Source organism: Anoplolepis gracilipes, chromosome 14 (assembly GCF_047496725.1).
Source record: "Anoplolepis gracilipes chromosome 14, ASM4749672v1, whole genome shotgun sequence".
NCBI lineage: Eukaryota > Metazoa > Arthropoda > Insecta > Hymenoptera > Formicidae > Anoplolepis > Anoplolepis gracilipes.
The window spans coordinates 9,633,403-10,210,118 of record NC_132983.1 but is presented as its reverse complement, the minus strand read 5'-3'; the positions used below and the strand labels follow the sequence as shown (position 1 = coordinate 10,210,118).

Sequence of the window (576,716 nt, the reverse complement as noted above, 5' to 3'; positions counted from 1 at the left end):
CCATCTCAGAAATCCCTTCTTCAGACCCTATCAAAAAATACAACCTTTTTACTTCTCACCTCAAATCCTCTATTCCTTCCAAACCCTACGGAATCCTAAAACCTTCCTCTGCCAACGTTGCCCTTAATCCTTCTCATTCTCCCTCCCCTTTTCTCTCCCCTTTACTCTCTTTCCTCTCCCCCTCCATCCCAATACCATAAACATTCAAAAAAATTTCTTCCTTTTAACCCGGCTCCTTGGTGGAAGGACACTTGTCAAGAGGCGGTTGATCTTCGCCGCAACCTTCTTGCCTCCTACAAGAAAACTCCCTCCTATGTCAATTTCCTTAATTTCAAAAAGCAAGAGGCACTAATAAGGCGTATTTTGAAGTTTGAGAAAAAAAAAGGGTTGGAGAGATTTCTGCCAGGAAATCTCCTCCCGCACACCCGTTTTTCGCATTTGGAATACCATCAAACGTTTCAAAAATAGGCATTTGGGAGTGTCTTCTCTTCCTTCTCCTTCCAATTTCTCCCCTTCACCTGATGTCGTTTCTGCCATTAACTCCTTAAGCCCCTCCTCAGTTTATTGTAACTACTTTACCTCATTATCTGATTTTCCCCCCTCATCTAAATGCAACCTTTTCTCATCACCATTCTCTCTGGACGAGCTCAAGGTGGCTATCGCTACAAGTAAACTCCGTTCCTCTCCTGGATTAGACCAAATAGATTACAGAATCATAGCTTTCTTATCTGATGAATACCTTATTATCTTCCTTGAAACCTACAATCTTATTTTTAAATCCGGTATCTTTCCCGACTTTTGGTCCCTTTCTCTCGTTTTCCTCATTCCTAAGGGCCCCCCAGACAGGTTCCGCCCCATTTCCTTTACCTCTTGCCTCCTCAAAACATTCGAAAAATTATCCTTTCTCGCCTGGAATGGTGGGTGGAATCCTCTAACTTTCTGCCTAACTCCCAATTTGGTTTCAGGAAGGGAAGCTCGTGTCAGGACAACTTGGGAATTCTCACTGCGGAGATCTATGCCGGCTTTGTTTCGACTCAGGACACAGCGTGCCTTTTTCTGGATGTCCAGGGTACATTCGACAATGTAGTTCTTGACATCCTTGTTTTAGACCTTGTCCGCCTTGGACTTCCGCCGGAAGTCTGTTGGTTCGTCTATTGTCTGACCAGCCGCAGGATTTTGAGATTCGTGATCAATGGGGACATCTCTCAACCTTACATCTCGCTCAGAGGCGTCCCTCAGGGATCTATTCTTAGCCCTCTTTTATTTAACATTTATGTTTCGGAGTGCAACCGTAGTTTGACGGACCCCTGTCGAATTTTACAATTTGCGGACGATATTGTCCTTTATGCCCGCACTTCGAGACTGCGGAGTTCTATCCAAACTCTCGAGAGGTCAGCTGACGGACTCTCACATTTCCTTCTCTCAAAAGGCCTAGAGGTTTCTCCCTTCAAATCGCCTTCATGTTATTCTCACAGAAGAGACTGGATTTCCTCTCCCTCACTATCACTCTCCAGGAAATCACCCTTAGGCCGGTATCTTCACACAGATTTCTGGGGGTCCAACTAGATCGGAAAATGAATGGTCACGCGCATGTGGCTCTTCTGATACGTAAATGTAATAAATTTACTAATTTACTTAGGTCCCTTTGCGGTGTTTGGTGGGGGGCGGATCCCGAGTCTCTCCTCATGCTGTATAAGTCTTTTGTGCGAGGTTCCATCGAGTATGGGTGTTTCTTTCTTCCGTTCCATAATAAGGGGTTGATGGGGAGTCTGGAGGTGGCTCAGCGTAGAGCTGTTAGATGTTGTATCGGGGTGAGACGCAGCACTCCCATCAACATTCTATACGCTGAAACAGGTATTTGTCCTCTGAAACTTAGATTGATCTACTTATCTTCTAGACTGATTCTCAGATCTTTGATTTTTGTTTCCAGTCCGTTGATCGAGGGGCTTCGGGACTTGAGGGTCGAATCTTTGGCTAATAATAATCGTTTTTGTCTCTATGAGAGATTCTTTCTATATAGAGCTTTCATTTCTGTTAACCATTACGAAAACTCAATTGCCAGATTCACTAATAATCCTATTTTTTTATTTACTCACGACACATTGTCTTTATTTCCATAGACACAAATTACTCCCGCATGGGAGGATTGCCGGCTCCTCCTCGCCGTCGGTGGAGTTCCGTATTATTTTTTCCCGATTTGACTCTGACATAACATTTTATACTGACGCCTCGAAGGGGGAGAACTCTAATTTTGTAGGTCTAGCCTTTTATTCTCCATCTTTGAATGTTAGCCAGATGTTTAAGGCTAGTGGGAGGTTTTCCATCTTCTCAGCCGAATGCATGGCAATAACGGAAGCGGTGGACTTTATTCTCTCGAACGATATCAAAAGGGCGGTAATATTTTCGGACGGGTGGGAGTCTATTGACCACGTCGCCAATTGGCCAGTTTAAAATGAGGCTCTCTGATTGGTTAATCGTTGCTGATAACCCTAGGCATCGGTCGATATAAGTGGCTGTGGTCAATCGTGACGTGGTCAAACGGGACGCTCCCTTTTCGGACTCATTGAGCGTCATCAACAAGATCTGCTCTAGAAAGACTTACCGTGACATTAGTTTTCTTGTTCTGATCCTGAAGAACAAATTGAGATCTTTCTTCAGGACATTGAAATCAATCTGGTCTGGATTCCTGCTCATGTTGGAATCCCGGGAAACGAGACGGCAGATCGCTTGGCCAAGAGAGCGATAATTGAGGATCGCCTACTAGACATTAAACCTCCTTACTCGGATTTATATCTGTCTCTCAGAGAAAACCTTAAAACGTCTACAAACAACTTTTTGATCGAGCGGTCTCGTTCCACGGGATCCGATTATTTCCGGAATTTCCCGCTCACACCACTTAAACCGTGGTTCTCGGGCGGGGGGCCTTGGGAGATCGGCGGTGGTCTTGACCAGCCGATTGCGTTCTGGCCATTACAATCTTAACTCTAGTCTCCATCGCTGCGGGATGATCCCGTCTCCGTCGTGTGGATGCGGATATCCGGATCAGAATATCGATTATGTACTATGGTACTGCCCATTATACCGGATGCAACGCGCTTCTCTAATATCTTCCTTCTGCGATTCTATCTCCCTGTCTCCCCCTTATAGTGTTGTCTCTATCCTAAAAAACCCCTCTTTTAAAACCCTGAATTCCATCTTATTCTTCCTCAAAGTTTGTGATATTGTATTGTGATTTTTGACTGTCCCTCGCAGCCTTATATTGACCCATCATTGGCCGACCACTTCAAGAAAACAGAAGCTCTCTAGCCGAATGATTCAATCTGAATCATTGCCAATCAAATAAGAAAAAGAAGAAGATAATTGGTTATGCTGAACACTACTGGTGCGGTGGGGGGAACTCGCTATCGCACTACCAACGCAAACGCTATCGACACACTACCTCGGAAGGAACAGCGTTAGTTGCGCAAAATGATGACGTAAAACACTATCATCAGTGACGTCACGGTAGTATTGGTAGTACTACTAGCTAACTCCCCGAACAGTGATAGCATTAAATAGCGCTAGGCAGTGTTTCCTCGAACGCACCCTGTGAGTGACATTGCTTTAAATTCAACCAATCAGCGTAACTGTCATCCTATTAATGATGATACACATAAGTTTTGTTCATACTTTTCGGGGTTATGTATTTTGCCGGAGTTAGCAGTCTAGTTGTATATAAAAGTCTGTGATATTTTGCCGGAGTTAGCAGTCTAGCTACATATTGAAGACCTCCATACAGTTAGCCGAACCACTTTGATTTTTTTATAATTAAAATTAACTAATCGCTTGGTAATCGTTTGGTGATGATTAGTCGTCCAATTAAAACGTTTGGCCGTTTATCGTTTTTTTTTTAATTAAATAATTGAAATTTCGAAGTAAAGTTAGCCGAACATTTTTATTTTTCATCCAATCGAGTTAAACAAGAGCTTATTCGATACAGAATCGTTAGGTCATCGCGAATAAATTCTTTACAACGTTTGGTGATCCATAGTTTATCCGAAAAATAAAAAAAATCATGCGCGGTAAAATGACGACGATGACTGTAAAATTAACCGAACTAATATATTATTTATTAAGCAATTTTGTTCAAACTGATCTTACATGATAGAAAATCGTTTGGTGGTGATTGGTAGTTCAATTAAAACATTTGGTGCTTAATTATTAGATTATTACGATTCTAAATTCTTTTAAAGCTAATTTACATTTTGGCAGAAAAGCAGGAAGCAGACAAGCAAAAGCCAATTAAAACTCGCGTTGGTAGTAAGTTTATTAACACCAAGTTTATTATCTAGTAAACTTACTAACAACGCGAGTTTTGATTGGCTTCGGCTTTTCTGCCAAAATGTGAATCCAGCCTAAAGCTATTGGCGTAGCAATTGGCTGTTGAGTAAGGAATTTCTAATGTTTTTATATGATAATATGATTGCGATCCAGGAGACACGTCAGATGTTTCAAAACATTTGATTGATCAATCAAATAAAATTGAGTAAAGATAATGTAAAATCTTAATTCAACCTATGTCCGAACTCTTACACTACATTTATAATTTTTTATTCATAATCTTACAAAGTAAATATCTGAATGCATCGATGCACGATTCATTGAACCATTTGACTAGCAGCGCTTCAGTCAAATAGCATTTGCTTAGGAAAATAGTATTGAAACTTCCACACAGTACTGTCAGCCTTGGTAGTTTCTACGCTCTCAAGTTTTGTTATATCTTTTTATGGAGACGAGGCGAAGCCCCGTCCCCCTATGCATTCCCATCTAAGCATGTACTTTGCAATGCATATACGATTCCACATGGGTTTGCAACTTGCATAGCAACATAAAAAGTATTTATTAAAATTATAAAGGATTTATTTAAAATTTTGTGTAAGTTACTAAAATGCATGCGCGCGTGACTGCAGCGCACCTCCATGTCACTATACGTCGCCCGTCGTGATTTTACCGCACATGATTTTTTTCATTTATCGGATAAACTATGCATCACCAAACGTTTTAATTAGATTATCAATCACCACCAAACAACCACCAAACGATTAGTTAATTTTAATTATAAAAAAATCAAAAAGTTTCCGCTAACTTTACGGAGCTACTGATCATAATGGCGTTGGCACATGTCAGCGCATGCGTAGAAAGAATAACCTTAGCGCTAATAGTATTACTATGAAGCTAGCTGGAAGAAATGATAAAATGATTAAACTTAATTATTTTTAATTTTCTCTAGCGTATTTCGTTTGTAAATTGTTTGTGATTAATTGTGAGTCTATTTTTAACGTTTGTGACAAATTAGTTTTTTTTGTAATTAACAATTTTATTTTTGTCATGATGTCAGCCGACACTTTTTGTAATAAACAAATTTTGTGATAACTAACAATTGTATTTGATAGGAAATCGTTTGTGATATTTACGAATATACCAATGTTACGTTTGTGAATCAAAGAATTTCTTCGTTTTTTGCAAAATAAGTTTTTTTCTATAATTGTACTGCGCATGCGCGAAATGTATTTAACGCTTTTGCCCACAGAGAGCGCGTCGGCGCATTACGCGTTAAAGTCACTAGATTATAAAGTACCGCCTGGTACCGCAAACTATTTTCCCCATTCTCCGTTGGAGGGAAAATGGTGGTTTTCTAACCTAATCTGATTCTAACTATGTCAGTGAACCTTATTAGCAGTGTGTGTGAATTTCAACAAGGTTTACTGACGTAGTTAGAATCAGATTAGGTTAGAAAACCGCCACCATTTTCCCTCCAATGGAGAATGGGGAAACTAGTTTGCGGTACTTTATAATCTAGTGACTTTATTACGCGTGACGGAAGTCAGTGGCCAATCATTTACATACCGCTTTTTTAGAACTAGCAGGATATTATTGGCCACGCGATCAATATCTATAGTATACGTGACATAAACTATAGATTTGCAATATTGTCAGTGAATATCGGAGTACAGAGTTAGGATTTAGGATTAGTAATTTTGGAGCAACTGCCACGTATCATGCTTGTTTACAATCTTTTAACGTAATATATTAGATAATTTGTTATGTGAGAAAGAATATTTATTCTGTAAATTGTTTGTAAGTATATTTCCATCGTGTGATTAGTTCATTTGAAATTTCAATTTTCTTGTTAACATGTCTTATTAAGACATATCTAATTAACAAGTTTCATCTTGACTTACTTACATCCTTAATTACGTTGTAATTGGATATTAAGAAGTAATATTAAATGAGTGCAAATAAACAAGTTTATTTCTTAACAAGTACTTAACAAGTAAAATCTATATGTGAGGAAATGTAATAACACAAAAGGATATATTAGATAAGTATTTATTTATAAAATGATATAAAAATGTGTTACATTTTTAAGTATGATACTTTGCGTAAAATTGTTTGTTACACAAGAAAACAGCCAAATTTTAAACGAAATTATTGAAATTTGTTTTTTAATATATGAATCGCAGCGAAGGCTCTATTTCCTGTGATGAGCATGATTGAACGCTTTTTTTTAGAAAGGTCATTGTATATTTCCCAACGATTTGTTGTTCTCCAACAATACGCTAAGTAGTGATTTGACAAATATGCTGCAATTCCTGTCAATCTATATTCATTATCTCCTAAAATTAACGATGTAGGTATTTCAGACAGTTTACATCTTTTTGTTTTTGACAAATTATTTGAATATCTGACATCTAACTCTATAAAAATATGATCATTTAAATTTGTTATCTCTGTTGCAAACCATTTCAAGAACATTTTTTGTTATAAATTTTAGGAACAAACTGTAACGCATGCTGCAATGATTTGAAACCATTTTTTGTTATGATTGAGTGATTCCATGACAGAGTTGGTATGTTAAATGTTGCTATAGAACAATTATTAAAATTCTTTGTTTGACTTGCACTAGAATAGCCTTGACATAATTCAGTCCACAAGTTTATAATATTATCAGTAGCATCTATTGTTAACAATTTCTCTCTATTCATTTTGTCAGAGTATATATTATTTAAGATTACAGCATATTCTTTTAGTGCATTTGCTAGAGATATGTTCGTCATCAATTTTTTAATGAAAGAATTTTTAAAAATTTCTGAAGATTTTAAAAAAATTTTTTTAAATTCTATTTTTATTTTTTAATATTATATATTTAATTGTTAATTAATTTTTTTATAAACTATAAATTAATAGTAGAATAATTTATTTAACCTTAGTGTTGACAGTTAAAAGGTTAGGGTTAGGTAAAAAATATTTAAGATTAATATATTTTATTTACAAGTAAGTATATATGTTTTAAAAATATTGATTATAATTACAATATCTTTATTTTATTATTGTTTATGTTTAATAATTTTTAATTAGTTAAGGCTCCTGAGTACTCGCCGCGGAACTTCGATGTCAACGGTGGCGACATATAGTTCTGTCTCTTTCTCTCTTTTGGGAAATATGTCAGAAGCGAGAAATGACAGCCCAATTTATGTTGCGACCTACGTCGTAATTATTTGCTTTTTGCTAGTGTTGTGATGTGCAACGTATTTATGAAACTTGTGAAAATGGACGGCTGCCAAGCTGTATAAGGAATAAACTGTGTAAAGTAACATTTTCCTCTCCTTTCGACAGCTGTCAAATCGCGTGTTTTTCCGCATTTCAAGGGTTCATTTCGGACTCAATTTACAGTTATTTATCAATTGTCAGGAGAAAGGATTACCAACCGTCCATTTTTACAAGTGTTCTGAAGAGATTGGTAGTATTATTTTGTTGAAATATGTTTTTATTTACATGTCAGTCGCAACATAAATTAGGGTGTCATTTCTCGCTATTTCTCGCTTATGACGTCACGATTTCAATATGGCCGCGGTGACTCAGGAGCTTTAAAAAAGTAATTTTGCCTATTATAAACTGTTAATATAATTTGTGATATTTCTAATTAAATTGATTTGGCTCGAAAACGAGAATAGTAAATTACGATTTAAAATGTTCGGATCGATATATTAAATCGAGAACACTATACATTATATTGTTAAGAACGCCATCTCATTTATTTTAATAGACTTGCACCAACGTTGATTAACTTTAATCACCGATTAACTTATATGTTCCTCTCTTTCTCTTGAACTTAACTGAAAGAGACAAAGATATAGTTTACTCGACGATTAAGCTAATCGAAGTTTGGTGCAAGTGGCCCTAAAGAAATACAGAAGTGATAATATTATATCATTAGTTTAAGGCTGCAAACCCATGCAGCGGAATAGCGTAACGCGGAACGAGAGTGGAACCAATCACGAGTGTTCCGCATTTTTCGTTGCGTTGAAACCTGACCCTTAACTACCCATGGAGCGGAATAGCGTAACGCGGAACGAACAGTACATTTCTAAAATGACCTTTAAATATTGTTTATGTCGTTCATTTTTATTATCTTGTACATAAATACTAAATAAAATACGTTTTTTATTGGAAATATTGACTAAAGATGTTAAAATATATGAAAAAAGTTTTAATGTGTTTTTAATCCTTATAAAATAAAGACTTGTGATTGGTTGCGCAAAATCCGCGGTGCACTCGTTGCGCTCCATGGGTAGTAGGGGATATCAAATTTGAACGTAAATGATGGAATATGCATATACTTATTTATACACATATTTTGTAAATTATTCGTGATAGTGTAAAACAAAGTAGTGAATGCAAAAATAAATTTTTAATTATTACAAGTTATTCATTGAGGGAATAAAACGGATTAGTTAATAATAATTAATGGATAGAAGCAATATTTATGATATACAATAAAATATATTAAAAATTGTGATTGTGATTTTATATAATAATTTATGTATTGACAATTACAAGGAAATCATTGTAATGAATTCTAAAATTGCGTTATTATGCATCTGCAAATATTAGAACAAATGGAGACAATCCAGTACATCAGAAAGCGGTCCAAAAGAAGTTGCTTAGATTATATATAATATATAAAAAAAATAGTGCAATGTGAGAATGCAATGTAGGAGAAGCAAAAAAGAAAATTTTGGGTTTGTCCTATTTTTACACCTGAAAGAAGATTTTTGCAAGGTGCCAGTGATAACTTAATCTCTGAAATGTTGAGCTCTAATGACCCAAAGTATTGCAATTTCTTACGGTTGACACCAGTTCTATTCGAGAAATTGTTGGAGATTGTTGGACCAAAAATTCATAAGCAGTATGCAGTTCGAGAGCCAATTCCATACGATTGGAACTTACCTTAAGATATTTAGCTAGTGGTGATAGTATGGCTTCTATATCATATGGGTTTTGTATAGGATATATTACTGTATCAAGAATAATTTCTGAAACATGTCAATGTACTTGGGATGCATTAAAGGAAGAAGTTTTTCAATCCGATGGCAGAAAACTGGCGTAAGGTAAAGACTTTGAGAATGTATAGAATTATCCTAACTGTGTTGGAGCAATAGATGGTAAACACGTTAACGTTAATGTAAATATTATATTATTTCTATATTATAAAATCTAAAAAGTATTTGAAATGTTTATTATGCAATAACTTTATATGTATATATTGTGCACTGGATACAAGTTTTTACTAATTATTGCAGGCTCCACCAAATAGTGGATCCACTTATTACAATTATAAAGGAAGACATAGCATAAATTTAATGGCAATTTGTGATGCAAAATATCGCTTTCTGATGCTGGATATTGGTGTTGAAGGTCGACAAAGCGATGGTGGTATATTTCGCAGGAGCAAAATTGGTATTGCTTTCGAAAATGGAAATATGGATCTACTTAAACCCACCCCAGTAGAAATGAATGGACCGGAACTTCCGTATGTATTGGTAGCAGATGAGGCATTTGCTTTAATATCATACTTAATACGACCTTTTCCTTGAAGCAAGCATCTTAACATGAGGAAGAAGGTGTTCAATTACCGTCTAAGCAGAGCGAGGCGAGTAGTCGAAAGCGCCTTTGGATTGCTTGCAGCTCGGTGGCGAATTTATCAGAAACCTATTAATACCTCTTTAACTACAGTGGTAAAAATTGTGCAAGCTACAACAGTTTTGCATAATTATATTATCCAATATGAAGAGACTACCTCCATCAGGAAGAACCTATACTAAGAACAATGTAGAAAATAACACAGACTTAATTTATGCAAGTCCATTTACAAATATGGATGCGCACAATGCAAATTCATATAGTCGACATGCTGCACAAGTGCGAAACCATTATGCTGATTTTTTTATGAACAGCGGTGCAGTCGAATGGCAGTGGAATAAGGTTTTAAGCAATGATTTTTAAATATATATTATATTCTCTCGATAATCGCTTTAGTACGCATTAGAGGATGGTTTAAGTTTACTAGTGATGACACAGACAGGTTTGTTGATGAAGGATACACGTTCTTGTTCTTTTTTTTTTATTTTTGTACTTTTCATTTATTTTTGTACTTTTCATTTATTTTTGTACTTTTCATTTATTTTTGTACTTTTCATTTATTTTTGTACTTTGCATTTAATAACTAAACATGAATCTGTTTCGTAAAATATTCAATTTTAAGCACGCAAATAAAAACATTTATTTTGTTTATCAATTATGCAAATTTTTTGCTTTCAAACATATGAAGATAAAAATATAAATATAAGTAACTTTATTTAACAAAAATATATATTAATATTTCATTTTTATATGTGTAGTAAAACTGAATATGAATGAATAAAACTGACTATGACATCAATTTGTCATTAATATTGTGTGATAAACAGTTATAAATTTGAAATAAAAATATTTATATCATGTACAATGCATGTAAATAAAAGCAAGTCTATACATACAAATATAATTATATTATATCCCAGACAGCACATGTCCTTCAAAGATGACTAAAAGACGACTTAAAGACGATTCATTATCTTTTAGATATCTTGTCTTTTGGCCTTTCTGTGTTGTATGGGATTGTATGTTTATTATAGGTACAAATTATTATATATGCAATCATTACCTAATTCGTTTTGAACTTCCATTACCCTGCTAAGAAACTCTATCTGCAATTTTGCTCTCTCTTTGTAAGTAAGCCGACGGAGGCCATCAGCCACTTAACGCATAGCAATGTATCGGATCATTTTGTGCTGGCTCCGACATTAATGTCGCAATAAAGGCCTCATCTAAATTATCTGCATCTTTTATTGATGATTTTCTTTCTAAAAGGACATACATTTAATGAAGAAAATTATGATATATAATTTTAAAAAATGAGTTTCAATTTATTTAAAAAGCGGAAACTTATTGAAACATTTAGTTTTCAATTCGGATTCTTGTGAGTTTTAAATTAAAAAATTAATATTTCTATTTTTTATAATCCTTGCTTATTAGAGAGAAAATATATATATATGTAGTAGTAATTGTACGTACTTTTCGATAATTGGGAATTATAGCTGTTATTTGAGCTTGACGTAGAACATTCTGTATTTATAGGCGATGTTGGTGATGACTGTGATATCTGCGATGGTACCAATAAATTTTTGGACAGAGTACTTACTGTCCTTATGAGATAAAGAAAGAAAATAAAAGTTTAAAACTTATTGTAAATAACAATTACGCTTATTACCATTTCAATACTGTAAAATCTCATAATAAACATAAAACACAAAATTATTAAAAGTACAATTTGATATCTCAACAAAACTACATTTTCAGTTCTTATTCAATAAGAGGATGATACATACTGTCTTGTTTCCATACAGTCGCTCAAGAAACTCATGGTTTCATAAAAACGGAAAGAACTTTTTTGTGTTGCAGAAGCTGCCGATCCACTTGGGATGTATTCGTTGTTTTTTTTCTTATCCTTCATGTAACAGTCTTTCAAGTACTTCCATCTTTTTTTTACGGTGACGACGTTCATGTTTCCTTTATAAAATTAAAAATATTATTACAAAAAGATACATTTTAAAAACATACATATAACATATGTGGAAATAAATCAATAAAATCAGTATATGTTAAAATAGTTAAAAAAATTTAGATTTAGAATACTGATTCTTGTATTGTATTAAAACATCCAATTGATCTTTATATAATGTGAAAAATAATTATAAATAATTGTATATATAATTATTTGTATGTATATATATATATATACATATATATAAATATATATAAAAATGTAACTGTTAGTTGCAAATTCAGATTTTTACTTTAACATAATTATGTGTTTTAATTATGCCAATTGATTCATCTCGTTATTCTGTGCATAAAAGTATTAGAGTAAGATAATCAAAAAATGAATATTTTATGAGATATCTTGTATTTTATGAGATATCTTGTATTTTATGTCAAAATACTGCAACTTTGAAGCCTTATAACTCAAAAAATACTTAATGAAAAATACTTTGTCATAAGTGTTTTGGAAAGCTCTTGAGATGAGCTATAAGAATATGTAAAAATATATAGGGTGTTCTATTAAAAAACTTGAAGTGACCTTCACGTGACCTTCAAATGACTTTTCAAGGTCAAACCAATAGTACCATCTTATGGCCCCCTCGAAACCATACAACTTTTGTTTGAAACATTTTTCTCTCCCGGGTTTGGTTTTCGAGATATTCGACTGGATGGATTAAAATGGTCCACCCTGTATATATATATATATATATATATATATATATATATATATAGTAGTAGTAGTAGTAGACGTTTATTTGGGTCCCCTTGGGGTTTTCAACTCATACAACTTTACATGTGTTTTCTGGGGAACACCAACTCCTTACAACCTCCTTCTTATTCTCTCTTCTATACATTTCTTCGTCCTATTTACATCTTTCGCAACTTAACCTATGTATTTTCCCTTTCTCATAAATCCTCGCACCTCATCCCCTTTCACTATATACCCTCCCTCTCCTTACCTTCTCTCTCATACTTTCTTATATCTAGTCGCCACTCTCTCTCATAACCCTCTCCGTTCCTCTCTCTCTCCCTCTCTCTCACTCCTATACTCTTCCTTCTCTCATTCCACACTCGTTCTCCTCCATCCCCCTGCCCTCGATACCACGTTCCTCTCTGATCCCTTGCTCTCCCCTCAGTTCACCTTTCCTCTCACCAACCCCTTACAAAAAAACTCCTTACAAAAAAACTCCTTACAAATTCCCTCTTTCTTTCTCATTTCCATACCCATTTACCAATATCTACAATTGCACATCCAAAAATAACTCTTGTCCCTCTCTCCGTAACCCCTTTACTTTCTCATTTCCTCTTATTACCTATCCTCATCCCCTTCTCCGCGAACCTGGCCATATACGACCTTACAAAATTTTTCCCCTTTCCTCCCTCACGATCCATCCTTCTCGAACTGTCACTCCTGCATGCATACATGCATCTCCCGCCTGCGCCTGTGAGCTCCCATTGATACGGTATTTCGACGATCTCTCTTATCAATAACCATCTGTCCCCTTCTCTGCTCGCTTTGAAACACTCTTCTTTCTCCTTTATCCTGTTCTTCCGCTTATTCCTCTCTTCACTCTGTCTTATCGCCTTTTCTTCTCTTAACCTTTCACTACATGCATCTTCAATTGCACCTGTCAGTTCTTTGCAACATTCTTCTTCCCCTTCCTTCCATTCCGTCCACTCCTTACTCTCCTCACTCTTCTTGTTATTCCTCTCCATCCTTCATCTCTCCCCGTTTTTCTGTTCCTTTTCATGAATCCCTCTTCTATCCTTGCCTCTCTCTCTCTTTCTCTCTCTCTCTCTCCTCTCCTCTCTTTTTCTCTCCCCTCTCTCTTCTTCTCCTGCTTCTCTTCTTCATTCTCCATTTCTCCATCTCTTCCTCTCCTTCTTTCCTCTTCTTCCTTTGTCACTCTCTTCTCTTCTCTCCTCTCTCCACGTTCCTCCACCTGTCATCGCCCACTCTTCTCTCCGTCTTAACCTCTCTCACCTCCTACTTTTCTATCTTCCGCCTTTCTCCCTCTGCTCTCCTTCCTACTCTCCCGCTCACCGGCGTGGATCTTCCTCATTATCCTCAGCTATTCCGTCATGCAATCTCTCACTGCGGGTCTTCTTCACTGCCCTCTGCACCTCCATCCTGCAATCCCTCTCTCTCCCATCTTCTTCCCAGATAGCCAAATGTTTCGATTTTACAATCATGTTGCCGATAACCATTGCAGCAACTAATTTTGTAAAACTAGGGACAAGGTGCGACAGCATTATGCTTATTGGGTTGAGCTCACGTGATTTCTAATTCTTAGGACAGCAAACTGATAGCAATATGGTAACATCGATTGCTGTCAGCAAACAAGAGACTTGACAGCAACTTGATGACAACCTATATTTATCAATTTGTCATTCGTGATTAACCATATTAATAATGTGGCGATAATTTTTCAGGGAATCAATCATGTAATTTTTGTTTTAGTAAGACAGAAACAAAAAAGTTAAAAATTCTTATTAATTAAGCATTCAAGGATAAAAAATTTTAACTTTTCGTTTTTACCCAGACAACATTATGTCGTTTTAAAGACGTCTAAAAGACATCCTAAAATTGCTAAGACATCTTAAAAGATTATCAGAAAGACGTATTTATGACGTCTTTAAGACGAATAATCTTTACTTATTCAGATAATCTACCCAAAATGTTACATTTTATTTATTTAGATAGAAACTATCCGAAATGAAATTGATCGAAATTGTTGTTACAATAATCTTATTAATCGCGCTTTTATATATTTTAACTCAATTTTAAATACGAGATAGATACCTCATGCAGCGCTGCATAGCGGTAAGAAAATGAACTTTTTTGTCCAAAAAGACATCTTTTAGTCATCTTTTTGCTTTATCGGGAAAACAATTATAAAAAGATGATGAAAAGACATCTTTTTTAAGTTGTCTTTTCGATAAAGCAAAAAAATGTATTATAGACATCTTTCAGATGTATTATAGACATCTTTCAGATGGCGTCTTAAATTAAATATTTTTTAGACGTCTAAGACATCTTAAAAATGACGTCTTAAATTACAATGACTTTAAGACGTGAGAAAGACGTCTTTTGGTCAAGTCTTAAAGGCGTCATAAAAAAGACGTCTTTAATATGTCTTTAAGACATGCATGTTGCTGGGAATATTATACATGTATTATTGCTATCATAATGCTGTAGTCAGCTGTAGACGAAATGGCAAATTATCAGATGTTACTATATTGCTGACAATATAACGTTTCAGTATCTCAGATCGTTTGCTTTAAAAATTTTGTAAATTAATTGTTTGTAATATGCTCTCATGTTGCTGAATTCAGTGGCGCGTTTTAATTCGATGTCAGCAAACGTACAACAAACATATAACAACTCATGCATTGCATTAGTTTGTTTTTAATGATCAATCAAGCTTGGCTATCTGGGTTCCTTCTCCCCCCTTGCCTTCTTGCCCCTTCACCATCCTTCTTTCTTCTTCTTCCTCCATTACCCTTCTTCCCTTCCATCTTTCCTCTGTGCTCCTCCTCATTTGATTTTCTTTCTCTCCTCTTATCCACTATCCGCCTCTAACCTCCAACTGTCACCGCGTACCTCCCTCTCCACCTGCACTCCGACATCCCCTTCACTTCGCTCCTCATCTGCCCTGATTCCTCCACACCACTGTCCACACGTTTACCATGCCCTTTTTTCGCTCCTTAATTTCGTTGCCTCTATGCCTCAGCTCTTCCAACTCTCCCTGCCTTTTCCTCTTCAACCCCATTTCCCTTCACCCTCCTTCACCCAGCTCACTCTCTTCCTCTCCTTCCAGCCAGTCCTCCACCTTCACTCTTCTCGCTTACTTTCTCTTCTGCTTCCTTTGCTCTGTCCACTCGCACTGTCTCCTTTACTTTTTCCCCAACTCTTCTCTAACCTCTCAACACTCAACACCTATATATATATATATATATATATATATATATATATATATATATATATATATATATAATACTTTGTGGCAAGAGGTCTGTAATATAATGGGAGGTATATAATTGTATATTTTATATATATATAAAATATACAATTATATACCTCCCATTATATTACAGACCTCTTGCCACAAAGTATTTTTTTTTAATAATGTCCGCTCGGCAACCGGTAATTAGTGATTGTACAAACCAGGTTTCTGAGCAACGCATGCTATTAAGAGTCCATCCGTTGACATTTCAACTTTATTCTGTGACTCAGGAAGATCGCCATCACAAGATCTATATCCTGAAAAATATATATGCATTATGATAATATAAATACTATTAACTTAATAATTGTAAACTCGACGGTAATGTAAGGGAGACAGAGAAGTTTCTTCAATAAAATAGAATACTAGTTAATATGCTAAATTAATAACAAAGCAGTAGAATTCCCTAAATTTCCAATAATTATAGTTGTAATAATAATATTTAAAATTTGTGGATAATAACGATAATCTTACCTATAGTTACGACATTTATTCTCATCTATGACGATTGTATTTTTAGTTTCATCATATTCAAAAAAACATGAATGTTTCAATAACTCCATATGTGTTAAAATCCAACCGTAGTATCCACATTTTTTGCTCTATATAGATCAATTGTTTATACATTTAACACATATGAATAATTGTTCCAGAATAGAAAAAAAAATTGTAAATATAGTATGAAAAATTTCATATGTAAAAGCAGATCAGACTTTCAATGTATCTTAATAAATATACAAAGTAATTAAATATATGAGTAAATAAGATCAAATACAATACATACAAAAATAATTTAATTGTGATTAATAAGATATTCAAATAATCCCTAAATTTAATATTCTTTTATACAAAAAACAAACATTTCAATTCAAAATATTATTCATTTAAAATAAACTGGCATAATTAGCTATTAACTGATTATGATATAATTATAACTAATTCATTAATTTTGATATTATGTATACCTACTAATTGTGATAATGGACTCATGTTGGATTTTTCTTTTCCTGTTTGTTTTATTGCACAGGTTAGTAACGTAGCACCCCAGATAGCCAAGCGTGATTAATCATATTAAGCAAACTAATGCATTGCATATGTTGTTATATGTTTGCTAACATCGGAAGAGATCCGCAATATTAAATACAGCAACATGAGTGCTTATATATTACGCTTACGCAATTAGTTGATGAAACTTTGAGTGCAAATGATCAGCAAACTGAAATATTATATTATCAGCAACATGACAACAACTAATGATGTTATTTTTTTCATAACGTCATGATAGCAACAATACAAATATAATGATTCTCATTCATTGTCATACACAATTCCTATATAAGCGATGAAGTTTTTTAATCAACTTGTTGTCAATGAAGCATACACATTATAAAATTGTACTTTAGATACGTTAAGACAATTTCTCAATAAGAAAGACTATAGATTTAAAATACAAATAAAATATTTATTTTTCATTACGGTAATTACGCAGCATGATATATATATATAAAATTTATGTATAATTTATTTACAATGTATTAACATATTTAATAATTATATATAAAGGGTGCGTTCCTTTTGGACGCTTACACGCTTAAAGCGCTTATAAGCATTGCTTACACTGTTCCATTTGGAGTTATAAGCGCTTATAAACGCATTAATGACGTCACTGTGACGTCATAACTCGTGCTCACAAATACTTATTTCATCGAGGTAGGGCAGCAAAAGCGTGAGCACTTATAGCGCGTGAGCGTTCATATGGAACGCACCTGTAGTATCGCATGATGAATAGAAAAATGGATTTAAATTGTAATGTGATTAATATATGATTAATATATGATTAATAATTGAAATGTGATTTAAATTGTACATCGGTATATGATGGTAAAATCTTTTCTACGTAATTCTTTAGGGGTAATATTGCAGTTTTCTCGCGATATTTATTAAAAATTAAAAGAATGTTTTCTGCTTCTGTATTAAGTTTTAAAGAATCTCCATCGTCATCAAATAATATTTCGAACATTATTACAATTAGCGAACACAAAAGAACAGTCTGTTTTTCCGCCATTTTGACATGCTCACGATGCTCATGCACCCAAAAGGAACAATTTTCCGTTTGCAGTTTTAAGCGTTTAAGCAGCAAACGGAACGATTGAAAATAGCGCTTATAAGCGTGAGCGCTTACAGCGCGTGAGCGTTCATATGGAACGCACCCAAACACATATTAAACCTAACTTAGGCTGAAATCACACGGTGCGGAATAATATTGCGGAATATTGAGTGCGTCACAGAGACAGCCAATCAGAGCTTTGCCGCAGTGTCAACGATTTTTCTGATTGGCTGTCTCTGTGACGCACGCAATATTCCGCACTACTACTCCGTACCGTGTGATTTCAGCCTTAGCTTTATAGTTCGTTCGTACCGTCAAGAATTTCGCGCCCCATCATGTACCAATGATAATCGTTGTTTCAATCGTGCATGCGCGAGAAATCGGCCCATATATATCGCCCAAAGAGTAACGGCCCGGTGTTCACGTGTGTTTTTGATAGTGATCTCTTAGCTACTTTTTTAAACAAATGTTTTTTTTCTACCGGTGTGTGAAATATCAAAGCAAATCTTGAAGTATACATCCTTTTTTTACGTATATGTATATTGTGGACCATCGACGACCGATCGATTATTCTCGGTTTTGACTTTGGCCATTGTAGGCCGTTGTATTGCTGTACATAAATTATATAAATGCAGTTTTATTGAGAAGAGGCAACAACATTGTAATATAAGTCAATTTTCTTATTATATTACAATTTGTTTAATTATTATTTATTTGTTTTTTTGACATATATATATATATATTGAAAGTTTTATAACCTCTCAAGTGTCGTTTAACTTCTCATGATTTAGTTGAATATTTTCATATACATTTTATGCATTACATATGTTAACCATAAATATGTATGCTTATATTAATTTATGTGACTTTGATATATCACAAGTCATGTATTTATCACTCTTACATTATCTTATATTTATTATGATTATATATGATTTTATATTAGATTTTAATTATTTCAATTCTTTATGTATTATGCATTATATAATTAATTGCTATTGCATCCTTTGCTAATTTCTTATTGTATTTGTATTCTTTGTGTGTTACAGATAATAACAGAACTTCGAGCATGAGATTTTAGAAAAGCAAAAGCATTTATATTTTTTGGAAAAGAAAATAAAACTGTAACGTGTAAGTTTTGCTAATTATAATTTTTTCTTACAATTTCTTATATTACTCTTCACTTTATTTTTTCTATATACAATTATATATATATATACATTTATTTAAATTACCCAGGTGTTTGAGTTTTAATCACTGATAGTTGACGAAGCATTTCTATAAAACATTTTATATGTGTAAACGTGTATTCTTATAAATATTTATGTCGGTATTACATATGATATTCTCTAATGTTATCACTCTTATATATTTTTATTTTTACTTGCCTTTATTTAATTATAGGATGAGAAAAAAGTATGGAAAAATATGGGTTTTGCAGAAAAATGATAAAAGTTAGTTTCGAAAGGGATATAAGATGATGTTATTGTTTTGTATACTTTAGTCATTTGAAGTTTATGTAAAGGTCACTTTCAATTTCTTAAATAGAACATTCTATTTTTCATTACATGTTCTTTTAGCTTATCTTGAGAGTTTTCAAAACACTATAATAAAATATTTTTTTATTGCAAGAACTCTTTGAGTTATAAGGTCAATATTTTGACATAAAATAATATGTAGTAGTCGGAAATCAATGTATAAGTTATTACCACGTCAACGTAGACGCATATTGAATTTGTTACAACAGGATAATTATCAAGGCGATAATAATATGAGAGTAGGTAATCCACAGAATACTCTGATTGATAATCATAGTCCCAGTGTAGCTCCAGTATTGCACAATTCTTGTATCGATCAAATGTCTAATGTTCATGAACAGCGTAGTGAACTTTCTTCTGTTATTACAGATGAATGTAGTCTTTTTTCTATTGTCAATGAACAATGCAGTGAATTTTTTTCTGATGTTCCAATGAATGACGATAATTCTAAAAGGAATATTTCACCTGAAAATGATTGCAATTCAAATGCAGAAATGAATACTTTTCATATGTTTCAAGAATCTCTTGCAGAAGCTTTTATACAAGTAATATAATATAAAATTTTTATTCAAATTGAAAATTTTAATTTTATTTCAGGTCGAGTATTTACATTTTGTAGGCGGTTTTACTTTACATGATGCAATAAAATCTTGTATGAAAGAGGCAACAACAGATGATACAATTCTACATTACTCGGCTTTGGGGGGAGCACGGAAATCGTCCATTGTTTGAAATTAAATTTATTAAAGCAATATATGGTAAGTTTTTTCGACTTAATGTTACGTATTGCTTGTAGAGTATTAAATTGTTACACAAATAAATTGCGATTTAATTGCTTGCACTGATTAATCTTTTAAAACATATATTTTATTATACGCGCACATCTATAATATACGCACCTGGACTTAATATTAAAAAATGATTATCTTGTCTAAAATATATATATATAACACTTTATTTTATATAATAAATTGCGAATTAATGTTATCTTTAATTTACAGATGCTGTATGCAGAAATTCACATTTTAATAACCCATTGCGAGGTGAATTTTTCCGAGAGGTGGGGGGGGCAGTACGTTTTGGAAAACAAAGGAATCGCAATGTGACAAAAAGAATGACTGAAAGAGGAATAGGACGTCAGAGGTTACGACATGAAGCAGACAACTTATTGTTTGGCGAAAAAGACAATGCACATAATGACGATGCAATCGATACAGACGATGCGAATGACGGCGATCTAGAAAGCAATTAATTAAGTAATTTAATTATGGCAGACGTGCGTAGTTCATTATTATTTTAATTTTTTGCGCAGTTGCATTTGTGTATATATTAGATTTTTAACAAAATGATACAAACATTATTTCTAGTCATTCATGTATTAAATATATTTAACTTTTTTATCTTTTATTAAATTACATACTAGTATTTTTTCTTATATATTGTTTAAATTAAAAGTTCGTATTCAAAACGCGCTAACATCTTACAAAAGATGTTAGCGCGTTGTTATCCAATAGAAAAATCTTTTTTATAATACAGATTTTTCTATTGAATATTAACGCGCTAATATCTTTGTTCTGAATACGGACCAAAGTTTATTTTATTTAAGAATATATTTTATATAAGAATACATTTTTGCATATAATAGTACTGCTGTGATTGAATTGTTTTATTGGTATGATTAAGTTGAAGTCCTTTTTCGAAAAGTATTTTTAATAATTATCAATTCAAAGATACATAAATATAAAAAAAGTTAATAATTTTAAACAAGTTATAATTTTACTAAGTTTATGCAGGTATATATATAAGTTTTTCATAAATTTATAATTTCAATGTTACTGTGTAAAGCTTTGACTATAGAAATATGGACTGCCAACTTCAGATTGATAGCTAAGATGTTTTGAGCCGCCATCGATTAATTGAGTAATGCAAGAACTAAAATATATATAACATTTGACTTACATATTTTAATTAATAAAAAATATATATTTATATTAAATATATACATTCAAATTTTATTTGTTATTGGTTGATGGAGCGGAGCTTATTTCGAAGATGTTATACAATCTCGTAGCATTGTAATACAATAGGAAAAGTGGGAGGCTGGCAGCCTATATTTCTGTAATCAAAGGTATAAAGCATTATATATTATATTATAATTGTAATACAATTGTACTTTTAAAACTAAAAAAGGCTGTTATACCACTTACTTATAAGGCTATTATACCACTTACTTATAAATATTTTGTACAATTATTATATATTATTATTTGTTAAAAAAAGAATAAATAAAAATAAAATACATTAAAAAAATATATTTTTGCATCAAGAAAAAAATTTTTTAAATTGCTACTAATGTTGTGATCAATGTGCTGTCAATCGCGAATGAAAAAGAGTTGCTATAATGTTACTGTCAAGTCTCTTGTTTGCTGACAGCAATCGATGTTACCATGTTGCTATCAATTTGCTGTGTTGAGAATTAGAAATCACGTGAGCTCAACCCGACAAGCATAATGCTGTCGCACCTTGTCCCTAGTTTTTCAAAATTAGTTGCTGCAACGGTTGTCGGCAATATGACAACAAAATCAGAACATTTGGCTATCTGGGACGTGTATCATGTGTATATTTCGTAGTCTGCGAAAAAGCATTCTGCTTAAAACTATTGAAAAGCAGTCCTGTTGCGCGGAACGCTCGTGATTGATTCCGCTCTCGTTCCGCTGCATGGGTTTGCAGCTTAAGGCTTGGTATACGTAAAAATTTCTTTTTAATTGAGTTTACATTAAAAAATTTATATTAATATAATGCCTCGTCAATGTGCAATATCAAAAGAAAATTAATGGCATTGTAAGACATATGGACGATTTTAAAACAAGTATTCCTTTTTTTACATCACAAGTTTGGAAGGATTTAAGTAAAGAATTTAATAATCCTTGGGATGCTCGTTCTTGGTACACAAATGTTAAATATAATCGACAAAATATCTTAATAAAAGCACGAGAAAAAATGGGAATTAGTGTTGAATCGCCTCAAACATATAGCATTACGTGTAACACTTCATGCTCTTCGCTAGTTTTAATGATTCTGTTTTGTTAACTAGTAGAGAATTAACTCATTTTAAAAATGAATCAAGTAATTGTTCTCTACTGGAAGGAGAAGAGTGGTTTGATTTGTTTTTAACGGCAGAGGAATGGTCTCAAATTAAACCCGTCGATTCTGATAAACGATCAAATCATATATTAAAACTATATGTATGAACAGATGTAATTTCTACAGCTTTTTGGAAACAACATAGGCTTCCTTGTGCTTATTTTTTTAAAAGAGTCAATACTTCTCTAAAGAAAAAGTATTTTCTAAAAATTAGGGGACAATGTGGCAGTGATAAATGCAAAAATTTATTTTATGGTGTTGCTGACAAAAAACCGAAGAAAAACTTTGATTTTTTAATTCATGTAAAAACTCGAAATACAACGTTTGTTAAACATAAAGATATTCGACGACCTTTGAGAGCATCTCGAAGAAAAGAAATCGGCAAGGAGTGTGTAAATGAAGGCTGTGCTAACGTTTTAAAAAAATTAGCCAGACAAAACTTAAATAAAGGAGATACTGAAGGACCATTCATACCAACACTTGATGTTCTGCGACATGCAAAGAATGAATGTATAGATGAAGAACTTAATGTCAAGAAAGAAGATAGATTAAATCCAATTGAAGCTTTATATAAAATGCAATTTGAGCCACCATTTATTGGCTCTATTCAGGATGTTGTATATAATCCATTTTTTTTTATTTTATAGGTCACCAGAAAGACTTCAATTTTTCAACAATATTGCAGTATTACAAAAAAATCAAAAATAAGTATTGATGCTATTGGCAGCATTGTGCAAAAGTGAAAACGGCCAAAAGAGTTGAAATCAGCTCATATTTTTTTATATTGCATAGTTATTAATCAAAATTAAGTTAGTTATTATCAAAATAATACTATTTTGTCTGTATATCAAATGTTGACAGAGTTGCAGATATAATACATTTTTGGCTCCGTAAATGGTTGCGACGAGTTATACGGAAACCAACAGAAGTTGCATTAGATTATTCAAGGGCACTTTTTTTAGCTTGCACAAAAGCATTTAATGAATTATCTCTAAAAAATTATATTGATAAGTGCTTCAAATGTATCATGGAAAATGGCTGTATGACAATTATATTGTTCAAACTTATATTAGAATTGATGTATCTCATTTGATACACTTAATTTCTAGATGGAATTGTTTTAAACATCTTCGCGATTTCGCTATTAAAGATTTTTATATGCGTTGCGTTGCTCTGATGGTTGACTGCCAAAACTTGAAAGATTTTTTAGAAATTTTTAATTTGACCTGTATGATAGCCTTGCAATCTTATAAGGATGCTTTAATTCAGTCCACATGTGCAATATCCGTTAAAGATGCACGAAAAAAATTAGAAGCTTATATAGCTGTTAGACCAATAAATATAGATAATTATTTTCAAGTTGATTTAGATAATACAAGTATTGACATTAATAATGAAGATTTAAATGATGCTAATTCTCCAATTGAAAAATTTATTAAAGATATAATTGAAGAAGCACGAGGAACAAAAAGTATTGGTGTTAATTTAAACGCGTTCTATTTACCAAATTTTATAGATGAGCTTCAGCGAATAGGAAAAGAATTTCCTTTATGGACAGCTTTAGGCACACCATATTTTTTTGACGCGACTTCTAGTTCTTGTGAATTAAATTTTAGAGATATAAAAGAGCGAATATTATCAAAATATCAAAAAAGTTTACGTGTCGATAAATTTGTCAAAATTCATTTATTAGATTTAATTAGAGGAAGGTATTTTTTCATCAAAATTACTAAATTTTAAAATGAAGGGATGTCCTGAGTCTGATCTTATTAATAAATATCCGCTTCAATCTATAAAAGAAAAATGCGAAAATAATTATACTTTGAACAACTTTTGTAACAAATTCTCTCCAGTAAGTCAAGAAAATTGGCATGGAAAGGCTGATATTCCTATATTTCAATCAAATGTTGACGCAGACCTTTCCTTTATTAGCAACAAGTCTGATATAAATATTGAACAATTTAATGAACAATTTGATGACATTATTATTGAAAGTACTAAAATAAATTCTGTAGAAAATTCTATTAATCATGATATAATCAATAAAAATACTGCAGATATTATATCCAAGAAAAATACAACAGATTTAACTATTCAAGAAATATGTAATAATAGCATTCACAATGAATTAATTCTTTAAAAAAAAATTAAATTTGATATATGTAAATCATTAACGAAAGACTACTCTTATGCTATGACTAATACTAATATCAATAATAATGAAAATTCATCACAGAATATCTCTATTAAAACAAAATCCGAATTTTTTAGATCATTTCCTGAAATATCCCAAAATAATTTTCCAAATTTAAGAAAAATCAAATTTGTTTTCCTTCCAAATGGAAATTTATGTAAACCTGTTATAATTAATGGTAATACCACATACATCAAAAACATGTGGATTTGATACAATCATTCAAATTATATTAACTGGTGTGGTAGATAACCCACATTATTTTGCCAAAATAGGACAAGCAAATAATAAGTTCTTTAATTTCATTAAAAAATTGATGACGAACACATCTCTAGCAAATGCACTAAAAGAACGTGCTGTAATCTTAAATAATATGTATTCTGACAAAATGTTAATGAATAGAGAGAAATTGTTAACAATAGATGCTACTGATAATGTTATAAACTTGTGGACTGAATTATGTCAAGGCTATTCTAGTGCAAATCAAACAAAGGATTTTAATAATTGTTCTATAGCAACATTTAACATACCAACTCTGTCATGGAATCACTCAATCATAACAAAAAATGGTTTCAAATCATTGCAGCATGCATTACAGTTTGTTCCTAAAATTTATAACAAAAAATGTTCTTGCGGTGGGTCTGCAACAGAGATAACAAATTTAAATGATCATATTTTTATAGAGTTAGATGTCAGATATTCAAATAATTTGTCAAAAACAAAAAGATGTAAACTGTCTGAAATACCTACATCTCTTTCATCTTTGCACTCATTTAATATTACTTCTTAATATCCAACAACGTAATTAAGGATGTAAGTAAGTCAAGATGAAACTTGTTAATTAGATGTCTTAATAAGACATGTTAACGAGAAAATTGAAATTTCAAATGAACTAATCACGGTCATAAACGACGGAAATACACTTACAAACAATTTACAGAATAAATATTCTTTCTCACATAACAAATTATCTAATATATTACGTTAAAAGATTATAAACAAGCATGATACGTGGCAGTTGCTCCAAAATTACTAATCCTAAATCTTAACTCTGTACTCCGATATTCACTGACAATATTGCAAATCTATAGTTTATGTCACGTATACTATAGATATTGATCGCGTGGCCAATAATATCCTGCTAGTTCTAAAAAAGCGGTATGTAAATGATTGGCCGCCGAGCCGACTTCCGTCACGCATAATAAAGTCACTAGATTATAAAGTACCGCAAACTATATTCCCCATTCTCCGTTGGAGGGAAAATGGTGGCGGTTTTCTAACATAATCTGATTCTAACTACGTCAGTAAACCTTGTTGAAATTAGCTCCGTAAAGTTAGCCGAATCACTTTGATTTTTTTATAATTAAAATTAACTAATCGTTTGGTCATCGTTTGTTCATGATTGGTCATCCAATTAAAACGTTTAGTCATTTATTGTTTGTTTTTAATTAAATAATTAAAATTTCGAAGTAAAGTTAGCCGAACATTTTTATTTTTCGTCCAATCGAGTTAAACAAGAGCTTATTCGATGCAGAATTGTTAGGTCATCACGAATAAATTCTTTACAACGTTTGGTCATCCATAGTTTATCCGAAAAATGAAAAAAATCATGTGCGGTAAAATCACAGACATCTATAGATGTCTGTGGGTAAAATGACGACGGGCGACATATAGTGACATGGACGTGCGCTGCAGTCACGCGCGCATGCGTTTTAGTAACTTACACAAAATTTTAAATAAATCCTTTATAATTTTAATAAATACTTTTTATGTTGCTATGCAAGTTGCAAACCTATGTGGAATCGTATATGCATTGCAAAGTACATGCTTAGATGGGAATGCATAGAGGGACGGGGCGAAGCCCCGTCCCCATAAAAAGATGTAACGAAACTTGAGAGCGTAGAAACTACCAAGGCTGACAGTACTGTGTGGAAGTTTCAATACTATTTTCCTAAGCAAATGCTATTTGACTGAAGCGCTGCTAGTCAAATGGTTCAATGAATCGTGCATCGATGCATTCAGATATTTACTTTGTAAGATTATGAATAAAAAATTATAAATGTAGTGTAAGAGTTCGGACATAGGTTGAATTAAGATTTTACATTATCTTTACTCAATTTATTTTGATTGATCAATCAAATGTTTTGAAACATCTGACGTGTCTCCTGGATCGCAATCATATTATCATATAAAAACATTAGAAATTCCTTACTCAACAGCCAATTGCTACGCCAATAGCTTTAGGCTGGATTCACATTTTGGCAGAAAAGCCGAAGCCAATCAAAACTCGCGTTGTTAGTAAGTTTACTAGATAATAAACTTGGTGTTAATAAACTTACCACCAACGCGAGTTTTAATTGGCTTTTGCTTGTCTGCTTCCTGCTTTTCTGCCAAAGTGTAAATCAGCTTTAAAAGAATTTAGAATCGTAATAATCTAATAATTAAGCACCAAATGTTTTAATTGGACTACCAATCACCACCAAACGATTTTCTATTATGTAAGACCAATTTGAACAAAATTGCTTAATAAATAATATATTAGTCCGGTTAATTTTACAGTCATTGTCGTCATTTTACCGCGCATGATTTTTTTTATTTTTCGGATAAACTATGGATCACCAAACGTTATAAAGAATTTATTCGCGATGACCTAACGATTCTGCATCGAATAAGCTCTTGTTTAACTCGATTGGACAAAAAATAAAAATGTTTGGCTAACTTTACTTCGAAATTTTAATTATTTAATTAGAAAAAACGATGAACGGCCAAACGTTTTAATTGGATGACCAATCATCATCAAACGATGACTAAACGATTAGTTAATGTTAATTATAAAAAAATCAAAGTGGTTCAGCTAACTTTACGGAACTCTGTCATCGTGAGGTCTCTAGGTACAATTTCACGCAGCGAATAAAAGCTGGCGTTTTACCCCCACTCCACGCAAAGCAGCGAAAAAGCTGTTTGCTATCGCCTCTGTCCTTTTCATGGAGCGCATAAAAGCTTGCGTTTTACCCCCATTTCATCACAACGCAAAGCAGCGTTTAAAAAGCGATAATTGCTGACATAACTGCAAAAATGGAGTTAGAATATAATCAATACATCGAGTACGTAAAATATAGACATACAGTAGCGGTTATAACTGAAATTAGAAGACGGCGTATAGCTGCTGCAGTTGCTGCGATGTGTTTATGAAAAAAAAGAAATAAATATAAGAAGAAAAGGTTTTGGGTAGCTCCGATTTTTAAAATTTACTGTATGTATATAAATTAAAAAATACTGTATATATATATATATATATATATATATATATATATAATATATACTAACTTCGTATTTTCGGGTGCTGTCAATTGATTAAACCCTTCAGCCATAATTTCTTCTTTTATTCACTTTTAATTATGTAAAAAATTTAAACTTCAGCGTTGCTTCAATTCGCTAAAAGTTGGACTGTATCGAACTTTGAGCGTTTATTCGCTAGATTCGCCATTCTGGTGAAAATTGATGGAGTGGGGGTAAAACGCCAGCTTTTACTCGCTGCGTGAAATTGTGCCTTAAGATCTATTCGCAGTTTGCTCGTCGGTCTTATCGAGCCTTGAGTCTTGAGCTTTTATTTCATATAACCTATACAGTTTTTGTTTTTTAACTCTTCAAGTTAAAACTATTCTTCATAAAAAAGTCATAGTTACAAAATCCAAATAAGGATTAATCCTCTTATAAATTGCACAATTAACGTTACAGCCAAATGGGTATCGGAAGTAAGACGGAACAAAGATTATTACTATCTTATTGTTCCTTTACTTGCATCTACCTTTCTGGAATTTTGGCATTAGTAAAATTCAATGATAACTTATGCAATGTTGGTAAATACAAATTTTTACCTGTACTACTAATACTAATGTTTGCTGAAATGATAAAATTACTGTTTCCTATACTTCAAATGGAGAAATCTATTATTATTAAAATTGAACAACGAAATACACCAAAAACCAAGAAATCCTGGACGAAGAATCTGAGAGAAATCCTTAAGTTCTCGTTTACTGCATTTGTATTGTCAATAGTTTATTATATAATGATTGTCTTGTTTGGTGCACCTGTACTTACTGATCATGAAGGAACAACAATGCTTGTAATCACATTGATTATTTTAACTTTTGTCGCTACCAGTTTGCATTTGGGAGTGGATAATGCATTGGATGTTTTAATGGGGGCTTATTTTCAAAAGAACAGTATCCTTGCAGATGCTTTAAGGACCAATATACAAGCGACAATATTGGGTACATGGCTAGGTGCTATTGTGAATCCTTTGGATTGGGATCGTCCTTGGCAAGCTTGGCCAATTCCTTGTATAATTGGTGCACTGCTTGGTTACTTAATCGCCCATTTTGTTACTCTTGTCAAGATGCTTCCTACACCCAACTTACATAGAAAAGTTCATCGCTGATAATATAAAACTTGTGCAAACTTGTTAAACAGTATTAAAATTTTGTAAATTAAAACTTATGTTTTAACAAATAATTAAGTAAACTGATTATTATATTTTAAAGTACATCAGATCATATTAAAGATATTTATGAATGTATTAATATATTACCTTTGATGGATGTATATTATAATTTATTGATGATTGTAATATATATATGTATAAGTAAAAATTGTAATTATAATACAAATAATAAATTTTTTTTATAAAATACATAGATAATGTTTATAATCAAATTACTCAATTTAGACATTTCTTTATATATTCATGTAAACTTAAATAAAGATGTTTCTAATTTGTAAAAGCAGATGATAAAATATTAGATAAAATATTTATACTGAAAAAGACATTTGTACAAAAAAAAGAATTAAAGTCAAAAGTATAAATTAAAGTTTTTTAATGCAAGGTTTTGTTTCTAAGAAAATTCACTTTAAGAATTGAAAAATTTATAACATGTTGATGCTTTTTTAAACTTGAATGGTCTTTTACAATCTTACATTATATATTATCGAATTGCTTTTATTAATAACTAAAAATATACATAAAATATACAACTTTTCTTTGAATTAAAAATTATAATGTAATTTTTTTCAGTAACTTGTAAATTATTTTAAACTATGGCTGTATTCCAAAATTCACTGCCAGTACTGTCAGCATATTCTCATCCTTGTTGTTCACTGAATACTAGACAAAGATGACAACATGCTGACACTATTGGCAGTGAATTTTGAAACACAATCTATATTTTACTAAATAAAATTTGTTACTTCTCTACATACGTTAACCTTCAGGAGGCGGATAAGTTTTCTCAAGACTTTTTCAGTTTCGATTTAGAACTTTTCATTTATTTACCAGAATGTAGATACTATAAAAAGTGTTAAATATTATGAAAAATCTGAGGTTAAAGCCAAAAAAGTAACTTTCCATCCAGAACATATTGAATATAGAAAATTTTCATAAAACATTCAATATTTTTGTAAATATTAATGAAATTATTATTAATATTAAATAATAAATATATAAGTATTGTACGTGAAATATAAAAATGTTTCAAAATTGAAAGATATATAGATTACAAAAAATTAATAAGAAATTTTTATACAAAAATATTTTTCATTCATTAATATATTTATGAATACATTTAATAATATTGTAATTATGCAAATCGAATAAACTTTATCAACATATGCATTTGAAGAGATATTACTAACGTACTTGTGTCCTTGTTTAACTTTTAGTAAGTAACACAAATGGAACATTAGGTGCATCCAGTACAACAACCGCTCAGTGAGCGCTAAATAGCTGCTAACTATGCTCACTAGATTTGTATACTGTATGCAAGCGCTCTCTCTGTCGCTCATAGTGAGCGGTTGCCATATTTGAGAGCGTAATTTTTTGTCGCTCACTATCGCTCATCAATGTTCAATTTTCACGTACTCCCGTGTAAACACGCGTAAGTAAACCTCTTAAGGGTCGACAGGACCGACGAGAAAATTCCAGCGTCATTGTCACCAACATTGAGAAATGAATTCTTATTCAATGTATTGGTGTATGTCTGTATACGTACAACATCATTGCATTTTAAGAAAGACGAAGACATTATTGTCTTTCATTGTCTCTCCTTAGCAAGCGGTGCTGCCAACTCAATTTCTTACAATTAGCTGTACTTGCACTTTAGGTACAGATACAATATTCTATTCGGTAATATTTTGCCTCGAAGAAGTTGTATTTCTTTATAAAACTTTTTTTGCTACATTCCTTATAAAGTTTATTACTCCGCTAAAGAGCCGGATTTTGCATTTTGGCTTTTAAAAAATTTATATTAATTACAATCGGTGTACCTGATCTATATACTTCATTCACGATCAGTATACCTTATTCATGTCAATTTTATGAAATTTTATTTTAAGCCTTTTTTCTCTCCAAAAAAATCGCTCTTTAGCGGGCTGCAAGAAATCCTCCTGAATATCATTGTTAAATATGATTCTTTCTTAATTTATAGTCGAAATATCGTCGAAAAGAATTTGTAGTTCCGAAGTCTCCATGAGATCTCCACCGTGGGTCCTCTCGACCCTTAAAACTTCTATAACCTGTACATAAAAAGTAAATATATACAAAAAATTAATATTTTTGAAAAAAAATTTCAGTAAATAAATGTTGCATCTTAAAGAATTAGTTATGTTTTATCATAAAAATAGGATTTATTATATGACTACATATTTATATCATTTCTATTTACAAATTTTCATAGTTATGCGACACTTAATATAAAAATTAAAATTTGTATAATTTCTCTCGCGAGCGTTGAGACTAAGAAGAGAGCATTATTTCGATATCGGAGCAAGTTGGTTTTTCATAACCCCTCTTCAGTGAGCCTAACTATCACTGAGCATATATCCAGTGCATGAAAAACATTATTGAGCGCTCACGAATAGCCGCTCACTAAGCGCTCAGTGAGCGGTTGTTGTATTGAATGCACTCATTTATAGCATGAATAGCGCTTTCCGACGCACTCGTGTAAGATCATTGACGTATCATGTATGCGTATTTATATGTGTATGTACATATATATATATGTATATATATATATGTATATATATATGTATATATATATATATGGGCGAGTTTTTTAATTCATCAATTGATCAATTGCTTGATGCGCAAATGCAGCACGTGTTGTATTTACGCATCATGCGATTCATCAGTCGATGAATTAAAAAATTCGTCCATATATATGCTTTGAACCTTGGAAAGAGAAGGCGTTTTCAATAAGCACCACAAGCAAAGAGTAAAAAGAAACAGGAGGGAGCATATGGCTCGAGCTAAACAGACGGAAATGCCTATATATACCAGCATAAAAGTGGATACTCAAAATGGCTGCTTATGGGCGCCAAAATTGAATGGCTTTTCGGAGATGCTGGAAAAATAAAGTTTTAAATATAAATATGGAATATACTTAATATTTTTAATAAAATCAACTCAATAAGATTAAATTGAAATATATAATTTTAATATGCAACAAATAAAATAATATATATTAATAATATTGAAATTTTAACACATTGTTTACTGTCCTTTAAATAGTATATCTAAATAAAATATTAAATTCTTGTTATTATATTGATAACAATTATTAACCAATGAATTGTTATCCCATAATTTCGCGCTGTTGTTATGCCACAGGCCTGACAATGCACCATAATTTTATTTTCCTATTTTTTTTTAGAATTAATAATTGTGCAAAATAATACGCGCATGCGTGTTTCTCTGACAACAGCAGCAGACGATGCTAATAAGCGTCAAAAAAGTGGACACTCAAGATGGCGGCTTCCGTCAGTGATTTGGCTAGTCCCCACCACCGATACATTCCTTCCTGTTTCTTTTTACTCTTTGACCACAAGCGACACAATGCCCATTAGTGTGAGGAAGAACATATCAGTGTGTTTCACTCACACTAGTGGACACTGTGTTACACCATGTCTTACTGGAAAGTTCCCAGAATCTCCAACTGATTATCTGATCAGTTCCGTGATTGGCTGACTATGTACCGATAGAGACTAGGGATTGTGTCTTGTGTCTTAAGTTCCTTTTTCGTTTTCGTTATCGTAGGCCGGTATTTATAGTCCGTTCTTATATTCAAGCTCGTCTTAAGTAAGGTCTTAAAATTCTATTCGGCCATCTGATTGGCTGAACGTAATCTTAAGTCGACTAAAAACATGTCTTAAGATGATCTTATATATAAGAATGGACTATGAATACCGGCCGTAGTGACTACTATCACAGTATATACAGTAGCGCAACTCTCTGTCGGCACCTTTGACTATATATAGTCAAAGGTCGGCACCTTTGATGTCAGCGTACCTCAAAATGAACTGCACATGTGCGGATTGCGAGCGTCCCGTTTGACCACGTCACGATTAACCACAGCCACTTATATCGACCGATGCCTAGGGTTATCAGCAACGATTAACCAATCAGAGAGCCTCATTTTAAACTGGCCAATTGTCGGTGACGTGGTCAATAGACTCCCATCCGCGCAGACTTGGTAGGTAACCAATCATGGCTAGTGTCTCTATCTCACTTACTCTACCTTCCTCATTTCTTTTCTCTTTCTAATTTACTAATACACATTATACAAGGTGAGTCGAATAATATCAGGACATACACTATACAGGGTGACAAATCTATGAATCTGACTTTATTTTTGAGAATGAGAATAAAAAATTGTAAAAGGAAAAATATTTGCTTTAAACAAATAAATAATACAATAACAATTGTTTTTTTTTTTTAAGATAAAAATGTTTATTACTGTATTATTAATTTGTTTAAAGCAAATATTTTTCTTTTTTTTTACAATATATATATATATAAATAAAGAATAACTCTTGATAACATTATTTAAAGATAAACACATATGATAAATAACTAATTCTTTTTTATAGTTATAATTTTAATAACAAAATTTCATAATATATTATATTTTAAATATATATATATATATATATATATATATATATATATATATATATATATATATGTATATATATTCTATTTTAAAAAATTTTGATTCTCTTTCTTTCTCTCTCTCTCTCTCTCTTTCTTTTATACAGAAAATATATACAATTTAAAAAAAAATTATTATACGTTATTTATATGTTTACAGCAGATATTTTTTTTGTAGAGAAATGTGTTATATTTTCAAAAATAACAAATATTTTAGATTTTAACACGAAGTGCTTTATCTTAATCAGCAGACAATATTTTTTATATATATGCACATATCCATAAGATTGAGAGAGAGCATAAATAAAGAGGAACTAAGACAGAAGATTATTCTGCCACGATTGGTTACCTACCAAGTCCGCGCATGTGCAGTTCAATTTTAGGTATGCTGTAATTGCAAGAGTTGCGCTACTGTATACTGTATATAGTGTGCTACGACATAGTCGAATACGGACGTGTGAAATTTGTTTTTGCGTGTGTTCTTTGTGCTAATTTAATTGTGTTTAATTCTCTTTTTCTCAAGAAGATCCAGATAAGAATATTATTTTTATCACTATTATTATTTATTATTATTATTATCACACTATATCTTATACAAGCGTTAATCGGTTAAAAGTGTTTAATTTAAGAAAAGACAATGTTGGACACGGCGAAAAAGGTAATTTAATTTTTATGTTTTTATATATATAAATTCGCTGTTTTTTTTTCATTTTTATTTTGTTAACATTCTGGTAAAAATATTAGGAAATATACAATTATAAATTATTTTTTTTCTCATACATATATACATCCTAACAGAACACATGTTCAAAAGATGTTTATAACAGATCGACAGGACATTAAAACATGTTTTAACATTTTATGGGTCTTTTTTAAACATTTCTTAAAACATGTGCTGTTAGGGTATAAATATATATCAGTAATAATTGCTATCTGAAATAACTTATTATTCATTAATATTTTAGAAAAAAACTTTTATATGAAATGTGTTATATTTGATGAGGTTTATCAAACAAAAGAGTTTCGTTATTTGTATATTTTATATTTTTTAAGATGAGATTACTTCAAATTTTTTAATTGGTGTGTATTCTTTTTAGTACTGTGTCACAACCAATAAAAAGTCAAATTTAATGACTTGTAATAAAGCGATCTTGAAATGACCTTTACCTTCAAATTATACAGATACTAAAACAACTACAACTTCTACTGTTTCACTTGTCATATATTTTTTATACAAAGACATTTTATACTTTTGAAACTGTCAGTTTTTCTTACAACATTTTAAATATGTTTTTATAAGTATTATGCAACAGATATGTTACCAATCAGTAAATTTCCTTAGTTGTTGTATGCAGTTTTTTTTTCACTTATCAGCATATCATATCAAATTTTTTTATGGTCAATGGTCATGTACCACATTATCTTATCACATATATTATTCACAGAGTTACTGAAATAATGGTTTTTACAATTTCAAGTAATATTGAATTGAAATAAAGATTTTTATAATTTCAAATAAAATTGAATTGGCAAACGTGAATTATTATTAACTATATATATATATATATATATATATATATATATATATATATATATATATATATATATATAATATAAAATAATTTAATTTATAATACCCATGTTTGAAGAAAGAACATGAAAGACAGACATGATTAGTAAATAAAGAAAATGATTAGTAAAATTAAGTATTATTGCAATTCTATATGTAATAATATTCATTATAATAAACTTCATTTTTTTCAAAATTACACAAGAAATATATATTTAGAAATTAATGTTTTTCTTAAAATATATGTATCTATTTATAAAATATTTATTAGAATAAGTGTCGCTACTTATTTCATAAAAAGAAACCTGATAAGTATTTCTATAAAATAGATATTACATAATTATGTATTATCTAGTTTCTTAATTTAATCAAATAAAACTATTTTAGTATTTATTGTATTTAAATGATAATATTTAATAATTTTTATGTAAAAGTTATTAGAAAAATAATTTTAATCTATTTTTTCAGGTTATCAAATGTAAAGCTGCAGTAGCATGGAAAGAAAAAAAACCTTTATCTTTAGAAGAAATTGAGGTAGCACCACCAAAGGCACATGAAGTGCGAATTAAACTAGTAGCTATAGCACTTTGTCATACAGATGCTTACACTTTAGATGGATTAGATCCAGAAGGGATATTTCCTTGTATACTTGGTCATGAAGGCAGTGGCGTTGTAGAAAGTGTTGGAGAAGGAGTTACTGAGTTTCAGCCTGGTAAACTTGATTAAAATATTATAATGAATTTTTTCATAAATTGTCAATTATATCATAGTCAATTTTCAATTCCATATTTTGATTGTATTAAAATTTCTTAAATTCTGCTAATTATACAAATTTGTAGGTGATCATGTTATACCACTTTATATTCCCCAATGTTACAATTGCAAATTTTGTAAATCACTAAAAACAAATTTATGCAGCAAAATCCGTGAAACTCAAGGTAAAGGTTTAATGCCTGATGGTACATCTCGTTTCACATGTAAGGGACAAACAATTGCACATTTTATGGGTTGTTCTACTTTTTCTGAATATACAGTAGTAGCTGACATTTCTCTTGCAAAGGTATTTATAAATATATATATATTTAATAGAGAAAAACTTAAAAAAAAAATATCCACAGACGCAGTAGCGTCTCGCGTTAAGTGTGTATATTTTTGTAATCCTCATTTTTTTATACTAAAGAAAATACTAGAGGAGATGCTACTATATTTAATAGATATAATTTATTGTTATAAATATTGTAGGTTAATCCTACAGCACCATTGGACAAAATTTGTTTATTAGGCTGCGGAATATCTACAGGCTATGGTGCAGCTTTAAATACTGCAAAGGTAGAGCCTGGAAGTATGTGTGCTATATGGGGTTTAGGAGCTGTTGGTCTTGCTGTAGCATTTGGTTGCAAGAAATCTGGTGCATCTCGTATCATTGGAATAGATATTAATCCAGCCAAGTTTGAGCAAGGTAAATAATTTAAGATTGCGTAATGTAATAACTAAAATAAACTTTTTATAGAAATTATATTCAGATTCAAATGTATCTACATTTTTCTTGATTCTTCTTTAAGACTATATTCTTCTCTAGATTCAATATTTAAATATAATAAAATGTAATAAAATTTTATAAATATTGCATTCATTTACAGCTAAAATTTTTGGATGTACAGAATTTATTAATCCTAAAAATTATAATAAACCTATTCAACAAGTGTTAATCGAGATGACTGATGGTGGATTAGATTATACCTTTGAATGCATTGGAAATATAAATACTATGGTATGTATTTGAAAAATTTTATTCTAATAGTCCCATTCTAAAAAATTGACTTTTTAGAGGGCTGCATTGGAATCTTGTCACAAAGGATGGGGTGTGTCTGTAATAGTAGGAGTAGCTGCAGCTGGGCAGGAGATTAGTACTAGACCATTCCAATTGGTTACAGGACGAGTGTGGAAAGGTACTGCATTTGGTGGATGGAAATCAAAACAAAGCGTACCGAAATTAGTAGAGGAATATTTATCAAAAAAATTGATTCTTGATGAATTTATTACACATAATTTTCCTTTTGATAAAATCAATGAAGGTTTTGATATATTGCATTCTGGGAATTGGTAAGTTTACTATGTAGATATAAGATAAATATTGACAAAATAATGTTGAAATGCATAAAATTATGACTTCTTATTATGCTCACAAGATTTATGAAAATATATTTTTGTTGCAGTTTGAGAGTCGTACTTAAATATTAATAACACATGTTTTAGTTTGTGCCAGAAAATACAACTTATTAAGTGATTTAGCATGTCTTTTCTACACAATTTATATACTATATATATATAAAAAGATACAGAATATTATAAATAAACGTATATATATATATATATATATATATATATATATATATATATATATATATATATATATATATAATGTATTAATTTCTACTTTTTGAATACTACATACTCTATTAAATCTCTAAAAACAAAAAACCAATATATTTTATATATTTCAATATTTTATATTATATATTTACTATATACTATCAAATAAATATTTCCTCAATTTCTACAACAATCTTTATTCATAAAGAATTCTTACAGTCACATATACAATACCAATTAAGTGAGATATTTATAGTAGCACTTGAATGACGTAACCATTTCTTATGTTTTGATCAAGTGCATACCTTACAAAAATCATGATACAAATATCACTAACAATTTTTTAATTGTATATAATTATATATACAATATGCACAAAAAAGATTTGATAAAACTACGTTCGCTTTTAGTTATATTAATTAATCTAAGTTGATAATAAGTCAGAGAGATGGAATGTGCGAATTCCTTTTGATGCAGAAAGGAGTATGCATTAGCTCATTACAAACAATGTTTACTGCTTAAAAATGTAGGTATACTTTAAAGCGTTATCTACATATTTTAGTGCATAAATTTAACACTTTATATCTATTAAGGCAAGAATTATGATCATTTTTATGAATAAACTGACACAATGACTACAATAGAATAAAGAATAAGAATATAATAGAATAAAAAATATAAAAATAGATTACTAATATAAATAAAAAAAATTACCATGTAAATAAGTAGGACAGAACAATAAAGTATTGGGGAAAAAAAAATAATAAAATGTATATTTTATCATATTACTTAAATCTTCAGCATATACTATTTTGTTTCTTATTAATATAATTTGTGTATTATTTTCCCTGAATATTTTATAGAAGGAATGTATGTCAAAGTGAAATACATTAGACTTGGAAAATGAAATTTTATTTTCCTTCTAAATAAAACGTGTAATTTGCATTAGCTATCTCTACGCAAATTGCCTTCTAATGGCAAGAGCATATTCACATAATCACATTGATTTTTTTTCTACAGATTATATTGTTCTAATATCTATGATGTGTACTATATACTATTTAAGTAAAAGTTGTAAGTAAAAATGCTTATAGTTACAGTAAATACAGATGAATCACGTCAAATATTTTTTAAATTTTGTAAAAAAACAACTCTCAGCATCACATGATGATTAATGTTGTTTTGATTGTAATTTAAAGAATTGTAATATTTCTGTAAGTTGCACAATATGTAATAAGATAATATTATTCCACATTATACCTCTATAAGCAATCTATAGGTATTTATAGGCAATCTCTCTTAATAATTAATTTGACATTTTACTTTTACGATCATGATTGACTGTATTATAATATATTTATGAGTCATCTACAATGGCTGTAGAACGTAAGGTCGCAAGAAAATTGACCAATGACAGTCAAGCATTTTCGAAAATGCTTGACTGTCATTGGTCAATTTGCTTGCGACCTTACGTTTTACGGCTATTGTAGACGAGGCTTATAAGGCCTGAGTACATGAAACTTAAGCAATTAGATTTAAGACGTAAGCGAATCGACTAATCACGGTCAAGATCTTAACCAGCCATTTTGAAACGTAAGCAAAGCTGAAAATTCCGTATGGTTGAAATTGTTACATCTTAAGTCTTACGACTTAAGTTTTTTATGTGCCCAGGCCTTTATCAAGAAGAGGTCACATGGTTGCCTTCCGATTTTAACCTATCTTTTACTGCTAGTTTGTAGAAAAGGACCTCCTCAATGGCCGGTATTCATAGCTCGATCTTATATTTAAGGTCGTCTTAAAATCCCATTCAACCAATGAAGTAACCGCATAGCATCGTTTTATTGATTGAACGATATCTTAAGATGATCTTAAATATAAGAACGGATTATGAATACCGGCCAATATATTTTTACAATACAGTCGGACCTCTTATCCTACGACATTTTCGGTCCGGAATCTTCTCCTTAAATTTCTAAGCTCCCTAAAATTAGCCGAACCACTTTGATTTTTTTTATAATTAAAATTAACTAATCGTTTGGTCGTCCTTTGGTGATGATTGATCATCCAATTAAAACGTTTGGTCATTTATCGTTTTTTTTTTTAATTAAATAATTAAAATTTCGAACTAAAGTTAGCCGAACATTTTTATTTTTCGTCCAATCGAGTTAAACAAGAGCTTATTCGATGCAGAATCGTTAGGTCATCACAAATAAATTGTTTACAACGTTTGGTAATTCATAGTTTATCCGAAAAATGAAAAAAATCATGTGCGGTAAAATGACGACGGGCGACGTATAGTGACATGGACGTGCGCTGCGGTCACGCGCGCATGCGTTTTAGTAACTTACACAAAATTTTAAATAAATCCTTTTTAATTTTAATAAATACTTTTTATGTTGCTATGCAAGTTGCAAACCTATGTGGAACCGTATATGCATTGCAAAGTACATGCTTAGATGGGAGTGTATAGGGGGACGGGGCGAAGCCCCGTCCCCATAAAAAAATATAACAAAACTTGAGAGCGTAGAAACTACCAAGGCTGACAGTACTGTGTGGAAGTTTCAATGCTATTTGACTGAAGCGCTGTTAGGCAAATGGCTCAATGAATCGTGCATCGATGCATTCAGTATTTATTTTGTAAGATTATGAATAAAAAATTATAAATATAGTGTAAGAATTCGGACATAGGTTTAATTAAGATTTTACATTGAAACTTCCGAACAGTACTGTCAGTCTTGGTAGTTTCTACGCTCTCAAGTTTTGTTATATTTTTTTATAGGGACAGGGCAAAGCCCCGTCCCCCTATGCACTCCTATTTAAGCGTTCTTTTCCAAGATGTACTTTATGTACATGCTAAAAAAGAAGGCTTAGATGGAAGCGCATAGGGCGAAGCCCCGTTCCCATGAAAAAATATTACAAAACTTGAGAGCGTAGAAACTACCAAGGCTGATAGTACTGTGTGGAAGTTTCAATGTAAAATTTTAATTCAACCTATGTCCGAACTCTTACACTATATTTATAATTTTTTATTCATAATCTTACAAAATAAATACTGAATGCATCGATGCACGATTCATTGAGCCATTTGCCTAACAGCGCTTCAGTCAAATAGCATTTGCTTAGGAAAATAGCATTGAAACTTCCACACAGTACTGTCAGCCTTGGTAGTTTCTACGCTCTCAAGTTTTGTCATATCTTTTTATGGGGACGGGGCGAAGCCCCGTCCCTCTATACACTCCCATCTAAGCATGTACTTTGCAATGCATATACGGTTCCACATAGGTTTGCAACTTGCATAGCAACATAAAAAGTATTTATTAAAATTAAAAAGGATTTATTTAAAATTTTGTGTAAGTTACTAAAACGCATGCGCGCATGACCGCAGCGTCCATGTCACTATACGTCGCCCGTCGTCATTTTACCGTACATGATTTTTTTCATTTTTCGGATAAACTATGGATCACCAAACGTTGTAAAGAATTTATTCGTGATGACCTAACGATTCTGCATCGAATAAGTTCTTGTTTAACTCGATTGGACGAAAAATAAAATGTTCGGCTAACTTTACTTCGAAATTTTTATTATTTAATTTAAAAAAACCGATGAACGACCAAACGTTTTAATTAGACGACCAATCATCACCAAACGATTACGAAGCGATTAGTTTTAATTATAAAAAAGTAGATAATTTTAATTATAAAAAAATCAAAGTGGTTCGGCTAACTGTACGGAGCTAAACCTCTGATCCTACGACAAAAATTTGAGAGTGGGGGTATAATTCCCACAGATTTCTATATATAACTAGATTGCTAACTCCGGCAAAATACATAACTCCGAAAAGTATGTATAAAACTTATGTATATGCGTCATCATTAGTAGGAAGACAGTCCGCTGATTGGTTGAATTTAAAGTAATGTCACTCACACACGAGTTTTCTATAGTAGCCATATTATATATCTATCCCCTCCTTTTCTCTATCTTACTAATGTTGTACATATTTTTCGGAGTCACTTTTTAGGTCTAATAATAATAAGGAAGTTAGCGGTCTAGTTATAGTATAGAAGTCTATGATAATTCCTTTTCGCAGTCGTAGCATAAGAGGATTTTTTGTCGTAGGATAAGAAGTTTCGTAGCATAAGAGGGTCGTAGGATAAGAGGTCCGACTGTATTAGAAATAAATAGTCAGCTATTTAATATAAATTAAGAATCAAAGATTCTAATATTGTTAATAATCAGTGCGATAAGTTAAAAAATTCGAAAACGGCGTATGGCGCCGTGATAAAACATTTTACCAAAGTGCCGGTCCCGAGTTCGATTCCTGTTATTTTTTTTTATAAATATAATATAATATAATATAGTAGAAAACAATATTATTTGAGAGCGAAAAAAGGATTAAAATAATAAATTTTTAAATAAAAAATAGATATTTATTTTTCATATTACATATCTTGTTTCAACTTTTACACATTTAGGATGAAAATTATATAAAAACAAGGGAAACAAGAGCTAATATTTTTAACAAAATAAACATTGAATAAAAGACAGATGAAATCTCACAATTACATTGAACAGATGTTTCGTTGGTTCTTTATCCTTTTCTTTATCCTTTGTTCCTTGTCCCTCTTTCTTTCTTTGTTCTTTCCGTTATAAAGAATAAAATTCCATTTTTCTATTTGATTGTAAGCTATCAAAGAGAACAGGTCAGAATTTTTGTGGCTGTCAGTAAAAAAGGACGTGGCATCAACATCTGTAGTTTCGTTCGCGGAATTTTCTAAATACGGCAGTTGAAAAATCAACAGTTACAAAACAAAAAATAATCTTGTTTACTCGGGAGAAATTACTGCGAATCGATAATAAAGTGATGGATATTCAATCGGCAAGCTTATCAGAAGAAGTAAAATTTGTAGACAGCGGCAAGTTAATTTTAAAGTGAAATATACTACGCAAAGAAATTAACTTTTTTCCATATAAAAAAGGCCAATTTTCAAGTAGTTGTAATTTCCTTAAAAATAATCGAAATAAGATCATTAAAAAAGCGTTTCAAAGCTTGAAGTTTCGAATTTTAGAATTTTTAAATGAATTTCAATTTTTACTTTCTACTTGTTGCAAATATGAATCTAAATTTGATTAGACTTTAAAAACAATTGAAGAGAAGATATCTAGTCGTCGTTGAGCTAAAATATCTCATTTGTATATGGTCCGTAATACGAACTATCAATGATTGGAATATTTTTGTCATGTTTTCCTGTGCTTTGAGGAACCAGGAAAGTTCAGTCCTGTTGTACAAATGAGAGTAAACGAATTAACATAGAATTATGGTAATATTGTCGTGATATGAAAGTAGGGTAAATTGACAACTGATCTATTTACTTCATTTTTTAAATTAATAATGCTGTCGTACATTCAGAGAAATAAATTTCTCCTCATTGTGGATTCATAATGTAACCAAATAAATGTAGAAATATATGATGATATATTCACCATAATAAAGAGGAAAATTCAATATGCACGTTGAAGATTATTTCTGCAAAATGTACTTCACTGGTCCAATCGTGTAATATATATTTTTATCGGCAAGTAAAAAATTAAAAAAAAAAACTTTTGACAGATTTGTATCTATTTAATCGAAAATAAGCGAGAAATTTCATTAAGAGAAGATGGCTGAATACATTCTTTACTTTAATTGATATGACTGATTTTTTTAACCAATGCTTCAATACGCAAAGTTGGCATCAAGTTACATTAATAAATGGACAATTTTCCCAAATGTAAGTTAAGTTTGTTTTCTACAGAAATATTGTCAAAATCAAAGTGTGAATACGATAATGTGTCTTTTATTCAATATTCATTTTGTTGAAAATGTCTTTGTTTCTCTTGTTTTTATCATAATTTTCCTACTAAATGTGTAAAAGTTGAAATAAGATATATAATATAAAAAAATAAATATATATTTTCTATTTAAAAATTTATTAATTATTTTATTCCTTTTTTTACTCTTAAATAAATAATATTTTCTATTTTATTATAATATATTCTATTTATAAAAGGAATAGTAGGAATCGAACTCAGAACCAGCACCTTGGTAAGAAGATGTCTTACCACGGTGCCACACACTTATTTGAATTTTCTACCTTATCGCACTAGTTATTAACGACATTAAAATATTTAATTATTAATTTTTATTAAATGGTTGGCTATCATCTACACTTAATATTGTAAAAATATATTGAGGCGGTCCCTCTCTACAAACTGTAAAAGATAGATATTAAAATCGGAGAGCAACACCACGCGATTTCTCCTTGCAAGTAGGTCGTTAACAAGAGTACGTGAGATATAAGTCATTTTTTTTAAGCCTATTCTATAATGATAGTAAGCAATATAAAATAAAGAAAAATAGCGTTTTCGATTGAACGGATTTTAAACCAATCCGATTATTTTACTATGAATTTAACTTTTTTATTGGCAGATACGATGCAATGACGTCATTATTCACTCCTGGAGCGATTAAATCTGTTTCAATCGAAAATGTTATATGATTTTTAGAATTACTTGACTTGTCTACAATAGCGAGGCAATGTAAGTACTGATTAACCAATCAGCGAACAGACCACCTGGAATTATAGATAGTGACGAGATAGTGAAACATTGCCTCAATATACCTCATTGGTTTACAGTAAGATAGTAGAAATACTAAATAGAAATTGCTTTATTCCTTATATCTTAAGCCCATTTTATAATGGCAGTAACAAGGCTATAAGAGTAAAGAGTAAACTATTTTAGTGAAGTAAAAACTGGGAATATGAAATAGATAATTCGCATTTTGTACTTCTTCTATCTTATTGTAAACCAACGAAGTAATGAGTTATGGGCCGGTATTCATAGTCCGTTCTTATATTCAAGCTTGTCTTAAGTAAAGTCTTAAAATTCTATTCGGCCATCTGATTGGCTGAACGTAGTCTTAAGTCAACTAAAAACATGTTTTAAAATGATCTTATATATAAGAACGGACTATGAATACCGGCCATGAAGTCACTCTCTGCGTTCGAATTTCACTGCCAGTAACTGCTAGTACTAAGAAATGTATAGTGTATGTAACGTAAACTATAAATTTTTAATACTGGCAGTTTACTGGCAGTGAAATTCGAACGCAGAGATAGTCTCCTCCTTTGACTATATAAGTATGGACTGCTAACACAAACCTCAGGGCTCTTATTCTCGAAACCGTGAAAATAGTATAGAGATATTATATATAGAAGAGGCAAGTCCTATGCTTGCCCGTAAGTGGATGCGATAAAGAAATGGAACGAGAAATAGAAAGAGAACGCTGCAAGTGGACTCCCTCCTATCCTTGTCTAATCGCGCGATTTTTATTTTTTCTATTTTTCTATCACGCCATCGGCTGCCTTGCCTCCTCTATATATAATATCTTTATGGAAAATAGTATCGTATACGAAAATGACTACGCAATTTCTGATTGGTGCAACTAAAAGTATACACCAATCAAGGATCGCATAGAGTAACTTTCGCATGCGATACTTTTTTCACAGTTTCGAGAATAAGTGCCCAGACACAGACTTCTATATTATAACTAGACCGCTAACTTCCTTATATATTAGATCTAAAAAATGACTCCGAAAAATATGTACAACATTAGTAGGATAGAGAAAAGGAGGGGATAGATATATAATATAGCTACTATAGAAAGCTCGTGTGTGAGTGACATTGCTTTAAATTCAACCAATCAGCGTGACTGTCATTCTACTAATGATGACGCATACACATAAGTTTTGTACATACTTTTCGGGGTTATGTATTTTGCCGGAGTTAGCAGTCTAGTTAGATATAGAAGTTTGTGGGCCCAGATCTGTTATCAGTGCTGGCAGCGTTATAAAATACCAACGAGAAAACGGCGAATTAAAATAAAGTATGTAGAAATGTTATAAAATATAAAAAATATAATAAATATCATACATATTTAATAAATTTTTCAGAATTTAAAATATTATTACTATTTCTACAAATAATATGACTTCATGATTTAAATCTCCTGGACTTTTGATATTTGATAGTGGTGCTGAAAATCAATCAATGTTAGATACAAAACCTCTTGCTTGTTCTAATGGGAAAAATGAGAGTGCCTAACAGTCCATACTTGTATAGTCACTGTCTCTAGTTCGTCACTGTCTATAGTCCCAGATGATCTTTTGTTGATTGATTAATCAATACTTGCATTGCCTTGTCATTGTAGACAAGAGTAATTTTATTTTAAATCTTACTCTTCACTCCATACTGCTTATTACCATTATAGAATGGACTTTAAGACCGAATCTACAATAGGCCTTTGCATATAAAAAAGTTTTAATCATAATCGTGGAAGAAAGAAGTAAACCGGAAAAAGTGTCACAAGCGAGAGAAGTTATACAGATAGAAAGGGACGAGGTATTGAAACTGATTGGTTACGCATGGGTCCACCTTATGTAATTCGCGAATGATATAATCATGATGTAATATTTCCATGAATACTTTAGTACAGTCACTACAATAAATTCGGTATTCGTTTGGTGTTACTCGTGTGTGACAGTGTGTGTTATTCTGAGTACAAATACTCAAGACCAACGAGATTTATAGCATATAATAATATCTCATCTGTGGTGTAAGCAATTTGTTATGAGACTTATACACACACAAAATCACATAGATTGTACTGTTGAATGCAGTATGGCGCATTAACTACACCTTCCCTAAAGCGCCGGGCACATAAAAAACTGAAGCCTTAAGGGTCGGCAGAACCGACGAGAAAATTCCAGTGTCACTGTCATCAACATTGAGAAATTAATTCTTATTCAATGTATTGGTGTATGTCTGTATACGTACAAACATCATTGCATTTCAAGAGAGACAAAGAGAGAAGACGACATTATTGTCTTTCATTGTCTCTTCTTAGCAAGCGGTGCTGCCAACTCAATTTCTTACAATTAGCTGCACTTGCACTTTAGGTACAGATACAATATTCTATTCGGTAATATTTTGCCTCAAAGAAGTTATATTTCTTTATAAAACTTTTTTTGTTACATTCCTTGTAAAGTTTATTACCCCGCTAAAGAGCCGGATTTTGTATTTTGGCTTTTAAAAAATTTATAATAATTACAATCGGTGCACATGGTCTATATACTTCATTCACGATCAGTATATTTCATTCATGTCAACTTTATGAAATTTTATTTTAAGCATTTTTTCCAAAAAATCGCTCTTTAGCGGGCTGCGAGCAATCCTCCTGAATAAGAATATCATTGTTAAATATGATTTTTTCTTAATTTATAGCCGCAATATCGTCGAAATTTGTAGTTCCGAAGTCTCCGCATGAGGTCTCCACTGTGTCGCCTGCCGACCCTTAAGACGTAAGAATTTCAACTATATAGAATTTTCAGCTCTGTTTACGTTTCAACATTGCTGCTTAAAGCGTAGTCTACAATGAGACTTTAAGACGTAAGACTTAAGAAATTAACCAATCATATTTATGATTTTTTTCTAATCTCAATTGTGATTAATTAATTTCTTAAGTCTTACGTCTTAAAGTCTCATTGTAGACTACGTTTAAGTTTTTTATGTGCCCGAGCTTTTACGGTTGATGTTGAGACCTCTCGCTTATGACATTCCTTTCTGTTATTTCTTTCCTCCATAGTCGTAACCATAAGACCAGGTCTACAATAGCTGTAGTAACCCTTAAATCGTAAAAAATGAACCACTTATATTCATTATTCTTCTCTAAAGTCAATTGGTTAATTTCTTAAGACGGGTCTACAATAGCTGTAGTAAGCCTTAAGTCGTAAGAAATGAACCAATCATATTCATTATTCTTCTCTAAAGTTAATTATAATTAGTTAATTTCTTACGGCTTAAGGCTTACTACTTCTATTGTAGATCCGGCCTTACAACTTAAAGCTTATTACATTTATTGTAGACCCGGCCTAAGGGCGTAAGGCGGGTCTTTAATAGATGTAGTAAGCCTTAAGCTGTAAGAAATTAACCAATTACAATTGACTTTAGAGAAGAATAATGAATATGATTGGTTCATATCTTACGACTTAAAGCTTACTACAGCTATTGTAGACCCGGCTTAAGCAAATCAACCAAGGGCTCACATTACTGCGCACTGCGATTGGCTTATGCTTTACGACTAAAACTTTCTTGCAAAAGGCTATAGCACACGAACTTCGTAATCATATCATAGCCGTAAGAATTGATCAATAACGAGCGTTCATTTAAATGCTCTGGATTCAACGGACGTTCATTATTGATTGATTCTTACTGCTGATGACTATAGTTACAGTTACAAAGTTGTATGCTATAGTCTAAACTTTAACTTATGCCATAAACCCTAAAAAATTTACCAATCCTATTTAATTATTCTTCTTACTATGATTGATCAATTTCTTACAGTTTATGCCGGTATAAATTACTGATTACAACCAGCATAACTGAGGCTTTACATTTAATAATGACCGTAAATTTAAATCCATACATAACCTTAAACTTTAGTCAACACGCAAACAAAAATTTATTATAGAATGTAGCAAAAGTGTCACGCGTTATGTTTTGTTTGAGTTGACTAATTGTAAGTTTATATGGGTTATGATGGGTTTAAGTTTACGATGAGGTCGATTCTGTAACTCAAGTGAGATCGCTTATTTCTTGCATTTTCATCTCATGTGAATTTGTTTGCACAATTCTGTAACGTCATGGTGAAAATACGAAATCACTAGATCAATCACAATGGTGAAAAGTATTTTGTGAAGAACTGTACGTGAAATAATGTGAAATAATAATTAACTATTATTACTATAGTATTAATATAATATATGTAATTACATATATGACTAAAGCTGTAAGTTTTTTAATAAAAATTAATGAACGTAACTGAGAAACAAAAACAAGTCCTAATAAATTTTATGCGTTTTCATCAGGATTTCGGAAGAGGGAGATTAAGGGCCACTTCAACCAAACTCCGGTTAACATAATCGTCAGTTAAAGGGTTGCTAACATGACAAAATAACTCTGTGTTACCAACTGTATATCTGTCAATATTACGAAAGGACCTCCGTACAGTTAGCCGAACCACTTTGATTTTTTTATAATTAAGGGTCGACAGGACCGACGAGCAAACTCCGAATTGATATTGGGGACCACGCGCGGTGGCAATGCGAAACTCTGGTTTTAAGATTGCTAACGCTTAAAAATGAAATCTGAGTTTCATGTATAGGTGTGTGTACGTATACGTACAAAACCACTGTATTGCTCGCGCGGACACATATAAGATAGAAAAGGATCGTGCAATCGCGCTGTTCTTGTTCCTCCTAAAGCATATCGGATACCGAGATACGGCTTGAAAATCCTGGCCTTTCGTAGCAGAAAGCAGTAATGCAACAAGACTAACGGGCGCCCAGTTTTGTAAATTTTATATTTACATATGTAAATACCTGTATATATCTGTCCAAATTGTAGTTAAAATTACATGTACGATAAAATATTATATGATGATAAATAGTAAGAGTAGGATAATAAGTAACAAAATGAATTAATATACAATACGTAAAACACGGGCCCCTATTAGACTTGGCAATTTACTGTTTTTTTGCTATCCGTACTATATTTTTCAGACCGTATTTTGACCGATATGTTAGAAGAACAAGGATAGCGCGATCCTTTTCTATCTTGTCTCACGCGATGCTGCCAACATGATTTCTGTTAGCTGTACCTTAGGTGCAGATAGCGATATCCGCTTCTACAATATTTAGCTCATAAAGAAGTTATATTTCTTCGTGAAACTTTTTTTATATATTCTTTATATAATAACGCAGGTCGCAACAGAGCCAGATTTTACATTTTTGATTCTAAAAAATTTATAATAAATTGATTTCAAATCAAGGCGCAGCTACACCTGACCGCGGTAACTTGCGATCAGCAGCACATTTTTGGAAATTTTATTTCAATCTTTTTCTCAAAAAATCGCTCTGTAGCGACTTGCGAAATATCCTACTTTACGAATATCACAATTTTATTAAGATTCTCTTTGTATTTTGGCTATAATATACTGTTTTTGCGAAACAGTAGTTTGCAGCCGGCCGATAGGAGTCTCCACAGTGTCTCTTGTCGACCCTTAAAATTAACTAATTGCTTCGTAATCGTTTGGTGATGATTGGTCGTCTAATTAAAACGTTTGGTCGTTCATCGGTTTTTTTAAATTAAATAATAAAAATTTCGAAGTAAAGTTAGCCGAACATTTTATTTTTCGTCCAATCAAGTTAAACAAGAGCTTATTCGATGTAGAATCGTTAGGTGGTCACGAATAAATTCTTTACAACATTTGCAGGTCCATAGTTTATCCGAAAAATGAAAAAATTATGTGCGGTAAAATGACGACGATGACTGTAAAATGAGCCGGACTAATATATTATTTATTAAGCAATTTTGTTCTAATTAGTCTTACATGATAGAAAATCGTTTGGTGGTAATTGGTAGTCCAATTAAAACGTTTGGTGCTTAATTATTAGATTATCACGATTCTAAATTCTTTTAAGGCTGACTTACACTTTGGCAGAAAAGCAGAAAGCAGACAAGCAAAAGCCAATCAAAACTTGCGTTGGTAGTAAGTTTATTAACACCAAGTTTATTATCTAGTAAACTTACTAACAACGCGAGTTTTGATTGGCTTCTAAAGCTATTGGCGTAGCAATTGGCTGTTGAGTAAGGAATTTCTAATGTTTTTATATGATACTATGATTGCGATCCAGGAGGCACGTCAGATGTTTCAAAACATTTGATTGATCAATCAAAATAAATTGAGTAAAGATAACGTAAAATCTTAATTCAACCTATGTCGGAACTCTTACACTACATTTATAATTTTTTATTCATAATCTTACAAAATAAATATCTGAATGCATCGATGCACGATTCATTGAGCCATTTGCCTAGCAGCGTCTCAGTCAAATAGCATTTGCTTAGGAAAATAGTATTGAAACTTCCACACAGTACTGTCAGCCTTGGTAGTTTCTACGCTCTCAAGTTTTGTCATATTTTTTTATGGGGACGGGGCTTCGCCCCGTCCCTCTATACACTCCCATCTAAGCATGTACTTTGCAATGCATATACGATTCCACATGGGTTTGCAACTTGCATAGCTACATTATTAAAAAGGATTTATTTAAAATTAAAAAGGATTTATTTAAAATTTTGTGTAAGTTACTAAAACGCATGCGCGCGTGACTGCAGCGCACGTCCATGTCACTATACGTCGCCCGAATGACAGGTTTCATAGCCTAAAAAGTGATCATCGTAAAAAATTTATATCTCGCTTCGCGTGGCAGAGCGATGATTTTTTCTGCTAGATTCGTTCGTTTTGAGCCAAAATCTATTACTAAAAAAATTTTCAATAAAATCAGTGAGGAGTAGAGACCCTTTAATAAGAGTCTCGCCATATGATATACAGTTTTGATTGGTTCTCTATATCTGGGCATTTCCCGCTCATATTTGAATCATATTAACCTTATTATTAGCATAAACATTATATTTCAGTAACATAAATAAAAAATAAACATTTTAAAACTATATATTATAATCTTTTTATGTTAAATATCAAAATAATATACATATATAATAAAAAACTGTTTATATTTAATTTTTAGTAATTAAATAAAATTCTTAATTAAATTTAATCCTTATTAATTGCATAAAATTAACAAAATAAAATAAAAATAAAAAAATAAACACATAAAACATGAAATAATAAATTGCTTTTTCATGAAAAAACAAACTATTATCACAAGCATTATAAAAACCTAACATATATAATATTTATGTATCTCATGAGAAAACAAACTACTATCACAAATATTATAACATCAGCGGTCAGCGCGTTAAAAGAGGTTAGAGTTAGGTTAGGGTAAGAGAGAGAAGGATAGTGAATATATATCTTTCTCTCTCGCAGAATTTTGTCCAGATTGCCTTATGGCGAAACTCTTATTAGAGGGTCTCTAGTGAGGAGGACCGCTCATCTTCATATTTACCTGCTTTTCTGCCAAAGTGTGAATCAGCCTTAAAAGAATTTGGAATCCTGATAATCTAATAATAAAGCACCAAACGTTATAATTGGACTACCAATCATCACCAAACTATTTTCTATCATGTAAGACTAATTAGAACAAAATTGCTTAATAAATAATATATTAGTCCGATTAATTTTACAGTTATCGTCGTCATTTTACCGCACATGATTTTTTCATTTTTCGGATAAACTATGGACCACCAAACGTTGTAAAGAATTTATTCGCGATGACCTAACGATTCTGCATCGAATAAGCTCTTGTTTAATTCGATTGGACGAAAAATAAAAATGTTTGGCTAACTTTACTTCGAATTTTTAATTTAATTAAAAAAAAAACGATGAACGGCCAAACGTTTTAATTGGACAACCAATCGTCATCAAACGATTACCAAGCGATTAGGTAATTTTAATTATAAAAAAATCAAAGTTGTTCGGAACTGTACGAAGGTAACGAAAGGTATGAATCATATTGACAGAAATGCAGTTGGTAATACAGAGTTATTTTGTCATGTTGGCAACCCTTTAACTGACGATTAAGTTAACCGGAGTTTGGTTGAAGTGGTCCTAAGATTTGCTCTGAGTTGGAATTTCACTGCCAGTAACTGCCAGTACTAAGAAATATATAGTGTATGTAACGTAAACTATAGATTTTTAGTACTGGCAATTTACTGGCAGTGAAATTCGAACGCAGAGTTAATTGCAAAAATACAAAAAAAAACTGATAAGTAATTTTTATAAACGCTAAATAATAGAAATAATAAATTCAAGATAAATATAAATGAAAATATTTTAGGACGAGTTATGGGAAAAAATAACAGAAAAATTAAATTTAACAGGCTGTGGATCACAAAAGTTGTCGAAAGAATGGACAAAAGCATAGACATAATAAGAATAGATCGAGCATGTCCTCTTGTAAAGGCCGCCGCACACACTTTTACATAATACATAATGCACATACGTAAGGAAACTGATTGGTCTATAAACACATGCATAAGGAATTCAACCAATCGAATTCCTTATGTATATGCATTATGCGTATTATGTAAAAGTGTGTGCGGCGGCCTTAAGCATTGAAGCTCAGGTAGAAAAGGACAGAAAGTAGGTGCCATATACTTTTCTCTCTCTAACGAGGAAAGAGTGGGGATAAGAAAGAGTGAGGAAAAAGCTGATCACTATAGCATAGTGGCTGATTAGCTTTCTCCTCACTCCTTCTTACTCTCACTCTTTTCTCACTAGAAAGAGAAAGGTATGCTGCACTTACTTCCTGTCCTTTTCTATCTGAGCTTCAAATTTAGCGTTTCACGCTCGGTTTATTCTTACTATGTCTATGGGCAAAAGTAAAAAAATATAAATTCTCATTTAGTGTTGTAAATGACTATACACAAACTTATCACCACATCACAATCACTCTTTACGGTTAGAGTCCTAAATAATAGAGAAATGCCAACTTTACCACTTGCCATTGTCGCCATTTTAGGTACCCGTTGCGTGCGCATGGACTCTACTTTAAATTAGAGTTAATATCAAATAGAGTATTATTTAGCAGACGAAATATAAATACAATCGGACCTCTTATTCTACGACATTTTCGGTCCGGAATCTTCCCCTTAAACCTCTGATCCTACGACAAAAATTTAAGAGTGGGGGTATAATTTCCCTTTCGCGGTCATAGCATGAGAGGATTTTTTGTCATAGGATAAGAGGTTTCGTAGCATAAGAGGGGCGTAGGATAAGAGGTCCGACTGTATGCCGCTGAAATCGCCATATTAGGTACTGCACCAATTAAAAAGACGGACGCAGTTGGCGTTTCTCTATTATTTAGGACTCTATCTACGGTTTCTCTCCTCTCTCTTTTTATCTCTTAGTCTTTCTCTCTCGGATCTCACCGTGCATCATGAATATTCTTGTCGAACTAACTCCCGTGAGATGGCTCACTTTTTCACTAGGCTGAAAGTTACAGAATCGCGCGCGCTGCTCACTTTTAACATTTTCACCATGCTTCAATTACAGAATCGACTCCCAGTCAGTGTTGTTCTCAGGGCCGCTTTTTCTCGCGCATGCGCATTAAATGTGGCTTCAATAATGTATATAACTTATAAGAAAAGCGATAGCTTTTAGATCATTTAGTTAAAGATCATATACAAATTTTACGCTTCATGCCGAAAAACTTTCACTTAATACATTAACATTTAGCATTAATTTTATTTTCACTTTACGTGTCCACGTCTTGTTTCTAGCATTACCGATCTAGTCTAATTACTCCGGGGCAGCAATCATGTAATTTCACGTGAAATTTTTCACTTTCCACGTTTCCGCTCTAGGGGAAAAGTTACGTGATCGCTGCCCGGATTCCACCAAGACTTTTGCGCCATTCGTAACCGTAACATATATATTACTGGATATCTCTATATTGCGCCGCGCATGCGCGAAAAAAAGCGGCTCTGAGAACAACACTACCCCCAGTTACTTAATGTAACGTAACGCGTTACTTAGGAAAGTTTGTGCGATGGCTTCTAATTTTTATAATACAAAATGTGAGGAAAAGAAAAATAAAACAAAGATTGCCAAATAAACTTAATAAATAGAGTTTGTTACCGGCCTTAGACGGGAACGGATGTGTTTTTACGTTATTCGCGTGTCCTTTATTTCGACCAAACTTTTGTCTTTGTCTTCCTCTCACGGAGATAATAGTTGTTCTCATAAATATATTACCAGTTGATGGCCGGCGTGTGAATATCTTCCACATCACAGGGAGGCTCAAGGCCAAAAAACCAAAGAAGAAGAAACTTAATAAATAAGTGGGGAAATAATGGCAAGATTTTCTATATTGCGTTCGATAAAACATAATCAAAAGTGAAATGGCAAGAAGTACAAATATCTATTTGTTTCGCGTAGATTAAATTCAGCAAGTGCAAGTATGATAATAGAATAATTTTACTTTTGTTCACTTCTTTCTGTTTTTTTTGTCACTCGGCTTGATTTCGTGCTGCTATATTATTACATAAATCGTAGTATTATATATATTTCATTATAGTTCAACGCGTAACAACGTTACATATTATTAATCTAGACATTAAAAATCAAACGCAAAGTGTTTACTTATATTCTTCTGTTAAATGTAATTTGTATGTGAATTCGGAAATTATTCCGTTTTATTCCGTATCCAGAGTTCTTCTCCTTTCTCTCATTTCTCTTTGCTGTGTGTGTAAATGATAATTAATTATATTATTTATAGATTTAGTTGTGCGTGAAGGTACCTCGATAGGCACAAAGGTAATCCAATGGTCTGTATCAAGACTACTCTGATCTGTATAAAGTGCGATTTGCAGCCGAATCTTCTACCTTTTTCGCTCATCCAGCAACCCTCACACACTCTCATACTTTCGGGTATATTTGCATATTTCTTACATGAATTTGATTGGATATTGCATGGAATTACGATTGCATGAGATCTACTTGCATCATAGAACTTATATATCTGTACTGTGATTTTGTAATTTTTAAGGGTCGGTAGAAAACATGAGGAACTTTTCAGCAAGATACAGTGTAACACAGTGTCTACTAGTATGAGTGAGACACACTGATATGTTCTCCCTCACACTAATGAACACTGTCGCCTATGTGGTTGTTGAGAAAGAAGAAGCAAACAACAAACCGTAGCAAAAGAGCTGACGCATACAACGCGATCGCGTACATAATACGTACATATTGTTGCGTAAAACGTTCCATATGCATATTTACGATCGCATTGTGTGCATTAGCCTCTCTTCTACAGTTGCGTGTTGTTTGCCTCTTCCAAAGAGAATCAAAAGAGAGTGAAGCAGAATAATCGGAAGTCACTATTTTTAGGTTATATACACGGACTAAGGAATAGGGAGACAAAGCATAAGCTTTAGTGAGATAGCACATTTGCGACGGAGGAGGTCGTCATATTGGTTTCTCAGTTATACATGTGAACGTATGTACATACGCGATGTACATTATTCTCTACACTACGGTTGCATATTGTTCATGTAGTGGACATATCACAGACATGTTTATAGTGAGATAAGAGAAATCAAATATGATAAAAAAGCATTTCTCCCTGCATGATGCCTCTTTTCGCTCAAACTAGGACTTTAACTCCGTCTCCCTCTTCTTTAGTTTTGTGGTATATTATAAATGACACAAAAGGTTTGTTTTTTATTCCTGCACTGAATTGAACTAGTTCTGCACCAAAACTGAGCCAGTGCAAGCGAGAACTGAGAGTGTAGACGAGAATAGAAAACGGTACAGTGCAAAGCAGTGCAAAAATAATATGGCGCACCACATTTTAGCTGTTGAATTGATAGATTCATCAGATAAAGATGAAAATATAATAAATTATATAATATTTTAATTATAATAATATACTATATATATAATATAATATAATAATATAATATTATATATTATATATTACATATTACATATTATATATTATATATTATATATTAATATAATATATTATATAAATTATTATATATTAATATAATATTATAATTATATTATAAATATATTATATTTTTTTATCTAAAAAACATTTCTATTTTTATACTTACAATTTAATAGTGAATTCGGTCATCCGCACTACACCACCCTAGTGCATATTAAGGGTGCGTTCCATATGAACGCTCACGCGCTGTAAGCGCTCACGCTTATAAGCGCTATTTTCAATTGTTCCGTTTGCTGCTTAAACGCTTAAAATTGCAAACGGAAAGTTGTTCCTTTTGGGTGCATGAGCATCGTGAGTATGTCAAAATGACGGAAAAACAGATTATTCTTTTGTGTTCGCTAATTGTAATAATGTTCGAAATATTGTTTGATGACGATGGAAAGTCTTTAAAACTTAATACAGAAGTAGAAAACATTCTTTTAATTGTTAATAAGTATCGCGAGAAAACTGCAATATTACGCCTAAAGAATTACGTAGAAAAGATTTTACCATCATATATCGATGTACAATTTAAATCACATTTCAGTTATTAATCATATATTAATCACATTACAATTTAAATCCATTTTTCTATTTACGCTCACGCTTTTGTTGCTCTACCTCGATGAAATAAGCATTTGTGAACACGAGTTATGACGTCACAATGACGTCATTAATGCGTTTATAAGCGCTTATAACTCCAAATGGAACAGCGTAAGCAATGCTTATAAGCGCTTTAAGTGTGTAAGCATCCAAAAGGCTGCTGTATATGAAGTATGTAATTATAATGACGTAATATATAAACACTTTAATGATGAATAATGTATGTTCTACTTAAAAAAAATGACGGACAAATATATCATGATTGAATTTTAATTACTTAAAATGTTTATATGATTTCTTTTTATTTAGATATCTTTAGCAGCCTTTAGTATGCACTAGTGCGGATGATCGAATTTGCTATAACTTTTAACTTTGTTTTAAAATTTCCGGCTATTTGGTTGCTCTACACTGCTTGCACTACCTCCAGACCTAGGCTGGTATTCATAATCCGTTCTTATATTTAAGCTCGTCTTAAGTAAGATCTTAAAATTCTATTCGGCCATTTGATTGGCTGAACGTAATCTTAAGTCGACTAACAACATGTCTTAAGATGATCTTATATATAAGAACGGACTATAAATACCGGCCCTAGTGCAGCCAGTTCAGTGAACTCGTGCACTAAGTTTTCCTGTACTGGAATAACGAACGATACTGGTTACACCAGTTCTGGAATAACGAACGCTTTAGTGTACACTTTTTGAACTAGTGCAGCCAGTGCAAGAATAAAAAACAAATTTAAAGTATAAATTAGACATAAAGTACAGTTATGAAAATAGGCTGCAGTTCCAGTAAAATCTATAGTGTACGTGACGTAAACTATAGTACATTATGGAAGTTGAAAATGTGGAACCAATCAGAGTAGAGAACATTTTCATTTCTCATTCTTCTTTGGTTCTCTCTGGCTTCTTTTTTCTGGCACGTATGAGGTCTATTCTTTATCACTGAACTGGCTACACTAGGCTGCACTAGTTCAGAAGGTATCTTTTTCCCTCCATATTGAAAGAAAAAAGATACTCTCCGAACTAGTGTAATCCAGTGCAGTCAGTTCACTAAAAAAGAACAGATCATAGACTTAAAAAATATATAGACCGAGTCCAAAGTGCCACTTTAGGCGCGGGGAATGAAGCCTGAAGGGTGAGAGGAAATCTCTGTTACGGCCATTTTGGTTGATCAATAGTAACATATATATAACATACGATATATGTAGACTGAGATCTATTTTCACGTTATATGACGTGATTTTAAATTTTAAATTGTTATAATATATAATATATAATATATAATATATAATATATAATATATAATATATAATATATAATATATAATATATAATACATAATATTATATTATTATATTATATTATATATATATATAGTATATTATTATAATTAATTAGTAATATGCCTGATTGTTGTGCAAAAAATTGCAAAAGTAGAAAAACCGAAAAACGGAAAAATATAATACAATTAGAATGGGACCATTCCCACGGCAAAAAAATTTCATTTCACAGGTATACAGGGTGTCCGGTAATAATCGCCCCACCTCTCTAGGGCAGATAGAGCAGGTCAAACTGAACATACAAGTCCTTTACCATTTTGCGATTTGCGCAATAATTATTAAAATATTAATGAAAAACGCTCAGCGTATGAGCGCATGCCGTATATAGCATTCAGCATATGCTGAGCGTTTTTAATTAATATTTTAATAACGATTGCGCAAATCACAAAATGGTAGAGGACTTTTATGTTTAGTTTGACCTGCTCTATCTGCCTTAGAGAGGTGGGGCGGTAATTACCGAACACCCTGTATATGTTTAAATATTATTGATTAATATTAAATATTATTATTAATTTATATTGTTTTGATTCATATTGATTTCATTGTAATTTTTATCCTTTATAATTTTTTTTAATAGTAATAATATATTAATTTAATACTAATAATAATAATGATAATATTAATAAGGGACTTAAAAGGTTATTGTAACGGATGATCAACCAAAATAGTGGAGTAACGACTAATTTCACGGAATAATCTATTTTAACATCTTGGAAAGAATACTGAATTATAAACTGAGTTGGATATATTGTTACTATTAATATTATAATAATATTATATTATTATATTAATAGTAATATTAATATAATAATATAACATTATTATAATATTAATAGTATATAATATTAATAGTAACAATATATCCAACTCAGTTTATAATTCAGTATTCTTTCCAAGACGTTAAAATAGATTATTCCGTGAAATTAGTCGTTACTCCACTATTTTGGTTGATCATCTGTTACAATAACCTTTTAAGCCTCTTTTCCCTTTGGCTTCAACCCCGCTCAAAAGTTTACCCCCTTGGGACAGATCTACTAATGGAGAGGCCTTGCCTATATTATGCCGAACATAAGAGGGTTTACTGAAGAAAGATCGACAAAAAGGATATATTCTTTTTTTCTAATTCTTCACTCCAGGTCTTCATGAGATATTCTATATAGGAGGACGACTACAGTATAGATCTGTCATTGTTTATCATCCAATGTTCTGTTCTCTATGTCGATCCTATTTCAGTGCGCTAGGGCCCCTTCGTTAGTCAATAGGCTCTATGACTGTTAAAAACGGCGAATAGGACTGCGATACATATTAAAAGACACGGTAGCGTCTCACGTTAAAAGGGGTTCTACAATGCGTTACCAATGTCCAGCTGCCAGTTGTTAAGAATGGCAACTCTAGTTACAAAATGCTATCTCCTGTTGAAATAAGCAGTTGCAGTAGCTAAAGAAAAGTTAAAAATTGGACAACTTTTCTTTAACAATCGTAACTACTTATTTTAACTGGAAATAGCAATTTGTAACTAGAGTTGCCATTCTTAGCAACTGACAACTGACATTGGCAACGCATTGTAAAACCCCTTTAAGTATATTTTTTCAAATCCTTGTAAGAAACAGGCTCTCTCTCTCTCTCTCTCTCTCTCTCTCTCTCTCTCTCTCTCTCTCTCTCTCTCTCTCTCTCTCTCTCTCTCTCTCTCTCTCTCTTCACGCATGCATATATTGTTAGTTCCCATAGTTAAATGCAACAAATACATCTTATTCATTATAATATTAAATTGTTAAATTTTTTTGTGCAGTATTATAGATTAAAGAAATATATATATTTAAGAAATGGGAAACTGAAAAATTTTTATCAATTCATGAATGTATAAGGATATATATATACATGTGTGTATACATATATATATATATATATATATATATATATAGATTCATATATCATTATCTTATTTTTTATTATTATATATCTCATATATATATATATATAAATATATTATTGATATTAAATAAATATATTATTGATTTCTCGTCATTAATTGTATATTGCATTCTTTCGAGGCATTTTGGTGTATATATATATACAATTGTAAGCAACAATTATTTACAATTTATTAAATTCAAATATAAAACACACGGTGAGAATTAATGACGAGAAATCAATAATATATTTATTTAATATCAATAATATATTTAATAATATCCTTATTTGTTAATTATATTTTGATGCTTCATCACATAAAACTTCAGTAATATTAAATCTAGATATTAAATCAAAATATATTTCAAAACAGATGCTGTACCATCGATATTAGTTATAGATATAGATACAAATTTTAATATTGTTTATGAGTTAAAGAAATTAATATAGAGACACGTATTACCAAAAACCAACAAATGAAAGTTTATATTAACACATCTTGCGCGGGAAGCGACTAAAGTCGTTTTGTACGGGAAAACACCCGTGCAAGATGTGTTAATTAACGAGTGAAAGTTTCTTTATATTAATTAAAATTTATCAAAATTTGTATCTAATTTATAGCTAATATCAATAATTCTTGTTTAGATTTTATATTACTGAAGTTTTGTATAATAAACCATCAAAATATAGTTGATAAATAAATATATTCTTGATTTTTCGCTACAATATTGTAATGGTTAAATGTAATAAATTCTATCAATTTTTAAAATTTTTTCTTTAGAAACTAATTTATAACAGAAAAGAAAAGATAATTATAAAAATTTTATCTTATGTCTGCGATATTAATAAATTTATAATATTACATTAAAGTAACAAATTCAAAATAGTTATCTTTGTTACATTTAAATTAAATAATTAATTATCTTTTCCAGTAATTCTTAGATTTTATATAGCAGTATTTTAAATAAAATATATTTGAAAATATATTTAAAAACATTTCTTTAAAAAATTTTAAATAGAGCTTATGATGTTAAAACTGAGAGCAACAATTATATTGTTATACATATATAATGGTAAAATAAATATTTATGAAAAAATATCACATTATTTTGCTTATAATTGTATATTACATACTTTCGAAGCATTTTTATATGTAATATATATATTGATCGAGAAATTAATAATACTGTATCTACTGTATTATATATTGTGGAAACTAATAATGTACGCATGCGCGAAGAAAGAGTGCCTGTATACTCCTTATATCTGTTATTGCAGTCCCATTACTCACCGACACGTTTTTCCGTAAAATTTTAGATTAGGGGACCTCGCCCGCCCACGCATTCAATGTGTCACATTTAAATAAATAGATCCGTTAAAAGTACGCTTCATTAAATATACATGATATAAAAAAATTATGTCCTATTTATAAAACTTTTTTTGTTTATAACTTTTTAACAAATAACGAGTGACGGTAAAACCTTTTGAACGTTACTCGTTTCAGGGCAGTGACAACATATGTCAAGGTCATCGTAATTGGAACTGAATCCCTTAATCTAATGTTTTATCCGTTTTCCTTAGGAAGGAGCATAGGCTACAGATCTTTATATAGTACACTAAATCGCTAGCTTATTTCTTTAATATGGACACTAATGTATATATACTAAAATATCGCATATTGCATCGGTATTTTCAAGCGGGATCGTCCCGATTGCGCACATGTTCGATCGGACACACCACACAAATCGACCGATGCCTAGGATAACCAGCACAGTTGATCAATCAAAAGATCTCATTTTTATCTGGCCCATAAGCATTGTGTCCGATTGATACTTATCCTTTTCAAGCTATAATCTAGTCTTTAGAAAAGGCGAGAGAAAAAATTTGTATTTATTGTTCTTTTCTACTCTCTCCAAAAATTAGACTATATCTTGAAAATATATCGATAGTATCTTGCAATGTGCGCAGACTTTTATATAATATATTAGATCGCTAACATCTTTTGTTTTTTTTATATATAAACGTATTTCTTATGTGCAACTTCGCACATGCGCATTGCAAAGTACAATCAGTATTTTCAAGATATAATATAATTTTTTGAAGAGAGCAGGAAAGAGCAATAAAACACAGATTTCCTTAGGTTTTCTCTCACTTTCTTTACTAGACTATGGGAACTCTCACTGATGGGAGACACACTGATATGTACTCTCTCACGCTAGTGTTGCACTGTGTCTTGCTGGAAAGCTCTCTATAGCTTGAAAATACCGATAGCACCTTGCAATATGCATGTGTGAGATTGTAGTACATGCATTTTGTATCCATGTTAAAAAAATAAACTAGCAGTCTAATATATATTATGTAGAAGTCTGTAGAGTAGATAATGCCGTCTATTCATATGTTTTTATGTTCTAGCATCACTGGTAAAGACTTCTGTCGACCGGTGAATTCGTAGTTTTCGTATTACGGCCAAAATATAGATAAAATCGCGATAAAATTATGATATTTAATTAGTGGAACCATCAGCAAGTCACTAAAGAATAATTTTCTGAAAAAAGGTCAAAAGAATACTTTTAATAAATGCGCAGCTAGCAACGGATCAGGTGGTAATTGGCCGCGAGTTCGTATTTTATTATAAATTTTAATCTAAAATCTGACTTTTTAACAACTTGCGTAATTAAATAAAAAATATATTAAAAAAAGATTCATAATGAAATATAATTTATTCAAACCTACATATAAAATGAGCGAATATCTATTTGTACCTAACCTAAAGCGCAGCTTACATATCATGTGGTAGCACTGCTGATCAAAGAGAGACAATGAGAGATAATAATGCTGTCTTTGTCTCTCTTGTAATAATGTTTATATACGGACATACACTTATACCACAGTATAAGAATATACAGTAGGGACAGGCCTTTGTTCTCGAATCAGTCGCGCAGATTTGCTTGCGTATCTTAAGCGGCTATTTTTTTGAGCAATCTCGTTCACCGCAGAGAACCCGGTATACTTCCATTATTGTGATACTGTAATTATCATAGGCCTTGTTTACACCGACATACTTTGATACACGTACTAAATATTACTGGCCAAACAGTCATTTCATTCTTTAGAAGACTGGCCATGATTGGCTAGTATAGTACTTAGTACGCGTATCAAGTGTTCGGTGTAAACTAAGCTATAGACATAAAAGTATAGACCGAGCATTTATTTGAGGAGTGGAGATAGGACTCATGTAGAAAAAGACAGATTAAAAAGTGTGACCAAAGAGCATTGAATAAAGAATAAAAGGAAGGATCATGATGCGATATCTGGTGAATATCGATACTCAAACTAGGTCTAGTATATGACGTAATAATACGTCACATATTACGTCACATATTGGGTGCGTTCAGGGAGACACTATTAGCGCTAACAGTGTCATTCTGTCTTTGTTACTCATTAAAAGTTGAACAAAGATAGAACAACGCTGTTAGTGTTAATAGTGTTTCCCCGAACGCGCCTATCACGTCATTAGAACGTCACCGAGCACAATGGCGGCAATCTTGAAGGCTTGAAAATATATATAATTAAAAGAATCAAGAATTTTAAGAAATGTGCGTGTTCTGTGGTTATGAACATTGTTAAATTTATATATAAAGCAATATTTATAAACTTATTAATGAATAATTATATAAATTTTATGTGTGAATAATTATATAAATTATATGTATTAATGACATATAATTGAGAGTATTGAAATTGATTATTCATGATCGATGTTATTTATTTATTTATGATAAGATATGCATTATAAACATTATAACGACGTAGTAGATTACAAAATATTATAAAAGAAAAACATATATTAATAATGTATATGTATAGGTAAAATATAATGTTTATGTAATTATAATATAAATTTTTTTGTAAAAAGCTTTTTCCAGAAATTAATAGAAAAAAATTCTTAATGTAAAAATATATACAATATAAAATCGATAATTGACGTTAATGTTTATGTTAAATGTTTATTTTAAATGTTTATTTTAAATGTTTCCGAATATCCTTTTTTTCTTGTTCCACAGAAACAGCAACTAACCATTTTTTTTCAACATTGTTTACTTTAATAAAATTTAGTATATATATAATAATAAAAAAATGAACGCAAATAACATGTATGTACAACATACAGCACAGCCATAATCTTTTTGAGTGAGATATACAGGATATACGTCATCATTACGATATAAAGCGACTATCGATAGATAGTCGATTTCAGTCGTTTATGACGTCACATCCTTTGCACCCCCCACCACCTACATGATCCTTCCTTATATTCTTTATTCAATGCCAAAGAGTAAAAAGAAACAAGAAGGAATGTATTGGTGGTGGGGGCTATCCAAATTGCTGACGGAAGCCGCCATCTTGAATGTCCACTTTTTTGACGCTTATTAGCATTGTCTGCAGCTGTTGTCAGAGAGACACATGTGCGTATTATTTTGCACAATTATTAATTCTAAAAAAAAATAGTGAAATAAAATTATGGTGCATTGTCAGGCCTGTGACATAACAACAATAGCACGAAATTATGGAATAACATTTCATCGGTTAGTAATTGTTATCAATATAATAACAAGAATTTAATGTTTTGAAGGTTATGTTTTATTTAGATATACTATTTAAAGGACAGTAAACAATGTGTTAAAATTTCAATATTATTAATATATATTATTTTATTTGTTGCATATTAAAATTATATGTTTCAATTTAATCTTATTAAGTTGATTTTATTGAAAATATAAAGTATATTCCATATTTATATTTAAAACTTTGTTTTTCCAGCATCTCCGAAAAGCCATTCAATTTTGGCGCCTATAAACAGCCATTTTGAATGTCCATTTTTATGCTGGTATATATAGACATTTCCGTCCGTTTAACTCGAGCCATATGCTCCCTTCTATTTCTTTTTACTTTTTGTGAAAAATCGGCTGAAAAAGATCAAAAGTGCCGACGCTGTGTGTCCCTACTGTATATTCTTATACTGTGCCTATACATTGAAAGCTCATTTCTCAATGACTATGTTTTCACCGAGGGTTCGAATCGGGTCAAAGTCGAGTCAGAGTCGGATTGGGATGAGCACTCTTACGGTGGAAACACTATGAACCCTACCCAATAAAATTTTAAGATAGCTATATGAAATTATAAAATTACAGAAAAAGTTATAAATCATTTAATTTAAATACAAAAGAGAAATTTTGAATTCGTTACTTATATTTAATGTGATATCATAAATTTATTAATATAATAAACATTAATATAATTTTTATAATTATTTCTTTTCTTCTGTTACAGACTATTTACCTACTAAAGAAGAAATTTAAAAAAATGGATAGATTTTATAAAATTTAAGAACGGATATATATATAAAAGCAATTTATATTTTACTTATATTTAGTGCGTTTGTTTCTCAGTACTTAGTGCAATATTTAGTGCAAAAGTTTTGTTCTTTTATTAAGTATAGATTATATTCTATAAATGAATGCGTGCAATGTTTAATTTTTGTGCAAGAATAGCTTTGTTTTTTTATTAAGTAGATTATATTTTATAAATAAATGCGTGCATTTTATTTAATTTTGGTGCAATATTTTTTGTTACATGTATGTAAACAAACTTTATTTTATTTGAATAAATGCTATTCTTTAACTTTGGTGCCAAAAAGTTTTGCTCTTTTTATTATTATGTATATATTAAGCAGACTATATATATTATTAAAATAATAAATATAAATGGATTCGTATATTTTTTAATTTTTTGGTACAATAATATTTTTTTATTACATGTAAGTTCTTTTTCATATGAGAAAATTATATTTTAAATAAATGTATTTTTGTTAAAACAATGTGTTAAAAAAACACATTTTGATTTTGTTGGAAAACAGTTAAATTTTATTATATACCATTTTTATTTTATGTTTAAAAATTTTAATTGTAAATAATTATTTAACTTGCAATTAGTATATTAATTATATAATTGACTTTTATTTCTAAATTTATTATTTATTTAATTTATGAGTTTATTTAACTTATAACTAATATTTTATATAACTAATTCAATTTTATTAAAAATAAAATTTTAAATTACTAATTATACACATTAAATAAAAATATAAAATAATATAAAAATAATAAGGAATATTTTTTTATAATAATTTTTTATGAAAATGTAATTTATTGTTAAATAAAATGTAAATATATATATGTATATATATAGGGTGTCTTAAAATGACCGTATCATCTCTCGAGTGCAGGTAGAACGGGTTAAATGGAATAGAATAGTCCTATACCATTTTGCGATTTTCGGAATATTTATTGAAAAATTAATTTACAAAGATCGGCAAATCCGCGCGAGTATCAGCCCGCTGCAAAAAAGATGGCGAGAAGGACGGCCCACCGTTAGGCCGGTCACTAAATAATAATCGCTAATCTATTGTTCTTATCAACGCTTCTTGTCTATGCCCTTGGTAACCGCACAGAACATATACTAATAGAAATGAAAGCTCTGTATGTAAAATGAGCAACAGAAGATGAAATATTGCCATCTCGTGGTGAGATGGGAACTAAAATGCATGTAAGATTAGGGAATAGCATGAAATAAGAATAAGGAAACTTAACTTTATGGAAAATAGATATTATAAGATTATGCGAACTTTTCAGCAAGCAACATAAGTCGACACAAGCATCATTCTGTCTTCGTTGTGCACTGATTTTTTTTTCAAATCTTTTTTCAACTCCAGTGCACAACGAAGACAGAATGATGCTTGTGTCAACTTATGTTGCTTGCTGAAAAGTTCCAGATATATATTTATGTAAAATTAATGAAGACAAAAATGAATACTATATTTATAAAACAGACATATTTATTATAATGTTGAGGTTATGTTGTCACACAGAGCACTTAAGCCCAGTTCCACAATTTACTTTAATCAGAGTTTAACTAATTAAATCTGATTTAACCCTGTTTTTTGGGGATTTAAATCGTATTAACCTGGTTTAACGAGTTAAACTTTGGTTAAAGTAAGTTGTAAAACTAGAGAAGTAGATCTTAAAAATTGAAACGATCAGGCCTATACATACAGGAAATAACGCTAATACCGCGTGATGCGACGACACTCTCTGATTGGTTATTTTATCTCTCACTTTCAAGTGCCTCCATTTTTCTAACGTTGCCGGAAATCACAATACTAGCTTCACCCCGTGGGTAACCGCGAGGCAATGGCGCCTATTTACGCCACGCGCGCTTAGTGACCGTCCTTAGAGCCGTCCTTCTCGCCATCTTTTTTACGGCGGGCTGATACTCGCGCCGGATTTGTCGATCTTTGTAAATTAATTTCTCAATAATTATTCTGAAAATCGCAAAATGGTACAGGACTTTTCTATTCCATTTAACCCGCTCTACCTGTATCCGAGAGGTGATATGGTCATATTGAGACACCCTGTATATATATATATATATATATTGTATGTGTATGTGTATTTGCACATCTGCATTTTGTTTAACAATAAATTATATTTATTTAAGTTCCTTTTATTCCGCTATATTTTATGGAACAGCGCATGCGCGAAGAGAGAGAGAGAGAGAGAACGCTGGTACACTCCCTATTTCTATCGCAGTCCGATTACTTGCTCGGGGATACGTTTTCTTAGGAGGGGGTAAGCAATGCCGTCTATTCATATAAGTAAGCCTATGGGTGGAAACGACAAGAATAGACTTCTATATATAACTAGACTACTAACTCCGGCAAAATACATAACCCCGAAAAGTATGTACAAAACTTATGTGTATGCGTCATCATTAGTAGGATGACAGTCACGCTGATTGGTGGAATTTAAAGCAATGTCATTCACAAACGAATTTTCTATAGCAGCCATATTACATATTTATCCCCTCCTTTTCTCTATCCTACTAATGTTGTACATATTTTTCGGGGTCACTTTTTAATATAAAAGGAAGTTAGCGGTCTAGTTATAGTATAGAAGTCTGTAGAATCGAGTTAGGGTTACTATAGTGTTGCCAACAGAATAAATTCAAATTGTGCTGCATATTAAACGCTCTGTGATAAAACCACAGTTTAAAGTAGAAGTTTTATGAATATTTTTACTTTTATATAATAATGAACAAAGATAATATTAAAAAAAGAAAAAACCCATAAGGCCGGGTCTACAATAGCTGTAGTAAACCTTAAGGCGTAAGAAATGGACCAATCATATTCATTATTTTTCTCTAAAGTCAATTATAATTGGTTCATTTCTTACAGCTTAAGGCTTACTACATCTATTGTAGACCCGGCCTAACCCTTAATATGTCAGGATACTGTAAAGGGCTTTATTGTGTAGCTGACTTTCTACAGTTGGTAACGTTCAACCCTTGTCTAACCCTAGTGTAACTTTTGTGTCAGTCTAGGGTAAGGGCCGCAGCACAGACTCTTGCATAATGCATAATGCATATACATAAGAAAACTGATTGGTCTATAAACACATGCATAAGGAATTCAACCAATCGAATTCCTTATGTATATGCATTATGCGTTATGTAAAAGTGTGTGCGGCGGCCCTAACTCTGATCCGATGGAAACAGGTAAGCCAACCCAACTCTAACTCAACTCTGACCCGATTCAAACCAGTTCCGTACAGTTAGCCGAACCACTTTGATTTTTTTATAATTAAAATTAACTAATCGTTTGGTGATGATTGGTCATCCAATTAAAACGTTTGGTCAATTATCATTTTTTTTAATTAAATAATTAAAATTTCGAAGTAAAGTTAGCCGAACATTTTTATTTTTTGTTTAATCGAATTAAACAAGAGGTTATTCGATGCAGAATCGTTAGGTCGTCACGAATAAATCCTTTACAACGTTTGGTGATCCATAGTTTATCCGAAAAATGAAAAAAATCATGTGCGGTAAAATGACGACGGGCGACGTATAGTGACATGGACGTACGCTGCGGTCACGCGCGCATGCGTTTTAGTAACTTATACAAAATTTTAAATAAATCCTTTTTAATTTTAATAAATCCTTTTTATGTTGCTATGCAAGTTGCAAACCCATGTGGAATCGTATATGCATTACAAAGTACATGCTTAGGTGGGAGTGCATAGGGGGACGGGGCTTCGCCCCGTCCCCATAAAAAAATATGACAAAACTTGAGAGCATAGAAACTACCAAGGCTGACTTTTTTTCATTTTTCGGATAAACTATGGATCACCAAACATTGTAAAGGATTTATTCGTGACGACCTAACGATTCTGTATCGAATAAGCTCTTGTTTAACTCGATTGGATAAAAAATAAAAATGTTCGGCTAACTTTACTTCGAAATTTTAATTATTTAATTAAAAAAAAACGATGAATGATCAAACGTTTTAATTGGATGACCAATCATCACCAAACAATGACCAAACGATTAGTTAATTTTAAGTATAAAAAAATCAATGTGGTTCGGCTAACTGTACGGAGCTATTCAAACCCTAGGTGAAAACATAGTCAATGTTAGTGACTCTTATGTTGGAATTTACCTGTCACTACTGTCGATTCTAACGATGATGTCGTTATTGTTACGTATTATTGTGCATATACATATTTTGACTTATCAAAAAAACTATACATTGAAGATTGAGGATTAAAACATTGAAATTTAATTAAAGAGAACAAAAAAGGACTTAAAAGAATTCTGTATATATTTCTTACGAAAAATTATCCCGGTAAATTTTGTTCAAACTACAGTATGCTTACATACTGTAGAAATAGTCCTTTGTTCTCGAGTGCAGATTTTTTACGCGTTCACTGTTTCGACTCACTAATTTTTTTTCAACATAAAAAACTCACTATTATAATATTACTGTGATTGCATCTAGTGTATTTATATGTATATAATGTGTATATGTATATTTTTATATTTTTATCTACATTAGTTACATTTTATAATAATTATAACAGTTTTTATTTTATAATATATTTAGTTATTATTTAATAATGTTTATTTAAATTTCTTAACAAAGTAAAAAAAATTTCTTAACAAGTAAAAACTAAACGCAGATAATAGTACGTAAAGTTTCGTAGAGAATTACTTTGTGCACACAATCAATTATTTCGTCGAAAGCTTAATTTTCTACAAAACTTTACGCATTATCATCTGACGAAGGTGACAAAAGTTTTCAATATTATTAATGCACTGAGCTCTATACATATTGAAACGAACTTTCTCAGATATACGTAGTATAAATCGATTAGACAAAAAGTAATCAGTTTTTTCTTTTTTTTTTCGAAGGCTTTTAAAAGTGTCCATATTGAATATTTACCTCTAAAAGTTTGGTTGACGTTATTGAAGTCTATATAGAGTTCAGTGATCTAATTTCCATCGAAACATTTGATTTGGTTTCAATTCAGAGCAAAATGAGATTGAAATCGATAGAAACTCGTCTAAAACGAGTTCAAACTTGCCTAATTCGAATTTCCATCAATTTTAATCTTGTTTCACTCCGAATTGAAATCTAATTAAAGGTTATGGTGGAAACTAGACCAGTGATATTGTTACAAGGATAGACTTTTGACCACTATAGCCTACAGAAAAAGACAAAAATCTGATGACTCTTCTTTGTCTAATCAAATTATGAGCTGCAAGGCCCATTCCAATATATATAGAGAAAATAATTCTATACAATATGTATGGAGTTCAGTGTATTGATGCGATATTTGCATCTCAAAGACAGGACGGCGCGGCTGAAAAATATTAAAGTACTAACACTGTGTGCCTTTACTGTATGTAAGACCGGATCTACAATAGATATAGTAGGTTAAGAGTTAACGGTTTACGAGCCATAACACATTGACCAATCACAATTGAATGTGAGAAGAATAATCAGATGTGATTGGTTAATTTCTTACGGCTTATTACACCTATTGTAGATCCGGCCCAAGAATCACTTTGACTGAGCGTCGATTAATTCGTTTTTCCTTTTCTCTTTAAGGATAGAAATTCACAAGAACGAAAAAGAAGTTTTTCTTCGACTTAGTCAAAATGATTCTAAATATATTGTAAATTGAACTGTAAGATTCTATAGTTTACGCTGTGCTTGAAAGTGGCAATGAGTACAATTTTCTAGGAATTATAACTTAATGTATATAGAGCGTTGAATGTTGATGATTTTTAGAACTTTTTTACAAAAATTATCGTATTTACAATTCTTTGCAGGATTCAACAAGTAAAACATTACAAGAGTCACTATATAAAGTCTTGTAATTCGAATTTCTCCCAGGCTTTCTCAATCACTCGTCCATAGAATCCAAATAATCATTAATCATTAATGATTATATTCATCTTGAATCCATTGTACAGAATAAACACGTAAAAATCCCAGCATAAAAAACTTAAACAGAAAATTTAAGACGTAAAGAAAGCGACCAATCATAGTCATAAGCATTTTGAATTGCTCGTTTCCCTTAGGGCTTCTGCCCACAAAACGCAGAAACGCTTGCCGCGCGGCAAAAGGCGACGCGGTAGCCAATCGTTTTATATCTTTTCCATAAGAGCAAAAGATTAATTGGTTACCGCATCGCTTTTTGCCTCACGACAAGCGTTTCCGTGGGGCCGTTTACAACAAATGTTGTAAGTTGTAAACCGTAAGAAATTAACCAATTACAGTTGATCTTAAAGAAAAATATCGAATATCATTGGTTATTTTCTTACGGTTTATGACTTACAACACTTATTGTAGACGGCCCTTTATACAACGTCTACAATGAAATTTTAACACGTAAGACTTTAGCTTTAAGCCGTAAACTGTAAAGCCTCGTCTACAATGGCCGTAGAACGTAAGGTCGCAAGCAAATTGATCAATGAAAATGCTTGACTGTCATTGATCAATTTGCTTGCGACCTTACGTTCTACGGCCATTGTAGATGATCTATAACAAATTAGACCGAAAACACACAAAAACTTAAACCATAAGACTTAAAACATAAGTGAATGGACCAATCACGGTCGAGACCTTAAGCAACCATTTTAAAACGTCAGCAGCGCTGAAAATTCCGTATGGTTGAAATTGTTACGTCTTAGTTGTTAAGTCTTACGGCTTAAGTTTTTTTGTGTGTTTCCGGCCTTAATCAATCATATTTATTCTTCTCATATTCAACTGTGATCAGTTTAATTATTATGGCTTAAAGTCTTAGGGTGATTCCACAATAGCTGTCGTAAGTCGGATGTTGGAAGAGTTAACCAATCACAGTTGACTTTAGAGAAGAATAATCGAATATGATTGGTCAACTCTTCCGACATCCGACTTACGACAGCTATTGTGGAATCACCCTTAGGGCTTCTGCCCACAGGACGCGTAAGGCCGGGTCTACAATAGCTGTAGTAAGCCTTAAGCTGTAAGAAATGAACCAATTACAATTGACTTTAGAGAAGAATAATGAATATGATTGGTACTACATCTATTGTAGTCTAACCCGGCCTAAGGCCGGTTTTACAATAGCTGTCGTAAGTCGGATGTCGTAAGAGTGTCCCAATCATATTCGATTATTCTTCTCTAAAGTCAACTGTGATTGCTCAACTCTTCCGACATCGACTTACGACAGCTATTGTAGAACCGGCCTAAACGTTTGCCGCAGCAATAGGCGACGCAGTAGCCAATCATTTTATATCTTTTCCATAAGAGCAAAAGATTGATTGGCTACCGCATCGCTTTTTGCCGCGCGGTAACTGTTTCCGCGTCCTGTGGGTAGAAGGCCATATGCTTTAAAATCTCATTGTAAACATTACGTTTTAGATCTTACTGTTTAAATTTTTATGTGCTGGAACCTTAAGGCCTGGGCACATAAAAAACTTAAGCCATAAGATTTAAAACATAAGCGAATCGACTAATTACGGTCGAGACCTTAAGGAGCCATTTTGAAATGTAAAGGCCCCGGCACATAAAAAAACTTAAGCCGTAAGACTTAATGGGTCATCTACAATGGCCGTAGAACGTAAGGTCGCAAGCAAATTGATCAATGACAGTCAAGCATTTTCATTGGTCAATTTGCTTGCGACCTTACGTTCTACGGCTATTGTAGAGGCTTAAGACATAACAATTTCAACCATACGGAATTTTCAGTTCTGCTTACTTTTCAAAATGGCTGCTTAAGGTTTCAACTGTGATTGATCGATTCGCTTATACTTTAAGGCCCGATCTACAATAAGAAGTAAGAGTAAGAATAGGAGTAGGAGTAAGGAAATAAAAATATTTTATTCGCTCATACGCTCACTCCAGCTCCTTACGCCGCTCTAACTACTTACTCCAAGCTTACTCCCACGTATTATAGACTATTGTAGATCGGCTCTTTTGGCTTAAGTTTTTTATGTGCTCGGACCTTAAGCAGCGCTGAAAATTCCGTATGGTTGAAATTATTACGTCTTAAATCTTATTTCTTTTTTTATACACTTTTAATTAAAATAATTTAAACTTCAGCCTTGCTTCAATTCGTTAAAAGTTGGACTGTGTCGAACTTTGAGCGTTTATTCGCTAGATTCGCCATTCTGGCGAAAATTGATGGAGTGGGGATAAAACGCCAGCTTTTACTCGCTGTGTGAAATTGTGCCTTTATGGCTCAAGTTTTTATATGTGCTGCTTTACGGTCATAGAGTTTCTGCGTATAGGACGCGGAAACGCTTGTCGTGCGGCAAACAGCGATGCGGTAACCAATCAATCCTTTGCTTTCATGGAAAAGAATTGGCTACCGCGTCGCCTTTTGCTGCGCGGCAAGCGTTTCCGCGTCCCGTGGGCAGAAACCCATAACACACAGAAAAACTTAAACTGTAAGGCTATTACATGAAGCTATTACATGAAGCACGAAAACACAAAAACGCGGAAAACAAAATTACTAAATTTCCGCGATCCGTTGCATTCGTTTTGATTGCCTTATATTACACGAAGCATAATTTACACGGAAAAGCGGAATAAGAAATTATAAAATAAGAATGTTTAGCGGTATTTCTTGATTAAAATGCTTGTATTTAATAGATGAATTGAAAAAATAAATATACTAATACAAATTACAATGAATTAAATCAACACAATTTTAATAAAAGAATATAAATGTCTTATCACATGTTGTCCGCTTTTTCGTGCAAATTGCGCTTCATGTAATATAAGGAAAGATTAATTTGCGAAACAAACGCGTCAAATGTTTTGTTCAGTGTAGAAAATACAAAAACTTTTTTGCAAAAATAATAAAGCTATTTTACGTTTATTGACTAACAAATATTCAAATACTGGACCGTTCATTATAACCTCGTTTTTATTTTCTATACACTTCTTTATAGCACACACACAAAATTCCGCTTTTCCGCTCAAATGGATCAGCTCAAATAAGAAGAAACGACGGAAACACGGATTCTAGTTATTAGGGTGCCGTCACATGCGACGTAACCTGCATATTCTAATAATTTAACAGAAGTTACACCATTCTGAAAGTCCTCATTCATATGGCGCATATTTTGTTAAATTCGCGTAAAACGTAACTAGTAACTCTATAAAACTACCCAATAACAGATCAGGCCTTCTGTCTATACAATAGAACAGAAATATTAAGTAAATTCTTGATTGGTTATGGATATTTAGACTATGGGGATTATGGAGATTAGATACTTTGTATATAAAAATGTGTGTAGTCATATGCATGATGTAAATAAATCAGACTTTTGCTAAAATTTTTTCGCTTCTTCTCTTCTAATACATTTATTTACTCAGATTTGCTTCTAAATAAGGTAATGACATTTATTCATTAACATTATGTACATATATATCAATTAATATTTAATAAGATATAAAAAATATATTAATATTTATATTATTTATCTTATTAATATTATTATAATATTAATAAAATTTAAAAAGATTACATTTCTAATCTTTATTAGGCTGTAAATAAATTTGGAGAACTTAAATTATTTTGTCATACTGCAAGCGACGTACCGAATTACCCAAGAAGATTCTTTTCGGAAACTTTATACGTATAAAATTTTGTTAAAAGAATTTGTACCTTACTCGAATTTGAGACATTTTTTAAATATCGATTAAAATTGATTAATATTTATTGTTGGACAATATTAGGTATATTTTATTTAGATATACACTTAACATTCGCATCATCAATTTACATGAAAAATTGGATTTGGCATATTATTAATAGCGTAATAACTAGGCGAATTTGCGTATGATAGCTGAGACGATTTGATTGGCTGACACGGTTTAGCGCAAGTTATGCTAACGTAAGTTACATCGCATGTGACAGCACCCTTATTCCTTTTTGCGTTTCCGTGTTTCCGCATTTCTGTGCTTCATGTAATGGCATCCTAAAGGTGCCTTTTCATGCTGACGCTCGACGCTTATTTTTGGCGTCAAAACAGATCACATGATCAAAATTGACGAATTGGTATTTTTATTTTTGGTCACGTGATGTTTTTTGATGCTGAAAATGAGCATCGAGCGTCAGGATGAAAAGGCACCTGAAGACTGAAAGACGTAAGAATTTCAACCGTTGAATAGTGATACTGAAATAGCTTTCAACAGCAGTAATGTCAGATTCCGAATTTTTGGTAGTCTGGTCCCTCTGCTCCTATGCCTATGCGTGTACGTGCCAGTGATGCCAGAAGTCCGACGAGAACAACGCACAACCACAAGCGAAAACAGCGTACGTGTGAGCTCGGTGCTTGGGCTAGCTTCGGATCGTAGAAGAAGATAGATATATCGTTTTCTATCTCCTTCTTACCAAGCCTTCGCGCGTCGCCCGTCGCTTTCGTGTCGGCTTGGTAAGGAGATAGAAAACGATATATCTGTCTTCTTCTACGATCCGAAGCTAGCTGAAGCGCCGAGCTCATACGTACGTTGTTTTCGCTTGTGGTTGTGCGTTATTCTCGTCGGACTTCTGGCATCACTGGTACGTGCGCGTCAGATGTACATGGTTTGCGCTTGCGCTGTATTCGTCCTCCATATCGCATAGACATAGAAGCAGAGGGACCGAACTACCAAAAATCCGAAATCTGGCATCACTGCCCAGCAGCACTATCGCGCGCCGAGAGATAGCTGCTGCGCAGTCTCATCAAAAAATTTGTAATACAACTTATGGCTTAAAAACTTTCAAAGAAAGTCAATGTAAATTTTTGACTAGATGATATCAAGAGGAATCAAAGAGAACTGAGCAAACGCACAAAGTACAAGAAAAAAAGACAGTAATAAATATTATACCTCCTCTCTCGGCTCGTTCTCAAACAAAGGCTTATTGTTAGATAGTTGATGCCTATTTCAGTATTATTAAAGTTCAATTATTTTAATCATACGGAATTCTCGGCGTTGGTTAAGGCCCGAGCACATAAAAAAACTTAAGCCATAAGACTTAAGACGTAACAATTTCAACCATACAGAATTTTCAGTTCTGCTTACGTTTCAAAATAGCTGCTTAAAGTCTCGACCGTGATTGATCGATTCGCTTATGCTTTAAATCTTCTGACTTAAGTTTTTTATGTGCACGGGTTTTTACGTTATAAAGTGGCTGGTTAAATTGGCGATCATGATTGGTCGATTTGTTTACGTCTTAAATATTATTACTTATAAGTTTTTTCGTGTGCTATGGCTCTTAAGAACAATGATCGATAACTGGTTGTTTATATGTGCGCGACATTGCGCATATTCGACGGTAGGAATACGAGAGAGGGCGTAGATTGAAGAAAAGGAAACAAATAGCATTTGGGAATGTAGGGAGCATAAGCTTTAACTAATGGCGAATTCGATTGATATGCACTCGCTTCGTTTCAGTGGCTAGTAACTTATTGTTACTAGACGCACATGTTTGGAGCGCGTAGTTTTAATACTGACCCGAGTGCGATTACTTGCACTGATCTGGGAGCGGTCAAGTCTTGTGTCTGCGATCCGAGAACTCGGACCGAGAAAAAGTTACTAAAACTTGGATCGTGGACACACTGAACTTGGATGCAAAACTCGAATCAAAATCTCGGACAAAAAAATGCATCACGTCCCATTTTTCCGTACTAGTTACTAAACTTTTTGTAGTAGTTACTAGACTTTACTGGTTTAATTCTTTATTGCCAACATGAACCTCTGCTGTGAATAATACATGAAAATTTTGGTAAGCAATTATATTAAATTTCTCTGTCTATACGAATACGAAATAAATTATTAAATAGAATTTCTCTCTTGTACTTTCTTCTTCAACTATCTCCTCTTTTTCCGCCACAACTTCAGCTATTAAAGCAATTCCAATTAATTTTTTCAGAGACATTGGATAAAAAATTTTAATAATTTTTTTAAATTATGTTATAATAGCTTGAAGATTAGAATGTAATATTTTCATTCACTTTGACTTTTATGTTGGCAAAATAACATAGATCAGAGACTCATCGTAACTAGAATCGTAATTCGACGACAACACTATCTTCATTTGCCATAGCGTAAATACTATTATCCGAGAACTCGGAACAAGAACTCAGTCCAAGTTCTCGGATCGTGGACACAAGGCGTACAAGCACTGATCCAACATAGTGAATTTAGGGAGGATCCCGTTAGCACACATCCCGATAGCACACAACCGTACATATTGACCGGTGCCTAGGGTAATCAGCACGGTTAGCCAATCAGAAGGTTCTAATGTTCATTGACTAATTAGCATTGTGCGCTATCGGATCCCGTCCGGAGTGCATAGGGGGACGGGGCGAAGCCCCATAAAAAGATATAACAAAACTTGAGAGCGTAGAAATTACCAAGGCTGACAGTACTGTGTGGAAGTTTCAATGTAAAATTTTAATTCAACCTATGTCCGAACTCACACTATATTTATAATTTTTTATTCATAATCTTACAAAATAAATACTGAATGCATCGATGCACGATTCATTGAGCCATTTGCCTAACAGCGCTTCAGTCAAATAGCATTTGCTTAGGAAAATAGCATTGTGCACAAAGTAATGCAATGTCCACTAGTGTAAGAGAGAATACATCAGTGTATCTCACTCACACTAGTGGACACTGTGTTACACTGTGTCTTGCTGGAAAGCTCCCTATATCATGATAAAAAACGCTATAAAAAAATATAGTCTAAAGTCTAGTTTGAACAAGAAGGATCACTTTAAATGTGGGAGAAATTGTTTTTTCGCCACATTGGTTTCTATCATCTTACACAGGAACATGTTTAATACGTAACCATAATTGTAAGAGATAACGCGTATAAGCAAAAATCGCGTATAGCGCCCCATAAAAAGCTTCCATAGATTAATCCGTTCTGGATTAATCTATAACCAATCACAGCCATTTTTTTAAGAATGGACCAATCATAGTCATTTCATTCTTTAGAGGAATGGCTAATTGGTCAGAAAGAGGTTCACTTGTTACCACAAACTTCTATATATTACTAGACTGCTAACTCCCCAAATTTTGCTTATATCACCGATGAGATAATATTAAAGGACAGGATCCGACAGCGCACAATGCTAATTGGCTAATGAACAATTGAACCTTCTGATTGGCTAACCGTGTTGGTTACCTTAGGCATCGGTCAATATGTGTGGTTGTGTGCTATCGGGATGTGTGCTAACGGGACCCTCCCGTATTAAAGACCGTCAGCCCTGGGTAAATTTTTGTGACGGCTAAGTGGGCGCGATGGGCACGGAGGTAATTGAAGAATAATGACATTATCGACCATTTTGACTTAATTATATGAGTTATTTAAATCATACGAATATTTTAACTCATCTAATTGTTGTTTTATTATCAAAACTGTATAGATTTTCTGCGTAGCTGTGTCTAAAATAAAATAAGCATTTTATTGTATCTAATCATTATTTTATTACCAACAGTACAAAGATTTTTTTACCTACAGCAAGAAAATCTTTGCATTGTCGATAATTTTTTTCCTGTCATACTCACAGACTTCTATATATAACTAGACCGCTAACTTCCTTATATACTAGACCTAAAAAGTGACCCCGAAAAATATGTACAACATTGGTGGGATAGAAAAGGAGGGGATAGATATGTAATATGGCTGCTATAGAAAACTCGTTTCTGAGTGACATGGTTGAATGGTTACAATAATTATAATTTAAAATTCTTTCCAAAGTGTGTCATTATTTTATAGCTTCATAAATATTGCTAAATAAATAATAATTTTATATATTTCAGTTTTTATTTGTAAATTTATATTTCTCTTCTGCTACATGTATATGTACATATATATACAGGGTGTCCCCGAATTGCCAGATCAACTCTCGCGGGTAAAGATCGGCCAATCTGTGCCAGTATAAGCGCGCGGCGCGAAAAAATCTCCTAGTTGTTACTTGATACTAGGCGCGCGGCAAGACATAAACGCAACGCACACTGTACGTCTCTTTCAGTACGCCCTTTATACGTTCTTTGTAGAGCGCACCGCCTATTGTCTCGTCGCGCGCCTAGTATCAAGTAACAAGTAGAAGGCTTCTTCGCGCCGCGCGCTTATACTGGCACGGATTGGCCGATTTTTATTAATTTATATCTCATTAATTATTGCGAATTTAGCAAAATGATATAAGACTTTTGTTTTCAGTTTGACACGCTCTATCTACCCACGAGAGTTGATCTAGCAATTCGAGGACACGCTGTATATATATATATATATATATATATATATATATATATATATATATGTATATATTGTATATACATACTTATATATATTATACTTATTACTATATGCATATGCATTAGTAGATATGAGTATCTGCATTATATTGTAATAAATTCAATATACAGTCGGACCTCTGATCCTACGACAAAAATTTGAGAGTGGGGGTATAATTCCCCTTTCGCGGTCGTAGCATGAGAGGATTTATTGTCGTAGGATAAGAGGTTTCGTAGCATAAGAGGGTCGTAGGGTAAGAGGTCCGACTGTATTGTATATACTAAATCATATTTTATTGTACATTACAAAAGGCACAGTCTCTAATATTTTATTTTTAAAAACAATTTTTTTAAGTTAAAGTACGTTAATCATAAATATTTTTATTGGAAAATATCATTATGCGCATAAAACATTACGTGTAGCATGTAATATATATATTGCTTTAACTTCAACCAATCAGCGTGACTGTCATACCACCAATGATGACGCATGCACATAAGTTTGTACATACTTTTCGATGTTATGTATTTTGCCGGAGTTAGCGGTCTAGTTATATATAAAAGTCTGTGGTCATACTAAAACTGACGATCTTTAATAGTATCTCGTCGGTGCTCATATAAAGTCTTTGAATTTTATGTACTAAAGTAACTCTTTTTGCGCATGCACTGACATGTGCCATTATGATCAGTACCCGTACTTCTAACTTTCTTTCGATCTTTAATTCTGACATGTGTTAGTGAAAAAAGTGAAAAATATATTATATGATGGAATATAAATGTCCAATTATTGAATGCCAAAGCACAGTTAATAGAAAAGAAAAAAATAAAATTTCGTTTTTTAAATAAGGATATAGTTTAAGTAAAGATAAACAGTATAATTATTCTTGTAATATTACCGTGTCTCTCTTGATTGTTTAAAATAATAATAATGATAATTGTGAATATATTTAATTAATCATTATGTCTGTGAATATTTTTTTAATAATATATAGTGTGAATAATATATAGAAGTCTGTGATGTACATGCGTGCAACACGCGTCATCACAGCGCATGCGCAGAAAAAAATACCATGTACACTTGTTTGTACATAAAATTAGGGCCGCCTTATACATAAAGAGTTAGCAGTTTAGTAATGGATAGAAGTCTGTACTTGTTACACTGTACAATTAGATATATAAATATCCTATGTCCTAAATTACTATGCCTGGTATTTATAGTTCGTTTTTATATTCAAGCTCATCTTAAGTAAGGCCTTAAAATTCTATTCGGCCATTTGATTGGCTAAACGTAGTTTTAAGTCGACTAAAAACATGTCTTAAGATGATCTTATATATAAGAACGGACTATGAATACCGACCTATGTCTAATTGCACTGTGTTAAAATAAACGGTGCGCAAGAAATTGTGTCCAATTGCATCGTGCCCAATTGCAACATGTCTAATTGTACGGTGTTCAAATAAAGGCCACTTAATTGATTATAGATTAATCCGGAACAGGTTAATCTGTACCATTTGAAAATACTATTAGTTTGTAGTTTGGGATTATCTGTCTTGTTTTAACTAGAAAGTCTTTAATCAAACGCCATGAAATTTTGATTAGTCCGCTATGTTTCATCCGTCTAGCCAGGTTTTAAATGAAAATAAATAAATGGTATATAAAAAATTATATATTGCACATAATTAGCATTACATTTAAAAATAGACTATCTCATTCTAAATTTTTTTTTCGAAATGCACCTATATTAGCAGTTAACTTATATTAACACTTATATTAGCAGTTAATTAAACAATATTGTAAATATGCATAAAACAAATAATTTTATCTTACATAAACATGAATTATTTGATGGTCTAGTTGTTATATTTGATATTTATATTATTTATTCATTGTATTCTAAATTGGCTTCATTCAGATTGAACAATTGGACAACATTACTAGATTTTCCGCTAATACTCGACGTTGATTTGTTGGTTCTAAAAGTAAGAGTTAATTACATTCAACTGCTACCAAGCGGTTTGAGTCTGCACCCATTTCTTGTATTTCTTGACAGTATTTTCATTATATATTTCTTTTCTGAAGAATTATTACAAAATAGTATTATACAGCCATTTTTTAATAATAATTTATCAACACTAAAATATTAATAAAATTGCTGATTTCGTCGGCCTAAAGCTAATATTTCATGCGCAGTGAAATGCAGCAGCTGCGAGCAGCAGTTTAGTAATTTCCTAGAAATTTTACTAACCTAGTTTGACTTACTTGCGGCGTAAATTTTTGCTGCTCGAAGTTCATTCGGTTAAACACACTGATCTGAATATATAGATAGCTGATGCCCTTTGTTCTCGAGCCAAAAAACATGTACCCAATTGAACGCTGTCATGTTATAGGAAATGTTGGACACTGACGCGCCATTTTTTTATTAGAATTTCAACTTGGTGTTTTTTTTATCCAATTATATATTACTAATTAGAAATAATTCTAAAAATTCTAAAATAAATAAACTTTTGATATATGAAATAATTTTATTATTATAAACGATATAATTAAAACAATTTTGATTTTATATGAACTTTAAAATATTTTAAAAAAAGATATAGCCTCTTAAAAATATTTTTGTTTATTCGAGAAATAGGATTTTTAGAATTGACAAGGTTAATTGATAATTGGAAAAATTACAGAAACAACAACGTCCCATTGTATATATATTTATTATTAAATTAATTCGAATATTTATTGGAACACCAAGTAGCACTTCACTCATTGTACAGTTGTATGTACATACACAAGACTCACGCACACAAGCCTAAGGTTACGCACACAAGTTTAACATTTCCTCTAAGTTGGCGGACCTTCAATTGGGTATACCGATAGTAGCGCCATCAGCTATCCATATATTCAGATTAATGGTTAAACAACAAAAACGATTTCCAACAGCAGAAGAAAATGTTTAAATATGGAGTCTTTCGATGTAAGTATTCACAAAAATGAAAATATATAATTTAGTTATACTTGACATTACTAAGCATAATAAAATTATATAAAGAGTTCCGATTAATAAATAAGTAAATAATAAAGAGGCAATAGGAGCGAGGAGATGTGAATATAAAATTGTAAGTTTTTTATATATAGATGATATGTCGCAATTGTATTGACATTAAGTACATTAGTAACATTCTATAGAATGACGGAAATTACAATAAAGATTTGAACGTTTCGATTCATGTTTTGAATCCTTTTCAGCATAATATATAAATTAAATAAATGAATTATAAATAAAAACGAAATTAATGATAAAACATCGTATAATAAAGGCGTAAGACATGTGTGAACATAAAATCCGTGATCGTATTCGCATGATTAAAAGGGTTACTGCCTCAGAACCGCTGTACATATTTATCGCATGTTAGTTGTATAAATTACATATATATAAAACGATCCAACTTATTCGGTTCTTTTTTTTGTACGGCTTACATAATAATCCCGCGAGGCAATTCTCCGAGGTTTCCAGACTGAGGGAGGTATGCAGTTAGATTGAGGGGTTAAGTCTGTATTAATAAAATGAGTATAATAAATACCTGTTTGTAATAAAGTAATTTACAGTTAGTTTGTGTATAATGGTGGTGACTCAGAAAAAGCTTACAGGATATGCACTCCGTTTGTGTGTTGTTGAATCTATGGTATATATATCGCGACAACTGATGTTTAACGTGTGGTTATGCCGATGGTACAGATGGTACAGATGGTAATGAGCTCAAGGGCGAAAAATACATTTAAAATAAAAAGAGTTAGATAGGTGACATTAGATCTTAGGCAGTTTGTTTATTATATCATCGTAAATAGCTGGCAAACATTCTATATCTGTTTGTAGATTTATGCTATTTATTTGTCGTTTAATGTATAATATTTCAGATATCAGTCTTTTTGTGTAATAGGGCTCGTTGTCTAGTATTTGTGTATTGTCCCAATCAAAGTCATGATTGTATGTTAGGCGGTGGTCAGTGATCACTGATTTGTTGTTATTGGGCTTCATTATGTTGGTCTTATGTTCTTTTATCCTAGTATTCAGCTTTCTTCCCGTTTGATCAACATAAGAAGCGTCGCAATTTAGACAATTAATTTTATATACCACGTTGGTTTTCATGGGACTAGGGATAGGATCTGTGTGTCTTAATAAATTTGTTGTTTTTGTTTATACTATAGTAGGCTAATCTAATGTCGACATCTTTTAGAGCATTCTTTATTTTATCAGTTACTGTATGCAAATATGGAATTGTGAAATATGAGTTATTATTGGGTGTTTGTAATTTTCTGTCGGATGATCTATTGTTAATTAAAAACTTTATGCGGTTGTTAATTGTTCTGAATATAAAATCGGTTGAATAGGAGTTGTCCAGTAAAATCTTTATTATAAATTGGATATTCTTTTCATGGAACGTGGGATGTGATAATAAGAATACTCTATCAACTAAGCCTATTACAGTGCCTCTTTTTTGGTTGTTAGGATGTTGGGAATAGAAATTGAGATATCTACCTGAGAATGTGTTCTTATGGTACCAGTCAAATATTAGATGGTTATTAATTAAAATGAGTGTTAGGTCTAAAAAGTTAATCTTGTTGTGGTCATTTTTTTCTACAGTGAACTGTACTCTGTTATGGAAAGAATTAAAAATTGTCAATGTCTCGTCAATAAATTTTGGAGGTACCGATATTAATATGTCGTCCACGTATCTGAAGTAAATGGGAGGGGTAAAATTCAATAACGTCAATGCTTTCTCCTCTATGTCTTGTAGGACTATGTCGGCGATGATCGGAGAGAGTGGGGAGCCCATTGGTGTGCCAAAAGTTTGTTGATAAAATTTGTTATTGAAGACAATTTTGTCAACAAAATGTTAACAACAAAATCTTTATTGTAATTTCCGTCATTCTATAGAATGTTACTAATGTACTTAATGTCAATGTAATACAATTGCGACATATCATCTATATATAAAAAACTTACAATTTTATATTCACATCTCCTCGCTCCTATTGCCTCTTTATTATTTACTTAATTACTAAGCATATATTGAAATTTAACGCTAAAAATAAAATTAATCACAATATTCTTTGGCTGGTATTTATAGTCCGATCTTATATTTAAGACTGTCTTAAGATCTCGTTCAACCAATAAAATGATGCTATGCGGCCACTTCATTGGTTGAACGGGATTTTAAGACGATCTGAAATGTAAGATAGGACTATGAATACCGGCCTTTGAATTATAGTATAAAACGACGTCAAAAGACTTATTTCATGAGCAGCACTAAGCAGCGCAGCGAATCAAAGAAACCACCAAATTGTATCTAGGAAATTACTAAACTGCTGCTCGCAGCTGCTGCATTTCACTGCCCATGAAATATTAGCTTAATAGCTGATAGCTACAGACGAAGACTGCACATATCTCTTTCTTTTTCGCACAATTTCAATAAAATATGGCGGAATTGTTTTTATAGCGTTACTTTGATTAAAGACTCTCTAGTTTTAATACATACTATTCTTTACTAATAATATATATACCTCAATCAACTCCTATATTATTGAGGCGTGACACAATCAGTATTATTAACAATGATTATTAGTTATTATTTACAAAAATTCAAATATAGTAAACTATTGTAGTGTCATTTAAAGACTTTTTCTTGAAAACTATCTCGAAAAGTTTTTCGAACAATGTTTTTAGAAAGAGTTTTGCATAGTCAGTTTTATACGTAACTAGTCAGACCATCACAAGAAAAAATATCTCCAAACAATATGACTGTCTCTTTTTCAAATTTCGCCATCTCTATTCTTTCATTGCAATATGTATAGAATTACAATATATACAAAAAAGCAGTTTTGTCCACATCTAAAGTGACGTCTCTTGTCCAAACTAGACTTTAGATTCCAAACAATATGACTGTCTCTTTTATGCCACCTCTATATATTTTTATACCTCTATCTATATATACTTTATATAGAATAGACTACTCATAAGCAACTTTTGAACTCTGACTCTAAAGTATTGAAATAAGGCCATTGTTCGAGTTTCAGTAGTTACATAAAACATATATATATATATATATATATATACATATATTGCATAACTAGTTCACTGTAGAATATGCTACTGTAGGATACATGCTGAGTGCAGAGAGTAGTAACTAGTATTGTTTTATTACTGTAAAAAAAGATCGGGCGCTAAGTAACACATTGTCATATAGGGAATCTAATTTTAAAATTTCGTCTTTATCTTTTCTAATCTTAGGGAAAACTTACACCTTGGCAGAAAAGTAGAAGTCAATCAGAACTCGAAAAGTTTTCCGTTGTACTGCTTACTTCCAGCACGAGTTCTGATTGGCTTCTGCTTTTCCGCCAAAGTGTGAATTTTCCCTTCTGTATGTAAAATGCAACTAATAGAGCTATAATCATTAATGATTAGATGATTGAACTCTATAAACGAATAATTTGGAGGGTCTGGAGAGTGTCGAACTGTAGATACAATTCCACATATATCCGAACAATACTTCCACATGAATCTTAGGGTTTTATTTGTTGAAATTTGCAGGAAATTAAAAATACAATATGATAATTTTTCGCAAAAAGAGGTTTTAAAAATTCATCAATTTTCTACACTTTCTGCAGACTAAGCTACAGTTTCCAGAAACTTGTGCCCATTGAGATTTTTGCTCAGCGTCACATAAATTAAAAAATCCTAAAGTTTAAATTTACCGAAACACAATTATAAGATAAATATAAAGTTCTTTTTTTCTTCTGATAAAATTTTAATCTTCGATAATTTTTAATCTCAATGCAGTCTGATACAGATGACCTGACGATAGCGACATCGTCGTTAAAAGTTACAGAAATAGCAGTTTTGGAGACATCTTGTAACTAAAATTGAATAACCAGCACAGTATGTAATGTATAACACAGACTTTTATATTTTATATTCATCAATCTTTAGCATGGACTGCACTATACCTGCTTTACCCGTATATGAAATAGGGTCTAGAGAATGAGCAAGATAGCAAGTGTCCATGGACTTCCTCTGTCTCTATCTATCATATGTTATGTTCTTGACTAGAAAAAGATATTGACCGCAAATGGACGGGATCCGATAGCGCACAATGTTAATTGGCTAGTGAACATTAAGACCTTCTGATTGGCTATCCGTGCTGGTTACTCTACGCATCGATCAATATGTATGGTTGTGTGCTATCGACATGTGTGCTAACGGGACTCTTCCACCGCGGGTTCTTGTGTTGTCCTTTTTTTTACACTGAGACTTACTTTCAATTTACGTCGCGCAGTCCATACTATAGATATTGAAATATTGTGAATTAATGAAATATTCAAAAACAGCCATTTCTAAGTAATAAATCAAGACTGTATGTAATGGAGAGTGGCCCAGATACACGTAACAATTATCTATCCGTAGCAGAGACACTGACTAGAGATATTAAAACAAGAGACTGGATACAAGCCCATGTCCGCCATGTTTTGTCTAAATCTTATGAGAGAAAAAGAAATGTACACAAAAGAGAAAAAAATATTTCATTCAACTATTTCATTCTAATCTATAAGAATAGATAAAAAATGACGGATTAATCAAAAAGTGACTCTTTTATAGTCAGTCTCTTATTAGAGGATTTCTAATAAAGGGACTTTACGACGTGATACCAATCGATTTCAATGAAACTCATTGTAACGATAAGGTCATCATGTAAAGTGGTATTGGGTAAAGGGATAAGATGCACTTCTCAAGCGTTGGCGAGAAAATCGAAATTAAAAAATTCCGATCGCTTTATGAACCTATGGAATAGAACATATTTTCGAAGAGCACGTGGCGTAGCAACAGCACGTCAGACTCGTAACGTCGACGTTTCTGGTTCGAGTCACGCTGAGTAAGCTTCTTTTTTTTTTCAAAGTATATTTTTTTGTAATAAAATGCAATCGTTACATAAAATAAATACATATATATGAATTTATACATTTTTTATTATTACAAAAATGCAATCTGTCAATTATTATTACAAGTATATGTATTATTATTACAAAAATGCATCTTCCTGTTTGCATTCTTTACCTAGAAAATTCGTTTATAGAATAGTTATACGGAAAAAAAATAAATGTAAATATTGATTGTGTAATATAAATGCTGATTTCTAATAAGCAATAACAGCGAATAAGTTGTTATCATGACCATTATTATGGACAACATAAATAAATATAAAACATGTTTTATTTTTTAGTGGAAGTACATGGAATATACATTGCAGGATGATAATTGTTATAAAAGCAAACAAAGCAATAATTCACACATCTTGTGTGTGTAACAAACATATTTAAAATAATGTATAACATTTAAAATAATATATATCTGCTTATAACGTCAAACATTTTACTCTTGAAGTAGATAGAAAGAACTGTAGCGGTAATATAAAAATTTATATATAATTTATTGTCAAATAAAATTGTATAAAACCGTTTGCATCAGTTTTAATTTATTTTTTTTTTCTGTCGTATAGCTATTCTATAAACGAATTTTCTAGGTAAAGAATACAAACAGAAAGATGCATTTTTGTAATAAAAATACATATATTTGTAATAATAATTGATTAATAATAATTGCATTTTGTAATAATAAAAAATGTTTAAATTCATATATATATATATATATATATATATATGTATTTATTTTGTGTAACGATTGCATTTTATTACAAAAAAATATACTTAAAAAAAAAGTTTACTCATCGTGACTCGAACCAGGAACGTTGACGATACGAGTCTGATGCGCTGCCGCTACGCCACGCGCTCTTCGAAAATACGCTCTATTCCATAGGTTCAAGGGCTCGGAACTTTTTAATTTCGATTTTCTCGTGAACGCTTGAGAAGTGCATCTTATCCCTTTACCCAATACCACTTTACATAATGACCTATCATTACAATAAGTTTCATTGAAATCGATTGGTATCATGTCGTAAGGTCCCCTTATGAGATATTTTAAAGGGATTTACATATCTTTTCAGCCAAACAAATGATTGTTAATAAATAATATTTGTGGAGTGGAAAAAATATGTGAAGTACAAGTAGCTGAATCAGGAATCGAAGCTAAGATCTTTCGCCTTTAGGCAATTTTTCTTATCACCTGAGTTATTCAGATTTTATACCTTATACCAATTTAGACACGGATAAAGGCTGGGTTCAGTAAAGCGCATATTTCACTATAGTACACGTAATGTATACTATAGTTAAATGCACGCATATACGTTTTATCATCCAATGAACTCTATCCTATATTTGAATGGCTAGTCAAATGGGAAAAATAAGTGAGAGAGCAGCAGAGATCTATCTGTATCTTTTTCTAATCCAATAATAATTGGATAGAAAAGGAATGGAAGATAGGAAAGATTAAGAAAGATAGAAAATTGTTGATTAAAAATACATAACTAGACAAAAAAAGAAATAGTACTGTCCTCTCATTCTGCAGATTTTCTTAACACGATACTACCTATTCCAGTATAGAATAAAGTTCACGGAAATCAAGAAAAGTAATATGACTCTACAGTGATGTGTAGTATTTTACTTAATGGATACAATCTGCCACAGAGAAATCCGTACTACAGATGTTAGCTAACACTGTGCCTCTAGAGAAATGGTATCTCTCCTTGAGCAGAATAGTCATATCGATGTCACAGAATTCGATATGCCTTCTAAAAATACGTGATAGTGAATGTACATTTTAAAGTAAAAATCAATAAAAAATATCAAATGTATATACATATAGCGCACATATAAAAATAAAATATATGCCAATAATTTGCAGATATACTACTTAACTAGATATTTTAAAAGAAATATCAAATTTTTTCAGCAAGTAAACCCAGTGTAAAATATTATGCTGTTATATTAATGTTATATAAGAGCAATAAACGGAATGTTGCAATCGGGCATATAATTAAATATAAATAAATAAAATAAATTATATGTATTTATATATATATAATTTATATATAGAAATGTCGATTTTTCCTTCACATAGGCAATAAACAGACTATTTCCAGTAATCTATTTAATATTCTGAATCCCTTATTGGGATTACATCAGAAATTAAATTGACAATAAAGATATACTTTAAACTATGTTAGTACCAGTCTTTTAGTAATTATTGTATGCATTTTATGGCAAAAATGTGAGTAGAAATTAGTTAAGTCTGGTTTTAGCACATAGTGACATGAGAAGAAACACATATAATAATATTACATTGCAATAATATTCTATATTATTGTTGTAATATCACAAAATAATACATATATACTAAGTTCAGCGAGACAGTAAAGTTATTCCACGCATATGTGAGTAAAGTGGGGAGAACATTACGTTCTTACTCAGTAACGTATACATAAGTAACATGTATGAATTGACATGATTGTAGAACCATCCTATCCTAAACCTGATATGCAACCATAGACATAGTATGAATAGACGGAGCGTGATGTCATTAAAGCTGACGCCTGTGAATAATAAGGAGTGAGACACAACAGGATGTGTACAGCATTTTCTTTGTCTCTTCGCGCATGCGCAAGGCACATTTTCATATCTTTGTTATTAATAAAAAAACTTTTTTATAATTTTCACTTTTACTTTTATGCGACAAAAAAAAAACTAAGCAAGAATATAACCTTAAAACACATTGTACGTACCATAGACGCGTGCTGTATTGCACATGTATGAAAAGACGAAGAGAATGCCGTACCCTTCCTGTTCTGTCTCGCTCTCGCTTTCATTATTCGCAGATGTCACGTTCATCTCTGTTCTTCTAAGGCTTTAGTGACGTCATGTTCCGTTTATTCATACTATGTCTATGTATGCAACAAACAAATTAATGTTTATTTATCATTACTTATCAGGCCTGATTTGTTTCTTCTCGGAGGAGATATTTTGTCGTTTCACGATTATTTTGAGAATAAATAATAATAAATAATTAACGATCGCGTGATATGCTCGGGGCTCAATGCAACTGGTTACTAACATTGCAAAGCTGAGCAGGAGGGGTTAACTGCACAGAACGACACTTAATAGACGAGTTTTCGCTCACGTTTAACTCTTCTCTCTCACTGAACTCAATGTAGTATATGTATTACAGTTTTATATCATATTTGTAAATAACATTGTAGGTAACTTGCGTTACATTATTTATTATTTTCACGTTATACTGCTGCAACAAGTAGTGTTTACTGGGCATAAGTTTTTTCTATTATATTTTTGGAATTAAAGATTTTTCTCTGTCAAGTGGAATATTTTTGGTTTAAACTATATTTTTGTTAAATATGCATAAAATATTTTAAATTAACTTTATAAGAAATATTGTAGCTTTTCCTTCAAAGATAAGTCAATTGAGAGTTGGTATATGGTTTTATAAATAATGCAATAATATAATGCAATAATATAATGCAATAATATAATGCAATAATATAATGCAATAATATAATAATGTCATAATTATCAATAATAATTAAACGGTTTTATAAATACATATGTACAACTATATAATCTATACATTTGATATATCTAATTTATATATTCTGCTCACTTTGAAATGGTTGCCGTTGTATCACCTTTAGCTGTTAGTGGTTTAATATACATAATTGTATAAAAGTCTGTGCACAGCAGTGATACTTCAGAGTTCTCGATAGATCAAGTTTCTAATGCACATACGTCAATAGTTTGACTAAAGATATGGCTGTGCCTATTGCATTATAATAACCATTTTTATACTAATGGAGAGACCGTAGCGTACTGAAATATAATCGACAGAAGAAGTAGAAAATATTGGATGATAAACAATGATCTATATTGTAGATGTCCTCCTGTAATGACCTTTTTTTCACGAGGACAATCCGGAGTGGAGATTACAGAAAGAGAGATAGAATATGTCTTCTTTATCGATCCTTCTTCAGTAGATCTTTCTACGTTCGGTATATAGGCAAGGCTCCTCCATTAGCTGTATGATAATAATTAACTTTACAATTTATCGAGACCAATTAAATTTAAACTCTGTATTATTTTCAAATAGCGACAGGTCATGGGACAACTATATTAAAAGTGTGAATTTAGTGTCATTATTGTATACGTGTAATTATTACAGTTCTGTATAACCGATTTGAATAAAAGTTTAATATCTTCTGTTTGTTAGTTAGAATAAGATTACTGCTCAAGCGTAATGTCTGATTGTACAGAAAGCATTATTAATGCCTTTTCACCTAAAGATAGCTGGTTCTGAGTCGAATAATAGCTAAATCTAATTACTTGTGCATCATGATTGATTCAAGAAATAGATACATAATTAATATGCAAGGTGTCATAAATAACGAACTAACGTTCATGAATGGATAAAGCAGTAACCTGAATACAAAAGTATTAAGTCATATATATATATATATATATATATATAAAGTATATATGACTTAATACTTTTGTATTCAGGTTACTGCATAATTATTGCAAAAATTATGTATATAAAATAATGATTGCAATATATATATATATATATATATATATATATATATATATATATATATTGCAATCATTATTTTACATACATAATTTTTGCAATAATTATTAAAATAATAATTAAAAAAGATCGGCGATGACAGCTGGGGGTCAATTGTGTATTGTATATATTTTGAAGGACTGAAAATGCGAAAAGTGAGCACCATTGATTGGTATATATTGTTAAATCTAATAGTATACATCAATCAGTAATTACGCAAGCTGCTCACTTTTAGCATTTTTACTCCTTCAGAAATATACAATCGACCACCAGCTTTCGTCGCGTGTATAGCTGGGGTACACGCCAATACAGAGTGGACAGAAGTGGCTAAATTTTTTGTTGTCGTGCAACACTTAGAACGTACGTCATAGTCTAGTCATAAAACGTTTGCTCAATTAGCTAATTTTGTAAAATTAATATTTTAATTATTTAAGTTATGCGTCTAGCTATTATTTGACTCAAAAGCAGTTATTTTCAGGCAAGAAGGTAATAATGATGCTTTCTACATAGCAATAAATATACATATTGCACAACATATATGGAACCGTCGACCATTTTACATCATTTCAAGCAAACGCTTTTTTGGTAGAAAAGAAATAAAAGATAGAAAAAAATTTAAAAATACTTTCCCTTTCTCTTTCACTCCGCTCATCTCACTCTTGTTCTCTTTTTCCTTTTCTCTTTTTCTTCTTCTTTCTTTCTCTCTCTTTTTATGTATATAAGGTTTATGACTTGCGTAGATTCGTATCTTGCAAATATCGCTGACAGAATGCGTGCGCGATTATTGTGACAAGTAAAGATACTTGCTATATAATGTCGATGATGTTGAAATTTTCTAACTACAATGAAGAAAGATTGAAGTTATTACAATTCAACAACGATCGCTATCTGTTCTGCGCGACTTCTTTCAGAACCGACTTTCTCATAATTAATGAACGTCGTATTTTTCGTTGTTCTCGGAACTCATTTAGGCTTACATTTTATCACGCCTGAATCTCAATAGGATCAACAGAAGGTCTGATGATGATATGGAGGATTATTCCGATTACAATGACTATTCACGAAGATAGTGGACAACATGTATTGGATGCGCGATCTTTTCAAGCTTTTCTTTAATTGTATTTTAGCTTTTATCGATTAAGATGCTGTATTTTTATTACTTGTCACTATCCTCTGGAAAATGTATAAAGGAATACGTTTAAAAATCTAGAGGTTGATCAGCCGAGCCTTCAAGATCCTGAGTAGAATCGGTATCACCATCTTCATCGTCATCGAGATCTACACTGTTGGTCTTGAGTCCACCGCTGCTAATCTTGTTTACAATCGTGTCTGTAAGGCAATTTTACATGTTATAAAACATAAGTGTATTCTTCACAAAACGAATATATATATATATATATATATATATGTTTTATAATGTATATAATATTGTATATATAATAAATCCAGCCATTGTTAGTACATATATTGTTTGAAGATATTTGTAGTCACATTACGATTATTAGTTCTAAATATTGACAATTTCTTATAACAATGTTAGGTATACAATTATATACATAAGGTACGTTCGGGGAGACGCTATTAGCGCTAACAGCGTCGTTCTATCTTTGTTCAACTTTTAATGAGTAACAAAGATTGAATGATACTGTTAGCGCTAATAGTATCTCCCCGAACGCGCCCATAATATGCTGTCTGAGTCTAGTATATAATTATATATATTGTGGCGAGACATTTTTCTCGTCTGTCACAAGGACCCGGCCGCGGACGGTATTTTATGGCCTGCGTCCTCTCCGTCTGAGAAAGAGAGCGTCCCCTTCAATACATCGAACGCATTTTTGTGTAATCTTGCAAATGTTTTGGCGGTTTCGTATCGCGCCCATTGGCGGAATCTCATCCGGAGGAGGAAACTGATTAAGAGCGAAGGCCGATTAAGGACCGATGGAGTGCGCCAGATAATTAACTTTTATTATTATCGTTATTTTGCTTTTTTCATTTTGCAACAATTGCTGCCGCCTTATTAACGTTGTGACTTCACAGGTCAACGACAGATGCGAAGGGCCGGAAATGATCAGCCAAGGGGATGGCCACTCCGCATGCGCGATACATGGGAGCCCCGATATGAAGCGGTAGAAGGATGTCCGAATCTAGGGACCCAGAAAGGGTAAGATACCGCGCTGTAGCACCTCACGCGCTACCGAAGAGGATCCCGCACTACCATCGTCGAGATATTAAAAGGAATATTCGAGGAACGCGGGGCGCGGAAATATGTCCATGAAGATCGTTAAGGACCCCGTAAGACGTGAAGCGGTCCTGAGGGCCGCGGGAGCGTCAGAGGTGATCTAATTCAACGTTAATTTGCCGGCGTATCTCCGGAGGGCCTTCCTCTCGTTACTGCTCGGTGAGCCGTCGAGGACGCAGGACTGAGCCCTGCATGATCTACGCGAACTGTCGACAGAGTTTGCCGACTGATGAGACGACATCGGGATCTGTGAGATCGCCAATCCTGGTAAAGTATCGATTCGAATAGAGAAAGTCGGTTAATTAATTAGTTGCCGATTGTTCAAATCGGAGAATTGCGTGTAGATTGCTGTTCTTTGTGCGTCTTGTCGCGAATTCTTTGGAAAAAGGACCACGAGCTCCATCCGGATCGATCTCGGGCGATTACTCTCTCTTTCGGATTGCCGCCGACGACAGTTATGCTCTGGTAAACGCATGCGGCAACCAATCAGGAGCCAGGCGCTTGCCGAATTCGATTTACGCCTGGCTCCTGATTGGTCACCGCATGCGTTTACCGAGCTCACCGCATATATAGAGTCAGCATTACTTTGGTGTAATTAGTGTCGTGATTTGTAATAATCGCGTTTAGTGTTTCGCCTAGGCTTGGTTTAGTGTAAGCAAACCGTATATCGCGTGCCGTCTGCGTGATTCGCATAATTTTTGTATGCCGTGTGTCTACTTGTAATTATTTTTAGTAATTATTTCGGATACCTAAATTTGTAAACTATTGTAGTTTTGCACTTTCATCGTTGTATTCGTTAAATGTAAGTTGCCGTCTCGCGTATATTTGAAAAAAAAAAGAATTGTTATTTTGCTGACTATTGAAGATATCGAACGACTCGACGTGCATTCGTGTGTTCTTTCACTGCGTACCAAATTACATCGTCTTACTTCGATTCGATTATTAACAACTATGTCCATCGGCTGTAAGAATCGTCGTTGTATTTGTAATAGTTACCGTGGCCTTATAAAGCTATGAGTTTTGTAAAGAGAAGTCAGACGTTTCATCTTCCGACGGGGAAAGATCTGAAGCCACGCGATATCCTTTCGCCTGGTAGCGATCACGTGCGCTCACGCACTTAGCGCGTATAAGCTGTCGCAAATATTTCTCTCGTAATTATTACCATCCTGAGAATTTCTTACATCTCTGTATTTCTCATCATTTAATTATTGTGATCAATTGTTCTTTTTTAAATATATTTTAATAATTATTATAATAATTTGTAATTAATTCTTATTATTATTTTAGCGTGATTTTATTAAGATACCCAAAGTCATCACTCGTTCCCGGTCCACGTTCTACGAACCATCCCCTCTACCAATTGAATAGCTTTCACTTGAACACAATTCAATTAGACACGTTGCAATTGAATACGGTTTAAATAGACACGATATTTTGTGCACGGTTCAATTGGACATGGTACAGTTGTGCACCGTTCGCTTGGACACAGAAAGCTGCACACCGTTTACTTGCGCACCGTTCACTTGGACACCCTTTATTTGCGCACTGTTCATTTGAATACCGAAAACGGAAAGTCGTAAATCCATGTGGAACCGTGTAATTACAGACCTCGTTACGCCTCCGAAGCAGAGCGGTATGTATTGTCCCTCGTTTCGCGCAAAAAGTTGTAAACGCATGTGGAACCGTATAATTACAGACCTCGTTACGCATCTGAAGTACAAGGTGATATGCGTTGTTCTTCGCTTTCACATAATTGTAGACCTTATTTCAGTATCCAAATAAACGGTGTCTAAGTAAACGGTGAGCAAGTGAACGGTGAGCAAGTGAACGGTGCGCAAATGAATAGTGCGCAAATAAACGGTATGCAACTTTCTGTGTCCAATTGCACAAAAAAATACCGTATTGTAAGGCATAAGCACAGACTTCTATATACAACTAGACTGCTAACTCTGGCAAAGTACATAACACTGAAAAGTATGTACAAAACTTATGCGCATACGTCATCATTAGTAGGATGACAATCACGCTGATTGGTTGAATTTAAAGCAATGTCACTCACACACGAGTCTTCTGTAGTAGCCATATTATATATCTATCTCCTCCTTTTCTCTATCCTATTAATTTTGTGTACAAAACTTATGCGCATGCGTCATCATTAGTAGGATGACAGTCACGCTAATTGGTTGAATTTAAAGCAATGTCACTCACACACGAGTTTTCTGTAGTAGCCATATTATATATCTATTCTCTCCTTTTCTTTATCCTACTAATGTTGTACATATTTTTCTGGGTCACCTTTTAGGTCTAATATATAAGGAAGTTAGCGGTCTAGTTATAGTATAGAAGTCTGTGGGCATAAGCCTCACCTTCCACCGCCATTGGCATTCCTCTAACTTCCTGCTTAGCATTGCGGTTATATCGAGGTGGCGTTTGAGTCGACAGTGTGGGAGCATCCCGTTTGACTACGTCGCGATTGACCACAGCCACTTATATCGACTGATGCCTAAGGTCACCAGTAACGATTAACCAATCAGGGAGCCTCATTTTAAACTGGTCAATCGGCGACATGGTTAATAGACTCCCACCCGACAGTGTAGATGACGTGGTAACCTGTGATTGGCTGAGTGAGCGCAAGTGATTGAGGCGCGAGTGTTGTGGTTTGTCTTGCGAACGTGACGGGTTTGAACCAGTTAGTCTTTGTTCTGACTCGACAAGTATCAGCTCGTTATTCTGTGCGGTTTAACAATTACCAAGTAAGCATCCGTAGGGTTCTGTCGCAGTTGTTCGTGATTGTAATACGAAAATACAGTGTTGAACGAGTATAAATAATCTCTTTATTACACTAGTGTGACCAAAATTTTCCTTAAGCCTTCTCTTCCTAAATTTCCCGCGATTTCTTCCTAGTCCGCTCGACTACTCTTACAATATCTATTTGAAAGGTGTCCAATTGAACGTGTTTAAGTGAAGGCCACTCGCCGGGTCAACTCCTTGTCTTTCTAGGGCTATCGCAACTCCGCTGAAGGAGGGGAAGAAGGGGCACAGTAAAAGTAATTAGTGTAATGTGTACGCATGCAATACCGTCATGTGTGCAAAGTGTTAATATAATTTTTTATTTTATATATGCAATGTATGTGCACAATAATGTCATGTGTGCAGTGTGTATGTGTGCAATCTGTACGTGTGCAATCGTAATTTCGTATTTTAAATTTTTTTCATGTGCACAATAATACGTGCAGACAATCGGAAATGTCGGCAAAATGTTGTGTGCAAACGAAGCAGTTAGCAATCAGGAATGTAGGCAAACGGAGCCCTTTCTTTACTACATATTGCAATTGTTAACAATCTCAATCAGCGAACAATATTGTAAATGTATTTTTAACATTGATTGTTCATTAAGTATACATATTATATATTTTTGAAAAATATTGAAAAAAGTTTTTTTAAAATATTAAAATCATAGATAAGTCTCTTTTTCTTCATTAAAAAAAATGTTAATTTTAATAAATTCTCTAAATTGTTATTTTAAACGAATTATTTTATGTAAAATATGTAATTAATAAACATTAAATAAATATTATTTTTAGAATTAAAAATACTATTTATTAATTATTTAAAAATAATAATAATAATGTTAATGTTATATCTAATTTTATCTAATTTAATAATTTAATTTATTAATTTTTCAAAAAGTTTTTAAAAAGAAAAGCATTTATCAAGAATCAAAAAGCGAGCATGAGGCATGAGGCATGAGGCATGAGTAGAGCTACGTCATAACATTGATGCTATTTGCCATTGCTACTCTTGCCAGCTTGATAAAAAGAAAACAGAAAGTAGTATATCTGTCCTCTTCTATTTCTCGAAGTTAGCCGAAATGCCGCGCTTACACGAACGCGCCTTATGCTTGTGTGGGTTTCCCTCTCCACATTCCATATCGTGAGGATAGGAGTAGAGTGGACTACCAAAAATCCGGAATCTGACATCATTGGGTTGACCAGGGATTGGAAAGTTACTTTTAATAAGTAACTAGTTACCGTTACTCGTTACCGAGTCGAAATAGTAACTAGTTACCATTACTCGTTACTTATTATCAAAAGTAACTAGTTACCGTTATCGTTATTTAAAAAATAATTACTCGTTACTTTTTTCGTTACTTTTGTTAAAGTTAAATCAAGATTAAAAAACGAATAAAAATTAGACTTTTGAAATATATTGTGTAAAAAAATTAATAATTAAAATATTAATAAAATATCAAAAAATTTTTTGAAATTTGTTATTTAAAATTTGTAATACAATAAATCAGAGATGCGTAATTGGCAGTTGGCGGGTCAGGTCGGACCCGTGAAGCTTTTCAATTCGGTCCGCAACGTTTCAGCCCAAAGAATGAAAAATAACTGAATTATATATAGTGCATAAGCGCAGAGGTGACGAGAGAAAAAAAAACTGTTACATGTAGCTGGTACAGCTCATGAAATAATTTCAAATTCAGCCCGCCATGAAATTTTGTTGCGCACCTCTGTCATAAATAACAAGAAAAAATATTTTAAACTCAAAATATCAATAAAATAAATTTTACTTTGTATAAAATTTATAACTATACTCAAATACACGATATATTTCTTGTACTCTTATTATTATGGTTCGTATTCAGAACACGCTTACAAAGATGTTAGCACGCTCTAAATACGAACCTATTTGAATATCTATTGATAATTGAAGATTGAATATATAAATATCGAAAATATAATATGTCATAATTAGGTTTCATATAAAGTAACGATAAAAATAACTGTTAAATTCGTTACCGTTATTACAAAAATGTAACTACGTTACCGTTACAATTACAGAAAAAAAATAGTAACGCCATTATTACTTCGTTAGCAAAAAAAAGTAACTGTAACGGTAACGGCGTTACAAGTAACTGTAACGGTAACGGCGTTATTTCCCTGGGGTTGACTAGGGTGGTATTTATACCTAAATTGGATAGAACAGGCCAAAGATTACAGCTTAAGGGGATCCAACAGGGCTCATTTTACCGACAAAATCAGTTCGACTAAAAATCTTTTTTTTGACTGCACAGATCAATAAATCCTTTTACACAGTTAAAGTATTTTTAATAACGAGTTCTAAATGCTATAATTTATGTATAAAATTTCACTTTTGTTATCAACTTATTGCATTAATATTTATTTTTAATATAAAAGTTCTTTAATTTATTCAAACGAAAGATGTGCCTCATGCTTGGAATAATGTGATAGAATATAACTAAATTTTTGAAAATGATTTTAAAAGCCTAGTGAAAAAGTTTTTTAGTCTAACTTTTTAAAAACTGTTTTCATACATATATGATGTGTGAAATTGAGCCGCGAGATAATACAGAGCAATATTTTAGTTGACCGATCTCGAGATAGATGGAGCTGCAATCTGTTTGTGTAACAAGGATAGTCGCTGAACGAACAGAGAGCGAGAACGTATAAGGAGCAAGCGAGATAGCTAACATGAAAGAGTCTCGCTCGTGAGGATTTCTTTATCTATTGTTTTTCATATTATATATCATCTCACTATAGAAAATAAAACTTTTATAGAGCAGTCTAGATGCGAAATAAAAGGAATGAAGATAGCAATATACCAAATCGCTCGTAAAGTACAAGTCGGCCGCAGGTCTGCTTTAGAGTGATGAAAAAAAAACAAAACAAAAATTTAGCTTATAATTTAACAAAAATAAAATGTCATATAATCTTTGGTAAAATAGTAGTTGTTTAGTTACAATTTTTTCAGTTCAATATAAACTCACATAACAAGATTAATTAACATGTGCTTGGTTTTCTTATGAAATACTGGATTATTGATAATCTGCTATGCACCCTAATTGTCATTGTAAATTAATATTGATCTTTTACTTCTGAGAACAATTCTTAAAGGAAAATAGTTTCTTTGGTTGAATCATTTATCCATTTCGTTTCAGTTCAGGATATAGCTACAGTATTTTACTTGCAGCATTTCTATGATACGGCTGCATCACCATACTTGAATGCAAAACCGGTAAATGATTTACAGTTGAAAGCGCTTGTCCAATCTGCACGTATCCTATAAGATTCATCTGAGATTTTCTGTACACTCCCTGACCTGCAGATCCTTTAAAGTACCTAAGCCATGTTTCACCGCTGCAACAACAAAGAAGTATGTCAAGGACATTAAACACACCAGTGCAGAGAAAGCTCCAAATAATAACCTTGATATACCTGAAAATGAGTCTTTTAAACCCTCGTTTGTTACATACTGACCATTGTTTATTACTAACAGACCCGAAAGACCCAAAAAGTTCTATAAACAATATTTCAATGACAGACTAAATTGAAGTTGATGATATTTTCATTAACACAGACCTTAATCCAGAGACTAATTTTGAGGACGTTACTGTGTTTATTAATGATGCTTTATCCAGTGATTATAGAGATGAGGACTAACAAATTGTCGTTGAAGTAAAGAATTTGATTAAAAATAATATCTTCAAGATCATCAAGAAATCAGAAGACTATTGGTTGTCGTAATGTATTGACAAATAAGCATAACCCTGATGAATCTATCGCGTGTAGGAAAGTTTATATTATTGTAAAGGAATACAATTAAAAATACGGTATTGATTATTATCAAACCTTTGCTGCTCGAATGGAATTCATCAGATTATTGCTAGCCTTATCAACAGAATTTAATTAATTTAAAGATTTGGCAATTCGATATTGTCACTGTTTTTCAAATGTGTACTTAGATGAAGAAGTAATAATGAACATACCAGAGATGTTGAAGATTTCACTTGAAAGATTAGACCTCGTATTTAGAAGATTATTAACCCAGAAGAAGAAACGAGCTTAGAAGTTATTAAATATCTTAAAACTAGGTGCTTGTATATTCAATACAGCTCTACATGGATTACGCCAGACAGGCAAAATGGAATAGTTTGAATGAAAAATTAAAGAGTATTAATTTATTTCCCACAGAAGGAGAGTCATATCTATATTAAGCATACTGAAAAAGAAAAATATTGCTACGTACACGATATTTTAATTGTCTCCAATGATAAAAGTTGGATAAGTGAAAAAAAGCAACATTTAATGGAAGAGTTCGAGAGAAAGGATCCCGGTTTAGCTAAAAATTGTTTTGGATTAGAAATTTATTAAGGAGAAAATGACATAAAAATCTCTCAAAAAGGATATACCATTAATTTACGCTTCAAATATGGTATAGAGAATTCTAATCTAGTTAATATTCTTTCTGAAATGCACACGCGCTAAAAGGAGAATTATCCGCTTGTAATGAAGGATTGTATTCTTATCGTGAATTAATAGGAGATCTTGTGTACCTGTCCACTTGTACAAGGCCGGACATAGTTAATACTGTCTTAAGATTGACACAATTTAATAATAATTCCGGCAAGGAAAATTGGATATCTGCAAAAAAGGTATTAAGATACCTTGCGGGTACGTCTGATCTTGGATTGTCATATAAGAAGACTAATAGTAACCTAATTGGATATTGAGATGCTAATGTAAGCGGCTGCACAATAGATAAACGCTCTTATACAAGATGTATTTACCTAATTGGAGATGGTACTATTTCTTCAAAGTCCTGAAAACAACGTATTGTTACGTTGTTTGCAATAAAAGCTGAATACATGATGACGGAAACTGTGAAAGAAGGGATATATTTCCAAAGTCTGCTTAGAAAGTTAAGTCTTTTTGAAATAGTAAAATCACGCTTATGTTGATAATATTGATAATCATGGAGCTTAATATTTGGAAAATAATCATCCGTATCATTCATAAACCAGCATCTCAGTATAAGATATCATTTCATACGAAAAGTGATCTTCGATGATTTCTTGAAACATGAACATATAAACTACTAGTCAGATGGTAGCCGATTACCTCACCAAGACTCTATGAAAGGATATAAGGAGCTGTGCAAGGAAATGTAGACTTACGTAGATTTAATAATTTTTTTTGTTCATCTAATATTTTTTGTTGACTAATTTTTTTTGCTGTTGATGGCTATTAGTAGCATTTAAATTGAGAAGATATTAAGGTATTTAATTTTTCCTCGCTCATCATATCATTTTGATATTATGTCATCGATCACATGATGTTCTCTACTATTTTTTTACTTGATACAGAGTTACATTATTGTGTATTGTATACTTTTTCCTGCTGTAATTATTACAATAATAAAGCTGACATAATTTATTTAAATATACTAACTCAAGTCGTAAGTCATTTTGATAACTCTTCCAAATACTATTGGGAATATATTAACACATATTATCAATATTTAATTAAAAAATTTTAAAAATTATAACAAGACTTGACATAATTTTTTGATACAAGATAAATTATTTTAGTTTAATAAAAAATATCGCTGTATTAAATATTTACACTATTGAACAACACATATAGTATATTAATACTTAAATGTGCAATAATATTATATTCTGCATCTACAACTTTTAGAATTAAAAGAACTTTAGAATTAAATTACTTGTTTTTTATTTTCTCGATATGCTGATAAATATTTATATTGCAATAATTTTATCATCTAGTAAATGTTGATATCAATCATACCGCAATCAGGCTTTGCACCGCGTGTTCTGGTACCAGCAAACTCAACCCCGTGCGGGTCGACGCACCAACACAGACCAAGGCCACGATGGCATTGAGTACTACGATAATATCCTCGTGAATCGCAGACAGGTGCAGAATCCGGTGATGATCGTCTGCGCACAGCAGCACATGGACGTTCAGCTTTGGAGAAACATCCACACCATTCAGGCCCGCTTACGAAAATATCGCTGAAAATATGTCAATACGCCTTAATACATATATCTTAATTTATTTTAAATGTTTAGAAATATTTTAATATTTTATTTGGTAAAATAACGATATCATAATATTTAAATTATTGTCGTTTTAAATATAAAGGTATAGTAATAAGATTGACAATAGCAGTTATAATGAAGACAATATAACATATGTTAGAAATCGTTTTCTTTCGATTCAAGTATCATGATTCTTAAGACGGCGCATGCGCTGCAACGCGTGGCGCTAGAGTCTCTAGAAAAAAAGTTCTCGGCTAGTAATGGCGTATGTATGTGACGATGACTACTATTATAAAAAATAAATGCTTTAAAATACATTGGGCTGTTACATTCGTTTCATTTACCATCCGATACATTACAATATATGTGTAAAGAAGAGCGATGTGCACAATTTTTATATATAAAATAATATACAAAATATTATCAATTTTATTGTGTGTATACAATAGTACAATATATTTATATTAGAACAAAATAAATATAATAAATATAAAATAATTATTATTAGTTAAAAAAATATTAAAAAATTGGATGATTATAGACTAAAAAGAACAGAATTTATTGATCAATAGTCAATACGTACATATGTTTAAATGTAGTGCAATGCATTGAGTTAATCAAATTATATTATATCATATATATTATATCAAATTGTATTTGATGTAATATATGTAGAATAAACTAATAAGAATTAGCACTTTTAATATTGTCAAAACTATAAAAATTGGAGAAAATTTCTTTAACAAAGATTGCACAGTAGGAAAAAAGATCATCATGATAATAATTATTTTTTGAAGGTAAAGCTACTTTGGAAATGAAGGTTTCTTCTAGTTTTTTCAAACAAATAATTATATTTGCTTTTGTAATTGAAATTTTTGAACTATAAGTGATATTTAAAAGTGACATTTTTTAAATTTAGCAATTGATAATTAAATAGATAATCTCATAATGAATATTAGACACATATATAAATATGATAATATATATAATGAATATTAAACATATACATACATACCCAGATAGCAAAGCGTTCCTTCGCATAAAAGGAAATTATTGCTAGACATAAGTTTTAGCCATACACACATCGCGTGTAGCAATCAGCTGATCGCAGCGTCCGACGTTATTTTAAAGAACACTTATTCCTGACGTAATTATAAGACATTTTCTTCTTTACCAAAATTTTATTTAAAGCATAATTTTGTGTTTATAAGATAAAATAGTTAGCGATTTTGACTCATGCGGCGGTAATCACTCGTCGGACGGTCAGCTGCGCCCGCGCTCGCGGTGCGCCGCGCCGCTCCTGGCTGCCTTCTATACTCGACGCGTGATTTGCTAACTATTTTCGCTTATAACTCAAAAACTACGCTTTAAATCAAATTTTGGTAAAGGAAAAATTGTCTTAGAATTGTGTCAGGAGTACGTCATTTTACGGACGGAAGGTTGTTCTGGGACACCCTGTATATATTAATTTGATTCCTTCATTGAGCGAGAGGGAGTTACGAAAGAGCGAAAAAGTGCGTAAGATTAAGTATTGAAAAATGTAATTAGGTAAAGATATATGTATGAAGAGGAGAGTATGAAGGAGCTTATAAGGGGTTGGTGTTCCCCAGAAAACACGTGTAAGAGTTTTTTGTGAAATAAGATTGTAAATCTATGGGAATGCAATAAATTATTATCTAATCTAATCTAATCTAATATATACAACATATATATATATATATATAGAGAGAGAGAGAGAGTAATATAACATTAAGTAATAATATTATGTTTAATAATTTAAAATAATTCTAAAATATCAATATCTAAATTAAACGTTTATTTATTTATTTTATTTATAACTATTATTATTACTGTTATAATAATTATTATATTATTATTATTATTACATATACATATATATATATATATATATATATATGTATATATTTATATTTATATTTTATGTACATATATATGTTGTAACGTGACGTTTTTCTTTCGTCCGTCACAAGGGCCGAAAGGCCCGATCGGGAAGGGTTTTGCGGGGCCTGCGTCCTCCAATTATAGAGAGAGCGCCCTGCGAAATTAGATTTTTATCGCGCGCGTTTTTTGCGAGTTTGGCGGCAGCTCTTCTGGTTCGACAGCTACAGGGATCCAGGTAGCCTGATCGCAACAGCGAGCGGAGGCAGGAAGGATGCGGAGAGATCACGCCCGGTAAGACTTGTACATTTTATTCGATAATTAATAAATCGGCGGAAACATCGGCTGCTGTTAAAAGGTTCACATCCGCAGGATCGGACCGGGGGCGAAGGACCGGAAAGAAACGGTTAAGGGGATGGCCACTCTCGATGTATTGAGCATCGGAGCCCCGACCATGGAGCTACAAAGTCTGACTCAATTATGGGGTGTGGGGAAGCTAAGGACACCGAACCGAGCCGACCGGAAGCTGCCAACAAGCCGCTCCGCAACGTTGCCTTGCGGGAATCGACGGATCGGAGATCAATGAGAAGAATCGAACCGGCCGCGATAAGAGACAGCCGTGATTGGCTCTAAGGGCCACGATAGCGCCACAGGTGGCCTAATTACGCACGACGTCGTCGGCGTGTCTCCCGCAAGCCTCACGCTCGTCACTGTTCGGCGAGCGATCGAGGACGACAGGCCTATCGACCCGACTATTAAGGATCCCGAGCGAGACCGGACGACGGAAGAGGAAGAAGATTGTAAGGCCGTCAAACCGGTAACTTTTTACGATTCGGATGAATGTGTCCTGTCGCAATTGTCGTATATTTAGCTATCACGAGTAACGAGGAGATAATATTCCGCCGTCGCGTAATTGTTGCCGTATCGTCGTTGGAATTCGCGAGGGGCCTCATTTCGTTTGAGTCGTAAAAAGGGTATAACGTCTCTCTCTATATAAGCCGCCGAAAGTCATAATTATATTGTCGTGTTAATTGTTGTTTAGTTGTCGAAATTTGAGGTAATAATTGTCGAATTGTATCCGTCGGGAAGCGAGCTCGTGTACTGCCTGCCGTATGTGACTTTAATATCCCGTGCCGCCTATCGACTCGCGATCCGGGAACAATGTATGTAACCGTAATCCATTCGAATGTGTAATTTTATGTAAAAATAACGTCGAATTCTTGTGTCCTGCGTATTTAGGGAGTTTTACACGTCGTATATTGCGTAGAATAAGTACCGCGGTGATCGATATTGAAGGTCGATGCATGCTGACCGCGTACGTTTACGCGCATTCCTGAGAGTTCTATTGTAGATCGATAGCGCGATTAACGGACGATTTGCGACTAAAACTTGCGGTATTTCATTTAAAAGTTTAACTGTATGAGCGCCGTGACCTTAATAAGCCGCGAGCGATTTGCGGCAGTATCAAAATTACCTAAAATCAAGCGTAATCCGATACCTCTCGGTCGCGACGTCGTCACGCGTCCTTTACGCGCCCAGAGCGTGCGATTTTTACGCCTAGTTGTCGCATTCGAATTAACTCTCTCTAATACCTGCCGTTCAACTTTGAATTTCCTGTATATGCAACCTCCGTTTACTCATTTATTATCAAATATATCTAATCTTTATATTTAATAACTGTGTTCTTTTTTTTTCATCGAAAACTTTCACACTCACGATTATCGATTCTCGATCCCGTACGGCTCTTTACGCACCCCCCCTCCCTCTACCGTTAATGTACTGACTAGTTGTTTTAGCTACCGTCGCGGTTGTAACTATCTTGGAACGTTTTGCGGAATATAAGAAAGTCTTATTGATTTAGAATGGCGCGGATCTTCGCGCCTGGCGCCCAATATTACCGTCATTGTGGAGACAAAATTTCGATTACGGAAACGTCCGCGCCGAAGGTGTGCCGTAGGCCAGTCCACCGGCCGAGAATTAGATAAAGGAGCGTTCCCAGTAATTAACAAAATTATATATACGGTCACAATGCATATGTATGCGTATATACATATAACGTACAAAATAAATAGCGCTTGTTTTGTTCTAGTATAGTAAAAAATAATATGAAAAATATTTATTAAAAAAACATTTATTATAAAATTTATTTATTAAAAAATATATTATAATATATAAAAAGAAAAAAAAATTATTATTAGAAACATTCAATTTGCTGTCCAATCTCTATCTAGGCTTTAATATTTATATATATATAAATATAGTATAATAATCAACAATATTATATATAAAAATAATTAAGATATATAAAAGATAGAACGATACTGTTAGCGCTACTAGCATTCTCACCTCTTCAAATATGGCGCTCATGCTTAATGACGTCGCGAACGCCTATTGGCTGTTTTCCCGTGTTATGACTAGTGGCAGCCGGCAGCAAAGTAACAGCACACTGAGTAACAATGACTGTGGCAAGTGTGTTAATTATAAAAAGTCCTTGTTCTTTCTGCATTCTCGTATGAAGAGGACTAATTTACAATTTCGAAGAAATTTCTAGTGCGATACAGTGTGTAAGTATATATTATAATTTGCATTAAAAAATTGGCAACATTTCTCTCTTTATTACGACAGTATTTTCGCGGCTGCTTGATAGGTTATGTTCCAAAACATTTTCTGCGAGGAAAATTTTACTCGATATAATTTACGTGTACTATATATTTCGATTACGTGTACTATAGATTTCGAATAAAATTTTCCACAGAAAAAACGTTTTGGAACCTAAATATTGTACTCGTTTTGCTTTATATTATATTTTTCATGCATTTTGCAGAAGTGGCTCGCGCCGGCAGCAACAACTGTGCCGAGGATTTTTTCTGGTTTGACTTTCATGAAAATTCTGAATATAAATTATATCCTGGATATTAATAATACATCTATAATTTCGCGTTGACACGAAATTGTATATCTATTATACAGGGTGTCCCAGAACAACCTTCTGTCCGTAAAATGACATATTCCTGACACAATTTTAAGACAATTTTTCCTTTACCAAAATTTGATTTGAAGCTTAGTTTTTGAGTTATAAGCAAAAATAGTTAGCAAATCACACGTCGAGTACAGAAGGCAGATAGGAACGGCGCGGCACACCGCGAGCGCGGGCGCAGCTGACCGTTCGACGAGTGATTACCGCCGCATGAGTCGCTAACTATTTTATCTTGTAACATAAAATTATGCTTTAAATAAAATTTTGGTAAAGAAGAAAATGTCTTATAATTACGTCAGGAATAAGTGTTCCTTAAAATAACGTTGGACGCTGCGATCAGCTGATTGCTACACGCGATGTGTCTCTCAGCTGAGCCGGAAAATCAATATATCGATCAGTCTGAAGTCGTTGACGACAATGTCGATGACAATCGAAGGAGCGTCGCCGTCGCGGAGGCGGTTATTTCTCTCTCTCTCTCTTTCTTTCACTCACTCTGTTCCTTCCTTTTACGCACCACTCAGCATACATACATCGCGTGTAGCAATCAGCTGATCGCAGCGTCCGACGGCCGGCGATTCGGAACAACTTTTGGTCATTAAAGTAATGTTATTTTAAGAAACACGTATTCCTGACGTAATTATAAGACATTTTCTTCTTTACCAAAATTTTATTTAAAGCATAATTTTATGCTATAAGATAAAATAGTTAGTGACTCATGCGGCGGTAATCACCCGTCGGACGGTCAGCTGCGCCCGCGCTCGCGGTGTGCCGCGCCGCTCCTGCCTGCCTTCTATACTCGACGCGTGATTTGCTAACTATTTTTGCTTATAACACAAAAACTACGCTTCAAATCAAATTTTGGTACAGAAAAAATTATCTTAGAATTGTGTCAGAAATACGTCATTTTACGGACGGAAAGTTGTTCTGGGACACCCTGTATATATAAATTATATATCTATAATTACTTAATTTAATTATATATAAGCTACAGTGACAGTAGACGATTTTGTTGTATTTTTCAAAATTATCGGCTCTCTTGAAAGTAACTTTCGAAAAACAAAAGTAAAAATTTATTTTATTATTATTAATCAAAGGGTAAAAAATATTTCTCTTATATATAGATTTTTTTTTATACAAATGTATTAAAATATATAATTTTTTTTATATAAATATATTAATATATATTATAAAAAAATGTACGTGTAGATATATGTATGCGTTAAGTACTTGCAAAAGTGCCTGTAAAGTGCCTATAAAATATCATACATAAATACATTTGTATGAAACTATTTCAAGATTTAGTATTACAATGAGATAAAACAGATATTTAGAAGTTAAGTTAACACAAATATTTAAATACTTTTTGTTTTATTTAAAAACTTTAAAATATTAATTGTTTTATTTAAATAGTTTAAAATACTGTTTGTTTTTTTAATAGTTTTATATATTGATTGTAAGAAATTTTCTATAACAAAAAGGTACATAGAATAAAAAAATTTTATTTTTGTTCTTTGAAAAAAATTGATAGTATTAAATTTATTAATGCCTTCAAATTAACCGTATTCTTGCAACGTTCAGCGATGACTGTTTTTATCGTTAACTGATACTCATTGATCTCTGATTGATGTATACTTTTAGGTCTATTAGGTGTGCAACTTAATTCTTGGCTCCAAAATTTAATCAATGACAGCACCTATTCAAATTAAACTTTTTTCTCGCCCTGTGGTGGTTTAAAAGTACCAAGCCTAAGCTTCAAAATGCACTACAATAAATGGGAGTTCTGCTGACATAACCTCAGAAAGCAGGAGTGAAAACGATGTCGTTCGACAAGCAGCATCTGAGGCACTGCCTTCTGTTTACCTTTCAATTGGAAAAAAATGCCGCAGAAGCTAAGAAAATGATTTGTTCGGCTTTGGGCGAAAATGCTGTTTCGTACAGTACGTGCAAAAAATGGTTCCAAAGATTTAAAAGTGGAAATTTGGATCTTGAAGATGAAGAACGCCCGGGTCAACCAAAAAAAGTTAAAGATGAAGAACTTGAAGAACTTTTACATGAAAATCCTTGTCGTATGCAGTCAGAGCTTGCAGAGGCACTTGGAGTAACACAAGCCATTTCCAAACGCCTACATAAGCTGGGCAGGATCCAGAAGAAGGGTCGTTGGGTTCCGCATGTGCTCAGTCTCGAAAACAAGGCTAGACGCCGCGATACTGCCATGTCCTTGCTATCCAGGTTTAAAAAGAAAGACTTTTTGCACAAATAATTTGTGATGAAAAGTGGATACTGTATGACAATCCGAAGAGACGAAAATCTTGGGTTTATCCTGGTGAGCTAACGACCAGCACTGCAAAACCAAACATTCATGCAAAAAAAGTTTTGTTGTGTGTTTGGTGGGATCAGAAAGGCGTTATTTATTATGAGTTGTTCCAACCTGGTCAAACTATCACTGCTGATCGTTATCAAGAGCAACTGATTCGAGTGAGTGACGCACTTCGGGAGAAAAGACCTTTTACCGGCAGTGGGAGAAAGAAAGTGATATTGCAGCAGGACAACGCGCGGCCACACACCGCAAAAGCAACACTGAAAACAATCTCGGACTTGGGCTGGGAAATTCTCCCTCACGCGGCGTATTCTCCAGATCTTGCCCCTTCGGATTATTATCTCTTCAGATCCCTGCAGCATCACGTGGTTGATTCCCACTTTACATTTGTTGAGGAAATAGAAAGAAGCATCGTGGAGTTCATCGACTCAAAACAACCATCTTTTTTCCGAAGTGGAATTCGGCAGTTGCCTGAAAGATGGCAAAAATGTGTAAAAAGTGAAGGAGATTACTTCGAAGATTAAATAACTATTCGTTTTTTTATAAATAACTAAACATTATTTATAAATAAATAAACATCAAAATTTTGTAAAAAAGGCCGAGAATTAAGTTGCACACCTAATAAATGTATATCAATCGGAGATCGATAAGTATATAGTTAACGATAACGACATTCGTCGCTCAGACATTAAAAAATTCCCTGATCCCTTTTCTTAACAGCAATTATTTTCATTAAAATGCCGTTACATTATTAGCAATAATTTATCAGGTTAAGATTTTAAGAAACTGTTTGCGTTATGTTGCCTTATTGTTTCTAACAACTTAATATACGATCGGTTCATAAAAAGACAACTGTTTCCATCAAGTTGTTCACAAGTGTTGGTGGCAATAAAAGTCGACAATCCAATAGGCAAAATCGGAAGCCGCTTTCCTCAATATGGAAAGCAACTTTAAGCAAAGCAGTTCAAGCAAATTAATAGCAACCTGTGGCCAACTTGCTATCTGGGTATATATAAATATACATACAAGATAAAGAAAAAGTATGAGAGCGACGAAATATTCAAAAACAAGACATTTGAGAAAAAAAATATATATACAAAAATTGAGTAATTATTCAGAATAAGGGACCACCTTCCGATGTCAATAACCTTGACATATATTATCAAGCTCATGGCCCTGAGTAAGGTTCTGAAGGTTTTAGCCGGCGCTCGTTGTTTATTAAAAAGTTATTAACAAAAAATGTATAATACATAATATATAATTTTCGGACCGTGTGTCCATGCTTTCGTATTATATTGTTATATCGTCGTATCGCTGAGAATAGTGAGTTGTCTTTGTTTATCTTTTTTACTGAAATTTTACTTCTATGTTTGTGCACATACACAACACACACGCGCGCGCACTCGCACGAGTTTCTTACTTTCTTTATATATATTTTAAATATTTTCATAATACACACAAACACACACACACACACACACACACGGGGAGGTGCAAGGGAGGCCTTCGGCCCCCTTCCCGCACCCACCCCGTCCACCTCGCTTCGCATGTACGTTGCAAGATAAAACAAAGTTCACATGGATTTGCAACTTTCCACGCGAAGCGAGGTGGATGGGGTGGGTGCGGGAGGGGGATCAAAGGCCCCCCTTGTACCCCCCGTGTGTGTGTGTGTGTGTGTATATTATAAAAATATTGAAAATATATATCATTAATAAAAATTAATATTAAGTGGTTCATTCAACAAAAAATCGGATGTTAAATAAATAAATTTGCAGTAATACGTTGAACTTTGACAACATATGTTCGAAAATAATACTGTCTTCAACTTAATTTTTATATGGATACCCTGCTTTAAATCGTCATAACTTTTTATTTTAAGTCGAAAGAAAACCCTATGCAAATGTAGAGCGAAATCGCAAGTGACAACCTTAATCTAGAAATTTACCAATTTTGCTTTGTAACACAGGTTGGGATGGGTTAGTTTTACGGCGGGGTGGGGGTGTCATCGCGCCCAGCCGTATATGCGCTTTATCGGCTTGTGTTCGAGAAGGACGGAGATCAGGCCAGCCGCAAACAGTTACGTGATTTTCGTGGTTTCGATTTTAATGACGAATCAGAAGAATTTCAAGCAAAACTACAGTATTCTGTTGCTTTTTCAATTGGCGACTTGACGTCACTGTGTAATATCCTTGGTCTCGATTACGCCGGTACTAAAGAGGAACTGAGACAAAGAATTATACGGGCACTAATGGACATTAAAACATTAGCACCACGCGAGGATGATAATGATGATAAAGATGAAGCCGAAGAAGAGCCGACAGGACAACAACATAAAAAGGGCAAACAAACGAGTGACGTAGATGATCGACAAACAATTGATGACACAGATGCTTTCTCGGTAGGGGCTAATAACACAGATTCAGATAGCGATGATCAAGCTACAAGAACACGGAGAAAGCGAAATAGTACAAGGATTACATTCAATTTTAAAGACGTAGAAGACACCATTCGTCCGTTTGATGGAAGTGACCATTATCCGATTGAGAGATGAATTGCAGATTTCGAAGACGTAGCAACTCTGTTTAAGTAGAATAATATGCAGAAACTAGTATTCGGACATAAGTCTCTCAAAGGTGTCGCCAAGATCTTTGTACGTGGATTAAGCGTCACGCAGTCATGGGAGAAGCTGAAAGTTGCACTGAAGGAGGAATTTAGTCTCAAAGTAAACAGCGCTGATGTTCATCGGAAGCTGGCTAAGAGAAAATTAAAAAAAGGATAAAAGTCTTCAAGAATACTATCTGGCCATGAGGGAATTAGCTGCTCAAGGAGGTGTAGATGTCGAGTCAGTCATCCAATATGTTATTGATGGTATTCCTGACGATAACAAGGTGTACACTGTATGGAGCTCAAAATTATAACGAATTTAGATCTCGCCTGCGTACTTATGAAAAGATGAAGGAGCGAAGTTTTATCAGCAACAAAAACATCCCAAAGAAGGAAACAGCAAGTAAGTCAATCCAGAACAACACTAAATCATCCAAAAATGACGAGAAGAAGACGTCGATTGTGAAGAGTCGCTGTTACAATTGTGTGGTGGGAGCGGACATAAATCGAACACGTGTAAATTTAAGGATTAAGCCAAAAAATGCTTCATATATAATAATTTTGGTCACGAGTCTAAGAATTGTCCAGGAAAAAATGATCCTAATAATGCATAGGTAATGGCCAACGTTCTAGTAAGGTCAGTAAATGCGAGTCGAATATTTAAAGAAATTCTAATTGAGGATAAGAATGTTTACGCTTTATTGGACACCGGTAGCCATCTTTCTTTAATACGTAAGGACATTTTTACATCAATTAATGTATCAAAGCTGTGTGAATCAGAAGTACTTTTCACAGGTATTGTCCACGGTCAAGTTAAAACTAGCGGACATTTTCAAACGACAATAACGGTCGACGGTTTTAATTTTCCTTTAACATTTCATGTAGTTCCTACACAAGCTTTGGAAGTCGTCGTAATTTTAGGTGCTGATTTTATTAACCAAGCTGAAATAACAATTAATCAGAATAGTATTACCATTAATAAACCTAGTGCTTTAGTTTTTCTCTCACAAATTAAATTACAGCCCGAAGAAGACGAAATAATTCACACAGGTTTGATGATTGATAAAAAATCTAAAAGTATTGTAGAGAATATGATGTTAACTTATAAACCTAACAAAACTAAGACAACAGATATTAAGTTAAATATAGCATTGAAGGATGTAACGCCAATTTTTCAGACACCACGAAGATTGCCTCCAAAAGAAAATGATATCGTTGAAAGACAAGTGAATGATTGGATAAACGATGGAATTATTGAACCATGTTCGTCTGAATATGCGAGTCCTATGGTGGTTGTTAAGAAGAAAGATGGATCCCCTCGACTCTGCGTTGATTATAGAAAATTAAACAAAGTAATGGTCAAGGACAAATATCCGCTTCCATTAACTGAAGCTCAAATTGACCGATTAGCAGAGGCCCGTGTATTCAGTACGATCGACTTAAAAAATGGATTTTTCCATGTTGAAGTAGAAACATAAAGCCGTAAGTATACCGCTTTTGTCACCCACCAGGGCCAATATATATTTTTAGAAGTGCCCTTCGGTTTGTGCAATTCACCACCTGTTTTTCAAAGATTCATTAATCATGTTTTTCGACCTTTAGTCAATGATGGAATCCTATTAATTTACTTAGACGATTTAATTATAGTTGCGCCAGATATAGAAGAAGGTATTAGACGTCTAGAGAAAGTCCTTCGAGTTGCAAGCGAATACGGGTTAGACATTAATAAAAGTAAATGTCAACTGTTACGATTAAGAATTGAATATTTTGGATATGTAAAAGAAAATGGAGAAATCTATCCGTCTCCAATGAAAGTACAAGCTGTCTTAGATTTCCCAGAACCGCGCTCTTTGAAAGATGTTCAGAGTTTTCTTGGATTTTCAGGATACTTTCGGAAGTTCATCAAGTCCTATCCTCTTAAAGCGAAACCTGAGTGATATGTTAAGGAAAGAACATTCATTCCAATTCAGCGCTAAAGAAAAAGAATCTTTTAAACAGTTAAAATTAAATTTAAGTCATGATCCAGTTTTAAAAATTTTTAATCAGAAATTTGAAATAGAATTGCATACGGATGCGTGTAAAGACGACTTTGGAGCAATTTTATTGCAAAAGAATGCAAACGAAAATAAATTTCATCCTGTATATTACTTGAGTCATAAGATTACTGAAAAAGAATCCAATTATACAAGCTATGAGCTTGAAGTTCTAGCCGTAGTAAGAGCTTTGGAAAAGTTCCGCCATTATCTTTTAGGAATAAATTTTAAAATTGTAACAGATTGCGCTGCGTTTAAACAAACAATGAATAAGGTCAAGCTATCTGCTAAAATTGCGAGATGGGCCTTACTGATTGAAGAATTTAATGCAACTGTGGAACATAGATCTGGTATTAGAATGAAACACGTTGACACGCTTAGTCGTTATCCAGTTATGACAATTAGTAATGAAGACAATATTATAATTAGAGTTAAGAATGCACAAAGAAATGATTTGTCAGAACTACAAGCCATCATGGAGATTCTGAAGAAAAAACCTTATAATGATTAATTTTTAAGCAATGATCTATTATTCAAATATAAAAATGGTTGTGAATTATTTGTTATACCACAAGATATGCAAAATGAAATTATCCAGATGGCTCTTAGCAAAGGTCATTTTTCAGTAAAGTGCACAGAAGAGGTAATTAAACAAGAATTTTACATTCCAATGTTGACAAAAAAGATTGAAAATGTAATCACCAATTGCGTACCATGTATCTTAGGTAATAAGAAAACTGGTAAACAAGAAAGTTTTCTCAATCCATTAATTAAGAGTGATTCTCCAATACACGTTTGTCATTTAGATCATATAGGACCATTAGACTTAACTAGTAAAAGTTACAATCACATCTTGGCCGTAGTTGATAGTTTTACTAAATTCATTTGGTTGTATCCTACGAAGTCCACAACATCTAAAGAGGTGATTGCAAAATTATAATTACAAAGCCAAGTTTTTGGAAATCCTTCTTGTATTATCACCGATAAAGGCACTGCATTCTTTTCCTCAGAATTTCGAGGTTATTGTGTAAATGAAGGAATTAAACATTCGATGATTACCACCGGTCTACCACGATCAAATGGCCAAATAGAGAGGATTAATAGAACGATTATTCCAATATTAACAAAACTTGCGATGAACGATCCAACGAAGTGGTATAAACATGTACCTAAAGTTCAACAAACACTGAATAATACTTTTCAGAGAAGTATTGGTATGACCCCGTTTGAATTACTGATTGGAAGCAAAATGAAGCAAAAAGACGATATAACAATTAAGGACTTGAAGAAGAATTCCGATTACATTTTGAACGGGATCGCAACCAACTTCGAGTTCAAGCTAAGAACCAAATTTTAAAAGTTCAAAATAAAAATCGCAAAACTTATAATTTAAGAAAACGTGAGGCAACTAAATACAAAGTTAATGATCTAGTTGCGATTAAAAGAGGACCTGGCAAAAAGTTTTGTGCCAAATATCTTGGTTTTTATAAGATTGAAAAGGTTAAACCTAATAACTCTTATAATGTTAAACGTGAAATTCCCGGTAAAGGTCCAAAGAAAACAAGCACTTGCGCCGAATATATGAAACCTTGGTCTACACTATTGTAATCATTTGGGTCAGACGAAGCGTCAGGACGGCCGAGTTGTAGGGAATAAGCAAATCCTAGTTTCTTCTTTTGGTTATTTTTTCTTTGAAAATGCGCCTTATAAGTTTTTTTTAGTTTATTGAGAAACGCGCTAGAGAGTTTTTTGAGTTAGTCAGTTGAGTCAGTTCGGTTCGTCTTTATCATTAACACACAACGATACTATGTAAATTATTATCGAGACAATAAATGTATTATAAAACGGATTATCCTACAGTATTATAAACGATAATCCTACATATATATATATGGTTGTTACGTCCCTGGTTCGGCATCCGCTGAATGTCTTCGTTGGAGGATTGTTTATTGACAACCGCTTGGTTTTTGTTTCCGGTGATATATTTAAAAAAAAAAGATTGATTTGGGTTGAGCCGTTGACGTGCGCGGATGTGCCGAATCTTTTGGCTTTGCATGCATACGTTTTTGTATTTAATTTGTGCATTGTATTGGATCGTGGTATTAAAGATTATTTCTTATTTACGCGAGCCGATTTATTCTCGGTGCGAGTGAGAGTAAGTGTGTGTAAGAAGTGTCTTCGCGTGACTACGCAAAGATTGAAGAAGGACGTAACAATATATATATTGTATATATATATATATATATATATATATATATATATATGTATATATATATATATATATATATATATATACACTCCTCAAAAGAATTAAGGGGACAACAGTTTTTTCACAAAAAATTGTCAACATTTGAAGTACTGTAACTTTGCGAGGAACTGTTCTACAGAAACGAAGAAAAAAGTAGATTAAAGTTTGAAATGTCTACTTTAAGATGCTTTTTGGCTTATGACGATATCTTTATTAATTTTGAAGTTATGTGACTTTGAAGCGGAATCAAACAAATATGGAAATAAAAATTTCAACTTTAACGCATCGCGCCAAGTGGGATAATTTTTTCTGGCTTATCAAACCAAGTGCAAGTGAAAGGTTGTTCTTTTAAGTTTTAATTTTATTTTTTACTTTTTGTTGTACAATTTTTCTTTGCCGAGTTATTGTACTTTGAACACAAAAGCGTTTCTCAAACTTTAACAGGCCATATTAGGCGAACGAATCATCATACAGAAATGAAAAAAAGCATTTTGAAGCTTAAAGTATCAGCTTTCAAGTCGTGAAATTAAATTTTAGATTTGATTTCAATTTGTATGCCGTTTTGCTCTTTGAATTCAGGTCTGAAATTTCAGTACGTCGACAATACACATAAAGATGGCTGCATATACTCTAAAAATCATTCTTTCGTTTGCCCCAGCTTAAGAATAAAAGTTGAAAATGTACTCTTTTAAGTCCACTTTGGTTTTTTTAAGATTCGACCATTTTTGACAGAGATATTCAGCTTTAAAGTTTAGAAGACAATTTTAAACAGAATATGCATATGGTAAACGTATTCTTAATCGCACCTACAGCTTATAATGTAATGTATATAACTTTCTGCACTTTTTGCCAGATGCTTCTGTGGATTCGCGAGTACAAATATCAGTACATGTGTGAGTCGTGTGCATCATATGGCTGTAGGTAATTGTACAATGTAAGTGTAAATGAGTGTATACATGCATGGCACTTACTTTTGAATCCCCATTCTCGGCGCTACCTGGGATCAACGACGTGGACGTGATGGGGATCAGATCTCAGGTGCGGCAAAATAACAAGTAATAAAAGTGCTCCTATCAATAGCGCTCTTTTCACGATATTATGAATATTATATTATCACTTGTTATTTTTCCGTACCTGAGAGCGCGAAATTTCAGCTCTATCATTCGTGAAATATAATTGCTTCCAGTTTGAAAACTATTGTAGCCTCGACATTGTATTAAATTTTTTGTCTTAAAATGTTCTAAAGAACTTGCCATTAAAATATTTACCGGCATTTTCGGGACACCCTGTATAATAGTTTTTTTTTTTATTAAAAATTCAAAATATTTTCTACTTTAACCACAAACAGTTAAATACAATTTATTTTCTGCTTTAACCAAACCATTTTACATATTATGGGTGTATTTCTGAAAAGATGAAACAATATTTTCATAATATACGCACGCACGCACGCACACACACGCGCACACGGGGGGGATGCAAGGGGTGCCTTCAGACCCCCCGTCCCGCACCCACGCTGTTCACCTCGCTTTCCATGTATGTACATTGCATTGGAAAGTTGCAAACTCATGTGAACTTTGCTTTGTTTGCAATGTACATGTGAAGCGAGGTAGATGGGATGGGTGCGGGTGGGAGAGGCCGAAGGCCCCCCTTACACCCCCCCGTGTGTGTGTGTGTGTGTGATGGCAGAAGAAATCAAAACAGAAAGCAAAGGACAACACATATTGCTCTGTGCTTCAGATGCGTATACATGCAAACACATATATACCTATACATATTTGAAATATATGAAATATTGAAACCTCTGTGATATCGTGCAATGATAATTAACAAATGCGTTTACTGTAAAGTTATTATTATACATTGTAAAATGTTACTTTACTTTCAAGAAGAACGAAAAATTACATCACATTTTTCAAACGTTTTTTGTCGATAACTTTTTAATAAACAACGAGTGACGGCTAAAACCTTTTGGATGTTATACAGGATCATGACCTTGATAACATATGTCGAGGTCAACGCAATCGGAGCTGGCTCTGTTATTCTAAATATTTACCATATAATATTTAGTTGAAAAAACAGAAGTGACCTTTACATCTCTATATATAAATAATTGTTATCATCATATATTCAGAGTTTCTTTCTACCGTGCAACCTACAAAGTAACTATAAATATCTATCAGTAACGAGATTGATTTTTTCTTAATTTTCTTGTGAGGTCTAGCTATTAATGAATAGCTGTTTTAAAGTTTAAGCTCTCTATCAACTATAAAAATTTCATTATCGTCAGACATACATTATAAAATATCGATCAAAACAAGTCAGTAAAAATTTGATGTTACACAAAAACACAATGAAGTAAAGAATGAATATCAAGTTCTATATACAATTTGGGGTAAATGTGATGTGAACATATAAAATGTTGAAGCAAGATGATACATGCCTATTATGTTACATAAGTTTCTAAGTGTTTTGGATTTAAGGATGATTGCGAAAATGACAATAAGGATTTCATAGAAAAAGTATGTAAATTATTGAAAATGATGTAAATACCACTATGAGAATGTTAACGAAAGAATTTGACATTTCTAAAAGCACTATTCGCAACATTTTACACGATGATTTGAACAAACGGGAGATTTATTCTTGATACGCACTAATAGACAACCAAGAAATCGTTTGCTTGAAACACTTATAGCGGTTGACTTTGCCATATTCACCTGATTTAACATCCTGTGACTATTATCTGTGTTCAAAATCGAAGATTCTAATGAAAAAAAACTCACTACGATATATTCTGGCGATTCAAGCAGCTGCTGTACATTGAAATAATTTTAAAAAAAGAGCCTCGAGAAGTTAATTTATTCACTGTTTGACCGTGTTGAAACACTCTATCACTGTGTCTAACAAATATATTTTGAATAAAATAAATTAATTTTATTAATACGATTATTGTTTAACTAGTTCACTGGTAGACCCGAAATCAACATTTTGTGTTAAAACTGATTGGTGAGAACCAATAATTTCGTGTTTTACATGAAAGGTTATCTATAAGGCCTTTTTTATATCATTAATAACAAATCCATGATCAAAATTCAAAATAACAGACCAACAAGAATATGTAACTGGTCGTTGCAAATTTATATATATTTTTTTAAGACAACTATGTGTTTTCTTTACACCAATTGATCCGTCTCATTATTCTGTGCATAAGTATTAAGATAAGATTATCAAAAACTAAATGTTTTATAAGATATTTTGTATTTTATGTAAAAATATTGTAACTTTTGAGCTTCATAACTTGCAAGGTATTTAATGAAAAAATACTTTATTATAGTGTTTTGAAAAGGTAAGCTACAAGAATGTGCAATGAAAAATTGGGGGTCCACTTAAGAAATTAAAGGTACCCTTAATGTGACCTTCAAACAATTATTCAAGGTCAAATTAGTGGCATCGTTTTATACCCCCCTCGAAATCAACTTTTATTTGAACCATTTTTTATAACTCTTATAGTTTTCGAGATATTTGGCTGTTTCAAGTTAAATGGCTCATCCTGTATAGAAAGAGCAAAAAATAAAAAAATTGAGAGAATTTAGGAAGTTAAAACCAAAGTCAAGAATACTACATTACGATGACATTAGTGACGATAAAATGTATACATTCCATGCATTATTGATTCTATTGGGAATAATAAAAAAAATAATAAAAAACTAACCATTTCTATGAATTGGTCTCGTGAAAGTATCATTGAAACTCCAATTTTTTCCAAGAGTCTTGTGAGGTTCAAAAATATTCTATCGATATTGCATTTAATAAATGACGAAATCGACTCAGATAAAAAATGCAAAACTTCGTCCTATAATTTTTTATTATTTAGAATGTTTCCAATCTATTATATTTACAGACCAAGCTTGAATATTTCTATAGATGAGTTTTTTATGCAGTGGCACAGTCACCTGAATTTCAAACAATTCAATCATAATAAGAAAGCACAATTCGGCATCAAATTTTATGAAGTTTGTGACTCAAAAAACGGATATGTATACATTTTCAAAATTTATACTGGACAGGATACAAATACTCAAGATAAACAATCTCCTTTAGGGGAAACGTTGTTCTTGATTTGCTTGGAATTTTAGGTAAGCAGAGTCGTTCTTTATACATATATCGATAATTGATACAATTCACCTTGGCTTCAAGCGACTACATGATGAATAGATGAATTATGTGGAACAGTTAGAATGAATCGCAAGTATATGCCGAAAATAAGTACCGAATTGAAAATAGGTGAAATGAAATTCTTGAGTACACCTCAAATGTGTTTTATCGCGTGGAAAGATAAGAAATTGGTTACAATATTGCCGACAATAAGTTCACTTCAGATTACATCCAATAAAATAGATTACCGTACTGCTGAAGCAAGAATTAAACCCAATTGATAAAATTATATGTCACCAGTGACGAAAATGATTAGGTGTTATTATTGATCGACCAAACTGGTTTAATGAAGCTTTATACTTTTATTATTAGATGTTTGATAGGCTTAACAATTGACGACGTTTCGACCTTTGGTTTAGGTCCTTTTCAAGTCTAAAATTAGAAACATATCTGAGTGACGATTTCATTGCGTACAAATTAACAGAAATGATATTACAATATTTTAGTTAATTAACTATGATGACAACCATGGAAGTTCTTTTATGTTAACATTAAAAATAGTAAATCAGCGTACCTTTCACGACATAATAAATCTTAAAATCATTAAAAAATTTTTTTAACTTCTTGATTTATTATGTCGTGAAAGGTATGCTGATTTACTATTTTTAATGTTAACATAAAAGAGCATCCATGGTTGTCATCATAGTTAATTAACTAAAATATTGAAAAACTCAGATATGTTTTTAATTTTAGACTTGAAAAGGACCTAAACCAAAGGTCAAAACATCGTCGATTGTTAAGCCTACCAAACATCTAATAAAAGTATAAAGCTTAATTAAACCAGTTTGGTCGATCAATAATAACACCCAATTAAACCTAATATTGCATTGTCGTATAACAATAACATGGGAGGAGTCGATTTATTAGACCAATCTATTTGTTCTTAGCGCACAGTAAGTCAAATAATATATCAAGATTTATTTTCATCTACTCACTATCGTAATTTTCAATACTTTTTTAATATATAATATAACGCTATTCATCCTGGGAAAACAATGGTGTTATTGCAGTTTCGGCTTGAAATTAATCAAATTATTTGAAAAACATTGCAAAGATAAGACGTATTCATCACAAAAAATATGAATTAGAAAATCCGATCCGATTTTTCGGAAGATATTTTAAGTCAACTTGAGGAAAATTAGAGTGTTAGAAAGAGATATATGCTATGATAAAAACAAGATAAAAGAAAATAGGGAAATACTATCTGTGAGAATTGTGGAGTCCCATTATGCATGATACCTGGTTTCAAGAATTATTACACAAAATCATAAAATTCTTATAATAAATTTTATTTCTCAAAAAAAGTTTCAAAATAACAATCACAAAACAATGTTTCAGAAAACAAGCATAAAAAATTTTTAAATCAGAGAGAAAACAAAAAAATTAAAAAATAAAAAACAAAAAATTAAAAATATAAAAAACATTAAATACAAAAAAAAAATTTTTAAATAAAAAATGAAGTGTAAAATCCTACTGTAGCTTATGACGCACTCTGGGGTCGTGATAATATTTCACAAACTAATAACAGAGTATCTATAATGAAATACCATTAATTTAAAAGCCATCTTGGATTCACCATTATGAATTTTTCAAATTTGATTCTGGATTCATAGTCAGGGACCCAAAAAACATAGGTACATCAAGATTAACCCTCTGTTAGGCTCAATGTTTTATAGGTATTATTTTTAAGTTACTAATACATTCGATTTCTTTATCCATTGTAATATTAATCAATTTGTTTTTTACATATTTATTGTTTTTTACATATTTAATATCTGGTTTGTTAGCCAAGTGCTAAAGAAATTGTTTTAAAAGCAGAGGAAAATAATGGGAAAATATTGCACTTTACGAAACGTTAATAAAAATCCGTTAAAAATTGGCAGAGCTATTCAGAGTACTCATATATGAGTCATTATTAGTGAACTGGTTAATTTTATATAATTTTAGTCTAATTATTTTATAGCAGCATCTTGTATATTCGAAAAATTTTTCTCTAATTTTTGCGATTTTAAAAATATTAAAGATGCTATAATTAATATTGGAGAGATATTCTGTAGGGGAGGAGTGTATGTATGTATATTATCCTGTATGTATATTAATACAATCCTTACAGTATTATTTCTAAATTGATATTTATATATTTAATTTTTCCATATATTTTTTACGTCTATAATTAGCATCTTATCATTTTTCCAATAATATGATAATTGTTGTATTTCTTATAATTTTTATTTTTTAAACTCTTCTTTCTTATTTATAATATACGTACTAAAATATGTATATACAAAATAATTCTTAATTTCTCTCAAAAAATCTCAAAAATTTATCTCAAAATATTTTGAAAAATATATCTATGTATCATTATATTATAAACTCATCCATCGATCTCATTTCATTCATTGTTTGTTTATTGTTGAAATATGCCACAATAAAAATATCAAAAGTAAATTAGATGCAATTATATACTCATAACTAACGAGCCAACGCTCGTGAGCTGGTTAAATGGAATAGAAAAGTCCTGTACCATTTTATGATTTTCAAAATAATTATTGAGAAATTAATTTACAAAGGTCGGTAAATCTGGCGCGTATCAGCCCGCCGCAAAAAAGATGGCGAGAAGGACGGCCCACGCTAGGCCGGTCGCTAAATAATAATCGCTAATCTATTGTTCTTATCAACGCTTCTCGTCTATGCCCCTGGTAACCGTGAGGTAATGACGCCTATTTACGCCGCGCGCGCTTAGCGACCGTCCTTCTCCCCATCTTTTTTGCGGCAGGCTGATACTCGCGCCGGATTTGTCGATCTTTGTAAATTAATTTCTCAATAATTATTCTGAAAATCGCAAAATGATACAGGACTTTTCTATTCCATTTAACCCGCTCTACCCGCTCACGAGCGTTGACTTGTTAGTTATGAGACACCCTGTATATGCATATATTGCATATGATCGCAAAACATCTCTCCTTGCGCAAATAAAAAATCATACATAATCTTTACCTGTTCGTATCGCAACCATCCAGAAATGGTTTCAGACACGGTTCATTCTGGTCATGTTCCAGACCATACAACTCGGAGAGTGAAAGTCGGCTATCGCTGTCACTGTCCAAATGTCCAAACATCCATCTAACCTCGCTCTGACAACCGATAGGAAAGTGACCTAAAATCGTTTGATATGTTTTGTTATTAAAATATTATTAGCTATAATTATAAATAATACAAAACATAATTAATATATATGCACATACATACAATCAAAAGAGAATTAGTAAATTTGTAAATTGTCATTATTATATTCGGGAAAAAGTTTATATAATCAAATATAAATAATAAAAATGCTAGCAGTATGCCAACAAATTCATTTGATTTTGTAGTAGATTTCGAAGTGTTATTTTCTCATTAAATTTAATATCTGACAACACGACTTGTCGATATAATATACCAGATAAAATCGAGCATTATTTGTTATTACGTCGTGACAACAAATAAATATACATATACTAAATATCGAGCAAAGTTGGTTATCAAACTGACACACATACGGCAGAAATCAAATATGATCTGCTGTTATAATGTGACGACAAAAACGCAATAAAAATCGAACATGTTGTCATGATGTGGCGAAAAAAATACGGTAAAAAAGAAATACGCCTGGTGAACATGATATATATTAACCTGGATCCAATAAAACTAACAATAAGTATTAGAAAGATTATTGCCTATCTATTATTGATAATTTATCTAAAATTTAAAAATTTTAAATTTTAACGCGTCACTATTTTGATATTTGTCCTTGTGTTATTTATTTATTTATTGTTTATCGGCGTAAGGACATTTCCATGCTTTATACCGTTTGAATTTTTCGTTACGGTCTGTCATTCGTATGCGTGCATTCGTGCGATCTAGACCCTTCGTCGATCCAAGTTGCCTCTTTCAAAATTAATTCGAATCTCGCACTTGAATTTTTTAATCAATATAAGTTGTGATCCCATTATGCATTTATCCTTGTGTTTGGCACCGTGTAGAAGACGGTTTACATTGGATAGACGTTGGAGTATGACGTGACGTATCGCGGTACATTAATGGCGGTATGATGTAAGTTAAATCTTTTTCATTTTTTTTCACTTTTGCTCTGTTATATTATTGCTATCTCATTTTTAATTATTATTCTTTTATTTGTTAAAGACACTGTACACTGAAGAAGGCTCAAGAAAAGAGTCCGAAACATTTGAGAAAATATAGTTGATTTACACCCAACACAATCGAGAGAGAAGTTTTTTCACGCCCTCCACCTGCGTTGGCTCTTGATTGCCTTTGTTTTGTTTAATTTAAAGAAATATTATTGCATAAATATTAGTACTGTGAATCGTCAATTATAATTTTCCAGTCATAAATATTGTATAATATGTAATATAGTATGATATAGCCCTAAAGGCTATATACTATAGAAATATGTAATAATTATTAAAGTATGCTATATATAACATATATATAATAATTATTAAAGTAGTATCACGATCAGAACAATGAGTCGCTGACATAGCGAACCGCATGCGAGATCAGGGCCTTTATTCTCAAAACCGTGAAAAAAGTGTCGTATACGAAAATGACTCTACGCGATTTCTGATTGGTGCATCTAAAAGTATACACCAATCAAGGATCGCACAGAGTAATTTTCGCATGCGATACTTTTTTCACAGTTTCGAGAATAAGGGTCCAAAGCCGTGCAGGAGCGCGAAAACCAGGAAGCGGTCCTGGTATTGCTAAATTACACAAAAGTGTAAGCAAGAAGAATTTCGACTTTGAACTTTCTTGCACCAGGACGCACCAGAAATGTGACGACCTGACCATATTTGGTCATATTGCCAGGTGATCCTCTCCGAACAATTGCCCAATTCACAGGCTATAAAACCACTCATTGCAATTAAGCGGTGGGCAGTCAATTAATATTCGGACAGTCAATTCGTATTCGGGCAGACGATAAGTTTTCGAGCAATTGATAAATATTCGGGCAATAAATCAGTATCCGACCAGTCGTATAATAATCGGACAGTCGATCAGTCGTCAATTGTTAAACAGAAATAAACTGCATCGGGCAGTCACTCGTTGAAGAGAAGTATTTCAAATCGTCATTGTAAAGTCAACCGAAAGAGTGGATACAATTTGCCCACGTTCGGAATGGTCACCGTTAAATTTGACCACGTTAGAATTGGCTACGTTTGGAATGGCCATTGGACGTTTGGAATAATTATGTTCGACATAGCCACGTAGCGATAACGTGGCGATTTCAAACGTGAGCAAAACGAACGTGATCATTCCAAACGTGACCATTTTGAACTTTGTGCAATATTTTCCGTGGTCATTCCGAACGTGTGTAAAACGAAGAACGTGGCCATTCTGAACATGACTATTTCGAACGTCGCCATTTCGAACTCCGTGCAATATTTTCCGTGATCATTCCGAACGCGTGTAAAACGAATGTGGCCATTTCGAACGTGGCTATTTCAAACGTGACCATTCCGAACGTGGCCAATTCTAACGTGGTCAAATTTAAAGTGGCCAAAGTGGTTTTTCTGAACGTGGATAATTTGGACGCTCCCGTATCGAATAAAAGACAGAATTAAAATACGCATTATGGTAAAAAATGTTTTAGACAAAAGTTGTTTGATTCAAAGAATATATATATATATATATATATATATATATATGTATGTGCGCGCGTGCGTGTTACGTTCAGACTTGAAGAAGAATGAGTCATAGAAAGAACATAACAGATAGCTCCTTACCGTATGGGTTGACCGATGTAGGTCTCAAGTCGAACGAATTATCATGCCCGAAAAACAGGTCAATTGTAAGAAATATCGTTCTGAACTGTTATATTTCGGACATTCATTCGTCGGTCCTTTTTGGTAAAGGAATCTAATTCTTATTACTTGGGATAAGACCAAGTATGGTCTTCCGACTGGGAGGAAAGAGAAATTATTTATAATGAATATATAATGAAAGTATAATTTTTCCCTTTTTTTAAAATTACCAATTTATTCATAATAATAAAAATTTAAATGTATTATTGAAATTATATTTAGTTTTTCATTTTGTTTGTTTTACAAATTATTATATTATAACATATCATTATTTATTGTAGCGTGCATGCGTGCGTGTGTGCGTGCGTGCGTGTGTGTGTGTGTGTATGTGTGTAACAGAAAAGAGGCAAAAACTAAGGATTATTAATAAATTCAAAGATTTCGAATTTTCAAAGATCTCAGTTATGAGGTCCCAAAAATCTTTGGAGGAGATGGACGCTCCTGAAGGACAATGAGCAGGAGATGGGGATCAGGGAGAGGAGAGTGTCGGATTTAAGGAGGACTTCCGTGTTGAAGGAGTGGTATGGTCTATTCTTCCTTTTATGCAACTTAATTAAATGCAGGGACCGGTGCCTTGGCATTTTTTATCATAATGTGTATTTTAATTCTGTCTTTTACTCAATACGGAAGCGTTTAAATTATCCACATTCGAATTTGCCACTGTTAAATTTAATCACGTTAAAATTAGCCACGTTCAGAATGGCCACTTTCAGAATGGCCATGTTCATTTTGCACGCGTTCGGAATCGTTCTAACGATTAAAGTTTTTACGCCTTTTGAGCTTTAATGAGCGGTAAATCGAGGGAATCGACACTGGGTATATTTGTGGGAAGCTAACAAAAAGAAAAAAGCTTGTACAAACTTACTGTTGTATATGTTCGATATAAGAAATACAGGAGATGTCCGTGAGAGTTTTCTAGTGGCGGAAGCGGCCGTTAGATTTGTTCCTAGGGCGCAGGTGTCACCAGGTTTGGAAATAGACATATTTCTGTGCTGGGCAACTGCTTCGAACTATTGCCTGACAATTGATTGCTTATAGACCATGTACTGACAAGGAAAGGGTTGGAAATGTCCCTTTCCGATTTTAATAAGCTTTGACTATATTGTAGTCTAGGTCAAAATAGGAGACACGTATTTTTTTATAAGTGCCCATACGCCCGTTAAGGGGGTGAAACACCCTCTTGAGAAAAATCAATTTTTACATTTCTGAGCGAATACCGCCAAAACAATAAGACATAAAAAAAATTTTTTAAATAAAAGTTTTATGGTTTTTCATGTACTTTAAAACCGTGCAATCCGATTTTTCAAAAATGATCAATAAATTATCAATAAATAATTTATGAGAATATACATTTATAAATTATAGCAATTATATTTGTATAATTTACAATTATATAATATATATATATATATATATATATATATATATATATATATAAATAATTAATATATATGTTATGTGACAATAAATATATAATTTGCATAAGAAAAATAATGTTTTTATACATTAAAAATAGAACTAGTCGAACAAGGAAAATCTTTGACGGGATGCGGAGATTAATAGATTAAATGATTCAGTTCTATGAATAAACAGATGCGTTTACGCAACTGCGAGATAAGTTGGTGCAATATAGTTTTATTTACAACCGCATGCAGCAAAACATGTATGCATTATTGTGTCGAAAATGTAAATAGCAAGATAACATTCTTACTCATATATATTACATACATGAAAAAGAAATAGAGTATTTTACTAATCAGATATTCTATTTTATAATATTTAATTTCTTAAAGTCTAAAGAAAAATGTAATATGCATTGTCTTATAATAAATGATATAGAAATATTACATAAGTATGCATAAAATAGCGTACATAATTATTGCATACAAGAATAACAAATATTCATGGTTCATATCGGTTACAAAGATGATGATCGTGAAAGAAATGATTTATACAAAGGGATTTTTTACACCATGCGCAGGCAATTACAGCAACTTCACCGCAAATATTGCATGTTGATTTTAAATTATTTTTGAAACAAAAATCTACTGGTGTATCAAATTCTCCTGGTCTCTTTTCTAAATAACCACTTTTATACTATGCATATTTGAATAAATTTTTAAACCTCGGTGATGAAAATTGATTATTTGTTAATGATTGTAATTTTAAAATATTGTTTCTTGAATGAAGCTTGACCTCAAGATCTAAAAGCATAACGTATCCGAAAAATGTTTAACAAAATTTTTCCATAAACGAAAACCGAATACATCTAAAGGTTGTATTGTTCCCGTTGTTCTAGCTGGTATAGTTAACAAATTAATATTTTCTACAAAATCTGGTTTGTTTTTTTAAATTATATCCGGACAATGACCAGTCCAAGAATCTAATAATAAAGCTGATTTTGGCCCAACATTTGGAAAAAACACTTCTTTTATCCAGATCTCAAAATGATGCGATGTTAATTTTCCAGACTTTGATGCCATGACAAAGATATTATCTTCTTTAAACATTGTTTCTTTTACCGTTGGACTAAATGTTCCAGTAGATTCTTTTAAAACAATAAAAAGAGGCGATAATAATTTACCATCAACTGAAACAATAGGTTGTATAGTATAACTATGTGTAGTTGCTGATATGAATTGTAATATGCGTTCTATTTTTTTAGTGCCAATAGGTGACAGTGAACGATCGGAATGAAATTCTAATTGAAATCCACTTTGGTCCGAATTATATACATTTTCAATTCTATATTGTATAATAAAATATTGATAAATATTCACATAAGGTCACCCCTTTCAGAAGTCAATGACCTTGACATATGTTGTCATCACCCTCAGTAACGGCTTAAAAGGTTTTAGCCGTTGCTTGTTGTTTACTAAAAAGTTACATACAAAAATTGTTAAAAATTGACGTTTTTTCCAATTATTTTATCAAATATTGAAAATTTAAAAAAATGTTTTAAATAAAAGTTGTAAGTCTCTTCAAAATACACGTTTTATATCCTATCCATTTTTATTATACGAGTGATAGTTTTCGAGAAAAACAACGATAAAGACTATAAACCTCATACAATATTAATTATAATATCATATATAATATAGTCTCACTGTATTCGCGCATACACTTTCATCCCCACACAACAAATAGGTTGGGTTAGGTTATTTTTTTTGAAAGTGGAACCCCCCGCAGGAGGGTGGAATCCACTGTATCCACGCATACACTTTTCACGCATAGAAAGTCTATGCGCTGGCATAGTGGGTTCCGCCCCCTGCAGGGGGCTCCACTTCAAAAAAAATAACCTAACCCAACCCATTTGTTGTGTGGGTAGGAAAGTATATGTGTAGAAAGTGTATGCGCGGATGCAGTGGGACTATATTATATATTTTGTTATAATTAATATTGTATAAGGTTTAAAGTCTTTTTCTCGAAAACTATCACTCGTATAATAAAAATGGATAGGATATAAAATGTGTATTTTAAAGAGACCTATAACTTTTATTTGAAACATTTTTTTAAATTTTCAGTATTTGATAAAATAATTGGAAAAAACGTCAATTTTTAACAATTTTTGTATGTAACTTTTTAGTAAACAACGAGCGATGGCTAAAACCTTTTAAGCGTTACTAAGGGTGATGACCTTGACAACATATGTCAAGGTCATTGACTTCTGAAAGGGGTGACCTTATGTGAATATTTACCAAAATATTTCACATTTTCGATAAATGACTTGCTTTGTGCTTTTAAATTTTTTGTAAATTTTGTTTTCTTGTTATAAATTTTGTAATTTTTCTAGATACGATATTATGTGCAAGCTTAAAATTTTTTACCCATGATAATGATGCTGTAAACCCAAGTACATTTACTTTCTTCTGCGCTCGAAGAGCCCATTGAGCGATATCAATGTCATGAATAATTATTCCATTTTCAACAGCTTCATTGAATTTATTTAACGTATATATTGAAATTTCTTTCAATTTATCAAATCTGCTGCCACCTTGATTTACCTGTTTTTCCTATCTTCTTAATTGTCGAAGTGACATGACTTTCCGAAATCTATGTTTTACAGTTTCAAGATTTCTTGACTTTGTTGTTCCACTTTTCCAAAATTCTACAGCATTTCTTTTATATTGTTTGGTATACATCCGTAACACATGTAATTTCCTTTACAACATATGTATCATCTTCTCTTTCTTCATCACTTACTCGTTCTATTTCGGGTATATCAAATGCGTTTTCAAAATCTAATGATACTTCTTCATCAATTTCATACGCTTATTCATGCATTAATTTAAGCATATTTTTAATTTTGTTTTTTGTTTCTATTCCTTCTTTAGTAACAGGACTTTCTGGGAAATCCGTAGTAATAAAAACTGCGTACAGCAGCATTATTATGTTTCTTGGATTAAATATTATTCTCTAAAATACTTAAAATTATATATATTATAACGGTTCCCCCCTGCGTGTGTTATCGTCTTGGCGGATAGCTCACCGGGATCGGAGTTCATGTGCTGGGGGGAAAGAGACAACAAGCGAGTATGATACTGAAATGTAGAGTGTTTATTGTTCGTTTCAGATTGCATACAATGCAGGTGGATGTGTGTGTGTGTGTGTGTGTGTGTGTGTGCGTGTGTGTGTGCGTGTGCGTGTGCGTGTGCGTGTGCGTGTGCGTGTGCGTGTGCGTGTGCGTGTGCGTGTGTGTGTGTGTGTGGTGTAAATTCGGCGGTCCAATTATCGCTTGCTTCGCCGCGTTACTCTCGGCGCGCGCGTTGGCCCGACGGGGTAGATTATTTATAGCCGCGTGGCGCGTGGCGGTTTTTGTCCTCGCTCGGTTTTTGTTGTTCGGGCGCCGCTGGGTTTTTTATATCGCGCGTGTCGGCGCGTTGGTAATACTTGACGGCAATTGATTTCGTCGTGATTTGGGGGCCGGGATGGAGGAGGGTGGTTCGGTCATCGGACGAGAACTCTCGTCAGGGGCAACTCACTCTCTACCTCTGGACAGTGGTTCCGATGTTCAGGACGGTAGGATGCTGTTCGGCGGGTTACCGAGAACTCTCGGTGAGAGCGGAGTATTCTCTTCTCCGGTTGCCCGGTGTGTCAGGACGATCAGGATAATCCTGGCTGATCGAGAACTCTCGATGGTGGCTGAGTACGCTCCACCGCGGTCGCTCAGGATTGTCTAGGATTTGGAAGTCTTTATTAGCGGTTCGTAATCTGTGAGAGCGGGTCGGGAATGCTTTCTTTCGGTCGGATTGTTGGCCTTTTATCTGGGTGAAGTTGCCCCTTCTTCCACGACGGTTTGTTTATCGCATCGGCTGATTTTGACGTTTGTTGGTTTCGGACGTGTTTGGGCCCGGTCGACGGCGTCCGTTGTCTCGACGAGCTTCGAGATTATGTCGCGTGCTCGGGTGAGTTCGGGGCCGGTCGGTTCGGTCCCCGAGCGGGACTTAGTCTCTCGCTCGCCGAGACCTGCCGGTCGGAATGACATGTACTTCGTGGGCGAATTAAAAAAGGGCGCAGGGCGCCTCCGCTTTTGCCCGGCCGGTGTTCGCCGGGCAGCGGACTTCCGACGGTTATCGGGTCGAGCATTGGTAACAGGAGCGCATCGTTACAATATTTATTTTATAAATATTAGCAGCAAAAATATTTTATAATTTAATACGTATTAACACTTTGTTATAAGTGCTTTTCGAGTTTCATGAAAAATAGCACACTGTTTTATCACATAATTTATAATAATTTAAATAATTTAGTAAAATATTAATTATAACTTAAATAAAACAAAACAGATAAACTTAAATTTTGAATAAAGTTTAAATATGTAAGAGCAAAAAACAATTAAAATTTTTAAAAATCAAAAGAATACATACATAATGTGCATACACGCAAGACAGAACTACTGCTGAATTCAACTAAACTGCTGCTTGATTTGATGGATGCTTTTGTAGTAATACGTGTTGTGCTACACGCGGTTGTAAATAAAACTATATTGCACTAACTTATCTCGCAGTTGCGTAAACGCATCTGTTTATTCATAGAACTGAATCATTTAATCTATTAACCTCCGCATCCCGTCAAAGATTTTCCTTGTTCGACTAGTTCTATTTTTAATGTATAAAAACATTATTTTTCTTATGCAAATTATATATTTATTGTCACATAACATATATATTAATTATATATATATATATATATATATATATATATATATATATATATATATTATATAATTGTAAATTATACAAATATAATTGCTATAATTTATAAATGTATATTCTCATAAATTATTTATTGATAATTTATGGTTGCCTCTGTGAGTTTGCGAAGAAAAAACCGTCGCTGTGAGTAGTGAGTGTCATGAGGCGAATAAAGCGCGCGTATAGTGATATATAGAGATATTTTTAACTTATTTCTGAAAAATGCGACTTCGGAATACAACTTTATCATATATGGGTGAATTTGTTTTTAAATGAGCTATAAGTTTTGCTATAAGATAAATTTTAAAATTTTCAAAAATTGAAAAGGAGGGGGAGAGATTTCGAAAAATATAACATTTTTGAAAAATTGGATTGCACGGTTTTAAAGTACATGAAAAACCATAAAACTTTTATTTGAAAAATTTTTTTTTATGTCTTATTGTTTCGACAGAATTCGCTCAGAAATGTAAAAATCGATTTTTCTCAAGAGGGTGTTTCACCCTCTTAACGGGTATGGGCACTTATAAAAAAACGTGTCTCCTATTTTGACCTAGACTACAACATAGTCAAAGCTCATTAAAATCGGAGGGGGACACTTCCAATCCTTTCCTTTTAAGTGAATTGTCTCGTTCCCGAAAGTCTCCAAAAAATTTTTATAAAGGGAAACTTTCGGGAACGAGACAATTCACTCAGTACACGGTCTATAAACAATCAATTGTCAAGCAATAATTCGAAACAGTTGCCCATATATACCTTTTCGGAGCAAGATTATTCTTCATGAGATTCATGTTATTTTCCATAATCTGTTGATAGTTTTATCGTTTTAATTAAACATGCTTCTAATATTGTCAGAAACTCGTTTCCTGTTTTTCAGTGTATTGGAAGTTATATGTACAAAAATTCATTATATATTTTCTATTATTCAGGCGATGACTCATGATTCCGAAGGACTCGGGATTAGATATGTTATTTTTTTCTAATAGCTTAGAATCATACTGCCAGGAGGCCCTTTTCTGTTTTTCAATTTGTGACATATTTTTTGTCGTTTGTTCGGTATTCATTATTGCGACCCCGCGGAAGTCGTCGAGACGGGGAGTTGGGATAACCTAACAGTTGTCGTTTTAGACAGTTCCTTTCGTGACTCCGCAGAAGAAAGGAATCATACAGTCAGGACGACGTAACATATATGTACTATTTATATTATATTACTTATACATATATTTTTTATAACGTATTTAAATATCTTACGTATATATTTATTAAAATAAGCTGGAATTTCTTGTAATTTTATTAATTTTGATTTTATCACATAATTTTTTCAATATTAATATCAAATATACCTTAGATTATTAATAATTGTGTTTGGTCTGATAATTAATTCATATGGAAGGATTTTGTGATTAAATTCAGAAAATTTAATTTTTTTCGCTTTTGCTGGATCAATATGAATACTTTATAAAAATTTTACTAAAATAAATTAAATAAAAAATAATTTAACAATTTTATTTAATAGAAATTATTGTACAGATATTTTTTAATATATAATATAATTATTACATAAAGTATTTCCGATTTTCTTGTGGATTTATTTGGATACAAAGCTTTAGTAATCTTGCACATATTTTACAACATGTGTTAATTTGACAATTTTTGATTGTCATGCTTTGTACAATGTCATTTTGGTAGTATTTCATGAGATCTCGATAATTCAGATGTCCCATTTCTGCTGCTTAAGAGTTCTGTGTTTATTCTACCGTTCTATTCGGCGTTAGCGCTGTTTTCGAAAATTGTTGTGCGCAAATAATATAATCCACCGATTTGATCTGCTTTTAGTATAGCCCTCCAATCTTGATCAACCATTATTGCGCCATTTAATTCGAAAATAACACTGAATTCTTTATCACACATTTTGATAATAAACATTGATAAAATCTTCTACAGATCGAAGATTTGTGTACAGAACTCTTAAGCAGTAGAAATAGGATAAAAGGAAGATTTATTTGTAAATGAGGAACATAAAATGTGTCATTAATATTGACATATTTTTACTTTACCGTTAAAATTAATAGTTTAAGATACAAATTTTCTTCTTTTGATATCAATAGACACCTTGCGAGATTTACCTTTACAAGATTACCATAACACGGATTCATTTAATTTCATAAAGCCTCCATCACTCATGTGCGCAGTATAATCACTGTCCATATATTAAGTTCTGCGTGTTACGTTTATACGGATTTTTGGGGCATCTACTTTATTTGCAGATGAGAAGTTTATTGTCGCACAAAAGCTCAAACTTTCTGCTGCGTTTGCGTCGCCAGTATTTTTAATCTGCTCGATATACTCGGACACTTCTTTCGACACTTTATGTCCTGTCTTATGACATCGATAATACTTATATCTAAATGGCTTTTTCTTCGTGACATTTTGCGTTTTATTATATTTTACTATTCTTGATTATTTTCGGGGGTTTGACTTTGTTTCTTGCCCGACTGTTTTTTAGTAAACACACCGTATTATTTTCACGTGTTTCATGTGTTCGTGCATCACTCTCTTCGATGATTTTGATGTGAAGACTTTTTGGTGATAGCAATATATCACACAATTTGATCGCGCATCAAAAATTACCAAAAGAAGAAGACAAGCTATGTAACAGCATTACAGAGAAAATCATTATTAATATCGATATTCATTTCATTTAGTTTATCAACTGTATTTAAAAATTCCTGCATACTCATGCACGTCATCACTTTTCACTTTTTCTTGCATATGATGATACGTTAATTGCTTTATAAGCGTAGCCTTTCTTACTGGTCCTGACGATTGGTAGATCGACTGTAGCTTCAATCATAATTGACGTAATGTACTGAACTTTTTTATTTGTTTTAGTTGTGACGGTTTAATCGAAAGTATGTCCGCTTTTGCCTTTTCATCTTTGATTACTCACTTTCTTATTTCTTTTATGTTTTGTTGCGTTGCTTCGGGCTTTGATATTTTTCCGTACAGGTATGCCCATATTTAGTAGTTCAAGTCTGATCGTGCTTGATGAAGCCATGTTGCCTGCAATTCACGTTCAAAATATTAACAAAATTATTTTGATTCTAACCTCGAGAATATTTTCCGTGTGTTTGCCGTTTTCCTGTTTTACACTGCGCTCCTGGATCCATAATTTGTTAGATTTGGACGGAAAGCGAATGGCGATGTAACACAAACGTTTATTAACAGAACATTATATAGTTTATTATTAAAATATACAAGGTAAAGCGTTTATATTGAGACGCCTAAATATATAAAAATTAAAGTAAAATGAAAAAAAAATGTTTCACACAATAGTTGTTCATCTTGAAGGGAATCATAAGATAGTACCACTAGTTTGACCTTGGATGAAGATATTTCGGAGATTTCAAGATCAACTTTGTTTTTAAATGGAACCATCCTAATTTTTTTATATAAATCGATTCCTTGCAATATTCTGCGTAAAAAGTTATAAGGATATGATGGTCAAAATTTTAAAAGTTTACGAGATATTATGTTTTATTTTATCGTTTTCTTCGACAAAATTTTACATGAACTATGAAATATCTCATAAAATACTATATTATGTGGTATGTATTTATTTTCCAATTAGTTACTTTAATACTTTTATAGATAGAAAATGACAAGCATCAATTAGTATAAAGGAAACACATAGTTCGGAAGACCCACATACCAGTTAGCTCGCCATCTCGTCAAATCTCTTTAAGATCTTATTGGACTCAACAATTCCCATATCAAGAACTCAATGGACTTCGTGAACAAAATTACCAAAATCCAACAACAATCGATAACATTCTTGTCAGCTTTGATGTAATCTCATTTTTCACAAACGTTCCAGTTCTAAATAGTTTAAACATTATCAAAAAATCCGATAAAATCTCTACAAATCTTGTCCCACTAATAGAACATTGCTTAACTTCAACCTATTTCGAGTTCCAAAGAGAATTCTTTGAATAAACTTCTGGAGCAGTAATGATCTCTCATTTCACCCATCATCGCAAACATCTTTATGGAACATTTTGAGAATGAAGTCCTGAAAAACACACCTCTTAAACCCATGGTTCCGGTATGTTGATGACACCTTTGTCATCTGGAATCATGGCTGAAACGCTCTCCTAATTTCTCGTTTTTCTTAATTCCCAGCATCCCAACATTCAGTTCACAATAGAGACAGAACAAAATAATCAAATTCCCTTTCTAGACGATTGGTTAGACGGAACGAAGATGGCACTTTGGGCCATCAGGTATACTGGAAACCAACACATACGGACCGATACTTTCATGCCACTTCTCATCATTATCCTTCGCAAAAGAATTCGGTTATCAGTTTACTGATATACAGAGCTCTAACAATTTCTGAACCAACTTCTCTGGATGGAGAATTAGAACACTTCAATCAAGTCTTGACTAAGAACGGATACAATAGTAAAGACGTCGATCGAACAACCCAAAGGCTGAAGAATAAAATTTCTAGTCCCAGTAACACCGAGACAGTAAATGAAGAAGAGAAAGGGAAAGAAGATAGAAAGTGAACAGTTCTTCCCTATATTCAAGGTACGATGGAACACATTAGCAAAATTCTGGGTAAACACAATATCAAAGTAATCTTTGAACCCCAAAGGATTGCCCAGTTACTTCCTAATTCTAAGGATCAAAGAGCACGGCTAGAAACACCGGGTGTGTATAAAAACCCTTGCTCTTACGGGAAAGTGTACATAGGACAAACCGGGAAAAAAATCAGCAGACGCATTAAGGAACACCAGCGGTATGCCAAATATGGCTATTTTTCTCAATCAGCCTTGGCCGAACACTGGATAGAAATTGGACACTCGGTGTAATACTATAAAGCCACTATGCTGGCCCTTTCACAAGGTTATTTCGCCAGAAAACATCGTGAAGGTCTAGAGATTTTAAAACGCCCTGGCAACCTTAACTGTGATAAAAGATACCAAATAAATTCTATTTACAAAAAAGATTATATATATATTATTGCATTTTATACGATATTATACAATATTATTCACTGTAGGGAGGCCATTAGTCTGATGACGCGTTGTGCCGTCCCTGCATGCTCGTTGTATCTGGTTCGTAAATAGGTAACTATTTTCAATTGTAACTTAGAAACTAAGCTTCAGATAAAATTTTGTAAAAGGAAAAGTTATCTTAGAATTTACTCAAGAATATATCATTTTAAGGACATCAGGTTGTTTTGAATCACCCTGTATATATAACACGATCTATATGTACAATACGGTCGTGACGATAGAAATTTCGGCTGCTCAGCTCCACACTAAATAGTAGAGAGGGAAGTTCATTAAAAACGAAGACAAGGAAATCGAGAATAGTATCGAAAGATCTGAAAACCAATAGAAAACCAATTTAAAACAACGATGTACAATGGGGCATATATACAGGATTTCTATAAAGTCCCCATCCTTATATTTTGGAAACGGTTCAAAATTCCAAAAAATTGCGAAACAGGTTTGATCTATTCGAAACTCTACTGTTTTAAAGGAGGTTTTAAAGGAAGGAGGTTGCCCCACCCCTCTCCCAAGCAGCTCCAAGGGAGACGAGTTCCCTTAAAAATTTTAAATGGAACTCCCTATTTTTATTGCATATTTTTATAGCTTATATTCTCGAGACCTTTTCAAAACACTATAATAAAATATTTGTTCATGAAAAACTTTTCGAGTTATGAAACTTGAAACTCACAGCACCGCTGGTATGTATGTACACGAATGACGCATGTGGCATCCCTTCCAATGCGAGTGTATCCCTTCCTACATGCTGTAAACGTGCTGTTATGGTTACTATCTGACAGCTATGCATACTGACTACTTTGAGTATTCTGATCACTAGACTAACAGAATTGATATTTATCTTTCAATTTGTAGTTTTTGCACTATCTGTTGACTACGTTGACTACTATCAATGTATCTAAAATTCTTACTTCTTGTTCATTTTATGATTATACTATTTTTATTGTCTCTAATATAATCAGAAATCTTCATTTTTTCTATCAGGCTTTGTCTCAAAGATACATACGTATACGCATCTGCAACCAGTTTGAAATTTGCAGTCGCGATTACTATTTATTAATTTCTTTCAGCTTGAACGCTCGTTTAATGTGTAAAATACCTACTGCGTGCATTACTTTTTGTTTTAGAAAGAAATTTTTGTAGAAGGTTTGTTTGTTTTTTTTTGTAATGGATTTAGTTAAATAGTTTTTTACAAATATCTACTGAAGTACCATCTTACTAAATAAATTGATTTGCGTTTTATTTCGTCTTTTTATTATTCACTATGGATCGTAATCGACCCGCACGTTCTGCTGAAGATAAGGTAAAGATTATTTTTCTTTTCGGGAAATGTGGCCGCAATTACCGTGCAACAGCGAAGCGTTTTAATGAAATCCATCCGTCGTTTTTAATGAAAACGTCCAATATGTTGTAATATGTTTGTCAATTTGTAACAAAATTTCGAGAAACACAAACTGTTAAAGACCGGCCACGATCTGGTAGATCAAAGGTGAATGTCACAGAAATGGAAATAATAGGTCGTGTAAGTATGGATGGGCAAACATCGTTAAAATAATATGAACAAGTTTAGAAAAGGCATAAAGAGCTATAAAAAATAAAAATATTATATAAAAAATATATGAATTTAATAATAAAAAATAACGTGATAGGTTACATGTGGATGTTAACAGTTTAAGTGTGTGTGTGGGCGGACGTTTCGACTTATTTTTAAGTCGTCCTCAGCGCCTAATTATTACATATTATAATTAAAAGTCCCGAAAAAGAATACGCAAAACTTAGGTAAAAAATCGTACATCTACATGCTAGAGTCAAGAGGGAAATGAGATCAGCGCAATACAGTAGTTAAAGTCTATATATGATGGCCTTACGATTTTTATCCAGAATTATTTGAACCATCCTTGAATTGTGGATGAAAGGGTTCACAAAACGTAGACAAGCTTGATTGTTTGTCTGTAATCGTATAAGAATTGTACGCAAAAATAAGGGTGGTTAAAATAACAAGTTAACACAATTATGTCACAATGAAATAAATTTAACAAGAATTTTAAAGTTAAATAAATTAACATGTAATGAAAAGTCAAGTAAGGCATTTGTTACGTCCAGACTCAGAAAAAGGATGAGGTAATGGAAGGACGGAACTTACCCTTGCCGAAACACGTTAAAATCTTAAACGCTTTCGACTCGAACGAACTGTACAAGGCCTGACCTGGTCAAAGACCTCGAAGGTCTCTTTTACTAGCTCAGTAGGCCGTTCGTTCGGTGGTCCCTTTTCAGTAAAGGAATTTAATCTCTGTTATGTGGGACCTTGTGCGATCTGGAAGTCAGGGAAATATATTTGAAAGGGTTAATAAATTTAATTAATAGATAAAATATTACGTTTTGTGAACCCTTTCATCCACAATTCAAGGATGGTTCAAATAATTCTGGATAAAAACCGTGAGGCCATCATATATAGGCTTTAACTACTGTATTGCGCTGATTTCATTTTCCTCTTGACTCTAGCATGTAGATGTATGATTTTTTACCTAAGTTTTGCGTATTCTTTTTCGGGACTTTTAATTATAATATGTAATAATTAGGCGCTGAGGACGACTTAAAAATGAGTCGAAACGTCCGCCCACACACATTTAAACTGTTAACATCCACATGTAACCTATCACGTTATTTTTTATTATTAAATTCATATATTTTTTATATAATTTTTTTATTTTTTATAGCTCTTTATGCCTTTTCTAAACCTGTTGATTTTTATTGAATTAGAGAAAGCTTTTTTACTTAATTAATTGTTAAAACAATTTAATGATGAAAGTTAATGTTCCTATAAGTACAATTGCAAAAATTTTAAAACATCATAGATTCCATCCGTACAAAGTTCATATCAAACAAGAGTTAGCAGAGGACGATTTCGGTAGACAAATCAAATTTTGTGAACTTATGATAGAAAGAATCGCTGAAAATGATTAATTTCTGAAAAACATTTATTTTAGTGATAAGAGTTGCTTCTGTCTAAATGGAGTTGTTAATAAACATAATGTAAGATATTGGAACAATTTAAATCCTTACATTTTGAGAGAAGGCTACACGCAAAAGCCAGAGAAAGTAAACGTGTGGGTAGAGATTTGAAATACCTCTTGAAAAAATTGGATTTTATATTTCTAAGCAAATACCGTCGAAACGGTAGATAAAAAATATAAAAAAAATTTCAAATAAAAGTCTTTCGGTTTTTAATATATTCTAAAACTGTGCAATCAAATTTTTCAAAAATGTCATATTTATTGAAATCCTTCTATTCCCCCATAATTTTTCAAAATTTTGAAATTTATCTTATAGCAAAACTTATAGCATATTTACGACAAACTCAACCATATATAATGAAGTTGTATTTTGAAGTCATATTTTTCAGAAATAAACTAGAAATACCTCTATGTACTGCTATTAGTTAAGGAATCTTTGACGAGATGCTATGATTAAGGGGATCCTAAAGTCGTCTGTATTACCGACGAAAAGTTTTAATTATAAATTATTGTGTTTTTTTGCACAGAATGAAAAATGCTTCTCTACGATTAAAAATTATATCTCGTAAAATATAGTAACAAAGGAGAGACTATTCAATTTTCAGTTAAAATGGAAAAAAAACAAAAAATGTTACGGACTTCTAGCATCTATATTTGTTAAATATAGAAGTTTAGCAGTTTGTATGTACAAATATGATGTGATCTCTCCTCAGAATTACATGAAGGAATATACCAAGTAAGTCAACTTTTAAAAATGAGTTTTGAAGTCTAACAAAAAACATTTCAGACTAAAACTCTTTTGTGCCTATGCAAGTGTTCAAGATCGAGGCATAAGGGTAAAACAGTACCGAAAATTGATTACCTAATGTCGTGATAGATGGTGTAACTACAATCTGTTTATTTGACAAGAACAGACTATTATCTATTGACTATCCTTGTCTGTTTCATGCGTGGAGAGTAAATACACGTTCTAATACATATTATAACATTTTTTCGTATATTTTTTCTTTTACATTATGCTCATCCTGTCTCTTTTTAATCGCTATATCGCCTAGTGTTTTCTCACAAACTTACTATTAGTTTTTCAATCATTTTTTCGCAAGGAAATGACTGAAAATATTGCAAATATGAACTTGTGAAACAACAAGTGACATATAAGCAAAGCATTAGACAAAGACAGAATTTATTAATTGTAATAGAAAGACGATACAATATCATATATATGTATGTATATACATATATACAGGGTGACCCATTTTAAACAATACGGTCAATTTTCTCGTAAACTAAGCGAAATATCGAAAAATGGTTCAGACATGTGTTGCATGGTTTCGAAGGGGCTATAAGATGGTGTCATTGGTTTGACTTTGGATAATCATTTGAAAGTCACGTGAAGATCACTTCAATTTTTTTTAATAGCACCCCCTATTTTTTATTACATGTTCTTGTAGCTTACCTCAAGAGCTTTCCAAAACACTTATGATAAAGTATTTTTCATTAAGTATTTTTTGAGTTATGTGACTTGAAAGTTGCAATATTTTAACATAAAATATGTTACAAGATATCTCGTAAAATATTCATTTCTCGATTATCTTACCCTAATACTTGTATGCACAGAATAATGAGACGAATCAATTGGTGTAAAGAAAACACATAGTTATCTTTAAGAAAAAATCTGAATTTGCAGTTACACATTTTTACTTTAACATAATTATGTGTTTTCTTTACACCAATTGATTTGTCTCATTATTCTGTGCATAAAAGTATTAGAGTAAGATAATCAAAAAATGAATATTTTACGAGATATCTTGTATGCAAAAATATATAGGGTGTTCCATTTAAGAAATTTAAAATGACCTTCACGTGACCTTCATGTGACTGTTCAAGGTCAAACCAATGGCACCATCTTATAGCCCCTTCGAAACCAAGCAACACATGTCTGAACCATTTTTCGATATTTCGCTTAGTTTACGATAAAATTGACCGTATTGTTTAAAATGGGCCACCCTGTATATATATATATATATTCGATAAATAATATTTATAATAGAAAATAATATACCATTATATATAGAAATACTATTTCTTTAATATAACTGTTTTGATATGTGCATGTATGTCATTTATTATATATATTGTGACGTGGCCGTCCCGCGCGTCCATCCGGCTTCCGCGATCGCGGATCGATATTAGATTGGCCGTGTTAAGTCCGCTCAGGACGAGGAATGCCTCCACAGGGGCAATTATCGCGAGCGATATAATTATTTTGCTAGTTTTGTATTTTTCTTTTCTTTTGAGCTATAATAAAGCGTTAAATAAAGGGCCTTACCGAAGAGCGATGGCGGCAAGGAGGAAAACATCGCCGAACACCCGGCTCTCGAAGAACATCTCACGACCTCGAAGGATGAATTTGGTACTTTGGGCTATCGATGATCAGCCCATCACGGGGTGATCACGGCATACCGGATGCGCGGTAACAACCGCCCGCTGGAAAAATTGCGCACGCGAGAGCAGGGCCGCCCGAAAACGCACCCCGGTAAAGAGCCCTGACGGCCCTGGCGAAAAGCGGATCCGCGGATCGCCGATTGAAAAGGATACTTTTGAGGCACCCTAGGAGGCCTTCCACCTTGAATGAGGGGGGGAGACGACGACGAAGAGGGACCATCACGAAATCCCGGGTCCGAGAGCGATATCGCAACGAGGGGCGCGAAAACCCTCGATACATTCGCGCGTGTGCGACCGGCGCGGCGGCGCGATAGCGTGCCGCGACGTGACTGGCCACGCGAAGGGCCACCCCTCGCGAATGACATCGAGCGGCTTATCGATCGGTGCCGGAAAAATCTCGAGACAGTGAGACTTGCACGGCCCTAACGGGCTCGCAGAGAACGGTTAGCGAGAAAGAAAGATTGAAAACGAGAGGACGAGAGAGCGAGAGGCCGAACGGACGACGAGGGTTCACGGGCCCCAAAGCTGCTGTTCCCCGGAAAATCCTGCTATCAGTGAGGTCACCCTCGTCCGCGAACGACTCGAGCTGCCCGTCTCTGGCGACGTCGCCATTTCTTGGTGTTAGCGTCCCGGTTTCGCTGCGTACCACGTCGCACCGGCTTGCCCGGAAATTAGTGAATTGTACTGGCAACGTTCGTCAAGTGGATCGAGCCATCGACGCCTTCACAGCGACGACCCTGCATCTGTGATTCTCGCGATTTATTGCGTTCCGTCTTGATATTGCGTCTTGTTTTTCTGGAGGACTCGCGCTCCGTGTATCGCGTTCGCTCGTCGTGTATGTGTGCGTCATTGGTGTAAGTGTGTGTCGCTACATCGGTGAGAGGAGTTAGCGTCCCGAGAGTGAATACGTGTTCGCGTGTGCGTGTGCCTCGGGTCGCGCCTTCGTAAGTCTGTATATTTCGCGTGTATTGTTTGTCCGCTGTTCTATCACGCCCGTGAGGGCTGAGTGAGAAAGAGTGTGAGTGTCTCGCGGAACGCGTCTCCGCGCCCACTATTGTAAACTCCGTTTCTTTTGATGTGTCGCGCGTCCGAACCATCTTAGAGTGTGCAGTACGTATGTCGAAAATTCGAAGCGGCGGTAGCGTTAACGAAAGGGGTGAGTGAAAGGACGTACAACCGTCCGCGTGCTAATCACGGTAGCTCGCGCTTACCTAAAGCCTTCGAGCGAATCGTGACAACTTCGCGCCCTTTTTGCGGCTATCGTTTCGCGTTCCTTTGCATCGATTATCCTTCCTTAAGGTACGTTTCTGTTTGCTTATATAATTCGACGTTTATTCTGTACTCTGTCAATTTCGCATAACAAGATTTATGCCTGCGATCTATCTTTCTTTATATTTTAATAAACCTTGTCATTATACTTTTCTTTTATATCGTGCGTTCTTATTTCGTGTCCGTCGTTACGTGTCGAATTGTGTGTTGGATTCCTCTCGTATTTCGCGCTTCCAACACCGCCCTGCCCCCTCTACCGTTAGACGAGCTAGCCCGCCCGTGAAGAACTGAGAATTTTTGACGATTTGCGACATTTTCTTTGCGTTTCGTGAACTGGCACGTGAAAGACCGTACTTGGCGCCCAATTTCTCGGTTTCGCGATTCTTCTCGCGTCCGTCACGGCGCGCACGGAACTTCCTTCACCCCCGTTCCCTGATCTGCGCGTACCATCCCTTTTCGATCTTCTTTTTTGACGATTCCGCAAGAATCTTTACGCTCCGGTTTCCCATCCCACAGTCACCCTCGAGAAAATTGTTGCAATATATATATTATTTCTCTAAAATTTTATAAAGATTATTTTTAAATAAGGTATAAGCTTGGAAGAAAGCAACAGGACAATCGGATAATATTAGACAGATAATCGTAATTATGACTATTGATTAATTATAAATCATTCGATTTATGTCGTGTTTGGTGTCATTTTAATCATAAAAATCTCATAATCCATTACAATTATTTTCAAACCGATAAAATGCGAAATAAAAAAAATTGATTTTCTATAGTGAGATGATATATGATATGAAAAACAATGGATAAAGGTATCTTCGCGAACGAGACTTCGGAACGCTTTGATGCCGTTTATCTTGCTTATTTCTTACTCGTTCTTTCTCTCTCTTGCTTTCGACGACTCACCAGTCTCGCGGAGATCTTATTTGATCTATAATATAAACATCTTATAAAACAAAAATTGAAACTTTTATTTCGCATTTTATCAATTTGAAAATAATTTTAATAGATTTATAAGATTTTTGCAATTAAAATGACACCAAACACGATATAAATCGGATAATTTTTAATTAATCAATAGTCATAATTACGATTATCCTTCTAATAAATATTATCCGATTTATGTCGTGTTTGGTATCATTTTAATCACAAAAATCTCTACAAATTACTTTCAATCCGATAAAATACGCAATAAAAAATTTTATTTTCAATAGTAAGGTGACAATACGAAAATTGTAGTATTATCGACAATTTTAGTTCCGCTTAGATGAGGGCGCTAACCCGTCGGAGTTCGACCGTTCTTTTGGGATCCCCTTAAGATACAATGCTTATGTGCTATGAATAAACAGATGTTCTTATGCAACCGCGAAATAAGTTAAGTACTACTTCTGGTGCTCCACTGCACGTGGTTATAAATTACACATTATAATGCACCACTCAACTTATTTAGCAGTTAAGCATTTATTTATTCATGTTAAGCATTTATTTATTCAGTACATAAGCATTGTATCTATTAATCATGGTCTCGTCAAAGATTTTTGAAAATTAAACAATTAAACTACAATTAAACAATAGTTTTTTGAAAGTTCTGAGACAGCCTATACATACAAAGTGACTCATTTTAATCAATTAGAATATCTAAAACTTCGTTTAAGAAAAAATATTTTTTAAAGTTGTTAAGGAGAAAAAAAAGGTGACATAACCTAATCTTAAGAAGATAACCTCAAGATCACCTTAAAATTTTTTAATTAAGACTCCATTTTTTATTTTATGTTCATACCACTCACTTCGAAAAATATTGGCCGTTGTTCAAGAAATAATGGGGAATGATTGTGTTCTTTAGATTGCTATGTGTAAAGTGACATTTAATCTAACAATAAGTAACGAGTTGAAGGTTTATGTAGTACGGAATTGCAGTTGGTTCAGACACGCTGTAACAATCATGCATCTGTGACAGCGGCTGTCGTACTCTGTGCAAGGCATTCACATCTTTCAACCCGACAAATAATTGTTTGCAAATAATATTTTTGCGGACTCGAAAAATTTGTGAGTGGCTGAATTGGGAATCGAACCAGAGACCTGTTGTTTTCTGGACAATTGCTCTTACTATCTGAACTACTTAGATTTCTTACCTAATTACCATTTTATACACAGTAATAAAGTAATATGACTCCAAAAAGAACAAATGGTCCGGCGTAAGTTCAGTGGATTTCTCACAACTAGTAGTTCATCATGACTGGCTGCTGCTACGGATGTAACATTCATACTGCCAAGACGAGAAATTCATATTACGGATAGCTACAGCGTGACTCCAGAACGATGCGTTTGGTGTCTCACTCATCAGTTGGTACTAGACTATGCCAGGCCCGAATAGCACTCCACAAGACCCTTCTATAGAATACAAACATTCCCACTATTTCCTGAACAATGATCAGTATTTTTCGAAATAGGCGACATGAATATGAAATAAAAAATGCGGTTTTAAACATTTCCGGTAATTTCCTGAACAATGATCAGTAGTATAGGAAATATATTTTTGTTTCGCAATCTTTAAATCTTAAAATTGCGTTCAAATTTTGTTAAGAATTTTTTATCCGTTTATTCGCTGTATTTTAACAATATATGTTCTTACCTTTAGGCTTAAGATGTTGACGTCGATGCTTGGAATCCATCATTACAACAGAGAACCAATCCAAGAGACGATTAGCCATCGCAGGCTTGGATGACGATGGACAATCAATATTCCTGGACGATAACTGAACGTTGTATACTGTTTTAAATGATGATTCGGGTTTGTCCGTGACTTTGTTGCTTAGATGCTTGTCGTCATATCTGTTTGCGATAGCGAGATCCTGGACATAAAACATATCATAAGTATATGTATAAAAAATATACAGTACAAGATTGGCAGTTTTGTGTTTATTATTGTATCAGAAATACGATAGTATCTTAACCAAGTACAGCATAAAAAATAGTTGTGCATAGTATAACAAGACGCACCATGTCTTTATGCAAACCGACTAGTTGAGGGTACTCGAGATTATCGGATTGAAATAACCGTTCAACGGATTGAGTTCTTACTAATTGTAAATTTAATCGAATGTTTGAGTTTGAATTATATAAAGAAAATGTCTTTATTTTTGCTGTAGCTGTATTGTAAACGGCGGCATTATGACGCTAAGTCAAAATGTAAAAAATATATATTTTAATTTGTTGTAAAAAATATATATTTTAATTTAAAAAATTGTTATATTAAAAAAAGTTGTATATTTGTTGTACAAATGTTCTACAAAACTAATGATATCAAATTGTGCGCCAAATGCCAACTAAAAATAACAACTTATGAAGTTTTAAATAAAAACATTTTAATTGAAAAAACCTGTTGTATAATTAATTTTCTATAAAAATATTACTATTAAAAATATTACTATTAAAAAATAAAAAAAACAGAAAATTAATACAAAAGAAAAATTTTTAATTTTAATTAAAAATAGTTTCTTCTGTTCTTATTTTATTATGCAAGCTTTAAATTTTATAATTTCTATCAGTTCATAATTTCAATAGTGATTAAGTTAATAGTAAAAACGTCGTAGTAGAATTTAATGTTGTAAAATTTATAAAAGGAAAGCGCACCAAATAACAACGTCTCAACAAGGAAATGTAAAAAATGACGGATGTTGTTCCGAAAGGGAAACCCCTCCGATTTTGATGAACTTTTACAAGTAGTTTCAAGAAATCATATTAAGATAATCTGTCAAGATCTCACATGTGGGTTTTCATATATCATCAATAGTTAAAAAAATACAAACAAAAAAACCTAAACTAAATTAAATATATATTTTCAATATTTTCATAACACACGCACACGCGCACATACACGGGTGCGGATAGAGGGGGCCGCAGGCCCCCCTTGCACTCCCCCATGTGTGTGTGTGTGTGTGTGTGTGTGTGTGTGTGTGTGTGTGTGTGTGTGTGTGTGTGTGTGTGTGTGTGTGTGTGTGTGTGTGTGTGTGTGTACGTGTGTGTGTGTGAGTGTGCGTGCATGATTATGAAAATATTTAAAATATATATCAGATAACGCAACAAATACAATAATTATGGCATTTCGAAATAAAACATTTTTTGTTTATAACTTTGTAACGAACAACAAGCGACAGCTAAGACCTTTTGAACGTTACTCAGGACAGTGAGCTTGACAATATATGTCAAAGTCATTAATTTCTGAAAGGACTGACCTTATGTGAATATTTCGAACTTTTTTGTTAATAACTTTTTAATGAACAACGAGCGTCAACTAGAACTTTTTAAATGTTACTCAAGGTCATAACGTTGACAACATATGTCAAGCTCAAGGTCATTGGTGTTAGATCCTCTATTCGGCATTTTTACCACAAAATTAAATAACCCGAAGATAGGACCTTGATAAATAATCTCTAGATATTATAATAATATCACCAGTGTGCGATTCTAGCATAGTGAGTTGAGCGTCTGCAGGCTATGCCTAAGATCTCGGGTTCAAATCCGAACAAAACCATCAAATTTTTATTTGATGTTATTTGATCGCCGCTTCTCGGAAGGCAATGGCAAAACCACTGAAAGTATCTTGCCGCAAAAACTCTATCTAGGCCGTTCAGAACCGGCATTAAACAGTAGGTCCCTATGACTGCAGATAAGACGCTCTCTGCAGTCATATGCTAAAGGGAACGCCAACTTCCGGCAGGAGAAGGCGTTGGAATAGGTTTGGAAGGAGGTGTAGAGAGGATGGAAGAAGTTGGTGTACCTGAAAAACACTGCGGCAATCTCGAGGGGAGTCCGGTATAAGTCCTTTATTCTTTTTATAACAATATCACTTACAAAAACTAATCCCAATCGGAGAGGTTCCTCTTTTGGAACTACAGCCAAAACGACCAAGTTAAATGTATAATAAATACACATGAAACTTATGAAATATCACTTATCAATTCATAAAATTATGATAAGATACAACAATATAATAAAAAAAGATTGAACAAATTCACAGCAGCGTTGAATTTTATTTTATGTTTGATTACCTAGACAGCAAAATACCAGCAGCATGTCGACAGTACGACAGAAAATCCAATCATGATTTTATAGCAAATTTTTATTCACTGTATTCGTAGTTGTTTATTTTCTACCAGCTGGTACCACAGTGTAAAAAGAAAATGCAACAAAATTTGAGTCACGATGTAACGATACATATGCAAATATAGAGCAAGATCTACCCTATCCAAAATCAGAGAGACGGCAAAACTCAAGCATGACATACTATCATGTTGTAACAGTAAAAATGCAGCAAAAATAAAGTAAATATTACAGATATTATTACATAAATGTTACCGATAAGTTGTTTGTTACTTGTAATTTTCCATTGTCATAAATGTAGTGAAATATATATGTTGTATCGTAATTATATTCTAACATAACATAAATGACATAAAGAAGGTTAAGTAATTAGTAAATTTTTTAACAATCCATTTAATAGTTTGCAGCCACTATCAGAATTTTATCAGAAATTAAGCTGGAATAAATACATTTTTAATTTTGTTATCCGTAATTTGCAGTCTTTATTTTTTAGCATCTTGACCGACAATGATTTTCCATTACTATTTATTTTTAACGTTTCATGAACGACTTATGACTTTGTTTGCAAAAGGACATAAAAATGATTTGAGTAATGCTAATGATGCTCCAGATATTAATTCTGCTCTTTGTTACATTTCTTTCATTTTCATATTTCTTGAAAATAAGGTTTTATTGATAGACAATTGATAGACGGTTTTCGACTTTGTTGTCTTCACTTGTGCGTTCGATGACGATTGTGTACGCGTTGTCGCGATCGTTTTTAGTAATCGATATTTGTGATGGGTCTTCTCATGATTCTTCTCGCTTTTTTAATTGCCATGTTGTATTTACGTGTGTAATATTGTGAATATGCATTTTATAATTTGGTCTCTATAGTTACGACCTATTGCAGTCCTATCACATCTTGCGTACTTGTTCATCGTTAAGATATTTATAAGCATTTCGTTTTGATATGGTATTTTTAAGCATTTCTTTCTGTTATGATAATCTAAAAATGGGACGAAAAGGTTGTATTAAATAAATTTGTTTTCTTTGTGTAAAAAGCTTGTGTTTTTATTTGTGCTCTTATATCCTATGCTTGGTTCTTCAAGTTTTTCTTTTTCATTTTCATTAATTTAAAGTTGAGAGCCTTATTAGTTTTGGTAAATATTTACCTTTACACAGTTAGCGCCAAATGAGTTCTACTTTATCTGAATGTTATTCTTGACCTCTAAGAAGGTCAAGAATATAAACATTTTCTGTCGCTCCTTATTTATTAAAAAGTTATAAACAAAAGAAGGATAAATATCCTGTTTAGGGAAGGATGCTCCGATGTCCTTGACTTTGACATATGTTGTCAAGGTCATCAGTAACGCTTAAAAGGTTTTAGCCGTCGCTCGTTGTTTACTAAAAGGTTACATACAAAAATTGTTAAAAATTGACGTTTTTTCCAATTATTTTATCAAATACTGAAAATTTAAAAAAATGTTTCAAATAAAAGTTGTAGGTCTCTTCAAAATACACATTTTATATTCTATCCATTTTTATTATACGAGTGATAGTTTTCGAGAAAAACAACGATAAAGACTATAAACCTCATACAATATTAATTATAATATCATATATAATATAGTCCCACTGTATCCGCGCATACACTTTCCTACCCATACAATAAATGGGTTGGGTTAGGTTATTTTTTTTGGAAGTGGAGCCCCCCGCAAGGGGGCAGAACCCACTGTATCCACGCATACACTTTTCACGCATAGAAAGTCTATGCGCAGGCATAGTAGGTTTCGCCCCCCTGCGGGGGGCTCCACTTCCAAAAAAAATAACCTAACTTAACCCATTTGTTATGTGGGTAAGAAAGTATTTGTGTAGAAAGTATGCGCGGATACAGTGGGACTATAGTATATATTATGTTATAATTAATATTGTATAAGCTTTAGAGTCTTTATCGTTGTTTTTCTCGAAAACTATCACTCGTATAATAAAAATGGATAGGATATAAAATGTGTATTTTGACGAGATAACTTTTATTTGAAACATTTTTAAAAATTTTCAGTATTTGATAAAATAATTGCAAAAAACGTCAATTTAAAAAAATTTTTATAACTTTTTAGTAAACAACGAGCGACGGAAAATGTCTATATTTTTGACCTTCTTAGAGGTCAAGAATAACATTCAGATAAAGCAGAACTCATTTGGCGCCGACTGTGTAAAGGTAAACATTTACCCTTAATCATTCGAAAACTATTTCTCTAATTCTATATTAATATAATTTCTTTATTAATTATAAATTAAAAATAGAAAAAAGCTCGTTAGTATAAACTTACAAATTAAAAGAATATTTAACAGCCAATTACGAGCTAAACTGTAGATGAATGGTCAATTTTTTAACAATTCACATAATGACATTAATATGTAGGTCGTATTTATTAAATTAATGGTTACAATATGAGACGTTTCGACGCTTACTTGCGTCTCTTCAGACACTAATGTATAATAAAAAATGAAAATTAAAGCGCTGTGATTAGAAGTCTGTAATTATATAGTTTAGGGGAGGCACCTTTAATGACCTTGACCTTGACATACATTGTCAAGGTCATGACACTGAGTAACATTCAACAGGTTTTAGCCATCGCTTATTTATTAAAAAATTATAAACAAAAAAAGTTTCATAAATAAGACATAATTGTTTAACATTATGTATATTTAATAAAGCGTACTTTTAATGAATATATTTATTTAAATGTGAGATATTGAATGCGTGGGCGGGAGAGGGGCGCAGCCCACGCATTTAATGTATCACATTTAAATAAATAGATCCATTAAATGTACGCTTTATTATTATGTGTGAGATACAAAAATTCATGTAGTAGCATCTTCCGTTTACTTTCTAACACTGAAATTTAATTATTGAAATTTCAACTAGTCATGTTGACGAGTGAAAATCAACTGAGAAAGATTCGTTGGCCTTAAAAAAGGGGACCCACTTCCTATGACCTTGACCTTGACATATGTTGTCAAGATCACTGTCCTGAGTAACCTCCAAAAAGTTTTAACCGTCGGTCCATGTTTATTAAAAAGTTATTGACAAAAAAAGTTTGAAAAATGTGATCTAAGTTTTCATTCTTCTTGAAAGTGAAATTAATTACTTTGACATATATTGTCAAGGTCATTGTCCTGAGTAACGTTTAAAAGGTTTTAGCCGTCGCTCGTTTGTTAGAAAGTTATAAACAAAAATGTTTTATTTCGAAATGCCATAATTATTGTATTTGTTGTTTTATCTTGATATATAATTTCAATATTTTCATAACACACACACACACACGGGGGGGGGGGGTGCAAGGGGGACCTTCGGCCTCTCCTCCTGCACCCACCCCGTCCACCTCGCTTCACATGTACGTTACAAGATAAAGCAAAGTTCACATGGGTTTGCAACTTTCCACGCGAAGCGATGGACGGGGCGGGTGCGGGAGGAGAGTCTTCGGCTCCCTTGCACCCCCCATGTGTGTGTGTGTGTGTGTGTGTGTGTGTGTGAGTCTATGTGTGTGCATGCGCACGCGCGCGTATGTGTGTATGTGATTTTGTGTTTATAACTTTACTTACTCGTAGCAAATTGGTACAAAAAAAGATTACTACAAACATTATATTTCTGAATTTTTATTTAAAAGACTATATTCTTTTGATAGGCGAATTGATGTTTTTTTTGATATTATGAAACAATTATATCCAATAAATAATAATTAAGTTTTGTTATATTGTTTATATTATGTTTAAATAAATAAATTTCTACGTATAATTCATAAAACTTTTTTTGGAGGTTACTCAGGACAGTGATCATGACAACATATGTCAAGGTCAAGGTCATAGGAGGTGGGTCCCCTTTTCTCAAGGTTTACCGATTCGTTATAATGTGTTTATACTCTAGCATGAATTATCACTTTACACAGATTGAATTGGGTTAGTTTTTTATTGGAGTGGAGATGCAGGGGATGAGGTGGTCCTCTCATGGGTGTGCCATCTTGTCGTGGTGGGGGAGCTCAGCCTTGAAGCGATGACAAATGGAATGGTCCGAAAAAAAGAATAAATATCTGCTTAAATATGTCTTTGCGGTATCAATCCATTATTAGACTATTTTTAGAAACACAAATTTTCAAGTCTAAAAAATTTATGCTTCTATTTTTTTTCAATTTGTATGTAAATTTCAGTCTCTCATAAAATGAGTTAAAGATTTCTATGATATTTTGCAATTCGTCTTTTTCGACCGCAATTAGAATCGTCCACATAACGATAATAGAATTTTATTTTATTATTGCTTATTCTAACACACACACACGCGCGCGCACACACACACACACGCGCGCGCGCACACACACACGCACGCGCAATGCTTTGTTTTTTAAATCCAGTAAAACTAAGGGCGCGTTCGGGGAGACACTATATAGCGCTACCAGTGTCGTTCTATCTTTGTTACTTATTAAAAGTTGAACAAAGATAGAACAACGTTGGTACCGCTATATAGTGTCTCCCCGAACGCGCTCTAAATCAATCATGGCCATTTCGAACGTGAGTAAAACAAACTTTATACAGTATTTTTCGTGTTTATTCCGAACGTAACCAAATTGAACGTGTCCAATCTGAACATGGCCAAATCGAACTTTGTGCAATATTTTTCGTGGTCGTTCCGAACATATGCAAAACGAAAGTGGCCATTTCGAACATGGGCAATACGAATGTGGGCAAAACGAACTTCTTGCGATATTTCTCGTGTCCATTCTAAACTTGGCCATTCCGAACGTGGTTAATTCCAACGTGATCAATTTTAACAGTGACCATTTTGAACGTGGACAAATTATATTTACTCATCAATTTCCATTTGTCGGTTTAAATAGTCGTTTTACACGAATACTGTCTTCTAAAGACCGATTGATGTTTTGTTGTAATATTATCAAATTCAAGATACATTTCAATTTGTTTTTTATTACAATTTGTTTTTTACAATTAATATTTTCTAATTAATACTTTCTCAAAAATTAGTGGTATATTAATTATTGGTAGCATTAATAGAGCTATATTTGCTTCCTTTGTTTAGCTTTTTCTATTTTTGAGATCGATATTATGTGGATGTTTTTTATACTTTCTGGACCAACAACCTTCCCTCAAGGAACTATTTATTACATCAACAAATTTTCTCCTTTATTATGCAAAATGCTACTTTAAGTGTATCACTAGTTATTTCCTTTTCTATATCTCTTTTTTGACAGTCCCATAAAAATTTTCTCTAATTCCTTTATTTTAATAATTTCAAAATTTTCTATAATTTTGTGATTTAATTTCAATAATATAAATAGTTCTTTTATTCCCCGGATTTCCACTCGAACCCACACTTTTCATCATTTATAAATATTGCTATATTAAGAGATACGTAGTATTTTGGCTAATTGTAAATAAAGCATAACAAGACGCATCATGAATCTTTATGCGAACCGGCTAGTTGAGAATGTCAGATTGAAATAATATTATCAGATTGAAATAACCGCTGAACGGATCGAGCTCTTACTAGGTTTAATCGATAGCTTGAGTTTAAATTATATTAAAAAATTGTCCTTATTTTTGCTCTAAGTGTATCATTGCGACTTTATAACACAAAGTCGAAACGTGGAAATTTTTCATTAAGATACGTCGTCGTCATCAACGTCATTCATGTCCCTAATGCGGAAATACAAAAAGTTGTATGGTTAAAAAAATTATACACTTGACTCATTTGGCATAACATTGCGCTAGCGATTATCAACGCTTCGTGATGTTACTGCTCGCAGTTCGCATCCATAATCCATAACCAAGGATTTGAGTGATTAGTTTCTGACAAGTAGGAACGCGTTTAAAACTATCAGTGAGTTTTTCATCTCATGGTTTATCAACAGTCTTTTTTAGAGCTAAATTTCTATTATCACATCTATGTATATTTAACGAATCGAATTTTAATATGATAGTATAGTACTTGAAAGTCTAAAATATCTGTCTCGGTTTTGTGTGAATGGCGTTTCTTCTCGTTATCTTGGCTTGTTGGCCACATTAATAATATTTTTCTTGCTACATTTGACATGTAATACTTTTTAACATACTTCTTTATGTGTAATGTCATGTGTGCAATATGTGCAAATATACATATGTTCGTATTTTAAATTATTAAATATGTATAATATTGTTTCTTCTTTTCAATCTTTTTTTTTCTTAACGAAGAGTGGTGATTCTTCTATACATATCTGTGGTGTGCGTCTTCCGTTATAGAACTTACAGTTTTTAACGCTGGTTCCGCACGACCTAGAGAGGTTCGCATGATGGTAAGATACTCTTGGTGGTGTGCGAAAAGTAGCGATCAAATAAATTCGAATAAATTCGATATTTCTTATTGGATTGAGTCCGGGTTCTCTCTCTTTGACACAGAGAGCAAACACACAACTCACTGTGCCACGATTACACACTTAAATAGTATTATTTCTAGGCAATTGTCAGCAATGAAAGTTGTCGATAAAATGATGTAGATGAAATTGTTAACAATTGAGATTGTAAGCAAATAGAATTCTCCCTGGTACTTCATTATTATATATGTTAATATATATATTGTTCATTTATATGCGTGTGTTTGTGCGATCTTGGTTGCCCTTTGTCAGTCCAATGCATTTATCCTTGCATTTGGCATCGTGTAGGAGGCGTCTTACATTGAATAGGCGTTGGAATATGGCGGGATGTATCGCGGTACGTTAATATTGTAGTGATTCACTGTGAAGGCTTAAAAAAAGAGTTCGAAACTATAGTTTGAAAATATAGAAGATTTACATCCAATACGGTTAAATAAGAAGTGTTTTCAGGCCCTCCACTCGCGTTGGTTCTTCATTGCCTTTATGCGTTTAATTTATATTATGTATTAATATTTAGAGCTTTAAATTGTTAATTTTTGTAGTTTAATATACATATAATAAAAAAACAGCTAAATAATATGTTTTCAAAATGGATTAAACATAAAAAATTCTGTACAAGTTGCAAGCTATAAAGCAGAAAAGATGTAATAATGAATCATGAACAATGTATACATCGTTTGTTCGAGTATAGGAAACAATAAGAAAAATATCTGTCAATGAAAGAATAGTCTGAAAATTGTCGACTGTGGCATCAAAGAACATTACAAAACGTGTTAAAAATTAAAATTAACACAATTAGTGTTTCTAAAGCATTTAGAAAGAAAATCGATGACTGTACTCGATCTCCTTCACATAGATATTTGCCGATCAATCTGCAAAGTCAACAGACAAGCAATACGTAATAACTTTTATTGACGATTTTTTCAAATAGATAATCATGTGTTCAATCAAAAGTCTGAGGTTAAGAAGAAATCTCGTAAAACTAAAATAAAAAAATGAAATATAACTTAAATATTTATTTCTTGTTACATAACAATTTTAATTTCCTTCTGGTGCATATTAGGTGATATTCGACGGTCCAAGTAATGAAACGAATGTATGTAGGGGTGTACGTAGTGGAGAGTGACTGGTCCAGGTACACTATAACAATCATTTATCGTGGCAGCGGCTGTCGTAAGGCATTCAATATATTTCAGCTCGAAAAATGATTGTAAACAATATTTATATGAACTCTAAAAATGTGAAGCACGAATTGCTGAATCGAACTCGAGACCTTTTGCCTTTTAGGCAACTGCTCTTATCATCTGAACTACTCAGACCTCTTGTCTAATGCAATTATTACACAGTGATAAAGTTATATGACTCCAGAGCTATATGTTTAGTATCTTGTTATAATAGATGCAGCACTTATACTCCCAGGACAAAAAAATCTGTACTGCGAATAACGCGATAATCACAGCGTGACTCCAGTGCGATGCGAGAAACGTTCACGCACGCATGCACGCACACACAGCGTGTAGCAAGAAGCTGATCGTAGGATCCCAAATAATCATCCATCAGCTAGTAAGTTGCGCCGCTCCTGCCTACCTCCTATTCTTGTCCCATAATTCTTTTTTATCTTATAATTTAAAAACTAAGCTTTGGACAAAATTTTAGTAAAAGAAAAATCGTTTTGAATTGAGTCAGGAATACGACATTTTAAGGATAAAAGGTTGTTTCGAATCACCCTGTATATATGCATGTATTTATAAATGCACTTTTAATTTTTCAAATGTTTTTGTATATACTTAAGTCTCATGTAAAGTGACCTTAAAATTAGAACTCTCAATGTATTATGTCTTTTTATATGTCTTTTATATTCTTTTATATTTTATTTTATATAAGAATAATATCGTCAATAGCTGTAGAGAGCGAAACAAAAATAAAAACGTATCATATGGTAACGAATTAAGAAATATAATTTCGATAATCAGTGTATTTTAAACAATAATTGTACAATGGTAGGTAACTTAAAAGTTAAAGCTGATTAATAAACAAAAATTAATCACGGAGAAAACGAACGTTTTGGCTCTTGTTTTAAGCCTTCTTCAGTGCAATGTTAGTATAATGTTAAGATAATAAAACTAAATGATCTTATATGATATTTTACAAAATTCTTGTTTTTTAAAGGACAAAAAAATCGTTTAAACTTGCAAACGGACACAGAAAACCAGCGACATTATACTATGACGCGATAAATAAGCTCCCAAAAATCTCAAAGTCATTATCTTGTATATAAACGGGCCTACCTTACCATACGTTTGACAGTAATCGATCGAAATTAGAACTAAACGGCGTGCTTAAGAGAAATATTTTTGTGGAATATCCGAATATTGTAAGTACAGAAAGTTACTGCCTGTACAGTTTGGTGACTTGCTTTTATTTTATTTTATTTATTCTTTAAAAAAACCCGCTTTTTCTATCCTTTTAGGATTCAACGGATATTGAAATCAAGTCGCTAAGCTTCCACTTTTTTAAACTAAAATTCAAGTGTGATTCTCCAGGCTTTCCAACCTTGGAGTTTAATTGAAGAAAAACCACGAATTCATGTAGCATGTGAAGTTACAATTTACGTTCAGCCTGAGTTTCGATTTTATAACATTATAAAGAATTTTGTAAAACATCATATAAGATCATTTAATTTTATCATCTTAATATTATACTAACATTGCGCTGAAAAAGGCTCAAAACAAGAGTTGAAACGTTCGTTTTCTCTGTAATTAATTTTAGTTTATTAATCAGCTTTAACTTTTAAGTTACCTATCATTGTACAATTATTGTTTAAAATACACTGATTATCGAAATTATATTTTTTAATTCGTTACCATATGGTACGTCTTTATTTTTGTATCGCTCTCTACAGCCATTGATGATATTATTTTTATTTAAGTGAGAGCTATTTATATTCTTATTTATTTTATATATCCATCCTTATATACAGGGTGGGCCATTTTAATCGATCCAGTCGAATATGTCGAGAACCAAGCTCGGGAGAGAAAAATGTTTCAGGCAAAAGTTGTTTGGTTTCGAGAAGGCCATAAGAGAGTACTATTGGTTTAACCTTAATGAGTTATTTGAAGGTCACATGAACGGCATGTTTAATTTTGTTAATAGGACACCCTATATATTATTGCACATTCTTGTAGCTTATCTCGACAGCTTTCCAAAACACTATAATCAAATGTTTTTTCGTGAAGTACTTTTCGAGTTATAAGGTTTCAAAGTTGCAATATTTTGACATAAAATACAAGATATTTCGTAAAATATTCATTTTTCGATTATCTTACTCTAATACTTTTATGCACAAAATGGGTAATCAAAAGCATATTCTTTGTTATAAGTTAAGCTTTATGAGAGTTTGTATTTTTTATTACAGCAGAAAATATGTGGCTTACGCATTTATACCCATGCGTACCTGAAATATATGAAAAATTGAAACCTCCCAAACCTAATTGTTTCTGATTAAATAGAATTCATAATTTTTGAAGTTGAAAACTCATATAATACAATGATAATTGTGCAATGATAATTAACAAATGCGTGGACGGGAGGAGGGACTACGGTGTTGCTCCTGCACCCCTACCTCAATAAAAAACCCATCCCAACCTGTGTAAAGTGATACTTCATGCTGAGGTATAAACACATTATAACAAATCTTCCTCAGTTGACTTTCATTCGTCAACATGACAAGTTATTCAAGTGACCTGTTTTATGCGCTCCATATAAGGTGTCAAGTAATAACCATATCATCTCTCTTATGCAGGTAAAACATGTTAAATTGAAGAAAGTCTTTTCCATTTTACGATTTTTGTAATAATTAATGACAAATTAATAAAAAATTAGTTAAAAAGAATCGACTAATACTCACGCGAATTGATCGATCCATTTTTAAATTTAATTATTATAAAAATCGCAAAACAATAGAAGACTTTTTTACTCACTTTCTTTAGCTCATCCTATCTGCGAGAGGTGAAACGGTTAGGTTATTACCAGAAACATCCTGTATATGTCGTTATATAATCCATTATAATTTTAAGATAATATACGTATAATATATATTTTTAAATCTGATTTAATTTTTATGTCACTGTGTGACTTAAAAGTAATATATATTTTTTACAATAAAATGTTTACAAAAATAAAATTTCTCTTTAACTTTTATCACATTTTTATATACAAATATTTATCAATATTTTGTTATATATTTCAGCTCTAATTACGTGCATGCGTGCACGTAAATACATTAGAAAGTATAAGGCATTAGAAATTTTCGTATTAAGTATTAGTACTAAATTGATTTAAAATAATCATTTTTTAGATAAAACAAATATAATATACGACACACATATCATGTTCATAACTATACAAATATTATCATATGGTTATATGTATAGTAGTATATACATGTCCGGTAATAATTGTCCAACCTTTCATGGGCAGATAGAGCAGGTCAAACTGATTACCTCCTCGTTGTGCGCCACCTTGCCGTGGTGAGAAGGCTTAACCCTGAAACCCCATGGAACACCCACACGGCTTCGGCCAAGTTGGGTGAACCTCCGGGGTGGAAGGGGAACTAAGAGCGCACAGTACCCTTTATAAGAATATAAGGGGAGACCCAGCGACTCCCTTAGGGATGACGCCCACCCTTCGGGGTGGTTTAAAGTGTCATCCCAATCGCTGGTAGGGGTTGGCAGCCCCGACTTCAATTGCCCGGTGGCGCGGCACCGTTGGGGGAGGATTACTCCCCGCCCGCGATACGGCTGGGTGCTCCCGGCCATGAGAGTGCTGCGTGTGTGGGTGCTCCCGCCGCGCAGCGTCCCTCCGGGGGGACGTGGGTGCCGGCTTCGGCCGGTGTCCCACAGTGGGGGAGGCTTTTCCCTCGTGGACAAGCGGCTCAGGGGTCGTTTACTCTTGAGTGCGCGGCCGCGAGGGGGAGCCGTGCGGGTCGATGGTGTCCCGGAACTCCCGGGCCCATCGGGCCGGACGTGCTGGACGGGCCGGTATGGTTCCGGAACTCCCGGACCTGCCGGGCTGGGCCGTTCCGGGCCGCTCGGACTTATTCCGAGGTCGGGGCTGGGACGGCGAAGAGGCCGAAAAAAGGTCAAACTGATTAGAAAAGTCCTCTACCATTTTGCAATCTTCGTAATAATTACCGAGAAATTAATTAACAAAGATTGACAATCTAGTAACCGCGTAGCAGTAGGATGGGCCTTCTCGCCTGAATTTGTCAATCTTTGTTAATTAATTTCTTAGTAATTATTACGAAGATTGCAAAATGATAGACTTTTCTATTCGGTTTGACCTGCTCTATCTGTCCATGAAAGGTTAGACGATTATTACCGGACACCCTGTATAGTAGTATTATATGATAGTATATTTCTCTTTACTGCAATTGTTATATAATAGTATATTACTTTTACTGTAATTGTTTTTAATAGTCTAGTTTTCTTGATCAATATGTCAATTTTAGTCTCTCAATTAACTAAAAAAAAAACATAATGCAGTATATACAATACATTCTTATAATTAAAGTGGTAGAATATTAGGTAAGGTCCATTAATGTCAATATTTACCGAATATTAACCTAACCTAACCTAACCGAATATTATTAAGATAATGATATTCTACCAGATCAATTATTTAAAAAGATAAAATTACTATCTAGAAAAAACTGACTAAAAATTATTTCATTTTTCAAATGTATAAATTTTATATAGTATTAATAATTTTATATGATAACTAGTATTAAATGACTAAATAATAAATTTATATTACATAGTTTATTGTTAGTGAAAAATAAAATATTGAAAAGAAAATATATGTATATAAAAATAATTATAATAACAATTATGTGCTCATCATATCCCAATCGGTTTTGTATCAGAAAATATGACTAGGTATATAGCACTTACATCTATATCATACGCCATACACGTTGCAACTAATACTAGTTATCATATACGTTAATATTATTATTATACATAATAAAATATAAAATATATAAATAATATAAATATTGTATAATAATGTAAATAAAAACACATTTTATTTAAAAAAATAAATGGAAATAAGGATTCTATGTAATATTTTCACTCTTGATTGCAACAAAAATGCGGCATAAAAGATTAATGACTTACTTTGCCGCGTTTAGTGTACTTGAGATACTGATAATGATGATTATCGTAATTGAAGTCGCGAGGCGTGAAGGTAATGTCACGGTTGTGTCCCATCTTACCCATGAGTGTCTTCTTCTTCTGCATCTTTTTCGAATATAAACGCAGATCGGCGACTGCAAAATTTATATATAATTAATACACTTTTTTCACGATACATATATTCTAATTATAAACCGCGTGGCGAAATTACATTTTGCTTTAGCGGCGCAACGTTGAAAATATTTGATTTGTTTCTTATTAAATTTTAAATCAACTCAAATGTGACCGTCGACAAATTGCAATTGTTAGAAATCGAAAAACTGATTACACTCTCCAACAGCTAGGGCACATTTGTTTCATTTTTACAGTTAGAAAAATTTTTCAGCGAAATATGTAGAATTCTGTGGTTCATTGATATAACATAAATGACACAAGAGAAAGTCTAGTCCAAGATGAATAAAGAATTTTCCTGCCGAAAAAAACAAGATAATTTTTACAAAATCAAATTTAATAGTTTGAATTAAAAATGAATCATAAACGCCAAAGAAAAAAATAACAATATGATGTTTTAGTAACTGAAAAAATACATCTCACGTATAAAACTGTGATATCGAGTTTTCAAAATATTCTTGTCTATTCGTTTTTATGTACACACATATATTTTAAGTTTTTATATAGTTTATATAAAATAAGAAATAAAATTTGTAGAGAATATTTTTTATTTGATCGACAATCTTACGTAATTAATCACTGTTTCTTATCTTACGTAATAATGTTTTATATTCCATAATTATAGCAATATTGTATAATTACTCCATTATTCAATATACTGTTGAATCATTCAAGCACGAGAGCAATAATATTTTTTATTAAAACTTTATATTAAAATTTAAAATGCATTTGTACATGATGTTATGAAATAATTGATTTTTAACATCTTTAAAATCAATCATAATAAATCAATTGTATTATTCATTAACTATTTTGAAACAAGTTGCTCAAATTTAGAATTCGTAATTAATCACAATTGACAAGCGTTATGATATTTTGCTAAAATACGAACAATTGCATTTATACAATTTAATTGTCGTATCGATAAACTGACGATTCTAAATATTAAAACTTTGCTGGTTAATACAATATTTATTAATGTAAATAAAGATTAAACAAAAGTTATTTTAAATTTTTTCTCCTTAGTTGTTACTGTCATAAGCTAAAAATTATTGCTTGTATATCTATGCATTAATTAAGTAAAAGATGTCTCTAAAATTTGTTTGGGTAATCTATTTTCGAAACAACTGAAAACATGAAATAATCCTGAAACACATTTTCCTTTATTTTGAAAAAATAATTTTTTATCAAAAAAATTTTTTTTTAACTTTCCAGAGAAGGCAAAAACTCAAAAATTTTAAATAGCAAAAGAGGACAAACATAACATTTTATTTAAAAGATTTTATTAAAAGAAAAATTTTAATGCAAGTAAATAATAAATTAAAAGATAAATTTTGAAAAGGAATCACTACGTGGTGTCTATTCAAAATTGCGGGAAATCGAATTTCAAAAATAATCCTTGAATCTTTATTTTTTAATCAAGTTAAAACAATCTTAGAAAACAGTCCGAGGTAATAAAAGGTTCATCTAAGAGTATGTTCTACTAATCTCTGTTTTCAGGTTTCTTCTAAGAAGCTTCCAAGTCCTCTAAAAAAATTTAATATCAAAATCTATTATTTTCGGGAATTAAAATTAAATATCTTATTTAGACAATAAATTTTAGCTATTTATTGCGTTCTATGCAAAACCTAAGAGAGAGTTAGAGTTTTGTTCTTCTCCTCTCCAACATATCTATTATTCCTTTTGAAATTTTTTTGACTATTAGCCAGAGTAAAAATAGAAATACAATCATTTTCGACATTTGACTTTCTGTCATTTTGGAGTCAACTTAGCAATTTTGAATTTACGTCAAAACACCCTGCATGATTCTTATTGAAAAGTGACGCCAATCAAATTAGTTGAAATTTTAGTATGATGTAGTTCATGACGTCCTGATCAAAAGTCCCAATAGGCCCGAGGTCGATAAATAGACAATTTCCGAGATACGGGGGGGGAGTCAAAGGTCAATATAATAGTGCCTTATTCGAGAATATTATCATTTGAATATATCCGTGTATAAAGAATGTACTTTTCATTTTTACTTTACCCCCTAAATTTAATGGTAGTACTTCAGACCCTTAAATGCACACACACACGCAACTAATAACATTTTTTTTAAATTTGATAATGCACAAATATATTTTAAGATTACTTTTTTGTTATATTTACCACAAAAATAATAATTTTATCAAAAATCTATAAAAAATCTGATCTCTATAAAAAATCGTGCACAATAAATATTACATTGAAAAATGTTTTTTTTCCAGCAATTAAAATTTCTCGTTTTATTTTAAAAAATTGTTATGGTATAAAGATATTTAGTAGAATAATTACAGTAATCGTCTACACTTTATCGAAATATTAGAGTTCTATCATATTCAAAATTAAACCAATGTATTGTTCAATTTAAATTTGATTTGTACAAAACAAATATATTTCTTACCTTTGCACGGACAAAAACCTTTGCAAGCAATGTGGACGGAGGTATGGTGAATGCAGTTATGATATTCAAGACGACATGGCGAACTATAAGTACGATTGTCGTTTCCGCAGAGGAACGTAGGTTTCACCACAGGACATTCTTGGCATCTGTAATACAAAAAAACACCAACGACCGTTGTAAATGCCTGACTGTCGATACGCGTATACATACGTATTTAGAGATGAATTAAAAAGAAAAGCCCATTTAACTTATCCGTAACGTAGTGTACTACATATCGTTCCAGCAAAACGGACGTGATTATTTACATGTGTTACGTCCTGTCGGCTCCACGTTTTTCCTCCCACGAAATGAACAATAATCGTCCGATCGGTCACAAAAAACGGGTCGCGCAATAGAAAAAAACCGTTATTATCAAATAATATTTAGACCTAAAAACGATATCTAAATAAATACCGGAAGGGATCAATAACGAAATCCTCTAAACAACGAAACAAACAAACACAGCTGCATAATCTTAAGAAAGAAACAAATAATGCCGCTAAGCACTGTCGGCTCCACGTTTTTCCTCCCACGAAAATGAAGCAATAATCGTCCGATTAATCATAAAAAGGATCGCACGACGAAAAATATTTTAAAACATTGAAAACGATGTCAAAAGAAACGACCGGAAAGGACCGATAGTGAGATCTTCTAAATGAATAAATCGACAAATACAGCTGCATAATCTTAAGAAAGAAACAAATAACGCCGCTACGCACTGTCAGCTCCACGTCTTTACCTCCTATAAAGATAAAGCAATAATTGCCGACCAATCATAAGAGGGCCGCGGAACGAAAAAATGTTTGAACATTGAAATTGATGTTCAAAGAAACAACCGAAAAGGATCGATAGCGAGATCCCCTAAATAAATAAATGGATAAAAACAGCTACATAATCCCAGGAGATAACCAAATGAAGAATCTCCAAATTTCTTAAGAGGCCGTACAGAACCCACCAATCAGCAAAAATAAAAAATAAGGAGGAGAAGGATCTCACCGAACGACAGCTTTTTACACGTCAAGATCTCAAAAATACTCCCGCCCAAATTGTTAACACGCCCTCAAGATTTAATATAAAAAGGGAAGACTCGCGCATTACAGACCACCAAAAAATTCAAATCAGTCGATAGTACAACGTTAGATTCATTCGGCACAGTTACTCCCGCTCATTCCTATTTTCGGTTGTTTGCTGACAAGGCATTCGTTTCACATATCGGGAGTTCTGATTAAGTTTTGAAACTATTAGAGTCAGTGCCCAACAACGACCACCTGCTGAGCAAGAGCCACAACTGGGCCACAACCTGACCAGTAGCTAAAAACGCAACAAATCTGCCTAAGTAGTAAGTCCATTTTCCTTCTCTTTCACCGCCGTTCTTTCCCCTTTATTCAACCTTGTTCTTTTATTAAGTGCCTAAAATCGCGCCAACCCGCCGATTCTCGCGAGCCAACCGAGACCATAGATCGGACGACACGACCGTGTGCGAAATCGCGCCGTAACACATATTACACTTTCGTAAATCTTTATTATTTTTTTTTCTTATTATAAACTATTGTAACAAATACCAACCAGAATAAAATCTTTAGAATCGCACTCGTTCCCCTTCTTTTCTAGTTGATGACCTCCGTACTTATGTAACACCCGCGACCCACACACACAAACAAATAATAAACACACTCATACAAATAATTTTAAGGCCGATATCAATAAGATTATATGTATAATAGTAAGAATTAATTGAATAAATGTTAAATTAAATATTAAATGATCGGTAATAAATTTATTTAACTCCCTCACTCTCTCCACGCGAAAGATCACACTTGGTCCCGTCCCGCGTAAAAGAGATTCGATTCTCTTACCAAAAAGGGAATACCGAGAGAGCGTTCGCATAACAGAGTAATAACGACACCCGTCGTTTACCTGTTTGCTAACCTGCAGCTCGCTCGACCGAGTCACTCGTCGATAAGACTTTTGACATCGGAACAGTTCCTGTTACGCCCTTCCTCTGACCCATCCTTTCTACGGCCTGGACGTAACACACGCTATAGGTATCGCATTCGTACATTTTTTACAACAGTCACGTCAGTCTTGAAACTGATATAATTTCATGATCATCATATCTATTAGAAATTTCGGAATTACGGACCGATAAAAATGAGATTCAAAAACCTAAACATTACACAATCATATTTATACTTATTCATACTTGTCAATACTATAAGATGAGATAAATATTGATATCAACTTACATCTATACAGATCACTATTCTTTTGACATACATATATTAAACAGAGTGCAATCTCAAGTGTATTCCTATACATACTTTGAATTATGTGACGCTCTCAAGAAGATCCATAAGGTAAGTTAATGTCAACATTTATTTACAATAATTCATAACTTACTGGATTAATTTTATTAGTTGATCACTAATTATTATTTTATTTAAAAAAAATTTGTATTAAAATTTTTTTTAAATAAATATGTGTAATGTAAATTGCTCCTTAAGTTTTTTAAATCGATCTGCCTTAGAGAAAAAGAAAGGAAAATATTCAAAAAATGATTCTGTCGCACAGATACTAATCGTTTGATATGCACGCATGCTGATATTCGTATAAATGTTGCGTAATATGTTTTAATAATACAAATAAGGATTTAAATGTTACAAAGTAATAACAAAATAAGCTAATGAGAGCCAACGCAGACAGAAAGCTTAAAAGGAAGATTTCCAATTAAATTAAAAAGATTTCTTTACATTTAAAAAGATTTATATACGTTTCAGTTCTTTTTCAGACATTCTACAGAAAAATAACATCGATAATATGCTCTGTTCTTCTCAATCTGTTTTCTTAATTTTATTAGCGTTTTTTTTTTATTGAAGAAGATCCAAAGAGAGAAATGTATAATAAATACATTTTGTAGGTGTTACGTCCAGGCCCGTAGAGAGGATGGGTCAGAGGAAGGGCGTAACAGGAACTGTTCCGATGTCAAAAGTCTTATCGACAAGTGACTCGGTCGAGCGAGCTGCAGGTTAGCAAACAGGTAAACGACGGGTGTCGTTATTACTCTGTTATGCGAACGCTCTCTCTCGGTGGTCCCTTTTTGGTAAGAGAATCGAATCTCTTTTACGCGGGACGGGACCAAGTGTGATCTTTCGCGTGGAGAGAGTGAGGGAGTTAAATAAATTTATTACCGATCATTTAATATTTAATTTAACATTTATTCAATTAATTCTTACCATTATACATATAACTTTATTGATATTATCAAATCCGCCTTAAAATTATTTGTATGAGTGTGTGTGTGTGTTTGTCTGTGTGGATCGCGGGTGTTACATAAGTACGGAGGTCATCAACCAGAAGAGAGGGGGAAGGAGTGCGATTCTAAAGATTTTACTCTGGTTGGTATTTGTTACAATGGTTTATAATAAGAAAAAAAAAAATAATAAAGATTTACGAAAATGTAATATGTGTTACGGCGCGATTTCGCACACGGTCGTGTCGTCCGATCTATGGTCTCGGTTGGCTCGCGAGAATCGGGTCGGCGTGATTTTAGGCATTTTAAATAAAGAATAAGGTTGAATAAAGGGGAAAGCAGACGATGAGAGGAAAAAAAAAACAAAAGAGAAGGAAATTAAGCTTACTACTTAGGCAGTTGGTTGCGTTTTAGGTGCTGGTGTAGTTGTGGTCTTACTCGGCGGGTGGTCTTGTTGAGCACTGATTCTAATAGTTTTTGAGACTTAAACGGAACTCCCGTAGTGTAGACGAATTGCTTGAGTCAGCGAACGACCGAAATGAATCTGATGTACTGTCAACTGATTTTAAATTTTGGAATGATCGTAATGCGCGAATCTTCCCTTTTTATATTAAATCTTGAGGGCGTGTTAACAATTTGGGCGGGAGTATTTTTGAGATTTTGACGTGTAAAAGCTGTCGTTCGGTGAGATCCTTTTCCTCCTTATTTTTGATTGTTGCTGATTGGTGGGCTCTGTACGGCCTCTTAGGAAATTTGGTTGCGTTTTAGGTGCTGATGTAGATTCTTCATTTGGTTATCTCCTGGGATTATGCGGCTGTTTTTATCCATTATTTATTTAGGGGATCTCGCTTTCGGTCCTTTTCGGTCATTTCTTTGAACATCGATTTGTTTCGATCAATGTTTAAAACATTTTTTTCATTCCGCGGCCCTCTTATGACTGGTCGGGCAATTATTGCTTTATCTTTATAGAAGGTAAAGTCGTGGAGCCGACAGTGCGTAGCGGCATTATTTGTTTCTTTCTTAAGATTATGCAGCTGTGTTTGTCTGTTTCGTTGTTTAGAGGATTTCGTTATTGATCCCTTCCGGTATTTGTTTAGATATCGTTTTTAGTAGGTCTAAACATTATTTGATAATAACGGTTCTTTTTTATTGCGCGACCCGTTTTTTGTGACCGATTGGACGATTATTGTTCATTTTGTGGGAGGAAAAACGTGGAGCCGACAGGACGTAACATAGGCACTAGCTTATTTTAATATTAGTTATTATTTTACTGAAGACTATCGAGAAGTCAAGTTTTAACAGTCACATAAAAAACTGTAATCCGGTTTCTAATCATGTCGAATGTAACCGATATCATAGCTCATCTAGTTATAGATTTTTTATAGTCGTCATCAACGTCCTCGGATTACAGGGATTTGTTCCTACTTGCGAATCGTCTTGTTATTCGGATTGGTAAAATACTGCGTACGGTACAAACTCGCACTGTCTGCCATTTCAAGATATCGCTCGTACACCATTTCACTTGTCTTATCATGTGAAATCAAATTCGTGTTACGATTCTAGTCGTATGTTATATAACCCGAACAAAACATTCGATTTCTTATAGTAAAACTAATTAATTGAGAAAAATTATATAACAGAGTCAAGTTTGAATATTCTCTTCTCTTTTTCTCTAAGGCAGATTGTAAATTTAAAAATAATTATCAAAAATTTTTTTTCTCTTAATTAGGTTACGTCATCTCGACTCCACGATTTTGTCCGCGGAGTTATGACAATAATCGTCTGACCAATGATAAAAGATATAAAAATCAACAAATTGTCTGTGACACGAGTTTTATAACACACTCAACGCTCATAATGAAATCATACGATAATCAAACATATGAGGAAAATTAAGAGGGAGTCTTTTTGATGATATATCTCTAAACTAAAAATAGAAACCATAATATGAAAAATCAACAACAATAAATATCTGATCTAAGTTAACTTGTCAATCTAAGTAAACTTGTCGATGATGAAACTATTGAGGAAGAGCATGGAAAAATAAGAATTTTACGTAAACCAATTTTGTAAGAATCCATTAAAAAATAGCTTTGCAATCACATAAAACATAAACTAATATCTGAATCATATAGACGATTACTGGAGGAAAATTTTCCTCGAAAAGAAGAATATAAAAAAAAGGGAAAATCACAAGAACGTACATCAGTACAGTTGCAGACAGTTGTATTTCAGTTAATTTCTTAATTATTTTTATGATCCAGCCTTGTCTAGTGCAACCGCGCTTAGTGTTAGCTGTATATTCCTGATAGTTAACCCGCGATCAACAATCAACTTCATTCATTATCTGCACCGATATTTCTAAACAAATTGGCAAATAGGAAGTCAATTAAAATCTTTCATTTTTCTTTTGTTTTGAATCCATTTTCTTAACCGTGAATTAACTCTTATTGTTAGTGTTGAAACACCCGATTCGCCATACTGTAAATCATAGAAATAGATGGATCATCAAAATAGTCAGCCATTAGAGTCACACATCCTCGTAAGCTGAATCAGTTAGCTCACTTAATAATTTAAGTTATAATTTTAACTACTCAGGACGACATTGAAATGACCATTTTCTCCTCTTTCTCGTTTCTCTAAAGACATATTATTTCCTAATCTTTTTGACAGGTTCTTTTCATTTCCTTTGTATTTTCTGGTCAGTCTATCTCCGAAATCTTTTTCACTTTCCACTACTATCAATGTTACCAACATTTTTGTTTCAACGAGTCCTCCCCAAATTTTACACAACTTCCTTTCTCTTTCTTCTTCAGAATTCTCAGAATCATCCATCGATTTTCTAAATCTAATATCAGACATTTTAGACACATTCACATTGTCAGAGTTTCCTTCAGATTATGAGTAATTTCTTACGTTCATCTCTATTAGTTTTTATTTCAATTCTGACTCATTTCTCGTAGTAAATATAGAGATTGCTAATTTTCACTCACCTTCCTCACAATTAAAACTACCCTTTTATCTTATTCTCTTTTGCCAACTATAATAAAATTTAATTGTATAATTTCCAGTCAGAATTCTAAAATTTTAACGAGTCATCCCAATATAATAATTCTAATAACCTCCGAACTAACATTCGCGAAATAAATCACAAACATACACACACATACATACATACACATATACATGCTAACCTAATAATCAGCTTTTATAAAATATATATAATTATACAAATCTAATCAAGATTTAATATAAATATTATAAATATACAAATCTAATTAATATTTTATTCTTTCATTATGAATAAACTTAGATTTTATAATCAAATTAACTTTACTTATTAATCCTCTCTCATCCCAGTTACAAAAGTCGCACTTGATCCCATCCCGTGTAAAAGAGAATAGTTTCTCTTATCGAAAAGGGACCGCCAAGCGAATGTTAAAATAAACAGCATTAGATCAATTTGAATGGTCGTTTACCTGTTTTCGACAGTCATACGCCACAAGGCATTCAACTTCGGGAATATAATATAAATTCGGAAATATAATTTTTACTTCCTTTTTTTATCCATTCTTCGTATGGAATCAAATATAACATCCAGATATCCGATAAATAATGAAATGGATAAGTAGATCCTAAAGATAAAATACAAAAGGTGATCTATGTCCAATTCGTTTAAAGAAATATCGAAATTTGATGCTCTCTTATTATATACTGTAAATATGATTAAACAATGTTTACTTAATATCAATAAAAATACGTAGTATGTGTACAATATAAAGCTCATAAATTTCTCATAAAAATTTATGAATCCTTATAGGAGATAGCACTATATAAATAATTTAAGATGTAACTGATTAATTCTATTTTGCAGAGATGCTCATCACGAAATTACGTGACATTGTTAAAAGTTGATTATTTATTACGAGCTAAAAATTGTTTAAAAATATTGGTTATAGTTAATAGATGAGAAGAACTTTAAAGTTTATTATCGTATACTACAATCCATTATCAATCCTGTGTAAAGATAAACATTAAAACATCACAGAAATCTTTGGCTTGTTCGCTTTGACGCGAAATTGAATAATAAAAAGTTAAAGATATGCTAAGGAGTTAATTGCAAATATGACTGAAATTAATCTCCAAATTGCTCGCATTATAGACGTATAATGAATAGACTGCGTGTTTGGCTGTAAAAATGTACAAACTTTAGAAAGAGAAAGATGCTTTGAACACCAATGCTCTCTTTGTCTAACAATGCTAGAGTGGGGATAGAAGTAGGAGTAGAAATTTAATATGGCCGCGGTTTTTATAGTTTGTGAGACAGTCATAGACAGTGATATTGTGACATATGTATATAATTAAAAATTTTTAACATTAACCTATTAACCTATGAACCTATTAACTAATGATTTCTTTACAGTAGCAGAGCATGCTTTCGACTAAGCACCGTTGATGAACCATAGAACTCAATTGCTTCAAATTTTATTAAAAAAATTTTTTTTTTTTTACTTGAAACATTATGCTGCTTCGAGAAATACTAAAATTGAATGAATTCGCTCGAAATACACAAAACTTGTTTTATTTAAGAATCAATAACATACAAATGAAATTTATATTATACATTGAAGAATCTTTATTTTTCTGATTTAGACTACGTTTCAAAACCTCCTCTTCAAAGACAATTTTATTTAATATAATATAGTATAGTATACGTTATTATATATTTCGAGTAAAATTTTCCTTGGAGAGGACGTTTTTGAATGTAACCTCAATTGTCAAATCGTTTGACATTTACCACTCCTTATAATTTATTGTCTCCTTTTCATCCCTTCTATTACCTATGATCACCAATCAACGCGTTGTTAGACGAGGATGAAAAGGAGCTCACAGCATCTTTCTCTTTCTAAAGTTTGTACATCCTTAAAACTGAAAGCAAATTGCTTGCGACCTTACGTTCTACGGCTATTGTAGACGAGGCTTAATAAATAGAACGCGTTGATTGGTGATCATAGGTAATAGAAGGGATGAAAAGGAGACAATAAATTATAAGGAGTGGTAAATCATAGTGGTAAAAATCTATGGCCATTGTAGATGACCCATTATACGTCTATGGTATATATATATATATATATATATATATATATATATATATATAAAATTTCTATATATATATATATATATATATATATATATATATATATATATATATAAATTGTAAGTGCAAATGTGAGCCGGGTAGTTGTGTCGCACGCATTCAAAATTTTAAAATAATCGACATCGACTCGCGGACGCAGCAATATATACATATACATATACATGTACTTGCACTTACAAATAAAAATATTCTTTTAATTAATATTATAACAAGAACTTTAATTATAAACAAACACATAGACTATAAAGAAATATTAATAATCTCATTGTTGCGAATAAGCTTTTAGTTTACACTCTCACTTTGAATATTTAAAGATGGCGCTACTGTCGATTCTCTTGGTTCCAACGTGTCCCGATGCGTATCGATATGTTTTATCCGATATTATATATTGAGAGCGCTGTAGGCACTCTCGACCTTTTTTTGTACCCGCTTTGTTCGCAGTTTTTATAACGGTTTTTTCCTATGTGTATTCTAAGAGTTTTTCTGTATCTGATTTACGTTATTAAACATATCATTACTACTGTAAAAGCCTTTTGTGTCTCGAATTACCTCTCTAGATTTTATCCGGTAGCAACATTTTGGCGACCGTGACAGGACCATTTTAGTTGGGCTGTTGCTGACCGGTTTCAGAACAGACAGTAGTAAAAGGTTATTTCAGAACACAATGGATAAATTGAAACGAGTACAGAGAGTTACACGAAACTCGTTCACGAGAGCACTCAATTCTTTCCAAAAGGAGATGGAAAAAGAGTCGCCTGACATAACCTTGCTGCAGACAGATTTTGCGTTAATTAGAGAAAAGGCGAGTCAACTTGGCGAACTGAGTCACAGAATATAGGATGCAATGCTCGAAGCTGAAGAAACGGAGGAAGCTCTTTCTAAGGAAATGGAGAATGCTGACGAGTATATGGAAAAATATCATCAAACAAAGATACTGTTGCCACTTTTATAACGGAACAAGAAAATATAACGGCACCGATGCCGTCGTTACAACCGACAGTCGCTTCAGCTCAGGAAAGTATACGTGCATTAAAATTACCTAAGATTGAATTAAGAAAATTTGGAGGTGAAATTAAAGATTAGTTATCATTTTGGAGTACTTTTAAAAAAATTCATGATGACACAACACTGTCAAGAGAAGATAAATTTCACTATTTATTACAGTCAACAGTAAAAGATTCGCGTGCGTTTGAGATTGTTAATAGTTTCCCTCCAACGGCAAATAATTACGAAAAAGCTATACAGAGTCTTGAATCCCGATTCGGTAAAAAAGATTTGTTGATAGAATTTTATGTACGTGAACTCTTAAAGTTAGTCTTAAATAAGAATAAGAATATTTCGCTCGTGACCATTTATGATAAATTAGAAACGCATATTCGAGCACTTGATTCTCTAGGACTACGGATGACTACGGATATGTGTGCGGCTATGTTATTCCCTTTAGTTGAATCCTCACTGTCAGAAGAAATATTGCGAACGTGGCAGCGTCAATGACTACATCAGCGCATGTTTCTAATACAAATGTTACTGTAAAAGATCGTTTTACGCATTTAATGATCTTTCTAGGGAAAGAAGTGGAGAGCGAGGAACGCATTCACATGGCAAAGACGTGCTTTGATGCAAATGATGATCCGGTGAAATACAAAAATAAAAAGAAGACAAAAAACGATCAAGATCAAGATGTAGCTACAGCCGCTGGGTTGCTCACGAAAGAAGTAAACTTATTGAAATGTTTATTCTGTGGAGAAAGTCATGACAGCGTACATTGCGAGTAAGCCAGGAACATGCCTATGGATCAGCGAATTAATATTGTAAAGGACAAGCAGGGTTGCTTTAAATGTTTAAAAATAGGTCATAATTATAAAAGATGTCATAGCAAAGAAAAATGTCCGTGGTGTCGAAAGAATCACTGTTTACTGTTGTGCAATAGTTTTGCAAATAAAGGAGGACCAAATAAAGTCGCGGAAAGAAAACAAGAGAAAAACGCCAGTCAACAAGATTTTAATGAGGAAAGCAGTTGTCTTGCAAATTTATCTTTAGATATTAAAGTATTTCTGCCTGTTAAAAGTTAGATTGCGAGGTCCTAAAGAAACCAAAAATGTTCGTGCTGTTATCGATACAGGCTCACACAAATCTTATATTTTAGGTCAAATAGCTGAGGAATTAGGTTATGAGGTCGTAGGTGAACAAAAGATGGTACATCTATTGTTCGGAGGAGTTCAGACTAAACTGCAAACTCATAAGGCTTTTCGAATCTATGTAGAAAATATGAATAGTTCGTATAAGTGTAATTTTATAGCTTTTCAACAAAATGTCATATGTCATAACACTTCCCGAACCGAAAAAATCGACAGGTCATGGATAGATGTACTTGTTAGAAAAAATAATCTCGAGCTGAGTAATACCGGAGAAGGAAACGAACGTATTACTCTATTACTAGGAGCTGACGTTGCTAGCAAATTGCTCGGGGAACATTCTTCAATTAGATAATAACGTAACCGCGATAGAAACTAAGCTAGGGTGGACTTTACTGGGTAAGAATCTACTTGACGAAAATGAAGAAGATGCGACCTTGATGGTTGTATCTATAATGACGCAAGAAGCTGACATATCGGATTTATGGAGACTAGATACTTTAGGTATTAATGATCCTATAGAGACGATGTCTAAGGAAGCACGGCAAGCAAAAGTAAAAGCATTATTTCAAGATACAACTAAGATTAACGAGGAAAAGCGTTATGAAGTTTTATTGCCCTGGAAGGAAAATCATCCTGCTTTACAAGACAACAGAGACACGGCCGAAAAGAGATTAAAATCAATAACGAAAAGGCTACAGCAAGAAAATTTATTCAAAGATTATAATGCTGTTTTCGACAATTGGCTAGATGAAGGTATCATCGAGAAAGTACTGATCGATGAAATTGCTGATAGGAGTTACTATCTCCCGCACAGACATGTCGTTAAACAAGGAAGTATGACGAAGATTCGACCTGTATTCGACGCTTCAACTAAAACAAAAAATTGGCCCTCACTAAACCAATGTTTAGAGACGGGTCCTAATTTAATTGAGTTGATTCCAGCCATGTTGCATCGATTCCGGGAAAAGAAGATAGGTGTGTCCGTAGACATTGCTAAAGCCTTCCTACAAGTAAGTATCGCTCCATCAGACAGAGATGTCCTAAGATTCTTGTGGTGGGATGTTCAAGAAAGAATTGAAACTTACAGACATCGTCGTGTAGTCTTTGGAGTGTCAAGTAGTCCGTTCCTATTGGGAGCTACTATTGAGTTACATATTGAGCAAAGCTTAAATTCCACGGATTCTCCACACAGAAAGAAGATTTGTGAGAAACTTGCGAAATTATTTGATGTAGATGACTGCATTACTAGTGTTGATTCTTATGCACATTTTCATATCTTTAAAAATGAAGCCGTCTCCTTAATGAATGAAGCTAAGTTTGACTTAAGAGAATGGAGATATACAGGCATGAAAGAGCAAAATAGTCAAATTATGGTGCTCGGAATTCTATGGGATACAGACACAGATATGTTGGTTTTATCAGGACCCTCCTTGAATGCAATTCCAGAAAAGATAACCAAAAGAGTGGTCCTCTCTTGGGCACAGAAGATGTTTGACCCACTCGGTTTCACTTGCCCTGTGTTACTAAAACTAAAATTAATGTTACGACGGTTTTGGACTCAACGGTTGCACTGGGACGAAGAAATTGATGCAGACAGTAAAAACGAATTTCTGGAATGGTTACAGCAGTTAAATCTACTTCAAATTATAAGAATTCCTAGGTGGATATTTGGTGAACAATGGAATGAAAACTCGATATCTTTTCACATTTTCATCGATGCGAGTAAAAATGCCTATGCAGCTCTGTTCGTTCGAGTAAGCTTGAACTCTGAAGTCAGGATGCAGCTTGTGGAAGCAAAATCGAGAGTAGCACCTTAAGGAAAAAGAACGATACCTCGACTTGAGTTGCTTGCCGCTTCGATTGGAGCAAGAATGATGCATATTTTTGACAGAGCAATGAACTATAAACACATTAAAAGATATTTCTGGAACGATTCGACTACAGTTCTATACTGGATACGTAAAAAAAAACAATGGGCAACATTTGTATGGACTCGAGTTCAAGAAATAAGGAAACTCACTCACCTAGAGTCTTGGAGATACATACCAAGAGAATTGAATCCAGCTGATTTACCATCACGGGGTTGCGATGCAAAGAAACTTGTTGAGTCAAGATGGTGGGAAGGTCCGTCCTGGTTAAAATTGCCACACGAAAAATGGCCAATTGAAAATATAGAAGTGGATGAAAAATTGGTCAATGAGGAACTTCGCAAGACTTCAGCACAGAAGAAAAGCCCCTCTAGTACTAAAGAAGATATCGTCATGAGCAATCTTTCTGCAGAATCGGTAGAAAATAATGTTCCGTGGTATTTGAGAAGATTTTCATCATACCCTCAAATCTTACGCTTGACTGCATGGACGTTGAGATTCTTGACTAATTGCAGGAAAACTGATGTGATCAAAGACGAAGAAATAACGGCCAAAGAAATAATCGCTTCTGAATTGCTTCTCTGTCGATTGGCACAACAAGAATCGTTCAAAGGAGCGAAAGATCCACGTTTACAAGGATTAGATATATTTAAGGATAAGAGGCTACTCAGTACGCGAACAATCATTTCCAATCACCAAGATAATCTCAATTTCAGATATCCAATAATTCTTGATCCGAAACATCTACTAACTGAAAAAATCATTCAACACGTTCATGTGAAATTCAATCATGCAGGTATAAACATTACTATGAATAATCTACGAGAGAAATTTTGGATCCTACATTGTCGTAAATCTGTGCGAGCTGTGATCCATAAATGTGTAATATGCCGTAGATATATCACAAAAAAAATGGAAGCTCCACTCTCAATATTGCCGGAAAATAGAGTAAGAGATGCCGCTACGTTTGAGATAACAGGTGTTGATTACGCAGGACCTCTCTTTTTAGCTGAAGGAGATAAAGCTTACATATGTCTATTTACATGTGCTATTTATCGAGCGGTTCATTTGGAACTTGTCTCATCATTATCGACAAAAGGGTCTTTAGAAGCTTTTAGAAAATTTATAGATCGACCAGGAAGACCTTCTATCATTTACAGTGACAATGAGAAGAATTTTGTAGGGGCATCTAACCTGTTAAAAAATGTTAACTGGCGAAAAATTTTGCAGTATTGCGCAATCAATGAAATAGATTGGCACTTTAATCCACTATCGGCTGCTTGGTGGGGAGGATGGTGGAAGCGTCTTATACGTCTTTTAAAAAATTTATTGAAGAGAACATTGAGAAAAACGTCAATCAACTATGAGGAGATGAACACAGTATTATGTGATTGTGAATTAGTAATAAATTCAAGACCTCTCACCTATATGTCAGAAGAAGCGGGTGAAGTGATTGCAATCACACTAAAAAGTATTTTGATTTGATCAAAACACCGACTCATTCTCAGAAATTATTTGAATCGGCTACAATACCTCCAAAGGAACCAGAGGATTCGACCAAAGTAGATTCAAAAAAGATTCCGGAGCTAAAAACAAGATATGGTCGCATTGTCAAAAAGCCAGAACGCTTAAAATTTTGATTTTAAACTTTAAAGAAAAAACGTATAAAATTATTCTATAATATACTAAGATGTAACTTTAAGTGGGAGGATGTTGCAAATAAGCTTTTAGTTTACACTCTCACTTTGAATATTTAAAGATGGCGCTACTGTCGACTCTCTTGGTTCCAACGTGTCCCGATGTGTATCGATATGTTTTATCCGATATTATATACTGAGAGCGCTGTAGGCACTCTCGACCTTTTTTTTACCCGCTTTGTTCGCAGTTTTTATAACGGTTTTTTCCTATGTGTGTTCTAAGAATTTTTCTGTATCTGATTTACGTTATTAAACATATCATTATTACTACTGTAAAAGCCTTTTGTGTCTCGAGTTACCTCTCTAGATTTTATCCGGTAGCAACACTCATAATATCGCGACCGCTCAGCTTGACAACTGATCTCTAAAATCTCCGCTGTTGTTTTATCAAAAAAACTCGCACATTATTCCAGCAACGATCTTTTTATTACCGCAATATGCAGTATAACATCGCAGCACAGGAATACAAGGACGTAATACTGCCCTCTTTCTTTAAAATTGTTTCCGATAATTACTCTCGAAGTTGAATGGGTTGACCATTGTCCTTACATTCTAAGTCGACTCTCGAAGAGCGAGTTTCTGCTTTATTTCGTGTTGCAGGTTACTGAGTGCCATTATTTCCTGACTCCAATCGAACACCTTCCAGGAATATGCAGGATATCACGTCAAACCCGCTTCAGTGTTTAGCCTCACGAGAATATCGTTCCAACGTCGATTCTAAGGTATTAAAACGGTTTCCTGCTCTATCTTTTAATAGCTGCTGTATGTTACCATTATTTTCTGGTCTCAATTGACCCCGATAACTCTCGAGCTGTCTCCTGTTTTAGATGCGATATCTTCAATGTTTTCGAAAGGAGAGAGGGAGTAACTACCATGGACCTGACGTCTTTAAAAGATTCTTTAAGTCTTTGCCTCGTCCTTCGTCCCACAATAAAACCACGGCTAAAAAATGTTGGTGAGGCAGTGTTCTTTTAATTGAACGATGTTAATTATTTCTTTCTTCCGAGAAACGAGTATGCTTTTTCCTTAATTCACTACACAAGAAAAGAAAAATTTCTGTGAGATCATTCATTCAAATAAACATACAATGATCGCTCGCAATCAACTGACTCATTAAAAAAATATTAAAAATAATAATACACAGTTTAAATACAACTCAATTTTATAATTTTATAATCAGACTTTTTTAATTATATTTTTATTATTAGTTGAACTTATTGTTAGTTGTCACAGTTCCTCATATTAGTTCCTCTTTTATTTCTCGCATCGCTGTCTGTAAAGTTACATCCAGCGTCAGAATTATGACTTACCATGTTGCGTCCAACTCAATCCTTGTCGCTCAATTTCTGTGGCTTGTTGCGTGCTCAATCCCGAACGAGCTCTCAAAATATTACGTTTGCAGGTAAAAAAAAACAATAATTTTAATAAGGAACACACAGAACATAATACACAATACACAATAGACATTCGCGGAACTGTCAAAGGCACAACTATTCTACTTGAAAATTGATCTCTGAATCTCTGATATCCATCGCTGTTTTTCAAAAGATTCACACCTTTTTAAAAAAATCACTCTGGCAACGATCTTATTATTATTGCAACATGTAAATAATTATTAAGATTTGCAAATAAATATTTTTTTAAAAATCGAGCTTTGTATCTTTACTTTTCGAACATACCTCATAACATAATTTATTAGTGTAACAATTATCAATAACAATTTATATTTTAAAAACTGATGTAAGACAGCTTGTTACGATCAATGGCTTGTTCACTTTCCGGAAGAGTTTTTGGGAAAATGTAAAAGCTGTCAAATAATGACCTATTGTTATTAAAGTCAGGCAGTAATTCTTTGCGATTCAATGACGTACAAAATTAGCTTATTTTATTGCAAATTTTTCTCATTTATGCAAAAGAGTATGTAAAATCGGCACACATAATTATTTATTCACAAATTCGTGTGATTAGCTCAAAAAGTTCGCTTTCTCATCTCACTAATAACAGCAAAAATGAACAAATGGTAATAAGCAATGATTCGTAAAACAAAAGATCGGCTCTATAAGCACTTTGTTAAATTACAACCATAAAGTTTCGCAATTTTTGCTAGAAGATTTATCTTGGTGTAATTTGAGGCAGATCAAATCAACAACGTTAATTGTATTGGAAATCCTCAATCTTGATAATTTTTTTAGGTAATTTGAATTTTTTATCTTCTAAAATATTGAAATGCCAATTACTTTTATATTAGAAATGATGAAAATAAGAGGATTTTACGAAAGATAAATTAGATAAATCCAATATTTACAATAAAACATAATTAAATTATTCAAATTTACTTTCTTTGGAATATATTTTTAATTATGAAGAAGTTTAACATATACATGGAAATTAAAATTGAAATAAATAATAGCTTATTTAAAAGTCCGAAAATGTTGATTTAAAACTCGGTAAAGAATTTATTCAAATTCACGCTCTCTCTCTCCCTCCCCTTTCTCCCTCCCTCCCTCCCTCATCTTCCCTCCCCCTCCCCTCCCCTCCCTTCCTCCATCCCTTCTCTCTCTCCTCCTTCCCTCCCTCCCTTCCTCCCTCTCTTCTCTTCTCCTCCTTCTCCCCCCTCTCTTCTTTATTCCTCCAAGCTCTTTTCTTTCTCTTTTTTTTTCTTTGCCTTTTTTAAAAGCACCTTTATTGTTAAAAGTAAAATGAAAATAATAACTCATGATTTAATCAATTTTGTAAGAATTATTTCTATGAATTCATATCATTATATACTTTAAGATAATTATAATTTTTTTTAAATTATCTTATATTTATTGTAGAATTTTATTTTTATTATTTGTTACAATAAGAGAGACTTTTCGTATATTTATTTATTTTTCAGAAAACATTATCCATTGATATGACCTCTCATTTTATTCTTTTCATGTCCCCGAAAATAGAAGATATAGGATCAGATTAAACAACATTTAGACTAATATAACTGGAAAGTTTTACGTTGCAGAAAAATTTATTAAAAAGTTATAGATTGTAGGTCAATGACCACTTCTTATGTATAGTATTTTCAAAATTTCTCATATTATTCATAACACAAAATTGAGTTCTAATTACTGCAAGAATTCATGAGAAGTGTCTTTCTACAATTAAATTAAGAAAATAGAAATAAGAAATACATTTTGAGTCTAAAGTTTTCTTTGAAACCGCGTGATTAACATGTAGTATTTTTACGTTAAGTAAACTATAATTAGAGCGAAGATACAGGGTGTATGAAAAGTATGGGACCAGTCAAATATCTCGAAAACGAAACGTCTCTGAAAAAAATGTTTCAGACAAAAGTTGTATGGTTTCTAGGGAGGGGGCATGAGATGGTGCCATTAGTTTGACCTTAAAGAGTCACATGAAGATCACGTGAAGGTCATTTTGAATTTCTTAAATGAAACACCCTATATATTTTTGCATATTTTTGTAGCTTATCTCGAGAGCTTTCCAAAACACTATGACAAAATGTTTTTTCATTAACCACTTTTCGAGTTATAAGGCTTCAAAGTTGCAATATTTTGACATAAAATATAAGATATCTCGTAAAATATTCATTTCTCGATTATCTTACCCTAATTTTTTTATGCACAGAATAATGAGACAAATCAATTGGCGTAATTAAAACACATAATTATGTTAAAGTAAAAATTAGTAACTGCTAGTTGCAAATTCAGATTTTTTTTAAAGATAACTGAATATTTTACGAGATATCTTGTATTTTATGTCAAAATATTGCAACTTTAAAGCCTTATAATTCGAAAAGTGTTTAATGAAAAACATTTTATCATAGTGTTTTGGAAAGCTCTCGAGATAAGCTACAATACGTCTTCGTAGATTTCGTCGCATGTCGTACGAGTGCTAGTGCGTTGTCTTGGCGCGGCTAGTTTCCAAGCGTCTCGAATGACTCGATTGCCTTTTGTCAGTAAATTGGTGTGGTACTTACGTTGTAGCTTTCTATCGGCACCGACATATATTCATTTTAACAATAAACATATTTTGATTTTGTTCCGTATTTTATTTTCTGTATTTCATTTATGTTCATAATCTAGTTAATGTTCTTGTCTAATTTTTCCTACTATATATAATATCCCATTTTTTCTTATTTAATTGATTTCTTTCTATATTTTTTATTTTCCCCTTTTTCTCTCTTTCTTTTTCTTTCTTTCTCCCTATCCGCACAAAATTGTGAATAAATTATGGATCTAGTAAAACCTACATTTCCATGTTCCAAATAGATAATTGCGGATAGTTTCAAAATCTGTGAAAATATTTTAAGAGAGAAAGACATTTCATCTGTCAGTCGAAATGATGCAGTTATTTCACAAAAAGCAAAATTTCTTGATAAAAAAATGGCGGAAGTTCTTGAGGAACTTTTAGAAAATCATATATACGAAGAAAGAGTGGAATGTTTCTTCCCGGATGAAATTATAGCGGAAGAAGCAGAGAAAGAAGCTTTGGACGAAAGTCGGCAAATGAGTATTTCATCTGATATTGATAGCGATGATTTGGACGACAATGATTATGAACCGGAACAAAAAACAAATGCATCAACAATTCCTTTGGATATAAAAATTAAAATGGTGCAGATGGCAAAAAAAATCCGCGATGGAGTTTATCGACACTCCAACGAAGAGGAAGTACAAGACTTCACAACAAAAGTGATCTTAAAAAGTGGAAAGCAGATATTAAGAATGGAGGAACTATTTTAGAAAAAATTAATACTATTAATAAATGGACATATGATAAATTTATCGAAGCCAGATCTAAAAAGAAACCTGTCACAACACATGATTTGCAAAATTGGGCTTTATCTGCAGCATCCCAATTTAAAAATTGCCCATCTTTTAAATTTTCAGCCTCTATAGGATGGGTAAACAAATTTAAAACCAAACATAGAATACGGCAACGAAAAGTTACACGATTTGTTAAATCTAAACATTGTCTTTCGATGGAAAATATTTTGAAAGAAGCTAATAAATTTCAAAATTATACTTCAGAACTAATTAAAAATTTTGATAAAAATTTCGTGATTAACACAGATCAAACCGGATGTCAATACAGAGCGGATATACAATGAACTCTTTCAATTTGTGGAGAGAAGACAATCGAAATTTTTTTAGGTGACTTCAATAAAGTCACCCATTCATACACTGCCCAATATTCTATTACCGCTTCAGGAAAATTTCTCCCAAAAGTATTTCTTTGCATGCAAGAAACAAAGAGCTTTTTTGGACCTATTGTATCAGAAAGAGTTCAAAAATTAGAAAAAGAGTATGGTAATATTTTTGTTACAGCCTCAAAATCGGGAAAAATGACGAAAAGCCATGTTATCTCTTACGTAGAGAATATTTCGAAAAAATACGACGGAAATAATAAATTTCTAATAATTTTAGATTCTTGGGGAGGACAGACGAATCCCTCTCAAATAAACAATTTTTTTACAGAAGACACGGGAAATCGCACGAGTTTTGTTGAAATAATATCTCCGCATTGTACACCATTTTGTCAACCGTGCGATGTATATTTCTTCAGGCAAGTAAAAAATCTTGTTAAAAAAATACAAATCAGTACCGAATTATTGCAGGAAGGCAAGGAAATTAACACCAAAGAAGATGCATTAAAAATTCACTCTCTAATACATTTTCAGCTTAGCGCTCCTATTTTCCAAAATATGATTAATTATGCATGGTTTGCAGAAATTTAATTAAAGAAAAGAAAGTATTTTTAAACGTAAATCAAGTATGTTTTCCTGCAATTTGGATAAAAAAAATGTATATGTAATAATATTCCTTTTATTTCTTGTGCACAATGTACAAAAGTTTTGTTTTAAATGCTTTTATAACGATTATCATCCCAAAAATTGTAAAGTGTAATTACTTTTAAAAGACATGTATTTTTTTATATTTTTCATTTTTTGGTTTTTCAATTTATCCATTTAATTCATTCATTTATTAATTCTTATGTTTTTTCATCAGTTTTTATTTTTTTGCTTATTTAGTCTTTTACTTTCTCATTAATAAAAAAAATATTATATAATTAAAAAAATATAAAAAAAGCATAAATAAAAAAAAGCTCCGACACCAGCCGATACGCGAACCGTGATTCTACGGAACAGTAACTCAGCGCTTTACTCCCTGAGCCACATTGACTTTGCGTTGCCGACGGTTAGAACGTTACATAACGAAAAGTACCTATCTTTAACTGCTTATAATTCATCTTCTAAGGCTCATTGGGAAAAATGGCCTTACATATATTCATTGGATAGTATTTTCTATTATTGCTGCAAGCTTTATCTAATTTGGTGAAGAGCAGCGCGTAGTGACCCTTTGTGAGAGAGAACATATTAGAAAGTGTGACAGCGGAGTTTATTTATTACGATAAAAGCCATTTCTGAAAAACAAAATATTTTTTATAATGTTGTTTATATCAAATGTAGAGTATTGAAAAAAAAGAAATTTTAAAGGGATTTAGTGTATTTCAAAATAAATCGATAAATCTTAATAAACTTGAGTCCGCAAATGTGTGTCGTTTTTGAAATATTTTTATCTTTTTGATTAGTTACTTTAAGTTTATTTTTATTTTTGTATTTATTTATTTTAAATTTATTAACTTGAAGTAAATTTTAATTATAATTTATACAAAAAAGTAATACATAACAGATGTTTTCCTTCATCTTATTAGAGAAAGTGCTCAAAATATCTCCCTTTCATGTCCATATAGACCCTGTATCTCTGTAAGGAGGAATCTTGTACTCTTTCAAATACATCTGGATTTTCATAGGCATGGGTGTTATTTTCAGCATTTTTTCTAATAAGGTAAGGCAAAAACAAATATCAGCTGTTATTTTTTTTGCATAAATAATAATAAAAACTAATTTTAATTTGATATAAATAAACTTGAAGTAACTAATCAAGAACATTTTCAACGGCTTATTCGTGGACCCATATTTGTCAAGATTTTATTACGACTTATTTTTAGGCATAAATTCGTTTAAAATATTTGACCTCTTTTTCAACATCTTGTATATATTTTTAAATAAGCAACTGCAATAGATATTGTATATTATATAAATGCACTATACAATATCTTGTGCATGCTTTCGCAGGAGTCTTTAAATTTAAAATTTAATACATTATTGTTCTATTTGATTTTATTTTGAGTCTGTTAATCTGTAATACCGATTACCTACAGAGCGATTGTCTACAAGTATTATCACACATATAATAATTTAAAATATGAACGCATATTAGCGCACATGACATATTACATACAATATTAATTATATATATTATTACGCACATACGCATTAGACACCGTATAATTGTATTGCAATATATGTATAAAATAAATTAGAAATTATATTAATACTTTGCGTACAGCATATTACAGCGCACATACATTGCACGCATGTATCTTGCATACAAAAATCGTACAGCAAAAAACGAAAATTCATCTTAAAGCTAAAAGCTAGTGCTATACAAAATGAAAAAATTGAAATTAATTTGGATCCCACACAATAAAGCCCTAAAATAGGTAAAAATGGGCATTTTTGGGCATTCTAACCTCAAATATTTCGATAACCTGACGTGACAGGCAAATTCGCCAGATTTGGATTCAGCGCACCAAACGTAAGAAATCACTCACATTTTTAAACAGCTGAACCTTGTAGACCTGTGTAATTATATGATTTTAAGTAGATTTGTAATTTTTCACACAAAACGAGTCATCTCATATCTGATGCTTTCAGTGTAACAAGGTCTATAATTGTACGAGTCCTCGTGATGTAGAATAAAATATTATACAAAATTGTCTTTATCTATCTATGATTTATACTCGATATTTCTTCGATTAAGTCTATAAGCGTATAAGTAATCTTCTTTTTTACATTTACATTATATATACAACGTATTTTTGGAGTTTTTTTTTGTTTTTTGTTATTATTATTATATGAAAAATATAATGCAATATTGTACAATAAGCGTTAATAATAAAGCTAGCCAATTATAAGTGATCTATATGAGCAACCTTGAAGTTACGGATATATATTGTTATACAGGGTGTCCGGTAATAATCGCCTCACCGCTCATATACAGGTAGAGCAGGTCAAACTGAGTAGAAAAGTCCTCTACTATTTTTCGATTTTCAAAATAATTATTGAGAAATTAATTAACAAAGATTGACAAATTCGGGCAAGTACAAGCGTGCAGCGAGAAGACCCATCCTACTGCTATGCGATTACTAGGCGCTCATTGAATGATAGGAGTGGTCTACGACTGGAAATGGATGTGTATGAGTAAGCGTGCCTAGCGACCGCGTAGCGATGGGACGGCCTTCTCGCTGCGCGCGCTTTGTTCACACGGATTCGCTGACCTTTTTTAATTATTTTCTCGATAATTATTTCGAAAATCGAAAAATGGTAGAGGACTTTTCTATTCAGTTTGACTTGCTCTACCTGTATATGAGCGATGAGGCGATTATTACCGGATACCTTGTATAAGAAAGAGTAGTAACCGTAACAAACTTTGTTCTTTTCCATTTATTGAATAAGGTTTGGCAACGAATAAAATGACCGATGTGACTAAAAATTATTCCAGGTGTGAGATGCATATATATTTTTGCAAAAGATGTGAATTATAGTATAAAATTCATCATTAAATCAGTGAATGTTTATAACATAACCAGAATACTTTAAATCGAAAAAAGCGTACAATAAATTCAAAAATAGTTGAACGTCACATTTTTTAAAGATATGCTGTAAGCCATTTTTTAATATGTGACACAAGCACATTCTTTTCAGCTGAAAACATTCTAGCCATTTACTGACCTAATTGTTATGAATTTTATACTATGATTCATGCCATTTGTGTGCGCAACTTGAAATAATGTTTAATCACACTGACCATTTTATTTGCTTGCTGAACTCCGTCCAGTAAATGTAAGAGAAAAACAAAGCTTGCATAGCTACTGCTCCTGTTTTCCATGTAACAACACATACCCGTGACTTCGAGGTTGTCAGTATAGATCATATATGTATAAACAATGCCTGTACTTTTATTATTGGACCGCCTATGTACAATATTAGTAATAGTAGTAATAGTAGAGCGGGAGGGGTTTATAGAACCCTTACTGTCACCTAGATCTGAAAGTTCTTCAGTAAACTCGTTATTTATTAAGGATGACTACAATCCCAGCCCAGTATTAACTGCCAGGCTGTGTAGATTGCAGACCTTTATTTTGTCCAAGTCTTGAGGATTTAAGAACATTCTACCCTGTACCTTTTTAGTACTAAGGCGGGACAGTTACATAAAATTTGAGTGCCCTCCTCCTTATCTTCTCCGTATAGGCGGCAGCATTTTTGCTTAGCTAAGCCAAGGTTGAAAAAATGGATTCTTAGCGCCACATGTCCGGTAAGGAGGCCGATACTAGTTTTAAGTCTTCCTCTATTCATAGACAAGAGTTCTTTGGTCCTACTTGTCGAGGGTTGATTCATCGCGATTTTGGCTTGGCGGCAGCCACTTGCTTTGTTCCATGAGCGTATGTGGCCCCGCGCCAGCTGATTCGCAATGATTTTTCTTCCGGTAGCATAAGGGACTCCGATAATCTGGTCTGATAGGTTCTCTAGGGTGCCCATCTTGGCTAGACTGTCACCTCATTACAGTGTAAACTTTGGTGATCAGATATTCAGACTAGGGTAACTTTATTTGTTTCCCCTAGCTTGTTAGGGCCAACATGCAGTACGAAACCACTGCGGATTCTGTGGTAGACTTCGCAAGGGCACCTAACGCTGATCTACTCTCTGAATAGATGGTTTCTTGTTTTTAATCTCTGATGAGATTTGGAATTTAACGCACTCAGAGATAGCCAGAACCTCAACTTGACCGTGGCTAAGGCGCCCATAAGAATACTCTTCTTATAATCTCTCTTATTGTTAGTGCCGTAGATGCCTACTTCGAAGCGTCCATTGCAGAGCCGTTCGTATACCAAGTGTCCACTTCTGGCCAGCTTAGGAAGCCTGGGTTAGACTATGTACAATATTAATATATATCATATTTTTCATGTAGTGATAATATAAGAAAAAAAACTTTAAAAATATGTATAAAATATTATCGATAAATATGCATAATAAGGACAATTTAAAGATTTGAATAATCTTGACATATATTATCAAAGTCATGATCCTGAGTAACCTAAAAGGTTATTTTAACCGTTGCGCTATTATTAAAAAGTTATAAACATAATAATTTTCACAAATACAATTAATTTTCGGACACAATTTCGGGTATAATTTTAAATTGTATAATAAGAAATATTAATTTTAGGATAATCTAAACTTCTTCAAGTATGAGATCATCATTTCTGACACCTTGTACATTTGAGAAGTAAATATATAATACAAAAATAATTTATAAAATTCTTAAATGTTACTCAGGGTTATGACTTTAACAACATATGTTATGGTCATTGAAATCTATGAGATCACCCTTATTATGTATAATTACCGTAAAAGTAAAAGAAAAATTATTTATATGATAGTCAAGCGAAGAAATATCGAGCATAAATCATAGATAGATATAGTAAAGTACTTAAGAAGTAAGACTCTTTAATATTTACAAACACAAAACTTTAAAATCTAAGCGACTAAGAGCCGAACGCGGATGGTAGTGCGTTGATTTCGCAGAAAATAATTTTTCTGCGAAACTAATAAGTTTCCAGGACATATCTTTCTTGTATCTTAGTGTATTTACCAAGACCTAATTATATTTAAATTCTTATTTTCGAGAATTTTATAAACCCCTCTTTACCCCCTCTAAAGAGACGTATAATAGATAAATATATTTTGCGAAATTATATAATTGTATAATATTTCATCATATCGGACATAATTTTGATAATGTACGACAAATTTCAGAAAAATACAAGCGTAAAACAAAATCAAAATATTTTTTTCTCTGCTCGTTCATGTAACTTTAAGTAAGAAGAAACCTTTTACTAACACTCGGTACTTTGCAATCTCTTTCTCTCTCTTCTTTCGATATTTTCTTTCAAAGTATTTATTTCTCACAAAAAGAGCTCGCGAGATGCTGGTCTCAAATTTAATCAAACTTACAGTTTTGTAGAAAGGGATTTTCTGAATACATGTGTAAAATGTTAGATGTAAATGGCTACCTAATTAATAATAATTAATATTATTTATTTAATAAGAGCGAGAAAAAGGTATAAAAAATTAATAAATTATAAATAGACAAAATTTCTTTTTCATATAATTATATACATTTTATTTCATGATACCTTTACAAATTTTAAGATAAAAATTATCGTAAAAACACGGAAAATAGAGATATTTTCGAATACATTTTCTGTTTCGCCATCAATTGAAATCATCGATTTTTCAACTCATGTTTCAATACGCATGTGTGATTTGCATTAGGTTTTATTAATGAATGCACAGTTTTCCTAAATGTAAATCAAGTTTTGTGTTTCTACAGAAATATTGTTGAAAGCAAAATGTGAATGCGGTAAGTTGTCTTTAAGTTCTGATTTGCCGGAAAAGACTTTATTTTCTGTGTATTATAATTTTCATCCTAAATTTGTAAGTAAAAGTGTTATGAAATAAAATCTAATTATATGAAAAATAAATATTGCCTAAAAATTTATTATTAAGGATCGATAGAAGTGACGAGCAAATTCTACCGTCACTGTCAATATTGAAAAATGACCTCTTATTGGATATACAGGGTGTTATAAAAGTACCGGAACAGCAAAATAACTCAAAAAATATAAGTCTTAGGAAAAATGCTAAGTACTGGGTTTTTATGATTTTTTCCTGGCTATCTGACGGTGACCTTGGATTTAACCTTGACAATGACCTTGAAGGTCATTTCAAGGTCAGGTCTATTTTTTTAAATGGGACCCCATACTTTTGACCCCAGAAATGAAAAGAGCAGAAAATTTTACGTTCGGATATTACCTTGAACACTGCCAAATTTGACCTCTGAAGGTCACATAAAGGTCAAACGCTTGTTTTAGGCTGAAAACGCGAATATCTTCGAAAATGCACCTGCTAGGGAGCAATGTTACCCATAAGAATTGTAAAGGTCAACGAGGGACATTCAGCCGTGACCTTGCCCTTATTCTCAAGGTCATGAATTAAGATTATTATTAAGGTCAAACCGGACTTTTTTAGGACTGAAAATCCATACTTTTGACCTAAAAGTATCAAGAGTGAAAAATTTAACGTTCGGATATGACGTTTTTAGCCTTGATCTTGTTCTTGAGGTTATGTGTTAGTCATATCAAGGTCAAATCATTTTTTAAGGCTGGATACACTTTTGACCCCGATAATGAGTAAAGAGTGAGATTTTACGTTCGTTATACGTTACGTACGAGGTCACACTGCAATGTTTGGTATCGGGCGCCTTGGATCGGTCATCTTGAATTTGTAAAATCCGACGTCGGATTCGGTTTTAGCGAGCTCAAAAATTCCAGGATTGGTATCCGAAAAATTTATTCGCCATCGATAAAGTGTATGCTTCAAGGTTTTTATTTGTCTCGATTCTATCAGTGTCAAACAGATAATAAATTGTTTGAGTTTTCACCGATTTAACAAGTTTTGATTTCACATTCTAGTCCGTTTTGAATTATTATCACATTTATTATTAACGATTAATGGTACATTACTTATTATTTTTATTTAAAGATAAAGAAACCGAATTTTTTATACCAAGTTTTTGCAAATTTTTTGTTTTCAATTCCAAATGGCTTATCTTACAGAGCATGAGAGAGTTTCGCTATTGATGATGAGAGGATGGGGTGTACACAAAGGTCATACAGTGAAGTAAGATTGCTGTTCAATGAAACCTTTCGTAATGAAGGCGAAGGTATTTCAATATCGACTGTATCTCGCACCATCAGACGATTTGTAGAAACTGGGACTAATAAAAACCGCCAAAAATCTGAGAGGCCAAGGTCCCAACCGACAGAAGAGCAACAATTTGAAGTAGCCCAATCATTTGTTGAAAATCCCAGATTGTCAATTAGAAAAGCATCTCAACAGCTTCAAATGAGTATTTTCAATTTCCAAAAATCTAAAGACCATTAAGTTCCACCCCTACAAAATTCATCTCCACCAAGAGTTGAATGAGGATGATTTTGACCGCAGGGTGCAATTTTCAGAACTTATGATGCAAAGAATTGATCAGCAACCGTACTTTTTGCATAATATCGTTTTTTCAGACGAAGCGTCTTTTGAAATTACTGGTAAAGTAAACCGTCATAATTTTAGATATTGGAGCAACGAAAATCCTCATTGGATGCTTGAAGCACATACGCAGCAATCTCAAAAATTAAATGTTTGAGCAGGTCTTTATGATAATCAAGTGGTTGGGCCTTTTTTTATAAATGAGAATTTGAACTCAGAAACCTATCTGCAGATTCTAACAGACCAAATTGTTCCATCAACACGGGAGATTGTTGGTGATAATTTTGATAATGTTTGGTTCCAGCAAGATGGGGCACCGCCACATTATGGACGCATTGTTCGGAACTATTTAAACGATACTTTCCCTAATCGATGGATAGGTAGAAGAGGAACAATCGAATGGCCACCGAGATCGCCCGACATTGCACCACTTGATTTCTTTCTTTGGGGCTACATAAAAAATAAAGTTTATTTCACTAAACCTCGTAACTTGGATGAGCTTCAACAACGGATCATAGACGTATGTGCTGCAATACCTCCAGAAATAAGGAGTGCGATTGACAATTTTTACGTCCGCTTAGCACACTGTCAAACGGTCAATGGGCAACATTTTGAACATCTCTTGTAATCTCAGGCCAAGTTATAAGATGCCTTGCCTTCGGTGGCCGGGACTAACTGAACCTTGCCTTCAATGGTCAGATTTGAGACACCTTGCCTTCAGTGGTCAGGTTCCGAGACGCTTTACTTTCAGTAGACTTCACGATCAGTGAAATAACGTAAAACGCATAACCTTGAGAACAAGATCAAGGCTAAAAACGTCATATCCGAACGTTAAATTTTTCACTCTTGACATTTTTAGGTCAAAAGTATGGATTTTCAGTGCTAAAAAAGTCCGGTTTGACCTTAATAATAATCTTAACTCATGACCTTGAGAATAAGGGCAAGGTCACGGCTGAATGTCCCTCATTGACCTCTACAATTCTTATGCGTAACATTGCTCCCTAGCAGGTACATTTTCGAAAATATTTGCGTTTTCAGCCTAAAACAAGCGTTTGACCTTTATGTGACCTTCAGAGATCAAATTTGGCAGTGTTCAAGGTCATATCCGAACGTAAAATTTTCCGCTCTTTTCATTTCTGGGGTCAAAAGTATGGGGTCCCATTTAAAAAAATAGACCTGACCTTGAAATGACCTTCAAGGTCATTGTCAAGGTCAAATCCAAGGTCACCGTCAGATAGCCAGGAAAAAATCATAAAAACCCAGTACTTAGCATTTTTCCTAGGACCTATATTTTTTGAGTTATTCTGCTGTTCCGGTACTTTTATAGCACCCTGTATTGATATAGCTCTATATACACTAACACTATTACACTGTAAGAGAGACAAAGACAGCGTTATTGTCTCTCATTGTCTCTCTTTGGTTTCTTGGTGCTATCAATATGATTTGTAAGTTGCACTTTAAGTATCGATAGTGACAGCCATATTTTTTATATGTAATTTTTTTAGATATTCTTTACAAAAATTGGAAAGGTCCTAAAGAATCAAATTTTGCAATTAGATTCTTAAAAATTTATAATAAAAAAAGGCTAGTAGCTAACTCTACATTTGACTAACCGTTTATTGAATTTTATTTTAATTTTTTTTCTAAAAAAATTGTTCTTTAACATCCTGCAGATGATGTAGTTAATTATGAATATCATAATTTTATCGTGATTTTCTATTATTTTGGTAATACGAAACCCATGTTTTGTAATTCGCTGCACTGAAAAAGGTCACCATAGTTTCTTCTGTCAACCCTTAATTTTTTATATTTTCTTTCTCGCTGTCTCATTAAATAAATAATATTATTAATTATTATTGAATAGTTGGTCATCTATATTTAATATTTTAAATATATATACTCAGGAAGGTCTCGCGTCCTACAAACTCTAAAAGCTTGACTAAAATCTGAGATCAACACCACGCAACTTCTATTTGTCTAAAAAATTTTACATCTATGTCTCTTACATGTATCGTTAATTCTTATTTGAAATGTAAAAAAGTAAAAATCAAAAAGCAAACACGATAACTGCTTAGAGAAGTATTGTTATCAAAATAAAATTTTTTGTGAAGTTATAAAAATCTGTATACAATTTCTTTATTATTTGATATATACATATATGTATATTTTGTATGTTTCTAATCAAAAACAAATATCCTAATTTCCTCTTCCTGATTTCTAACCTTCCGAATAATTGTAACTCTCGCGAGCACAAATATAAGCGCACGCACGCACGCACACTCATGCACACTCCTAAGTATTACCATTTTCTATTATATTTTATAAATTATATATACATATTTTATATAAACATGCATGTAATTATATTTCTTCAAACTTGTTTTTCTTTTATTTCAAAATAAATGTATCAATTATTTTAAATTATCTATGATTTATTTAATTAATTATTAAATCTCTCTCATATCGTATTCCCAATTCTTAGATCGCACTAGGTCCCGTCCTGTATAACAGGAATTTCTTTACTAAAAAGGAACCACCATACGAACCTACTGACATAGTTAAAAGGACTTTCGAGGTCTTTTGACAAGTCTAAAGTCCTGCATTGTTCGTTCAGCTCAAAAGCGCTTGAGACGACAAGTGCGTTCCGAGAATGGTAAGTCGCATCTTTTCATTGACTTATCCTTCTTAAGTCTGAACGTAACATGAAAATTAATAAACAAAGGGTATAGCGGGATAAGTATGGTAAAATTGCCCCCGAAGATAATCTAACGTAATGGCTATCTGTGAGTAACTTATAATGAGTAAATGCGTTATGCTAAGTTTTAGCTTTTCAGATCTCTCCGTTAGGGTGTTACGGAGGTGAATTTGAAAAAATAAAATATTTTATATCTTACGATTGATTAGAGATAATTAAATAAAAAAAAATATGCATAAAGGGGGACATCAAAGGAACATTATATATTTTTTTCAATGTCTACATAGTATGCTAACGCACAAAAAAAATAAAGATTTTTTTAAGGATTTTTTTTAAAATGAACCTTTCGAGTGACTATTTTGAAAAAAATTGAGAAGAAACCTTGTTTTATTCTATATATATGAAAAATTAGCCAATTGATTCGATTTGGTGGAACAAGTTAAAAAAAATAAAAATGACAATTTAATTCACATTTTGTTATATTTAAATCAAAATAATTAATTAATTAGTTGTTATTTTTACATAAAATATTATAACATTTTACTTAAACGAAAACTATTTATTAATATTATATTTATTATTGTCGTAACCCGATACACTTACCTGGAAAGAGAAAAGTAAATATATAAAATAAAGAAATAAAAAACTGAAATTAAGCAAGCAAAGCAAAGCATTAAAAAGAATTAAATAAGAAAATTAAATAAGAATTAAATAGAAAGATTAAGAAAGAAAAATAAGACGTGACCAACAAGAAAGCAAGTCACGGTCAAGCTGAATAAGCATTACGACACCCGAGCACGGAGCACGTCCCGCACTCCGACCCGGAAAACTTCATCCTTCCGCCCTCAAAATTAAAGCGATATATAAACCGATCGCGAGACCCATCATGATCGCTCGTAAGAAAGTCGCTAGTACGAGAGCCGCGCGTAACTAAGTTATCTACCCATCGACCTAACCTAACCTAACCCATCGACACGGTTCGTCTTCACGACGACCGAATACGTGAGTTAATAGTAGTGTAAGATAAGTGTAACTGTACGACAGAAATATATTCTTTTACTATACAAGTACGGAGTGCGTTCATTTGCTGCCGGAGTTCCAATTCTTTGAGCGAATATCCCGAAAGACCCTATTCTCACGGCACGGACACAACATTATTAATTTTAGGAATATTACATATTTATATAAACAAATAAATATATACTAAGTAAATTATAATAAGTTTTAATTCTATTTTTCAATCTTCTTCACTATCATCATTTATAACAGGAATAACATTGTCATTACAAAACATTTTAACTAATATTTCCGCCGGTTTTAAAATTCGCGATAAAAAATGCCCATGAGATAAATAATATATAACAGCAGCGACGTATGAGCAACAACCTAAGGTTCTATTCCTATTTGCGCAATCACACGTATATCGCTCTCCTTAAAAAAATCCTTAAAAAAATCTTTATTATTTTGCGTTAGCATACTATGTAGACATTTGAAAAAAATATATAATGTTCCTTTGCTGTCCCCCTTTATGCATATTTTTTTAATTTAATTATCTGTAACCAATCGTAAGATATAAAATATTTTATTTTTTCAAATTGTCAAAGATATTCTCTATGCAGGCATGGATTTGAGATTAAAGATTGAAAAAACAATTATGTAACAGTAATGTATATACATTAATTCTCCAACCTTCGTAACACCCTAACGGGGAGATCTGAAAAGCTAAAACTTTGCATAACGCATTTACTCATTATAAATTACTGACAGATAGCCATACGTTAGATTATCTTCGGAGGCCATTTTACCATACTTATCCCGCTATACCCTTTTTTTTGTTTTCTCGAGCAGGTGGCAAACATCGACTCGTTTATTTATTATAACTCCAAAGTCTTTATATGTTCAGAATAATGATTTGTTGTTTATTTTGAAAAATATTTGAAATCTCGCACTCTCTCAAGTGAGTCTGTGATTTGATGCATCATTTGACAAAAGAATAAGAAAAACTTTCGTTTTTGTAAAAACGTCATTATTATCACAATTAATTACACTGTCCGACAAAATTTGACTTTTTTCACACAAATGTGAATACTTATTTCCGATGTATTTTTGCATGCTGAACACGAATTCGTTGAAAAAATTTGATCCACATCACAATTTTGAGAGAAATGGTGTCAAAGAGGCCAAAAATGATTATTTTGAAGATTTTCATAGTATTATAAAACCGGGAGCAAATGTTTTTTTTTCAAATTATGGTAGCAAATTTACATATAGCAGATAGCAGACAATAGATTTATGCAGGCAAAAATATCGGAAAACTGTTCACACCCGTATTAAAAATAAAGATCAAATTTTTTTTGACAGTGTTACACGGAGAAAAAACTATTTTTAAATTGTTATATTTAAAAAAAAAAAATCATATCAAAACAAAACTAAATGTATTTTATAACTAAAAGTTGATACTTTCGCATTGCCATAAAGAAAATTTAGAAAAAATTTAGTTGTAGTTGATGCTACAATGTCATAAAAAATCTCAAAATTGTCGTTTTTAGCATCTTGCCATTTTTCTCAAAATGATGTGGTGTGATGATAAAATTTTCTCAACAAATTAGCAGATAAAAATACATAAAAAATTTACACTTGTGTTACAAAAATGTTGAACAGTATTATCAATTTCTATTTTGATTAAGTATAACTGCTAATAAACTTTCTAAATCAATATATTTTCTTTACTGAACAGAATTAATGTATATACATTTCTGTTACATAATTGTTTTTTCAATCTTTAATCTCAAATCCATGGCTGCATAGAGAACATCTTTGGCGATTTCAAGATGATGAAATGGAAAGTTTTACACTCGTCCTTTCTTTTAAGACTTTTTGTTTTGTGCAAATCTAAATAAAAAGTCAAATTATAACCCGACAATTGTTCAATATGATAATTCTTTTTCTAATATAATTTTATTTAATTATTATTAATTTACACAATGTATACTTTAGGTAATTTAATAGTTTAATTATTATTAATTTACATTGCATGTTTTACATTATACATAATTTTCTCTTGCTTTAGCTTCTATATTATATATAAAGACAAAAGATTATATTATAAAATAAAATTTTTAATTCATTTTTTTAAAAATTTTGTCTCTTTTTTGTTTCTAAAGTACATAATTTATGTATCAGATAGTATTTGCACAGTATAAGCATACACAGTAGCGACAGTGAGAGATTTTGATGTGACAAATTTCTAGTGCGCATGCGTCAGTTTGTACTACAGGGAAGATGGCTGCGCCCTATTAATGCATCTAACCTATAATATAGACAAATACGTTTTACGTGAATACTGTCATATTATTTTATTTATTGTGTAAAAGTGACATAAAATTTTGTCCAATATAGTGCAATATGAAAGTGAAAAAGGGTGGATTCTCTTGTGCAATGAAAAATTGTAAAAATATTTTGGGACGAGTGTCTGGGCTTAGTTTTTTTAGCTTTCCACGTGATTCGGAAAGATATAAGCAAAGATATATATTTCAGTAAAAATAAATTTTTGAGAAAGCGAGAGAGAAAGAGACGACAAATAAATTTTATCAATTTATTAAATATAATTATAAAATTATTCTTGTAATCAAATGAAAAACAGCACGCGTATACTATTCTCAAGATGGCGACACGTCATATGACCAGGCAACATCAACATCAAAGGTGCCGATGTTCATTGTCGCTACTGTGTATACTTTTACTGTGGTATTTGTTCGATTTAGGTTACAAAAATACAAGCTACAATGTTTTCTGATCAAAATCTTACTTTTAAAATTAATTTTTCCTGAAACTTTGTCATATTAAACAAAAGTGTCCCTTACAGAAAGAAACACTTAAAAAAATACCCAAAAACACTCTGAAAATAACACTAAAACTAACATTTAATTTGAGTGTTATTTCACTTAACTTGTGTACAACCCTGAACTTAAGTATAACCCCCAACATGAGAGTTAACTTGAGTGTTATTCTCAACTTTATTTCCAGTTTATTCAACCAGTTGAAAATAAATGTTTTGAATATCTTGTTAAGATTATATCAGAAATTAAACTTACACAAAACACATACTTCAAATTTCATATTAAGTAGTATTTGTTCTTTGTAGACTTTATATACATTTTATGAAAACTTGCATACGATCTAGTTAAGTTTGAGCGCGCCGCGTAGCGGCAAGCAAAGAAACACGTATACCTATAATATATATATCCAAAATTGTATTAATTAATTTTACTATGCGCATAACCATTCGTAAATTTAGATATTTATTACTGGGTATTGATCATGTAACTTTTCAACTAGGGCAGAAACGTGAAAAATAAAAAGTTTTACGTGAATTCTATGATTGCATTTCACGCGATCCTGTAAATGCCTTTGAGATATTTTCTGGACATATTTTAAATATACATGTTGTCTGGTTTTTTATTCGCTATTATTTATCCATTTAGACGAACACTTTAATTAAAGTATCTTTATTAAATATAAAAAAAATTAATAACAGTTTCATACGAATTCTTAAAAATTCTTTTTATAAATACATTAAATGGACATTTTTAAGACATCCAAATATAAATGTATTTTGAACATCCAATAATGTATATTCTTAAAACATTTATATTGTATCCATGGACATTTAGATTAAATAAAAACCAAAATTAGACGTCCAATGGACATTTTGTGCTGTCTGGGTTGAAAGTTAATTTGTGTGTTATACTCTTAAGTTAAGAATAATAACACTCATATTAACTCTCAAGTTTAGAATAACACTCAAGAGTAAGGTAACAATAAATTGAATACGCAGTTCAATGAATGAACTGTACAACTTAATCTGTACTCTGAAAGAAAATATTAGTTTAAGTTATTCTTTAATGGTCATAAATGAATAATATACTCTTGTAACAACATTTTTGTTAATTAATTATTTGTTGTGATTATTAAATAAAAATTTTTTAAAAAACCGCGAGAATTTAGATTTTGACCCCCGAAAAAATTACAACAAAACAGCCTTTTTATTTCAATTCCTTACGTCAATGATTTCAGCTTTTGTTTGCGTCGTCTTATGTGTGATGCTGGTTTGAACGTGGTTATGACTATAACTAATAAACTTAATACATTGATTAAGCGTAGTAAAGATAGATTACATAATGACAATAGAACCGATGTTGTTTATAAATTACAGTGTAAAGATTGCGATGCGCTCTATATAGGCCAAACAAAACGACATGTACGCACATGTATTAAAGAACATCTTAACAATATAAAATTACATCCTACCAATCAATCAGTTGTTAGCAAACACAGAATTGAATTTGGACATGAGTTTGAGTGGGACAAACCGGTTATTTTACATAATAAAAAATTTATTAAGAAGAGAGAAATAGCTGAAATGTTTTTCATCAAGAAATTTAATTCCACGATTAACCTACAAAGAGACACTGAAAATTTAAATAATATTTATGACAAGATTATAAAGGTTGTTTAAATTGTTGTTTTTCTTTCTAAAAATTGACAGTTTCGTTTAAAAACTCATATTGACATGATGTGTCTCGTTGTTTGTGTTTATTTCAATTTATTAACCGTTGATTTTAACTAGTGAAATATTTAATTGTTGCACAGTTAAGTTCCACCTTTAAACATGTTCCATTGTATTCTTTCTTCTTTTTCTTAATTTACGTGTGAGTAGACTAGTTTTTTAACGACATTACATTGTATTGTTTGCGTTTAATTCGGTATAAATTGTATCCATATATTTTTTGATCCTTTATATATTTTCTTTATAGTGACACTTGAAAAGGACCACAACCATATGGTCGAAACGTCGTGTTAATAAATTAAATGATTTTGGCTAGTTAGGTCGTTTTAATTAACGCGTTGTTTATTAAATAAAAATATTAAAATGTATCATATATACACTAAATAGAAGTGTTTATTAAAGAAAAATAAAATTGAATAATGCTTTTATGAAAATAATTATTTATCTCAATCTTGAGAATAATACTTAGTAGTTTAGGGTTTACACTCATCTATTGAGTGTCATACTCAAGTATGCGAACAAACTTTTGTGTTTATATTCAAATTTGAGTGTAACATTTAGTCATTGGCTGTACACACTTAATTTTGTAGTGTATACACTTAATTTTGAGTATAAGAACTTAATTTTTTAGTATAAATACTCAAATGCTTGACTATAAACACTCAATTTTTAGTATAAACATTCAATTTTCAGTGTAAACACTAAAAGTTGAAGTATATATACTCAAATTGGAGAGTAAACTTTCAAAATTGAGTGTTTACACTAAAAATTGAGTATAAAATTAATACACTTAAAATTCGAGTATTTTTTTGTAAGGAATACGCACGCACTGTTATTTTTCCAAATTTTCAGAATTATTAAAGAATATATCTACAGCGTATATTTATATATGTATACAAATTATATTTTATTTTTATTGTTCGAATTTATACTAATATTGATAAAATCTTATGTCGCGTAAATTGTGTAAATTAGAACACTATTCAAGAAAATGAAATTCTTCTTTTGAAGGGTTTTAAAAATACAAAATTCTATATAAACAAAAATATTTGCTTCAAGAACTTTATATTTTTAGTTCGAATATAAAGCTAATTTTACATAGATGGAACGGATAGTCTGTTATAACTTACTTTGATTCGTCTTGATCATCGTCATCATCTTCGGAATCAAAAAAGGCATCATCATCATCGGAATCGACTGAAACTTTGGTCTTCATTCGTCGCTGTTGAATTGCACGAGACTTTGGAATCACTATGTCCCTAGAAATAGATTTATCTATTTTATAAATTACGCTAAGTTAGTATAAAATATAATATATATAATTTCGTTTTGAAACTGTATATAAGCTCATGCGTGAAAGTCATAAATATATTTTTAATAAAAAATAACAGATTGTTACGGCGTATGCAATTTTTATTGTTAAATTTTAATTTATTATATCTTTTAAACCAATGCCGCCTTCCACTTAATTGTTGCGGGGAATTACTCAGTACACCCCTCCCCTTTATAATATATGTATCTAACAATAACGAGTTACTTTTATAAAATACTTTTATAAAATAACAATTAATAATAATTTATAATAACTATATGTAGATATCTATAAGTAATCATTTATAAGTAATGAGTTACTTTTTACAAAAAAGAATGGTAACGATAATGAATTTTATAACTTTTTCAACTTTGTATATAAATATATACATATTGTAAACACAAAAATCGTAAACACACTAAAATAGAGTATATAACAGATGTATAAAAGATGAGTATAAAAATTATACGATTTTAAAGTCTCATATCTCAATAACTAAACGAGAGCGCTATAAAATTCAAACGGTGTATTACTCAGGAATATATTCTCTATAACGTATATAAAAATAAAAACAACCCAAGCTGTGTTAAGGTCCGGGCACATAAAAGACTTAAGCATAAGCGAATCAAGACCTTAAGAAACCATTTGGAAACATAAGCAGTGCTGAAAATTCCGTATGGTTAACATTAGAGGGATCCTTGAACAGAGGATGGCGAAAGTGCTGTTACTAGACTCTTTTAGACTGAGATCGTGACGTCACAGGTCACAGATTAGTAGTAGTAGTAGTAATTTTATTGTTCTCCTTAGGGTTACAAAAACAAAAACAATAACATCATACATAACACTTATTCTATTCTTAACCTAAACTTAACTTATCTTACTCTAGTAAATTGCTTAACCTATTCAGACCCTTCGGAGATTTATGTAGCTACTTCCAGACCTCTCGCTTCGTCTGTCTTCCGCTACACTCCTCCCTGGAGCGTCCACACGTACATACACACAACGCGGTAAGGATTTCCGTTTCTTGCATTCCTATTTCTAATCTTTCCCCCTCTTCGTCCCGACGTACCTCCTCTCACTACATCTATTCCTTTCCACTCTCTGCCTCTCTCTCTCTCTTCCTCCCTCAATCTCTCTCTAATCATGCGTCTCTCTTCATTCCCTCGCTTATCTAATCCCTTTTATCTCCCTTCCCTCTCTAACACTTTCACTCACCCTTCTCCCTCTCCCTTCTCTCCTAGCACCCATCTCATATTTTCCTGTCAGCTCCCATCCCCATCCTTTCATTCCCTACACCCCTCCCATATATGTTCCCAGGTTTCTCTCCCCTTCTCGCATAACCTTCACATTTCTTCCTCCTCTCAGTACCTACTATCCCTCATTTTCCCTTCCAATCTAAACTTAGCCACCCTCATACATCTATTCTCCCCCATCCCTTTTTCAAGTACTCTAGAATCCCCACTCCCTTTACTTCCTTATATCATTTGTTGTAACTTGATCCATCTATCCTTTTCCATCTCTCCCTTCGCTGTATCTCCCTGTACCTGCCTTCCACTTTTCCATACCAGTCCTCCCCCTCCTCCTCCTTCCTTTCCATCTCTTCAATCATCAATCCCCTCTCCTAAAACAACTCTTTCTCTCTCTTTCCCAGCTTGATCCCTCCTTTCCGTTCTTATCCTTCATCTTCTCTAAACATCTTCTGTTAACTCGCTCCCTTTTCCTTCCCTTAGCCTCTTTTCAAAACACCGCGCCCTTCTATTTGCCTTTGTTCTTATTCTTTTTCCCTCTATAACTCCTCTCTAACTAAATATCCTGGCGTCCTCCCGCCCACTCCCAATAGTTACCTCAGATATCTTTTATTCTTTCCATCACTTCCCTTTCCTTCTACCTCCAGATCTCTATACTCCATTACCGTCCAAATCAACCTATCAAATAATTACAATCTTCTTCCCCAGTCTCTGCCAAATCTCCCTATTCCCCATATCCGCCCCATTACCGCCCTCCTAACCCTGTCTCTCACCTGTACTTCCTGCCCTCCATTCCTCTGTGGTGTATACCCTAAGTGCCTGAATTCCTTCACCTTCTTTAGCGCCCTCCCTTTCCATCTCCAATCCTTTCTGACCGACCTTCCCCCTCCCCTCTTAAACCTCATAATGTTTATCTTATCCCTATTTACCTTTAATCTTTTCCTTTTCATATATCTTTCTAACCCCTCTATCATGCTTCTCATCCCCTCTTCCTCCTCTGCAATTAATACCATGTCCGCGTATACTAGGGTATACACTCTCCCTCTCCAAGTCTACTCCTCCCCATTTAACTCTTTCCATCATCTCCTCCAAATCCGCGAACAAAATATAAAATAGTATCGGACTCAGTAGTGGACATCCCAGTCTAATCCCCCTTACCGTCCAAAAATTCTTGCCTAGTTCTGTCCCTATCTTCATCCTGCACTTTTTTGTTTCTTCCATTACCTCCTTTACCCTTCTTACTAATCCCTCCCTCACCCGCTGACCTCTCATCGCTTCTATCAATGCTCCCCTGTCCACTGACAAGGGGAGTATACGACGTGGTGGTCACCGATTCACGAGGATTTTTTTATGTGTAGTACTTAATTAGAAACAAGTTCTGTTAAAGCGAGAGAACGCGCTTCTCAAGCATTCGTCTAAAAAAAATGTTGAAGATTTGCCAGCATTTCTTAAGACGTTGCGATGAAGTATTATCGAAGCGCCCCGGTGGCTCGGTTGGTAGTGTTCTTCTTTTGTAACCGCGAGATCCCTGGATCGAATTTCGCCGTGTATAACTATTTTTTTTTTCTTTTATTTTTGTAATTTATTTTTTTTGTTCCTAGGAATATTTTATAACATTAATAAATAAATATTACAGTTTTTTTTAATAATTGACATTTTATTTTTAACATTTTGTTCCATATATTAAAAGAAAATTCGAATGCTTTCTGTCAAAAATATAATATAAGGAAATGTTTAATATACGAGAAATATATTACTACTAATAAAATAAATAAGTAAATTTACAATAATTATTTTTTTTTGTTAGCTAAATTAGCATTAATTGTAAATAATATATAAAAGTCGAAATATATAAAGAACAAAAATAATCAAAAAAATTTGTATAGCATACATTTTTTATTCTTACAACAAACATTACATATTACTAACTAACGGTCGACTATTTTACAAACCACTTTGCCTGTCTTCTCATGTACGACCTTCCCCTCTCTTCTTCAACAAAGCGGCTGATCCCCTACGGTCGAAACTCGTAGCTATTGTTGCTCAAGGTCAGGTATACGAAAAGTGATCCGAGACCGAGCATAAAAATAAAAATATAGCTCTAACATATAAAACTTTTAAATTACCAGAATATCCGCGTTATTATTGATAATTGTTATATACTTATTTATTTTATTAGTAGTAATATATTTCTCGTATATTAAACATTTCCTTATATTATATTTTTGACAGAAAGCATTCGAATTTTCTTTTAATATATGAAACAAAATGTTAAAAATAAAATGTCAATTATTAAAAAAAACTTATATTTATTTATTAATGTTATAAAATATTCCTAGGAACAAAAAAAATAAATTACACAAAAATAAAAGAAAAAAAATAGTTACACACGGCGAGATTCGATCCAGGGATCTCGCGATTACAAAAGAAGAACGCTACCAACCGAGCCACCGGGGCGTTTCGATAATGCTTCATCGCAACGTCTTAAGAAATGCTGGCAAATCTTCAACATTTTTTTTAGACGAATGCTTGAGAAGCGCGTTCTCTCGCTTTAACAGAACTTGTTTCTAATTAAGTACTACACATAAAAAAATCTTCGTGAATCGGTGACCACCACGTCGTATACTCCCTTTGTGAGTCGAATGCAGCTCTCAGATCTACAAATAACACCGCTATTCTGCTTTTTTCCCTTTCCACTTGCTTCCCTATTAAATAATTTAATAAGTACTAATATGTTGTCAATGGTAACTATCTCGCTCCTAAACCCGTTTGGTTAGGCGATATTTACTCTTTCTTTCCACCTCCTCTCTTAATCTCTCCACTAATATCATCATATATATTTTATATAACGTGGACATCAGTCCGTCTCTATAATTCTTTACATCCTTCTCCTCCCCCCTCTTTATTATCGGCACTATGACCCTTTTCTTCCATTTCTCTGGCCATCCCTCCCTATCCCATACCCTCTTACAAAATTTCCACGCCCACCTTTCTAAGCTTCCCCCCCCCCGTATTTCCATACCTCTCCCTGTAAATCGTCTATTCCTGCTGCCTTCCTGCTTTTCAATTTTCCCACCGCCTCCTTAAACTCCTTCATCCCAATACCTTCCTCCTCATTCTCTTCCTCTTTCCTATCTCTAAAACCCCTCCTCACCTTACTCTCCACCTTACCTCCCCCTCAGTAGTGTCATGAAATATTCCTTCCATTCTTGCATTTCTGTGCTCTCATTTACCCTCCTTAGCCCCTTTCTCTCCATCTTCACAATCTCCCATACTTCTCCTTCCTCCCTCACCTCCATCGTCTTTTTCTCTCATCTTTTGTTTTCTTCTATTTTCTTCCTTTCGCACAGTTTCCCATAATCCCTCTTTTTCTTTTAATATGACTCTTCGTCTCCTCCTCTTTCCCTGCACCTTTTTAATTCCTTCCTTACCTCCTTTTCCTTTCTTCTACATTCCTCGTCCCATCATCCTCTATTCTTCTCTCCCCCCTTTCCTTTTTCGTTTCCCTTACTGCCTCCTTGACTTTCCTCTCCAAATCCTCCCATTCTTCCTTCAATCCTTTTCTCCCTATTTTTACCTCTTCCAATTTTTGCTTAAAAGTTTTTCTTCTGTCTTCATTCCATACTCCTCTTTTTCCCTTCATTCTCCCCCAGTTCCTCCTCCTCTTCTTTTACCCATACCTTCACCGGATGATAATCCGAGTTCACCCTCTCCGCTACCCTTAACCTCTCTACTCTCTCCTATACTTCCTCGTCTTCCATCACGTAGTCAATCACTGTGTTGCCCTTTTCCCCTATGAATGTGAACTCCCCTTCCCCATCCCTCATAATTTTTCCATTAAACATCCCTAGCCCCCACTCCTCCACAAAGTTTACCAGCAGTTTACCCTCTCTATTCATCTTAATGTCCTTCGACTTTCTTCTTCCCTCCTCTCTTTTCTCCAGTTTTCTTCCCTTCGTTCCATCCCTCCTTTCTCATTAGCCGTTCTCGCATTAAAATCCTGCTTTATAGATGTTCTTACCTCCTCCTCTCTGGCTCCCACCTACCTCTCCAACCTTTCTAGCATTCTTTCCATTCCCCCATTTACATACATCCCTATCACCGTCCACCTTTCCTTTCCACATTTCACCCAGGCCATCATTAATCCCTCTGTCTCACTTTCAATTGTAGTCCCTTTTTCCACCAGCTCTCTTCTTAGACCTATCAGTATCCCTCCTTTTGGTCTTCCTCTTTTTCCCTTCTTCCTCGCCAGTTGTACTTTCCACTCAAACTCCCTCGGCAGTCTCTCTCTTACCTTTTGCCTTTCCCATCCACTCACATCTCTGTTAACACCATTACATCCCACACTCTTAATCCCCTCCAAAAGTCCTAATCTTTCTTTCCTAATCCCACCACATTTCAGAATGCTGCTTTTCATCCCTATCCCTTCCTCTCTCTCCCACCCTTATAATGCTTCCCTCACTTTCCTTCCTTCTCATTATTTCTATTTCCTCTTTCATCAGTTTCCCTTGTTCCCTTATTCTCTCCTTAACCTCCTCTATCATCAACTTTAACTCTTCTTTCTACTCCTTTGTCCTTTTTACCTCCTTCAAAATTTCCTCTATTTCTTCTTTCCATTTCTTTACGATCTCTCCCAAATCTCCCACTTGCTTTTTTAGTAGTGATCTGGCCGTTTTTTTACTCTTATTAAAAATCTCCTCTTCGCTCTCCCGCCCTATCTCTTCTCTATTCTTTTTCAGCAACTCCTTCACACACACACGCGCATGCACGCACACACACCGCCTATCAAATTCTTGCTTTTCAGCTCCGTCATCTTTTCCCCAGGGCGTCCTACATCCACTTTCCGACTTCCCGATTCTTATCTCCAACGTCTTACTATACTCTTTCTGCTCAAACCATCACCGCAGACCACTTTCTTTCCAATACGTTTTCCCTCTTTATTCCTTCTGCCTCTTTGATGCTTCTCACTTACACTACCACTTTCATCTTTTCACACTCTCACTCCCATCGCTCTTCTGCAAACGCTCCTTTTCACCGTTTAAAAATCAGCTCACTCGCCATGTGTTACCATCCAACGCACCGAAAGCGGAAGTTCAGATCACAGGTTAGGTTGGGTTAGAATAAGTTAGGATATGTATATATGTATATCCCCCCCTCCGCGCCATCTTATAGTGAGGAGGTTTTCGGCCACCCAGGGTAGTACCGTCGGTTCAACCGTCGGGAGGGTTAGGGTGGACAGAGCTGGTTAAAAGCACACAAAAAGAAGAGTGGCCATGGCCTCCTCTACCCTGGATGTGAGAGGATGGGGGTTCTGTAACCGTAAGGGACAAGAGTACCCTATTTCTCCTGGGCCACTCGGTCCCAGAGGTTGGGGCTGAAAGGGCTGACGCGGGCCGCAGGGACATAGCTCAGCGACTCCGGGTCGGTTTAGCTGTCGACGCCGCTCAGACTTATTCTGAGGTCGGGACCCGACAGCATCGAAAGGGAGAAGGAAGGTCCCATTGTTAGGATCTTCTTCTCACACGATGCGCTGCGCCGGGAAGGTGTCGGATGGCAACGGGGAGGTCAGGGTGAGGTGCTCTTTCCCCTCTAAACATTCGGCCGGGCCGTGAACTCGGGGCTCTTAAGCCCCTCGCCCCAAACCAGCCGTCAGAACCGGCAACCAATTGAGGAAGATGAAGTTTATTCCCACCCTTCTCTGGGGTCACGAAGGAGTAAGTGTGAGGACACTTACTTCCCATTGCACCGTGACCCTTCGGATGTGGCGGTGTTGCCTGGTCTCGAATGCCGCCATCGTATTTTGCGGCACCAAGGGATTTTAACAAATAAAAGTCCGACATAACCCGTTTCTCTCCCCGGAGAAATGGGTATCCATAATGGATTTCCCCTTATAAAAAAAGAGTATATGTATATATATTTATATATATATATATATATATGTATATATATAAAGGATGTTAATAAAGTATGGGACCAATAAAATATCTCGAAAATTAGCTATTTGAAAGAAAATGTTCCACACAAAGTTGTACGGCTTAATAAAATACATCAAATGGTAATATCCACCAGGTTAGGTGTATGCACCATTGTGTGTGTCAGCACTTCTAAGCTTCATAATTCGAAAATTAGTTAATGGCAAAATATTTTATTGTGTTTTGAAAAGCTCTTGAGATGAGCTACAAGATTATTGAATAAAAAATGGGGGTTTCTGTTTAAAATTTTAAAGTTGACCTTGAGATCTTCTTCAGAACTGCGTTCAAGGTCAAATGAATATCGCCATTTGATGTATTTTATTAAACCGTACAACTTTGTGCGAAATATTTTCTTTTCAAATGCCTAGTTTTCGAGATAATTCACCGGTCCTATACTTATTGACACCCTACATATGTGTATATATATATATATATATATATATATATACAGGGTGTCCGGTAATAACCGCCTCACCGCTCATATACAGGTAGAGCAGGTCAAACTGAGTAGAAAAGTCCTCTACCATTTTTCGATTTTCGAAATAATTATCCAGAAATTAATTACCTTAATTAATTATAAAGATTGACAAATCTGGGCGAGTACAAGCGCGCGGCGAGAAGGCCCATCCTACTGCTACGCGATTACTAGGCGCTCATTGAATGATAGGAGGAGCGGTCTACGACTAAAAATGGATGCGTATGAGTAGCGCGCCTAGTAACCGCGTAGCGGTGGGACGGCCTTCTCGCTGCGCGCGCTTTACTCGCGCGGATTCACCGATCTTTTTAAATTAATTTCTCGATAATTATTTCGAAAATCGAAAAATGGTATAGGACTTTTCTACTCAGTTTGACCTGCTCTACCTGTATATAAGCGGTGAGGCGATTATTACCGGACACCCTGTATATATATATATATACAGAGTGTCCCAGAACAACCTTCCGTCCGTAAAATGACGTATTTCTGACATAATTCTAAGACAATTTTTCCTTTACCAAAATTTGATTTGAAGTGTAGTTTTTGAGTTATAAGCAAAAATAGTTAGCAAATCACACGTCGAGTATAGAAGGTAGGCAGGAGCGGCGCGGCGCATCGCGAGCGCGAGCGTAGCTGACTGTCCCACGAGTGATTACCGCCGCATGAGTCGCTATCTATTTTATCTTTATAACATTATTTATAACATAAAATTATACTTTAAATAAAATTTTAGTAAAGAAGAAAATGTCTTATAATTACGTCAGGAAGAAGTTATCCTTAAAATAACGTTACTTTAATGACCAAAAGTTGTTCCGGACCGTCGGACGCTGCAATCAGCTGATTGCTACACGCGATATGTGTATGTCTGAGTGTGTGCATAAAAGAAAGGGATAGAGTGAGTGAGAGAAAGAGAGAGAGAATTAACCGTCTCCGCGACGGCGACGCTCCTCTGATTGTCATCGACATTGTCGTCGACGACTTCAGACCGATTGATATATTGATTTTCCAGCTCAGCTGAGAGACACATCGCGTGTAGCAATCAGCTAATCGCAGCGTCCGATGTTATTTTAAGGAACACTTATTCCTGACGTAATTATAAGACATTTTTTTCTTTACCAAAATTTTATTTAAAGCATAATTTTATGTTATAAGATAAAATAGTTAGCGAATACATGCGGCGGTAATCACTCGTCGGACGGTCAGCTGCGCCCACGCTCGCGGTGCGCCGCGCCGCTCCTGCCTGCCTTCTGTACTTGACATGTGATTTGCTAACTATTTTTGCTTATAACTCAAAAACTACGCTTCAAATCAAATTTTGGTAAAGGAAAAATTGTCTTAAAATTGTGTCAGGAATACATCATTTTATGGACGGAAGGTTGTTCTGGGACACCCTGTATAGAGAGAGAGAGAGAGAGAGAGAGAGAGAGGGTGACGAATCTACGAATCTGAAATATTTCTGTTACTTTTGAGAATGCAAAAATATTTTTAAAAAATACTTGCTTTAAACGAATAAATAATATAAAAATAACGAAGATTCAGTTTCGTAGATTCGTTACCGTGTATAGTGATGTCCTGATGTTAGTTGCCTCATCCTGTATAGTGTGTATTAGTAAGTTAGAAAGAGAAAGAAAAGTGAGGAAGATAGAGTAACCAAGACAGAGACACTAGCCATGATTAGTTATCTACCAAGTCCGCGCAGTTCAGGTACGCTAACATCAAAGGTGCCAACAGAGAGTTGCGTTGTATATATATTGTATTGTATATACTGTGCCTTAACCGATTTATTAAAAAAAGATGGAGCTTTTATATGAACTCATTTTGCAGGAAAGCGTCTTCACTCAATTACAAAACGAATTTTGCAAGAAACCTATTCTCCAGTATCCAAACTTTAATAAATTTTTTATTTTAACGACAGATTGCCATATTATTTACATTTATTTACAATTCATTAACTCTTAATTTTATTAATTAAAAAAATTGGTATAACAAAATTCTGCTTATAATGTAAATTACGGAAAATAATTCTTTCTTTTTTGCTTATCCATTAATAGATGTTTACGATCATATCTCTTGCATAGTCCTTACTGTGTGTATTAGGTTTTTTATATTTCCTCAGTCGAATGTTTAATTTTACGGAGTCACATCTTCTTCCATCTCATTCCTCTTCTTCTTCAATGCTCTCCTGGATAACTGCAGAAATTGGTACTTTTTGTTACGTATAACATCTCTCAAGGATGCAGTCTTCCTTTTCTTTATCTTACTCAGCATCTCTCTTTTTATTCATTTGTCTCAAAACTTTTTCATTAGTTACTTTTACTGTCCACGGTATCTTGAAGATCTGTATCTTACCTCCTGTTCTATATTTCGAAGGCTTCTATTCTATCCATTGTAGATACTTTAAGTGTCACACCTTGTTATACACAAGTATCACAGATCGAGGTCAAATTTTATATTGTGAGCACTTTTCTAAGTTTCATAAATGCTTCATGTGCCGCCTGTATTTAACATTTAACTTCCATATTCGATGTCCAGTTCTTACACAGTTATGCTCCAAAATATCTAAATTTGTCTACTTGCTCTAACGGTATGCCTTCAAGTTTTAAATATTAGCATTTCTTAAAGTCTGGTTCTCAAGTAATAATTATGAATTTCATTTTGCTGGTATTACTACTCAAACTTACATTTTATTATATTCGTCTATTTATGTTATCCTTCTATTTATTCTTCCCTATTAAGAAATTGTTAGAGTCTCTTGTTTTATCGACAATCAGTCATCCACATCTTGGATATTAATCCATACTTCATTAACTTTTATGTCTTTTTCGACATCTTCGAGTGCATATACTCTCAGATTAAATAAAAGGAATGCAAAAATTCACCTTGTCTGTCATTTCCATGTATTCTTTCATTGTTCAACATCTCTCGACCTTAATTTAAGCTGTTTGATTCCAATATAAATTGCCAAGTAGATCATTACCTCCAGTATCCCACTAAACCCGATAAATGCAGAGCAATAAAAATAAGAAGGACTGTTACATTATTTAAATTTAAAATATCTCCTTCCTGTTTTACCATCAAACAACAAGCCTATCCATTCGGAATTCGACCATCACTCTGGCATCCTCTTAAAGTCATTAAATACTGTAAGAATGACGAACTATAGGGCAATCTCTACTTTCATCTCTATTTGTCACGTACGCACGCATTGAAATGTTTAAACATACACATAAGCAAATCTCAGATAAAAGTATAAACTCATATAATTAATTCATATAATAAACTTTGTCATACTGAAAACACTAATAGCATTTCTGAGTAAATAAATTTTAACTCAACTCAGATTAATTAATCATTTTACTATGAATTTAAGTCTTTTGGTAGAAACGATCCAATGACGTCATTAATTGTTATCGTAACGATCAAATCTGCTTCATTCGAAAACACTATAAGTGATGTAAAGTGAATCTTGCGACGAGTGACAAATAGTAAACCATATAATATTTACATTTATAAAGATCTATATTCGACCTTTATATAAATTTCTTCCCTATTGATTCCTCATTTGTTAATAACTTTTTAATAAATAATGAGCGACTAAAATGTTTTAAATCCTATAATACAAGTTTGAGTTTTGCGGAAAAGGAGCGCTGTGTATGTCGTTGCTAGTAACATTCTTGTATTACATTGCTAATAACATCTTTGTTCTCTTTCACTTGCAATTATTACTCTTGCTGCGTCATTCCGTTTGTTGTGTAAAGATGGTATTGAGCCATTTTATTTTTGTAACATGTTGTTCGATAATTACAAACGCAGTATTAAAGTTTTATGTATCAATAACGATTACTATCTTAAAGTATTATTGAAGTAATAACTGCTAAGTCTGCTTTTCACCCGAAAACTCGCAACATGCTATTCAGCGAGCTAGATAATATATTTCAAAATCAAGATTATTGGGGTTTTTCCTTGAAGTTTCAAAGCGAAATATTTATCTTCCTTTATTGTTATAAACAATACTGATATTGTAAAATATTAAATTTTTTATATAAAAATATTATCTTAGATTATAAATCTTAGATTATAAATATCTTAAAATGTCCTTATATTCAAGAATATACATATAATTTGATACTCACCCTGATTTATGAAGCTCCTTTTTTGAGACGCAGACAGCAGTAAACATGTCTTCCAAGAGACAAAGTTCCTTCTTCTTGCAGTTGAGTGGGCGACAAAGCTCACCTAAGATAAGAAATAAAAAAAGATTTTATTATATATATGTTAGGCTCAAAGATCAAACGCTCACTAAGTGAAAAAATCAACCATAACGCGTTTTAACTTCTCAGATTCAGCCACAATGCGAAATTCGTGACTTGGCAGTTCCAAAAACGCTCATGACGCGTTTTGACAAATTCGAAAAGGCCACAAAACGAAATTCGTGTTGTAGTTCTCTTAATATTCGACCAGAACGATTTCTGATAATAAACAAATACCACAACGCGTTGTGGCCGCTTATGTTGTAGCCGCGACGCGATGTTTTTGAAACAAGTTGCAACTTGTCGTCAACGAAGTCGACAGATTCATGTACAATTCTTGTTGGTCACTTCATTTAGTGTTTTGTTATTGTAGAGTGTGGACGTTTATGTGCTAATCATGGATACTAATAAAAAGATTTTTTATGATAAATTAAGTAAATTAATGAAGACAAGCTGATCGGAGTATTTTTATCGATAATAAGCGGTATAAAATGCTTTTTCAAGAAGTAAAAGAAGCTCAATTTGTTAAAAAAAATAAGCAACCGCTATTGTCAAAGCAGTATCGTATTAAACGATATGATATCTTGAAAATTGATAATAAAAAAACTTATTGAAAGTGAATCTGAAGGCACAGACGATTCTACAATAAAATCCGCTACGGTAATTATTTACTATAGGGGAGGCAGCTCTAATGACCTTGATCTTGAGATATATTGTCAAGGTCACTGTCCTGAGTAATGTTCAAAAGGTTTCTAGCCGTCGCTCGTTATTTCTTAAAAAGGTATTAACAAAGAAAGTTTCATAAAAAGAACATAATTTTCACACTTCATATATATTTAATAAAGCGGGTTTATTTATTTAGGTGTATTAAATCAATCGCGTGAGTGGAGTGATACATACATGTAAAAAAAATTACTTTAAGGACATCTCGCCAATGACGACCTTGATATATCTTGTAGAAGGTACATTCCTAAGTAACGCGTGCTTTGAATTTTGCATGGAATAATATAAATATGGGCCAAAGAATATTTTCATCACACACACACACACACACGCGCGGGGGGATGCAAGAAGGGTCTTTGGCCCCCTCCGCACCCACCCCGTCCACCTCGCTTCGTGTGGAAAGTTGCAAATCCATGTGAACTTTGCTTTATCGTACAACGTACATGCCGAAGGCCCCCTTGCACTCCCCCTGCATGTGTGCGCGCGCGCGCGCGCGCGCGCGCGCGTGTGTGTGTGCGTGTGTGTGTGTGTGCGTGTGTGTGTGTGTGTGTGTGTGTGTGTGTGTGTGTGTGTGTGTGTGTGTGCGTGTGCGTGTGTGTGCGTGTGCGTGTGCGTGCGTGTGCGTGTGCGTGCGTGTGCGTGTGCGTGCGTGTGCGTGTGCGTGTGCGTGCGTGTGCGTGTGCGTGCGTGTGCGTGTGCGTGCGTGTGTGTGTGTGTGTGTGTATGTGTAGACTGTATCCTTTCGTATTGTTGTTTACTGAGAGTATGGTCGTAAAGAGGAACATTTTAATCATTATTTAGCAGAGTTTACATTTAAAAAGAGATTTGATTTTGAAAAACGATTAGATGCTTTTTTCGAAGTAATGGCTATTAAGTATCCTCAAAGTGAAAATGTAAATAAATAAATGAAATAAATTAAATAAAATTATACAATATACAATATAAGATATTATACAGGGTGTTCGGCAACAGGTGGGACAAAATTTAAGGAATGATTCTACACGATAAAATAAGACAAAAATCAAGAATAACAAAATTCCAATAGAGGCTTCGTTACCCTGTATAAGTACTCCTACGAACGAATAATAATATCCTATTTGTCAAACTTTCTTTGTTAATAATTTTTTAAGAAATAACGAGCGACGGCTAAAACCTTTTGAACATTACTCAGTACAGTGACCTTGACAACATATTTCAAGATCAAAATCATTGGAACTGCCTTCCCTATAGTAAATAATTACCACAAAGGGTAGATATATTTTAGAATTATGCTGAGCTTTATTAATCTCACTTTGTTGTCTGTCACAACCTTTACTTGTAAACAAAATAAGATAGAAACTTGAAATTATTTTATTTCATTTTATTATTTTATCATTTTCTTTTATTTGAAATTTTAGTTTATTTTATATTATCATATTTCTGTTTTAGTTATGAAAGCTGAACTAAAAATAAAGGATTGTAATGTTACTCGTCAAATAATATATCTTTTTTTGGCACTCTGTGAACAGTGTCAGTTGAAGAAGAAGGTATCAAAACATGGATTAGGTGTACGACCCATTCTGATTGCATGAATTCTCGATGTCAAATTGATTTAATTGACATGCAGTCCGAGCCAGACAATGACTACAGATTCATTATGAATTACCAAGATCATTTGACCAAATTAACAATTCTTCGTCCTCTTAAAACAAAAACTGCCGAGGAAGTGGCCTATCAATTAATGAACATATTTTGTTTATTTAGTGCACCATGCATATTGCAAAGCGACAATGGTCGTGATTTCGCCAATAAAATAATAAAAAGTTTAACCGATATGTGGCCTGCAATGAAGCTTGTCCATGGCAAATCGCGACATTCTCAGAGCCAAGGTTCGGTTGAAAGTTCGAATCAAAATATTTGTGATATGCTGGTAACGTAGATGGCTGACAATAATACGGACAAGTGATCTAAAGAACTTCGATTTATTCAAAGTAAAAAGAATCGAACTCTCCATTCGGTAATTAAAATAAGTTCTTATGAGGTTATTTCGGTTCAGCACATAAAATCGGACTTGCGGATTTATCTCTTCCAAGTAAAATATGTTCTTCTATAGAAACTGAAGAAAAATTAAAACAACTTCTTTCTTCGGTAAAGAATAATGATCAAGATAATATTGATAAAGAAAAAGCCAATGAAGGTAAAAATGGATCTCAAAGTGGAGAAGTTACACAAGAATCTGAAAAAAAGATGACAGAAAAATTTATTGTGTGATATGTGAAAACGAAACTTCAGGAGTCCACAAGTGCTCAGGATGTCATCAATATGTTTACGTTATCTGAAAGTGATAAGAACAATGAGGGCTTCGAGCAAAATATCACTTGCAAGCTCTGTGCAAAAACAGCATCAACGTTGAGAGAGAATATGCTAAATCTGCTCAAAAACAACAAGCACAAAAAATGATTTTATTATTTAATTCAAAACTTCCTGAAGTTGCTTTGGAATTAATGTTGTAGTCAAAGTCCCTGACGTTGACAGAGGATGCACAGCTGCCAGAAATATTTTAGCTATTATTACCGGGATCAATTTATCAGGACTTTATGAATTAGACACCAAAAAAAACTCCTTGACTGACTTTATGCTCGCAACGAATTCATAGTTTCCAACTTTATTGAACTGCAAGACGTAGATAGTGTTACGTCCGGTAGACTTCACGATTCTTTCTTTTCGAGAGGAATGTATAAACAATCAGAGATAATGATTCTAAGAACTCTCTACGGGAAATATCAAACCGTGAGAGCTGTCACTTTAGTCGCACTCCACGAATATTACGTTACGTGGATAATAAAAATTTTAACAAACCTCCGTAAAGCGAGACCAACTATAAATAAGACAACCCAAGAAGTCTTAGAAATCAAATAAAGAATAAACATTCGAACGGCTCTCTAAATTTCAAAAGAATTTTAAATAAAACAGAGTCGCCGTAACTCAAGGCAGTTATTTAGAACTGCAATCATAAATTTGAAACAGCGACGAAAACTTAAGAAGCATTTGATAAGAGAGCTCGCCTGACGGACCACCTAAAGTGACAGCTGTTTATTATAAATTTCTAAATAGCGATAAGCGACTCTGACGGTACCAAACTCCTCATTGGCCAAATGGAAAAATCTCTTGAACCAATAGAGAAGAAATTTTTGAGACTCGAAGTCGAAGGAAACACCCCCTAAGCATAAGGGGGCATTAATTAAAATTCTAATTCGTCCAATTGTTCAATGGAGAGGAGGTACGAATCCTAGTATATAATGCGGAAGCAATGCGCCGCGACATCAGTTTTTCAGTTCTTTTCGGTATCAGAATCAGTATCAGTATGTTCATCATCATCTTCATCACTATTACTCGTACGGTACAAACTATTTTCTTCTACCTCGGCTTCAAGACGCGGAATCGATCCTCGATCTCAACGTTTAACCCTTCGAGTGTTAACAAGTTCGAATATTAATACTTCCGATTCCGCGACGAGTGGTTTGCCTAATATTTAACACAGACTCTCTGTGTAGTGCGAATTAAAAGTTTAAAACAATAAAGAGTGTTGAACATTGTAAGTGATTGTGCCATTCAACACGAAAAATTTTATCGCTAATTAGGGGCACCTGTGAAATTCAACTCGATGCCGCTAAATCCACTGCCGAGGTCCTTTTAAAACCAACAGCGTACGCAATAAGTAGTGAGTACCGACCAAATAACCTATTCTGTTGATTTCACCTCCCCCATTTAAAATTCGGTTATAGTAATTATAGTGAGACAGTTCTTTATTTTTGTTGTTCTTCATTTTATTATTACTGTTTGACCAGATACTTCTCATTTTACCTTTGTCATTATAATTAACTCCCCTTTTCGTTGTTTATGTTTATTTCCCATCCTCTTCATTTTCACGTAGCCTTTCAATTTTCTCTGCAAGTACCTGTGTATTTTGCGGAACCGGTATCTCGTGTACTGGTACAAAATATAACTAGGTCGAACTTGCAAATTCCTTTTATTTTCTCTGCAAGTACCTGTGTATTTTGCGGAACCGGTATCTCGTGTACTGGTACAAAATATAATTAGGGAGAACCTGTAAATTCCTTTAATTTTCTCTACGGAAGCAAATTTCTCCTGAATTCCATTTTTTCTCTGGTCCTTTAATTATTTATTACAATTTATTCATTACCTCTTTCTTTTTGTGCTATTCCTTTTTTTTATTTTATTTATTTCCTTTCTTTCCTTCTTTTCTCTCCACTTCTTTCTCCTTTTCCCTCCTCTCTCCTCTCTATATTATGCATTTTAAATAATATAATTTCCTGACTTAAATTATATTAAGAACATTATAAATTGTACTAATTAGAACTGTCTCGCCGAAAATAAACGATAAGTTTTCTGAAACATTTGCGTGGGTTCATAGTGGAGCCCGTTCATCCGAAACGCCTAAAGGCTAAAGCGAAACGTCTCCGCAACTGTAAGAACCGACGTGCCCGAAGAGTTTTGGCTCAGGCGACAGCAAATTATAATTTTAAGAACAATATTTCTAATCTTAAAATAGAATTAAAAGGTCAAATTTTCCGCGAACAGTCATCACACACACACGCAGAGTCTCATCCTCCCCCTTCCTCATTCAAGAGAGCTGAAACCACCCCTCTTACCTGACCCTTCTCTTCGCATCTCCATCGATCCCTCTCCCCTTTCACATCCAGTAGTATCATCCTCGCACGAGCAACCCTCCCCATCGTCTCTCGATTTACCGGGGCCTTCTAACAAAACTCGCTCTACTTCCGAACTCCCTCCGCTTCCACCCTCACCAGCCTTTACCATCGTCCTGGGAGATTCACCCCCATCTTCCCCCCGCAATTCACTTGATTCTCAAGAGGAATCGGATGAAATTTGGGAGGCCCTTCGTGACATTGCCGAGGTCGTCGTAGACCTCGAGAAAGAAAACGCTGAAAATTCTAAACACCAACAACCTCCTCCCCTTGGGACCGTGGTCAATATTAACGTGGCCAAATGGACATCACTCATATATGTCTGAGGTTATCAAGCGAAGGAATCCGAAAAAGACAAACTAGATCTCTTTTCGGAGGGACCTGGTAGCCGGCCTTCAGCATTTTCTTAAGAAATATGGGATTAACGAGAAGATTGAGTTCTGCGTAGACTATCTACAAAGGGTTCTACTCATTAATTATGAGAGGAACTATCCTGAGAAGGTGATAAGTACTAATAACAGGGTCTCTTGATGGAGCTCGAATCTGCAAAGGCTTAAAACAAAAGCTCGGCGCTTCTGAAATAGAGATAGAAGCTCGGGCCAGTCAGCAGAGTGACACTTTGACGGAGGTCCCAGAAGGTCTATAAGGATACTTAGGAGCCGCCATATATAACCTCTGCCAAGAGAGAAAGCTGGAAGAAATTCTGTGAATATATAGAGAAAGTCTGAGGCTTCGAGACTGTACAGAATTTTAGCCAGGAATCCAGACTCGACTCTACAGGCTTCGTTTTTTGGGCGGTAGCCTGACTTCAGTGGAGCGTTGTTTGTTTAATCTTCTAGAGACTTTCCTAGTTTCAGAAGAATTTAAGATGTGGACGATCATATTCTAGAGCCTTCTTTTAAGACACGTGGATATGACTGGAAATTGGCAGCTAGTATAATTAGGCCGAATATGATAAACTGTTGGATCTTTCAAACCTTTTAAGACAGGCCGGACATGACACTATTTTTCCGGCGCTACTCCAGCAGGGGATCGAACAGATTATTAGTCCACTCACATATATATTGATGACGTGTCTTGCTTAGAGCTACACACCCAAAATGTAAAGATTGGCTAATGTAGTATTTATACCTAATAATATTGTCTAGGAGTGTCCAAATTACCCATGTTCGGAACGGCCACGTTCGTTTAGAATGGCCACGGAAAATATTTCATAAAATTCAAAATGGCCACGTTCGGAAAAATGATGTTCAAAATGCGCACAAAGCGAGAGACAACACATATCGCCCTGTGCTTCGGATGCGTAACGAGGTCTGTAATTATACGGTTCATATGGGTTTACGACTTTTCGCGCGAAGCGAGGGACAACACATATCGCTTTGTAGCTATTTCGAACATGATTATTCCAAACATGGTCATTCCGAATGTGACCATTCCAAACGTGACTATTCTAAACGTGGCCATTCCGAATATGGACAAATTTAACGGTGGCCATTTCGAACGTGAACAACTTGTATCCACTCGTTGCATCTCGGTCAAGGATTACAGACCGATCAGTTTGACGTCTTTCCTTTTGAAGACACTAGAGAAGTTTGATTGAGAAAGAGAAGGTCGATGTCTATTTAAGAGATGTTGTTCATGAGCGATACCCGCTGCACGAGTATGCATATACAGCGGGCTTTTTTACAGAAACAGCATTTCATTCATTGGAAGCTCTAATTGAGGGGCAACTTTGAGTTGGGGGCTATGTAGTGGGAACTTTCCTCGATATAGAAGGTGCCTTTAATAACATCTCGCATGAGGTGTTTGTAGCGAGACGGCGGAGAGAGGTGTCCTGGACGGACTAATCTGTTGGATTAGCGGTATGCTCTGTCGATATATCATAACGTTGGGCACGTGCAATGTCAGCGGTGGTATGGAACAAAGGTGCCTACAAGGAGGAGTACTATTTTCACTTCTTTGGAACCTGGTGATGGACAATCTACTCAGAAACCTCAATAAAAAAGAAGTTTATGCGTAGGAATATGCTGATGATTTGGCGATCCTAGTGCGAGGTCCTTTCTTAGATATATACTTTTAGAGCTCTAGAGATTGTAAAGGAGCGCAAGAGTTCTAGTTAATCCTTGAAAGAGTAAGCTTGTCATCTTCACTCATAAATACAAGAAAGTGCTCCTCTAATAGTAAATATTTACTAAAATAGGTCAGACCGGTGGGTGGTCCTACAAGGATCCACCTGCAGCACGCAGACATCCATTGTGCTTCTTTGGCATATCCTGGCTGTCAGTTTAGACCAGTTTTTCTCTAGAAAAGAAGACGGTGCCTAACTGAGAGATCATTGATCTGTTGAAGCTCTAAGAAAGTAGAGCCTAGTTGTATGAATCTTGAAATATAAGCATAGAGGCAACATAGAGGGTCTAATCTTGAGAGATGTCAAGTTTGTCCCGGCCTCAGTGAAATATTTGGAATTTTCTTGGATAGGAAGATACATCTTGAATATCGCTGCAAGAGTGCAATCTCCTATTTTTGTATGTGCAGAAAAACCTTTAAAGCTTATAGACTGAACTATGAAGGGAAATGGAGGCCTGGTATCAGGCACACCAAACTTCCTGATGAAATGCTTTTCCATCCCATTTATCAAATGAGACAGAGCAGAATGGCTATCACTTGCTTCGTGGAGTCGTACAAGGTGCGCTACCTGGGCGAGAAGATTAACTCCCGCAGGTGCTGAAAAATGGAATCATTCTTTTCACAAATAACTCCAGGCTAGCTCGAACTCGGGAGCGAGCATTTACTGTCGAGAAAGAGGGATCAGCAAATCGGTTTTGCTACAGTCTTTTAATCAGAAGTGGTAGCAACCATCAGATATTAAGTTCCGACGATTTCTTCCAGGCTTGTCTGGAATTGTACATTCTAAAAGGTCCAGCAGCGCATAATGAGGTTGCTTTCTTGTGGTGCACTCTAGCATCAAGAGCAACGAAAAGGCTGATCAACTTGCAAAAGAGAGATCGGAACTAGTGGGATTGGAGCCGGCGATGGGGATCTCCTGCTATTTGGGCAAGGAAGTAATTAGGCGCTGGCTATGGGACTAACACTTGCTCTTATAGAGAGATTCAACTGGATCCAGACAGTCCTAGGGCTCTACTCGGGGCTTCTCCAAGCGACGGCGTTGCTGTCTGCATCAAAGGATTAGTCCATATTAGTGACTCAAATACTCATTGGACACGGCACTCTCAATTACCACCTGCATAAACTGGGCATCAATAACAAGCCTGTAGGCGTTATGAAACACTGAAGGAAACAATGTTTGTGTGAATGTCCAGCCTATGCTAGGGCAAGATTCATACAACTAGGTCCTACTTTCTTAGAGACTCGACAGATTAATGATCTCTCAGTTAAGCACCGTCTTCTTTTCTGGAGAAAAACTAGTCTAAACTGAGAGCCAGGATATGCCGAGGAAGCACAATGGATGTCTGTATGCTGTAGGTGGATCCTTGTAGGACTACTTTCCGGTCTAACCTATTTCGGTAATTATTTACTATTAGAGGAGCACTTCAGGACGACTGTGATTTTGACATACATTGTCAAATTTGTCAAACACTCCTGAATAATTTTTACAATAAAAAAGTCGTCGGCAATTGTTTAAACAAAAATTATAAATAAAAATAAACAAAATATTTATTCTTATTTTTATCATAAGTAAACATGTAGGTGAAGAAAAGGCAAATCTAACCCTTCTTTATAATAAAGTTAAAAATGGGCGAAAAAACTTCGCTTCTCTCCCTACATTCTTACTTTAAAAGAAATAATTTAATTCAACCTATTTTTGAATTTAATTCCATCGGAATCATCGATTTTAATTTAAAACATCGGAAGAAGCTTGAATGCTTTTAGTCATGTTAGCTTACGCTAAAGTACTTTCTAGCATTTACATATTAGAAAGTATATGCTGGAGAAGAATGTTACCGTTACGGTATATAAATGAAAATAAGAAGTAAATATATAATCTGCTATACAAAAATATAACATATCGGTAAATGTCTATAATAGTTACTGCAGCGAAAAAACAATATTTTTCAATACTAATCAACAAAACTACTATAAAAATGGAATGTAGAAATGCTTTTAAAGAGGGGCAATGTTTCAATAACAAGTTATAAAAATACCAAATTATAATACTGTCCTTCGAGTTTTGTTTACAAACACATATCATTGAACTACATAGATTATATACTGAGCAATGTTTTCCCATTATTCAGTCAACTGTAGCGTGCGCGCGTGCACGCGCACACACATACACACACACACGGGGGGGGTTCAAAGGGGGCTTTTGGCCCCCCTCCCGCATCCACCCCGTCCATCTCGTTTTGCATGATACGTTACAAGACAAAGCAAAGTTCACAGTATGTGTATATGTTATGAAAATATTTCCTGGTCCATATTTATAATATTCCATGCAAAATATAAAACTACGAACGAATAAGGTAAATATTGACAATAGCGGACCCAGCTCCGATCACCTTGACCTTGACATATGTTGTCACCCTTCTGAATGACCTTCAGAAGGTTTTAGCCGTCGCTCGTTTTTTATTAAAAAGTTATTAACAAAAAAAGTTTCAAAAATTATACTTTTTTCACATAAATACTACAAAAGCTGCTACTTATTATATGTAAGATGTAAAAATTCATGTAACAACATCTTGTACTTTTTAACGCTAGCAAATTTTATGACTTGACACAGTGACCAGTGAGAAATAACTAAGAAATATATCTCGTGATATCTACGTGTTTATATTTTCGTATGAATCGTCTTTGTGTTTACATTAGCAAAGATACGTTGTGTCCGCATACTATATGATTGACAAGTACACTTAATTCACACTTTTTCGCTGTGGCCATACACACACACACACGAGGGGGTGCAAGGGGAGGCCTCCGGCCCTCCCGCACCCACCCTGTCCACCTAACCTCGCTTCGCGTAGAACGTTACAAACCCATGTGAACTTTGCTTTGTCTTGCAACGTACGTGCAACGTGTGGGTGCGTGCGTGCGTGCGTGCGTTATGAAACTAATTGTATTAATTTTTTGTGTTTGTGATTAAAGTAAAGAAAATTTTGTATTTATAATAAAAAAACTTCTATATAGCAACGATTCACTGCTTAAAATTTATTTTTGTTCATATATGTATCAGTTTTATATCAATATTACTCGTTTATGCCTCTTAATATTCAAAATAGCTGCTATATTTTTATACTTTTTTTGTTAATAACTTTTTAATAAATAACGAGCGATGACTAAAACCTTCTGAAAGTCACTCAGGAGGATCTTGATCTTGATATATGTTGTTAAGATCAAGGTCGTTGGAGCTGCCTCCCCTATAGTAAATAATTACCAAATATTTAATTAGAATAGAGTTATAAGATATATATATATATATATATATACGAGGTCTGTCCCAAAAGTATCCGACCTTCCTTCATATTTCCCCGCTGGTGTTATTCTGCGTCATCGGGTTGGTGGCATCCTTCGAAGTAATCCCCATTTGATTGAAGAATACGCTCCCAACGGCTTTTCCACTTTTGGAAGCAGTCCTGGAACTCGTTTTTTGGTATCGCCTTTAGAGCGTTTGTCGTATTAGTTTCGACTGTTTCTTTGTCGTTGAATCGGTGTCCTTTGAGCGGCATTTTTAATCTTGGGAACAGCCAAAAGTCGCAGGGAGCTACGTCAGGACTGTACGGAGGCTGACGGAGCTGTACGACTTTGTGCTTTGTCAAATATTACTGCACGAGGTTCGATGCATGCGCTGGCGCGTGCAGTCATTATCGTGATGAAGAAGCCAGTCACCGCTTGACCAAAGCTGATGCCGTTTTCTTCTAATTGCGTCACGCAATCTTTTCAAAACTTCAAGATAATATTCTTTGTAGATCGTCTGACCTCTAGGAGCACATTCGTGGTGCACAACACCCTCATAATAAACAAAAACAATCAGCAACGACTTGACATTGCTCCAACTTTGGCGCGCTTTTTTCGGTCGTGGCTCCGATGACAGCTTCCACTGCGAAGACTGTCGTTTTATTTCGGGATCATAACCATAAACCCACAATTCATCACCAGTTATAATCTTTTTAAGCAGATTTTCATCATTATTGACCATTTCCAAATTGTCCTGAACGATTTCAAGGCGAAGGTTTTTCTGCTGCACCGTTAGCAATTTCGGAATGAATTTCGCACACACACGAACCATTTGCAAATTTTCAGTTAAAATCTTCCAAACACTAGTTTTCGGTATTCCAAGATCACATTCTAGTTCTCGTACAGTCAATCGACGATCTTCATTGATCGCAAGTTGCACACGTTCGATATTATCCGGTGTTTTTGTTGTCGAAGGCCGCCCAGAGCGTGGGTTACTATCAACAAATGTGCGGCCATTTTTTAACCGTTTATACCACTCTTTTATTTGTGTTTTGCTCATACACTCGTCCCCAAATGCCGTCTTCATCATTTCGATGGTCTCCGCACAACTCTTTTCGAGTTTTAAGCAAAATTTAATGCAAATTCGTTGCTCCGATCTTTCCGTCATTTTTTACAATAGCAAAATGCGACGAACGTAAAAAACACTTTGTAAACAAACGCACACTGCACGTGAACTAAGGCGTCCAGACGAAAACTGCGGCATCTAGGGAGTTCGTGAAGTTTTACAGTTGACACTCGTACCCGGCAAAGGGCGCTAAAATTGTCAGACGCGAAGATATGAAGGAAGGTCGGATACTTTTGGGACACACCTCGTATATACAGGGTGTCCCGAATATACCGGTAAATATTTTAATGGCAGGTTCTTTAGGACATTTTAGGACGAAAAGTTTAATACAAAAATGTCGAGGCTACAATAGTTTTCAAACTGGAATTATATTTCACGAATGATAGAGCTGAGATTTCGCGCTTTCAGGTGCGACAAAATAACAAGTGATAAAAGTGCTCCTATAAATAGCGCTCTTTTCACGATATTATGAATATTATGTTAGCACTTCTTATTTTGCCGTATCTGAGAGCGCGAAATCTCAGTCCTATCATTCGTGAAATATAATTGCTTCCAGTTTAAAAACTATTGTAGCCTCGACATTTTTGTATTAAACTTTTTGTCTTAAAATGTTCTAAAGAACCTGCCATGAAAATATTTACCGGCATTTTCGGGACACCCTATATATATATATATATATATATATATATATATATATATATATATAATATATATATTTATAATAAACCTTGATATATGTTGTCAAGAAACTATTAATATTTATTTCGATATAGGTTATCATCACTTTACTGTGAATCACAGTGAAAACTTTATAGATACCGCATACTGGAAGCCACACACAGAAAGTAGAACGTACGTGGCGTGATATGCGTTTTCAGTTACCAAAATGTGAACGAAAAGAAGAGCATATGTCTAGTTACATAGGAGAATTTAGTCTCTAAATTAGTTTCTAAATTAGTTTCTAAATTATTGTTTAGACGTGCTTTTCCCAATCACTGCGATCGCATTCATACGTTTTTTTCGTTTTTGCCATTTTTTTATAATGATTTAATGAATAATGTTTAATAAATTTATTTATGTAATTTTGTTACTTGTAACTTCTTAAGAAAGCCTTGCCCCTTCCTAAAAGCATTTCTACATTCCATTTCTATAGTAGTTTTGTTGATTGGTGTTGAAAAAAATGGATTTTTCGCTGCAGTAGCTATTATAAACATTTACCTACATACATATCTAACATAGAAGAGCTCGCTGTTTTGTTTTAATTTTTACGGTTAAATATAAAGTAAGTTGAATTGAGATTTTACATTGAAACTTTCACGCTGTGGAAGTACTGTCCATACTGTCAGCCTTGATTATTTCTACACTCTCAAGTTTTGCTATATTTATTTATGTAGGAGGGCATAAAAGACAAAGCAAAGCTCCGATTTCAGTTTCTTGAAAAATGAAAAGGATATATCGATGTATAATACATATTGTCCCAAACAGCACCGTACATCATATGGACATCCGTTTTATGTTCATTTTACAACCTTACATCCATGAACATAAAATGGTTGTCTAATGTACGTCCATACCAGGACATATTTTGAGTATTAACAAACGGACGTCTGATGAACGTCCATAGTATGCACATGAATAGTGAAAGAAACTTTAAAAAACCCGCCAGTTTAATACTATGCCAAAGAAAATATTTATTCTTTGCTGCATTGTATCTACACGATTTACCGTCATAGATATAGACTAGCCAGTTTGCCACTTTCCGGTCGCTGTCTGCAGATCGTTTTGTAATACAAACGAGTTATTATAATTAAAAATGTAAGTATATATATATATATATAAGTATATGTAAGTATATATATATATATATATATATATATATATATATATATATATATATATATATAATATAGTTTATATGTGTTTTGTATTTATTAGTAAATTATTTCGGCAGATGATATTTTCATAACCTAAAAGTTTTGTATTTTATATTTATACGATGATTAATTTATATTTTTAGGTAATATTTTTTGTTAGTAACTACGATAAAGTAACAAAATTAATAATATCATAGGCATAATGCATATTTCAAATTTCTGCAATTATTATTGTATCATCTGAATTATATATTTGACTTAGCATATTAATAATTCATATGAAAATCTAAAATTTTTTTTTTTTCCACATTCTTTAGAATAAATATTTTTAATTCTAGAAATTAAGACTTTTTTTATGTTATAGTTCTGCGGAGACACAGACAGGAGATAAAATAAGATTACGCTGAAAAAGGATACACAGAAAAGGATTCACTGAGAAAGAAAAACAGAAAGGAATTTGCTGTAAAAAGCTATATTCTGTTTGGAAGCAAGAAAATTATAAAATAAGTGAGTATGCCTAAAATTTCAAGTAAATATTATAGACGAGCAAAAGCAAATACAGATGCATTGATAAATTCAGTTAAATCCAATCAAGATTTTGATCAGTGTTTAAATAGAAATAATGATGTAAATATTAATGAGCAATTAAATTGCATTGAATTAGGTTATAATAATTTCAATAATATTGAATTTGATGATGAAAATATATTAGAAAGTTTTGATTCAGATAGTGAGACATACGATGCTGATTTAATTAATGATAATGATATAAATAATGATTTGATTAATGAAAAATGTTTAAAAAATAATGAATAAATTAATAATTATCATGAAAATTTCAATAATACAGTCAATAAATGTTCGTTAGAATCACAACTTGCTACTTGGTCTTGGAAAAATAAAATTACTCATGTCGCACTTAATGAGTTATTAGCTATTTTAAAGCCCATTCACACTGATTTACCTTTGGATGCTCGCGTATTAATGAAAACTCCTAGAAAAAATACATTGAAAATTGTGGAACCAGGACATTATTATCATTTCGGTTTAAATAATTGCGTTCAAAAACTCTCTTCAGTCGTAACGTTAAAAAATATACAAGAAATAGAAGTTTATATAAATATTGATGGTTTACCACTTTTTAAAAGTTCAAATCAGCAGTTATGGCCAATATTATGTAGTTTAGTTGAAAATCATAATAATGTAGGTATATATCATGGGGAAAAAAAGCCAGACGATGCAAATGCATTTTTAAAGGATTTTATTGCTGAAGCTATCGATTTATCAATGCATAGTATTATAATAAATGGATCACACTATCCTTTTAATATTAAAGGTTTTATTTGCGATACGCCTGCTAAAGCATTTATTAAATTTACAAAGGGTCATTGCGGTTACTATTCATGTACAAAATGTGTTATAGAAGAGGATTATATTAACGGTAGAGTTTCTTTCTCAAATTTAAATAAATTCCGTGATAGAACAGACTTCGAGTTTAGATTAAAATCTCAAGAAGATCATCACGTAAATTCAAAAAAGTCAGTTCTTGAATTAATTAAAGATTTAAATATGATTAGTAATTTTCCTGTAGAACCAATGCATTTAATTGATCTGGGCGTAACAAAAACTTTAGTAGTGAATATGTGGTGTAACGGTAAACCATCAACAAAATTATCTTATTTACAAATTTTACAAATTTCTCATTTGCTAACAAATGAAATAAAAAAATATATTCCATTAGAATTTAATCGTAAGCTGAGAGCATTACAAGAAAGTAAAAGGTGGAAGGTGACAGAATTCAGACAATTTTTATTATACAGAGGACCTGTTGTTTTAAAATCTGTACTCAAACGTGACAATTATCTCAATTTCATGTCCATGAATATAGCTGTTACTATTTTACACATCTTCTTATAATGTTAAATATTTAGATTATGCTAATGTTCTTTTTAATTATTTTATAAAAACTTTTATCATTTTGTATGGCAAAGACAATTGTTCAATTAATATTCATAACTTACATTACATGTTTGTGACGATGTTAAGAAATTTTGGAATTTTGCAAGAATACAGTGCCTATCCATTCGAAAATTACATGCAAAAGATAAAAGGATATATTCGTAAAAAAGATAAACCATTACAACAAATAGTAAATCGCATATATGAAGAAAACTTCACGGAATTAAGTAAAGAAAATAATTTAAATAAATCTGAATTATATTAAACAAACATGATAACGGTCCTTTAGATCAATTTTTGTATATCAGTTAGTGGGAAAAAGTAGTATTTTCTAATTTTACTTTAAAAATAACAGAACCAGATAATTGTTGCAGTTTAAAGAATGGTGACATTATTTAAACTAAAAATAATGTCACTAATTAAAAAACTAATTAAAAATATTGTTAGTAACAATGAAAATACGGTTATAATTGGAAATAAATATAAATCAACAGAAGATTTTTACAATGAGCCATGTAAGTCTTCTGATTTAGGCATATATTTAGTGGAAAAAGTTGTTAATGATCTTCAAAGTTGGAATATAAGTGAAATATCACATAAATGTGTCAGATTACCGTTTAATGATAAATTTGTTATTATTCCCTTACTTCATTCTTTATAATCAGATTTTAATAATTTTATTTTTACATATTAAAAAATTTTAATTTAAGATTATTTAAATAATGTCGATCTCATTTTATAATTAGAATTAATGATATACGTAGAACCGAAATAAGTACTTTTACACTTGTTAAAATAATTAGAATACTCATTTTTTCTTTCTCTTTATTCATTAATGGTGTGACTTATCATATATAAGTACATATATATTTATTATTGTGGTAGAATTATAGTGCGTACACAGATTTTCGATAATTTGCAGAACAAATGACTAAAACGTGGACAATTGTAATTTTCACGGACGAAAATACTGTGGAAGCAGTTCCGTCAACGTGGATAGTTGACAACAAATGTTACTGGCCGTCGTTAACTTTGGAAAAATTAAATGCTGCAATTAGAAATCACGAAGAAGTAAATACTTGTTGGCCTTCATATCCTATACGCATTATACGAAATGGAACTTTCGGTGAATATATTACATATATTTTGTTTTTAGTAAATTAACTGAAAATTTAGTTTTTGTATATCTTGTAATATTATCGTTAGATTATTATATCATTTATTTTGTTTTAGCCAATTTTTCGAAAGCAAAAGAGAAATGTCGCAAGGCAGAATATTTTTCTGACGTAAATTCTGATATCTCCTACAAGTCATCTACGACTAATAAAAGGAGAATAATAAAAAAAACCTATGGCTCTGCATTTGAAGAGAATAATAATTCATCGTCATCAGATAAAATGAATAACAATAACATGTCTAAATTACCGAGTCCTCCACGTTTAAATGGTATGTATTTGATTTTATAGAAATTTTGTTTTATTACCTTATAAATAAAATAATTAGCGAACAATTTACGGATTTAAAACACATATTCAAATTGTTTAGTCCTGTTTCATTTCAGAAGTTAGCACTATTATAAAAACAAATAAAAAGAGCACTGATGAAACTAATATTAATACATTACCAAGTACGTCAAAAAAACTTCCAAGAAATCTCTCAAAATTTTATGGTAAATTATTTTTCATAATATAGAATTATAGATAGCAACTTTTTTTAAAATATAAAGTTATAAGTCAGTATTCAAAATGTGCTTGCAAAAATGTTATCCAATAGAAGAATTTATTTTATATAATACAGATTTTTTTATTAGATAACACGCTAACATCTTTATAAGTGCGTTCTGAATACTGACTATATAATATATTTTTTTTAAATATAAAGATATATAATACATATGAAGATATATACACTTTTTTGTAGATCCTAAAGATAAAGAAGATTTGAATGACACCGATCAATCATTCACTAGCGAATGCAAATGTTGTCCAGTGCATTCAAAACAGTGTGGTATGCATATATGTAATAAGTTTGAGTACTGATATATGTCACCATTAATCGGTGATTAATTAATGGTGACGTATAATAAAACTCTATATTAGTTTTTGATAAACTTATTCTCGAATTTATATTTAATCTAATTATTTATTATCGAAAATACACCCTACATGTTCAAAAATTGATTGATATCGATAAATGTACAACTTATTTTTTACAGAAAAATATTTCAAAGAAATCATTCGACAGCAAAATATGTTAAAAGCAAACATGTGGCAATACACGGATGCTCTTCAAGAATTAACCGCATCTATTAATCAGCTTGTTACGCATGACAAAGTGAATCAAGTACAGGAAACAGCCTCATTTTTTTACGATTTTTGATTTTCCAGTACGAACTGAAGAAGATTTAGTTTGCATTGATGAATATTTAAATACAGAAAAAAATTTCAATGCTGCGGTAATTTTTGTATTTTATAATAATATCACATATTATTCTCAATATATACATCTCATATATTATTCTCAAATATATGTTACATATAGATACCTTTTTATTGTAGTATATTACAATATGCACTTTAAATGTGTTTTATTAGTTAGTGAAATTTAGTTAATCAAGTTATATTATTTAGTTATATTTAGCTATATTATTTAGTTTAGTTTTATAAAATAAATTAGTATAATTTTATTAAAATTATTTTTATCTTGATTTGTAGATAAATGAACTTTCAAAAATTGGTAGAAGTTCCCTATATAATTTTGTACAGAGAGCTTTACAAAGATTGATAACGAATGAGCTTGCAGCTATAGCTGGTTAGGAAGACGAGGCAAAAATACATTCAACAAATTAAAATTTGCGGATTTCATAATTGGTAAATAAGTTTTCAGATTATCTATTTTTTTAAATTGTTAAATCACACATTGGAGATTATTATTGAACTCATTATTGTAATTGAATTTTTTTTATTACTTTAATTTTGTATTATAATTTCTTAGAGTGATTCCACAATAGCTGTCATAAATCGGATGTCGGAAGAGTTGCCCAATCATATTTGATTATTTTTCTTTAAAGTCAACTGTGATTGGTCAACTTTTCCGACATCCGACTTACGACAGCTATTGTGGAACCAGCCTTAGAGAAGGATAACTGTATACATGTGCGCGTGCGTGTGGGTGTGTGTGTGTGTGTGTGTGTGTGTGTGTGTGTGTGTGTGTGTGTGTGTGTGTGTGTGTGTGTGTGTGTGTGTGTGTGTGTGTGTGTGTGTGTGTGTGTGTGTGTGTGTGTGTGTGTGTGTGTGTGTGTGTGTGTGTGTGTGTGTGTGTGTGTGTGTGTGTGTGTGTGTGTGTGTGTGTGTGTGTGTGTGTGTGTGTGTGTGTGTGTGTGTGTGTGTGTGTGTGTGTGTGTGTGTGTGTGTGTGTGTGTGTGTGTGTGTGTGTGTGTGTGTGTGTGTGTGTGTGTGTGTGTGTGTGTGTGTGTGTGTGTGTGTGTGTGTGTGTGTGTGTGTGTGTGTGTGTGTGTGTGTGTGTGTGTGTGTGTGTGACTCGGGTTCAATTCCCGATTCAGCGACTTCGCCCCGATATTTTTTCTCGTCTACGTCTCTTTAGGGGGGTATAGAGGGGTTTTTAGAGTTCTCAAAAATGAGAATCTAAAAATATGTGCTCTGTGCACTAATTAAAAAATTCTTTCGGGAAAAGAATTAATTTCTTTACGCATCAACATCCGCGCATGGGCTCTCATTGCCGAGTATATCTTATCATCATGTTTGTAAATATTGGAGCCGTATATATTTTCAAATTATGAAATTATATAGTGACGAATCATTACAAAAATTGTGTGCACACATACACACACATACACGCAAGCACGTACGCACGCACGCACGTATAGTCGGACCTCTTATCCTACGACATTTTCGACAAAAATTTGAGAGTGGGGGTATAATTCCCTTTTCGCGGTCGTAGCATGAGAGGATTTTTTGTCGTAGGATAAGAGGGTCGTAGGATAAGAGGTCCGACTGTATATAATGTATTTTTTTAAATTAATTTTATATTTTATATGTATATATATTTAATTATTTTTAAACCCTTAGAAAGAATACAGTGAAATTTCTCTTATGTTTTATAATTATTAAATTATCTTAATTTAAATATATTTGTTATATAAGCTTGCTTAATTTTTATCATGATTTGTTGCTTAATAATTTCATTACTCATATTTTTTTATCTTCTGATGCATTCCTTAAAATAAGATTTTGTTCAACTTTAAATTACTTACAAATATTATCCTCATTGTTAATTTATTTAATAATGGATTTAAATTAATTTCAAAAAAATTAAATCCAGGAATCAGACTGATCAAAACATTGGAATAATTATTTATTAAAAAACAAGAAATTAAATTAAAATAAAACATAACAAATATAAAATAAATAATATATCTAATAAATAAATATAAAAAAAACAATAAATGTCTACATGTTATAACTAACGTATTTTTTTATAAGAATATATACAATTTATATAATTTTTAGATTACTTTTTTAACTCGTCTTTAAATATATTATAGGTTCTGCTAAAAGAAGCGTTCCAAATTCTACCAACAAAGATTGCGAAGAAGCCATTAAAAAATGGTTAAGAAGAGCAAAGGAACGCAGCAATAATAATAATTAAAAAAATGGAGAGGATATTGGAGAAAATATTGAAGAGAATATTGATGATTAATTTTATTCAGCATTTATTTAGTATTTTTTTCAGTTTTATAAGTTTTTTTTACATACGAGTTTATTTTATACATAAAGTTATATATAAAGTTTATTCAGAGTTTATTTTACTTAGAATGTGTTCAGTTATGTGTTCATTTGGAGTTTATTTAAAGTTTATTTTATTTAGAATGTTTAGATTGTTAGATTCACATATTTATTTTCTTCATAAATAGCAATAAAAAGGTTTACGTTTACTGTGTAATAATATATATTAAAGTATTAAAAATAAGTACTTTGTGATAAAATATGTGAGTTCTAAAATAATATATAATACTTGTATAGAATATATATACATAATAATAATGTAATATAAATAAAAAAGAAAAATGTTTTTTTCAGCTTTGTACAAAACTAATAATTATAATTAATTATGAATTATACACGCATAAAGATAATCCATAGTATGTTTATTAAATGCTCAAATTTCATCCATGAAAGGTCCAAAATTTGTACATTTTGTCCATAATTCATTCATTTAAGATCCAAAATTCATCTATTAGATTCATAGTTCGTTCTTTTAAAATCCATAATTAGTCCATTTTTGATCAGAAAAGAATGTTTTATGGATTTCCACTGGAGTTGCAAATGGACATACAATGGACGTTTTTGTATATCCACTGTGTTGTATGTGGACGTCTGTACATACACAATGTCCGGCATAGACATCCATTGCACGTACATAGGATGTATTTGTGCTATTTGGGGTGGGAAGGCTGCTTTTATGTGTTGTGCATAGTATGGCAAATATTTCTGTTTTGAACATTTTTATTAAAAATATCATTACTATCATTCATATAAATTATAATTTAAAGGTTATATCATTATACTTTATCATTATATTGTTACAAATTATCTTATATACATATATTAATAGTCAAAGGCAAACACATCCGCATTATATAAATCGGAAAGTTCAATAAGATTATCGGTGCATCAATGTGACTTTGTGTCATTTAATATTAAAATAAAGTTTCATGTGAGTTTCTCATTTATCGTGCGGTTTGTAAAATTATCTAATAAAATAACATTTTAAGTAATATATGTATGTTGCTATTGTTATGATTTATATACGTCACTGATTAGTTTTAATTAGTTTTGTCTTTCATATAGTTGTAACATACTGATTTACTTAAATAATTAAAAGTTGTCTGCAATTTATATTAATAATAATTTAAATAATGAAAATGTCGTTTTATAAAATCATTTTATTAATTAAAACTGCTAAAACGAAATTAAAAAATTCGAAATTCTTTTTTTTAAATATAACACATAAATTGATTATAATGTGTAAAAAGAAGTTATAAAGGGAGGTATTTTCACATAAAATTTAAAAAGTACAAAAATTGAATTTTAAGAATTGGAAAAGATAACTCGAAAAACATGAATTTTTCGATACTTATCTATGTACACATTTGTAGACATAAAAAGAGATACAACTTTTGTTTAAACTTTTTTTCAATATCTCTCACTGTTATTTGTGTAATACCCGGAATAATAATTACAAACATAACCAACTACACATTGCCTTATAAATATATATTTATATATATTTGTTTTTATTTATATATATTTTTCTTATTAAAGAAAATACGAACGCTCTTTAATCTCTGCTTGCAGGCGAACAATATCCTGGAAAATGGCAGGAAGCAACCATCATACTACTCCATAAAAAGGAAGACAAAACAAACCTAAAAAAACTACCGTCCCATAACTCTCCTTAGCCACCTATACAAACTGTTCACCCGAATCATAACATCAAGACTGGAAAACAAATTTGAATTTTACCAGCCAAAAGAACAAGCGGAATTTCGACCTGGCTTTGGAACAAATAATCATCTGCAAAGTATTAAGATCCTTATAAAGAAAACCATCGAGTATAACAGACCACTAGTTCTCCTGCTTGTGGACTTTCACAAAGCTTTTGATACGATCGAACTGAAAGCTATAATAGCCTGCAAGAGTGCCGTGTAGATTATAGATACTCAAAACTGATCTACAACATATACAAAAACGCTACCATGGCAGTTAAACTACATGAAGTCAGCAATCGCATTGAAATCGGAAGAGGTGTAAGACGGGGATACTATGTCTCCTAAAATATTTATAACCGTCTTGGAACACGCCTTTAAAAAACTCGATTGGGATACAAGAGGAATAACCATAGATGAAAGATGTCAGAAACTCAGTCACCTCCGTTTCGCGGATGATATCGTCCTAATAACTAACGATCTGGGAGAGGCAAAACAAATGCTCCATGAATTAGAAGATGCATGCTCCAGTATGGGCCTAAAAATGAACTTTTCTAAAACCAAGATCATGACGAATCTTGTTATGAATGAGTGTATAAACATCGAAAACACCGAAATTGAACTGGTCGACAAATACGTGTACCTGGGCCACGAAATTCAAATATCCAGAGACAATCAAACGTGCGAACTGCACAGAAGAATCAACTTCGGATGGGCAGCTTACGGAAAGTTGAAACACGTGTTTAAAAGTGACTTCCCCATCTGTCAGAAAAGAAAAGTGTTCGATCAATGCATCCTGCCGGTGCTCACGTATGGTGCTGAAACCCTGATCTTAACGATAACATCAGCGAAGAAACTCAAAGTTGCACAACGCAAAATGGAGAGGTCATTGCTTGGACTGAGTTTGAAAGACCATATCACAAATCAAGACCTAAGGCGTAGAACCGGAGTGACAGATGTCATTGAGCGAATAACCATATCGAAATGGAACTGCGCCGGACATGTGGCCACAATGAAAGACAATAGATGGCCAAAAATTTATTGAAGTGGAGGTCATGCGCTGATAAGTGTAATAGAGGAAGACCGCCTACACGCTGGACCGATGACTTAAAAAGAGTTACAAACAACTGGATCCAGGCGGGACAAGACAGACAACGGTGACATGCCATGAGGGAGGCCTATGTCCAGCAGTGGACGTCAATGACTGGTTGATGATGATGATGATATATTTGTATTTTTTTCGTGTTACTGCAGATCATGTTATATTATGTATATGTATCTTTTTTATTTTCTCTTTAATTTTTTAATAAATTTACTTTTAAAAAATTTTTATAGGAAAAACTTTAAGCTTTCACATTGGAAAGTTTAAAATTTTCGTAGATTTTTTTAAACATGTGACAGGCTTACAAAGTGAGAAAAAATTTTGCATTTTGTCCAGCTCGTAATTTTCTATATATAAAAATTACCAAACTCGCAAAAACTTAAAAACATAAGTTTCTGAAAGAAGATTTCAAGTTGTAAAGCCTTTTTTTAAATTTAAATTTTATTTTTAATGAAGTTATAGTTAGTTAAATTTTGTAAATATATATTTTTTTAATTTAAGTGTTCTTCTAATTTTTGTTAAGGAGTGTATAAAAAATATTAAAATATAAAATTGTTCATTTTTCTTATTTCTTTTAATTTATTACTGTTTATTACCCTTAAACTTTTATTATTGCAATGTCTTCAACAGAAATTAATAATATTTTATATTATTACAGGTACCTTATTATATTCGTTAACGGATTTGAAGAATAATTTGCAATTAGTTAGTATTTTTCCAATGGATAAGAAACGAAAAAGATTTTCATGTTATTCTCAATGGCACATTCGAAGATTAATTACAAAATATACAATTATTGATATTATTATCATTTCTGTGCCAACATCGGGTTCTCAACATCATTTTTCTTATTTCATGTATCTTCCGCTGATGAGAACAGTTCAGAAATAATATTTAAAAATCAAAATAATAATACCAATACAATTCTAAAACCAAGTACTAATTCAATAATAACGACAATGACAATTTAAGCAAAAATATTGAATCTGATATTGTTAATACTATAAATAATTATAATATAAATTTGAGTTAATAATATAAATCTACTTGAATTCGATAATGTAGAATTATAATATCTTGTCAAGTTGAGGGCTTACAATCAGAAAGCGAAATTGAAGAATTCAATTTCGAAAATGATTCTGCGAATGAAATTGACAATCCAAATTTAGAAAAATTATGATGAGTTTAAAAAAAATGTGTCATTAATTATATTGGCATATAGATAACTATATCGCACAAGGTGCTAGCTAATTTGTTGCTTATTTTATAGAAACAAATTTACCATTTCTTAAGAATTCATGAACTTTATTAAATGTAACATTTTCAGAAATGTGGAATGCATTCTTACAGAAATGCGGTATTATTATTTTGGTTTCAAGAGAACTCTTAGAGTAAATGCTGCGTGAACATGTACAATAAGTTAGTCTAATATTTTGAGAGTTTTTATCAATATTGATGGACTACCAATTACGAAGTCTAGTAATGCTTTTTAGTGGCCTCTACTTTCATAATTCTGTTACAAAATTGATATGTTGGAGCATACTATAGCGAAATAAAACCCACAAAACAAAATGTTTTCCTGCGAAAGCTTGTTGATAAAGCAACTTATGTGTAAATAATTCATTAATTTAAAATAGACAAAAGATAGAAATTAAAGTTTAATATGTAATGCTTTAGCTAAGTCTTTTGTTTTAAATATTAAAAAGCAAAATGGTTATAAGAGTTGTACAAAACTACTGTTTGTACTATTACTGTCATACGTAATTTTAAACAGACATACTACTGGGTTATATACATCTAGTTTGTTTAGTAGTTATCAAGAAATTAATTTTACTTTGGCATATTGGACCAAATTCAGTGAAATTTTCAAATCATATGAAAAAAAATAGTATCACAAACGTTAAATAATTTACGAAATACAGTGCCTTATGAGTATCATCGTAGACTGATATCTTTAATATATTTTAAATTGTGGAAACAACTGAATTTCTACAGTTCCTCCTATGTACTGATTATATTAAAAAATACTTTAAGAAAAGATGCTTATTTAAATTTTTCTTTTTACATATTGCAATGATATTTCTTATAAATCCAATTCTTTCAAAACATTACAGACTAATTGCAAAAATAGGATGTTTTGTTAATATATTTACTCAATTTATGATGAATAATATATTTCTTATAATATTCACAATTTATTATATACTAGATACGCACGCGCTCACATACGCATACACATAGACACAGCACACACACACGCGCATGCCTGCAGTAAACGTCTTTTTTCAATAAAAATGTAAGGCTGGTTTTTTAAAGTCATATAATTTGGTAAAAAAAATCGTAGAAAAATTAAAAAAAAACCATTTTATAGGAAAAATGTTGTAGTTTAAGGAATTTGACTTAAATTTTTCAAAAAAAATTGTTTTAAAGAACTGCAGAATGTTAAAAATATGTAATTTTAAGGAAAAAACAGTGTTTCTTTTTTAGAGTATAAGAATAAAAATATAAATTTGAATGACATAGTAGGTATATAATATAATGAGAGAAGATTATACATATAAAAAAGAGAGAGAAAGAGAGAAAGAGAAAGAGCGAGAGAGATAAAATATGCGTATGTACATACATATACATATATACCTGCATACGTCCATACATAGTATATACATACACTTAACAACAGAAATGCCTTAACGTGTGAATTTTCCCATATTAAGGCCTATTCGGACGACGTACTTCCACTTTATTATATTTGTGCGTCATGACTATTAAATATCTGACAACGAGGTTTCAAAGCGATTTGACGCCTAATTCAAACTTTAATGTGTGACATATGTGAAAAAGTGCGGTTATGTGTCAAATATGTCAAAGTGTGTACGGAAGTACGTTAGAAAGTAAGTAATGTGTATTAGTTACTTTCTCTCTTCTTCATCTTCTTTTTCTTCTTTTATTTTTTCTTTTTTTACTCATTTGTCTTTTTAATTTGTAAAATTTAGTTTTAACTTCTTCAACTTTTACTTTAAATTTTTCTTTCTTTAACTTTATTTTCTTTCACAAACTGCTAAATTGCATAATTTGACAGCCACAAATAATACTATTATATGTACAAAATACATATAAAATATTAATTATTAATAAAATATTTTAAATATATAAAAAATATAAAGCGTAATATAAATTATATTAATTCTAATTTTTTTATTGTGTGTCACACAGATTTGAATTTGAATTTGACTTTGAAACCTTGTTGTCAGATATTCAATAGTTATAACGTACAAATATAATAGAATGGAAGTAAATAGGCCTGGAAGTAAATAAGCGAATAGGCCTTAACACGGGAAAATTCACGCGTTAAAGCATTTCTGTTGCCGAGTGTATGTACATATGTATGTAGGCATTATTATTTAATATTACATATATTTTATTTTTTCTTTTTTGTTTTTTTCTGCCTCTCTCTTTCCTTCTTTCTTTCTTTTTTTCTCTCTCTTTTTCTTTCTATATTTAATATTATATAAATTACATATTAAATATACACATAATAGTATGGAAGAGGGTTATACATCATATATAATATGTACATACATGTATCTTTCTTTATTTATCCTTCTTTATTTTTTCTTCGTTTTTTTTAACTTTTCTTTAATTTAATTTTTTTACAAGTTGTCACAAACTGTCAAAATTTATATAATTTGACAGTTGCAGACGACACGAATGAACCAAGTCACAATAAATTTGACAACGAAACAGCGAGACAATCAACCAACATCGCGGAGAAGAGACAATAGTATAATATATAATATAATATTATAATTATATTATATATATATATATATATACAATATAATCAAAAATACGTAATTTTAAGAAAAAAAAACTGTGCGCGCTTTTTTAAGGGATAGCACTGAGAAGATAAATTTTTTTTTAAATTATCGATTGCATGTTAAAGTTGAAACTTCAAACTTCAAAATGCTTTTTTTTTAAATTTGCGTACGATGATTTTTCACTGAGTTACAATAGTTTGAAAATAGCCTATTTTTTGACGTATGAAAAGTGAAGTAAGAAAACTATTTTCTTTTGAGTAGTATATATATATATATATATATCTCAGTGAAAAATCATCGTACGCAAATTTAAAAAAAAGCATTTTGAAGCTTGAAGTTTCAACTTTAACATGCAATCGATAATTTAAAAAAAAAAATTTATCTTTTCAGTGCTATCCCTTAAAAAAGCGCGCACAGTTTTTTTTTAAATTACGTATTTTTGACGCTCTGTAGCTAGATAAGAAAAATTCTCTCGACAATCTCAAGTCAATTTCCATAAAATACAATGTTTTACCTACAAAATGCTTTTTTAAACATTTTCTTACGATTTTTTTTGGCCGAGTTACGTGACTTTGAAGCTAAACTTGCGTTTTTTAGAAAAATTGACGATATTCGGCGAAAAATTATCGTACGAAAATTTTAAAAAATAGCATTTTGAAGCTTGAAGTTTCAGCTTTAACATGGATAGTTTTAGAAAATTTTTTTATCTTTTCAGTGTACCCTAAGAAAAAAAACACTGTTTTTTTTATAAAATTATTTATTTTTGACATTCTGCAGTTTTATAAAAAAATTTTTCTCGAAAAATTCAAGTCAATTTCCATAAAATATAACATTTTACCTACAAAATGCTTTTTTAAAAATATTTCTACGATTTTTTTGGCCGAGTTACATGACTTTAAAGTCAAGCTTAAATTTTATTGAAAAATGACATTTACCGCCAGTATTAGCATTACCCAATGTGCACTACGTGGAGGTTGCCGATTGGATTTTGCACATCATGTGTGTGTGTGTGTGCACGCGCGCGTGTGTGTGTGTGTTACAGCAGAGATAAGGACCCCGCAATTCGTCACTTCCGCAGTATTTAACGACTCCAAACCCTCTCTGCTGTGTGTATATGTGTGTGCGTTTAGTATTGTGTATTTCCTCCTCTTTGCTCAATTACCGCTTGTAAACGCTCTCACATATTTATACACCTCTCTATCAAATTCTGCGGAATTTCGTTTCAAATTTGTGTTAACATGTCCGCTAAATCATTTAAATTTTGCGGCTTTTGATCGCGACGTCTTAATCGTTGTTCCATTTCGTCCCATATGTGTTCGATTGAATTTAAGTCCGGGCTATTAGCAGGATGGTCCAACAATGTAATATTGTGTTCTTCAAGAAATTTTTATAATAATGTTAGTATGTGTGCCTAACGTCTTGCATGTAAATATTAAATATTCTGTCTATGCGTACAAGGTTGGACAAGGTCGAGAAATTTTTGTTATATTTTGTCTGAAGTGGGGTACACATACTAACATTATTATAAAAATTTCTTAAAGAACACAATATTACATTGCTAGACCATCCTGCTAATAGGCCGGACTTAAATCCAATCGAGCACATATGGGACGAAATGGAACGACGATTAAGACGTGGCGATCAACAGCCGCAAAATTTAAATAATTCTGCCACCTTCATCAATAACAAGTGTGTGATATGTAAATGAAATCCGAACAGCGAGGTCTTTATCTCTGCTGTGACAGACACACAAACACACACACATACACACACACACACACACACACACACACACACGTGAAAATCCGACCGGCAACCTCCACGTAGTGCACATTGGGTAATGCTAATGCTGGCGGTAAATGTCATTTTTCAATAAAATTTAAGCTTGACTTTAAAGTCATGTAACTCGGCCAAAAAAATCGTAGAAATATTTTTAAAAAAGCATTTTGTAGGTAAAATGTTATATTTTATAGAAATTGACTTGAATTTTTCGAGAAAAATTTTTTTATAAAACTGCAGAATGTCAAAAATAAGTAATTTTATGAAAAAAACAGTGTTTTTTTTCTTAGAGTACACTGAAAAGATAAAAAAATTTTCTAAAACTATCCATGTTAAAGCTGAAACTTCAAGCTTCAAAATGCTATTTTTTATAATTATCGTACGATAATTTTTCGCCGAATATCGTCAATTTTTCTGAAAAACGTAAGTTTAGCTTCAAAGTCATGTAACTCGGCCAAAAAAAATCGTAAGAAAATTTTTAAAAAAGCATTTTGTAGGTAAAACATTGATATAATTTTAGTATAACAAAGTATTTTATGGAAATTGACTTGAGATTGTCGAGAGAATTTTTCTTATCTAGCTACAGAGCGTCAAAAATACGTAATTTTAAGAAAAAAAAACTGTGCGCGCTTTTTTAAGGGATAGCACTGAAAAGATTTTTTTTTTAAATTATCGATTGCATGTTAAAGTTGAAACATCAAGCTTCAAAATGTTTTTTTTAAATTTGCGTACGATGATTTTTCACTGAGTTACAATAGTTTGAAAATAGCCTATTTTTTGACGTATGAAAAGTGTTCCCTATTTTCTTTTGAGTAGTGTATATATATATATATATATATATATATATATATATATATAGTAGTAGAGTAGTAGTGATTTATTGAGTCCCCTTAGGGTTATCAACTCTTATATATATGAATATATGTAATACATAATTCTTACATCTAGTTTAATCTAGCTTAACCTAGTTTATCCTAACCCTATTTCCTGTAGAGGGTCTGCGACCGCGGGTGATCCTCCTGACTCCCCTACGATCGCATCCTCTCTCCACACACACAAACATCCGCCTCTCTCTGCTGGACTCCGCTTCCTCTTGTTTCCTTAGTCATCTCTTTTCGTTCCCTTTAACTCCCTTCCCTTCGGTTCCGCCTTTCTTTCCTTTTACCATTCACTCTCACTCTCTCTCCCTCTTTCATCCTCTCACTCCACCTTCCTCCCCTCTCCCCTTCTCCCTTTCCACCTCCCTCATCCACCCCTCTCCCTCCCCTTCCTCTCCCAAAACCCCCCCCACGTTATCCTGCCAACCCCCCTTTCCCCACCTTCCAGTTCCTACATCCTTCTCACACATGCTTCCACGTCTCCACTTCTTCTCCGCATACTGTACATTTTCTTTTCTCCTCCTCCTCCCAGTACCTACTCTCCTATATTTCACTCCCCAACCTGAATCTAGCTACCCTTCTCCATCTACTCTTCTCCCATCTGTTCTTCAAATACCCTGGTATCCTTTCTCCCTTCACTTCCTTATACCATCTGTTAAACCTCGCCTGTTCCATCTTTTCCTTTCTTTCCTTTTTTTGTTTTTCCCTATCCTCTATCCCCTTGTACCAGTCCTCTGTTGCCTCCTTTTCCTTCATTTCCTCCATCCCCATCCCTCTATCTTTGAAGAAACTCCCCCTTTCCTCCTCCCATTTCGATTCCATTTCCCCTGCTCTGCTCCTGTTCCTCATCTCCTCTAAACACCTCCTCACTAACACTCCCCCCTTTCCTTCTCTTAATTTCTTCTCCAAGCCCCATGCTCTTCTTCCCGCTCTCACTCTTAACTTCTCCTTCTGTAATTCCTCCCTCAATATATATCCTGGTGTCTTGCTATCCATTCCCATTACCCATCTTAAATATCTCTTCTCTAGCCTTTCCATCCCCTCCCTCTCCTTCCATCCCCATATCTCCGCCCCATACCCCAACACTGTCCATACCAAACTGTCAAATAGCCATAACCTCCTTCCCCAGTCCCTTCCGAATTTCCTCTTTCCTATTCCCCAAACCTGCCCCATTATTGCCCCCGCCCTCCTAACCCTATCTCTCACTTGTGCCTCCTGTCCACCATTCCTTTGCAAAGTATACCCTAAATACTTTTTCACCTCCTCCACCATCTTCCCTTTCCATCTCCAGTTCCTCTTTGCCATCCTTCCCCCCTTTCCCCTCCTGAACCTCATAATCCTTGTTTTCCTTATATTCACCTCCAATCCCTTTCCATCTATATATCTCTCCAACCTATCCATCATACTTCTCATCCCTTCCTCCTCTTCAGTCACCAGCACCAAGTCATCTGCATATGCCAAGGTATAAACTCTCCTTCCTCCAATACCCCTCCCCATCTTACTCTCCCCATCTTCTCCTCCAGATCCGCAATCAATAAATTTAACAGCATTGGACTCAATGAACATCCCTGTCTCATCTCTTTCCCCGTCCAATAACTCTCTCCCATCTCCTGCTCCACTCTTATCTGCTTCTTGTTTTCCCTAGTACCTCCTCTATCCTTCTTACCAATCCTTCCCTCACCTCCCATCTTCTCATTGCTTCCAATAACATCTCCCCTATCCACCGAGTCAAACGCTGCCCTCAAGTCTACAAGCAGCGCCACCATCTCTCCCCCCTTCCCTTCTAGCTGCCTCCCTATCAAATAATTCAACACATACACGTTATCCATCGTCCCCATCCTTTTCCTAAATCCCTTCTGGTTTGGTGGTACTATTCCTTTCCCCTCCATTTCTTCCCTTAGTCTCTCTGCCAACACTGCCGCATATACTTTGTACAATGTTGGCATCAACGTTATAGTCCCTCACCTCGTCTCCCTCTCCTTTCTTTATTATTGGCATCACTACTCCCTCTTTCCATCCCTCTGGCCACCTCTCCTCTTCTCACACCCTATTACAAAAATCCCCATCTCTTTAACTCCCTGCCCCCGACTTCCACACTTTCACTGGTATTCCATCTACCCCCGCTGCTTTTCCATTCTTCTGTTTCCTTATCACCCCTTTAAACTCTTCTATATCAATTATAACCTCTATAATCCCCTCCTCTTCTTCCTTCTCCCCTTTTCTATCCTTATATCCCCTAACCACTCTATTATTTACCCCTCCCTGCAACATCATAAAATATTCCTTCCATTCTTCCATCCCGATATCCTCATTCTCCTCCTCCTTTCCCTCTTTTTATTTACTAACTCCCACACCTCCCCCTCCCTCTTAATATCCCTTGCTCTCTTCTCCCATCTTTCATTATTCTCCCTTTTTTTCCTCTCACACAACTCCTTATACTCTCCCTTCTTTTTCTCCCCCTTCCTTCCACCAGTCCCTTAGCTCTTTCCTCACCTCTCTTTTCCTCTCCCTGCACTCCTCATCCCACCAGCCTCCCTGCCCCTTATCCTTTTTTCCTCTTTCCTCCTCTGTTTTCTTCATCGCCTCTTATTCTCCTCTCCATTTTCTCCCATCCGTCTCTCTCTTTATCTCCCTGTTCCACCTCCCTCAACACTTCTCTAAACTTTTTCCTCCTCTCTTTATCCCATACCCCTCTCCAGTTCTTCTCTCTCCCTTTTGTCCTCTTTCTGCGTTTCCCTTCTCCTCTTATCTAAACTTCTAGCGGGTGATGATCTGAGTCCACTTTATCCCCCACCCTTAGGCTCCCTACCCTTTCTTCCACCTCCTCATCCCCTATTACATAATTTATTACTGTCGCCCCTTTCCCTCCCGTGAACGTGAACTCCCCTTTCTCATCCCCTCTGATCCTCCCGTTGAAAATTCCCGTTGAAAATTTTTGGAGAAGTCTTTCTACTTTTCACAAATATCCCTTCCTCATTTTCTTCCCACCCATTTCTTTTCCTCTTTATCCATTCCTCCATATTCCTCTCACTCCCTCTTCTCTCCTTTCCAAACGTCCCATTTTTTCCTATACCTTCCGTCAATATTACCTCTCTTTCTGTCTCGGTATCTCTAGCCTTTCTATTTTCTCCTGACGCCTCCTATGTTCTCGCCTTAGCCGCTCCCTATCCACTTATCTTTCTCTATACTCCTTCCTCTATGGCTAAGAATCTTGTCCACTTACTTTTCTCCACAATTCTATCCTCTATGCCTAACTGTCACTATTCCTCTGTTGTCTCTCGAGTCCCTTTTCCTCCCTATACCTCGCTCCCTCCACTCTCCTCACACTCACCCGTCACTCTCACTCTTCCTCTCTCACCCTCGCACACTCTCAGCCTTCCTCTCTCACTACAACCACCCGTTTACTTCACTTAGAAAACTCTCACTCGCCACGTGTCACCACTAAACGCATCGGAAGCGGAAGTCTATATATACATATATGTATATATATATATATATATATAATTATTAATAAAATGCCTTTTTTAGAAAAGGAATTTGTATATGTAAGGCTAGTCTACGTTATGTTTTATCGTTATGTTATTTTATATACATTTTATGTTCTGTATTATTTGAGTTAATTCAATTAACTCATTATGTTATTTCTGCATACGTTTTATGTTCTATTCTATTTTTGTATACGATGCATTTTACCGCGGTTGCGCGGTACTGCGTACAACTGATCGACGCGAGTGGAAATGGCGCGTCGGCGGTGTAAGGTCAGATTAACATAGAAAACAGAGTCAGCACGAGTGAGAACAATTCGAGCAACAGACGCCGCAAAAAGATAAGTTTTGTTATATTGTCGAATAAAGGAATAATTCACCTTAGAAGCAGAAAATTACTACCCCCTTTTCACATATAGATGTTAGAAAGTATAAACTCGTAGATGAGTTTCCATTTGAATCATATGACACGTATTAAAACAGTGATTCATAAATCAGATAAACCTCTTCAGCAATTAATAAAACGATACACTGAAATGGAAATGTTGGATTTGAAAGCCTCTAATCTTGTTAACTTTCATGATCATATACTATTTAAGAAATCACCCAATCGGACCTCTGATTAAAAGATGTAATGTTTAAATTACTTCTCAATTCAAAATATTTCAGAGTAAATAAATAATAACGAGGCTCTCTCATAGATAATAAAATAAATTAATAATAATGTAGAAAGCAAAAGAATATATCGCAAAACTTATGCTGTAACTGAAGGTAATATAGATCTAAAAATAAAAATTTGGATATAATGAACTAAATAATTTAATACAAATTCATAAAATTAATAATCAAATTATAAATAGAAATAAAATTATAATAACGGACGTTTCGAGCTCATTCTTTGAGTCTTCTTCAGCGCAAATAAATATAAAATTGATTCGGTATCGGTGGTAATAATATTAGTCGTTAAAAAACATAAACTGACCTCGATAAAATAATTAGTCGCAAAAATGGTATATACATACAAAAAAATAATAATAACGTTTGTCAGTCATCTAAAAATACTCAGTGGTTGCTAAGCCAGGAAGTATTTTTTCGTAATTAGATATGGAGAATATAGTGACTCGATTTCAGTGCCAGTTAAATCCTGGAAATGTTTTTAGATATTCATATAGACTAATTTGGAATAATCTAAGTCACTAAACTGTACAATAGATTTTCTTAATTAATTACTTATAATGTCGAATAAATCCACATATGTGTTCAGTAAATCTAGGCAAACTTATATTTTCAGAGGTCGATTGGTTACTGTCAAAACATCTAATAAGAGAATAGTTTATATACGGTATCTCTACTTTGAAATTTTTGAGAGCGTGTTTATGACGTCATGATATATACTCGGTAAATTTTCTGTGTCCGTTTGTAAATTCAAACCGTTCTTTTGTCTTTTTATAAAAACCATTTCAGAGATAAGTCTTTTATTATAAAAGGAAACTTCCTCAACTATTTTTACATTATGCCAATCAAAATCATGATTGTATTGTAGTCTATGATTCGTAATCACTGAATTGTTAGTGGTATTTCTATTTATATGTAGTTTATGTTCTAAGATTCTAGTTTTTAACATTCTAAAAGTTTGTCCCACATAGAATGCATCGTAATTAAAACAATTAATTTTATATACTACATTTGTTTTCAAGACAGGATGTTATCTTTATGTGCTTTAATAAATTTTTTCAATTTATTTAGGCTAATGTAGGATAATTTAACATTCGTGTTTTTAATAATGTTTTTTAAATTGTTCCGTTACAGACGGTAAATAAGGGATAGTAAAAAAAGTAGAAATATTCTCTCGTGCCCTATTGTTAGTGGAATTCTGTTTATAAATCAAAACCTTTAAACGTTAATTGATGACGTTGAAAATTAGATTGAGCAATTGTCCAGAAGAATTCTAATAATGAGATCAAAATTTTTTGAATGGAATCTGGGATGTGAAAAGCTGAAAGCTCTAACTACGAGTCTGATGATCGTGGCTCTTTTTTGGCAGTGTAGACGTTGTGAGTAAAAATTAAGATATCTCCCAAAAAATGTAGGTTTATGGAACCAGTCAAAAATTATAAAATTATTTTCAACCATGAGTAATACGTCTAAAAATTTTATGATCTTTCTCCACCTCTAAAGTAAACTGTAATCTGTCGTGACTGACAAACGTTATTATTATTTTTTTGTATGCCATTTTTGCGACTAATTATTTTACCGAGGTCAGTTTATGTTTTTTAACGACTAATATATTACCACCAATATCGAATCAACTTTATATTTGCGCTGAAGAAGACTCAAAGAATGAGCTTGAAATATCCATTATTATATCATTATAATATCATTTCTATTTATAAATTGATTATTGATTTTATGAATTTGTATTAAGTTATTTAGTTCATTATATCCATTTTTTAAATTTATTCTTAAATCTATATTATCTTCAGTTACATCATAAGTTTTGCGATATATTCTTTTGCTCTCCACTGCCATTATTATTAATTTATTTTATTTCAGAGTAATTCATACTCATTGTCAGTTCACTGCGATAATCAACGAAATAATTGTCTACTTTTAGAAAATAGAACCATAGTTTCAATTTTAAACTTAGTACAAAATTAAGACATCACAAAATTAATTATTGGCAAAAACTTAAATACGCGTTAAAAATCTGTACTTGCTATTTTTTGAATTGATTTTTAATATTCAAGTTGCGATTGAAGAAGATTACGTACTTGTAACGCCACACGAAAAAATTAAAGCTAAAATATAGAAAATGCCTCTTAATATAATAATTATAAAGATAATTTAAGCATTATTTTTCTTATCACACATACATAAAATATATTTCACTTATTTTATAAAAATTTGATATTTTTTTATTTACATTTTAATAATATACATTTTTAATCTGTTTATAAAAAAAATTGTTCAAATCTTTAATATTTTATTTATAAAATTAAAATATTTTATCATTACACAATAGAAATAATTATATTTATATTAGCATGTAATAATTTTTTAAAACTTCTATCTTCGTCTATGCTTTTAAGGTGTAATCTACACTCGATATAATTAATTTAATATTTTTTTTATATTTCTATATACATAATAATAATGTTTCCAAATAATTTATTTATTTATTTTAAACCAGAAAGTTATTTTTAATTTTGTATTTAAAATTTTTACTATTAAAAAATAAAAAATGTTTAGTTTTAAAAAGTAAAACGGCATGCAATAGGGATATTTGCATTAAGATAATTGAAGATACAATGATATAATTATAAATATGTGCAAATAATTCTACTTACTATTTGGATCATGTATCCAACGTTTCTTATCTCCAACTTTCATTATACGGGTGTCATCCTAAAAGAAAGAAAATTGATGTGTATTAGAAATAAATTTATATGTTCTATTCCATGTTCTATTCCATGCCAGTTGAGTATCCTATATCTAACAAAAATAAAGTAAAATATATGAGTACTCAGGTACAAATCCAAAAAAAATAAAAATTTAAGAAATAAAGATTTTTGCGTCCGTTTTTACCAAAATATACATATAAATAATTTAACTATACAATCTGATTGATCTTGAAAACAGACGATGTAGTTAACAGACGGTTGATAATAGATCATATTATCTAGCTTAAATTAGTTTAAATTTTTTAATAATTCAAAATCGAGTTTGAGTGAAGTTCTACACTTGGCATCTAAGCACTCATATAGGTATTGTACTTCATTTTTATTAGATATAGAATATCCAATAGGCATGGAATAGAACATTTTATAATACAAATATGCCATATATGTATATGACATGGAGACAATAAGGATACAAGTGAGGATAAAATGTTTATTTATGGAATATTTCATATATATTTCTTTTGGGATATATGTATAGGGTGTTTCCTCTAATTCGAGCATTTAGAATATCTGTTTCTTTTGATTATACGAAAAAAAATAAAGGGTGAAAATTGTTCAATTCAAAAGTATTGATAACTTCCCTAATAAGAAAAATCTTTTTTTTAATATAACCGTTTATTCAAGGTTATCGACATTTTAAAAAATAAGATGCATATTTTTATTAACACAGTAATATAATTTATAAAAAAACATTCTATTTATATATACATTAAAACTACCGAACTAAATTCCTAAATTCTTATAATTCTGTAACTTAAGAAGTCAATATCTTTTAAATGAAGCGTTTGCGAGCATACTTCCAGAGGATATTTTTGTTTTGTTTTGAGGTCTTAAATTCATTTTTCAAGTTTAGATATTTAACCCGGGAACACCCTGTATACACACATATATATGTATATGTATAATATACATAATAAAGAAAAAATTACATATATGCATGAGCTTCGTACGTAATTTTGAAACTGAAATACTAAGAACTTAACTCTTAACAAAATGATAAAATATTCATTTACTTTTTAAAAATTAATATTCAAATATAAACATAATCAAATTTAAATCCGCAATATACACTACGCACAAAAATATAGGGTTTTTATACGTCAAAAAATGGGCTATTTTCAAACTGTTGCAGTTCGGTGAAAAATCATCGCAGAAAAGTTTTAAAAAAAGCATTTTGAAGTTTTAACTTTAACGCACTTTAACTATCGATAGTTTAAAAAAAATTTTGTATTTTCCTTATTCTATGCTTTAAAAAAGAATACATTGTTTTGTTTCTTAAAATTATGTATTTTTAAAACTCTGCAGCTTGATAAAAAAAATTCTCTCAATGAATTCAAGTCAAATTACTTAAACTACAATATTTTTCCTACAAAATGTTATTTTTAAAACTTTCCTACGATTTTTTTTGGTCCAATTACATGACTTTAAAACCAGCCTTACATTTTATTGAAAAAAGACGTTTATCGCCAGCATGCGCGCGCGTGTGTGTGTCTGTTGTGTGTGTACGTATGTGCGTGCTGATTGAAAAATTAACATGATTTGATTTAAAAAGCAAAGAATTATATTTTGAACAGCAACCAAGACTAGAATATTTTTCCAGCAGATATTTTATCATTCTCTCTGGAACTGGTTGACAAAAAGTATGTTCTAAGTATTTAACAATTGGTTATTCTCTATAGATTGTAGTATCTCTAATGAAGAGGTTAAGGGTCGACAGGACAGGCGAGAAAATTCCAACGTCACTGTTGCCAACATTATAAAAATGAATTCTTAGTCAATGTGTTAATGTATGTCTGTATACGTGCCAACACCATTGTATTGCTCGCGTGAACGTTTGTACGATAGAAAAGGATCGCGCAATCGCGCTATTCTTGTTCCTCCTCAAGCATATTGGATTACCGAGATACGGCCTGAAAATGCTTTCTGGTCTCTTGTGGCAGAAAGCAGTAATGTAGCAAGGCTAACGGGCGCCCACTTTTTATGAAATTTATATTTGCATATGTACATATATGTATATATATCTAAATTGTAGTTAAAATTATATATACGGTAAAATATTGTATGATGATGAATAATAACAGTAGGATAATAGCTAACATAGTGAACTAATATACACAGTAAGACGGGCGCCTAATAGACTTGGTGATATGTTGCTTTCTTACTATCGACACTTCGTGTGTATCATATCAATAGAAAATAATATGATTGTCAATTCGATGTCTTACTTGACATTGCACATTGTAGACATATGTTTAAATACAGACATAAAAAAAATTTATAATTTATTTATAATAAAAATTCTTTTTTTAGAGAATAAATTTAAGAATAACTTTTAAAATATTAAAAATATTTCTACCATTTTATTACTACACATACAGGGTGTCCGATAATAATTGCCTCACCTCTCTAGGGCAGATAGAGCAAGTCAAACTGAACATGAAAGTCCTCTTTTGCGATCTTCGTAATAATTACCGAGAAATTAATTAACAAAGATTGACAAATCCGGGCGAGTATAAGCGCGCGACGAGAAGGCCCATCCTACTGCTACGCGGTTACTAGGCGCTCATTGAATGATAGGAGGAACGGTCTATGACTAGCAATGAATGCGTACGAGTAGCGCGCCTAATAGTAACCGCGTAGCAGTGGGATGGGCCTTCTCGCCGCGCGCTTATACTTGCGCCGATTTGTCAATCTTTGTTAATTAATTTCTCGATAATTATTACGAAGATCGCAAAATGGTAGAGGACTTTCATGTTCAGTTTGACCTGCTCTATTTGCCCTAGAGAGGTGGGGCGATTATTACCGGACACCCTGTATATTGTATATGTATATAAATAAAATATTTATTTTATGTATGCTTTATTTATATGTATTTTGTAATAAATCGATAATAGCTATATGAAAAGATATATTTTCTAAGAAATATTCTTTTTAAATTAATAGGTTTCATAAAAAATATATTTTAATAGTTTTATGTAAAAATATATTTTATTATTTTATATAAATATTTATTAAATGTATTATTATTGAAAATCATTGTACATGTAATGTCCAGGCACAAATATCGATATGATGATGAGCACACTGGATGCGATTATTGGTAGCAATAAAATGCCAAGTCTAATAGGCGCCCGAGTACTACATACTGTATATTAGTTCACTTTGTTAGCAATTATCCTACTGTTATTATTCATCATCATACAATATTTTACCGTATATATATTTTAACTACAATTTGAACATACATATACAGTCGGACCTCTTATCCTACGACCCTCTTATGCTACGAAACCTCTTATCTTACGACAAAAAATTCTCTCATGCTACAACCGCGAAAGGGGAATTATACCCCCACTCTCAAATTTTTGTCGTAGGATCAGAGGTTTAAGGGAAAGATTCCGGACCGAAAATGTCGTAGGTACATATATGTACATATGCAAATATAAATTTCACAAAAAATAGGCACTCTTTAGTCTAGTTGCATTACTGCTTTCTGCCGCGAAAGACCAAAAATCATTTTCAGGCCGATATGTTAGAAGAACAAGGATAGCACGATCTTTTTCTATCTTGTCTCACGTGATGCTACCAACATGATTTTTGTTAGTTGCACTTCAGGTACAGATAGCGACATTCGTAGTTCCAATATTTAGCCTCGAGAAAGTCATATTCCTTCATAAACCTATTTTTAGTATATTCTTTACAAAAATAAGAAACTACGTATAGAGCCGGATTTTGCATTTTTGCTCTTAAAAATTTATAATAAATAGAATATCAATTCGGGGAACAGCTACACCTGACTCTCGACAATCGCTATCAGCAGTATGTTTTTTAGAAATTTTATATCGACCTTTTTTCTAAAAAATCACTCTATACGTAGATGAAAAGGATTCTGCTGATTACAAATATCATAATTTTATCATGATCTTTGCTGTATTTTGGCCATGAAGTAGTATAAGGAGACCTAACTCCACAGATTGAAAGTGACACGAAAAAATGTTCCGATTAGTGACAAGTTCGTCAAATGGAATAACCTGCAACCTTTTGTCGCCATCTTGAAATTGTATATACGTGACATATGATGAGATAAAAAGGTTAGAAACACAACGGAGTACGGAATTGTCGCAGTCTTATATGAAAAGTATAATAATGTAATATTTGAAATAAATATGTAAAATAGTCATAAATTTTAAAAAGAAAAGAATTTTTATATCTACAAAAAATTAGTAAGTATGTAACGAAGCGCCCCCCGTTATTAAAATTCCCGACAACACGACCGTCGGAAGTCCGCGGACCAGTGAACACCGACCAGACCAAAGCGGAGGCGCCGTGCGCCCTTTTTAATGTACCAAGACTCGCGAGACTCCCGAAAGGGAAATCGCGACGCGCCCGAGACTAAGTCCCGTTCGGGTACCGACCGACCGAACCCAAGAACACCCAAGCGCGAGACGAGATCTCGAGACCCGCCAGGGAGGCAAGCTCCAGCGACCGAGAACGGAGACACCCGACCGAGATACATGTGGCGCGCAAACCAGATAACGGCAGAAGTCTCAGAGGAAGAGGAACTCCCACAGTATAAAACCGCGCAGCCTCCACGATCCAGACCAGATCTCCGAATCCGGTTCTCCAAGACGGGCTACGCCTCAGAGAACCTTCCTGATCCCACGTTACACAAACTCCAGAAAACGCTATTCAAGACTCACGATCCCCATCCTGAGCGACTGCGGTGGAGCGTACTCCGCCACCATCGAGAGTTCTCGGCGACTCGTCCATCAGCACCCAAATCCTCCAGAATACTGGACCAGCGGTCAAGGGGTAGAGAGTGAGCTGCCTCTGACGAGAGTTCTCGTCATCCGGTAACCAACTCATCCTCCGAAAACGCCCTCTCTCTCACAACCCGCCCGCCGAATCTTGATCGACTCAAGGCACGTGAAACAACAGCCGGATAAACGACAAAAACCGGCATGCGCGATAAAGCAAACAAAAAAAAACCCGACGGCGCCCGAGCGACCAACAAAAATCCGACCACCGAAAAAAAAACTGCCACGCGCCGCGCCGCTAAAAATAGCGCACGCCGTCGTATGCAACCGTGCACTTTAAAGGCGGCCCGCCGAGCGACACTTACCACAACTTTCATTATCATACCATCACACTGTACATAGCGCTCATCTCATTTACACGCCGACGCACACACCCACACTCACACGCCTCTTTGTACATATACACCCAAGTACACAATAAATGACTCTACATTTCAGTATAACCAAGTCTCGTATCTCTTTTTCCCCTTTAGTTACGAACCTTGATCCCGGCGAACTATCCGGCAGAACCTCAGATTAAAGGAGGGGGCCGTTATAAGTATATAAGTAAAATAAGTAAAAGTAAATATAAAATTTATAATAAATTAGTATATAAGTATATACAAATAAAAATAAAAGTAAATATATAAATTTAAATTAAAAGAAATAAATTATATAATTTAAACTTTGTTTTAATCATATAATTTATTTCTTTTAATTTGAATTTATATATTTAACTTACTTTTACTTTTTTTCTTATTTTTACTTATATACTTACTGACATTATTTTGAATTTAATCAAGATTTAAAGATGTGTCTATCTTTATCTTTTTTCTAAATAAATAAAGACAGACATATATTTAAGTCTCGCTTAAAACCAAAATAATGTTGATGCAATCGAGCTATCATAAATAATATTGTATATTTTATTTAGAAGTGAAAATCAGAAAATCTTGTCTTTAGTAAAAATATTAATGTATTAATATGTTACGTAGAAAACTAATATATTTCTTTATTTTTTAGGTTTTCACAAAGAAGCATAATGAAACTTATAAATAATAGATATAATAGTTTTAAACACGCGTGTTAATATACTACCACTATTACACGTCACTAACACTGCGTACATATATGGTACATATACACAAATATTCAAAATGGCGACAAAAGGTTGCAGGTTATTCCATTCGTCGAACCTGTCACTATACGGTACATTTTCAGTGAGCAACTTTTTTCTCTCTACGCTATATAGTTTACTCTCCTTATACTACTTCATGATTTTGGCCAAAATATGAGAATTACGAATCAGTCTCCGCGAGAGGTCTCCACAGTGTCTCCTGTCGACCCTTAATGGATGATTTTCGTAGTTTATGACTTGTTGAATAAAAAATTACTCCAAGTTAGATAATGAACAATTTTCGTGTTTAAGCGCGCGCTATTTATTTTGTGTATGTTTATATTGTATTGTATGGTTATTATTATGTATGTTAAAGTTAAGAGTTACAGTTTCTTTTCCGCATGAAAAGTGCAATAACGCAAAAATCAGATGTTAATCGAGCAATCAAGTTACTATTCTATTAACGTACAATTAATGTGCAATCAGACACTTCGTTGCTTGAAAAATACTCTTACAATTCAATGCGTATGCAAAATCGGTATTTGTTCATCGTTGCATAAAAAACAGTAATGGAGTTCCGTTTAAATACTTAAAAAAAAATATTTATTCGTTCCTTTGAATAAAATTTACATCTCCTTGTTCATAGTAATATGACTCTAAACGCTTTTTCGCGTTTATAATACCGATACAACAAAAATTATAATATTATTAGCCAAAAACTGAAATAAAATTTAAAAAATCTTAAACGAACTGCAAGTTGATCGAATTTCTATGACACGACGACATTTATTTGCATTTGATCGGATTTTATTATCAATTGAATGCAATATTGTCCTCACATATATAAATAAGATCAATAAATTAACAAAGGTAAATAAATGGCAGCAGAATTGAGTAATAATATTCTAGCTATTGGATATGGAATATCTATATATTGGATATGTACATAATAGCATACATATAATAGCATATATTGGATATGCATACGATAGCAAGAAGCACTCGATAGAGCAAATGAAAACCCAGAAATTAATAAAATAACTAGCAAACTGAATGATTTGCATTAATCAGGTTACACTTGCAAAAGATCGCACTATTTATATTTCATTACTCATATCATTTTATCTGTCGCTCGGATATATGAAAAAGACATGTTGGTATGCTAATATTTTATCTTATATACAATCATTAATGTTAATTTTTTATAACATTTAAATTAATATAGGTATTGATGATGTATTGAATTTATCAAATTTTATTTTATTTTTACATAATATATTTATAATATTTATTGTTAATAATAAGTATTATATAAATATATTATTAACACATCTCACAAATAGTATAGGATATCATTTGAATATTCCATAGGATAAGGATAGATGAAGATAGGTGCCACACCTGACTTTCAAAGACTATATTTTGTAATTATTAATTATGAGAAAAAAAATGCAAAAAAAAATTATCATCAGTATACTTGATTATAATTACTTATAATTGATTATAATTACATAACTCTAATACTTTTATTTTTTTTTAATAACAAAAAAATTCTTACAAAAGTCGTATCTTATCTATATACATATGTACACCGAAAAAATTGTATTCTCTATTTTAGAAGAATTCCTTCTAAAGCTTTCCTCCAATAAAATATTCTAAAAAATTCAGAATATTCCCCTCTAATGATCTTTTGTTAAGAATAGTATATGAAATAAAGAAAATATTCTTAAATTGTATCATACAAACCCTATTTGCGCTTACACCACTAAAGGGCATAACGGTATATTTTTCCCGTAGATAGAAAAACCTTTCGCAAGATATAAGAACCCCAATCAAAGAGAGCTCAGTATCGGGGCTTTTAGCCCTGAAGATGCAAACTGCAATGTTTGCGAAACGTCATTGAGTGCATTACGCTGTTCATTCACGCGGCATCCATCCGGAAGTCCCCAGTTTAGACAATTCTAATGGCCACGAAAGCCTCAAGATTAGAAGTGTATATATATTCTTACATTAAGAATATCTAATACTTTTCTATTTTTTAGAGGATTTCTGGGTTTAGTTAAGAAAATCCTCTTGGCGCTTATTTTAGAGGAAGATATTCTAAAAATAAGTGGTATATTCTTAAAATGAGAATATGATTTTTTCGGTGTAGGTAAGATGCCATTTTACTTTGGATCTACATAATATACTAATTTTGTAAGAACATTCTTATAACTTTATAATATTAGTATATCTCTTGTAGTAAAATTATGTACTTCACAAAAAATTAATTATCATCAAAAATAGTATTCAAAACTGTCTCTATAAAAAAATGTTCTTCATAAAAAATTAATAACATCAGAAATAATATCTTCAAAACTATTATTTACAAAAAAATTAATCGTCATCAAATAAAATTATTAACTTTACAAAAATACAAAATAAAATTCGTTAAAAAAAAGACATCGAAGAGAATGATTGCCAAATATCCTTCTTCAAAATTGTTTTTTATATAAAATTACTATTATGAATAGTATTTTCAAATAATATTATCTTTTCAAAAATTTTGTAAACCTCTACAAAATACATTACAAAAACAATATCTCTCTATCAAAAATATTAATTCTTTTAAAAAATGTTTTCAAAAATATAAATAAATAGTATGCAAAAATACTGAAATAAGAAAAGCAACCAAATATGTTTGAAAGTCTTTAAAATACAAACTGTTGTTTAAAACTAAAAAATGGAATCTCTCAAACCAAAATAAATTCTTTACAAAATGGCATTAAAAATTAAATACATATATTAATAGCATGGAAGTTCGGTAGATTTTAGATATGAAAAATAGAATGTCCAACACCGGCATTTAACTCGCTCGTATGCTAGATAAATGTATTGTCAGGTGACGTCCTTCGGCTGTCCGTCACAGGGACGAAATGCCCGACTGTGAGAGAAGATATCGGGACTTGCGTCCTCCTCCTGTCTAGAAGGAGAAGCGATCTCATTTTGCATGCGCACCTCCGCGCGAAGTTTGCATCTCGCGTTTTGAGTTTGTGGTTCTAGCGGAGTCGTCGTGTCACTTTGGAGATCATTGCGTCTCAGCCGGCCGGCAGGAAAAGGACACCAGATGACGAGGAAGAGGATGAGGTGAGAGAGGCCAACAAATCACGTGGGAGCACGTTGGGTGAAATGGTTTAGTTTATCATCAGTGATGTTAATTTTGCGCCATTGCCTGCACACACACACTGACAGCGAGTGCTGTACGTGTGTCGCTCGGCATTCGGCCAGCTTCGGACAGTGGAAGAGCGCAGACATACTATCTGCTGTCTCTTTCTCTCTCGAGAACCATAGCTGACGACGAACTAGCTCGAGCTAGAGAATCATATTGTCGACTTGACTCGTCTATTAGATGTCGCGTACAAATAATAAATTGAATAAATAACTAAAATAAATCTCCTAATTATATCCTTATTATTCTTATTATTATCTTCTTAATTTACTGTAAATCAGGGTTGGGAAAATATCAATTAAATTTTTCAAAATAATTGATGTGAACAAATTTAATTACAGTTTTTTGTACTGATGACTAATTTGAAAAAAATTAATTGTAAATCGTTCAATTGACGATTGATAAAAGCGAGATTAATCGAAGATTATTTGATTAACGATTAATATAAACGAAATTAATTTAAGTTCGCTCGATTGACAATTAACCCAGTAAAATAGCATATTTTAGAGGAAAAAATTGAATAAATGCTGCAATTTCGTAGAGAGGTGTATTTTGAGGTGCTTTTTAACATATCAAAAGTCCCCATGCGTGGAAGCTACGGAAAAGTGGTGAAAAACATGTCCAAAAAACCGGTTTTTCATAAATAACTCGAAAAGTATCAAGTTTACGAGCAAAATTGTAGCTAATATAATTCCGCACAATTTGATTTTTTATAGAACTCCGTACGACCAATAGAAGCCGAGATAGAATTTTTTTAAATATGGGTCATTTTGCGACGCGACGAAAACGCGCCCGCGCATCGTGCATTTTTCGTTAATATCTCGAAAATGGCCATTCGGATCGCAAAATCGTTTAGATGAAAATTGTAGAGCATTAAATTGCGAATGAATTGCTTGTTCTTCATTCCTGTGCGATCGATATTTTCGGAGATACGAATATTTAAAAATTTTTTGAGTGCACTGTTAGTGGCTAAAACTACAATTTTCGTGTGAAAAAGTCGATTATAACTCAAAAAGTACTGATCGTACGCATATAGCATGTATTATAAAAGTAATAGCGAATAAAATTTTGAAACTTTTCATGTCTATTTGAATTCATTTTGGTTGAGATAAAAGCAAGAAAGTTGCAAAATTTGAGTTCTTAAAGGTATTTTGCAAAATAGCTCACTTCCGGTTGGCTGTAGGTTATAATAACATATACATTAATTAAAGACAATTAAATTATCTGTAAAATGAGCTGTTGCAAACCCTTCTACGATAAATCATTTATGAGTTATAGGTGTTTAAAGATAAAAAACAATATACATTTTTATTAAAAATTACAGTTATAGTGCAAAAACGTATGCGTAACAATTTTTAAAAAATTAGTTTCAACCTATTTTTATTAGTTCATATACATATGAAAATGATAAATAATAAATAATAAATAATTTTTTTCTGCACTTTTTCCGACTGTAAAAATGACCCAAAATTTTATTTTCGTAAATCTACAAAATTACAAGTATTTTCAATTGTTAATTCTGCAGCAGTACTTAATAAAAATGTTACATATAGGAGTGAATTTTGTAGGAAATTTTGTTCAATTTAGGTCCTGTGCATTTTCTTCGTAAAATTGATAGAAATGAAGATATAGACAAGAAAAGGAATGAAAATGCAATTTTGGCATAATTTATCCGAAAAACAGCACTTTTCCAATACCTGTTTTTTTAGTAAAACACATCTCGTGATGGACTTACGCAGCTGGATCATTTTCATATGTATATGAACTAATAAAAATAGGTTGAAACTAATTTTTAAAAAATTGTTACGCATACGTTTTTGCATTATAACTGTAATTTTTAATAAAAATGTATATTGCCCTTTAAAAATTCAAATTTTGCAACTTTCTTGCCTTTATCTCATACCAAAATGAATTCAAATATACATGAAAAGTTTCAAAATTTTATTCACTATTACTTTTATAATACATACTTTAGCCACTAACAGCGCACTCAAAAAATTTTTAAATATTCATATCTCCGAAAATATCGATCGCACAGGAATGAAAAAAGCAATTCATTCGCAATTTAATGCTCTACAACTTTCATCTAAACGATTTTGCGATCCGAATGGACATTTTCGAGATATTAACGAAAAATGCACGACGCGCGGACGCGTTTCTGTCGTGTCGCAAAATGAACCATACTTTAAAAAATTCTATCTCTTCTTCTATTGGTCGTACGGAGTTCTATAAAAAACCAAATTGTGCGGAATTATATTAGCTACAATTTCGATATTCATGTTTTTGCTCGAAAACTTGATACTTTTCGAGTTATTTACAAAAAAACCGGTTTTTTGGACCTGTTTGTCACCACTGTGACTTTTCCGTAGCTTTCACGCATGGGAACTTTTGATATGTCAAAACACACTTCTTCACAAAATTGGAGTATTTGTTCAATTATTTCCTCCAAATCGTGAAATATCGAGCCATTTTACTAGGCTAAATTGATATAAACAAAATTAATCAAAGGGTATTCGATTAACGATTAATATGAACGAATTTAATTGAGTCTTTTGATTGATGATTGATATGAGCGAATTCAATTAAAAATTATTCCATGAACGATTGAACCAAACAAATTCAATCGAAGACTGTTCAATTGACAATTAATTTGAGCAAATTTAATCGAAAATTATTTAATTGACAATTGAATATAATAAATTTAATGCGAATATTTTCGATTGATAATTAATTTAGGTAAACGGAATAATAATATTCTGTAATTTTTGCTTAAAATTAATACGAAATCAATAAACACATATTTTTATATGCTTTTTAGATAGTCACAATTTGAGATAACTATAATAATTTTTCTGATATGTCAACAAAAGAATAAAATATTTCTAAAAGTACGAATAATACGATAAGAATAATTCAATAAGACGCTTTTTTTATTCACAATAATAAATAAGTCACATTTTTTTAAACTATATTTTTATTAAGAACATTTTTAATATATACATTTATTTAAAACAAATATTAATTTACAATAATAAATAATGTACATTTTTAAACTATGATTTATTAAGAACATTTATATTATATAAAAATATTTGTTTTAAATATTTATTTTATTAAATATTTGTTTTATTATATATTGTTAGGGCCGCGTACCTATATTTGTAATACGCGGGCCTAAGTTGAATTACGCGCCGGTTCGCGGCGCTATGCGAGAGAGAATTTCGGAGCACCGGCGTGACGGTGCGGTATGAGAGCACTCGAGCTTTCCTCCTCGCTAGCTATCGCCGCGCACGGAAGCAGAGTATCGATCGGCAGATCATTATAGTGTGAATTGTGAAGCAGTAATAAATTAGTAGAAGCTGAATCCGAAACCCACTAAATACTAACAAACTTAACATATATTACAAATGTTCTTAATAAAATATAGTTTAAAAAATGTAGATTTTTTATTATTGTAAATTAATATTTGTTTTAAATAAATGTATATTAAAAATGTTTTTAATAAAAATATAGTTTTAAAAAATGTGAATTATTTATTATTGTGAGTAAAAAAAGCGTCTTATTGTATTATTCTTATCGTATTATTCATACTTTTAGAAATATTTTATTCTTTTGTTGACATATCAGAAAAATCATTATGGTTATCTCAAATTGTGGCTATTTAAAAATCATATAAAAATGTGTTTATTGATTTCGTTTATTAATTTTAAGCAAAAATTACAGAATATTATTATTGCGTTTACCTAAATTATCAATCAAAAATATTTGCACTAAATTTATTATATTCAATCGTCAATAAAATAATTTTCGATTAAATTTGCTTAAATTAATTGTCAATTGAGCAGTCTTCGATTGAATTTCTTTGGTTCAATCGTTCATAGAATAATTTTTAATTGAATTCGTCTCATATCAATCGTCAATCAAAAGACTTTCAATTATATTCGTTCATATTAATCGTTAATCGAACACCCTTCGATTAATTTTGTTTATATCAATTGTCAATCGAGCGACCTTAAATTAATTTCGTTTATATTAATTGTTAATCAAATAATCTTCGATTAATCTTGCTTTTATCAATCGTCAATTGAACGATTTACAATTAATTTTTTTCAAATTAGTCATCAGTACAAAAAACTGTAATTAAATTTGTTCACATCAATTATTTTGAAAAATTTAATTGATATTTTCCCAACCCTGATTTACAGTAAATTAAGAAGATAATAATAAGAATAATAAGGATATAATTAGGAGATTTATTTTAGTTATTTATTCAATTTATTGTTTGTACGCGACATCTAATAGACGAGTCAAGTCGACAATATGATTCTCCAGCTCAAGCTAGTTCGTCGTCAGCTATGGTTCTCGAGAGAGAGACAGCAGATAGTATGTCTGCGCTCTTCTACTGTCCAAAGCTGGCCGAACGCCGAGCGAAACACGTACAGTGTTCGCTGTCAGTGTGTGTGTGCAGGCAGCGGCGCAAAATTAACATCACTGTTTATCATTACCTTTTAGCCTACTTCATTGCCGCGAACCTATACTGGCCCCCGATTTATTAATTTTTATCGCTGTAGCCCGGAAGACCCGGGGGAAAAAAGAGGATGCGCACGCCACCCCGAGGGAAATTTCGCTAAAAGCGGCGTCGCACAAACCCCGACCAGAAACCTTAACCTAACCGGACTGGCCCAAGACCTTGGGCCGGGATTATGTTGCAAGACGACTCCCGAGCGACGGGTTTCCCGTCCCCAAACGAGGCGAGAAGCGCCCGCAGTCAAAAAATTATCTCCATGCGGCCGAAATTTCTAGGACTTGCACGGAGACGGTCATATAACGGATTTACGACCCGCGAAGGGCACAACACAGCCTTGCGCAATCAAAATACGGCTCGCGGAAAAATCGGGTAAAACGGTCGCCAGCGTGTCTCCCGCGAGTCTCACACTCTTCACTGTGTGGTGAGCTATCCGAGTGAGAGGATACAGATCCCGAGGACATCTGAGCGAGCGAAAAATTTCAGCGGATTCTGAACGGTTCAGTAAGACGAATAATCTCCCATAGCCTCGACTTCGCTTTTGCCCGAACGGATCGCGTACAAGGCTCTAATAGAATCGATGTTCGGTCTTCGGTGATTTCGAGTCTTTTGCATACCGCATTAGCGACTTTCCTTTCGCGACTTCGGGAATTTAACAACCGCCGGGCCAAGCGATCCGTTTGAGCCTTGTTTCAGGATCGCGATTTCTCCAAGAAACGTCGCTGCCAGTCACAATGTAATTATCTCGTGTATGAATTGTATATTTGGTCGCGCATCGTGCCGTCGTCGTTGTCGATGTCGTTCACTTTCTTTTATGCCCGTTATAATCTGCAATATATTGCGTTCTTTATATACTTCTCAAATAATCCGTGTATGTGACCGAAGAACTGTTTCTCACGTTTGATTAATGCACTGAGAGTCTACGTTTTTTTGTAACCAGCCGAATTGCATCATCTACCCTTACATTCCATTGCGCGAGGTTGCGATATCGAACGTAGCCGCGTGTCTCCTGGGCGAGCGAGACTATTCCAAAGATTTTGATTGATCTATTATGCTATATATAATAACCCGGCGGTGGAATTCTATCGGTTATTGAAGTCTTTCCGCGATCGACACGCACCAGTCGCGTGATATTCGATCCATCTCGCTGCCGCGCGTGTCGATATCGCGTGGACCTTTATCTCGCCCGAATAATTATGTTCGACAAACGAGAGCCGAATATTGTATTCGATCATCACCTATCTCGTATGCTACTATACTACCATATGTGATTATATCATTATGTTCATACTTTCGTCCGAGTATGGTGAATAATTGTTGTTGATTCTTACACGCTAATCAACAAGTCTTTTAAGCTCCCACCCAAAAAAGAAATTCCTACGTTTCACGTTCCGTGACACGTTATTCGAGTTTAAGGCACTTCCCTTTGGCTTGAATACAGCACCCTTCGTGTTTTCTAAGCTTATGAAACCGGTGGCTTCATACTTGAGGAAGAGAGGTTATGTTTCAATTATCTATCTGGGTGATTTCTTTTTAATGGGTGACTCTTTTGATGATTGCAAAGCAAATGACTTTGAGTTTACTATCGAAACTAGGTTTCCTGATAAATCACAAGAGGAACGAATGAACCCAGTTCTCAGCGTAAATTCGTAGGATATATTCTGGATTCTCGAGAAATGTCTATCTATCTGCTGGAGGATAAACGGATTGCCTTAGCTGAACGTGTGCTTTCTTTTCTTTCAATACGGGAGACCAAAATCCGGGATTTTGCGAGTTTCGGCGCTCTTATTCAGTTTGTCGGGCGGTTTATGGTTTACTTTATGTCAGAGGTTTCGAGTTACAAAAATTTCTGGCATGTGCGAACTCTGGGGATAATTACGAGGCCCGCATGACTTTACCCTCGAATTTAGTAGCAGACTTTGAATGGTGGAAACACGCCTTGGCATCGCCAAATGTTGAAAGACCGTTAAGGAGAAAAACGTTCCATCATAAAATTTCTTCAGATGTCTCCCTTTCCGGCTGGGGAGCCGCCATGGATGATCAAAAAACTCATGGATGTTAGACCGCGGAAGAAAAAGTAGAGCATATCAATCTGTTGGAGCTTAAAGCAGTTTATTACGCTCTCAGATGCTTTGCTAGCGAGGTTGTCTCTCAAGACATCATTCTGCGCGTTGATAACACGACAACGATCACCTGCATAAACAAAATGGGATCCATCCGTTACCTAAAATTCGCAGAGATGACAAGACTGATTTGGTAATGGTGCGAGTGCAGAGATATCCAAATTTTTGCATCTTATATAAAGTCCTCTGAAAACGTAGTGGTTGATGACCAATCTCGAGTTGTGTCTACTGAGACTGAGTGGAAGTTAGCGTCCTTTGCATTTCAAAAAGATCAACATTCGGCCCTTTCGAAATCGACTTGTTCGCAACACATGCAAATACTAAATGCTCGTCTTTTGTGTCTTGATTTCCCAACTCGTTCGCTGTGGTTGTAGACGCATTCACACAGGATTGGAGTACGTGCTATTTTTACGCTTTTCCTCCTTTTTCCATTATAGCAAAGGTCCTGAGAAAAATAATTAATGACCGAGCAGAGGAGGTTCTGGTGGTGCCCTGGTGGGACACTCAACCTTGGTTCCCCGCATTTAACAAACTGCTGGTTTCTCCAATCCTAATTTTTGACCCAAAGCCTATCTTACTGCATTCTCCTTTCAGCAGCCAACATCCACTGTGAAGGAACATTTCCCTGGTAGCCGGGAAATTATCTGCCAAGCATTTCGACAAAAGGGAATCCCTGAGTCGGCATTGACAACATCCTTGGCCTCACTATCGGAAGGGACCATGAAGCAGTACGCGAGGCCAATCAAACTATGGTGGTTACATTGCGCAGAAAAAGGCCATGATTGATTTCAACCGAATATCGGAGTGGTGTTAGATTTCCTTGCGGTCGAGATGAACAGTATGTCAGCGTACGGATCTCTTAATTATATGCGCTCAGCGCTTTCTCTTATCACCAACAATTAGGTTCAGACCTTAGGGTGAAGCGGTTTTGTAGGGGTGCTTCGGTTTTGAAGGTTTCAAAACCGAAGGTTTTCAAACCGAAGTACACTCTCACATGAGATCCGAATCCGGTCGTTGCGTACCTGAGAACTCTCACTCCCCATTCGTCATTGGACAGAAAAACTTTAACGCGTAAATTGGCAACATTGATGGCTTTAGCAACAGCTTCTAGAGTCCAGACTCTCGCCTTAATAAAACCGGCGAATATCATTCTGACAAACCTTGTGATCATAAAGATACCTGATAGAATTAAGATATCGGACGTTAATGGAACGCAACTTTCAATGGTTTTTCATGTTTTCGAGGAATGCCCGGACTTATGCATTGCCTCCTTGTTACATTTATATCGAGCAAACGAAATTTCAGGTATCGAGCGACTCTGACGCTCTTTTTATAACTTTCGGCAAGCATCCAAAAGCGGCCTCCGCTCAAACTATTAGTCGATGGATAAGAGAGACGCTGGCCGCGGGCGGTATCGACACTTCAATTTTTACCTCACATTCGATCCGTCACACCGCTACTTCATCAGCGGCACGGCTCAACGTTCCTCTTGACGAGATTCACAGATCGGCCGGTTGATCAAAGAATTCCTCAACATTTGCAAAATTTTATAATCATCCTTTGATTCCGTCGGGTAATATTAACCGAGCGGTTATCCTTAATAAATAAGTTGTTGTTATGTAGATTTAAGTTGCTCTTGTTCTCTTGCGTTGTAGCCTAAGTGGTTTTTTTTTCTTTTTTACCTTAGCCCCAAAAGGGAGACATATGTTCCATATATAATATATTTTTATGTCATATAATATAGAATTAATATAATACATGATATATATGTCATATTTTTCGAACCATATGGTTCGTGGTCATTGAGGTGCAATAAACGAAGAAAACTGTGTTCAAATTGATTAAGCTTTGAACAGCTACAATTATTCGTCATACTCAGACGAAAGTATGAGCACATATAATCAAACGAATCTCTGTGAAGTATGGTGAATAATTGTAGTCGTGATTCATGCACGTTAATCAACAAGTCTTTTAAGCTCCCGCCCAAAAAAGAAAGCGAAGTAGGTAAGGTAGGTACGACGCGCACCCTCTTGTGGCGTCCGCATCAACTTCGGATCATTCTTCAAAGCCAGTTCAATTGTCCCTGGGGAGAAGAGATCTTCTGGGTAGGGGCAGAAACGCATACTCGGACGAAAATCCTCGGATAATTACAATCGAATTTCATAGAGGTTCGTTTGATTATATAATTTTTCTCATCTCAATACATATTTAATCTGTCTTTGAATTTTGCAGGTCTTTGATACCGTTTTCAACCTCCTCTCCTTTGTTCTGTATAAACTCCCCTCTCTACCATTTCAAGAACCGAGTAGCCGAGATCTCGAGTCGTCACGGTCGTACTTCCAATTTCTTTTATTGCGATAATTTGGTTAAGTGCTTTCGCGTAGCGCGAAGACTCGTGCCTGGGGCCCAGGATTATTCTCGCGAATTTTTTGGCTGCCGGAAAACGACCGTGCCGAAGGTTTGCCGTGAGCCATTTACACCGGCTTTTAGAAAAGATCTCCTCGTCGAAATAGGATGCCACACTCACAGTACAATATTGCAATTATGTAAGAAAAACATTTTTATGCAGTCTATATATAAATGGATAGTTTGTACTTACAGAAATCATTAAAATTTAAAAATTAATATAAATTAATATAAAAATAAAGATAATAATAATAATGAATATAAATAAGTGTTAAAAGGTCAATTGAGTTTACATATTTTTACTTATTCGCTAAGTTGATAGTTGCGTGTTTGTTACATATTTTTGTCTTAAAAAATTATTAGGTGTTAATCATATTATTAGTATTATTAGTATATTATTTAATTAAATTTAATTTTTCTATATTTTTATAATACATATGTAAAGTATTTAAATATATGATAATAGAGTATAAGTATTTAAATATATAATAATGATATTAAATTAATAATTATTGATTATTTTTCGTTAGATGAATATTTATACTCACTTGTCTTATACTTTTAAAATATATTTATCTTTCTGAATAATAAAATGCTAATAATTTTTAATGTAATGTGTTTATTAAATCATATTGTTTTAATTACAAGTAAATTATTTTTTTAAAAAATGTATAATTAAATATTAACCTTTTATGTAATTAATATATTCGATTAATTTACTATATTAATTGCATTACCAAACGGACGCGTTAAGTGTGCTGGTGTTGAACATTCCGTTCATGTCCGTTTACCAAATTTTCATGCCATTAATATATTTCATTTTTAATGCCATTTTTGTAAAGAATGTATTTTGGTTTGAGAAATACCATTTTTTAAACATACATTTTGTATCTTAAAGACTCTTAAACATACTTGGTTAATTTTGATATTTCAATACGTTTCATACTATTTATTTATATTTTTAAATATATTTTTTAGAAGAAATAATATTTTTGTCAAAGAGATATTATCTTTGTAAAGATTTTTATATTTTGAGGTTTTCTATATTAGAGGTTTACAGAATTTTTGAAAAGATAATATATTTTGGAAATATTATTCTTAATAGCAATTGATTTGGCACTCATTAATTTACATCTTTGATGCCTTTTTTAAACGAATTTTACAGACATGTATATGTAGGGTGTCTCATAACTAACGAGCCAATGCTCGTGAACAGATAGAGTATGTTGCTCAGGGTATGTTGAGCGCTATATGTGGCGCGCACTCATACGTTGAGCGTTTTTAATTAATACTTCAATAATTATTGCGCTAATCGCAAAATGATACAGGACTTTTATGTTCAGTTTGACCTGCTCTATCTGCCCTAGAGAGTTAAGGCGATTATTATCGGACATCTTGTAGATATGTATAATATTGTTCGCTAAGCGTTTTTAATTAATATTTTAATAATTATTGCGAAAATCGCAAAATGACTTAATACTTTTTTGTTTAGTTCACTGTACTCTACCCACTCACGAGCGTTGGCTCATTAGTTATGAGACACCCTGTATTTATTGGAGACTTAAGTCTTCTACAAACAGTTCTGAGTCTAGATATCGAACTCGCGAAACATGATCGACCCTTAGACGCCGTGTTATCGTAGCGGTGAAATTTTGATGACAGGCAATTGTGCCGTAGGACAAACCGGGCTCGTGCGACGACCGATCCGTGAGCAGAATACCTAGTAGCGTCACATTGTTTTGAGGCCTTCGACTCATGAGACTTCTAAAAATATCACTGCTACCTTTGACTAGAGAGGATATACGCTTTAGTCTCTAAACGTCTCGTTCAGTGGTTCGGTTTAGTGGTGGTGATTATAAGATGTGTGCAGACTTTCTTCGTTGATAAACGCATCAACATTTGCTCAGACAGTGACTTTCAACTATCATATGCATAAACTAAGTCTCAATAGTAGGCCTAACTGCAAGCGTTGTAAAAAACAGGAGGAAACAAGCCTCTATATTCTGTATGAATGTCCAACTTATGCCAAGATTCATGTAGCTAGGCCCTGTTTTCTTAGAGCCTCAGCAGATAAATAGTCTCTCGGTTAGGGACTTTCTTCTTTTTTGAAAGAAGACTGGCTTAAACCAGAAGACATGCCGAGAAAACACAATGGACGCAGTCTGTGTGCTGCAGGATCTTAAATGTAGAACCACTCTCGGCCTATTATTTTTACATTCATTCAAAGACGGTATGTATCAAGTCTACGCTATAATATTGTTTACGTTATAATATTAAATTGTATTATAAATATACAAAATATTTCAGACTTAAAATATGAATCATCCCAAAATATGTATTATCCCAAAATACGTAAAAATTCTTTAGAGATATGTTCGCAAATGCCTTGTTCAATAGATTGACATCTAATAATTTTAAACTAGTGTATGTTCTGTCGGCTCCACATTTTTTCCTCTCACGAAAATGAAGCAATAATCGTCCGATCAGTCATAAAAAGGTCGCGCGACAAATAATGTTTTAAACATTGAACACGATGTCCAAAGAAATGCCCGGAAGGGACCGATAGCGAGATCCTCTAGATAAATGAAATTAAATAACATACACAGCAGCATAATCTTAAGAGACAAACAAACGAGGAATCTTCAAAGTTCCTAAGAGTCTGTAGAGGGCTCACCAAGCAACAATAATCAAAAATAAGGAGAAGAAGGATCTCACCAAACGACAGCTTTTTACACGTCGAAATCTTAAGAGTACTCCCGCCCAAAAATGTTAACACGCCCCTAAGATTCAATATAAAAAAGGAATACTCGTGCACTAACATGTGATTCGATTCATTCAGTAATTCAACACCGTTAAGTCGTGTTCCATTATACTTTGACTGATTTCGGTCGTTCGCTGTCGTCTACCAAATGCTTAACATAAAACCGAAATAATTAAAGTCAGTGCGAAACGTCGACCGTCTACCGAACGAAGCACAGGAGCCGCAGCCGAACCAGCCGCTGAACAACTTAACCTAAGTAGTAAGTCTACTCAAAATCGCGTCACTTATTACACTCTTTTTGCTAAACGGCATAGCAGGATAAATATGTGTGTGCTGCTCCCGCACGAATCTGGTCGAGATTTTTACCATAAGTTAGTAACAATGTAAGAATGAATTTTGTAAAACATTATATCTGAAAAAAAATTTCTATGGGAGTTACGGGGGTAAATATAAAAATAAAAAAGTCGAATTTTCTCTTCACTGGGTGAATCGATTTTGATGAAAAAAAATATGTTATGGGGTTTAATGGTGCGATAATAGAAAAAAAATATGAAATTTTTTTTCAAAAAAAAACCGGTTAAAAAAATTTTTTTAATATTTTTGAATTTTTTTTAATGGCATGTAGTTGAGATACTATCATTACTTTTTACTAAAAAAATCTTTGACTTATCTAGTTTAACATATTTAATTTTTAAAACGATCGAAAGGGTATATCATAGTTAAAAAAATTGAAGAGTATGAACACACCGAATACGGTTTGGCTGGCGCCGCACAACGGGTTACGCATAGCATTCATTTGTTTTGTCACTTTAACTGTTCCTGCGATCTTCAATTGTTTTTTTCTGTCCTGTCGTTTCATTTATATTCATTTATTTTTCTATTAGAAGAATATAGATTACATACAATATTCTTACTCTTAGATAGTTAAACTGTTTACTATGTTTTGATTTGGCTTCTATAATTTTGTTTTCAGAACATTTACTGTGTTTTCCAATTTTTATATGATATGTATTGTTCCTTTTATATAAAGCTCAGATTTATATATAGCTCCATTTATTAGTTTTGTTTTACTTCAGCTGTTTTAAATGTTCATTTTTTGATAAACAGAACGCTCATTTCCATTCGTTGATCTGTCACCATAACTAAACATTGCATTTTGAAATCGTATACTATTTCGAAGCATAGTAATTATAAATTAGTAAAGCAGAAAATTACAACATTACTTGAATAGCCATTATTTTGATTTTCCTTTACTTTTATGCAAGTAACATCCACAATATTGACACTCTCTTTTTTGTACGTACGCACACATTTTGCTCTGTCTTGTTGCTCCGCTGATACAAAGATCGACAGGACGGTTAGTATCGTACAAGTTAACATTTCTTTTGGACGTATGCGATCTTGTACGTTTCTTGAACACGCTCTCTTAAGAATATATATCTTGCTATACTGGTTAGATCCTTCCTTGTTATTATATACTTGGTATAGCAATAGATATTCGATTTGGTATAGAAAAATGTTTATGTCATTAACGAATCTTAAATGCACTGCGTGTGATAAGTTCTTACATAAAACACCTGGACAAACAAAGAATCTGTGTGTGTGTCGACATTATGCTGTATAAGAATACATGTTCTATGAAAAGCGCTCAAGTATGTTACAATAATGCGACTTCAAGCAAATTAACTACGTATGATGCTTAGAAATTCAAGCAACGCGAAATAATGAACATGCTGAAACTTATAATTATATACAGTAGTACAATTACGAATTCTAACGAGTACAACTTTTACAAAGACTTATACAAATTTGCACATTATTAAAACTAATTGCATACCAAGAGATAAAGTTAACAGAAGTTTTGATTAATCACGACCGCGCATAAGGAAATAATACATAAAAATAACTAATAAATAATTCATTCTAAAACTTGAATAGATTATTTATTATAATTTTTATTTTGAAATTTGCTATTCAGAGTTAACGCGGGATAGTAATGCATCCGTTTCATAGAAAATGAAGTTTTTCGTGAAACTAATTACTTGTGCACAAGATACAAAACTTCTTGGTCTTATACCAAGTGATATAAACTAAATTAAATCTCTATACTTAGGATTTTAAGATAAACCCTTTTTTAATGCATATATATATGTATATATATATATATATATATATATATATATATATATATATATAAATTAATATATATTATAGATACAAAGTTTATTTTATAGTATAATTTCATCAAGATTAATGCTTAACAAATATTAAATAAGATAAATTAATTTTTTGTGTTAAAAAGAATATTATTTAAATTATAATACATAATTGTAATATTATTTGTAAACAAAAATTATATAGATGCATATATACACAAATTAATTAATTTTATAATCATTTAATAAAAATAAAGTTATTGTATTTCTCCGTAGCGTCTTGCTGATTTACGCAGGAATCATTTGTAGAATAAATTATTATTATAAAAACGGCAAAAATTGTACGCAAGATTTATTTATTATAAATAAATTATAATAACAGTAGAAATATTTCTGTGAAAGATAAGATTAAATTATTGGTATGTATTTATATTCTTATATCAATAATATTTGTACTTAAATACAAAGTAATTAAAATCAAATCTAACTGCATCTCCCATAGGCGTTTTTGTATCTGTGCGTTTATGAAACAGATTATTCTTTTAAAAGCAGCAAGAATTGTGTACAAGATATATTTAATTACAAAACATATATAAGCTTTATTTATAAAATATTTTATAATTTTTTGTGTGTTACGTGAAAGCTATACGCTCGAATTTACATGCTTTTATGTGCTTGTACATGTGCGTGTACGTGTACGTGTATATTTGTGATCTAAAGATCAGTTTTATAGTTTGTTGTTACTGTTGTTTCTTTATAATTTGTTACTGCTATAATATTTAATGACAATCCTTGGGTCACGCTAATGCTAGTGCAAATTTTTTTCATTTTGCAAGTTTTTAATTCAGGAAGTTCATTATCATGGAAGATAGTTTAATCATATTTTTTACTTCAACTACAAGAATGCAATAAAAATTTGACAATCATTATTACAAAATTCAAAATAACCTTTATTTTTTATCTTTAAACTCCAAGGTCAAAATAATAGTAAAATGATAGTCGAAATAATACTCTGATACATAATTTTAAATCCTACAAGTTAAAATTTTTTTTAAGTTTTATAGTTCAATTAAAATATCAAGAAGTTCTGTGTTACTCTTCTATGTAATATTCTTTTATTTTAAAAAATTAAGTTTTTTTACTTTGGTATTGTACATATAAGTTACTCTCTTTTCTTCTTTAAAATAAGATGATAATTTTTGCTTAAGATGATAATTTGTGCTATCTATTACAAACAATGATAAAGTCATTATGAATTCATTAAAAACATTGAACATAACATTAAAAAACTTCTAATAAGTATTTACTTAAATAGTTATTAGAAATCGATCAATATCGATCGATTTTATCTATCTAATCATACTTTCCACAACTCAATACTTATTAATGCTGCAAGTTCTATAGAGATTTATGTGTAATAATTCTAATATCATTTTCACAACGGTTTACAAAGACAATGTTGTTTTTGATAATGATTTTTATCTTAACAGAATAAATGACGGGCTGTCTTTCGAAAACGGCCATGCTCCGATTCCGTTCAAAATTTTAAATAGGTTCTTTTTAGATAGAAAAGAGGTAACCTAGAAAGATTTTTACCGACTCAAAGATTAAACAACTTTTTTTATTATTTTTTGTATTTTTATACATATTAATATAGAACATTGTATGTATATTGATACGGTTACTATCTTGAGTAACCACTAAAATATTTCTTCAGTATATTCTAAGAAAAATATTGACATTAACAAAAAAAGTTTGTTTATTTATTATTATTACATATAATTAATTTCTTTTTTAACAATTTTGTTTACATTTTTATCATAAACAACAGGCAATAAAATTTTTTAGTGATTACTTTGGATGGCGTATTTGATAATTGTTGAGGAAAAACTTTTTAATTATTTTTTAATTTTGTATACGCGCGTTTTCTCAACCATGAGTCTCTACGTCGCTACTTGTATCGTGCGTCATTCTTTGTCGCGCACGTTGTTGTGTGTAACGCCGTGTCCAGTGTTGCGCTTAGATAATTTTAAATAATTTAGATATAGATAAGATAAAATATATGCGTCTGTATCTGAGATAGGATAAAGATAATCTTAATTGAAATATTTCTGGATAAAAGATAAATTAGTTGAATGTTTTATTTAGATACTTTTAAGATAATATTCAAAATTACAATTTATATAAACATAATACACTTCAGAAAACTATAAAAAATATAAACATATATTTCAGCTTAATACATTAAAGGTTTAGAGTTAAATTACAAATTTTTATTTTTTAAAAACAATAGTTTTTCGAACATATTATCAGATAAACGATTTCTTCGAGGTACAAATATCTGTTGCCCGCAACTAGAAAGACGCTCCACTGGTGCAGATGATGGTAATGTTGTGTTATATTTTATAGATATATGATATATATATATATATATATATATATATATATATATATATATATATAGTGTTATATTTTGTAGATATAATATGATCGAACGCAGAATGAGAAAAATAGCACTGATTGCATTATCTTAGATATTTTATAAAAGATACTACTTTTTTTTAATCTGAGATACAGATAAAGATGTCACTTATGTTACTTTAATTATATAGATAAAAGATAAAATAAACAATAAAGACATCTAGATAAAAATTTAGATAATTTTATTTAGATAACGGAAACACTGGCCGTGTCTTACAGTTTATTTTTTCCGTTTATAACGACGTTTTTTGATTAAACATATTGATCGGTTTTTGTTGTTGTCCAAGTATTATCAATAAAAAACATCAACATGGTAGCAGAGCGTGGTTTGATGTAACACGAGGAAAAACTGTGCTAACCTTAAAAGTAAATGAACGTGATTTCATTCATTGACTTAATCTGGGACTGTTCATCGGAAATAATTTAAAGTTAAGCATGGAGCTTCACGAAATCGAAAAACTGAAAGGCGCAGAAAACTGGAATACGTGGAAATTTGTTATGAGAAATCTGTTACGCGGAACCAACGGCGCATATGAGGTCTGTCTCGGCGAAATTACAAAACCGCTGTCAACAACAACTGAAGCGACTCATGAACAGCGTAAGATATAAAGCAGAACGTAAAACTTGGGATAAAGCTGATCGTGCCGCTAGCCAGATTATGGTTAGAATACTGGAAGTTAGAGTAATGGTACTTTTAGTTAAGTGTGAGACTACTAGAGAAATGTGGTTTAAGTTACATACAATTTTTGAGCAACAAACTAAGCAGGCTGCTCACATTGTCCAAGCCGAGTTCTTTAACTATAATATGAATCAAATTCAGAATATGATTACAAATATTGCTAAATTTGAAAGGTTAACTTTACGAATGCAACAGCTAAATGTAAAATCTGACGAATCATCGTTAATAATTAAGCTGTTAGACTCACTGCCGGATGAATATGAAAGCCTTCGTCAAGCTTGGTGGACAAAATCTGAAGAACAATAAACTTTCGATAATTTAGTGGAAGTTTTGACGTCGAAAGAATCACGCCGGAAACAGCTGAAAAACAAGAGAAAGCCACTGCTTTGGTGGTAAATAAAAATAAATCACAAGGAAAGAAGGAATTCAGTGGTAAGAAACAGCAGTCAAATCAATTAAAGAAATTTAGCGAATCTGAAACAGTAAGTAAGAATAAAGATAAGTTATCCTTTAAGTGCTATAAATGTGGTGGAAAAGGCTACATTCGACGAAACTGTCCTACAGATAAACAGAAGAAGCGGTCAGAAGAGGCACATACATCTAACAACAACAATGAAGAAGCTTTTACATGTGAGCTTATGAATATTGAGCTTGAATGTGACGCATGGATTGTGGATTCAGGTATAACAGATCACGTCACAAATTGCAGTAAATGGTTTTCATCGTTTCAGTTTTTTGAAACACCAGCTAAAATCCACATCGGAGATAAATCAACAATAAATGCACTTGGAAAAGGAACAATAAAGTTTGAAGCACTTGTTAAAGGGCAATGGTTATCTTATAGAATGGAAAATGTTCTGTATGTACCAGATGCAGACAGAAATTTATTCTCGGTGACTTCTGCACTTGATAAAAGCATGATGTTTAAATCGTATAAAAATAATTACAAATTTGTTAAAAGTTCAGACGTTAAAGCTTGTGGCGTTCGAGTCGGTAAACTATTTAAAATGTTAATCCGTATAAAGCTGCCGGAATTGTCATGTGTTAACGAAGTTAATTTATCTTCAAAGGATACTATACATGTCTGGCACGAGCGACTAAGACATCAGAACGTCAAATGAAGAAAATTCTTAAGAAGCATGGAATTGATTTTTTTTATAACAATTCATTCTGTAGTGCTTGCATTGAAGCTAAGCAACATCGTAACAGTTTCCAATCACGCCTACCATGTGCAAATATGCCCGGTGAGATTATTTATGCAGATCTCTGCGGCCCAATGGAGTGCACATCAATAAGAGGATCAAGATATTTCTTGTGCTTTACATGCAATTATTCAAAACTGCACATGATTTACTTCCTCAAGAAGAAATCAAAAACTGTCGAGAAAATTATAGAGATGCTACAGCTTGTAAAAACTCAATGTGGACAGTCTCTAAAGGTGTTTCAATGCAACGGTGGTCTGGAGTTTGATAACAGCAAAATTCGAAAGCTGTTTACATCAAATGGTGTATTGTTTGCCTTCACCAATCCATATACACCAAAATGGCTGTGTTGAAAGATCTAACAGAACCATTGTTGAACTAGCAAGAACAATGCTTCTATCGAAGAATCTTCCAAAAATTTTGTGGGCGAAAGCCGTTAATACGGCTTATATATATTAAACAGAACAGGCCCAAGCAGCATTGAAGAGAAGATATCGTATGAATTGTTTACTAAAAAAAGGATGCATTTAAAAAACTATTATGTTTTGGTACTACATGCTTCGTACATAAGTCAAAAGAATTACGCAAGAAATGGGACTCTAAATCGGAACCTGGAATTTTTATCGGATATTCAGACAATATCAATGGATCCACGTTTGGCTAAAATCAAAGAACAAAATAATTAGAAGCAGAGATGTAGTGTTTGATCCTGAGACAATTGGAAAAACGCTGGTGATAGTTCCTGTTAAGACTAATGATGAACTGGAACCTGATCTTTCTATTGATTCAGTTTGTGGTTTTAATGATAAATCGAACAGCAATACATCATGCTTATCAGGTAGTTCAAAAAATGATCATTTGAAAGCTACAACTGAGAAATCGTCAAAACAGAACTTGCGGGATAGGAGTAAACTCAAATCTCCACAAGGTCTAATCGAATCAATGCTAATTGAAGTCAATGAGCCCAGGAATTATACAGAAACACTTGAGTCAATGCAACGGATTCACTGAAAAATGGCGATGGACGAAGAAATGACATCCTTGAAGACATTCGACATGGAGGTTAGTCGATTTACCAATGGATAGTAAAACTTATTTCAAATCGCTGGGTGTATCGCATCAAACGCAATTTTAAAGGCGAAAATATAAAGTTAGACTTGTAGATTGCAGTCAAGGTGCAGTTATTAACTACGAAGAGACATTTAGTCCATCTCTTTTGCTCGTCTGGATATTATGCGGACGATTCTAAGTATTGCTGCAAGGGAGAATCTGAATTTGGCATAATTAGATGTTAAAACAGCCTTCTTAAATGGTAAAGGAGGATATTTACATGGAACAGCCTCAGAAATATGAAGATGGACCAACCGAGTGTATAAACTTCAGAAAAGTTTATATGGACTCAAACAGTCTCCGAGGTGTTGGAATGAGAGATTCAAGAACGTTATACTTGATTTCGGACTTCTAGAAAGGGGAGCGTCCCGTTTGACACGTCACGATTGACCACAGCTACTTATATCGACCGATGCCTAGAGTCATCAGCAACGATTAACCAATCAGAGAGTCTCATTTTAAACTGGCCAATTGGCGACGTGGTCAATAGACTCCCACTCCTAGAAAGTACAGCGGATCCGTGTCTATTCTATCGAGTTTCTGGCGATGACAAGCTGCTAGTCGTTTTGTATGTTGACGATGGATTGATAGATGCAACGAAGAAGAAAAGTATCGATAAACTCTTAAACAGATTAGAAGCAAAATTTAAGATAACGGTCGAACCAGTTGGACGCTTTCTGAATATTTTAATTAATCAAGAAGAAGATGGTTCAATTTTCATCACTCAGAAGATGTATGCTGAAGATATACTTAGAAGATTTAATATGAATAACACTAATCAAGTATCTACTTCGTTTGAGAAGAGTCAACTGATAAGGGAAGTTAATAATGCTGACCTAACTAATGCTCCATATCGGGAAGCCATTAGTTGCCTAATGTATTTGGCAGTGGCTACAAGGCCCGACATTGCATTCGCCGTGAGTTATGTATCTCAATTTCTTGAGAAACCTACACAACCATGGAAGATGGTTAAACGTATTTTGAAATACATAAAGAGAAATAAAACCATAGGTATTCGATATAATAGATCTATAAAAGACTTGGAATCTTTCAGCGACGCAGATTATTCTGGCGATCCAATCACACGGCGATCAGTTAGTGGAGTTGTCATCAAATATAATAGAGGAGCTATTGTTTGAACAAATAGATGACAGCAAAATGTTACATTGACCACCACGGAAGCAAAGTACGTAGCAGCATGTGAGGATTTGGTATGGATAAGCAGACTGCTCAATGAGATTTCATCCCTAAAGAGTGTTCCTGTACTTCAAGTAGATAATGCAAGTGCTATCAAACTGGCCAAGAATCCAGGGTTTCACAGATGATCTAAACATAGATGTGCGGTTCCATTTCTTACGAGAACTAGTATAAAAGGGACAGATAAAAATTGAACACGTATCAAGTGAAAATCAGTTGGCGGATGTGCTTACGAAGCCAATTCCTCGCATAAGATTTGAAAGACTGCGTAACTCATTAGGAATGATTGAGGAATAAAACAATTATATTAAGGTTTTTTTTGTAATTTAAAATTTTAAGGGAAGTGTTGAGGAAAAACTTTTTAATTATTTTTTAATTTCGTAAACGCGCGTTTTCTCAACCATGAGTCTCTACGTCGCTACTTGTATCGTGCGTCATTCTTTGTCGCGTACGTTGTTGTGTGTAATGCTGTGTCTTATAGTTTATTTTTTCCGTTTATAACGGACGTTTTTTGATTAAACATATTGACTGTTTTTTTTTTTTTGTTGTACAAGTTTTATCAATAAAAAACATCAACAATAATATATAGAACAATTTAAGTTACTGTAAGTAAGATACATTTATATTTAAGAAAAATGAGAAATGCTTTGTAAAATTGATTAACCTTTGAGTCGGTAAAAATCCTCCTAAATCCACAAGAATGTTGTTGTTTTCTATCTAAAAAGAACCTATTTACAAAATTTGAACGGAATCGAAGCATGGCCATTTTCGGAAGAATCGCCAATTGACGTACTTTTCTTGCTATCTACATGACTTATTTGATATCTACTTTAACACATCTACATAGTCATAAATAAAAATCCCCCAAAAAATAATTAATCAACGCATTACATTTACTTTATTGACAAGATGGAAAAATCTCACAATTATATATTTCCAATACTGTACGGAACAGATTCATTTTCTTTGATAATAAAATTATCATGAAAAATAATATTATTATATGACTGATATCACAAATCTATTTTCTCTTGAAGATATCTAAATTTTGAATCTAAATACATATATACAGGATATATTTATTTAATATTCTATAAAATATGTAAAATAATCTATAGAACATTTTGTTCTATATACTACGCATGTTCATAAAGTATTCTATACAGAATATTTATCGAACATTTTATAAATATGTATAAAATATTTTGCAAAATTTGAATATATATTCGATAGATTATATTTTATTCATATATTCAAAAAATACTTATAAAAGTGTCGTTTAAATGTATTATGAACATATGATTAATATATAAGAATGTCTTATGAAATATTCTTGAAGTTTATAAGAATGTTTAGTGAGATCTGAGATTACATAACTAATTCTTTTATATAATAAATTTAATTAAAAATTACCTAAATTATGTCGTGTTTGATGTTATTTCAATCGCATAAATCTCAATAATTCATTAAAATTACTTTTAAAAAGATAAAATAAAAAAAAAGCTTTCATTTTTATTTATTTATTTATATAATTTCTTTACGGAAAATGTTTATGTCAGTTTGTTATGGATAGGAAAAATTCATTATAAGAAGATGCGGAACTCTTTGATGTGACATATGATCTCGCTCACTTTATTCGATTTCGCTTTCATACTCGCCGAGTCGCGGCTCGGAAAGATAAGCATCAGTCCTGAAAATTATCGACTCTCAGATACAATTTCGGAACTCTTTAATGATAGATCATTGCGCTGTGTACTTGTTCTCGCTCTTTTATGTCTAGCAAGTTGGACAAAAAGATTTAAATACATTGATTTTACACTCTGCGTGCGGTACGAGTCATGTATCAGTCTATCCGAGACAGTGGGACAGTACGGATTTTAGAGAAAAGATTAGCAGAAGTTGAGTAAGTAATATTCATTATTATTATATTTATTAATATTTATATGCATACACGCACGTACTGTTACGTGCCGCAACCTATATCTTACATTTTTACTATTTCCTCTATAAACTTAATCGTATCTCGTCCCAGGTCCTAACTAAACTTTACATAAACTTCTTACCTAACTCCTACTTCCGACCCTCGGATAAAGTCCGATGCATCATACGTTATCTCTGTTACCTTTTTGTGAGCTTCGCATTTCTCCAATTTTTCTCCTTCTTCCGAAGACCGTTTCCTCTGATACCTCATTGGTTAATGTATGCTATTAATGATATACCTACTTAGCCTATAAAAAGAAGATCTCTCTAACCCAACTCAATTCTCGTTTGTAACTTGCTCGAGTAACAAATAAAAAGCACTTATACACTATCCCTTCATTTATACATATTACGTAGCTTACCCTCGAAACAGCTCACGGCTCACATGACACACACACAAGCGCGAGTCGTGTAGATGTGAGCGCATGCTCGGCATGCCAGAAGCTTGTGAGCTCGCCGCGATGAGTAAAAACAATTGCATATCTATTTCATTCCGTTCATCTATTTAAACTATAGATATAAGAATAGAGGGCATAAGAGATCGGAAAATGCGATAGCAGAATAGGAAAGGAACGCTGCACAAGTGGCCGTTTTATCCTTGTTCATCAAGTGTACGTTAGGGAAGGGAGAGAATTTGGAGTTAGGCTTTGACTCTTTCTGTCAGCGCTCGGCTCTTGTCGCATGCGTGGGTAGATAAAGACACACAGACTACCTATGCATCGTTCTCTTTCTATCCATCTATCGCGGCCACTTACGCGCTACCATACGACTCGCGCTCTATTCTTATATCTCTATGGTTTAAGCACGCGCTTCAATTCTTCCGACGTTTTCGTCTCTTTAATATTTTAAAGATCCTATCTTTTAAAAGTCCTGTTTTAAAGATCCTTTCTGCTAATGAAGTTCGAAAACATGGATTATTTAATTTTTATACTTTATAATTTGTAATCCTCGGTAATTTCAAGAATTTTGAAAATTATTAATTTTCTATTGCCGTTTGTTTCTTTTTCCATTGTTTTTTCACACTTTATTCCATTGCACTTTTGCTTGCGGCTTTCAGTATACGATTTTTTATCGTAGTTACAGAGATTATTATTGTGAATTTATACCTGTGCAGTGATCTGAAGAATCTAAAATTCTTCGTCGAAATTGTAGATTTTTCCAAAAAATCACGAAATTCGCGGAAATTGCGTGTTTTCTCAACATTTTCCGTTCGCGGTAGGCAGTTTGTTTTCGATTATTGCAAATGTTTTTCTTGGATTAAAATAACTAACGATAATGTGAAGAAAATCATGATATTCGACAGACGTGCATATAGAAATTGTAATCATATCATAAAATTGTAAATTGTTTTCTTTTCCACAGAAGACTAGTAAAAGATTTGACATTTGGATAACAAACTGCGATAAGTAAAAATACAAAATTCTTGAAAATATGTACCAAAAATATTTGATGATAATGAAAAAGCTGAAAAAATTTTGTAAAAAATAAAGACCTTAAAAATTTCACTAAGAAATAAATGGACTATGTGAGCCGTGCGCGGATGTAAGGCACGTTATATCGAAATTTAATTAATAGAATTGAGAAGTATTGGAAATGTCCAAGCAAATTTTTCGTGCCTCGTGTACATTTAAAAATTATATTAAAAAATTAAATTTCGATATAACACGCCTTACATCCACGCACGACTCAGATAGCCCATTTATTTTTTATAGTTTATTTTAATATAAGGAGCCTTTAAATTCTTAATGTTAAAAATTTTAAGTATTTTCTTTAATAAAATTTATTGAAGACCATGTTGAGTAATAAAATAACAAATATAATGTGTAAAATATTTAAAAAGATTTATTTTACATGTGAAATCATAATTTTTTAAAATAAAAATACATTTTCTGTTTAAAAAAATGTATTTTTAATATTTAGTCGATTTAATATACAATCGTAACCGATTTAATATACCCTTGTAAAATCTCCCTCTCTCCCCCCCCCTCTCTCTCTCTCTCTCTCTCTCTCTCTCTCTCTCTCTCTGAGTGAAGACGTGTAAAACATCGCTCCATAAAAGTGCTAACTTTTAAGTGGTTAAATAAGCAGGGAGAGTGATCAAAAGTTATTAAAATCATAGTTGCATAGATCGGGATTAACCATGAGTGTTATCTAGTCGGGATGTGTTAATTTGTGAGTGCAAGAGCTACATTTTTCTGTCTGAGGTATCGAGGTCTCAACAGGTAGACATTAATGGTGGACACAAGAGTGTTGACGTGTGGAATACGAAGTGAATACGAAGGTAATTGACCGTCTACGCTGATTTTAGCGTTTCGGTCGATAATTATCGATATGAATGATGAATATGAGGAATATCGATGTTCGGCATGTAAGAAGGCAATAAGAAGCCAAGTAGTGACATGCAAGTCATGCAATAAACTTTTTTATCATCCAAGATGTTTGAGTAAACATAAAGTTTATGATAAAAACCATGAATTAGTGCCGTGTCAAGACCCATTTGAGAAATTTACAATTGAAAGCGATAGGGAGGAAGTTATGAAGAATATGTCAACATCGACGACAGGATCGATTGTGACACCAAGTAGTGGAAGCAGGGCAGTAAGCACGAGTGGATCATCGAGTATTGATATAAAAATAGATTGGCTTGTAAGAGCAGTGAAAGAAATAAAAGATGAGACAGTATGTAAAAAGATGATTAAAAAGGTAGTCCGAGAAGAAATGGAAAATGTTAGACAAGAAATACTGAAAGATATAAGAAAAATGACACAAGGAGAGATGTCTGGTCCATCAGATGGAACACATAGAAGCTATAGTGCAGCAGCTAAAGAGAAGAAAAAAGAAAATGTTATAATTATTAAACCTAAAGTGGAACAGGAGAGTGAAACTACCAAAAGATTGATAAAAGAAAAGGGGTTTACATTAAAAATATGGCAATGGAAATAACGAAACTAAGAAAAGGAAGTAAGGGAACAGTGATCTTGGGTTGTGAAACGGGAGAAGAAATGGAAAAATTAAAGACCGCAGTACAAGCTAAGTTGGGTAAAAATTTCAAAGTTACTGAGTCGCCGCAAATGAAACCTAAGATAAAAATAGTCAATATGGATAAAGAAGACATAAAATTGAATGATAATGAGTTAATAGATACAATCAAGAAGCAGAATAAAGTTGCAGTAAATAAGGAATTTCAGATACGAATAATAAAGAAAATAATCAAGGAGAAAAAAAGCTACAGTAATCAATCAGGAAGAAGAGGAAGAGAAGAAGACGTCATAATAATTGAAACAGATGAGAGAACCCATGAGTTATTGTTAAATAAAGAAAAAATAAATGTAGGATGGAAAAAGTGTCCTGTATTTAATCATATTAATGTCAAAAGATATTTTAAATGCTGGGGTTATTATCATATTGCAAAAAATTGTACAAGAGATGAGACATGCCACAAATGTGCAGAAAATCATAAAGCAGTTGAATGTAAGGTGACTAAGAAAAAATGCTTAAACTGTATGTTTAAAATTCAAACATACAATTTGAAGATAAGTGATGAGCATGACGCACTGTAGGTTTAAAATTCAAACATACAATTTGAAGATAAGTGATGAGCATGACGCACTTGATCCAAAATGTCCGACATATAAAAGAGTGATACAAGAGGAGAAAAAGAGGGCTGGCTGGGAGGACAACAAGTAGCAGTTACAGAAAGAAGAGGAGTTGATATTGTATACAAATGCACAAAGTTTGACAGCACATAAAGATGAGATACAACATCAGATTATGAAGAAAGTAAATCCAGCAATCATAGCACTGTCAGAATCTAGGCTGACGGATGAAATTGAAGATAGTGAAGTGAACGTGCCAGGTTATTCTATAATTAGATGTAACGCAGAAAATAGAAATACAGGAGGAGCAATTATATATGTAAGAGACGATATTAAATATGAAATAGTATTGGTAAAAAAATAGTGTCGAACTGTTGGTGTGTTGCAATAGAGGTAAAAGAGAAATTGTATAAAGGTGTGTATAATAGTACTATTGTATAATGGTACTATATCATTCACCGAGTGCATCGCACGGTGATTTTGTGATGTTTCTTGAAGATATAGTAGAGGAATTAGTAATAAAAGGAGACTGCATGGTAATGGGAGACTTTAATATAGATTTCATGATTGATTCGTTTTATTCTAAAAAGTTGCAAACGGTAATGGCAAGTTTAACAGTATGAAATAGTATGTTAATAAACCGACGAGAGTTACAAAGGACAGTCAAACAATTATAGATTTATGTTTTGCTAATAATAACGTTCAAGTACAAGTAATACATGAACCTAAAATAACAGATCATGCATGGTTAAGAGTTGTATTAAGCGCATGTAAAACCATAAGTAAATATAGAGAATTTAGCGGTAGGAACTACAGCGAATTTAATGCAAATGAGTTTAATAGATTGATAGAAGACAAAATAGAGCAATGTCAAGGTTTAGAAGTTAGTGAGAGAGCGAAGAAATTTATTGATATTATAGTAGATGCATTGGATAGTACAGCACCTAGGAAAAAATTTAAAATACCAAAAGTATGGGAAGGTAAAAAGTGGTTTTCAGATGATATAAGAGTAGCATCTGATAGAAGAGATGTAGCATACAATAACACCTTGTTCAATGATACGCAGCAAAATTGGATGCAAATCAAAAGTGAAAGAAATGCAGTTGTCAAATTAATTAGAGAAAAGAAAAAAGAATATTATGAAAATATGATAGTTTGTAATAAGAATAACCCGACAAAAATGTGGAAAACTTTAAAAGAAATAATAACTAGAGGTGAGCCAATGCATGGAAGAGAAATAGAAGATGTAGATTTTGAAATATTAGGAGACATAAATGAGTGCAATATAGCTGATAAATTTAATATGTATTATATACATAGTATTAATAATATAATAAAATCTATAAATAGTGAAAAATTTACAAGTGCAGGTACGAGTGAAAGTCCGGGGAGTAAGAGAACTATTTATGTTATTGAAAACAATTATAATATTATAGAAAAGTTTGAAATGATTAAAATGGAGGATTTAGAGGAAATTGTTACGGGCATGCCAAAAAAAAGAGGTACGGAAGAGGGAATAACTAGTGACATACTTAAAGTAACATCTTGCGCAATAAAAGAAGAGTTTGTCAATCTGATAAATAATTCTTTGAGAGATGGTTTTTTTCCAGAGAGTTGGAAAACATCGACAATAACACCGATACCAAAAATAGAAAAAGCTAAAAAAGCAAGTGAATATAGGCCTATTAATATGCTACCAAATTTCGAAAAAGTATGAGAATTAGTAGTAAAAAAACAAATTGAAATGTACCTTGAATCTAATGATATTATAACGGAACATCAATCGGGCTTTAGAAGACAGTATTCGTGTAAAACGGCGATTCAAACTGTTATCGAAGCGTTTTTAGGTTATAAAACGAATATATATATATAATAATGTAATTTAACTATGTAATTTTATGTACTACAAATAGTTGAGAAAGCTAATAAAGATCAATCAATCAATCAAATAATGTAATTTAACTATGTAATTTTATGTACTACAAATAGTTGAGAAAGCTAATAAAGATCAATCAATCAATCGATCAATCAATCTCTCTCTCTCTCTCTCCCTCCCTCCCTCCCTCCCTCCCTCCCTCCCTCTCTTTAACATACACACGCACGCACACACACACACACGCATAAAGCGTAGATGCAACAATATACACACATATATATATATATATACATATATATATATACATATATATATATACATATATATATATATACACACACACATATATATATATATATATATATATATATATATATATATATATACACACATATAAATTAATAAAGATCGGCCAATCCGTGCCAGTATAAGCGTGCGGCGCGAAGAAACCTCCCAGTTGTTACTTGATACTGGCGCACGGCAAGACGTAAACGCAGAACGCACTGTACGTGTCTCTTTAAGTACGCCCTTTGTACGTCCTTTGTATGTCCTTTGTAGAGCGTTCCGCCTACTGTCTCGCCGCGCGCCTAGTATCAAGTAACAAGTAGGAGGCTCTTCGTGCCGCGCGCTTATCCTGGCACATATTGGCCGATCTTTATTAATTTATATCTTATTAATTATTGCGAATTTAGCAAAATGATATAAGATTTTTCTCTTCAGTTTAACACGTTCTATCTACCCACGAGAGTTGATCCGCCAATTCAGGGACACCCTGTATATATATATAGTGCAATTCTGGCGCAGTGAATTGAGTGTTTGTTCGCTATGCCTAAGATCTCGGGTTCAAATCCGAACAGAACTATCGAATTTTTATTCGATGTTATTTGATCGCCACCTCTCGGAAGGCAATGGCAAAACCACCAAGAGAATCTTGCCACAAAAACTCCCTCTACCTAGACCGTTCGGAACCGGCATTAAACAGTAGGTCCCTATGGCTGCAGATAAGACGCTCTATGCAGTCATATGCTAGAGGGAACGCCAACCTCCGACAGGAGAAGGCGTGTGGAAAGGGTTTGGAAGGAGGTGTAAAGAGGATAGGAGATTGGAAGGGGTTGCTGTACCCATGAAAAACATCCCGGCAGCCCTTAGGGGTTTTGCGTCTTATCGGCTAATGCGTGCCAGGATAAGCGCGCGATACGAAGAAACCTCCCAGTTGTTACTTGATACTATGATGATTATCTTATTTTTATTTCTTATCTTCTCGTTCTTCGTAGTAAACTTCGAAATTTATTCCTTTACGTATTATTAATAAATATGCTCAAGTCATAAAAAAATTTGAAATCTTAAATATTTTATCTCCTAATCTTATAGTTTTAATATCCTATTGAATTATTATTGGCGTTGTATAAAACGTCTATTATTAAACTGTGACATAAGATTTCTTAATTTGATACAATGCATCGGAATTGAATGAAGAAGTCAAGTCGGATTTAAAACGTATGTATTATTGATCTCCAAATGCAAGTATATAAGACATCTTCGTTGGCAGACGCTTTATGAACATAAAATTCCATTATTTCCACGTTCAATAACATAAAAACATTATAATTAATTTAAAAGTATATAAAATAAATGTGTTCTTTTATTTATATCCAAAACACTAAAGACCTTCAGCTATTACTTTTCTATATGTAATGTTATTTATAAAACTAAATGTCTAACCTATTCTTTTATGTTTTTTGGCCTCAAAAATTGCCTAACTAATCCAATAAAACAATAAGTCAATATCTCACAAATATGTATATATCATTAAGGGGATCCTAAAGCTCTTCTATATTATCGATCAAAATCTAAGCTAATGACAATATATTTACTTAATATATATTAAGTAACTTTTATATAAAAGTTGCAATTTATACACATAAAATAAAATAGATTTTCACTGTAAGAATTGCATAAAGGAATATTTGTGAACTTTTAGAAATGAGTTTAAAAGCCTAGTAAAAAGATTTTGCTGTACATTTTTTTCAACAAAATGTTTTTTATCTAGACTTCTAAGTTTATATCTAAAAATTTACTTAATATTCCTTCATACAATTTATATCTGGAACCTATCTCATTTTGTTAATACAAACTGCAAAACGTTTGTATCAAGCAATTATCGTCACAATCTAGAGCTAGAAGTCGATAAAAAAACTGTAATTTCTTAACTTTTTTCTTTATTAATATAAGATCGCATAAGTTCCGAAAAGGTTTCGGTGTATATTTTTATCGTGGAAAAGAATTTATAACGGCACGCCGTCACTAACGGTCTCGGAGCCGAACACCCGTTCTAATATTGAGACTCGGCGCCAATGGGCGTCCCCACCGCGCATACCATCGCGCACGCCACTGGGATCCCCCTCTCTCGAATGAAGCGAGAGAGAGGGAAGACTCGCGGATATATAAGCCCGACCGCCCGACGACCAGACACCTGTCCTGATCCTGAATCCGGCCGGGCAAGAGCCTCAGAGTTAAGCTCCGAAGCGAAGCCAGCAGCTAAATTCAAGCCTCTCTTCAAGTTTCTGACCGTCGATCAAGAGAGGGAGCGCGAGGAAAACATAAATGTCGAGGGGGGAGCGTGGAAGATTATGCCACTGGCAATGCCCACGCTCCCCCCGTCAATCGACCAGGCCGGACACCCGCAGGGGTTTTAGTGGGTTAAAGTCCCACATAACCCGCCGACACTCCCTCCCACGGGCTAATGTGGGGTCGGCGGGTATGCATGATGCATTTCCCCTGCATTAACAAAAAAAAAAAAAGGGTGTTCTCTCCTCCTTCGGGTATTCCCGGCGGCCGCGATCCCGACCATCTGTCGACCCGGAAAGAGGGTGTTCTCTCCTTCTGCCGGGTGTTCCCGGCGGCTGCACCCTCGGCAAACCGTCGATCCGAGAGAAGGGTGTCCTCTCTCCTGCCGGGTGTTCTCAGTGACCGACGACAAAACGCGCCCGACTGTCGCTTAGCGGCCTGCTTGTAGCGCGAACCGATCGCGACCCGCACCGCGCCGCTTGTAAACACCCGCGCTGCAAACCGCTTGTACTGCGAACCGCTCGCAAACCGCGCCGCCTTAGCCTGTAGACACCGGCGATCCGCTCACACCGCTAACCGCTTGCACCGCTTGCCGTACACGCCCGCTGGCGCTCGCGCGCACATACACACTCGCCCCTACGCACTCACACACGTACACCACACGTACACAATCACACATGTAAATAGCACACGACCCCAACCACATGTAAATACTGCGATTAATAAACACTTGTTTCTGACAACCCCGTTCTTGTCAATTGGAGTCTTCCCCTTTTCCCAAATCCTGGAACCGACGAGCTTGTCCGAGACGTTGGAAAAGGTGCACCATTACAAATTTATCATTCTATACAACCAATAAAACCATTTTGGTATAATAAAAATATCGATAATACAAAATGGTTTATGATTACCTAAAATATAATTATTTAAATTAGTCGGTCAATAGGTAAAACTTTAAACAAAAAACAAAAACCTACGACAAATCACTTTAATTTTGACATATGTATTGTACATTGTAAAAAATTTATTCTAGAGTATGCTTTTGAATATGCTTTTGAATTAAATAACACTCTTTTATACAAGTGTTATTTAATAAGTAAAAAGATAAACGGCTGTAGTACAAATACTATCTAAATAAGAAATCCATATTTTCATTATAAGAAAATCATAAGTTGCCAATACTTGTCGTCTCTTAAAAACAGCTGTTTGACCAATATTTTTAATACACCACACACACACACACCCACACCCACACGCGCGCACGCGCACGCACGCACACACACACACACACACACACACGCACGTACGCACGCACGCACGCACGCACGCACGCACGCACGCACGCACGCACGCACGCACACACACACACACACACACACACACACACACACACACACACACACACACACACACACACACACACACACACAAACAAACACACGCAGGGTATCTCAGAATAACCGTATCATTTCTCGGGTGCAGGTAGAGCGGGTTAATTGGAATAGAAAAGTCCTGTACCGTTTTGCGATTTTCCGAATAATTGTTGAGAAATTGATTCACAAAGATCGGCAAATCGACGCGAGTATCAGCCTGCTGCAAAAAAATGGCGAGAAGGACGACCCACCGCTAGGCCGGTCGCTAAATAATAATCGCTAATCTATTGGTCTTGTCAACGCTTCTCGTCTATGCCCCTGGTAACCGCGAGGTAACAATGGCGCCTATTTACGCCGTCCTTCTCGCCATCTTTTTTGCAGCGGGCTGACACTCGCGCCGGATTTGCCGATCTTTGTAAATTAATTTCTCAATAATTATTCCGAAAATCGCAAAATGGTGCAGGACTTTTCTATTTCATTTAACCCGCTCTACCTGCACCCGAAAGGTGATACGGTCATTCTGAGACACCCTGTATATATATATATATATATATATATATATATATATATATATATATATATACATAAAATATTTCGTAAACTTTTAAAATGTTGGCCATCATATCCTTATAACTTTTTACGCAGAATATTGCGAGGAATCAATTTATGTAAAAAAATTAGGACGATTCCATTATGTAAAAAAAAGATATATATATAAGGCTATGGAACCATCTTAATTTTTTTACATAATGGAACCATCCTAATTTTTTTACATAAATTGATTCCTCGCAATATTCTGCGTAAAAAGTTATAAGGATATGATGACCAACATTTTAAAAGTTTACGAGATATTTTATGTTTTATTTTATAGTTTTCTTCGAGAAAATTTACATAAACTATGAAATATCTTATAAAATACTACATTATGTATACTATAGTATATATTTATTTTCTAATTATTTTACTTTAATACTTTTATGGATAGAAAATGAGAGGCATCAATTAGTATAAAGAAAACACACAGTTGTTTTTAAGAAAATAAATTTATTTTAGTAAGTGCTCAAAATGATGACCATCAACTTCGATAGACTTTTGAATACGTTGAATGAAAGATTGGTAAACGTTCAAAACGTTTTTTAAACAAAAGATATTTTTTACTGAAGATATGAAAAGTCTAGAAATATGTTAAAGTAAATATCATGTTAAAAGGAGATTACGTTAAAAAATAAATTTTATTTAATTTTATATGTATGTGTATATATATCTATTGCTCCAAAAAGTCGTGTTTTCTTGGTCAGATCGGAAACTTTTCAAACCACCTATATATGTATACATATGTTGTGTACGTGCGTGCGTATTACGTGCTATATACATATGTGTACATACAGGGTAGGGCATTTAAAATATTACAAGCTATTATCTCTTAAAGTACAGCGGCGTATTATAGCAAAAAATTTTTTTAAATAGAAGTTGGTTGGTTCAAAAGAGGGAATGTTAGCAGATCTATAACAAATGGGAATGTTAGTTTTATCTTGGGTATAGATGCTGAGATTATGTAAGTCAACATAGTCTTTTTAAGTGAAACCACTTCAATTTTTTTTATATAAATTGATTCCTCGCAATATTCAGGATAAAAAATTATAAGTATAGAATGGTTAAAAACTGAAAACTAGTTTATCATATTTTATACTTTATTTCATTTATTTTATATAATTTATATAAATTATAAAATATCTCATAAAATATTTATTTTTCGTTTAATATTCATTTATCTTACTTTACCAATACTTTTATGCACAAATCATAAGAGAAATTAATTAACATAAAAATAGTTATTTTTATGAAAAAATATATTACTACTCATTGCAAATTCATATGCATCTGCTAAGTGTAAATCCAATTAGAAATATTGAATCTATATAATCGCCACTTCGTGAAAAGCAATGACAAACTAGCAAGAGAATAATTTTGCTTGCTTAAAATTATAAAACACAATATATATTGCATCATATTATCTCGTTTACGCAAATATGTTTCGTGTATTATACATATAAATTAATATTTTTAAACATCATTTATATCAGTGCTCGGAGTTAGTTGCCCTTTTCAGGCCGATTTTCGAGGCGACGCCTCCTTTCTCCCACTAGCGCTCGAGACTCGACGGCCGAGCCGCCGAATCGCTTCAGGCGCGTCTCTGTAAGAAATATATTGAGATCCATATGTTAGGCACACAAATCGTCACATCATGAAAGTTTTTCTCGCTAAATAATTTTTCTTTTTATAAATAATTATAAATAAAATTATGTCAATAAATAATAAATGTAATAATAATAAATAATATAACAATAATATATGTGATATAAAATATATAATAATAAATTATAAGTAAAAATATTAAAAATTCTATTATTAATATGTTATGTAAAGCTATTATATATATATATATATATATATATATATATATATAATTTATTATATATTTTATATTTCATATATTATTGTTATATTATTTATTATTATTACATTTATTATTTATTGACATAATTTTATTTATAATTATTTATAAAAAGAAAAATTATTTAGCGAGAAAAACTTTCATGATGTGACGATTTGTGTGCCTAACATATGGATCCCAATATATTTCTTACAGAGACGCGCCTGAAGCGATTCGGCGGCTCGGCCGTCGAGTCTCGAGCGCTAGTGGGAGAAAGGAGGCGTCGCCTCGGAAATCGGCCTGAAAAGGGCAACTAACTCCGAGCACTGATTTATATTATAAACTTTTTGTATAATTACACGATAAAATTTTATAACAGTCATCCTTGATTATTCACAATTGATGATTAAATTGCGCACAATTTCTACAGATGTATAACGTATAAAAGATAATTGAAAACGTACTATATAATCGAATAGTAATACCGCAGTTACTATGTATAGCGCATATCATGGCAGCAAATTTAAAACATTCAAATAATGCATAATATAGCTTAATACAGTAATAATACTGTGCTTAATACAGCTACTTTCACATCAATGTGGCGTAAGTACTTACAAATAAATGGCGAAAACGACGTTCAGTTTATAGAAACCGAGTGTGTCCGTTAAAAAGTGCCAGCAAAACGAAGCATCAAAACAGCAATGAAATTACATTTTAGCTTTTATAGTAGTACAACACTGCAGCGATATAAACAAAGCACTTTCATTTCCACACAATTGATCAACATGCATAAGATTATGACAATATACGTTATTTGCGATAAAGCAAAAATTTCAATACATTTATGCCCGATTGTCTGAACAACAATGGCGAAACAATATTACAAAAGAATATCAAAATATTCAATTTATAACGACAATAGTATTATAAGAAAATTATTGTATATGTAATAATATTCAGTTGCAAACTATTAATAGACAGAATGTACACAAGAGTATTTCATGTGTTTTAATAGAAATTACCTATCAAGTATAATGAAATAATAGATATTAGGTTATCATTATATAAAAAATTTATAAAAAAATTATTAACGATATTATCTTACAAGATTGTCAAACATAATATATTTTAGGTAAATACTATGGTATATTATATATACATGCATCATCTATCATATAAACACGCACGCGTATATACCGGGTTTACCAAAAATATGAAAATCCCTAAAATTTTTAAAAAAATTTGCATTTTTAAAAAAACAATATTTTTGAAAAAAATGTTTCATATAAAAATTATTGAATCATAGAATCACAGAAAGTGTGGTATATTTTTTAAAACAAAATCACATAACTTTTAAAAATAGAATTCAGTGCGTAATCTAAAAAGTAACCAGCATAGATAAAAAAAAATTATAATTATTAATTAATGTTCAAATTCCACATTTTAAGAACGACTGGTTGAAAAATATTTTCTAAGAAAATGGAAGATAACTACACATTCTGATAAAAATACGAAGTTGCTAGAAACCACGTAAAACTTAACTCCATGCCATTAGTATATGAATCAAACTTTCTAAATTATAATTCGTACTAAACAAATGTATCTGTCAAAAAATAACTTGCAGATCCTAAATCAATATCACACAATTCCACCATAACATAAAATTAAGTAGAATGAAGAAACATCCGGATGAATGAACATTACATTATTAATGCATTGAACATTTCCATCTTTAAAAATTTATTATAAAATTCATCTTACAAATAGAAAAACTCGCAAAACTTTGTTCTTATATTACCAGTACACATGATTCAAGTAACACTGTAAGTAGCTTTATTTATGCGCAAAACTTTTGATAGTAATCAGTGTCATTCATCAACCATGCGAGAATCACGAAGTACACTGTTTCTTCCAAAATCTTTGCAACTTTGCAACAAGAAACATTATTCTAAAAATCAACCAAATTTATCTCTCTTACTCTTGCGATCAATTCTTAGTTTTAAGTAATTTTCGTAATTAATTAACTTCTTAGAGTGGTAAATCGGAAGCGAAACCAACACAATGTACGGGCAGTCATAAAATACAGATCAAATCATTAGAATAAACAGGCGCAAAAACTAAATATTTTCAAAAAAATTTTTCAATTATTCTTATTCTAATTGTATATATAATTGTGTATAATTTTAGTATTAGTATTTAATATTACTTTGCATCGAACGATCATTTTTTTCTCTCCTCTTCTCTTCTATTTCCGTTTTCCTAAAAACCTGTTTTTCCCCAATACTATTCCCTCCACCCTTCATCAGTTTCTTCTCTCTCCTCTCTTATTTCTGTTACTATTTCTAACAATAATCCTTTAAGAAATCCTTTACTTTGTCAGTCAGTTCTTTCTTTTTAGTTCTGTGTACCTTATTTTACATATATAGTGATTGTCGTTTATAAAAGAATAAACATATTTTCTAATTTTGTATTTCTAATTATCTCATTTTATTACTTCTTGAGATAAAGGATCATACAAAATCCTAACATTAGTTTCAGATTGCCTATTTACGAGTGATTACATCCTTTCAAAAGTAAAAAGATTTTTTCTCGTACATTGAATTACGATCAAGAAGATAGAAACAAACACATTTATCCCCGTGGCTAAAAGACCGAGAAAATTATATCACATGGAAAAAGCTATAGAAAATCTTTTGATTCTTGATGGTCTGTAGCAATCAGTTCTTGGAACCGACAAATCAAAATCGACAACCAACAATGATGCAGCCTATCATGTGAGACGACAGTCTAAAAGTGCAAAGTCAAAACAACATTCAAGAAAAGTTAAATGTTAGACTTGTGGCAAACAAAAACACGTAGCTAGTGAGTGTATAGATAAAAAGAAAGAAGACAAAGCCACTAAAGATAAAAAGCTACGAACGTAAAAAGAAAAAGGGTGATACAAACGTTAAGATAGCTTTCCTCGCTGAAAATTCTACAACTGTCAACAATGCAGGTTGGATAATAGATTCGGCAGCTTCAATATATATGTCACCTAATAAAGAATCATTTCATTAGAGACACTAAACAAATCAGAAGTGATCGTCTTGGACAATAAGAAGTTACACGTTAAAGGAAAAGATATGATAACAATATCTATGCTAATAAATAATTCAAGAAATAAGAAATAAGGATGCTATATGTACCTGAACTCTGTGTGAATTTGTTATCGGTGAAAAAATGAAAGAGGTTATATGGTAACATTTTACAAAGATGTTTACAAAATATTAAACGCTGACGGTCAAATAATAGCAGGACTGAACCAATAAATACCATTTATAAATTAGTGCAACCAATCAACACATATAGTTGCAAAAATAATGATAGTGTAGTCTACCACAGAAGACTCGGTCATTTGAATAGAGAAAGTATGAAACTGCTACGAGATAGACACGCACTTGGTCTGAAGATCCCAGTCAGTATCCATGCAGAGTACAAGACAAGTTCAAGTAGTTTTCAAGACAAGCACATTAATTTTCTACAAAAAGAAAACATGAAAAAAGCATGGAAGCTTCTGGAACTAAATAATTCGGATGTATGTATAGGCGTATTTAGATGCTCGAACGAGAAAAGAAAACACACATTGCTTATACAGATAGGATAGTATATTAAGGTAGACTTCTTTTATCACAATAAAGTTATTTGTTTTAATCAGGATTGGAGAAGTTAATTTTTTTTAACTAAGTTAAGTTGAAAGTTAATTGGCAATAAATTAAATAAGTTAACATTTAAAGTTAAAAACAAAAACTAACTTAGTTAAAAATTAAGTTAAAAAGTTAAAAATTAAAGTTAAAAGTTAATTATATAAAACGTTAATTATATAAAACTACATTTGTTGCATAATTAATCTTTTAATTGATATTTTAATTTAGGCTATAATAAAAAAATATATAAAAAAGTAGAAAATATATTTTTCTTTCTTATAAATTATAAAAGACTATCTTTTTATTATTTTTTATTTTTCTTTATATACTATTAATTGGAATTTTAAATAGAGTTCTTCTAAAGTCCCTAATTTATTTCTTTCCCAAGCACTCTAATAATTCTTTATCTAATAACAAATCGACATATAAACAAATAAAATAGCTTTAATATATATATATATATATATATATGATGATTGTAATGTATAAAAAATATATATATATATTTTATACATTACGATCATCAATTTTCATATGACTTTGGTATTAATAAATTATTTATTAACTGATATAAAAAAAAGTTAATAAATTAAGTTAAAATTAACTAGTGTAAAGTTTAAAGTTTATGGCATTTAAAATTAACTAAGTTAAGTTAAAGGTTATTAACTTTTTAACTTAACTTTTAACTATTTAACTAGTTACTACCCAACCCTGGTTTTAATTCCCTTATATAACCCTTTTATTTTTCTGTATCTTCATACACATGAATCGAGAGCAAAAAAAAGGAATAACTAGGCAGAACAACGAAAAAGATGAAGCTAACCTTACTGCCGTAACTTGACGGGGGATGCGCGTACATTGATAGTACATAGAGTATATATCATAGAACAAAAGAGTACCTCAAACGTAAAAAAGATTTTTGTAACTAAAACAAAAAATTACTAGACTCGAATGACTATGTTTAAACGGATAACATTACCAACAGTATGTAGACCGATGGAAGAAGTGTCCCTCGAAGGTTCAAGGTACTTTATACTTTTTATCAACGATTATTCAAGGAGACACTGAGCATCTACTTTTTGAAACATAAAAATAAGGTTTTATAAGATGCATTTAAAACTTATAAAATATACATTGAAAAAAGAATTGGGCACCAAATATGAACTACGATCGGACGTAAGTATATTAACAAAATATTCAAACAGTTTCTTAGACAAAAGAGTATACAACATCAGTTAATGATCCCATATACGCCACAACAGAATGATTTGGCCGAAAGACATAATCGCATAGTGGTTGAAAAAGCACGTTTCCTACTGCAGATCTCCTAAAGATGTTTTGGGCTAAAGCATATTCGATTGTATACCTAACAGTATACCCAATAAATCGTTTATCTACAAAAAAAACTCCACGGATAAACTTCTCATGAAGTTGAGAAAGAAACCTGATTTATCTCATTTAAAAATATTTAGTTGTAAGGCACTAGTACACATTCCAAAGGAGCAATATTATAAATGTGATAAAAAGGCAAAATTGTTGTTTATTTTTAGAATATTTGGAGCACACAAAGAGGTACTGGCTATACGATGAAGATCCGAAAAAAGTATTTTAAAGCAGGGATGTAGTTTTTTATGCAGATATAGATAAAATATCCGGTGTCATTTAAAAGCGACTTGGACAATGAAGATAAGATTCAGTAGGGGATCTTGATAATGACTCAGAGAAAATATTCGAGACACCAAATGAAGAAGAACCATTGGATTTGAGAGAAAAAATTAAATTACGGATGACGATGATACCAATTCATCACAAGAAGTCGCAAAAAGAGATACAGAACTTGGACCTCATCGCAGCAGCCGTACATCAAAACCAAAAGACTAGTTCAATTTTGTAATATAAATATCTGTCGAATCTACGAGTACAGAACCTTCAAGTATTTAAAAAGCATTAAATAGGCTCACAAGAATGACGTTCAGCGATAAAAGAAAAATTTGATACACTAACACGAAATGGAACGTAGGAATATGCTTCGTCAAAGGAAAAAAAAATTTTTAAACTTAATGGATTTTCAAAATAAAGTATAATCCTCAAGATAAGTTTTAACAATTGAAGGCAAGATTGGTAGCAAGAGACTACAGATACCGGAAGTAGACTACTATGAGACATTCTACCTAGTAGTTACATTCAGCACATGATGATGTCTACAATAGGAACCAGAGAAGATTATAATATCGATCACTTGTAGTGATAGCATTTTTGAATGGTGATTTAGATAAAGAGATATACATTGAGCAAGAAAAGATTTAAGAACCTGCAGGTTTAAAAAAACCTATGATTTGAGCAAAGGGCCAATATTTGGAATAAAAATCAGATGGAACTCTGCGGAAATTAAAGTTTAAACGTTCAGAAGTAGATTACGTTTGTATATACGAAAAGAAAAAGTAGGAAGCATATAACGACATATGTGGATGCTCTATTTTTGTTCACTAACAATAAGAAGCTAAAGAAGTTGATGCTAGAAAAGCTCAAAAAGAAATTCAAAATGAGGAACTTGAGCTTAACATCAAGGATTTTAGGGATTAATGTTCAAAGAAACAGAAATAAAAGAAAAATAATACTCAATCCAAAGGCCTATGAGTACATAGAAGATATTTTGAAGAAATTCAACATGAAAAATTGTAATCTAGTGATAACGCCGCTGGACTCGAATCAAAGTCTAACAAATGATATAGCACCAAAAAATTAGTCGGAAGCCAGTAAAATGAAAAATGTTCCATATAAAGAAGTACTTGGCAGTCTCATATACAGGATGTATATGACTGCTCAAAATGACCGTATCACCTCTCGTGGAATAATTAATTTATAAAGATTAGCAAATCCGATGCGAGTATCAACGCGCCGCGAAAAGGACGGCCCGCCTCTAATTAATAATCGCTAATCTGTTACTTTTATTAACGCTTCGTCTATGTCCCTGGTAACCGCGGGACAGTGGCTGCCTGTTTAAGCCGCGCGCGTTTAGCGACCAGCCTAGCGATGGACCGTCTTTTTCGCGGCGCGCTGATACTTGCGCCGGATTTGCCGATCTTTATAAATTAATTTCTCAATAATTATTGCGAAAATCGTAAAATGATAGAGAACTTTTCTATTTAATTTAGCCCGCTCTACCTGCACCCGAAAGGTAATAATCATTTTGAGACACCCTCTATATTGTTACGTCCGCGGAGACGAATTTCGATATTTATCAAAATACACGCAACGCAACCGACATTCACAAATCGCACGAAATAAAAAGAATATTTTTTTATTAACACTAGAACTTTAATAACGAACACAACAATAACAGAGCACTCAAATACAAATATATGCAATAGTAATTAAATATCGCGAAGCTGTCAAAATGCATCCACACAGCTTGACAATTCACTAAGATTTAAAAATGACCGCTGTTGACAAATTAAGCAATGAACGTCTACTTTGCCACAACGAGCGATATGACATTAGGTTTGTTTTTAGTTAGATTAGTACAGCACTATTTCACTATAGTGCTTACACTGCACTGCAATAATTTTACGAGTGCAAGAGTACAGAAAGGGAGAAAATGAACGCAATAGTGTAGTAATGAATATGGCGTTCTACAATGAAAATGATATGATGGAAAATATACAAATAGCAGAGATAGCAGAATCTTCTGATGAAGAAGATATAATCATGATACCACCAGCGAAACCAATATTAGATGAAAATGACGAAAGTAATCATGATCACTTAAAATAAAACTTATAACTAATCATTTAAAAATATTAAAAGATTATAACCTATTCTAATGTTTATTTTTGGTTTATATCTGTCGCCATATTGAACTGTACCGTTACACCCACAGACTTCTATATATAACTAGACCGCTAACTTCCTTATATACTAGACCTAAAAAGTGACCCCGAAAAATATGTACAACATTGGTGGGATAGAAAAGGAGGGGATAGATATGTAATATGGCTGCTATAAAAAACTCGTTTCTGAGTGACATGGTTGAATGGTTGATTACAATAATTAAAATTTAAAATTCTTTCCAAAGTGTGTCATTATTTTATATCTACATAAATATTGCTAAATAAATAATTTTATATATTTCAGTTTTTATTTGTAAATTTATATTTCTCTTCTGCTACATGTATATATATGTACACATATATATATATATATATATATATATATATATATATATATATATTCGAGATATTCGACTGGTTGGATTAAAATGGTCCACCCTGTATATATATATATATATATATATATATACAGGGTGGACCATTTTAATCCAACCAGTCGAATATCGCGAAAACCAAGCCCGGGAGAGAAAAATGTTTCAGACAAAAGTTGTATGGTTTCGAGGGGGCCATAAGATGATACCATTGGTTTGACCTTGAAAAGTCATTTGAAAGTCACGTGAAGGTCACTTCAAGTTTTTTAAATGAAACACCTTATATATTTTTACATATTCTTGTAGCTCATCTCGAAAGCTTTCCAAAACACTTATGACAAAGTATTTTTTATTAAATATTTTTTGAGTTATAAGGCTTCAAAGTTGCAGTATTTTGACATAAAATACAAGATATCTCGTAAAATATTCATTTTTTGATTATCTTACTCTAATACTTTTATGCACAGAATAATGAGACGAATCAATTGGTGTAAAGAAAACACATAATTATATTAAAGTAAAAATCTGAATTTGCAATTAACAGTTACACATTTTTACTTTAACATACCATCTTATGGCCCCCTCGAAACTATACAACTTTTGTCTGAAACATTTTTCTCTCCCGGGCTTGGTTTTCGAGATATTCGACTGGATGGATTAAAATGGTCCACCCTGTATATATATATATACTTATATATATTATACTTATTACTATATGCATATGCATTAGTAGATATGAGTATCTACATTTATATTGTAAATTTAATATACTGTATATACTAAACCATATTTTATTGTACATTACAAAAGACACAGTCTCTAATATTTTATTTTTTAAAACAATTTTTTTAAGTTAAATTACGTTAATCATAAATATTTTTATTGGAAAATATCATTATGCGCATAAAACATTGTGTGTAGCATATAATATATATTAGAGTCCTAAATAATAGAGAAACGCCAACTGCGTCCGTCTTTTTAATTGATGCGGTACCTAATATGGCGACTGCAGTGGCATATTTATATTTTGTCTGCTAAAATCACAGACTTCTATATAATACTAGACTGCTAACTCCTTATGTATAAGGCAGCTCTAATTTTATGTACAAACAAGTATGTATGACATCCCTTTCTGCGCATGCGCTGTGAAGGGGCGTTTTGCACGCATGTATATACATACTAAGTACTGATATAGTGATAAACAAGCTTATATAAAAGATATAAAATAACTGCACATTTGTATCCCATAATTTAATATTTATATTTCTTACTTTTTTTACTAACACGACATGTGTTCTGACAAGAATTAGAGACCGAAAGCAGGTTAGAAATACATGTACTGATCATAATGGCGTCGGCACATGTCAGCGCATGCGCAGGAAGGGTCACCTTAGCGCTAATAGTATCTCCCCGAACGCGCTCTTAGTACATAAAATTTGAGGACACTTTATATAAGCAAAATCTAGGGAGTTAGCAGTCTAGTATTATATAGAAATCTGTGGCTAAAATACTCTATCTGATGGCCGGTATTCATAGTCCGTTCTTATATTCAAGCTCGTCTTAAGTAAAGTCTTAAAATTCTATTCGGCCATCTGATTGGCTGAACGTAGTCTTAAGTCAACTAAAAACATGTCTTAAGATAATCTTATATATAAGAACGGACTATGAATACTGGCCTAATTTTAATTTAAAGTAGAGTCTATGCGCACACAACGAGTATCTAAGATGGCGACGATGGCAAGGTGGGGGTAAAGTTGGCGTTTCTCTATTATTTAGGACTAATATATATATATATATATATATATATATATATATATATATATTGCTTTAAATTCAACCAATCAGTGTGACTGTCATACCACCAATGATGACGGATGGGAGTCTATTGACCACACAGATATCTATATAATACTAGACCGTTAAGCTCCTTATATAATTACTAGATTCTGTGGACCTGAAACCTATGTACTTTTATACACATAGGCGGCGGACATAATAACCGAATGCTGGATTGGTAAAATTTCATGTTCTCCGCCTATGGGTAACTATGTGTATAGTGTTCATATAAACGACGGCACACACACACATACCAGGTGAAATATATACATTATTAATATTTATACACACATTAGAGGAAAAAATTTTTTTTCATTAATAATGACTATAAGATGTGTCGTGAAGGGTTGCAATAGTATTTACAGCAAAGAATGTGGTAACCATTTCATTTCGTAAGTACAATTTTTTTTTTTGGTTAAGTTTCTCATACTATTTCCAATTGAATATCTTTGAAATTAATGAATCGTATCAGAACATGGAAAATCTTGAAATATATAAAAATCTTAAATGAATTTTAGAACAATGTTGTAGTAAACAATGCTGATCTTTTAAAGAAATGGATAGCAGCAATAGGAGAAGATAAAGATTTTCAACCATCAACTGCAAATAGAATTTGTCATCTTCATTTTGAAATATCAGATTTTTTTGACACACCAAGAATAAGAAGAAAAATTCTAAAAAATTTCCTACAAGAAATTTAACATTGATACATAGCGATGAAAAAGTTCAAAATGATCCTTTAAGCGATCTACATGAAATGATTGAAATGCATGAGTATATAATAAACATCTGTTATTAAATTGCATGGAATTGATGTTTTTTTTTTCATTACATATATATTTATTTGTACAGAATATGAAATACACAAAAAGAACCAGCAACAACATAATGTTTCTACACCTGAACCTGAACCAGTAGGTTAGTATATGACATTATGATTTACTTTTATAAATATATAATGAACATTTTGTAGTTTTTTTCTTTTATATATACATACATATATATATATATATTTATAATTTTGGTCTTCTTTTAATTTAAGAAATTTCCATCACATCGGAGAATATAACAGAGAGACTTTCCATTGATATTCAGCCAATCTCACTAATTACGAACACAGGTAATTATATAAGTTCACACATAATTTATCTTTTCTAGATGTAATATCTAACCACATATAATGTTTATATAGATACAAGTACACAAAGCAAGAAACGTAAAGCATGTGATTGTGACTCTTCTGTTCAAATTAAGAAGTTGAAGGAAGAAATTAAGAAATTAAGAGAATTGCAAGAAGATCAAAATAAAAAACATATTAAAGAGCTTCAAAAACAAAAAGAAGTATTCAAAGATTTACTTCAAAAAGAAAAAGAAAACACTAAAAAAGTTAAATGCAGTCCATATAAAATCTAAATATTTAGTCAAGAAGACAAAGAGAAAAGATAATAAAATAAAAAAATTTGTCTTCCTTACTTGATATTTTAAAACAAAAAGGCTTTATTGCACAAACAACTTTGAATACTTTAAAACAAGATTTTTCTAATACTATCTTACCAATTGTACAAAATGAATTTTCTAATAGAAGTAAATCTATGCATGCAAGACGCTATACTAATGAATTGAAAAAGTTTGCACTAACCCTCCATTATCACAGTCCAAAAGCCTATGCATACTGTCGGTTAGCACCTTATTCTTTTATTTCTATTGTATATATTTACCATTTATGCATGTATTGTATTTCTCTATATATTCTTACTGTATATATTTGCTATACCCATCTTTATATATTATATACATTATCTCGTATTATTTTTTTACTTTACATGATATTGGGTTTTAGTTAATGATATATACTGCGTGATTGTACTTTTTTACTAGCAAAAATATATGCTCATAATTTTATTTATAGAACTATTATGATGTTACCACATCCTTCGTCATTGAAGCATTGGACTTCCACAGTTAACGTTAATCCTGGCTTTCTTTCTGAAGTATTGCAAGCATTAGAACAAGTACCATGTGAAGATAAAGACTGTATTTTAATATATGATGGAATGAGCATACGGCAGCAAATATGTTGGAGTGAAGTAGATCACAGATATATTGGCTATTGTGATTATGGGAATGATTTCAATATAGAGGGAAATGAGATAGAAGCAAAAGAAGTATTGGCTTTCATGGTGGTAAGCTTGAAGGGAAAGTGGAAGTGGCCAATAGCATATTTTTTAAAACATGGAATGCTATCAACAACTTTAGCGGAACTAATAAAAACTGCGTTAATATTAACAAGCGAAGTAAAATTAAGAGTAAGAGCAATAACCTGGGATGGTGAAAATACTAATATTAGCGCTTTAAACAAATTAGGCTGCAATGTATTCCCTGAGAATTATGAAGATATAAAAAATTTCTTTACCCATCCTGTTGAAAATCGTAACGTATTCATTACTTTAGATGCATGTCATATGATCAAACTAGGTAGAAATGCTCTTGCAGATTATGGAGAATTTCAGTGCGACGATAAAGCTATTAAATGGGAATACATTGTCCACTTACATACCCTTCAAAAAAAATTAACATTTAAATTTAAAAATAAATTAAACTCTCAGTGTATTTATTGGAAACAAAATAAAATAAAGGTTAAATATGCAGCTAATACACTTAGTGCTTCTGTTGCAAATGCAATAGATTTCCTGAAACAAGAAGGATTAAATGATTTTAAAAATAGTGAAAGCACTGTAAAATTTATTAGAATAATTGACCGTTTATTTGATTTTCTTAATTCAAGAAATCCATTTGGTAAACATTTTAAACAACCCATTACAATATATAATTTTCATTATCTTCAGACTTTGGTACAAGAAAGTATAGAATATTTATTCTCCTTGAAATGCAAAGATGGAACATTTTTGAAAAAATTGGGCAGGAAAACATTTTTTTATGGTATTGCAATAGCTGCAAAATCTGTTTTATCTGTTTCTCAAGACTTATTATTTTCATCTAATACATCCTATAAATATGTTTTATCCTATAAATTCTCTCAGGATCATATAGAACTGCTTTTTGCAAAAATACGAAGTTATAATGGTCATAATAATAATCCAAACGCATTACAATTTCAACACATTATGAAAAAAATTTTACTCAGAAATAGTATAAAAAATTCAAATGTTACAAATTGCTTAGAATTGGATAGCGATCCCGTTGGATCAGTGTTTGATTTTTACTGGAAGAAGAAAAAAAGAGAAGCTCTATTATATGATGACACAGCTGAAATAGAGGATGAAAATGATAAAAATAATAATAATATTATTACTTTGTATAATATTCAGGAATTGGAAGATAACATATTATATTATATTAGCGGATATATTGTAAAACAATTAAAGCATATTAATTGCTATTCTTGTGCAGAAAGCTTGTTACAAAATAATTATATAGAACATAATTATGTACATCTTGAATATTTTTCTAAATTTCTGGACTATAATAACAATGATGGGTTAATTAGGCCATCTAAAAGTGTCTACAAAATAATTTTAGAAACTGAAAGACAAATAAAACAAGTAACAAATAATTTTGAAAACTTAACAATTAAAAATTTAGATCTTAAAATAATAACTTATGTAAAAAATGTATTAACATTAGACAATTTTATTTTCTCAGATTTAAATTGCGAGAATACTGATCCATTAGAAATACCACATAAAATAAGATTAATTACAGCTATAGCCCATCGTTATTTAAAACTAAGATTATATTCATACTCGAAATTTTATACTCAAGAGATTTTAAAACCAGTTAAGAAAAGACATCGACTTACTAAAGAAATTTTATTTTTATGTAAATAAAGCTATGTATTTTATTATAAAAATATTAATAAAATATAAATAAATCAGTAAAAATATTAATTAGCAATTAAGGCTCTCTGATTGGTTAATCGTTGCTGATGACCCTAGGCATCGGTCGACATAAGTGGCTGTGGTCAATCGTGACATGGTCAAACGGGACGCTCCCATAATAACGCATGCGCATAAGTTTCGTACATACTTTTCGGTATTATGTATTTTGCCGGAATTAGCGGTCTAGTTATATATAGAAGTCTGTGATCAGTACACGTACTTCTAACCTTCTTTCGGTCTTTAATTCTGACACGTGTTAGTGAAAAAAGTGAAAAATATATAATGGGATACAAATGAGTAATTATTGGGTACCAAAGCACAGTTAATAGAAAGGAAAAAAATAAAATTCTTTTTTTAAGTAAGCATATATTTTAAGTAAAGGTAAACAGTATAATTATTCTTGTTATTATACCGTGTCTTCTTTAATTATTTAAAATGATAATGATGATGATTCTGAATATATTTAATTATTCATTATGTTTACGAATATTTTTTTGATTAATATATAGTGTGATAATATATAGAAGTGTGTAATATATAGAAGTCTGTGATGTACACGCAACGGCAGAAATGGTGTCCGTCGGCAACTTCAGGATCACACGCATACACATGCAGTTAGTACATATGTATACGTATGATTTCTGTTGTATGTGTGTAACGCTGAAGTTGTCGTCGGACACCATTTCTGCTAGTACCCGTACATGTGTGCAACACACGCCATCACAGCGCATGCACAGAAAGAGATACCCTATACAATTGTTTGTACATAAAATTGGAGCCGCCTTATGTATATAAGGAGTTAACAATCTAGTAATATATAAAAGTCTGTAGTCGGAATATGTAGCAATAGTGTTTGCGTGTAAAGAGAGTTCTACAATGCGTTGCCAATGTCCAGTTGCCAGTTGCTAAGAATGACAACTCTTGTTACAAAATCCTATTTCTTGTTAAAACAAGTAAGTTGTTAAAAAGAAGTTGTTGTCAACTTTTAACTTTTCTTCAGCAACTGCTTGTTTCAACCGGAAATAACATTTTGTAACTTGTAGGTCCCTCTTAAGAATTATTATACTTGAAAAGATTATTAAAGGACATTGATAATTCGTATATCAATAGTTTAATGAAATTGTTTTCGGCTAATCAAAGTACAATAAACCTTATGCATTCAAATAATTATACCAAGTCTAAACATATAGACAACTTTATAAAGGAGAACATAACTGTATAAATAAAACTTAAACTTTATTTCTGTGAAGAAATGACAGATGATGCATTTACAAAGCTTGTAACTAAAGAAAAAAATCTCTGTTGTAATAATGGCATAAGATTAGACGAATAATTTGTTGATTGAATAATCAATATTAATAAATTCTTTTATATAAAACCCAGATAGCCAAGCATGCCCAAGCAATATATGGAAATAAAATGCTAACAACTAATGCTAGCTTCTCACTAAAAATATGAATTAAATGTTTGAATGGTTAAATATAACTAGCATAATGTTAGCATACTGTCCCAGTAAAATGCCTAGCTAAAAAAGGGACATCTCGAAAAGACATATTGTTAGCAAAGAGTTAGCATACAATTTTTTAATTTGCTAGCAGATATGTAAACACATTGTCAGCATTAAAGTTGAAAGTGATGTTTATTTTATGCTGTTATTATACAGGAGATATTTAGATTAATTTAAATTAAAAAATTAATATTTATATCATTTTTCATTCGCTACAAACTATTCTTTAACTTTGAATTATCATTCTTTTTGTGTTACTTATAACTATCATACTTTTTGTGTGGTAAAAATTTTACATTAATTGTATATATATATATAATTTTAATTTTTTTTTAATTAAAGAAGAAAAGATAAAAATAACTATGTATTGTTATTTATATACACAAAATAAATATATATACATATATATATTCATATACATACAATGTTATTTTTAACTTTTCTTCTTTAATTAAAGTTTTTCTGATTTCTTTGTTATATATAAATTTTCTGACAAAGATTATTATTATATTTATTGATATACATATAATTTTGACATATATTAGCCATAAAAATCTCTAGCTTTTATTAATTTGATTTTATTATTGATTCTGATTGTATATGACATACAGCATATAACACAAATTTGTGTTATATATTTTAAATAAATTGCAGCATTTGCTTTCTTATATAAAAATAAGAAAAGTTTTCATAAAATAGGCAATAATCACTCATGGGTTATTTTATTTATCTGTTTTACAAGCCCATGAAAGTTTGCTCATCTTTACAAAGACACCTTATATATATACAGTGCGCTCTGCGTTTATGCTTGCCGCGTGCCTAGTATCAAGTAACAACTGGGAGGTTTCTTCGCGCCGCGCGCTTATACTGACACGGATTGGCCGATCTTTATTAATTTATATCTCATTAATTATTGCGAATTTAACAAAATGATATAAGATTTTTTTCTTGAGTTTAACACGTTCTATCTACCCACGAGAGTTGATCCGCCAATTCAGGGACACCCTGTATATATATATAGTGCAATTCTGGCGCAGTGAATTGAGTGTTTGTTCGCTATGCCTAAGATCTCGGGTTCAAATCCGAACAGAACTATCGAATTTTTATTCGATGTTATTTGATCGCCACCTCTCGGAAGGCAATGGCAAAACCACCAAGAGAATCTTGCCACAAAAACTCCCTCTACCTAGACCGTTCGGAACCGGCATTAAACAGTAGGTCCCTATGGCTGCAGATAAGACGCTCTATGCAGTCATATGCTAGAGGGAACGCCAACCTCCGACAGGAGAAGGCGTGTGGAAAGGGTTTGGAAGGAGGTGTAAAGAGGATAGGAGATTGGAAGGGGTTGCTGTACCCATGAAAAACATCCCGGCAGCCCTTAGGGGTTTTGCGTCTTATCGGCTAATGCGTGCCAGGATAAGCGCGCGATACGAAGAAACCTCCCAGTTGTTACTTGATACTATGATGATTATCTTATTTTTATTTCTTATCTTCTCGTTCTTCGTAGTAAACTTCGAAATTTATTCCTTTACGTATTATTAATAAATATGCTCAAGTCATAAAAAAATTTGAAATCTTAAATATTTTATCTCCTAATCTTATAGTTTTAATATCCTATTGAATTATTATTGGCGTTGTATAAAACAAAAAAATTGATCCGCCAATTCGGGGAGGAGGGTCATCTTTGTAAAGATGAGCAAACTTTCATGGACCTGTAAAACAGATAAATAAAATAACCCATGAGTGATTATTGCCTATTTTATGAAAACTTTTCTTATTTTTAAATAAGAAAGCAAATGCTGCAATTTATTTAAAATATATAACACAAATTTGTATATATATATATATATATATACATACATACATACATACATACATATACAGGGTGTCCCCGAATTGGTGGATCAATTCTCGTGGATAGATAGAGCGTGTTAAACTCAAGAAAAAAATCTTATATCATTTTGTTAAATTCGCAATAATTAATGAGATATAAATTAATAAAGATCGGCCAATCCGTGTCAGTATAAGCGCGCGGCGCGAAGAAACCTCCCAGTTGTTACTTGATACTAGGCACGCGGCAAGCATAAACGCAGAGCGCACTGTACGTGTCTCTTTCAGTACGCCTTTTGTACGTTCTTTGTACGTGCTTTGTAGAGCGCTCCGCCTACTGTCTCGTCGTGCGCCTAGTATCAAGTAACAAGTAGGAGGCTTCTTCGCGCCGCGCGCTTATCCTAGCACGTATTGGCCGATCTTTATTAATTTATATCTCATTAATTATTGCGAATTTAACAAAATGATATAAGATTTTTCTCTTCAGTTTAACACGCTCTATCTATCCACGAGAGTTGATCCGCCAATTCGGGGGGGAAGGTCCCGTTAGCACACATCCCGATAGCATACAACCACACATATTGACCGATGCCTAGGGTAACCAGCACGATTAGCCAATCAGAAGGTTCAATTGTTCATTGGCCAATTAACATTGTGCGCTATCGGATCCCGTCCAATTCGGGGACACCCTGTATATGAAAACTAAACTGTCTTTAATAAGGTCTAGTCTACAATAGAGTCGTGAGTCATAAGAAATGAACCAATCACAATTATATAATCGAATATTTTCTTTTCAATTCAACTCTGATTAGTTAATTTTTTATAACTTCCCAAATAGCACATGTTTGTTTTATAAACGTTTTCTAAACGCATCCAATATTTTTTAACCGTCAAGCACCAATAAGAAACGTTTCAACAGGAACATTTTTAAAATCATGGTTTAAGAAACGTATTTTTTACGTTTCTATAATAGAACAAAAATTAATTTTTTAATTCAAAATTATATATACATATTATTAAGACTGTACTTATTAAGATGATCCCCAGATAGCACAGAAAATTAAAAGATGACGAAAAAAATGTCTTTTTTAAGTTATCTTTCTGACAAGGCTAAAAGATGTCTAAAAGAATATCTTTCTACCTACAAAAAAAGTCATTTTTTAAAAGAGTCTTCTAAAGTCATAATTAATTTTAGTCGACGAAAAGATGTCTTTTTGATCATCTTTTCGACAAGACAAAAAAGATCAATTTTATATATCTTATTTTAGCATCATCAGCCTGAGTGAGGGAATGTTAATATACAATCTCATGATGACACATATTCCACGATTAAGTCTTAGTTTCTTTGTTTTCTACTAGCGTTTTAGTTATTCTCTGTCAGTTCTTTCTTTTTTAGTTTTGTGCGTACCTTGTTTTATATATATAATGACTGTCGTAAAAGAATAAGGCCGGTATTCATAGTCCGTTTTTATAGGTAAGATCAATTTAAGACATATTTTTAGTCGACTTAAGACTACGTTCAGCCAATCAGATGACCGAATAGAACTTTAAGCCCTTACTTAAGACAAGCTTGAATATAAGAATAAACCATGAACACCTAGAAGGACTAGATGTACTTTCTAATTTTCTCAATATTTCTAATTGTCTCATTTTGTCTCATTTCATTACTTCTTGCGATAAAGTGTCATGCGAAATTCTAAATACTAACATGAGTAAACACTAACTTTATATTGTAATTAAATTAAGACTCAACTTCCGAATAGTTCCTACCTCCGATTTTAATGAAATTTTAAAGGTATGTCAAACTTACTAAATGTAGTCGAACGCCACTAGCGCCAAAATGCGGAAACATCTAGTTTTTTAAATATTTCAATTTTAGTTATGTGGCTAAATGAACAATTTTTCTTTTTATATAAAAAAAGAATTAAAATTCAGTAATATTATGAATAAAATATTTTATTTTATTAGTATGTCAAAAGAATAAATATCAATTTATTAAAATATTAATAACAAGAAAAAAATAAGAAAGAGAAAAACTCATTTTCTTACATTTTTAAATATAATCAATATTTGAAACAATAATAACAGTTAAAAATTAACTTATCCTAACCTAAACTATCGTAATCTGAACCCGATGCTTTAAATGCGCGTGAGGTTTGTAAATGTACGATTCCACGTAAGTTTATAATTTTCGGCACAAAGTGAGGTCCACTCTATTGCTCACTGCTTCAATTTGAAATAAGTTAGATTAAATTATTCTTTTCAAAACGATAGTGCAGTCGGAGAAGTGGATTTTCTTCCCTGTTCACTCGTTTTCTGTGGGATGGTTATAAAGTTTTACATGGATTTCTAATTTTCCACGGAAAGCGTCTGCCTTCATCACCAGATGCTTTGAATGTGAAATAAGGTTCATAATTATACAGTTCTACATGGATTTACAATGTAAAGGTCCAACCATATCACCCAGTACTTCGAATGCGAAACAATCCCAGGTAGCACAGGTTCGTTTTATAAACGTTTTCTAAACGTATCCAATATTTTTTAAACGTCAAACACCAATAAGAAACGTTTCAACAGAAACATTTTTAAAACCATAGTTTAAGAAACGTATTTTTTACGTTTCTATAAGGCCTGATTGCATCAACATTATTTTGGCTTTAAACGAGACTTAAATATATATATATATATATATATATATATATTTAATAGAATATATATATAAAAGAATTATTTATTATGCTGCTTTCTATATATTGTTTAGTTTAGCATTTACTATTTACTATTTAACTTTTCTATATTCTATTACTTTTGTGTTTAAATCTTATTTTTTACATTTCTATAGTTAAGAGTTACTCTTGTGGAATAAAAAACTAATTCAAGATTACACTTTTTCGTAATTATTTTGATGATGATGTACATCAACATCAAAATAATTAGATATATATATATATTTTTTAAAAGAAAAAATTTCTCTAACATAGCATGTTATTTTTAGATTTTTCTTACGTTGTTCTAACAAAATTAGTGAACTTAGAAACTTCTATGAACTTGCTTCTTCCAATGGTCAAACAACTTACAGCACATTTTCGACCATCGAGAATACCCCATGTGGAGGATGTTCCTGAAATACCAGTTGACACTGATGAAAATTTGGAAAATATTGAAAGATTTTTAAAAACAAAACAAAATTTTGAATACATGGTAAATGTAACTCATTAAATCTCTTTTTATATTTTTGCATTCTGTTTATTTTCCTTTCTTTTTTTTAATCCATATTTTTTTATTATATTAATGTGTTATTATTCTTTTAAAGGTACAGATTTTAGCTATATCAGGTGGTACAACGATTGCACAGATAACAAGAAGAACATTGGAAAAAATAATAACAAATAATTACGCTAAAAACTTTAATTGGGCAGGAAGAGTACCTAAAAAAGCCTTCAAAGTTTTAAAAGCGAAAGATTTAATCATAGGTTTGTCTTTTGTCTTTGAAGCCAGCATTGATAACATTTAGCAAATATGTTTAATTATTACACACACACACACACACACGCACGCACACGCACACACACACACACACACACACGCACGCACGCATGCACATAAATATATGTACATATATATATATATATATATATATATATATATGTGTGTGTGTGTGTGTGTGTGTGTGTGTGTGTGTGTGTGTGTGTGTGTGTGTGTGTGTGTGTGTGTGTGTGTGTGTGATATTGTACAGTTATTATAAAACTATTATGTTAAATAATTATATATAAAATAATAATGTATAATAATTTATAAATTTTTTACAGCTACTGTTAGAAACGTTGAACCAAACGCTGCAGTCAACAAAATTGAAAATTGTATCAAAGATTGGTTGAAGCTATCCTCTATGCGTATTACTTTAGCCGAAATTAAAGCAAGAAGAACTTTTCAACAAGAATAAAAATTTTAAGTTAAGATTTATTAGATTTTAAGATAACACAGTTCTGTGATTGAAACATAAGTACAAGAAAATAATTATATTCTTGGAATAATTAAAAAAAGTTAATTTTTTTTAAATTTTAATTTTGTTGTAATTTTTTTTATTTTTTAAGTTAAAATTAGGTTAACATTTATTAAATTTTAAAATAATTTTAAGATAAAATTGTTCTATGTTGAGATTTAAACATAATAAGTATACAAGACAAAAAAGTTATATTCCTGGAAAAATGTGTCAATTTTTTTTCATTTTATGTATGTGTTAATTTTTTTTTCATTCTTTGGTATAATTATTATATGTTTAAATGTTTTTTTTTTATATAAGAACTTTATTTTAAAATACTTTATTATGATTTGTACTTTATATATTTTTGATTATAATCTTATTATAATATACAGGCAATATAAACTACTATATATGAACATATTGTATACATATATTTATTTTATAAAAGAAAAAAACAGTTTTTATGCGTGAAAAAGATTTGTTTTCTTATGAAATAATAATAAAATAATGCGTTCACACCCACACACACACATACACACACACGCACACACACATATATACACATTATTTATATATATATATATTTTTTAATAAAATTGAACTAAATTTAATATATATATATATAATAAATATGATTGTTTATTCACAGATTCAATAAAATAATGCATATATATATATATATATATATATATATAATAAATATGATTGTTTATTCACAGATTCAATAAAATAATGCATATATATATATGTATATATATATATATATATATATATATATATATATATATATATATATATATATATATATGCATTATTTTATTGAATCTGTGAATAAACAAATTTTTCACAAATAAAGGAAAGAAAACGGTATTTTGACCGTTTCTTAAACGTTTTTTTTTGTTAGAAAATAACGTTTCCCTTAACGTTTCTTAAGTGGACATTTATACCAATCAAAAACGTTTTCGAAAGCCGGTTTTAAAACGTTTCGCAGAAACATTTGTGAAACGTTTTTAAAACGAATACGTGCTACTTGGGAAGGTTCATAATTATGCGGTTTTACAATGGGTTTGTAACTTTCGATGCAAAGCAAGGTCCAATTCATATCACCCAATGTTTCGGATGTAAAACAAGGTTCATAATATATTGTTTTACATGGGTTTTCAACTATTGACGCAAAATGAATATTAACTAAAAAAAAAATAGGTTAGATTTTGAACTTCTACTTTTCAGCTATTGTTTAATAACTCTCAGAACAGATTCTTCTTTCATATTCCCGATATTCTCTTACACTTTTCTAGCATTTTCTATCCTTTTCTTCAAATATTAACTTTTTTAAATTTCTCTGGTAAGGATTATTTCCCATAGACTTCTATATATTATTAGATTGCTAACTCCCCAAATTTTGTTTATATAAAGTGTCTTAGAATTTAATGTACTAAGGTAACTCTTTCTGCGCACGCGCTGACATCTGCCGACACCATTATGATCAGTACATGTACTTCTAATCTTCTTTCGGTCTTTAATTCTGACACGTGTTAGTGAAAAAAGTGAAAAATATATTATATGGTGGGATACAAATGTGCAATTATTGGGTGCCAAAGCACAGTTAATAGGAAGGAAAAAAATAAAATTCTTTTTTTAAATAAACATATATTTTAAGTAAAAATAAACAGTATAATTATTCTTATGATTATACCGTGTCCTTCTTAATTATTTAAAATAATAATGATGATAATTCTGAATATATTTGATTAATTATTGGGTCTGTGAATATTTTTTTGAATAATTACAGCGTGAATAATATTTAGAAGTCTATGATGTACATGCATGCAACACGCGTCAATACAGCGCATGCGCAGAAAGAAATATATACACTTGTTTGTACATAAAATTAGACCCACCTTATACATGAGAGTTAGCAGTCTAGTAATATATAGAAGTTTGTGTTATTTCCACAAAAAATGTTTGGATATATAGGTTTCTTGTGTCTATTTGTACATATCCTATAAGTTTCATCAAAATCGCAGTAGGAGCTATTCTGAAGTCTCACCTAAATTAATATTTATTCATTAACTCGTTCTTAGTGCCTTGTTTGAAAATTGCATTTGATTCAGTCGCGTAAAAAAATTAAATTCTCTTACTTAAAAAGGACCATCCAACGAACGTTCGAAACAAATAGCATAAGATCAATCTTTTTGACCGTTGGGTGTATATCAATTGAACACAATGCTTATTGGCCAATTTAAAATAAGGCTCTTGGATTGGTCAATCCTACTAGTTACCCTACATACCGGTCGATATGAGTGGTGTCCTATTGTACTGTGTCCAATGAGCTCCTCCTACAACCGTTGACCTGTTTTTTGGGCCTAACAATTTGTACAATTCATACATTTCAAAACGTCTGATTTTGAAAAATATTTATTATGCTCTTCCTTTGACCTATCCTTCTCCAAGTCTATTAATTTAGGTGAGACATAAGAATATAATTCTTATTATTCATATATAATGCAAAACTTTCTTAAAATCGTATTTTATTATTTTTTTGTATCATATATGTTGTTTTGCTTAATATTATTTTCTAAATAATTGTTATAATAATTGTTAAAGAATAAATGAGTTATATTAAATAAATAAAAGTTTGAAACATTTTGTCGTTTATCATGTCATTATACTTTTCATGACATAAACATTTATGCCCTCATATTAAAAATGAGATAAGGATGGGTTATAGATGTTAAATCCATAAAAGAATAAATCATATATCCACATATATCATAATTTATATATCAGATACTTGTGTATCTGATGAAGTATAAAGAATAACATTTATTATTTCTTGAATTTATTTTATGTTAGAGATACAAATAATTATCGCTCGCTCCGTAGACGCCTTGTTGAGCAAAAATTATTCTTTTTTAGATATAAAATATACAAATGTTTTGCGAAAAAGATATAACTAAATGATATAACTGAAAACAGCTATTAACAAAATTTTCCAAAGAAATAACCATAATTGATAAAACGGAAAAAATAAAAATATAGCAAATTAATTTCAAAATTTAAAAACCTTTATTAAGCTAATACTACTTAAAAAATAAAATAAAATATATAAATTAAGTTATTTGCTATAAATCCTAATTTAGTACATTATTCTTGATTTTACTTTTTTAATGGTTGAACTATATTTGACAAAAATTCATAATTAAAAACTAGAGACTTGACATAAAACTAACACTTCCTTTACTAAATACGTATACTTAAAAAGTAAATATACCAAAATTAATACTTTTTTTACATTATTTTTAGGAACAATCAAGAGAATTAAGTTGTATGTTATATTTTAAAAAATATTAAATAATAAAGACAAAGTGTTGTACAAGAAAAAATCCTATAAAATTAAAATAAAGAAACTCTCTTTTTCTCTCTATCTTAATTTAGGTAATATTATTTATTAGAGACAGGAACCATCTTCCGATTTCAATAATTTTGAGATGTTATCAAAGTTATCCAAAATAATACTATAAAGGTTTCAACTCGCGCTTGTCATTTATTAAAAAGTTATTACAAAGAAATTACAATGAATAGTATGTAATTGTTTTAGATAATTGTGTGTTTACATTAATGAACATTTTGCCGTCGACCTTGACATATGTTGTAAAGATGATTAATATTTATTTGTTTTAATTGACGGTCTGTAAAGCCCATTCTACAATGGCAGTAACAAGGTTGTAGGAGTATAGACTAAACTGTTTTTAGTGAAATAAAGACAGTAACTTCGCGCTTGAATATCTCATTGGTTTACAGTAAGATAGTAGGAGTACGAAATAAAAATTGCCCATTTCGTTACTCCCAATCTTTATTTTGTTAAAAACAGTTTAGTCTCTACTTGTTACTGCCATTGTAGAATGAGCTTTGCAGTTTTTGAGATATTTAATAAAAAATGTTTACTGAATAAAAAGTAATTTTCTGTCATGGACATCATTTTACTTGAAATGTACGATGTGGAACCGTACGATAATAAACCTCCTGGAATAAATCTCACGTTGTGTGAAAAGTTGAAAATCCATGTAAGATAATAAAATTGATAAGTATGATTTCATGTGTATTTTTAACTTCCCATGCGAAGCAAAATAACCCCACACTGTCTGGTGCTTTCAGTGCAAAACAAAGTCTATTATCATATAGTTGCACATGAGTTTCCAACTTTCCAGGCGAAGCAAGGTTTATCTATACAATGTCAAAGAGATTTATATTCTATTTATTTATTCTCTTTGTTAATAACTTTATTTATTAAAAACTTATAAAGAAAATAATTTTAACGGTTCCGTATAGATTTCCAACCTTCCACATGAAGTGAGATCCACTCCACACCGCTTTCAGTGCAAAACGAGGTCAATTATTGCATAGTTTCATATGGGTTTCCAATTTTTGAAAATTTAAAACTCACGTAAAATTTAAATTAAAAATTATTAACGTACGCCAGTATGAAAATAACTGTCTACTCTCAGCGAACAATGTAATACAAGGAAAGTTAGGATCATTAAACTTATTTTGTTTGTAACTTTTTAATAAACAACAAATGTCGCCTAAAACTTTTCTAACATTACTCAGGATAATAATCTTAATAACAAAATCTTAAAATTATTGAAATCGGAAAATGGTTCCTATCTCTACATAATTATCTTAATCTGTTTTGGTTTTAAAATATTTTCTGACTCTGGTGCTCAAAATATAGTAATTTAGATTTTAGAGCTCAGATCTTGTCATAAAACTATCCGAAAAAAATGAATATAATATAGTCATATGTAAATATACATAATTAAATATAAAAAAATCTTATAACATATGTAATCTTATATAAGAATATCTAAAATTTGACACGATATGACCTTAACCTTAGAAGCAAATGTTTATCAATACGTGTATTAAATCTCTATAATAATAATCAAAAAATTTGTATAAAATTATTTATATTTCATACGAAGAGTTTTAAAGTATAATTAAAAATATTTGATAGTTATTCGATAATTTTAACTAAATATTTTTAAACTATGAAGTTAGCTGACATAAGGTTTGTTTTTTATTCATGTACATATGTACTTCTGAACTATAATGCAATAAGTTAGAATAAAACAAATATATTTTTTCTCGTTCTAACTTACTGCACTAGTTCAGAAGTGCAGGAATAAAAAACCTATAATTTATAAAGAATTCTCTCCACTACATCGCACTAATGGATACTAAAGTACAATACTACTGTACATACATATGTATATGATATATATAAATAGTATAGTACATAAATAAATATTTTGATAATACAACATTTAACATAAACATTTTGATTATGAAATAATTAATGTATATATTGCTAAGTAACATAACAATACTATTATTGAATTTTAGATAACTTCATATGTAACAGTCTTAAATATGCTATATTATAGTTTGGTGCGAATGACCTAATTCATTATTAAATATGCATATAAAAAAGTTTTTGATATTATCATAAAATTTCATATAGACTTTTGTACATTTAAAAAGATATAGCAATCGGCTATATTTTATGATATATAATTTTAGTCTTATCTCACACAAGAAACAAAAAATTGTAACAAGATAAAAATTACAAAATCTTAAAGTACCCAGATAGCACACAATATTCTATGAATATTCTTATCAAGTGCGAATGTTCTCAATTTTGGAATATTCCAATCAAATATTATATAAATATACATAAAACATTACAATTGGAAATTATACATTTTATGATAGAAAAGAACATTCTTAGAATATTTGTTGAGTTTATTTATTGCACATGTTAATTGCACATGAGCAGTATTGTAAGAAATTAGATTAAGTATAAAACAACCTTTATGATCAAACGTACTACGAACAAGTCTTTAGACGGCCATATTTATAACATACGGACAAAAGAATGTTTTGCGTCGCGAGTGTCGTTAGCAGCTAACAAAATGTGTAGTATGGAAAATTAAGAAAAATCAAGCATAAGAACAAGGTATTTTACTTAATAACAGTGAAATTTTATCTGTGGTGATACATCACAAATATAAAACCGGTATATGTACGTTATGTACACATAATACATATGCAGTGAGAAAAAAATCTTAATTTTAATAAATATATATAAGTGGTAGCATAACGGTTCTTAAAAGGTAAATATGTTTATAAATATGTTTATATATAAACATATATATGAGTATGTACATAATGTACATATACCGGTTTTATATTGTGATATATCACCACAGATGAGATTTCACTGTTATTAATAAGTAAATTATTGTATACAAATATAAAAGTAATTTTCCAGCTACATATATGTATACATAATTGCCTAAAAAATTTCTGTAATTATTTTTCTATATTTTGAATCTTTCAAATGTTTTACTTAAAATTTAAATTATCTGAAATTTGCTTTATTTTAATTTTAGATTCTGACACTTGCTAGATACTATAATAGAATATTATTTTATATAAAATTAAAAATGCCTAAATACTTTTAACTTTTATAAAAAAGCATCTTTGTTATAAAAGAACACGGATACGTGTTGTACACTAATGAATGAAAATAATATTGTTAATTTGACAGAAATTTACAGAATCAATTCTAATAGTGAACGTAATAGCTCTGATGGAATAAATGATAGTGAAAGCTGTATGAAATTGCTAATGAAAATTTGTCTGACATTTTTACTGAAGAAAATAGTTTAAGTAATTTTGATAGACAACTTCCAATTATTTCTGATAATTTTGATGTTAATTTACAATATAATAGTGCAGAGAATAATTTTTTGGATGGTGAATGGGCGTTTACATACAATGTGTCATTAAGAAAATTATTAAGTTTACTGAAAACGATATCTATTCATGCAAATTTACCAAATGATCCTAGAACTTTACTTACAATACCTCGAAAAACAAAAAGACAACAAAATTTTTTTAAAAGATATAAAGCCAAGAATTTATGCATACTTTGGCTTAAAGGTCGCAGTAGAAAAATTAATTTCTAAGGTGAATATTTCCACATTATTATCGATTGATATATTAATAAATATAGATGGATTACCACTTACAAGGGAACTGTCGGAAGTGTCCCTCACCGATTTTAATGAGCTTTGGATATGTTGTAGAACATAAAAAAATATTAGACCTATATTTTTTTTTAGCGGCGTATCTCAACGTTTAGAGGTTGAAACAATCCCTTAAAGAATAACGAATTTTTCGTTTTTAGCGAATATCTTTGAAATTATGGGACATATGAAAAAATGTTTTATACAAAAGTTTTATGGTATTTTGTACTCTTTACAATAGTATAATTGTATTTTTCAAAAATGTCAAATTTTTTAATTTACTCCACCCCCACCCCTTATTTTGCAAAATTAAAAAAAAATTTTAAGAACAAAAATTAAAGAGTATCGAAAGTCAAATTCATCCATGTATAATAATATGTGGGTTCCACGAATCAATTTTGAGAAAACAAGATGATAACTTCGTGCTATAGGCGCTGCGCTATAAGTTGTGTTGCGTTATTTTTTTAGTTGTGACATATTCAGTAACTGCCTCTTGTGCATATATTTATCTTACGCATATATTCGAACATAAAAATAGATTAATCTTAATGACATAATACGCAACGTATTACACGATAATAAAGCATAGATGTGTATACACATATATATATATATATATGTGTATATACATATACATATATATATATATATATATATACATATAATTTGCATATTTTGCACAAGACACAAATAAATAAAATCAGGTAAAAATAATATATTCATATAACTAATCTATTTTTCTAAGGTCTAAATAAAGACCGAAACGTTTGTATAATAAAAATTTCTTAATTTGAAATTTTTGTTTTCTTTTTTTTGCGCACCTATACCGCTCGGCTCCTAAAACCCTTTTACTTTATTTTTAATCTTTAATTGGAGAGTCTTTAGTCTTTATTTCATTAATGTATATATAACAAAAGTAACATATGTAAGTATGTTTACATATTGCAAGAATTAAAATAGTGCTGTGATGCATAAAATAAAAATAGAGATTATTTTACCTTTGCAGGCATAAGCGTGTATATACTGTTTTTAAGCAATAAAACTACAAAGTCATACCATCCGAGATGACATTTGCGGAAGTCAACTCAATCAGTGTTAAAGATAGTTAAAGAAAAATAGATTGATTATATGAATATATAATTTTTATATTATAAATTTATTCGTTCGTGTCGTTGTGCAAAATATGCAAATATATATTCATATAATCATTTAAATTTAGATATAAATATCTAATAACGGAAAGCTGTCTTTTCAGTTCGTAGTTAGCAATGTAAAGAAGTGTATTGAATATTATGCTTTCGTGAACATATAAGTATTTATTGTTGAATTATAGTACTTTTTGTCTTATTCTTGTCATTCATTGCTTTGAGATTATTGAAATTATAAAAATTCGTTAAATCATTATTATGCATATACCTATAATGCAACATCGTAATGTACGGAAAACCGAAATGAAATGGAACAAGAATTAACTTGCTAATTACACGCACGCACGCACGCACGCACGCACACACGCACGCCCGCCCGCCCGCATGCCCGCACGCACGCCCGCCCGCACGCACGCCCGCCCGCACGCACGCCCGCACGCACGCACGCACGTACGCACGCACGCACGCACGCACGCACGCACACACACATATATATATATATATATCAGTTATTTATTTTGAAAGTGGCATAAGTCCATTTTCTAAAGAAATCGAATTAGCTACCTTAATAGTTACATTTTTACATGATCTTTTCATTCTGAAGCAAATTGTTACTAATATATTTAAAATCATTACGATTTTGTAACACGAAAATTTGCTGATTAATGAAGTGATGAAAAAGTTTATTTTGAAAGTGGCGTAAGTCCCATTGTGAGAGTTTCAAATGAATATGGAAAATATTGTGCAATAAAATTGTCGAAAAAAGTGTTGAAAGAATAAGTTCATTCTAAATGAAATGAAACGTGAGGAGTTCATTTCAACTAAGCCTCTAGAAAACGCGACTTTTAAAAGGCTAAAAAATACTGACGGAGAAAGAGTAAATTGGTTTAAAATATGTTGGATGAGATTTTTGAGAAGCGATCCATATAAGTTATTCTACAAAACGACAATGAACGAGGATGCACCATTCAAAACATTGGATTTACTACCGCAACGGGGAAGACCGAAAAACTTTAATAATATCAAGTTGGCACCACTATACAAAAAAACGAGACCACTCGCAATCCTAAAATACAAGGACTTAATGGATTTATTACATTATATACCACCTGCACACCATAGTTATTTTAAATCCCTCCCGCATACACAAACTGGAGAAGACTGAATAATAATTAATAAAACATTATTAATTTTAATGTAAAAATTATTTAACAAAGAATAAAAGTTGAATATTTTTTTGATTTTATAACATGAAAGTGTATACATTTATTTTTATTTCAAGGAAAATTTATTTTTCCTATGGATTTGTGCTTTCTTAAGAATTAAAAACGTCATTTCATTAATTTTGAAAGTGGCGTAAGTCCATTCATAGCCATCAAAAACATATTATTTCTTAAATAATGTTAATTATGCTAATTAGGATGATAAATTTGACACCCTTAGAAACCCAAAAACATTATTCTACTATGTTATCTGTTACCCATATTTTTAAATTTAATCCAACGCAAACCCTTCAATATCTCAATTCGAACATAAATGGACTTACGCCACTTTCAAAATAAACGGCTCATATATATTTTAAAAAATAAATCAATACTTTAGTCTTAAAAAATTTATTACATTAATAATAAAAAACAAATATTTAATTCTGCCATCGTTATTCATTTTTTGTCATTTTTCGTATTATTCTCTTGTTCCGTATTTATAAAAAAATCATTTTTTTGTCAACGAAATGTTATGATTGATGGTTCAATGAATTTTTTGTAAGCATCTATATCAACAATAAAATTATTTTTTGTTTATAAAATTATTTTCTGGTTACTTCAAATTTTAGAATTTCTATTTCAATATCTTATATTGTAGTTTTTCTCTATCTTACAACATACACAAAATTTAAAATTATTATTTTGTTTTAATGTTAATTTATTTTGCCTTAATTTATTTTGCCTTATTATATTTTTGTCAAGAGAAAGTAAGAGATGACATTACTATCATAAAAAGACAATTTTATTAATTGTGAAATTTATTCTTTTTTATATATAATAAAAGTTCGAGATATTAAAATTTTAATATTTCAGAATACTGCAGTTTAATCCATACGTAATACTTTTACTTTCTGTAACTTTTACTGATTTGATTTATCAACAAACTCCGATAACTCTACAGGAAAGAGAAGTAAAAGAAAAAATTGAACGCATGCTGTTAGAAATAAAAGATGAAAAACAACTTCAACTAGAAATGGAAGAAACATTAGATTTTTACGACGAATATGAGATTCCAGAAGCGGAAGAAATTGATTTTTTTAGAGACAAATGAAGAGAAAATCTATCTCTTAGAAGAAGTTATTTGTAGTTCTGTTGAAACAACAATATCTATATCAATAACTATAAAAGGCAAGCTGTGGAATACTGGAGGAGTGGTAAAACAAGACCAAGATCACTTGAAGGAGTTAAACAAAAATTTTAAAAAGTTACATCAATATGACAACTACGATGATGGGAAAACCAAATCATTCAAGGTGGTAGTAGGTTGGAAAAATTAAAAAAAATTTCTGAATACACATTAAATCATTTTAATAAAGCACTTGAAAGAAAAATCATCATTCATGATATTGACATCGTTCGATGGGCTTTTCAAACACAAGAAAAAGAAAATGCGCCAGGATTCAAAGCCTCCGAAACATGGGTAAACAGATTCAAGGTACATAATATTGTGTCTCAAAAAATAACAAAATTTGTAACAAAAAAATCTGTGCTATCAAAAACAGACTTAGAAGATAAATGCGATACATTTATTACAAATGTAAAATATTATATTAATCGATATGAAGTGGAAAATATTTATAATTCGGATCAAAGTGGATTTCAGTTAGAATTTCATTCTGGTCGTACTTTAGCTGAAAAAAGTATAAAAAAGGTAGAATCTGTAGTACAGTCTGTATCATCAACCACGCATAGCTATACAATTCAACCGACTATTTCGGCTGATGGCAGATTATTATCACCTCTTTTTATAGTTTTAAAAGAAATTACAGGAACGTTTGGTCCAAGAGTACAGAAAACATTATTCAAGACGCCTAATATCTTTGTTCTGGCTTCAACATCAGGCAAATTAACATCGAATTATGTAAAAACTTGGTTAAAGGAAGTATTTTTTCCGAATGTCGGGCCACAATCGGTATTATTATTAGATTCATGGAGTGGACATTGTCCTAACATAATTTCAGAAACCAAACCAGATTCTGCAACAGATATTGTTTTCTTAACTATTCCCGCCGGTACAACAGGAAAAATACAGCCATTAGACGTATACAGATTTCGGTTGTGGAAGAATTTTATTAAACACTTTTCTGATACCGTTATGTTGTTAGATCTTGTTTTGGATCTTCATGCAAGAAATAATATCTTAAAATTACAATCATTAACACACTATCAGTTCTCGTCGCCCAGATTTCAAAATTTATTTAAATATGCGTGGTTTCAAGGTGGATACATACAGAATAGACGAACAGAGTTTGAAACACCAGTAGAATTTTGTTTAAAAAAAATTCTAAAGTAAAATGCGATATTTGTGGCGAAACAGCAATAATAACTTGTTCTTGGTGTAAAAAATCGCTTTGCATAACATATTTTTTCTATGAACATCATCTTTGTAATGAATATGTGCTATAAATGTAAGACATATATTTATGAACAAATTCTGTACTAATTTCTTTAAAAAAGATGTGTTTTTAAATTATTGATGAATATTGTTAAGGTTTTTGGCAGTTTTCCTTACCCATGCAACAAATGTTGATATTCTTTTAGTTCTGCCTAATAAAAAATTCTTATTCATATGAAATTACGTTTGTAACAATTTCAACATCTTTTTCGTCTTCTTTTCTTTCTTCTTTTTTTTGATATTTTAACTTTTTTTCTATTCCTTCTTTTATTTTTATTTTATAGTATTTTTTAATCAATAAACTCATTAAATTAAATTATATATTAAATTATATTTAATAATTATATAAATTTATATTTACAATTATATATGCAAATGTGAAATACAATATTATTATTTCTATTATTCTTTAATTTATTTTCTAATATGTTGCGTATTGTATCATTAAGATTAATCTATTTTTATGTTCCAATATATGCATAACATAAATATATACACAAGAGGCTTTTATTGAATGTGTCGCAACTAAAGAAATAACGCAACAGAAGTTATAGTGCAGCGCCTATAGCACGAAATTATCATCTTGTTTTCTCAAAATTGATTCGTGGAACCCACATATTATTATACATGGATGAATTTGACTTTTGATACTCTTTAATTTTTGTTCTTAAAAAATTTTTTAAATTTTGCAAAATAAGAAGTGGGGGTGGGGTAAATTAAAAAATTAGACATTTTTGAAAAATACAATTATACTATTGTAAAGAGTACAAAATACCATAAAACTTTCGTATAAAACATTTTTTCATATGTCCCATAATTTCAAAGATATTCGCTAAAAACGAAAAATTCGTTATTCTTCGAGGGATTGTTTCAACCTCTAAACGTTGAGATACGCCGCTAAAAAAAAATATGGGTCTAATATTTTTTTATGTTCTATAACATATCCAAAGCTCATTAAAATCGGTGAGGGACACTTCCGACAGTTCCCCTGTTAGTAAAAGTTCTAATAGTCAGATATATCCAATTTTATGTTCCCTATTTAAATATCCTTGTAATATATTTGTAATTGGTATTTATCACGATTACGAAAACCCGCCAATGCTAATGAATATCTTTCAGATTTTGTAAAAGAAGCTATTCAACTAGTAAATGATGGTTTTGTATTTCAAGGGAAAATATTACCATTTACAATTAAAGGTTTTATTTGTGATGCTCCTGCAAAATCCTTTATAACTTACTGTAAAGGTTATTCAAGATTTTATTCTTATACTAAATGTATACAAAAAGGTAAATATATAAAAGGTAGAGTCTTTTTTATTAAAAATAATGCAATAAAAAGAACAGATGACAGTTTTCGTCATAAGTTGCACCCAGAATATCATAATGGAGTACCTATTTTTTTGGAATGGTAACTAATTTTTCTTTGAAATACATGTATTTGATTTATTTAGGCGTGGTAAAAAAAAACTTCTTTTAAATATATGGTTACAAGGAAAACCTTCACATAAATTATCAAAAGAATGTATAAGAAAAATATCTGAATTACTTTTATCGATAAAAAGTTACGTTCCAATTGAATTTGTTAGAAAAACGCGTTCATTGAATGAAGTAAAGCGTTGGAAAGCGACAGAATTTAGATTTTTTTTATTATATAGTGGCCCATTAGTTTTACAGAATTTAATATCTTATAATAAATATTTACATTTTCTTACTTTACATATTGCAATTAGAATATTGATTTCTACAGATTTATACAAAACATACAATGAGTTTGCAAATAATTTATTGCTATACTTTATATTGCTCAAATTAAAGTTATTTATGGTTATGAATATATTTCTCATAATGTGTATGGATTAACACATATAGTGGAAGACGCTAAAATCTATGGCACACTGGATTTATTTAGTGCTTTCCCGTTTGAAAATTATTTGCAAGTCTTGAAGAAATTGGTAAGAAAGCCAAACCAACCATTAGCTCAAATTGTACGTCGTTTGCAAGAAAATGATTATACACTATCAAAATCAGATATAATGGAAAACGAAATATTATTCAGCACAGAGCATGATGAAGGACCTTTATTATCAAATGACTTTGAAAACAATATAAGAATTGTACATTCAAATACTTTAAATTAAGTACAAATATCGGAAACAAGTGTTGTTTACTTAAGGACAAGTCTGTAGTGCTTATTGATAATTTTGTTATACGTAAAAATAATTATTATATTATTGGTAAAAAATTTGAAAACGTTTATAATTTTTTTAATAAGCTGTGTCAATCTTTGCGATTAAATATTTACTCTGTAGATACTTTTCATTCTACTTCTCTTTGGTTAATAAATGATATTAATACAAAACTTGTTATTTTTCCAAATAATAATGGTTTTGTCGTTTTTCCTCTTCTTCACGTTTAAATATTATCCACACATTGTAAAATTGAGTCTGTAAACTTTTATTTTAACAATAGCTTTTAAAGGGCTTATAATTTTGTAGATTTATATTAAAGTATATTAATTAACACAAAATAAAATATATTTTGTTTAAACAAATAATAATAAAATTTCGTCATAACATTCGATAATAAAATTTTAAAGATCATGGAATGGATGATAATACATTTCCTTCATGATAATGTTGTTGAGGCTGTACCGTCTACTTGGGTGTTCGATGATATTTGTTATTGGTCACCTTATAAAGATTTAAAATTAACTCAAGTCATATCATCCTGTATATCTTCAATATTTGGTGAATGGAATATATGTAAAATATGACAATTAGCGAATGGACAAATATATAGTAAGTTTATAGAATAAATCTGAAATAATTTTATTAAATTATATTAGATCGAATAATTTGTTTCAACTTACATATTTACTTATTAATTTGATATATGTCTATTTAATTTTAAGATAATTTGCTGAAAGCTAAAGCAAAATGTGCAAAAGCAGAATATACTTCGGATCTTAATTCAGATTTTAAAACTAAAAGATAAATGAAAAAGAAACGATTTTTTTATGAAAACAGTTCTGAAGACGACATCACTCAGGTTGATAGTGAGCCTATTCTTCAACATATTTTTTTAAGTACCACACAAAAGAGTAAGTCTTCTTACCCATTTTTAAATTTGTTATAAACTTTTATTTTGAAAATAAATAGAGCGTTTAATTATCATTTTGAATATATCTTATTCTTTTGTGAATAAACAAAGAATTGCTACTGTGATGTAATACATATAATATATATGTATTTACGAAAAATTGATTTTAAATATTTTATAAATTAATTTTACAATTTTTTAAAGTATTATAAAATTTATACGTATAAAATCCATAATTATTATTAAAATTAATTACAATTTAAACATTTTTTAGAGCGCAAATTAAACAATGATATTTCTGAAAGTTCAAGTAAAGTTTCTGAACACGATATATTATCAAATAGAACATTACCTCCTTCACCATCTAAAAGTATGTTTTAGCATATATATAATATTAATTAGCATTTTACAAGCATTTTTTCAATATTTTTAAACTTTAATAAAAACAGTACAATTTTGATTTTTACAAGCGGCATGAAAAATCATTAAAATCAACTACATTCACAAATAAATCTATGGTTGAATCAGTAGGAAAACATAATCAAAAAGAAAATTGTGAATTATCCGTGACATTTATTTGCAATAAGTGTTCATCTCAAACTTCAAAATCATCTAATCTATCTTCATCTCAAACTTTAAAACTAAATAAAGAATTAGATAATCTATCTGGTACTTTTAATATTATGCATTATACTCTATTTGTATTTTTGTTAACCAAATTTGCTAAATATATATTCTTTTTTAATGTGTGTATTATAATAATGATCAATGATTTGTAATAATGCATAAAAAATGAACATTATCAATTAATGTATGTTTATAAAAACTATACTTCATGTTTCAAATGAGAATTTCAAAAGACAAGTATTAGGACAACTGCACATAATTAATCTAAGACAACAAATTTCTGAAGATCTTAGCGTTTTATTAATAAAAGCAAATTCTGAGAAAAATGAACCAATTGCATTAAATGAAAATTCTATACTTAAGAACTATAATTTTCCTCTAAAAGAAGTACATGACTTGGAGACACTAGAAGAATTTCTAATTCAGAACGATAATTTCCAAAATTTCGTACGTAAATTTATGTACCATTACATTTTTTATTATATTTACAATATTTGCATAAATTTTTTATTGTATTTTAGATCAAAGAAATTATACAAATTGGAGGAGTATCGTATAAACAAATGGTGAAACGCGTACTGTCAAGAATAATGTCTAATGATTTAGCTAAAGCATATAGTTGGATTGATTTTAAAGGAAAACGTAAATTTTCAAGTCTTCAAACTTGCTCAGCAATATTAATTGCTACACAAAAAACACATGGTTGCTCCGAAGCGGCGATAGAGACTATAATAAAATATTGACTTGTAAAATCTACCGAACGACAGAAGCAATTAAAGAAAAAAAAATAATTTGAAGACGTTCCATTTTAAGTAAAAAAAGAAATTTTATTTTGAGTACATTATATATAATAATGAAAAAAGATTATTTTAGTTAACAGTTATTTATTTTAAAAAGTTAAGAATTATTTATTTTAAATAACTTTGTTTTTAAAAATATTAAATACGTTAAAATAATCTTTTTTTGTGCTACACAATTAGCAAGTGCTTAACATTAGTAGCAGCTTTCTTTTGTTTAATTGAAAGAATATAGTTAAATATATATAATTTTATTTTTAATTAATCAAAGTTAATACTATAATGCAATATTTTTTTTATTTTATTAAATGTGAATTGATATTTTATAATTTATAATTGATAATTTATAAAAAATACGTAAAGTTTTTTTCTTATTTAAACAAGAATGTTTTTATGATAATTACAATACTTTAAGTTCAGGATAGTATAGTTATATTAAAGATTTTGTCTCTTTCCGCAAATGCAAAATATCTTTAGCAAATATTAATAACATTTCTAATATTAATTCGTTTATCCAAAAAAATAAAAAATGAAAACATTTAATAAGAATCTATCAGAAAAGTAAATAAAAATTTAATATTAAGATGCAGATGTAATATAAAGAATGTAAAAGATTCTATTTTTATCATTATTTTTCTAATAGCTTTTGTTTATCTATATAGATTCTTTGAGGCAATAATAGAAACAAACTTACTTCTTTTTGTATCTATTTGTAAACATGTAGATGTAATCTGTTATTGTTGAAGATTTAAATTATTATAGTTAATAATTTAAATCTTCAGTCTTCATGCTGACGTGGAAGTGTGATGTGTAGCATGAAAGTGCTTTTAACTTTTTGAAGAGTTATGTCGTGAGAAACTTGAAAAGGACCTAAACCAAAGGTCGAAACGTCGTCGATTGTTAAACCTATTAAACACACAATAAAGCTTTTTAACCAGTTTGGTCGATCAACAATAACCAGGGTTGGGGAAGTTAATTTTTTTTTTAACTAAGTTAAGTTGGAAGTTAATTGGCAATAAATTAAATAAGTTAACATTTAAAATTAAAAACAAAAACTAACTTAGTTAAAAGTTAAATTAAAAAAATAAAAATTAAAGTTAAAAGTTAACGTTAATTATATAAAACTACATTTTTTGCATAATTAATCTTTTAATTGTTATTTTAATTAAGGCTATAATAAAAAGATATATAAAAAAGTAGAAAATATATTTTTCTTTCTTATAAATTATAAAAGACTATCTTTTTATTATTTTTTATTTTTCTTTATATACTATTAATTAGAATTTTAAATAGAGTTCTTCTAAAGTCTCTAATTTATTTCTTTCCCAAGCACTCTAATAATTCTTTATCTAATAACAAATCGACATATAAACAAATAAAATAGCTTTAATATATATATATATATATATATATATATATATATATATATATATATTTTATATATTACGATCATCAATTTTCATATGACTTTGATATTAATAAATTATTTATTAACTGATATAAAAAAAAAAGTTAATAAGTTAAGTTAAAATTAACTAGTGTAAAGTTTAAAGTTTATGACATTTAAAATTAACTAAGTTAAGTTAAAAGTTATTAACTTTTTAACTTAACTTTTAACTATTTAACTAGTTACTACCCAACCCTGATAATAACACCCAATTAATTTCATCACTGGTGACATATAATTTTATCAATTAATAATTTAAATATTTTAATTATTATTGATTTATATATATATGTTTAACCAAGTTTATGTTCAACTAAGACTATTAATATATGTGATATCTTTGCAAACATTGTGTAAAATATATATACAGGGTGGACCATTTTAATCCATCCAGTCGAATATCTCGAAAACCAAGCCCGGGAGAGAAAAATGTTTCAGACAAAAGTTGTATAGTTTCGAGGGGGCCATAAGATGGTACCATTGGTTTGACCTTGAAAAGTCATTTGAAGGTCACTTGAAGGTCACTTCAAGTTTTTTAAAAGAAACACCCTATATATTTTTACATATTCTTGTAGCTCATCTCGAAAGCTTTCCAAAACACTTATGACAAAGTATTTTTCATTAAATATTTTTTGAGTTATAAGGCTTCAAAGTTGCAGTATTTTGACATAAAATACAAGATATCTCGTAAAATATTCATTTTTTGATTATCTTACTCTAATACTTTTATGCACAGAATAATGAGACGAATCAATTGGTGTAAAGAAAACACATAATTATGTTAAAGTAAAAATGTGTAACTGTTAATTGCAAATTCAGATTTTTACTTTAATATAATTATGTGTTTTCATTATACCAATTGATTCGTCTCGTTATTCTGTGCATAAAAGAATTAGAGTAAGATAATCATAAAATGAATATTTTACGAGATATCTTGTATTTTATGTCAAAATACTGTAACTTTGAAGCCTTATAAACTCAAAAAATACTTAAAGAAAAATACTTTGTCATAAGTGTTTTGGAAAGCTCTCGAGATGAGCTACAAGAATATGTAAAAATATATAGGGTGTTCCATTTAAAAAACTTGAAGTGACCTTCACGTGACCTTGAAATGACTTTTTAAGGTCAAACCAATGGTACAATCTTATGGCCCCCTCGAAACCATACAACTTTTGTCTGAAACATTTTTCTCCCGGGCTTGGTTTTCGAGATATTCAACTGGATGGATTAAAATGTTCCACCCTGTATATGTATATGAAAACTAAACTGTCTTTAATAAGGTCTAGTCTACAATAGAGTCATGAGTCGTAAGAAATCAACCAATCACAATTATATAATCGAATATTTTCTTTTCAATTCAACTCTGATTAGTTAATTTTTTATAACTTCCCAGGTAGCACATGTTTGTTTTATAAACGTTTTCTAAACGCATCCAATATTTTTTAACCGTCAAGCACCAATAAGAAACGTTTCAACAGGAACATTTTTATAATCATGGTTTAAGAAACGTATTTTTTACGTTTCTATAAATAGAACAAAAATTAATTTTTTAATTCAAAATTATATATACATATTATTAAGACGATCCCCAGATAGCACAGAAAATTAAAAGATGACGAAAAAATGTCTTTTTTAAGTTATCTTTCTGACAAGGCTAAAAGATGTCTAAAAGAATATCTTTCTACCTACAAAAAAAGTCATTTTTTAAAAGAGTCTTCTAAAGTCATAATTAATTTTAGTCGACGAAAAGATGTCTTTTTGATCATCTTTTCGACAAGACAAAAAAGATCAATTTTATATATATTATTTTAGCATCATCAGCCTGAGTGAGGGAATGTTAATATACAATCTCATGATGACACATATTCCACGATTAAGTCTTAGTTTCTTTATTTTCTACTAGCGTTTTAGTTATTCTTTGTCAGTTCTTTCTTTTTTAGTTTTGTGCGTACCTTGTTTTATATATATAATGACTGTCGTAAAAGAATAAGGCCGGTATTCATAGTCCGTTTTTATAGGTAAGATCAATTTAAGACATATTTTTAGTCGACTTAAGACTACGTTCAGCCAATCAGATGACCAAATAATAGTCAAAGTCAAAGTTAAAATAGTCATGTAAAAGCTCGTCGAGAGAGAAAGTATGTATATGTGCATAATTTTTTATACGTATAAACGAAATATATACATAATATATAGTTATAAAATTCATTACTGTAACGTATTTTTAGAAAATATCCGCATGTCAAAGAAAATGTAGTAGATAGAGCGACCTCATCACTATTACATAACTCATAATAATCTCTTATTAATATGTCTCTTATTATTAATATATGTAAGTTTATGTCTAACAGTTATTGTTGGAGAGGTCTTTATTGTATTTTAAATAAATCATTTTTATACAAATTTGATATTTTATGAAGTATGAAGTACATGTTATTTATGAAATTAATGGCTGTGTTTAGCAGCACGTTTATTTTACAATTGTTGGAAATTTTCTGAACGAAGATTAAATTATTTTTTAGATCTAGAAAAATCTCAAGATAGAAACTTTCTAACAGTTATAAAAAAATGTTCTGCTAAATGCGGTCACCGATAAATAAATATTTAACAATGTTTTTTAAATATTGAATTGTAACATCTACAAGACATAGCAATTCAGCGGATATTTCTGTAATTTATTTTCAACATTGAATCTCCATTTCACAATATTGATGCAACATTGTAATATTGCAGTGCAAAGTTTCTGAAATGTTGATTCAACGTTTGTGTGCTGTATACAAATACAAACGCCATTACCCAAATAAAATAAAAAAATACAACACAATAGATTATAGAAAAGATAATTTAAGTTTTAAAATGATTATTTATGAATAACTACAAAAAACTACAAAAAAATTAATTTGTTACCATCTTATTTAAAAGATACACAGTAAAAAATATTATATTTTTACAGTAAAAAACATAACTCTGCCGTTGCCGGTCCCAAGCTCGGATGAGAAAAGAGGAGGATTGGACGCGAGGCTAACAACTTCGCCTCACAAAAACCAAATTGTTATGAAATCAACACAATTGGAGCCGGACTGATTCTCGAAAACGATCCATGGCACGAAAGAAGGATATGAATATAGGAACATGGAATGTGCTCAGCTGGCATAGACCGGGCATCTATACTGGGCACAAGATTTCTTGAAAAATATCAGATGGATATAACAGCACTCCAGGAAGTGAGATAGCTCGACTCGGGTAAGAGCAGAGTTGGCAGGTTCGTCATCTTCCACAGTGGTCATGAAACAAGGCATGAAGCTTGCATAGGCATTGCCATCAAAGAAGACCTGCTCACAAACGTGATTGACTTTAAACCAGTCAGTAACAGAATCTATCTCCTGAGAATGAGACATAAATGGCACAACATCACGTTTGTGTCAGCGTATGCGCCAACCGAGGAGACGGAAGAAGATAGGAAGGATGCTTTCTATGACTCGCTCGAACTCGCAATCAACGGGATGCCTAAACAGAACATGCTACTGATCCTGGGGGATTTTAATGTCAAAATCGACAGAGAAGCAACCGCATGGCCCTTCATAAGCGAACACAGCCTTCATGAGACATCCAATGACAACAGCCTGAAAGCTATCGACCTCGCTACGTCTAATGCGTTGCAAATAAAAACAACGATGTTCCCACACAAACGGATACATAAATAAACCTGGATCTCTAACAATGGACGAACTAGAAATCAAATAGACCACATCCTGGTAAACGTCAGATACAGCTCCATCATAGACGTCAGAAGCTACAGAGGAGCTGAGGCGGATACAGATCACATGTTAGTTAGGGCCAAACTTAGGGCGCGTCTGTCGACTCAAAAGCCAAAACGCGCAGCTCCGGAAACCCATGTAAATACCTGCAAACTCAGGGACTTACGGACAAGAATACAGCAACAAAGTCACAGAAAACCTAAGATCGCAACCTGTGTCAAGAAACATAGAAGAAATGTGGGGAAACATTAAAACAAGTATCATCACAGTCAATTAAGAAGTGTTGGGACCCAGGCCAAAACCAAAACGAAACCCATAGTTTGACGAAGAGTGCCGGGAGCTCACGATGCGTAAAACAGAAGCAAGGGTAAAAATGCTCCAAAGCCAATCGGAACAGACTACAGCAAAGTACAACCTCAGGAACATATTAACGATACGACGAAAGAAGAAAAAACACGAAACCGAAAAGATTCTGGAACTGGAGGAAGCACACCAAAACCGGAGCACCCGGCTCTTTTCCAAGCAAGTCAACGCTTAAAAAAGGGGCTACCGTCCAAAGGCAGCAATTATGCTGAGGAAAGGAGACGGGACTATGACAGCATCGGAAACGGAGGTTCTTGAAATTTGGAGACAGCACTTCGACGTGCTCTTGAACCAGACGCACCAGCTGGAACGGAAAAAAATATATAGTACGGCGGAGAGTGAACTCCCACCACCGTCTCTGGAGGAAAACCATTGCGGCCATGAAAAAGCTCAAAAACAACAAAGCCCCGGGGCTGGATCGGATACCAGCTAAATGTTTCAAAACGGCGGCAGAGAACTGATAACCCAGATCCATACTCTCATGCAGCAGGTATGGAATCAAGAACAGATGCCTGAGGAGTGGAAGAATGGGATCATCGTCCCACTCCACAAAAAGGGAGACACGGTTTGTGAAAACTACCGGGGCATAGCACTCTTGAACAATGCGTATAAGATACTGACCAACCTCCTCCTTCAGCGAATAACCCCCTACACTGAAGATATTATAGGGAACTACCAGTGCGGATTTAGAAGCCGAAGATCTACGACGGATCAACTATTCACCATCAGAATGATCATGGAAAGGTGCTGGGAGTTCAACAGAGATCTGCATAATCTCTTCGTAGACTTCAAACAGGCGTACGACAGTGTCATCAGGGTACGTCTTTGGGAGGCAATGGAAGAATTTGGAATCCCCAAAAAGCTGGTGCGTCTCTGCGAAATGTGTCTAGAGGGTGCGAGAAGTTGCGTGAGAGTGGACGAGAACTGCAGCCAACTCTTTGAAATCAAAAGGGGACTGAAACAGGGTAATGAAATGTCGCCCATACTGTTTAACATTGCCCTAGAGAACGCAGTGAGGTCGGTGGTGGGAAGCATCCAAGTCTTCGAATCAAGTGATCCAAATCTGCTCGCATACGCTGATGATGTCGACGTGGTGGGCACCAGCACAATAAAAGTGAAGGAGACTTTTGTAAGAATCGAGAAGGAAGCATTGAGACTTGGCTTACACGTCAACGAAGACAAGACAAAATACATGCATGTGACCAGGAACACAGTCCGAGACAGGGTAAGACAAAACGTGACAATGGACGAGTACAACTTCAAATACGTGCGTTCGTTCAAATATCTAAGTGCCCTCGTTACATCCGATAACAGTGTGAAAGCAGAGATACAACAACGAGTGATAAATGGAAATAAATGCGCCTACGCCTTACAACATATCATGAAATCTGACTCCTGTCGAGGGAAACCAAACTGATTGTATACAAGACCATCATATGCCCAGTGGTAACGTACGCATGCAAAACATGGACCCTGACCGTACAGGATGCGGGACTCCTTAGGAGATTCAAGAGAAAAATTCTCAGAAGGATCCTCGGCCCGAGACGTGACCCAGAAACAGGGCAGTGGCACACAAGAACCAACGTACAAGTTTACCAACTATATCAAAGCCCAGACATAGTATAGGAAATCAAGGCCAGCCGACTACGCTGGGCAGGACACGTGCAGCGTAGTCGAGACCATAGGCTCATAAAACGTATGTACGAGGAAGCGCCAACCGGAAGACGCCCACTGGGAAGACCAATAATGAGATGGCGTGACAACATCCAAACCGACTTGGCCGACTTGGGAGTGGACCTACACACAAGGCAGGAGCAAGCCCAGGACCGCGCTGGTTGGAGGCAGATTGTGGAGGCAGCCAAAAACCCTCCCAGGATTGTAGCGCTACGGAGTAGTAGTAGTAAAAAACATTATATATAAATTGTATTGTTATATAAATATTTCATATACTCTTATACAGGGTGATTCAGATCACCCGTGTAAGCCGAATGTCTCGAAAACCGAGAACGGCAGACAAAAATGTTTTCTACAAAAGTTGTAGAGTTTCAAGTAACGCATTACATAGTAATATTAGTACGACCTTGAATAGCGTTGTCAAGATCACGTGAAGGTTACCTTTAATTTCTTAAATGGAACCTACTATTTTTCATTACATATTCTTATAGCTTACCTCAAAGTTTTCCAAAACGCTACAATAAAATATTTTTTCATTAAATACTTTCCGAGTTATAAGGATTTAAAGTTGCAGTGTTTTGACGTAAAATACAAGATAGCTCGTAAAATATTCATTTTTCGATTAACTTACCTTAATACTTTTATGCACAGAATAATGGGACGAATCAATTGGCGTAAGGAAAACACAATTATCTTTAAGAAAAACATAATTATCTTTAAGAAAAAATCTGAATTTGCAACTGGCAGTTACATATTTTTACTTTAACATAATTATATGTTTCAATTACGGCAATTGATTTGTCTCATTATTCTGTGTATAAAAGTATTAGGGTAAGATAATCGAAAAATGAATATTTTATGAGATATCTTGTATTTTATGTCAAAATATTGCAATTTTGAAGCCTTATAACTCGAAAAGTAACGGACGGACGGACGGACTTATACCAGACTTCCCTCAGGATTGCCGGGGTGTTTTTCAGGTACACCAACCCCTTCCATCCTTCTCTACACCTCCTTCCAAAAACCTTTTCCATTCTAGCATATGACCGCAGAGAGCATCTTATCTGCAGTCATAGGGACCTACTGTTTAATGCCGGTTCCGAACGGCTTAGATAGAGGGAGTTCTTTTTTTTGAGGCAAGATCCTCTCGATGGTTTTGCCATTGCCTTCCGAAAGGTGGCGATCAAATAATATCGAATAAAAATTCGATGGTTCTGTTTAGATTTGAACCCGAGATCTTAAGCATAGTGAGCAGACGCTCAACTCACTGCGCCAGAACCGCACACAATTCGAAAAGTATTTAATAAAGAAATATTTATTTAGTGTTTTGGAAAGCTTTTGAGGTAAGCTACAAGAATATGTAATGAAAAATAGTAGGTTCTATTTCAGAAATTGAAGGTGACTTTCACGTGACCTTGATAACGCTATTCAAGGTCGTACTAATATTACTATGTAATGCGTTACTTGAAACCGTACAACTTTTGTAGGAAACATTTTTGTCTGCCGTTCTCGGTTTTCGAGATATTCGGCTGACACGGGTGGTCTGAATCACCCTGTATATCTCACAATTAAATATTATATTTAAAAACCTAATTTTTTAATTGAAAATGTTTAAGTAATTTCTAATTTGTAACAAAAAATTTGCGTGTATCTAACTTAGTCTAACCTAAGCATAGGCATTTCTCTCTTATCGTTCCCGCAAAGTGACTGACCAAATTTCTTAAAACAAAAGAAATTTAAAATATTTCGAATTATTGTATTTATGTTGTAAATTTACAAATGCATCAGAAAAGATATACAATCTTAAAATTCTGTGTAAAAACCTGAGAATATTTTTTATTATAATAAATTGTTAAACATTACATACATATATATTTATATATACATATATACATATAGAAATATAAAATATTTCTATCTTACTAAAAAAATATATTTTGATATGAAGTATTGTATATTTATACGATATAACGACTACATAAAGTTACCAGTTATATGAAAATTGACGCATATATTTCTTTTCAATAAATAAATATAATACATTAGTTATACATAAATCAGCAAAGTTTCTCAATTACACTTTAATGACTTTAAGTTAAACAAAGATAATAGGAAGATTCTCTTCGAATCGCTTTTGCAATATATTTTTAAAAATAATAAATTTTCAATAAGTTTGCTGTGGAAGCTTATCAAAAAAGAGTACCCAAGGACATTAAAATAAAATTTATTTTTGCGTAACTATTAAAAGAACTAATAGAAAAATATATACAAGAAACAAGTAATAATAGAAATAAGATTAAGAGAACAAGAACTTAATAGCAAAGAAAAGCTAACAGTTCAGAAGCATATATTATCGATTAGCGAAAGTTCAGATAACAAGAAGCATGGAATGCGATTAAAGGGAAAAAAAGTTGAGAATTCGATCGAATGGAAAAAAGGAACTAGAAGAAGATAAAAAGAGAAATCAAGGGAAAAATAAAAATGTAAAGATTTAATGTAAACCGAAGCAATAGTAACACTATCGCTTCATTGTTGTCAGTTTCTGTCGAAGCGAAAGCGTCCGATGAAAAAGTCGTTTATTGGCGCCAGCCAGTCTAGCCAATATTTTACTATCTAGCAGTATCATCCTAGTTACGTTCGCTTCCAGTCCATCTCTCTGCTCATCCCTTCTCTCCTTATACCAATATTTTCCTCACTGACAACAAAAAAAATGAAAAAAAAGGAAGATTAAAACTCAAAGAAATTGAAGAAAAAAAAGGAAAAGATAAAATTGATTAAAAGATGATAACAAAAGAAAATGGTATGAGGTCAATGTTCTGAGTAATTTCCCACAAAACTTACGTGGACAGCATTGATTTACGAAATATAACAAATTACAAAGATTGATAATTTTAATTCTTTTTTTTAGATATTATAAACTGATATTAGGAACAGTGAAGTTTATTAACGTTGTACTAGTCTATTTAGCATCTTCTAAGTACAAAAAGTTTTTTTAACATTATTCGAAGAATTCCTACATAGTTATGTTTTTTGTGTCAGCAATTTGTCTATTTTTCACCGTTCGTTGACAACTTTCAACATGCGACTATATGAATTTGTAAGTCTTAAAGATAGGAATAAATTAATAGATCTTATTGATCAAAAAGTTATTCACGTATACATTAAATGTCCACGATGTGAAACAAATATCGATTTTAATCGTGACTTTCACGTATGGGCGAGAGAGCAGCGAAGACCTGCCCCCGCCAAAAAAATTAATCTAACCCATATTATTCTCATAATAATATAGTTAGTAATTTTGTTCTCACTTCGCGCAAAAAGAAATGAAACAAAAGAAGTAAAGAAAAATATAGAGCAAGAATAAAACTTTAAAAAACTGAAAAAGAAAAAAGACAAAAGCTAGAAGAGTTAGATTAAAAGATGATGACAGAAGGAATTGGAATAAAGTCAATAAATATATGATTCATTTTTTTTATTTATATGTATAAAAATATGCACTAAATTACTCGCACAATGATAAAGAGGGAATTTTTGTTAATTTTACTTAATTCCGCAAAATAATAAAAGTTATTAAAATAATTATAAGATTTGTGTGATCACACTACTTCACTTCACTTAAAAAATTGAAAAACCTTATGGAATGATAGACTTTGTTTCGTACTGGAAGTAGAAATAATATAAGATAAATATCGCTTTTTGCACAATTCCATATGAGTTTTCAACTTTGCGAAGCGAGAACAAACTTATTAACATATATATGTGTATGTTCGGTCATCTTATATTGTAATAATATGTAAAACAGGAGGCAGAAGAAATTGTGTGCGCGTACATATTATATATCGTGGCATATGTACCATGTGTAATACGATATTTAAAATTTATTTCTTAAAAATGCGATTACAAAAAGTAATGTTATTTGACATTACATGCTCTTTGCTTTTTAATATGCAAATAATAGAAAGAACTAAAGTATACTGAAAAATATGATATTCACAAAATCTAAATATATATAAAGTATAGAAATAATATCAAAACTTTTATCTGAAATATTTGTTCTTATTTCACATGATATTCGATCAAAATCATATGATTGAGATTGATATGATTAATCATATGAGAGAGAGAGAGAGAAAGAGAGAGAGAGAGAGAGAGAGAGAGAGAGAGATTTGTTGCATGTTAGTTTAGTTTTTCCACACACTTGTATTTCTCAGTATTTAACATTAAATACTTTTTGTTCATAAACGATCCTATAATTTAGGGGCTCGAGCTGGGAAACAAGTTGCGTACTAAACGAGCGCGTGAAGACGAACAGTGCCAAGCAAGACGGGCACGTGAAGACGAACAGCGGAGAATAACACGAGTACGTGAAGACGGTGCGAAACAAAACGCGCATGCAAAGACAAACGCTACAAATAAGACGAGTACGTAAAGAAGGACAGTACAAGACAAAGAGAGCACGTGAACAGTATGTGTTAAGACGAGTATCAGGTCGCATCGATTCTTGATCAGTTCCTACTTTATCGATTAGTGCTCACTTTATCGATCAGTACTCACTTTATCGGTCGGATTTGCACCATGGAGAAATTGGAACAGATTCCTACCATTGCCACCAAAATTAAATCAGCATCATCCAGAGTTCTAAAAGTGTTGCATATTTTTATTTTTGAAAATGAAAGTGATAAGAATAAGCGAAAAAGACTGTTGGAATTCCAAGGATTTAACTTTTCAGATGAGTCAGATAAATTCACCGTTAAGATGAGACAAGTATCTCAGCAGCTGAGCGTTGGTGATCTGGTTTCGATTTACAACATCCTGACCATGCACTATTCAGGTACGAAACAAGAAGTGATAAGTCATATTTGTGATGGCCTAATGGATCTAACCAGCTAGCACATGAGGCTGAGCGAGAAGATTCTGAGCACGACAATGACGAAGACGACGAGAGCGAAGATCAAGATGAAGAACGAGAAAATAAAGAGCATCGAATTAGAGGACCAAAAACCGAGCATATAGCTCGATAACAAATGGCGATATTTTTCTTTGAGCTACAAAGATATGAAAAATATTATTCGTACATTCGACGGTACTGACGTATATCCCGTGGAGCGTTGGATTAGTGAGTTTGAAGACGCCGCTATCCTATTTGGCTGGAGCGAAATACAAAAACTAGTATTTGCTCAGCGAACGTTGAGTGGACTCGCCAAGTTATTTGTGCAAGGTGAACATGGTTTGAACGAGTTAAAAGAACAAGTGGAACGAGTTGAAAGAAGCATTACGACAAAAATTTGCTACTAAGATTAACAGTGCTCAATTGCATGAGCTACTAACAAGTCGTAGGAAGAAGAACGAATCAATATAAGAATATTTCCTAACGATGAAGAAAATAGCCGCTAAAAGAAATATCGAAACCGAAGCCTTAAGGAAATATGTTATTGACGGTATCACGGATGACTTCAACACAGCTGATATTATCTGGTGCCAGTACACTATCAGAATTTAAAGAAAAACTTCGATCATACGACGATAGAAGAAGACGGGGCAGCGGAGCTCGTTGCCAAATTCTCACCAGAAAACTAAGATTAAGGAGACTGGGTCTGCAGGATCAGCAGGAGCGCAGCAGAAGACCGAAAATCAAAAGAAGACTGAGACGCCAAATAAATTAAGATGTTTGTGTTGCTTTAATTGTGGCGAAAGTGGTCACAAATCCAAAGATTCTAAATCTAAGTCGTTAGGTACGAAGTGTTTCAAGTGCAATCGGTTTGAACATGTAGCAATAAACTGTAACAAAGGACTAGTAGATAATAGTAATAAGTCGATGGTAGCCACTTTGATTACGAACGTAAAAAACATTGTAACTTCCTCAGGCAATAGAGTTTATAAAATAATTAAAGTAAGAGGAGTAAATATGAGTGTTTTAATAGATTCAGAATGTGAAGTTAATCTCATACGCGAAGACGTATATAAGCAGATGGGCTTGCCGAATTAAAAACAATGCGAATTTTGTTAAGAGGTTTCGGGAATGGCGAAGTAATCTCCTTAGGCTGTTTTGAAATGGTTGTAGAAATAGATAATGAGGAGCTCCAGCCAGAATTACATGCTATTCCAAGTAGTGCAATCCCGATGGCAATGATTAGAGGTAATAATATTTTAGAGCAAGCTGAATTGATTTTAAAGAAAGATGAAGTAATTGTTTCAAAAATTAAACGAGACGTTTTTCTGGCTCAGATTGAAGTAACGCCTGAACCTGAGGTTAATCATATAGCTGATAAATCTATAAAGTCAGAAGTTACAAGATTGTTAACGTCCTATAAGCCGGAAAAGACTAAAGATACCGATGTAACAATGACGATAGTTGTTAAGAAAGAACGACCTATTTATAGTCGACCTCGTAGATTACTTCCATTCGAGAGTGAAATCGTAGAGAGACAAATTGAAGAGTGGATTAGAGACGGAATTATAGAAACTTGCTCGTCTGAGTATGCTAGTCCCGTATTAGTGGTGAAAAAGAAAGACGGAAGTCCGAGAGTATGTATAGATTATAAAAAAGTTAATGAGATAATAGTTAAAGACAGATACGCCTTACTTTTAATTGAGGATCAACTTGATCGACTAAAAAATGCTAGGGTTTTCACTACTTTAGATTTACGAAACGGATTCTTTCATGTAGCAGTTAATAGAGAAAGTCGTAAGTACATCGCTTTCGTGACGCATAGCGGGCAATATTGTACCCTTTGGATTGTGTAACTCGCTAGCGGTTTTCCAAAGATTCATAAACCACATCTTCCGTTAATTAACGCAGGAGTAGTACTTATCTATTTAGACGACTTGATTATTCCCGGTAATGACGAAGGACACGAATTGGAAGGATTAAGAGCTGTATATCAAGTTGCAAGTGAGCATGGATTAGAAATTAATTTTAAGAAATGTCAATTTATGCAAAAACGTGTTGAATTTCTAGGGCATATCATTGAAAACGGTAAAATTTATCCATCTCCAGATAAAGCAATTGCGGTTTCCCTGTGCCTCGTTTGTTAAAAGACGATAGAAATTTTTTGGGTTTAACCAGCTACTTTAGAAAATTTATATCGCGTTATTCCACAATTACTAAACCGTTAAGTGACATGCTCAAGAAAGGCAAAAAATTTACATTCAATGAAGCACAAATCCAGGCATTTGAGTTATTAAAGCTTTCTCTAACGAAAGACACAGTATTAAAAATTTAACGCCCAGAAGACGAAACGGAAGTACACACCGATGCTAGTCAAGACGGGTATGGTACAGTATTATTACAGCGTTCTAATGACGATAGACAAATGCATCCAGTATATTATACAAGCCGTAAGACGACGCCAAGTGAACGCAAATATACTAGTTATGAACTGGAGGTCTTAGCTATAATAGAAACCTTAAAGAAATTTAGAACGTATCTCCTAGGCATCAAGTTCAAGGTGGTAACTGATTGTTCTGCTTTTCAGAAGACACTCAGTAAGAAAGACCTGGTCACTCGAGTGGCTAGATGGGCGCTTCTACTAAAGAAGTACGACTTGACGGTAGAACATAGATCCGGCATGAGAATGAAGCACGTGGATGTTTTGAGCAGATACCCCGTCATATGTGTCAACTTCACCGGAGTGACAGTGAAAATCAAGGAAGCTCAGAAAGAGGATAATGAGATCAAGCTCATTGTAGATATATTGAAAGATCGCAAATACAAGGATTATTTTATACGGAATGAAGTATTGTACAATTTTAAGGACGGTAGAGAACTACTGGTTGTATCACGAGCAATGCAGCAAGAAATAATCAAAAGCTACCACGAGAAAGGACATTTTGCCGTAAAGAAAACCGAAGAACTAATTCAGCGTGAATATTATATACAGGACCTAAGTAAAAAGGTAGAAAGAGTCATCGCTAACTATGTTAAACGTATACTTGTTAACAAGAAGGCGGAAAAACAGGAGGAATTCCTGCACCCCATAGAGAAGGACTCTCTACCACTATATACTTATCACATGGATCATCTAGGGCCTCTAGAGACAACTAATAAAAATTACAATCATATCTTCGCAGTTATAGACAGTTTCACCAAACTTGTGTGGTTGTACCCCGTCAAGTCTACTACTTCGAAAGAAGTTATAAGCAAGCTAGAATTACAGAAATCAGTCTTTGGAAATCCGGTACAAATAATTTCAGACAAAGATTCTGCTTTCACTTCCAACAAGTATCAAAAATATTGTAAAAGTGAGGGAATAAAATCGATGCTTTACAACCGGACTACCTAGGTCAAATGGACAGATAGAAAGCCTCAATCGTACGATTATACCAGTAATTAGTAAGTTAACAATCGAGAACCCATCGAAGTGGTATAAACATGTAAGCCGAGTACAGCAAATTTTGAATGCCACATACCATCGAAGCACGAAAACTACGCCATTCGAATTAATTGGTTTGGTACTAAAATGCGTGATAAAGCTGATTTGGAATTAAAGCCTTTGATAAAAGAAGAGTTTCAGGAGCAGTTTGAGTCAAACCGTGAGAAGCTCAGACAGTCAGCGAAGGAGCAGATTGAGAAAGTGCAATTAGAAAATCGTAAGACTTATAATTTACGACGTCGTAACCAACTAAACATAAGTTAGGCGAAATAGTAGCCTCCGGAAGTAATGCAATTGCTCATCCCCGGAGGGCCCCGAGCAAGCCCTAGCCAGGTCACCGCAGGGGTTTTAGTGAGTCGGGGGCGCGAACATCTCAACGTCCATAAAACCCACATAATCCGGTACTCTGTTCCCGCGGACACCGGGTATCTCCTTGGAGATTTCCCCTGCGTCAAAAAAAAAGGCGAAATAGTAGCGATAAAGAAGACGCAATTAGGACCAGGAACCAAGCTAAAAGCCATTGAGTAACCCTAAAAACACACGTTTTTTCGCCCATTTTTTGGCCCTCGAATTTCAAATAAAACTATATGCCAAACAGTTCTATATGATGGGACATTAATCTCAGAAAAAATTTAAGTTGAGCATAGGGGTAGTTTTGGAGATACTGGGGATCAAAGTGACCAAATTCTCAATATTTCCAATATTGTCCAAGCACTGTAGACACAAAAAGAAAGTCAATACTTCTTTGATAACAGTAGGGATTTGACTAGAATTAGTCAAAATAGTTTTCTGACTCCTCCATCCCTGTTGCTTAATATTTTAAGAGTTGCTTAATATTTAAATCTATTCTCAAAATAGTTTTTACTGAATTTCTCGAAAACGAATGCAGATACAAAAAAATGTTTTAAATAAAAAATGTTTGTTTTAAAATTCTGCATAAAAAAGGTTTCATTTTTTGGATAGGACTAACCCTTTAGTCAGAAATCGCGAAAATTATATGTAAAGATATAAAAATATAAAAGATCTTATGCGCATACCCACACACACGCATGCACGCACGCACGCACTCACGTATACACACATACATATGATGCGCAAAATCCGTCCAACAACCTCCCCATGGTGCGCATCGGATAATGCTAATGTTGGCGGTAACAGGCAAAAAATGTATAGGTCACTTTGATACGTCATAAGTTCGCGAAAAAAAAATCGTATCGATCTCAATTTTTTTTATTTTGCAAGGAAAAGTCCAAATTTTACAATGATTATCATGATACTTGTGAAAAAAATTCATTCCACTCCGTGGAGTGCGTCAAACTGTGCAAATTTTCCGAGACAAAACACGTCCTTACTTTTGAAAAGAAGGCGGGAGGGGAGAAGAAAAAATTCGAAATCTGACAAATACTTCTTAAAGTAGAGACTTCAAGCTTCAAAATAAAAAAAAAACTTTTAGATAAGACAATTTTTCGCGGAGTTATGATTATTTGAAGTTGAGTGAAATTTCAATAAAAATTTTTGTTGCTCAGTGTATATATATATATATATATATATATATATATATCGAATTAACTTCGAAATATTATTCCTAAACGCAAAAAAATATGCTTATATAAAAAAAATACGCAGCCCTTACAAATTTTTATTTTTAACTATTCTACAATATATTCAAAGTCCATCAAAATCGATGAGAGACAATTCCAATTCTTTCCTTGTATTAACAACCTCGAATCTAGATAAAGATCATATAAAATTATATAAAATAAATATAAAAATATATATAACAATAAAATAAAATATCAAAGTCCTGTTTTAAACTTAGGTTAGGTACTGTTTTATCTAGGTGAAAGAATAGACTACAAAGGATTTCGTGTACAGAGTGAGGAAAAAATACGAGACTGGTAAAATATTTCGAAAACAAGGCATTTGAGAAAAAAATGTTTCATACAGAAAAAGTTATACAGCTTCAACAAATGCATCAAATAGCGATACCCATTGAGCGCAATTATACAATACTAAAATAAAATATTATATTAATAAATAATATATTAATGTAAAATTTATTATAATATATTAAAATATATATATATATATATATTTATAATATATAAATACAAAAATAAAATAAAATAAACAAATAGAAAATTGACAAATAAGAGCAAACGCGGATATTAATGCGTCGATTTCCCAGAAAATAATTTATTCTGCAAAATTGATGAGTGCGCAGGGCACATATTTTTTACATCTCTTTAGGAGAGTAAGGAGGGGTTTCTAAAATTCTCAAAAATGAGAATAAACATCTTGGTAAAATACACCAAGAAAAAAATATGTGCCCTGTGCTCTCATCAATTTAGAATAAATTATTTTCTGGGAAATCGACACATTAATATCCGCATTGACTCTTATTCGCCAATTTCCTATTTGTATGTTTGTAAATATTAATAGCCTTATATTCGATATTATTTAAAATAAAATATTTTTTTATTTAGTACTTTTCAAGTTATGAGGCTCGAAAGTTACAGTATTTTGACAATAAAATGCAATATAGCTTATAAAACATTCTATTTTTGGTACCTTAATACTTTTATGTACAGAATAATGAGATCCCAAGTAGCACATATTTGTTTCAAAAACGTTTCACAAATGTTTCTGCGAAACGTTTTAAAACCGGCTTTTAAAAACGTTTCTGATTGGTTAAAATGTCCACTTAAAAAACTTTAAGGGAAACGTCATTTTCTAACAAAAAAAACGTTTAAGAAACTGTCAAAATACGATTTTTTTCCTTTATTTGTAAAAAATTGTTTATCCACAGATTCAATAAAATAATGCAAATATGGATATAATCCATCTATTTTCATGTTCTGAATCTTCTCGAGATTACATCAAAAGTCAAACTGACAAAAAAGACATAATTTAAATTATACTTTTAGTACCTGTTTTTTTAGGTTTTATATACATGTTATGAAAACTTGAATACGAGTTAAGTCTGAACACGCCACGTAGCGGCAAACAAAAGAACACTATATTATAAAATATTATAAAATATTATAAAATTATATTATATTAGTATATTATAATGATCAAAAAGTCATCTTTTCGTCGACTTAACGTAATTATGACTTTTAGAAGACATCTTTAAGACATCTTTTAGTTTTCTGTGCTATCTGGGGATCGTCTTAATAAGTACAGTCTTAATAATGTGTATATATATAATTTTGAATTAAAACATTAATTTTTGTTCTATTTATAGAAACGTAAAATATACGTTTCTTAAACCATGATTTTAAAAATGTTTCTGTTGAAACGTTTCTTGTTGGTGCTTGACGGTTAAAAAATATTGGATACGTTTAGAAAACGTTTATAAAACGAACATGTGCTACATGGGATAAATCAGTGCAAAACACATAGTTGTTTATAAAAAAAAATATGTAACTGCTCATTATAAACAGAAAACATTACTAATAAGTTGTAAAAATTAATCCCTGTTCTGTCATTTTTTTATAATTAAGAATTATAAGTGAAAAAAATAATTATCAAATTGTTAAAAAAACCTATGGATTTTTCAGTGTGTATCTTATGGATATTTCTGGTGGTTATTGATATTACATTATTATATTATATTATAGAATTTGGAGAAAATAGGACAATTAAACTCTTCCTATCTTTTCTTATTTCCAATGTGTAGACAATGTCGCGATAAGGTTCCCTTCCACTATGCTCAACTCTTAAAGATTTTAGTTCTTTTCATTCATTATAATTCACGTTTAAGAAACTGATAACTGACTAAATTTTTTTGATGTTCTTTTTCTGAACATTACAATTATGTTAATGATAGTTTTATAGAATTTGACTAGTTTCATAAGCCTATTTTTTTCTGACAAATATCTTAATTATGGTTTTCAACTTTCTCTTTGCTATAAAAAAAGGTATTATTTACCTTATCAACAAAGCGTTTTTGTTATCTTATCCAAGATTCCACCATAAAAATCTGACACTCGTAATTAAAATGTTATTATTAAATCTTGGTTATCCATTAACTTTTAAATTTTACTTATTTCATAAACATTTGAAAACGTTATTGAAAAGTGAAAAAACAAACATTAACCAATAATATTGCTGATAATATGTATTACGGAGCTATCCTCTATTTTTCAATATCTCTTATATCTGTTATTTCTTTAAATAGTTTAAACCAGTGGTCTATGATACTAGTATGATATCATGTACTGGCGTTCCTTCATCCAAATGTACAAAGATAGTTTGCTTACACATTCTTGCAAAAATGTGATATATAACATTTCTTGTAATTATTACAATGGTTCTTATGTAAGTCAAACTAACGGACTATTAAAAACAAGAATAATGAACGCAAGAAAAACATCGCAATCACAAAAAAATAAAGAAATACTATATAACATTCGGTTATCATAAACCACAGACTGTTTAATGAGTTCAATTAAAATATGATAGAGATTTTGAATGAAGAGTTCATCCGGAGAAAAAGCTGAATGGAAATAATTTCCATTAACAAAAAAACAACTTCACCCTCCAAGCAACGGCGAAGGGTAAATCATACATATGCGTCATATCATTAAGAATTTTTTTCAAAATTACCATTTATTTATGTCATCTTCTCTCCTCTTCCATCTGTAATTTGTTTATATAAAAACGGATAAACGGACTTATACCGGACTTCCCCCGAGATTGCCGGGGTGTTTTTCAGGTACACCAACCCCTTTTATCCTTCTCTACACCTCCTTCCAAAAACCCTTTCCGTTCCCTCTAGCATATGACCGCAGAGAGCGTCTTATCTGCAGTCATAGGGACTTACTGTTTTATGCCGGTTCCGAACGGCCTAGATAGAGGGAGTTCTTTTTGCGGCAAGATATACTCTTGGTAGTTTTGCCATTGCCTTCCGAGAGGTGGCGATCAAATAACATCAAATAAAAATTCGATGGTTCTGTTCGGATTTGAACCCGAGATCTTAGGCATAGTGAGCAAACGCTCAACTCACTGCGCCAGAACCGCACTACAATTTGTTTATATACAGGGTGTCCCCGAATTGGCGGATCAACTCTCGTGGGTAGATAAATCGTGTTAAAATGAAGAGAAAAATCTTATATCATTTTGCTAAATTCGCAATAATTAATGAGATATAAATTAATAAAGATCGGCCAATACGTGCCAGGATAAGCGCGCGGCACGAAGAAGCCTCCTACTTGTTACTTGATACTAGGCGCGCGGCGAGACAGTAGGCGGAGCGGTCTACAAAGGACATACAAAGGACGTACAAAGGGCGTACTTAAAGAGACACGTACAGTGCGTTCTGCGTTTACGTCTTGCCGCGCGCCTAGTGTCAAGTAACAACTGGGAGGTTTCTTCGCGCCGCACGCTTATACTGGCACGGATTGGCCGATCTTTATTAATTTATATCTTATTAATTATTGCGAATTTAACAAAATGATATAAGATTTTTTTCTTCAGTTTAACACGCTCTATCTACCGACGAGAGTTGATCCGCCAATTCGGGGACACCCTGTATATTAACTGTATCGTTTTGCCAACAATCATTAGAATGTTTTTAACAGTTGTGATTTTCATCTCTTTGTGTCTCTCTTGACATCGTTTCCATTGTTTTGTCTTTGCATTTTCTTTATGAGTATATTATTTCTCCAGCATTACACATGATTTTTCTAATGGCATACAATTGCGAGCATGAAATTTTATTCTTGTCGATTCTAGCTAGGAATTGATAGAAAACTTTACTATTTTTACTTTCTGTTAGAATTGTTGGGATTGCTTAAAAGCTGGAGCACATAATTTTTAACTTATTACATATACAGAATGTCCTAAAACGATTGGTTATTTTTAGAGTAAATTCTCTGGTCAATTTGGAGACGATTTTTCCTTAGCAAAAATATTGAGAAAAGTCATTATTTGCAAACCTCAAATTTCCAATTTTTAACATTATATATCTTTATAATTAAGCCTTAATTTAAAATTTTATAAAAATAAACGCCATTTGAAATTAATGGAAAAATATAATTGTGTTAATCTTTTAATTTCACAAAGTTTGTACCCATGTAGCACATGTTCGTTTTATAAACGTTTTCTAAACGTATCCAATATTTTTTAACCGTCAAGCACCAATAAGAAACGTTTCAACAGAAACATTTTTAAAATCATGGTTTAAGAAACGTATATTTTACGTTTCTATAAATAGAACAAAAATTAATGTTTTAATTCAAAATTATATATATACACATTATTAAGACTGTACTTATTAAGACGATCCCCAAATAGCACAGAAAACTAAAAGATGTCTAAAAAATGTCTTCTAAAAGTCATAGTTACGTTAAGTCGACGAAAAGATGACTTTTTGATCATCTTTTCGACAAGACAAAAAAGATCTATTTTATAATATACTAATATAATATAATTTTATAATATTTTATAATATTTTATAATATTTTATAATATTTTATAATATTTTATAATATAGTGTTCTTTTGTTTGCCGCTACGTGGCGTGTTCAGACTTAACTCGTATTCAAGTTTTCATAACATGTATATAAAACCTAAAAAAACAGGTACTAAAAGTATAATTTAAATTATGTCTTTTTTGTCAGTTTGACTTCTGATGTAATTTGGAGAAGAGATTCAGAACATGAAAATAGATGGATTATATCCATATTTGCATTATTTTATTGAATTTGTGGATAAACAAATTTTTTACAAATAAAGGAAAAAAATCGTATTTTGACAGTTTCTTAAACGTTTTTTTTTTTTGTTAGAAAATGACGTTTCCCTTAACGTTTTTTAAGTGGACATTTTAACCAATTAGAAACGTTTTTAAAAGCCGGTTTTAAAACGTTTCGCAGAAACATTTGTGAAACGTTTTTGAAACGAATATGTGCTACTTGGGTACTTTGTAAAAAAAACTCTTTTTTTCAATTGCTTAACTCGAAAATTATTAATGTTTCAATATTTTCGCTGAGGAAAAATCATCTTTAAATTAGTCAGAGAATCAGCCTTTAAAAGAATGTACGATGTTTAAGACATTCTGCATATTCAATTTTGTAATGTTTCTTTGTATGTATTATTTTATTAATAGTTATTGAAAATAATTCGGAAATGAACCAAAACGTTTCTTTGGATAATTAAGAGAATCCTAAAGTTATCCTATATTACCGACCAAAATTTAACCTAACATGACAATATATATATTTATTTAATATAAAAGTTGCAATTTATACACGTAAAATAAAATAGGTTTCCACTATAAGAATTGGATGATGGAATATTTGTAAACTTTTAGAAATGATGTTTGGCGTAAGTTTATGTTTCGATCTCGCACACTCGCAGATACACGAGAGCAATTTTTTACAAATTTTAAAAATCTTTTTTTACTAGACTTCTAAAGTCATTTCCAAAAATTTACTTCTGTTATGTTATTCCAAACACGGGTGCTATATCTCTTACACGGACATACCGTAGAACTTTTTATATTAAATAAATACTGTTATGACGCAACTGTCATTTTTTATTACTTTTATATTATTAGCCCCCCACGGGTTGTTTTTATAAATACTTTAATTGTGGAAAAGGATTTATCATTCTTCGTAGCCAAAAAAGAGATTTTCAAAATCTGTAATTCATGTTTTGTTGGTAATTTTGAATCTCCTTAAAGGAATTTTTTTAAGATAATTATTCATGCCTTGTTTCCTGCGCTTTATTCTCATTTCCTTCTTATTCCCACATTAATACTCTCTCTCTCTCTCTCTCTCTCTCTCTCTCTCTCTCTCTCTCTCTCTCTCTCTCTCTCTCTCTCTCTCTCTCTCTCTCTCTCTCTCTCTCTCTCTCTCTCTCTCTCTCTCTCTCTCTCTCTCTCTCTCTCTCTCTCTCTCTCTCTCTCTCTCTCTCTCTCTCTCTCTCTCTCTCTCTCTCTCTCTCTCTCTCTCTCTCTCTCTCTCTCTCTCTCTCTCTCTCTCTCTCTCTCTCTCTCTCTCTCTCTCTCTCTCTCTCTCTCTCTCTCTCTCTCTCTCTCTCTCTCTCTCTCTCTCTCTCTCTCTCTCTCTCTCTCTCTCTCTCTCTCTCTCTCTCTCTCTCTCTCTCTCTCTCTCTCTCTCTCTCTCTCTCTCTCTCTCTCTCTCTCTCTCTCTCTCTCTCTCTCTCTCTCTCTCTCTCTCTCTCTCTCTCTCTCTCTCTCTCTCTCTCTCTCTCTCTCTCTCTCTCTCTCTCTCTCTCTCTCTCTCTCTCTCTCTCTCTCTCTCTCTCTCTCTCTCTCTCTCTCTCTCTCTCTCTCTCTCTCTCTCTCTCTCTCTCTCTCTCTCTCTCTCTCTCTCTCTCTCTCTCTCTCTCTCTCTCTCCCCTCCCTCCCCTCCCTCTCCCCTTCCCCCCTCCCCTCCCTTCCCATCCCTCCCTCTCCCTCCCCTCCCCCTCTCTCCTTCCTCCCCACCCCTCCCTCTCTTCTTCCCTCCCTCTTCCACCCACCCCCTCCCCCTCTCTTTCTCTCCCTCTCCCCCCCTCCGCCCTCTTTCTTTTTCTCTCTCGCTCCCTCTCCCCGTCCATTTATCTATCTATGACTACGTTTAAGACTAACCAATCAGAGCCATTCCATTCTTCAGAGGAATAGTTGTGATTAGGTCATTTTAGAACTACGGATGTTATTAAACCCAATTAAGAGTGACGTGTAAACGTAGTCAATAAGTTGCCAGTTGCTAAGGATGGCAACTCTAGTTACAAAATGCTATTTTCGGTTGAAACAAAAGCAGTTGCGGATGCAAAAGAAAAATTAAAAGTTAGACAACTTTTCTTTAGCAACTGCAACTATTTGTTTCAACCCAGTTAGACAACTTTTCTTTAGCAACTGCAACTATTTGTTTCAACCCTGAAATAACATTTTGTAACTAGAGTTACTATCCTTAACAACTGGACATTGGCAACTCATTGTAGAACCCTTTTTATGCACACGAGTGATGTTTTCGAACCTAATAATAACTGTAGTTCGAAAGCTAATCAATCATAACTATTCTTCTGAAGAATGAAATAGCTGAGATTTACTAACTTTAAAATTACGAATGTTATTAAACCTGATTAAGGGTCGACAGAAGGCACTGTGGAAACTCCTATCGGCCGGTTGTGAACTACAGTTTCACAAGAACATTATTACAGCTAAAATACAAAGAAAATCTTAATAAAATTGTGACATTCGTAATTAGGAGGATCGTCACCAAGTTGCTAAGAGCGATTTTTTTAAGAAAAACGTCAAAATAGAATTTTCAAAAATGTGCTGCTGACCGCGAGTTACCGCGGATCAGGTGTGGGTGTTCTTTGAATTTGAATTTAATTTATTATAAATTTTAGAATCAAAGATGCAAAATCTGGCTCTTTAACGACCTGCATTATTATATAAAGATTATATAAAAAAAAGTTTCACAAATAAATATAACTTCTTTATGAACTAAATATTGTCAATGCGGATATCGTTATCTTCAGCTAAAATACATCTAACGAATCGATGTTGGTAGCGCCCCTTGTTAAGGAGAGACAATGAGAGACAATGACGTCGTCTTTGTCTGCCTTTAAATGCAATGATGTTCGTGCATGTACAAACATACATCAATTCATTGAATGAGAATTTATTTCTCAATGTTGATGACAGCGACGCTGGAATTTTCTCGTCGATCCTGTCGACCCTTAAGAGTGACTTGTAAATGTAGTCACCTGCAATCTCTTAGAGAGTTGCCTCCTTTTTCCTCTCGATACATAATCTACGGTTGACAAAAAGACAGAAGAAGCATGTGCTTCGCCAAGTTCGAATCGGTTATTAACTTGTAGCGAAGTCGACCGCTTGCACTAGTGCGCACTGAGTGCAAACTTTTCTGGTGTCACACATTCGGATTGAGTTTGCATTGTCCCAGTCATTAAACTATATCCTAACTGGAATGAGCGCAGCTATTGTTCTTGGGTCACGTGACTTGTCTAAAAAGAGAGAGCAACATCAGAATATAGTTCTCTTTTCCCAACATATACAATTTATGTAAAGTTAGGTTCTGTGTATATGCATTGTGCGAACACGAATATAAATAACCTCAACAATAATAAATAATTATGGTGTTTTAAATATGGTATTTTTCTTAAAATTATGAATATATATGTCTATGATTCAATCTTATATATGTATATGTATATATACAGGGTGTGCCAGAACAATCTTCCGTCCGTAAAATGACGTATTCCTGACACAATTTTAAGACAATTTTTCCTTTATCAAAATTGGTAACTAAAATAATTTGAAGCTTAGTTTTTGAGTTATAAGCAAAAATAGTTAGCAAATCACACGTCGAGTACAGAAGGCAGATAGGAACGGCGCAGCACACCGCGAGCGCGGGCGCAGCTGACCGTTCGACGAGTGATTATGAGTCGCACACATAAACACATAATTATATTAAAGTAAAAATGTGTAACTGTTAGTTGCAGATTTTTACTTAAACACAATTATGTGTTTTCTTTACACCAATTGATTCGTCTCATTATTCTGTGCATAAAAGTATTAGAATAAGATATTCAAAAAATGAATATTTTATGAGATATCTTGTATTTTATGTCAAAATACTGCAACTTTGAAGCCTTATAACTCAAAAAATACTTAATGAAAAATACTTTGTCATAAGTGTTTTGGAAAGCTCTCGAGATGAGCTACAAGAATATGTAAAAATATATAGGGTGTTCCATTTAAAAAACTTGAAGTGACCTTCACGTGACCTTCAAATGACTTTCCAAGGTCAAACCATAAGATGGTATCATCTTATGGCCCCCTTGAAACCATATAACTTTTGTCTGAAACATTTTTCTCTCCCGGGCTTGGTTTTCAAGATATTCGACTGGATTGATTAAAATGGTCCACCCTGTATATATATATATATACATACATAGGGTGTCTCGTAATAATCGCCCCACCTCTCTAGGGCAGATAAAGTAGGTCAAACTAAACATAAAAGTCCTCTACCATTTTGCGATCTTTGTAATAATTACCAATAAATTAATTAACAAAGATTGACAAATCCGAGCGAGTACAAGCTATAGAGATATAAGAATAGAGGGCATAAGAAATCGGAAAATGCGATAGCAGAATAGAAAAGGAACGCTGCACAGGTGGCCATTTTATCCTTGTTTAACATGCGTGTTTAGATCATAGATATCGGAAGATAGAGATGGAGCATGAACCCAGTATTTAGACAAGGGGGGTGAAGCCACTGAGGGAGGGACAACAAGGTAAACTGTGAGTACTTTCTATTGGATGGAATGACGCGTACGTAATGACGTTTAATACGAAATAGAACTCTTGCCCACCGGACGCAGAAATGCTGGCCACGCAACAAAAGAGAACGCGGTAGTCAATTAATTTATTATAACTGATGAATTTATTGGCTATCGCGTTATTTTTTGCCGCGCGGCAAGTATTTCCGCGTCCAGTGGACAGGAGCTCATATTCTAATATCTCTGATTGCTAGTATTACACAGCTATATATGTTTAATAAAAACAGTCATCGAATTTAATATATTTTACGTTAAAATATCCTTTTTTTAATAATAAATAATACCATGATAAAAGGGTCACTAATAATAATAATTTGATTTCTGTAAAAAATATTAGACAAGGAGCATTAATACAACCATCAAAAGACGTTATTACAATTTGTAATAAATGCGAAAGAATAATAAGACATGCAATTCATGTAAGCACAAATGGATTTATAACTAAAAAATTTTATGAAACATATATTACTAATGATGTGTTGAAATCGTTCCTTGATACTAATTTATTTCATTCATTACGAGAACATACATTTGATCAGTCTCCTTTAGAAAATCATATTGTACATTTAATTCGAGCCATTGCTCAAAATTATATCAAAATCAGATTATATTATATAACATTAAATTCTATAGATAAATCTAAAAGCAAACGTCATTTATTTAATAAAATTGTATTGTTTAAAGGTATGTAAAAAGCATAGACATATACAAATGACTATGGTAAAAAGCGTTTGATCTATACTATTTACTTTAATGAAGTTGTCTGTAAGATTTATTATAAATTTAACGAGCTTTATCTAACATATATAATTATAACTAATATATTTTTTAACTTTGCATTATATTTATGTTCTTAAAGAATAAGTATTATTATATTTATATCTATATCTTATGACTATGTTCCTAAAGGAGTGTATATATGACTATGTACTTTGCTAATAAGTATACACAAGCTTGTAATAATATTTATACTATCTTTTATAATAAAGTGTATATGTATAAAGTCTCCAATAAGAATATATCGATTGTAATTATTTGAACTTGAATAAAAGTTTGCAATAAAATTTAAAATAATTGTTATTATTAGTGACCCTTTTATTATGGTATTATTTATTGTTAAAAAAAGGACATTTTAACGTAAAATATAATAAATTTGATGACTGTTTTTATTAAACATATATGTCTATGTAATACTAGCAATTAGAGATATTAGAATATGAGCTTCAATGTAAAATCTTAATTTAACTTATGTCCGAACTCTTACACTAGATTTATAATTTTTTATTCATAATCTTACAAAATAAATATTGAATGCATCGATGCACGATTCATTGAGCCATTTGCCTAGCAGCGCTTCAGTCAAATAGCATTTGCTTAGGAAAATAGCATTGAAACTTCCACATAGTACTGTCAGCCTTGGTAGTTTCTACGCTTTCAAGTTGTGGCAAATTTTTTTATGGGGACGGGGCGAAGCCTTATGCACTCTCATCTAAGCATGTACTCTGCAATGCATATACAATTCCACATGGATTTGCAACTTGCATAGCTACATTATTAAAAATTATAAAAAGATTTATTTAAAATTTTGTATAAGTTACTAAAACGCATGCGCGCGTGACCGCAGCGCACGTCCATGTCACTATACGTCGCCCGAATGACAAGTTTCATAGCCTCAAAAGTGATCATCTTAAAAAATTTATATCTCGCTTCACGTGGCAGAGCGACGATTTTTTCTGCCAAATTCGTTCGTTTCGAGCCAAAATCTGTTACTAAAAAAATTTTCAATATAATCGGTGAAGAGGACCGCTCATCTTCACATTTACCGAAATTTTAAATAAAAATATTATTTTAAATAAATTATAATTATAATTTAAAGTTTTTCTAAAATATTACATTAAATGATTAATCTGCCAACAATTTGATAACGACGTTAGTGTGTCGAAATAAAGTTAAAGATTATCTAGGGAAAAAAACAACACGTTAGTGACTATCAAAAATTAGATAGTTCCAACAAGCACCTTTACACTGTGTTCAATTGTGTGACACAGTGTTTCTCTGTGTCTCCTTGCTGGAAAGCCCTCTGTTTTAAGGTCTCTAGCCCATCCTACTGCTACGCGGTTACTAGGCGTTCATTGAATGATAGGAGGAGCGGTCTACGACTGGCAATGGATGCGAATGAGTAGCGCGCCTAGTAACCGCGTAGCAGTGGGATGGGCCTTCTCGCCGCGCGCTTATACTCGCGCGGATTTGTCAATCTTTGTTAATTAATTTCTCGATAATTATTACGAAGATCGCAAAATGGTAGAGGATTTTTATGTTCAGTTTAAGGGTCTACCGGACCGACGAGAAAATTCCAGTGTCTCTGTCAACAACATTGAGAAATGAACTCTTATTCAATGTATTGGTGTATGTCTGTATACGTACAAACATCATTACATTTCAAGAGAGACAAAGACGACTTTATTGTCTTTCATTGTCTCTCCTTAGCAAGAGGTGCTACCAACATCAATTCGTTAGCTGTATTTTAGATACAGATAGCCATATTCGAATTTTTCGTATTTAGCCTCGAGAAAGTTATATTTCTTTATGAATTTTTTTAAATATATCCTTTATAAAAATTGGAAGGTTCCTAAAGAGTCGGATTTTGCAATTTGGCTCTTAAAAATTTATAATAAATTGAATTCGAATTCAAGAAGTAGCTACACCTGATCCGCGGTTAGCAGCACATTTTTAGAAATTTTATTTCGACCTTTTTTCCAAAAAATCGCTCTTTAGGAACCTGCGGACAATGTTGCTGATTAAAAATATCATAATTTTATTGCGATTTTCTTTAAATTTTAGCTGTAATACGACAAAAACGAATTCGTAATTCGCAGCCGGCCAATAGGAGTCTCCACAGTGCCTCCGGTAAACCCTTAACCTGTTCTATCTGCCCTAGAGAGGTGGGACGATTATTACCGGACACCTTGTATATATATATTATATATATATATATATATATATATATATATATATATATATATACAGGATATCTCATGACTAACGAGCCAACGCTCGTGAGCGGGTAGAGCGGGTTAAATGGAATAGAAAAGTCCTGTACCATTTTACGATTTTCAGAATAATTAATGAGAAATTAATTTACAAAGATCGGCAAATCCGGCGCGAGTATCAGCCCGCCGCAAAAAAGATGGTGAAAAGGACGGCCCACCGCTAGGCCAGTCGCTAAATAATAATTGCTAATCTATTGTTCTTATCAACGCTTCTCGTCTATGCCCCTGATAACCACGAGGCAATGGCGCCTATTTACGCCGCGCGCGCTTAGCGATTGTCCTTAGGGCCGTCCTTCTCGCCATCTTTTTTTGCGACAGGCTGATACTCGCACCGGATTTGCCGATCTTTATAAATTAATTTCTCAATAATTATTCTGAAAATCGCAAAATGGTACAGGACTTTTCTATTCCATTTAACCCGCTCACGAGCGTTGGCTCGTTAGTTATGAGACACCCTGTATATATATATATAATTTTAATTCCTCCAGTGAAATATCTCGAAAAGTAAGTGTTGCCGGCAAAAAAATTTCAAACAAAAGTTGTAGGGTTTCGAAGGGGCCATAAGATGGTACCATTGGTTTGTCTTTGAATTTTCATTTGAAGGTCATGTGAAGGTCACGTCGATTTTTTTAAATGGAACACCCTATATATTATTGCATATTCTTGTAACTTATCTCGAGAGCTTTCCAAAACACTATAATCAAATGTTTTATCGTGAAGTACTTTTCGAGTTATAAGGCTTCAAAGTTGCAATATTTTGACATAAAATACAAGATATCTCGTAAAATATTCATTTTTCGATTATCTTAACCTAATACTTTTATGCACAGAATAATGAGACAAATCAATTGGCGTAATTAAAACACATAATTATGTTAAAGTAAAAATGTGTAACTGCTAGTTACAAATTCAGATCTTTTCTTAAAGATAACTATGTGTTTTAATTACGCCAATTGATTTGTCTCATTATTCTGTGCATAAAAATATTAGGGTAAGATAATCGAAAAATGAATATTTTACGAGATACCTTGATTTTATATCAAAATATTGCAACTTTGAAGCCTTATAACTCGAAAAATATTTAATGAAAAAATATTTTATTATAGTGTCTTGGAAAGCTTTTGAAGTAAGCTACTAGAATATGCAATAATATATAGGGTGTCCCATTTAAATAACTGCTTTTCTGCCATATTGAGTGCCTTTATCTTACACATAGACACGTCTGTGATATTCCCACAACCTGAACAACATGTAACCGTAGTGAAGGAGATAATGCACACGAGCGAAAACTGTAAATGTACATGCGCTCACATGTATAAATAAAGAACCAATACGGCGCCCTCTCTCTGCCGCGGACGTGTTCCCCCGTTAGAGCTTATCCTCTGTCCCCCTCTTCCATAAGGCTTCGGCCTACAAGATGCAGAAACGTTTGCCGCGCGGCAAAAGGCGATGCGCTAACCAATCATTTTATATCTTTTCCATAAACTCTTATTACTCGTTACGTGAACTATATATTTCGAGTAAAATTTCACTTGAAGAGGACGTTTTGGAACGTAACCTTAGTGTTATACGTAGAATACTTATGTATGATACATAGGGTATGATAGGGTATAACACTAAGGTTACGTTCCAAAACGTCCTCTTCAAGTGAAATTTTACTCGAAATATATAGTTCACGTAACGTATACTATATTATATTGAGTAAAATTTTCCTTGGAGAGGACGTTTTGGAACGTAACCTATTAGTTTGATACATGTATATATGTATCATACTTTAGTTTATTTATATATCACATAACATTATTTTCGTTTTTGTGATGTGTATTTTATTGTAAGTTATTGTGTATATGTGCATATTTTAATCATTGCCTGCATTTGGCAATGCAAATGAGATGTCAAAGAGCTCTTTTATTTCACTCTATCTTTGTTCAATTTCAGTAAACAACAAAGACAAAATGTGTCAAAAGAGGATGGGAGTCTATTGACCACGTCGCCAATTGGCCAGTTTAAAATGAGGCTCTCTGATTTGTTAATCGTTGCTGATGACCCTAGGCATCGGTCGATATAAGTGGCTGTGGTCAATCGTGACGTGGTCAAACGGGACGCTCCCGTCAAAAGACCCTTCGCACGTCTCAGATTTGCTTTGCTGAACGCAAGTATTATTTCAGGGAACGCGGAAACGCTTACGCGCGACAAAAAGCGGTAGCCAATCAATCTTTTGCTATTATTAAAAGATATAGGATTGATTACTACGTCGCCTTTTGCCACGCGGCAAGTTTTATTGTGTTTTGTCTGCAGAAGCTATTAATGCTAGAGGTATCTTACATAGTTCGATACGTATTTTTACGTATGATACGCAATCATACGTATTATATGTATGAAACCTCTGCAATCTGTATCAAACCACAGTATACACAGTAGCGCAACTCTCTGTCGGCACCTTTGATGTTAGCGTGCATAAAAATAAATTGCACATGCGCGAGCGAGGTATGTAACCAATTACGAAACAGTGCCTTCTGTCTTACTTACTCTCTTGTTTATAGTTATCTTTCTCTTTCTATCTTATTGCGTATACTTTATACTGGGTGAGGCATCTAACATTAAAACACATTACACTATATTTTTTATTTGTTTATTAATTTTAATTCAATTATTTGTCCATACGTTAACTTTATCTACTTTAGTATAAGTAAAAAAAAGATAAAAAAGAAAGAGAAATTATCTTCAAAATTTAATAAAATATATACGTACGATTCTACATTAAATATAATGTGATGAAACATCTAAAATATGTTTCTATATTACTTTTAAAAAGGCAGAAATATTTTTAAAGTCTCATATGTATAGTGTATGGTGGCTATAATTTTAAAATAATAAAAATTCATGATTCTATTTTTAAAAATGCTGATCAGCTTGTCATCTCAGAAACTAATACCATCTTGAGAAGAAATATTTTTTATTGTATTATATACTATATGTATGATCACAATTATTTTCAATCAAATTTTTTAAACAGTTCTTTTGATTTTCTGAAAAAATTTATGATTTTGTTTTCAAAAATGCTAATCAGCTTATCTCAGAAAATATGATCTTGAGAATATATGTATATATGTATATATATTGTAAAGTTTATAACTTCTTCTATTACTTCCTTTATCACTTTATTATTTCACATTTGTAGTCGCTACTCAAATTTTCTCATGTATATACGCCTTAAGCCTGTATCAGACTACAAATTGAAAATTAAAGATTAGAATTTGACTAATCAGAACGAAAGGAACTAAAATTGCTTTGTCATGATTGGTCAAATTTCAATCTTCAATCTTTTAATCTCAATTTTTAATACGTAGTCTGATACGGGCTTTACGTTGACATTCTATAGGATTAAGAAAGAAAAAAATAGAAAGAGAAACTAAGACAGAAGATCAATTGCTTGTGATTGGTTACATACCTCCCTCGCGCATGTACAACTCATTTTTATCTACGTCGAAATTACCATAGTTGCGCTACTGTATATGCTGTAATCAAACCTTAGAACATATAGAAATGGAAGGAGAAGATGACTGAAAAGTGTCCGGAAGAAGTGAGAAAAAAATCGTAGTTGCCTCTCTCTCGTGAGTTACTGCTCAAAAGTGCGCATGCGTGCCAGTTGCTGACACACACAAGCATCGTGTATGTACATACATATACACACATTGACAAATCAATCATATATATCCTTTACTTTTAATAAAATCATGAAAAAATCAGAGAATAAATAAATAAATAGTGAAAGACAAGAAATAATAATGTATAATAACGTATAATATATTTATGTATAAATATAGATTTATTTTAATTTATTTATATATTTATATATATATAATTTATTTATATATTTATTTATTCATTTATTTAAATGTATAATATATTTATATATTTTTATATAAAAATATAAAGAAAAGATTGTGAATAAATAGATAAATCAGTATTAAAAAAATCAGTAAGTATTTATATAATATGGTAAAAATGTTACATTTACAATATTACATTTTGTTACAATTTTATTATTGGTTTTTAAATAAAATTAGTTTTGCATATTTGTGACGAATATATTCGTTTTTGTTAATATCTGTAGCACGTTTTCCTTCATGAAATAAATGAATAGAAATATATCTTGTAATAATAGTTTTGATCAATTTTATGATTGTCAAGAATTCTTTGATTTTTTTTTATTTAGTTTAATAATAATATATTACTATAAGATTACTGACACAAATCATATAACCTGACAATAAATTAAATATATTTTTACTCACCATAAATAAAAAACCGATTTGTCTTTTTTGCCACATAAAATACAATATAAGCCCATTTTGTACTTTGGCACTATATGTTTGCAAATAAGTTTTATGTTCTAAGGATTCAACACGTTAATAACGTAACCTTATTTTTCAGGTAGACCGGCGCGTAAGTCGAGCATGCGCACTTTTGAGTAGTAACTCACGAAAGAGAGGCAATCATAATTTTTTTCTCACTTTGTCGGACATCTTTTTCTGTCGAAAACTATAAGCATTCCTCTTCCATTTCTATGACCGGTATTTATAGTCCGTTCTTATATTCAATCTCGTCTTAAGTAAGATCTTAAAATTTTATTCGGCCATCTGATTGGCTAAACGTAGTCTTAAGTCGACTAAAAACATGTCTTAAGATGATCTTATATATAACATAGTATAACTAGTATGGGCACTCTTTGTCGGCACTTTGATCTTTTTGTCTTTGATCACGGTATTCCGCCATGTTTTTGGACTAATATTCAGTGGCGTATCAATCGTTCAAGGAATCTGCGTTATATTTGTGCCGTGAAAGAACTGTATAAAAATTTTATAAATTTTTAAAAAATTAAGAAAAAGTTAAAAAATTATGTAAAAAATTATAATATAAATAATATTTTAAATATTTTTCGATGTTTTATATTCACAAATATATTATAGTATAACCTTTGTGATGCACTCTCACAGATTTCACACTACCACATATACAACAATTGTCTGATTGGTTCCTCCCAAAACATGGCGGATGCACAGAACAGATCGACGCAAACCCCGAAAGCTCGGAGTGCCCATACTAGAGCTCCGTAAAATTAGCCGAACCATTTTGATTTTTTTATAATTAAAATTAACTAATCGTTTGGTCATCGTTTGTTCATGATTGGTCATCCAATTAAAACGTTTGGTCATTTATCGTTTTTTTTTAATTAAATAATTAAAATTTCGAACTAAAGTTAGCCGAACATTCTTATTTTTCGTCCAATCGAGTTAAACAAGAGCTTATTCGATGCAGAATCGTTAGGTCATCACGAATAAATTTTTTACAACGTTTGGTCATCCATAGTTTATCCGAAAAATGAAAAAAATCATGTGCGGTAAAATCACAGACATCTATAGATGTCTGTGGGAAAAATGACGACGGGCGACGTATAGTGACGTGGACGTGCGCTGCGGTCACGCGCGCATGCGTTTTAGTAACTTACACAAAATTTGTTCGGCTAACTTTAGTTCGAAATTTTAATTATTTAATTAAAAAAAAACGATAAATGACCAAACGTTTTAATTGGATGACCAATCATGAATAAACGATGACCAAACGATTAGTTAATTTTAATTATAAAAAAATCAAAGTGGTTCGGCTAACTTTACGGAGCTCCATACTAGTTATACTTAGAGACCCTCTAATAAGCACGGGGGTGAAGCTAGTACTGTGATTTCCGGCAACGTTAGAAAAAGGGAGGCACTTGAAAGTGAGAGATGAAATAACCAATCAGAGAGTTTAGTGGCATCACGCGGTATTAGAGACCCTCTAATAAGAGTCTCGCCATATGATGTTCAGTTTTGATTGGTCCTCTATATCTGGGCAATTCCCGGTTATATTTGAATCATATTAGCCTTACTATTAGCATAAACATTATATTTCAGTAATATAAATAAAAAATAAACGTTTTAGAACTAAATATTATAATCTTTTTATGTTAAACATCAAAATAATATATATACATATAATAAAAACTGTTTATATTTAATTTTTAGTAATTAAATAAAATCCTTAATTAAATTTAATCCTTATTAATTGCATAAAAATTAACAAAATAAAATAAAAATAAAAAAAATAAACACATAAAACATGAAATAATAAATTGCTATATTTTCATGAAAAAACAAACTGTTATCACAAGCATTATAAAAACCTAAAATATATAATATTTGTGTATCTAATGAGAAAACATAAACTACTATCATAAACATTATAACATCAGCGATCAGCGCGTTAAAAGAGGTTAGGGTTAGATTAGGTAAGAGAGAGAAGGATAGTGAATTTATATCTTTCTCTCTCGCAGAATTTTGCCCAGATTGCCTTATAGCAAGACTCTTATTAGAGGGTCTTTAGTTATACTATGTATATAAGAACGGACTATAAATACCATAGAATATCTTTATGATAAATACCGGCCTATATGTTCTAAGGATCAAACCTGAGTGGCAGGACATAACGAGTTAGACATAACCTGTATGACGATTATTTTATGTTTTGTGATCCATAGACTTCTATAGACAGAGCGTTAGGCCCTACTTAGGGCGAGAGGGGCTCTGATGCTGCGGGAAGAGAGCATCGGTGCCAACTCGGTTTATTTCGTTAAGACTCGATAATGTTCGGCCAATATCTAACCTAACATATATGTTGTCTATGTGTTAAACATGGTGTTAAATAGTAGTATGAAGAACATACTAACATCGAAGTTTAGAAAGAAATATAAAAATGAGTTTTTGTGTTGTGTATAAATGTAAAAATCGCAAACACAAAAATAAAAAAAATGTTGAACAAATAGAGATGGAACGTGTTCAAACATATATTTTATTTTATTTACCCTTTTATAAAAATTAAGTGCTAATATATATTAGAATAATAATATATATAACATATGTATATATATATATATATATATCGAATATTTTATAAAATATTTATTTAATAATAATATATACAGTAAAAGATATAAAAATATTTAAAATGTGATTGTATCAGTGGGTCTAAATTTTTTTCGTATTACAATTTTTTTACGTTATATTTTTCTTGATTAGCAAAACTATTTGATTTAAAAAAAAATTACAAAAAAAACTATAGTATTTATTATCATGTACAATATTTGAAATGACGCAAATAAAACATTTAATATATTAATTATAAATATTTTGATTAATAAAGTTAGGTTGAGAATCAGTAATTATATATGGAAAGCCGAACACATCCGATCGGTTACGAAAATGGCCGACCTGGCACCGATGTCCCCTTTACCGCGATTATCAGATGCCCCTCGTAAAACGCTCTGTCTATAGAAGTCTATGATGTGATCAGTGTTAAAAGAAATATTTTATACTACAATTGTGGATGCATCTCAAGAAGAAAAGATTGTTCTTCATAAACAAATAAGTTTCATTTATTTATTATTTATTTAGTCTCTTATATAATATAACCCCGGTAAAAAAAACTTTTATATATAATTAGACAAAATTATACAATCTAATTATACAAATTTATATACGAAATTTGTCCATTTTATATATAATTATACATAAAATGTTGCAGCATTGTGTATAAATATGTATAAGCTTACATATACATAATTCTAATTGCAGCTATTAATCCATTTATATATAAATATACGTAACGTTTTATACGGTGTTATCTATAATTATACATATTTTTACACAATTGTGTAGAATCCTGTATAATTATATTCAATTCTGCATAACTATACATAAGAAATTTTTTATCGGGATATTATTTATTTTTTTTTTTTTCTTTCATATTATATATTTATTCATATATTTATATTCTCATTATATTATATATTATTTTCTTTATTCTGACTTATATTATACTATTTACTATTCAGAATTATTCTATATATTATTGTTATAGTTGTATAGTTTATATATTTGTTTGCCATAATTATAGTTATACAATATACATTTATATATAATTGTATATATAGATAATCTGTATAACTATAATTATAATTATAATTATATAGAAATTATAATTATATAGAAGCCGTAATTATAATTGTGTAAAAGTTTATATATTTATCTACGTAGCGGATATAATTATAGCTATCTGCACATATACATACACACATGTACATACACATACACACACAGATCATTTAAATTTATTTATTTTGGTCTTTTTTTTCTTTCTTACTTGTGATTATATTGTTAATTATAATTAATAAAAAGATTGCAGCAAAAATACATGGAAAAATATAAGATATATTAAAGTTGCATGATAAGTATGTACATATAATGATTTAGTATTTCTTATTATATATATTGTATTCTATACACATTATATAATAATAATTAAAATATACATATATACAGAAAGATGAAGACACATGAGTGCAATAAGAACAACAAAAAGAATAGCAACATAATTGCGCTACACATACGGCAGCATGGTTGCACTCATAATGTGCACATTGACAGCAATATTCCACCTTATTATCTGTGAAGGCAGAGAACAGGAACCAATTAAATAGTCATCAATAGATTTAATGAAAATTCAATCAAGATTATAATTAAAATAAAAAATAAAGGATAGAAGAAGGATTTTAAGAGGGAAGAAAATAATCAAGAAATTTAATTATATTTTAATTTAATATTTTATGTTTGTATAAAAAAATGTTTGATTGCTTATTTAGTTACATATAATTATATGGATACAATAGATAATAGTTATATAGAAAGTTATATATTGTGTGTGTGTCTTAAAGTTGTATGTAATAGTATTATTTTATAATGAATAATGATAGCTACTAATAATAATTAATATTAATAATAATGTGTATATTATATTAATTATAATAATATATAATTAATAGTAATATATTTTATTAATAATAATATATATTATTAATAATAGCTAGTAATAATTATTGTGCAAAAAAGGAAAGCAGATCCAATCCAGTATGTTCTACATCAGCAAATAACGAACAAATATTTAAAAAAAGCAATTGTTACATAACAAAAAACAAATTATTCTACAATAACTAGTAGTAAACATTTCACAAGATTTAACTAATGTGTTTTCACTCAATATTAAAATCTTACATGCTAATATATTATCGATTCCTCAGGGAATTTTATCTATACTGATACACATAGAAAAAATTATTACAACAATTAAACTATATAGTCTTGCTGATATCATTTGTAATGTTTGTAAAAAATTATATTATAAAAAAACAAACATATGTTATGCAAATCTGCTACAACAATATATATTTTTCCTAATAAGTTACGTAAATTAAATAAGATAATTACATTTTTTTCCCCCGTTGTATTAATTTGATAAAAAGAGGCAAAATTCCAACACAAACATATTGGAATGCTATGTTTAATTCCAGATATTATATGAAATTTACAGAAATTACTACGCCTCACAACGGGTTCAAGATGGCAGATTTCCAAAGGCTCCAGATGGCTGATTTCATTTCTCTTTTACATATACAGAACTTTATGCATAATACGTTAACGCATTATGTATCTTTATCTTGTTGACTAATTATAATATGCTACACAGAATTTGCTTGATCCATATTTATTTATATACATAATTATACGTAGACAGAGAGAGAGAGAGAGAGAGAGAGAACTTTCAAAAAAATTATAATAATAAAAAAAATACTCTCGACTGCTGCTAACATAATATAATAATAAAATCGACTAGCAATAATTAAAAACAGTCTATTTCCGAGCTAACTGTGGGTGGAAGGTCAGTTGTATGATGACAATGAGTATAAACTTGTTATCTAAGTCATGTTTATTAATATGTTATAATTATTGAAATAGGCGGTTTTTAATTATTGCTAGTATATTATTTATAAACGAGCTGTTTCATTTCTTTCGTTAATTATATAATAATAAAATATAATTAAATAATTACAATAAAAATATTAATAATAAAAAATTAATAATAATAATAACATTAAAAAATAACCTTAGAAAAATTTGAAATTATATCCGTTCGTAACTACAATTAATTACAAATTATTATAAAAATAGTAAAAAAACAAAACAATAAAAAATACGTAATAATAAGCTTAGAAAAGTTTTAAATAATATTTATTCCTAAGTATGATACAATTATCTGCAGATTATTAAAATAAATATTAAATATTAAATATTAAAATAAAAAGAAAAAATTATATGTGAAGTAATAATAATTATTAAACATCAAGTAAAGTATAAATATATAAAGTATAAATAAAAACATATATAAAGATTATATAAATGTTTTATTTTTTGTTAATTTAAAAAATATATAATTGTAAATTCATATTTTTTCTCAAATATATATAACTATATATATTATATATATAAATATATACAACTATGTATTTTCTTTTTATCAATTGAGTCCTTTTATTATTCTGTACATGAAAATATTAAGATAAGATAATTGAAAAATGGATATTTTACAAGATATTTAATAGTTTATATGAATTTATTTCAAATTAAAGTATAAAACATTTTATAAACTATTGAATTTTTAGCCATCTTATTCATACTTTTTACGTATTACGAGGAGTCGATTTATTAAAAAAATCAGTATAATTTCATTTAAAAAAAACAAGGTTGATCTCCACATAACCTTGACACGGACATTCAAGGTCAAACTAATTTACTTATTTTTTTTATCCCTTTAAGGGATTTTTGTCAATTTTTATCTAAAACATTTTTTCATATCATCTAAAACAAACGAGATATTTAAAATAATCGATTTAAGTGGGCTACCTAGTATGTGTGTATAGAAATATATATATATATATATATATATATATATATATATATATATATATATATATATATATATACACGGCGACTCATTATAATCTATAAACCAACATATCTTGAAAATAATTTGAGTTTAAAAAGTTAAACATATAGATGTTGGGAGAATTCGAAGGGATTGTTAGAACACAGAAAGAAAAGATTGATAGGTGAAAAATCTCGGAGATTTTAAAGTCATCTTTATTTTTTTAATGGAATTTATTACCTTTTTCACTGTATTAATTTTAAATCCGTAACGTTGTTTTTTTTTCAAAGAAAAAAGTTTTCATTAAAAAACATCCAAAGTAATTATTGGTGATGGTTCTATTTTTCAATTTTGCATTTTTTTTTAAACCTATAAGAGATGATTAAATTTAATAAAAGTTATTTCTATTCCAAAATTCAACTATATTTCACTCCCTATATACCTATTTGGATTTCAAAGCTAACTTCAGTTACACTTGCTTCCGGTTTGTCTCGAAAAATGAAAACGTTATCAATGATCACTTTGAATACCTATTAGTAATAAAAATTTTTTCTTAACTTTCTCTAATGTTCCATTTTTGAGAAAAATAGCTAATACGAGTGGTCTAAATCACCCTGCATATATATATATATATATATATATATATATATATATATATATATATATAGAGTGCGAAAAAAGTACTGAGACGGCAAAATATTTCGAAAAATAAGTTTTACAAAAAAATAAGTTTTTATGAAAAAAATATTTCACATAAAATTTGTAGAACGTAAAAAGATCTATTTACTAACTTCATTGATCATGAATGGCGTCATCAAAACAGGGCAAGGTTACTTTGAATTTTTTAAAATAGAACTGTCTATTTTTTATTGTATATTTTTATGAATCTTCTAAAGATCTTTTCAAAATAGTGTAATTTTATCCACTTTGACTAGCCATTTCGAAATTATCGAGTTTTTTATGATAAGATATCGGTAGTAATTGTAAGTCAGTTAAACACGAAATAAACTGTTCATTATATAACTTTATTTACATTATAACTTTGAGTCTATTACTTTTTTTGTTCAATAGGTCATAAGCTACATATAAAAAAACCAGCTAATTTTTTAAGATCCAATTTTTATATTATAAAAGGTATATATTAATTACCAGAATATATAATAAAGCTTAATTTCTTCATATTTCTCTGTATTTAATTTGTTGTCAGTTTTCTTGCATACTTGCGATTTGCAAATTATATTTTGTTTTCATCACATTCTTTACGTTAATTTTAAATTAATTACATTATATATGCGTTTATCTTGCATAACACCAAACTTGCAATGAGATTGCACTGTTTTAAATCTCGCAATGTAATGCAAAATAATATGCAAAAAAAAGTGCAAATAAAACAATTGCTTATTATAAGTTTCACTGGTTAAATATTAAAGGGTATTAAACAAACAAACAATATTAAACAAAAAGAAAGTCTCATATCCTGTTTAGCAAAATTAAAAAATAAATGAATATTATGAATAATTTACTCAAACACTGTCTTTGTTATTGTATATAAAAATATAAAAGAAATCACACAAAATAAAAAATAAAAAAAATAAACAAAATAAAAAATTCTTTTTCTAGCTATAATACCGCGAAAAAAATTAAATAATAATGCTTACATTATTGAGATCAACAAAATATAAAATGTCAATCAATCTTAGTGCCTAGTTATTGTGATGTGCTTTTTTGTGATGAAAAATGTTAAGAATCATAAGAGAAAAAGAGAGAAAGAGGGAGGGAAGGAGAGGAAGAGATCGAGAAAGAGCGATAGAGGAAAAGAGGGAGGGAGGGAGGGGCGAGAGGAAGGGAGAGAGAGAGAGAAAGAGAGAGAAATCAATTTGATACGCAAGAGAAACTAATAATTTTTATAATTCGAAAAGCCATAATTTTGGAATAAATTATAAAATTATGTCAAAAAAATGGATATTTTGTGACAATTCGCAATTAAAAGCTATCTTGCAGAGATATTCTTATTATTGTTATTGCTTTGATTTTTTTATTAGTTTTTCAACCGATAACAAACCGATACATATTCATTATCCTATACAAAGAAATAACGAATTATGATTATCCGATTAATAAATATTCAAGAGACAAGTATCTGTCATTGCATATTATTCTTCTAACAGATCCATAAAAAAGGAAACATTTTACAATATCCTACCTATCGTTGCTCATAATTCTTGCATGACAAGCAAGCCAAAGAGGAAAATAAAGAATATATCAAAATTTTTGACTCACCTCTTCGGCAAATTCGAAATCCCCGTCGAATTTTCTTTTACATTTCACCTCTATAGTTAAAATCAGAAGTACTGTGGCTGTGAATATCCACGAAAATCGTATAGCTCCTGCCATCGTTCTTCTATCTTTTTTTACTCCTGAATGGTCACTTATTTCACCGGGAAACGCGCGCGCGCGCGCGCAAGATTAGCACACCCGATATTATACCACGCACGTAAGAAAAGAAAAAAAAATATCCGCGAAATGATTGTATGTGTGTGTAGAGATGTCAGTCGATGACAACGCGCACGCAAAACTCAAACTCTCCGTAATATATGTCACATTCGACGTGAAATGAAAACACGCAGTTCGATAGCCGAACAAGTCGTGACTATGCGAGGTGAAGCGACACCACTGCTGCCGTTGCACTATTACTGGCGCGCGCACATTTATTGGTTGGATTCCGACGAACGACACGCTCGGAACAGCGTTTGGAAAGCAAGAGAAGGGGTGCGACAACGCGTGCTAGGTATAGACCGAAAAGCCGCCATTTCACTTGACTCTGTTCGGATGTTTCCGCTGTTCACTGTATATCTGTTCGGCTGTCTTCGGCATGGTGGCGAGCAGGATTAGCGAGCGGGTGGTACACTGCACCAGTCAATACCTCTGGCTGCTTAGTTCACCTACCTATCCACCTGATGTAGTCCGCGGCTTGACAGAAAAGAAAAAAGACTTGCACAAAATTTTGGAAAAAGGCATCAGAAAAATATCTAGCCATTCCAAGAGTGTCGTAACCACTTTTCATTTTTCTTTTTAATTCTTCGTTTTAAAATTATCATATCGCTATCATAATTACTTTATAAACATACTTTTCTGAAATAATAATATATAGATTACTTTTTAATATTTATTAATAAATATGAAATATTAAGTCTTAGATACATTAATTAATATTTCAGATGCTACAATAAATTCATTCATGATACCAATCTTACAACGTTAAACTATTTTAGATATTCAACATTCCAGTTTTTATGCGCTTTGAATATGTTATAATATAGATCAAAATAAAAAAAATTTTATAAGTGTTTAATTTCATTTTAAGGAAGACACTTTCAGACATTCTGCAACAAACAAAATAAAGTGTTTTTGAGCAAATTACAAATAAAATGGTCTTAGTTATAGAGACACTTTAACGAAAACAAAGATTGCGCGAATATTTTTCACAAGATATTATCCCAATAAACGCTAGATATTTCTGAAATATTCCATTTGTATTCCAAAAGTTCTGTAAATCCTGGAATAGAAAAATGTTCATAGAACGTTAAAATAATTGTAAAATACTCAGAATATTCTATATGAACATTACCTATGTGTAATAAGGAACAAACATTCAGTGTAAATTTTGATATATGTATGGAACATAAAAAATGAATATAAGGAATTATAAATAACTCTTATTTAAATAAGAATATATCGTCATGGGCTATAGAGAGCGAGACGTGAATCGAAAAACTTATAATATAGTAACGAGTTAATAAATATATAAAAATCTATAATCCAGTGTACTTTAAAAACAATGATTATACAATGATCAGCTTAAAGGTTAAAGTTGATAAATAAATTACAAATAATTAAAGTTAAAACGAACGTTTTGGGCTCCTGTTTTGAGCCTTCTTCAGCGTAATGTTAATAATAAAACGTAATAATCTTATATAATATTATACTTAAATCTTTTACAATGTTCCCGATCGAAACTCAGGCGGACTTAATCTATAAATTCGCAAGTTAAATGATTTCGTAGTTATTCATCAAATGACCTCCAAGGTTGGAATGCCCGGAGACTCAACTTGAATTTTTATGTAATGAAATGGAAGCTTGGCGACTTGATCTCAATACCCGTTGAATCCTGAAAGGATGGAATTTCGGGTTTTTTTTTTAAATAATTTTAATACAATGGAAGCAAGTCATTAAACCGTACAGTTAGTTAATATCTGTACTTACAATATTAGATCGTTCCGCAAAAAATATTTCTCTAAGCACGACCATTTAGTTCAAGATTCTGTCGGTTACTATCAAACGTATGGTAAGGAAGGTTCGCTTATATACAAGATCACGACTTTGAAATTTTTGGAAGCTTATTTATTGCGTCATGGTATAGTGTTGATTTTCTGTGTCCATTTGTAAGTTTAAACCATTTCTTTGTCTTTTAATAAATATCATTTCCGATGTTAATCTTTTAATATAGGAGGGGTCTTCATCTAAAATCTCTACGTTATTCCAATTAAAATCATGGTCGTATGAAAGTTTGTGATACGTTTTTAAAATACACTAGATTATAGATTTTTATATATTTATTAACTCCTTACTATATTATAAGTTTTTCGATTCATGTCTCGCTCCCTACAGCCCATGACGATATATTCTTATAAAAAATGAAATAAAAAATAGAATAAAACAGTATACAAAATTATAAAAACTCAAGACTTTTTGTGCTTATTTGAATATTATTCTCTGTACATTCTTTAAATATTCCGAAACGTTTTGGAATGTTCTGGGGATGTTAGTTCTAGAAACATTTTATAAATATTTCAAGAATATCTAACGTTTACTGGGTATAGTTCATAAGCAAAATGTAGAATGAATAAATAAATACGTTAATTCAATTACAAAATTTATGTACGACTATATAATAATAAGAAGTATATAAAAATATATATGAAAAGTTTTTTAAAAAATGCGTTAACTAAAAATTTTAAAAAAATGTACACAAGGTGAAATTAAATTCTTTTAAATTATCACATTTCGATATCTAATGAAATGAACGCACTACTATCCGTGTTCAGCTCTTAGTCGCTCAGATTTTAAAGTTTTGTGTAAATATTAAAGAGCCTTAATTTCTCAAGTAATTTATGAAATTTACACCAAGTTGAAAAGATCGCGTTTTCATATATCCATAGATTTATAAACAATTAGGCCAGAGAGATATCAATGTGAGGTTAAATAGCTTAGTGGTAAGAACAGTCGCCCGGCAAGTGAAAAACTTGGGTTCGATTCCCGATTCAGTAACAACCCGTTCACACGACACTGAATCGGTCTTTTTACTGAATCAATTTTTTTGCCGTCTTCTGCAGTGGCACATATATTTTAATGTATGTGTTCACACAATACCGCCGTCGATCGTATACGGTAAAATCACCGTTTCAGTGATTTTTGACATTCGGTTTTGCCAACGAAAACCGTATAAATAATTCGGTAAAAAAAAACGAATCGCTCTCTAGTGACGCATACATTTTAATGACGATGTTCAGACAATACGTTTATTTTACCGAATTACCGCATACAGCAAGCGTATTCAATTGTGTTGAAGAAGATAAATACAATGAAAAAAATTAATACAGAACTTTTGATAAGTTTAGTTGAAAGACGACCTGCGATATGGGATAAGATATTAGATTTATATAAAGATAAGAATTTAAAAGAATCGGTATGGAGGGAGATATGCATTATATTAAATGAAGGCTTTAAAAAATTGGAACAAAAGCAAAGACAGGATTTCGGTAAATAAATAATAATAATAATAATAATAATAATAATAATAATTAATTTCGTTAATATTTGGATTAAAATTTTATAAATTTGCGTTTATATTTTATATATAATCAATATTATTGACTAATCGCTTCATCTTCCCAAGGAACTGATCCAACTTCGGAAACAAAATAATCAGTAAATATTGTTCTAATTGAATTAGCACATACCTCCTCGTATTGTTTGTGTATTTGATATATTATGAAAATCGTATGTGTTTACTTTTTCATTTGAACAAATATTTTCAAAATTAAAACCATCTCTTTCTCTGATAAAATTATGTAATACTGTACTGTAAATTATGTAATACTGTTTTATTAGCCAAATAGCTGTTTGTACATTTACGTCCAAAGGTCGGTGAAATATTCTCCATTTATTAGCTAAGATTCCGAATGCACACTCAACATATCTTCTGGCTTTAGTCAAGCGGTAATTGAATATTTATTTCTTTTTATCTAAATGTGTTCCTCCAAGATCTCAATAAATTTTCATGTAATGCAAAACCTTCGTCTCCAATAAGCATAAAAAGAACATTTGTTTTTGAATATCTACTTAAAGGACAAGGTCTTGGTAAATTTAAAGTATTTTCTGTTATTTTTTTCCAAAATGTTGTTTTAAAAATTGAAGAATCGCAATCTTTTCCACAAGCTCCGACACTCACATATATAAACCGATATTCTATAACAGCTAATAATATGAAAAGTAGTCTTTATAATTGAAATATATTGAGCCGCTGTTTGATGATTTTTTAACTCTTATGTGTTTCCCATCAACAGCGCCAATGCAGTGAGGAAAATTAGCTTTTGTTTCAAAGCCATTTGTTATTTGCTTCCAGGCATCAAATGAATTTGGTAATTGCATGAATTCGTTGTGTAGATTGTTCCATATGACTTGTGTTACTTCTTTCACAATATCACTGATCGTTGAAACACCAACTCTATAGAAATAATGAAGATCTTTAAATGAACAGCCAGACGCTAAATACCTGAAAAAATGCTAAAGTTAATTTAATTATTTCAGGCAAACTTGTAAAAAAATGGACTCAGATAAGATTCTTGGATAAAATCTCTTAAAAAACACAAGGATAAAAAAAATCTGGCTCTTCTGCTAAACCTTCAAGGCTTTATTTATTTCATAATCAAATGTGTTTTTTAAAAAATTACGGATACGACAATTGCTCACGAAAGCACAGATGACAATAAAAACGAAGAAAACACTAACGATAATAGGACTGATCAAAATGAAGAAAATCGTGAAGTTATAGAACAATCTGTAAGCAAACCGAATACTTCTTCGGGTATACAAAGGAAGCGCAGGCAAGAAGTTAACAACGAATTAGATGCCAAAATGATTAAGTTAATCGATCATCAAATAAATTTGCCAAAAAATCATGATCATGACAATCGCTATTTATCGTTTTTTAAGGTTCTTTTACCTTCCTTGTCATCATTTAATGATGATCAGACCTTAGAATTTCAAGCAGGCGTTATAAATTTATTACAAAAAATTAAAAAAAGTATACAAGCACAGTTTAACAATTTTCCGCCACAACCTGTTAGACAAATGAATTATCATTACGATTATCAAAAAATTAAAAGAAGTATATACAAACAGTTTAACAATTTTCCGCCACAACCTGTTAGACAAATGAATTATCATTACGATTATTAAAGTTCTGGCTATTTCACTCAACCTAACCAACAAATATAATAGTGCCACCGCCGATGATGAGCCCAACAACTGAAAGCTCAAAATCTCCATCTGCACAATCAACAATGTCCCCCGCAAGTCATGATTCTGATTACTCTATTACAGATCTTGATTATTCTTCATTTTGATTTTTATTATATTATATCATTATTACTTCTTGAATGATTATAAAAAAATTAATAAATAAAGAAATACTCACGTTTAAACATATTGCTAATTTTTCTTCTGAATTTATACTTTTTCTCATAGAGGTGTCTTGTTTTGTCAAAGCTCTTTCCACTCTTTGTAACAGATTATCAAATGTAGATATTAACATTCGAAAATAATTTAAAAATTTTAATTCATCTTGTCTCAATTGGCACATAAGTGTCCGAAAAGAGCCCAAACAATATCTCTGCCTCACAATAGGATATAACTAATATCTTCTATTAATTATTTTTTTTACTCTTTCTTGACGACGGCGATACCAGTACATAATAAGAAACATATTTACATCCATCTTACAAAAAAATTGTACTTAATAAACGCAAAGAAGCAAACAGCGAAGAAAGAATGAAAAAAAATTGACCATGTGAATACGATAATCAATTGCTACCGATTCGGCAAAATTACCGATTCAGTCAAAAAACCGTATCGTGTGAACGGGCTGTAAGCTTTGCCCTGATATTTTTCTTGCCTACGTCTTTTTATGAGAATAAAGAGGAGTTTGTAAAATTCTCAAAAGAGAATTAAAAAATATGATTAAATTTTAGTAAATACACCAAGAAAAATATGTGCCCTGGGCACTCATCAGTTGCGCAGAAAAATTATTTTCTGCGAAATCAACATACTAGTATCTGCATTTGGCTCTTAGTCGCTCAGATTTTGAAGTTTGTTTGTAAACATTAAAGAGCCTTATTTCTCAAGTAATTTATCATCTATGTATAATATAGAAAAAATAAAATTAATTAAAAGATTAAAGAAAATTTAATAACGCTAATTTTATAAAACTCTACTTTATAATTTTTATGCTGTCCATTGTGCCATCAAAAATAACGTTCTATTATAACAAAAAAGTTATTACAGTAAATATTGTTACATACATATTAATATTATAAATGCAATAGACCTGAATATTACAGATAATATTGCATATTTCTGTATCGGTAAGCTGCTAATTGTAATTTCCTAAATAAAATTTCATAAATGTACATATAATATGTAATATAACATATAAATGCAGTAACACATGTTATCTCGTTGTTACATCGTAGTTATATGAAGCACTAATAAATGTCAATCATAATCAAACAAATAAGATATAAAATAAATTATATTAATTCATAACACTCCAGATTTAATTTATTATACATATATAAAAAGTAAATTCCGATTTTGAGCTTTAAATAGGCAATAAATGAACAATTCCCCATTTATTCGATTTTAAATAATTTATTTAATATAAATCACTTGTTATAAAATTATACCAGAAATTAAACTGAAAAAGATATTATACTTTAAATATTATATTAAGTAGCCACTCTCTTTATAAGCTTTATATGCATTCGTGATAGAAACTCGACAGTTTTGCCTGATTTTGCTAAATAGCGATAAGTGAAGAGACACGCGTAAATAATATGGTACAATAATATTTTATTATAGTATTGTTCTAACATTGCAAAATAATCTATAATATATGTAGTGTATATATATATATATATATATATATATATATATATATATTTCAATTCTACTTCTAATATAATAATAAGTAATTTATTATTATATTATCTATTATTATATGTGATATTAATCCAGAATACAAATATTGTTTACTGGGTAGAAAGTTATTAAGAATAATTTTTTAATAAGATATTTTATTAACTAATTGAGATACAAACGCAACACAATATATTATATATATATATATATATATATATATATATATATATATATATGTACATGTATATATATATATATATGTATATGTATATATATGTATATATGTATATATGTATATATATATATGTATATGTATATATATGTATATATGTATATATATATATATATATATATATATATATATATATATATAGTATATTATATACAAGGTGTCCCGAAAATGCCGGTAAATATTTTAATGGCAGGTTCTTTAGAACATTTTAAGACGAAAAATTTAATACAAAAATGTTGAGGCTACAATAGTTTTCAAACTGGAAGCAATTATATTTCACGAATGATAGGGCTGAGATTTCGCGCTCTCAGGTACGGCAAAATAACAAGTGATAACATAATATTCATAATATCGTGAAAAGAGCGCTATTTATAACAGCACTTTTATTACTTGCACCAATGTTCATTCTGTATAAAAATTATACAGAGAATTCATTCAAAAACATTATCGCGAAATTGAGCAAGAGTTTTCTAATCACTCACGAGGAATCGAAACAATATGACACACACACACACACACACACACACGCACACGCACACGCACGGGATCAGATTCCTGCCACGTCAACGCCGTTGATCCTGGGTAACGCCAAGAGCAGGACACACGCATACATAATGTACACACACGCACTCACGAGAGATCTACAAATTGGCCATCCACCTTACAACATTAAAAAATCGTCGTAGAAAAATGGATAAAATATGAATTTGTTAGGAATTGAATAAGCTTCAAAACTTATACAATTTTGCACCAGGGAGTCGACTTCACTTAGCTGCGCAATAGTTTAAAAAAAATTTTTTCCCTCATTTTTTAAGGGAATTTTTAAAGGTCTAACCCTAAGGTTAGACCTTTAAAAATTCCCCCATTTTTGTAATATTTATTGTAAAAAAATTATGAATTTTTTTGTTGTTTAAAGGAATATTTAAGCTTTCATTTTCATTTTGGCCCATCCCGATTCGATGATTTCTGGCCGAATTATCGCTATTGGAAGATGTTAAAAAATTTGTACTTAATTTGGATGGCCCGTTTTTCTGAGTGTACATATATATACAGGGTGTCTCATAACTAACGAGCCAACACTCGTGAGCGGGTAGGGCGGGTTAAATGGAATAGAAAAGTCCTGTACCATTTTACAATTTTCAAAATAATTATTGAGAAATTAATTTACAAAGATCAGCAAATCCGGCGCAAGTATCAGCCCGCCGCAAAAAAGGTGGCGAGAAGGACGGCTCACCGCTAGGCCGGTCACTAAATAATAATCGCTAATCTATTGTTCTTATCAACGCTTCTCGTCTATGCCCCTGATAACCGCGAGGCAATGGCGCCTGTTTACGCCGCGCGCGCTTAGCGATCATCCTTAGGGCTGTCCTTTTCGCCATCTTTTTTGCGGCAGACTGATACTCGAGCCGGATTTGTCGATCTTTGTAAATTAATTTCTCAATAATTATTCTGAAAATCGCAAAATGGTACAGGACTTTTCTATTCCATTTAACCCGCTCTACCCGCTCACGAGCGTTGGCTCGTTAGTTATGAGACACCCTGTATATATATATATATATATATACAGGGTGTCCCATAAAGATTGAATCAACGTTCGTGAGCAGGTAGAGCGCATTAAACTGAACAGAAAAGTCTTGTACCATTTTGCAATTTTCGGAATAATTATTGAGAAATTAATTTACAAAGATCGGTAAATCCGGCGCGAGTATCAGTCCGCCGTAAAAAAGATGGCGAGAAGGACGGCCCACCGCTAGGCCGGTCGCTAAATAATAATCGCTAATCTATTATTCTTATCAACGCTTCTCGTCTATGCTTCTGGTAACAGCGAGGCAATGGCGCCTATTTACGCCGCGTGTGCTTAGCGACCGTCCTTAGGACCGTCCTTCTCGTCATCTTTGTTGCAGCGAGCTGATACTCGCGCCGGATTTGCCGATCTTTGTAAATTAATTTCTCAATAATTATTCCGAAAATTGCAAAATGGTACAGGACTTTTCTGTTCAGTTTAATGCGCTCTAGCTGCTCACGAACGTTGATTCAATCTTTAGGGGACACCCTGTATATATATATATATATATATATATATATATGTATACACACACAATATACAATATACAAAAATAGTGACATAAAAAAGTGTCACCTTATGAAAAAAACACATTTTTTTAATGATAAAAATATTTGGTCCAATATAATTAAATAAATAATTAAATATAAATAATTTAGAACATAAATTTTATAGTAAATTCTAATAACATTGTAGATAGTCAAGGCTGTCAAAAGATCATGCTAACCCAGTAAACCCTAGATATTCCTAAAATATTTATAAAATGTTTCTAAAATCCTGTTTCTAAAATCAATTAACATCCTAAGAATATTCTAAAACATTCCGGTATATTAAAGAATGGACAGAAAATATATATTCAAATAAGCACAAAATATTCTGATTTCTTATTATTTTTTATATTTGTTTTATTCTACTTTTTTATTTCATTTTTTATGTTCCATATATATATAAAAATTTACACTGAATATTCTTTCTTACACATACAGGTAATGTTCGTAGAATATTTCACAATTCTTTGAACGTTCTATGATAATAATATTTATATATAATAATATGATAGTAATATTTCTCTATTGGTCCAGGAGATACAGAACTTTTGGAATATGAATGGAATATTTCAGGAACATCTAACATTTACTGAGAGATAGCAAATAGATGTCAGGAAGTAGATAAAGGAAAAATTGTCTTAAAATTTTGTCAGGAATACGTCATTTTACGGATGGAAGGTTGTTCTGGGACACCCTGTATAATATTATATAATATATACTTATATAATTCGTATATTAATATATAATTGTTTAAAAATTTTCAAAAGATATTTTAAAGCGCAATTCGCCGTCATGCCAAAGGAGTTGCAATATTAAGCGAAGGAATCAGATAATTAATCGCGAATTGTCCTTATTATAAATGTTCTAAGCTATTATGTTCAACTGATTCGAATATAGTATCTAATAATAAGAGAGAAGCACAAAATAGTAGTAATAGTAATTCTATAAATATCGATGACACATTTAATAACATTATATCTCAAAATCTTAATGAAATAAATTAATCAAGTGTAGAATCACTGTTTGAATCTGATTCTCTATCAGACAGTGATTCTACACTTTCTGTAAACAAAGAAGAACATAATGTTGAGACACAAGATTTTTCTGATATAAATAATATTTCATCTAACTGTAATAATAAGACGAGTTTATAAGATTTACAAAAATTAATTATCGAACGAAATAATGCACATAATATTGTTAACGAGTTACTTGCTATTTTAAGGAAATGTGGCCGTGTAGATTTGCCTAAAAATGTGAGATTGTTACTTTACACGCGAAATGCATCTGTAAACATTAAATTTCTGGGTGGTGGAAACTATATATATTTCGGTATCTCTTCTGCTTTAAAACAATGCACACAAATCCCTCTTCTAAAAAAGACATTTACATATTTTATTTACATATTGTTGCCTCTTTTCCGAGATGCTAATTGATTGTTACGATGTCTCGTTGTCAAGTGCGTTATTGCGACTTGCTTCGCGCGTATCGTCTGTAGCTTTCAAATTTTGACAGTTTATGTGACAACTTGTAAAAAAAATTAAATTAATGAAAAGTTAAAAAAATTAAAGAAAACGAAGAAAAGAAAAAGAGAGACAAAAATTAGGTATATACAGGATGGCCCACGTAAAGTGTTACAAGGCACTATCTTAGAAAATATTTGTCGGATCGAAAAATTGTTCATGACAAAGTTTCATGTGTATTCAAGGGATCTTTCTAACTATATAAACACCAAGTTGCTCCCGCCTCTTTTTTAAGGGGGCTTCATAATTTCAAACGGTACCCCTTATAAATGGTTACATATTTGGATTCTACAGAAAAAAAACAAGCAACTTTTATCTGAAACATTTTCCTGAAAAATGCTTCTATCAAAAGTTAGAAACGTTTAAACTTTAAAATAGAGGGTACTCAAATTAATGAATAAAATCATAAATTAAATGAAAGACTTCATAGTTTTTCATTTTTTTAAATTTATTAAATGTTCGAACTGTTGTCCATTCTCATCTATGCATTTATTAATTCTTTCTACAAAATTTTGTCTAACTCTAAATAACATATCTGGGATTATACGCTAGCAGAAGCATCACGTAGTCTTTGTTTTAAGTTTTCTATCGTCGAAGGTGATTAAGACATAACTTTTTCTTTGACATATCCCCATAAAAAATAAGCCAAAGGTGTAAGATCAGGCGAACGAGGAGGCTATTGAACAGGACCTCCCCGACCTATCCATCTATCACCAAATACTTGGTTTAAAAGAGTACGTGTAGATCTGGAATAATGAGGAGGTGCACCATCTTGTTGAAATCACATTTCTCTTCTCACATTAAGTGATAATTCTTCCAAAAGTAGAAGAAGATGATTGCTCAATAGATCACAATAAGTTTTGGTATTAACAGTACCATCAAAAAAATATGGTCCAATTATAAAATCACCAATTATTCCACACCAAACTTTTAGTGTCTAACGATACTGGAAAGAAACCGTACACATCCAATGAGGATTCTCATTTGATCAATAATGCATATTATGTCTATTACAGTGCTCAGAATTGGTAAAGTGCGCTTTATCAGAAAAAAGAATGTTTTACAAAAATAAACCATTTGCTATGGCATTACGCATCCACTCACAAAATATTAAACGACGTTTGTAATCAGCTTCTGAAAGATCTTGAGTCAAAACTAAATGATACGGATAAAATTTGTGTTTTTTCAGAATCCGCTGTATCGAAGATCGTGTAATTCCAGATGTGTTTGCTAATTCACGTTGACTGACGTGTGGATTAACTTCAATTGACGCGCGAATGTTGACACTATTATCATAATTAACCACTGGTTTTTCTCTTTGTCTTTTAATTCCACTCAATTTACCGTATACACGTAAACGCTTTTCTAGACGAAAAAATGCCATATGTGATTTTTGAAAACCATAACGTTTAAAAAAGTTGACACGCCGAGGATTTTTCTGATATTCTCCCAGAATTAGCAACATATCAACTTCTACATAAAATCGAGCCATGTTTTTCGAAATTCATAGCATGAAAGTTAACATGAAACTGACTGAATGTACACAAAATAGTATTTTCGTTTTAGAAGTATTACTCTAAATCTTCTAACAAAAAAGACCTTGATTGTAACCGAAAAAAATAAACATAATGAACTACACATTCATCATAATGATGAGAAAATTTACGAAAGAAAATTTAAAACAAAGACAACAGTTCGAATATTTAATAAATTAAGAAAAAATGAAAAACTATGAAGTCTTTCATTTAATTTATGATTTTATTCATTAATTTGAGTACCCTCTATTTTAAAGTTTAAACGTTCATAACTTTTGATAAAAGCATTTTTCAGAAAAATGTTTCAGATAAAAGTTACTTGTTTTTTCCTGTAAAATCCAAATATGTAACCATTTATAGGGTACCGTTTGAAATTATGAAGTTACCCTCCGCTCGCCTTAAAAGCGGGGCGGAAGCAACTTGGTGTTTATATAGTTAGAAAGACCCCTTGAATACATGAAACTTTGTCATAAACAATTTTTCGATCTGACAAATATTTTCTAAAATAGTGCCTTGTAACACTTTACGTGGGCCACCCTGTATATGCATGTATCGTATATCAAAATGAATGAACCTATGTATAAACCCACATAGCAAAAGTTAATCCTAAGTCCGTCGCATATACCTAAAAAATTTTCAGACATCCAGAGAATATTTGTATAAAATCAAAAGATATATTTAGGATACTGAGGATACCCGAATGTCCACTTTCAAGAAATCCGTAGGATTTTCAAAATAGATATCTCCGGGATAACTTTGTTGAATGTCCACTTTCAAGAAATCCGTAGGATTTTCAAAATAGATATCTCCGGGATAACTTACTTACAAAATTAAATCTCGACAATGGATGTTTAAAATTTTTTTTAATAATAGACCATTTTTAGTCTATTATTGGCGTTTTAATGACAATTTCAACTTTAAATTCAACCAATTAATTGTATCGAAATGCTTTGTAATTCTATTTAGAATTGATAGATTAAAATAGATTATAATTAATAATATAATATAATAAATTAATAATATAATAAATTATACATTATTTGTTTTTTTGTCGGTTTAATTTCTGATATAATTCTAACAAAAGATTCAAAATATGAAATAAATTATTTGCAATTGATTGGATAAATGGGAGATAGTCTGTTTTACTTATTGCCTATTTGAAGTCCAAAATCGAAATTTCTATATAACTTAAATACATATACAGGGTGTCCCCGAATTGGCGGATCAACTCTCGTGATAGATAGAGCGTATTAAACTGAAGAAAAAAATCTTATATCATTTTGCTAAATTCGCAATAATTAATGAGATATAAATTAATAAAGATCGGCCAATTCGTGCCAGTATAAGCGCGCGGCACGAAGAAACCTCCCAGTTGTTACTTGATACTAGACGCGCGGCAAAACATAAACGCAGCGCGCACTGTACGTGTCTCTTTCAGTACGTCCTTTGTATGTCCTTTGTAGAGCGGTCCGCCTATTGTTTCGCTGCGCGCCTAGTATCAAGTACCAAGTAGAAGGCTTCTTCGCGCCGCGCGCTTATCTTCTGGCACGTATTGGCCGATCTTTATTAATTTATATCTCATTAATTATTGCGAATTTAGCAAAATGATATAAGATTTTTCTCTTCAGTTTAACACACTCTATCTACCCACGAGAGTTGATCCGCCAATTCGGGGACACCCTGTATATGTATTTAAGTTATATAGAAATTTCGATTTTGGACTTCAAATAGGCAATAAGTAAAACAGACTATCTCCCATTTATCCAATCAATTGCAAATAATTTATTTCATATTTTGAATCTTTTGTTAGAATTATATCAGAAATTAAACCGACAAAAAAACAAATATTTCAGAAAATAATGAAAATTCGAAAAAATGTTTCAGACAAAAGTTGTATAGTTTCTAGGGGGACATAAGATGGTGCCATTAGTTTGACCTTGAAAAGTCACATGAAGGTCATGTAAAAGTCATTTGAAATTTCTTAAATGGAACACTTTATATATTTTTGTATACAAGGTCTGTCCCAAAAGTAATGAGAATGATTTTTTCTCGACCGCCAGGCGCGTTGGGAGACGAATTTGCTCGACCTGGGAGTGTGGTGGGGGATGTCAGGTTTACCGCTAGACCGCCGCCTGTTGCCTCTGAGCCTTCGCAGAGTGTGGATCGCCCGTTAAGTAAGGGTGTTGTCTCAGTGACACGTCACCCGAAAAAATTAAAAAATTACGTCCAAGTACTCGACCGGTTAAGAAAAAGGGTCATGCGCGTCCGCCCAGAGATCAAAAACGCCTGGATCCTTCACCACGACAATGCATCGAGCCACACTGCGTTGGCGGTGAGAGAATTTTTGGCTACAAAAAACATTCCAGCACTTCCTCAATCACCGTACAGCCCAGACCTGGCCCCATGCGACTTCTTTTTGTTCCCTCGCATCCAATCTGACCTGAAAGGAACACATTTTGGGACCATCACAAACGTCCAAGCGGCTATGATGAGGGCACTGAACAATGTCTCCGACTCTTGAAGACTTCCAGAGCTGTTACGGAGTGGCAGAAACGTTGGACTCGGTGTATAAACTCGCAAGGGGACTACTTTGAAAAGTTCTAAGTGTATTTGAACCTAACTTCAATAAAAAAATTTTCCAGAATCATTCTCAATACTTTTGGGACAGACCCTGTATTCTTATAGCTTATCTCGAGAGCTTTCCAAAACACTTATGACAAAGTATTTTTCATTAAGTATTTTTTGAGTTTATAAGGCTTCAAAGTTGCAATATTTTGACATAAAATACAAGATATCTCGTAAAATATTCATTTTTCGATGGTCTTACCCTAATACTTTTATGCACAGAATAATGAGACGAATCAATTGGTGTAAAGAAAACACATAATTGTGTTTAAGTAAAAATCTGAATTTGCAACTAACAGTTACACATTTTTACTTTAACATAATTATGTGTTTTCTTTACACCAATTGATTCGTCTCATTATTCTGTGCATAAAAGTATTAGAGTAAAATAATCAAAAAATGAATATTTTATGAGATATCTTGTATTTTATGTCAAAATACTGCAACTTTAAAGCCTTATAACTCGAAAAGTGTTTAATGAAAAAACATTTTATTATAATGTTTTGGAAAGCTCTCAAGATAAGCTACAAGAATATGCAATAATATATAGGGTGTTCCATTTTAAAAAATGGACGTGACCTTCACATGACCTTCAAATGAAAATTCAAGGTCAAACCAATGGTACTATCTTATGTCCTCCTCAAAACCCTACAACTTTGGTTCAAAACATTTTTCTCAGAATCGTTTCGTTTTCGAGATATTTGACCGTTCCCAGAGTTTTCTAATACCCTGTATAAACTTCTTTAACTTCACAACAATTAGAGGAACATTTGAATTTTCTTAAAAAATAGTCAAAATTTAACCAGCTGTAACTTCCTTAAAAATGAAAAAAATTTAAATTTAAAAAAAGAGTTTTAAAGCATGAAATCCCTACTTTCGAAAGCTCACCATTATTTTTATGTTTCTATAAGTTTGGTAATTTTTACGTAGAAAACTACGAGCTGGACAAAATACGAAATATTTTCTCACTTTGTGGATCTGTCACGTGTCTAAAAAAAATCTACGAAAATTTTAAACTTTCTAATGTGAAACCTTAAAGTTTTCCCTACAAAATCGTTTTTTTAATTTATCTATGATTTTTTTTACTGAGTTATCAATTAAATATAAAATTAGGTAAAAATTATCTCTACATCGCCGACTTAGCTTCGCTTGTCAGAGCTCTTCGGCAAACCTGGCAGCGAAATTCTCAGGCAGCAATACACCGTTACATTAATACACCGACTGCGAGCAGCTATTTCAAATAAAGACAAGAAAACATGCGTTATTAAATTACGTTACGTGCGACCTTCTCGTGGTATGCTTCGAATAACGCTAACGCCGGCGATTTTGAAAATTTTTTCAAATTTCGGTAGAGAAATTTTTTAAATGTTTCTTTTTCTCTTGCTAACTTACAATTAGTAAAACTTAATATAGTGTCAGTGTACTGGAAACCAATTTTTTAACATTCATTGATTTTCCATTTTTTCTTTTTGAAATTAAGCAATTTCACAATTTCTTGTACATTTTGCCCCATAAAAACACAATGGCCACCATGAAAAAAATCTTATAGTTATTCGACAATTTGTTTTGTTAAATTCAGTGACTTTAAAGTATAAAAAAACCTATTGAGTATGAAGAACCTATTTTTTTGTTGTTTTACATAATTGTTTTCTAGGTCGAAATAAAAAAAAGAAAAATCGATATTTTTTACGTTATTTTCATTGTTTGTAGCATGTTTACATGTTTATTAAAAAAATTTGACAATTATGGTATACCATTTGATGGAGCAAAGTTTCAGGTTTAAGAATCTTCTTTGTTCATTGCGGTACGATGATTTTTGACGAAGTTATGAGTGATCAAAGTCTAAGTGCTCATTTTTTATTTACATTTGTAATCGATGATAACACAGTAAAAAAAATCATAGACAAATTAAAAAAAAACGATTTGGTAAGGAAAACTTTAAGCTTTCATATTATAAAGTTTAAAATTTTCGCAGATTTTTTTTAGACACGTGCCCAGTGAGAAAGAACCTATCGAGTTGACATCAAATTGATGTCGAATTGATATAAATTGCATCGATTCGATATTAATTTGATGTCGATTTGATGGTCATTTCTCATTGGGAGATAGACCACAAAGTTAGAAACAATTTCGCATTTTCGTTTTTAAGGAAGTTACAGCTGGCTGAATTTTGCATATTTTTTAAGAAAATTTAAGTGTTCCTCTAATTGTTGTGAAGAGTTTATATATATATATATACAGGGTGTCCGGTAATAATCGCCTCACCGCTCATATACAGTTAGAGCTATATGTATATATATATATATATATATGTATGTATGTATGTATGTATGTATATAAAATGATAAGAATAACCCCTTACGCACGCGCACACAAAAGCTTAGTTTTCGGACAATTTTATAAGCTAAATCGACGATCTGTTTTTATTTAAAAATGACACAAAATTTCTCAGGTGTTATGTTTTGCTTACAACGTCACTATTCCAATATGACCGCAATTACTCAGTGACGGAACCTTAAGTGTATAAAAGCATTGTAAAATATAAAAAAAGTAAATCAACCGGTAAAAATTTTTATATATAATCAGACAATCTAATTATACAAATTTATATACGAAATTTGTCCACTTTATATATAATTATATATAATTATACATAAAATGTTGCAGGCATTGTGTATAAGTATGTATACATAATTCTAATTGCAGCTATCAATCCATTTATATATAAATATACGTAACGTTTTATACGCTGTCATCTATAATTGTACACAATTGTGTAGAATACTGTATAATTATATTTAATTCTGCATAGCTATACATAAGAAATTTTTTATCGGGCAATGTTTAATAGTTGAAAAACAGAAAATATTATTGTATCTATCCTATTTAATATTAATATTTAATATTAATATTAAACATTTAATATTAAAGTATTATTATATTAGCATATTAAATAATAATAAAAATATGTATTTCTCAAAAATATCAAAATATGCAATTTAGATTAATAAATTATATTTAATTCTTCAAGTTTTGGTCTTTTAATTCTAAAAGTATCAAAAATTGACACTAATATAATTTTCTAAAGTCAATTATCTTTTTAACAGAAAAGGTAATTTATTTTTAGTATTTGAAAACTTATATTTTTTATACTTTGTAGGTATATCATATCATGGCTGCTCCATTTCTCAGATTTAAACTAGATACATTGTTAAAAAGCATATGTAGCTAATTTATATTGTTACTTACATTGTGAAATGAGTACAAATGTCTCCTTAGAGATTATTTTTCGTAGAATGTGGTGGCTAGGCACACGATAAACTACTATAAAATCAGATAATTACCTACAGTCACAACATCTAGTCTCATTTAAGCATAACTTTTATATTTTGAAAAAGTCAGTAATTTTTAACTCATCTTCAATCAATTCAAATATAAAAATATAAAAAATATAGATACACATATCTTAAATATGATTGTTATTATACATATACAGGGTGTCTTATAACTAATGAGCTCGTGAGTGGGTAGAGTACAGTGAATTAAACAAAAAAGTATTGTTATTTTGCGATTTTCACAATAGTTATTAAAATATTAATTAAAAACGCTTAGCAAACAATATTATACATATGTACAAGATGTCCGGTAATAATCGCCCCATGTCTTTAGGTTAGGTTAGGTTAGGTTAGGTTAGGACTTTTCTATTTTTATTTTGGGGGGGGTGAATCAAACCTAAATGCATTTCCTCCTCCCACCGTTGGTAAAAAAAAAAAAAAAGGACTTTTCTATTCGGTTTGACCTCCTCTATCTGCCCTTAAGCTATGGGGCGATCGTGACCGGACATCCTGTACATATATATATATATATATATATATATACAGGGTGTCTCATAACTAACGAGCCAACGCTCGTGAGCGGGTAGAGCGGGTTAAATGGAATAGAAAAGTCCTGTATCATTTTGCGATTTTCAGAATAATTATTGAGAAATTAATTTACAAAGATCAGCAAATCCAACACGAGTATTAGCCTGCCGCAAAAAAAGATTGCGAGAAGGACGGCCCTAAGGACGGTCGCTAAGTGCGCGCGACATAAATAGGTGTCATTGCCTCGCGGTTACCAAAGGCATAGACGAGAAGCGTTGATAAGAACAATAGATTAGCGATTATTATTTAGCGACCGGCCTAGCAGTGGGTCGTCCTTCTCGCCATCTTTTTTGCGGCGGGCTGATACTCGCGTTGGATTTGCCGATCTTTGTAAATTAATTTCTCAATAATTGTTCTGAAAATCGCAAAATGGTACAGGACTTTTCTATTCCATTTAACCCGCTCTACCCGCTCACGAGCGTTGGCTCGTTAGTTATGAGACACTCTGTATATATATATATATATATATATATATAGAGAGAGAGAGAGAGAGAGAGAAGAATAATAAAATATAAAATGTATATGTATGCATGTGTATATGGAAATAATATATAACTATATTCAGAGGTCAATGTTGTTTATTGTATTTTTAACAAATTACTGGACAAATACTGAAGAGGAAACAAACCGTACTTTTTCACGTTTTGTTTAAACAAAATTAAACTGTATCACAACCTATAATAAGATTATATTTGTTTTGTATATATAATTTAAATGTACTATATATGGATGCAGTATTATAAGAAAAGAAATATATGTGCGAAGCATATTTGAAAAAGTTTATAGTTCAATATTTTTATACACAATTTATCTAAAAATACGTTACTCACACATTTAAGACATCATTAAAAAACTATAAGAAAAAATAATAAATAAAAAATTATTCTTTTGTTATAATATCGCATATATATATCAAATATTGTTTAAATGCTTTAGAATTATATTTGTATATAATGTCGATAATGTATTATCGGAAAACATGAAAATGATAAAGAGGAAATAAACTCCACGTTGAATGTGCACAAAATAGATGCTGACTTCGATATAGTTGATCATGTATAAACAAAGATGTCCACCTTATCTTCATTTAAGATGTATATAATGCCATTTATCGACTGAAATCATACATTACAACATTGCAGTAATTAAAATGTAAAAACAAATAAAACTTTTAATTGTAACATAAAATTATCAGTAATGTTACATAACTTGAATATTAATTAAATCCTTCTGTGCATTATAACTTCCATTACAATTTGGGATGTATAAAATAACATTTGTCAACTATAAATAAATTATAGCATTATAAATATAAAATACAAATCATTACATTATACATATAAAATTTATACAGGGTGTCTCGTAACTAACAAGCCAACGCTCGTGAGCGAGTAGAGCGGGTTAAATGGAATAGAAAAGTCCTGTACCATTTTGCGATTTTCAGAATAATTATTGAGAAATTAATTTACAAAGATCGGCAAATCCGGCGCGAGTATCAGCCTGTCGCAAAAAAGATGGCGAGAAGGACGGCCCTATGGACAGTCGCTAAGCGCGCGCAGCGTAAATAGGCACCATTGCCTCGCGGTTATCAGGGGCATAGACGAGAAGCGTTGATAAGAACAATAGATTAGCAATTATTATTTAGCGACCGGCCTAGCGGTGGGTCGTCCTTCTCGTCATTTTTTTTGCGGCGGGCTGATACTCGCGCCGGATTTGTCGATCTTTGTAAATTAATTTCTCAATAATTATTCTGAAAATCGCAAAATGGTACAGGACTTTTCTATTCCATTTAACCCGCTCTACCCGCTCACGAGCGTTGGCTCGTTAGTTATGAAACACCCTGTATAAAATTTATAAGTAAATAAAAAAATAATTTTAATTTATCTAAAATAAATTTTTTTATATATTTGTTATATATTATACTATTTACATAACTCACCTATCGGTTCTACAGATTGAGGTTCTATTGGTTCAAATTCTTTTCCTAAAACTTCTTTAGCAGCTTCTGGGGTAATCTTAAAAGAACTATCTTCCACTGTTACATTAGAACTGTAAAATATATAAACACATATATGTATATATGCATATATAAATGGCTCAGATGCCAAGTGATGTAAGTCCAAAACTCGATTTTGAGTTGTTAGAAGATTTAAGGTAGACAATGTGACTTATCATAACTATATTGAATTCATCTGTTTTGAAGGTCAATCAGATTATACAGAGTGGCCGGTAATTCGTAAAAAATCTCTCGTATACAGATAGAGCAGGCAATCAAACTGAACAAAAAAATTCTGTATCGATTTTCGGAATAATTATTGAGAAATTAATTAAAAAATATCGACCAATTCACGTCAATATATTAGCGCTCTACGAAAAGACACCCCGCTGTCAGGCGGTCGATAGGAGCATAGCTAAAAAAGACAGTCCACTGTTACACGGTTACTATGCGTGCGACTAGCAACCGCGTAACAGCGGGCTGGCTTTTCTCGCCACGTGCTAATTCTCAAACGAATTGGTCCATACTTTTTAATTAATTTCTCAATAATTATTCTGAAAATCGCAAAACGATACAGAATTTTTTTGCTCAGTTTGATCTGCTCTATCTGTACACGAGAGATTTTTTACGAATTATCGGACACCCTGTGTATGTGTATATGTATGCATGCATACATGTATATATGTATGTATGTATGCATGTATATGTATATGTATGCATGCGTGCGTTTGAATTTACTGAATAATTTACCGAAAACGAATTCGACTGAATTTGAAAAGATTTATATTTCTATTAGATTTTTGGATTTGTAAACATTAATAATATGTTTTGTTTTTAATTAAGTATAACTAAATATAATATTTTGCTTATACATTAGTCTCGATCAATCTCTATAAATATATTATGATGGTATATTCTATATTCAGAGAATACACCGACATACATATATTATTTTGACCGAGATATATATATTATATATATATATATATATATAAATCTTTTCAAGTTCAGTCGAGATATATGTGTGTATATATAGGATAGGCCATTTTTATCTTTCCACTGAAATACCTCAGAATCCATAAGTTTTAGACAAAAATGTTTCAGACAAAAGTTGTATGATTTCGAGGGGGGTCATAAGATGATACCATTTGTTTGACCTTGAAGAGTCATTTGAAGGTCACGTGAAGATCATCTCAATTTTTTTAATGGAACACCCTATATATTATTGCATATTCTTGTAGCTGACTTCGAGAGTTTTCCAAAACACTATAATCAAATATTTTTTCGTGAAGTACTTTTCAAGTTATGATGCTTCAAAGTTGCAATATTTTAACATAAAATACAAAATATCTTGTAAAATATTCATTTTTTTATTATCTTACCCTAATACTTTTATGCACAGAATAATGGGACAAATCAATTAACGTAATTAAAACACATAATTATGTTAAAGTAAAAAAATGTGTAACTGCTAGTTGCAAATTCAGATTTCTCTTGAAGATAACTATGTGTTTTAATTACGCCAATTGATTTGTCTCATTATTCTGTGCATAAAAGTATTAGAGTAAGATAATCGAAAAATGAATATTTTACGAGATATCTTGTATTTTATATAAAAATATTGCAACCTTGAAGCCTTATAACTCGAAAAGTATTTAATGAAAAAATATTTTATTATAGTGTTTTGAAAAACTTTTGAGGTAAGCTACAAGAATATGTAATGAAAAATAGTAGATTCCAATTAAGAAATTAAAGATGTCAACTTTTGTCTGAAACATTTTTGTCTAAAACTTATGAATTCTGAGATATTTCAGTGGAAAGATTAAAATGGCTTATCCTGTGTGTATATATATATATATATATATATACAGGGTGGACCATTTTAATCCATCCAGTCGAATATCTCGAAAACCAAGCCCGGGAGAGAAAAATGTTTCAGACAAAAATTGTATGGTTTCGAGGGGGCCATAAGATGGTACCATTGGTTTGACCTTAAAAAGTCATTTGAAGGTCACGTGAAGGTCACTTCAAGTTTTTTAAATGGAACACCCTATATATTTTTACATATTCTTGTAGCTCATCTCGAGAGCTTTCCAAAACACTTATGACAAAGTATTTTTCATTAAGTATTTTTTGAGTTATAAGGCTTCAAAGTTGCAGTATTTTGACATAAAATACAAAATATCTCGTAAAATATTCATTTTTTGATTATCTTACTCTAATACTTTTATGCACAAAATAATGAGACGAATCAATTGGTGTAAAGAAAACACATAATTATGTTAAAGTAAAAATGTGTTAGTTGCAAATTCAGATTTTTACTTTAACTATGTGTTATAATTATGTGTTTCAATTATATTCAACTTTTTAAGGTCAAACCAATGGTACCATCTTATGGCCCCCTCGAAACCATACAACTTTTGTCTGAAACATTTTTCTCTCCCGGGCTTGGTTTTCAAGATATTCGACTGGATGGATTAAAATGGTCCACCTTGTATATGTACACAGGGTGTCCCATAAAGATTGAATCAACGTTCGTGAGCAGCTAGAGCGCATTAAACTGAACAGAAAAGTCCTTTACCATTTTACAATTTTTGCAATATTTATTGAAATATTAATTAAAAAAGATTGGCGAATAAGCGCGCGCTTTAGACCATGGGCCGTACTCTCTAGGCGTTTCAGCGGCGAGTGTCACGCGGATTGCATGGCAACGAAAAACAACCATACTTTTCGTTGCTGTGCAACCCGCGTGACACTTCGTCGCTGGAACGCCTAGAGTGTACGGCCCATGGTCTAGCCGTGAAAAGCGCGCGCTCATTCGCTGAGCATTTTAATGTGCTCTATCTGCTCACTAACGTTAATTCAATCTTTATGGGACACCCTGTATATACATATCATTTTAAATCCTTTTTCTTTTTAATTTCAGTTTTTTCGAGAATAAAATCTCGTATGTCAAAATTTTATTTTACGTTTTTGACTTATCTTTATGCAAAAAATTGCGTCATTCGCAACTATACTAAGAGTACTTATTGCCATATATAAGGCATAATTAAAAAAAAATTAAATTAACTTGTAAAGATACGAACCATATTATTCCAGTTGAAGCTTCTTGTTTTATTAAATTTTGCCAATGTTGATGCACTTCATCAATAATGTGCAGTGCAAATTCTCGAGGTTTTGCTTCACCATTAAATGCAAATTGATTTTCTGGCTTTCCATCTGGAATTTTATATATTTTAAACCATTCAATTGTGGCTTTTAATAAACCTGGACAATGTTTCTCGACATCGCTTATATCTGTAACAAATTTTATTAGAAATTAAATTAGATAAGTGACATAAAATTTGTAATTTTATTTAAATTTTCTACATAATTAAAAAATTATAATTATTTTTATAAGAAACTAAAAAAATAAAAAAATTTATTAATTAATAAAATAATATTATTATGCACTCTAATTATATTATTTATACCATGTCCAAAATTATTAGTCATCCTAAAATTTTTCTTATTTTTTAGTATGTATGTAAAAATAATAGAACACCATTAATTTTAAATAATTAATTATGTAAAGTGTAGTAAGCCTTAAACCGTAAGGAATTGACCAATCACAGTTGAATGTAAGAAGAATACTCAAATATAATTAGTTATTTCTACACCTATTGTAGATCCAGTCTAATAGTTGTTTGAACGATGCCTTGCTACATTTCATCTATTTAGCAATTTAAACTTTAGATCCTTGCAAATGCAACAATAAAATTTAGACTTGGTTATTCTTACTAAGTTTAGAGTATTTTAACATTTTGAAATGCTAATTTGAACAAATGAAATTAGAATAATGGAAAAAATAGAACAATAGAGTAAACAGAATTTAAACCATGGTATAAAAAATAATGTACAAAGTTTCTAAACAGCAAAAAAATTTAACACACATATGCTTTGTTAATTTAAGACGGACTACAACCAATAATTTAAAAATACGTTTTATAAACACAATTAAAAATAAGTTTCGAGAAAATATATACACATTACTCTTAACTAGTTTTAACCACTTTTAAAAAATCATTAAAATAAAAAAACTTGTTACATTTTTTACAAATATGCTAAAAAATAGGATTCTCAATAATTTTGAACATGCCCCCCTCCCTCCCTCCCTCCCTCTCTCCCTCCCTCTCTCACCCTTCCTCCCCCCTCCCTCTCTTTCTCTCTCCCCTCCCCCTCCCCCCCTCTCTCTCTCTCTCTCTCTCTCTCTCTCGTGTCTCATTTTAAATTGAACATGTTAACTCAGAATCTAAGTGTTATCAAACAAAATGACTTTCACAAAAGATTTTAAAATTAAAAATTTTTATTTAAAACAAAACATATATAACCATGATTTGAGCAGAGAGTAAACATATACTATGATACTTTTCAAGATCGGCTGGAACTTTCTAAAATTGAATTTCTATTTTTTTATTGTACATTTTTATAGCTGATATCAAAGAGTTTTCCAAATAGTATAAGTAAACTCTTTGATCAAGAACTTCTCGAGTTATAAATCTTCAAAATTTAAGTATCATAAATTAACATTAGCTTATTTAAGTTATATTACGTGGAGATTTAGGCCGGTTTGGATTTATACTTCTTATATATGTGATAATCTTTATTCTCAATTTAATATCGTTATCATATATTCTTTAAAATCCTACAACTTTTGTCTAAACCTTTCTTTCGATAATGAATAATTCCAAATTATTAGAGTTTAATTAGTGTTTAATTTAAAATAACATAAATAAATACACACACACACACGCACATGCATACGCACACTGGAAACTCTTAATAGTATAGTGTACGGGGCTCTGCTGCACTTTTGCGAGTTTACCACCTCTACTGTAGAGCTCAAGGCCGTGACAATGTATATGTATCGTTTCGCTCACACAAAGAAGTTTTTACTTATTAATAAAAGATATGTAAAAGACAATACATGAATACGCTCGAATACGACGATTGAACTATGTAATATCACGAGACACATGAGTATACATGCTTTTTACGCAAGAGAGTACTGCGTCTGCAGCTTTATGTAACCTATTCGCTGCTGGGCCGTTATCCTTACTCATGTTATAAAGGTCGGACTTGGTGCGGATGAAAAGAATGTATTGCACTTTTTCGAGTCTTATTATTGAGAGTTTCCAGTGTATATACAGAGTGTCTGGTAATAATTGCCCGACCTTTCATAGGCAGATAAAGTAGGTCAAACCGAATAGAAAAGTCCTTTATCATTTTGCGGTTTTCACAATAATTAATAAAAAATTAATTTACAAAATCAACTAATTTGCGTGAATAAGTGTGTGGCGAGAAGAGACAGTCCAATGTTACCCGGTTACCAAGCAAAATAAATAATAATTGAATGCTTGATTATTAGTCCCAAACACAGATTTCTAAATATTTATATTAGACTGTTAACTTTGATACTAAAGATAATGCAAAGGCAATCATCATATGTCGGCAGAATATGCAGGTTGCGTAAGAGGAAAAAATATATATAGGGTGTAATAGAGCGCCCGTATCAGGCGTTTTTTTCAAAACGATTTGTTATAGCAATTTGGGGAAAAAATTTTTATGATAAAAGCCTCAATGAAGAATCGAATGGTAATATTTGCGTTTCCCGGAAAAGCCGGAAAATCGGAAAAATGGGCATGAACTTTATTATTTCAAATAGAAAGGAGGCTCAATGTATCATTGGATAGAATTTTTAAAAAGAAACAACTTTTATGGAAAAATTTTTTTAATCCGTCCAACTATTAAAAAACTGCAAATACAGTCGGACCTCTTATCCTACGACCCTCTTATGTTACGAAACCTCTTATCCTATGACAAAAAATTCTCTCATGTTATGACCGCGAAAGGGGAATTATACCCCCACTCTCAAATTTTTGTCGTAAGATCAGAGGTTTAAGAGGAAGATTCCGAAGCGAAAATGTCGTAGGGTAAGAGGTCCGACTGTAATTTTTATTCGCAAATGCTCGAATTCCTTCCATTGACTTCCAAAGAAAACATAAACATTGTAACTCGTGTTACGATGTTTACTTTTCTTGTTTCTTCAAGGACAATGTAATTTAATCTTATTCTAAGTTTATGTTGTGAACATCACATTAAATTCCACATCAAATTTTATTTCACACAATGCGAAATCTCACTTTGAAATGAAGAGGAATCACTCGACCCCTCTTTCAATTTGAAATAATTAAGTTCATACCCATTTTTTCGATTTCCCGGCTTTTCCGGAAAACGCAAATGTTACCATTCGATTCTTCACTGCGGGTTTTGTCATAAAAATTTTTCCCTAACTTATTACAACAATCGTTTTGAAAAAAAAAACGCCTGATAGGAGTGCTCTGTTATAACCTGTGTATATATACATATATATATATATGTATATATATATAGGTTATAACAGAGCACTCGTATCAGGCGTTTTTTTTTAATATATATATATATATATGTATATATATATATATATATATATATATATATATACATATATATATACATACATATACACACACACATACAGGGTGTCCCATGTATTATCCTTTTTACTTCTGAAAGGTAAGATCGAATAAAAAATATGTTCAGACAAAAGTTGTTTGGCTCGAAGAGAGAAGAAACAGGAATATTATTTTAACCTTGAATTTTACATGCCAAAATTAACTTAGTTTTTTTAAATGAGATCACACTAATATTTTTATATAAATTGGTTCCTCGCAATATTTGGCGTAAAAAGTTGTGAAAAAAATCACTAAAAATTGAATAATTTACATTTTTATCTTTTATTTTAACATAATTTTACATAAACTATGAAATACCTTCTAAAATATTTATTTTTTGATTATCTTACTTCAATACTTTTATGCACAGGAAAATAAGAAAAATCAATTAATGTAAAGAAAATATGTAGTTGTTTTTAAGAAAAAGTATGAATTTGCAACGAGCAATTACATATAGTCGCATATAATTGTTGATCTATTTGCTTTAGTTTGATAGATAATAAGTGATTATTTATAAATACTGGGACACCTTGTATATATTATGATGTAATATAAATATAAATTATATATGTAATATACATAATAAATATATCAATTATACATATATATATATATACATATATATATACATATATATATATACATATATATATATATATATACATATATATATACATATATATATACATATATAACAATTGTTATATACATATATATATATATATATATGTATATAGATTAAAATATGTGCATGTGTGTATGTATATATTTACCATTCACTTGATTTGCCAAAGGATCATTAACATCAATTGCAATAATCTTCCAATCAGTTTCACCTAAAATAAACATTTTTATAATAAAATATATATATATATATATATATACTACAATAACTTTGTAAATTGTTTTAATATCTTATATATAGTTTATTTACCTTCATCAATGAGTGCTACTGTTCCAAGAATTTTTACTTTCAATACTTCACCTCGCTTTGCAATCTATATAAATGCAAATATCTTTTTCAATATTTATTATGTGGTCAATAAGATTATGCAAAATGCATTATTAGAATTATTTCTTACCCTATAGCCTATTTCAAGAACGTCAATAGGATCATTGTCACCTTTGCAGCCTGTTGCTTCATCCAAAACTTCAGGATTTTCCCATGTCTGTTAATTATACATAGTATCAGCAGTATTATATTTTATAAAAAAATAATTAATTTTATAATAACTAATTTAAAAATTAATACTAACAATAACTTTTATCAAATTGTAAATTACATATTCTTCTTTAAAACTAGCGATAATAATGTTAACTAATAAATAAAATAGTAGTAAGACTAGTAATAAGAATATTACAAGTAATCCAACAAATTGACAAAAATAACGACCTTGAATATATGCACATATATATATATAAATATAGATAATATAAACATAAGCCCATATGTATGCAAAATATATATGGAACATGATAAAAGATTACATATAGAGATATACTTATTGTAAGTAAATGCAATTGCTCATATTTTTTTATATTATCATATTTATTATTATTGTTATAATTTTGACAAATAATAAATATAAGCAAGAATATTATTTAAAAAATATAACATTCACCTAACGTAACATTCTGTTAAATTAAGAACTATAATCTTTCCATTTAAATTTGTTCCCAATTATATTTTCCAATTTGCTCCTAAGCTAATTTTTTTATATAATTATATACAAATGAATATTATTAACATTTTATTACAAATATTTAAAATATTTAATATATACATTATATATATTATATATAGTAATATATTATTTTTTATATATCTACCTGTGGCAAAGCTCCATAATTCCATATGTATCCATGATGAGGAAAGCAATTAGCAACAAATCTTAATTTATCATTTTTAACATCTTGTTTAATAGGGTTCAAAGTTTCTTCCAGACAAATCTCCATTTTAGCATTAGTCCATCTAGGTATTTCAACAATCATATTCATGATTTTATTCTTTTCATCAGCATAAAGTGGAATGTCATGCATAGGTGAGATTGGTATTCCCAGATCATTTTCTGTATATAAGAAAAATATGTTGTAGAAGAAAGATATATTGCTAATATTAACATTAATGTACATGTTTTTATATATACATATAAATATCTCAAATTTTTAATAAACAAAAAATAATATATGCCTTAGAAAAATATGTAAACAAATTCCTTGTTCTTTCCTATTGTACTTTTATATAAATTATATGTGATACAGTAATACCAAAAATATTAATGATTAGCCGCCAAAAATCAGAATTTCTAAATGCTTTCTATTTACAAAATTAACATTCTAATACTATAAAAATGAACAAACTTGGAACTCCTGATCAGACTGTTACAAAATATATGAATTTAAATCCCTTTAATTAATTAACGTTAAAAAATATACGAAACTTAACACACAATTACATGTGACATTCGCAAATTCAACGAATCAATTAGATTATATAATATACATTGAAAATATTAATGGCATATTGCATGCAAACGTGCGGTCTTGACCTCGACCTTATGAAGATTATATCTAGTTTTCATCACCGACTTCCGTGATTGTCAATAATAATCAAATTACATCAATTATTATATCTACTCACTGAAAAATATCCTGTAGTCCGTGCTGTTAAGCGCACCTCTCTCAACAGTTGTGTACATATTTTGGAGAAGTTTTACAAACGTACCGAATCGATTCAACGCCGGTCCGCCGATTGCTATGTATCGCGACGGAATAATGAGTTTCTGTAAACCTTGGTAACGTAACATATGCAACGTTACTAGGGACATTCTGCCATCTATCGTTGATGCTGTGTCAACACCGCAAAGTATTATATCACTACGTTCCCTGTGGACCATATAGCCAGAAACACGTAAATTCTGTAATCATAATTTTAGCTGTAATCGTAAAAATCAACCAATAACGAGCGTCCATTGATGGCGTCTCAACGGTGACGCCATCAATGGACGCTCGTTATTGATTGATTTTTACGATTACAGCTAAAATTATGATTACGGAATTTACGTGTTTCTGGCTTAAGTCTATGCTCCACAAGGATCGATCCAGAGAGAAACCTGAGAGCGGCCATGCCGGTGTTTTTTCTAAAATGCTTTCTACATGTTTTGCAGCAGCGCCATTGCATCCACTTTTAAGAATTGGAAACACTTAGCCGCATCCACTTTTCGATACTGTCGGTCAAACTTCTCATTTGGTTTATGTCTTTGCTACATCCACTTTTCGACAATGATGGTAAACTTATCGTTTGGTTCAAATCCGTGTTATATCCATAAATTATAGATAAGAAATTTCATATATATGAATTAATTAATATATTTTATTAGTTATTGCGTAATTTTATTAGTAATTGCGTGCAATATTTTTATATACTACAAATAACATATTATATTATTATTGAAATATTTTTATGTAGCCATATTAATAAGCAATCGCGCGATGAACAATTGCTTGTATACATATTCGTACATGTATAAATACCCATACACACAATATATATGTATATATATGTATATATACATATATATATATATATATACATAATATATATATATATATATATATATATATATATACATAATTTTTTTAATTAGAGACAAATGTTAATCTTTTATTATTTAAGTAAAAATTGTCCGAATTATATCATGTTTGATGTCATAATCGTAAAACTCTCATTAATTATTCTCATTATATATTATTTAAAAAAAATAAAATAAAAAATAAAAGTTTTAATTTTTACTTGACAAGCATTTTAATTTATATATAGCTAAAAAGCATTAGAGCTAAAAGAAGGTCCCCCCGGTATCATGAAAAGCGAGAGCGCGTCAAGAACGAGTAAATTTTGATTACATATATTAATTAAAAATAACCCGATTTATGTCGTGTTTGGTCTCATTTTAATCGAAAATATATATTATATACCAGCATCATGTATAGCATCCAAATATGCTGGAATTAGAGGTAAAAATTCTTCATCATCTGATGTATCCGCTATTTCTTCAATATTCTGTAATATTTCATTAAAATTTCACGTGCCATGATCGACAATTATGCACTTTACCCACAGACTTCTATATATAACTAGACTGCTAACTCCGGCAAAATACATAACACCGAAAAATATGTACAAAACTTATATGTATGCGTCATCATTAGTAGGATGTCAGTCACGCTGATTGGTTGAATTTAAAGCAATATCACTCACATACGAGTTTTTTATAGTAGCCATCATATATATCTATCCCCTCCTTTTCTCTATCCTACTAATGTTGTACATATTTTTCGGGGTCACTTTTTAGGTCTAATATATAAGGAAGTTAGCGGTTTAGTTATAGTATAGAAGTCTGTGACTTTGCTGTTTGAGAGCTCCGTAAAGTTAGCCAAACCACTTTGATTTTTTTATAATTAAAATTAACTAATCGTTTGGTCATTTATCATTTTTTTTTAATTAAATAATTAAAATTTCGAACTAAAGTTAGCCGAACATTTTTATTTTTCGTCCAATCGAGTTAAACAAGAGCTTATTCAATGCAGAATCGTTAGGTCATCACGAATAAATTTTTTACAACGTTTGGTCATCCATAGTTTATCCGAAAAATGAAAAAAATCATGTGCGGTAAAATGACGACGAGCGACGTATAGTGACATGGACGTGCGCTGTGGTCACACGCGCATGCGTTTTAGTAACTTATACAAAATTTTAAATAAATCTTTTTTAATTTTAAATAAATCCTTTTTAATAATGTAGCTATGCAAGTTGCAAACCCATGTGGAATCGTATATGTATTGCAAAGTACATGCTTAGATGAAAATGCATAGGCGCTTCGCCCCGTCCCCATAAAAAAATATAACAAAACTTGAGAGCGTAGAAACTACCAAGGCTCAGTACTGTGTGAAGGTTTCAATGTAAAATTTTAATTCAACCTATGTCCGAACTCTTACACTATATTTATAATTTTTTATTCATAATCTTACAAAATAAATACTGAATGCATCGATGCACGATTCATTGAATCATTCGCCTAACAGCGCTTCAGTCAAATAGCATTTGCTTAGGAAAATAGCATTGAAACTTCCACACAGTACTGTCAGCCTTGATAGTTTCTACGCTCTCAAGTTTTGTTATATTTTTTTATGGGGACGGGGCGAAGCGCCTATGCATTCCCATCTAAGCATGTACTTTGCAATGCATATACGATTCCACATGGGTTTGCAACTTGCATAGCAACATAAAAAGGATTTATTAAAATTAAAAAGGATTTATTTAAAATTTTGTGTAAGTTACTAAACGCATGCACGCGTGACCGCAGCGCACGTCCATGTCACTATACGTCGCCCGTCGTCATTTTACCGCACATGATTTTTTTCATTTTTCGAATAAACTATGGATCACTAAACATTGTAAAGGATTTATTCGTGACGACCTAACGATTCTGCATCAAATAAGCTCTTGTTTAACTCGATTGGACGAAAAATAAGAATGTTCGGCTAACTTTACTTCAAAATTTTAATTATTTAATTAAAAAAAACGATGTATGACCAAATGTTTTAATTGGATGACTAATCATCGCCAAACGATGACCAAACGATTAGTTAATTTTAATTATAAAAAAATCAAAGTGGTTCGGCTAACTGTACGGAGCTCCGTTTGAGCTACTTTGTATAAATAACTAAATAAATTTCTTCACTTATTACATTCCTAGAGAACTTACTAGAATTGAAGTGCAAAAAGTGCACGTAGCGCAAACAAACCTATAATCTAAGGACGGCTTTGACTATGATTGCGTTCCGATATTCACTGCCAGTACTGAAAATCTATAGTGTACGTGACGTAAATTATAGATTTTCAGTACTGGCAGTTAATATCGGAACGCAGCCTATATAAGTATTGATTGCTAATACTACTTTTCCCATTAGAGCAAATGAGAGGTCTTTCAGTCAACATTCATTGACAGGTCAAATACCAACACCCCGGGAGATTCAAATTATAAAGTAATATTAATTGTAAAAACAATAATAATACTTTAAATTTTATTAGATATAATATGAAAAAATTATTAGATATGATATTTATTATATTTTTTTCTTTTATTTTTTACATTTTATAAAATTTTTATATACTTATCCTATTGACCAGAAAAAATAACATTTTTCGTTAGCGTGTACCTCACGAATGTTTTGTACTGATTTAATGTACTTTCTTTGCCAAAATAACTTAATTTAACTTTTAAAAAAATGCTTAATATTAACTTAATTATGAAATATTTATGATTTTCCATAAGATCCATATCTTTTACATGATAATCAAAAATAATAAATATTTTGGACATATTAATGTATCTTAAGTAAGTATAATCATTTTTTACATAACGTTCTTAATTTTTAATTTATTTTTTAATCTAAAAAAATTGAATATTTTTTCCGCAGATGTTAAAATTGTTAATGTATCCACTCTCGGATATCGCAAAAAGCTGAAACTCTTTCTTTTTATAAATGAGGATGGTACTTCGTCACATTCATTTAATAATTGACAGAGGACAGAGCTTGAAGATTGCAACAAACATGACGTCACATTTTAGTTCGCCGTTTTATCATTGGTATTTTATAGCGCTGTAAGCACTTTACTGTTGACATCCAACCTGAAGTTTGCGTTAGCAGTCTATACTTATATAGTCAAAGAAGGGCGGGATCCGATAGCGCACAATGCGAATTGGTCAATGAACAATTGAATCTTCTGATTGGCTAACCGTGCTGGTTACCCTAGGCATCGGTCAATATGTGTGGTTGTATGCTATCGGGATGTGTGCTAACGGGACCCTCCCTAATCTAAGACCGGGTCTACAATAACTGTAGTAAACCTTAAGCCGTGAGAAATTAACCAATCACAATTGAGTTTAGAGAAGAATAATGAATATGATTAGTTAATTTCTTACGATTTAAGTCTTACTACAGCTATTGTAGACCTGGGCTAAAGCGTAATCTACAATGAGACTTTAAGACGTAAGACTTAAGAAATTACAATTGAGTTTAGAAAAGAATTATGAATATGATTGGTTAATTTCTTAAGTCTTACGTTTTAAAGTCTCATTGTAGACTACGTTTTAGATTATATGTATAATCATAAAATCCGGTTTACAATAGGTTTACAATGAATTAAACTCTAAACCTAACTTAATAATTTACATTGATGTGCATTAATATTTTAATACAGTCGGACCTCTTATTTTACGACCCTCTTATGCTACGAAACCTCATCCTACGACAAAAAATCCTCTCATGCTACGACCGCGAAAGGGGAATTAAACCTCCACTCTCAAATTTTTGTCGTAGGATCAGAGATTTAAAGGGAAGATTCCGGACCGAAAGTGTCGTAGGATAAGAGGTCCGACTGTATTTTATAAAATTATAAAATGAAATTGTGCCAAAAAAACGTTGATAAATATATATTTCCAAGAAAGTGTTTAGTTCTTTAGTTACTGCATCGGAAAAAGTAATGTTACAAACGGAACAATTGAATTTTCTAATAAAGAAATCGTGGAGCAATCATTCTATCGAAAAATCATTCTTAAATTCTTTGAGGTATAATTATAAACAATAAAATTGTTATTTTGTGTTTGAAAATTCTCGTTGTTGAGCCCTGTAGTTCCGATCGGTGGCCAACAGGTGGCGCCGTTGTCACTTGTCCAATTAATATTTTGTTAATTATTTATTAATAAAATGCTTTAAATTATGAATGTTACAGTGGAGCAATAAAAAGCAATTAAGAAGCAATCGTTTTATGTTGGATATACTTGCAATAGAATATGGGAAATACATATTTCCAAGAAAGTGTTTGGTTCTTTAGTTACTGCATCGAAAAAAGTAATGGCTGCGTTCAGCAGAAAAAGCAAATCAGTGAGCGCTTAATGATTCTTTATTGTGATTGGTTTCTGCACTTAGATCTAACGAAGATCTAAATGCAAGAACCAATCACAATAAAGAATCACTAAGCGCTTACTGATTTGCTTTCTCTGTTGAACGCAGCCATTGCTACAAGCGGAGCAATTGAATTTTCGGGAGTGTTCCGTTTGACACGTCACGATTGACCACAGCAACTTATATCGACCGATGCCTAGGGTCATCAGCAACGATTAACCAATCAGAGAGTCTCATTTTAAACTGGCCAATTGGCGACGTGGTCAATAGACTCCCACCCGAATTTTCTAATAAGGAAATCGTGGAGCAATCATTTTATCGAAAAATCATTGTTAAATTCTTTGAGGTATAATTATAAACAATAATCCCGCTGTTGAGCCCTGTAGTTCTGATCGGTGGCCGATAGGTAGCGCCGTTGTCACTTGTCCAATTAATAATTTGTTAATTATTTATTAATAATGCTTTAAATCATGAATGTTAGGTGGAGCAATAAGGAGCAATTAAGAAGCAATCGTTTTATGCTGTTTTTAAGTACGGAAAACTATTAGAAATATGTTTTTTGTAAAAGTTACTAGCTTTACGTTTTTTGTAAATATTTTATAAAATATTTTATTTAATAATGGAGCAATTGCAAATTCTAAGAGAGCAATGAAAGAGCAATCGTTTGAGCTATAATTTATTAAAAAATATGAACTTTCAGCGCCAACTTATTTCTGGTGGACTGCACCGACTGCACCCTCAGAACTCTCGATACCGCGTATCCTACCCGCTTGGCAGCGCTACTCATCGCTTAACATTAAAGTCACTAGATTATAATCTAGTGACTTTAATATGCCTGTTAAAGTGAGGTGGCCGCTCTCAGCAGCAGCTCTCTGACTCTGAGGCATAGGAAAGTGTTTACAGTGCTAAATTGTTTTAATAAAAAAAAGTATACACATATAATATTGAATAATTTACCATATTACAATTTTAATTAATTAAATATGATTTTTTCTTGTATATAATATTTTATATTTCAAATTTTATTATAGCACTGGATGAGAAGTGATTTTAATAAAATTTTTTAGTATATGTAGTCTATATTTATATTTTAAAAACATGGAATATACATTAGAGGACGCTTTTGAAATGTTAAAAGATAAGAAAATAGAACAAGAAAAAAATATAGAAGATTTAATAAATAAAATATCAAACAATGAAATTTTTACTCTGAAACCATCAAGTTCACTTGAGGATGTAAAAATAAAACAAGAGAGACTATGCCAAAGTTTATTAAAAGATATTCAACAAATAAAACCTGAAGATTACCCAATTCTTAGAACATCTGATTTACGCATAGAAGTAATGACTGAAATGGAAGAAGAGATTCGTGACATGCAAGAGCTCCTCAACAATCTAAAACAAAAGCTTTCTGATATTCAAGAAGATATCACATAGTAAGTATAACAATGCAAAAATATTATTGCAATTTGTCTATTATCATATTTATTACAGTTTAAAAAATAAAAAAGATGGACTTAAGAAAATGCAAGAAATTTATTTGGACATGGCAGAGACTTTTGCAAATGAAACCTATGAGAAGGAACTTGTTGTAACTAAGCGTATATTTCAACAAGTGAAGAACGATTTAGTACGTAAACTTAAAAACTTGTTTTATATATTTTTTATTAGATACCTATATAATTATGCTAAAAGTTAGACATGAAACAAAAAAATTATCTCATTTGATAAATTCTTTTTGCAGTATATTGTGGTCAATACAATTTTTTCTGGTAATGAGGCCTTCAAGGAATTATTAGCAGTAAGTAATATTATTTTTATAAAATGCAATCTAAATTTTTTATAAAATTTAATTGTATGAATGTACAAAATTGATATATAATTATAATTTAATTGTATAAATTATTTTAGGCATTAACATCTGCTTATATGAAAGGGGGAGATGATATTTATATAAATGTTACACCAGACGTTTCATATTATGTAAATTTTCTAATAGAAAATGATATAGTACAATATCACCGTAATGATAAAACTAGAATTAGAATGACCGAATTATTATGATATTATCAATAAACATTTAATATATTACAAACTTGTATTATTGCTGATGCAGCACAGTAATTTGTTTAAAAATGTTTTTCAAACTGCTATAATTAGTTTATATTCATATTGTAATTGTAATTTTTTATATATTTCTTTTTATTTATATATTGAATAATATATATTTGTCTTTAAATAGAAATGTTTGCCCGACATATGTCAATGTATGACAATTAAATAAGAAATCCCAAATTGTAAATATGTATAAATAAAAATTTAATTTTATATATATTATAATTTTTAATATAATGTATTATAACATTATAACACATATGTGTTATAATATGAATATAAAATAAATATAATAATAATTACCAAGTAATATAGCAATTTCGAATCGAGATATACGTAGTATCGTCGACAACATGATTCATGAATTTACAAAATACAAATCAAAAACTATCAGTTATAAAGGCTAGTAAGAGCAAATCACTGTTCTTAGAGCGCAATGATTTAGGATATAAATTACAAATTACATAAACGCGAATGTTTCGGTTTACTTTAAGACCTTCCTCAGCGCTAAATTACATAAATAAAACCGGAAACAATTTGTTTACTTAATTCTATTTTTTACATTAATATTACGTATCTGATTCGGGAGTCGCATAATTATAAGTCAAATTTTAAGTCAATAATAGTCAATAAAGTAGACCGAAACGTTCGCGTTTATGTAATTTGTAATTTATATCCTAAATAAATCATTGCGCTCCAAGAACAGAGATTTGCTCTTACTAACCATTATAACTGAGTTTTTGATTTATATTATAAGAGCTTTTTGATATTTTATTACAAAATACACTCGAGGACACAAATGTTATTAGACTTCACATTTTTAGTTTTTATATTAATCAGATCAAGATGTAATCATGTGTAAATTGCTTAATCCAAAAATATAGCAAGGATAGATCATGTATACTTGAGATGTAAAAATACAACATATTATTATGTTATTTTAATATTATATACATTGACATTTTTCTGAAGAGGATCAAAATAGTATCAAATGTTTCTAGCAAAAAATGAAAACTATTCAATAAATTTATAAGTTTTGAGAAAAAGTAGCAAACATAGAATATAGATAGCACATATAGAATACAGATAGCTGCTAATTATGAGAAATAATTAATAGAGAATAAATATAAAATTTTGTTAATAATATGAATGATAATTAATCTAATTTTCTTAATATAATTTTTCTAATACAATTTAATCCTTATTATATAATTTATGTAATAATAAAATCACTTATTATTTTTTCTTAATATAATTTTCCTGAATTTTCAAAATTAACATTACAAAATCGATGTAAAGAGTAAAACAATCTTCTATTGCTACAACAGAAATAAAATTTCTGTTTCTATTGAAAAAAATACATGTTATAATTAATAAATAACATAGCAGATATTTTTTACCACAAAAAGGGAGATCTTTCCCTTAATATTCTCACTCCTGAGCGATGCCATTCGGTTCGGGCGATCCACAACTCCTGTGCTGATTCCAAGCAACTTAAAATTCCTGCTCCTTTCCAGGTTGTCATACCAGGATCCAAATCCTTTGGTTGTGTTATAATATCTAGTTGTTCTACAATAATAATGAGAAAAAGAAGCACGATTTTATTTTTTAAACAATAGAAGATTTATACCAATCTATTATTAATCACATGTAAACAAAAAAATCTTTGATATATTTTATTCTATAAAATATCATAGGATATTGGTACATATATAATTCTGCACAAAAAGACATAGTTGTATAATTTTTTTTAAAATACTTTCTTTTTAAATACTTACCAGGTCTGTACATGTAAGGTGTCTGAAGGGATATTCGATTGCGAAGCCATGTATCAATACCTTTAAATTTTAAACCCGATCCGACGACTAGCACGCAACTATACATTTTTCTCTTGAAATCTTCATTGGCTATGGAAATAAAATTAATTGCATATTCTCTTTTAAGGTACGTTCGAGAAAACGCTATTCGCACTAAAAACGTCGTTCTATCTTTGTTAGTTATTAAAAGTTAAACAAAGATAGAACAATGTTTCCTTTAATTTTAACGCATCTCTAGTTATAAGCTCTTGTTCGGCAAGCAAATAATTGTATACTTACAACATCGTTCAATACTTTGTAATATGGCTTGATCAAGACCCAACAATTGTTGTGGGACTACAAAATCTCGAGGAGCCTCTAAATCACGATTAGATAAACTAGGTGCAGAATCGCCAACCGCGTCGACTACGACCTCATCTTCGCCCACAGTTGTAGCTACAGTCGCCGTTTCTTCCTGCATTTCTGACGAATGATCTAAAGATTCTTTCATCCCACGTCTCTAAAATAAAAATAAATTTAATTGAATTTAAATGATACTATTAATATGTAATAAAATAGGAACGCATGTTTAATTAAACTTGAGGAAATGATAATTCTATTTTATTTATATAGTTTTTATATAAATATTATTATTGTTATTATTATTATATGTATATATATATATATATATATATATATATATATAATATATATAAATACATTTTTTAAATGTTCAACTTTGATATACAGGGTGAGGAAAAAAATATGAAAACTTTTCAAAAATCTCGAAAAATATAAGTTGTACAGAAAAAGAATCTAAAGCAAGATCGAGGAAAGATCTGGCCATCTGAGGCAAGATCTATTCATTTTTTTCATTTATTTCATATTTTATATTAAAAAGTATCATGACAAACTTTAAAATAACTCAAGAAATTTTTAGCTAAAAGAAGTTTTATACAGTGTTTTGGAAAGTTCTCAAGGTAAGCTACAAGAATATGTAATTAAAAATAGGGTGTTTGATTTAAGAAATTGAAGGTGACCTTCATGTGACCTTCAAGCGACTATTTAAAGTCAAATCAATGACACCATCTTATGTCTCCTCGAAACCATACAACTTTTGTCTGAAACATTTTTTTGTAAAACTTATATTTTTTGAGATTTTTCAGTTTTCATGCTTTTTTCTCATCCTGTATAATTAATATAGATCATTTTACTTTTTCTTTTTTTTTTTTTACATAAACAATACTTTGTAGAAAAACTTAACATAATATTTCAAACAGATATAGTTAAAGAAAAATGAATACTTACGCTCGTTTCCCTTAAATAATTCTCATCGTAAGGATCTTCTGGATCTCCTAATGATCGTTTTTGAACGTGAACATTATGGGTTCCAGTAATTCTGAACAATTCAGGTTGAAACAAACTCAAAGGTGCTATTAAGCATTCATCGCCTACCTATTGCAAGTTTCAATATAATTTTATATATTATATATATTTTATTATATATGGAAAAAAATAATTTTTTTTTATAAGAATGAATAAAAAGATACCTGCAAAGTATATGTCTCTGTTTGTTGTTTTGGTTTTCTAACAACAAAAGTTTTCTCCTGTGAACCACATACATTTAAATCCACATGACAAAAATCTATCTTTAATTGATCCAAAAGCAACGCATCCAATTTGTTGACAGGATCGCATAATTTGTATGGAAATGCAGACTTTTGTAAAAGCCAGAAAAATGTCTGTGTGACATCTGCACCACCATAGTCCATACGTACTCGCGTATCTTTATGAGAGATTGCATCTTCCACACATGACACTGATATCTTCTGTGCTCCAACATCTACCACACATGCATAACCCAAACCGGCACCAAACAACGCACCTACATGATCCTATTAATAAAAAACAATTGTACTTCAATTTCAAATTACTTGTTAAAATATAACAGTCGATTAAAATAAAACTTAAAAATTATAATAAAATAAAAGTATAAAAAATGTTATTTATTTTTATATATATATATATATATAATCCTTATAAAAACAAATTTATAAAACTTTCTTTTTGTAAGGATTATATGTAAAAATAAATAACAAATCAATAGTATTATGAGCAGAAACTAACTTGTAACAGAATACAACGACCAAAACCAATCTCGTCTAATAGTAATGTAGTCAATTCTTTCAAATAAGGTCGATGATAGATATCAGGTACAACAAGCACTGCACGATAGTGTTTCAAGTCTCTTAAAGGAATATCCAGTTTTTCAGTCAACACATATTCCCAGATTGTTTTTAAATCTGTCATAACGGCTGTTAGACTGCCTCCTGGACCCACATGTATATTAAGTTCACCTCTTTTATAAGGAAAATGGATATTAAAATTGGATTCTTCTTCTGGATCTAATGACAAAATATCATCACCAACAACTATGTCATGATCAGTTTTTGTCCATTTCATATTACATGGGGAGGAAATTTCTGGAACGGATCTGCGATTGAAGGCTGCTATTTGCTGTGGTGGAGTTGCATACCTTCGACTTCCATCTGATTGTAAACAGGATTGCAAAGTATGTGATACCTGTAGCCGAGACTCTTCCATTGCTTGTGTCAACTCCTTTGTCTATAAAATACAATTGATAACAAAATCTCTGACCATATCACACTTATATATTTATACTTACTAATATTACAGCTGGTGGTAGGAAATTATCCTTGTATTTAATTCCACTTGGTAAACGTCTCCTTGCCACTGCATGTAACAATGTAAAAGGCTTCTGATCAGAAGCACGACCCATACGAAGATACATAGAGCCAGGATGAATAACAATAATAGTTTGTGCTTGGATTTGCTAAATAATAATTATTTGTTAATAAATAAACAAAAAGACAATAACATGTATAATATATAAAAAAATACACAAATATTTAGCTCCTTATAAATATATTTAATAATATAAAGGTAATTACTTCTTCCTGATAAACTGGCATTTTCACGCAATGTAATGTTAAAATCACTATTTAAATTTATTCCTCTTTTTTTATCATTATTTGTAGATGTAACATCAGTATAGTATATTATTCTTTCCTCTTGTATAGTATACTATTCCTTTTTTATATATTATTATATCTTTATATTTCGATATTTTAATTTTTGCAAAACCTTTAAAAAATTGTCAATATTTCATATATATCTAAATATTTTTAATAATCGTTAATGGCAATGTTTATAATAAAACACATTGTATTTTTTATTAATTTATTTTAAACTGAAAAGTGCCTTCATTGATAAAAGATATTTAGTATTATTCAAAATCTAAAATACATAGGTTAAGGATCGACAACATCGTCTATGGCCCTGCGCACAAAAGGAAAAATATTAAATATTAAATATTATATTATTTTAAAACGAGAAAATAAATGGACTAACGCACAATGCATTGAGAATTAAGAATAAAGAATTAAAATAACGGAATATAAATATTAAATATTAAACTCGTACTATCATGGCAGCATATTCCAAATCTTACTAAATCCCTCAGAAATACGAAGCCAATCTCTTTCATTAGGTTTTTTAAATAAATAGGTGACAATCTATCAATAATAACTGAGCATGTTTCAACAATTATAGCACGAACAGTTGATTCACCCACACGATGATGTAATGCAATGGAAAAAATTGATTCTCCACTAGCTATAAATCTAATAATAAATAAAATAAATATATATTAGTCAAACATGATTTTATTTTTACAAAGTATATGCATTAAGTTTACAAAAAAATAGAACATTCTCAAAAGAAAATTTAAAAATATTAATTTTAAACATCTTAAAAGTGTATCTATTTTTTTTGTAAACTATTATTGTAGTAATACAAAATTTTAAAAAAATTAAATAAATATACCTTAGTGTAATTATTAAACACTGTTCTGGAGTTAAAGCTTTCCTTAAACTGGTTTTCTTTAGAAAGGGAGAAATTTTTTATATATTTCTAACGTCATGATATAATGGAAAAAGTGATCAGCATCATTTTTAAACTCTTCCATAAAAGGGATGAAATTATTTAGATTATCTCTTTGTAAATTAATAGGACGGACTCATTTTTCCAAAGTTTATGTTTATTATTTTTTCTTTTTAATAGCATAATTCCATTAATTTAAAAACAAAACAGGAAAATAAAAATATTGCTCTGGGATTAAAGATGACTTCCTGGTTAACAATGTCTAAATCCATATTTAAATTTATAAGCTATGAATTTTTTATTTTGTTATGGTATGTCTGCATGACACAATTTTTATATTTTATATTTTATTCTTTTTTAATTGTGCGTTACATTTAATCTCTATTCCTTATTCTTATTCTTAAGGGTCGACAGGACCGGCAAGAAAATTCGAGCGTCACTGTCACCAACATTGAGAAATGAATTCTTATTCAATGTATTGGTGTATATCTGTATACGTACAAACATTATTCCATTCAAGAGAGACAAAGACGACGTTATTGTCTTTCATTGTCTCTCCTTAGCAAGCGGTGCTACCAACATCGATTCGTTAGCTGTACCTTAGGTGCAGATAGCGATATCCGCTTCTATAATATTTAGCTCATAAAGAAGTTATATTTCTTTGTGAAACTTTTTTTATATATTCTTTATATAATAACGCAGGTCGCTACAGAGCCAGATTTTGCATTTTTGAAAAAATTTATAATAAATTGATTTCGAATTCAAGGCGCAGCTACACCTGACCACGGTAACTCTCGCAATCAGCAGCACATTTTTGGAAATTTTATTTCGATCTTTTTCTCAAAAAATCGCTCTGTAGCGACCTGCAAAATATCCTACTGATTACGAATATCACAATTTTATTAAGATTCTCTTTGTATTTTGGCTGTAATACTGTTTTGCAAATTCGTAAAGTTAGCCGAACCACTTTGATTTTTTTATAATTAAAATTAACTAATCGTTTGGAAATCGTTTGGAGATGATTGGAAGTTTAATTAAAACGTTTGGAGATTCATCATTTTTTTTAATTAAATAATTAAAATTTCGATGTAAAGTTAGCCGAATATTTTTATTTTTTGTCCAATCGAATTAAACAAGAGTTTATTCGATGCAAAATCGTTAGGTGGTCACGAATAAATTCTTTACAACGTTTGGAGGTCCATAGTTTATCCAAAAAATGAAAAAAATCATATGCGGTAAAATTCCAAATTCTTTTAAGGCTGATTCACACTTTGGCAGAAAAGCAGGTAAATATGAAGATGAGCAGTCCTCCTCACCAATTTTATTGAAAATTTTTTTAGTAATAGATTTTGGCTCGAAACGAATGAATCTGGCAGAAAAAATCGTCGCTCTGCCACGCGAAGCGAGATATAAATTTTTTAAGATGATCACTTCTGAGGCTATGAAACCTGTCATTCGGGCGACGTACAGTGACATGGACGTGCGCTGCGGTCACGCGCGCATGCGTTTTAGTAACTTACACAAAATTTTAAATAAATCCTTTTTAATTTTAATAAATCCTTTTTATGTTGCTATATAAGTTGCAAACCCATGTGGAATCGTATATGCATTGCAAAGTACATGCTTAGATGGGAGTGCATAAAGGGACGGGGCGAAATCTCGTCCCCACTTGAGAGCGTAGAAACTACCAAGGCTGACAGTACTGTGTGGAAGTTTCAATGCTATTTGACTGAAGCACTGTTAGGCAAATGGCTCAATGAATCGTGCATCGATGCATTCAGTTTATAATTTTTTATTCATAATCTTACAAAATAAATACTGAATGCATCGATGCACGATTCATTGAGCCATTTGTCTAGCAGCGCTTCGGTCAAATAGCATTGAAACTTCCACACAGTACTGTCAGACTTGATAGTTCCTACGCTCTCAAGTTTTGTTATATTATTTTATGGGGACGGGGCTTTGCCCCGTCCCCCTATGCACTCCTATCTAAGCATGTACTTTGCAATGCATATACTGTGACGACACGCCGTCACTAGCGGTCTCGGAGGGCCGAACACCCGCCCCCAAATTCGTGAGACTCGGCGCCTATGAGCGCCCCACCGCACAAAACCACCATCGCGCACGCCACTAGGATCTCCCTCTCGAATGAAGCGAGAGAGAGGGAAGGCTCCCGGGTATATAAGCCCAACCGACCGACGACCAGACACCTGTCGTGGTTAGCCGCTTGCCGGCCGAGCAAGAGCCTCAGAGCTAAGCTCCGAAGCGAAGCCAACAGCTAGATTCGATTCTCTCTCCCAGTTCCTGACCGTCGATCCGGGAGAAGGGTGTTCTCTTCTTCTGCCGGGTGTTCCCGGTGGCCGACTCCGTTCTCGACTACGCGATCCGGGAGGAGGGTGTGCTCTCCTTCTGCCGGATGTTCCCGGCGGTCGCGATCCCAGCCAACCGTTGATCCGAGAGAAGGGTGTTCTCTTCTCCTGCCGGGTGTTCCCGGCGGTCGACGGCAGCGCGTCTGATCGCCGCCCCGGCGACTCGCCCAGTTTGTATAAAGTCGCGTTGCACCGCGAACCGTTGTGCACCCGGCTAGCTCGTAGGAACTTGCATGTGCTGCGACCCGCTTGCAACTTCGCGCCGCCTAGCTTGTGGTTAGCCGCTTGCCTAGCTTGTAAATAACCGCACGCCTAGTCTGTAAATAATCGCACGCCTAGCCTGTAGATAACCGCACGCTTAGCTTGTAAGCACACATACTGCTTGCCGACCCCGTCCCGCTTGCACTCACATACACACATCACCCATACACAACTACACATGTATAAAGCACACGACCCAACCACATGTAAATACTCCCAGTAAATAAACCGCTGTTATACGAAAACCCGGTCTCGTCAATTGGAGTCTTCCCCTTCTCCCGAATCCTGGAACCGACGAGCTAGTCCGAAACGTCGGGAAAGGTGCACCGTTACATGGCGCCCAAACAAGGACCTGACCTGTGAAGACTCCAGTTCTCGTGAACCGCTCATGAGCGCGCGCATCAACTACTTGTCGAAGGAACAAGTCGTACAGTATCTAGACCACTATGGGGGAAACCCCTCGGGCACACTCGACGAACTCCGAAAGCGACTACGCCGACTCGCCGCCCGCCACCCGGAATTACCACAGGCACTTACCATGCCCCACTCCGAAGACGAGTCCTATGAGAACCTTAAGGCCGCGGAGGGTCTACCCGACCGCGCTAAAGCGCTAAACTAGATTCGAAAGTGGGGACTCCACTTCGAGGGAAAAGAACCGCTCACTTTTTTGGAGCGGGTGGAAGAACTGCGCTACGCCTATGGCTTTGCCGACGAGCAGATGCTGCTCGGACTACCGGAGATGCTTCGTGGCAGTACCCTTCTCTGGTACCGGAATAACTACTCGGGCTGAACGAGATGGGCTGACTTCTTGCGAGCATTTCGCCGCCGGGGTATCACCGACAATTAAAGAGAGAGGTTCAGAGCCGCCTGCAACGCCCCAACGAGCCCTTCCCGGAATACTTCACAACCATGCTCACAACGATGCGAAGGGCCGGAGACTTCACGGCGGATGACCAGCTGGACCAGGTCTACGAAAATATGGATATACAGTTGCACATTTCTCGAACGGGACTCGGAAACCTAGACGAGTTGACCGCCAAGGTGGCCGAATTCGAACTCATTCGGCGGCGAAAGAAGGAACGCCGCCCGGATATCCAGGCTAGCGCCAAACCATCCGTCGCCGCCGCCACCTACAGCCGGGAAGACTGCTGCTGGCGCTGCAAGCAGCGAGGGCATATTCGTCGGGACGGCCGGCTCGCAAGTTCTGCTCCCGGTGTGGCAAGGACGGGGTGTTAACACGGGACTGCCACCCACCGAAGGGAAACGAAGACCGGGCCGGAGGCACCGCGGCCACCGCTCAGCCCGAATAGAGTACACACCCCGGCCGCACATACTAGTCCGAATTCACGGACAATCGATTTGGGCACTAATCGACTCCGGCTCCGAGATCTCACTCATCAGCCAGGAGACCGCCCGACGCTTGGGCAACCAAGCGCCCCGATCAAACACGAGCCTGGAACAGATTCACCTAGCCGACGGGTCGGTGATGATCGTCCAGGAGACGATAGAGCTACCGCTCCAGGTGGCCAACCAGCGTTTGAAGCATCGGTTTCTTGTCCTCCCTACGCTGGACAACGAGCTCCTGGTGGGGGTTGATCTGTGGGCCTGGATTGGGATCCACCTCGCGGCACCCCCCACGCTGGTCGCCTCCACGAGTCCTCGCCTCGGCGGCATCACCGCCGGACTAGCCGTCATCACCGCCGACGAAACCACTCGACTGAACGAGTTCTTAGCAACGGAACTCCAAAAATTCGAACACATCCGAGGACCTACCGACCGGACTGAACACCGCATTCGATTGAAACTCGGCTCGCCGATTAAGCAACGCTACCGACCCCGTAACCCCGCTATGCAGGCGATTATCGACCAACAGGTCGAGAAAATGGAGCGCGAGAGAGTGATCGAGCCCTCCACCAGTGCCTGGAGCTTCTCCGTGGTCATCGTGCGCAAGAAAGATGGGAACCACAGGTTCTGCATCGACTTCCGGAAGCTGAACGTTGCTTCCGAGAAAGACGCGTACCCGCTGCCCTACATCGCTGTCACCCTCGACAAACTCCGGGGGGCCCGCTACCTGTCCACACTGGACCTCAAGAACGGATACTGGCAAGTGCCCCTAGCCCCGGGGAGCCGGCTCGCCACCGCATTCACCATCCCGGCCGAGGCTTAATGCAGTTCCGAGTAATGCCATTTGGCCTACACTCCGCACCGGCTACATTCCAACGACTCCTCGATAGCGTCCTGAGACCTGACCTCGAGCCCCACGTCTTCGTATACCTGGACGACATCGTTGTCGCCAGTCACACCTTCGCCGACCACCTGCGTCACCTGGCAGAAGTCTTCCGCCGACTACGGGGCGCTGGCCTGAAACTCAACGCCGAAAAGTGCCAGTTCTGTCGAAACAGCTTACGCTACCTGGGACATATCGTGGATCGACACGGCATCCGGACCGACCCCGAGAAGGTAACCGCCATCCGCCACTGGCCCACGCCCACCACCGTCCGCAAGATACGCCAGTTCCTCGGTGTCGCCTCGTGGTATCGCCGGTTCATCGCTGATTTCTCAACAGTGGCACCGCTCACCCGACTGACGGAAAAGGGCCAAATGGGCATGGTCCGAGGAAGAGGAGACCGCATTCCAACAGCTCAAACAGGCTCTAACCACCGCTCCCGTACTAGCCTGCCCGGATTTCGAAAGACCGTTCGTGCTGCAAACCGAAGCCAGTGCCCAGGGGTTAGGAGCGGTGCTAACTCAACACCACCAGGGCGGCGAACGAGTCATAGCGTACGCCAGCCGCACCCTTAACCAGGCCGAGAGGAATTACAGCGCTACTGAATTGGAGTGCTTGGCCGTGGTCTGGGGCATCCGCCGAATGAGCGACTACCTGGAGGAGTATCACTTTACCGTAGTGACGGATTACCAAGCACTACGTTGGCTACAGCAACTCGAGTCGCTCAGCGGACGCCTAGGGCGATGGCTGTTTGAGCTATAGCAATTCGATTTCGAGATTCGCTACCGGAAGGGCAGCCTCAACCGAGTTGCCGATGCCCTGTCCAGAGAATCAGCGGTCAGTGCGATCCAGGGCCACCCGACCTGCAAATGGTACCGCCGCCTATGGACCGCGGTCGAGGAGCGGCCCGGGAATTACCCCGATTACCGGATCCAGGACGGCCAACTAAAACGACACCTGCTACACGACCTCGACTTCCGCGAGACACCAGCCGCCGAGCAATGGAAGCAATGTGTCCCCAAGGAGCAACGCCCCGCGCTCCTCTACCGGTTCCATGACGACCCGGCCGCCGGAGTAGCCAAAACCATCGCGCGCGTAGCTCGGGCTTATTACTGGCCAGGCATGTTCCGGGAAATCGCCCGGTACGTTCGACAGTGCCCGAACTGCTTGGCCCACAAAGCAGTACAACGCAAGTCGGCCGAATACCTACACGCCACCCCGGCCACCGCCCCGTGGCAGCAAGTCTCGATCGATTTCGTGGGGCCACGATCACGCCACGGACACACTTGGCTGCTTAATATGCAGGATCGATTCAGCAAATGGATGGAGATAGTACCACTACGCCAGGCCACGGCACCCGCCTTCGTTCGAGAGGTGACCCGACGCATCATCTACCGCCACGGATGCCCCGAGCTCATCTCCGACAACGGGACGCAGATGACCTCGCACCAGTTCTGGAAATTACTTCAGAAGTTTGGCATCAAACACCGCCTGACGCCGGCCTATGCTTCCCACTATAACCCGGTGGAACGCGCCAATCGCACCGTCAAGACCATGGTCGCGCAGTATGTGGGCAAGGATCACCGTGATTGGGACGAGAGGATAGCTGCTCTCCCTAACCTACAATTCGCCGTCAACACCTCCCGGCACGAGGCCACCGGCTACACCCCAGTCTTCCTGAACCATGGCCGGGAACTGGCGTCACCACACGGAAGACCGGACACAGACACCAATCGACACTACTCCCGCCGAGAACCGGCAAGCTCTGGAGGACGCTTTGGAGGTGGTGCGCATACACCTGGCGCGCGCCTTTCAACAACAGGCCCACTATTACGACCTGCGCTGACGGGACTGGCGACCCCACTGGGCGACCAAGTATGGAAGAGAGACCGTCCCCTGTCCGCCAAGGACGCGAATTTCGCCGCCAAGCTCGCACCACGACATCGGCCCATTAACGGTGAAAAAATTCCTCTCACCCGTGATCGTGGACTTGTGGGACGAGCAAGGGAAGTGATACCGGCGAGTCCACCTCCAGGACCTCAAAGACGCACCACCCGCGGCAACCAACACGGCGAAGAGGTTGACGGAGAGCCCCAGTAAACCCAGGAGCCGGAGCCGGCAACGCTCCGCCGACCCCGACGACCGTTTCCGGCCGCCGCCGACCCCGGCGACCGCCTCCGACCGCCGCCGACCGCCGCCAGCCGGCCCCAGATTACGGAGCACGTGATCCAACGCCCCGGGAAGCCGCCCATCCAGCTCTTCGTCGCGGGACGGCCCAGACCACCACCAATCCGGGTACAAGTAGAGGAAGGCATCGTCGTCGAGGTACCTACGCGGCGCACGTCGCGCGAAAGTACCGGGCCACGACTGCAACCGGGAAATGGCTGGTCCGGTTCGACCACCAGGACCGGCCACAATCCGTCCGAAGGCTGACCATCGCCTAAACACTATCGCCACGGGACACCACTGCTAAGAGAAGGGGTGATGTGACGACACGCCGTCACTAGCGGTCTCGGGGGCCGAACACCCGCTCCCAAATTCGTGAGACTCGGCGCCTATGAGCGCTCCACCACGCAAAACCACCATCGCGCACGCCACTGAGATCCCCCTCTCTCTCGAATGAAGCAAGAGAGAGGGAAGGCTCCCGAGTATATAATCCCGACCGACCGACGACCAGACACCTGTCCTGATCCTGAGTCCGGCCGGGCAAGAGCCTCAGAGCTAAGCTCCAAAGTGAAGTCAACAGCTAGATTCGATTCTCTCTCCCAGTTCCTGACCGTCGATCCGGGAGAAGGGTGTTCTCTTCTTCTGCCGGGTGTTCCCGGTGACCGACTCCGTTCTCGACTACGCGATCCGGGAGGAGAGTGTGCTCTCCTTCTGCCGGGTGTTCCCGGCGGTCGCGATCCCAGCCAACCGTCGATCCGGGAGAAAGGTGTTCTTTTCTCCTGCCAGGTGTTCCTGACGGTCGACGGCAGCGCGCCTGATCGCCGCCCCGGCGGCCCGCTTGCGAATAACCGCGACGCGATAATCGTATCCTGCGGCGACTTGCCCAGTTTGTATATAGTCGCGTTGTACCGCGAACCGTTGCGCACCCGCCTCGTCGCAGTTCGTAGGAACTTGTATGTGCTGCGACCCGCTCGCAACCTCACGCCACCTAGCTTGTGGTTAGCCGCTTGCCTAACTTGTAAAGAACCGCACGCCTAGCCTGTAGATAACTAGCCGTACACTTAGCTTGTAAGCACACATACCGCTTGCCGACCCTCTCCCGCTTGCACTCACATCACCCATGCACAACTACACACGACCCAACCACATGTAAATACTCCTAGTAAATAAACCGCTGTTATACGAAAACCCGGTCTCGTCAATGGAGTCTTCCCCTTTTCCCGAACTCTGGAACCGACGAGCTAGTCCGAGACGTCGGGAAAGGTGCACCGTTACAATATGATTCCACATGAGTTTGCAACTTGCATAGCAACATAAAAAGGATTTATTAACACGTTCCGTGCCGCGTGGGGCGTATGAGCCCCACGTTGAACTTTCCGTTCATCAAGCCATTGGGTATTGTTATTGTAAAATGAAGAATTTTTTAAAAATTTATTATGCAGTCAATTATGGGCATCTTAATACTATTGCTGCTGCGTTTATTTGATCGTGGGGCGTATACGCCTCACGCGGCGTGGTAGTCATTTTTTTTGACTGCAATTTGTTTTAACTGCACATATCGCGTTTCGATCAGTCACTTATTCGCGTGTCGTTGATGCGACAATTACTGCTTCACTGAAGCTGGGATTTATTTAGTTCAGTGTGTTTCTAAAGTACAATCAAACGAAGGAAATACGGTATGTATATACTATTTCAGTGTTATAGATAAGGATTATTTTGCATTTAAAAATGTCTTGCAATTTTTCCCTCCTTTTCCTCAGACCTTTTCCAAATTTTATATTTACTCCTTATATTCGGACATGGCATTACACAGTGACAGTTTTTCAAGTGATGATTCTGACGTACCACTCGCAGAAATTCTAACAAAACGCCGTAAGATTACACGAATAAGCCTTTCCGAAGATTTTTCAGACAGTTCAGAGGAAATCATATCTCTTCATCGTCTTTCTACACGCCGCAATAGGATTTTATCCAGTAGTGAAGACGATGATGATGAATCTTCTGTAAACAATATAACTATTTCGCATATAGACTGGTCTGATCTCATCGGAAACCAACCACGCCTTACGCCTTTTGTTGGTACGCCGGGTTTCAAAATATTTAATCAAATTTATGAAAAACCAGAAGATATTTATTTATTGCTTGTGAATGATGAATTCTTCGAACTTGTAGTTATAGAAACCAATCGGTATGCGCAAAAATTACTATTAGAACAAACATCATCGCGATTAGATGACTGGAAACCGACGGACAAAAGCGAGATAAAAAGTTTTTTTGGGCTTATTATGTGGATGGGAATTGTAAAGCTTCCAGAAATAAATTTGTATTGGTCCAAAGATCCGGCATATTCGCAAACTCTTCCTTCTTCAATAATGCCAAGGAATCGGTTTGAACTTTTGTTGCGAATGTTGCATTTCAACGATAATAAAAAAGAAAATGTAAACGATCGCTTGTATAAAATTAGAATAGTAATTGATATGTTAAATGAAAATTTTGAAAAGTATTTTGAACTAAGCAAAATTGTTTGTGTAGACGAGTCTCTGATTCCTTTTCGAGGTCGCATTATCTTCAAACAGTATATAAAACAAAAACGACATAAGTACGGTATCAAAATATTCAAATTATGTTCAACACCAGGATACACAATCACTTTCAAAATTTATTGTGGGAAAAAAACGGATATGGAGAAAACGACGCCTACCAATGTAGTTCTGTCGTTATGTAAAAATATATTTGGCAAAGATCATACAATATGTATTGATAACTGGTACACAAGTATCGAATTAGCCAAGAAGCTAGTCGCTAAAAATACTCAAGTCGTTGGAACAATGCGATCAAATCGCCGCGGAATTCCGAAAGATCTACTTGCAAAAATTACAGTGACATGAATATATTGCTAAGGAAAGCAATGATGGATTGACAATGAAATGGAAGGACAAACGTGATGTTCTTTTATTATCAACAAAGCATTCTGATGAAACTGTGGTTATGCAGAAAAGAAGGAATATTGTTATAAAACCTAAGATTATTGTGAATTATAATGAAGGAAAGTCTTATGTGGATGTCTCCAATCAAATGGCTTCATATTGTAGTCCTCTACGAAAATCAGTAAAATGGTACAAAAAAATTGTATTTGAACTTTGCCTAAACACAGCTGTAGTAAATGCATGGATTATATATAACAGTCTTACAAACCAAAAAATATCAAGCCTCGAATTTCGAAAAAAATTAGCCATGAATCTGATGTCTTGTAATAATAATAATTCTCTACCCATTGGATCAAGAAGTCGTCACAAAATTAAAAAAAAGGGCAACTTTAATTCGATAAGAAGGCGCTGTAAAATTTGTTACGAAAAAAACGTTAAAAATTTAGGTTCTCAATCGGCAAGAAACTGTACTGTAAAAGTTGCAACATTCTGTGATAGTTGTGTGGATAAATCACATTTATGTTTGCCATGTTTTAACAAAGTTCACCGTAACATCTTTTTGTGATTGTATACAAACTTGTCACATAAATATAATATTAAATATATTTCAACTAAAATGTTTTATTTTAAAATAATATAGACATCATAAAAAATATGTGCGAGGATGCGACTCGCTTGGTAGAGTAATGTTCAGCCAGGTATTTGTTAAACTAATTCCTAGAAAAATAAATTTATTGCTTTGTTGTGTTATGCATCTTAAACTATACACCCTTTCCTTGATAATTATGATTTTTGCACTATTTTAATCATTGTAAGGCATACGCCAGAAACAAAACAATACAATTGTAAAGCGTGGGGCGTATACGCGGCCTGAACGGAAAGTCTTCAAAAAACGGTCTGGCACGGAACGTGTTAAAATTAAAAAGGATTTATTTAAAATTTTGTGTAAGTTACTAAAACGCATGCGTGCGTGACCGTAGCGCACGTCCATGTCACTATACGTCGCCCGAATGACAGGTTTCATAGTCTCAAAAGTAATCATCTTAAAAAATTTATATCTCGCTTCGCGTGGCAGAGCGACGATTTTTTCTGCCAGATTCGTTCGTTTCGAGCCAAAATCTATTACTAAAAAAATTTTCAATAATCGATGAAGACCGCTCATCTTTACATTTACCTGCTTTTCTGCCAAAGTGTGAATTAGCCTTAAAAGAATTTGGAATTTTACCGCATATAATTTTTTTCATTTTTCGGATAAACTATGGACCTTTAAACGTTGTAAAGAATTTATTCGCGATCACCTAACGATTTTGCATCGAATAAACTCTTGTTTAACTCAATTGGACGAAAAATAAAAATATTCGGCTAACTTTACATCGAAATTTTAATTATTTAATTAAAAAAAATGATGAATCTCCAAACGTTTTAATTAAACTTCCAATCATCTCCAAACGATTTCCAAACGATTAGTTAATTTTAATTATAAAAAAATCAAAGTGGTTTGGCTAACTTTATGGAGCTAAGGCGAGGAAGGAAGATCGAGAAATCGACTTGAGATGGTATAGCAGACAGGATAGGGAGACAGGGTGAAAGGAGCAAAGTTAAGGGAAACATAGTATAACTAGTAGGGGCACTCTTTGTTGGCACTTTGATCTTTTTGTCTTTAATTACGTGGTATTTCGCCATGTTTTTGAACTAATATTCAGTGGCGTATCAATCGTTCAAGGAATATGCGTTACATTTATGCCGTGAAAGGAATGTATAAAATTTTTAAAAATTAAGAAAAAGTTACAAAATTATGTAAAAAATAAAAGAAATAAAAATAATTTATAGTTTTATATATTCATAAATATATTATAGTGTTACCTCTGTGATGCACTCTCACAGATTTCACACTACCACATATACAACAATTTTCTGATTGGTTCCTCCCAAAAACATGGCGGATGCGCAGAACGGATCGACGCAAACCCCGAAAAAGCTCGGAGTGCCCCTAGTTATACTAGGGTGGGAGTCTATTAACCACGTCGCCAATTGGCCAGTTTAAAATGAGGCTCTTTGATTGGTTAATCGTTGCTGATGAACCTAGGCATCGGTCGATATAAGTGGCTGTGGTTAATCGTGACGTGGTCAAACGGGACGCTCCCGTTATACTATAAGAGAAAGGAGCAGAAAAAAACGAAGGGAAGATTGGATCGGAGTAAAGGAAGAAGGAAAGTAGAAACAAAGAGGAAAGGTCAAGGAGAGAGGCAGGAATTAAGACAGACGAGGATAGAAAGGAAGGAGATGATGGAGTATATGATGAGAAACGTAGACGGTGACAGATGGAGGTTATATGCGGGTATTGAGTAGCAGAGAAAAGGGAAATCAAGTGAGGAGGTACGCAGAGAAAGGAGAGAAGGGAAGAGGAGGAAGAAGAGGAAAGAAGGATGGTGGAGTGACAAAGGGAAGAGAGAAGAAGGAAGGGGGAGGAGAGAGAAGAAGAGTATTCCAAAGTGAGTGGTGAAGAGGACAGAGAGAAGGGAAAGCAAGTGAGGAGAAGCGCAGGAAAAAGGAGAGAAGGGAAGAGGTGGAAAGGAAAGGGAAGTGGATAAGGAGAGAGGAGTTAAACAGACGAAGAGTGAGGTGAGAGAGATTAGGGAGTGCAGGGGGGAGGTGAGAGATGGTGAGGACTGGAAGGGAACGCGAGGCACGGAGAATTAGTAAGGACGAGAGGAAAGAAGGGGTAATGAGAGGAGAAGGCATGAAGGGAGGAGGGGAAGGAAGAGAGGATGGAGAGAAGAGGAAGAGAAGAAGAGAGGGAGGAGCGGAAAGATATGAGAGTTTAATGAGGGGATAAGGAAGTGAGGGGGGAAATATTGGGGATGATGAAGAGGATAATTAAGGAATTGGAAGTAGCGAGAGAGAATAAGGAGGAAATGAAGAGGGTAAAGAGAGAGGAGGGGAGACAGAGGATAGAGAAGAAGGAAGAGATGACGGGTTATAGGGGATGAGAGAAAAGGGACGGAAAATCGGGGAGAGACGAAGAACGAAAAGGAAAACAAATAGAGCGAGGAAAAAGGAGAGAGAGAGGGAGGAGAAGTAGAAAGGTAGAAAGAGGAAGAAGGAAGAAGGAGAGGAGGAAAGAAGGGAAAAGAAAGGAAGAGGAGATGGAGAAATGGAGCAGGAGAAGAGAGAGAGAGGAGGGAGGGAGAGAGGAAAGAAAAGGAAAGAGAGAGAGAGAGTGGAGGAATATAAGCGAAGGGAAAGGAGATGTATGAGACGAGAGGTTAGGGATAGACAAGGGATGCATGAGGGGCAGTGGGTTAGTGACAGAAATAATTTTAGACTGTAAGGGGTGGGGCGTCCCTAAAAACATTGGGCAATTTGTAAGGGAGTTTCGAGTTAAGAAATGGGTGGGAGAGAGAGAGAGAGAGAGAGAGGGAGGGGAGAACGGGATATGAGAGACTTTCCTTTTTAGATGTGGGAAATGAAGGGAGAGGGGGTGGACAAGAGAGAAAATGGTGTAAGGCACCAAAAGGCGATGTCATACGCGTCATATGACGTAGAACGGCGCGCGCAACACAAACCAAGGGCGCATGTCTCGCTTCGAAATATACCGGGTAGACTTTAAGAAAGGGAAAAAGCGAGCGTATAAATTGATAGGATCGATCGAGAGCGTCGACTCTCTTTCGAGAAAGGCGAAGATAGACAGTTTTAGGCTGAGAGTTTTCCGAGTTCAGTTTGTATTAAATAAAGATATTTCTTTTATTTTATATTAAATTCGTGCACAGAATATCTCCTTCATCTTAATTATTCGGTTCGTGATCTACATATCAATCCTCTGGCTGTCATATTTCCAGAAGTAAATCCGGTCTTTCAACATCAGAAGTGGGATTCGATTCGCGTTCCTTCGGCGGCTCGTGACCTCTGCGATTATTTTGGTACGACTTTCAAATTCTGCCGTTATATCTGGAAAAATGGAAGAATATAGGGCACGTTTAGACACATTATCCTTGAGGGAGCTGAAGCAAGAAGCTCTTCGATTCCGAATAAACTTGGACCGAAGAGTTAGATGGGATCGAGAAAAATTACTCGACGTAATAATCTTGCATTTGGAATAACACGGTCCAGTGGCAGACTTATTGGGGACAGACTTGGTTCCGGAGCAGGACGACGTTGAGACGCAAGGATCAGTTTCGGCGAAAGACGACGAGGATCGTCCGGTGACCATGCTGAGGGTCCGACAAGCGCTTTCTTCGGTGACCGCTGACCTGAATCGGCATTATTTAGAGATGCAGGAACAGCAGCAACAATTTCTGAGAAGGCAACAGGAGGAGCTGTCCAGGCAACACCAGCAGTTCCTTCAACAACAGCAGGATCAATTTGCCCAGTTAATTCAGGTGCTGGGTGCGAGACGAAACGAAGTTCCGGTGGTCAGAGCGGAGGAGGTTCCCGTTTCAGCGACAGGAAATGCTGGACGGACGACGGAGCGAACAGAGGTAAATTCTTCTCCGACCGAATCTTCTCAAGGTCAATCCAGGCAAGATGGGCTTCTACCTGGAAATATGATCAACTGGCTATCGACTCAAATCCCGGAATTCGGAGGAACAGAGGACGAAAATATCATTACCTGGATCAGAAGGGTAGAGAAGGTGTCGTTGATCCATGGGGCCACCGACGGGGTGACACTTCTGGCAGCTTCCAGTCGATTGGTGAAATCGGCTCGACAGTGGTACAAGGTTCAGACAGGAGCAGCAGTGGAGTCCTGGATAGGGCTTCGCCAGGAGCTGACGAAAATGTTCGAGAGAAAGGTTCCCTTCTACAAGGCCATGCAGAAAGTCGAGGCCAGGAAGTGGATCCAAGGGAAAGAGACGTTCGACCAATACGCCATAAAGAAAGTGGCGTTGATGCATCGCCTCGATTTATCGGCCAAGGACACAATTAATCTGGTGATCGGCAGAATCGCTCAGAGCTCCCTGAGGGCAGTGGCGCTCTCCATAAAGGCCGACACTCTAGAGGAATTCCTGGAGACCATGAGGCGAGTGACGGAAGGAGCCTTGGATACGGAGAAGAGGCGTCCTGGCGCTAATGGTGCGAGCGCGGGAACGACGAAGGACATGTGCAGGAATTGCGGCAAAAAGGGGCACACGCACCAGGAATGCAGAGGAGAGACGTCCTGCTTCTATTGCAAGGAGAAAGGACATCGCCGGTACGACTGCCCCATCCTCAAGAAGAAAGGCGCGCCACAGAGGACATCTCCTTCGGCGGCATCCACGACGGCAGCAGCAAGCGTCTCCGTAGAGTCGTCGTCCTCGAGCGCAGTGGCGGCCGTTAACGAGGTAGAATCTAAAATAGAAATTACCAATCCGTTCGTCAAAATAGATAAGTTAGATGATAGAAAATGCGAGTTAATTGCGTTGATTGATACGGAGAGCCCAGTTTCGTTCATTAAATTTAACGTGTATAAAGAATTCTTGAAGCCATATAATTATAAATTAGTACCGGTCGAAAGGAAGTTAAAAAATTTGAGTAATAATTCGCTAAATATTATAGGCATTGTATTAGTCGAAGTCGCGTTGAATTGCGTGGAAAATTCAAAATTTTCGGTTAATTTACATGTACTAAAAGAAAACAATTTTGAAAGTGACCTGATACTTGGTCGTGATTTTTTAAACAAAGAAAAGCTTATCTTAGTGTATAAACCGGCGTGTGAAGGTGAGAAGGTCAACTTGTTTACGTGTTTGCCGTATTACATAGAAGATAGTTTAACAAACAACCTGGAACAGATAATAGAAACGGTTAAAACAAATTACAATAACAAGGTCGAAAAACAACTTAAAGATTTATTATTCGAGATAGAAAATACAAATATCTTAGCAGTGGAAGATGATTATACGGTACAAGTTCACTTTCGAGACCCTTCCATATATGCGTATGCACCACGACGTTTTGCATACACCGAGCGCGTCGAGATCAGAAAAATCGTTGACGAATTATTACGACAGGGAATAATTCAGCCGAGCATTTCTCCTTATTGTGCGAGGGTAGTATCTGTAAAGAAGAAAAATGGTCAAGTTAGGCTCTGTGTGGATTTGCGACCGTTAAACAATAGAATTGAGAAGCAAAAATATCCTTTCCCGTTAATCGAAGATTGTCTATTGCAATTAGGTAATAAGGAAGTATTTACATTGCTTAATTTAAAAGATAGTTTCCATCAAATTAAAGTCCATAATGATTCAACTAAATATTTTTCATTCGCGACGCCCGATGGGCAATATGAGTATAAATACTTATTCTTTGGCTATTCGGAAGCACCAGCCGAATTTCAGAAAAGATTGAAGCAAATTCTTAACCCGTTAATTCGGCAGGATAAAATAGTGGTTTATATGGACGATGTATTAATTCCGACGGAAACGGTCGAGCAAAATCTTGAAATCCTGAGAGAAGTGCTCTCTATTCTGAAACAGTACAAATTCAAATTGAATTACCACAAGTGTCAATTCTTGAGAAATACAGTAGAATTTTTAGGATATACGATTTCTGAAAACGGTATAACGTTAAGTCAAAGACACACAGAGGCAATTAAAAATTTCATTCAACCGAGAAATGTACTAGGAATTCAACGATTTTTAGGATTAACGAATTACTTTAAAAAGTTTATCAAGGATTATGCGCGGAAAGCCAGATCATTGTTAAATTTATTAAAGAAATCAGTGGAATTCCGTTTCGATAAAAATTGTTTAAAGGCGTTTGAATTATTGAAGAGTGAACTTACCACTGCGCCAGTGCTTAAATTATACAATCCTGCGGCGGAAACGGAACTGCATACCGATGCGTGTAGTCTAGGCCTCGGAGCGATACTTTTGCAAAAGCAAAAAGACAATAAGTGGGCTCCAGTAACGTACTTTAGCCAAGTCACGAATGAGGCTGAAACAAAATATCATTCGTTTGAGTTAGAAATGTTAGCAATTATAAGAGCGATAGAGCGTTTCCACTTATATTTATATGGAATACAGTTCAAAATTATCACAGACTGTAATGCGTTAGTACATGCTGTAAATCGAGCGAACTTAAACCCGAGAATAGCAAGGTGGACACTCACCCTGCAGAATTATAATTTTAGTATTGCGCATCGAGCAGGGAAACAAATGTGCCATGTAGATGCACTGAGTCGTAGCATGGCGTACGTAAATGCTCTCCCGTTAGAAAGAGAGCTCGAATTCAGATAGTTAGCAGACCTCAGAATACTGGAAATAAGTAAAGAATTAGAGTTTGCGGATAGCGATAAATTCCAACTAATAGAAGGTTTGGTTTATAAGAAAGTTGATGGTGATGTAAAATTTGTTGTACCTGATTCAATGGTTGTAACTTTGCTGCGAGCGCACCACGACGAAATGGTCCATTGCGGGGCAGAGAAAACTCTGAAAGGAATAGGTCAGAATTATTGGTTTCCACACATGAGAAGGAGAGTTTATGAATACATCGAGAATTGTTTTACTTGCCTAATGTCAAATAGTTCACCGAATCGGTTAGAAGGCGAAACACATTTGTATCCGTTGCCAAAAACGCCTTTAGAATTAATTCACATCGATCATTTCGGACCGCTTCAAGAATCTGAGGACAAATATAAACATATATTAATAATTGTAGACGCATACACTCGGTTTACGTGGTTATTTCCGACGAAGTCGACGGGATCGAAAGAGGTGATAGAGCATTTAAAATCATTAATTAATACCTTTGGAAAACCTTTAAATATAGTGTCCGATAGAGGAACGGCTTTCATCCAAAGAGTTTGAAGAATTCATTAATCGCAATGGAATTCACCATCGGCAAGTGGCAGTCGCGGCACCTTGGGCTAATGGTATCGCGGAAAGGGCCAATAGATTCCTAAAAAGCTCATTAATTAAGGCAATAGATTCTCCTTCAGAATGGAAAGAATATTTAGGACAATTACAGTACATAATTAATAATACACACCATTCAGCGATAAACTGTACACCGTCAAAATTGCTGTTAGGATATGAACAGTGAGCTCATACAGATTTTTTATTTGCGAGGTTCACACAATCCTTGACCAGTGTGGACAGAAACCTAGAAAAAGAGAGGAAAATAAATAAAGACTCCGCGGAGCGTGCGACCAATTTATTGCGCAATTATAATAAGCAATATAAAGACAAGCGAAGTAAACATCCGACGAAATATAAGGAAGGAGATTACGTGTTAGTAAGAAATAGAATTATTAAACCAGGCGTCAATACGAAATGGAAACCAAATTATAAAGAGCCTTACCTTATAGCTAAAAGTCTAGGAAACGACCGATACGTCACGTTGTCCGTGATATACCGGGTCATAATCAAGGCGCGAAACCAATGAACACGGTATTGTCGTCCGATAAAATCAAATATTGGATAAAACCTTTAAATTAGATATAAAATTAGTCATAAGCTTAAGTGTAAATTAGCATATAAGATTGTAAAAATTAGTAGAATAAGCATTATAAGTAAGGATACGCAATAACCTCACGTACCTGTTACAGCGATCACCATCGATACAGAGAAACCGGTAAATTGACTACACGACGCGCCATTTTAAAAAATTCCGCACAAAACTTCGGGGCGAAGTTATAGGCCAGGAGGGCCGAGATGTAAGGCACCAAAAGGCGACGTCATACGCATCATATGACGTAGAGCGGCGCGCGCAACACAAACCAAGGGCGCATGTCTCGCTTCGAAATATACCGGGTAGACTTTAAGTAGGGGAAAAAGCGAGCGTATAAATTGATAGGATCGATCGAGAGCGTCGACTCTCTTTCGAGAAAGGCGAAGATAGACAGTTTTAGCCTGAGAGTTTTCCGAGTTCAGTTTGTATTAAATAAAGATATTTCTTTTATTTTATATTAAATTCGTGCACAGAATATCTCCTTCATCCTAATTATTCGGTTCGTGATCTACATATCAATCCTCTGACTGTCATATCTCCAGAAGTAAATCCGGTCTTTCAATGGGAAGCGGGAAGAAAAGGAGAGGTGAGAGAGAGAGAGAGAGAGAGAGAGAGAGAGAGAGAAAGAGAGAGAGACGTGAGGAGAGACAGAGAAAGAAAGGAGAAAGAAGGATGGATCGTGAGGGAAGGAGTGGGGAACAATTTTGTAAGGTCGTATATGGCCAGGAGAGGGGGTTAAAGATAGGTAGCAAGAGGTAAGAAAGTAACGGGGATACAAAGAGAAGGACAAGGGTAAGGTTTTGGATTTGTAATTTTGTATATTCGTAAATAGGTATGTAAATGAGAAAGGAGGGAGATTGTAAGGGGTTGGTCCCTGGGAAAGCACCATGTAAGAGTTGAAAACCCCAAGAGGATTCAAAATAAATTATCTATCTGTCTATCTATCTATCTATCTATATAATATTCTTTATTCTCCTTCTCTTTTATTATTTTTAATTTATGCTTTGTACTGTCAACATTTGTTTTTACAAATACAATACTTTTTCAAATTAAATTAAAACACATTTCTGCAAATCGGGCATGTAGATTTGTGACTTGTATTGAACCATTTATACTGAAATAACAAAACAACTTATATATAATTATATATAATAATAATTATAATTATTAATTACATATAATAAAAATATTAAATTATTGAATTATTAAACTAATTATATATATATAAACTCAAAATTATTAACGCTCGTGTTTCAATTTAACAATAATTAAACAGCTATTAGGGCAACTAGCAAAATTACCGTGTGTTCATAAAATTAACATTTATTCAATTAAAATTATTCTGTATTGTTACATATAAACGTTTCGGCTGTACGCAGCCTTCTTCAGAATATTAATAATGTCAAGGCAAATTGACAGAATTCGTGTGACCTCCACCAGACTTCATATTATACTGAATTTTTAATAACAACAGAGGACCACTGGGGGTAGAATGTCTCATGCAGTTGAAAGTTATTGGTTCAGGCTTATAAAATGACATACATGTAAGTCCATGTTGTGAAAGTGCAAATGAGTGATATTCATATGATCTTAACACTACAATGCTTTATTATTGTAATTTTTGATATGTTTGTAGTTTGAGCAATTTCACGTTTCCACAAAAATTGGAATGTTAGTGATTAGTTGCAAATTCTCGCCCTCAACCGAGGAATGAACAATTCGTCGCTGGCAACTCGTGATGATGATCAATATTGCATCTTAAATTACACGAATGATGTCGTAACAATTAATAGTATAAGTAAGCATGTTCCAAATAATCTGAGGAAGCTTGCTCTTGCGCTACGGTTCATTAACCGCTGTTGAGTCTTAAGAAGCCTTTTATATGTATTGATGCGATCTTTATAATCATGACATATTTTCTGTTTTTGTCACACGAATTCTGTCAATTTGCCTTGACATTATTAATATTCTGAAGAAGGCTGCGTACAGCCAAAACGTTTATATGTAACAATACAGAATAATTTTAATTGAATAAATGTTAATTTTATGAACACACGGTAATTTTGCTCGTTAATTGGCCTAATAGCTGTTTAATTATTGTTAATTATATATAATATATAATAAAAATATTAAATAGATCTTCTTAAATTAATAATATTTACTTACCAAGCAGAGAGTATGAAATTTCTTACGACAAGTATGGCATGACAGTTTTGGAATTTGATATGTGTTAATATGAAAAATACTAAAACATATATAGCACTCTTCGACGCCTGCAAATTTCTTATCCAAATTATGTTTCCACATTATAAGACCATCCCAAACAGACCCATTCTGTAAGAGAAAAAAAATATTATTTTGATATTAAATCTGTCAGTTAAGAAATAGATCATCTTATTTTTACGAAAAAAATAATACAATATGCGAAGAAAAAATACCTAGACATAATAATTAGAATATATATATGCGCGTAAAAAATTTAAATGGCTAAAACAATCTTAAATGATATAAGAATTTGGTATATCATTTTCCTTAAAATATAGAAAACTAATTAAAAATAAGATAATAAAATGAAAAACATGACTTTTAAGAAATAAAATATCCATCTTTGAGGTCTCTTGGAGCTAAAATACTGCTTTAAAGAGAGTTGTTGCCATGAGAACTTTTGATCAGATTGACATGAACATTTTCCCAAAGTTTCAGACAAATTCGCCGAGAACCCATTTCCATAGGTTTTGTGCGGGGTCTTTTCAAAATAAATATTAAACCAACAGATAAATTTAATTTAGAATTTTTTATTTTCTGAGAAATCAATGCACAACTATCCACGTTTGGCTCTTAATCGCTCTATTTTCAAAGTAGTTGTTTGTAAACATTAAAAAAACCTTGTTAATCTCAATAATTTATTTTAATTTTTTCTTGTTTAAAACTTCTTGTTTTAGAACCAAAAAAATTAGTTACATCAATAACTGTAATAAAATCTAAAGAAAATTAAAATTTCATTAGCATATTATTTAGTTTAGTAGTACCAAGTTTTTTAAATTTATTTTTAAAATTTTGTTAATTTTCAATTTTTTGATACATTTTTAATTTTTAATATTGTTTTTAATATTTTTATAGGAAATTAAGACGGCTATTTTGCGCAACAATTTTTTATGATAGCAGTACGATAGCGACAGAGATAAGATTGAGTGGGGGGAGACATGTGTCTCCTTACATTATATATATATATATATGTGTATACATATAATAGTGATATAAAATTATGTAACAATCAGATAAATAATAAAAAAATTAATATATTTAATTAATAATAGAAATATTTTTAATTCATACATATAAATTTTACTTTTTACAGAGTCATATTAATGTGATTAAATGGAGGTGTTCTTACAATGAAATTATACATACGCGAGTAATGGTATATAAATAAATAAAAGAACGTAGCTTACTATTCAACTTGTATCAAATTAGCTATTAATATAGTTGGACTTATAATTAGAAGGAAACCTCACGAAAATTCTAATTTTGATGAAACTTTACATAAATAGAGGTAATAAATAGATAAATGTAGAAATTTTAGTTCTTGTTCAAAAATCTATTCTAAATCTAAAGCAGAGAAGTCACCTTTCATGTGTAGAGTGACTTTGTTTTTCTCGATATCTTGAAAATTATTGAAAATATCAAAAAGTATTTTATATAAAAGTTTTATGGTAAAAACATCTCTATTTAATCACATTAATAAAATTTTGAAAAAATAATTTTTTTCAAAGATTTTTGAAGTAGATACCATAAGAGGAAAAGTAGGTACCATATGAAGTAAATCAGAAAAAAATTTCAAAAACTTATTTGTACACTTTTATAGAATAACAATAATAAAAATAATAGTAACCATAATATAAATAAAAAAATTAGCAAGATATATAGATTATATAGATTTCTTGTATATTTTTGTTCCAACTATTTTCACAACCTATTATAACTTTATATACTTGACACTACTGTATTTCTTAATAATTTTATTAATATTTAATACTTACCTGATGTGTGAGAAATATAGAGAGCTGCATATGACAGTTTCTCCAGTTTGTTGTACCACCAATATGTTGATCAGATTCTACCTTTACTGTACCTAAGGGATAATTTGATGGTAACACTATGCTTAATTCTAGTTTTGTGTCATCCATTTGATACAAAGCTACTACTTCTCTTGTTGTTGGATGCACTTTTATCTGTAAAAATATTATATAAAAAATTGAATTAAAAAATTTAAAAATACATAAAAATAATTCTACAAATAAATCATAATATACCTGCATATTTTCAACATTAATTAATTTGTTATTAAGCTCTTCTTGGCAAAGTATAGGGCTGATATAATGGCTCGTAATCTTGTCTATTATTGCACTGACTTTACTATCAGCTGTACTCAGCCATTGTCTCACTAATACTGGTAAATGTCGTAGGCAGTTTGTATATAACCAACATACAATATGATCTAATCTCCATTCTGTCCAACTTTCTATGTTGCAATAATAAAATTGGTAAATCGATAGATTATACATTAAATAAAAAATAATTTTTTTTAATTAAGAATGTCCTGATAGAAAATAGTTTACTGAAAATATAATTAAATTTTGTGGAAAATCTCCCTCAATTGACCCTTTCATTATCATTTCATTAATATTTCAATATTTCAGAAATTTTTCATTTAAAAATAACAGTTTTCAGTTTAATTTAGTAAATTTCACTTAATGTCTAATATTTCAAAACTTTTTTATTATTTTTTAGCAGTATATTTTAACTTTCTTTATATTTCGCAGTATTACATCAAATTTCATGTAATGAGCAAAATCATGATGCAGTTTGAAATATATATTCAGTAATTTTTTAATAATTTTTATTTCACTTTTCATCAATTTCACAGTAATTTCAGCAAAATTTTTCCATCAAGGTGTGTAATAAATAAATTTTCAATTTTAACGAAAAAATTTATACATATTCTTTCTTTTTGTGGATAATATTTTATAAAGCAAATCAATCACATAGATGAGGATTTTTATTTTTGCTGGTCATTGTATATGCAAATTTGTAATTAATATTACCTTCAAAATTAAATGATGGAACAATAGTAAATGCTTCCAGCAGTTTTGTAGTTTTCTTTTTATTATCCTGTAGTACTTCCATGGGCATTAATTTAAAGATATTATTTAACAGACAAGGAAAGAAATCATTTCTAAAATTTATAGCATATGTTAAAAATACATATAAATAGTATGTAAGCTATTAATAATGAAACTAAAATATTACACATATTATGGAAAGAAATAATTCATATCATGAATATACTTACTTCAATATTTCAGCATATTGATACCGTAAATCACTATGAGCATCTGCACACATCTCTAGCACAATTATCCACACTAGCAAATATTCTAATGTATATGTATAAGAATCTGTAAATGGTTGAATTGTGCAACTTGTTGTATCACATAATCTAAAAAAAAATAATAATATAATAAGAAAAACATCTGATTAAAAATTGTTATAAAACCACTTATAAAAAGAAACTTACTTGAATTCCATAAGCATTGTATTCACAATATTTTGTGTACTTAGTAGTATTGCTTCGAATTTTCTAATATTAAAATTGTTTGACTCAAAGTTGTCAGATTCAATAAGAACTTTATCATACTGTACAAGTTCTGACACCATATGTTTCAATGTGTGATAGGCACTCAATTGAATACTAGGTATAGGAGATTGTAATAATTCCAGAGACAGCTTTAACATCTCATCGAAATTAATTAAATTTGTTTCAGAATTTTTGTCATATTTTTTGAATAATAGATTTTTGTCAAGAATACTAATTGATTTTCCTAAACAATTTAATGGAATAATGGATTTTAAAGAAATTGTATCTTGATTGTATAAATCTGTGCAAAACATCCAAGTTTTGACAATACCACTGTTTATGCAACTAGCAAATACATTTGTCCATTCATCTAAGAGTGCAAGAGGTAATTCTGGTATTGGTTCTTGTTCATGTTTGTTCATTAAGGTTTGAACTGCATAGTATAATTCGTTAACTGCTATCATTAATGCCATTATTTTAATATCAGTATAATTAAGTTCAAAATTAAGAAATAACTGTTGCCATGTAGTGAGAGATATCAAAATAAAATCCCAATGTTCATATTGTAACTTTGATGGAACTTTTTGGACGAGTGCTGTAAACAATCTTATAATTTCTAGCAGCAAACACAACTGATTCCATGAAATATTGGAAATATTGCAATCTAAAAGAGCGATATCTTTTTTATCATATAACATAATCTTTTCAACAATTGTAGTATAGGCTGAATTATCATTTTTAAGACATATCGCAATTCTTGTGACAATTAGCGCATGAATATCATTGTTTGTTAACGGAATATTTTCTGGCATCCAATAATCATTTAAGATTTGAATTGCTTGCACGTATGTTTCTTCATCATGTTCTTCTTCATTATTTTTACACTTTTCATAGTATTCTACAGGATTATCACTCATTTTAAATTCGGCACAATATGCACGAATTATATACGGCAACATATATCTATAATTTGATTGATTTTTTTGTATATGAGACAGTATATCATTATGGATATTCTTCCCAAAATATTTTTTTAAATTGAAAAAACTACTTTTTAATGAATTGTAAAGCTTATTAACATCGTTATAATGTTTAGAAGTTTTATAATGTTTATTGTATATTTCAGCTATACTAGCCACATATATGATATTTATCAGTATCTCTGTAATTCCTGGTAAATTTAAATCATATAATTCCAAATTTTCTTTCGGATCTAAAGATGTGTTAACATTTGTAGTATTAGAACTTCTTAATCTCTTATACAGATTATTAAGCAAATCTGTGGTAAATAAAGCCCATAATAAACAATTAGTCATATTATCCGAAATTATATCGTTCGTTATATTAATAGACATATAATGTTCGAAAATTTGTATCTTCTTCTCAATATTTGATATATATAAGTTGCCTGTTATTATTTCACCATATATTGTAATGATAGTTGCTTCTGCAATCCATAATTTTATATCAGATGCTGTTAGAAATAATAGAACAGTTTCATTAATGCAATGAGCATTTGTGTTATTATTATTAATTATAATTTCTAAAATATCTGTTGCTAAATTTACTAATATATCCTTAACATGATATGTATTATATATTTTGTTCCAGATAACAATTGCACAATTTTTAATAAGATAATTAAATTCTGAATCAGATAATATTTCGTTACTTTTTACAAGTCCTTCTTTCCAACTATTGCGCACAACATCAATAGTCAACTCATCATATTCACGAGTGCATAATTCAAAGAATGTCTTTAATATCTGTACAGCACTTGATATTATTTGTTTTTGACTCCATATTAAAGTCATTAATCTTGTAATAAATATGATAAATTGAATAGAGCAATTGTCACTTGTTCCATTTAATGAATTGCAAAGTATTGTCACAATCTCATTTGCTTCATCCTCATTTATTAATAAGTTTCCAGATGCTGAAGTTTCAAAAGCTAGCAAAATCAGATTCTGATTTTTTTCTAAATCATTGTGTCCAGGTGAAACAATTTCTTTGGCTACATCAATTAGTAACTTAGTTACACTAATATGTGTGTACCATTTCTTTATTACGTGATCATTTTTATTATTTTCAGATAAACTGCAATATATTGCATTTTTTGTTATTGCAATGTCATTTAGCTTGATTAATGATTTTAAAACTTCATTCTTTTCTGTATCATTTATATATTTAATAAAATAGAATATTAATTCAATAACTTGTTCCATTATTCCCATATTTTTTAATAACAAGGCTCTCAAGTTGTTATTGTAAAATTTAGAAAAATCCTTATCAAACTTAAATGATTTCGAAAGTGCAACAAATAATTCTCTACTTGTAAAATGTTTTATCAGTTTATTTAACTGTTTAATATATTCAATAGACTGCTGATTGTTAATATTATTAAAATAAATTGTACAGAGTTCATTTACGAACTCGCATAATTCTACGTTAAAAATTTCATCTGTATAAATATCGGCAACTTTTACTCTTGACTGACTCACAATTGGACTACTTGAATCAGAAAAGTTTACTTTTAATTTCTTACGAGTACGATCTGGCAAGTTCTTTAAAGTTAATAAAAATTCGATTTGAGAATCTTTTGTATCTATAGTATGCGATGTTACAATCTCTCTTGATATCAGCTTGGTAAACAATAATCTCAATTCGACCCAAAATTGCTGCATTAATGAAATGTATGCTTTATATTCCTGATTATTACGATTTTTACTCCAATATCGTATTAAATGTGCTACTTCTGTAAAACAAAATTGTTTCATAGAAATGCTACCCACTATACATGCTTCTATAAAAAATATAAGCTGTTCTTTAAAGAGACGAATGCATAAATCTATATTTTCGACATTCGTGAGAATAGAATAACGCAAGCATTCAACAAAAGAGATCGCTATAGCCATCGTTTCTGAGCGGCTCATTTGTACACTTTTAACTAAAAAGCCTTTACGCATGTTGTCAAAGAAGTTCATGTACAGATCATTAATGTTAATACTCAGCTTCGAAAATTGACTGATAAAAGGCAGTAAATTTGGATAAACAGTACTGGCACAACATTGACCGCCGGATCGTAAAATATGCCATAATTTTGGTAGTACGAATTTATCGATATTTATGACAAGATACCAATCATCAATTTTAGTTGTAGCTATGAGCATTGATTCCCATACAGCCGATAAAATTCCAGGCTCAGATTCATCCAGATTATTTACGATAGTAGTCAATGTCTTTTTTTTTTCACTTTGTAACAGTTTTTCTGCATTTTCCATTATTGATGTTAATACATTAAAGAAAGCTATTTTTATTGGGACAGCATCATGTGTAGCCAATTTCCAAAACTTTGAATTGTTCAAAATTTTTTCATGAATGTCTAGAGTTTTGTCTATTTCGTCAAGTGGAACTTTTTTGAAATAACAACTGTATCCTTGCAGATTCGAAATTAACACTCTTTGATATTTGGCTTCTCTTTCTTCTTTAGTAAGAGATTTTTGCATCGATAATGTTTGAGCTGTGTGCACAGTAATATTGTCATGAATGTAAACTAAAATTTCACGTTGTAAATAAACAATTGCATCAATTATTTTCCATGGTGGAAAAGTATTATTGAAGGAATTTATAGCAGATGAAGCTGCTGGAGGATATGTATCATATTGAGAAATAAACCAAACACCAGCCAACTGTTTTAAATATATCACTATGCCCTTGCCTATACGCTTGGCAATTGCTGCATGTGCTAATTGTGCAGCTTCTCTTACTTTATGCTCTATATCAATGGCTAGAGCACAGTATAGTCGTGGCCAAAATGGCAATACATTTTCTATTATTGACAATTCAGCATCTTGACATAAAGTTGCAAATTCTTGTAATGCCTATACATATATACTTTTGTCAGTTTATATAAAATTTAATCAATTAATAAATAAAAATAATTACCTTGTATTTTGTTGTAGAATCTTTCTTATTCATTTTTTTCAGTATTACTTGAAAATTAGAATCTACACTGTTTAATTCTCCCTCATTTAAGGAACATAAAGATAGACCAGGTAAAACAGGAATATAGCCTCCATCTTTAACTGCTGAGAAACCAATATAACTGGGCAATGCAGTCCCCAAAAGTTCTGCACTGCGACTACTATTTGATGGCTAGAAAATGATTTTTTTTTAGAGAGTATTGCATATTTGTTTTCTAGATGTAAAAGTAAAAAATAATATAAAAGATGTCATTAATAATATAAAAGTACAAATATTATCATAAACAAATTATTTCATGTAACAATAATTGTTCATATAACATATGTCAATAAGTTAGATTTAATAAATATTTAATGTGTTTATAAATTATATATTGCAGTCATTCTTATTACATATATAATTATGTACAATTTAGATATCATTTCTATTTACCCTTGCATTGTTTTTAGTTCGTTGTGCTTGTTTATTTTTACCCATGTTAAAAATTTAATGACAAGATAATTGATCAAAGGTCTGTAGGAGACAGGAATAACGAGCAAATTCTAACATTACATACTGTGACGTTACTATCAGCATAAGATTAATAGATAGATAACCAAAGGCCTGGATGAAGACGAGACTGGCATTTCTCATTGATTTCAGCGCCATACCGTAGTAGTGGCGAATGCAGTAAGGGCCACCGCACACACTTTTACATAAGGCCGGGTCTACAATAGGGTAGTAAGCCTTAAGTCGTAAGAAATGAACCAATCATATTCATTATTCTTCTCTAAAGTCAATTATAATTGGTTAATTTCTTACCGCTTAAGGCTTACTACATCTATTATAGACCCGGCCTAACGCATAATGCATATACATAAGGAATTCGATTGGTTGAATTCCTTATGCATGTGTTTATAGACCAATCAGTTTCCTTATGTATGTGCATTATGTGTTATGTAAAAGTGTGTGCGGCGGCCTTAACCCCTACTGAAAAAAATCACATCACAAAATTACATGATGAAAACACGTAACAAAATCACGTAACGGATTGTTCCAAATCGATACGTGATTTTTAAAAATAACGTGATTTTAGAAAATCATGTAATTTTGAAAAGTCAATTACGGGAAATTACATGACATTCTTTTTAGAAGACATTAAGGTATTGAATTAATGAGGTCTATTATTTTTTGCATATTATTAATGTATTAAGTTGTAAAACGTCCAGTTAAATCGCATAATAAAATTATGTAATTCCATCTCAAAAAGAAACATTTTACGTAACATATTACGTTATATGTTATGTAAAAAAATAACATAATCAATTACTTAATTTACTTTATAAAAATTAACATCATTTTTATAATTACCATTTATTTATAACATTATAATTATCATTTATAAGTACAAAATTATTAATAAAAATACAAATTTGGCACTGGGCATATATACATCATGTCATCTATCTTCATAAAAGCATAAATTCTTTCAATGCTGTTGGTATCTTTTACAATTAAATTATCAGAAATATTTACAACTTTTTTTAATGGTAAAGAATTGTTATTAAAAACATCTTCTGTGTTTACTAAATGACAGATGATATATTCTTTTTTGATTAGTACATCGATAATAAAGTTCACAATGCGAATAAAATCCCCTTCTGTTGTTAAAGCATGCGAATTATCTGATCAAATCATTTTTTTTTTGATGATGCGTACAAACATCATTCTTTTACCATTTTTTGATATGTTCGACTTTCATCAGATAATTCAAGTTGTTCAATCCACATTAAACTAGTTTTACAATGTGATCCGAAATATCTTGCATGCGATAATTTATATGTTTGTTTTGCGTTTCTTTTGTCCAGATAAGAAATAAAATTACCTATATTTGAAAACTCTTTCGAAGCAACGTGTTTCTTTAAAATTAACTCACTTTGACTCATTGCTATTGATCTGCAAATTTGATGTACAACGCCCTTAGCGCCATAAACTTTTCGAACTATTTGACCATTTCCGCTTTCAAAACAATAGCCAGAATGAGCCCAAAGTGGACCCCAATTTGCTACACTTTGTGCCAAATGCAGTAGTTGATGGACATTATATGTCATAGCAACTTTCAAATAATGGTATTCGGTGTACTCAACAAATTTTGTCAATAAAGTATGAGCATGATTGATTTCATTACGTATAATACTTTTTTTTAGTAAAATATGGAATGCTTCTACTAGAAGTGACCAATGCTTTACCCATATTTCTAAATGTGGAAAACATAGTAGAATCGGTAAACTGTAATATAGTATCCAATTCTCCCACTCTCTTGCCTTCCAATATTTTTTATCTCGTATAGAGCGAGATAAACGAGAAACTTGATTGGGGACTTTTATTGTTAATAACAAGTTATCAATTTTATTGATATCATTATTGGATAAAGAATATGGCAAGTTGTTTGATTCAATCCAATACCCTAAAAATTGCTCCGCTTTCCCAAACAAAGACAGTGCATGCTATCTGGTACAAAACCAGTTATAATGTTAAAACCTTGCAAATTAATTAAACATGAAGGTCTTTTTACACCATAAACAGGACTTCGAGATGTAAGTCTCTGTCGCATGTGCTCGATAGTTTCAATTTCAGTTCTTTTAGGCGGTACTTCATTCATTAAAGTGTATTTTACACTTCCACCTCTCTTGTAGGCAACATAATATCCTGGGTGTAAGCACCAATTGCACTCGAAATAGCCATTATATTGAACTATACCCTGCATCGGTGCACGGGCAACAGAGTCTACACAGCAACATATTGTGAATACTTTAATAATACGTACTTCATTTGCAATAGTACACCGAATACCATCATTTGATAATTTGTTCATGTGAACAATGTATGGCTTTAAAAAAAAATTCATATTGGGTTTATCTTTACCGAACCATATACCGCACACTATGGGTTTAGAAGTTCTTACATCCAAAGGTAATTCATTTATAATCATTTGAATGGGCCAGATCGAAAATTTAGAACTTTCGAAAACCGGTGATCCATCACTGTTCATCACAGTTGTAGCAAAATTAAATTTATCATGTATTGGTAATGAGTCAATAAATTCTTTGTATAATACACCATCTATAATATCATCAAATTTTTCATCATTTCGCATTCTTTCACGAATTACATAATCATAATATTTATTTTGAATTAAATTTGCAATTTCATTACTAACGTTTATTATAGCAAAAAAGTCATTATACGTTGGATCTTTCAATGTTATTACAATATTGCATGTTTGACATTCTACGTGACGATCTTTGCGATCAAACATCGCTATATATTTTTTGCAATTTGGACAAACTGCATGATATTGTATGATATTTTCTGGATTGAACATTTTGTCAACAAGATAACGTGTACTAGGTAACAAAGAAAAATTGAAAAAACAATTCAACATTTTAAAAAGATCAGCTAACGCACTTTGCGGTAAACAATATGTAAGTCCGTATTTCAAAACTGCAAGAATTATTTCAGCTTTACTCACTACTACTTGAGCATTTATAGTTTCATTAGCTTCTTCTTTTTGTAACATTTCTATTAATTTACTAAATTCAATATTATTTTCCCTATTGCCATCTTCAGAGTTGACTTCAAGAATATTATTGCTGTCATCTTCTTCATCGCTAGATTGAAGTAATTCATGTGCATCGTAGATCCATGAATCCTGTAGATAATTATGTTTATTATTATAGAGTTTAACAAATGATTATGAAAATAAGAACGCGATAATATTTTTAACATTAATGCATTATTCAGTAATTTATTAGTATAAACATTTTGAAAATAATAGATTATTAAATAATTTTTGGCAAAAATAATATTAAAAAAAATTAACTGTCAATATATTGGGAGCGGTATTTTGAACTGTAAAATTTTAAAAAATTTCAATCTGCAATTAAAAAAAGGAATTAGAATTCTACTTGCAATTAGATTCTCAAACGACTTTTAAATACATACAATATTTTAATATAAGCTGATACAAAAATGTCTGGTATAAAAGGTATAATAAAAATTTGTGAAGATTAAAATTTATTAAAAAAAATAAAAATAAAAATAATTGACGTGTTACTAATTGATGCAAATTACAAACATATTGAGAAATCATATAAAGTAAAAGAAGTATATTCTTACATAAAAATTTTCATCCTCAGAGTCGGATAAACCGTACAATTGATTCCTATAATTTATTGAAATCTGGGTTGTATCTACTGTCTGTAAAAAATAAATTTTATATTTTTAAAAATATACTAAAAGATTCTAATTTAAACTTATAATTTAAACTTATAATTTGAAAAATTAAAAATTAAATATTCTATTTAGAATAATAAGAACTTTAATGTCTTTCATATACAAAAGTAAAATTAATTAAATTGAAAAACATAATAGTTAGTTCTTCCGTATTTTGTTAATTATCAATACATTTTGAAAATAATATAATAAATGTAATTAATTACTTATGACTCCCATAAGTGTTTTTCAAACACTTTTAAAAAAAAACCTTTTTCTATGTATGTTAAGTATTTGTACAAATTCTAAATAAAGAATTATACATATGTAGAAATAATTTCAAATATTTACAATGCTTCTATATATTATTTAAAAAATACAATTCCATAAATAAATGTTTTGTAAAAAAGTTTATAGTTTTTGTAAAAAATAATATACACTAATATACCTGCTCTAATGTTGACAATGATTGTTGATCATTTTGCTCAATAAATGGATTTTCATGTATTGATGAAGATTCATGACAATTATGTTGTATGAGATTTATATGCTTGTCTTGTACTAAATGCAACGAGTCAGAACTAAGTTGCTCATTATACATAATATTTGCTGACCCTTCATTGGAGAATAATGAGCACATACTATTATATTAACTTGTGCTAGTAGAAGCTTGACAGCTTGTGTTGTCACTATCTTTAAATGATTGACGATTACAGTATTCCTAAATGAAAGAAATAAATTAATATTAATATAATGCAAAATAAAATGAACATAGTTTTATATTTTACATTATGAGAATAAGGACCGTTTGCACCAACATTATTTTGGCTTTAAACGAGACTTAAGTGTAAGTTTATTTTTATTTATTTAGAAAGAAAGATAAAGATTAGTCTCTTTTTATAATCATAAAATATAATAAAAAGAAAAATAAAGAAACTTTTAGAAGCTTACATAAGAAATTTTAGAGCTTGTATTTGAAACATAAAAATCACATAAATGTGACAAAAATTTTACTGACAAAAATTTCATCAAACATATTAAATAATTAAATTGATATGCTAATTCTAATATAACATAAGTATTAAAAATATATAAATAAGATTCTTGAAAAATGAAATTTTAAAAGCTAAAAATTTGTTGTTTATTTTTTCAAAATACTGTTTTTATTTGTACATTTCATAAATTGTAATGTATTATTTTTAAAATTTATAAAGTTAATTAATTTTTTAAATATAAATAAACATTCTACTAGTAAAATAAATGTAAACGTAAATTATAATTTATATATATTTTTATCCATATAACTTTATAATATGCTTACCCGCCATTGAGCATCTTCAACATCACTGTTATCATTATCACTGCCTTGATCACTTGGTTCGCATTCTATACGATTTTTCCTGTATTGGCTCGTTCTTGGGACTTTTTGAAATTTATCTTCAAGGTAATTGTGATATCTCGGCATTATTTATTATTAATATTAATATAATTTTAACAACAAAAGCACTCAGTATACACAATGAATTGTTATGAGCAGGGATAACGACTTTGGACTTTATCGTTAAAGGTTAAAACTTAACTTCTAACTCGTGGAGCTTTTGCTGCGCGCACAGTCTTATATATCGTGTACGACCGTGGCCGCGCGACAAGCTCCATCGTGTCCTGTGTGCAGGAGGGGTATAAGAATTAACCAATAACGAACGTCCATCAACGGTGTATCTTAACAGCTCGCAACATGATAACGTACGTGCTTGTGCGCGACATCCCTCTCTACATATTGTAACTCTATTTTTGAGGGATCATTTTTCACTGTTTACCCGGCTGGAAAAGTACAGTCGAGCGCGTATTCTCTTTCATTCAACAAATAACGGATCTTTTTAACAGATAGTGAACAATAAATAGTGAACGATTAAATGCAAATATTTGTTTGTTGTTGGATTATAGAAACGCACATGAGTAAGTAATAAATATTTTGTAAAATTTGTTTTTGTGTTTTTGCGTTCTTAATCGATGTGAATAATGAGGATTTAATTTGTTATTAGCAAGATGTATTGCTCAAAAAATGATTATAGAGCAGGCTAAAGTATAAATTCTTTTTTTATGATGTATTTTTTTTTGTTTGCAAAACCATTAAAATCTTATAAAATATATGTTATCATTTATTTTTATTTAAAGTAGTTTATGATTTTTTATGTACATACATAGAAAGCATTTAATTTTATGTCTAATTGATTTACAAATTTCAATAGTATTAATCATTATATAAATATGCATGTAATACTACATTTGAATCACATCTAAATTAGAACAGTTAAAAAATATTTTTTAAGTTGTGAAATAAAAAAAATTTTTATTTATAGGCGATGATGGATTCACAAATTAAGTTTGCTAGTGTGCGTTATCTCGATGATGAGAGTAAAAAAATCCACATTGTCCCTAATAAAAAAATACAGAATTTTAAAATTCTGAATAAGTATGAAGATCTATATTTTGTAAAAAGATTGAATACTGTAAGCAAGGAAGAAAGTTTAATTGCAGCTCAAATTATGAAAGTATGAAGTAATGTGTATGAAGGAATGTGTGTGTGCACAAAATTTATTTTTATAGTAATTTTTAATTTTAAGGAAATTAGAAGTTTTATACTTTTCTCTTTCTTTTGCGCTTTTTTTTTTTTTTTTTTTTTTTTTGTTATTTCTCTTTTTTAAAATTATTTTCTTTTATTTTTTTATTTTGTCTTATACTCTAATGTGATTTTTAAAATGCTGTTATTTATTTCTAATATTTATTTTTAGCTTTTATATTTTTTTTTATAACAATCATTTTATTATTTGTATTCTAATCTTTTAATAATGAATACACTTAATAAAGGTCTCTTGTTTTCAGTAAATGACATAATTTTATTAGACTTTTACTTAATATTTTTTATTAATATTTCATTCTTTACAGCTAACAAAGAAGATTTAAAACATAACAAACATCGCTATATCTTTAAAAAACTACGTTACAGTGATGCTGTACAAAAGATATTAGATACAGAAGAAATATTACGTAAAGAAAGTCCAGAGCCTGAAATTCAAAAAGAAACGGTAATAATTCAACCACGTTATTGTAATAAATTTTTACAAATATTTAATTGGTTTCATTGTAATTATTATAAATTATTATATACTTTTATTTTTTATTTTATTTATATAATAGTTTTTTTATTTTATTCATATAGCATTTATACATTGATGAAAATAAAAATGAGAAAACTAATTGTGACGCTATAATATTCGAAAAATATAAAAAAATGGACGATGAAGATATAATTAATGAGAAATTGGAAACTTTAAATCACGCTAATAAAGCATTTGATAAAACCCAGGAAAAACTATTTGAAATTCCAATTGCTCTACAAAAGGAAAATCAAGATTTAAAACATGAAAATGAAAAACTACAATTAGAAAACAATAGATTGAAAAATGATATACTTCTTTTTAAAAAGGAGCTTCATACATTGAAAACAAAGAAACAATTATTTCCTAAAGGTAAAAAACATTAAATTTGGAAAAAAACATTGTTTTCTATTTATTTAAATTTGTTTTCTATTTTTTATCAATGTTTGCCAATGTATTTTTACAGAAAAGCGTTCGGCATCACCTATTATAATCAGTACCCCCAAAAAGAAGAGAAGTGAAACAGTTGATACTGTTTTTAATGAACCTAGTACTTCTCAATTAACGTGTGAGCAATCTCCATTGCAAAAAGATGATTTAAATATGCATTATTCAGAAGAAAACAATAACAAATTTCATAAAGCAAAGACTAAAAAAGATAAAGAAAAAAAAGCAAGAAAAACTAAAAAATCTAAGAAAAATAAAACAAGAAATAAGACTAAAAGAAGTGACCTGGATTATGATTCTGATCAATATATTGATTTAACCGATAAAGAAAATATGACTACTTGGAATGATGAAATATACGGAACAATTGTAAGTTAAAATGTATAAAACTAAAATAAAATAACTAAAATAAAATGTTTAAATTTAAGGGCTTCTGCCCGCAGGACGTTCAGACAAAAAGTGATGTGATAGTTAACGTTAAGTAAACGACACATTGATTGACTACCGCATCATTTTTTGTTGCGACAAGCATTATCGCATTTAAGGCATTTCTAATTTGAAAATGAAACTATTGGGTTTTTCGCATTCACAGACTCAATTTTTATTTTGTTGCACATTTTTTACAACATCTACTAACATCTATTTTACGTTTTTATAAGTTTCAAGGTTTCAATACAAAAAAATTTTTTGGGATTATTTTTTAGTTAAAACAAATTTAAGTAGTAAAAGAAACATACTACTTTAATGTAACTCAAAAATTATTAAAACTACACCTTAAGCTTATTTATAGTAAATATAATAAATTAATTCAGTAATGATATAATTATTAAAATAATAAAAATTTTAATTCCTTTTTTTAGATTAAAATGATACACTTAAGATATGGTATCTCAATTCCATATACAACATGGAAAGAAATAAAGAAGTTGAGAAGACCTTCTTTATTTGTTAGGCAATTGAGCCGAGCACTTTAGGGAGTACATAAATTAATGAACAGAGCTGTGGTATTGGAAAAAAGTAAAAACAGATTGCCAGATCGATCACCGAGGAAGCCATTAACGCCGATAAAAAAAGCTGTTTTAAAAAGTAAGTGTAATATATATTTAAAAAAAAAGAATCATGTCATTTGAGAGTGTAAAAAGTTAACTTTAACTCCTTAAAGTTTTATTGAACGAACAATAAATAATTGGCTGTAATAGTGATTATATACTTAAAACTGCTTTTGAAAAATTGTAAAAAAGCACAGACGCGTGAAGAGTATAGTCTACAAAACGTCATCAGCGGTGTTAGAGAAATTGTCCTACTATTTTCAGTTAATTTGAGTTGATTATTATTATTTAGTTTGTTTCTATTATTAGAATTATACTATGCAGTTTTAAGTTATCATTCAGTTTTTTTAAATGTTTGCGTGTATTACTATTTATCTAGTTAAAATGGTCCAGTAGTAAAGTTAGAATTTCATTCCCTCTTGCTTTTAATATACACTGTTAAAATGAATCTAATGAAAACTTAATTCATTTAGAATGTTATGCAGCTTTTATTGAGATGCACCACAAGGGAGAAAAGAAAAAGTTTATTAATAAATGGAAACGCTACTTGAGTATCTATATAAATTTTCTTATTGAAACCAAATTAAAAGGTATAATTATTTTTTTAAAGAACATTGAAACAAATTTTTACTTAAAGATAATTTTCTTGGCTTATGTTTCTCTTTTATGGAAGATATATGTTAATAGATTAATATATTCATAAAAATAATATTATTAAAAATGTTTTGCAGAAGAAAAACGAAAACGTGCACAAAGTGCATCATCCAACTCAACATCAAGTTCTTCAAGTAATAGTACTTTAAATTCCAGCGATTCATCATCAAATGAGTAATAACGTAAGGCTGTGGACATACGTTAGTAAATTTTAATTTTTTACAAACGCACTGGTTTTTATTATACCTTTTATACCAGACATTTTTGTATCAGCTTATATTAAAATATTGTATGTATTTAAAAGTCGTTTGAGAATCTAATTGCAAGTAGAATTCTAATTCCTTTTTTTAATTGCAGATTGAAATTTTTTAAAATTTTACAGTTCAAAATACCGCTCCCAATATATTGACAGTTAATTTTTTTTAATATTATTTTTAATGCCAAAAATTATTTAATAATCTATTATATTCAAAATGTTTATACTAATAAATTACTGAATAATGCATTAATGTTAAAAATATTATCGCGTTCTTATTTTCATAATCATTTGTTAAACTTTATAATAATAAACATAATTATCTACAGGATTCATGGATCTACGATGCACATGAAGAATTACTTCAATCTAGCGATGAAGAAGATGACATCAATAATATTCTTGAAGTCAACTCTGAAGATGGCAATAGGGAAAATAATATTGAATCTAGTAAATTAATAGAAATATTACAAAAAGAAGAAGCTAATGAAACTATAAATGTTCAAGTAGTAGTGAGTAAAGCTGAAATAATTCTTGCAGTTTTGAAATACGGACTTATATATTGTTTACCGCAAAGTGCATTAGCTGATCTTTTTAAAATGTTGAATTGTTTTTTCAATTTTTGTTAATCTGCCGATCTACACCGAAAAACCGCGATATCACAAAAACGGCGGGATGGGCGGGAGTCCATAATGATAAGATTGCATATAATTATACGGGACGTGATGTGTAAGGAAACAGAATCTGTTCGCGCAGATTCTGCATCGAGAGATCGCCAAGCGTGCAATAATATGATAGATCACGAGTGTGTGATTAAACCTGACCCGCTGACAATTAAACAATGTTATTATCAATGTTTTTCTTCTTTGTTAAAGATTAATGGTTATGCGCTTTATAAAAAATGGAAAAGAATGAAATATAACCGCTGGTATAAATAAACACGAGACGTAAAATCCATTTTAGATAACATGTTATCTTATTGTTAGAGATGCAGATATGCATTATATTTGTTGTTGTTATGTTGGACTAATTATTGAGATTTGGAAAGTACTAATGTTGATTTATGGAATCTGACAAACGAATGAGAAATTTATGAAGGCGGAATTATATCGTTAAACAATACATATAAAGGTCCTTGATATTTCTCGAAATCTTCGGTTTCCGAAATAAAAGTTGACTTTATCTAACGTCTCTCTGTCACGCATAAATTTTTTCATGTAACTTTCAACTTATAATTTTAATTTTTAATTTTTACCTAAAATTTTAATTTTTGTTTTTTGTACTTCTGTTTTTATACTTTTTTTTTTAAATTATAAAATAATTCGATCAGATAATTCGCATGCTTTAACAACAGAAGGGGATTTTATTCGCATTGTGAACTTTATTATCGATGTACTAACCAGAAAAGAGTATATCATCTGTCATTTAGTAAACACAGAAGATGTTTTTAATAACAATTCTTTACCATTGAAAAAAGTTGTAAATATTTCTAATAATTTAATTGTAAAAGATACCAACAGCATTGAAAGAATTTACGCTTTTATGAAGATAGATGACATGATGTATATATGTCCATCGATCCACTTGTAAGTTCCGTTCAGCGTAAACATCTTCCACATGTCGTTCTTCAGCGTGCGATTGAATCGCTCGACGACAGACGCCTTCAATACCGAATATGTGGAATAGTGATTAATGTTATGTTTCCGTATAAGCCGTTGCACATCGGTATTGTAAAATTCCTTCCCGTTATCAGTTTGTATGTTTTTCGGGCATCTCTTGCTATCTCGAATTATTTTGGCGATTGCATCAGCCGTCTCCCTTCCACCTTTACTCTTGAGTAGTGCAGCCCATGCATACTTGCTCAACACATCGATGACGGTGAGTATGTAGTGGTAACCTTTGTTGAAACGAGAATACGGACGCATCTCGACGATGTCGGCTTGCCACAGATCATCGTATCCCCGCACTATGACGTGTCTTCGGGGAAAATTTTTTCTCGCCGGCGCGTGCAGTTCGTTCACCAACTGTCGTCTCTCCAAACTATGTTGATTCTTTGCTTTGTCAGTTTTTCTTGATGCCCGTTTGTTCGCATTTTTTTCACTCATTTTCGTTTATCGCCTTTAATAGCCGTTCTTGACCTGTTCTGACCTGTTCTTGACCTGTTCTGGACCTGTTTTGATCTGTTCTTGACCTGTTCTGACCTGTTCTTGACCTGTTCTGACCTGTTCTTGACCTGTTCTTGACCTGTTCTGACCTGTTCTTGACCTAGGTTCTTGACCTGTTCTGACCTGTTCTTGACCTGTTCTGACCTGTTCTTGACCTGTTCTTGACCTGTTCTGACCGGTTCTTGACCTGTTTTGATCTGTTCTTGACCTGTTCTGACCTGTTCTTGACCTGTTCTGACCTGTTCTTGACCTAGGTTCTTGACCTGTTCTGACCTGTTCTTGATCTGTTCTTGACCTGTTCTGACCTGTTCTTGACCTGTTCTTGCGTTGTTCACCGCCGTCCTTCACCCATTCAAATATCGTTCTTGACCCGTTCGCAGCCTTTTTCGCAGTCGTTTTTGACTCGTTCGTAGCCGCTTCTGAACCGTTCATAGCCTCGTTCACAGATGTCTTTTGACCGATCGTAGGAGTTCTTGAGTTGTTTGTAACCTTGAGTGTAGCCGTTAAGAACGTGTTCGTAGCCTCGTTCGCAGCCCTGCTTGAGATGCTGATAGCCTCGTTCGAAGCTGTTGCAGCTGCTGCTAGGTCGTTCACTGCCACTGCCACTGCCACTCATTGTAGTTAGATAGCAGTTCGATAATTCTTCATAGCTGTTCGATAATTGTTCGCAGCCGTTCTATAATCCTTCGTAGCTGTTCGATAAGCGTTTGATAGCCGCTCCTAACCCGTTCACTGATGCTTATTTAGGTTGATAGCTGTTTCTGAGTTAGCGTTAGCCGGGCGTTGAAGTTCGTTTAGCACAATCTGTATTGCTCGCACGTCCTTCTCAAGCGAAATCAGCTTCTCGTCTGATTCTTTCTGTTGATTCATTAATCTTTTAACGCAGGACTCCACGTACAGTTTGTTGATGGCATCGGTGTCAGCCTCTGGTTGCGCTACACGGCGAATCTTACGTGACCTTGCATCGAAGTCTGTAACGACGCGACACAAAGCGTTTTCGTGCACATAACTTTTTACCAATCTATCCCAAGAACCGTTTGTGCCGGTTGCATCATTTCTTGGATCGAATAATCCAAATTTGTTGATAAGCATTTTTTTTCTGATGCTTCGTAAAGTGTCACGCAACGCTGATCGACTGATTAGTTTTGTCGAGACACCATTTAATTTATAATAATTCCTGCTTCACGAAGTTCCTCGATGATCGACTGGATCTCGTTGTCGTGAGCGTTGTGATCAGCTTGGCGCGAAGCGTTGAGCAATCGTAGCCGATCCACTAGTTCGTTGGGATCGTCCCAGTGCACGTAATCAATCATATTGTTGGTTAGCGTCATAGCGCGAGGCATAGATATCTCCCCTCCAGATTTTGTATTTTTCGATTCGAGCGACATCAACGGTGCAATTATATGTTTGTACTTGTATCCCCTGTTACCCTTCAAATGGCCCTGCGCATCATAATCGCGTCTATGCGCGTTCGTCACCAATAATATGCTCTTGTATTTTTCCAAATCGCCCCCCCTCGTGTAAAGTTCGTCATCGGGAATTCTCTTAAAGATCAACTCGTACAATCCTGGCGTTCCAATGTACCGCACGTCGTCTATGATAATAGAGTCATCTTTGTTGATGTTGAATTGTTTGTTGCCGAGTCGCATTTCATTCTTTCTGTCGAAATAGACTCCATACACATGATCAATCTCGTGATTTTTGTCGCCACTGAGCAAAGCGCCTATGTACTTTTGCCCAAGTGGCCCAAAGTACTCCCGCAACGTTTCTTGACCTTCCGGCGTTTGTAACTTGTTTTGAACAAATGATGATTTGAGCATGTTGCCCGAGGTTTCGAAAACATCTTCGTTTACGCTTGTTGGTGCGGTTAACGGCGTAGAGGCTATCGACGGTTCATACAGTAAAACGTCCGATCGTTTCCTTTTTTTCGGTGTCGCATCTTCCTCTTCCTCTTCCTCTACCTCCTCATTTTTATCCTCTTCCTTCTCATCCTCCTTGTATCGCTTGCTGGGTAAGATTTTAATCTTTGCGCTACTTTCCGACTTATTTTTCACCGCGAACGAGTTGTCGACAATCTTTTGCAGCGGCTCGATAATAGGTTTAAAATGGGTCTTGACCGCGATATCGTCATCGATGTTACCGGTCTTCAAAGCGCGATGTTTCTTGTGGATCGATTCGCTCGTTTTCGCAATCTCCTTCGCCATCTTTTCACTCTCGCGAATATTATCGCTCCCAGCCATATCGATAGAGAGTGTTGAACGCTCGCGTTTCACCCCTCACGACAGAATGTAGGCAACGACTAATCATTTTGTGGTATCGCAAACACGTTAAATCCGTTTCTGTATCGCCCGTTTGTAAGCAAGCTATCCTTGTCTATCACGAGAAATCCATACTTTTGCTGCCAACAAGTACGACATAACTCACTGAAATCCTCGTATGACATGTCGGTATTCACGTGATCGTTGTACACGTGTTTCAAGTTGGTGCCATCCTGTTTAAACAAGATTAGCAGGTTCGCATTGTCGCGTAAAAGATGTTTCGGTATTCTCGCGTATGTCTGGCAGAGATAGAAGCAGTCGACGTTCGAGTGGCGTCCCATTGAGAAATATTCTCTTATTGTATTTTGTTTGTCGCACGCCACGTCATCGAAAACGAAAATCGAGTTTGGACGTGCTTTGCTCGGTGGAATGACGTCACTGTTATTGGAGAATGTAAAATAGCCGATTTCATCGATCGACGTTAACAAATTCTCCAAATATCGATATTTTGGCTGTTGCAGTGACTTTGAATACACGTACACATTTTCAAAGCGGACGCCGTGCGGGCTTTCTATCAAACTAATCAACACGTTAGTTTTACCGCAATTCGAGGAGCCGCAAACGATTACGCGTATAGTATTCGGCAGCATCGTACCGTGTCTACGCATCTCCGCATTGTCACCCATCGAGCGTAATCTGACGTCGTAATTTGTCACGCGTATCGCGAAAGGTTGTCGCACGAATTTCATTTTCCCACTTCCGATTCGGATCGCACGCCTGTCTATTTATAGCTGCGCGGAACTACAAAGTGTTCAGTAACGAAAAAATGTTTGTCCTGCTATTAAGTCCTTACGATATTCTCGATTTGAGTGCCGAACAGCTACAGTTTGTATCTAAAGCAGTTTTATTCCGAATGTGTGGCAATCACGTTCACTACGTGTGGGACAAACTTCCGGAATACATAAAGGCGGATTCGGAGGTTCAGACCTATCGTCGCTGTTTCGAACATTACAATCAACCGTGGCAACAAACGCACATTGACGGTCCAGCGCCAATGATAAAAGATTGTCGTGAATGTCAACGCAAATAAGCAGAGGTCTATTAAATTGTGCAATAAACGCGCTTCCTATCGATTACATATTCCTGGATACCAGTTTTGCGGTCCGGGCACGCGGCTAGAAAAACGATTGGCTAGAGGTGATCGAGGTATCAACCCATTGGACGCAGCGTGTCGTGAACACGATATAGCGTACTTTTGGAGTAACGATCTTGTCGAAAGACACGCGGCGGATAGGATACTCGCCAAAAAGGCGCAAACTCGCATCACTGCGAAAGATTCGTCTCTCGGTGAGAGAGCCGCAGCCACAGCTGTCTGGATAGCGATGAAAACCAAAACGAAGTTCGGTATGGGTCTAAAGACGAAAACGAAGAAAAAGATGGTGAAAAAACGAATACTTCCGGTAGCGAAACGCGGGGGTGTATTACCGATTCTACCAGTGTTGGGCGCTCTCGGATCTCTGATTGGTGGAGCAGCTGGTGTAGCAAAGATGGTGAACGATGGAAAAGCTACACAGCGTCAGTTTCAAGAGATGCTACGTCACAATCGTGCCATGGAAGATCGCGGATTGTATCTCGCGCCATACAAATACGGACGAGGAGTCTCAATGAGAAAGAAGAAAAAAAAAAAAAAAACGTCAAAGAGACGCTAAAAATGCCAGAGGGCGTAACTACCAACGTACAATTGCTGCAACTAGCAAAACGTATGCACATTCCATATTTTAGAGGTGTTTTTATGCGTAACTCATTACCGATCGGTGGTATATATCGAAACGAGAGCAAGATCATAAATTTGGATAACGCTAAAGGCTCGGGTACTCACTGGGTAGCGTATGCAAAGAGGAGGAATCGTGCTATATATTTTGACAGTTTTGGCAATCTTCGACCGCCGAATGAATTGGTGCGATATTTAAATGTGACAAAAATAGAATATAATCACACATCCTATCAAACTTATAATCAAAGCATCTGTGGACAATTGTGCTTGCAGTTTCTCCGAACGGTCGATGCACGCGAATTTAAAGACATACATTGCGCTATTTAACTTAGTATTCGTTAAACAGTTTGGCCAACATGTCTATGATATTCACGCTGACTGGAAAGAGCAGCGTTCTCGCGGCAAACTACTTTCCCAACGTAGATTTAAGCGACGGTGAATACGAGCTTGGTCTAGCGGATTTTGAAAGTTATCACACGATATCGAACGTGAATTCCTCGAATAATAAATTTTACTTTGGCAAAGATGATGCGGAAATTACGATTCCCGAGGGATCGTACGAGCTGCAAGCGATACATGAATTTTTGAAACATACAATTTTACGAAAACGTTCGAAACACACAGTTCGTGATGGTGATAACAAACACTGACGATGACGATAACTTTGAGCCTGGAGAATGGCCTATAGTGCTCCGCGCTAATTACAATACGATGAGGAGCGAGATCAAATGCGCCTACAGATTAAATTTTAGCAAGCCTAACAATATTGGATCGTTGCTAGGATTCTCGAACCGTATACTGCAGCCGCGAAAATGGTACGAGTCGGACGTGCCGATTAACATTATCAACGTGAACATTATCCGCGTCGAATGTAATGTGACCGCGGGTGCGTACAACAACGGCAAACTTTAATTTTTGCGTACCACTTTACATGTTATTGGGATTTTGCGAGGATTACAGACGCATAGTAATTAACACTCGTCACGAATTGATCTTAATACGATCGCGCAATGACAACAATTGTCTGCTTGGAGCTTCGACGCTGGAGCCTGTGATCAACATATTCAAGATACAATGGCGAATGCCACATGTGTTGTTGAGTGAAATTAAAAAGCTGTCTATGCTGCGCGCTCTGGAGAGCGGACGCTACCTCAGCATGGGTTTTCGCTCGTGGGATCTGTACGAGTTTCCGCTGTTGCAGCGTACAACCAAGCATTCGTGGGCCATTAAGACCGCGACTCAGCTGGAGAAACCACGATACGTTATCTTTGCTCTGCAGACAGGCCGGAAGAATGTTATGTCCGAGGATGCGAGTAAATTTGACGACTGTAAATTAACAAACGTGAAACTCTATCTGAACTCGGAATGTTATCCGTACGACGACATGAATCTGGATTTCGATAAAAACAGATGGTCGATTCTGTACGACACGTACGCGCGTTTCTACAAAAACTATTACGGATACGAGTATCTCGAACCGAGTCTCACCGTCTCACTGTTTCTACAGTACGGACCGTTTGTGATCATCGATTGTTCTCGACAAAACGAATCGGTCAAGAGTGCAACCGTAGATGTGCGATTGGAATTTGGAGTGTAAGGAGAATGTGGCTAATAATACGACTGCGTACTGTCTCATCATACACGATCGCGTGATCCAGTACAACCCGTTGACCAACGTTGTGCGCAAAATTACCTAAGTGTTTGCGACAATAATTTAGAGAGAGAGGAAGCTGGATATAAATCCGAGTATTACGAGATGGTTGTCATTCTTCTTAACTGACGAAAAGAGATCTCATCATGTCTGTACCAACGTTTGTCGATCTGCAAGGATTTGTCGTTTCGAATAAATTCATCGCAAAGGAGGTGGCGGTGCTGAGAAGAGGAACTGTTCTCGCACACTACATTTTTCGGAGTCCTATACCATGGCATCTCCTTACAAAATCCGAAAAGTGTCAAGCTTCATGGTTGATGGCGAATCATCATGGACTACAATGGGAGGATGGAATCGTTGCGTACAGCATGGCGAAACGATTAATTACAACAGCTGTAGTTAAAGAAGAAGATGATAAAATGCAGTGTATCGTATACGTTAAAGGATGCCAGAAACGAGAATGGCTTGCTAATATGCTCGGCGACGATGCGAGAGAAAATTTAATCATTGAGACCTTGGATGCTGATTACGACGATATCGAATCTCTAAATAATCTAGATGTTAAAAATACTATACGATGTGAAAAACATGTTAAGAATTGCGCATTACAAAATGTATTCAAAATATTTAACTGGTGGTCGCAACGCCAGAAAGAATTGCAAGATTTGGAAAAATAAAATATTTAAACACTAATATGTTTTATTTCTTATTCCCCCTCCTCATTCCCCTTCCTCATTCCCTCCCTCCCTCTCTCACGAGTCATTTAAGAATTCTTTTTATCCGAGTATCGTCTCTCCCTTCTCCTAAAAATTTCAGAGCACTAAAGTATTCTAGAATTTCCCACCACATTTACCACTAATCTCCCTCCACTACTTTGAAAAAACGGGATGTCACGTATATTTGATTCTTCATATTCGATTCTTCATACGGTCAGTGTTGCGTTAACCGTTCGTGAAAGTGGTCCACTTTTGAAATCTGGAAATATGTACTACGTCGAAAGAAGCAGTGGCGGCCCCAGCAGAAGCGTGAATAATTACGTACCGAATTGTTATGAAACTCCATTGTTTGAGAACAAATGTGACAAGTAAGTTTTTGTTTAACTTCTTTCTATTTTTTCACAAATTGTTTTTAAACTAATATTTTTTTATTTTATTTTTCTACAGCATTTCGTTGAAGCGTCGTGCGATTCGTATACTAAGTAGACGATACGCATTGACAACCACGGAATTCAAATTCCTTGAAATTGGTATCAACGTGGGTACACCGAGTTACGTGGAAATTGTCATAGACCATCAAGGAAAGGAACTGGTATTATCTCTCGAAACGTGGAAGGGACTCTACGAGCAACGTCGCAATATTCACGATTTACTGCGAAAGGACTCTAAAGATACCTATAATTTTATAAGCGTTGGACCGCTAACAGTGCGAGTTCATACGATTAACGATACTAAACTTATAAGTCTCGAATCTTTAAACGTACGCATGATGATGATTGAACCGACGTTACACCGTATGTTTGATCTCGATCAATGCATCGATGTAACCTTTGATCGATTGGTTAGAATCACCGAGACAGTCGATACTAAGTTTACACAATTCTCCAATATCGCGTCCACTATAACGGATAATAAAAAAGTGTCAAATGTAATATGCGCCAGCGACGCCTTCAATAAACATCAACTCGTCGATTGCGAACTGGTAGCTTCAGTTTTTAGTCACAATATGTAATAAAAAAAAAAAAATATATAAAAGAGAAGAATAAAGTTTTTTTAAATTTAAATCATGATATAATTTATTCGCACGCATTTCCCATCCGTGCTTCCTCCCACCTGTAAACAGTCCCAGTTCTCATATGTAGCTCATTGCGGGGAATGACGTCATGCTGGGAAGGGAGATGCGAAGCTAGGGACCGCGAGAGAGTAAGCGCTAGGAAAGAAAGAGATAGCGCGAGGCGAAGGAGAGCGAGAGAGTAAACGCTAGGAAAGAAAGAGATAGCGCGAGGCGAAGGAGAGCGAGAGAGTAAACGCTAGGAAAGAAAGAGATAGCGCGAGGCGAAGGAGAGCGAGAACGCAAACAGAATTTTTTATATTAAATATTAAGTTATTATATCTAATTATATCTAATATATGAAAGAAGAAGGATGGGATAGATGAAGGAAGCGCAAGCAAGCAATTATATGTGTTTTAACATAATTTTTTTTTATTTAAAAAGTGTTTATTTACAAAAAAAAATCGGTGTGTGTGTGTGTGTGTGTGTGTGTGTATGTGTGTGTGTGGATAAAAATAAAATAAAGTTAAAATCAGGGGAAGGAGGGATCTCTGAAACAGAAAAAGGAACATTTTTATTAGTATTTTAAAATATATTTAAAATTTGACCATATTATAGAGATACTTACAAATAGGGCTTCTCTCTCCGAACAGCCTGCGGAGGTCAAATATGTCCCTCTCTATGTACACTATTTCCTGGCCACGGAAGCGATCATGCCATAAATCCTGTCATTCTTCGGCCTCCCTTCGATTGGCCTGCACGCAGCGCACATACTGCATGTACGCTACGCTTATATATCCAGGGATCGGATCAGCACCTATTTCGAAAATCTATAAAAAATATATAAATATATTATAAATATATTATAAATAAAAAAAGCGTATAAAAATAATAATAAAAACTACTTACATTTCCAAACAGGACCTCCAGTAGCGCCTGGAATAGGGCGCGGGCCAGATTTCGCGCTCTTCGAAGTGAGCGGCGGCGATGGTACCGGCGATGGTCGATCCATTCCGGAAGCCGTAGGTGACGGAATCCCGTCTCAAACATCGCATGCATGAACGCAATAATTTGCGACATTTTCTTTGTTTTAACAAAATACGCTCACTCGTCAATAGTCAGATACTTTATGCCAGCTCCAGCGAGAGCTAGGTAACGTCTCGGTAAAAAGGGTAGGGGGTGAACATGGCATAAGAGCTAGTACGAATGCCTACTCTTTACAACTAATAAAAAAAAATAAAAGTTAACGTGAATTTTATGGAGTCCCCCGGCTATAAATCAATCATGCGTTTTTGCACCTTTAAAAACGGCCCGACCTGTTCGTTGCAGTGTCAACCAAAAATTTCTATTCTAAACTTTATGCCTGCTCCAGCGAAGGGACCGTGAAAGAGAGAGAGAGCCAACATCTAAAAGTTAGTGCGAGGCGAAGGAGAGCGATAGGAAAGAAAGAGATAGCGCTACATTAGAAATAACGTAAGGTTTAAAGATCGTGAGAGAGTGAGGCGAAGGAGAGCGAGAGAATAAACGCTAGGAAAGAAAGAGATAGTGCGAGGCGAAGGAGAGCGAGAGAGTAAGTGCTAGGAAAGAAAGAGATAGCGCGAAGTGAAGGAAAGCGAGAACGCAAACAGTAATTTTTTTTTCTTTTTTTTTCTTTTTATAATTTTTTTCTTTTTTTTTTTCTTTTTATAATTTTTTTTCTTTTTTCTTTTTATTATTTTTTTTCTTTTTCCTTTTTATTTTTTTCTTTTTTTCTTTTTATATTTTTTTTTTATATTAAATATTAAGTTATTATATCTAATTATATCTAGTATATGAAGGAAGAAGGATGGGATAGATGAAGGAAGCGCAAGCAAGCAATTATATGTGTTTAACATAATTTTTTTTATTTAAAAAAAAGTGTGTTTATTTACAAAAATGTGTGTGTGCGTGTGCGTGTGCGTGTGCGTGTGTGTGTGTGTGTGTGTGAATTTAAAAATAAAAAGAAAAAGATATAAAAAAAAAATATATATATATAAAAGATTGCACGCCGATGGTCGAGCGGTACGGCACGACGGCGACTGCTGCTGCGAGGCGCTGGAGGGGATGACCGGGCGGTGGTGGTGGCGTCCAGGTAGGACTCCTGCATAACAGAAAAAAAAATTTATTAATATTTTTATAATTTGAAAAAGAATACTTACACATCAAGGATTACTTACAATTACTGATCAGAATCAGTATCAGAATCTGGATCATTGTCGATAACATGTTGTAGATACAACATGTTATCGATATGTTGACGGATTTCCCGATGGATTTCTTGTAACTGCTCAGGACATGCTTGCCGATTTCCGCCTGGTAAACAGCAATTCTCGCAAGGCTTTCCCCTTAGTCTGTTGTTTTCATTCGTCCATATATAACTTTATAGTTTAAAGATCACTGTTGAGGAATTTTTTATGTCAAGTTCGCGATTTCGTTGAAACTCCACCACCAGATTTAATAGTTTTTCGGTCACCATTTTTCACAGCACTTAGTCCTAGCAAATGTCTACAAAAGTTTATTGCTGCGCACAAAAACGACACACACTACATGCTATTACTTGGCACAGTGAGTGTCCACAATTATTACACGAGTTCCAACCGTGATAAATATATTGTCCAGTTTCATGTTTATACAATTTTACCTTGTGTATATGAATCTTGAACTTCGATGAAACATCCCGAACAAAATTTTTCACTATTTTTCTCGTCGTTGTCATACTTTTTTACTTCGTAATAAAATATGATGTTACACATTTCCTGCCGTTCAGTTATAATTCGTAAATCTTCACGCACTAACGGCACTACTTGTTCATTCAAATAGTCTTCCGGATCACTCATAATCAGAGTCATTCACTATTTCCACTTCTTCATCGCTGTCGTCGATAATAACCACATCTTCATTATCTTCATTGTCTTCGATGACAATCACATCTTCTATATCCATTTTAGCACTAAATCGAAAGACACTCGACGACTGTTGAATACGTTTTAACGCGGAGACAGATTTTCAAATTCGAGCAGCCGAATGTTGGCGCTGGTGCGTTGCATTCTTTCCTTAAAAATTATGGAAGATGTTTCGCTCCAGTTTTATGGGAGATTTTCCGCGAGGGTGTAAAGCTGCCGAACGCCGGCGCTTAAAATCTCTTTTTCCATAATATTCTAATGGTCATAAAATGATCATAAAAATTAGAAAAAAAGAAAAAAAAACAGTTTTATGGTTTCTAAAATGTCCCCCGGCTATAAATCAACCACAAAGATAAACACCTTGCAGTTGCAGTTCTTTCCCTAAAAATTATGGAAGATGTTTCGCTCCAGTTTTATGGGAGATTTTCCGCGAGGGGGCAAAGCTGCCGAACGTCGGCGCTTAAAATCCTAATGATATAATGACCATAAAATGATCATAAAACTAGAAAAAAAACAGTTTTATGACTTCTAAAATACCCCCGGCTATAAGATCAACCGCAAAGATAAACATCTACTTTCGAACGTGTGTAGGACCCTTCCCCCCCACCCCCTTTCCCTAACATCAAACCCCTCGCGCCTCCCAGATACCCCCGCCCCCGCACCCCCCTCGGCGCCCCATGGCTTAGAATCCCCACTATAACACTACTGACATCGAGTGAGGTATGTATTAAATTATATATGTTGCCAGATAGCAAAGCGTTCCTTGGTGTAAAAAAGGAAATTATTGCTAGACATAAGTTTTCCTTCCGTTTCCATTATGTTGCTATTATCGAGACAATAATAATTTTGTTTAGGTTAACTTAAAAGCATTATGCGGACAACAGTTGCCTATACGCAAACGAGCGGAAATACTGTACCATACTTATTGTCAGAAAAGTTACTACAATCTGATGGAAACAGTTTTTATAAAATATTTAATCCACATTTTTTCCAATTAAGTGGAAATATATTACCATAACTATAATAATTGATTTTAATATAATTATTATATGAAATTGCAATTATATATATATTTAGTAATAATTATCTATTTTGTGTTCGAAAGTGGTGGCCGACATAGAATACGAGCAAATTGCATGTTTAATAAATAGTTTTTAATAAATATTTTTCATATAATTTTTTTTACTATATTGTATATACCGGGTGTCCCATAAAGATTGAATTAACGTTCGTGAGCAGGTAGAGTGCATTAAACTGAACAAAAAAGTCCTGTACCATTTTGCAATTTTCGGAATAATTATTGAGAAATTAATTTACAAAGATCGACAAATCCGGCGCGAGTATCAGCTCGCCGTAAAAAAGATGACGAGAAGGACGGCCCTCCGCTAGGCCGGTCGCTAAATAATAATCGCTAATCTATTGTTCTTATCAACGCTTCTCGTCTATGTCCCTGGTAACCGCGAGGCAATGGCGCCTATTTACGCCACGCGCGCTTAGCAACCGTCCTTAAGGCCGTCCTTCTCGCCATCTTTTTTGCGGCGGGTTGATATTCGCCGGAATTGCCGATCTTTGTAAATTAATTTCTCAATAATTATTCCGAAAATTGCAAAATGGTACAGGACTTTTCTGTTCAGTTTAATGTACTCTACCTGCTCACCAACGGACTCCCTGTATATATATACAGGATGTCTCATAACTAACGAGCCAACGCTCGTGAACGGATAGAGTACAGTGAACTGAACAAAAAAGTATTAGGTTATTTTGCGATTTTCGTGGGAGTTTGGTTCACTGTACTCTACCCACTCACGAGCGTTGGCTCATTAGTTATGAGACACCCTGTATATATATATATATATATATATATATATATATATATATATACAGAGTGAACCATTTTAATCCATCCAGTCGAATATCTCGAAAACCAAGCCCGAGAGAGAACAATTTTTCAGATAAAAGTTGTATGGTTTCAAGGGGGCTATAAGATGGTACCATTGATTTGACCTTGAAAAGTCATTTGAAGGTCATGTGAAGGTCACTTCAAGTTTTTTAAATGGAACACTCTATATATTTTTACATATTCTTGTAGCTCATCTCGAGAGCTTTCCAAAACACTTATGACAAAGTATTTTTCATTGAGTATTTTTTGAGTTATAAGGCTTCAAAGTTGCAGTATTTTGACATAAAATACAAGATATCTCGTAAAATATTCATATTTTTTGATTATCTTACTCTAATACTTTTATGCACAGAATAACGAGACGAATCAATTGACATAATTAAAACACATAAATCTTGAATACTTATCGGATTTTCAGGATCATCTTGAGACAGTTGTTTTTGTAAATTGTCATCTAAGCATTGCTGAACTACCTGTGTTGCAATTTCAAATGCTTTTTGCAATTCTTCTAATTTTTCGTGATATTGTAACGCTTCAACAAGATACATTTTTTTTTGTGAAACGATTCGGCATAAGTATCTCCGTTTTAAGGTCGTCCAATTTTTGCCATGGTTTAAACATAAGTAATAACGCAAAGAAATATTTTTCCGGCTGTGTATTAACATTAAATTTATAATGATCAATAAGATATCCACGCTGTCGCCGCTTAAAATACTTATTGTTATCTATTTTATAATATTCAATATATTCTTTTTCGGTTTGATCGAGATATCTTACCACTGTGCAAATTCATAAAAAGATGTATTTTCTAATTCGTTTAGTATGTGGATAAAGATCATCTACTAAAGACGGATAAAATATATCTACAGATTCAGGATCAAGAACTTCAATTTCTTTATAGTCTTTTAATCTTTTACGTCATATTTGGTTAACATCTAACCATCTGATAATTGTATTTCGATCAGTTCCGTACAAAGGAATACCTAACAATGTATCAGCAGCTTCGAGAGCTCCACATTCTCTATTATTCATAAATCGCATACTTATATTCCAAAGATGACTTACTAATTTCTTATTAACATTATTATTTTCAGTATTAAGAATAGAATCAGACAACTCACATTTTCCCGCTTTATTAATATATTTAGTAATGTACCAGGTAAGCAGTGATGATTTTTCACCAATAAATTGTATATCCATATTACCTTTCCATGCAGTAAGAAGAACAGGATTATAATCATTTATATTAATTTCATTCTCTGATCGAGGAAGATTATAAAAACCTACTTTTATGTTTTAATTGTTTTCTACCTGCTATCGAAGTAGCTACGTCTCTCATATTAAAAGTTTCAGTAACAGGACGAGGAAATCCAAAACGACACCGACGAATAATTTTTACGTCCTATTTTTTTAGAACGAAGACAATAATCGTTATGTTTATGTCGCTGATGTGTATCAACACGTTTGTACAATAATGGCGAAATATTTTTATGTGGCATTCTGCAGCTTATATATTGTCAAATAAATTTGGAGACTTCGTCAACAGTTGATTCACCAAAACTCGGTGCATTTTTAATCCAAATTAATAAATAGAAATGTTGTATACCTTTACCTTGGTATTCTCGTCGCCAAAAATAGTGTATTACTTCACCAATTGGATGATCTTCGGAGCTAATAAAGTCAAGCATTGCTTGAAACTTATTGTCGAGAAATCTCGACGTTGATACAGGATCTTTAACAACAAGTACGCTAACGGATAAGGAAACATCATGCCATCCATTTACTTCACAATATATTCACCTAAATCTTCTCATAACCATTCACTTGGACTTAGCGTTAAAAACCATGTCGCAGGCCCATAATGTTGCGTTATACACCTTAAATTACTTCTCGGTTTACTCTAATATTGCTCCGTATTTCGAAGTGTGGAAAATATTGTTGTTAGATCAGATTCCAACTGTTCAACAGTGCTTCTAAATATTCTCCAGCCGTATAACGATTTTGAGAATTAGTTATGTTCAATTTATGATAAATTCCACGTTTTAATATGGTTAAAAGACAACAATTCGTTATACTCCAATATTATATTGCCAAATGATCATAATAAATTAAACATTTTAGAACAATTAAAAAACTCAGAATTTCAAGTAGAAGAAACAAAAGTAACATTAGATGACGAATCTGACAATGAGTTATTAAATAAACCGGTAGATAAAACAAAAAAATGATGTAGAAATTATATTAGACAATCAACAAAAGGCAATGTTAACTCAAGTTACTGATGAAAAGGATGGCTATTATGAAGAATACACTATTTATTCTTTATATGAAAAGAAAGCAAATAAAACTTCAACAAACTTGTATCAAATGATAAAAATTGAGAATGCACCTTTGGATAATCGTGAAAAAGATTTAGATTTAATGTGTTTTCCAGATTTATATCCAAAGGTGCATTCTCAATTTTTATCATTTGATACAAGTTTTAACTGACGAATATTTGCATCATTCAATAAATAAAATCAATAAATATTGTTGGTTTAATCTGTATTGTGGACGTTTAGATGTTAAACGACATTTAATAAATTCATGATCATGAAGTTAAGCTTTTCTAATCTCACGTTGTCCATTAATACCAAAAAGATATAAATCTGGAAAACACATTAAATCTAAATCTTTTTCACGATTATCCAAAGGTGCATTCTCAATTTTTATCATTTGATACAAGTCTGTTGAAGTTTTATTTGCTTTCTTTTCATATAAAGGATAAATAGGGTATTCTTCATAATAGCCATCCTTTTCATCAGTAACTTGAATTAACATTGCCTTTTGTTGATTGTCTAATATAATTTCCACATCATTTTTTGTTTTATCTACCGGTTTGTTTAATAATTCATTGTCAGATTCGTCATCTAATGTTACTTTTGTTTTTTCTACTTAAAATTCTGAATTTTTTAATTGTTCTAAAATGCTTAATTTATTATGATCATTTGGCAATATAATATTGGAGTATAACGAATTGTTGTCTTTTAACCATGTTAAAGCGTCAAAAACTTTTTTAACATTAACCATCTCTTCCCAAATAATCTTTGATTTGGTCGGGATACTTCTAACTAAAATATATAATTCGTTATTAACATTTATTGGATCAGTATCCAAGCATAATTTTTTCAATGTCTCCTGTAACAGAAGTGATAAATGAAATGTTCTGCCTTTTTCGTACCATTTGTCTTTGAGGCAATTTTTTATTGAAAACAGTTCCCATTTTGACGACAGTTCAAAATGCTTTAGCTCTCTATATAGTAAGAATTTTTTCAAATGTGTTAAGAGATGATATTGCTTCGGGCACATCTTGTGTAACGAGATTATTCAAAATGCAGTATGCGGGCATTACGCCTTTCCGAAATTTACCTGCACAATAAGTACATATATATTGCGCATTACTTTCTTGTTGTACATGTGCCATTAAATCTTCCCAATCTGGAGTGTTTAGTCCTCGAAAAGTATTGACTTCAGAAACATTTCTCTTGTAACATAATCTTTCGCACGATACGCAAGCATACTGTGGTGTATCTGTTGACCGTTTAAAAAAAAGCTTTAAACGCTTGATAATATTTAGAAATAATATCATCATTGTTCAAAATTGTATCTGTCTGCTGATTTTTGTACATATCTGTTTTTTCTTCTGCAGAAGTTACAATTTCATTTAATATATTTAAATCAGCATTAGTTACTGCTTCATCCAGATTATCCATCTTTCGATAAAAACTTGTAAGTTGATAAATTAAACGCTTAATATATCTTACTTGTGGAAAATGAGGCGATAATAATTGAACTGGGAGAAACAGGCAAAGTGTTAAATCAATGTGGCAACTACGCGTATGGCCCAATTTGTCATTAGAAGTTTTTATAGTACGTTTATAAATTTCTTGTATCAATTTAGGTACATTTTTTAAAGTACAGATATTTAAAGTTTCGAAAAGTTTCTGATAACGATCAATTAAAACTGGATCATCAGTTTTACATGAAAAATTACACGACCATAATTTTTTCGCTTTAATTTCTATTAACGGTAATATATTTACTACTTTTCCTTCTGCATTCATTACCAAAGGTTCCAATGCAGATTTTATTAATGGTAGATTTGTTACTTTCTTCTCTGCATTTATTACCAAAGTTTCCTTCGAAGTTACATGATGATATATAGAATCAATAAAGTAATTTTCAGATGAGGCTGAATGGCTAGATTCACCACATAAGGCATCTAATTTTTCTTCAACTGTAGAACATTTTTCAATTCGAGTTAAACTTGCTTCTTTTTAATCAAAGCTAACATTTTGTAGATATTACGAATAGTGAATAAAAGAGAGAGCTAACTCAGGGATCTGAGTGGTTCCCCCACTTACCTCACCCCCCGGTACTAATGTGTTCGTGGGGCAGGGGTTGCCAAATGTCCTCCAGATTGAGGGGGAAGGGGGGGTACATATGGTTTTGCAGGTGGAGGGTGGTGGAGGGAGTGTCCTCTCCGACTGATTGCGGAGGTCTGATGGTGAGAGAGAGGAATGTCAACTGTTATAGATAAAATATTCACCCTCACTCTGTTTATCCATAATGTATATTTGCAATAAATAATTAGATTAATAATAATAAATTTTTTGTATCCCCATGGTAACAACGCGATAGGCGTTTGTAACGTGGTATAGAGAGAGAGACGGTGCGATAGGCGTTTGCAACGCGGTAGAGAGAGACGGTGCTATAGGCGTTCTATATAGCGTAGGAAAGAGAGTATGATGTGGTGTAAGAAAGAAGGCGCTGTATATGTAGGACAAGGAGTGCATGATGATAGGAAAAGGAGAGCATGATGGAAGGAAAAGGAGATATGAGTGCGAGAGAAAGAATAGAGAGGAAGGAGGATAGCGGGAAGGAGAGCGCGTATGGTGAGAAAAGGACAGCGCTATAGGCGTAGGACAAGGAGAGTATGATGTGTAAAGAAAGGAGAAAGCATGATGGTAAGGAAAGGAGAGAGCAAAGGAGAAGGTTGCAGTAAAAGAAATATAAATGTAACTTATTAAGATATTAAAAGTATTCTTGACACATTTCCAATATAATAGCTCAGATTAACTACGCATTTTGATTAAAAAAATAAATATAAATGTAACTTATTATATAATATATAGGAAGAAGGATAGGATTTTATAAAGAAGATGCAAAGCGATATATATGTTTAATATATATAATTTTTATTCAAAATGTGTTTTCATACATATAATGTGTGTGTATTTATGTATGTGTTAAAATTATTATAATATAAAAATATAAAAAGAATTAAAATTATAATAGAAAATTTAAAAAAATTAAAATAATGATCTAAGGTAGCAGCTCTGAAACAGAAAAAACATAATTTTATTAACATCTTAAAAAATATTTTCTAAAATGATAAAAATTATAAATACTCACAATCTATTCGGAGTCTCTCTCGCATCTGACGGCCTGGAGTCCTCCTGCGGAGTTTCGAGGAGCCACGGTTCCTCTGTTTCCCACATCTGATACGGAAGCTCACCAAAGAGTTTCCGCAAACAAAGATGATCCTCGTTAAACTGAGGAGTCACCTTCTCGCACTTCCGGTTCTCGGGAGTGTCGCCCCAAAGATCATCCCGCACCCATGCGTGTAACTCTCTCTCGTGGCGCCGGAACATCCTTTTCATTTGTCTATCGTAAATATTTGTGAATCCCTTAATCTTAATATCCGCCTGTGACTCATACTGTAAAAAAACACATTATTATTAGTACTATTAGTAACGTTATTAGTACTAATATTATTAAAAAAGTAAATACTTACGTTTTCAAATGCCACTATATTTAGCACAACTCTAATTAATTCGTGTGCGAGGTCCTTCATCGTCCTTGCTAAAATAACGCCAGTTTTGAGTAAAAATTATATCCACTAACGAACACATCTCGTGGAGTGGCATCCTTAAAACTTGTGCACTTTAGTCGTTCACAGTCTAACACAGTCTTGATGAAAGTTCCAACGGAGTTAGACAACGTCTTGGGAAAGAAGAGTAGGGGATGTATAGCAGCATCTAGGCTTAAATTACGCAGCGAGGTAGACAAAAGATTCTTTTCAGTTTTTTTCAACACATGTATGTGTATTAAATGAGTTAGGTGTACAAGTAGCTTTCTTCTTTCTTCTAAAAAGTCTATCTTTCTTTCTCTTTTCATCTGTAGCAGCCTCTCTTTTCGAAAATGCTTCATTTCCGCAACAATAGAATCTTCAAATTGCAAAAGTTCTATTTCGGTATCTTTATTGATCACATCACATAAAAAGTCTATATCATCACGGATCTCGAAAAACAGTTTTAGCGATCTTGTATAAGTCTTTGACAAACCAATTTCACGATTTCGTAAAAATTGCACTACAGAAGTCACAGCACTACCGAAGGCATTGTAGTTTATGCGATACTAAACTATTCAAAGTACTGCGAGCAATTTTTAATATTGCAAAACGTAATGAGGAGGGGATCCCCACGTGCTTTCTCGAGCGCCATGTGTGGCTTCCGTATGATGAAACTGATTCAAATATTCGGTTACAAATGTAACCGAAAAAGCGTGAGATATAAATTTTGCTAAATGAAAACATACAGAACGCCGACAGTACGGATGTTTGCGCTAAAGAATAACGTTTCGCATAGTAGGTGGGCATTATCATGTATATTTAATTTGATTATTAATATAATCAGGCGTTCTATAGTATGATGTGGTGTAAGAATGAAGGTGCTGTATGTGTAGGACAAGGAGTGCATGATGATAAGTAAAGGAGAGCATGATGGTAGGAAAAAGAGATACGGGTGCAAGAGAAAAAATAGAGAGGAAGGAGGATAGCGGGAAGGAGAGCGCGTATAGTGAGAAAAGGACAGCGCTATAGGTGTAGGACATGGAGAGTATGATGTGTAAGGAAAGGAGAAAGCATGATGGTAAGGAAAGGAGAGAGCAAAGGAGAAGGCGGCAGTAAAAGAAATATAAATGTATAAAAATTCCAAATTTATTCAAAAATAAAAAAATTTAATTACAGAATATAGAAAATAATACTTGAAGTATAGTTTAATGTAAATATGGGTTGATTGAACCTTCATGATGATGATTCGACCACCAATTGAATATTTTAAATACATTTTGTAAAGCGCAATTTCTTACATGTTTATCGCAATGCAGAGTAGCATTTAATTTATCTAAAGGAGGAACGTCATAGTCATTATCGAATGTCTCGATAATAAGGCCGATTCTCGCATCATTTGCTAATAAATTTGCCGGACGGGATCCGATAGCGCACAATGCTAATTGGCCAATGAACATTAGAACCTTCTGATTGGCTATCCGTGCTGGTTACCTTAGGCATCGGTCAATATGTATGGTTGTGTGCTATCGAGACCTTCCTAATTTGCCAACCATTCTCGTTTTTCGTGCCCCTTAATATACACTCGAGAAGCTGCATCTTTCAACGTCACAGCCTGATTAAACGTTCGGCCATGTAGTATGGAATGTTTCCATCTTCCCATTGCAGATTGTGATGTTTTCCAATCAACCATGCAACTTGAGATCTCTCAGACCTCGTGAGCAAACGGAATGGTGTAAGACTCGTAAAAATATAATGAGAGAGTACAGATCCTTTAGTCAGAATCGCAATTTCTTTCACAATAAATTTTTTATTGATAATAAATCCTTGAAGATCCACAAACGTTGGTACAACCATAATGAAAAGATATTGGCGAGAACTACGACGAATGACTGATGTTAATCATCGAGTATCGCAAGTTTTATGTTTTAATATTGGAGAGGATAATTATTTACAGAAGATTTGACCGTTGGTTGATAAGACGAGCGTTTCTGCTCGGTTTAAGAGCGCCTTATAACTTCATATAATATTCAGCGTACAATGGTTGTAGGAAAGATTTTTCTTGTATCGCAAGTTTTAACATTGTAGGGGATAATTGCTGATTCATGTAATTTTACGTACTACGTTCGTTAGAAAATTGTATTCGACAACGTGATCATGCAAAATGAGACAATAAGCGGTAGTATTTGCCGGCACATTTTTCTTACAATCAAATTCTAATCTTACGTCTACGGTAGCATTTTTCACCGATTCGTTTTGTCGAAAACAATCGATAATTACAAACGGACCATAAAGTAGAAACAGTGAGACGGTAAGACTCGGTTCGAGGTACTCGTATCCGTAATAGTTTTTGCAGAAACGCGCGTACGTGTCATATAGAACCGACCTGTTTTTATCGAATCCAGATTCATGTCGTCGTATGGATAACATTCAGAGTTCAGATAAAGTTTGTTAATTTGCAGTCGTCGAATTTACTCATATCCTTGAACATAACATTCTTCCGGCCTGTCTGCAGAGCAAAGATAACGTATCGTGGTTTCTCCAGCTGAGTCGCGGTCTTAATGGCCCACGAATGCTTGGTTGTACGCTGCAACAGCGGAAACTCGTACAGATCCCACGAGCGAAAACCCATGCTGAGGTAGCGTCCGCTTTCCAGAGCGCGCAGCATAGACAGCTTCTTAATTTCACTCAACAGCACATGTGGCATTCGTCATTGTATCTTGAATATATTGATCACAGACTCCACGTCGAAGCTCCAACCAGACAATTGTTGTCATTGCGCGATCGTATTAAGATCAACTCGTGACGAGCGTTAATTATTATGCGTCTGTAATCCTCACAAAATCCCAATAACATATAGAGCGGTACGCAAAAATTAAAGTGTCCATTCACAGTAGTTGGATCACTCCAACCAGCATTTCTCATAATCACGCTTCTATCGGATGATATTGTTACATAGTTTTTGAGCATACTTGTTATTTCCACGTTTCTGTTGCGATCAATCTCCACGCCATTGAATTCGTATCGAATCTCATCAAACATGAATGCGACGCAATTATTTTGCAGTACCACATTAGATCCGTCAGTTGGATTGTTTATCTTCAATTCTCCCTCGATGTATAAGAAACTCTCGTATGGCAATGTATACAGATCCTGTTGTTGTATGGGTATTCTTATCTCGTCACTGTGTCCGAACGTTGTGTTGGCGAATGGGTTGTAGGCGTGAGTCTCAAACTTGATGATGCGATCGTCAAAGATTGGCGTCCGCGATGTTGAGAATGTCAGTCATCGTTCAAATGTTTCGCACCGCGAATCCCAAAGATTGTAAAAACGCAACGTTTGATGCGTTCAATTTCTTTTTTTAGTGCCGGATGATTGGGTATTAGCAAATCTCGATGTTGTTGTCGCTGGCGTCGTAAAGATTGTGTTGTCTCTCACGTCTTTCGATCCGTTCAACACGAGCATCACACGCTAGTTTTGCCACCGTCGTACATGCACTCTAATGGTGATCTCTTCTCCTCGAAAATCGAGTAATCATACTTTCTGATCAACAACGCGTAACGTTAAATCCGTAATGCTTCGTACGATGATCAGTAGGTAAATGATGTGCGCCGGTGTTGCCCATATTTTATATCCAGGTGGTACCCTCGGTGAAAATTCGTTTATCGTATGAACGAGTTTGCCGTTGTACGCACCCGCGGTGACATTACATTCGACGTGGATAATGTTCACGTTGATAATGTTAATCGGCACGTCCGACTCGTACCATTTTCGCGGCTGCAGTATACGGTTTGAGAATCCTAGCAGCGATCGAATGTTGTTAGGCTTGTTAAAATTTATTCTGTAGGCGCATTTGATCTTGCTCCTCATCATATTGTAATTAGTGCGGAGCACTATCGGTCATTCTCCATCCTCAAAGTCATTGTCGTCAGTGTGTTTTTTATCACCATCACGAACTGTGTGTTGCGAACGTTTTCGTGAAATTGTTTTTTTCAAAAATTCATGTATCGCTTGCAGCTCGTACGACCCCTCGGGAATCGTAATTTCCGCATCGTCTTTGCCAAAGTAAAATTTATTATTCGAGGAATTCACGTTCGATATCGTGTGATAACTCTCAAAATCCGTTAGACCGAGCTCGTATTCACCGTCGCTTAAATCTACGGTGGGAAAGTAATTTGCCGCGAGAACGCTGCTCTTTCCAGTCAGCGTGAATGTCATAGACATGTTGACCAAACTGTTTAACGAATACTAAGTTAAATAGAGCAATGTATGTCTTTGAATTCGCGTGCATCGACCGCTCGAAGAAACTGCAAGCACAATTGTCCGCAGATGCTTTGATTATAAGTTTGATAGGATGTGTGATTATAATCTATTTTTGTCACATTTAAATATCACACTAATTCATTCGGTAGGCGAAGATTGCCAAAACTGTCAAAATATATAGCGCGATTCCCCCTCTTTGCATCCGCTACCCAGTGAGTACCCGAGCCTTTAGCGTTATCCAAATTTATGATACCGCTCTCGTTTCGATGTATACCACCGATCGGTAATGAGTCACGCATAAAAATATCTCTAGAATACAGAATGTGCATACGTTTTGCTAGTTGCTACCGGAAGTATTCGTTTTTTCGTAATCTTTTTCTTCATCAACGACTTTTTCATCCTCATACCTATTTTCGTCTTTGCTTTCATGACCGTCCAAACGGCCGTGGCGGCTGCTCTTTCACCAAAATTCGAATCTTTTGCGGTAACACGTTCTCGCGCCCTCGCAGCTAGTATATGATCTGCTACGTGTCGTTCGCCGAGGTCGTTGCTTCGTGAGTAAACTAAATCGTGTTCACGACACGCGACGTCCAATGGATTAATGCCTCGATCATCTCTAGCCAATTGTTCTTGTAAACAAGTTCCCGGTCCGCAAAACTGATATCCAGGAATATGTAATTCGATAGGAAGTGCGTTTATCGCGCGATTCAACAGACCACTGCCTTTTACAGTTCTGGCTGACATTCGTAACAATCTTTTATCATCGGCGCTGGACTGTCAATGTGCGTTTGTTGCGGTCGATTGTAATGTTCAAAACAGCTACGATAGGTCTGAACTTCCGAATCTGCCTTTATGTATTCCGGAAGTTTGTCCCACAGACGCTCCACGTAACGACTAAACTGTTGCAATAAAATAATCTTTGGTATATATCGTAACTGTTCTGAGGTAAGATTGAGAATATCACAGTCATCCGACAGTGAAAAAAACATGTTTGATACTGGCCTTGTTTACACCGAGCATTTGATATGCGTACTAAGTACTATACTAGCCAATCATAGCCACTTTTCTAAAGAATGGAATGGTTGTGATTGGCCAATAGTATTTAAAACGCGTACCAAAGTATATCGATATAAACAAGGCTACTGAGCGGTTTCGATTTGATGCGCATCTATAAATAGACTCTCCTCCTCCTCCTCCTCCTCAGAAAGTATTGTTAAGTCTGATTAGACAAGTCATGCGATTCGTGCAACAACCAACGCTAATTAAAGTATCAAATTTTGACAATAGGTTAATGCCTGAAAAAGAAATACACAAACATGGAAAAATGTTACCGAATACAATACGTGGTCTCATTTGCGGCCCTTCGAATTGCGGTAAAACTAACTTGTTGATAAGCTTAGATAGAAAGTCCAAACGGTATACGCTTTGAAAATTTATACATATATTCAAAATCGCTTTAACAACCAAAATATCAATATTTGAAAAATTTACTATCATCGATAGATGAAATTGGTTACTTTACGTTCTTTAATAACAGCGATCTCATTCCATCGAGAAAGGCGCTTCCGAATTCTATTTTTATCTTTGATGACGTAGCATGTGACAAGCAAGATACGATAAGAGAGTACTTCTCAATGGGTCGACACTCAAGCGTCGATTGTTTCTATCTCTGTCAAACGTATGCCAAGATACCCAAGCATCTTATACGCGACAATACTAATCTGTTGATTTTATTTAAGACGGTACAAACTTGCGACATGTGTACAACGATCATGTAAATACTGACATGTCTTACGATGATTTTAGCGTTATGTCAAAAATGTTGGCAGCACAAGTATGGATTTCTAATAATTGACAAAGACAGTTCAATGGACGCTACAGAAGAAGTTTTAACGAATTTGCGATACCGTAAAGTGGTCAGTTGCTATCGAAACATTGACAGAGCAACGTCTACATAAAAAAAAACATGAGTGATAACAGTGATTGTGAAAATATTGCACGAAAAATTATACAAATAGGCGAGTCAATTCACAAAAAATATCACGCGTTAAAAACTGGCACAATTGAGGAAGATGTAGCGTTGGAGAAACAGTTTAAGTCGATTAGTGAGCCTCTAAAACAGCTTGTTCAAAATACCGTTGATGTAGAATCTGACGTATCGAAAATCGAGCCGTTTGATATACTTGGAAAAGAAAATTATTAAAGTTAAAAAACGATCAAGAATCTCATTGAATGATTTGAGCTCAAAGCAAAAACGATTAAATGTCTCATTAAATGATTTGCCGATAACTTCTACACCGAATCAAAGACGAACGATACTGGACACATCTACTCAGATAGAAATTGCGTAATCGCGTCAAGTATCGTACGAGCAACCACCCGCCGAAAAATTTTTGAAACAACACCCCATTCGTTGGTTACAACGGTTCAACGTGAATTGCAAACGTCCGAAGGTGTAAACATATTTCGAGAACATTTAGGTCCACTTGAACAAAAATATATACTAACTTTTATGAATCAAGATAGAGATAAAGCTATGGATTATATGTATGGCATTAAGTTTTCTAACGATGGAATAATCGTCGGTGATAAACATTTTGACGTAGACAAAAATGATAATATAATTATTAATGAAGTAAAATATACGGGGACGCCGGGTCTCTATGAATTAATTTTCAAAAAAATCCCCGACGATGAAATATACACCGAAGATAATTTGCTTAAATATAAAAGTACATTACTAGCGACGAATGCGCATAAACGTGGGAACAAAGCACATAATCCAGTATTAAAGACTAAAGGATATAAGTATAAAAATGTAATTGTACCGTTATTTTCTAGCAGAAAAGCTGGAAAAGGTATACTACCGCGTGCTATGACTCTAAACGACAATAAGATCAACTACGTGCATTGGAACGATCCAAACGAGTTGGTAGATCGTCTGCGATTACTGGATGCTTTGCGTCGAGCCGGCAACAATGCTCACGACAATGAAATCATATCGATTATCGAAGAACTTCGCGAAGATGGTCTTATTATAAATTGAATAGTGTCTCGACAAAACTAATCAGTCTATCAGCGTCGCGTGACATTTTACGAAGCATCGGAAAAAATGCCTATCAACAAATTTGGCTTATTCGATTCAAGAAATGATGCAACCGACACAAACTTGAGATAGATTGGTAAAAAGTTATGTGCACGAAAACGCTGTGTCGCGTCGTTACAAACTTCGATGCAAGGTCGCGTAAGATTCGCCGTGTAGCGCAACCTGAGGCTGACACCGATGCCGTCAATAAATTGTACGTGGAGTCCTGCGTTAAAAGATTAATGAATCAACAGAAAGAATCAGACGAGAAGCTGACTTCGCTTGAGAAGGACGTGTGAGCAATACAGATTGTGCTAAACAAACTTTAACGCGCGGCTAACGTTAACTCAAAAACAGTTATCAACCTGAATAAGCAGCAGTGAACGGGTTAGAAGCGGCTATCAAACGGCTGCGAACAACTATCGAACAGCTACGAAGAATTACCGAACTGCTATCTAACGGGAAGGACGGCGGTGAACAACGCAAGAACGGCTGCGAACGGATTAAGAACGGGTCAGAAAGGCGAGCAAAACATAGAAAACGCATCAAAAACGGAACTTAAAGAACGGTTATTAAAGGACGATAAACGAAAATGAGTGATAAAAAAGCGAACAACGAACGACCATCGAAAAAAACTGACAAAGCAAAGAATCAATATAATTTGGAGAGACGGCAGTTGGTGAACGAACTGCACGCGCCGGCGAAAAAAAATTTTCCCCAAAGACACGTCATAGTGCGGGGATACGATGATCTGTGGCAAGCCGACATCGTCGAGATGCGTCGGTATGCTCGAGTCAACAAGGGATACAATTACATACTCACTGTTATCGATGTGTTGAGCAAGTATGCGTATCGTACCGCTGAAGAGTAAAGGTGAAAGCGAGACGGCTGATGCGATTGCAGAGATAATTCGAGACGATGCGAGATGCCCGAAAAATTTTCAAACCGATCAAGGAAAAGAATTTTACAATGCAAATGTACAAAACCTCATGAAGAAACATAATATTAATCATTATTCGACATATTCCGTCATGAAAGCCTCGATCCTGAAACGCTTCAATCGTACTTTAAAGAATAAAATGTGGAAAATGTTTACGTTCAATGGAAACTACAAGTGGATCGACGAACTATCGAGACTCGTTGAAGAGTACAACATGCAAAAACATCGCACTATCGGTATGAGACCTGTCGATGTTACTCCAGCGATCACAGATAAACTTTTAAATACGGTGTACAGCAACGTAAAGATTGCGGCGCCGGCGAAATTTAAAATAGGCGATTCAGTGCGCGTGAGTAAATTCAAGACTTTATTTGAAAAAGACTACACACCAAATTGGCGACCGTAGAAGCTAAGGGAATAACAACAGAAGATATCCAGATAGCGATAAGGAAACTAAAAACACGAAAATCGCCAAGTATCGATAACATTAACAATGAACTGATAAAGTATGGAGGGCCCGAAATTGTGGTGGAACTTACAAACCTATTTCAAAAGATCGAAAAGACTGGCAGAATCCCAGAAGATTGGAAAGAAAGTGTAACCATCCCGATATACAAAAAGGGGCCAAAGGACAACCCGGCTAACTACAGAGGCATAACACTGTTAAGCTCCATACAGAAAATACTGACCAAGATTCTCACACAGAAAATCAGTAACAAAATCAACTTCTTAGAGGAACAACAAGGATTTCGGGCGAATAGATCTACAATAGACGCAATCTTCATCCTAAGGCAGCTAATAGAAAAAGCAATAGAGTTTAACAAGCCTATGTTTGCATGTTTCGTGGATCTCGAGAAAACGTTCGACAGAGTGAGGCTGAGCGACGTAGTCACTCTCTTAAAGCAGAATAACGTGGATGAACGGTATGTGAGCATAATTAAGGAACTTAATAGCAACAACAAGACCAGGATAAAGACGAGCCAGGGCACAACACAAGGAGTTGCGGCAGCGACAGGAATAAGGCAGGGAGACAGCCTAAGCCCATGCCTCTTTAACATCATTATGGACCAGATCATTAGAAGCGTGAATGAAGCTGAGGCCGGATACGAGATGGGGGGGCGATCCCTGAGAGTCTTGTGCTACGCAGATGACGCAGTACTGATGGCCGAGAATGAGGACGACTTACAAAGGCTACTTAACAAGTTCAAAGCAACAGTAGAAAAGTTTAATATGCTCATATCCCGTAAAAAAACCCAGGCAATGGTGATCGCAAAAGAACCGATTAGATGCAAACTGGTGGTGAACGACCACATCATCGAACAAGTAATGAGCTTTAATTACTTGGGAGTGGAAACATATAGTGACAGATACCTTCTGAACGAGGCAAGAACACAGACAAATAAGGCAGCCAGAATTGCAGGCTGCCTCAGGGACATAATATGGAGGAATAAGTATATGACCACGAAGAGCAAGATTCAGATATACAAAACCTGCATTAGACCAGTGCTCACCTATGCAGCGGAGACGAGAGCTGAAACTTCAAGGACAAAAAGGATGAGGACAACGGAAATGAGGATACTGAGAACCATCAAGGGGGTTAGCCTTAGGGATAGAATAAGAAGTAGCGATATACGAAGAGAGTTCGAACTACAAGACGTAGTGAGATGGACGAGAGCACGACGTCGATTTTGGAGAGATCACGTTGATAGAATGAGCCCAGAACAATTACCAAATTGGGCAAAAACACAAAAACCAAATACCAGACGGGCCGTAGGAAGACCACCTAAACGGTGGTACGAAAGTTGGACCTCAGGATCACAGGAGGGAAATACCAGTGGAACCGACAGGACTTAGTCCTATTACACGAAGAAGAAGAAGAAGAAGACCAAATTGGACCGTCGAAGTGTTTGAAATTGTTAAGCTATAGAAAACTAATCCCGTGACATATATATTAAAAGATTCACGCAGAAATCCCGCCGCCGGTAGATTTTACAAATACGAACTACAACGCTAATCCCGATAATATCTTGTGGAAAAGATATTGAAGAAGAGGGGGAATAAGTTTTTGTGAAATGGTTGGGATTCGATAGTTCACGGAATTCTTGGATACATAAAAATAATGTATTGTATAAATATAACAAATATTATATAAAGTTTACATATATATATATATATATATATATATATATATATAAATATACATATAATATTCAAATATACACTTTTTTCTTTTTTACAACAGTATTCTGTAATGCCCCCATGGTAGCGTATCGATACTTTTGGGTATCATATACCGTTTATCATCGTGCGGATTTGGAGCAATTTTTTTCTTACCAAATGGTATATACTTTATGCATTTTTGATCTTATACTTGATTGCTGCCGCATCATTTCAATTCCTTCGTTCGTACACTGCTCGTAATCGTCAAATGTTATCGTTTTCATGACAACGCTATTCTTGACACCTTTTATCTTTTTTGTATTCTTTTTACCATCTACTTTTAGTGCATACATTTTTGCTCTAAACCCGACAAATTCTGTCATTATCATACCGTTGTTTTCATCCTTCATCAAACCCAGAACTTTTTTATTCATAAGCGGTATACCATACGCATTGTCTATCGCATAGTCGTTCGTGTCGAACTTGCTAATGTCGCGCTTTATATTCTCATACACGTCTTTACACTCAATGTGATATATGAGACTATCCGTGTCGGTGTACATGACTACATTTTTTTTTATATATTGGAATCATGTAATCGTGATGAAATTCGTACAAACACATCTTGGATACATCAAGTATACACATACCTACATAGATTGGTTTATAAAACTTCACCTCGAGTCTATGCAATTCCACAGCGTTTAAATTATCCAAAAAACGCTCCTGCTATGAAAATTTGGTTTCGCTATCATTGCCTCTGCGTCGTATCTCTCGTCCCATTTTGTTATAAGTTTAACTACGCGATCGCGCACATTTTCCATCGTTTTGCCGAAAATTGCATTATTCATTAATTTGTATAAATTCTTTTCAAAATCATTTTTCGCCTTTGTTCTAAATTGTGTGTTTAGTTCAATATATGTACGTAACCATGGAGATTGCGCGAATTGTAATATGCGATAAATTTTTGTAACGCGAAGGCCATGTCGCGTACATTGCTGCAGATTGTGGTAGTGTATTACGTATTGTTTCTTATCATATAAGGTTGCGAGCAACTTGTTCTCCCGCTTGCCGGGTGGCTTGTCACGTGTCGGACAAAACGGTAAGTCAGTATGTATGTCGTGAAGATGTTGCGGTTTCTCGAGATCGACTTCAAGGATATAGCCTGTAGGCGAATCGGACACGATCAATGATAGATCAAAATTGGATATATTGTCGACCCAATGAAAACTAGCGTAAGGCAAAGGTTGATACATTGCCCATCCGTATAAATTATTTATATCGAAATACATTAGATACGATGATGGTTTCAATGAGTCATATGACAGCATGTACTTGTTATTAGCATGCGTATCTGTTAGAACATGGACTCAAACCACCGCGTATACCTCGTTCTATAAACATTACCATATCGATGTCAGTGAGCAATTCAAACTTAATGTTTGTATGCTTCAACACGGTATCCCACGTGTATCTGGGAAGAGTTAAGTAATGCGCAGGGTCGAGCCCGTAACTCTTGATACAATTGTCACGAAAATTTTCAAAAAATCGGCTAATAACAAGACATCAATTTTTACATATAGATCGCTATATTTGCCTAGCGTTCTAATGGAGAATCGCTTCCAAATAGTCTCAGCATGCGCGTAATCGCTCTCGGATACTGTGTCATCAGTCAAGGAACTATAAAATAATTCGCGCGGAGGTAAACATATATCGTGCAATTTATCTACCCAATCGATATATTCGTACGGAAAGACACCTTTTCGCGTTAACAAAGTCTTCTACACAAATATTGATATTCAGATTGTAAAATTTTTAATTCATCTTTACTAAGAAAAGATGCTAATTTGTTGAGACTTGTTGTGAAAAGTTTAAAAGAATCGATGAAACGTAATTTAATGTGATTTCCCGGTTTGTCTTTCGTACCTTTAACATGTTTTGTAAATGAAATATATTTTTCTTTTGTTATCGGAAATAAATCGATTCTTCTTTCGAACGCTGTGACTATTTCCTCGATTATAAAATGTGAATCGTAACCGGATAAATTGTGGAAAATAATTGGAATATGAAAAGATTCCTTATAATTTATATTGCAATTTGAATGCGCGGGACCTCTGTACCGCCCAGTGAGGTGGCAATGATCGTGTACGCGTGTATTTGTCTTCTACGAATGGTTTCTCACATATATGACATTGAGTAGCGCTGTTAAACTTTACCAATTCTTCACGCGTCAAATTTACCATAGGAAGATTTGTAGATAAAATTGTTTTTACGCGCGTTGCTAAATTTTTTAATTCTTCAGCAAACCATGCAACACAATTATTCCGACATGAATGATACACGGATAACGATTTGTCGTACGAGCAATGTACATAATAAACGATACTAAATACTTGATGATATACATTTTTTTCTGCTTCTTCTTTGTCCGTCTTTCTCAAAACACATTCCAGGTCGGCATACACGACGAAAAGAACCTGCTCCTTCCTGTTATAGTTGTTAAAAGCGAGCCACTTATCCTTATTGCTCGATAATCGGATAGCACAGTCATTCATCTTCCCGTAGTCTACAGTATGTGACTGTAATTTCTCATTCGAATAAAAATAATGTAGACATCTATAAAATAGAAATAATAATAATTATATATATATTTTAACATCTATAAAATAGAAATAATAATTATATATTTATTTTGAAGGAAAATCAATAATATTAAATATACATACCGATCGCAGATATATTTTTGTCCATTGTGTTTATTGAGTTGCAAACTCACGAGCCGGGTAAATTCTTGATCCACGTGAAATGTCCGATATCTTGCGCATCTTGGATGTAGAGCAAATTGGCGTGTTTGTCCCTCTTTTGCTCCGAAAGACGAATAGAAACAATATTTTCGTTTTCGATGGTATACACATTGATTGAAATATTGTTGTTAATTTCAAACTTTTTAATTTGCTTAAGAGTCACTGGAAACTCAATGTCTCGAAGATTTAGCATATTTGTATAATGCGGGTACGATAATTCTCGTTCAACCCTTCTTTCAGCGGGATACATAGCAGCAGTCCCATCATCACTGCCCATGCAAAACATGCATTGTCTTTGGATTTCACGTTAAGTACCGCTCGTTATCTTTCGCGGTAATATAATATGACATCCCGCACACATAGGATTATATTTATTTATATTTACAGTCAAATTAAGTGTACGCGATAATGCTTATCCACTATCATGTTCTTGAAATTCTTCGAGAGATGCTAAAGTGGGCTCGATAACACGTTGCTCGTACCATTCGCGTAAATCAGATGCACGAAAGTTCACATTTTTTTGTATTTACACTTTTATTGTCATGCTTTTCACCACAAACTCACCGTTAAGCGCGGTATTCACTTTCATACTGCAGTGTGTTTTGATAGCGTCTCGCACATGTTCGAGCATGATATCACTCGCGTCTTCGAGAAACTGGCGAGGTTCGATATAATTGATATTGATTATCGCACCAGTCGATATACGGTTCTTGAACGCTGTATCAATTTCTCGCCAAAATAGTGCAGCTTGATGCGCGCTGTGTCTGGCACCCGCGTGTATGAAACGTTAGCACAACACATTTTTCAGTCCTTCGAATCGCGCGATCTTTGCGATCAACAATTGTCGATATCCGATCGATATTCGCGGTCGTTTAATTCGATTCTGCTCTTCCAACGACTTGATATAATCATCGCATCGCATCTCCCACGCAAAGTACTCCTCCACCGAATTTATCAAGGTGGATTGATGCGTTAAAATCTGCTTCATTTTTTTTACATATAAGGTACACTCTCACAAGCTTCGACAATAATGGTAAAATGTGACTCTCTGTTCTGATTTATATCTCATCATTATATTCTTTTCGCATTGCGAAACGTTATTTTTTTGTGTAAACATCCGTCATTTCTATAATATCATGTCTTTTTATTTCACACATATTTCGTGGTAATGTAATATAATATGACATCCTGTATGCATAGGATTATATTTATTTATATTTATAATCAAATTCAATATACATGATAATGCCCACTCACTATGCAAAATGTTATTCTTTAGCACAAACATCCGTACTGTCGGCGTTCTGTATATGTTTTCATTTAGCCAAAATTTATATCTCACGCTTTGTCGTATACATTTGTAACCGAATATTTGAATCGATTTCATCATACAATAGCCACCCACGGCGCTCGAGAAAGCACGTGGGGACGATTTTTAATGATTTCTAGCAGCCTTACATTGGCGCTTGCAAAATTACGTCAGAAATATTCCCCTCCTCATTACGTTTTACGATATTACAAATTGCTCGCAGTACTTTAAATAGTTTAGTATCGCATCAGTTGTCCGTACATAAGGTTGTACAAAAAATGTACTCCACAAAAGAAACCAATAAGATGAATTTTTACATTCCGATTGAGAATGGTGAAATTCAATCAAAGAAAATATAAGTTTTATTTATTTTTTAAATATTATTTTTTAATATATTTTAATATTTTATATAGCGTTTCATCTCGTCGTGCGGTTTGCATACTTGGGAGGAGGTATACCTTAACCCCGACATCTTACAAATATTTGGAGATTGGAATAAGCGTTGGAGCTATGTCGTATGTGGAATTGATACTTGGTGACAACCGAGGTAATCGATTAGTATTGCCTATCGTACTCTGGCACTCATTGATGCAGAAACGTATAGACATTGAACGACATGTACAATCGACTGAAAGTCAGACATTATGGATTTGCGATCTATCTATCCAAATGATTGCATTAAACGGATCGAGTATTGTTAAATTAACTTTATCTATTAAGTCTTTATATATGCAACCTCAAACATTGTTACATTTATTCGATTTTGAAGAATGTATCGACCATATGCATTCATGATATAGAACTCAACGCAAAATTTAGAACACAGGCGAAAAATGATTTTGAAAAAAATTTGTACAAACTGATGAATAATGCCGTGTTTGGCAAAACGATGGAAAATGTGCGCAATCGTGTAGATGTTAAACTTTTAACAAAATGGGACGGAAGGTATTGATTGCAAAACCAAATTTTTATAGCAGAAACGTTTTTTCGGAAAATCTAATCGCTGTAGAATTACGTAAACTCGAGGTGAAATTCTACAAACCAATTTACGTAGGTATGTGTATTCTCGATATATCCAAGACATGTTTGTACGAATTTCACCACGATTATATGGTACCAATATATCAGGAGAGATGCAAAGTCATGTATACTAAAACGGATAGTCTTATATATCACATTGAGTGCGACGATGTGTACGAGAATATGAAACGCGACATCAGCAGATTTGATACGAGCGACTATGCGATAAACAATGCGTACGGTATACCGCTCGTGAATAAAAAGGTACCGGATCTAATAAAGGATGAAAACAACGGTACCATAATGACCGAATTTGTCGGGCTTAGAGCAAAAATGTATGCGTTGCGCGTGGATGGTAAGAAGGATACGAAAAAGGTAAAAGGCGTCAAGAGTAACGTTGTTGCGAGAACGATAACGTTTGACGATTACACACGGTGTTTGAACGAAGAGATTGAAATAACGCGTAGTCAATCGTGTATAAAATCAAAATTGCACAAGGTATATACCATTCGCGAAACAAAAATTGCTCTAAGTCCGTACGACGACAAGCAGTATATCGTACCTACAACTACTGATACGTTACCGTGGGGACATTATAAGATATCTTTATAAAATATAATGTATGTGATTTTTTTTCTTGTATGCATATTTCATATTTTATATATTGTAATGACTATTGGAAAGGATGTATTAATAAAGATTTTGTATATTTCAAATATTTCATATATTTTTATATTGAATACATTGTATTTTCTTGTAAAATTAAATTACATGATCCTTATGTACCCAAGAATTGTGCGAGCTATCAAATCCCAGCCATTTCACGTAAACCTCGTCACCCCTCCTGCGCAGTACTTTCTCCACGAGATACACATCTGGATAATTCGCGCGATGCAACTCGTGCTCGTATAACGCTCCAGCGATAGATTTTTTGTGATAATCCTCGAGTAGATATGTTACGGGATTAGTATGTTGCACTTTAACAATCTTAAATACCTCGATTGTCCAATTTGGTGGGTAACCCTTTTCGAAAAGTTTTTTGTATTTGCTAATGCGTACCAGATCACCTACTTTAAACTTTGCAGAAGCAGCAATTTTTATACTGTTGTATACCGTATTTAAAAGTCTATCAGCGATCGTGGGAGTAACATTGATAGGTCTCATATTGATAGTGCGATGTTTTCGCGCGTTATATTCTGCAACGAGTCGGGATAGCGCGTCGATCCATATGTAAGTTCCACTCAGCGTAAACATCTTCCACATGTCGTTCTTCAGCATGTGATTGAATCGCTCGACGACAAACGCCTTCAATACTGAATATGTGGAATAGTGATTAATGTTATGTTTCCGTATAAGCCGTTGCACATCGGTATTGTAAAATTCCTTCTCGTTATCAGTTTGCATATTTTTCGAGCATCTCTTGCTATCTCGAATTATTTTAGCGATTGCATCAGCCGTCTCGCTTCCACCTTTACTCTTGAGTGGTACAGCCTATGCATACTTGCTCAACACATCGATGAGGGTGAGTATGTAGTGGTAATCTTTGTTGAAACGAGAATACGGACGCATCTCGACGATGTCGGCTTACCACAGATCATCGTATCCCCGCACTATGACGTGTCTTCGGAGAAAATTTTTTCTCGCTGGCGCGTGCAGTTCGTTCACCAACTGCCTTTTCTTCAAACTATGTTGATTCTTTGCTTTGTCAGTTTTTCTCGATGACCGTTTGTTGTTCGCTTTTTTTTTCATTCATTTTTGTTTATCGTTCTTTAATATCCGTCCTTGACCTTTTTTTTTTATCGCAGGGGAAATGCATCATGCATACCTGCCGACCCCACATTGGCGCGTGGGAGGGAGTGTCGGCGGGTTATGTGGGACTTTAACCCATTAAAACCCCTGCGGGTGTCCGGCCTGGTCGATTGACAAGGGGAGCGTGGGCATCGCCAGCGGCATAATCTTCCACGCTCCCCCCTCGACATATCTGACTTCCTCGCGGTGCCGGTCAAATGTGGGCCGACACCGCTTGATCGGGGAGCTGGTTGTGCTCCCCGATTTCCAACCGTATGATGTTAACTATTTCGGGCTACGGGAGGGACACCACCTCTCCACGTAGCCCGCCTCCCTCCCCAGATGGGGGGGTGGGAAGTGCGAGGTCCGAAGATCAGGGTCTCTATCCTGATCTCCGGTCACCCCAGTCCTGGGTCTAGGTCCCGGGGCTCTCCTTATCTCCCTAACAAAGGGGGGACAAGGTCATATGGCCTCTTACCATGAGGGGACCGTCCATCCTTTGCCTAAACGGATGACAGCGGTTGGTAAGAGAGAAACGCACTCGCACCCCGGTGGAGTTTTGACCGGGCTACGTTCCTCTCCCTTGCCATCATCCGTTTCCTACACGAGGCGGTGGGGGGATGACGGGGGTGGCATAGCTCCCCCGCCAGCAACATAGGGGACAGCGGGTTGTCCCGCAGGGAGACGACGACGCCGACGCCGACAAAGTTGTCGCACGACGCGTCGCTCCCTCTCTCTCTCTCTCGGCAGCCTCTTTCCGCAACATTACAGTCTCGCAGAAGGAAGCCACCGCCCACCATTTGACCTCCCTCTTCAGCATGGCGGCGACTACCGCCCTGGGGAAAAGGTCGAAACCAATGACTGATGTGAGGGCACGGCGCTCCTCTGCCCAGGCCGGACAGCTGTCCAGCGTGTGCTGCGCCGTGTCCCTCTCATCCTCACAATGGCGGCAAGAGGTGGTATCCTCTTTACCAATCCTGTGCAGGTACTCACCGAAGCAGCCGTGCCCGGTGAGTACCTGCGTCATCCTGAATGAGACATCCTGGTTCCCCGTCATCCATTCCGATAGATGATCGGCAGTTTGACGGGGAGCTATGGCCTCGACGGTCCTTCAACCTACGTGGGTCTCTCCGACGGTGAGGTGGCCTCCACCTCACCAGAAGGAGCCGTCGGGCCTGGCACCTTAGTTGCTGTTTGATCCTGGCCATGATAGGAATGTTATTTTCTGTCTCCCGGAGCTGGCGCACACGCCGATAAACTTCGGTTATATATAAAAACTCGATTATATATAAAAACTTGGGAACGTGCTACTAGCTCCCAGGGAGGCAAGCCGGCAGAATCGTGGCCGCCCTGTGCGAGACGGTGCGGTATGTCCGCGCCGCTCGTAGGGCCATGGGACGCTGTATCCTTCTAAGCATTTCGCGCAATACGCGATCTCCCATGACTCTCTCGGCCCAGACCGGGACCCCATATAGGGTCATGGCCTGGACCGTCCCGCACCAGAGGCGTCTGACGACGCCTCCAGGCCCTCCGAGGTTGGGCAGGAGATTGCCCAGCGCCGTGGAGGTCTTGGCCACTTTGGAGGTCAGGAGAGCAAAGTGTTCCCTAAACCCCCAGGTGCCGTCTATCCGGAGGCCGAGATATTTGAAACTCGACCCCACAGATACTAGGGTGTCTCTTCCTAGAGGCAGTTGGGTTTCCGGTGGCGCTCCATGAGAGCCGTCGTGCAGAAACACGGCCTCGGTTTTTTGGAGCGTGACCTTCAACCCGACCGCCTCTATCCGGCGCACCACATTTGTCTTCCTCGCGGTGCCGGCCAGGTGAGGGCCGACACCGCTTAGTCGGAGAGCTGGCTGTGTTCTCCGACGGCGCACCACCTCTGCCACCGCAAGCCTCGCGGTGTTGCGCGCCTCCATCAAGTTGGCCCCCCCTGCCACGACCAGGGTATCGTCCGCATAGCATACAAGGTCGCAGCCTGGGGGAAGCCAGCAGGTGTGGACCCTGTCATAGGCGATGTTCCATAGCAGGGGGCCTAGTACTAACCCCTGCGGAACACCCCTAGTGACAGGCCTGGCCAGTATCGGACCATCCCTCCCCGGGGCAAAGAGGTATCGGCTTCGGAGGTAATCCCCGACCATCTTCTGGAGGTACTCGGGGACCCCGAAATATCTCAGAGCCTCACGAATACGCTCCCAGGGCAGGGTGTTGAAGGCATTTGCGATGTCCAAAGACACCGCAAGTGACACCCCGCCCTTCTCACTATCCGCGAGGGATCTCAGACGCACGATCGCGTCGACCGTTGATCTCCCCTCGCGGAAGCCAAACTGCCGATCATTTAGGTCGAGTCCTACCTCCTTCATATGCCTGACTATACGACCGGCTATGATGCGTTCGAGCATTTTGCCGGCCTCATCCAGCAGGCATATGGGCCGATATGCCCCAGGGCTGAAGGGGTCTTTTTCCGCTTTTGGAAGGAGGACCAGGTTAGTCCTCTTCCATTGCTGCGGGAATACCCCCCTCTTCAGACATGCGGTAAACAGCTTTCCGAGGACACTCGCGAGTTCATCGAAGGTCAACCTCCAGATTCTTCGGTGAACCCCATCGGGCCCGGGGGCCTTGCTACCCCGCAGCCTCTCGAGAATCCTTTCCATCTCCTTTCCTGTGACCCCCATATCCTCCGTCCATCCGGCAGGGATCATCCCGATCGCAGGCACTAAGGCCATCGCGCCGGTGGGCTCTGACGGATCGCCGGGGAACAGAGTTACGACGATATCGTCTAGGTGCTGGGGATCCAGGGAGTCTATTACCGGGGCGCCCGATTTCTTCAGTTTCCTGAAGATAGCTTTGTACGGACGCCCCCAGGGATTCTCGTCGAGAGAGGCGATAAACTCCTCCCACGCCCGACGCTTGGCGCCTCTTATCTCGGCGCCAAGGCGAGTCCTCATTGCGCCATAGTTTAGGCGTTCATCCCGCGTGTCCGGATGGTCCGGTCCGAGTCGTCTGATGGCCCGACGAAGACGACGACCCTGGTGGGCGCATTCGGATTGCAGGGCAGCGATCTCCGGCGCCCACCAGTAGGTCTTTCTTCTCACCGACTCTTCCGGGACAAGGGGCATCGACGCAGCACATGCGTCGATGACCCCAGACATGAGGCAATCTGCCTCAGCATTGGGGTCGGTGATATCGCCCATCCTGTCATTATCGGGCAAGCAGGCTGTCTGGATGCAGGCCAGGAGTTTATCCTTATCCAACTTTTTGAGGGCCCATCTATACCTCCTCGGAGGCGCCGCCGTTGGCGGGGCTATGGTGCCGTCGCGCGTGAAGATCGCCCGGAACCAGACGTACAAGTGGTCTGATCCGGTTTCTACACGATCCAGCACGCGCCACTCCGACACCCTTCGCAGGGCAGCAGGGTTAGCCCATGTGAAATCCACGATGGAACCGCCTCGGTGCCCCACGAATGTGTTGACGCTACCCTAGTTGAGGATCCGAAGGTCCTCGGCAGCGGCCCAATCCTCTATCAGCCTTCCACGGGGACTCGTTCGCGGGGAATCCCACATAGTAAAGTGGGCGTTGAAATCCCCCGCGACGACGGCCGGACGTGGCGCTAGGTCTTGAAGACAGGCGGCCAGCTAGCTCTTCCAGGCGGTCGCCGCAATCCCCGATGGATAGACTGGGAGGAAAGTATACCCCCACCACCGTGATGGGCCCCCAATCCGCCGCAACAAATCCCTCCTCGCGAGCACACAAAACGGGGAGAGGAGCACCCGCAGCGGGTCCGGCTGCAATAGCCACCGACCCCAGGATATCACCCATCCAGCGGTCGTCATCGGGTGGGATTATACGGGGTCGGCGACTATGCCCAAGCCACAACCACTCTCTACCATCGATTGTGCGAACAAGTCGCGGGCTTGGTAGGAGTGGTTGTGGTTTGCCTGCAAAATGGGGAAGGAGGGAGCTCTACTCATGATGGATGAGAGCTCCCCCCCCGCATTCAGCGGTTAAGTTTCCGCTACTCTCTTCTGATGTCGTGGCAGAGGTGGGGGTATCAGGTGTGGCCTGCACCACCTCCACCACCTCCATTCCATCCTTGTTGAAAGTGTCTACAATGACTTCCCGGAGACGCTTCCTCTTACCCACCGCAATCGTGTCGGGCTTTGACACCTGGGGAGGAAATTCATACTCTCCCGCCCTCTTCTTTTAAGCCTTGCTTGGCTCCCCCTTGGGTGAGGTCGAGGTCACCTCAAGAGAGGTGGAGGGCAGCGCTATGTCTTCCCCGCCCGAAGGAGGGGAGGAGGGGACCGCCCTCGCCCCCCCCCCTTTTAGGGGGAGGGAGCACGCCGGCCCTCCGGCTTTGTGGCTCGCCGAAAGCCCTCTCTCTTTGCAGACCGGGCAGTTGGGTTGCTTGATGCAAACCGAGACAACATGCCCGGTCTCGCTGCAGCGGTAACACTGCAGGCTCCTATCTGCCGCAGTGCACGCAGCCTGCATGTAACCACGCGCGTGGCATCGATAGCATTGTAAAGGGCGAACGGGTAGTAGCTCGACCGTCCCCCTACTCCACCCAATCTGGATCGTCCCGGCTTTGGCGAGTTTGTTTGCCGCTGGGACGGGGCAGGTGACTATGACGGCCCTAAGGCCGTCAGCTGCCTGTGCGAAACGGCCGATATTGATATCGGCCGCCCCGCATCCGCTAGCCAGCGCAACCTCCGCGGCTAGCTCCATCGCAATGGATTCGTCAGGACGACGGATTCTAATTTCCGCCGTCCTGACAAGGCGCGAAATTTTAACTCCCTCTCTTTCCTCGAGGGCCACCTGCAAAGCAGAAGCCAGTTTAGCGGCCTTCTCACCACCCTCAGCCCAGGGGATCTCCAGGACGAGGGCACCAGTAATGGCTTTCCGCGCCCTGATGGATTCGATGCCGAGTCCCGCCAGGAGGACCCTGCTACGCGCAAGGCGCATAGTGTCTCCGTAATCCCCCTTAGCACAGGTGACCACCATCACAGCTGATCGTGGCTGTTTCCTAGCAGCCGGTTTGCTGGCTATGGCGGACTTTCCCGGGGTCTTTCCTCCAGCTCCAGGGGCCGGGATCCGGGGGGGCAGTGTCCCTTGCCTTCGAGAAAGGAAGGGAAGCAGAGGGGGGGAGCGGTGCTTCCACTTTTTCGTCCTTTCCCCCTCCCGACCACAGTGGCCCAGGTCTCCGCCTGCGGCTTGGTGGCTACCAGGGAGGAGATAGCAGCGGCATCGCTCTGCTCCCTCAACCCGCTGGGCCTAGGGGCTGCAGCAGAGGGGGTGGGGATGTGAGCGGTGTTGGCGGCGGCGGTGGTGGATTCACCTTTTCCTCCCCGTTTCTCTTCTTCTTACCCGAGGCTGGGGCTTGTTTCCCACTCGCCTCGAGTATTTTTTTGTCCTCGGGGCTTTCGGGGCTGGGGGAGGAATGACTTCTCCCTTGCTTCCCTTAGCGCCAGCAGTCTTTTTCTTCCTCGGCTTAGGAGTCTCAGACTCCGAGGACTCCTTGGGGCCTTTACGGGAGGAGATCAAGTTCCTCAAGAGAGTCTTGATTTCCTCCACATCCTTCTTAAGTCCCCCAATTTGATGACGAGCGTGCTCGTCAGCACTTCCGGAGGGGTGCCCGGGCCTTGAGCGCCCGAGGTCAGGGAATTCGGGGGTACGGGGGAGGGCTCCGTCTCCATTAATACATCCTGGCCTTCGGGGTGGGAGATCTCTTCCCTTTGAAGAAGGATTCTTCCACTCCTCAGGCCACGTATGTCCAGGTGGACCTTTTCCACACTGGTGACCCTGGGTGGGATTTGAGTAGGGATTGCAGCAAAGCAGGACCTCTCCACCTTAAGCCTCCTGTTTGAGGTAGTATTGCCCCGTTTTCGGTGGTCTACCTCTTCCCTTCTCCTCGGGAGCATCCGAGTCGAACTGCTCCTCATCGGTAGGGAGCACCGTCTCCTCACCCTCAGGGACAGAGGATGCTCGCGATCGGGATCGGCGCGACGCACTTGATCCGGCCGGTGATACGACCCTGGAGGACCTTCTAGAACCGTAGTCCTTCTCCCTTCGGTTGTTTCTGCTACTGCCAGTTGGCAGTGTGTAGGGGGTTGGGGTAGGCCTCTCCACACAGGTCCTTATTGGACCCCCCCCCCAATTCTGTCCTTTGATCTCGTTTTCGATGAGGCCGGACCCGGTTTGCTTCGGGTCTCCCCTTCCTTCTTCGCCGCCGGGTTGCTAGTCCCGGCAGGGTTCTGGTCGTCGAGCCTGGAGAGCACTACCAGTGCTTCTCGCAGGGTGCTCTTCACTACCGTCCCTGAGGCGATCTTTGCCTCCTCTTGGCGATTTATAGTCGCCACACTGGTCTCCATCTCTCTAGAGACGAGCTTTCTCGTCCTCTGCTGCCACCGACAAGTTGGACACATAATCAAAATCAGAATTTATTTCTGAATGAATCCCACGCCCCGCTGCGGCTCCGCCACTCAGGATGTACCTTCACCCGCAGAGTGTCCCGAAACATGACCGGCAACACCCTACGACGGGGCCATGAGTTCCCCAGGAGGGGTGGTATACGACACGGGCCAGGGGATAGGCATCCCCGGCACTGGTCCCCAGTCCCCTACTGACCTATGGAGATTTTTACGCCTCCATGGGCTTTCAGGGGTCCTGCGCCTCCGATCTCGCAGGTACCGCAGCGGGTGGTGTCAACCGGGGGACCCCATGGACGGTTGGGACTGGGTCGCCGCTCCCCGGCCCAGTCTTACCCGTTATGGCAGCCAGCGTACCATGTTATCGCCCTCCCCAAGATAATCCTCGGAGAGGGCACCAGCGGTGCACCGCTTTGGAAAAGGAAACGGTCGCGATGCACCGCCGGTGGCACCTACATTCGCTGCCAGGCCCTGACCTTGGAATAGGTCCGAGCGGCCCTGGCAGCCGGACCGACCAGGAGTCGCTGAGCTGTGCCCGTCTACGATCTGGTCCCTCCGCCGTCCCGACTCCGACCTCGGAATAGGTCCGAGCGGCTCGGGACCGCCCAGCCCGATGGGCCCGGGAGTTCCGGGACACCATCGGCCCGCACGGCTCCCTCTCGTAACCGCGCACTTAAGGGCAAACCACCCCTAAGCCGCTTGTCCACGAGGGAAAAGCCTCCCCCACTGTGGGACACCGACCGAAGCCGACACCCACATCTCCCCCGAGGGATGCCATGCGGCAGGAGCACCCACACACGCAGCACCCTCATGGGGCCGGGAACATCCAGCCGTATCGCGGGCGGGGGACAAGCCTCCCCCAACGGTGCCGCGCCACCGGGCGATTGCACTCAGTGCCGCCTACCCCTACCAGCGATTGGGACGGCACTTTAGACCACTACGAAGGATGGGCGCCGTCCTTGAGGGAGTCTCCCCTTGTACCCTTAGAAAGAATACTGTGCGATCTTAGTTCCCCTTCTACCCCGGAGGTTCACCCAACTTGGCCGAAGCCGTGTGGGTGTTTCATGGGGTTTCAGGATTAAGCCTCCTCACCACGACAAGGTGACGCACGACGAGGAGGAGCCGTTCTTGCCCTGTTCTGACCTGTTCTGACTTATTCTTGATCTGTTCTAACCTGTTCTTGACCTGTTTGTAACCATTCTCGATCCGTTTCTGATCTGTTCTTGACCTGTTCGTAGCCGTTCTCGACCCGTTCTTGACCTGTTCGCAGCCGCTTCTGACCCGTTCGTAACCTCGTTCATAGACGTTTTTTGACCGATCGTAGAAGTTCTTGAGTTATTTGTAACCTTGAGTGTAGCCGTTAAGAACGTGTTCGTAGCCTCGTTCGCAGCCCTGCTTGAGATGCTGATGACCTCGTTCAAGGCTGTTGTTACTGCTGCTGCTAGGTCGTTCACTACCACTGCCACTCATTGTAGTTAGATAGCAGTTCAGTAATTCTTCGTAGCTGTTTGATAATTGTTCGCAGCCGTTCGATAATCCTTCGTAGCTGTTCGATAGCCGTTCGATAGCCAGTCCTAACTCGTTTACTGATGCTCATTCAGGTTAATAGCTGTTTCTGAGTTAGCGTTAGCCGAGCGTTAAAGTTTGTTTAGCACAATCTGTATTGTTCACACGTCCTTCTCAAGCGAAGTCAGCTTCTCGTCTGATTCTTTTTGTCGATTCATTAATCTTTTAACGCAGGACTCCACATACAGTTTGTTGGCGGCATCGGTGTCAGCCTCAGGTTGCGCTACACGGCGAATCTTACGTGACCTTGCATCAAAGTCTGTAACGACGCGACATAAAGCGTTTTCGTGCACATAACTTTTTACCAATCTATTTCAAGAACCGTTTGTGCCGGTTGCATCATTTCTTGGATCGAATAATCCAAATTTGTTGTTAGGCATTTTTTTCCGATGCTTTGTAAAGTGTCACGCAACGCTGATCGACTGATTAGTTTTGTCGAGATACCATTTAATTTATAATAATTCCTGCTTCACGAAGTTCCTCGATGATCGACTGGATCTCGTTGTCGTGAGCGTTGTGATCAGCTTGGTGCGAAACGTTGAGCAATCGTAGCCGATCCACTAGCTCGTTGGGGTCGTTCCAGTGCACGTAATCAATCATATTGTTGGTTAGCGTCATAGCGCGAGGCATAGATATCCCCCCTCCAGATTTTGTATTTTTCGATTTGAGCGACATCAACGGTGCAATTATATGTTTGTACTTGTACCCCCTGTTACCCTTCAAATGGCCCAGCGCATCATAATCGCGTCTATGCGCGTTCGTCACCAATAATATGCTCTTGTATTTTTCCAAATCGTTCCCCCTCGTGTAAAGTTCGTCATCGGGAATTCTCTTGAAGATCAAATCGTACAATCTTGGCGTTCCAATGTACCACACGTCGTCTATGGTAATAGAGTCATGTTTGTTGATGTTGAATCGTTTGTTGCCAAGTCGCATTTCATTCTTTCTGTCAAAATAGACTCCATACACATGATCAATCTCGTGATTTCTGTCGCCACTGAACAAAGCGCCTATGTACTTTTGCCCAAGTGGTCCAAACTTCCGCAACGTTTCTTGACCTTTTGGCGTTTGTAACTTGTTTCGAACAAACGATGATTCAAGCATGTTGCCCGAGGTTTTGAAAACATCTTTGTTTACGCTTGTTGGTACGGCTAACGGCGTAGAGGCTATCGACGGTTCATACAGTAAAACGTCCGATCGTTTCCTTTTTTTCGGTGTCGCATCTTCCTCTTCCTCTTCCTCTACCTCCTCATTTTTATCCTCTTCCTTCTCATCCTCCTTGTATCGCTTGCTGGGTAAGATTTTAATCTTTGCGCTACTTTCCGACTTATTTTTCACCGCGATCGAGTTGTCGACAATCTTTTGCAGCGGTTCGATAATAGGTTTAAAATGGGTCTTGACCGCGATATCGTCATCGATGTTACCGGTCTTTAAAGCGCGATGTTTCTTGCGGATCCATTCGCTCGTTTTCGCCATCTTTTCACGCTCGCGAATATTATCGCTCCCAGCCATATCGGTAAAGAGTGTTGAACGCTCGCGTTTCATATCTCACGACAGAATGTAGGCAACGACTAATCGTTTTGTGATATTGCAAACATGTTAAATCCGTTTCTGTAAGCCCGTTTGTAAGCAAGCTATCCTTGTCTATCACGAGAAATCCATACTTTTGCTGTCAACAAGTACGACATAACTCACTGAAATCCTCGTATGACATGTCGGTATTTCACGTGATCGTTATACACGTGTTTCAAGTTGGTGCCATCCTGTTTAAACAAGATTAGCAGGTTCGCGTTGTCGCGTAAAAGATGTTTCGGTATTTTCGCATATGTTTGGCAGAGATAGAAGCAGTCGACGTTCGAGTGGCGTCCCATTGAAAAATATTCTCTTATCGTATTTTGTTTGTCGCACCACACGTCATCGAAAACGAAAATCGAGTTTGGACGTGCTTCGCTTGGTGGAATGACGTCACTGTTATTGGAGAATGTAAAATAGCCGATTTCATCGATCGACGTTAACAAATTCTCCAGATATCGATATTTTGGCTGTTGCAGTGACTTTGAATACACGTACACATTTTCAAAGCGGACGCCGGCGGGCTTTCTATCAAACTAATCAACGTTAGTTTTACCGCAATTCGAGGGGCCGCAAACGATTGCGCGTATAATATTCGGCAGTATCGTACCGTGCCTACGCATCTCCGCGTTGTATGTTCCCCATCAAGCGTAATCTGGCGTCGTAATTTGTCACGCATATCGCGAAAGGTTGTCGCACGAATTTCATTTTCCCACTTCCGATTTGGATCGCATGTCTGTATATTTATAACTGCGCGGAACTACAAATTGCTCAGTAACGAAAAAAATGTTTGTCCTGCTATCAAGTCCTTATGATATTCTCGATTTGATTGCCGAACAGCTACAGTTTATATCTAAAGCAATTTCATTGCGAATGTGTGGCAATCACGTCCACTACGTGTGGGACAAACTTCCGGAATACATAAAGGCGAATTCGGAGGTTCAGACCTATCGTCGCTGTTTCGAACATTACAATTGACCGTGGCAACAAACGCACATTGACGGTCCAGCGCCGATGATAAAAGATTGTTGTGAATGTCAACGTAAATAGGTAGAGGTCTATTAAATCGTGCGATAAACGCGCTTCCTATCGAATTGCATATTCCCGGATACCAGTTTTGCGGTCTGGGCACGCGGCTAGAAAAACGATTGGCTAAAGGTGATCGAGGTATCAACCCATTGGACGCGGCGTGTCGTGAACACGATATAGCGTACTTTCGGAGTAACGATCTTGCCGAAAGACACGCGGCGGATAGGATACTCGCCAAAAAGGCGCAAACTCGCATCACTGCGAAAGATTCGTCTCTCGGTGAGAGAGCCGCAGCCACAGCTGTCTGGACAGCGATGAAAACCAAAACGAAGTTCGGTATGGGTCTAAAGACGAAAACGAAGAAAAAGACGGTGAAAAAACAAATACTTTTGGTAGCGAAACGCGGGGGTGTATTACCGATTCTAGCAGTGTTGGGCGCTCTCGGATCTCTGATTGGTGGAGCAGCTGATGTAGCAAAGATGGTGAACGATGGAAAAGCTACACAACGTCAGTTTCAAGAGATGCTACGTCACAATCGCGCCATGGAAGGTCGCGCATTGTATCTCGCGCCATACAAATACGGACGAGGAGTTTCAATGAGAAAGAAGAAAAAAAAACTTCAAAGAGACGCTAAAAATGCCGTAACTACCGACATACAATTGCTGCAACTAGCAAAACGTATGCACATTCTGTATTTTAGAGGTGTTTTTATGCGTGACTCATTACTAATCGGTGGTATATATCGAAACGAGAGCGGCATCATAAATTTGGATAACGCTAAAGGTTCGGGTACTCACTGGGTAGCGTATGCAAAGAGGGGGAATTGCGCTATATATTTTGACAGTTTTGGCAATCTTCGACTGCCGAATTGGTGCGATATTTAAATGTGACAAAAATAGAATATAATTACACATCCTATCAAACTTATAATCAAAGCATCTGTGGACAATTGTGCTTGCAGTTTCTCCGAACAGTCGATGCACGCGAATTTAAAGACATACATTGCGCTATTTAACTTAGTATTCGTTAAACAGTTTGGTCAACATGTCTATGACATTCACGCTGACTGGAAAGAGCAGCGTTCTCGCGACAAACTACTTTCCCTACGTAGATTTAAGCGACGGTGAATACGAGCCCGGTCTAGTGGATTTTGAAAGTTATCACATGATATCGAACGTGAATTCCTCGAATAATAAATTTTACTTTGGCAAAGACGATGCGGAAATTACGATTCCCGAGGGATCGTACGAGCTGCAAGCGATACATGAATTTTTGAAACATACAATTTCACGAAAACGTTCGCAACACACAGTTCGTGATGGTGATAAAAAACACACTGATGACGACGATGACTTTGAGGATGGAGAATGGCCTATAATGCTCCGCCCTAATTACAATACGATGAGGAGTGAGATCAAATGTGCTTACAGAATAAATTTTAGCAAGCCTAACAACATTGGATCGCTGCTAGGATTCTCAAACCGTATACTGCAGCCGCGAAAATGGTACAAGTCGAACGTGCCGATTAATATTATCAACGTGAACTTTATCCGCGTCGAATGTAATGTGACTGCGGGTGCGTACAACAATGGCAAACTCGTTCATACGATACACGAATTTTCACCGAGGGTACCACCAGGATATAAGATATCAGAAACCGGCGCACATCATTTACTTACCGATCATCGTGCGGTCCATTACGGATTTAACGTTACGCGTTGTCGACCAGGAAGGACGATTACTCGATTTTCGAGGAGAAGAGATCACCATTAGATTGCATGTACGGCGGCAGCAAAATTAGCGTGTGATGTTCGTGTTGAACGGATCGAAAGACGTGAGAGACAACACAATCTTTACGACGCCAACGACAACAACATCGACATTTGCTAATATCCAATCATCCGGCACTAAGAAAAAGAAATTGAACGCATTGAACGTTGCGTTTTTACAATCTTTGGGATTTGCGAAACATTTGAACGATGACTGACATTCTCAATATCGCGGACGAGCCAATCTTTAACGATCGCATCGTCAAGATTGAGACTCACTCCTACAACCTATTCGCCAACACAACGTTCGGACACAGTGATGAGATAAGATTACCCATACAACAACAGGATCTGTATACATTGCCGTACGAGAGTTTCTTATACATCGAGAGAGAATTGAAGATAAAGAAGCCGGATCCAATGTGGTACTGCAAAATAATTGCGTTGCATTCATGTTTGACGAGATTCAATACGAACTCGATGGTGTGGAGATTGATCGGAATAGAAACGTGGGAATAACAAGTATGCTCAAAAACTATGTAACAATATCATCCGATAGAAGCGTGGTTATGAGAAATGCTGGCTGGAGTGAGCCTACTATTGTGGATGGACACTTTAATTTTTGCGTACCGCTCTACATGTTATTGGGATTTTGCGAGGATTACAGACGCATAGTAATTAACACTCGTCACGAGTTGATCTTAATACGATCGCGCAATGACAACAATTGTCTGGTTGGAGCTTCGGCGGTGGAGCTTGTGATCAACATATTTAAGATACAATGGCGAATGCCACATGTGCTGTTGAGTGAAATTAAGAAGCTGTGTATGCTGCGCGCTCTGGAAAGCGGACGCTACCTCAGTATGGGTTTTCGCTCGTGGGATCTGTACGAGTTTCCGCTGTTGCAGCGTACAACCAAGCATTCGTGGACCATTAAGACCGCGACTTAGCTTGAGAAACCACGATACGTTATCTTTGCTCTGCAGACAGGCCGGAAGAATGTTATGTCCAAGGATGCGAGTAAATTCGACGACTGTACATTAACAAACGTGAAACTCTATCTGAACTCGGAATGTTATCCGTACGATGACATGAATCTGGATTTCGATAAAAACAGATGGTCGATTCTGTACGACACGTACGCGCGTTTCTACAAAAACTATTACGGATACGAGTACCTCGAACCGAATCTCACCGTCTCACTGTTTCTACATTACAGTCCGTTTATGATCATCGATTGTTCTCGACAAAGCGAATCGGTCAAGAGTACAACCGTGGATTGGAATTTGAGTGTAAGGACAATGTGTCTAATAATACGACTGCGTACTGTTTCATCATACACGATCGCGTGATCCAGTACAATCCGTTGATCAACGTTGTGCGCAAAATTACCTAAGTGTTTGCGACAATAATTTAGAGAGAGAGAGGGGAAGCAGGATATAAATCCAAGTGTTACAAGATGGTTGTCATTCTTCTTAACTGACGAAGAGAGATCTCATCATGTCTGTAGCAACGTTTGTCGATCTGCAAAGATTTATCGTTTCGAATAAATTCATCGCAAAGAGGTGGCGGTGCTGAGAAGAGGAACTGTTCTCGCACACTACATTTTTCGGAGTCCTATACCATGGCATCTCCTTACAATAGCTGTAGTTGAAGAAGAAGATGATAAAATGCAGTGTATCGTATACGTTAAAGGATGCCAGAAACGAGAATGGCTTGCTAATATGCTCGGCGACAATGCGAGAGAAAATTTAATCATTGAGACCTTGGATGCTGATTACGACGATATCGAATCTCTAAATAATCTAGATGTTAAAAATACTTAACGATGTGGAAAACATGTTAAAAATTGCGCATTACAAAATGTATTCAAAATATTTAACTGGTGGTCGCAACGCCAGAAAGAATTGCAAGATTTGGAAAAATAAAATATTTAAACATTAATATGTTTTATCTGTTATTCCCCCTCCTCATTCCCTCCCTCCCTCACGAGTCGTTTAAGAATTCTTTTTATCCGAGTATCGTCTCTCCCTTCTCCTAAAAATTTCAGAGCACTAAAGTATTCTAGAATCTCCCACTACATTTACCACTAATCTCTCCCCCCCCCCACTTTGAAAAAAACGGGGTGTCACGTATATTTGATTCTTCATATTCGATTCTTCATACAGTCAGTGTTGCGTTAACCGTTCGTGAAAGTGGTCCACTTTTGAAATCTGGAAATATGTACTACGTCGAAAGAAGCAGTGGCGGCCCCAGCAGAAGCGTGAATAATTACGTACCGAGTCGTTATGAAACTCCATCGTTTGAGAACAAATGTGACAAGTAAGTTTTTGTTTAACTTCTTTCTATTTTTCACAAATTGTTTTTAAACTAATTTTATTTTTTATTTTTCTATAGCATTTCGTTAAAGCGTCGTGCGATTCGTATACTAAGTAAACGATACACATTGACAACCACGGAATTCAAATTCCTTGAAATTGGTATCAACGTGGGTCCACCGAGTTACGTGGAAATTGTCATAGGAGATCATCAAGGAAAGGAACTGATATTATTTCTCGAAACGTGGAAGGGACTTTACGAGCAACGTCGCAATATTCACGATTTACTGCGAAAGGACTCTAAAGATACCTATAATTTTATAAGCGTTGGACCGCTAACAGTGCGAGTTCATACGATTAACGATACTAAACTTATAAGTCTCGAATCTTTAAACGTACGCATGATGATGATTGAACTGACGTTACACCGTATGTTTGATCTCGATCAATGCATCGATGTAACCTTTGATCGATTGGTTAGAATCATCGAGACAGTCGATACTAAGTTTACACAATTCTCCAATATTGCGTCCACTATAACGGATAATAAAGAAGTATCAAATGTAATATGCGCCAGCGACGCCTTCAATAAACATCAACTCGTCGATTGCGAACTGGCAGCTTTAATTTTTAGTCACAATATGTAATAATAAAAAAAATGTAAAAGAGAAGAATAAAGTTTTTTTTAAATTTAAATCATGATATAATTTATTCGCACGCATTTCCCATCCGTGCTTCCTCCCACTCGTAAACAGTCCCAGTTCTCATACGTAGCTCGTTGCGGGGGATGACGTCATGCTGAGAAGGGAGAACGCGAAGCTAGGGACCGCGAGAGAGTAAGCGCTAGGAAAGAAAGAGATAGTGCGAGGCGAAGGAGAGCGAGAGAGTAAGCGCTAGGAAAGAGATAGCGCTACATTAAGGCGAAGAAGATGATGCGAGAACGCAAACAGAGAATTTTTTTTTATATTAAATATTAACTTATGAAGTTATTATATCTAATTATATCTGATATATGGAGGAAGAAGGATGGGATTGATGAAGAAGGCGCAAGTAAGCAATATACGTATTTATCATAAATATAATTTTTATTCAAGAAGGTGTGTGCGTGCGTGCGCGCGTGCGTGCGTGCGTGCGTGTGTGGACAAAAATAAAAAAAAATATATAAAAGACTGCATGACGATGGTCGAGCGGTACGGCATGACGGCGACTGCTGCTGCGAGGCGCTGGAGGAGATGACCAGGCGGTGGTGGCGTCCAGGTAGGGCTCCTGCATAACAGAAAAAAAAATTTATTAATATTTTCATAATTTGAAAAAGAATACTTACACATCAAAGATTACTTACAATTACTGATCGGAATCAGTATCAGAATCTGAATCATTATCGATAACATGTTGTAGGTATAACATGTTATCGATATGTTAACGGATTTCCCGATGGATTTCTTGCAATTGCTCAGGACATGCTTGCCGATTTCCGCCTGGTAAACAACAATTCTCGCAGGGCTTTCCCTTTAGTCTATCGTTTTCATTAGTCCATATATAAGATCGTAGATTGGAGATCACGGTTGAAGAATTTTTTATACCAAGTTCGCGATTTCGTTGAAACTGCACCACCGTATTCAATAGTTTTTGCTCACCATTTTCACAGCACTTAGTCCTAACAATGTCTATAAAAGTTTATTCCTGTGCACAAAAACGGCACACAACATACTATTATTTGGCACAGTGAATGTCCACAGTTATTACATGAGTTCCAACTGTGATGAATATATTGTCCAGTTTCATGTTTGTACACAATTTTACCATGTGTATATGAGTCTTGAACTTCAATGAAACACCCAGAACAAAATTTCTCACTATTTCCTTCGTCGTATTTTTCCACTTCATAATAAAATATGATATTGCACATTTGCTGTCGTTCGGTTATATTTCGTAAGTCTTCACGCACTAACGGCACTACTTGCTCATTTAAATAGCCTTCGGGGTCACTCTCATAATTGGAGTCAGTCACTATTTTCACTTCTTCATCGTTTATATCTTCATCGTTCATATCTTCATCACTGTCGTCGATGATAATCACATCTTCATTGTTTTCATTGTCTTCGATGACAATCACATCTTCTGCTTCTATATTCATTTTGCACTAAATAGAACGACACTCGACGACTGCTAAATACGTTTTAACGCGGAGACAGATTCTCAAATTCGAGCAGCCGAATGTTGGCGCTGATGCGTTGCATTCTTTCCTTAAAAATTATGGAAGATGTTTTGCTCCAGTTTTATGGGAGATTTTCCGCGAGGGTGCAAAGCTGCCAAATGCCGGCGCTTAAAATCTCTTTTTCCATAATACCCTAATGGTCATAAAATGATCATAAAAATTAGAGAAAAAAAAACAGTTTTGTGGCTTCTAAAATGCCCCCGGCTATAAATCAACCACAAAGATAAACACTTTACAATTGCAATTCTTCCTTAATAATTATGGAAGATATTTCGCTCCAGTTTTATGGGAGATTTTCCGCGAGGATGCAAAGCTGCCGAACGCCGGCACTTAAAATCTCTTTTTCCATAATATCCTAATGGTCATAAAATGATCATAAAAATTAGAAAAAAATGTGACAAAGTCACCAGGGGCCGAACGCCCGCCTCTGAAACAATCGGCGCTTTTCGGCACCACTAGACGTTGCGACGTTCGGGCTCTCGGTCTCTCTACTCGACCGTCTCGCTACTCGACTTGTAACCAAGAGTGGGAGGCCGGCCGCTGGGTATATCGGCTCGGCCGAAAAACCGGCACCTAGTCCTGTCCTGATCCCGCCTCGAGAGAGTTCTCCGAGGATCCAGACACCAGCGACTATTCCTGAGCAACCACTCCGGACAATGGACGTCCCCGTTGCCTCGACCGGGCGTACTCGGCCTCCGGTTCCTTCACCACGATCCTCCGGACAACGGGTGCACTCGTTGCCTCGACCGGGCGTTCCCGGCCTCCGAACCAACAAACCGTCCGTTTCCGGACGCCTACGAACAAACCGCCCGTTTCCAGGCGTAGAACGTTGACATCCGTCCGTTTCCGGACGCCAGCGAAACACCCGCCCATCTCCAGGCGAACCAAAAGCTCGAGCTGTCGCCAAAGGCTGTCCGCGACCAGGACACACCGAATCTACCGCCTGACGCCCAGGCGCACCGAACCACCGTCCGACCCCGGACGCACCGAACCATCGTCCGACACCCGGACGAACCGGATCCGTCATTCGACCACCCGGACGCGTCCGACACGTCCAAGGTCGAGCGCCTGACCTATCTGTATATATCGCCCTGCATTGTAAATATATCCCCCCGTGTGTCTTCATTGTATGAAAAAATAAACAGGTCTAACAACGACATCGCAGAAGAGTCTCTATCTTCCTTCCCCCCGTGCCAAGCCTTGTCCCGAATCCTGGCCGAGCAAGCGACATCCGCGGCAACGGGAAAGGCGTAACGTTACAAAAAAAAAAACAGTTTTGTGGCTTCTAAAATGCCCCCGGCTATAAATCAACCACAAAGATAAACACCTTGCAATTGCAATTCTTCCTTAATAATTATGGAAGATGTTTTGCTCCAGTTTTATGGGAGATTTTCCGCGAAGGTGCAAAGCTGCCGAATGTCGGCGCTTAAAATCCTAATGATAAAATAGTCATAAAAATAAAAAAAAACAGTTTTATGGCTTCTAAAATGCCCCCAGCTATAAATCAACCACAAAGATAAACACCTTGCAGTTGCAATTCTTCCTTATTAATTATGGAAGATGTTTTGTTCCAGTTTTATGGAAGATTTTCCGCGAGGGTGCAAAGCTGCCGAACGTCGGCGCTTAAAATCCTAATGATAAAATGGTCATAAAATAATCATAAAATTAGAAAAAAAACAGTTTTATAGTTTCTAAAATGCTCCCGGCTATAAAATCAACCACAAAGATAAACATCTGCTTTCGAACGTATGTAGGGCCCTCACCCCTTCCCGTAACACCAGACCCCTCGCGCTTCCCAGATACCCTCACCCCCACACCCCCCTCGAGCCCCATGGGTTAGAATCCTCCTATATCACTACTACAGATCCAGTTCAAAAACTGACAGTTATCAGCAAGTCGTGTCATCATTGTGTCGCAAAATTCCACTCTTCTGTCATAATCGTCTTCGGATAGCTTTTGGACTAGATGCATTTTGTAAGGATGATAGTGATGCTTCTTTAAAATTCGATGGACTGATGTAGTGCTAATATCATTTTCTTGAGCTGTTCTCGAGACCGATGTATGGGGATTATCGTGTACAGTTAGCAGAACATCTAAAGCTTTTTAATCATTACTAGCAATTTTGAGTCTTCTAGATCTAGGCGTATCTTTAATTACACCGGTCCTTTGGAAACGACCAACAGTTCTTTCAACAGTTGACTTTGAAATTGATTCACGGTCAGGATATGTAGCATTGAATAAATGAGCTACTTCTCGATAGGACCTTAATCTGTCGCCATACCCTCTTATCATCAATATAGTGATCCTTTCCGTTCAAGTTAAATGCATTTTCTGACAATAGAAATGTATAAGAAATGTATAAATAATGAGACGAATCAATTGGTATAATTAAAACAATTGTTATAAATTAAATTGTATGTAATTGCTAGTTATAAATTCATATTTTTTCTTATATATGTTTTCATTGCATCTATTGAGTCGTCTCACTATTCTGTGCATAAAAATAAAAGTAAAATTATCAAAAAATGAATATTTTATGAGATTTTGTATTTTATGTCAAAATATTGCAATTTTGAAAATAACTTGAAAAGAATTTAACAGAAAATATTCTATTATAGTATTTTGGAAAGCTTTCTAACAATAAGTAAGCTACAAGAATATATAATGAAAATTGGGGGTTTATCATTTAAGAAATTGAAGATGATCCTCACGTGACCTTCAACCAAATATATAAAGGTCAAACCAATGGTATTATTTCATTGGCCTTCTCGAAATCATACGATTTTTGTCTGAAATATTTTTTTTGTTATGCATAAGACACTCTATATAATTAAAAATTAGGAGCGTCTGCAAATTTTTTTCAGATAGGGGAGGCATGATATAAAATGTCACTTCCAAGTTTATTAAATCTGCTTTGATATTTATACATCTTTTAGTATTAAAGCTTTCTCACCACGACAAGGTACATGTAAATCGAGAAAGGTTTTTTGTTTTTTTTTTTATTTTCCAGGAGGGAGGCGAATGCCTCTTTTGCCCCTCTGTAGGCTCCCACGTCAAACGAATATGTATAATATTTGCATTTATGTATTTACAAAATCCATATAATTTCGACAACTAATAATGTATGCAAATATACACAACTTTTGGACCATATATATGTATCTTTTATATATAAATATTTGTATAAAATTATTAAGTATATACATATTTACATTGTGTTTCAAAAGCAATACTTATAAAATAATACGATATCTTAGAAATATCGATAAGAGAAAATGGGCCTCTGTCGCCCATTCCCGTCAGACTGCAACTACAATATATGTATTTTCAGTAAATATTTACATAAGGTAATGAAACATCATATTGCTCCTGGAAGCATAATATACAGCGACTGTTGGCGAGGATATAAGAATATCAATAAAAATGAATATGTACATTGTACGGTTAATCATCACCAAAATTTTGTTGATCCAAATACAAATGTCATACACAAAATATTGAAAGAATTTGGCGTGATATGCGAGCTGCTGTTCCGCGTTATGGTACATAACCAGAACATTACAAGTTCTATTTAGCTGAATTTTTATTTAAGCGTCGGTTTATACATAATGAACATATAGATAAGTTTTTCAGTATAATGTCAGAAATATATCCTTTGAATGATGTTGTGTTAGCAAAAATAATAAATAATCAGTAATTGTATAATATTAAAATAAAAAATAAAAAATCATGTTTTGTAACTTATTCCGAGACGTTTTAACAAGATTAAACTTATTCTTTAAAAGAGTTAATAATATTTACTGCAGTATGTAATGAAATATTTATTACAATATTATATGAAGTAATATCCAAAAATTACATATATTTTATAAGATTTTTCTGTTCATAACTTTTTAACAAGTCTCTTCAAAATACACATTTTATATCCTACCCATTTTTATTATACGAGTGATAGTTTTCGAGAAAAACAACGATAAAGACTCTAAACCTTATACAATATTAATTATAACATAATATATAATAGAGTCCCACTGCATCCGCACATACACTTTCTACACATATACTTTCCTATCCACACAACAAAAGGGTTGGGTTAGATTATTGTTTTGGAAGTGGAGCCCCCTGCAGGGGGCGGAACCCACTATGCCCGCGCATAGACTTTCTATGAGTGAAAAGTGTATGCGTGGATATAGTGGGTTCTGCCCCCCTGCGGAGGGCTCCACTTCCAAAAAAAATAACCTAACCCAATCCATTTGTTATGTGGGTAGAAAAATGTATGCGCAGATACAGTGGGACTATATTATATATGATATTATAATTAATATTGTATGAGGTTTATAGTCTTTATCGTTGTTTTTCTCGAAAACTATCACTCGTATAATAAAAATGGATAGGATATAAAACGTGTATTTTGAAGAGACTTACAACTTTTATTTGGAACATTTTTTTAAATTTCCAGTATTTGATAAAATAATTGGAAAAAGCGTTAATTTTTAACAATTTTTGTATGTAACTTTTTAGTAAACAAGCGACGGCTAAAACCTTTTAAGCGTTACTGAGAGTGGTGATCTTGACAACATATGTCAAGGTCATTTCTGAAAGGGGTGACCTTATGTAAATATTTACCCATTTTTTAAAATTTCCAGTATTTGATAAAATAATTGGAAAAAACGTCAATTTTTAACAATTTTTGTATGTAACTTTTTAGTAAACAACGAGCGACGGCTAAAATTTTTTAAGCATTACTGAGGGTGATGATCTTGATAACATATGTCAAGATCATTGACTTCTGAAAGGGGTGACCTTATGTAAATATTTACCGTATTTTCTTTCGTCTCTTTAACTAATTGCAAACAAGTCATCATTTGCATTGAGGTGTTTTTTTCCAAAGAAATTTATTATTAATTTTTACCAATCTGGGAAAGGCGACAGTTCATTTTCTATTACAATGTTTAAAAAATGTTCCCTCATAAGTTCCACGCGATAGGAATATTTCTGATTACAAGAATTTCCTCCTAAAGCAATGGTTGTAGCAAAAGCTGCAGCATAAATTCCACAAGATGTGCCATCAGGTTGTGTTTGAATTTTTTCAAATATTATATTATTTGTACTTATTTGTGGATAACGACGATGAATGTAATTTTTTTCTTTAGGCACCAATTTATCGTATGTAGTACCGGGTAAACTATCGTACATTTGAAGCTTGGTGCCGTCAAAAAATATACATCGATTACTGCAATTTCCTCCAATAATTTGTATGCTTTTGCTACGACTTGCTACAGTAGATGAGGATATTCCAAATATAACACATTTTGTGTTTCAAAACGAGATTTTGCTCGTACAACGCGTAAAAATAAATCCAATGATTCGTCGTTTATTAGACTATGTACTGGTAATATATTATCCTTTACTTCATTGAACTTTATAGAGCGTTTATCGATATATTTTTTGCCTTCCACCATTCTTTCTTCAGTTAGTTCTTTATTTTGTGAATAACTAACAATGATGCAATCATCATCTTGTTTCGCACTTGTCAGAGCAGTAACAGGAGTAATAGTTGCTTCCATTGGTAAAATATTGGATTCGCAATATTGCTTTTCTTCGACAATATTTTTGTCTTTTATATTACATTGACTATTTAATTTTTAAGTTGCTTCTTGAGCTTTTAATATATAATCTGGATCTCTAATAGGCATACGTCTATTATGTCGACTATCCAAGATTTCTGGCAGCATGCATTCATCATAGAAACGTGTTAACAAGGGCAGCATTTCATTATTCCAAAAATCATTGTCCCTATTAACACGTATTATTTTTAAACTTTTTTTTTCGGCGTCCACATAGCGAAAATACAATAATCTAGCTGCGTAATATTTAACTGGCCTTGAACTTGATAGAAAAATTTATGTTTCTTATTCATTTTATCAGAATTTTTTTGTCAAAGATGCCTTTTAGTTGAGGCAGCGTCTTTATAGCTTATTCCGCTGTTAAATATTCAGCTGAGAGAGGGCATTTTATTTCTACCAAACCATCTTCATCTAGTATGGATTTTTAATATCAATTAATAGCAAGTTTTAATCTCCTTTTTCAGTATTTTCGTCAATTCTTTCATTGCAATTTTCTCTTTCTCGCGACCATATTTCATTGCCGCGGTATCAATAGAAGGAGGATATAAAATGTTTTTTACAGTCACTGCGCAAGACGTTGTCTGTCTCATACGACATACGGTTCCAAAGTTGGATGCCGTTAACATTTTACTCAATTGTAACCAGAATTCTGATTTATTTTGATCTCTGGTATCACATTCTATTTGTTGCCAATTTCTCCCATTTTCGTACAATTTTTCTAAATAATTTTGCCGAAGTTGCTTCAACATATCGGATGGTAGATCCGGTTTTTGCGATTGCAGACCATAATAACAGTCTGTTCTCGATTCTTGTTAAAATTTTTTTTGCCTGCCTTGTCGAGATTCTCTGGTTCTCGCAATTTTTTCTTGTCGTCGCCTTTCTAGATTCTCGATAATAGATGGTACAGTCTTATTTATGCTTTTATATATTATTTCTGTAAGTATTTGTTGCGTATTAAATTGCACAACTGCCCCTGCAACTCTAGCATTGTAACCGCTTTTTTTACAAACAATAAAACGTTTTCCGCCAATTAGTTCGCAGATTATCGAATTGAGCGATTCTGCAAGATTATTTGTATATTTTAAAAGTAAGCTATCAGAGTAACCACTCAAGTACACGACAGCTTCTTCTACTTCTATATAGAGACCGTGAAATTTTAAAGAGTCTACATAATTGTTTTCTCTTTCATCACAATTCTCTTTGCAGCGTTCTGTGCATTGCTTGTGATCGCCAAAAACATGCCTAGGAATGTTCAAAATATCTTTTTGTAATTCCATAGTTTGACGATGTTGAGGTTGCCTTTCTTCGCTTCGTAGAGCGACAGCCTCAGTTACTTCCTTCCGTATTTTTTGAATGTTGTCTTTTACAACATTTCGCACCTGTATAAAGCCAGGCTGTCTAGAGGCTTTTGGCCGAGTTTTCTCTGCTACAGTTCTCAACTTTTGTATAAATTACGCAGCAAATGATTTGTGCATACTATTTTTTGTACTGTTACCATATGTTCTCCGTAAGGATTGTTATTTTTAATAGTTTGGTATACGCTATTATCATTGTCAGCAATTAGCGTTCTATAAATCAGACCATGCATTTTGATGCTACAGTTAAAGCCTTTTGCGATGGCATCGCTCTCCATTTTTATGAAACTTACATTACGATCAAAATTTCTATAACATTTGTGAGGTTTTCTCAACACCTCTTCGCTCTGCCATATCATATGGCGCGCAATATTTATTTTTGACATCGAAGAAAAGAACTCGTTTCGTGCGCAAACCAATTATAACTCCAACACCTGAAAGAGAATCGTAGGCGGTGCCGTACGATCTTTTCGTCCAACTACCATCCGCTATAACTGTTATATATGGAATACCATTTATAACTTCGTTATTCTCAAGAGCGAGTCTTTTTTCTTCTTCGCCAGCCATTTTCATATGTTCTGCGGCTGTTTTTAGAAAATCATCAACTAACTCGTCTCTATGTTTGATGTATGTTGGTTCGGACATGCAAGGAATATCCATAGCTGCACATTGCTTTTCCAGCTAAGCATAACCAGTTCCCACCGCAATAGTTCCTGCTACAGCAGTTTTATTAATATCCATTGTTTTCGCCCCCTCTGTGGGTTCTGCCCAGATATTCTCTTCATAATTGCACATTTCGCACTTGAAGAACAATTGGCTTTTTAACCCATTTCTATGTTCACGTACGACTTTCCAATGTTTAAATTGGCACTCTATTCCTCGCGAGTGATTGTCAAAGGTTCTGTGCAATTCATTTATAAAAAAACCAAGGTCGACAATACGATGCCCTTTAGGTAAGTTTTCTTTCATACCATTATTCAGAGGACTATTTTCAATAATAAAATCCATGTTATTTTGGGAATTTTCGATATTTTCATCACATGTACTTTTATTTTCTCCTTTATTTGTTTGGTATTCTATTCGTATCAGTTTCTGTATCCATTACATCAGACAGTGATTCTACATCAGACACTGATTCTTGAATAGATTCGTTATCAATATTCCGAGTAGCAATGTCCACAAAGCGACGGCCTTTAAGCGTTTCCTGCATACGATTTGTATTCAGAGGGCCATTTTCGATAACAAAATCTGTCATCTTCGCAAAGTTGAACATTTTGTTCGATGTTATACATATCTATATTTGATTCATGAAACTGCATTGCTTGGATACTCAAATCTGTCGTATCGGGAAATAATTCTATCGACTTTTTAAAATCGACGGATTTATCACTATTTATCCTCAATGCTTCTCGAATCAATTGAATCTATGTTATTTTCGTAAAGTCGAACGTCTTGTTCGACATTATACATACTTGTATTTGATTCGTAATACTGCTTTGTTTTTTCTAATTTTTCAAAATTGATGAATTCATTGTTGTTAATATCTTTACTCTTGCAGTCGTTTGGAATCTTTTGCTCTCTTTTTTGCCTAAATAACTGTCGCCTACAAAGAAAAATCAATAGATTAGTATTTTGTAAAATATTATTATAAAAACATGAAATATTATTAAAAATATTATTAAAAATATTTAAAAAAATTAAATTTCTGACAAAATAGTCTTCTGTTTTATTTATGTACTACTAAAACTTTTTTATCTATGTAAAAAAATATATTATTTATAAAAGTTATTAAAGATAATTAAATTTTTTAAAAATAAATTATAAGATATAAGAAATAATGCTTTGACAACAAATGCTAACAAGAGTGTACATGCAAAACGCATCTGGTGTGAAATAATTTTGGAAGTAACCAGCACACGAATAGATCGTCTCTGGATTTTGTTTTTACAACCAGCACACGAATAGATCACCTCTGGATTTTATGTTTTTACAACCAGCACACGAATAGATCGCCTCTGGATAACATTTTCTTATAACCAGAACGCACATGCAAACCGTTTCTGGAGTTACCAGCACACGAATAGATCGCCTCTGGATTTTATGTTTTTACAACCAGCACACGAATAGATTGCCTCTGGATAACATTTTCTAATAGGCAAAACGCACATGCAAACCGTTTTAGTAGATAGGATAAGGGAGTTCTAATCCAGAGATCTGAGGGGGGTGAGGTAAGTGGGGGAACCGCTTACCTCACTCCCCCGGTACTGATATGGGGGAAGGTACCGAATGTCCCTCACATTGGGGGAAGGGGGAAGGTACCGAATGTCCCCCACATTGGGGGAAGGGGGAAGGGAGGAGGGTACATATGCCTCCGCAGGTGGAGGAAGTGTCCTCTCCGACTGATTGTGGAGGTCTGATGGTGAAAGAGAGGAATGTCAACTGTTATAGAGAAAATATTCACCCCACTCTGTTTATTCGTAATGTATATTTGCAATAAATAATTAGATTAATATTAATAAATTTTTTATATCCCCATGGTAACGACGCGATAGGCGTTCGCAACGCGTTAGAGGGAGACAGTGCTATAGGCGTTCGCAACGCGGTAGAGGGAAACGGTGCTATAGGCGTTCGCAACGCGTTAGAGGGAGACGGTGCTATAGACGTTCGCAACGCGGTAGAGGGAGACGGTGCTATAGGTGTTCTATATAGCGTAGGACAAGGAGAGTATGATCTGGTGTGAGAAGGAAAGCGCTGTATGTGTATGACAAGAAGTGCATGATGATAGGAAAAGGAGATATGGGTGCGAGAGAAAGAATAGAGAGGAAGGAGGATATCAAAGGAGAAGTAAGACGGAGGCTAAGGCGTACGCGAGAAAAAAATAATTTTTGTATGTTAAGTTTTTTTTTATAATGTTAAATGTTATCTTATTATATATCTTATTATCTAATTATATCTAATACAGAGGAAGAAGGATGGGATAGATGAAGAAGGCGCAAATAAGTAATATATATATATATATAAATGAGTTTAACATAAATTTTTATTTAAAAAGATTTATTACAAGTATCATAAGATATATCATTTATAGCACACGCTAACAATTCGCAATCTACGAGTGATCCGCTATCGAACGCGTCACTCTCGCGAATCGCTTTCACAGCATCATTTACATTAGTAATATTGTTACGTTGCAAAACGTTACAAAATTGTTTAAACTTTTCATGCACGAGATGTGTATTTTGACACAACCATGAATGCATATGATCGATACAATCTTCAAAATCGAATAAATGTAATAATGTTTAAGGTTGCATATACAAAGACTTATTAGTTAATTTAACAATCCTCGATCCGTTTAATGCAATCTTTTGTATAGATAGATCGCAGATCCATAATGGCTGACTTTCAGTCGATTGTACACGTCGTTCAATGTCTGTACGTTTCTGTATCAATGAGTGCCAGAGTACGATAGGCAATACCACAGTATATACAGTAGCGCAACTCCCTGTCGGCACCTTTGATGTCAGTGTTGGCCAAAATGGAGTGCGCATGCGCGAAATAAGGGAGTTGATCCAGTAACGCCATCTAAACTTCTCTCTCGCTTACTCTTGTTCTTCATCTCTTTCTAACTCATTGAGGGCTCGGAGAGACGCTGTTAATGCTAACAGCGTCAATAGAATGATATTTTAGCGTCTCCCTAAACGCACTACATGTAATAATAAATAACTCAAAATAAAATATTTTAATAATATATAGAAATTAAATTATTAATAATATTTTCAAAAAACAAAAAAAATATAAAAATACAAAATACAAAAGATAAATATATAATTAATTATCAATAAACAATATTATTAATATTTATATAATAAAATAAAAAATAGAGCAAAGAAAATTACATATCTTAAAATATTTTATGTGATATATTAAAAAAATTATTATTATTATATGTATAACATAATACATATACATATACATATGTTTATAATAAAATTATAAGATAAATAATGTATATATATAATTATATATAAATACAAATATTCTGCTGCTGAAAGTCAAAAAAGAATTATTCTATAAAATAATAAATTAAAATAAAAAAATTTTTTAAATATAAAATATAACATATTTCTTTTAATATTATATAAAAGATACACAAATATGAGTTAGGTTTATAAAATAATTATCTGTAATATAAATTAATATTTACTATTATGACATTAAATCTATTATATATATATCTATATATATCTATATATATTTTTTTTTTTTGCCTGGCGCGGGAGTAGGGAATGCATTTACGCATACCCCTGGGTCGGCCCAGGGGTTATGTGAGACTCGGCGACCGGGCAGGAAAGTGCCCCGGTCGGAATACCCACTAAATCCTTCCCCCCAGAGGGGGGGGGTTCTGAAGGAACCCTTACATTGCAAATCATACATATATATATATATATATACATACACACACATATATATATATATATATATATATGCTATCTATATCTATTATCTATATATATAAAAACTTTTACAATATTACAATAAAAAAATAACTTACATTTATAAATTATTACACATATATACATATATATATGAATTTTCTCTTTTCCTCTCAACTTCTTTACTTTTATTTGTACCTCAGCTACTCGATCCACCTCGGTACAAATAAGAAAAGAAGCAAGAGGAAGAGAGAGTCATCATCTAATAATTATAATAAAAATACATACGCTCAAAATATTGAATTTGTCCATATTATTGTCCATTATCACTGATTCTTCCTAATTTTTACATAATTTTCTATACTTATAATTTATATAATTTATTTATCTGCTCCAATGCTGCTGTTATTTAATCTTATCTTTATCGTGGATAGATGAATCTAAATAAAAAAATAAATAAAATAAAATATAATATGCATGAGTAACTCCTATATACAACACACCTTTACTTATCGCTTAGCACACTTACTCTTATTATAAATAGAATATATACATGCATTATATGTAATAAAATCATTGTAACACACAAAAAATTCGCTTCATAAATAAATATATATATATATATATATATATATATATATATATATATATATAGACAAATATATATATAAATAGAAGACGACCAGAGAAATTTAAAAATATATATTATCGCCATATAAAATAACGCAAAATATTTTATTGTAACCTAACATGCAAATAAAAAAATAAAACATGCAATAAAATTACAAAAAGAAAATCACGCATGATTAATCAAAAACATTTAGAATTATATACATATAGATCAAGCATGAGTAAGAAAACAAATTAAAAGATGAAGTTAAACAGTTAAAAAAATCACACAGTTAAAATACTCTGATTAGTAAAACACTCTAATTAGTAACACTTTAGTAAACATGCATAAATTATTAAGTGCGTATAAAAATAAGACTATAATAAAAGAAAGTGAAACATGGAACAGAAGTTTTATAAGTGTGAAACATTAAGTTTTCTATTTTTTTTTAAATTCCTTTTTACCCTTTATTATGTTGCGACAATGTGTAATAGATACGCATGCGGAAAAACAGTTTTATAAGAAAAGTTTTAGGAAAATTTAGACACGGTGATTCAAAAGTTACATTTTGCGCAAGTTTAAATAAATAACCACCGATGCCTTTCTGGAAACAATTATTTTTAAAATTTTTTACGAATATTTCTTCTAACTGATGTATAAAAGAACAAAAATTGTTACTTGGTATGTTTAAATTACCAAAATCACTTGCTTCATTTTTATAGTCTCGAAAAGAACAATATAATGTAGAATCATTTAAAACAGTCTTACTTTCATTTACATATTTTATACACACACCACACGAATGTATTTCTGTACATTTTTTAATTAAATATCCACATACATATTTAAATGCATTTTCTTCTGGCAGATCCATTGAACGATAATCATGTACTGGAATATCTAAAATAATTTTATTCGTCGGCGATGGAACAAACTCCGATACAGATTCTACATTATTATTATTATATGACGTTTGTAATATATTAAGCATTTCATTTTTATCTTCTGCACAGTTTTGTGCATCTGAATGTTTAAAATATCTTAAACAAAAATGTTTTTTAAAAGCGCGTGAAAATTGTATTGGTGTCGGATTTACAAAATTTCCACCTTGTTGTCGAACGGAACCAAAGAAATTTTCAAGGCAATCTTGATTTAATCGACGCGTTCGGAAATAAGGAAAATTAAGATCCTTTAATATTTCCCAAAGTTCTATTGTACTTTTAATTGTGGTCTGCCAGCAATCAAGGCATTTAACTTTTACATTAGAACCTTTTTCCTTGACAACTTTTATAGATTTTATAAAATGTGACATTTCTTCTAAAAATTCTATTTGTTTTTTGCTTCCAGTAAAAACTTTTGCATGCTCCTTAGGCGTATTCAAAGATGAAGAATTTAACATATCAAATAATTTGTCAAAATGATCAATTAAATCTATAGTTCCAACTGCTTTACTTGGAAGGAAACCGGAAGACATTTGTGTGCACATACCTGCAGCTACACAATGACTAAATATTTGGACAGCATATTTAACTTTCATTCTCAAAAAATTATTAGGTTGAATATGACAATGAGTTAATTTAGGAGCAGTTTTCATCCATTGTTTGCTGTCTCTTTTATAAAATTCCACAATATCAGCCCATGAAGCTATTTTATTATTAAATATAAAGTTATGTAGTAATAACATATTTCTCAATGCTTTTATTAAATGTGGAGTATCAAAAAAATAAACAATTTTTTCTTCTTGAATCGAAAATATAGAATTTTCTGTAGAAATGACTAATTCGTGAGATAGGTGCATGAAATTCGATCCCATGTCTGTTACAAACGCAAGCACCATAGCACCAGAATTTTTTAATTTAATTATAATATCAAAAATTAAATCTTTCACAATTTTACTTGAGCATGCAGTTTCCACAAAACAATAGCAAACGGAGATTTTCCAGTCACCTGCAATACTACGTGCCATGAAAACTAAAACATTTTTTGCAGGAATGAATGATTTGTTTCCCGTATCTTCAAATCCTATTATCTCATCCCGTGATACATTATAAAATAAATGAGATTTTAAACTCATTTCATCTACACATAGTATGCAATAGCGCTCTATCAATCGTAACGAATTCATTTTTATTGCAAGAGCGTTAAAAACTTTGTTATTTATACCGGGCATAATATTTCACGTATTCGTAAATAAATGCAAAGAACGCACAGAAGGCAAGGCAATTGATTCTTTTATTTGTCTATAATTTCGTGGACTTGAAAAATATATCGATAATGCAAATTTTTTTAATTCAGGATTATATTTTATTCCACGTTTGCTTTTGATTTGCTTATCAATTTGTACAGATAATAATCTCGCAAAATTTGCGGGTAATAACTTACAGCCTATTCCCGTAAAGTTTCATGTTCATCCTCTTCTTTCTTTGGTGCATTTCTTATCTGCTTCTTTCTCTTCATTCTTCTAATTGTTTCTCGCAGCGTTTTGTTTTGCGCTTTCAATTTCATTATCTTCATGCGCAATTTTCTTTTTCGAGGACTATTTTCTGTCAGCTGGATTGACGATTTATTCGATATACTTGATGTACTCCTACAATATTCCCAAATATATTAGATATTAAGAATAATAAAAAGAAATAGAAAAATCAATTATTATAATTATATTAGTTATATAATTAAATGTTAGCACATTTTGTTATTTAGTAAAATTGTATTAAAAAACAGAATATGCTAACATTTTTGTAAGCACGTTCTGAATACTGACCATAATATTGTAGAGAAATATATGTGCAGATATAAAGATAATTCAATTTCTATCAGTATGAAAAACAATAGCAAGATAATAGACTATTATAATAATCTATTAGCTTACTACTTGTTTTTTTATCTATTATTATATAATAGTATATTACAATGTTTTTATCTATTATTATATAACAGTCTATTATAATGTTTTATTATAAAAAGACGAAATTATTATATATGTCCTTCCTATTATAAATAGTAAATACTAGTCTCCTAATAATTTGTTGTAATCTGTTTACATTTTCTTTATACTGATAAAGATTAAATTGTATGCATATACAGGGTGTCTCATAACTAACGAGCCAACGCTCGTGAGCGGGTAGAGCGGGTTAAATGGAATAAAAAAGTCCTGTACCATTTTGCGATTTTCAGAATAATTATTGAGAAATTAATTTACAAAGATCGGCAAATCCGGCGCGAGTATCAGCCTGCCGCAAAAAAAGATGGCGAGAAGGACGGCCCTAAGGACGGCCGTTAAGTGCGCGCGGCATAAATAGGCGCCATTTCCTCGCGGTTACCAGGGGCATAGACGAGAAGCGTTGATAAGAACAATAGATTAGCGATTATTATTTAGCGACCGGCCTAGCGGTGGGTCGTCCTTCTCGCCATCTTTTTTGCGACGGGCTGATACTCGCGCCGGATTTGCTGATTTTTGTAAATTAATTTCTCAATAATTATTCTGAAAATCGCAAAATGGTACAGAACTTTTCTATTCCATTTAACCCGCTCTACCCGCTCACGAGCGTTGGCTCGTTAGTTATGAGACACCCTGTATATTTATCTGTAAGAAAATATTTGCTAAAATATGGCATTATTATTATAGAAAAAGATTCAATATATAAAAAAGACCCAAATAATCAAGCGTGATTAATCATATTGATTAATCATATTGCTATTGTGTTGTCAACAATTGTATTATTGTCAACAATTGTTGGTAACAAAACAGCAACTTCACATACAGTTGGCTATCTGGGGATCTTATATAAATATATAAAACTTATTCATTTCTTTTTTCTTGTTGAGTATCTGTCTCAATTTTCTGTACTTCTTCTTGTTCCTGTATTTCTTCATCTCTTTGCTGTTCTGCCTTATTTTTAGTTATTTTTATTTCTTGAATTTCTTGATGTATAGTAGTTGCAGTCAAAGTTTTTTCCTTCATATTTGACATATCAATCTCTGCATCACTGTAAAATAATTATTTTATTTTTTATATATAAAATATTGTATTCTACTGTACAATGGAAAACGAACATTTCAAATATGTATTTTCACAGGTAATAATAAGTAATCTAATATTTAAAAAATTTTTAGAACTCACTTTTGATTAAGAGATGGTCTACAAAATTTTGTTGGTATGGCATCTGGGTGAAGACGAGCTCTGATGTTGTTGGTCTTGATGTTGGTCTTGAATGAAACGCTATATAAAATATTAAAATATATATTAAAAAATAATAGTTAGAAAATAATATTTAGAAAATAAATGAAACTTACATTTTCTTTGATTGAATTTCACCGTTCTCAATCGGAATGTAAAAATTCATCTTGTCGGTTTCTTTTGTGGAGCACATTTTTTAGCACAACCTTATGTACGGACAACTGATGCGATACTAAACTATTCAAAGTACTGCGAGCAATTTGTAATATCGCAAAACGTAATGAAGAGGGGAGTATTTCTGATAACTTCGTAATTTTGCAAGTGCCAATGTAAAGCTGCTAAAAATTATTAAAAATCACGTCCCCACGTGCTTTCTCGAGCGCCGTGGGTGGTTGCCGTATGATGAAATCGATTCAAATATTCGGTTACAAATATATACGATAAAGCGTGAGATAAAATTTTTGCTAAATGAAAACATATACAGAACGCCGACAGTACGGATGTTTGCGCTAAAGAATAACGCGCCGACAGTACGGATGTTTGCGCTAAAGAATAACGTTTCGCATAGTGGGCATTATCATGTATATTTGACTATAAATATAAATAATAAATATAATCCTATGCGTACAGGATGTCATATTATTTTACATTACCACGAAATATGTGTGAGATAAAGAGACGTGATATTATAGAAATGACGGATGTTTACACGAAAGAATAACGTTTCGCAACGCGAAAAGAATATAACGATGAGATATAAATCAGAACAGAGAGTCACATTTTACCATTATTGTCGAAGCTTCTGCGAGTGTACCTTATAGAAGCTTGTGCGAGTGTACCTTATATGTAAAAAATGGAGCAGGTTTTAACACATCAATCCACCTTGATAAATTCGGTAGAGGAGTACTTTGCGTGGGAGGTGTGATGCGATGAATATATCAAGTCGTTGGAAGAGCAGAGTCGATATAAACGACCGCGAATATCAATCGGATATCAACAATTGTTAATTGCAAAGATCGTGGTAAAGAAAGAAAATGACGGTAAAAGAATTATAAATGTATAAAAATTCCAAATTTATTTAAAATTAAAAAAATTTAATTACAGAATATAGAAAATAATACTTGAAGTATAGTTATAATGTAAATATGGATTGATTGAACTTTCATGATGATGATTTCGACCACCAATTGAATATTTTAAATACATTTTGTAAAGCGCAATTTCGTACATGTCTATCGCAACGCAGAGTAGTATCTAATTTATCTAAAGCAGGAACGTCATCATAGTCGTTATCCAATGTCTCGATAATAAGACCGATTCTCGCATCGTCTTCCAGTAAATTTGCCAACCATTCTCGTTTTTCATGCTCCTTAATATACACTCGAGAAGCTGCATCTTTCAACGTCACAGCCTCAGTGATTAAACGTTTAGCCATGTAGTATGGAACGTTTCTATCTTCCCATTGTAGATTGTGATGTTTTCCAACCAACCAGGCAACTTGAGATCTCTCAGACCTCATGAGCAAACGGAATGGTGTAAGACTCGTAAAAATATAATGAGACAGTACAGATCCCTTTGTCAGAATCGCAATTTCTTTCACGATAAATTTTTTATCGATAATAAATCCTTGAAGATCCACAAACGTTTGGCACAACCATAATGAAAAGATATTGGCGAGAACTACAACGACTGATGTTAATCATCGAGTATCGCAAGTTTTTATGTTATATGATCCGGTATGCGATTCTCCAATTTCGTTTACAGAAGATTTGAACGTTGGTTGATAAGACGAGCGTTCCTGCTCGTGCTGATTCATGTAATTTTACGTACTACGTTCGTTAGAGGATTGTATTCGACAACGCGATCATGCAAAATGAGACAATAAGCGGTAGTGTTTGCCGGCACATTTTCCTTACAATCAAATTCTATTCTTACGTCTACGGTAGCATTTTTCACCGATTCGTTTTGTCGAGAACAATCGATGATTACAAACGGACCGTAAAGTAGAAACAGTGAGACGGTGAGACTCGGTTCGAGGTACTCGTATCCGTAATAGTTTTTGCAGAAACGCGTGTACGTGTCGTATAGAATCGACCATCTGTTTTTATCGAATCCAGATTCATGTCGTCGTACGGATAACATTCCGAGTTCAGATAAAGTTTCACGTTTGTTAATTTGCAGTCGTCGAATTTACTCATATCCTCGAGCATAATATTCTTCCGGCCTGTCTGCAGAGCAAAGATAACGTATCGTGGTTTCTCCAGCTGAGTCGCGGTCTTAATGGCCCACGAATGCTTGGTTGTACGCTGCAACAGCGGAAACTCGTACAGATCCCACGAGCGAAAACCCATGCTGAGGTAGAGTCCGCTGTCCAAAGCGCGCTGCATAGACAGCTTCTTAATTTCACTTAACAGCACATGTGGCATTCGCCATTGTATTTTGAATATGTTGATCACAGGCTCCACCGTCGAAGCTCCAACCAGACAATTGTTGTCATTGCGCGATCGTATTAAGATCAACTCGTGACGAGCGTTAATTACTACGCGTCTGTAATCCTCACAAAATCCCAATAACATGTAGAGCGGTACGCAAAAATTAAAGTGTCCATTCACAGTAGTTAGATCACTCCAACCAGCATTTTTCATAATCACGCTTCTATCGGATGATATTGTTACATAGTTTTTGAGCATACTTGTTATTCCCACGTTTCTGTTGCGATCACTCTCCACGCCATTGAGTTGGTATCGAATCTCATCAAACATGAATGCGATGCAATTATTTTGCAGTACCACATTAGATCCGGCAGTTGGATTGTTTATCTTCAATTCTCCCTCAATGTATAAGAAACTCTCGTACGGCAATGTATACAGATCTTGTTGTTGTATGGGTATTCTTATCTCGTCACTATGTCCGAACGTTGTGTTGGCGAATGGGTTGTAGGCGTGAGTCTCAATCTTGACGATGCGATCGTCAAAGATTGATTCGTCCGCGATGTTGAGAATGTCAGTCATCGTTCAAATGTTTCGCAAATCCCAAAGATTGTAAAAACGCAACGTTTGATGCGTTCAATTTCTTTTTCTTAGTGCCGAATGATTGGATATTAGCAAATGTCGATGTTGTTGTCGCTGGCGTCGTAAAAATTGTGTTGTCTCTCACGTCTTTCGATCCGTTCAACACGAGCATCACACGCTAATTTTGCCGCCGTCGTACATGCACTCTAATGGTGATCTCTTCTCCTCGAAAATCGAGTAATCCTTCTTGATCGACAATGCGTAACGTTAAATCCGTAATGCTCCGTACGATGATCGGTAGATAAATGATGTGTGCCGGTGTTTCCGATATCTTATATCCTGGTGGTACCCTCGGTGAAAATTCATGTATCGTATGAACGAGTTTACCGTTGTTGTACGCACCCGCGGTGACATTACATTCGACGCGGATAATGTTCACGTTGATAATGTTAATCGGCACGTCCGACTCGTACCATTTTCGCGGCTGCAGTATACGGTTTGAGAATCCTAGTAGCGATCCAATGTTGTTAGGCTTGCTAAAATTTATTCTGTAGGCGCATTTGATCTCGCTCCTCATCGTATTGTAATTAACGCGAAGCACTATCGGCTATTCTCCATCCTCAAAGTCATCGTCGTCAGTGTGTTTTTATTACCATCACGAACTGTGTGTTGCGAACGTTTTCGTGAAATTGTTTTTTTCAAAAATTCATGTATCGCTTGCAGCTCGTACGATCCTTCGGGAATCGTAATTTCCGCATCGTCTTTGCCAAAGTAAAATTTATTATTCAAGGAATTCACGTTCGATATCGTGTGATAACTCTCAAAATCCGCTAGACCGAGTTCGTATTCACCATCGCTTAAATCTACGGTGGGCGAGTAATTTGCCGCGAGAACGCTGCTCTTCCCAGTCAGCGTGAATGTCATAGACATGTTGACCAAACTGTTTAACGAATACTAAATTAAATAGTGCAATGTATGTCTTTAAATTCGCGTGCAACGACCGCTCGGAGAAACTGCAAGCACAATAGAGCGTAGGACAAGGAGAGTATGATGTGTAAGGAAAGGAAAGAGCAAAGGAGAAAACTGCAGTAAAAGAAATATAAACATAACTTATTAAGAGATTAAAAGTATTCTTGACACATTTCCAATATAATAGCTCAGATTAACTACGTATTTCGATTAAAAATATATATAAATGTAACATATTAAAATGTAATGTATTATTATTATTATTATATAATATACAGGAAGAAAGATAGGATTTTGTAAAGAAGATACATAACGATATATATATATATATATATATATATAATTTTTATTCAAAAAATGTGTTTTCATACATATAGTGTGTATGTGTTAAAATTTAAATTCGCGTGCATCGACCGTTCGGAGAAACTGTAAGCACAATTGTCCGCAGATGCTTTGATTATAAGTTTGATAGGATGTGTGATTATAATCTATTTTTGACACATTTAAATATCGTATCAATTCATTCGGCAGACGAAGATTGCCAAAACTGTCAAAATATATAGCGCGATTCCCTCTCTTTGCATACGCTACCCAGTGAGTACCCGAGCCTTTAGCGTTATCCAAATTTATGATGCCGCTCTCGTTTCAATATATACCACCAATCGGTAATGAGTCACGCATAAAAACACTTCTATAATACGGAATGCGCATACGTTTTGCTAGTTGTAGCAGTTGTATGTTGGTAGTTGCACCCTCTGGCATTTTTAGTATCTCTTTGACGTTTTTTTCTTTTTTTTCTTTCTCATTGCGACTCCTCGTCCGTATTTGTATGGCGCGAGATACAATCCGCGACCTTCCATGGCGCGATTGTGACGTAGCATCTCTTGAAACTGACGTTATGTAGCTTTTCCATCGTTTACCATCTTTGCTACACTAGCCGCTCCACTAATCAAAGATCCGAGAGCACCCAACACTAGTAGAATCGGTAATACGCGTTTCGCTACTGGAAGTATTCGTTTTTTTGTAATCTTTTTCTTCGTCGACGACTTTTTCATCCCCATACCCATTTTCGTCTTTGCTTTCATGGCCGTCCAAACGGCCGTGGCGGCTGTTCTTTCACCAAAATTCGAATCTTTCGCGGTAATACGTTCTCGCGTCCTCGCAGCTAGTATACGATCCGCTACGTGACGTTCGCCGAGATCGTTGCTTCGTGAGTAAGCTAAATCGTGTTCACGACACGCGACGTCCAATAGGTTGATGCCTCGATCACCTCTAATCAATCGTTCTTGTAAACGAGTTCCCGGTCCGCAAAACTGATATTCAGGAATATGTAATTCGATAAGAAGTGCGTTTATCGCGCGATTCAACAGACCACAGCCTCTTACGGTTCTCGCTGACATTTGTAACAATCTTTTATCATCGGCGCTAGACCGTCAATGTGCGTTTGTTGCCACGGTCGATTGTAATGTTCGAAACAGCGACGATATGTCTGAACCTCCGAATCCGCCTTTATATATTCCGGAAATTTGTCCCACAGACGTTCCACGTAACGACCAAACTGTTTCAATAAAATAATCTTCGGTATATATCGTAACTGTTCTGAGATAAGGTTGAGAATATCACAGTCATCCGACAGTGAAAGAAACATGTTTGATACTGAGCGGTTTCGATTTGATGCGCATCTATAAATAGGCTCTCCTCATCCTCCTCCTCCTCATAAAGTATCGTTAAGTCTGATTAGACAAGTCATGCGATTCGTGCTACAACCAACGGTAATTAAAGTAACAAATTTTGACAATAGGCTAATGCCTGAAAAAGAAATACACAAACATGGAAAAATGTTACCAAATACAATACGCGGTCTCATTTGCGGCCCTTCGAATTGTGGTAAAACTAACTTATTCATAAGTTTGATAGAAAGTCCAAACGGCATACGCTTTGAAAATTTATACATATATTTAAAATCGCTTCAACAACCAAAATATCAATATTTGGAAAATTTATTATCATTGATAGATGAAATTGGTTACTTTACGTTCTCTAATAACAGCGATGTCATTCCATCGAGAGAGGCGCTTCCGAATTCTGTTTTTATCTTTGATGACGTGGCATGTGACAAGCAAGATACGATAAGAGAGTACTTCTCAATGGGTCGACACTCAAGCGTCGATTGTTTCTATCTCTGTCAAACGTATGCTAAGATACCCAAGCATCTTATACGCGACAATGCTAATCTGTTGATTTTATTTAAACAAGACGGTACAAACTTGCGACATATGTACAACGGTCATATAAATACTGATATGTCATACGATGATTTTAGCGCGTTATGTCAAAAATGTTGGCAGCACAAGTATGGATTTCTAGTAATTGACAAAGACAGTTCAATGAGCAATGAACGGTACAGAAGAGGTTTTAATGAATTTGCGGTACCGTAAAATGGTCAGTTGCTATCGAAACATTGACAGAGCAACGTCTATATAAAAAAAAAAAAAACATGAGTGATAACAGTGATCGTGAAAAGATTGCGCGAAAAATTGCACAGACGAGCGAGTCAATTCGCAAAAAATATCGCGCGTTAAAAACTGGCAAAATTGAGGAAGATATAACATTGGAGAAACAGTTTAAGCCGATTAGCGAGCCTCTAAAACAGCTTGTTCAAAATACCATTGATGTAGAATCTGACGTATCGAAAATCGAGCCGTTTGATATACTCGGAAAAGATCATGTTGAAAAGAAAATTATTAAAAAATTAGTAAAAAACGATCAAGAATCTCATTGAATGATTTGAGCTCAAAGCAAAAACGATTAAATGTCTCATTAAATGATTTGCCGATAACTTCTACATCGAATTAAAGACGAACGATACCGGATACATCTACTCAGATAGAAATTGCGCAACCGCGTCAATTATCGTATGAACAACCACCCGCCGAAGAAATTTTTGAAACTACACCCGATTCGTTGGTTACAACGGTTCAACGTGAATTGCAAACGTCCGAAGGTGTAAACATATTTCGAGAGCATTTAGGTTCACTCGGACAAAAATATATACTAACTTTTATGAATCAAGATAGAGCTATGGATTATGTGTATGGCATTAAGTTTTCTAACGGTGGACTAATCCTCAGTGATAAACATTTTGACGTAGACAAAAATGATAATATAATTATCAATGAAGTAAAATATACGGGAACGCCGGGTCTCTATGAATTAATTTTCAAAAAAATCCCCGACGATGATATATACACCGAAGATGATTTGCTTAAATATAAAAGTATATTACTAGCGACGAATGCGCATAAACGTGGAAACAAAGCACATTATCCAGTATTAGAGACTAAAGGATATAAGTACAAAAAATGTAATTGCACCGTTATTTTCTAGCAGAAAAGCTGGAAAAGGTATACTACCGCGCGCTATGACTCTAAACGACAATAAGATCGACTACGTGCATTGGAACGATCCAAACGAGTTGGTAGATCGTCTGTGATTACTGGATGCTTCGCGTCGAGCCGGTAACAATGCTCACGACAATGAAATCATGTCGATTATCGAAGAACTTCGCGAAGATGGTCTTATTATAAATTGAATGATGTTTCGACAAAACTAATCAGTCGATCAGCGTCGCGTGACACTTTACGAAGCATCGGAAAAAAATGCCTATCAACAAATTTGGCTTATTCGATTCAAGAAATGATGCAACCAGTATAAACGGCTCTTGGGATAGATTGGTAAAAAGTTATGTACAAGAAAACGCTCTGTGTCGCGTCGTTACAGACTTCGATGCAAGGTCGCGTAAGATTCGCCATGTAGCGTAACCTGAAACTGACACCGATGCCGTCAACAAATTGTACGTGCAGTCCTGCGTTAAAAGATTAATGAATCGACAAAAAGAATCAGACGAGAAGCTTACTTCGCTTGAGAAGGACGTGCGAGCATTACAAATTGTGCTAAACAAACTTCAACGCGCAGCTAACGCTAACTCAGAGACAGCTATCAACCTGAATGAGCATCAGTGAACGGGTTAGGACTGGCTATCGAACGGCTATCGAACAGCTACGAAGGATTATCGAACGGCTGCGAACAATTATCGAACAGCTACGAAGAATTACCGAACTGCTATCTAACTACAATGAGTGGCAGTGGTAGTAAACGACCTAGCAGCAGCAGTAACAACAGCCTCGAACGAGGTTATCAGCATCTCAAGCAGGGTTACGAACGAGGCTACGAACACGTTCTTAAGGGCTACACTCAAGGTTACAAACAACTCAAGAACTCCTACGAGCGTTCAAAAGACGTCTGTGAACGAGGCTACGAACGGGTCAAAAGCGGCTATGAACGAGTCAAAAACGACTGTGAAAAAGGCTGCGAACGGGTCAAGAACGATTTTCGAATAGGTGAAGGACGGCGGTGAACAACGCAAGAACGGATTAAAAATGGATCAGAAAACGTGAAAAAAAAACATAGAAAAAACGGAACTTAAAGAACAGTTATTAAAGAACGATAAACGAAAATGAGAGATAAAAAAGCAAACAACAAACAACCATCGAGAAAAATTGACAAAGCAAGGAATCTATGTTGATTTTTTGCTTTGTCAATAGTTTGAAGAGACGGCAATTGGTAAACGAACTGCACGCGCCAGCGAGAAAAAATTTCTCCCGAAGACACGTCATAGTGCGGGGATACGATGATCTGTGGCAAGCCGACATCGTCGAGATGCGTCCGTATGCTCGAGTCAACAAGGGATACAATTACATACTCACTGTTATCGATGTGTTGAGCAAGTATGCGTGGGTCGTACCGCTCAAGAGTAAAGGTGGAAGCGAGACGGCCGATGCGATTGCAGAGATAATTCGAGACGATGCGAGATGCCCGAAAAATTTTCAAACCGATCAAGGAAAAGAATTTTACAATGCAAATGTACAAAACCTCATGAAGAAACACAATATTAATCATTATTCGACATATTCCGTCATGAAAGCCTCGATCGTGGAACGCTTCAATCGTACTTTGAAGAATAAAATGTGGAAAATGTTTACGCTCAATAGAAACTACAAGTCGATCGACGAACTATCGAGACTCGTTGAAGAGTACAACACGCAAAAACATCGCACTATCGGTATGAGACCTGTCGATGTTACTCCAGCCGTCGCAGAAAAACTTTTAAATACGGTGTACAGCAACGTAAAGATTGCGGCGCCGGCGAAATTTAAAATAGGCGATTCGGTGCGCGTGAGTAAATTCAAAACTTTATTCTACACACCAAATTAGACCACCGAAGTGTTTGAAATTGTTAAGATACAGAAAACTTATCCCGTGACATATATATTAAAAGATTTGCGCGAAAATCCCGTCGCCGGTGGATTTTACGAGTACGAACTACAATGCGTTGCTAATCCCGATATATATCTTGTGGAAAAGATATTGAGGAAGAGAGAGGATGAAGTTTTTGTGAAATGGTTGGGATTCGATAGTTCACGGAATTCTTGGATACATAAAAATAATGTATTGTAAAAATATAACAAATATTATATAAAGTTTACGTATATATAAATATATAATATTCAAATATACACTTTTTTTCTTTTTTACGACGGTATTCTGTAATGCCCCTATGGTAGCGTATCAATACTTTTAAGTATTATATACCGTCATCGTGTGGACTTAGAGCAATTTTTTTCTGCCACATGATATATACTTTATGCATTTATGCATATACTTTATGCATTATACTCGATTGATGTCGCGTCATTTCAATTCCTTCGTTCAAACACTGCATGTAATCGTCAAATGTTATCATTTTCGCGACAACGCTATTCTTGACACCTTTTACCTTTTTCGTATTCTTTTTACCATCTACTTTTAGCGCATACATTTTTGCTCTAAGCCCAACAAATTCTATCATTATCATACCGTTGTTTTCATCCTTCATCAGACCCGGTATCTTTTTATTCACGAGCGGTATACCGTATGCATTGTCTATCGCATAGTCGCTCGTGTCGAACTTGTCGATGTTACGCTTCATATTCTTGTACACGTCTTCACACTCAATGTGATATATAAGACTATCCGTGTCAGTGTACATGACTTTGCATCTCTCCTGATATATTGGTACCATATAATCGTGGTGAAATTCGTACAAATATGTCTTGGATATATCGAGAATACACATACCTACATAGATTGGTTTATAAAACTTCACTTCGAGTCTACGCAATTCCACAACGATTAAATTTTCCGAAAAAACGCTCCTGCTATAAAAATTTGGTTTCGCGATCATTGCCTCTGCGCCGTACCTATCGTCCCATTTTGTTATAAGTTGAATATCTACGCAATTGCGCACATTTTCCATCGTTTTATCGAAAACTGCATTATTCATTAATTTGTATAAATTCTTTTCAAAATCATTTTTCACCATTCTAAATTGTGTGTTTAGTTCAATATATGTACGTAACCATGGAGATTGCGTGAATTGTAATATGCGATGAATTTTTGTAACGCGAAGACCGTGTCGCGTACATTGCTGCAGATTGCGGTAATGTATTACGTATCGTTTCTTATCGTATAAGGTTGCGAGCAACTTGTTCTCTCGCTTGCCGGGTGGCTTGTCACGTGTCGGATAAAACAGTAAGTCAGTATGTGCGTCGTGAAGATGTTGCGGGTACTCGAGATCGACTTCGAGGATATAGCCTGTAGGCGAATCAGACGCGATCGATGATAGATCAAAATTGGATATATTGTCGATCCATTGAAAACTAGCGTAAGGCAAAGGTTGATACATTGCCCATCCGTATAAATTATTTATATCGAAATACATTAGATACGATGATGAGTCATATGACTGCATGTACTTGTTATTAGCATGCGTATCTGTTAGAACATTGACTCAAACCACCGCGTATACCTCGTTCTATAAACATTATCATATCGATGTCAGTGAGCAATTCAAACTTAATGTTTGTATGCTTCAACATAGCATCCCACGTGTATCCGGGAAGAGTATAGTAATGCGCAGGGTCGAGCCCGTAACTCTTGATACAATTGTCATGAAAATTTTCAAAAACATCGGCTAATAACAAGACATCAATTTTTAAATATAGATCGCTATATTCGCCTAGCGTTCTAATGGAGAATCAGATCCAAACAGTCTCGGCGTGCGCGTAATCGCTCTCGGATACTGTGTCATCGGTCAAGGAACTGTAAAATAATTCGCGCGGAGGTAAACATGTATCGTGCAATTTATCTACACAATCGATATATTCGTACGGAAAGACACCTTTTCGCGTTAACAAATCAAAGTCTTCTACACGTAAATTTTGATATTCAGATTGTAAAATTTTTAATTTATCTTTACTGAGAAAAGATGCTAATTTGTTGAGACTTGTGAGAAATTTAAAAGAATCGATGAAGCGTAATTTAATGTAATTTCGTGATTTGTCTTCCGTAAGTTTAACATCTTTCGTAAATGAAACGTATTTTTCTTTAGTTATTGGAAGTAGATCGATTCTTCCTTCGAACGCTGTGGCTATTTCCTCGATTATAAAATGTGAATCGTAACCGGATAAATTGTGGAAAATAATTGGAATATAAAAGGATTCCTTATAATTTAGATTGCAATTTGAATGCGCGAGACCTCTGAGACCGCCCAGTGAGGTGGCAATGATCGTGTTCGCGCGTATCGTCTTCCACGAATGGTTTCTCACATATATGACATTGAGTAGCGCTATTAAACTTTTCCAATTCTTCACGCGTCAAATTTATCATGGGAATATTTGTAGACAAAATTGTTTTCACGCACGTTGCTAAATTTTTTAATTTTTCAGCAAACCATGCAACACAATTATTATCCCGACATGAATGATACGCGGATAACGATTTGTCGTACGAGCAATGTACATAATAAGCGATACTAAACACTTGATGATGCTGGTATACATTTTTTTCTGCTTCTTCTTTGTCCATCTTTCTTAAAACACATTCCAGGTCGGCATACACGACAAAAGGAACCTGCTCCTTCCTGTTATAGTTGTTAAAAGCGAGCCACTTATCTTTATTGCTCGGTAATCGGATAGCGCAGTCATTCATTTTCCCGCAGTCTACAGTATGTGACTGTAGTTTCTCATTCGAATAAAAATAATGTAGACATCTATAAAAAAATAGAAATAATAATTATATATATTTTAACATCTATAAAAAATAGAAATAATAATTATATATTAATTTTGAAGAAAAATCAATAATATTAAATATACATACCGATCGCAGATATATGTTTGTCCATTGTGTTTATTGAGTTGCGAACTCACAAGCCGGGATAAATTCTTGATCCACGCGAAATGTCCGATATCTTGCGCATCTTGAATGTAGAGCAAATTGGCGTGCTTGTCCCTCTTTTGCTCCGAAAGACGAATAGGAACAATATTTTCGTTTTCGATGGTATACACATTGATTGAAATATTGTTGTTAATTTCAAACTTTTTAATTTGCTTAAGAGTCACTGGAAACTCAATGTCTCGAAGATTTAGCATATTTGTATAATGCGGGTACGATAATTCTCGTTCAACCCTTCTTTCAGCGGGATACATAGCAGCAGTCACTGCCCATGCAAAACATGCATTGTCTTTGGATCACACGTTAACTACCGCTCGCTTCATCATTATCTTTCGCGGTAATATAATATGACATCCCGCACGCATAGGATTATATTTATTTATATTTACAGTCAAATTAAGTATATGCGATAATGCCTACCCACTATCACGTTCTTGAAATTCTTCGAGAAATGCTAAAGTGGGCTCGATAACACGTTGCTCGTACCATTCGCGTAAATCAGATGTACGAAATAGTTCACAGTTTTTTGTACTTACACTTTTATTGTCGTGCTTTTCACCCGCTACAAACTCACCGTTAAACACAGTATTCACTTTCACACTGTTCACTTTCACATGTTCGAGCACGATATCATTCGCGTCTTCGAAAAACTGATGAGGTTCGATATAATTGATATTGATTATTGCACCAGTCGATATACGGTTCTCGAACGCTGTATCAATTTCTCGCCAAAATAGTGCAGCTTGATGCGCGCTGTGTCCGGCACCCGCGTGTACGAAACGTTTGCGCAACGCATTTTTCAGTCCTTCGAGTCGCGCGATCTTTGCGATCAACAATTGTTGATATCCGATCGATATTCGCGGTCGTTTAATTCGATTCTCTTCCAACGACTTGATATATTCATCGCATCGCACCTCCCACGCAAAGTACTCCTCCATCGAATTTATCAAGGTGGATTGATGCGTTAAAACCTGCTCCATTTTTTTTACATATAAGGTACACTCGCACAAGCTTCTATAAGGTACACTCGCAGAAGCTTCGACAATAATAGTAAAATGTGACTCTCTGTTCTGATTTATATCTCATCGTTATATTTTTTTCGCGTTGCGAAACGTTATTCTTTCGTGTAAACGTCCGTCATTTCTATAATATCACGTCTCTTTATCTCACACATATTTCATGGTAATGTAATATAATATGACATCCTGTACACATAGGATTATATTTATTATTTATATTTATAGTCAAATATACATGATAATGCCCACCCACTATGCGAAACGTTATTCTTTAGCGCAAACATCCGTACTGTCGGCGTTCTGTATATGTTTTCATTTAGCAAAAATTTTATCTCACGCTTTGTCGTATACATTTGTAACCGAATATTTGAATCGATTTCATCATACGGCAACCATCCACGGCGCTTGAGAAAGCACGTGGGGACGATTTTTAATAATTTTTAGCAGCCTTACATTGGCGCTTGCAAAATTACATCAGAAATACTCCCCCCCTCATTACGTTTTGCGATATTACAAATTGCTCGCAGTACTTTGAATAGTTTAGTATCGCATCAGTTGTCCGTACATAAAGTTGTGCTAAAAAATGTGCTCCACAAAAGAAACCAACAAGATGAATTTTTACATTCCGATTGAGAACGGTGAAATTCATTCAAAGAAAATGTAAGTTTCATTTATTTTCTAAATATTATTTTTTAATATATATTTTAATATTTTATATAGCGTTTCATCTCGCCGTGTGGTTTGCATACTTGAGAGAAGGTATACCTTAACCCCAACATCTTACAAATATTTGGAGATTGGAATAAGCGTTGGAGCTATGTCTTATGTGGAATTGATACTTGGTGACAACCGAGGCAATCGAGTAGTATTGCCTATCGTACTCTGGCACTCATTGATGCAGAAACGTACAGACATTGAACGATATGTACAATCGACTGAAAGTCAGCCATTATGAATTTGCGATCTATCTATCCAAATGATTAAATTAAACGGATCGAGGATTGTTAAATTAACATTATCTAATAAGTCTTTGTATATGCAACCTCAAACATTATTACATTTATTCGATTTTGAAGATTGTATCGATCATATGCATTCATGGTTGTGTCAAAATACACATCTCGTGAATGAAAAGTTTAAACAATTTTTAACGTTTTGCAACGTAACAATGTTACTAATGTAAATGATGCTGTGAAAGCGATTTGCGAGAGTGACGCGTTCGATAGCGGATCACTCGTAGATTGCGAATTGTTAGCGTGTGCTATAAATGATATACTTTATGATACTTGTAACAAATCTTTTTAAATAAAAATTTATGTAAAACTCATTTATATATATATTACTTATTTGCGCCTTCTTTATCTATCCCATCCTTCTTCCTCTGTATTAGATATAATTAGATAATAAGATATATAATAAGATAACATTTAACATTATAAAAAAAAAAACTTAACATACAAAAATTATCTTTTTCTCGCGTACGCCTTAGCCTCCGTCTTACTTCTCCTTGATATCCTCTTTCCTCTCTATTCTTTCTCTCGCACCCATATCTTCTTTTCCTATCATCATGCACTCCTTGTCATACACATACAGCGCTTTCCTTCTCACACCACATCATACTCTCCTTGTCCTACGCTATATAGAACACCTATAGCACCGTCTCCCTCTACCGCGTTGCGAACGTCTATAGCATCGTCTCCCTCTAACGCGTTGCGAACGCCTATAACACTGTCTCCCTCTACCGTGTTGCAAACGCCTATAGCACCGTCTCCCTCTAATGCGTTGCGAACGCCTATAGCACCGTCTCCCTCTAACGCGTTGCGAACGCCTATCGCGTCGTTACCATGGGAATATAAAAAATTTATTAATATTAATCTAATTATTTTTTGCAAATATACATTACGAATAAACAGAGTGGGATGAATATTTTATCTATAACAGTTGACATTCCTCTCTCTCACCACCAGACCTCCGCAATCAGTCGGAGAGGACACTCCCTCCACCTGCGGAATCATATGTACCCCCTTCCTTCCCCCCTTCTCCCTCAATCTGGGGGGATATTTGGTACCCCCCCTTCCCCCTTAATCTTGGGGGGCATTTGGTACCTTCCCCCCATATCAGTACAAGCGGTTCCCTCGCTTACCTCACCCCCCTCAGATCCCTGTATTAGAACTCTCCTATCCTATCTACTTATATATATATATATATATATATATATATATATATATATATATATAAGAGGAATTATTAAGTTCAAGTAAGGCTTCTTGGGAAGATGATTAATAATATATATATATATATATATATATATTATTAATCATCTTCCCAAGAAGCCTTACTTGAACTTAATAATATATATATATATATATATATATATATATATATATATATTATTATTAATCTTCCCAAGAAGCCTTACTTGAACTTAATAATTCCTCTTCCAATTCTTTTCCCATAGGAATGTTTGAGCCTGCCGAAGACAGTGGTTTAATCCAAGGTTTTTTGGAAAACAAGTTAAGATCTATCAAACATAAACAATTCACTTAAAAATAAATTAATTTATGTGTGTAAATAATTTGTTTAAATTATAATAATGAAATAAATTGTGAAACATGACATAAAAATACTTATACGAGATAAAATATTTACATCGTAATGTTCACAAGTTTTTCTACTATTCCCGCTTTGGGCATTATGGTCTTGCACATCGTTGAATATTTTTTTCAAATTATTTATTTTTGTTTTACATTGCTCAAAAGAAAATTTATAGCCTTCTTTGGCCATGCCTTGTTGAAGATATTTAAATAGCCGATTATTTATTTCACCATTAGCCAATGATGTGCTATGTTTTTCGTACAAATTTAAAAGCAGTTGAGTTTGTCGACTTGTCCAATATATGCATAAATTATCTAAAATATGTTTTGCAATATTACTGTCGGATGTAATTTAAATATATCATAGAATATCATTCTCTCACTTGAAGTGTTATTAACAATATTTTCTTTATCATTGCAAGAATCAACATCATCGGAAGAATCAAGATTCAACACATTTTGTGAGATTTCTATATTTGTACTTAAAATATTATTAGATGCCTGCTTTGTTAACGCAGTTTTATATTGATCCAAGAGGGATGATGCAAAACTTAAATCTATTACAGAACAAAAGCAAACAATAAATTAACAAATGTATTATAGATATAAAACTATGATTTTAAATATTTAATTTATTTATAATGTATTTTATGTCTTTCTGTAGGAATAAATATTTTATTTACCTTGAGTAGCACGAGCATGTACTTCTGATGATACGTAAATAGCATAATTCATAAATCTATCATATAGATTTAAAAGCATTACTTGTTCACAATTTTTAATTTTTAGTGTTTTCATTTTTGCTTTCTGTATATTCAAAGAGTATGTTGCAGACTCCTTACCTATAGTAATAAAATTTAATAAAATAATCAAAAATATTTTTAGTCTACAACAAGTGTTGAAAAAATAAAACTTACTATTTTTAACTTTTATGTTGGACATTTCTCTCGAATTAATTTTTTTCTAACAAATAAAAAAATCTTTTTATTGAATACACACTCTCTCGAAATCTAATATGCTTCTCAATGGTACTCAGATATCATCAGCTGATACATTATGGAACATACATAAGTTAATTAGTTACAATGTTACCAACTTCATAACCAGAAAAATAGTTAAGGAAAGTTTTTTCAGAAGACAACCTTTATATACTACGAATAACATATATGTTATTATTGAAACATTTTTATGTAGCTATATATAAGCAATCGCGCGATAAACAATTGCTTGTATACATATATTCGTACATGTATAAATACACACACACACACACACACACACACGCATGCACGCACGCACGCGCGCGCACACACACGCGTATATGTACAGGGTGCTTCCGCAACATACAAATCAGTAAGTTGGGTTGCCTATCTGACGATCGGCAGGGCCATGTTTTACCGACCTCGCATAATCGAATATTAATAAAATCAGGGAATCGATTATGTAATTTTTTCTTTGTGAAAAGTGAAAAAATTACATGGTTGATACCTTAAATGCAAGTCATTAAGAAATGAGAAAACTGAAATCGGCTTTTAACATACAGTATAATTGTAATATTTAATAATATGAATAAAATAACATACACAGAGAAAATTTTACATTAAAAATAACTATGGTAGGTAATAACTGTGGACTATTAAGAACATTCCAAGTTAAAATGCTATGTAATACTGTAGACATAATTAATGTAATTTTTACGTAAATTACGTCAATTTTTAGTTTTACACAGCATTTTAACTTGAAATGTTCTTAATGGTCCACAGTTACTACATACCATAGTAATTTTTAATATAAAATTTTCTCCGTGTAGATAACACAATTAAAATATAATAACACAATTAACACAATTAAAATGTAATAACACAGATAAAATAAGAAATAAAATATAATAAATTTAAACAAAAAACATTTTATTTCTTATTTTATCTGTCTTATTATATTTTAATTGTGTTAATTGTGTTATATATTTTAATTGTATTATCTGTTATTTTATTTACATTATTAAATATTACAATTATACTGTATGTTAAAAGCCGATTTCAGTTTCCTCATTCCATACCGGATTTGCATTTAAAGTATCAATTACGTCATTTTTTCACTTTTCACAAAGAAAAAATTATATGATCGATGCTCTAATTTTATTATTTTTTGATTATGCGAGGTAAAGCATGCTGATCGTCAGATAGGCAATTCAACTTACTGATCTGTATGTTGCAAAAACACCCTGTATATGTATATATATATATATATATATATATATATATATATACATAATTTTCTTACAAACATGTAACTATTGACTTGACAATAAGATACATTGTTTAATTTTGTAAACATATCTCGGCAAGTTGAACAATCTCCTTATGGGCGCGTGCGTGCGTGCGTGGTGTGCGTGCGTGGTGTGCGTGCGTGGTGTGCGTGCGTGCGTGCGTGCATGGTGAGAAATAGAGAAAGAGAGAGAGAGAATTTTACAATCGTATATTACATCGATTACAGTTGTATATTAAATCGATTAAATATTAAAAATACATTCTTTTGAACGTAAAATGTATTTTTATTTAAAAAATTATGATTTCAAATGTGAAATAAATTTTTTTAAATATTTTGCACATTATATTTATTATTTTATTACTCAACACAGTGTTCAATAAATTTTATTAAAGAAAATTACTTAAAATTTTTAACATTAAAAATTTAAATGCTCTTTATATTAAAATAAACTATAAAAAATAAATGGGCTATGTGAGTCGTGCGCGGATGTGAGTCGCGTTATATCAAAATTTAATTTTTTAATATAATTTTTAAATGTACACAAGACACAAAAAATTTGCTTGGACATTTCCAAGATTTCTCAATTCTATTAATTAAATTTCGATATAACGCGCGCACGGCTCACATATCCATTCATTTCTTAGTGAAATTTTTAAGTTCTTTATTTTTTACAAAGTTCAGCTTTTTTTCATTATCATCAAATATTTTTAGTACATACTTCCAAGAATTTTGTATTTTTACTTATCGCAGTTTGTTATCTAAAAGTCAAATCTCCCACTGCGCTAGCGGCACTGATCGAACATGTGTCTTTCTTTCGATCTTATAACAAACATGAAAATTTTTCTAAATTTCAAGTATAAAAAGATATTACAAGCGTATTGAACGATAAATTCGAACACGAATTAATTTAATATACTTGCCTACGTGTGTGTTATTACGTACTGCACGCAACGTAATGAATAAAAAGGTACAGTTATTTGGTTATAAGACTTTATTTGGCGCAATGTTACAAGTCGAAAGTGTTTTCTCTCTTACTGACGACTTAGAACTCACTACATTTTATATCGCTGGACCTTCATTCTCGAAGATCCCCACATGCAGATAAAGTCGTGTGGCATCTCGAAGTGATGCGTTTATCGCTTAACCGAAAGAGATATCTCGCGAAGAGATATTAAGAGTGTCCTGTGGCTTATGCACATCTAGCGTGAGAAACTGCTGTCTCTTAATAAGATATCTATTCGTGAAATATTTGCGTGGGAAAAGTTGCGGTACGTAACAGTGCGTATGTGTGTGCTGATTCCCTGATTGTCGAGAGTAAGAACATACGAGCAACATGATTTATCATCAGAGTTTCGAAATTTTGTCGGAAATGATTCGTGAGCTTGCTTATCTTTTCGAATCGTTTGTGATTTGCCGAATGCATTATGAGAGCAAGACATAACAGAAAGCAAGCGAGATGAGCTTTATCAAAGATTTCCAAAATTTTTCTTACATACAATGGGAATTTTTTCTCATCTATATATAATTTGCAATTGAGTATATGTGCATTAGCATTTAATAAAATTAAAATTAAAATTAAAGGTCAAATATAATTTTTGAACACAAATATATATTAATTCATTATAAAATATATACGTAGTATTTCTCTCGTATAAAAATAACTATAAAACAAATTAAATTAATTATAAAAAAATTAAAAATTAATTAAATGACAGACTTAAGTGATAATAATAATAAAACATTTTATTAAAAAAAAAAAAAGATTCAATAAATAAAGGTACATGTTATATATAATATATACATAGATCAGGTTAATTTTTTATTTATTCATTTATTTATCTATAACATCATGAAATTCTGTCCTTTCCAAATTACGCGAACGCTACGCGTAAAGGTGCCTTTTCATATGTAGCATTTGCTGCAGTAGCAAACAGTCACGTGACTGAAAAATTATTAGCAGCATATAGCATATTTGCTGCTCATAAATAGGTGTAGTAGCAGCAGCAGCAGCAGCAGCAACAACAATAAATTATAACCTAACATAATAAAATTTATTATAATAATAAATAATATAAATAATATTTATTATAATTTATTATTTATTTTATTTTATCTAGTACAATATTTTCTTTATTATTGGTAAGACTTCGGCGTATTATTTTTCCATTACCTGTAATTAAAAATTTTATTGTTCAAAATATTATATATTATATAATTTATTTTTAATATATTTTTGTATTATTTTGATTTAATATTTACTACAAACCGGATAAAAATATCGATTATTATCGACATAAATTCTTTCAAATCCATTTATGCATTTATGACTAGACACTAGACGCTCTTCAACAATTTCCTCACAAATACCACAAGTATTTACAAAATTAAACTGAAAAAAATTATAAACAACGGGTTAATTAAAATGACCTAACTAGCCAAAATCCTTTAATTTATTAACACGATGAAGAAGTTTTTCACCTCAAAACACCAACTGACTTTCTTACTACGTTCCAGAAGACTGGATCTCATTTCTACACACATAAAGAACCTTAGGATTAACATTGAATTTCATAGTTTTAGTGTTAACTGCAAATTTCAAAAGTTTTTAACTTTAAGTCAGCATTCATTGCTAAATTTCGAGATTGAAGACTTGAACATTAATTTAATGTATTTTAGTAAAAAGATTAGTGATATTGAGAGGGGATTCTTTGAATGTTTACCACATGACTTAGTTTTTTACTTTTTTAAATTTAGCAAATGAAGGATTTTCTCATTCGGTTTAAAGATTAAAAACAATTTAATTAATAAGATTGACAAATTAAAATTGAAATATGGTTTCAAAAAGGATCCTTTTTATAATATTGATAAATCCAAATGGTTTGTATCCACACGGAACAAAAACCTCTAATGGATGTCCACTAGACGTCTACCATGGAGAGTTGAAACCTCTATTAGACGTCCATGTAACCTCCCATAGATGTCTATTAGACTTCCACAGTTCCGCATTTCATACCTCCATTTGACATCTATTGGACGTATTTATGGATATTATATGGAGCAATCATAGATACTTTATGGAGAATCATAGATATTTCATGGAGCATTCATGGATGATTAATAGAAATTAAATAGAGGTTATATAGATTCATGATAGACGTTTGTACACAAAAATTAACAGAAATAAGACTGTAACTTATATAATTTATTAAATTTACATTATTTATTCATTTTTATGTGTAATAATTATGTGTACCAAATAGATGACATAAGTATATTTCCTGTATTTGATACACGCAATTAATACATACATAAAAATAAGTAAATAATATATAAGTATAATAGTTTTGCTTCTCTTAATTATTGTAGACAAATGAACCATAATGAATCTGTAAACAGAAAAAATATAATTAGTAGTGTTTAAAATATAATTTAAAATAGAATTAGTTACACACAACTAATAAAAAAAATAAACATGAATTGCAAATATAATTGAGAATATATAATTTTTTTATTAAATAATATTCGCAAATTAATAAATTAAAATTTTTCGCTGGGAATTATATGAATAAAATAATAAAAGTAGGGAAGGCAAATATATAAATGTATACATAAAAAATTGTGAAAAATTTTTACTATTTATTGCAAAATCAATACAAAGAATCAATAAATAATTATTATATTACGGTAATTGATAATACACGAATCTGTAATATAAATGATATGTGTAGATCGATTGCCCACGCACATCTGAAACATATTTAAAATCTATTATTCCTCAGAAGGTTGCGTTCCGATTTCCACTGTCAGTATACTGAAAATATATCTATAGCTTATGTTACATATAATATAGATTTTTAGTACTAGCAGTGAATATCGGAACACAATCGAAATCTGTTTGTCAAGCAGAACTTTTAATGGTTTTCGAGTGATTCTGCATTCTATCTGCGTTAACACTCGCGAAAGAGCTACCAGATGATTGGTCGTGGAAAATGGAAGTCCCCACATTTATCCCGAAGCCTTACTTAACACATAGACATAGCATGTACGTGTATTCGAAGTTCGTGCGGCATCGGTAGGCTACAAACTACACGCTATGTTTATATGTTAGTAAGACTCGGTAGCAAGTGGTAGGGATTCTCATTTCCCGAATACCGCAAGTCGCGAGCATTTATTATTTAGTGGAACGCAGTCTAATGTAAGACCATGGGTGACAGTATAATTTTGTGACGGTGTGAGTAAATTTTGGAAAATTTGTGAACTGTGTCGGAATTAAATAATCTCTGTAACCTTGTAAAAAAAACAGGATATCACGCAAATATAATTTCATTACATATGAGCGTCAATGGTGAGTTTCTCTCTCTCTCTCTCTCCCTCTCTCTCTCTTTCTCTTTAAACAAAAAATATAGTAAATATTCTAAATACGATAATAGAATTGTGTTCAAATAATAATATATTTTTCCTCCCTTTTTTTATATTTCTCTCTGTTCTCCACAGATTACTCGTCCAACGATAAATTAGCGGATCTATGGGTCCGTTTTTCCTCATTCTCATATCTCGCCTTTGAGTGTCAGAACCATTCCATTATTCTTCTCTGAATTTTGCCTTGATCAAAATCTGGGATATTGCGAAGTATGGATCCTAAAAAACGTGTCCTTTGTTATTATTTTATTTATTATTTTACTACATTTTTTTCTATATAAGTAAGACTGTGTCTCGATATTCACTGCCAGTACTGAAAATCTATAATATATATTACATTACTTATATATATTTAATAGATTTTCAGTACTGGTAATGGATATCGGAACACAGCCTTACTGTATGTATTTTCAAACCATTTTTTTAAATTTATTTACAAATGTTGTATATATAAAATAAACTTGAAAATAACTTTTATTAATTCTAGTTTGTGCAGTGGCTCCTTTCCACATCGGCCTTCCCAGTTATATTTCTGTGTCAACTTATTTGAGAACGTTCTCTTTACAGCATCATCGACGGTTGTACCTCCAACAGATTTGATATATACACGCTGTAGGTAAAATAATATTATTAAATTAAATAAAGTAATATCTTTTCTTAAAAGTAAATCTTTCTTAATCTTCAATCATTTCCTACAATTTTTAATGATTAATAATCTAAGGTTGAAATGTGTAATAATCTCTTATAAGCAAAAAGAAAAATTATTTTATATAGACGTAATTATAATTTTATTCAATTTAGATTATTTATATACAGAAAATTAAAATGGAAATTAAAATTTTTTAAGAGAACATATGATATTTCTATTTTGAAAAGTTTACCTAAGATTTATATTATATAATGCATTTAAAGTAATAAAAAACTGACTTGAGAGTAATTGTAAAATATACTAATAATATGTGTATATACATTGTTCTTAAGTTTTACACTAAATGAATCACCTGAAATTATATTTTGATAATTGAATATGTGTGTGTGTGTGTGTGTGGGGGAGGGGGGTGTGTTGTGTATATATGTATGTATATACAGGGTGGACCATTTTAATCCATCCACTCGAATATCTCGAAAACCAAGCCCGGGAGAGAAAAATGTTTCAGACAAAAGTTGTTTGGTTTCGAGGGGGTCATAAGATGGTATCATTGGTTTGACCTTGAAGAATTATTTGAAGGTCACATGAAGGTCACCTTAATTTTTTTAAATGGCATCCCCTATTTTTTATTACATATTCTTGTAGCTGATCTCGAGAGCTTTCCAAAACACTATAATTAAATGTTTCTTCATTGAGTACTTTTTGAATTATAAAGCTCCAAAGTTGCAGTTTGAAAAAATTCAAAATATCTTGTGAAATATTCATTTTTCGATAGTCTTATCTTACATGATTCAACTAGTCAAGGCAAGATTTGGACATGATCTAACTGGTTAAGGCAAGGCCGGAACATGATCCAGCCAGTGAAGGCAAGATCTGAGCATGATGCAGCCAGTAAAGGTAAGATTTGAACATGCTCCATACCCTACACACACACGCGCACGTACACACACTTTACATACACTTGCACACACCCTACACACATATTCCACACACACTCACACATAGGTTATGTGACATAACCTACACGCATGTACACACTTTACATGCTCTTACACACACCACACGAACACTTTACACACATACACACACACATCCCGCATACATTCACACATACACATACCTCACACACACACACACACTTATACATACAAATCCCACATTTACACACACACAAAAAATCGGCCCATATAGACGATTGCTACAAATCCTGTTCACAGAAGTACAAACCTGATTGATCCCTTGATTGTTCTTGATGTTTTACTCATCTCAAATAGTCTATTTTTGAAATAATATACCCTCTATTGTTTCCAAAGAAAATATCGACCAGAAAATTTATTTGTCACTATTTAGGAATCAATTGATTACGAAAATCTCTTCCACTGTTGATCGGAGTATCAAACTTCATTACTTACAATCAGAGGCTTACGTCTGCCGACAATACCCATGGGTGATTATCGTCCCTCAGAGATTGTTGATATTCTCCTTGTTTGGGAGAATGTCAACTAAATTATCATGAAGCTTCGCGAGTTTACCGGAATCGTTACCCCGAAAGAGAACAACATCCGAATCATACAATTTTGTCAATGTGCACAACAGATGATCCGAGCTGATCCGAATTTCTTCTATTATGTTATGTTCTCTGATGAATCGACGTTCAAAAATAATGGTGAATTGAATAGACATAATTGCCATTATTGGTCGGATGTTAACCCACATTGGCACAGACAAGAAGATAATCAACATCGCTGGAGTGTGAATGTTTGGTGTGGTATTATAAATGGTTTCTTAATTGGTCCTTATTTCTTCGAAGGAAATGTTAATAGTGTAAATTTTTTGGAACTTCTCAGGGATCATTTATCATAATTGCTTGAAGACGTTGATTTTCATACACGTCAAAGAATGTGGATACAAATGGACGGGGCACCACCTCATTATGCGGCAATAGTGAGAGCTTATCTAGATCGAGAATACAATGGCAGATGGATTGGGCGGCGAGGGGCCATTGCATGACCTCCACGATCACCTGATCTAACTTCACTTAATTTTTATTTATGGGGGTATATTAAAAATGTGGTTTATGAGCATGCGCCTACAACTAGAGAAGATATGATAGAGAGAATAAGAGTAGCTTGCGCAAATATACCACGAGCTGTCTTACTCAAAACGGTAAGGCATTTCGAAAATAGGTTGGAATTATGTATTCAAGCCAATGGAGATAATTTTGAACAGTTCTTTTGATAAAGATCTTATCTTGACTGGTTGGATCATACTCGGATCTTATCTTTACTGATTGGATCATGCCTAGATCTTGCCTTCACTGGCTACATGATGCCTAGATCTTACCTTCACTGGTTGGATCATGTTCAGATCTTGCCTTGACTGGTTGGATCATGCCTAGATCTTGCCTTGACTGGTTGGATCATACTCGGATCTTATCTTTACTGGTTGGATCATGCCTAGATCTTGCCTTGACTGGCTGGATCATACTCGGATCTTACCTTTACTGGCTACATCATGCCTAGATTTTACCTTCATTGGTTGGACCATGTCCAGATCTTGCCTTGATTAGTTGAATCATGTAAGATAAGACTATCGGAAAGTGAATATTTTACGAGATATTATGAATTTTTTCAAACTGCAACTTTGGAGCTTTATAACTCAAAAAGTACTCAATGAAGAAACATTTGATTATAGTGTTTTGGAAAGCTCTCGAGGTCAGCTACAAGAATATGTAATAAAAAATAGGGGATGCCATTTAAAAAAATTGAAGTAACCTTTATGTGACCTTCAAATAATTCTTCAAGATCAAACCAATAATACCATCTTATGGCCCCCTCAAAACCAAACAACTTTTGTCTGAAACATTTTTCTTTCCCGGGCTTGGTTTTCGAGATATTCGACTGGATGGATTAAAATGGTCCACCCTGTATATATGCACATATATGTATGCAATTATCAAAATATACTTTCAGATGACTAGCTTAGTGTAAAACTTTTACATATATAAATTTATATACAGGGTGTTCGGCTACAGGTGGAACAAAATTTAAGGAGTGATTCTACATGATAAAATAAGACGAAAATCAAGAATAACAAAATTGCGTTGGAGACTTCGTTTATTAATTATAAATATTTTAAATTTGGCATAAAGAGCGCCTGACGCACGGCAATCCGCAGAGCTCCAGTGTACGTAAGGTATGTCGGTAAAGTCGGTCGCCGTCAAAATACACTGTGACGCATAAGTACACAGATACTTACATCGTAACAGTTGATGTACATTTTGAGATATTTAGCGCGGAACAACATTTTTTTTACTACATACATCGCGATTATCCCGTCCATAAGATTATCCACAAAAAATTTTAAACGAGTCATATAACATTTTATAATAACATTATAACAAATGTTCCAAGTGTCCTTTAGTCTGTTGTAGACAGAGCTCGATCCTTTTTTGGAAGTTTTGTCTTACGCTTTGAAAATCAATCATCACGAGAGTGAGGGGGAGAGAGAGAGGGGGGGAGAGAGGGGGAGAGAGAAAGAAAGTGAGGGAGAGAGGGAGAAAGGGAGAGAGGGAGAGAGGGAGAGAGAGAGAGAGAGAGGGAGGGAGGGAGGGAGGGAGGGAGGAAGGGGAGAGAGAGAGAGAGAGAGAGGGAGGGAGGGAGGGAGGGAGGGAGGGAGGGAGGGAGGGAGGGAGGGAGGGAGGGAGGGAGGGAGGGAGGGAGGGAGGGAGGGAGGGAGGGAGGGAGGGAGGAGAGAGAGAGAGAGAGAGAAGAGAGAGAGAGAGAGAGAGAGAGAGAGAGAGAGAGAGAGAGAGAGAGAGAGAGAGAGAGAGAGAGAGAGAGAGAGAGAGAGAGAGAGAGAGAGAGAGAGAGAGAGAGAGAGAGAGAGAGAGAGAGAGAGAGAGAGAGAGAGAGAGAGAGAGAGAGAGAGAGAGAGAGAGAGAGAGAGAGAGAGAGAGAGAGAGAGAGAGAGAGAGAGAGAGAGAGAGAGAGAGAGAGAGAGAGAGAGAGAGAGAGACTCACCATTGACGCTCATATGTAATGAAATTATATTTCCGTGATATCCTGTTTTTTTTACAAGGTTACAGAGATTATTTAATTCCGACACAGTTCACAAATTTTCTAAAATTTACTCACACCGTCACAAAATTATACTGTCACCCATGGTCTTACATTAGGCTGCGTTCCACTAAATAATAAATGCTCGCGACTTGCGGTATGCGGGAAATGAGAATTCCTACCACTTGCTACCGAGTCTTACTAACATATAAACATAGCGTGTAGTTTGTAGCCTACCGATGCCGCACGAACTTCGACTACACGTACATGCTATGTCTATGTGTTAAGTAAGGCTTCGGGATAAATGTGGGGACTTCCATTTTCCACGACCAATCATCTGGTAGCTCTTTCGCGAGTGTTAACGCAGATAGAATGCAGAATCACTCGAAAACCATTAAAAGTTCTGCTTGACAAACAGATTTCGATTGTGTTCCGATATTCACTGCTAGTACTAAAAATCTATATTATATGTAACATAAGCTATAGATATATTTTCAGTATACTGACAGTGGAAATCGGAACGCAACCTTCTGAGGAATAATAGATTTTAAATATGTTTCAGATGTGCGTGGGCAATCGATCTACACATATCATTTATATTACAGATTCGTGTATTATCAATTACCGTAATATAATAATTATTTATTGATTCTTTGTATTGATTTTGCAATAAATAGTAAAAATTTTTCACAATTTTTTATGTATACATTTATATATTTGCCTTCCCTACTTTTATTATTTTATTCATATAATTCCCAGCGAAAAATTTTAATTTATTAATTTGCGAATATTATTTAATAAAAAAATTATATATTCTCAATTATATTTGCAATTCATGTTTATTTTTTTTATTAGTTGTGCGTAACTAATTCTATTTTTGAAACTTTTAATTATATTTTTTTTACTAGTTACAAATTAATTATTATAATAATTTTAGTTTTATTTAATTTTAATATATATATAATTAAAAGTTATATTTTTTTTGTTTAATATTTAATTAATATATTATAATTTTTTTAAAATTTTGTTATCAAAAAGAATAATTAATCTTATTATTTTATAATTTTTATATTTTGAGGAATTATAACTGTTAATAAAAATTTGACTTAATAGAATATATATATGCGTACTTTTACATGTTTTATATTTTCAAAAACAGTTAGTTGTAAATTTTCAATAAAAATAAGTAAAAATTAAATTGTATTTTGCTATAAAAGTATTATATATTCCAATATTTCATATCTATATATAAATCTCTGTCACATCCATAACAAATGTCTAATAGACATCCATGATGGATCTATGATGGATTTATAGAAGACATCCATCGTGGAGATAATATGGATGTCCATTAGATATCTATCCAATATCCACCATGGAGATAGATGTCGCATGGAGCTATGGAGGTTATATGGACGTTCATTGAATGTCATGTTCCGTGGGTAAACATTAGTGATAAGACCATTCCTGAGTCTGTTTCCACGCTCTTAAGCCTGGATGACAATTTTGCGCTACCTATAAACCCGTCAGGCAGTAAAGATCGTGCCGATTATGTTTTAGACGTGGTTAAAAATTTTGAGGCGTGTTCTGGCAGGATTCCCACTGATCTTTTAGAGACTACCAGAATTTCTGTTGTGAATACGCTGCAGAGATTTTTGTGTTCGCGTGGTCATGTTGGTTATGTTGACAGACATATTGGGCGTGCCTTTTCGCTCTCGAAAAGGTTTTTGTCTGACAATAATGATATATTAGTTACCAAAGCCAACAAAGGACAGTCCACAGTCGTAATGAACAAGATTGATTATTTGTTGAAAATGGAGTTGATATTAAGTGATGAATCTACTTACAAGAAAATTAATAAAGATCCGACTAAACCACTTACTAACAAGATAAATTCATTATTAAAACCTTGGCTCAGCAATGAGCTCATAGATGAAAGAACTTATAAATATCTTAATTGTACAAATGGTAATTTGTCTCGTTGCTATGGGTTGCCCAAGATCCATAAACCTGGTTTTCCATTAAGAATCATTGTTTCGACTGTTGGCAGCCCTTTGTATAATCTGTCTACTTACATACAGGATATATACTGCAAAGGTCAATTATAAAGCCAGTCTCGCATATCAATGACGGATGGTCTTTTTCCGAAAAGATCAAGGATAGTATTATTAAGAGTGGTCAAGTAATGATATCATTAGATGTTAGCTCGTTATTTACTAATGTCCCCAAAGAATTAGTTTTGAACGTCATTAAAAAACGCTGGAATAACATCACTTCTGTTATTGGTCTTAGCCTTCCTCAATTTATACATGTGGTTGAATTGATTTTGGATTCGACCAGTTTTAGTTTTAATGTACAGTTTTACGAGCAAATTTTCGAGAGCCCTATGGGCTCTCCTTTATCTCCAATACTAGCGGACATCGTCATAAATGATTTGGAGTCTCATTGTTTGAATTCGTTAAGTTTTAAAATCCCAATTTACTATAGATATGTTGACGACATTTTTGCAATAGTCCCACGCATATGATGAGATGTTAGATACCTTTAATAATTTCCACCCTCGCTTAAAATTTACGTTTGAAATTGAACAAAATGAGTCCATTAGTTTTTTAAATACTACTGTTTTGTGTGTAGACAATAGACTCATAACTAATTGGTATAGGAAACCCACTTGGTCGGGAAGATATATCAACTTTTACTCGAATCACCCCATGAAATATAAAATTAATACTATTTATAATCTTGTTGATCATGCTTTAATGCTCTCTGATACTAAATTCCACAATGAGAATTTAAATACCGTTTATGAAACGCTGCGTAATAATTGTTTTCCTGACCAACTTATTGGACGATACATCCAAAAAAGGATTAATTTTTTAAAAAACCGCAAAAATTTAGATTTTGCCCCCCGGAAAAAATTACAACCAAACAGCCTTTTTATTTCAATTTCTTACGTCAATGATTTCAGCTTTTGTTTGCGTCGTCTTATGTGTGACGCTGGTTTAAACATGGTTATGACTATAACTAATAAACTTAATACATTGATTAAGCGTGGTAAAGATAGATTACATAATGACTGTAGAACCGATGTTGTTTATAAATTACAGTGTAAAGATTACGATGCGCTCTATATAAGCCAAACAAAACGACATGTACGCACACGTATTAAAAAACATCTTAACAATATAAAATTACATCCTACTAATCAATCAGTTATTAGCAAACACAGAATTGAATTTGGACATGAGTTTGAGTGGGACAAACCGGTTATTTTACATAATATAAAATTTATTAAGAAGAGAGAAATAGCTGAAATGTTTTTCATCAAGAAATTTAATTCTACGAAACTATTTTAACCTATAAAGAGACACTGAAAATTTAAATAATATTTATGACAAGATTATAAAGGTCGTTTGAATTGTTGTTTTTCTTTCTAAAAATTGACAGTTTCGTTTAAAAACTCATGTTGACATGACGTGTCTCGTTGTTTGCGTTTATTTCAATTTATTAACCGTTGATTTTAACTAGTGAAATGTTTAATTGTTCCACAATTAAGTTTCACCTTTATACATATCCCATTGTATTCTTTCTTTTTTTTTTTTAAATTTACGTGTGAGTAGACTAGTTTTTTAATGATATCACATTGTATTGTTTGTTAAATTCGGTATTAATTGTATCCATATATTTTTTGATCCTTTATATATTTTCTTTATAGTGACACTTGAAAAGGACCACAACCATAAGGTCGAAACGTCGTGTTAATAAATTAAAGGATTTTGGCTAGTTAGGTTGTTTTAATTAACCCGTTGTTTATAATTGAATACTAGCGACTTTAATCTTTAACTTCTAATTAAAAAAAATTAATTAGTAATAAAAAAAGTATTTAGTAAGAGAGTTTACATAGTCACAAGTGTTCCATTACCAGTCGCGAAGAATAACAATTATGACACTATGATTTTTACTTTTACATTACTATCTTATTTATTTATCTCTTAAAATTTATATTATTGATCCAGATAGCAAGTTGCCCGCAGGTTGCTATTAATTTGCTTGAACTTCTTTGTTTAAGTTGCTTTCCATATTGAGGAAAGCGGCTTCCGATTTTGCCTATTCGATTGTCGACTTTTATTGCCACTAACCCTTGTGAGCAACTTGATGGAAACAGTTTTTGACCGATCGTATATTAAGTTGTTAGAAACAATAGGGCAACATGACGCAAACAGTTTCTTAAAATCTTACCTGATAAATTATTGCTAATAATGTACCGGCATTTTAATGACAATAATTGCTGTTAAAAAAAAGGATCAGGGAATTTTTTAATTCGTCTGAGCGACGAATGTCGTTATCGTTAATTATATACTTATCGATCTCCGATTGATATACATTTAAATCTAAAAGTATACATCAATCAGAGATCAATGAGTATCAGTTAACGATAAAGACAGTCATCGCTGAACGTTGCAAGAATACGGTTAATTTGAAGGCATAAATAAATTTAATACTATCAATTTTTTTCAAAGAACAAAAATAAAATTTTATTATTCTATATACTTTCTTGTTATAGAAAATTTCTTACAATCAATATATAAAACTATTAAAAAAACAAACAGTATTTTAAACTATTTAAATAAAACAATTAATATTTTAAAATTTTTAAATAAAACGAAAAGTATTTAAATATTTGTATTAACTTCTAAATATCTGTTTTATCTCATTGCAATATTAAATCTTGAAATAGCTTCATACAAATGTATTTATGTATAATATTTTACAGGCACTTTACAGGCATTTTTACAGGTACTTAACGCATACATATATCTACACGTATATTTTTTATAATTTTCTTCAAAATGTAACTCATCCTCTTAACACAAAAATACGAGAAAGAATAACAGCTTCTCGTAATATAAACACAACTATATCATGAAAGTCAAACCAGAAAAAATCCTCAGCACAGTTGTTGCTGCTGGCGCGAGCCACTTCTGCAAAATGCATGAAAAATAATATAAAGCAAAACGAGTACAATATTTAGGTTCCAAAACATCTTTTCTGTGGAAAATTTTACTCGAAATATATAGTACACGTAATATTATATCGAGTAAAATTTTCCTCGCAGAAGATGTTTTGAAACATAACTTTCTATCAAGCAGCCACAAAAAACCTGTCGTAATGAAGAGAGAAATGTTGCCAATTTTTTAATGCAAATTATAATGTATACTTACGCACTGTATCGCACTGTGAATTTCTCCGAAATTGTAAATTAGTCCTCTTCATACGAGAATGTAGAAAGAACAAGAACTTCTTATAATTAACACACTTGCCACAGTCACTGTCACTGTTACTCGTGCTGTTACTCTGCTGCCGGCTGCCGCTAGTCATAACACGGGAGGACAGCCAATAGGCGTCCGCGACGTCGTTAAGCATGAGCGCAATATTTGAAGAGATGAGAATGCTATTAGCGCTAACAGTATTGTTCTATCTTTTATATATATTGATTATTTTTATATATAATATTGTTGATTACTATACTATATTTATATATATACAGGGTGTCCCCGAATTGGCGGATCAACTCTCGTGGGTAAATAGAGCGTGTTAAACTGAAGAGAAAAATCTTATATCATTTTGCTAAATTCGCAATAATTAATGAGATATAAATTAATTAACATTGGCCAATACGTGCCAGGATAAGCGCGCGGCGCGAAGAAGCCTCCTACTTGTTACTTGATACTAGGCCAATTCGGGGACACCCTGTATATAGTAAAAAATTATATGAAAAATATTTATTAAAAAATATTTATTAAAAAACATTTATTAAAAAATTTATTTATTACAAAATACATTAAAATATATAAAAAGAAGAAAAATTATTATTAAAAACATTCAATTTGCTGTCCAATCTCTGTCTAGGCTTTAATATATATATATATATATATATATATATATTTACAGGGTGTCTCAAAATGACCGTATCACCTCTCGGGTGCAAGTAGAGCGGGTTAAATGGAATAGAAAAGTCCTGTGCCATTTTGCGATTTTCAGAATAATTATTGAGAAATTAATTTACAAAGATCGGCAAATCCGGCGCGAGTATCAGCCCGCTGCAAAAAAGATGGCGAAAAGGACGGCCTACCACAAAAAAGATGGCGAGAAAGACGACCCACCGCTAGGCCGGTCGCTAAATAATAATCGTTAATCTATTATTCTTATCAACGCTTCTCGTCTATGCTCTTGGTAACTGCGAGGCAATGGCGCCTATTTACGCCGCGCGCGCTTAGCGACCGTCCTTAGGGCTGTCTTTCTCGTCTTCTTTTTTGCAGCGGTCTGATACTCGCGCCGGATTTGCCGATCTTTGTAAATTAATTTTTCAATAATTATTCTAAAAATTGCAAAATGGCACAGAACTTTTCTATTCCATTTAACCCGCTCTACCTGCACCCGAGAGGTGATACGGTCATTTTGAGACACCACATATATATGTATATACAGGGTGTCCCATTTTAATCTCCTCGGGCAAATATTTCGAAAAATATGGAAGATACGGAAAAATGTTTCAGACAAAAGTTGTATGTTTTCGAGGAGGCCATAAGATGATACCATTGGTTTGACCTTGAAAAATCATTTGAAGGTCACGTGAAGGTCATTTCAAGTTTTTTAAATGGAACACCCTATATATTTTTACATATTCTTGTAGCTCATCTTGAGACTTATGACAAAGTATTTTTCATTAAGTATTTTTTGAGTTATAAGGCTTCAAAGTTGCAGTATTTTGACATAAAATACAAGATATCTCGTAAAATATTCATTTTTTGATTATCTTACTCTAATACTTTTATGCACAGAATAACGAGACAAATCAATTGGCATAATTAAAACACATAATTATGTTAAAGTAAAAATGTGTAACTGTTAGTTGCAAATTCAGATTTTTACTTTCAATTTTTACTTTTGATTTTTACAAATCAATTGGCATAATTAAAACACATAATTATGTTAAAGTAAAAATGTGTAACTGTTAGTTGCAAATTCAGATTTTTACTTTAACATAATTATGTGTCAAGATATAGAAGCTGGTGAAGCAATGCAAGATTTTAAAGATCTTGGTGATAAAGCAGTTCAAGAAATCGATATATCTGAAATGATAGCAAAATTAAATGAGGATCAGAAACGTGTATTCGATAAAGTTATCAATACTGTAGAGTCAGATAAATCAATATTACGATTATATGTTAGCGGCGAAGGTGGTACTGGAAAAAGCTTTTTGATCAAGACTATTACATGCTGGATAAAACAAAATCTTAACAAAAATACTGCTGTAGCAGCACCTACTGGTATAGCAGCATTTAATATAGATGGTTTGACAGTCCATAGATTACTTCAATTATCCGTTGAACATGGTCATACTCCTAAGTATAAGTAACTATCTGATCACGTATTGGAAGTTTTACGAACACAGCTTAATGATGTTATTGTTTTTGTAATTGATGAAGTATCAATGATATCTAATTTGACTTTAATGTATATACATCTTCGATTATCTTAAATATTTGACACAAGTGATTGTGATGATGGTTGGTTTGGTCGAAAGTACATTTTTTTATTTGGAGATTTACTTCAACTACGCGATGATCCTGTTTTTAAACATTTATCAAATAAAAAAATTGCTAAATATCTTAGTTCCTTAAATGCGGTTAATTTATTTGACTATAATGAATTAACAATCAATATGCGTCAGCAGGGAGAAATATCAGCAAGGAGATAACACTTATCGTGACTTATTGTCGAGAATTCGTATCGGTTAGGTTAGGTTTATTAACAAAATCTGATTGTAAGATTCTCGAAAGTAAAAAAGTTTGTTTTAAAAGTGATTCCTTCGAATCTAAACTAAACGAGTTATGTAACTTTATTAACAATCTATCATTAGACATCGTTTGTTTACTCCCCACTTGTCATATGTGTGATGTTCTCAATGATGCAATGTTAAGTCATATTGCTTCTAAAGAAATAATATTAATTGCTGAAGATACAATTGAATGTATTCCATATATAAAAAAAAAGTATTAAAAGTATTATCAAATAATGATGATGATAATTCTAGGACAGCTGAGCTTTCGAAAAAAATCATTATTAAAATTGGAGTAAAAGTTATGATACGGCGTAATATTGTTAGTTTGGGTCTTGTAAATGGTACAATTGCTAAAGTGATTGCAATTGTACAAGATAAAGATAACGTAGAAAAAATTAAACTTCTTTTACCATCAAGTTTAGGATATTTAATTAAAAGAGTAAGTGTTAAATTTGAGGTGGTAGATAGAGCATACGTTGTCAGAAAACAATTCCCAATATGTTTGAGTTACGGCATCACTATACATAGAAGTCAAGGATTGAGTTTGCAAAGTGCTATTATGGACATTGATTCACTATACATAGAAGTCAAGGATTGAGTTTGCAAAGTGCTATTATGGACATTGATAATTCTGTGTTTAATTGTGGCCAAACTTATGTTGCATTATCGCGACTAACATCTCTAGAAGGATTACATTTAATTAACTTCGACCCTTCATCAGTAATAGCTAGTAAAGACGCAATTATTTAATATAATTGTCTAAAACAAATACATAAACCAAAAGCAAAAATGATTGCTGTGTCAAAGGAAAAGTATTATAAAGTGAAAGATGTCTCATGGGTGTTACCAAAAGTAGTTACTTCTATTCAAAAATCAAGTTTAAATGAAAATGTTCGGAAAAGTACTGCTTAGGTCATGCATGGTTTCCAAAATACAGAAAAGGTTTCATGTTATGCAAATGCAGTATTACAATGTTTATTGAATTTAAGTGCCATTAGACAGCAATTGATAAATCTGATGTTTTACGTATATTAATGCATCGATATGAAAATGAAATATGTAATTTAAATACATTGTAATGTTCCGCCTTTCCCGACGTCTCGGACAAGCTCGCCGGTTCCAGGATTCGGGAGAAGGACGGGCACGGCTGGTGATAGACTCCTCTCTCTTGTATCTCTTAATCGAGTTTATTATGCTCGTATATGGTTTCGTGGATAACGGTATTCACAACTATTTACAATGGCGGAGGAAGATATGTACACGGGGCGGTATATACACGTAGTTGGAATGCGTCCCGGTGGTGGACGTCTTGGCGGTTCGGTCGGAGGCATCCTAGTGGCGGACGACTTGACGGTTCGGTGCGTGGTGTCCGGGAGTCGGATGGCTTGGTTATTCGGTCGGTGGCGTGCGTCCCGGTGGCGTGCGTCCCGGTGGAGGACGTCTTGGCGGTTCGGTCGGAGACGTCCTGGTGGCGGACGACTTGACGGTTCGGTTCGTGGCGTCCTGGCGGCGGACGGCCTGCTCTCTCTCTCTCTCTCTCTCTCTGGTCGCTCGGAGACGGGCGGGTCGGTGGTTGTCGTCCGGAAAGGGACGGATGTCAACGTTATTCGCCCGGAGACGGGCAGTTTGCGTGTTGTCGTCCGGAAACGGACGGTTTCGATCTCGTGCACGGGGCCGGAGGCCGGGGACGCCCGGTTGGTTCAACGAGAACGCTCGTTGTCCGGAGGATAGGTGCCGGAGGCCGGGGACGCCTGGTCGGTTCAACGAGAACGCTCGTTGTCCGGAGGATCGTGGTAGGATAGTCGCTAGTGTCTGGAGCCTCGAGAGAACTCTCTCGAGGAAGGATCAGGACAGGACTAGATGCCGGCTCTCTGGCTGAGCCGGCTTATATACCCGCTGGCCGGCCTCCCACTCTCGGTTCTGGTCAGAATAGGGAGGTGGTCGAGTGGGAAGACCGAGAGTCCCAACGTTGTATCGACTGGTGGCGCCGAAAGGCGCCGATTATTTGGCAGGGGCGGCAGTTCGGCTCCTGGTGACTTTGTCACAACATATGCAATACAATTTTTAGGAGAATATTTTTCAAGTCATATAAAACGAAATGCATCTGATTTTTTTATAGCTCTTCGTGAAAAATATGAATATATAAAAAGTTTAGTGAGGCATCAAATAACTTCTATTAGACGTAAAACTTGTGATAATACAAAAACTACTGTTGATGATAATATTATTATTTTTATTCCTATTTATAATTTGAAAAAGAAAAGTTATAATCTTAATGATTTATTAAATATTACATTTTCACTTTGGTGTCAGTCGCATAGTGAATCGTGTGACTATTGTACTGGAAATGATATAATATTCAAAAATGAAATAATATTGACAAAAGAGATAATTGTTATTCGTTTAATATTATTTTCATCACAAGATAATAAATTAATGAAAGCAGCACAGACTTTTAATTTGAGTGCTGTTCCAACAACTAAAGTGTTAATAGATGGACAAATGTATAAAGTGATGAATGCTATATTTTATCATGGTTCAAATATCGATGAAGGTCATTATATAAGTATGTGCAGAGAAGGAACATCTAATATTTGGATCGAAGCTAATGATGCTTAAATTAAAAAAAAGCAATGGCCTAGAGGTGCCAAAGATGTTTATTTACTTTTTTTACAAAATATGTAGTAAATAATATATTTTTCATTTAAGATATAGTACAAAAAATAGTGATATCTCTAGAAAAATTACCTTTTTAAAAAAAAAGGTAAAAAAAGGTGCTAAGTCTCGTGTAAAAAACTGTATATCAAAAAAATTATGCTAAGTGAAAATAAAAACTTCTTAAAATATTTTAACAAAAAAAGGTTGTTTTACAAAATATTATGTAAAAATATACCTCGTAAAAAATTATATAAAAATATATCTTACAAAAATTAATGATATAAGAAAAATTATACTAAGTGAAAATAAAAACTTATTAAAATATTTTAACAAAAAAATGTTTTACAAAAATTATGTAAAAATATATCTTACAAAAATTAATGATATCAGAAAAATTATGCTAAGTGAAAATAAAAACTTCTTAAAATATTTTAACAAAAGAAAGTTGTTTTACAAAATAGTTGTTTTAATTACTTACATTATAGTTTACAAAATAACAATATCAAAATAAAAAATTATAATTATAAAAATTAAAAATTAATATAAATAAAAAAATATAATTAAAAAACTTAGCGCTGGTGTAAGCTAAACAATATGCTAATTAAATTAGCAGCGCTAAGTTTTTTAATTATATTTTTTTATTTGTATTAATTTTTATAATTATAATTTTTATTTATTTTTAATTATAATTTTTTATTTTTAATTTACTTGGTATATTTTTACATAATATTTTGTAAAACAACATTTTTTTGTTAAAATATTTTAAGAAGTTTTTATTTTCACTTAGCATAATTTTTTTGATATATAGTTTTTTACGGAACTTAGCACCTTTTTTTACCTTTTTTTACCTTTTTTTTAAAAATGTAATTTTTTTAGAGATTTAATAACTCCAAACCCTCTTTATCTTTTGTATGTGTGTGTGCGCGCGTGCATACATGCATCCATGTGAATGCATGTGTATCAGAAATCAAAATAATTTCATACCCAATTAAAACTTAACATGTAAAATATTTATAATACATAATTTTCTTTTTTATTACTGAAACATTAGATGTAACAAATGAAAAATGGATGACATTTCTCGTTCGATATGTTGACCCCGAAACTTTAGATATTTGAACTCAATTAGTAAAATTAATAGATATAGACGCTAAAAATAGCAGTGCAGAAAAGTTATTTTACGAATTTTAATCTGAAATGCTTAAACTTCAGATTCTGTTTTCCAATATTGCTCTGTCATGCGACAAACAATGCGTCTGTCATGACAGGAAAACATTTATCTTTTAAAACAAAACTTAAATCAAAAATTTATTAACATTTCCATGTCTTTGTAATTCCACGGCGTTGGCTGCGCATGCTGCATGCGCTAAAATGCCCGATTGCGAAGAATTTTTGAGAAAAGTTTCAAGTTACATTAACAGCAGTCCAAAACGTTTAACTATTTTTAATGAATTTTATGAATATTTCCAAGCTACAAATCATAAAATTTTGAAGTTATGCGAGACTCGGTGACTTTCGCGTTATTTGTGTATTGATAGACTTCTGGAATCGTGGGATTCAATAAAACATTTTCTTAACGAAATGGTCATGAGCGAAAAATCAAAGTCTGGGGAATATTTATTGTCTGTAATGGAAAATGTAGATATAAAAGCATATTATTTATTTTTAAAATGTTTTGAATTTCTTTAACTCTTTCAATGCTTTCTTCTAAGCTCATGAAACAAGAATACATTTATTACATTCTAAATCCGTAAACTTTATAATACAAATATCTCAAAACTTTTTGAAACCAGAATTATTAAAACATATTCTTACAAATATTTCATTTAATGAAAAAGACAATCATAAATCTCTCGATAGCATAATTTTGGGATCAGATTGTGAAGAATATCTTTCTCAATTAGTAAAGGAAGCTTGTTACAACATGCAAATGTTGTAACAATTATTAAACAAAATTGTTAGCAATTTTACATTACATTATTGGATTGACGTTTCAAAATGTTTTGTCACATATTATCAAAATTGTTATTTGTAAGACTTTGCTTTTCTTCAACAGTTAAATCTGAATACAATTTAAACCATTCTGTTTTTAAGCCATCTTCATCAAAACCGTTGAGGGTTGTCGCGATAAAAGAAACATCGTTAAAAGATGTTTCTCTATTACTATCAAATAAAGCTACATGTGACTGAAAAATGTGCACCAGCAAGTGGCCCACGAACATTATAATCTTCAATATTTTCAGCATCGTTATTATTTGCGTATAGGACTTCGTTGTGAAACTCATCCAACACATCAGCATATAGTATCTCGTTAGCTTGTCGCATATTATGCAAGACTGCACAAGCATTTACAATTCTTTCCACAAAACCAGGATCATATTGTAAAACTCTGTGTCGGGGAAGGCATCTCCAAGTAGCTTTCAACACACCAAAGAGACGTTTGACGCATGTTCTTGCTTTACACAACGTTTCGTTGTATGCGAAACGAAACGTTCCTTCCGGCTCTCGAGGTAAAGGCGTTAACAACAACGGTTTTAAAGGATAACCTGAATCACCTGTATGAACAAACAAGATATTTAAGTAGTGTGTTAAGGAGAGTTCTAACCCAGGAGCTCGAGGGGGGTGCGGGGGCAGAGGGGGAACCGCGAGCGCGGGGGGATGACGTCACACAGGTCCGCGGCGCGGTTGGTAGGCGAGGGGTACGCGGAGAGGGGGAGAGGTCCGCGACACAGCCGCAGGTTCGCGGCGCGATTGGTAGGCGAGGGGTACGCGGAGAAAGGGAGAGGTGCGCGACACAGCCGCAGGTCCGCGGCGCGGTTGGTAGGCGAAGGGCTTGCGGAGAAGGGCGAAGAGGTCCGTGACGCAGCCGGTAGACGAGGGGACAGCGGAGAATGGGGAAGAGGCCCCTATCGCAGCCAGTAGACGAGGGAACAGCGGAGAGGAGAGAGAGGTCCGCGGCGCGGCCGGTTGGCAAGGGGTTTGCGGAGAGGGAAGAGAGATCCGTGGCGTAACCGATGGGTCCGCGAGTAGGGAAAGGGATAGAAAGAGACGGCGCGATAGACGTTCGCAACGTGATAGAGAGAGACGGTGCTATAGGCAGAATTATGATTTTCTGGCTGAGCATGAAATTTCTGTTTCGATTAAAAATGATAAAAATGAAGCTATTAATAGAATCGAGCTTTTTTCAGAAATAGCGTCAACAAAGATCATAGATTTGTTCGAATAACAATCTTGAAAATTACTTAGAAGACTTGAACATAGATTTTGACCAAACGGTTAAGAAAGACTTGGTGAATACAATCTTGGAAGTAGAAAACTCTAAAATAGAGACAGCACAAGACAATTATCAGGTAAAAATAACTTTAAAAGATGATTTAATATATGCCTATGCACCAAGACGTTTTGCGTGGACAGAGTGTATTAAAATAAGAGAGATAATGAATGACCTGTTAAATAGAAGAATAATTAGGTTTAGTTCATCGTCTTATTGCGCAAGAGTAGTACCTGTGCGGAAAAAACAGTTCTATGAGATTGTGTGTAGATTTCCGGCCATTAAATAGTAGAGTAGTAAAACAGAAATACCCCTTCCCATTAATTGAAGATTGCTTGTCTCGTCTCAACAATAAGTCGGCATTCACTCTTCTGGATCTAAAAGACGGTTTCCACAATATTAAGTTACACTCAGATGTAACAAAATATTTCGCTTTTGCGACACCAGATGGCTAGTTTGAATACACAAGGTTACCTTTGAGTTTTTGTAAATTACCAGCTGAATTTAAAAAACGCCTGGTCCAAATCTTACAATCGCTTATTAGAAACGATAAAATTATAATATATATAGATGGCATTTTAATTCCGTCCGTTTTAGAGACCCTCTAATAAGAGTCTCGCCATATGATATAACTCGTTACTAGAGACAGAAGTTCATACGGACGCTAGCGCTATTGCTATAGCTCCAAAAGCAAAACTCAGGCCTTTGGTCACCAGTAGCCTATTACAGTCAGGCAACCAATCATGCGGAAAGCCGATACTATAGCTTTGAATTAGAGATGTTAGCAATAGTCAAGACAATTGAAAGATTCCATATTTACCTGTATAGTTTGAATTTATCTGTAGTAACGAATTGCCATGCCCTCGTATTTGTGGTTAACAAAGCAAACATTAACCCACAAATATCACGCTATATCTTAAAACTCCAGAATTATAAATTTAAAATCACAGAGAAGGAAAAAAATAGCACACGTAGATGCACTAAATCGAACAGTCAGTTATATAGAAGCTCTTTCGTTAGAGAAAGAATTAATTTATAAACAGTTACAAGACGCCAGGATTAAAGCGATAGATAAAAGCCTTGAATCGAGGGACCTCGAAAAATTTGAATTAATCGAGGGTCTCGTCTTTAAGCCCAGACAAACCCCGTTTCATGGTACCGGAATCCATGATAGTATTATCCGAGTTTATCGTGATGAATTGTCCCATTGTGGAATCGAGAAAACAGTCCAGGGTATTAAAAGTAATTATTGGTTCTTCGCGTTAAGAAAAAAAGTTCAAGACTACATTAATAACTGTATTATATGTTTAATGTCAAATTCAGCGGTAAACATACGTGAAGGGGAAATGCAAATAACGAATACCCCGTCTCGCCCATTCGAGATTATGCATGTTGATCACTGTGGTCCATTAAAAGAATCACTTTCCGGAAAAAAATATATCCTAGTGGTTATTGAAGCTTTTTCTCGCTTTACGTTGCTTTTACTGATGAAATCAACTACATCTAAAGAAACTATTCAATCTTTATCTAGTTTGTTTTTAAAAGTAGCCATACCGCGAACTTTGATATCAGATAGAGGCACGGTTTTTTCGTCATAAGAGTTTGCTAACTTCGTTATTGAAAACAAAATCATACATCATATGGTGGCTATGGCAGCGCCGTGGGCTAACGGACTTGTGGAAAGAATTAATAGATTTGTCTCGTCTTCATTAAGAAAATAATTGGGATATTTACGTACCTACAATTCAGTACGTTATAAACAATACGTTTTATACGTCACTAAAAGCCTCACCGGCAAAGGTATTATTTGGATGTGACCAATTTAATCTTACGGATTCCAAATTGGTAGAATTTCTCAGAGATATCGCTAAAAGTGACCTTGATATCAAAGAAAATCGTAACCAGATTAGAGAAATCGCTTTAGAATCGACTAAAACATTGAAAGAGTACAATAAAATATATTATGATGAAAGGCATAAAAAACCTTCTCAATATAAAGAAGGAGACTTTGTACTTATTAGGGATGTTATCAAGCCAGGAGAAGAAAAAAACTTAAACCTAAATATAAAGGTCTATACAGAGTAGCCAAGGTCCTAAATAAAAATAGGTATGTGGTAAGCGACATTCCGGGCTTTAATATTACCCATAAGCCTTATAATTCTATCTTATTATCGAACCACATAAAACATTGGATCAGACCTATCGGTTATGTCAACGTATGTAAATAGTTTTATAACATATATAGTTTAGATGTAAGACCTCATATAATGTGCGGTCCGGTATACACTACAAGTATTGCGGAGCGTTTGTAGCAGCGCTACGGTTGGTTCACTTAGAGCTATAAAATGTTACAGCAAACCTTATGACGTCATAAAATACGTCATCATATTCGCTACTAACAATAAGATGCTTCAAGTGCCTCTCCTCTTGAGATGGGTTAGCTGTAGCGTTGAGAAATCTGACATCCGTAGTACGTATTATTGAGAAGAGTTGTAATACTAAGAAATTTAAAATGGAATTACAATTGCTTGATGAAAAAACTGGTGAGATATTTACATTATATGTGACAGAAGAAGAATATGCTCCTGCTACAACAGGTATATAAGCATTATGTACATTTTTGAATATATATAGGAAGATTAGGTTAGAAAACTTTTGTAATTTATAATTGATTTGAAACATTTTTTTCTATTTTCTCAGATTTAACATACCGCAAACCAATTATTAGAGAAGGCAAAATTGACAGAGAGCAATGATATAACAAAGAAAGAAGCTGTGAATGATAATGAAACTTATAATGGTATATACATATGTTACGTCTTCGTATTTATTATCTCAAATAAAGTTTAAATGAATTCTTAACATAAAATATACATGTACATGTATGTATAACAGTTAAATTATTTTTCAGATGGTTTTAGATAGGTAGACCAAGCTATTAGAATGCTGTTGACAGTATACACAGAACAAGAAGAATTATTGATTAAAGGAAAAGTGTCTGTGAAGAAATTTTGGGAAATAATTTCTGAAATATTAAAGGAAAAATCTTATAACATTATAGGACCACAATGTAAAAGTTAATTTCATGGTCTAAAAGAACATATAAAAAAAATTAAAGACCACAGTGCTAAAAGCGGCAACAGCAGACGCACTTGGCCTTACTTTGAGGTATGTATCTTTATTATTTATTTTCTATCAGATTTAGGGATCTATTCTGTTACTTTTAATGATGTTATACATCACTGTGCAGGTTTTTTGTATCATGTAATAACTACACAATGATAAATAACATCATTAAATTACAGAATAAGCCCCTAAGAATAGGATGCAATTGTATATCTTATTTTGTAGATTTTGGACGAAATGTTTGGGAATAAACCATGGATGAATCCAATTATAACTTTAGATTCTGCAAAGAATATACCATCCTCTGGTAGTCTTGTTAGCAGCGACACCACATTTCTATCTCCAGAGTCATCATCTTCACTTGCTTCTTGTAGCAATAAAAAACTCAGAAAGCGTAAGTAAAAATTATTACATGAAGAATGTTTTGTAAATGCATTTTATTATTTTTTTCTACGTTATAATAGATTTATCATTGTCTTACTCGGATTTAGGTTTATCAGAAAGTTAATGAAACTTTATTGAACTTGTTGTAATTGCACAGGAAAATAAAGAAGAAAAAGAAAACATATATAAAGAAACAATAGAAAGACAAGAGCGATTGTTAAATATTTTACAAAACATAGCTAACAAAATGTAAGTGATACTACAATGTACAATGCAATTTCTTATATGTAATACTTTCTTCTCAAAGCCAAAGACTGTTTATAAGTTTATAAGTTTTATTAATGTTTCATATCTTCATGTTATTTTATGTTACGTTATGTCTTATGGATTATGTTTATATCCAGTTTTCTCAGTAAACGATAAGATTGGCCGATAAACTATACGCTATGTATGATTACACAATGTCAAAGTGTATCTAATAAATATTAATGATAAGCAACTATTGATTCTCTTTCTCATAATCACTTCCTTTTCTGCGACATTGCGACTTTTAGACATTCATATTCATTCTGGTTTCTAATTTATGTAAATCAATACACTGAATATTACATCCTGAATATATGTAAGTACATTAATGTGTGAACTGGCTTTCTAATCTACTATAATCTGTTCTAACGCAACATAAAGTTGTATAATCAAATGTATTCTCAATTCTAAAGTAAACAGAATAATATCCTTCATACATATCTAATACGAAGTGTCGCACATATAAAGTTTCTCTTAACTTCTGCTTCATCTCTATTTTGTTCCATATTTTGTACTTGCGGTTCAGGAAACATAACTTCATTATCTAAAATCATTGTCTCCATATCATCATTTTTCATTAAACATATGTTGTGCAATACACAACATGCTAAAAAATGATAAGGAATACGCTCGATACTTTCCATGGCCAAATAATGAAGAAGATTCCTCCAGCGTCTTTTAAATAAACCAATAGCTCTTTCGATAACCATACGAGAAGAAGAAAGACAGAAATTATAATTCTTTTGACGCTGTATAAGATGACCGTTATCTGTATATGGTACCATCAAGTGTTTCGAAAGAGGATAAGCAGCATCTCCTATCAAATGACTATCATCGGGAAACTTGGTCTGGGTCTGTCATATAATCCTGCACAGTTGATAATCTAAATACACAAGCATCGTGTACAGATTCTATATTCCCAACATATACATGTGTAAACAGACGCATATGATTACACACTACTTACAACAAAAAGAAATTACACTTAAAAAATAAATTGAGGAATAAATTATATTTATATTTAATTTGTGGCTACCTTAGCAACACAATACAAATTAAAAAATACAATAGAATATAAATTAGTAATAAACAACACGAATAATTCGAGTGGATCGCAATTTAAACTGAGTTATGATCGCGTCGCAAAGTGACCTCAACCATATTATGGGAAGTATACTTTATAAAATATTTCTTGTTCTTTTACATGCAAGCTCATTAATATAATTTACTTTTTATCTATCATTATATATTTATTTTGAAAAGAGTACATTGCAAAGCAAAACCTATTTGATTTTAACACCTTGCGACGCAATCACCTCAGCTCAAATTGCGATCTAATTTGCAATGCACTATTTTCAAAACTAAAATATAATGTATAAAATTAAATTAACAATAATAATAAATAAAATAATAAATAACAATATTATTTATAATTAATAATTAATATTTTAATATAAACAAATATATATATTATTTCCAAAAAAATTAAATATTGAGATTATGGAATGGGCCCCTCCAACGCCCATTCCCGTGAGAACGCAACCAATATTCTTTTATCGTCTCTCCGACATTTTCATGTTACTATATATGTTCTATACAATAACGATTGCAGATAACTTCTATCATCTTATTTTATCATTGTTTCTTTTTTGCATAATGGCAGCAATAAAAGCTTACAAAGATGTGTTAAATAATGAAAAATATTAATTCGGGAAAGGCAATAATTTGTTGCTTTCTAGAATTCTAAATAAATGACGTCTCATGCATTTTACGTCACTAGAATATTTTGCATTACAAGGATTTCCTTTCAAGGCTACAGTTGTAGCGAAAACGGCAGCATAAATTCCGCAAGAAATAGAATCCCGTTGTATTATTTGTACTTCTTCACAAATTATATCATATTTGTTTATCTTGGGATAACGAAGACGAATATATTCTTTCTCTTTAGCAGCCAATTTATCATACGTAGTACCAGATAGGCTGTCGTACACATGAAGTTTGGTGCCATCAAAATAAATACATCGCCAATGATCTGTGCAAGTTCCGCCAATAATTTGTAAGCTTTTATTGCTACGACTAGCTTCAAGTAAGTGCGGGTATTGTAAGTATAACACACTTTGTGTTTCAAAGCAAGAAGTTTCTCTTACATCGCGTAAAAATAGATCTAACGATTCATCATTTAATTTACTATTTATAGACAAAATATTATTCTTCACTAATGCGAGAGAAGTTATTACATCATCTAACATTTTTTTTTGTCTTTTTATGTCATCCTTAGTTAGATCTCGTTTTTCATTTAAATAATTAGTTATAATGCAATCGTCATCTTGCTCCATTTCTGAAATAACAACAGTGGTAGTGCTTTCAATAACACTTTCCACTTTTATGTCATTTTTTTAGCCGCTTCTTGCGCTTCGATGACATACTGAGGTTCCCGAATAGGCATATTTCTTGCTGCTCTACTATCTACTATTTCAGGAACCAAACAGTCCTCGTAGAATTGTTTAAGCAGTGGTGACATTTTTGTTTCTCAAAATCTGTCATCACTCTCGACAATCGTGTACTTTAATCCAAGGGATGTCCACACAGTAAAAATGCAATATTTTCTTTGAGTTATGTGGAGTTGTCCCTGTACTTGGAAATAGTACGGGTGTTTCTGATTCATTCGAGTGTCATCGGTTTTATCAAATATTCTATGAATATCTGAAATCTTTTTGAGCATTGCATCGATGGGATGTACATGCCGCGCCGCATAAGGACATTTAATCTCAACGATAGTATCGTCTCCGACAATGCCGTCAGGCAAGATATGGGATTGTTTCATCTATAAATATACCATAACTATAAATTTCTATCCTTAATTCCATCTGCAATTGCTCTCGTGCCATCATCTCTTTTTCTTTACCCCACTCAACAGCCGCAGTCGTCAATCAAGGAGGATAAAGAATTGCTTTTACAAGATTTTGGACAACAGAAAGAAGGTGAAGAAAATCTTGTGCTCCAATTACAACGTGTAGGATTATTACAAAAAGTAGAAAATGCTACGAAACGCATTATAGAAAATGCCGAAACGAAGTTGTTTCTCTTCTGCTACAAACTTTTCCAAAGTTTGAAGCAGTGAGAAGACTTCGCCGTATGTTGTGCCACTCCGGGTTTGCATGCTGATCCCGTGTAGCACATTCCAATACAGCACGATTATGTTGTTGCTCTAATAACATTTCAAAATGATTACATCTCAGCTGTTCGTACATATTATTTTGGATATCTGGCCGTTTTGCATTAGGTCCATAATCTTTATCAGCTGTTATTTTAGCAAAATATTTAGATGTACGAATAGAGAGACCTAATTCTTTTGCCGCACGTGTTCGTTGAAGTTGGTTGGCATTTTTTTTATATTTTCAATTATTTCTGTTTGTGTGGGTGGTTTTTTATCTATTGCATGACAAACAAAAGTTAAGGCTCGCGAAGTATTAAATTGTACTACGGATGCTTTAACGCGTGTCTGATAAGAACCTTTCATGGCATAATGAACGCGCTTGCCACCAATAAATTTACTTATAATTCCATTACAACTTTCAACGGAATTACTAGTAAATTGATAGAGTAAGCTATTGGCATTTTCTATAATGCGTTTCGTAACATTTTCTATTTTTTGTAATAATCCTGCACGTTGTAATTGGGGCATAAGATTTTCTTCGCTTTCTTTCTGTTGTCCATTATAGAAATATTGAAGCGAAGCACAATCTTTATGTTCACTAAATACATAGCTAGGTATATTATTTAAATCTTTTATTAATTCTGAAATTTTTGTTTGCCAACTAACTTCACGATTGCGGCGAAAGGTGATAGCCTTGACCACAGCGTTTCGAATTTTCATAACGCTGTGCTCAATGATCTTTTTCAATTTTGAAATATTTCTACTACCAGTACTACTTGCTTCACGTATTTTATTAGAAAGATTGCGGAGAAGATAATTCGT

At 33.4% G+C, this 576,716-nt stretch overlaps 9 protein-coding genes, 2 long non-coding RNA genes and 14 pseudogenes across 18 annotated transcripts; 14 read left to right on the top strand and 11 right to left on the bottom strand.

Moving 5' to 3' along the window:
• Nucleotides 1-10,987: 10,987 nt before the first annotated feature.
• On the bottom strand, nt 10,988-17,337 carry LOC140673132 (uncharacterized). Its single transcript, XM_072905799.1, has 6 exons — nt 16,941-17,337; nt 16,446-16,573; nt 16,133-16,228; nt 11,751-11,931; nt 11,437-11,567; nt 10,988-11,225 (listed from the first exon to the last, which is right to left on the bottom strand). The coding sequence occupies exons 2-6, from the start codon at nt 16,468-16,470 to the stop codon at nt 11,113-11,115; spliced, it is 546 nt and encodes a 181-aa protein (XP_072761900.1). The 5' UTR covers nt 16,471-16,573; nt 16,941-17,337; the 3' UTR covers nt 10,988-11,112.
• A 1,081-nt stretch (nt 17,338-18,418) lies between these two features.
• On the top strand, nt 18,419-20,752 carry LOC140673133 (uncharacterized). 2 transcript variants are annotated; one of them, XR_012048006.1, is made up of 4 exons: nt 18,419-18,561; nt 19,128-19,209; nt 20,214-20,374; nt 20,618-20,752. It is a non-coding gene; the product is annotated as an uncharacterized lncRNA (long non-coding RNA). The 2 variants fall into 2 exon arrangements; XR_012048005.1 differs by having other exon boundaries at nt 18,446-18,739.
• LOC140673134 (uncharacterized) lies at nt 20,735-26,042 on the bottom strand. The gene is made up of 4 exons (XR_012048007.1): nt 25,705-26,042; nt 25,485-25,595; nt 22,025-24,550; nt 20,735-21,732 (listed from the first exon to the last, which is right to left on the bottom strand). It is a non-coding gene; the product is annotated as an uncharacterized lncRNA (long non-coding RNA).
• Nucleotides 26,043-28,522: 2,480 nt separating this feature from the next.
• Nucleotides 28,523-29,525, top strand: Pig-f (phosphatidylinositol glycan anchor biosynthesis class F). The gene has a single exon (XM_072905910.1). The coding sequence runs from the start codon at nt 28,697-28,699 to the stop codon at nt 29,393-29,395; it is 699 nt and encodes a 232-aa protein (XP_072762011.1). The 5' UTR covers nt 28,523-28,696; the 3' UTR covers nt 29,396-29,525.
• Nucleotides 29,526-34,355: 4,830 nt separating this feature from the next.
• Nucleotides 34,356-37,872, top strand: Fdh (alcohol dehydrogenase class-3 Fdh). Its single transcript, XM_072906665.1, has 7 exons — nt 34,356-34,595; nt 35,976-36,219; nt 36,347-36,567; nt 36,750-36,966; nt 37,148-37,278; nt 37,336-37,610; nt 37,724-37,872. The coding sequence occupies exons 1-7, from the start codon at nt 34,575-34,577 to the stop codon at nt 37,746-37,748; spliced, it is 1,134 nt and encodes a 377-aa protein (XP_072762766.1). The 5' UTR covers nt 34,356-34,574; the 3' UTR covers nt 37,749-37,872.
• Nucleotides 37,873-92,567: 54,695 nt separating this feature from the next.
• Nucleotides 92,568-376,457, bottom strand: Cow (Proteoglycan Cow). Of its 2 annotated transcripts, none has more exons than XM_072906663.1 (10): nt 375,913-376,454; nt 251,726-251,783; nt 214,892-214,994; nt 202,883-203,011; nt 166,108-166,253; nt 163,497-163,648; nt 148,446-148,665; nt 124,947-125,106; nt 103,400-103,626; nt 92,568-93,877 (listed from the first exon to the last, which is right to left on the bottom strand). In XM_072906663.1, the coding sequence occupies exons 1-10, from the start codon at nt 376,024-376,026 to the stop codon at nt 93,747-93,749; spliced, it is 1,440 nt and encodes a 479-aa protein (XP_072762764.1). In that variant the 5' UTR covers nt 376,027-376,454; the 3' UTR covers nt 92,568-93,746. The 2 variants fall into 2 exon arrangements, with proteins under 2 accessions (XP_072762764.1, XP_072762765.1); XM_072906664.1 differs by lacking the exon at nt 92,568-93,877 and adding an exon at nt 93,884-100,948 and having other exon boundaries at nt 375,913-376,457.
• Nucleotides 129,292-130,596, bottom strand: LOC140673510 (uncharacterized; annotated as a pseudogene).
• Nucleotides 131,095-133,663, bottom strand: LOC140673509 (uncharacterized; annotated as a pseudogene).
• LOC140673457 (uncharacterized) lies at nt 175,137-176,048 on the top strand (annotated as a pseudogene).
• LOC140673456 (uncharacterized) lies at nt 176,045-178,760 on the top strand (annotated as a pseudogene).
• LOC140673455 (uncharacterized) lies at nt 185,497-186,163 on the top strand (annotated as a pseudogene).
• On the top strand, nt 231,631-235,634 carry LOC140673604 (uncharacterized; annotated as a pseudogene).
• LOC140673454 (uncharacterized) lies at nt 305,159-306,563 on the top strand. The gene is made up of 5 exons (XM_072906438.1): nt 305,159-305,542; nt 305,669-305,924; nt 306,003-306,068; nt 306,193-306,270; nt 306,343-306,563. The coding sequence occupies exons 2-5, from the start codon at nt 305,921-305,923 to the stop codon at nt 306,561-306,563; spliced, it is 369 nt and encodes a 122-aa protein (XP_072762539.1). The 5' UTR covers nt 305,159-305,542; nt 305,669-305,920.
• LOC140673453 (uncharacterized) lies at nt 326,684-328,419 on the top strand (annotated as a pseudogene).
• An 18,946-nt stretch (nt 376,458-395,403) lies between the features above and the next one.
• Nurf-38 (Inorganic pyrophosphatase Nurf-38) lies at nt 395,404-406,522 on the bottom strand. Of its 3 annotated transcripts, none has more exons than XM_072905923.1 (10): nt 406,436-406,522; nt 406,014-406,290; nt 405,203-405,441; nt 404,455-404,541; nt 404,307-404,370; nt 404,146-404,208; nt 399,926-400,136; nt 396,783-396,892; nt 396,053-396,127; nt 395,404-395,958 (listed from the first exon to the last, which is right to left on the bottom strand). In XM_072905923.1, the coding sequence occupies exons 2-9, from the start codon at nt 406,267-406,269 to the stop codon at nt 396,093-396,095; spliced, it is 1,065 nt and encodes a 354-aa protein (XP_072762024.1). In that variant the 5' UTR covers nt 406,270-406,290; nt 406,436-406,522; the 3' UTR covers nt 395,404-395,958; nt 396,053-396,092. The 3 variants fall into 3 exon arrangements, with proteins under 3 accessions (XP_072762024.1, XP_072762026.1, XP_072762025.1); XM_072905925.1 differs by having other exon boundaries at nt 406,014-406,258; nt 406,436-406,517; XM_072905924.1 differs by lacking the exon at nt 396,053-396,127 and having other exon boundaries at nt 406,436-406,520.
• Nucleotides 406,523-412,182: 5,660 nt separating this feature from the next.
• LOC140673213 (uncharacterized) lies at nt 412,183-413,435 on the top strand. 2 transcript variants are annotated; one of them, XM_072905961.1, is made up of 5 exons: nt 412,183-412,268; nt 412,372-412,776; nt 412,835-412,970; nt 413,085-413,141; nt 413,252-413,435. In XM_072905961.1, the coding sequence occupies exons 2-5, from the start codon at nt 412,439-412,441 to the stop codon at nt 413,402-413,404; spliced, it is 684 nt and encodes a 227-aa protein (XP_072762062.1). In that variant the 5' UTR covers nt 412,183-412,268; nt 412,372-412,438; the 3' UTR covers nt 413,405-413,435. The 2 variants fall into 2 exon arrangements, with proteins under 2 accessions (XP_072762062.1, XP_072762063.1); XM_072905962.1 differs by having other exon boundaries at nt 412,214-412,776.
• Nucleotides 413,436-414,587: 1,152 nt separating this feature from the next.
• Nucleotides 414,588-418,931, bottom strand: Arp8 (Actin-related protein 8). Of its 3 annotated transcripts, none has more exons than XM_072905959.1 (10): nt 418,756-418,931; nt 418,224-418,611; nt 417,938-418,105; nt 417,379-417,876; nt 416,802-417,146; nt 416,560-416,706; nt 415,552-415,771; nt 415,234-415,362; nt 414,856-415,024; nt 414,588-414,774 (listed from the first exon to the last, which is right to left on the bottom strand). In XM_072905959.1, the coding sequence occupies exons 2-10, from the start codon at nt 418,242-418,244 to the stop codon at nt 414,702-414,704; spliced, it is 1,770 nt and encodes a 589-aa protein (XP_072762060.1). In that variant the 5' UTR covers nt 418,245-418,611; nt 418,756-418,931; the 3' UTR covers nt 414,588-414,701. The 3 variants fall into 3 exon arrangements, with proteins under 3 accessions (XP_072762060.1, XP_072762059.1, XP_072762058.1); XM_072905958.1 differs by having other exon boundaries at nt 418,224-418,416; XM_072905957.1 differs by having other exon boundaries at nt 418,224-418,931.
• A 19,165-nt stretch (nt 418,932-438,096) lies between these two features.
• Nucleotides 438,097-457,982, top strand: LOC140672864 (uncharacterized; annotated as a pseudogene).
• Ltn1 (E3 ubiquitin-protein ligase listerin) lies at nt 438,532-447,840 on the bottom strand. Its single transcript, XM_072905301.1, has 9 exons — nt 447,640-447,840; nt 447,169-447,378; nt 443,164-447,104; nt 442,939-443,085; nt 442,691-442,821; nt 441,899-442,107; nt 441,626-441,817; nt 439,752-439,919; nt 438,532-438,699 (listed from the first exon to the last, which is right to left on the bottom strand). The coding sequence occupies exons 1-9, from the start codon at nt 447,682-447,684 to the stop codon at nt 438,640-438,642; spliced, it is 5,103 nt and encodes a 1,700-aa protein (XP_072761402.1). The 5' UTR covers nt 447,685-447,840; the 3' UTR covers nt 438,532-438,639.
• On the bottom strand, nt 448,603-453,092 carry LOC140672863 (uncharacterized; annotated as a pseudogene).
• An 11,505-nt stretch (nt 457,983-469,487) lies between the features above and the next one.
• LOC140672934 (uncharacterized) lies at nt 469,488-475,092 on the bottom strand (annotated as a pseudogene).
• A 59,013-nt stretch (nt 475,093-534,105) lies between these two features.
• Nucleotides 534,106-535,394, top strand: LOC140672933 (uncharacterized; annotated as a pseudogene).
• Nucleotides 535,395-537,512: 2,118 nt separating this feature from the next.
• LOC140672932 (uncharacterized) lies at nt 537,513-540,501 on the bottom strand (annotated as a pseudogene).
• Nucleotides 540,502-552,600: 12,099 nt separating this feature from the next.
• On the top strand, nt 552,601-553,326 carry LOC140672931 (uncharacterized; annotated as a pseudogene).
• Nucleotides 553,327-562,227: 8,901 nt separating this feature from the next.
• Nucleotides 562,228-575,858, top strand: LOC140672929 (ATP-dependent DNA helicase pif1-like; annotated as a pseudogene).
• The last annotated feature ends 858 nt before the right edge of the window (nt 575,859-576,716 follow it).

What these genes read in the sequence shown, in the direction of transcription:
- LOC140673132 (XM_072905799.1), bottom strand. Translation starts at nt 16,470, where the DNA reads ATGAGAATAAATGTCGTAACTATAG. An exon ending in GACTGTATGGAAACAAGACA is followed by an intron (nt 11,568 to 11,750) that starts GTATGTATCATC and finishes TTATCTCATAAG; the next exon opens with GACAGTAAGTACTCTGTCCA. An exon ending in TAATTCCCAATTATCGAAAA is followed by an intron (nt 11,226 to 11,436) that starts GTACGTACAATT and finishes ATGTCCTTTTAG; the next exon opens with AAAGAAAATCATCAATAAAA.
- Pig-f (XM_072905910.1), top strand. Translation starts at nt 28,697, where the DNA reads ATGGGTATCGGAAGTAAGACGGAACAAAGATTATTACTATCTTATTGT.
- Fdh (XM_072906665.1), top strand. Translation starts at nt 34,575, where the DNA reads ATGTTGGACACGGCGAAAAAG. An exon ending in AGTTACTGAGTTTCAGCCTG is followed by an intron (nt 36,220 to 36,346) that starts GTAAACTTGATT and finishes ACAAATTTGTAG; the next exon opens with GTGATCATGTTATACCACTT. An exon ending in ATATTGCATTCTGGGAATTG is followed by an intron (nt 37,611 to 37,723) that starts GTAAGTTTACTA and finishes TTTTTGTTGCAG; the next exon opens with TTTGAGAGTCGTACTTAAAT.
- LOC140673454 (XM_072906438.1), top strand. An exon ending in ACCTGAACCTGAACCAGTAG is followed by an intron (nt 306,069 to 306,192) that starts GTTAGTATATGA and finishes TTTTAATTTAAG; the next exon opens with AAATTTCCATCACATCGGAG. An exon ending in CTCACTAATTACGAACACAG is followed by an intron (nt 306,271 to 306,342) that starts GTAATTATATAA and finishes ATGTTTATATAG; the next exon opens with ATACAAGTACACAAAGCAAG.
- Cow (XM_072906663.1), bottom strand. Translation starts at nt 376,026, where the DNA reads ATGGCAGGAGCTATACGATTTTCGTGGATATTCACAGCCACAGTACTT. An exon ending in GATGGTTGCGATACGAACAG is followed by an intron (nt 103,627 to 124,946) that starts GTAAAGATTATG and finishes ACATATTTTCAG; the next exon opens with CGATATTTTCGTAAGCGGGC. An exon ending in CGGTGCAAAGCCTGATTGCG is followed by an intron (nt 93,878 to 103,399) that starts GTATGATTGATA and finishes ATTGCCTTACAG; the next exon opens with ACACGATTGTAAACAAGATT.
- Nurf-38 (XM_072905923.1), bottom strand. Translation starts at nt 406,269, where the DNA reads ATGGTCCACAGGGAACGTAGTGATATAATACTTTGCGGTGTTGACACA. An exon ending in ATTATGGAGCTTTGCCACAG is followed by an intron (nt 404,542 to 405,202) that starts GTAGATATATAA and finishes TATAATTAACAG; the next exon opens with ACATGGGAAAATCCTGAAGT. An exon ending in TTTGGCAAATCAAGTGAATG is followed by an intron (nt 400,137 to 404,145) that starts GTAAATATATAC and finishes AATTTGTTACAG; the next exon opens with ATATAAGCGATGTCGAGAAA.
- LOC140673213 (XM_072905961.1), top strand. Translation starts at nt 412,439, where the DNA reads ATGGAATATACATTAGAGGACGCTTTTGAAATGTTAAAAGATAAGAAA. An exon ending in ATTCAAGAAGATATCACATA is followed by an intron (nt 412,777 to 412,834) that starts GTAAGTATAACA and finishes TATTTATTACAG; the next exon opens with TTTAAAAAATAAAAAAGATG. An exon ending in CCTTCAAGGAATTATTAGCA is followed by an intron (nt 413,142 to 413,251) that starts GTAAGTAATATT and finishes AAATTATTTTAG; the next exon opens with GCATTAACATCTGCTTATAT.
- Arp8 (XM_072905957.1), bottom strand. Translation starts at nt 418,244, where the DNA reads ATGCCAGTTTATCAGGAAGAA. An exon ending in TACCACCAGCTGTAATATTA is followed by an intron (nt 417,877 to 417,937) that starts GTAAGTATAAAT and finishes TGTATTTTATAG; the next exon opens with ACAAAGGAGTTGACACAAGC. An exon ending in ATTATTTAAGGGAAACGAGC is followed by an intron (nt 415,772 to 416,559) that starts GTAAGTATTCAT and finishes TTTTTATTTTAG; the next exon opens with AGACGTGGGATGAAAGAATC.
- Ltn1 (XM_072905301.1), bottom strand. Translation starts at nt 447,684, where the DNA reads ATGGGTAAAAATAAACAAGCACAACGAACTAAAAACAATGCAAGG. An exon ending in GAACTAAAAACAATGCAAGG is followed by an intron (nt 447,379 to 447,639) that starts GTAAATAGAAAT and finishes ATCATTTTCTAG; the next exon opens with CCATCAAATAGTAGTCGCAG. An exon ending in CTATATTTCTCACACATCAG is followed by an intron (nt 439,920 to 441,625) that starts GTAAGTATTAAA and finishes TTTCTCTTACAG; the next exon opens with AATGGGTCTGTTTGGGATGG.